Genomic DNA, 576,716 nt, shown 5'->3' on the forward strand with positions numbered 1-576,716 from the left:
TGAAAGTCATTTTGGGGACTGTGATGTGGAAATACTGACTTTTCCAGTGAGGAACTATTAGCTGCAGAGATAAATTTAACAGATAACTACTTACATAGCCTTCTTCTAAGTAAAGGCAATGAATTCTTCCATTTCCTACTGGAGGGTTTATTTAAATATGCTTATTAAACACTTCCCCAAAGGTGATTTCCTTAGTAATCTGGGCATTTCGTTCAAAAAAGGATACTGTGTTCCTGTGTGAAATGTAAAAAAGCAAGTCTTGCCTAATGATAATGCCACATTGTGTGTATTTTTGTTCATCTAAGAGGTAGAAAACAAAAGTTCTTGTTTGCTGTAAGTTCCTGACATCACCACCCACCAATGTAAGAATAAGTAAAAATAAAGCCCGGATTTTTGCATTAAAAAAACACAAAACTTTTTTTTCCCCCACTGTATTGCCTTTGCTACTTTGTAAAAATATCAGTTAAATATATTTCTGTGGGCCTATATCAGGGCTCTCTATTCTGTTACTTATTTTTTAAAGTTATTTTGTTTAATACCACATTACTTGGTTACTGTAGCTTTATAGTAAATTTTGACATTGGGTAATGTCAGTCCTTCAGCTTTGTTCTTTTTCATTATTGTTTTGACTCTTCTGGATCTTTTATCTCTCCATAAACTTTAAAATCAGCCTTTCCACCAAAATACTGAAATTTTGTTTGGGATGATGTTGCATCTATAGACAAAGTTGGGAAGAACTGATGATACTGAGTCTTCATATCCACTGGATATTTTCTTTTGAATTATCTTCTTGACCTTAATTCTATCTTAAGTTGACTAATTCTGTGTTTTTCAGTTTCTAAATTTCTATTTGATTTTTTTAAATCCTCTTCAGCTGTGAAATTTTCCATTTTGCTTTTTTATATTGAATGCATCAGCCAGGGCTATTTTAAATTTTATGTCTGATAAGTTCAGTGTCTGGATTTCCTATGAGTCTGTTTTGTTGTCTTAATTTTCACCTAAATTTCACCACCCTTAATTTTCAGGTAATTCTTACCTTTTGATGCCTTTTAATTTTAGATTAAATGTTATATATAGTATATAAATAATTATAATGAGCAGTTGGGGCTCTGGACTGTGTTCTCTTTCTCCAGTGATGATTTACTTTTGCTCCTGGAGGACAGTGAGACCAGGGACTGATTACCTCAACTTAGATACTGAGATATGTCAAAGCTAAGCATCAGTCTTTGTGAGGACAGGCTTCTATTGACTCTCTCAGAAGAGGGAGGGATCTTCACTTATCCTCAAGAGTAAATGGCCTGAATGTGCTCATTTCTGAATCATTTACCTTTGACTTAATACTATTCGTGGGGCACTTGGGTGGCTCAGTTGGGTAAGTGCCCAACTTTAGTTTCAGCTTGGGTCATGATCTCATGGTTGGTGGGGTTCAAGCCCTGCATTGGGCTTCATGATGATGTTGCAGAGTCTGCTTGGGATTCTCTCTCTCCCTCTCTGCCCCTCCCCTACTCTATCTCCATCTCAAAAATGAGTAAATATACTACTCAAAAAGTGGTTTAGGTCTAGTTGACCTTAACCAATTAACTGTGGCAAAGGTAAGGGGACCACTGTCCCCAATTGTGAAATCACAATTGGATTTCATCCTGGAAGTGGGCTGACTCCACTTTTCCAACTATTGCATGGTAGAAAGGATCAGGGAGAGAACTACAGTTTGTTACACATGCTGAACCGTAAAGACCATTAAACCAAGAGGTGGGAAATCTGAGTTCTAGGCTTGACTTTACCAGTGATTTTAATACATAGGCTTAGATGAGGTATATGGTCTTTAAACTTGAAAGTTTCAGTAAAGTGAAGGAGTAGGATTCTGTTCCATACAGATATGCCTCTATTTTTAGTGTGGACCAAATGGGATCTCATTTCACTTCAGAGGAATAGCCTACTTGTTATTTGAACTTCTGTATAAGATTTCACTTGATTAAAGAGCTTCTCAGCTAAAGAAATGTTGAAAAACTATCTTTAGTTTTATTCTTTTATAGATGAAAGTTAATAGTCCAAGTGTATTTTTTTACCTGTTCTTAAGTTTTTAAAACAAACTTTAATTACAGCCCTATTTAATCTCCTTATAAAAAAAGACAATGACCACAAATTACATTTTAAGGGGAAACCTATAAAACCAGAAACTTTATGATGATACAATGTAATACGTCCAGGTTTGCCAGGAACATGACATTATAAATGTGTACTCTTATGAAATGAGTGATTAAAATCTTTACATCCTACAATTATAAAACATTAGCACTTAGTTGATTTGAAGGGGTGTGGTAGGTAGAATTCTAATATGGCTCCAAGATTGCTGGCATACAACTTCTCTCAACTGTTGAGTCAAGCACTAATGTTGGCGGTGCTTACAGAGATTTTCCAAATGTAACTAAGGTAGGTCACAAATTAAATGACCTTAAAATGGATAGTTTATTAGGTGGAGCTGATGTAATCACATTGTCCATTTAGTGAGCTTAAGAAAATTTTTTTTAATGCTTATTCACTTTTTGAGACAATGCAAGAGAGTGCAAGTGGTGGAGGAGCAGACAGACACAGAATCTGAAGCGGGCTCCAAGCTCTGAGTTATCCAAGCTCCAAGCACAGAGCCCCATGCGGGGCTTGAACTCACAAACTGTGAGATCATGACCTGAGTTGAAATCAGATGCCTAACGACTGAGTCATTCAGGCACCCCATTTTAGTGAGCTTTTAAAATCTGAGCCTATAGGTTAGAGACTGAGGAAGTCAAAGATTTGAAGCATGAGGGAGATTCATTGTGCAATAACTTCTTTATTGCTAACTTGAAGGTATGAGGGACTACATGGCAAGGAATGCAGGTGGATTGTAGGAGGTGAGAATAGCTTCTGGCTGACAGCCAGCAAGGAAACCAGGACTTCAGTCTTACAACCACAAGAAACTGAATTCTGTCACAACCATGTGGGCTTGAAAGATGTATCAGCCTGGTAGGGCTGCCATAACAGGATGCCACAGGACTGGGTGTCTTAAATGACAGAAAAGTATTTCCTTATGGTTCTGGAAATGATGATGTTGGCAGGGTTAGTTTCTGGTGAGGTCTCTCTTCCTGGCCTGCAGATGGCTGCCTTCTCATTGTTTCTTCATATGGGCATTTGGGATAGTGAGGGGTGGAGGGCAGAGAGCAACTGAGAGGTTCCTGTTGCCTCTTCCTCTTAGAAGAACACCAGCCCTATCAGATGAGGACTGTACCCTATGATAGCATTTAAGCTTAATTACCTCCCTAAAGTTTCATTCTTCAAATACAGTCACACCAGGGGTGAGAACTTCAATGTAGGAATTCTTTGGGGACAAAGTTGAGTCTATAACAGAGGAAGACTCTGACCTCTAGGTTAGAAAAAAAACAGTCCAGGCTGACATCTTGGTCTCAGCTGGTGTGACACTATGAGCTTTGCTAGGCCTGGACTTCTAGCTTCCAGAAATGGTGAGATAGTAAACTGTGTTTAAAGTCACTGAGTTTGTGGAGGGGCCCCTGGGTGGCTCAGTCGGTTTAAGGGTCCGACTTCAGCTCAGGTTATGATCTCGTGGTCCGTGAGTTTGAGCCCCGCGTCAGGCTCTGTGCTGACTGCTCAGAGCCTGGAGCCTGTTTCAGATTCTGTGTCTTCCTCTCTCTCTGACCCTCCCCGTTCATGCTCTGTCTCAAAATTAAATGTTAAAAAAAAAAAAAATAAAGTCACTGAGTTTGTGGTAATTTGTTATAAAGCAATAGAAAACTGGGGCACCCAGGTGGCTTAGGCAGTTAAGCATCCGACTTTTGCTTTAGGCTCAGGTCATGATCTCGGAGTGTGGTGAGTTTGAGCCCCACACTAGGCCCTGTGTTGACAGCAAGGAGCCTGCTTGGGATTCTCTCTCTCCCTCTCTCTCTCTCTCTCTCTCTGTCCCTCTCCCACTTGTGCCATCTCTGTCTCTCTGAAAATAAATAAATCTAGGGGCACCTAGAAATTCTAGGCTAATCTCATTTTATTTATGAAGAAAACTGTACCTAAAGAAGTGCAGAGTAAAGCAATTGTGGAAGTTTACTCTGCCAGTTAGAGCTGGTGGGAGACCGGCACTTCCCAGGAAGCTCAGTTTAGACCTCTTTCCACTCTAGTGTTTACTTCTTGACCTCCTGCTGATATAGCCAGTGAGGTTTTATTCTAAAAAAATAACACTTTTGCCTCAAGCTTCCCTTGTTGTGTCTCCCAGAACTATGTACAGGTCACTAATCAGGATTTTTTTTTTTTTAAACATTTATTTATTTTTGAGACACAGAGAGACAGAGCATGAATGGGGGAAGGTCAGAGAGAGAGGGAGACACAGAATCTGAAACAGGCTCCAGGCTCTGAGCTTTTCAGCACAGAGCCTGATGCGGGGCTCGAACCCACGGACCGTGAGATCATGACCTGAGCCGAAGTCGGCCCGCTTAACCGACTGAGCCACCCAGGCGCCCTACTAATCAGGATTTCTGTTCTGTGTCTTTGGTAATCCCTTTTATCACTTCACTCCCGACTTCTAGAAAGGTCTTCCTTCTGGTTCACTTATGTTCAGGGTTTATGTAAATATGGTGTGAAGACCATCTCTATTTGATTCACCTCTGGTGCTTGCTAAAGATGCCAAATCCTGACCCTGTTCCCGAGAGATTTGGCTTCAGTAGGTGTCGTGAATGCACAAACACAGTTACATCCTTTGTGCTGCAGCGTGTGCCCTTCCCTACTTGTTGGCTCTTCAGAGGAGAGTGAAAACATCTGTTCATCATTCTATGCATAATAAGCCATAGCATAATTTTGATTACCTCATTCCCACAAGATGCCAGTGAGATGGATTTATCTTATCATTGGAGAGTGTCCAATGTTAGGAATCCTCTTACCTCAGCATTCAGCTTGTTCTTCCCAGGCTGTCACCATCCCCTCTTTCCCTTTGTTCTGCTTGCTGTCACCAAACCCATTACTGCCAAAAAAAGGACGATTATTCGGAACCCTCTAGCTGATCCCCGTGATTAAAGGTCTTCGGGGTTTTCATATAGATGGTTTGCTTTTGGAGTGCTGGTCATATCAGATTTGTGTTATAGACTGTAATCAAGGTTTAGACTTGATGTCTTTCTTGGGTGCTGGGGGGAAAAAGACAGTACAATATTTTGTTAGAAATGAAAGTTACTACTATCCCCTGTCCCCCACCCCCAACCTTAAGGTGGTTGCTTCTGAGTCCTGGTGTGAGTGATAGGAAACTTCTGCTTTCCTTATTTGGTTCTCCGGTCATCTAGGTGTGATTGCTCTTAATACTTATATTCCCTTTTGTCAGGGTGCTTGCTGTCTATTTGAGCAGATGGTCACACAAAGTTCATTGGTCCATTCTACATATTCTGCAAGAGATTTATGATTCTTGGGGATCCGAATGCCATAATATGCTTTGGAGTAAATGAGCAGGAGGATTATTCTATGGGATATTCTTTAGGTAAAGATACACACATTTAAAATGGCCAAGTCCTTAGAAAATAGCTTTTAATATTGAATGGTAGGGTAGGATTATGATCTGGGTGAAACTTAAAAATATCTAATCTGGAAGCCAGCCTTATGGGGCATAGAATAATTCATTTCTGTTTACAGCTGCATCCAAAAGTGGATAGTCTGGATTGGCTGATAAGTTACAAGGTCTTCTTTTCACTGTGGGCATAGTTGTCCCAGACTGTCTGTTCACATGGTTGACCTTTGGAGATAAAGGGTCAAGAAGAATTCAGTGGATTAAGGTATTTGCAAATTCTAGTGATGTTCTGAAACTCCAGGAAATAAAAAATATACTGCAGGCTCTCAGTTGCTCAGTGGTGCAAACCTACTGCAACCCGAACCTCTGCCAACTTAAATCTGTTATGCCACAGGCCATCAAAAGTGCCTTTACCAGGAGACTGGCCGGGTTCGCTGGGGTTCCAGCCATGGAGTGGAACAAAGGGGAGAAAGAAGTCTATTCCTGAGAATGTACTCTTGTTTGACCAGTGTTTCTAGATCTTTTTTTCAAGAGAAGTAAACGGTCTGATTTTTGTGAGATTTATTGGTTTTAACTGTTTGCAACTAATCTGATTTTTAGAAATACTAGGTACCATCAAAATACATCTGTGAGCTGGCTTTGCACTTTTAGGCCTCAATGTGCAATCCCAATTTCTCTAGTTCTTCATAAAAGTAAAGAAAGTATCTGGAGAAGGTGTCCTGCTTGAGAGAGATTCAGTGACAACTTAGAAACTATGTCTCATCACCTGAGTTTATTTTTATTAGCTCTATGGAAATGGCTTCAGCTGGTTTGAGCTAGAGTGTCATTAAGTCAGTTAAAAAACAAAATCCTCTACTCCTCCACTCTCCCCAAACTATAGGCCTTTTATTAATCATTTCTCAAATGTATGTTACTGTGGTGGATGCTGTGATGTACCAACCATATTCCTGTTCTGGACTGAAGCACTCATTCCCCTAGCTGCCAGGAGTGCTGGCTTGTCACAGCTCACAGCTGCATCTCTTTGGGGGTTTCAGGCTGAAGGTAGATGCTTCACCAAAAGTGACACCTTCTCCTGCAGGTGGGGGACAGGGGCAGCAGACTGAATTCAGTGACTGGTCAATGCAGGGGTACAAAGGCCTGGATAACTTGTCGCAACTTGGGATAAGTCTGAAAGTCCAACCCAGGTCTAGAGCTCCTCACAGGATTGGCAAGGCCTCTGGTGAGAAGTTTTGTATGTTGGAACTGATGATAGGAGATGCTGTTACAGAACTGTCCTTGACAGGGGCTAGGTGGGCCCTGCTTAACCATCTGAAACAAGATTGAGGGCCATTATTGTAAGGAGCAGTGGGGTTGGAGCGGTAGTGAGGTGGGCCTGAACTTCAGAGAGCTATGGAGATGGTTTCTAGCACACAGTGTTATTGGGGTCCAAGTAGATGATGATTAACAAGAGCATTACAGACTTGATACTATTAAGAGAAATTAGGGATGGATGATCAAGAGGCTGATCCCAATTAACCAAATAAAATGTCACTATCCTTACCCAATTTTTGGACTGAGTCAAGTCTCAGACACAGAAGCCATTGCCTGAAGAAGGTGATTCCCCTGAGGGAAAATGTTGAAGTGCTATGACAAGTGTAAACGTTAAGGAATTTCTCCATTCTCTTTCAAAGGGATGATGGCTATTTACTCAGGTAACCCAATACTGGGGAAACCCCAGGAAAAACCCTAGGAAATATTTCAAACTAATTAAAAACGAAAATACGACACATTGGAAGATGCAGCTGATGTCATGTATAGAGGGAATGTTTTAGCTTTAAATGTTTACATTTGAAAATTAGAAAGGTTTTATTGGAATGGACATACTTGGAAGTTGGTAGCACTCTCCTGTTGTTTCTTGGCCTATGGTTAAGAGCTGTCATGTGGGGGAAGCCTGAAAAGCTGTCCTACGTCTTGGCCAAGAGAGTAAATAAAAACACAATATTACAACCTAGAGTTGTTTCTGATATTAATGCCTTTCTCCAAACTTAAAAAAGGCAGAAATGGTCTTCATCAAATCCTCATTTAGTTCACCAGTCTTTTTTTTTTAATTAAATTTTTTTAACATTTATTGATTTTTGAGACAGCATGAACGGGGGAGGGGCAGAGAGAGAGAGGGAGACACAGAATCAGAAGCAGTCTCCAGGCTCTGAGCCATCAGCCAGAGCCCGACGCGGGGCTTGAACTCACGGACCGCGAGATTGTGACCTGAGCTGAAGTCGGACGCTCAACCGACAGAGCCACCCAGGCGCCCCTAGTTCACCAGTCTTGACAATGAAATGGTTTCTGGCAGATGATCATGGACTACTGCAAATACAATCAAGTATTAGCATCAGTTGTGGTGGCTTTGCCAGACATACTTCTTGCTAGAGCAGATTAACACAGCCTCAGAACTATGTATGCAGCCATCAATATGGTGAATGTCTTTTCATCCTTATCAAGAAAAGGATCAGAATCAGTTTTCATTCATGTGGACTAGATAACAGTATATATTTGTGATCTTGCCACAGGACTGTGCTAACTCTCCTTCCATCTGTTATAATACAGTATGAAGGGACTTAGACTATCTGGACACCATGCAGAACTTCACATCGGTTCCTTATGTTAATAAGTTTATTAGGCAGAATGGGAAATGGGTAGCAAGTACATGGGAAGGCACATGAGTTCCAGGGGTGGAGATAAACCCTATTTGTTGACACTGGGGAATGAAGTCAATATGCAAAGAGAAGCGTAGAAAAGCAGAACCAAAAGGAAGAATAAAGTAGAGGAAGAGGAGGGCTGTGGAGGAAAGAAACAGGAGTATGCCTTGTCTACTCTTGGACTTTCTAATCGTGTGAGTCAGTGAGTCCGTTTGGTCTAGAGCTGGATTGAGTTGAAGTTTTCTCACCTGCAACCATTGATGCTCATGACAGTCTGAAGAAACTCATTGTTGTAGAATTAAAATGAAGACACATTCTGGTATTTTTTTCTTTAGGGCATATGTATCTTAGAGACTTTACAGCATTTTCAAATGATGTGGACCCATATCCCTTTCTCTCCATTTCACCCTGTTACTGAGAAGAGAAAATGAAGCAATCTCCTTTATACAGATCTCATGCTTTCTCATGCTTTCATTTTTATAGACTAGGAGAAATCTCAGTAGAAAACTGGCTCTGATACCTAATTGTTAGAATAATTGCTCTGAAACAATTTTTGCTAACAGTTTAGTAATTATTACCCTATATATAAAAAATTATGGCCTAAGCAATTGAGCAAATCAACTTATTTAATTACATAGGAGTATGCACAGTTTATTTTAGAGGGTTCATCAGCAAGACTTTTTTTTTTTTTTTTTTAATTTCTTTGGTGGCAGGAGTAGAATTTAGTGATTCATCACACGTAAAACCCAGTGTTCATCTCAAAAGTGCCCTCTTAATACCCATCACCCATTTAGCCCATGCCCCCACCCACCTCCCCTCCACCAACAGTCTGTTCTCTGTAGTTGAGTCTCTTATGGTTTACCTCCTTCTGTTTTTTATCTTATTTTTCCTTCCCTTCCCCTGTGTTCATCTATGTTGTGTTTAAGTTACACATATGAATAGAAATCATATGGTATTTGTCTTTCTTTAATTGACTTACTTCACTTAGCACTGATACTAGTTTCATCCATGTTGCAAATGGCAAGATTTCATTCTTTTTGATCACTGAGTAATATTCCATTGTGTGTGTGTATTATATATAATATATATACATTACATACCATTTTTTCTGTATCCATTCATCAGTTGAGACGTGGGCTTTTTTCCATACTTTGGCTATTGTTTACAGTACTGCTGTAAACATTGGGGTGCATGTTCCCTTTTGAATCAGCATTTTTGTATCCTTTGGATAAATACCTAGGAGTGCAATTGTTGGTCGTAGGGTAGGTCTATTTTTAATTTTTTGAGGAACCTCCTTACTGTTTTCCAGAGTAGCTGCACCAGTTTGCTTTCCCACCAACGGTGCAAAAGGGTTCTCTTTTCTCTGCATCCTTGCCAACATCTGTTGTTTCCTGAGTTGCTAATTTTAGCCATTGACAGATGTGAGGTGGTCTCTCACTGTGGTTTTGATTTGTATTTCCCTGATGATGAGTGATATTGAGCATCTTTTCATGTGTCTGTTCGCCATCTGAATGTTGTCTTTGGAAAAGTGTGTATTAATGTCTTCTGCCCATATCTTCACTGGATCATTTGTTTTTTTAGGTGTTGAGTTTGATAAGTTCTTTAGAGATTTTGGATACTAACCCTTTATCTGATATGTTGTTAGCAAATATCTTCTCCCATTCCATCCATTGCCTTGTAGTTTTGTTGATTGTTTCCTTTGCAGTACAGAAGCCTTTTATCTTGATGAGGTTCCAGTAGTTCATCTTTGCTTTTGTTTCCCTTGCTTCTGGAGACACATCTAGTAAGAAGTTCCTGTGGCTGAGGTCAAAGAGGTTGCTGCCTGTTTTCTCCTGTAGGATTTTGGTGGTTTCCTGTCTCACAATTAGGTCTTTCATCCATTTTGAGTTTCCTTTTCTGTATGGGGTAAGAAAGTGGTCCAATTTCATTCTTCTGTTTGCTGCTCTCCAGTTTTTTCCAATGCCATTTTCTGAAGAGACTGTCTTTATTCCATTGGATATTCTTTCCTCCTTTGTCAAAGATTAGTTGGCCATACATTTGTGGGTCCATTTCTGGGTTCTCTATTCTGTTCCATTGGTCTATGTGTCTGTTTTTGTGCCACTTTGCTGTCTTGATGATTAAAACTTTGTAATACAGCTTGAATTCTGGAATTGTGATACTTCCAGCTTTGGTTTTCTTTTTCAACGTTACTTTGGCTCTTAAGGGTCTTTTATGGTTCCATACAAATTTTAGGATTGTTCTAGCCCTGTGAAGAATGCTGGTGTTATTTTGATTAGGGATGGCATTTAATGTGTAGATTGCTTTGGGTAGTATACACATTTTAATGATATTCTTCCAATCCATGAGATATTTTTCCATTCTTAAAGTTAGATGCATTATGAATACTTTATAGAAATTTTTCTCTTTTGTTGAAAAGAGCACTTGGTAATACTTGCTTTAAACGTTTTCTGGGTTAATATTATTGTGGCTAATCTCTAAGGCAATAACCAGTTAGCAGTAACAGTGAGAAAAAGATTCTGTTCACAATAGTAATAAAAGGGAGAAAAAGTCTATGAATAACAATAAAATGAAATGTGGGAATCTCTATGGAGTAAATTATAAAACTCAACTGAGATATAATAGAATTGTGACAATGTAGATATAAAATGTTCTTGAAGGGAAGCAGGATTTATGTGAAAATGTCAATTCTTTCCAAATTTCAGTTTTAATGTAATAAAAATTCTGACAGGATATTTTTTCCTTGAAAATTGCCAAAATATCTTTTTAACATCATGTGAAAGAACATACATATGAGAAGAACAGCACTAAAAAATGCTGAAAAAAAAATATAATGAGGCAGAAGCAACCTTCCCTGGATTCTACTGAAAATGTTAGCATCTCTTATAAAACTATAGCAGTTAGATCTGCATGGTACTGGTAGATAAATGAATCAATAGATAATTTAGAAAAATAACTTGATGCAAATAAGATTTAATGCCTGAAAAGGAGGCAAAACAAATCAATAATAAAGGGTAGGATTATTAATTACATCTAAAATTAGAAAATGTTTTCAAGTTTTCTGTTACTAAATGATCATCTATTTTCTGATGGATTAAAACACTAAATGTCAACAAAACATGAAAATGATAGAAATATAGATGAATGTTATCTGATCCAGGGATGGGAAAGGATTTGTTAGCCTAGAGGCAATGAAAGAGAAGACTAATAGACTTGACTTCTCACATAAAAATGATCTTAAAAAGCCCACATTTTCTCTACTTAAAAATATAAAACAAAACAATACACAGTAAAAGGCATGCAACACATCGGGAAAGCATTTTTAACAAAAAAACCTAAGGTAATATTATATCTGGCGTACAGAGATATATATTAAGACCAAAACTTAGAAAAGGAGGAAAAGAAACTTTTCTAAGAAACATTAAAAAAAAAAAACAACCCTTTAGGGCACCTGGGTGGCTCAGTCGGCTAAGCGTCCGACTTCAGCTCAGGTTACGATCTCACTGTCCGTGAGTTCGAGCCCCGCGTCGGGTTCTGGGCTGATGGCTCAGAGCCTGGAGCCTACTTCTGATTCTGTGTCTCCCTCTCTCTGCCCTTCCCCCATTCATGCTCTGTCTCAAAAATAAATAAACCTTAAAAAAAAATATTAAAAAAACCCTTTAATTTCAAAAAGAATGAAATTAATACAAAAAGAATGAGGTACTGTTTTATGTGTACACAGTCAACTCTTGAACAACATGGGTTTGAACTGTGAGGGTCCACTTACATGTGGATTTTTTTTGGATAAATACAGCACAGTACTGTCAATGTATTTTTCTCATGATTTCCTTACCATTTTCTCTTCTTTTACTTTATTGTAAAACTATAGTATATAATATATACACAAAATAGGTGTTAATCTGTTGTTATCAGTATTATGGTCAACAGTAGGCTGTTAGTCATTACTTTTTTTTTTTTTTTAATGTTTTTCTTACAGTGGGAGAGGGAGGGGGAAAGCTGGGGAGGGGCAGGGGGAGGGGGAAAGCTGGGGAGGGGCAGGGGGAGGGGGAGGGGGAAGCTGGGGAGGGGGAAGCTGGGGAGGGGCAGGGGGAGGGGGAGGGGGAAGCTGGGGAGGGGCAGGGGGAAGCTGGGGAGGGGGAGGGGGAAAGCTGGGGAGGGGGAAAGCTGGGGAGGGGGAAAGCTGGGGAGGGGGAGAGGGAGACACAGAATCCCGAAGCAGGCTCCAGGTTCTGAGCTTTCAGCACAGAGCCCAACGTGGGGCTCGAACTCACAAACCGTGAGATCATGACATAAGCTGAAGTTGAACGCTTAACCGACTGAGCCACCCAGGTGCCAGTGTCATTAACATTATTATTATTATTATTATTATTATTATTATTATTATTATTTTACAGAATAAAAAGTTATGCATAGATTTTCGACTGCATGGAGGGTTGGTACCCCTAACTCTGGCATTGTTCAACTCTAGTTATCAATCAGCAAATGTCTAATGCTTGAGCACACTTGCTCTGAGTATAAATTTGTAATTAACTTCCTATATTAGATTATATATATATGGAAAGCCCCCAAACTACTAATATTGTGTAACTTGGCACCTCGAGTTCTCAGAATCTTTCCTAAGGAAATGATCCAAAGTGCAGAAGAATTATGTGCATCCAGTGAAACAATTTTAAGATCCAATGAATGGGAAATAACTAAGGTAAATTGTTTTGCGTCCATATCATGAGATGATTGGCCATTTAAATTATGCTTATAAAGAAGTTTTATTGCTTGTGTTACAATGAAATGTGAATAAATTAATATGCATATTTAAATACATTAGATAATTTCAGTGATACAATCATGGAAATGCATCAGAACTTAGCTCTGGTAATCTTTTGATAGTTGGATTAGGAATGAATCACAAAAATTCTTCTTTCTGTATAGACCATGGGTACTTGATTGAAAAATAAGCTTTAAAAAAATTGTTTCTTAAGCTATAAACTCATCAGGTATCTATAGCATGGGAATATCTGGAGCTTTCTGTTTGGAGGTCTGGGGTTCTATGACTCCATTGTAGATTTAAGGGGCTTTTTGTCTTAAACCCCAAAATAGCAGCAATAAAAACCAATTTCTGGAGGCATGGTTGAAATGGAGAGGGCTTTAAGAATTGAAGTGGGGTGTGGAGGTGAGAAGAGATGGCCTGAGCTGAGGAAGTGGATGGGATAGAAGGAAGAGTGGTAAGTGCACGTGGGTGCACCTGCCTTGTGCTGCCTCTCAGCACTTGGGAGATCAAGGATCCCAGGGAAAGAAGGCTGGCCTGAAAGCGAAGTTGATATATACAAGTCCATACAGTAAGGAAGGTATAACTCTTGAGCTAAATTTTATGCTTGGTGAACAGAAAGTGGACTCGGAAATATTTTTAGGCTAGGGTTATCCCCAAGTTGATGGGAATGATGCTCACTAGTAATGACACTCCTCTCTTTTCTTATAATCACTACAAATCCTTGCATGGGCTTTAGAATGGGCCATGCTGAGGTAGGGTATACTCCTCCGGGGAGAAGACTGGTGGGCAATAGGGCAGTAGGGTGGGTATTTAACTTCATTGATGTGTGGAAAAGATGTGTCCCTTAAGTTGGGAGGAAAGGTCTCATTGCAGATATACATTTCATTACTTAAAAATCACTTATTTCTGGGACACAAAATTATAAAAAACATCAGATAGCTTGTGAAAAGCAATAGATTCAACATATGTACATAATGGGATAATTCAAATAATAATAATATATGAAGGTGTGGAATAGAAACAAAATATCCCTTCCCATTTCACGCACCGTCTCTCTAAAGGTTACCACTTAGCCTTTTCTCCATCCTATCAGAAAAAATTTTATGCATATACTAGTATGTTTATGCATTTATTCAATAAGTATTCATTGAATGATTTCTCTGTACCAGGCATCACTTTAGTTTTATTGAGTATAGTTGACGTGCAATGTTACGTTAGTTGCTGGTGTAAGACTTAGTAATTTGACAAGTTTATATATCCTATGTTCACCACAAGTATAGTTACTGTCTGTCTCATTACGTTGCTATTAAAATACCATTGACTGTTTTCCTTATGCTCTACTTTTTATTCTCGTGACTTATTCCATAACTGGGAAGACCGTATCTCCCTTTCCCCTTCACCCATTTTGCCCAAACTCTCAACTCCTTCCCCTCTGGCAACGATCAGTCTGTTCTCTGTAGTTCTGATTCTGCCTTTTTTTTTTTTTTTTAATGTTTGTTTATTTTTGAGAGAGAGAGAGAGAGAGAGACAGAGTGTGAGTGGGGGGAAGGGGAGAGAGACAGGGAGACACAAAATCCAAAGCAGGTTCCAGGCTCTGAGCCGTCAGCACAGAGCCCGACATGGGGCTCGAACTCCTGGACTGTGATATCTTGAGCTGAAGTCAGATGCTTAACCGACTCAGCCACCCAGGTGCCCCTGCCTTTTGTTTGTTTATTCATTTTTTATATTCCATTTGTGAGTAGAATCCTATGGTATTTGTTTTTCTCAGTCTGACTTATTTCACTTAGCATAATGTTCCCTAGGTCCATCAAAGTTGTTTCAAGTGGCACAATCATCCTTTTTTATAGCTGTGTAATATTCCGTTGTTTATAAACCACAATTTCTTTACCCATTTGCCTATTTTTTTTTAAGTTTATTTATTTTGAGAGAGAGAGAGAGAGAGAGAGAGAGAGAGAGTGTGTGCATAAGCAGGGGAGGGCAGAGAGAGGAGAGAGAGAATCCAAAGAAATCTGTGCTCACAGTATGGAGCCTGATATGGGTCTGGACCTCCTAAATTGTGAGATTGTGACCTGAGCCTTAATCATGTCTAATGTTTATAACTGACTGAGCCACCCAGGTGTCCTATCCATTTGTCTATTGATGAACATTTAAATTACTTCTGTGTTTTGGTTACTGTATATAATGCTGCTGCAATAAACATAAGGGTGAATGTACCTTTTTGAGTTAGTGTTTTAGTTTTCCCTGGGTAAATAACAAATAGTGGAATTATTGCATCTTATGGTATTTTTATTTTTAATTTTTTGAGGAACCTCCATACTGTTTTCCACAGTGGTTGTACCAATTAAACTCCCACCAACAGTGTACGGAAGTCTGTTTTCTTCATCTCCTTGTTAACACTTGTTTCTCTTCTTCTTGATTTTAGCCATTCTAACAGGTGTAGGGTGATATCTCATTGTGGTTTTGATTTGCATTTCCCTGATGATTAGTGATGTTGAGCATCTTTTAATGTGTCTCTTATCCATCTGTATGTCTTTGGAAAAATGTCTACTTAGGTCTTCTGCCTGTTTTAAAATTGGATTGTTTGTTTTTTTGGTGTTGAGTTATATGCTTTTTTTTAAAAAAAAAGGTTTATTTATTTTTAAGAGAGAGTGCATGAGTTGGGGAGGTGCAGAGAGAGAGGGAGACAGAGGATCTGAAACGGACTCAGTGCTGACAGCAGAGAGCCCAATGTGGGGCTCAAACTCACCAACTTTGAGATCATGACCTGAGCCAAAGTCGGATGCTTAACTGACTAAGCCACTGAGGTGCCCTTGTATGATTTCTTCATATATTTTGGATATTAAACCCTTATTGGGTATATTATTTTCAAATATCTTCCATTCATCAGGTTGTCTTTTATTTTTTTGGGTGGGTTACTTTGCTGTGCAAAAGCAGTTTATTTTGATGTAGTCCCAATAGTTTATTTTTGCTTTTGTTTCCCTTGCCTTAGGAGTTGTATCTAGAAATATGTTGCTATGGCTGATGTAAGAGAAAATAGTGCCTATGTTATCTTTGAGGATTTTTAGGTTTCAGGTCTCACGTTTAGGTCTTTAATCCATTTTCAGTATGTGTGTGTATGGTGTTAGAAGGTAGTCCAGTTTCATTTTTTCAGATGGATCCATCCAGTTTTCCCAGCACAATTTATTGAAAAGACCATCTTTTCCCCATTGTATATTCTTGCCTCCTTTGTCCTAGATTGACCATATAAATATGTGTTTATTTCTGAGGTCTTTATCCTGTTCTACTGAACTATGTGCCTATTTTTGTACCAGTACCATACTGTTCTGCTTCCTACAGCTTTGTAGTATATCTTGAAATCTGCAATTGTGATACCTCCATCTTTATTCTTTCTCAGGATTGTTTTGGCTATTCAGGGTCTTCTGTGGTTCCATACAAGTTTTAGTACTATTTATTCTAGTTTTGCAAAACATGCTGCTGCTATTTTGATAGGGATTGCATTGAATCTATAGGTAGCTTTGAGTAATATGGACATTTGATCATATTCTTCCAATGCATGAACACAGACTATCTTTCCATTGGTGTCCTCTTCAATTTCTTTCATCAGTATTTTTTTTTGAACTTTATTTCAAGAGAGAAAGAGAACATGAGTCGGGGAGGGGAAGGGAGAGAGGAAGACACAGAATCCGACGCCGTCTCCAGGCTCTGAGCTGTCAGCACAGACCCCACCACAGCCCGACGTGGGGCTTGAACTCACTAGCCATGAGATCATGACCTGAGCTGAAGTCAGACGCCCAACCGACTGAGCCACCCATGTGCCCCTTTCATCAGTATTTTAAAGTTTTCAGGATAAAAGTCTTTGACCTCTTTGTTTTTTCCTAGATATTTTTGTCTTTGTGGTACAATTGTAAATGGTGTTTTTAAAATTTCTGAGATTTCCTTGTTAGTGTATAGAAATGTTAGTTCTGGATATAATTTTTGTGTCCTGCCACTTTACTGAATTTTTAAAATTAAGCCTAGTAGTTTTTTTGTGGAATCTTGATGATTGTTCATACATACTATCGTGTCCTCTTTGAATAGTTACCATTTAACTTTTTTTTTTTTTTTTTTTTTACCACCATGGATACTTATTTTTTTCTTGTCTGATTGCTGTGGCTAGCACTTCTAGTTCCATGTTGAATAAAAAGTGGTGAGAATGAACATCCTTGTCTTGTTCCTGATATTAGAGGGAAATCTTTCAGTTTTTCCCATTGAGGGTGATGCTAGCTATGGATTTTTCATATATGGCCTTTATTATCTTGAGGTACTTTTCCTCTAAACCTATTTTGTTGAATTTTTTTTTTTTTTTAAATCACGAATGGGTGTTCAATCTTGTCAGGTACTTACAAGTTTAAGGTATATGATGTGTTTTGATATTTGTATATATTGTGAAATACCACAAGTTTGGTTAACAGCCATTACCTCATATAGTTACAAGTATTCTTTTGTTTGTGATGAGAACTTTTAAGATTGACTTTCTTACCAACTTTCAAATACATAATACAGTATTATAAACCATAGTCATCATATTGTACATTACACCTCCATAAATTATTCATCTTGTAACTGGAAGTTTGTACTGTTTGACCACCCTCACCCAGTTCCCCCAACTCTCTGGACTTCTGGAAACCATCAATCTCATTTCTGTTTCTATGAGTTTGATTTTTTTTTTTTTTTTTTTTTTTTTAGATTCCGCATGTAAGTGAGATTGTACGGTATACATCTTTCTCTGTCTGACTTATTTCACTTAACATGGATGGACCTTGAGGGCATTATGCTATCAGAAATAGCAGGGTATTTTTCCTTATGGCTGAATATTATTCGTGTGTGTGTGAGAGAGAGAGAATATATAAATTACGTTTTTTTTTAATTTTTTTTTTTAACGTTTATTTTTGAGACAGAGACCGAGCATGAACGGGGGAGGGGCAGACAGAGAGGGAGACACAGAATTGGAAGCAGGCTCCAGGCTCTGAGCCATCAGCCCAGAGCCTGACGCGGGGCTCGAACTCACGGTCCGTGAGATCATGACCTGAGCTGAAGTCGGACACTCAACCGAGCGAGCCACCCAGGCGCCCCAAAATTACATTTTTTTTTTATTCATTCAACTCCGAGATATTTGGCTTGGGAAACTTGAAAGACGAGGTTGCAGTTTACTCAGATAGGAAGATAGGAAGATGATGAGAGGAACAGATTGGAGGAAGTGTGCTGAAACTGGGTGCTTCGGTTTGGGTCAATTTGAGAGACACCTATTGGGCAATCAAGTTGAAATGTGGAATAGACGGTTATATATACACATCTTGAAGCCAGAACTTTAAAATAAATGTGAGAGTCAGCATGGATATGGTTTTATCTATAGTATACATGTGTAGTATACATTTGCCAAAAAACTTTTAGAAATTCAAATTTGATATATAATGAGATTAGTATAATGTGCCAAAGGAACAAAAAATTTTAGAATAACAGAAAAGTTTGCAGACTTCAATACTCTATTAAAGGCCTAAACCAGGAAAAGAAGTAAGAACCCCTGAAAATGGTTATCATGGAGACTTCACCATTCCAGGAATGATAAGCCGAGTGGAACTGATTGTGACCTGGAGCCCTGTAGAAAGGATGGGATGGCAGCCAAAGCAGACTTTGTCCCTAGGGCTTTGAGAAGCCACCTCCTGTAAAGGAAAGGAATCAGATATCTTCTCAGAGAACCACCACCAAATTCACAATACACTCAGCTTTCCTTTGTCTAGTCTATTCTTTTTCTGAGTCTGATGTCCAGGATGTTTCCCACAGGAAAAGGTTAATAGGAGATCAAGATGGGTGGGATGATAGAAGAATGGAGGTGGGGCGTTGGCTCCATGGGCTAGAAGGGGAACAAGCAGGAATATGGGTAGCTGAGAAAGAACTATATAGAAGAAAAGGTACCTTTGGTAGAAGGAGGTGATCAAAAGGGTAAGAACAGAGTGATGTTAAATGATGGATTGAAGAGACCTTAATTTATCTTTCTGTCCTTCCCAATTCCCACTAAATTGATAGTAAAGTAACTATAACCATACCATTTTAGAGAATGGGAGAAGAGGCAACAATGGTTTGGAGATGTCAATAAATTCTTGAAAGACTGGAAGGAGAACAGAAGATGGAAACCAAGTGCTGCTGATGGGAATTTAGACCTGTTCAGGATTTAATAGCAAGAGGTACCATGGAGGATTAGGTTGAGTCATGGGACCAAAAACAGGGTGATAAGGCTACCTGAATCTTCTATGTCCTATAGTCTGCCTCCACACTCCCTATCCCCTGCCTCACCCAAAAAGCCAGACTTAAACTCCAGAGAATTTAAAATGGAGAGGGTCTGGTTTAATGGACAGCAGGTAATTAACTGTATTTATAGTTGCTGTTATATGTGTGTGTGTGTGTGTGTGTGTGTGTGTGTATATATATATACTATATAGTATACAATATATACAGTGTACACAGTAGTGATTTTTGTCTCTTTTATCATGGTCTTCCCCAAACTTTTTTTTAAGGCATTTATATTCAATTTTCTTTTTAAAAAATGCTTGTTGTTTTATTTATTTAGAGTAGCGGAGGGGTGTATATAGAGAGAGAATTCTAAGCAGGCTCTTCACTGTCAGTGCAGAGCCCAATGTGGGGCTTGAACCCACAAACCTTGAGACCATGACCTGAGCCAAACACAAGAGACATTTAACTCAACAGAGCCACACAGGTGCCCCTCAATTTTCTTTTTTTTTTAATCATTTTTTAAAATTCAAGTTAGTTAACATACAGTGTAGTATTGGTTTTAGGAGTAGAACCCAGTAATTCATCACTTACATATAACACCCAGTGCTTGTCCCAACAAGTGCCCTCCTTAATGGCCATCACCCATTTAGCCCATCCTCCACCCATTTTTGTGTGTTCTTTGTATTTAAGAGTCTGTAATGGTTTGCCTCTCTCTGTTTTTTGTCTTTATTTTCCTTCCCTCCCCCTATGTTCACCTGTTGTGTTTCTTAAATTCCACATGAATGGAATCATACAGTATTAGTCTTTCTCTGCCCAACTTATTTTGCTTAGCATAATACACTAGTTCCATCCACATCCTTGCAAATGACAAGATTTCATTCTTTTGATCTCCGAGTAGTATTCCATTGTGTAGATATATACCACTTCTTAATCTGTTCATCAGTTGATGGACATTTGGGGGTCTTTCCATAATTTTGCTACTGTTGATAACACTGCTGTAAACATTGGGGTGCTTGTGCCTCTTTGAATCAGCATTTTTGTATCCTTCGGATAAATACGTAGGAGGCAATTGCTGGGTCATAGGGTAGGTCTATTTTGAATTTTTTGAGGAACCTCCATACTTTTTCCAGAGTGGCTGAACCAGCTTGCATTCCCACCAGCAGTGTAAAAGTTCCTCTCTTTCTCTGCATCCTCACCAGCATCTGTTGTTTCCTGAGTTATTAATTTTAGCTATTCTGACAGGTGTGAGATTTGTATCTCCCTGATGATGAGTGATGTTGAGCGTTTTTTCATGTGTCTGTTAGCCATCTGGATGTCTTTGGAAAAGTGTCTATTCATATCTTCTGCCCATTTCTTCACTGTATTATTTGTTTTTCTGGGTGTTAATTTTGAGAAGTTCTTTATAGATTTTGGATACTAACTCTTTATCCAATGTCATTTGCAAATATCTTCTCCTATTCTGTTAGTTGCATTGTAGTTTTGCTGATTGTTTCCCTCACCGTGCAGAAGCTTTTCATCTTGATGAGGTCCCAATAGTTCATTTTTGCTTTTATTTCCTTTGCCTCCAGAGACAGGTCAGGTAAGAAGTTGCCACAGCTGAGGTCACAGGTTGCTGCTTGTTTTCTCCTCTAGGATTTTCATGGTTTCCTCACATTTAGCTCTTCATCCACTTTGAGTTTATTTTGTTTATGGTATAAGAAAGTAGTCCAGTTTCATTCTGCATGTCACTCTATTTTCCCAACACCATTTGCTGAAAAGACTGTCTTTTTTCCACTGGATGTTTTTTCTGCTTCCTCCAAGATTAGTTGGCTATACATTTGTGGGTCCCATTCTGGGTTCTCTATTCTCTTCCATTGACGTATGTCTGTTTTTGTGCCAATACCATACTGTCTTGATGATTAAAACTTTGTAATACAGCTTGAAGTCTGGAATTGTGATTCCAGCTCCAGCTTTGGTTTTCTTTTTCAGCATTTCTTTGAATATTCAGGGTCTTTCCTGGTTTCATAAAAATTTTAGGATTGTTTATTCTAGCTCTGTGAAGAATGCTGGTGTTATTTTGGTAGGGATTGCATTGAATGTATAGATTGCTTTGGGTAGTATTGGCATTTTAACAATATTTATTCTTGCAATCCATGAGCATGGAATGTTTTTCCATTTTGTTGTGTCTTCTTCAATGTCTTTCATAAGCTTTCTATAGTTTTCAGCATACATCTCTTTTCTCTCCTTGGTTAGGTTTACTCCTAGGTTATCTTACGGTTTTTGGTACTACTGTAAATGGGATCAATTCCTTCATTTCTCTTTCTACTGCTTCATTATTGGTGTATAGTAATGCAACCAATTTCTGTGCATTCATTTTTATATCCTGCAACTTTGCTGAACTCATGTATTAGTTCTAGCAGTTTTTTGGTGGACTCTTTAGGGTTGGGTTTTTTTTTTTTTTTTTAACGTAGAGTATCAGGTCATCTATGAAGAGTGGAAGTTTGACTTCTTCCTTGCCAATTTGTTTGCCTTTTATCTCTTTTTGTTGTCTGATTGCTGAGGCTAGGATTTCCAGTACTATGTTGGACAGTAGTGGTGACAGTGGACATCCCTCTCCTGTTGCTGACCTTTGGGGGAGAGCTCTTAGTTTTTTCCCATTGAGGATGACATTAGCTGCGAGCCTTTCATATATGGCTTTTATGATGTTGAGATATGTTCCTTCTACCCCTACTTTCTTAAGGGTTTTTATCAAGAAAGAGTGCTCTATTTTGTCCAATGCTTTTTCTTCATCTATATTGACAGGATCATATGGTTCTTATCCTTTCTTTTATTAATATGGTATATCACATTGATTTTGCAAATGTTGAACCAGCCATGCAGCCCAGGAATAAATCCTACTTGATCATGGTGAATAATTCTTTTAGTGTATTGTTGAATTTGATTTGCTAGTATATTGTTGAGAATTTTTGCATCCAGGTTCATCCGGAATATTGTTCTGTAACTCTGCTTTTTAGGGGGGTCTTCACCTGGTTTTGGAATCAAGGTAATGCCTCATAGAGTAAGTTTAGAAGCTTTCCTTCCAATTCTCATTTTTGGAACAGCTTCAGAAGAATAGGTATTAACTGTGCTTTAAAGGTCTGGTAGAATTCCCCTGGGAAGCCATCTGGCCCAGGGCTCTTATTTGTTAGATTTTTGATAACTGATTCAATTTCTTTGCTGGTTATGGGTCTACTCAAAGTTTCTATTCCTGTTTGTGTTTTGGTAGTGTGTATCTAGGAATTTGTCCATTTCTTCCAGATTGTCCAGTTTGTTGACATATACTGTTTCATAGTATTGTCTAATAATTGTATTTCTGTGGTGTTGGTTGTGATCTTTCATTAATGATTTTATCTATTTGGGTCCTCTCTCTTTTTGAGAAGTCTGGCCAGGGGTTTATCAATTTTGATTATTCTTTCACAAAACCAGCTTTTAGTTTCATTTATCTGTTTTACTGTTTTTGGCTTTTGTTTTTTTGATTTGTTTATCATTTACTTCTCATTTGTTTATTTTTAGACAGCGAGTGGGGGAGGGGCAGAGAGAGAGGGAGACACAGAATCTGAAACAGGCTCAAGGCTCTGAGCTGTCAGCACAGAGCCCGAAGTGGGGCTTGAACCCACAAACCGTGAGATCATGACCTGAGCCGAAGTTGGAGACTTAACCAACTGAGCCACCCAGGTGCCCTGTACTACTCTAATCTTTATTTCCCTTTTCTGCTGGTTTTGGGCTTGATATGTGACTCCGTTTCTAGCTCCTTTAGGTTGTAAGGTTACATGTGTATATGGAACCTTTTTTGCTTCTTGAGCTAGGCCTGAATCCCAGAGATAGCCTTGTATCCCAAAGGGTTTAGACTGTCCGGTTTTCATTTTGTTGGCTTTCATGTTTTCTTTCTTTTTTTATTTTTAATTTCTTCTTTAATTTCCTTGTTAACCCATTCATTTTTCAGTAATAGGTTCTTTAACCTCCATCTTTGAGGGCTTTCCAAATTTTTTCTTGTGGTTGATTTCAAGTTTCATAGTGTTGTAATCTGAAAATATGCATGCTATGATCTTGATCGTTTTATGCCTGTGGAAGGCTGATTTGTGGTCCCGTATGTGATTTATTCTGGAGAATGTTCCATGTGAACTTGAAGGATCTGTATTCTGCTTTAGGATGAAATGTTCTGACTATATCTTTTAAGTCCATCTGGTCCAGTGTGTCATTCAAAGCCATTGTTTCCTTGTTGATTTTCTGTTTAGGTGATCTGTCCATTGTTGTAAGTGGAGTATTAAAGTCTCCTACTGTAATGGTATTATTATCAATGAATTTGTTTGTGATTGATTTATATGCATCTTGGTTGGGGGCATAAATATTTTTAATTGTTAGATCTTCTTGATGGATAGACTCTTTAATTGTGATATAATGTCCTGCTTTGTCTTTTGTTATGGTCTTTGTTTTAAAATCTAGCTTGTCTGATATAGGTATGGGCACTCTGGCTTTCTTTTGACCTCTATTAGCATGATAGATGGTTCTCCATCCCCTCACTTTCAATGAATCTCCTGTAGGCAGCAAATAGATGGATCTTGTTGTGGTTTTTGTTTTTGTTCTTTTTTTAAATCCATTCTGTTATCCTGTGTCTTTTGATTGGAGCATGTAGTCCATTTACATTCAGTGTGATTTTTGAAACATGAGAATTTAGTGACATTGTGTTACCTGTAGAGTTGGAATTTCTGGTGATGTTCTCTGGTCCTTTGTAGTCTTTGCTGCTTTATACTCAAAGGGTCCCCCCCCCCCCCCCCATTAAAATTTCTTGCAGGGTCTGATTAGTGGTCACAAACTCCTTTAGTTTTTGTTTGTCTGGGAAAGTCTTAATCTCTCCTGTTCTGATGACAGCCTCCCTGGATAAAGAATTCTTGGCTGCATATTTTCTATTTAGCACATTGAATATTTCCTGTCACTCCCTTCTGGCCTGCCAAGTTTCCATGGACAGGTCTGCTATTAACCTTATGTGTCTACCTTTGTAGGTTAAGGACCTTTTGTTCCTAGCTGCTTTCAGAATTCTCTTTATCTTTGTATTCTGCAAGTTTCACTATGATATGTTGTCATGTTGACCTGTTTTTGTTGATTTTGAAGGGAGTTCTTTGTGCCTCTTGGACTGGGATGATTCTTTCCTTCCCCCAGGTTAGGGAGGTTCTCAGCTATAATTTTTTCAAATAAACCTTGTGACCTTTTTTCTTGCTCTTCACCTGGGACTCCTATGATACAGATACCGTTTTGTTTCATGGAGTCACTTAGTTCTCTAAGTCTCCCCTTGTGATCTAGTAATCTACTTTCCCTCTTTTTTCCAGCTTCATTATTTCCCATAATTTAATTTTCTATTTCACCTTTTCTCTCTTCTGCTTCTTCAGTCCTTGCAGTTACTATATCTAGCTTATTTTGCATCTTAGTTACAACATTTTAAAATTCATCCTGACCAGTTCTTTGATCTCTGGTGTCTTCTATGCTTTTTGTTCAAGCTCAGGTAGTAGTATTATGACTGTTACTCTGAATTCTTGTTCAGATATATTGTTTATATCTGTTTTGGGCAAGTCCCTGGCTGTGATTTATTCCTGACCTTTCTTTTGGGGAGAATTGCTGTGTCTTGTCATTTTGGCTCAGTTTCTGTCTTTTGTATATTTTAAAAGCTTGTTATGCGTCCTGCATCTGAGAGTACTTCTGTATTAAAAAGGGGTCATCCACTGTCTAGGGCCTGGCACTTCAAGAAGTGTTTCTGGTATATGCTGTTAAACCTTGCTGTTGCATTTTAGCTGTTCTTTCCCACTGGCCAGTCCTCTGCAGAGCTCCTCCTTGCTTGCAGTAGTGAAGTGTTTGGACCTAAGTGTGCTGTGCTGTGATTTGATTGTTGAAGTAACACTGGAAAAAAGGAAAAAGGGGTGAACTCTGATCTCATAAAAAGAGGGACAGAAAGGGGACAAAAGAAAAGCAAATAGAGAATCATAAAACTATAAGACTTATTCCAAGGAAAAAGGAGAATAAAGAAAAACAAGGAAGAGAAAAAAAAAAGAATAAAAAAGCCTGATTCAGAAAGAAAAAAAGATAAAAGGTAAAATGAAATGACAAAAAAACAAATCAGAAACTATGAGCCTGATTCCACAAGAAAGGGAAAAAAAAGGAAAAAGTTGTCTGTTCGTGTCTGGGTGGTGCTGGCTGTGCTGGTCTGGGAAAGAGGCTGGCTGTGTAGGCTCAGAGGCAGTCTTGCCCTAGTAAATAAGCAGTTGCCAGGGATAGAGGGGCAGGGTTTGGTGTAAGTATGTCCTACCCCCTTGGGGCCCACTGTGCTGTTTTCTGGAGTCTCACTTTGCTGGTGTGGGGGGAATAATGGCATCACTCCAATCTCTCATCCCCAGGCTGGGGATCTCAACCCCAGCTGCTCAGGCAGTCCTCGCAGAATAGCAAGCGCTGTCAGTTCACCCTGTGGCACAACTATCCTGCACCGTCTCGTTGGTGCACATGGCTAGGATTTAAAATCTAAGATCTTAAAGGACCTGCCACTTGCTACATGGCTGGGATTCAAAACCCACCCTTAAAAGACCCTGCATGGTGTGGATCCACTCACCTCCTCTGGATAGAGCCTCTCCACCCCGTTGATGAAGGCCTTTAGGTGGTGCCTGCAGGGTCTTTTGTCCTTGGGGAGGCAATAAACTCTCTTCCAAAAGTACTCCAGAAAGGGGATTGTTCTCTCCTAGTGTATCCCGGAGATTGCTACACCACACTATGCTCTCCCTCCCCCTCCCCAGGAGCGTGCTTCTCTGGAGAAAGTTGGGTATTTCCAGAATCCCCAAGTTTGACCTCCACACACTGTTCATAAAAACTGGGACACCCAGTACTTATTGCTCTCCAGTTTGTTGTCCAGAGAGGTTTCCCTCTGTGCTAACTCAGTGTCCCACTATCTTAACCCCCAACCCACCCCCCCCCCCCCCGCCCCGCTCTTTCTCCCTTTTGTTTCTCCATGGAAGGAGTTTACTTCCCTCCAGGGGTCCTTGGTTTTTTTTCTCCCCCCAACTCACATCCATGCACCTCACTCCTGCCAACCTGTCTCCCTCCAACTATGGAGAACCTTCTGCCACTCCACAGATTGATTTCTTGGGTGTTCCAAGTAATCTGACCTCAATCCAGCTGTGTTTGAGGGATGTGGGAAGTCAGGATCCCCCTCCTTCTCTGCTATCTTAACTACTTCAAGCATTTATACTCAATTTTCTTTACTTTTGTCCTTTCTATACTTTGTTTTCTTAACTGAGCTTTTCATAGGAACTATTTTTATCTTAGGCTTCTTCCTTGAGAGACTCCTTCACAGAAGGGGTCTTTTGATTAGCATTTTCATGGGATAGAAATAATCCACACTCTGTGTCCACTAACTTCTCTCCAAACCTCCTTTCACATCAATTTTTCCCATATAGTTGCTTACAGGTCCCTTACCATCTGGCCAAACCATCAGCTATTTCCCATGAATTGGGAATTTTCATACCTCAGACCATCTTCCAATCTTGACCAGTATGGTAACATGGTCCTGGAAATTCTGATTTACTTATATATTTCAGAGCTCTCTGTAAATCAGGGGAAAGTACTTTTCTTCATCAACTTAACATAGGGACCTCCTTATGAGGTCATAAGGGTGTGTTAATGGCAACATGGCAGAGCAGTGTGAGTAAGTACACTAGGAATGGAAAGCAAACTCCTACATTTTATGCCTTAACATCTATTCGAATTCAATCCCATTTATGCTTCTTACTTTTGATTATAGAATCCTACTGGGCGCTCTACTCTTTATGGTTTAGGGGATTAGCTAATACCTAACTCAGGAGGGGTCACTCTAGTTGCATATTAATTTGATGTCCCGTGGTCAAGCACTGATTCTCTCCCAAGGTCTGGTAGCTACTCAAAAGTTTTAATCAAAAGCATACTTACTTGATAAAACTCTATGGGATTTTGCTGTGATTGTTCTACTGGTACTTGTTACAATCTTCACACAGTGTCCTGGTAGACTATGCACATTTGAGAACTGTTGAATTTGCTAGGCCAAAGTTCACTTGCTCTGCAACTGGATGGCTAGAGAGCCTTCTCTTGCCTGAGCCCACTCATTGATGACTCAGTAAGTGTAGCCCATCCAAATATGGTATATATTTTACATATAATACAAGTGGGGCACAAAAATTGATCAGTGATGCATTGGTGACATTAACATACAGCAATTTGTCTTATATATTACAGATGATAGCCTAGTATGGCTCAGACCATTGGACTCCTAGGAACTTAGCCCCTGAATTGGATTTATTTCTCATCTGCTAGCATGCATGTATCTGGGTACCTGATACTTCTCACCAGGTCCAATCAGCATGAGATCATCAGTGTACTAGACCATCGGAATGTCATGTGGGATTGTAAAGCAATTTTGGAGGATGAAATAGCACTGTGTCAGTTTTGAAAATTAGGTTAAAGGGGCTTTGATCTATCATTATGAAGAGACCACATTTGGAACAGGATCGCCAATTAAAGTCCTCACCTGTTTTAGTTTGCAATGATTCAGTGCTGTCTTCCAAGATCCAGTGGTCTTCTGGCATAGACCAGGTGGTGAGTCAAATGGCTCTCTAATATAAATCACCAATTCTGTATTTCTAAGTTATTCCTGATAACATTAAACTCATAATTTTTCATAAGGAGATCTATATGGTATTACTTTTGATAGTATTTTGATAAGGATTGGGGACCAGGGGCTTCCACTTTGCCTCTTTTAGCATAATAATTCTTACTCAATGGGTCAGGAAGCTAATGTGGATGTTCTGTCAGTTACTGAGTATATCTATTCAACGATATGCCTAGAAACTAGAAAAATATCTCTGTGATAGGTCCAGCATTCCATTGGACTATGTGGGGACTTAAGTCATAACTGTATTTGCTACATGACTTTCATAAACTCCTACCATGATCTCAGTATTGCACTAAGTAAGTTCTAGGTTCACAGGGTTAGCCTTCGGTCAGAACCAGTGGATGGGAAGACTCAGCTTCATAAAGGTGTCAGTAATGACCCATATATAGGTGACCATACTGATGGTTAAAGGTTCTCCATTGCAGTGCCAGTAAATCCTGTTGGTTCAATTGTCTATCAACATGGAAAAATGGATTTTGACCCTTAGCTAACATAACGCACAAAAGCAAATTCCAGGTGAATTCATAGATCTTGACATGAAAGGTAAAACAATAATGTTCTTAGAAAAAATAGAATTTTTATAATCTGAGCAAAGGATATCTAGGACAGACTTCTGAGTGGTACACAAATACAGATACAGAAAGGGCCAAGCATAAAGGAAAAATTGATAATTGGACCATATTAAAATGAAGTGAGTGTTTAAAAGAAGGATTTAGAAATTGAAAGGGAAGGCCTCAAATGGGACTCATGTCCACAATGAGAACACCTACAAATGAATAAGAAAAAGAAAAAATAACCAACAGAAAATGAGTAAAGATGTGAACTCAAAAGAGCATGTCTAAATTGGAAGAAACACATGAAATGTTGGTCAAATTCACTAGCCATTACAGAAATGCAAATTAAAATCACAATGTAATACACACATATACATGTCAGAATGACTAAATTGGAAGAGACTAAGGATCAAGTGTTGTCAAGGATGTGGGGCAATTTGAATTGTCATATACTTAAAAAAAATTTTTTTTAATGTTTATTGAGAGACACACACACACACACACACACACAATTATTGAGAGCTAGTGTGAGTAGGGGAGGGGCAGAGAGAAGGGGAGACACAGAATCTGAAGCAGGCTACAGGCTCTGAGCTGTCAGCATACAGCTCGATGTGGGTCTCGAACTCGTAAACCATGAGATCGTGACTTGAGCCAAAGTCACTCAACCGACTGAGTCACCCAGGTCCCCCACTTGTACTTCTGATAGGACTGTAAATTGGTATGACTACTTTGGAAATTGTTTGATAAGTATCTACTAACATTGAATATAAACATACTTTATGGTCCAGTAGTTGCCATGTAACCTCCAAAATGCATGTATGTTTTCGTCAAAAGACATGAAAGTATTAGTAATAAAAATAAATAAAAATAATGAAAACTGGTGAGCAGATAACATCGCAGTGAATTCTTAGAGTGGAACACTAACTCCCATTGATCCATCCATGTCCTCATTTCATCCCGTTACATTTTCATCATGTTTTTTAAAAAAATGTTTATTTTTGTGTGAGAGAGAGAGCATGCATGGCAGAGAGAGGGAGAGAGAATCCCAAGCAGGCTCTGTGCTGTCAGTGCAGAGCTCTACATGGGGCTCAAACCCACAAACTGTGAGATCATTACCTGAGCCAAAATCAAGAGTTGGATGCTCAACTGACTGAACCACCCAGGCACCCCCATTTTCATCACACTTCAAATTTCTCATTTTGACCTGTTCTCTCCATATAGCAATACTCTCTTAGAGTGGAAATTAAAAAACACAACAAACCAAAAAAAGAACAACAACTGAGAATGCTAAATAGTTGCCTAAAGTTTCCTGCTGGATTCTATATAGAACTTCCAGATATTTGCTCATCTGATCTTTCAGAAGGATAGTTTCTTTCTCTGCTTTGCTATATTCCTTCTCATGGTCTTCATGCTAGTTGTTGTTAACTGTCAAATGTGCTGACTTTTTTCATATTTCACTTTATGTTGACAGATACAGATGGCACTTGCCCCCAGTCTGTGCATGTGACTTATGGTTAAATTCCCCTGAAGGATCTAATAGATAATCATGTATATGTTCTCCTTTACCATGAAGGTATCCAAAACCCACTGCTCTGGTGTTTGATACTTTGCACCATGCATCATACATGATATGCTGCAAGTCCCAGAGTATACAAGTACCACCACCAAATTTCTTGTCTTTGTACCCATTCTTTCCTGCTCTCTCCCTTGACACGAGCATGGAGTGTAGCTAGAAGAACTTTGAAAAACTTATGTTCACGACTATCACTCTATAGCATGTATTCATAAGCTTTCTACTTTGTGGCTTTAGAATGATCATTTTTTAGCCTTTTTTCTCTTCTATCATGAGTCGTAGCAGGTAGTTTTCCTTGGGGCACCATTTTTATAATCACTTTACGAATGTTGCTTCATCTAGAAGGTGAACAGCGAACTATAAAGCTATTTTGAGATGTGGGAGCTTGGCTGTCAGCTGTGCTCACTCATTATTTAAATGACTCATTTCAGTTCACCTATTTTACAAAGCGTACAATACAAATTTGTGCTTCAGTAAACTTTTAAGTTTTAGAATTTCAAGAGTTTACTTGTTTGGATGTTGAAATATTAATTAGATTTTTCCTTAGTGATCTATCACTCAAATTTACAGTGGTACTTAGTGGAATTCTAAGATCATTCATGAATAAAATGGACAGGTACTTTGAAGTATAGGAGACCAAATGAAGACTAGATCCTTGGTAGAAAATTATAACCATAATTTCTCTCAGGATCTGGTTTACTTACATTCCATGCAATTTCTTTGATTCACCTTTGTTAAGTGCTATGTCTTTAAAGCTGTTTTCCATCTCTGCTTAGACGAAGGATCAGCATGTTTGCTGTTCTTCACTTTTAGAGCTTGATCTCAGGCCTCAGAGGAGACTTGGTCTACATGATCTCCTATTCTGACATACTTTGTAAGGGAAAATATGGCCGGACTTAGGAGTAGCTATGAAATAAAGTATGTCTTCATTGCCCTCAAATGTGTTTTATGGTGCCAGGCACTGTTTCTTTCCCTTCCCATCTTTTTCAGTAAGTACAACTTATCATGAGATAACTCTACCAGGAGTACTGAGCCGTTTTGATGGTTGAATATTAAGGGAAGAGCACAGTGATCATCTACTAATGGAACTGATGTTAAAGGGGTTGATTCTAGCTTGCTAGGTTGCAGTTTATGAAATAAAATGGTTAACATGATCAGAGCACTTTTTAATTTATAGATACATTATTAAAAGAAACTTCTGAAAAATGGTAAGTACATTAACATTTTCAGGGGCCCCTGGGTGGCTTAGTTGGTTAAGTGTCTGACTTGAGCTCAGGTCATAATCTCATGGCTTGTGAGTTCAAGCCCCGCGTCAGGCTCTGTGCTGACAGCTTAGAGTCAGGAGTCTGCTTTAGATTCTGTGTCTCCCTCTCTATCTGCCCCTCCCCTGCTTGAGCTCTGTCTCATAAATAAACATTAAAAAAATTACCAATTCACCATGCCTTAAGCCAGATGTTGGCAAACTTTTTCTATGAAAATCCAGATAATATACATTTTAGTCTTTTTTTTTTTTAATTTTTTTAATGTTTATTTATTTTTGAGACAGAGAGAGACAGAGCATGAATGGGGGAGGGTTAGAGAGAGGGAGACACAGAATCTGAAACAGGCTCCAGGCTCTGAGCTGTCAGCACAGAGCCTGACGCAGGGTTTGAACTCACGGACCGCGAGATCATGACCTGAGCCGAAGTCGGCCACTTAACCGACTGAGCCACCCAGGCACCCCTACATTTTAGTCTTTACGTGTCATATAGTCTCTGCCAAAACTACTCTGCAGAGGTAGCATGAAAGCAACCGTAGACCGTATGTAAACAAAGGGATGTGACAGAGTTCCAATAAAACTTTATTTACAAAAATAAGTGGCAGTGGAATTGGCAAACAGGTTGTAGTTTGCCAACCCTTCCTTTAAGCCCAAGGTTACCTATTTTCTTGGGTTCTAGTTTTATTTCTCCCAAGTTGTTCTAGTTTCCCTAAAGAGAAATAGTATAAGAAAACACAGTAAGTATTCCATAGCATAGGGATGTAATGAAACACAACATTGTGAAACTTTAGGCCTTTTAAAAAGTTATTCTGGTATTGAGTCTAAATCTTAACTTTTGAATGAAAGTTATTTCTATGACTACATTTCAAGTCCCTGTATATGACTTCTGGAACTGAAGACAGTACATTCTCAAGGGAGGACAGATGCCCCCAAATTGTACTCACCATCTGGTCAAACACAGTGGGAACCAATTGTCTTTGAGGGCAAGGTGTGAACACCTGTTCTTTTCACAGATTGAGGATTTACTGTTTCAGGTCTACGAAGGTGTATTTGCCTACAGCTATGCAGTTAAGCCTATTTTTATAGCTTGAGCAAATACATCCTCCAGTTGGGCTATGGTCGGTTGATTTATGACTCAAGAATGCTAAATTCCCATGTTGGAATCTGACCAAAAGTTACATTGTTCTGTACACTGCCTGCTGCTTCCTACACAGATAATTACCAGAGGCTAATTTACAGATGCCAGTGGGAACGGAAATAGAGTGAATGGCTGCCCACAGAGCTAGGAATTGGATTTTATCAGGAGTCATGGAGAAGCACGTTTGTTCTCCGAGAAAAAAATAAGTCCAGAAAAGTGACTAGTTAAGAAACAAGATAGCAAACTGAGTTATCCAAAGGGCAGTGCAGTATTTAAGCATTGCTTTGGAGTTAGACAACCTGAATTTAAATCCTTACTGTTCCATTTCATAGGTGAAATCTTGGCTGAGTTACTTAAATTCATTACATCTCAATTCCTCACTTGCAACATCAATGTAATAGTAGAATCTGTTTCAAAGGTGTGAGGATTAAATAAAATAAATACATATAGAACATTTAGGTCACTATCTGAAGCATGGTAAATTATCAATAAATGTTATCAACGATATTCTAATGTCTCCCATCTAGTGTTTATTCTGTCTAATATGAATAAACATTTTTATCTTATTTACTCATGGAGATTTCAAGAGTAATTGAATGCTTGCCTTTTTAGAACAGAAAACTGAGATCCATGAATTAAGTGAATTGCCCAAAATTAGAGATTGATGGAACCAGAATTAAAATCCACCCACTGATCCTCTTGATAATATAGAATTTTGCAAATTTGAGCTTCTCCAGAGGGTGCACTGATCATTTTTGCCTCAGTTTAGTTCATATGCTAATCCACCAATCTTAGCATCAAAATCAAATGTATAAATGGAGTAACCTTTGGCAAATTATATCCCTCTCAGTTTTTCTTTTATAAAATGAGCAGGATGGTATATAGAGACAATCCCTATGATTTTTTCCAATTCTGGAATTCTAAATCTAAAGGTCTTATAGAGAAACTCATCACTTAGGTGAACAGCTAGAGTCATGGAAATAGGTAGCTATGGTTAACCAAAGGCATCATCTTCATGAGGGCACTGATAATGAGAATTCAAGATGGACTCAGGATAGCAACTATCACCAAGACTGAGGTTTCTTACACCTGCAAAATGTCCTTGCTATTGTATTTGATGGCCAGCACAGACTACCCTGGAATTTGCATCATGTTGTCCTAAGGGATGGATGAGGAATTTTAGAACTTTAGAACTTTATATATATAATGAATGGACTATGTAGATAGTAAAGTATGTAAATAAGTGCTTTTAAAAAAGTGAATAATTATGGGGCGCCTGGGTGGCTCAGTCGGTTAAGCGTCCGACTTTGGCCCAGGTCATGATCTCACGTCCGTGAGTTCAAGCCCCGTGTCGGGCTCTGTGCTGACAGTGCAGAGCCTGGAGCCTGTTTCAGATTCTGTGTCTCCCTCTCTCTCACCCTCCCGCATTCATGCTCTGTCTCTCTCTGTCTCAAAAATAAATAAACATTTAAAAAAAATTAAAAATAAATAATTAAGCAGATTTATTTTTATCTTAGTTTAAGAACCTATGTGATATAACTTCTAACAATGAAAATGATGTGACTTAGAATTCACTTTACACACAAAGTCCACTTATTTTGCTAGTTACATCTCTCTGTGTTCAGGGAATTTAAACAGCACTACCTCCTGTTTTAGGAGGAATTTAGTGATGGAGCTGTGAGGCCAACCCAGTTTCCTAAATTCCAATGTGATTCTCAAATCACTACATTAAGATAATCTTTTTAAAAATAGCATGGGGAGGGGTGCCTGGGTGGCTCAGTCTGTTAAGCACCTGACTTCAGTTCAGGTCATGATCTCACGGTTTGTGGGTTCAAGCCCCTCATTGGGCTCTGTGCTGACAGTTCAGAACCTGGAGCCCCCTTAGGATTGTGTCTCCCTCTCTCTCTCTCTGCTCATGCCCTGCTCACACACACTCTCTCTCACTCTCTCTCACTCTCTCTCTCAAAAATAAATCAACAATAAAAAGTTTTTAAAATAGCATGGGGAAAACAACACAAATATTTAGCAAGACTCTTACAGAGCTGTTTAGAATTGTTAGAGCTGGATATTCATGAATTTAAATAACTGTATAATCTAATATGTAAGTAATGTTGCTGCTACTTATAAGAGTCACCTGGGTGGCTCAGGTCTGACTTTGGCTCAGATGATGATCTCGTGGTTTATGAGTTTGAGCCCCACCTCAAGCTGTGTGCTGACTGCTCAGAGCCTGGCGCCTGCTTTGGATTCTGTGTCTCCTTCTCTCTCTGCCCCTCCCCCACTTGTACTCTTTCTCTCAAAAATGAATAAACATTGAATTTCATAATCAAAGTTTGGGATAAACATATTCCTTGATACACTTCAACAGATTTTTGAGAGATTTATATTTTCTGAGTAATTATCTCAAAAGAAGGGCAATTATAACATGACATACATTATTCTATAAAATAAGGTGCATAAGTAACCTGAATTAGGCAGTTGATACCCAAGTTATGATTGTCTGTATTGGAGCTTGTCACATTTAGGAAATCAGACTTGCATTTGATTTTGTTCTTTGCCCTTTTATTGTGTGACCTTCAGTAGAGTACTTGACCCATCTAAGCCTCAGTTTCCCTATTGTGAAATACAGGTGGTAACTGTGCCTCTTTCATAGATGGTGTTGAAAGAATTGGGGCGCCTGGGTGGCTCAGTCAGTTAAGCGGCCGACTTCGGCTCAGGTCATGATCTCGCGGTCCGTGAGTTCGAGCCCCGTGTCAGGTTCTGTGCTGACAGCTTAGAGCCTGAAGCCTGTTTCAGATTCTGTGTCTCCCTCTCTCTCTGACCCTCCCCCATTCATGCTCTGTCTCTGTCTCAAAAATAAATAAACGTTAAAAAAAAATATTAAAAAAAAAAAAAGAAAGAATTGACATAATTACGTGGAATCTGTTAAGTGCACTGTTTACCAAGTGTTTTGTGTCTTTAATGGCTGCTTAGCTTTTGGAGAAAGCTCTAGAGCTCCCTGTTTCCAGCTGCCGTTGTGTAGGGAGGGGAGGGGGCTCTGTAGCCTATTTCTGCCCGCTCTGTTTGTGACAGCCAGAAGCCAGGGAGCAGTGAGCAGGGGATTGTCATAAGTATGCAGGTATAGTGAGTCCTTAAATTCACTAATCAAAATTTTTCAAGTTTGTACCTTGAAATGAGATGCTGTTGATTTGCTTTTCATTAGGTGTAGAATTTACTTCTTGCCTTTGGTGGATATTTTCAACCATCTCCATTTACCCATCTCTTTTTAATTACTCTGAATCTCTGACTAATCTCAGTAGAGATATGTATTAGAAAATTAAATCTGATGGAAATGATTTACCTTTTTGGAATTCAAGCTATAGAGAATTCCTTATAGATTTTTAACCTTCTGGAAGAAAAACTAATATGAACCACTAATTAGAAGCTCAATGTATTTTTGTCTATTTATATAAAGAAAGATAACCGTTGTTGAAATTTTTCTACTTTGGAAATTTGGATTCAATAATTATGTATTCAATTAATTTACCTACTATGACAGGGATAAATTACTGTTTTAATTTTTATAGAGAACTTGAGATAAACTTGTAGTCCTTGGGAATTCATTTAAATGTGTCATGTCATTATACTGCGGTGAAACTCCATTTTGATAGTAGATGAGAACATCTCTCATTCATCCTCAGAATTGGCAAAAATGTATGTAAGACAAATATAAGGTGATAAAAAGAAAATTATTTCAAGTTATTTGAAATAGATGTGAAAACTGTTTATAGTTAATATATACAACACAAGTGAGTTAATATGTATGGGAAGTTAGAACAACGTCTGACGTATAATATGTGCTTAATATATTCTAGGTGATATTGTTATGTTAAAGCAGAATATAATTAAAAATAGTAGAATAAGTAAAGGGGTTTTTTAAAATGTGGGTAACATACTTTTATTTTGACTGTTTTTTTAAGTTTATTTGTTTAGTTTGGAAGAGAGCAAAAGCAGGAGAGGGGCAGAGAGTGAAGGAGAGAGAAAGAATCCCAAGCAGGCTCTGCACTGTCCTCCCAGAGGCTGATGTGGGTCTTGAATTCCCAAACTGTGAGGTCGTGACCTGAGCTGAAGTCAAGAGTTGGATGCTTAACCTACTGAGCCACCCAGAGGGGCCCCTCAGCTTGTTCTTTGATAACACTTAGCAACAGGTGCTATTAGAATAAAAAAAATTTAGGGTCCTAATTTACTGAGTGCAAGTGCTGGTATACTTACAGGGTTTGATATTTTTTTTCATTTGATTAAGGAAATGAGCATGTATCTTCTATCTTTCAGAGAATTAATAAGCCATGGGGACCTCAAAGGACAGCAAGTACATTCTGCTCGCCAAGATAATAGGTTATTTATTAAGTGTAATTGTAGTTGACAGACTTATTGAATCCATACATCAGGAATGTTTTCCATGTTTAAGAATTTTGACTTTCTATCTAGTACATGGTTAATATAAAATAGTTTCTTTTCCTAACACAACGTTATGCTTGGCATTAATATGCAGGGAAGCAACAAACCTTGTAGTAGTGATTCTTAACATTTAGATAATGCTTCAGAGTCTACAAAGTGCCATCAGCCCTGTTACCCATTTTCATGAGACAGGCTGTATGATTTCTGTTTTAGCTGTGATTCAGAGAAGTTGCTCACCCTGGATCACTCCAGAGGCAAAACCCTGAGATGATGGCTCTTTCTACCTCATTCATTACAACATAATGGCAGTCACTGTGCCTTTGTTTGGATGCGTGACTGCCACACCTAAAAATAAGTAACAGCTTCAAATAGTCTCATCTCATTCTGTGATTTTTACCTAATGTATATATGTATTTTTTCTGTACTTACCAGTTGAAACCACAGGGCAAATACTTCTGAGGATGGAAGAATGAAAGCTTAGTGGAATAAAGAGCAGTGCCCACTACCTCCCCCTCCCCCCTTTAAAGAACGTGATTGCTCTCCTGTAGCTATATACATTGGCATCCATGTAGATTTTATTTTTTAAACTTCTCACTCACACAGGCAAGTCAGGAGAGCTGTTCTTGGCCTCTTAGCAGTGAATTAGGCCCTTAGTTCATTTACTCTAAGAGTCTGATGCTAGAATTGTCACCTGTGTTGAGGACTGTCATTCAATCGGTTGGTACACTGAAAAGCTTGCTCTCCCCTTCTTCCGCTAGCTATGGTTGCACTCTCAATTTTGCAGAAAATCAAGCCAAAGTACAGGAAGTTTGGTAGAATTGTTGAAGATGAGTGGCAGAGTCCAGAAAAACTTAGTGATCTTATTACTTTGCTCTAATATAAGCCACAGCTCAGGAAAGCAGAGTCTGAGTCAAGAAGTTCTAGAAATTCTTTATTTTGCATAGCTTCCTCGACCCTTTTCACAATAGGTGAGTCCTTCTAGAGGCTCGATGTTTTTTCCTTATTTCTTTGACACTACTTTCTAACTCCTTATACTATATTAAAGTCTTTTTTTCATATTTGCCATTGACTTGATTTAAAAAAAAATCAATTGTTTGGTAGAATTTACCCCATTTTGGTTTCTTCTTCTCTTTGTGGTGTCTTTTTTTTTTTTTTTTTTTTTTTTTTTTGTGCTAAAACCAGGATCTTTGTGGTATCATTTAACTTTATCTGTTGTCCTTTGTATTTTCTTTTTTAATTGGGCGGGGGGGGGGGGGGAATCTTAGATGGGCTCCATGCTCAGAATGGAGCTTGATCCCACCACCCTGGGATCATGACCTGAGCTGAAATCAAGAGTCGGACCCTCAACTGAGCCACCCAGGAACCCCGTCCCTTGTGTTTTCTAATAGGAGTTAGTTTAGAGGATTGATAAGATTCAAGTTTAGCTTTTTGGGCAAGAATACTACATAGGTGGTTCCGTGTGCTTCCAATTGCATTGTATCAGTAGCCACATGATGTCTGGCTATTCATGTTTGAACCTTTAAATATTCAGCCTGAGTCAGCAAGTAACTAGCTGACACTTTGGACTTCACCATTTGCTACCCACATGCCAGCTGAAGTGAGGCATGAGCCATGGTAACCAGAGATTTCAAGTGAAATCTCCACTGCCAAATGTGCTTTCAAAAAGGATTTGAGGAGCCTTAAATGAAAGAGGAACCAGATAATTAGGATGGCAAAATATTATAGAGGATGGAGAGAGGGAAAAAAAAAGATGATTGGAAGTCACAGTGGGTCATGAAGATTGAAAAGCAGATGGAAGCTGAGGAGTCAGCTTATGACAAGGAAGCTACTTGTGTTCTTCAGCAAATGAGTATGCCTCTAAGTCTCCTGTTGAGATGATCCCAGGGGCTTATCTGCTTCCTCAGCTGTTGGTTTTAATTCCACAAACCTTTACTGAAAGCCTAGATATTCAGAGAATCTACTAGGTTTCATGGGCCACTTATGAAGATGAACAAGGCAGTTTCTATCCCTTAAGATGCCCATAATTTACTGACATGACACATACAAAGTTGCTTTAATCTAGGTTGGATGGTGTCAAGTGGTAAGAGATGTGCCTATGTCAAGGCTGTGGGAGGTAAGTGGAAGGAATTATTAATTTCTGACAGGGTAAGGAATTCCTCAGAGGATATGGCATTTGAATTGGATTTGAAGAAGATAAATGGGTTTCACTGGGTAGAAGAGAAAGGGAATTACAGTCTGCAGAAATCACTTGAACAAGATCCAGAAGTATTTAAAACAATTTTTTTTAACGTTTATTTATTTTTGAGACAGAGACAGAGCATGAACGGGGGAGGGGCAGAGAGAGAGGGAGACACAGAATCGGAAGCAGGCTCCAGGTTCTGAGCCATCAGCCCAGAGCCTGACGCAGGGCTCAAACTCACGGACCGCGAGATCGTGACCTGAGCTTGAAGTCGGACGCTTAACCGACTGAGCCACCCAGGCGCCCCTGCAGAAGTATTTTAAAGTGTACAGTGTTTTCAAGGAATAGCAGGAGTTTCACTTTTAAGAAACACACATTGCGTGTCAGGTCAGGCATAATCTCATTTTATTGTGCTTTGTGGATGGTTGTTTTTACAAATTGAAGGTTTGTGGCAGCCCTGTGTTGAGCAAGTCTATTGGTGCCATTCTTCCAATAGCATTTTCTCACTTGGCGTCTCTGGATCACATTTTGGTAATTATCACAGTATTTCAAACTCTTTCATTATTAGGGTGATCTGTGCTCAGTGATTTTTTTTTTTAATTTTTTGTAACATTTATTTATTTTTGAGAGACAGAAATAGAGTATGAGTGGGAGCGGGGCAGAGGGAGGGGGAGACACAGAATCCAAAGCAGGCTCCAGACTCTGAGTTGTCAGCACAGAACCTGATGTGGAGCTTGAACTCGTGAGATCATGACCTCAGCTGAAGTCGGATGGTTAACTGACTGAGCTACCCAGGGGCCCCTGTGCTAAGTGATTTTTGATGTCACTATTGTAATTGTTTTGGGGCACCATGAACCATGCCCATATAAGATGGCGAACTTAATTGGTAAGTATTGTGTGTGTTCCCATTGCTCCATTGTTCCCCCATCTGTCTCCTCTTTGGGCCTCCTTGTTCCCTGAGACACTATAATACTGTAATTAGGCCAATTAATAACCCTACAATGGCTTTTAAAGGAAAAGTCACATGTCTCTCATTTAAACTTAAAAAAAAACAAACTATTTAAAATTTTTTTCTTTATAGCTCTACACCCAACATGGGGCTTGAACTCAGAATTCTGAGACCAAGAGTAACACACTTTGCCAACTGAGCCAGCTAGGTGCCCCACATCTCTCACTTTAAATCAAAAGCTAGAAATTATTAAGCTTAGAGGGGAAGGCAAGTGAAAAGCCTAGATAGGCTGAAAGCTAGGCCTCTTGCACCAGGCCAACCTATGACTGAATGAAAAGCTTTCTTTTCCTTTCTCGTTTCATCTCTTCTCTCTCTTCTTTCCTTCTTTTCTCTTTTTTTTTTAGTTTAAATTTTAGTTAACATGCAGTGCAATGTTGGTTTCAGGAGTAGAGTTCAGTGATTCATCACTTAGCATATAACACCCAGTGCTTATCACAACAAGTGCCCTCCTTAATACCCACCACCCATGTACCCCCCCCCTCCAGTTCTCTGTCCTTAAGAGTCTCTTGTGGTTTGTTGCCCTTTCTCCTCTTCCCCCATCTTCCCATATGTTCATCTATTTTGTTTCTTAAATTCCACATATGAGTGAAATTATAAGGTGTTTGTCTTTCTCTGACTGATTTTTGCCTGGCATAATACATTCCAGCTCCATCCACATTGTTGCAAATGGCAAGATTCATTCTTTTGTATGGCTGAGTAATATTCCATTGTATATATGTTGTAAACCACATCTTTTGTTGTTTTTGAGAGAGAGAATGTGCAAGCATGAGTGAGGGAGGCACAGAGGGGGAGAGGGAGAGAGAGAATTCCAAGCAGGCTCCATGCCCAGTGCACACCCCAACTTGGGGGTTGATCCCATGACCGTGAGATCATGACCTGAGCCGAAATCAAAAGTCGGACACTTAACCCACTGAACCACCCAGTCACCCCGTTGATTTTCATTTTAGAAAGAGCACTCTGATCACTGAGATTGGACTCAATGGAAGTGAGAGTGGAAGTGGTGAGGCCAGGGAGGAAGTTCTTATAAGTGATGATTGGTGCTGTGGGTCAGGGAGGTGGTGATGGAAGAGGTAAAAAGTGGTTAAAATCTAGATGTGTTTTGAAGGTAGAGCTAGTTGGACTTGTTAATGGAGTAGGTGTGGTAGTGATGGGGTGAATGAGATGTCTGAGGCCAAAGCACATGAATAAAGGTGATACCATTTGTTGCGAGGATGGAAACTAATGGCAGATGGGAGAAGTCTGGTGGTAGGAGGCTCAGGTATGTGGCAGGGATTTGAAAATTTAGGACTGGAATGCAGGAGAACAGTCAAGTCTAGAGAGCTGGGTTTCCCAGTAATCTCCCAAGTGATCAGAATATTTGAGGATTGTCTTCTAAAAAAGAATTGAAAGATTAGCCATGGGGGATGAAAAGTACCCAGGTGCAATATACATAAAAGCCTTGGCAGAAAAAAAGACAAAGGGCATTTCCCACTCTGCAGTCACTCCTATTCCTACAACAGGAGTGTTGCCTGCAGGAATTAGGCAAAAGAATCCTGGTGCTGCTTGTTCAGTGCTTTCTGAAAGACTGAATGAGGAAACCACAGCAAGTAGGGAGATGGAGCCAGCACTGAGGGAGATTCCAGTTCGACTGAAATAGAGATGGGAAGGAGTTTCTGGCCAGTTACAGGATTCAATGCATGCGGTGATGTCCCAGAAAACACTTGCAGGTTGTACCTAGAAGCACATGCCCCTAAGAGCCTTTTTGTTGTGGGAAAGGAATAAAGAATTGTTATAAACCAGGTAATTGGGTTTTGCAGATCAGGTGTCTAAGTGGAGTCTCTTCATGTAATATGTGCTATTGTTAATATTTTGGATCAACTAAACTTTTTATAATTTCTAAGAAAAATACTCTGGTTTTTCATGTTTCCCATGCACACACACATGTGCCACCTATGAAACTGATTTCCTGAGGGAATTCATAATAAATTGCAGGAATTACAATGGTATACACCATAAGGGATATCTGAAGTCTAAGGCTGGATGATAGTATATAGAGAAAAGGGCTGAAAATAAAAATATCAGTGATGGCCACAATTATAAGTTGATAGAGCACAAACTAGAGACCGGATATGAGTAAGAGCAAATATTGTAGGAATTGTACCAGTAAAGTTTGACATTAAAATTAGAGTCCTGGGGCCACCTGGGTGGCTCAGTCAGCTGAGTGACTCTTGATTTTGGCTCAGGTCATGATCCCAGGGTTGCAGGATCAGGTCCCATGTTGGGCTCTGTGCAGATTCTCTCTCTCCCTCTCTCTCTGCCCCCTCTTCCATTTGCACTCTCTCTGAAATTAAAAAAAAATATAGTCCTGGAGTTAGCTGAAATTACTGTGGTGATCATTTTGCCATACAGAAAAATACTGAACCATTATGTTGCATACCTGAAGCTTAAGTAATACCATATGTCAATTACAGTGCAATAAAAAATAAAAATTGAGTAAAATAAGACAAGTACTTAATGAGCTTTATTCCCCTTTCTTCTTTACATTTCATTGTTTCTCCTTCCCTCAGAATGCCTTAAATAATGAATAGAATATAAAAATAAGGAAAAAAATAAAATTCTCATCCTCAACTTTTTGTTCTTAACAAACTTCTTTATTTTGATGTGTCTTAGGCACCTTGAATTCAAAATCAGAATGAAAATGTGAACAATTTCATCAATACCCCCAATCCTATTCCTCATCTTAGATGGTGCCAGGCAGTTGCTTGTGGCACAAACCCAGTGGTCAACCTTATTTCCTTTCCTAGCTCCCACATTCTGTCACCAGTGCAGGTGCTTTTCCCTCCAAATACTTCTCCTCAGCCTACTCTCTTCTTCTCCATCCCTGCTGTCACCCCTCCAGTCCAAGCCATCCACTTAAGCTAATGCATCAGGTGCCTAACTGGTTCAGGGCATCATTCTCAAAAACCAGGGACCATTTGGCAATGTCTGAAGACAGTTGTGATTGTCACAACTGGGGACAGGGGTGCCACTGGAATTTGGTAGGTAGAGACCTGGGATACTGGTAATCATTTTACAATGTACAGGGCAGCCCTGCAACAAAGAATTATCCGGCTCAAATTGTCAGCGATGCCACTGTTGAGAAAGCATGGGAAAGAGACCTCCACTCTTACCATCTGCCTTTTCTCCTGATAAAATTTCTCCAAAGCAGTATGTGTAATCTCAAAAATAAATATATATGCTTATTGTTATATTAAAATGAGACCTTTCTGTCCATCACTGAAACCCAAAATGGACAACCATTTTATACCCAAATGACAAATCCTATTAAAAAAGCCCGATATTCCAGTTAATTAATGATTGTTTCAGTAGTTAACATTAGGAAAACATTGGCTATCTTATATTAGTAAGAAATTTTCTCTGCATTAATTTTTCTATAGTGTGGCTGTGTACCTGCCCTTGTTAATTTCTTTTATAGCCATGATGTTTTCTACATTTAAGAATATGCTCACTATCAGGTACCTGGGTGGCTCAGTCGGTTAAGCATCTGACTTCAGCTCAGGTCATGATCTCACAGTTTTTGGGTTCGAGCCCTGCATTGGGTTCTGTGCTGACAGCTCAGAGTTGGGAGCTTGCTTCAGATTCTGTCTCTTTCTCTCTCTCTCTGTCTCTCTTGATTTCTCAAAAATGAACATTAAAAAAAATGCTCACTACTAGAACCTGCATATATGATATTCTGTGTATAGTAATTAACCTTAATGTAAAAATCCCAGCAAAACAGTAAATGCCAAGGAAATAAAAACAGTAGAAACAATATCACACTCACTATACAAATTGACATGATGGAGGGAACAATAAATGAAATTACCACTGTTACAGAATACTGCTGAAACTAGCTATACACAAATACTCCAAAAGGAGTGTTGAAAATAACACGGCAAGTTGTATCATTGTAAAGTTCATGGCATGATGGCTCTCCTCTTCTGATGAGATGTATGTGTTCCAGCTCCCAGTAGATGGGGAAAAATGACTCTTCATCTGAGGTAGGATTTCAGATGGAAGTCCAAATATAGTTTCTTGTAACTGAATTGGACATAGTAGGGTATGATCATATTAAATTTATGTTGATTTTATATTAAACAATATAACAGTGAACCTAATTATGCCATGTCTGCTTAACATCCTTCAGTGGTTTTCTTTATCCTTTGTATCAAGCTTAAGTTCTTGAATGCAGCTTAGAAAGCTATGCAAGGTCTGATCTCAACACATGCCCTTTCCTCCCTCTTTAGAATTTGACCTTTTTGAACTTCTTTCAGATCCTTTTACGTGTAATGCTCCTTCATCCTTTAATCTCTGCTACTTTGCATGTGCTGTTTGTTCTGTCTGGAACATTCTTCTCCATCCCACCCCTCTACTTCCCTGGCATGCTTCTCTAATTCCCTTACCCCACTTACTTTCAGAGTTAGAGTGGGAACTGTTGTGTTGGAAGTGTTGAAAATTGTAAATATTTAAGTGAGTCTCATTGAAGTTTCCAAGAAAATACAACCTCCCTCCCCCCCAAATTGACAAAAACCAAACAGAACTATTAGAAGCAAGGTAATTAGTATTTTATCAGTATTTGTGTGTGCTGTGCGCCATTACTACTGATTTTTGACCAGGATGCAGTATTCCTCCTCTGTTATCCACTGACCTCCATAGGACAACTGTACTATGCTGGTGTACACCTGAATTGAGGCCCCACAAACTATCGTTAATAGAAGATGAAAAGGAATCAATAAGAAAGCAGAGGAGTGCACCACTGGGAAGGTAGAATCCAGAATAGACTTTAAGCCCTTGAGCATTCCCTGTGATATTCTTGATCATTCTCTAATATTTCCATAAAATTACCTAGATATTATCACTTTCTTTGTAGGATACTACATCCCATAATTTGAGTCTAGTTATGCTATTATCATCTCCAAGGTGTATCATTTTAAAAACCAGCTTTGCCAAGGTTGAATATAATTTTCATCCTGAGGATAATGCTTTGACCTTCTCTTTATAAGAGAAAATGTAAAAATCATCTTAATGCTTAGTGATGGGGAGACTGTGTGCCGACTCTCCCTGTGATATCAGGAAGTCCATTTTGGCTCAGTTTGAATTCTGGTTTCCAACAGGGCTGTGCCCTTGCTCTGTAAGTCCTCGGAAGTTTTAGCTGATACTATTAGGGAGTAAAATATGATAATTTATCAAACTGTCAATGAATGCTTTCCTTAAATATAATAGGAGCTTTATGACCAAATGGCAACACTGTTTGAATTTTATTTTATTTGAACAGCAGGTCCATATTTATGCATGGAATATTATACTGTATATATAAATTATGGTGTCTAAGTAGATACAGAAGCATTCTAGAGGTTAACAATTTAGAAAGTAAATCCTTTCTGTGTTGTCAGAGAGGAGCATCTCAAGATTCTTAAAATTCTGAAGGATGTAGACATTTGAAAGTGAAAAAGAAGCAGTATTAGAGATTGTGTATAGTACTCAATGTGGAAGGTAATTTTAACTGGAAAATGACTGTTGTACCCTCATCCTTAAGGACGTTCACCAACAATCCTTCCCACCTTCCAAGAACATTCCAGGCACTTTTTAAAAAATTTTATTTATTTTTGATTTATTTGATGTAATTTATTGTCAAATTAACTTACATACAACAACCAGTGCTCATCCCAACATCTAGGCACTTACTTCAGAAATAGATAGATGATTTGATTCAGCCAATGGAAAGAGAGTAGAACTGATGAGGGTCTTTTCTAGGCAGAAGCCTGTTAGAACCATAGTCAGATTTTCCAAGTGCCTTTATCCATTCTCCATCTACTGGTGATATTCCAGATGATGGAGGCTCCATCAATCTACATCCCTTAGTGAGGATGAGATATGTAGGATTAAAACTCTATCATATTGAGCCATAGGACTGTGGGTGGGTCTTTTTTTTTGGTCACAGTAGTGTAAAATAGCCTATTCTGACTAATAAAGTAGGCTATTGTTACCTTACCTAGGTTGAAAAAAAAATCAGAATATCAGACTACATTTGATTTTTTTGGAATTGTCACCACTTTTTTATGAGGCCATGGGGAGAGTGTATGAGGGAGCAGGCAATCAAACATTACAGAACTATCATTTTATATATGCCAGCTATAACTAAGTTGAATAAAAAGAGTTAAGAATTTTGTTTGCAATTCTACTAGATAACTATATTAATCCAACTTTATTGCTTAACATAATCATACATTTATTATTTGCCTATAGCTATAGATATGATCTCTTTCCATGTGTTTGACACCTACATCTTGAAAATTCCAGGCTATTTGGATGGATGGATATCTATCTATCTATCTATCTATCTTCAAACTCCTAAAATATGTTAGCTCCTTCGAGATAGACTACAGAATGACTATGGTAGAAATTATAAAAGACTAGTTACAAATTACCAAATTCTCTTGAATCTCAAAATATGTTGCTTAAGGATTTTTTATATTCTGATTTATATTATTAATTGAAAAAATTATACTTGGTTACTTAGCTAGATGGTCAGTGTTTTTGAGGGCAAAGACTTGTCTTAAATAGATACTTAAGGGATTCTGGCCTGTAGAATGTACTCCAAAATGTTCTGAATATTTGAATGCATAGAACTAAATGACTTGGCAAGTGATAAGTCATGCCATGTGAATGGTGACCCAGAAAACTGTATTGAAATGACAATGTTGATAAACTGACTTCTCTTTCTGGAATACAGGTATAGCATGAATCTACATTTAGGGAGATGGCTAGTTATTGGGAGCTTATTTGGACTAAGCTCATTTTGATTGTGGAGAATACATTTCTGTTTAAAACTGTGATTAGAAATGGTAGATTTGTTAATTAAAGGACCTCACATTCCACTAAGGGGAATATTGCTTTTTGTAGGATATATATAGGGTACACCATACAAGCTTGATTAATTGTAGAGTGTCGTCTTGGAATTTGAATCTCGGTTGGTGTGTTAAAATACTATTTTTGGCAGAAAATGATGTTCATAGTACCCTTTACTGATATAAATTTATATTAGGTAAAAGTAAAAAGAAATTACTGTGTGTCTGTGCTGTTAGGAAAGGACAGGAATTAATCTGAGGTAGGAAATTAGGAGAAAGACAGATTCAAAGGGCTAAGCCTGCATTTGCCCTAATTATCTATTTATTCTTGGTGGTCTAGAATGCTCCTTTAATAGTTGTATTTGTGGAAAACAAAAGATAAAGTATAGGACTAGATTATGACATCTGATTGGAGATCTTCTCCCTCTCCCCCTATGTGCTGTAACACACACACACAATAGAGCTGAGTTTCTAGAATTGACAGTTTTAGTGATAAAGCAGAAAAACAAAACTCATCCCACAGAGGGAGATAGTGGATATACATGTCTGTCTGAGCTTTGGATCTAAGCAAGTGAGAAAATGAAAAAAAATCTCATTGGAGCTCAGGACTAGAATTCATACTATTTGCATGGTTCCCAAAACTCTAAAGTGGAAATCTAGTTTAAAGTTGGTCCTGTGTTACTAGTATTTTATGTCCTTGTTAGTAGTAAATACAGTCAGTTAAGCATCTGACTTTTGATATTGGCTCAGGTCATGATCTCCTAGTTGATGAGATCAAGCCTTGCATGGGGCTCTGCACTGACAGTGTGGAGCCTGCTTGGAATTCTCTCTGCCCTCCCCCACTGCACCTTCTCTCAAAAGAAATACACTTTCAAAAAAAAAAAAAACCCAGTAAATACAAATCCTACATAAAACAATATAACATTACCTGAGACCTCAAAGAATTTCATAGAAAGGATTCCATGAAACATATACTCATGATAAAAAAATTTACCAAATAGGAAAAAAGCCCCTTTATCAGTTGAAACAGAAAACCATTGAACCAGTCCTGAAATGACTATGGATCTTAGAATTATAAAATACTGTGTTTAATGTTTACAGTAATAAGGATTGTATGGACATATAATATGAGGAACAATACCATCAAACTTTCCAAGTAGATGGAAAAAAGTAAAACTTAAAAAACATGGAAAATGTAATAATTGAAATTAGAAATTAATTTGGCTAGACTATATAGCAGATTAGACATAAAGAATTAAACTTGAAAGAAAACTGAAGAAATTCTATTGATTCAGTTCTAAGAAACAGGTGGAAAATATGACTTAATTAAGAGAAATGAAGTATAGAATGGGAAGGTCAACATGGAATATAATTAGTTATAGAAGAAGAGAATAGAGCGGATAGGTGGCTGGATAATATAAAAAGATACTGGCATAGAATTTTCTAGAATCTAAGAACGAGTTAGATCCTTATATTCACAGAGCCATAAATATTTAAGCAGGATAAATACAAAAAAATTCACATCTGGTTACATCATAGTAAATCTGAAGTAAAATATCAAAGTCAAGGATAAGGTAAAAAAAAAAAAAAAAGGCTAGGAAGAAATAGAAGTTATTTCCAAAGGAGAACAACAAGTAGACTGACACAATAGAATTATAACTTGAAAGTACTGAGGGAACAGTTAACCTAGATTCTGTGCCTACCAAAAATATCTTTCAAGAAAGAGAAATAAAGACAACAGACTTTTAGTAGAGGAACTTCTGAAAAATACATTTCAGAAAGAAGAAAGATGATATGGAAGAAAGTTCAGAGATGTAAAGAATGGGGTGTGAATCACACAAGTCTTTTTTATTTCTTTATATTCCTGTGGCTCTACCTCCTTCCCAGACCCTCAGTCATGTGCTCTGCTTCAACAACTACCACTTCCTATGGGTCTCTCTCTGGCTTGTGCATTTCCACTGCTTGGGGACAGCTAATGACTTAGCCTCCTTGTCTGCTGTTGGGCCACCAAGCTAACCAACTGTGTACCCCGTGTCTTTAACTATTTTGCCACTTTCAGACTTGAGTGCGATTCCACATGGTAAAGTGTGGGATTTCCACCCCTAAGGTGCCACTGGGGGACCAAATGAGAATATTGGAATTGTAGGAAGAATTAATTTCCTATATGTTAAAACTTAACTACTTTAAACAGGAGGTATAAGGCAGGCAAGTATTTAAATTTTCTCTCCTCCTTTTCTTTCATGTACTGCTCCAAGGGATGGTTCCTTTTTATAGCCTGGAAGGTTGTACAAAATCATAAAAATTATCAAAATAAGTTAGAAAACATAATTAGAAAAATTAGAGTTTATGGGGTTTAAAAATGGAAATCAGATTAAATCTTAGACAACAGCCAAAATTGTGGTGATTGAAAAACAAACTTATGAGATTCTGGTCTTGTTTAATATTGGTTAACATTGGACATTATAAATTTAATCAGGAATATTAAAATTTCCAGAGTAACCAATAAACAGATATGGTGGAATAATTTTAAAGAAGTAGAGAAAAAAAAGGGGAAACAAGCAATATTAAAACGCCTAGTCTAAAATCCACAGCTAATATCGTCCTCACTGGGGAAAATTTTCACCTACAGTCAGAAACAAGACAGGGATGTCCACTCTCACCACTGTTATTTCACATAATCCTGAAAGTTCTAGCCACAGCAATCAGACAGCAATAAGAAATAGAAATCCTCCAAATCAGCAAGGAAGAAGAAAAACTTTCACTATTTGCAGATGACATGATAATCTGTATAGAAAACCCAAAAGACTCCACTAAAAAATTGCTAGAACTGATCCACAAATTCAGTAAAGCTATAGGATATAAAAATCAACGTATAGAAATCTGTTGCATTTTTTAAATTTTCTCAAACAATTTTAATATTTCTGGGTGATAACTCCATCACATAACATTTGTGTTCAAATTATTCTTTAATGACAGTGAAGACAAAGGTGAATGTTAGAACATTTTCTAGGCAAATAATCATAAATTCTGAATAATGAAGATTTTATTATACTTTCCTACCCTCTAGGGAAAATGCAAGTGATATGCAAAATGTTTTTTCCAGTGAACAGGAGTTAATTCTATATTTTAAAATTATTATTTTGGGGCTCCTGGGTGGCTTGGTCGGTTAAGCATCCGACTTCGGCTCAGGTCATGATCTCACGGTCTGTGAGTTCGAGCCCCGCGTCAGGCTCTGTGCTGACAGCTCGGAGCCTGGAGCCTGTTTCAGATTCTGTGTCTCCCTCTCTCTCTGCCCCTCCCCTGTTCATGCTCTGTCTCTCTCTGTCTCAAAAATAAATAAACGTTAAAAAATTAAAAAAAAAATTATTATTTTAAGTTTCCCAGAGGAAACTATGTCCTGGTAATGTTAATTCTTTTCTTTTTTTCCCCTTTCCTTCTCCCCCCCCCCCCCCCCCCCCGCCTTTTCTCTCCTCTCTTTAATATTTACATCCAAGTTAGTTAGCATAGAGTGCAATCATGATTTCAGGAGTAGAATCCAATGATTCATCCCCTACATATAGCACCCAGTGTTCATCCCAACAAGTGTCCTCCTTAATGCCCTTTGGCCTTTTAGCCCACCTGGCTCCCACATCTCCTCCAGCAACCCTCAGTTCTCTGTATTTGAGTCTCTTATGTATTGTCCCCCTCCCTGTTTTTATACTATTTTTGCTTCTCTTCCCTTATGTTGATCTCTTTTGTATCTTAAATTCCACATGAGTGAAGTCATGATATTTCTTTCTCTAATTTTGCTTAGCATAATACATTCTAGTTCCATCCACGTTGTTGCAAATGGAAAGGTTTCATTCTTTTTGATTGCTGAATAATACTCTATTGTATATATATACCAGTCTTTATTCATCTGTCAGTGGATATTTGGGCTCTTTCCATACTTTGGCTCTTGTCATTAGCCACTCTTCCAGAGTGGCTGGACCAGTTTGCATTCCCACCAGCAAAATCTGTTGCATTTCTATACATGAATGATGAAGCAGCAGAAAGAGAAATTGAGGAATCAATACCTTTTACAATTGTACCAAAAACCATAAGATACCTAGGAATAAACCTAACCAAAGAGGTAAAAGACCTATACTCCAAAACAATAAAGCACTGATGAAAGAAATTGAAGATGACATAAAAAAATGGAAAGACATTCTATGCTCATGGATTGGAAGAACAAATATTTCTAGAATGTCTATATTACTCAAAGCAATCTACACAGTTAATGCAATCCCTATCAAAATACCACTAGCATTTTTCACAGAGCTAGAACAAACAATCCTAAAATTTGAATGGAACCACAAAAGACCTCAAATAGCAAAAGCAATCCTGAAAAAGGAAAGCAAACCTGGAAGCTTCACAACTCTGCACTTTATATTACAAAGCTTGTAGGGATCAAGACAGTATGGTACTGGCACAGAAGCAGACACGTAGATCAATGGAACAGAACATAAAACCCAGAGATGAATCTATAACTATATGGTCAATTAATTTTCAACACAACAGGAAAGAATATCCAATAGAAAAAAGACAGTCTCTTCAACAAGTGGTGCTGGGAAAACTGGATGGCCACATTCAGAAGAACGCAACTAGGTCACTTTCTTTTACAGCATAAACACAAATTCAAAATGGATGAAAGACCTGAATGTAAGATAGGAAACCATCAAAATCCTAGAGGGGAGAACACAGGCAGTAACCTCTTTGACATCAACTATAGCAACTTCTTACTAGATAGTTTCCTGAGGCAAGGGAAACAAAAGCAAAAATAAACTATTGGGACTTGATTAAGATAAAAAGCTTCTACACAGCGAAGGAAACAATCAGCAAAACTACAAGGCAACCTACCAAGTGGGAGAAGATATTTTGAAGTGTCCTATCTGATAAAAGGTTAGTATCCAAAGTCTATAAAGAATAAAACGCAACACTCAAAAAAACAAATAATTAAATGGGCAGAAGACATGAATAGACATTTTTCCAAAGAAGACCTATAGATGGCCAACAGACGTGAAGAGATGCTCAACATCACTTATCGGGGAAATGGAAATCAAAACTATAATGAGATATCACATCTGTCAGAATGGCTAAAATCAACAACACAAGAAACAAGTTTTGGCGAGGATATGGAGAAAAGGGAACCCTTTTGCACTGTTTGTAGGAATGAGAACTGGTGCAACCACTGTAGGAAATCACCAGGATGGAGTTTCCTCAAAAAGTTAAAAATAGAAATACCCTATGATCCAGCAATTGAACTGCTAGATAATTACTCAAAGGGTACAGAAATATGAATTCAAAGGGATAGATGCACCCTGATGTTTATAGCAGCATTATCAACAATAACCAGTGATGGAAAGAGCCCAAATATCCATCAACTGATGAATGGGTAAAGAAGATGTGGTGTATATATATAATGGAATATCACTCAGCCATGCAAAAGAATTAGCTCCATCCGTGTCATTGCAAATGGCAATAGTTAAAGAGTATAATGCTAAGTGAAATCAGTCAGAGAAAGACAAACACCATATAATTTCACTCATATGGAATTTAAGAAAACAAAATGATCATAGAAGAGAAAGAGCGGCAAACCAAGAAACAGACTCTTCACTATAGAGAAAAACTGAGTGTAGAGAAATGGGTTAAATAGGTGATGGGGATTAAAGAGGGCACTTGTGATGAGCACCGGGTGTTTTATGTAAGTGTTGAATCACTAAATTGTACACCTGAAATTAATATTACACTGTATGTATAACTGGAATTTAAAAACTTAAAAGAAATTCCAAAAAGCATGAAAAAAAATAAAAGCCCTATTTTATCCAAATAAAGGCAAGAAGGGGAAAGAAGAAAGCATGGCAAATAGAAAATACAAAATAAGATGTGTTATCTGTAATCACAACCACATAAGTGGAAAATCTACACCTAAAAGACAAAAGGCCTGGGGCACCTGGGTGGCTCGGTTAAGCCTCCCACTTCAGCTCAGGTCATTATCTCACAGCTAATGAGTTCGAGCCCCGCATTGGGCTCTGTGCTGACAGCTTGGAGCCTGGAGCCTGCTTCAGATTCTGTGTCTCCCTCTCTCTCTATCCCTAACCCACTCATATTCTATCTCAGTCTCAAAAATAAATATTAAAAAAAAAAAGACAAAAGGCTTTAGGCATGAAAACATTGAAAACTGAAGTATATGCTATTTATGAAAACATAACAAAACTGTAAAGACTCAGGTTGAAGGTCAGAGTTAGGAAAAGATAGTGTCACTCCAATAGTGCCCCCTTGTTACACTGACATAACTGTATTAACGTCTGACAAAGTAGATTTTTATCGTATAAAGCATTTTTAGAGACAAAGAGGATCACCACTGATGAAAATTTCAAATCATCATGAAGATGCAACATTATAAACTTGACTGCTTCTAATAACATAGTTTTGAAATACATAAACCAAATTTACACTGTATAAATAGAGATTGGAAAAACCTGCATCGTAGTGAGAGATTTTAACACCTCTCTCTTTGTAACTGTTAAGCAGGCAATTTGAGCAGCATAATTGTTCTTTAACAATTCACTGGTTTAACAATTCAACAAACTTTAACATTTCAATGGTTTAAAACAATACACATTTATTTCTTGTTTCAATAAGTAGTCTAATAGGTGAGCCTAATTGGTAGGAAGGTGTTATGTGGTCTGTGGGAGTCCTAAGTAACATGGTCCTTCAGGGACCCTGGACAGTAGATAGTCTTAACTCACCATCTCCAAGATCATCCTGAGTATCAGACTCCAGCCAGTAGATAGAGAAAGAAAGCATGGAAGAGCACATGGGAAATTTATATAAAAGAGCCTAAAAGTGGCTTGTTTTTTTTTTCCATTCTTATTTCATTTGCCAGAGCTGAAATGTATGGCTATCCCTAACTGCATAAAAGGCTGAGAAATATAAGTTCATCTAAGTATACGATCAATACTTTTAAAAGACAAGTTGCATTTTTATGAAAAGTATTAAAAATTTAGAAAATCTTAACATAATAGTAACAGGAATGTGTGGTATTAGGAACAGTTCCTATAAAAGATATACAAATTGTGGGAAGTCTTACAGGAGACCTGAATAAATGGAAAGAAATATGTTCATGGATAGGAAGAGTTAGTAATCATAAAGATGTCCAATCTCCCCAAATTGATCTAGATATTCAAAGCAATTAACTCAAATCCCCAGTAGGGATTTTTGTGGAATTTGATAAACTGGTTCTCACGTTTGTATGAAACAGCAAAGATGCTCCTTAAGATGAATGAGGTGGTGAGTGTGGGGTTGGGGGGGGGGGGGCGCATTGATCCAGCAGAGCGTTAAGATTGACATATAGCTGCACTGATTAAAATAGTGTGGTATTGACACAGCGCATACAACAGATTGATGGAGTAGAACAGAAGGTCCAAAACCAGATCTAACTGTATTTGGAATCATGATTTATGACAGAAAAATAATGTACAATATTTAGCAAAGATGAACTATTCAATAAATAGTGCTGGGAGAGTTACCCATGAAGGAGAACCATGATAGGGATTTGTATATACGGCCATGCATACACAAAGATTATTCTTACTAGATCAAAGACACAACTGGGAAAGACAAATCTTTAAAGTGTTTAGAAGAAAATAGAGGAGAGTATCTCTATGATCTCAGAGTAGGAAAGGATTTTTTAAAATAGACAAAAGTGCTAAATATGAAGGCTAACTTAGCCAAATTAACCAAGTTTAAACAAAGAAGCTCTATTCATCAAAAGATGCCTAATGGAGATTCAAATATAAGCAATAAATTGAAAGAAGATGTTTGCTGCACAATCTGCTCAGATCCAAAGTTTATGGATGCCGTCTATGATTTAGTAAGACAAGATGGTATGCCAGAAAAATGGGCAAAAGACCAGTCTAGGGACTACACAGGAGAATATATATAGACAATATGAAAAAAATTAATGTCCTAGTATGTTTATACCAATTGTTAGAATTCAGGAGAAAGTAGAAATGTGAGGCTTTAGCTTTCTTTGTAAAAATATGTTTTTCAGTCTTGGAGACTATCATCCCTCTATTCTTTACTAGCCATCTTCATTGTTCTGATCTACTGCTTAGCATGACAGCCTGGTAAGTAAAATGTAATTTTAAAAGTCTCAAGTGGGTTTGCTTCCTTTCTTGGGGTATAGTACTGCTTCAGACACTATTTGCGTCAGTTCCCTGATTTTTGCCTTTATGTCAGTTGAATGAGTCATGCTGTTCAGTTCAATGGACAAAAAAAGAAATTGATCCCTTTGTTCAAAAATCATCAAGTTTATAATTGTATATCTTGAGCTATCTGATTTTTAACAATAAGGAGACTTAGGTTAAGAGAATTATTTGGTTTAGTCTACTAATTCATGCCTCTGGCCTTTAATATACTCAGTTATATTATTATTCCTGGAAACTAGTTTTCTGTGCACTATTTATCATTTTCTATATGTGAATAATCTGTTCACTTTCCCCCAAATACTTAGTTTTGACACAAGCCTAACACCATCGTAGTCTCTTAGGTTTTATTGTTAAGGGCAAAAATTCAGACTTACCTATGAGAAGAAATAATGTTTGTATATTTGCTTACTCAGAGAGTTGAGATGCACTGGAGTACCTCATCTTTTTTGCGTGAGGACCTTGGAATAGAGGAAATCCCCTGCCTCCCAGAGAGATTTATTAGTTCCAGAGAGGAAAGGTATATATTGCCACCTACATTCTCAAGAGGAATACTGCTAATGTTTAATTATTTTCAAGGGGAAAGTGTAGTGAGGTCATGAAGAAGTTTGTGAAAGGAGAAAAGCACTGTAGTGCATGATTTATAGTCAAAATTGGACATAGGTTCGTTTTCCTTTGTGTTTTATATCCTGTGATTTCTGCCATTCACAAGTTCTATTTTCTGGCTCTTTTTCTGACTCATCATTCATTCAGGTTTCAACACGTTTTTAAAGCACAATTACATGCCAAGTCTCTGGGTGCTTGTGGTACATGAGTGAACAAAACTAACAAACATCCTTGTCTTCATGGAGCTTGAATTCCAATGGTGGAAGACTGGCAGTAAACAATACACATAACAAATAAGTGAATTAAATGGAATATTGGAAATTGCTGTGTACCATAGAGGAAAGGAATAGGGTAGGATGAGGGACACTTGATTGTTGACTAGAGGGTAACTATAATCTTTTTTTTTTTAATTTTTTACATTTATTTTTGAGAGAGTGAGACAGAGCACAAGCAGGGGAGGGACAGAGAGAGAGGGAGACACAGAATCCGAAGCAGTCTCTAGGCTCTGAGCTGTCAGCGCAGAGCCCAATGCGGGGCTCGAACTCACAGACTGGGAGATCATGACCTGAGCTGAAGTCGGGCGCTCAACCGAATGAGCCACCCAGGTGCCTCTAGAGGGTAACTATAATCTTAAATAGGGTTTTCAGGATAGGCTTTCACAGGAAGGGACATGTGAGCAGAAATTAAAGGCAGCAAGGGAGTATGTCAGGCTGATATTTGAAAAGAGTGTTTTAGACAGAAGGAATAATCAGTGCGATGGCCCAGGGCAGGAGCATGCTTGGTATACAGAGTGACAACAAAGAGGACAGAGTGGCTGGAGTGGAGTGAGTACAGGGGAAAGTGATAGGACATGAATTCTGAGAGTCGATGGCAGGGAGTGGAGGGATGGTCAAGGGTTGGAGGAAGGCAAGTTCTTAGAGCTTTGAAAGCTATCAACATAACAAGCATTTTTCTCTAAGTTGTGCCTCTGTGTGCCCTACATGGGTGAGCACAGACTGCTAGGGAGCAAATGAGCAAGGAGAGAGCCCAGTTAAGGCACTGTTGTGTTGCCAAGCAGAGATGTTCCTGACTGAGACCAGGGGCAACAGTGGAAGGAATGTAAGTAGACAGCATTTCAGAGAAAGAAGTCAAGCATGACATCAAGGTTTTGGGTCTGAGCAGTGTAAGAATGTTGTCAGGGACAGAAATCATGATGACTGCATGCAGAACAGGTTTTGTGGGATGGGAGAAAACCAAGAGTTTGGTTTTGAATATTTAAAACTTGTGCTATTAGAAATTTATGTGGAGTTAAATAGGTGTGGGCTAGAGATGTATACGGAGGACCTGCCGTATACTGATAACATTTAAAGCTGGGAGTCTGACTGAGAGGCCCAAGGGAGTGAGTAAGAATAGTAAAGAGGTGATAAAGTGCCTGGGGCATTCCAGGGTTAGGAGGTAAGGGTGACCAAGGGCAACTAGCAGAAGAGATGGAGACAGAAGGCAAAGCTAGTAGGACAGAATTTAAGAGAATGTGCGAATCTGGTAACCAAGTGAAGAAAGTATATCAAGGTAGAGGGTTAACTCCATTGTTTTAAAACTGCTGAGAAGTCAAGTGTGTAGAAGACTGGGAATGGGGCTTTGGTTTAGTAGAGCAAAGGTTCTTGTGACCTGATACATAAGGGCTGTATCATTGGTGCAATGGGCATTGAAACCCTGATGGAGGTGGGTTGCAGAAAAATGGGAGAGGAGTTGGAGATAGTGAAATAGGTAGAAGTGTAGACAACTCTTTTGAAGAGTTGGCAAAGAAATATGCAGCTGGCAGGGGAAAATTTGGGGGCTGTTTTTGTTTGTGATTAAGAAGAAAGAAATAAGAGTAGCCAAAGAATAATCCAATAGAGAGGAAAAAGTTGATGATAGAGGAAAAAGAGAAGGGTTTTCATTGCCCTTTTCAGTTTTTTTCTACCATGAATTTTACTCTCTCATCTCCTCAGGTCATCTCTCCATAAAATGCATTTGTTGCTTGGCATATCTGCCCAACACAGACTTTGGAATGTCACCCATCAGCACCTCTGTTCATAATAGAGCAAAAATGATTTAAATTGTAAAAAGAATCTATGAAAAACTGACAGCGGGTAATGAATGAAGCACTCCAGATTTTAATAGTCAAATTTTGATTAAACACGAATGCGTACATTTTAAGGATTTAGAGTTTGGAGTTTACAATAAAATTCTAGAAAGAAAGCATGAAAAAATAACAAGGTTGTATTCTCTGATGTTCTAGGGAGGTTTAGAAGGGCCTGGAAGAGTCTGCCTTATCTGGCCAAATGGAGAACAATAATTGGCTATAGTGTAGAAGTCACCTTCAATGCTGGTGGTTTCTGTGGTTGTTAGTTACCAGAAATTGGAGATGGAATTCATCCTCTATAGAAGATGCCAGAGAAGGGAGAAAACGCATGAAATCTTTGAATACATCATTGCTTTGTAGCCTCTTCTGTGACCTTCAAGAAGTCATTTAACCTTCTTAACAATCCATCAAATTCACTCCTAGATTTGAGTTATCTATGCTATCACATTCCTGTTTGATTTCACATACTAATAGTGCTTGAAAGTTTGCCTTCCTTAAGACATTGTCTTGTAATTATGGCAGGGCTTTGGGTGTAGGATATGCAGTGTTTAAGCCTTTTGATAAAATGTAAAAAGCCTCACAGCTATTTTAACACATTTTTGCATGGGTGTGGGGATTTCTTGTCTTTTTTGTTCCCTCCTCTTAAAGAAAATGAAAAATGACTTCAAGATGAGATCTCGACTATGGAAGAGTGGCTACCCAGTGACCACGTATAGAGGAGATGACTAGAAATACGTACTTTGGAGCTTAAAAAAAATCCTAATTTCCATGCTGCTTTCAGTTTAAACATCTCAAAGTCTCAGAGCATTAACCATTTCCTGGTGCTATTTTGTACCTATTAGGAATACAGTTTAAATTCTTTTTATTTTTTTAAAGTTTATTTCTTTGGGGGATGGGCAGAGAGAAAGAGAGACAGAATTCCAAGCTGGGTCTGTGCCATCAGTGCAGAGCCCAAGGTGGGGTTCAAACTTACCAACTGTGCGATCATGACCTGAGCCAAGATCAAGAGTCATATGCTTAACTCAACCTGAGTTGAGATACCCAGGTGCCCTAACACCTTGCATTCTAAAGGAAGCTTAGAAGTTCTGATTGAAGAACAAAGACATAAAAAATATAAAGAAATGACAATAACTTGTACTGATAGCTGTTGTTAACATTATGTTTGTGAAAATAAGTTAAATGAAGCAACATCTATTCCTTGGTGATTTTTTTTTTACTGTTCACATAGGCTGGGAAGTCTGAGGACCTTTAATAACCTTCAATGCTTACTGATTCAGATGCTTATAATTTGATACCAGTGAAGTGCATCACTAGAGAAACCAGCAGCAAAGCCATAAAACCTTTGATTTACATCTTGGGGCTATCTGGAGTGAAATTGCTTTTCCTCTGTGGGCTGCACTCAGAAAGAGACCTCATCATTGGTGGGAAAGCGATTTGAGCTTTATGGTTTCCAAGGAAGATCAATTTTCATTTATTAATAATATCTCATTATGTGGTCCTTAAGTGAAGGATAAATAATTCTTGCTGTATCATGGGTATTACATGGTACTTTTAAGTGCTTTTGTTAAGTGCTTTCTCATTTAGTTAGAGACAGAGCAAAGTAGCTGCTGAAGAATCCTCATTTTAAAACCTGGCTATAAGTTATTGCTCTCCTGTAGTTTTTTTGGGCATATGCTTAGGGAAAAGGTGATGGTTAATGAAAAATATAATTATGTTCTCTTTCCTTGGCTAGGAAGCACAGGTGTGCACACTTTCTGGTAAGCCTGATTCTTAAAAACAAAAGAACTTTGTGGCAACACAATTGATTAAGAAGGAAAGTACGGAGGATGATGACCTTTGTACAATGACAGAGAAAGATGAAATTGGTTTGAAGTTAAAAAAAGAAAAAAAATAGATTCATTAGACAGTCTGAGGTTTCTATGGAAGGTGACTTTTTCCTTTCCTAGTGATTAAAAAAATTCTTAGCAATTCTAAGAAATGGTTCAGCTATTGGTGATATGGTTACTAAGTTTTAGGGAATCTCAAAGACACAAAGGGAGAACTAACTGATTCCTTGTGGTTTCTACTAGCCGAGTGATCTAGTTTAGAAAACTAGACATAGGAAGATAGTATAACTAACTTTACAGAAGTCTAGAAAAAATGGATAATTAAAGAGCTGCCTGGGTTTAATCTTCATGTTGTATATGAGGATTGAGATTTCCTTTTTGTTGCCCTGCATGATCCTAAAAGTTTAGTTATCCAAGCTCAGGGTGGCAACTTGAAGTGAAAATTGGTGTCTGCCTTTACTGGGAAGGTTTCTGAGGTCAGTTTCAAGGGAAGAAAGGCCTTGGTTGATTAGTGATGCCAGGAGGGAAGGGTAATGGCAGTGTAGTGTGTCCACCATCCAAGTGCTAGATAAGAGGTTGGCAAGCTTTTTCTATAAAAGGCCAGATAGTAAATATTGTAGACTTTATAGGGCGTGCAGTCATTCACTCAGCACTGCCACTGTAGTGTGCAAGCAGCTATAGACAATATAAAAATGAAAACAATTGAGAGTGATTGTGTTCCAATAAAACTTTATTTACAAAAACAGGCAGCAGACCAGATTTAGCTTATGAGCAGTAGTTTGCTGATGCCTCTTGAGTAGACTATTGACCAAGACCTACCTGAGTCAGAGTGGCTAGCTCCCAGCTAATGCCATTGTATTTCTCCAGACACTCTAATCTTTGTGTAAATGCTTCACCCACTGTAGAATCTATTGTGCTTCCACTGAGATTGTCTGGCAACACACTTTCTCAAGGGTAAATGCTGCAGAGGAAGAAAGCTGTGTTACAGTAAATTCTGATGCTTTGTCAAAGAAGTATTTCAGCAGCACAACTCGAAATGCATGGGCTCACCTTGGCTACATTGGAAGCAAATTTCTGGGGGAACTGTCAGAGCATAAAATTAGGTCTATTGAGAAGGAATGCAAGCCCCAAGGTATGGCTAAACTGAGACAGCAGGATGAAGAAAATTAACAGTGGGATAACTTACGAGCTTTAAAAGTACAATATTTTTCATAGGATCAGTGCCTCCTGAGAATGATATTTTATGCAGTTTATTCAATCTTTATTGCTTGAGTAGATTAGAAACTCATCCTGTACAACCTGAATGAAATATCTCCAATTACAATATCTTCTATTATTATGCCTCCCAGATCCTGCCAAGTCACACCTGCACAGGCCTGACTCTGAACAGAGTGCCATTGTGAGTGTACTTTCTAGAAAGGAAGCTTTAATCCATTCCTAGTCAAAAGGAAATTCTAGTTTCCTGCCAAGATAATAGTACGTTTTGGCCTAAGTGTAAGCCAAGTCAGTAAGGTCCTATGTTATAAGACTTGAGCAATGTAGGCTCACCTATTGAAAAAATGATTCCTCTAAAATTTACTTAAATGCTTGAACTTTCTAAATTTATAGTCAGTCTTGAAAGCCCTGTATCTCAAATATGCAAAACAAAGGCATTGAGTAAAAGGGAAAAGAAAGATGCTTTAGGAAAAATTAGAAAAAAAATTTTTAAATGTTTTATTTATTTTTGAGAAAGAGAGAATACAAATGGGGGAGGGGCAGAAAGAGAGGGAGACACAGAATCCAAGGTTTCCAGGCTCTGAGCTGTCAGCACAGAGCCCGACACGGGGCTTGAACTTGTGAACCGGGCAGAAGTTGAATACTCAACTGACTGAGCCACCCAGGTGCCCCAGGAAAAAATTTTTTAATTTTAGCAGAGACAATCGAAATAATAATATGGATATGAATTAGGCATGTCAGTTACAAGAAGGATGCTGAGGTTCTTTTTGAAAGGGGGACAACTTCCAATTTCACGATGAATCTGATTCAAGTTCAGTGTTCCTATTTTTATGGATTCATCTTTCCAGTTTCAGTAATTCACAGTTGTGAAATAGAAATCCTTTCCCATTTGAAGTGAAGGATATATTTGGAACTAATACAGAGAACAGTACATAGTAAAAGGAGGTAGGGGGAATCAAATGTCATGGAAATATGGCAGAATTCAATTTTTTACATCATAACTCAGATGCGCACAAAGATACTGTCCTTTATATGTCTACAGTTGGGGATGGTGGGAAAACGCCACCCTTAGTTTTGCTGCTGGTAGAACAAAAACTGTAAAGCTATCCCTATTGGTCTTTAGCCAGTTTCAAATCAACTTTGCTTTGTTTCTCTTCTCCAAAAAATTCTCCCCTCGTCTTCTTTTCCGACTTAGCATAAGGAGCAGAGAATCCTTAGAGCCTGTAGAGAGAGGACTCCTTGGTACAGGTGCTGTCCTTCTTTGCTGAATTCTCCTGATATTTGGTTGACCTCTGGTCCCTCAGTTTTGGCATCTGTCTTTATTTCATCCTCCACTGAAGCGACTTTGGGGCTGTTACTTGAGGTCTGTATTCTCTTTGTGGTTAGAAATCACCTACTCTGCCCCATCCAACTGTTGCTATAAGCCTATCTTGGTTCTTGTTTGGATAAAGCTTCTGAGTCCTAACCAGGCCCCATTTTTAGCTCCTGATGTGTAGGCCCTCCCCTCCTTGCTTCAACATGGGAGTAACCATTTCCCATAGGCCTTGCCTTTGCATGCCAAGTTGATATTTCTGTTCTGATGCAGCTGCATCAGCCTAGAGGCACCCTGAAAGGTGCTCTCCTCCCAAGAAACCAAATGTGAACTAGGGAAAAAGCCCCTCTCCTTGACCTCTCCTAACCTCTTTGGAGATGCTGCATTCTTAGAGGCCTCCTTGATTCAGGTCTTAGAGCAACGGCTCTAGATATGAGATCCTTGAGGGTCCTTGGCATAAAGGATCCTCATGTCCACTCTGAAGTCTCTCTTTCTACTGAGATTTCTGTTCCTCCCACTGACTCCTACAAAGGGGCTGCCCTATGTCCTCCTGAACATCACAGCAAACTGTTGTCCTTGTAGGCTTAGAGTGACCAACTATCTTGGTTCACCTGGGACTGAAATGGTTTTAGAACTGAAAGTCCAGTATCCTAGGAAACCTCTTGATCCTGGGCAAACACTGAAGGTTGCTTACCCTGACTTTGACAAATTAACTTCATGGCCAAGCTTTAGTGGCCAAAAAGCTTTAGGGGAAGGAAAAATAGATTATCAGAAAAAAAGCCACATCAAAAGTATAGAACTACAAAATATTTTTCTTCACTATAGAAATAATAGTAGAAAGTTTGTTTCTATTACACCTAGCAACTAATTTGTTGAAAAGGAGCTGGTGTCCCGGCAGAAGTAGAAACTGGCCAGAAACCAATTTGTGGAAAGTTAAGTGGCTGCCACATTTGTAAAAACCTCTTTCTCATTGTAGAAGTTTTTGGTCCAGAAAGCTAATCATATTCAAATTTTTGAGCAACTTGAGTCACTTCAGAGCATATTTACTGCAATGTAACTTTTAATCTGAGTCCTGAAATAAATTTCAAACTTGGACATGCAAGTGGATATTTTCATTGTGTTAAAGCAATATTCATTCGGATTATATTATAATGTTTGAAGTTGAATTAAAAAATGAGGATAGGATTGGAAACTATCAGCAGATTACTAAAACTATGCTTGATTTTAGGCTGTCAAAGGAATGCCAGGTAGCTTAACCTGGGTGTGGGCATGATAGCTCTTGTTAGCATGAGGCAGGCAGCCTGAGATGGGCCTGTGTTGGAAGGGTCCAAGAAGCAGCAAAAAGGGACCACTACACCAGGCCTGTCCATGTCTTAAAGGCACATCCCTAGCCAGTGATGATTCAGATGACAGACAGCTTTGAAGTTTCTAAGGGGGCAGTAGCTATATTCCAATAAGTAGGTTTAGGGGAAGCCCAGGAGAGAGGACATGGAGACAGAGGAGGATGATGGGCTAGGTGGACAGCTGTTGAGCAGCAGAGGGCTAACCTTAGGGTAACAGGGAAGAGTTGAAAGACCAGCAGAAATAAGTCAGTTACCTCAACAGAAGTTTGATCCTGGAGCGGGCGTATGGAAGCAGAAGAGATCATCCAAGGGACCACTTAGCCCAGTGACCTTTAGTGGAGCTGCTAACACTGGATGTCATCAGAAGCTGTAAAGACCAAGGGAGTCAAGTGGGTGGTTGTGCTGCAGCTAACAGAACATTACACTACCTATGTTCAAATGCAGTTTGGCCCCTGGGACCAGATGAGCCTTCAGCTTGGGACAACCTGGAGGAGCAGGGAAGATACAGGCAGGTAAATAAGATTAGGGACATAGCTGCCTGCTCAAGTGCTATTTTATTAAATTGCCTTACAGGTTGCCTACTGCCAACAAAAACCTTCTTTCATCAGAGTATTCAATTGAAGTATGATTATAAGAGCAGGAAGGGATTCATTTATTTACATGTTCATTTTTAACATTTATTGATTCTCTATTAACTGCTTGTATTGGATTCTGGGGATCCAGTGGTGAAAAAATGAGACCAAGTCAAAGGAAGAGTTGGATTCTTGAAAGAGGAATCAGAAAACTACACAGATATTTGTGGAGCTGGAATAGGAGAGTCAGAGAGGGTGTAGAAGCACATCGGAGGGCATCCAATTAATCCAGGCTGGGAGGGCTTTCAGCTAGTATAACCTTCTCATTTTATAGTGGGAGAGAGAAAAGATTACGTAAGTTATTTTGTGTCACTTAAAACATCAAGGCTTATGTCCTCTGTGGCAAGACTGTTATCGTCTAGGTGATCCTAGGTACTTGGTTAAGCAAAGCCTTGCCCGAGCTCTTGTAGGACCAATGGCCCCACATCCTTCCTCCACATGGTGAGACCATACTTGGTCTCACCTCCTCTCAAGACTCCAGGTGATGGGAACACAGGCATGCGACTCCCATGAGTGGTTGGCATTAAGTTCAGATTATTGCTCCATTTGCAAGGCTGCTGTCTTGTTTGCCCTGTACAAGATGGTTGAATTCCAGGGTGGCCACCAACCCCTCCTGGAGCACAGCCCATTACATGTCCCGGCCTCCACATACCTCTCTGTGGGATTCTGACAACTTAGAGGACTGTATGCCTCATCTGACTCACCTGCTTGGGAGTTTCCCTGAGACTGTCGCTTCACCCCTGCCCTGCATAATGTTGTGCTGTTTGCTTTCATCTGTCCTGCCAAGCTTTCTTTTGAATCTGCCATGTGATGAGGTTTTGGGGGTGACTGTGGGGTTCGTGGCATCCAGAGCTGATGGCCAAGAAAGAATTCTTGAAGATGTCTTTGGTGCAAAAAGGTGATTTTATTAAAGCACAGGGACAGGACCTGTGGGCAGGAAGAGCTGCCCTGGGGACCATGAGGAGAGACTGGTTATATACTATGGAGTTGGGGGAGGTAAAGTCCAGGGGAAGTTTCTGCTGGGATTTTCATATGCTAAAGAAGAGTCCCAGGATAGTAGAGGCCTAACTATTGTCAAGCTAAGGTTGTTTTTCCCTCTAGCAACCTGGAGAAGCGTTTTACTCTACCAGCCTCAAATATTTGTCAGTGGGCTACAGGTTATAAGGAAATTGGGTTCTATCTGCCATTTCTGTCTGCCTTTGTTTTCCACATCATGCATTCAACACATGGGCAAATGTTCAGGATAAACCTCTGAATGGGTGCAAAACAAAACCAGTACAAATCAAGAATTTGATAGGCAATGCTCAGTGCCATACAGAGTCTGAAAAGTAGGTTGTAGCCCTACTTCCATGTGGTAACCCCCATTAGGAAATTAAATAACCTTACAGAGTATTCACTAAGTGTTCTGGTCACCTTGGGTGAAAAGAAAAAGTAAAGTATGTAACACTCTTGGAGTGCAAAAACTATTTAGTGGAACAACTGTGCAGTACTGGGAAGTGGAGATCTGTGATTAAATTTCAGTTCTGCCCCTCTGAGTTTGGGTTAGTCACTTAACCTTTTAACATTTTTAAAAATTGGCTAATACTAAGGATACTTTAGAGTTGTGGTAATTGAATAAAAAGTAAACTCGCTGAGCACAACACAGAGCCTGGAATAGTACTGATGCTCTGTAAATGTTTACCAAGTTGAGCAGTGCTAACACGTATGCATTAATAGGGAAGAACCCCAAAGAGCACGCAAAACAGCATATAATCAAGTGCTAAATTGTGTGGAACACAATGGAGGAAGTCATGGAGGCTTATTCACAAGTGGGCTTGATGAAAAATTAGCTGTCACATTGGGGTAATGAATTTCACATGGACTCAGTCACAGGCTGTAGCCGGTTAGATGCCGAATCTGTAATTTTACATCAGATGGAAAGTATTTACGTTTTTTCTGATTTTAAAAACAACAGACACGTTGTAGAAAATATGAGCGATATAGAAATGTTTTAAAATCAAGTCAACTGTAAAATTCATTTCTAGAGATAACCTTATTAATATTTAAAGAATATATCCATAGATGCTTTTTTATATCATGCTTGTGTTTAACTTTGTGTGGTGAGAAATTTCTCCTTTAAAAATTTTTTTTGAAATACTGTGTTCTTAATAGATACAAAACCCAGTAATTCATTTCTGGATGTACTACATTGTTTTAATTATTCTCTTGATCTGTTAGAAAAGCTCCTTTTTTTATTTGGAATTAGCAATTCTGAGGTTCAATCTTCGCTGTTATTTGAGATTATTTCCTTAGAACAGAGTCCTGGAGGGGCACCTGGGTGGCATAGCTGGTTAAGCATCTGACCTTGGCTGAGGTCATGATCTCATGGTTGGTGAGCTTGAACCCAGCTTTGGGCTCTGTATTTCTCTCCCTCTCTGCCCCTCGTGGGATTCTCTCTTTCTCCCTCTCTGTATGCCTCTCCCTGACTTGTGGTCTCTCTTTCTCACCAAAACAAACTTAAAAGACGAGAGTCCTAGAGGTGGAATTGAACGATCAAGTCAAAGTGTATGAACATTTTAAGGTTCTTAATATGAATTTCCAAATTCCTTTCCAGGAAAGTTGTACCAGTGCATTTCTATCAGGCACAATTCATGAGCAAGCCCACCTCGCACATCCTCATGCAAAAGTATAATTAGTATTTAAAAACATTTTAAAAAAATGTTTATTTTTGAGAGAGAGAGGGAGGGAGGGAGAATATGAGCGGGGGAGGGGTGGAGAGAGAGGGAGGCACAGAATATGAAGCAGCCTCCAGGCTCTGAGCTGTCAGCACAGAACCTGACACGGGGCTCGAACCCACCATGAGATCATGACCTGACTGAAGTTGGATGCTTAACTGACTGAGCCACACAAGCACCACAATACAGTTTTGGGTTTTTTTTTAAGTTTTCACATAGTCCAAACTTTTTTCCCTTTGTGATATTTTCTCATGCTTATGTTTCTTTCTGTGTCTCATTATCACTTAAATACTTGTCTTTATTTAATTCCAAAAATTTAAAAAACAGTTATTTTTTAAGAAATAATTCTTTAAACAGATAATAAAGAAACAATAGATGTAATGTGGCCTTGTTAAGAATACATGCATAAATCTTTTTTTTCTTTTCAAATTTTGATTTAAATTCTAGTTAGTTAACATAGAGTGCAGTATTGGTTTCAGGAGTAGACTTTAGTGATTAATGTTACTATGTATAGAAATGTAGTCTAAGATAAGTCACCATTTCAGATCAGTAAAGAAATTTTTGTCAATAAATATTTTAGGCAATCTAGTTCTTTGTTTTACTTACATGTTTTTCTTATTGCTATTATCCTTGTTTCTGTTTTCACTTTTGTGTATGGACTCTATTTCCTTGCTTGTGTTTTCTCTAGTATTTTTGATGTTCTACATAGTTTACATTTTTATTAGTGTTTAAATTTAGCTTTCAAAAGCATACTTTGCTTTGTGTTTTTTATTGATAAACCATGAAATGTTAACTTTTGAGACTTTTCCACTCAAGGCAAGTTTATATTACTTTCGTTTTCTTAAGCTGTATGTAGAATTCATTTTGTAATTTAGGATTTTTTCAGTTTTATTTTTATCAGTCTTTTCCTTATATTTTAGGCATAATATAGAAAATCTACATTACTGTGTAGATGTTTACATAATCCAAAATGTATATATTTGCACACACACTATATATGTATCCATACAAATACTTACGCTATTGACAGTGATCATTTCCAAAGCAGCTTTATAATCGTTATTTAAACTTACTTTAAAACAGGAACATGGGCACTTATTTTCTCTTTTCATTTTCTTTACCCATGAAGAATAACTTGGCTCGGGAAGAATTTCATAGATTAAAATGTTTGCCTGCCAAAATCATGTTGCATTGCTCTGTTGAAATCCAGTATTTATTTCAGAGAAGTCTAAGGCCAACTTGATTTTTATTTGTTTTCAGATTACTTTTTTTCTAAAAAATCTGGATGCTTGAAATAGTTCCCCCTATAAACCAATAATCATGTACTATCTGGATGTGGCTCATTTTCTCATTAATTTTTCTTAATATGTGGTAGACTTTTCCTACCATTATATTTTCTTTCAGAGCTGTTGATATGCCCTGGGATATGTAGAGTTCTTATGATATCTCTAATTCTCATGTTTAATAGTAAGTTTCTGGGAGCTTCTATTGCAGGATTGTAGATATCTGGTTGCAGCTTCCTGTTTGGGCAGGAAACTTTACCTCAAAGCTTTCAAGCACATGTTTCCCAACAGGACAGGGACAGGTACTTGGACAGAGCAGGAAACTGAGGCAGAGTCCAGTGGAAGTTTCAGATCCTGAATTGTCTAATCTTCCTTCACTCAGGAAGGAGTAGGCAGGCACTGGGGGCAGACACAAACTGGTCTCTGTGTGGGTGTGGGCAGGGCATGAAAGCAGGGAATAGGAGTTAGTTTCCCAGATGGGGGCAGATCAGGGACAGGGAAAGATCCAAGGTCCAGTTCAAAGGAATCAGTGGAGGCCAAGAATGAGATCTCAAGAAAAAGTTTGGCATAAAGAGCAGATAATAGGGACTAATAAGAAAGGCAGAACCCACCCCATACTATCTGGATTAAAAGTATGTGTGGCCAGTAGAACTCTATATGGTGATGGAAATGTTTTATATCTACACTATTTAATATGATAGCCACTATTCACTGTGGCTATTGAGTACTGAAGAACTGGATTTTAAATTTAATTTAATTTCAATAGCCTCATGCAAATAGTGGCTACAGTACTGAACAATGCAGCTCCAGAGAAGCTTCTTCTGACTAGGAAGGGAGCCATGGGAGGCTGCAGGGTCAACTCTAATAGTATCAACTTCCTAAACAGTGAAAGTTCATCCCAGGGTTGGCAATAGATTGACTGTAAGCCTTGTTATTTGATACTGGGAAGTACTATCACTTTCGGTGTCTTCACAGATACTTTGGTGGAAATTTGGGAAGCACTGCATGGAGGTGTGAAATATATATAATGTGAAATACCATTTTAGAGCATAAGTGTACCATATTCTTCTCCCTTTTTTCCCCCTGCTTGCCTGTGTGCCTGTCATCACTTTGTAAACAATGGTAACAATCCTTAAGCCATGGCTTAAAAAAATCACTTTTTCTTCTACTTCCTTCTCTTTGGGGCCCTTTGGAACCATATTTTATTCATACAAAAATGAGTGTTGAGCTGTTTATGGCAGGCGGGTGGAGTGGCACATAGAGAAGAAATACATTCTTTCAAATTCTTAGGTCAGAGCTTATCTTAGCCATTTTACAGTAGTATCTTCCTTAAAGATGCTTTAACATACATAAAAGAAAATTAGAATGTCTGTGTTTTCCATGTCAGGAATGATTTTTTAGGGTAGTGACTGTAACAGATTAAGCCAGTAATTGATTAACCGATTAATTTAGTAATCAATAAACATGGTGAGTTTTTGTTTTATGTATGTCTATGTGCTACTCTGCAAGAGAAAACGAGGATAATGTGATGGGATGTACAGTGTGGAGGATGCTTTTTAGGGATTTTTGAGTTAAAATAAAGGTCCAAGAAAGATAAAAATTAATACTTGCTTATGTATTAAGTATATTTACTTTGTGGAAAAGAATGTAATTAGATGAAATTTGGAAAGCCCTAGAAAAACTGGGACATGGTTTTTATGTGCACTGACAGTTTTTACCTTAGAGAAGGTGATGTTCTAGCTAAGGAAATAAGATATTTACAAAAATGTAGGTAGCCTGCCCAAGGAGCAATACTGAGCACCAACAGATTACAGTAATTAAAAAAAATTTTTTTTAAATGTTTGTTTTTGAGAAACAGAGCACAATCGAGAGGGGAGCAGAGAGAGAGGGAGACACAGAATCCAAAGCAGTCTCCAGGCTCTGAGCTGTCAGCACAGAGCCTGACATGGGGCTCGAACTCAAAAACCATGAGATCATGACCTGAGCTGAAATCAGATGCTTAACCGACTGAGCCACCCAGGTGCCTCAATATTACAGTCATTTGTTTTTAATTAAAAATTGATTTTTGAGACTTTCTACAAAGACACAAAAACTTCTGCAGTACTCCTTCACCTTCTCTTCTTTATGATTGTATCTTACAGCTTTAATATTTCCTTTATAAGAGTAGGATCTAGGGTAAATCAGAATGAATGATAATGTGTGTTGTATCTACTACATGCCAGGCACTGGGCTAGGTGCTGGTCAGGGGCAGAAATGCCCTTCACCTAGACAACACTGCAAAAACATAATGGATTTACACTTGACACAAGTAATTTCTGCTGCAGAAAGAGAATAAAGTGTGACAGAATCCAGAGGGGGCTTTCAGTCACAACAGAGCTAATGTGCTGCTACTCTGAAGTGCAAGTGGAAAGCTTTTGCATTATTTTTAAGTCCATGGAAGACCTTCATTTTATTTTTTCTGCTTTTTGCCTTGGTAAACCTTAGCATCAGATTGAAGGAATTTTATGTTTTAAGAAAAGAGTGAATGAAAGGAAAGGAGACCATAAAAAGTCAACCACTCCAGTCTCCCCTCCCCCACCACCATGACATGGGCTGTTGATGGAACATTTGAAAAGTTTTGCGTTGACTATAGCTTTTTCTGGGCTGTCAGGCAATGGCATCTCTAAAGATCTTTGGAAACCATTCGGATACAGTAAGATTTTTTTTTCTTGGAAAGAACAATCTTGCTAACCAATACTTTTTTTTTTTTTTCCAATGTTGATTTGTCCATGGATCCATGTGTTTACTCTTGAGCACCCTTGAGGGAGAGTTTAGGTTATTTATAAGACAATAGAAGTACAGAGCAGAAGAGCACAGATCAAATGGCCTCTGAAAGGAGTTGCAGTGAAGTCCTGAGTTTTATTCTGTACAACCTCAGCACCTGCTAGCTTTGGTTACTTGAGATTCCCTGTATTTCTTTAATTTCCTTTTTCCAGTTATGATGGAGAGAGGAATGCAATCCACTGGCTTGCTTCTACATAAAGATAAAGAATGGTATAACTCTAAATAGATTAAGGTGATTGGTTTAGGGTGAACATGTGGCAGGGTTGGTAGATGCTGTGGTGGGCAGGAGTAGGGGGGACGACCCTTCATGCATTAAAGACTGGGAAAAAATGTAATAACATGAATTAATTGCAAAGGTTCTGAGATGAAAGTTGACAGCTGGATCCTATTCTCAGTCCTAGGATTAATTCTGTGAGCCTGGTCCAAGTCACAGTAACTTGTCACGTCTCTGGTGCATTAGGGTGTGAAATAGAGTTTTTGGACATGCTACTCCATTTTCCTGTTAACACTTGATTTTTTTCTTCTGGCTTTAACTGGTCTCACTCAAAATCCTCTGCTTTCCAAAGCAGTGTTAAAGGTTCACTCTACTAGAGTGGCCCTGATTGAACTACTTAGGGGTATCCATAGGCTGACCAGGGACCTATGGGCAGGCTTTCATTTGGAGGTTTCTTCTCAGAGATAAGAATTGTTATCTGACACAAATAGGCTTGATCTCTCAAAAATTGGAACCAATTAGTCCACAGGGAAGTTATTAGTTGATGATAGTTGCTGAAGCTGAAATGGCTGGTGATCATGCTGGTATGTGGTCTTTCCTTTAAGGTGTTTTTTTAAAACCAAAAGAATCTAATCTAGATTAAGTAACATAAAGATATAGCAAAAGTTGATTTGATTTCTTATCCTTTGGTTTTTGCATTGATTGAGGAAATTGTTGGCTCACATCTTTTTCCTTTATGCAGTATTCCCTAGAGCAGCATTTCTCAATATGTTTTTTTATTTCATTTATTTTTTAAATTTACTTCCAAATTAGTTAGCATATAGTGCAACAATGATTTCAGGGGTTGATTCCTTAATGCCCCTTATGCGTTTAGCCCATCCCCCCTCCCACAACCCCTCCAGTAACCCTCTGTTCTCCATATTTAAGAGTCTCTTATGTTTCATCCCCCTCCTTGTTTTTATTTTATTTTTGCTTCGTTCTCCTATGTTCATCTATTTTGTATCTTAAAGTCCTCATGAGTGAAGTCCTATGATAACTTGTCTGTCTCTGACTGACTCATTTCGCTTAGCATAATACACTCTAGTTCCATCTATGTAGTTGCAAATGGCAAGATTTCATTCTTTTTGATTACTGAGTAATACTCCATCATATACATATACCGCATCTTCTTTATCCATTCATCTGTTGATGGACATTTGGGCTCTTTCCATACTTTGGCTATTCTTGATAGTGCTGCCATAAACATTGGGGTACATGTGTCCCTTCGAAACAGCACACCTATATCCCTTGGATAAATACCTAGTAGTGCAATTGCTGGGTTGTAGGGTAGTTCTATTTTTAATTTTTGAGGAATCTCCATAATGTTTTACAGAGTGGCTGCACCAGTTTACATTCCCACCAGAAGTGCAAAAGAGATCCTCTTTCTCTGCATCCCTGCCAACATCTGTTGTTGCCTGAATTATTCATGTTAGCCATTCTGACAGGTGTGAGGTGGTATCTTATTGTGCTTTTGATTTGTATTTCCCTGATGAGTGATGTGGAGCATGTTTTCACGTGTTGGTTGGCCATCTGGATGTCTTCTTTGGAGAAGTGTCTATTCATGTCTTCTGCCCACTTCTTCACTGGATTATTTGTTTTTTGGGTGTGGAGTTTGATAAATTCTTTATAGATTTTGGATACTAATTCTTTATCTGATCGTTTGCAAGTATCTTCTTCCATTTTGTTGGTTGCCTTGTAGTTTTGCTGATTGTTTCCTTTGTGCGGAAGCTTTTTTTTTTTTTTTGGATGAGGTCCCAGTAGTTCATTTTTGCTTTTGTTTCCTTTGCCTCTGGAGATGTGTTGAGTAAGAAGTTGCTGTGGCCAAGGTTAAAGAGGTTTTTGCCTGCTTTCTCCTCGAGGATTTTGATGGCTTCCTGTCTCACATTTAGGTCTTTCATCCATTTTGAGTTTATTTTTGTGTATGGGGTAAGAAAGTGGTCCAGGTTCATTCTTCGTGTCGCTGTGCAGTTTTCCCAGCACCACTTGCTAAAGAGACTGTCTTTATTCCATTGGATATTCTTTCCTGCTTTGTCAAAGATTAGTTGGCCATACATTTGTGGGTCCATTTCTGGGTTCTTTATTCTGTTCCATTTATCTGAGTGTCTGTTTTTCTGCCAGTACCATACTGTCTTGATGATTACAGCTTTGTAATACAGCTTGAAGTCCTGGATTGTGATGTCTTCAGCTTTGGTTTTCTTTTTCAAGATTGCTTTGGCTATTCAGGGTCGTTTCTGGTTCCATACAAATTTTAGGATTGTTTGTTCTAGCTCTGTGAAGAATGCTTGGTATTATTTTGATAGGTGTTGCATTGAATATGTAGATTGCTTTGGGCAGTATTGACATTTTAATAATATTCTTTATATCCAGGAGCGTGGAATATTTTTCCAATTTTTTGTGTCTTCTTCCATTTCTTTCATAAGCTTTCTATAGTTTTCACTATATACACCTTTCACCTCTTCGGTTAGATTTATTCCTAGGTATTTTAAGGTTTTTGATGCAAGTGTAAATGGGATCAATTCCTTGATTTCTCTTTCTGTTGCTTCATTAATGGTGTATAGGAATGCAACTGATTGCTGTGCATTGATTTTATATCCTGCAACTTTGCTGAATTCATGGATCAGTTCTAGCAGTTTTTTGGTGGACTCTTTAGAGTATCATGTCATATGTGAAGAGTGAAAGTTTGGCCTCCTCCTGGGCAATTTGGATGCCTTTTATTTCTTCGTGTTGTCTGATTGCTGAGGCTAAGACTTTCTATACTCTGTTGAACAACATCCCTATCTCGTTCCTGACCTTTGGGGGAAAAGCTCTCAGTTTTTCCCCATTGAGGATGATATTAGCATTGGGTCTTTCATATATGGCTTTTATGATCTTCAGGCATGATCCTTCTATCCCCACTTTCTTGAGGGTTTTTATCAAGAAAGGATGCTGTATTTTGTCAAATGCTTTCTCTGCATGTATTGAGAGGATCATGTGATTCTTTTCCTTTCTTTTATTGATGTGATGAATCACACTGATAGTTTTGCAGATATTAAACCAGCCCTGCCTCCCAGGTATAAATCCCACTTGTTTGTGATGAATAATTTTTTTTTTAATGTATTGTTGGATCCGGTTGCTAATACCATGTTGAGGATTTTGCATGAATGTTCATCAGGGAAATTGGTCTATAGTTCTCCTTTTCAGTGGAGTCTTTTTCTGGTTTTGGAATCAAGGTAATGCTGGCTTCATAGAAAGAGTTTGGAAGTTTTCCTTCCATTTCTATTTTTTGGAATAGTTTCAAGAGAATAGGTGTTAACTCTTCTTTAAATGTTTGGTAGAATTCCCCTGGAAAGCCATCTGGCCCTGGACTCTGGTTTTTTGGGGATATTTTTGATTACTAATTCAACTTATTTACTGGTTATGGGTCTGTTCAAATTTTCTATTTCTTCCTGTTTCAGTTTCGGTAGTTTATATGTTTCTAGGAATTTGTCCATTTCTTCCATATTACCTATTTTATTGGTATATAATTGCTTATAATATTCTTATTATTGTTTGTATTTCTGCTGTGTTGGTTGTGATCTCTCCTCTTTCATTCTCGATTTTATTTATTTGGGTCCTTTCCTTTTTATTTTTGATCAAACTGGCTAGAGGTTTATCAATTTTGTTAATTCTTTCAAAGAACCATCTCTGGTTTCATTGATCTGTTCTGTTTGGTTTTTTGTTTGTTTGTTTTGGTTTTGGTTTCAATAGCATTGATTTCTCCTATAGTCTTTATTATTTCCTGTTTTCTGCTGGTTTTGGGTTTTATTTGCTGTTTTTTCCCCATCTTTTTAAGGTGAAAGGTTAGGTTGTGTATCTGAGACCTTTCTTTCTTCTTTGGGAAGGCCTGGATTGCTATATACTTCTTATAACTGCCTTTGCTGCATCCCAGAGGTTTTGGGCTTTGGTTTTATCATTTTCATTGGCTCCATGTACTTTTTAATTTCCTCTTTAACTTCTTGGTTAGCCCATTCATTCTTTAGTAGGATGTTCTTTAGTATTCAAGTATTTGTTATCTTTCCAAATTTTTTCTTGTGGTTGATTTTGAATCATAGCGTTGTGGTCTGAAAATATACACTGTGTGATCTTGATCTTTTTGTACTTGTTGAGGGCTGATTTCTGTCTCAGTATGTGATCTATTCTGGAGAACATCCATGTGCATTGGAGAAGAATGTGTATTCAGCTGCTTTAGGGTGAAGTGTTGTGAATATATCTGTTAAGTCCACCTGGTGGTCCAGTGTGTCATTCAAAACCATTGTTTCCTTGTTGATTTTCTGTTTAGATGATACTGTAAGTGGGGTGTTGAAGTACCCTACTGTTGTGGTATTATTATCAATGAGTTTCTTTATGTTTGTGATTGATTTTGTATATTTGGGTGCTAACACATTTGGAGCATAATGTTTGCAATTGTTAGGTCTTGGTAGATAGACCCCTTAGTTATATAATGCTCTTCTGCATCTGTTATAGTCTTTAAAATCTAGATTGTCTGATATAAGTATGGCTACTCTGGCTTTCTTCTGTCAGCCATTAGCATGATAGATGGTTCTCCATCCCCTTACTTTCAATATGAAGGTGTCTTTAGGTCTAAAGTGGGTCTCTTGTAAACAGCATATAGATGGATCTTGTTTTCTTACCCATTCTGTTACCCTATGTCTTTTGATTGGAGCATTTAGTCCATCGACGTTTAGAGTGAGTACTGAAAGATAAGAATTTATTGCCATTATTATGCTTGTAGAGTTGGAGTTTCTGGTGGTGTTCTCTGGTCCTTTCTAATCTTTGTTGCTTTTGGTCTCCCCCTCCCCCATCTTTTGTCCCCTTAGAGAGTCCCTCTTAAAATTTCTTGCAGGGCTGGTTTAGTGGTCACAAACTCCTTTAATTTTTGTTTAGGAAACTTTTTATCTCTCCTTTTATTTTGAATGACAGCCTTGCTGAGTAGAGAATTCTTGGCTGCATAGTTTTCTGATTCAGCACATTGAATGTATCCTGCCACTTGTTTCTGGCCTGTCAAGTTTCTGTGGATAGGTCTGTTGCAAACCTGATCTGTCTTTCCTTGTAGGTTAAGGACTTTTTTTTTCCCTTGTTGCTTTCATGATTCTTTCCTTGCCTGAGTATTTTGTGAATTTGATAACGATATGCCTTGTTGATGGTCAGTTTTTTTTGAATCTAATGGAAATCCTCTGTGCTTCCTGGAATTTGATGTCTGTGTCTTTCCCCAGGTTAGGAAAGTTTTCTGCTATGATTTGCTCACATAACCATTCTACCCCTTTTTCTCTCATCTTCATCTTCTACAATTCTGAAGTTGTTCTTTTTTAATGAGTCACTGATTTCTCTAAGTCTTAAATCATGCTATTTTGCCTTAGTCTCCCTCTTTTTCCTGCTTCATTATTCTCCATAAATTTGTCCTCTATATTGCTGATTTCCTGCTCTGCCTTATCCATCCTTGCTGACGTGGCATCTATTCAAGATTGCAGCTTAGTTAAAGCATTTTTTATTTCATCCTGACTAGATTTTACTTCTTTTATCTCTGCAGAAAGGCATTCTGATCTATTTTCAACCCCAGCTAGTATTCTTATGATTCTAAATTCTGGTTCAAACATCTTACTTGTACCTGTGTTGACTAAGTCTCTGGTTGTCATTTCTTCCTGTCCTTTGTTTTGCGGAGAACTCTGCCATTTTGTAATTTTGAAGGAAGAAAAGGAATTAATAAGGTAAAAAAAATTAAACTATAAAATTAAAAATAACCCTGTAAAAATCAAATAAATGATGTTAGATCCTAGGTGTGTTTTGGTCTGGTTGTTGAAAGGAGATTGATGAGAGAAAAAAGGAAAACGTTTGAATATTTGAAAAAATGAATACAATGAAATAGAATAAAATGAAATGGAAGTAAAATAGAATTAGAAAAATTTTCAAGAAAGTAAAAAATACAATAGAAGAAAATTAAAAATATTTTTAATAAAAATTGAAAAAGAAAATAAATGTTTTCTTTCTGTATTCAAGAAAAAGAAATGAAAAAAAATTGAGAAGATGGACCAGCAAACAGACTGAAATATGATTGAAATTATATTGTTTTCCCCTAGAAGTCAAACTTTGAAGCACTGTATAGTCCATCAACTAAGCAGGTGGAGAGACTTGTGTTTCTGAAGAGAGAGGTTGGCCCAGGTGGGGGGGCTTAGTGTAACAGCTTCATTCTCCACTTGATGGCGCTGGTTAGCTTACTGGAATGGATTGTTACTACACTTGTAGGTGTGTATGCACATGCATGGGAGGGGTGAACATGGTGTAACCCAGTTACCCAGTTTTTAGTATTGGAACTCTGTTCTCCCTGATCAGCAGTCATACCTGTCCTTTGTCTCTGGCTTCTGTCCACTCCCTGCTTTACACTGTCTGTGACCAAGCCATCAGGTTGCCAGGTAGCATCTCCCTTATCTTAGATGCAGCAGTGTTTCCCAACCCTTCACTTTTCAGGGACTGCGGCTTTGACCCACTAGACCTTCTGGAAGAGGGTTTCACCGAGCAATGGCCAGGAGCTGGTCACACCCAGGAAGGTTCGCAGGACTGTGCTGTTGCCGATGCCCAGAAATCGCAGCTGGGTGCCAGCCTGCCCCAGAAAAAGTTCATGTGATTGAGTAGCAGCAGCTTTTCAGGGATTATGGTAAATCACAACACACATCTGGCACCAGGCTTCCCCCTTAATGTCCTTGTTCCAGCACCAATGAATGTGGTAGTTCTCCAGGGTCCGCTGGAACCTTTGCCTTTGGGGGTGGCTGCACAGCCTCTACCGAATGTCTTCCCAGCGGGGGAACTACCTCTCCCCATGTGCCCTGTGGACCCCGGACTTCACTCTCTGATCCTGGGGATTCACCATTCTCACCAGACCACCACCAGGTATTGAACTGTGGAGTTTGACTCTGTGCTCCCCATGTTTATGAGTCTTAATGGAATTTAAACCCTTTCCTTTCTCCCTTTTTCATTCAGTCCCTGCAGCTGTTTCCACTTTACCACTTCTCTCCAGCTGCTTTTGGGGAGGGGGTGCTTTTCCCCCCGTACTCCCCCCGCCCTGTGCCATCTCCATATTTTTTCCACACGCATAAGCGGCTCCCTGCTCTTGTGGCTTCTCTCTCCCCCAGTTCCCCTCTCCACACTGCGTATCAGCTGAGTTCTCTGGTTCAGGTTGTGCAGATTATTGTGTTAATCCTCAAATCCGTTTTCTAAGTGTGCAGGATGGTTTAGTGTTGATCTGGCTGTATTTCATGGATGCAAGATGCAAAAAAAACTTCCATGCTGTTCTGCCATCTTGGTGCCTCCTCTCAACATTTTTAATCTCAGCATTTCTTTATACTCTTCAGTTATTAAGGTCCCCAAAAAACTTTGTTCACATAGGTTTTATCAGTGTTTACCATATTCAATTGAAAATGATCATAGACAAATATTTGTTTTGTTGTTAATGTGTTTAAAAACAATAAACCCATTATGTTAATATAAAAACATTTTCTTTAGGGCAAAATCCATACTCTCTAGAACAGAAAAGTTCTAGTGAGTAGAGTAGCATCATTTATTTTTGCACATTTTTAAAGTGTCTGATAACAAGAGATGACTAGATTCTCACATATACATACTCAGTCTGTTATCATATGTTCCTTGATTGAAGTATGTGAAGAAAACCCAGCTTTACATACCTTGAAGGTAGGAAAAAAAGGGAGAATTTGAATCTTTTCAGATAGTTGTAGATATTCTCGTTTAATACTATGCCAAAGTTTGATAAGTAGTAGTTTCTTAAAAATTAGTTGGAAAATAAACTGTAAAACTGTTATCAAAGGACTTTTTGTAGTGTTTTATTAAAATCCATTACATTTGAAATATATCTTTCCCCATATACAATTTTGTAAACTTATGTCTTGGTCATTTGGAAACTGCTGGTTCATTGAGTTATTCAGATTTTCAAAGCGTTGACATGATTCATCTTAAAATATGAAAAGTCACATTTATTAATATTAACAGAAAAGTCTTTAAATATTGGAAAGTGTCAAGGTTATTATGTTGGACATGTTTTCCATAATTCCCGTTTTTGCTGGAAAGCTAATATTTTATCATTAGCAACAAATATAGTCTGTTTTCCTCAAAGGGATGGGCTTACTTTATGTTTGAGAGAAAATGTTTTGCAAAATACTTTTTCTTCCAAGTTTTAAAATTCCACTTTGTCTTTCTTTGACTGACTTATTTCATTCAGCATAATATCTCTAGCTTCATCCACATCATTGCAAATGGCAAGATTTCATTCTTTTTTATGGATTTTTCATTCTATATATACACAGTATTCCATTGTGTATATACAACATCTTCTTTGTCCATCCATCAGTCGATGGACATTTGGGCACTTTCCATAATTTGGCTATTGTAGATAATGCTGCTATAAACATTAAAGTGCATGTATCCCTTTGGGTCAGTATTTTTGTGTTCTTCAGGTAAATATATATTAGTGCAATTGCTAGATCATAGGTAGTTCTATTTTTAACTTTTTCAGGAAACTCCATCGTGTTGTCCAGAGTGGCTACACCAGTTGAATTCCCACCAACAGTGTAAGAGGGTTCCCTTTTCTCTATATCCTCTACTTAAGTTCAAACAATCATTTTTTTGCCTGTCAGTTCTTCCCAGTAAATACATTCCAGAAAGAAGTAGCTGGTTTAGGTTGGAACTCAATTTCATATGTGCTTTTCCTGAAGACAACCAGTGAATTAGATATGTTGCAGAAGAGCTTTATAGGAATCTCCTATTTTGGGTGAAAGATATATCCCAAATGTAATGGATTTTAATATAACAGTACAAAAAATCCATTGATACAGTTAAAGCAGAGTTTCAAAGGGCATACTTAAGGGTTGAGATTTAATAAGATTATGGGGTGCCTGGGTGCCTCTGTTGGTTAGGGCATCTGACTTTGGCTCAGGTCATGATCTCATGGTTCATGGATTCGAGCCCCGTGTTGAGCTCTGTGCTGACAGTTCAGAGCCTGGAGCCTGCTTTAGGTTCTGTGTCTCCCTCTCTCTCTGTCCTTCCCCTGCTCTCTCTCTGTCTCTCTGTCTCTCAAAAATAAACATTACAAAAATAAAAAATAATAATAAGATTAAGAAAATAGCTTCCCTGAGGACATTCTTAAGTGGAATGTGGAATTGGCTTTTTTTTTTTCCTTATAAATACATGTTGGTGAACAATACAATGATACTGATACAGTTTGGTGGTACTCGTTGCTTTCATTGTAAACCAGCACTGTTATCTACCACTACTTGTGTATGCAATGCAAATATCAACACAATGAGAAAAGCAAATAATGCCTTAGTATTATTGTAAAAATAGTTTGGACTCTGTGGATTCCCTGTAAGTATTTCCCAGAATTCATGCAGACCTCTGGGCTCTGTGGGCCATAGTTTGAGCATAGCTACCCTAGATGATAAGAATAGGTTTTAGCACACTGGTCCTTAAGCTTTTGTGTTTTATCACACGTTCAATTACCATGGATTGAATAGCAAAAGTGAGGGTATTAAAAAGCAAATGCTTTTTTTTTTAAAAGCATATTATTGAAAAGTTAAAAGAGATTCTAAGAGACTAAATACACTTCCTTGAGGATTTTGTTTTGGTCTTTACCCTAAACTCTTATTGTGTAATTTTAAGTCAGTATCATGTCAAGTGTCCCATAGTTAAGGAATATGGCATTGTGTACTTAGGAGAAAGATTATCTCCCAATGAGATAAACAGAATCAGCTTCAAACAAATATGTGTATTTCAGATTCATGCAATTTATGCTTTGGAGGATTAGAAGAAGAGAACTACAGGATTACAAAAACTGTGACTTTGTGCATAGAAGTATTACTAGAAAAAGTAAATGATTAGAATAAATTGGTAAATAGGGAGTCTACGAGGGAAGGAGATGATGATGGAGTAGGAGGACCCCAGGCTCCCCTTGATCCACATATACAACTAGATAACTATCAAATCATTCTAAATAACACTGGAAATCGACCTGAAGACTAACAGAACCCTCCAGAACTAAACAGAAGAGTCCACATTGAAGAAGGTAGAAAGTGTGGAGACATAGTTTAGGAGAGAAACAGATCCTGGCTACTATGGAGGGAGGGGAGCAGTAGTCATGGAGAAGCACAAGAGAGTGGAGAACACAGGAGAAAGCAAAAGAACATTTCTACATAGCCATTGGCTGGCTGAATTTCCTAAGTTTTTGCTGCCAGTGGGGCTTAAAGCCTGGAGTTTTAAAGGCCAGTGGGCTTGGCTGGGATAGAGCCTAGAGGACACTGCGCTGCTTTTGGAGAGAAGGTGGGCAAACAACCTTGGGGGAATACAATCTGGGAATAGTGATTTGAAGAATGCTTGGGGCACACAGTGTGGAAAGTATTTGCTCCTCAGAGAGCCTGTTCCCAGGAGAGAGCATTCATGGAGATTACTCTCTGGGAACAAATGAGGTTGCATCCTTTTCCTTCCCTACTCCTCTGAATAAACACAAAACTCCCTGTGGGAAGCAGTGAAATGCCAACACTTGCTGCCTAACTTACTTACACTACACTTACACCCTGTGCTCTGGTGTAACTGCCTTTTCTAGTTATGTTTACTTCAGTCCCAACCTGGTGGACCCTTTCCCCAGAAGACCAGCACAAACCTTCACCCACACTGCATCTCTTGACTAGAGAGTTTTGCAGGGCCTCAGTTCTGGTGGAGGTGATGACAGGCCTCATTTCACAAGCAGACCAGAGCACACCTAGTTAATGCTTGCCTCATTCAGGCCAAGGACCAAACACTTCCCACAGTCGGTAAGGAGAGCCTCTGCAGACAACTGGCCAGAAGAATAAAGCAGTCATGGGGCGTCTGGGTGCCTCAGTTGGTTAGACATCCAGTTTCAGCTCCGGTCATGATCTCGTGGTTCATGAGTTCGAGACCCGTGTCGGGCTCTGTGCTGACAGCTCAGAGCCTGGAGCCTGCTTCAGATTCTGTGTCTCCCTCTCTCTCTGCCCTTCCCCTGCTCACACTCTTTCTCTCAAAAATGAATAAACATTAAAAAAAAAAAGTATAAAGCAGTAAGAACACAATAGTGAAGTGCATGCAGCATACACCAAACACACTTCCTGAAGTATCACTCCATGAACACGACATGGCCTCTTCTTCATAAGGCTATTACTTTCAGGAACAGGAAACAACTGGCTTTTCTAACAAACAGAAGAAAACAGAGACTTAGACAAAATGCCAAGAGAGGAGTTTATTCCAAATGAAAGAACAAGATAAAGCCACAAGCAGAAATCTAAGTGAGACATATATAAGTAACATGCCTAATGGAGAATTTAAAGCAATGATCATTGGGATACTCACTGGCACTTAGAAAAGAACAGAAGTCCTATCAGGGAGATCCTTACCACAGAGATAAGAGATAAAAAAGAATCAGAGATGAAGAGTGCAATAAACGAGATTAGAAAAATGCTTGTGGGGTGCCTGTCTGGCTCAGTCAAACATCCAACTTCGGCTGAGGTCATGATCTTGCAGTTAGCGAGTTTGAGCCCTGCATTGGGCTCTGGGCTGACAGCTCAAAGCCTGGAGCCTGTTTCATATTCTGTGTCTCCTTCTCTCTGCCCCTCCCCTGCTCATGCGCTCTCTCTCAAAAATAAAAAATATTAAAAATAATTTAAAAAAAAAAGAAAGAAAAATGCTTGATACAATGAACAGTGTGCTGAAAGAAGCAGAGTAATGACTTAATGACCTAGAAGACAGTAATAGAAGGCAATGAAGCTGAACAAAAGAGAGAGTTCTGCAGAATGAGAATAGACTTAGGGAACTCAGTGACTCTGTCAAACAATAACCATTGTATTGTAGGAGTCCCAGGAGAAAAAGAGTGAGAAAAGGGGGCAGAAAATTTATTTGAATAAGTAATAGCAGAAAACTTCCCTAATCTGGGGAAGGAAACTGATATCCAGATCGAGGAGGCACAGAGACCATCAAAATTAACAAAAGCAGAGTGACACCAACACCTATTGCAATTAGATTGGCAAAATATACAGATAAATATCTTAACATCAGTGAGACAAAGTAGTCTTTAACTTAAAAGGGAAGACCCATAAGGCTAGCAAGAGATTTTTCAACAGAAACTTTGCAAGTGAGAAGGGAGGGGGATGATACATTCCAAGTGCTGAATGGGAAGAATCTGCAGCCAAGAATAATCTATCCAGCAAGGCTATCACTCAGAATCAAAGAAGAGATGAGGAGTTCCTACAGGTAAACAAAAACTAAAGGAGCTTGTGACCACTAAACTGTCCTGCAAGAAATATTAAAGGGGACACATTGAGTGGAAAGAAGAGATCAAAAGTCAGAGTATAAAGGCAGGAAACACAAAAGCATCAAAAATGAATATTTCTGTAGAAAATCAGTCAAGGTACTCACAAAAAAAGGATATAAGATATAGCAACATATTCCTAAAATGTGAATAGAGGAGAAAAGAAGGTGTTCAAAATTAAATGACCATCAACTTAATATAGACTGCCTTTTACAGAAGAGGTTATATACAAACCTAATGGTAACTATATATCAAGGGCCAGTAATAAACATGCAAATAATATAAAGAAATCCAAATACATCACTAAAGAAAATCAGCAAAAAGTAAAAGACAAGATCAGAGAAAATCTCCAGAAACAACAAAACAAGTAATAAAATGGCAATGAATACATATGTATCAATAATTACCTTAAATGTTAGTGGACTGAATGCCAGAATAAAAGATGTAGGGCATCCGAATAGATGATAAAACAAGACCCATTTATATGTTGCTTAGAGGACACTCACGTTAGGCCTAAGGACACCTGCAGGATGAAAGGGACTGGATAGAGAAATGTTTGTCATGCAAATGAATGTCTAAAGAAAGCCAGAGTAGCGATACTTACATCAGACTAGACTTAAAGACTGTAACAGGTAAAGGAGGATGCTATATAATAATGGAAGGACAATCGAACCAGAAGATCTAACAATTGTAAATATTTATGCACCCAATATGAAAGCACTCAAATATATAAAACAATAACAAACATAAAAGGACTAATCAATAGTAATGGAATAATAGGGGACTTTAACACCCCATTTACATCAATGGACACATCCTTCACACAGGAAATATAGAAACAGTGGCTTTGAATGTTAAACTGGACCAGAAGGATTTAAGAGATACATTCAGAATATTCCATCTTAAAACAACAGAATACACATTCTTTTCAAGTGCACTTAGAACATTCTTCAGAATAGATCACATATTAGGCCATATAACAGGCCTTAACAAATATAAGAAGAGTGAAGTCATAGCATGCACCTTTTCTGACCACAGTGCTATGAAACTGGAAGTCAACCACAAGGAAAAGTATGGAAAGACATCAATGTATCGAGGTTAAACAACATGCTGTTAAATAATGAATGGATCAACCAAGAAGCAAAAGAAGCTATAAAAAATTACATGGAAACAATTGAAAGTGAAAACACAATAGTCCAAAACCTTTAGTATGCAGCAAAAGTGGTCCTAAGAGGGAAATAAATAGCAGTACAAGCTTCTCTCAAGAAGCAAGAAAAAGCTCAAGTTAACAACCTAACCTTATACCTTAAAGGAGATAGAAAAAGAACAAATGAAGTCTAAAGCCAGAAGAAGGAAGGAAATAATAAAGATTAAAGTAGAAATAAATGATACAGAAACTAAAAACACAATAGAACAGATCAATGACACCAGAATCTGGTTCTTTTAAAAAAGTAATAAAATTGATAAACCTCTAGCCTGACCTATCAAAAGGAAAAGAGAAAAGACACAAATAACACTGCAAATGAGAGAGGAAAAGTAAAAACACCACAGAAATACAGTTTTAAGAGAATATTACAAAAAAGTATAAGCCTAAAAATTGGACAATCTGTTAGAAATGGATAAATTCCTAGAGACATATAAATTACCAAAGCTTAGGAAGAAATAGAATACTTGAAGATACTGATAACCAGCAAAGAAATTGAACCAGTAATCAAAAAACTCTCATCAAACAAAAATCCATGGCCAGATGGCTTCACAAGGGAATTCTACCAAACATTTAAAGAAGAGTTAATACTTACTTTTCTCAAATTATTCCAGAAAGTATAAAAGGAAGGAAAACTTCCAAATTCATTTGATGAGGCCAGCATTACCCTGATACCAAACCAGATAAAGACACCACAAAAAAAGAGAACTACAGGCCAATATCTCTCGTGAAGATAGGTGCAAAAATCCTCAACAAAATATTAGCAAACTGGGGCACCTGGGTGGCTCAGTCAGTTAAGTATCCAACTCTTGAATTTGGCTCAGGTCATGATCTCACAGTACATGAGTTCTAGCCCTGCATCAGGCTCCACATTGGAGCCTGCTTGGGATTCTCTCTCTCCCACTTCCTCTGCCTCTCCACTCTCTTTTTCAAAATAAAAAAAAAATTAAAAAATAACCCACAAAATACTAGCAAACCAAATCCAACAGTATTTTTTAAAAACTCATTCACTATGATCATGTAGAATTTATTCCTGGGTTGCCAGGGTGGTTCAATAATCACCAATCAGTGTGATACACCACATTAATAAAAGAATAAGAACCATATGATCGTTTCAACAGATGCAGAAAAAACATTTGACAAAGTAAAACATCTGTTCATGATAAAAAACCTTCAACAAAGTAGGTTTAGGGGGAGCATACCTCAATGTAATAAAGGCCATATATGAAACACTAAAGCTAATATAATTCTAAATGGGGAAAAACTGAGAGCTTTTTCCTCTATGGTAAGAAACAAGACAGGAATGTCCTCTCTCACCACTTTTATTCAATATAGTATTGGAAGTTCTGGCCACAGCAATCAGACAGTGAAAAGAGATGAGGCATACAAGTAAGAAGTCAAATTTTCACTATTTGCAGGTGAGATGATACTCTATATGGAAAACCCAGGGACATCTGGGTGGCTCAGTCACTTAAGCATTCAACTTCTGCTCATTCAAACTTCTTGCAGTTTGTGAGTTCAAGCCCTGCATTGGGCTCTGTCCTGAGAGCTCAGAGCCTGGAGCTTGCTTCAGATTCTGTATCTCTTACTCTCTCTGCCCCTTCCCAGCTCACACTCTGTCTCTGTCTCTCTCAAAAATAAATATTAAAAAAACAAAACCCAAAGATTCCACCAAACAATTGCTAGAACTGATAAGTTCAGTAAAGTTACAGGACCCAAAATCAATGTATAAAAATTGGTTTTATTTCTATACACCAATAATGAAGGAATAGAAAGAGAAACTAAGGAGTTAGTCCCATTTACAACTGCACCAAAAAGCATAAGATACTTAGGAATAAATCTAACCAAACAGGTGAAAGACCTGTACTCTAAAAATTATGAAACACTAATGAAAAATTGCATATGACTCAAAGAAATGGAAAGACATTCTAGACTCATGGATTGGAAGAATAGATATTAAAACGTCTATAGTACCCAAACCAGTTTACACATTTAATTCAATCCCTATCAAAATACAGCATTTTTACTGAGTTAGAAAAAACATTCCTAAAATTTGTATGGAATCACAAAAGACCCCAAAGAGCCAAAACAGTCTTGAAAAAGAAAAGCAAAGTTGGAGGCTTCACAATTCTGGACTTCAAATTATATTATAAAGCTTTAGTGACCAAGACCATATGGTACCAGCACAAGAATAGATACATAGATCGATGGAACAGAATAGAAAACCCAGAAATGAGCCCACAATTGTATGCTCAATTAATCTTCAACAAAATGGGAAGGAATATACTGTGGGAAAAAAATAGTCTCTTCAACAAATGGTGTTGGGAAAACTGGACCACTTTCTTTGACCATACACACAAAACAACCTCAAAATGGTTTAAAGACCTAAATGTGAGACCTGAAACCATAATAATCCTAGAAGAGAACACAGGCAGTAACTTCTTTTACATTGGCCATAGCAACTTCTTTCTAAATATGTCTCCTGAGGCAAGGGAAACAAAAGCCAAAATAAACTCCTGGGACTTCATCAAAATAAAAACTTCAGCACAGTGAAGAAAACAGTCAACAAAACTAAAAGGAAACCTGTGGAATAGGAGAAGGTATTTGCAAATGACATACCTGCTAAATGGTAAGTATCCAAAATATGTAAAGAATTTATCAAACTCAACACCCAAAAACCAAATAATCCAATTAAAAAATGGGCAGAAGGCATGAATAGACACTTTTCCCAAAGGAGACATACAGATGGCCAACAAACACATGAAAAGATGCTCAACGTTACTTATTGGGGAAATATAAATCAAAACTACAATGAGGTATCTCCTCACGCTGTCAGAATGGCTAAAATTAAGACACAACAGGTTTTGGCGAGGATGTGGGTTAAGGGGAACCCTCTTGCACTGTTGGTGGGAATGCTAACTGGTGGAGCCACTGTTGAAAACAGTATGGAGTTTCCTCAGAAAGTTAAAAATAGAACTACTCTATGATCCAGCAATGGCACTACTATTTATTTACAAAGAACATAAAAATACTAATTCAAAGGAATACGTGCATTCTGGTGTTTATAACAGCATTATCTACAGTAGCCAAATTAGGGAAACAGCCCAGATGTCTATCACTTGATGAATGGATAAAGAATATGTGGTGTATATATACACATGGGATATTACTCTGCCATATAGAAGAATGCAGTCTTGCCATTTGCAGTGGTGTGAAATGGAGCTAGAGAGTATCATGCTAGGTAAAATAAGTTAAAGAAAAATGTCCTATAATTTCACTTATGTGGAATTTAAGAAAATGCAAATGAGCAAAGGAGAAAAAAAGAGAGGGAGCAAACCAAGAAATAGACTCTTGAGAACAAATTGATGGTTACCAAAGGGAAGTGGGGGGGGGGGGTGATGGGTTAACTAGGTGATGGGGGATTAAGGAGTACCCTTGTGATGAGCACCAGGTGTTGTATGGAATGTTGAGTCACTATACTCTTGATACTCATAGTACACTGTATGTTAACTAACTGCAATTAAAAATAAATTTAAAAACGATAACAGTGCAGTGAGAGAGAAAAAAAGTGCTCTAAATTCTGTGAGGTCTTAAATACTGAGAATAAACTATAAAAATCTGGATGGTAGTTAAGATTTGGAGGGAAAGGAAGAATAACTTAAGTTCATTAATGCATGCTGGTTAAACTATAATGTTAGCAAAAAAGAAGGCTTTTTAATAAAGTGTTATGAGAATATGCCAATAGAGCAGTGTATTCATTAGAAAAATGTCAAATATGTGGAGAATGTTGAAATTCTATTTAAAAGACCGACTTTAATGTTTGTATTGAGTCTAGACTTCAAAAATGGTCATTTTTGTATGTTTTTTAAATAAGATCCTTGAAGTGACATTCATCCTATGAAAACAGTACATTGACTTTATTTTTAGAACTTCCCCAAACTGTGATGTGTGACATTCATACAAAATTTTCTCTACTCTCACTCTGAAAATAGAAGATATTTTCAGAAAAATCTTGTTTATTTTATTGATTTTGACAGAGAGAGAGAGAGATTGTGCTTGAGTTGGGGAGGGGCAGAGAGAGAAGGAGAGACAATCCCAAGCACACTCCATGCTGTCAGTGCAGAGCCCAATGCAGGGCTCAGTCCCATGACCATGAAATCATGACCTGAGCCAAAATCAAGAGTTGGCCTGCTCAACAAACTGAGCCACTCAGGTGCCCCAGAAAAATCTTATTTCATATTTTATGTGAGAATACTGCAGCATATGTATATCCTTTGCACAACAGTAAAGTTTAATTTTTAAATCCTTTTTCCAACATAGCTCTATATAATTTATTCTTTTCTATCCGAAACAACTGCCATAGTCCACAATGGCTTCTGTATCTCTTAAGTATTTCTCACACCAATAGAGGCTATGGGACACAATACAGCCTGGAAAGAATGATATGGTGGAATATACTAATAGATTTTTACATGAAAAAATTAAGTTATATGTATGTCAATTCATAGGATAAAATAAATATACACACATCACAATGTTAATAGTGGCTTTCTCTTGAGTGTTGCAAAGGTGGTGGCAGAGGTTTACAATCACAGGTGCACTCTTTACTCTTATTTCTGTGATATTTTTTCCCATTAACTCTATTCCCTCAAAACTCGAGGAAAAGACACACTTATTCAAAACAAAAGATAGGGCACCTGGGGATCTCATGGCTTGTGAGTTCGAGCCCCGTGTTGAGCTCTCTGTTGACAGCTCAGAGCCTGTAGCCTCCTTCAGATTCTGTGTCTCCTTCTCTTTCTGCCCCTCCCCTGTTCATGCTCTGTCTCTCTTTCTCTCAACAATAGATAAACATTAAAAAATATAAAAAAACAAAAGTAATATATTGCATTTTGTTTATAGTAGAAAGCTTGGAAAGCTGGAAGTTACAGGGAAGAAAACAAAAATCTTAAGTTAGAAAAATAAGACATAAAAATAACTAGAATTCAAGGTAGAGCCCTACATTAATTAGTATTCAAGTAACATAGTTTGGCATCTAAAACCAGTTCTAGCTATAAGGTTAGAAATAACCTTGTACCACCTTATAATCATGGTGTCAGGCCCAAATTTTGCTCCAAGATTATTTTGTTGTCCTTATGAATGAATAAAGGTATAAAGTCAGGATAGAAAAGACATATGCTCAGAGAGGTTTCAATTTATACTACTGATAAACTTCTTTTTTATCTTGGGCAGAGGGATACTACCCTGACCATTTGTAAATCGTCAATACTGCCTGATTTGAGAATCTCAGCCTTATTGAACAATGTCTTCCTCACAGGCAGGGTGTGGGAGAAAGCCATGGATAATATGTGCTCTGAAAAGACTTTGCACAGAAGTTAGAGAAGAAAGCACCTCTGAGTATTATTTGCCAAATGATCTTAACAAAGTCTCCCATAGAAAAGTTGTCTGGTCTACTCCAAAGTGAGGCATGTCAGGCATAAATAGAAAATTCAAGCATTGGAAGATCCTGGGTCTAGCCTGGGAGATTTTATTCATCCAAGAAACAGATTTTCAGTTCCCTGTCAAACTGTGGAGGGAAGTGGGGCTAATTTCTCAGAATACTTTGTCTATGACTACAGTGATCATATATTCCAGTTTTCTCAGGACAGTCGTAGTTAGCTCCTGTTTTCTTGGCATAATCGTTAACAGTTTTCTCTTTTACTCTCGAAAGTGTCCTAAAAGATCAATCCTGGCATTCTTCTTATAGCTGAACTGCTGGGTAAAATATATTGGATGTGGCAGACTATTGATTGGTTTGCAAAACAGTCATTTTCAACTGTCTTTTCTTTTATCATCTTCCATTAGAGAAGCCTAGTGACTTTTGTAGCCTTCTTACAGCTGGAATTGGTCATGTTACACAGTTTTGGCCAATGAGAGAGCTTTCTGGGAAAGTTCAAAAATCTATTGATATTGACTTCTTCTCTTCATATTATGAGGGTGGACGTAATATCTGGAGTCACCTTTAAACTGAGTGAAAGGCCAAGAATATCTCAGAGACTCAAGCCCTAACAGTGTTGGCCCCACTGATCCTATACCAGCAGTCAGCTAATCTGAGAACAAATTAGAACTCTATTTGTTTCAGTTTCTTTTAGTTGGATTTTGTTACTTGCAGCTAAAGTCATTCCCACTATGCATGGTGCTTTCTTTTCTTTTTTTCACTTTAGATGAGTCAGTTGTGCTAAACCTGGGAATCATCCTCTTCTTGGCATGCATCTTACTGCCGTTTGGTGATGGCAAGTCAACCATTTGAATAGCTCTCATTCACGGGTACTAAATGCAAATGCCGAAACACAACAAGAATGTGTAGAGTGAAGATGCAAGAACTGGGGCGCGGGTGGGGTGGGCAACAAGTTTGTCTTCTTTCATCAGAGGCAGCTCTTACTTTGGAAATGTAACATTTATTTTCTGAGAACTCTAAGGACTCTGCATTTGGCAAGGACTGTTCATTTTTCATTTTCTCCACTAATGTCTTAAGGGAGGGAAAAGATAAATCTGAATGTCATCAGGATACATATGGAGCTGAGGGCCACAGTTACTAATTAAGTCCTCTCTGAAGACCCACTTGAATGTCTTGGCATAGGACATAAACAGACTATCTAAAGATATCTTTTCCTAGCAGTCAAAAGACCCCAGATCACTTTGTGTTCACGAGGGTGGTAGAAGGGGGCTAAGATACTTATACAGTCCCTCCCACATAGTGATGGCTGGATGACAAGGTCCTGGTTCTCTGATAATAACTACTTTAATGGGTTAGGTATTTTATTGCAGTGCAACTGAGGGAACAGAATTCCAATCAGAGCAAGCCCTGAAGCAATTTAAGTGTTGCAAACTAACCCCAAATAGAATTCACTTGAACCTTGCCAGAAATCAGAATGTCATTTTCTTAAAGCTTAAAGGGAGAGCAAAGTAATTTGGGAAACACACAATCCTTTGAAATGTTCTCTTTTGCCTTCCTGGGGTTTATATCTCCACTGACTCTAACAGGGTGGTAATTTTAAAAAATCTATTTTATCCTATGTTTTTTTCTAAAGAGTTCCCTCCACCTCTTACTACCGTGAGAACCCCACAGGATATTATCAGTGCTTTTCCTGAGTCTGGTTCTGCCTCTACCTGTCCCTGCCAAAATTAAGCCAAAATGATTCCAGAATCCATCTGTGAGAATAGATAAGAGTGTCTTTCTGTTTACATCAGACAGCTGGATTCTGGCTTTGATGATTGGTCAGCAGAAGAGTCAAAATAGCAAAAATAGAACTCAGATTTTTGTCAACTTTTTATTTTATATATATATATATATACACACACACACACACACACACACACATATATATATGTTTGTTTGTTTATTTATTTATTTATTTTACCTGAGGATAGATGGACAGGGAGAGAGAGAATTCTACATTTTTGGCAGGAAAAGTACTTTAATCTAGATACCTAGTTTATTTCCCTAGGGAAACAAGTTCACATCAGTAAATGGCCTATTTTTCCATGAAATTTGTGCTAAAAAAATGGACGTAAGTCTCTAAAAAATTTCAAATCTGGTCATGGAGGATGCAGCCTTTCTCTCTCAATCTATCTTTGACTAGCTTACTTTTCAGGAAAAGTTAACAATAACTGAATTTTAAAATTTGATTTACATGCCTACGCAACGTATTCCTATGAGAGTCTGTCTTTCTGCTTGGTTAAAGTAGAATGAAACATTTATGATTTTGGATATTCTCTGTTTAGGCTAAGGGGATGGTGGTAGACTGCTCTGCATACATTGTAGACTGCTAGCCCATGAAGATTAAACATGAAATTCGTTGGGCAATATCTAGTTAAATGCCAGAATGGAGCAGGTCAATCATGAGGGTAAAATCACATCCTGTTTCAGATGTAGGTTCAATGGAGATGGGAAGTAAATTATTCCAGTTTTGCTCCAGGATAAAAACAAACATTTATTTCATTGATTTTTGTAGAGTAGAGGTGGTATTCCACAGTGTTTCCAGTTTTTACAGCAAATTTCTAACGTTAGCTGCCTAGCTATAAAGTCTCTGGTTATTGGAATGTAATCTCTAGATGGCAGATGGAGTTCTATTAGGTTATCATTGTGACATCAATAAATAATGACACAATTTCCCAATAAAAAGGATCCATTTGGTAAAATTTCCATCAATGCTATATTCTTGCTCTCTGCAGACCTGACAATTACCAGTTTGTTTATATTAAATCTGATTTGTATGATTGCAAGGAGGGTAGGCATCTTCCTCAAATTGTAAATAGAGGGACAAGGAATGTGAGTTGAAATAGAAACTAAATTCTTTTAGTATAGGTAGACACAATTAAATTTCCTATCAGCTTATCTCCCAATGTACTTGCCTTTATTTCTCTGTTACCTGAATTCCTAAAGGAAGTTAGGGTTAGGTAGAAGATATGTTGAGTTGCTTAATGATAATGAAAGATAAGACTTACTGATGGATGGTAGAGGAAGAGGTCAAAAGATTCAAAGAAGTAGGAATGTGATAGTAGACTAGAAACCCCAACACCTGATAGTATTTTGCATGAGAGTCTGGAAGACACTTAGTTTTCCTAGGTGATAATGAATGTGCTCATGGGAGGGCTACCAGAATCACTGAGAAGCTTCAAAGCTCTGTAGAACAGGCTAATAGAAGATGCTGTTATAGAACTGAGCTCCTGATAGGAAAGGTGATGAAAATCTGAAACATTAGAATCTAGGTGGCAAGCAGTTTAACCACAAGTAGAAAGATACAGACAATTATCACAATAAGTGACAAAATCAGAATGGCAGCCAGAGGTCTCAATCTGCAGAGAGCTATGGACATGCTGAATGGGATACAGTATTCCTAGAGGCAAGAAAGATGGGCAGTCAATAAGGATACTACTTAATGTAAACAATCAAACCAAGGACAGGTGATCAGGAATCTAAGGGCAATAGTCTAAACAAAAGTCATGATCCACTGCTTAGTTTTTGGATCTAGGCCAGTTCTCAGACTCCATATCCATTGATTGAAGGACAGGCCAGGGCCCTATGAGGACGGACCCTGCAACACCACGCTACATTTAATCAGTAGTAATTCTCTACATTTTTCCTCAAATGGACGTAAAGGCATTTACTAGGATATCTTGCATTGGAGAAAGGAGAATACCTGGGTTTTTGAGGATTGTTGTACCATTTCATTGGTATGTGGGGACCCAAAGTGCCACCATGATTCCTAGTGGGCAGTAAATGGAATCTTGGCTCAGGACTGGCTTACTGTGAGTCCACCTGGTCTATGGGCCTGCAGTGGATGCTGTTTCTTTGATTCCCCAATATATAATTGGAAGGGACAGACTTGGCAGTTGGCAGAACACTCATATTGGTTCCTGAACCTGTGACGTGAGAGATCTCATAGAAAGGGAAGGCCAGTTCAAAGTCTCTAAATCTTGTCCTTCCTCCAAACTCTCTATCCTAGGCCCAGCTAGAAAATAAAAATAAATACCGTGTCCTGTGGGGAAGATTAATGCCATTTGTTTAAATACTTAGTGCAAGGGTGGTGGTCCCTCCCAAAGCCCCATTTAGTTCACTAGTGTGACCACTATGGAAACTATAGTTTTCATACTAAATGACAGTCACCTATTGCAAACAACCAACCGGTAGCCTCAATTGCAGCTGCTCTGCCTCTCTCTCTTCCTCCTTTCCTCCTTTCCTCCTTTCCTCCTCTTTTCCTTCCTTCCCTTTTCTCTTTCTCTTTTTCTCTTTCTTTTTTCTTTTTTTCTTTTTCTTCCCCCCCATCCCTTTCTTTCTGCAGAATAACACATCCTCTGGCATGTAACAGGCAACCATTTATCTAGCATATGTATTATTTTCCAACCCTCTTCAAAAGGAGGCTGACAAGCAGTTTGCATTCCCATGAGACGGAGAATAGCATATATTTAGTTGGGATCTCCCCACAGGTCAATGTTCACTCTTCGACTTTCAGTCATGATGTAGTTTGAAGGAACCTGAATGATCTGGACATCTGTAGAACATCACATTCATCCACATACTGATGACATGGTAACTGAAGCAGATAAGAAGTGACAAGTACTTAAGACACATGTGTTCCAGAGGGTATGTGATGAACCTATGAAAATCCAGGGGCTCTCAGGGAAGTTTTTAGGGATCTGGAGTGTGGGGGGCATACTATCACATCTAATTCAAAATAAAACATATTATCTCACAGCTCCCACGAAGAAAGAAGCACAATGCTTGGTAAACCTCTCTGACTTCTGGAGACAGTACATACCATATTTAAGAATACTGCTACATTCCTTTTAATGAAGATCATAAGCTGACAGTTGTAAATCTAGGAGAAACTGCAGCAGGCTCTAGGCTATGATGTAAACAGTTCTGCCCCTCATCCGTTCAGCCTGGCCAATCCTATAGTACCAAACTATCTGTGGTGGGAAAGACACTGTATAGTTTATAGCAAGCTCCAAAGAAGAGATGCCATGTAGAATTCTAGGGCTCTAGAACAGTACTGTGTAATAGAACTTACTGTGACATCGAGATGTTCTATGCAATATGGTGGCTACTAGCCACATACACTACCAAGCACTTGAAGTGTGGCTAGTGTTATTTCATTGATCTTTCTGTCTGTCTGTCTCTCTCTCTTTTTAGTTAATTTTTAAATAATTTTTTGGGATTTTAAAATATTTTAAAATAAAATTTCAAAACAAGAGGAACAGACAACAGTAGTAGTTGCCTGGGGATAAGAGAAAGGGACTCAGGTGGGCATAGAGGAATATTTGGGGTGATGGAACTGTCCTGTATATTGATTGTTTACACCACCAACAGATTAGACATTAAAGGATGATTTTACTAGATGTAAATTATAACTCAATTTTTAAAAAAAGAGACAAGAGCCAAAAACTTACCCTATGTGGAAAAAAATAGTATTTAGTTTTCTCTCTTGAACACTGAAAACAATTACTATGGGCATAAACAAAGGAACAATAAAATGAGATTTTCTGTATATAAACATTTTTAAATGTTTTAAAGAAAAAATACGCTTAGGCAGAGGTAATACTTTTTTTGTATTTGATTTAATTAACATGTAATTTTTCTCTAGGAATAAAAATGTTAGAAATGCTTATTTTTAATTTTTTTAAGTTAAAAAAATTTTTTAAATGTTTATTTATTATTGAGACACAGAGCATGAGCATGGAAGGGGCAGAGAGAGGGGGAGAGATAGAGTCTGAAGCAGGCTCCAGGCTCCGAGCTGTCAGCACAGAGCTGGATGCAGGGTGTGAACTCACAAACTGCGAGATGATGACCCCAGCCGAAGCCGGTCCCTTAACTGACTGAGCCAGTCAGGCGCCCTGATTTTTTGTTGTTGTTTATTTTAAGAGAGGGGCGGGGCAGAGAGAGAGGGAGAGAGAATCCCAAGCAGGCTCCATGCTGTCAGCACAGAGCCCAATGGGGAGCTCCATCTCATGAACCACGGGATCATGACCTGAGCCTAAAACAAGAGTCAGAGGCAGAGGCTTAACTGACTCAGCCACCCAAGTGCCCCCAGAAATACTTATTTTTAAATTTCACAAAAATCTCAGGTAATAAGCAAGGCATTAGAACAAAAGATGGCTCCAAAGCTAGTTCTATAAAGCATTTACTATAAAAATACATATAGGGGAGCCTGGGTGGCGCAGTCGGTTAAGCGGCCGACTTCAGCCAGGTCACGATCTCGCGGTCCGTGAGTTCGAGCCCCGCGTCAGGCTCTGGGCTGATGGCTCGGAGCCTGGAGCCTGTTTCCGATTCTGTGTCTCCCTCTCTCTCTGTCCCTCCCCCGTTCATGCTCTGTCTCTCTCTGTCCCAAAAAAAAAAAAAAAAAAAAAAAAAAAAAAAAAAAAAAAAAAAAAAAAAAAAAAAAAAAAAAAAAACCAAAAAAAAAAAACGTTGAGAAAGAAAAAAAATAAAAATACATAGTTTTTAATAAAGAAAAACATTTCTTTATAGTTAAAAAAATGCTATATTTGGACAAGAGTCAGGTTTTCTTGAAATAGAAAAAATCAAATGTAACATTCTACCCATAAGCTACATACTAAGCTCAAACTAGTTGTTTAACAAGAACTAATTTCCTAACAGGCATCTATGAATTTACGCACATTTAGCGGCTCCTCAAAATGTATCCGTAAATTAAAAAGTTAAACAACATCGTCTTTGTCTTTACAGCTTACAGCTGCACCTGCACATCTGACAGTGCCTGACTGCACAGGCAGCTCTCTTGGTAACCCCACCGCAGCATGGGCTCGTCAGAGAGAGGCTGCTGTCTGGGTTACTTTCCTTCTGGGTATTTATGGTGTGGGTGGGCACATCGGGTGCTGGCTCTCAGCCTGGAAGGAATATGATGTGCTTCAAGTCTCTGAAAAGTGAGGAGTCTAAAGTTGCACAGTGCTATGCTTACTTCAAAGCTGTGGTGCCAATCCAGAGAGGTCCTCAGCCGGCTGATTTTTAAAATACTTCTGTTTTTGTTTAGGATTCTGCTTCATCTCCGTACTTGCATCATTGTTGTCATTCTCTTCTTTGTCTTGCCTTTAAGCTTTTACAGATATTTACTAGCTGAAATCATCTATGGTAATAAATCTGCAAGAAACTAAAAAGTTTCCCATTCCTCTGTAGCATTTGAGAAATCACTGAGTGCTTCCTTTTCTTTTCCACCGCCATGTCTGTAGGAACGGGTGGCTAGATAGAGAACAGAGTTCCGTAGCCTTGGCGGTGAGCACCAGCAACTCCTGGTTGATGGTGGGCCCTGGTGGGGAGCTCTTCATGATGCCTGGATGTGGGACACATGCTGCTACTCCCGGCACTCATCTCTGCGGCAATCTCATCCACAGTCTTCTTGTGCCTCCCGCATGTGAGACCAGCACTGAGGTTGTAGGCTTATTTTACTTAATCTTAATTAATTTAATTTAAGCTTAAGTCATCACATGTGGTCAGTGACCATCATATTGGGCAATACAGTTCTAGAGCAAGTCCATTTCCTCTGCAGCACAGATTTATACCATTCAGAAAACAGTTCCTGCATGCTGGTGGGATCTGATAGAGACAGAGTATCTGACCATGGGCGGTAAGTGACTGTGTTGCTGGCACTCATCTTCAGCAGCTGCATACTCTCACCTGTTGAGTCATAAATTTGGCTGGGCCCAGCAGTACTCTGTTATAAAATGGTGGAAGTGGTCCATCCCAGTTTGTGTGTGAGAAGGGCTAGTGGACATGAGTTAGATGCATAAGTAGATAGCCTAGACCACTGAATGCCTTCTGCTACTGTTGCACTGATGCCTCTTCTTCAGCTCAGACCCATAGCTACTTGGTGTGTACCTTTGGAAGCAATCATAGATGATGATGAAGACTGATGTAAATTTACTATTAGGTTAGCTTTATGCATCAGTATGATGTGACAATAGACTGATGATGCTCTACAACCCTACTGAGGAGTGACTTTGATCCATATCAGTGAGGAAAATCTTCCTAATGGGCAAAGCCCCAGGTTGTGCAGGTGGTCATCCACTTTGTGTTGAAGGGCATACTCCAAGGTAAGACTGTACATGCATTCATGAGCAGAAACAAATAATCTGCTAGTTTGTCGCGGCCCTGTAAGGAAAAAACATTGGAGAATAAGGGACAAGGATAACTGAGGAAGGATGTGAATGGGCTGATTGAAATAGTAATGAAGTGTGAAAACTTGTTTTTTCCTACCACAGAGCATCAACCACAGACCTGGCACTGATAACCAGGTAGATAGGATGCTTTGATCATTTAAAGTCAGTCAGCCTCTTTCATTGGCTCCAATGGCACTGGCAAATTGAATACATTACTAGAGTCTAACACTGTGGAAGAGATGGAGGCTATGCACGTGTCCAGCAACATTGGCTACCAGGGCTGACTGCTGTTGCCAAATCCCCAACCTGCCAGCAACAGAGACATGGCTGTTTTGTACCATCATCCTTCAAGAAAACTAATCAAGTATGAGGTTGCAAGTTCACTACTTTGGACTTTATCCAAGAAAGAGCAATGATTCATCTTGATTGGGATTAACACACATTCTGGATATGTGTTTGACTTTCCTTGCTGCAGAGCTCCAGACAGCATTGCTCTCCAGGGTCTTACAGAATATTTAATCCAATGATATGAGATCCATATAATATTGCCTTAGACCAAGAGACCAACTTTAGGGCAAAGGAGGTAGGGAAGTGGGCTTACGACCATGGAATACACTGGCCATATCATATACTGTGTCACCTAGAAGCTTTTTACCGAATAGAGTCACAGAATGGTCTCTTGGAGACACAGTTGAGGTGCCTACTTGGAGATGACTCCTTTAGAAGATAAGGCACTATTTTCCAGGATATGGTATGTACATCCTAAATAATAATCATCTGGTATCATACCCCCAATAGATATAATACATGAGTCAGGGAATCATGGGATAGATGTAGGAATGGCTTCACTTATCAACCCCGATTCACTTGGAAAATTTGCATTTCCTGCCTTCACATTTATAGGCTTTGTAGGTATAGAGATTTTTTTTTTTTAAAGTAATCTCTACATTCATTGTGGGGCTGCAACTCACAGTCCTGAGATCAAGAGTCAGGAGCTCCTAGAGATCTTGGTTTTCAGAAGAAGGATGCTTACTACCAAGGGGCACCCAGTAAGATTTCCACTGGTCTCTGAGTTGTGTTTTGTTCATTGGGTTCCTTATGCCTGGAGATTATTGGGCAAGGATAGGAGTCACCATAAAAGCAGAATAATTGACTGTGCTGGTTATCAATATATTGCTTCTTACATCCAAATCCACCTTTGGTCACCTTACTTACTATACTTTAGATAGACATTAAATATTTCTCCTTTGTTGGCCAGCCAAGTTTGTTAGTAGAGGGTGCTGGAGGAAACCTCTAGAAGGAAAGGGCTCCTTTTTCTAATTCCTATGTGATTTCCCTTTCTTCTTAATCCTGACCTATGGCCTAGGCTCTCCTGGTGGGCACCTAGTGACATTCACCCCCAGTGAGTTCCATATCACATTGTGTTCCTGGGAAAGTTTTGTGGGCATCCCACCCTGATATTCTCCCCATAGGTAACTTACTGGTAAGTTCTGCCAGTTCCCCAGCTGAATTCAGCACCCCTTGCAGGCAGCTTTCCAGCAAGTATCATTGTTGTCACATTGGTGGGAGACTTCCTGCTTGGCAGTCCTGGTCTGCAGCACCTCAGTGAACTTCTCCACCCCATCCAGTGGGCTAGAGGCACACCCACTCCACTGCTCTCTCATTCTCTGCCTTGGGGGCTGGGGCGTCACTTCCCTTTTTTTCATTCTTTGGGTGCTCTGCTTCAGTCCTAGAGGTGGTGGCTTTGCACCATATCTACTATTTCTGCATTCTTTAAAGTTGTTTTTAGCCCTTGGAAGCCAATTATGTTATTCCAATTCCATGCTAGTATTTGGTAATTATGTAAAACTTTTTAAATTCAACCTGCTCGTGTTTTTTCTGTTTTCTGACTGGACTCTTACCATAAAAGAACTGAATGCTACTGCTACACAAGTGGGGCAGAAATGAATACATTCAGCATTCAGATGATCTGTTGGGTCTTCTCTTGAAGCTCCTGTGTCCAGTTGGGGTAGTAAGCGGACAAGTAGAGTACCCATAGCCAGAGAACTGCCTGGTAACCAAGTTCTCAAGCTCCTCAGGAAAGAGACCCTGGGCAGTCTGAGCAGGCAAACTGGCTTGACCAGTAATTCTGCTGGCTGAAGGAGAGGCGAGCCAAGATTGGCTGAAAGAGAAGAGGAATGATGATTGTTAGTTGTGGCTTTAAAATCAACGGCAACATCAGAGTTTATCACATTAAACCTCTCTTGTCATCTTCCTCGATAAGGAAGACCAACCAGAGCCCTGGAGATGGAATTTCCCGATGGGTGGACTTCCACAAGAAGAGGGGGATGAGGGTATAAAGTGTGCACTGTGATGGATACTGTAGTGCTCTGTGTGGATCCCCTCTTGGGGAATGAGATGTTTATCCTTCAGATGTGGGAAGTGACAACTACTGACATACAGCTCACAGCTTATCACTTGCCGGGAGTTGTTCTCAGCCACAAATTATCTTCCTCATCAAGGTTTATGCTCCATATCAGTGTTGACCAGCAAGCAATTACTGGTGGTTACAAGGCGACAAAAGCCCAGACCCCTTGCTTCTATCTGGGACACATGTGTAGGGCCATCCTAGTTCCACATCTTTGTTTAAGACAAGCTAAGTCATGAGCTGCATTCTCAGTATGAGTCAGCTTCTCTCTTGGCCCATTCCTGCCTTCCTCATTTCCTTACAGGCGCATCTCTCTTGAGATCATTTCCCGGTAACCCTGCATGCATGTTTCCATCTCAGATCTGTATCTAGAGAACCCAATCTAACACATGTTTTAATGTTCTCCATGTATAATCTCTTTTTATAGGAAGAAGATTTGAAATTGTCCATGGCCATGTTTTTCCCCCAGATTCTCAAAATTTATTAGTTATTTGGCAAATAATGAGTGAGAACATTTGTCCCTGAGGTGTGAAGAAATGCTCCCATGGTCATTTGCTCAAGAGGAGTGTTTCTGGGTTACAGCTCTGGGGAAGATCAAAGCTTATTTTGGTTTCAGTCGTTGGTCATCTGAGGGATGACTAGAATTTAACCATCACAGTGGTTAAAATAATGTACAGCGTGACTTATGGGCAGTAAGAAGATATGCTGACGTCATCAAGCAGCATTGTGTGTCTGATAGAAGCTTGTTGGGTCTCCAGTAAGCGCTGTCTCATCCAACTCACTTGCCCATGTATTTGATGTCAGGGATATGAAGCTGGGGAGCCATTTTCGAGTCACACGTTACGGACAGTGTATTTGCTACTAGTGCTGTAACAGCACCACCCTTATGGGTGTGACACGTTATATTAGTGGATTCTGTGGGTCAGTAATTTGGACAGAGCGTGTATGATTTCTAGGCCTGGTCCACACCATATTCTGTATGGTACTCCACATTTTCTTCCCCAGTGTTCCAGGGGATGGCAACAGCCAGGACAATCTGGAAGGCTGTATAAGACAGGTTTGGAAGGTGGCAGAGCCTGTGTCTGTCTGGGTCCCTGTGTGACTACAGGGAGTGGAGTTCTCTCCTGGCAACAAGTGGATTTTATGTGCGTGAGAAATAAGCATTTATTGTGAGATTTTGGAATTTGTAGGTTAGAATAGCCGATGTTGATTTCATGCCACTAATTCCTATACCAAGTAGTGTGCTGTTGTAATAAAAACTTAAAGTGACGTTAGCAGTTAAGTGGTGAGAAAATATCAGAAACAGAAACACTGGAGTCTTATCTTATACAGTGACAGTGTTTTTGGTAAAATCATGAGCCTGAGGAAACTTGACATCAGGTCCTGTGACTACTGAGACTCTAGCTCCAGGGTACAGGACCAAAAAGCAATATGTTAGGAGTGTGTATGGGTTGTAATTGGTTGCCACTAGCAAGACTTTGCAAGGAAGAGATGAGCTCAGGGAAGAATTGGCTTGTTTGGAAGGAAAGATTGAAGGGAATAGAGAAAGCCCAGAAATCAAACATTTCTCAGAAGGTTGCAAAAATTTGACTCTGCTGGACCCCAAAACAGTAAAAGTAAGAAATGTTTTGAGTAACAGAGATCCATTAAAAATCAGCCTTAGGTAAAAAAAAAAATCTTTCAATAATAGCCATCATTTGCATATCTGAAGAGTCACTAATGTGCTATGCTAAATTTAACTAAATTGATTATTAACCTTGAGATACCTGTAGTGGTATAAAGAACTGCCAGAAGCTATGAAATTTGAATTTCATAAAAACACAACCTAGATCAAATTTTTAGGCAGAGCCCCCCATATGACTAAGCAAACCATGGTGGTTGCTTAGCAGTGGTGATGGTGGTGATTTTTTCCCTCACTTAACCAAAAGAAATACATGAGTTATACCCTCATTTATTGAGCACTTCCTATGAGGATGGTGTAATCCTAATGAGACCCAAATTGGGTGCCCAACAGCAGAAGTGACACAGAGCCAAAATACAAAGTAAAAACATTAAAAACTGCCAAAAGAGAGATAGCAAATGTTATAGGATTTCAGAAGAAGTTGAAAAACTGCCAGCTGACATATTTATAAAAGACTCATGTCAGGCAGAGCATTTGACCTGGGCTTCAAAGGCTAGGTAGGACTTTGATATATACAAACAGTGGTGGGCAAGGACATTGTAGGTGAGTAGCAAGGCAGGGTGAAAGACTTGAACTGTGAAAGTGTCCTCTTGGCCTGAGATGGATTTAGGGAAGATTTAAAAGATATGCTAGACATTTGAGGACCCAGGATTTGACATTGAGAGTGTATTCAAGCATATGTTAATGTGGGTGATGAGGGACTATAAGGCAAGCTGAGGGCCAAGCACAAGCTAGTATACACCTCCCCCACACCCCCAGCAAGGTGGGATCTGTGTGATATTCCTCAGACACTCCTACTGCCCAAGGACAAAGGAAAAGGAAAATTAATAGTTGACTGATAGAGATGACAGTCATGCAGGACATGAGTCTCCATCAGTTTAGAAATATCTTAGTAAATGACAAGAAAAAGGCAATCTTATCAATAGCCTGATCTCCAGAAACCTATGGACTCAGTGTCCTGGAGCCCTAATATCACCTTCTCCTCCACAGTGATGTGGGGAACACAGGCAAGAACAAAATGGCAGGTAAAATTAAATTTCTTTATAACCTGCAGCCCATTGACAAATACAGAGTATACCATTTCTCCAGGAACCCCCTACTGTCCTAATGTTAATGCCTTACTAGAGAAGAACAACCTTAGCTTGACAATAGCAAGCCCCCTGGCATTTTAGGAGTCCCTTTAGCATATCAAAGTCCTTCTGGAGGCCTCCCTTTTGTCTTTACCTCCCTCAACTCCGTAGTATATAACTAGTTACAACCCCAGCGCAGCTCTTCCTGTCCCTGTGCTTTAATAAAATCACTTTTTTACACCAAAGACCTCTTCAAATACTCTTTCTTGGCCATCAGCTCCAAACCCCGCCATCACTACAAAGCCCCATCAGTGGATACTTTCCAATATTATCAGTTATATTATGTGTATTAGGCATATGGTTAGAACTATGGTAGCAGAATGTAACATCATTTGCAGAAAGAATAAAATGGAGAGAGGAGACCTGTTTGGAGATCATCACAGTAATCTTGACAATGAGAAGGCAAAGGACTAACATATGCATTACAGGAGAGATTGGCTCAGAAAATGTCTGAATATAAGAGAGGAGAGGATAGGTTCAAGATGTAGGAGGGAGAATTTGAAAGCCTTGATTTCTCTGTCTGTCCATACTTATGCAAAGATAAGAATGCACTGGCTTTTATAAGGTAAGAATTTTGTGAACCCCAAAATGCTGATGGGTCATAACCTCTCTCAGTGACGGTAAGGAATAAAGTGTTAAAAAAATATAATCTGGTGCACACAGAGGCACTATAAAGAAGGAGCCAGGAAGGGCAGACATCTCAAGATTAAACTAAGTATATTTTGCTGTCTTAGTTTGAAAGTGTCTAAGTTAGATGATAGTTAAGGAGAATCAGACATGTGTGTACATATTATATGTAATATAATATATATATGTAATGTATATTACATATAATATATACACACATACAGTTAACTACTTATAATGTAGAAAACAAAGGCAGAAGGAAGTGGCAGATAAAATTAAATTTCCTTATAACCTGCAGCCCATTGACAAATACTTGAGGCAGGCAGTATATAACTTTTCTCCAGGAGCTCCCTACTGTCTTAATGCAAATGCTTTGCCAGAGGGAAAAACAACATGAGCTTGACAGTAGCTAGGCCTCCAGAATCCTGGGAGTCTTCTTTAGCATATGGAAATCTCTTTGGAAACTTCCCCTGGACTTTACCTCCCCCAGCTGCCAAGTATATAAACAGTCTCTCCTTACCATCCTGGCGCAGTGCTTCCTACCCACGGGTCCTGTCCCCATGCTTTAATAAAATCACCTTTTTTTTTTGCACTGAACAGTCTCAAGAATTCTTTCTGGGCCATCGGCTCTGGAAGCCGCCACTATTCCAAAACCCCATCACTTACATTGCTAAGTCATGGTTGCTATAGGAAATTATGATTGTACACTTTACAGTTATTAAATTGTTTTTCACCAGCAAAGTGCTACTGGCTACTGTCAGCTTAGGGCGAGCAGGGGACCCCAGGGGATAGAAATCCACAGATGTGGTCTGGGCCCATCACCAGCAACTGAACCAAGCTGGCCACTGGCAGATAAGATCTAATTCCCATATACTCATAAATCAAAGACCCCACCCTACTGTGGTAAGACTTGGAGGTAGCGACAATCACAAGAGGTGTCCTGCCCATGGAGTGGAATGCTTAGACAGAAAGAAAGAAAGAAAGAAAGAAAGAAAGAAAGAAAGAAAGAAAGAAAAAACTACCAAGGCCAATATAACCTTAATGTGCATGCACACTGGACTAGGGCGGCTAAAAAGGAAAAATACACAGGCTCAATTATTCGTGTAAATGAAAAAAATCCTAAATGAAATCTTAGTAAATTAAATCTTTAAATAAGCTATTATTAAATAAAATCCAGTGCTAGTAAGAAAATCAGAGCTATACTATATTGATTAAAGTGAAGTTAAATTGTTAGACAAAAAAGGCCTCAGTGATTTAAAGAGCAGGGAGATGTACTCCTGTTTTATGTGAATGCTGCAGGGTGGGTGCCCCAGGTTAGGCAGCCGCATCACATGTTCCTTCAGGGATCCAGGTCTCATCAATGGTGTGGCTTCATTATCTGTTAGGATAGTGTATTTCAAACTTTAGTGGCAATCGGAATCACCTTGAGAGCTTTAAAAAATCCAGCCTGCTGGGTCCCCCCTCAGATTTTCTGGTTTAGTAGGTTTTGAGTAGGGCCTGAGAATTTGCCTTGTCAAATAAAAATTCCCACGTGATGATGATGATGACAGTGAGGTTTTGGAATGGTGGGGGTTCAGAGCTGATGGACAAGAAAGATTTCTTGAAGACATCTTTGGTGCAAAAAGGTGATTTTATTAGAGCATGGGGACAGGACCTGTGGGCAGAAAGAGCCACACTGGGCTTGTGAAGAGTGACTGGTTGTATGCTATGGAGTTGGGGAGGTAAAGACAAAAGGTAGGCCTCCAGAAGGACTTTGATATGCTAAAGAAGACTCCTAAGATACCTAAGGCCTTGCTATTGTCAAGCTAAGTCTGTTCTTCCTCTAGTAAGGCATTAACATTAGGACAATAGGGGGTTCCTGGAGAAATGGTATACTCTGTATTTGTCAATGGGCTGCAGGTTATAAAGAAATTTAATTTTACCTGCCATTTCGTTCTTGCCTGTGTTCCCCACATCACTGTGGAGGAGAAGGTGATATTAGGGCTCCAGGACACTGAGTCCATAGGTTTCTGGAGATCAGGCTATTGATAAGATTGCCTTTTTCTTGTCATTTACTAAGATATTTCTAAACTGATGGAGACTCATGTCCTGCATGACTGTGATCTCTATCAGTCAACTATTTTTCTTTCCTTTCCTTTGTTCTTGGGCAGCAGGAGTGTCTGAGGAATACCACACCGATCCCACCTGTGTGGGGTATGTGTGTGCTAGCTTGTCCATTGCCCTCAGCAGCTTGCCTCATGCTCCCTCATCAATGATGCTACTAATATGGGACCATACTTTTACTGAAACCTCGTTATCAGTAGCATGGTTTATCAAATGGGTCACCAAAGAGTTCCAGGTCACAGAAAAGGTGAAAAAGAATATGGGTATGTCCAATTACTATCTTAAGGTAAAAGGAGTTGCATGCATGCATCAATTTCCCTTTCATTTTACTGGTAATAGCCTAGTCACCCAGGTATGTCTAACTCAAGTTGGTCTGGAAAATGTGGTCTGTAGACAGTGGGGTGCTGGGAAAAATCTCTTCCGATTCTGTATTTAGTGGTATCGCACTCCTGGCTTGAAATTGACCATAGCGTAAATATGGCGTAGAAACTGGCAAATGCTACATATCAGGGCTCTCCCCAGTGTAAAGGCCAGTTAAACATTTACCAGCACTCTACTGTTTATAATTCAGTCACCACATTTAATTTCAACTCTATTATGGGGGACATAGGGGAGATAAATAAATTTTGGTTGACAATTAGCTTCTGCCACAATGACCAAGTAGGTTTTATTCTAAAAATGCGAAGATAGATAAATATCCACTAAATAAATGATCTACATAGAAAAATCTATTAAAATTATAGATTAAATTGATGTCATTAATTCCATGTGGTTATCTCAATAGATGGTAGAAAAGGTACCTGATAAAATTTAACACACTTAGATGATAATTCAATGAGCAAACAGGAGCAAGAATCTTGATAGTGTTGAGGAGTAAAAACTTTTCTTCTACCCCCTTAGTTTAAGTAATTGAGGGCCTGCAAACGAAACTGACAAAAGACAAAGCAAGAGAAGAAACAAAGTCTATCCATGCATCCACATAAATGGGAGCTCATAAAAAATGTAGCTCAAAATGACAGTAAGAATTTGGGGCTTATATACCATCTTGATGGGGAAGGGGAAGTACACTTAAGGGAAAACAAAGGACTTTTAGGAAAGATAAATAGGCCTCTAGGAGAAGAGGTAGGAGATATGATCGTTTTGTGATAATTGCCTATTTAGGCAATTTCTTATCTCAGTGCTGATACCTTATCTCCTGTGATGGGAGTTAAGCTTCCCTGGTTGCAGTTCCTGGGGAAGGGCTTTATGACCATTGACTTCTTTTGGGAGGCTCTGCTTTTAGGCTTTAAGAGGAGCTCAGAAAAAAACTCTTCCTGCATCTGTTGATTCTAAAATGTCATCAGCTCAAAATAATCCTTATGCACAGTGGTATGTTCTGGATCCCTTCAAGAGTCTCTCTATATAGAAAACCTGCAGCAAATATAAGGATACATCTGTTTTTAAAAAGTTTTGGCCTAAAAATGACACATTCCACTTCTGTTCATATTCCATTTACTAGCGTTTAGTCACATGGGTAAATCTAACTGCAAGAGAGACTGGGAAATGTTATTCTGGAATATTGATACAAGAAAACTGCTAGCAGTCTCTGCCATATCCTCTTACCTTGCTTATGTTTCTCGGTGGTACTTATCACTACTCAACACACATATTTACTTGTTAATTTGTTTATTGTGTGCCCTCTTTACTAGAATGTAACTTCTACAAGGGCAGATAACTTTATTCGGTAATTAATGTATCTGTAGCCTAGCAGAGTGCCTGGAATATGGTAAATATTCAGATATTGATTTAATGACTGTATTGAATGACTATAACAGATATATATCAAAAATTAATGCAAAGCCTCATCCTTCCACAAAGAGGACTCTAAGTATTGATTCCCCAGCTGACTGAGAGAATGGTGGTGCCAGGTACAAACATAGGAGAGAAGGAGAAAGTTGAAGTTTTTCAATAAATGTGAATTTCTGGTGCGGTCAATCAGATAGGTGTAGGCTCAGATAGGTTAGTTGGAAAAGCACAAGCCTAGAGCTGGGTCCATAGAATTGGTTATTACGTGCATCATTGTTAAAGCTGTCAGGATGAGATTGTCAAGGAGGAGGTATACAAAGAGGAGAGCAGAAGCCATGGAGAAAGGGAGGGATGAGAACCTTGTCAGAGGAGGCAGAGATTGTGTGGTTCTAGAGATAAGTGAATAAGCAGAGTAGTGAAGAATCAAGGAATCCATAAGAGAGGGAATTTCAAGACCTATGGCATCTTTATTAAGGTCTGTAGAGAGTTTTGAGAAAGCAGAAGAAGAGAAATTGAAAGGGATCTGGAGACACATCATCTAGCTGTGTGATCAGGAAGACCAAGAGACCATAGATGTGGGTGAAGACTCTTGGACCCATCGTCCTGTGTTACTGTAAAAAAAAAAAAAAAAAAAAAAAAAATGACCACAGGGGTGCCTGGGTGGCTCAGTCAGTTAAGCTCCCAACTTCGGCTCAGGTCATGATCTCACGGTTCATGGATTTGAGCCCTGTGTTCATCTCTGTGCTGATGGTTCAGAGCCTGGAGCCTGCTTCAGAGTCTGTGTCTCCCCGTCTCTCTGCCCCTCCCCTGTGTGTGCTCGGTCTCTCTCTCTCTCTCTCTCTCTCTCTCAAAAATAAATAAACATTTACAAAAATTAAAAATATCACAAACTTCATAGCTTAATAGAACACACATTTATTCTCTTACTGTTCTGGAAGTCAGAAATCTGAAGTGGGTTTCATGGGGCTGAAACAAGGTGTTAGCAGGGCCATGTTACCTCCAGATTCTGTAGTAGGGAATCTGTTTCTTTTCCTTTTCGAGCTTCTAGAGCTGCATTCCTTGGTCTCTGTCTTCAGGGTCAGTGGAGTGGTGTCTTCAAATCTCTCTCTTTGTACCACTTTCACATTGCCTTCTTCCCTTCCATCTTGAGATCTCCGTCTACATCCCTCTTATAACAATACTTGTAATTATGTTTAGGGTCCACCTGGATAATCCAGAATAATTACCCTATCTCAAGATCCTTTAATTATATTTGTAAAGTTATTACCATGTACAGTAGCAATCACAGTTTCTAGGGATGAGGACCTGGGTATTTTTGGGGAGACATCATTCAGCCTACCGTCTTCTCCTTTGCCTGGCTTACTCTTACAAAAGGTCATTGAGGGAACTGCTCAGCAGAATGTTTTGAGGCAAAAATGGGAAGAAGTTTAAAGTTGAGAAAGAGGAGATCTCAAGGAAACCCTTTTTGGCAGGGGTTGGGGGGTGTCGAATGGAATAAGGCAGGAAGGGTAACCGATTCATGCTGCAGAAGACAACAGTGTGTTTGTAGACAGAAGAGAAGGAGCCAGTAGGGCTCTCACTGAACAAGAGACTCAATCATTACTCCCTTCTCAAATGTAATCATGTGAACAGGGGTCATGTTTATTTTGTTCACCAGTACATTCTAAGCACTACAGGCACTGCTTAATATATAGTATGCACTCAATAAAAATGTGTAGAATGAGTGAATCATTTATGAAGCAGTAGTGTAGACCTTTGTGCTCATTCTGAAGAACTAAAGAAACCACTGAAATCTGCTTTCAGCTGGTCTGACACCATACTGACAAAGTACAAAAAAAGTTATGAGTGCCAAAAGGTACTTATCAAAGTCCAGAGCTACTCAAATACCTACATAAATGTTATGGTTTTCAACCTTCCAAAGAGGTTGGGAACTTGTTAGAAAGCTTTTTCTACTGTTTCATCTGTGGTGTCTCTTTTCTTTTCAATTATGCTACATATTTTCTATACCCTGATAAGTTCAGAGAAATCTTTCGTAAACTAATTTTTTTTATAATGTTTGTGTAAAGGTTGGAGCATTTATTCTGTCATAAGGAGGACCTGAGTAGGTTTGAGTGGGACCTTAGAACTGCTATCTTTGAGGCATCTTAGCAAGTTCCTTTATCTCTCTGAACCTCAGTTTCCTCATCTGTAAGTGGGGATGATGATAATATCTACCTTAAAGAGTTGTGATGATTGAATGAGTTAATGCATTAAAAGTGCTCAGAACTCAGCAAACTCTCAGTACAAATCAGTATCTGTTGTTTTTACTACCATCACCACCACCGTCGGCTTTTTGGCTCATGTCCCATGTAAGTGCATGAAAGCGTTCTAGAAAGATCACTTTGTGCAACTTGGAAGTCATATAAACTTAGTTTTACAACATCAAAGATGAAGTTAAACCCTTCATAATGAAATCTGGGTTTAGCCACCAATTTGGCATTTAGTAAGCAATTTTACTTCTGTGAGCTTTATTGGCAGAATGAAGGGCTGGTGATTTCCAAGGTCTTTCCAGCTTTATTTTTCTCTGACTGTATTCACTGGACTCCTCTCTGTGGGGGGAGGACTCGTGACTTTTGTTTACTATTATTACTAAGACCTAGCATAGTACTCAGCACTTTGTAGGACTCAATAAATACTTGTTGCATAAATGAATAGCATAGTTGCGTCAAAGTCCATCTAATGAAGGGAACCATGGACTGGGTTATTATTTTTACTACAAAGTGGATTTTTATGACTTGGGCTTATGCTTTTGAGTTTTCTGTTCGTCTTTATAAAAGAGAAGGAGGGTAATGCTACCAAAATAACACCAGAAGGCAGGCATGGGGTGAAAATTAATCAATCTATTCTAATTGAGTCTTTGGGCAAAAATGCTAGGTCAAGGTTAATAACAACCAGGAGTATTTTTCAGATAATGATTATAAATTAGCATTTAATGGTGTTTGCAAATGAGATATATATTCACAAATATAACAACTTAATACTTGAAAACTTAAAACCTGAAAAAGTTTATTAACATACTATGGTATTAGCGGTCTTAATGGCAGTGAAGGAGAAGGAATATTTCCATACTTGGATGAAAGGTAAAGGCTGGAAGGAGAGGACATTAACTGTATGAAGTGAGAGAGAGGGGGGTAGGCATTCAAAAAAATGGATGGTAGGCAGCAACACTACAGTGAAACCCTGCCCACTAGTGAACTATCAGAAATACTTGATAGATAGTAGAGCTTTCTCTACTCACATAGGATAGGATATTGAGTAATTTTTTAAGAAGTAACAAAGTTGTTAATGATCCCCAAATGCTGGATAATGTGAGACAAACAAAACTATGGTACCTATCCATGAAATTCAATATAGTAAACCTTCATTGATGGACAACTATCATGGTTTGAATGTTTACACTGCAAAGCAGGCATTACTATATCCATTTCATGATGAGAAAATTGTAGTTCTAAGAGTTGAACAATTACATTTATTTTGAAAGGGAAAGGGCTTAACTTTGCCTGTGTTTGCATGTGTTTTGCCGAATGCCGAATCCTAAAACGTTCCCAGTAAGGTATGGGGTCTTCTTAGGTTCCATTTGTTCTGATAGTACAACTCAGTGGGAGACTGAATTTGCCATGGAAAGCTCACAAACTACCTCTAATTTCAATATTTCAAGGTCCAATACTATTGCTAGGAGTAATGACCAGTGATAAGATTAGGGATATCATAGCTCTAAAAAATGTCAGTTAATATGTTGTTGCTAAGGGACATTCTAACAGAGCTTAGAACTATTTTGCTTTCTATTCATCATTGTTTGTTTTTTTATGTAGGAATTATATTTAGTGTTATCTTTTTTTACTTATATTTTTGTGTCCTATTTTTAGTGCTAGAAAAAGGTAGGGAATAGATTTTAAAATGAGGAAAAGTTTTGATGGTTTATGAATAATATAGAACAGAATATCTGAAATAAAGATAATTGCAAGATCTATGATTTTTGTTCTTAATTCAAACAGATGTTTCCTAAACCAAGTGTGACTGATGACTGGAAATATATACCTCTCCCACATCAGTATTTTTTTCCTTTACTTAAACATGAAAACTGAACTTCTTAAATTATCTTCTAGAAATTCTAGATTTGGATTTTTGAGGCTAGCATTCCCTTTCATAGTGACTGCCTGACTAATCAAGCCCCGAAATAATGTCCTCAATAATTAGTTAATTGTGGCACACTCAAGGCGTTTGCAGGGCACTTGAGACACTCTGCTCATTTTAAGGGTGAAACATGTTGACTGTGTTTCTTCTATATGTATGTATGTATATACATTATTATATATATATGTATACATTTATATATATTTGTGAATATATATGTATATATTTATATATTATATATATATAATTTATTGTCAAATTGGTTTCTATACAACACCCAGTGCTCATCCCAACAGGTGCCCTCCTCAATGCCCATCACCCACTTTCCCCTCCCCGCCCCCCCCCATCAACCCTCAGTTTGTTCTCAGTATTTAAGAGTCTCTTATGGTTTGCCTCTTCCTCTCTAATTTTTTTTCCCCTTCCCCTCCCCCATGGTCTTCTGTTAAGTTTCTCAGGATCCACATATGAGTAAAAACATATGGTATCTGTCTTTATCTGCCTGACTTATTTCACTTAGCATAATACTGTCCAGTTACATCCACATTGCTGCAAATGGTCAGATTTCATTCTTTCTTACTGCAAAGTAGTATTCCATTTTATATATAAACCATTCATCAGTTGATGGCCACTTAGGTTCTTTGCATAATTTGGCTATCGTTGAAAGTGCTGCTATAAACATTGGGGTACATGTGCCCCTATGCATCAGGACTCCTGTATCCCTTAGTTAAATTCCTAGCAGTGCTATTGCTGGGTCATAGGCTAGATCTATTTTTAATTTTTTGAGGAACCTCCACACTGTTTTCCAGAGCGGCTGCACCAGTTTGCATTCCCACCAACAGTGCAAGAGGGTTCTCGTTTCTCCACATCCTCACCAGCATCTATAGTCTCCTGATTTGTTCATTTAGCCACTCTGACCGGCGTGAGGTGGTATCTGAGTGTGGTTTTGATTTGTATTTCCCTGATGAGAAGTGACATTGAGCATCTTTTCATGTGTCTGTTGGCCATCTGGATGTCTTGTTTTTGACTGTTTCTAATTAAGCAGTTAAAGGTGCATTCTTTCATGGACTATTTTTATCTTACTAGCAACTTTTTTTTAAGTTGGTTTATTTTTGAGAGAGAAAGGACACAAGTGAGGGAGGGGCTGAGTGAGAGAGGGAGGGAGACACAGAATCCATAACAATCTCCAGGCTGTGAGCCATCAGGGCAGCGCCTGATGCGGAGCTCAGACTCACAAACTGTGAGATCATTACCTGAGATGAATTTGGATGCTTAACCAACTAAGACACCCAGGAGCCCCTAGCTTACTAGGAATTTTATTTCCAAAGGCTGGATAAAAAATGAGTGCAACCCAGTAGTTCCTGTATTTTTCCCCTGTACTAGTTTCTTTTCCAAGTTCTTATTTGAATTCTAAAGTGAGTAAAGATTATAATTAAATATTTTTTAAAAAGTCATAAAAAACAAGAAAATACAAATAAACATTGCATTTCTGGATGGCAAAGAAATACTGTAGTTTGGAAACAAAAGATTATATAAAGAGAAATACTGACAAATCAGACAAAACAAGCTTTATGTATCTTTTGCCTTTTTCTCCCAAATTTATTGGTGTGTAAGTGAAATGTATATATTTCAAGTGTAAATCTGATCAGTTTTGACATTCTCCAGTATACACTGGAGAATTCATCGACATAATAAAAATAATAAATATTTACATCATCTCTGCAAGTTTCCTTGGGACACTTTGTAATAAATCTCTCCCTCTACCTACATTATCAAACACAGATTTGTTTTCTCTTAGTATAGATAAGTTTATGTTGTTAGAATTTTTATAAATGGAATCATATAGCATGTACACTTTTTTGCCTGATTTTTTTTAAATGAGAACAGTGATTTTGAGATTCATCCACACTGTTGTATGTATCAATGTTACTTCATTTTTTTTGTTACTTAATAACATTCTACTCAATGAATATATCATAGTTTGCTTATATATTGTCAATGGACATTTGGATTGTGTCCAGTCTTTGACTATTACAAATAAAGCTGCCTTTGTGGACATATATTTTAACTTCTCTAGGGTGAATATCTTGGTAAGTGTATGTTTAATATATTAACAAACTGATAAATTGTTTTCCAAAGTATTGTAGAAGTTTAGCTTACCATTAGTAGTGTATGAGAATTCCAGTTTTTTCACATCCTCACTAACACTTGGTATCATCTGGCTTCTTAATTTTAGCCAATCTAATGGGTAGATAGTGGTATCTTTTAATTTTGTAAAAAGTGTTTGTTTGTTTGTTTGTTTATTTATTTATTTATTTATTTATTTTGAGAGAGAGCACAAGCAAGGGAGGGGCAAAGAGAGAGGGAGACACAGAATCTGAAGCAGGCTCCAGGCTCTGAGCTGTCAGCCCAGAGACTGATGTGGGGCTTGAACTTACAAACTGTGAGATCATGACCTGAGCCAAAGTTGGATGCTCAACCAAATCAGCCACCCAGGCCTCCCCAGTAGTGGTATCTTAATGTGGTTTTAATTTGCATTTTCCTGATGAATGATATTTAGCATCCTTTCATGTATTTATTGGCCATTTGTATATTTTGTTTTATAAAATGCCTGTTCAATTCATTTCCCCAGTTGTTTTTTTCTCCACGAATAATTGTATTATCTACAAATAGGGAAATTTTTAGGTCTTCCTTTCAGAGATTTATGCTTTTTATTATTTTTTTTCCTGCTTAATTGCAATGGCTAAGACCTCTAGTACAATGTAGACCAGATGTGATGAAAGCAAGCATGGTAGCCTTGTTCTTAATCTCATAGGGATGTTATTCAGTATTTTACTACTAAGTGTGATGTTGGCTATAGGTTTTTGTAGATGTCCTTTAGCAAGTTGAAAAGTCCTGTAATTCTAGTTTCCAGAGAGATTTCATCATGAATGACTATTGAATTTTCTCAATTTTTCTGTATCTGTTTATTAAGGTGGTTTGCTTTATCTAAAGAGAGATTGTCCTTTGTCCCAGCTCCTGGAAAGTAGCCTTTAAGTCCTTGAAGTATTTTGAGTGATTGGAATGTCTTTGTTACTAATGGTGTCTTTGTTACTGATATTTTATGCTAATGAGGTGACTCAGGGTAGGGGCTGGCCAGAAAGACCAACCATGTGAGTAGGGGACTGTGATTTGGAGCCATGTGGTATCAGCCCAACCTCTGGGGAAGGAAGTAGAGCATCGCACATCAACTACATGGGGAATGATTTAATCAATTGTATCTATGTAATGAAGCCCCAATAAAAACTCTGGAAACCAAAGTTCAGGTGAAGTCCCTGAGTTGATGATATTTTCATGCTTATTACTATACATCAATGCTGGGAGTGTAATGTATCCCTGAGGATGATAGAGGTTCTGCCTATGGAGTCCTTTCAGACTTTGTCCTATGCATCTCTTCATTTGGCTGGTTCTAATTAGTATCCTTTTGCTGTAGTGAAATTGTAATAGTAAATATAGAACTTTCCTGAGTTCTGTGAGTCATTCTAGTGAATTATGAAACCTGAGGGAGTCCATGGGGACCCTCAAATTTGTAGTCAGGGAGTCTGAAGTGCGAGCAACTCTGGAGAGCCTGAAACTTGTGGCCAATATCTGAAATGAGGGCAATCTTGCAGGGACTGCTCTCTCAGACTTTTCAGTTTGCGAGACTTACTGCAATTGGTGTTAGAAGTCTTGGGCAGACTTGCCAGTTTGGAGGACTGTGCCCTTGACCTTGTGTTTGCCTAATTGTAGCTAACATCTATTAAAATGATTTTGTAGCTTTTTTCCCCCCTTTATGCCATCAGTAAAATTATATTAATTACATTCATTAATTTTTTGACTGTTAACTTTCCACTCTGGGATAAAACCTACTTGATAATCATGCATTATTTTCATATAGTGATAGATTTATGTATATAGATAGATAGCTATATATAGCTAATATTTTGGTAAGGATGTTTGCATCTATATTCATGAGCGGTATTGGTAATGTTTTGGTTTGGCTTTGGTATTAAGAGTATGCTGGTTTCACCAAATTTGCTGGACAGCAGCCCCTCTTCTTGTAATATCTGAAAAAGTTACTTTAAGATTGATATTATTTATTTCTTGAATGTTCGATATCATTTAACAGGGAAATCATCTGGCCTTACAGTTTTCATTTTTGGTAATGTTTTGATAGCAAATTCAATTTCTCTAATGGTTACAGATATATTCAGGTTTTCTGTTTTTTTTTTTTTTTTTCCATAGGCCAATTTATTAGTTGTATATTTCAGAACATTTGTCCATTTCATATTAACCTGTCATATTTGTTGGCGTATTTTGTTCATAGAATCCTGTTATGCTTTTAACATTTGTAGGATCTGTGATGGTAAAATATTTCTGATATTTGTGATTTTTTTTTCTCCCTTTAATTTCCTATTAGTCTAGGTAGGAGGTTGTCAATTTTGTTGATCCTTCCAAAGAACCAGCTTTGGGTTTTTCTAGTTTTCTCTATTTGTCTTTGGTTTTTATTTCATTGATTTCTATCCTTTTTAAAAATTACTATTTTTTTTCAAGAATTTTTAATTGTAATTATCATAAGGGATGGGTGGTTGTGGTCTTTTGCTCTTACAATGGAGCCAAAAGTTTTTAATTGGATTTTAAGTAGGCCTTTATCTGAAAGACTGCATCATAATGCATCATTAAGTATTTTCATAATAGTTCTATTGTTATATAATTTCACAAGCATATAATATACCCCCCAAATGTATATTTAATGGTTTTAATGTATGCATACAGTTGTGTAACCCTCACCATAATCAATTTTAGGACATTTTTATTACCCCAACAAGAAACTTTCAAAAGTCACTTTCATTTTTGAAAGATACTTTCTTTGGATATGAGATTCTTCTTTTTCTTTGAGTACTTTGAATATGTTATTCCACTTCCTCTTGCCTACATTGCTCTTGATGTTAAATCAGCCGTTAATATTTTGAGGGCTCCTTGTATGTGATTATGTGATGAGTCATTTTCCTCTTGCTGCTTTCAAAACATTCTCTTCTTGTCTTGCAGTATTTTTTCTTTTTGTTTTTGTTTTTTGCAGTACAATTAACATACAGTGTTATATTAGTTTCAGTTGTATACTATAATGACTCTGTAATACTATACATTATTTTGTGCTCATCATAAGTGTACTCTTAATCCCCTTTATGTATTATTCCAGTACTGGGTGTTTACCCAAAGAAAACAAAAGCACTAATCTGAAAAGATATATACACCTATGTATTTATTGCAGCATTATTTACAATAGCCAAGATATGGAAATAACCCAAGTATCCATCCATAGATGAATGGATAAAGAAGATATTGTGAGTGTATACATAATGGAATCAGTATTTTTCTAATAATGTGTCCAGGTGTGGCTATCTTTGTTATTATGTTACTTGAAGTTTGTTGAACTTCTTGGATATATAGGTTAATGTTTCTCATCAATTTAGGATGTTTTCAGCCATTATTTCTTCTCCTCCTTACTTTGTCTTCTCCAGTATTCCCATTATGTGTATGTTAGTGTGCTTAATGCTGCTTTACATTTTTCTACATCTCTGTTCATTTGTCCTGATTCTTTTTTCCTTTGTTTTTTGGGGGGATTGATTGTTTCTATTGACTTCAAGTATGCAATTCTTTCTTCTGCCAGTTCAAATATACTGTTGCACACTATTGGTTTTTCTTATCTCGATTATTGTAGTTTTTCAATCCAGAATTTCTATTTAGCTCTTTTATTTAAAGTTATTTTTTATTTATTTATTGATAATCTCTATTTAATAATACATTGTCATCATAGCTAGTTACTCCAAGCATGGTTTCCTTTAATTCTTTAAACATATTTATAATGATTGCTCTGAAATCTGTTAAATCTGACATCTGTGACCCTGTAAGGCAATTTCTGTTATCTGTTTCTCTGTTATGTGGGTCACGCTTTTCTGGTTCTTTGCAGGTCTCATAATTTTTTTGTTGAAAATTGGACATTTTAAGTAACATGTAAGTAACATTTAGACACAGATTTCCTTTTCATTTGTGGGGCTTCTTTTTGTTGTTTGCTCATTTGTTTCGTAACTTGGCTGGACTTTCTTAGTGGCATCTATTTCCCTTGTAGTATAAAGCCTCTGATGTTGCACTTCAGAGATGTGTAGTTTTGGCATGAGCACAGTCATCCTGGGATGACAGTGGTTTTATTAGGACTCTCTTTGACTTTCTCTTCCTGATTTCTCTGTTAATCTATCTGTCTCTGTTGGTATCACAAACAGCTGTTAGTTTCCACTGAGTTATGGCTGACGTCTTTATTGTGTTCGTCGGTGCCCTGGGGCATAAATTGCTCTATGATCTGATCCAATTAAATATGGCTTGGAGTATTTTTTGAGGCCAGATTTGAGGCTTGTTGTGTTCCCATGGTGGCTCTTCTTAGCTGTTTCTTTTTCTGGTGCTCTCTGGTAGACTAGCTGGACCTATAGCTTAGTTTGTTGCTCACATAGTGCTGCAAACCTTGTCTTAATTGCTTATACCAAAATATCCATAGATTTTGAGACCTTGAAGTCCCCACTCTGCTTCAAATAACATCAGTTACTTTGGAGACAGCTTCAGAGTTCTCTGTTCTTGTTGACTGCATTCTTGTTGACTGGGAAGAATCTCTAAATCATTCCTCCAGAGCAGGGGGTAGGGGCAGTGGCGTAACATATTATGACCAGGATGCTCATTGGGACGGTGGCTTCTAGTCTTCTTTGCTTGCCTCTGCTTTATGAATGAGCTGGGCTAAGGGTGATTGGGGACACAGTATTTTGGACCTGTTAAGTTTGTGAGTGTGAGTAGGGGCTGGATGGAGGAAGGATGCCCTTGGCCTCTTGCCTGCACTGACCAGGAATTTAGCCTCTGCGATTTGGAGTTGAGGTGATGAGAAATGTTCCTCCTAATGAGATACTATATCTCTTTATTGGAAACTCTTTATTGGAGAAAGAGTTTGTCTTTTTGGCCATATTTATCCGCCATTAAGCTATTGTTTTTTTGTTTTTTTGTTTTGTTTTGTTTTTGAAAGAGAGAGAGAATGAATAAGAGTGGGAGAGGAGAATAGATAGGGAGACACAGAATCCGAAGCAGCCTCTAGGCTTTTAGTTGTCAGCACAGAGCCTGACGCAGGGATCGAACTCACAACCTGGGAGATTATAACCAGAGCTGAAGTCGGACCCTCAACTAACTGAGCCACCCAGGTGTCCCTCCATCATTAAGCTATTAAGCTTCACTGGCACACAGGGTGAGATGGAACAGTGCAAGTGCCTCAGATTCTTATTGTTCTTACCAAGGATTAGATTTTTGAAGTTGATTTTTATTTATTTTTAAAAATTTTAATGTTTATTTATTTTTGAGGGAGAGGTAGTGTGAGTGGGGAAGGTGCAGGGGGCGGGGGCAAAGGATCCAAAGTGGGCCCCATGCTGACAGTGGACAGCCCAATGCAAAGCTTGAACTCATGGACCATGAGATCATGATTTGAGCCAAAGTTGGATGCTTAACTGAGCCACCCAGGTGCCCCTGAAGTAGATTTTCAAAAATAAATATTGCCGTGTACCTTAGAGCAAGTTCAAAGACTTTAAATGTTGTTTTGCAAAGATTTTTTTTTAGACCAGATATAGTTTCACTGGGAAGTTGGTCTATGGACACCTCATGTCACCATTCCAGAAGTGACCTCCCAATATCTATTTTTTTAATGTTTTATTTGTTTCTGAAAGAGAGAGAGAGAGAGACAGAGAGAGAGAGAGAGAGAGAGAGAGAGAGAACAAACAAGTGGGGAAGGAGCAGGGGGTAGTGGGGACCGAGGATACAAAGCCGACTCTGTGTTGACAGGGTCAAGCCTGATGTGGGGCTCAAACTCACGAACTGTGATATCATGACCTGAGCCAAAGTTGGACGTTCAACCAACTGAGCCACCTAGGTGCCCCATCAATAACTATTTTTTTTAAATTATATCCTATATGTTCTTGATTTGGCTAGGCAAATTGAGGGTGATAGAGAATTCATTTAAAATATACATTTGTATAGCATATAAAGTAGCTAGGGTATGAGACATATATGAATGAATAGAAACAGTTCAAGATAATATATAACTAAATGTTAAGCTAAGTATGGTAAATTATAATTATCAGTAAAGATAGACCCATAGCGGATGAAGGGTTAAAGAAAACCTCATGGTGAAGATGGAAATTTAGTACAGTCTTTGAGGTTGTACATAATTTGATAGGTAGAAGTGGTGAATAGGAAATGCAAAAGGGAATTACCCTGAATAAAGGCAGTGGAAAAAGAGTATATGGCACATACTTACAGCCCAGCTAGAACATAGGATGCAAGTGGATACAGTGTAGTTCAGTAGAAAGAGCACTGGCCTAAGTACCATTAAACCTCCTGGCTTCAAATCCCATTCTACCTCTATGTCTATGAGGGTCCTGGCAATTTTAGGGATGGTTGAAGTGTACTAGTTAGAAAAGGTAAAGAATCCTGAGGTGAGCCATAGCATAGAGCCACACTGCATATGAAGGGGCAAGGAAAGGGAATGGTTGTGAGAAACCAGAAGAAGCTGTGGTTCTAGCTGTGACCATAGGAAAGTGCTTCATGACAGACAGGAAGTTGGGACCTGCACTTCCTGCCTTCACTTTTGAACTTCAGTAGAGGAAGACAGCTACCATCGACCTGTGGTATTGAGATAAGAGAGCCAGGGGATGACCTATAATTTCCTTTTTATCTCCCATTTTCTTAATGTAGCTGGAAGTCAGAGGACAAAGAAAATCTGTTTATATGGTCCATGGAGATCACTTGCCCCGGATGCACAGCAAGGTGGAGGAGGGTGGAGAATGTGTTTGGAGGGCAATGGAAATATCTAGAACAGCACTCACTAGTTAGATGACCTTTAGCAAACCATTTACCCACTTGGATATTCACTCTTCCCAACTATATAATTATAAACTATTAGGATAACAGTGTTTTACACTGGAGAAAACCAAGAGGCAAAGTTAAGGATAAAGTTGAACTATTCTTCAAGAGTCTGAGACTTTTAAAAGTTGTGGAATAACTATTGTCATAAGAAGAGCAGCATTAGCCTGTAGAGATAGTGTGGACTTTATAATCTCTGTTTCCTTCAGCCTTGTGAGTTATTTTATGTGATAGGTTATTACTTGAACTTAAAGGTATTTAATGTATGGGGTGCCTGGGTGGCTTAGTCGGTTAAGCATCTGACTTCAGCTCTAGGTCATGATCTTGTGGTTTGTGGGTTCGAGCCCCGCGTCGGGCTCTGTGCTGACAGCTCAGAGCCTGTTTCAGATTCTCTGTCTCCTTCTCTCTCTGCACCTCCCCTGCTCATGCTCTGTCTCTCTTTGTCTCAAAAATAAACATTAAAAAAAATTTTTTTAAGGTATTTAATGCATGGTGATAGCTATTTCCTTTCTTATAAAGCATGTATCAGTATCCAGGAGTAAATAATTCCTTCGTTGATTTACTTTGGTAAAGAGAGATAGGGTGCATTTGTGAAAATTATGGAAAATGTTTTTTTCATATGCTAATTTTTTTGGAACTCTGTAGTTACACCAAATGGGGAGGAGCTGTGTGAGAAAGTGAAGGGACTTGTAGAGGCGATGCAGGTGATACTGTGTCTTTGCCAGCAGATAATAGTGACAGTTTTAAAGGATGGGGACTTCCTGGCTATTTTTCTGGTCAAGTGATTTATATGATCACTGAAGTCCACTCAGGAGTCACAATCCATCCCACACCGCAGGTGTGGTAGTCACCATTACTGCAGCAGTCAATAGCAGTCAAGTGCAATAGTCATTTGGGCTTCCATGTCCCTTGCTTCAGTTGGCTCTTCATCACAATCAACCACAGGTGGTAATGCGATTAACTGTGATGCCACTGCATGCCACGGATTACTAGTATCTTGTTACCCCTTGGCAAGCTGTTCAGCACTGGGCTTAAGCTCAAAAAGATGCCCAAACTAATGACCAAATCTCAACTTTAAAGGTCTGTCTCCTGGGACTATGTCTGTCATTGTCCCATTAGGAAACACAGTAACTGGAACAGGGAAAGTTAAATAAAAAAGATTATTAATTACAATAAGAGATTACCTACAAAGGAATCAAAAGATACTCTAAGGAATATAGGAATAGTACATCTAGGGAACAGTTACTACTGCTACGGCTGAGTTAGATCATCTGAGGAAAGAAGAATGTTTGAAACATACACGCTTCCCCAGGCTGAGATGACAGGAGAAGGTGTGAGTGTGGCCCACTGAGTGGCAGGAAAATCTTTCTCAGATGCCATGTCGGCAGAACTTCCTGGAAAGGTGTCCTGTATGGTACTGGGAAAAGCCCTTTGTTGGGCGATGCTGTACTGGTAACATTAGCTGAGAAACCACTCTCTGGCATACATGGTGAAGACAGCCAGGGAGGTTCTGTACCCTGGAACCTGCTGGAAAGATGTCAATGGGGGTGGTGCACTGGTTAGTGGCATTCCACTTTATTAGGGAGAGGTGTCCATGGAGAGGGTCCCACTGAAACTTGCTGGGAGTGAACACCACTGGGTGTCCCCCATGTTCATGTGACAGGTGCAAGCCCACAAGATCCTGTTGGTCCCCTACTTCCTTCCTTCCTTCCTTCCTTCCTTCCTTCCTTCCTTCCTTCCTCCCATCCATCTCCCATCCCACCCCATCTCTCTTCTCTCTTAGCCCTGACTCCTTTGTACTCCTTTAACCGAAGACAGTTTCTTCAGAAGACTAAGAACATTTCTGTGAGTCTGGCCATTTATCTATCAGTTTCCTATGGACATATCAAAATGACGGTTTCAAGTATGAAAGGTAGAGTTGGCTTGTAGTTAGCTTATCTCATATCAGCTGATGGGAAATGGGGCTAACAAAATAGAATGATGTTTTGCATTACGAGATTAGTTTGTCTCTGCTGTATGTTCTTTGGATCATGTTTTCTTACTTGAATTTATATATAAAATGCACTATTTCTACACTGAAATTTGCATACATGAAAAGAACACAAAGCTAGGAGACACAATAGCTGGGTTCTGCCACCAAACAGCATCATAATCCTAAGCAAAGAAACTTCCTATGGACTTCAGTTTTCTTGTTATTCAAATAGAAATAACTTTCGCACATTTACTTATTTATTTATTAATTCTGTCAACAGTTTTTGAGTGCTTATTTTGCACCAGCCATCGAGCTAGGACTGGAGATTTGTAGCCTACGTGACACATTATCCTTCTCCTCAGGGAGCTAGCGCATAGTCCTGAAAATGAAATGTAATGTCCTATTGTAGAGAGTTCTCATAAAGATCAAATGAGATAATGGATTATAAGCACTTTGAAAAAGATGAAAAATCACTCTTCAAATGTAAGGGGTTGTACTAATATCGATATCGCTGTTGTCATAACCCCGGGATGGCAATTATCTTCTGTAGCTTTTTATTCAATGGAATTTGGCTAAGAGAAAGATGTAAGTGATTCAGGTAAGATTGGAGAATTTGTATTCCTAAAGATTGTTTCCCATAAATTGACAATCATTAAAATTAACCTGCAAAGTTAATTATGGTGTCTGACATGGATGGCTTTCAGCTTTTGCAGTTATGTTCTTGACCAGATGAGGTCTTCCTTTTATTAGTTTATGAGTCACAGGGCAAGCATGGATGTTGTACTGTGAATACTAAATCAGGATCAGGGAGCTGGAGTTGCTTCTAGACTTGAAAAAAAAAAAAAAACCTTGCTGGCATATTTATTTTTGCTGTTTATCATGAACAAAGGCACCCTTTCTGGCTCCTCCTGGTGCAGCCAACCTCTCTGTGGACCCTGGTGCTGCTGTACCCAGGTTCCTTTCATATTTGATGTTTCGGCTTCTAGAGTTCTGACAGGCTGCCAGATCTCCTTCATTAGTTCTTGTTCTTCTCTCCTTGTGCACATATGTGCCCTCTCTCTCTTTCTCCATTATCAAGGTCTCATCAGCTCTCTGGGATGAGGGTTGCATCATCCTTACCATAAGACTACCCAGAGCTTTGGCTGTAACTGCTCATGTCCTTTCCATTCCCTTCAACCAAGGAGAAGAGTGACAGATTGCTTGCTGAGCATGTTACAGAGGCTGTTGCCTAATGATTGCTATAAATTTTGATAATAATAATAGCAGTCATAAATAATATAAAACAATAGCACGGCAGCAGCTGGTATTCATGCTGCTCAGCCTCTTATTTAAAGAATTAAAAAAAAATAGCTGAGGAGACGTGTAAGATTTTGGATCACATGGTGCCACTTGGCCACAAGGACTTGACAGCAGTAATGAGTGGGGTGTTTCTTGAAGGGCAGACACAAAGACAGGGACGGCTGCTTTGGAGAGTTACCCATCCTGCATCAGAACTGTATGAGTAAGATAGAAATCTGCATGGGGTGCCTGGGTGGCTCAGTTGGTTGAGCATCTGACTTTGGCTCAGGTCATGATCTAATGGGTGACCATGATTTGTGGGTTCAAGCCCTGCGTCGGGGTCTGTGCTGACAGCTCAGAGCCTGGAGCCTGCTTCGGATTCTGTGTCTACCTCTCTCTCTGCCCTTCCCCCACTTGTACTCTGCCTCTCTCTCAAAAATACACAAACATAAAAAAAAGAAAGGAAGAAAGAAATGTGCGTTGTGTTTGGCCACTGAGATTTGGGGTTTTGTTTGTTATGTTAGTGTGATATAAGCTATCCTGACTAATATATATCACTCCTACCTCTGCTGTTAATTTTTCTCATAAGCTAATCACTGGAGATGCCATGGCCACATTGTCACTGTCAAAAACATTTGTCATTCATTGTGCTTTTATCAAATAGGTGTATTTGGAGACATTTTGCAGACATTTTATAAGTAAATTTAGAGGCCTCAGGAGAGTTACACACGTTCTAAAGTCCAACTGGAAAGTTACTGTACTGAAAATGTTAAGGAGCTGTCCAATTCCTATCCAAAGTTTTTTCCTATGAATCCTACAAAAGAAAAATCTTATCTCTCTCTTGCATTTCAGAAACAAAGCCTATTGATCATGAAGCATGACTTACAGGTTTAGTATTTATCATTTACTTAAATTTAACCAGCATAAAATATAAAGCTATTATACATCATAAATGCTATTTAGCATTGTTATCTAAATCAAGTCTTTATAATAGGGTAAACCAAACATTAGTGTGTTTATTTTTATACCTGTGGTGCTTCATTTAGATTCTTGATTGTGAGCAACAGAAACTATTTCTGCACCTAATCAGGTGAACCCATGTCATTATGTGGTCACCAGGGGTGGGGAAAAAGGAGAAATCCTTCATCTTTCAGAGAGGAAAATGGGGGCACTGTGCCCCACCAACTCTGCACCCAATGGAGTGGGAGAATTTCCTGAAAATGGGAGCTAACTAACCAGCAAACAATTAAAACTGCCAACAAATGCCCACTTTTCTTAGCCAACTAGAATACATGTGAAAAGCTTAGATTCCCTAATATAGCAAATGGAGGAACAATTCTTCCTTAATTATCACTCAATGAATATGTAAGCGTGGTATTAAAATATAAGATAACTGTTTTTCAGATTTTATGTTAGCAGTGGGATTTTTTTTCTCAAACAGAATCCTTTCCAGAACTCTAATGCAGCAAATAGAAATCGTCTGGTGAAGCAAAGCAGGGGGGCCAGATCTTCCCTTTCTGGTTTCCAGTGGCCGTAAGATGCCTTGTCAGAACCCTAGGACTCCTGGACCATTGTTTGAAAACTAATCATTAGGATGACTTTTTTGAATCAGATCTTGGATTTCTGATGCAAGCCTTTTAACACACACCCGCTTTGTACCCCCAATTTGTGCTGGATGAAACTAAAAAATAAAGAGAAAAAGCAAAGTCAAAGAACCCGAAACGAGTCAGAAAGCAAAACTCAAACCTGTGTTTTTATCTATTCAGAATGGCAGTGGACCAAAAAAGATAAAAGAATAAACCCTAAGTCAAAGCAATTTTCTGTTAAGATTACAAGATAGCTTCTTCTCTTTTGCATGTTAATTACAATTTGGATTTATCATCTGTGATGGGATGATCGATCATTCTTAACTGCATTTTGTAGGTGGTAGCCACTGCCTATATGGGTGCTGGGCTTGACGTCACCCAGTGTTATGTCATTTCTGGCAAACTCCACTTGGATGTGCTTTGAATGATTTTGTTGTTCTTCTCTTTGCTAAGCCGATGTGTGGTCCACCTCAGGCATGAATCATGATCAAGCTACTGACCCTTTTGGGGATCATCATTTTCTGTGGTCACGGGAGGTTAAGGAGATATTCTCAATCTATTCATCCTTCCTGACCCTACTTTTTTAGGGGAAGAATGAAAATGTACGAAAGAGCAAAGGAGAGCCTGACAATGTGAAGGAGGAGGGGGAGAAGGCCATGGTGGGATATCAGGCATGTCTGGGGCTACAGCATTTGCTAAGGACAGTCACAAATACACATTTCAAAATGTTCTCTCTGACCCAGAATTTCCCATTCAGCTAAAAGGATAAATGCACTAAGTATCTGGCAAATTTGCTGCAGGACTACCCAGGAAACCTCCCCAGTACTGATGTTCAGCTGCTTCTCAGGTCCCAGGCTGCTTTCCATTGCAGGAAATATGAGTGCTTTGCTCAGCAACAGGGGTCTGGTTACTTCTTAGGACCTGTGGATCTACCAATCTAACCAGAGACAGTGAGTGACCAGGTTTTACCTCCTTCCTTCTCTATTCCTGAAAATCTGAGACCAGGTCTTATCTGCAGGTAGTTGAGTTCAAAGATGAACCCAAAACTCACAAGTGAGGAAATGACAGTGTGAGATAGAAAAGACAGAAAGTCCATTAAGGGCATAGTCAGAGGTGGGTTACTACTGTGGGCAGTTAGGGCTCGATCTCTGGGTCCCTCAAGAAATTGTGTGTCCCATGAATTGGAAGCTGAAACATTGATCCACTAATTTCTGCCTCCTCTCCGGTGAAAGTTGACTCCAGCAGTGATAACCCCATACTTCTGGTTGTAACTGAGTGGACCAGAGTAAGTTCTCTTGGTGTCAAGGAAAGTCCTTTGGCTGAGGAGACCCAGGAGCTAAATTGGAAGCTGTCAACAGGTGAAGCATCATCTACCCACACCTACAGCTAAATTCAGCTAGGTCAAAGAATGTGGGCTGAGGTACTAACAGTGGCTGCTACAGCCTTGCACCTAGAAAAGGGCCTGGGACTAGTCCCTAAATAATAGGGGGAATCAAGAAATATTTATTAAATTAAGCAACATGAAGATATTTTATTATGATCTAGACCAAAGCAGTTTAAAACTAGGTGATCAGTTGATAGGACAGAAGTTATTGAAGAGGGGGCACCTGGGTGGCTCAGTGGGTTAAATCAAGAGCTGACTCTTTATTTCAGCTCAGGTCATGATCTCATGGTCATGAGATCAAGCCCCATGTCAGGCTCTGCATGGAGCATGGAGCCTGCTTGGGATTCTCTCTCTCTTTCTGTCCCTCCCTTGCTTGTGCGTGCGCGCGCTCTCTCTCTCTCAAAATAAAACTTTTAAAAAAGCACAGAAAAAGGCACAGAGAAAGAAAAAAAATAAGAACAGAAAGTGAATTTATTTAGGTTGAAAAGATTTGTTTGTTCTGAATATATTTATTGAGCATCTCTTATGTTCCAGGAACTGCTCTAAGTTGCAGGGGTTAGAAAAGGGCATAAATATCACAAACTTTTATGCCTTCATGAATTTTCCTTTTTAGTAGAAGAGAAAGATTATTCATAAGATACATAAGGTACATTATAGTGTGCTTGATGATGTGAGTACTAACAAGGACAATATGGCAGAGGAGGGGACTAGGAGGTATGGGGCTGAGGAAAATTTCCAATTTTAAATAGGCTGGGCAAGGTGGGCTCACTAAGAAGGTGACTGAAGTAGGGGAGGGATCCTTGAAGGTATCTATGGGGAAACATTCCAGACATAGGAGCAGCAGGTACTGGTGTCTGAAGCAGGAACATGTCTCTGGGGAGGAAAAATCATTTTCCCTCTACCCTTCTGAGTTCTAGGCTGAGATGTCTGTAATAAAACATAGATTAACAAGAGAAAAACAAGCAGACCCCAGGAAAAATGAGTAGCCCAAAGAGGTGACTTCAGAATTCAGGCTTAAATACCCTCTTAATAGGGAAGTAGGGGTATAGATCTGTTAGGAGAGAGTCAGTGATTTTTGGGAAAGATGAATGGGCTCTTGGTGGAAAATAGGTGGGAGGTATGAGAGTTTGTGATAGAGCTTATCTGGGTGAAGTGTTGACCTGTAGTCTCCTTATCTGTGATGAAACTCCCCAGGAGCGGATTTATGATAAGTGAGTTCCTTTTGGAAGATCTGTCTCTAGGCACATAAGGGAAGTTTAGAGAAAGCCTCTTCCTGCATTTGCTGTTTTTCAGGTGCCTACAGCTTACAGTAACCAGTACACCAATGTGTGGTACATTATGCAGTGGCCTGTCCTGAGATCCTACCGTCATATTTTGGGAGTGGCATAGTTCTACTACCCTTCTCCTGTCAAGTTAGGGGAGTAGCAAAGGAAGTCCATGTGGCTGAAGCAGCTGAGCAAGTCAGAATAGAAGGGGGTGGGGTCAGAGAGGAAATCTCAGATTACCTACACTAAGCTGGGGTCAAACTTACAGGGCCTCCTATGCCTTTTTAAAAATTTACATTTTTACACTGAATATAATAGGAAGCCACTGGAAGGTTTTGAACTAAAGAGACTAAAGAATGTGATGAGACTAAAGAAAAGAAGGTGGGAGTGTAGAAATCACTGGACCTCTCAGGGAAATGACAAATGATTAGGTGGACATGATAGCATTTTATTAAAACCTCCCATCTCGGCTTCTTTACATTACTCTCCATGAGGGAAGATTTTTTTTTTAATTTTTAAAAATGTTTTTATTTTTGAGACAGAGACAGAGCATGAGCAGGGGAGGGGCAGGGAGAGAGGGAGACACAGAATCTCCAGGCTCTGAGCTGTCAGCACAGAGCCCGACATGGGGCTCGTACTCATGGACTGTGAGATCATGGCCTGAGCCGAAGTCAGACGCTTAACCGACTGAGCCACCCAGGCACCCCCATGAGGGAAGATTTTATACAGGGGTTTACTGCACACCCGCTTCCTGCCTGGATGGAAGACCCAAAGATACCTGGGTGTGGATTTCTCCCACCAGCTTCTATGAACATTTTTACTTTAAGAGGCGTTTTTCAGATTAAAAGACATAACAAACATCTTCGATCATTATTTGGATGTAGTGAAATAAATCTATAGAGATTTCTCACCTTCAGAGAATCTTGGAAGAACTGTGAAACATGTTCTCTGAATTCACCTGATCTTTGCTGAGAAATCGATACTTTGAAATTTTGTTGTCATACGTATTGGTTAGGTTGTAAGCGATAGGATCTGACTTAATTGACACAATGTGCGGTGGCCCACAGCCCACAGAGAAGTAGTAGTTGAAAAATGGCCTTTGAAGGTAGTGGGAGGTCCAGGAGAACCAGGTAGCAGGAATAAATGAAGAGTGTCAGAGACACCACTGCTGCTGGGTTGAATCAACTCTAATCACTTGTTTTTCTACCCATCCTTGCAAAAAGTTCCCTGAAAATTCCAAGTCCTGACCAATGATCTCTGGCTTTATTGGGACCATGTGCAGTTGGCTAGAGGAAGACAGCATGATTGACCACACACAGTGAATGAAAGGCAATCCCTCCAAAGGATACCTGGATACTTAGCCAGGCTTCTCTAGAGAAATAGAACCGGTACAATAGATATAGATATAGGTATGTAGATCTGTATGAGGAGATTTACTATAGGAATTGGCTCATGTGGTTATAGAGGTCAAGAAGTCTGCAATCTAAAGAATAAGGACAGGTAGTGATGTACTTAGGAGAATAAGGGAATTGACGGTATGAGTCCTGGTCTGAGTCTGACAGCCTGAGAACTAGGAACCATGATGTCTGAAGGTGGGAGAAGATGGATGTTTCAGCTCAAGCAGAGAGAGCAAATTCAATCTTCCTTTGCCTTTTTGCTCTTTTTAGGCCCTCAACGGTCCGGATAGTGCCCACTGCCACTGGATATGCCCTCTGCTTACTCAGCTCACCAGTTCAAATGCTAATGTCTTCCAGAAACCTCTTCCACAGATACCCCCAGAAATACTGTTTTATCGGCTCTGGTCATCCCTTAGTCCAGTCAGGTTGACACATGGTACACCATCCTAGTACTGTCACTAGAGAGATATGAAATAGATGCTGAGCAGGCCCAGACAACAGATGTCCACTAGAGTCTATGGAGCACCCACTAGCTATGTGTGGTTATTTAAATTTAAGTTAAAATTAAGTAAAAGTCAAGAAAATTAAAAATTCGATTCCTCTGTTGTAGTAGACACATTTCAAATGTTCCAGTCCCATGTGGCCAGTGGCTTCTGTTGGGTAGCACATATATAGAACATTTCTATAGGCATAGAAAGCGCTTTTGGACAGCCCTGGTGTATATAGTGATGGTAATAAACCTGCATTAATCTTTAAGTACTTTATAGTAATTTTCAATACACTCTCACTTTCATTGCATTAACTCCCGTTTCTGCCTTTTGATGTGGTTAGAGAGTATAATATCATTTTAAGAGAAAACTGAGGCAGGAAAGGTTGAGCGACTAGCAGTAAAGATCACCCAGCCAGTACAAGGTCACATAGCCAATAGTGGCACTAGGGCCACCTGTCTCCCAGCACAGGGACCCTCATAGTGATCCTAATGTAGAAGCTCAGATACTGCATAATTTGGTGTAAAGTCACTTCTCAAGCTATTAGAACACAGGAACAGTCATTTTTGTTGTCACAGTTTGAGTCATTGTAAATTTCCCCATCAAAGAAATAACATGCAGCTCTAGCAAGTTATCTTTTATGGGGGGCTTTTAAAGTCTCCTGAACTAAAGGGAACTATCTACCCATAACATAAATATGAGGATGGATTGACAGGAAATACTTTATCACAGACTGGAGAAAAATGGGGGAAAGAAATCCCCCCAGGCTGCCTTCCTACAGTGACATGGATCCTGGAAGTACGCTGTCCCAGAGCATGCACTGAGTCGTGTCGCCCCGGGCCCTTGGGTCTTGTAATTGTTGGGAGTAGACACTTTCCCAGGGGTGTGATTTAAGATGGAACTTGTAGGCTTATAAAGCTTAAGCTCTTATCACCACACTGCAGAGCCCTTATAATGCAATTATAAAGACATTAGACTTGTTTCTCTAAGCTGTACATAAGTTCAGGCCCTCTGAGTTGTGGGACCTGGGGCAAGACTCTGAGCGTGATTTCATTCCCCTTATGTCTAAATGTTTCAAAGTTACAAATCAAGAATGGCTCAAGGCCTGAACCATGGTCCCACTTGGCTCAGGTGGGTGGCTTCTTTCCTAATTTCTTGAAGGTCTACAGTGAAAGGAGCCTCGCCCTCCAGACCATCCCTGCTACCTAAGAATCTAAGTGGTCCCAGATCTGGTGGGTCAGAGAGTGGAGGGGGCTGGGGGGAGTGAGCTGGGTCTAGCTCAGCTAGGCCTTGGAGGTGATCCTTGGGGGTGACCAGACACTCCTCCATCTGGGACAGACTGACTTAGTCAAGTGCCTCAAGGACCCAGGTGCAGTTCCTTGCCTCCACAAGTTGCTTTTCTGATTAAGGTTTTCCAAAAAGTTCTAGGCAGTTTTCAAACAAAACTTCTGGAGCAAATGAAGGGAACAAACTTCTTACGTTGGAAATACAGCTGTCCAGACATCCACTTCAGGGTGATTCGGAGCAGTCACTTTTTCTCATTTCCCTGGGACAGGAGCTGCCTTTTCTTTGCTCCCTTATGTGTCCTTACCCCAACACACATTCATCAGCTGTCGGTCTACCACCCTCTGGCCTGCCGGACCTCCTTATCCTCTGTCCCTCTCCCATAAATTCTTTTGCTCACTAAATACTGAACTTGCGAAAAATTTCTTATAAGGCCAAACCAAACCAAAGAAAGGATGTAACAATCACCTGGTATTTCAGAGTTTGTATTATGTGGCACCTGAGGGAAGGACCCCTTCAGCTCTCTTTGGTCCAAGGGCTGAATTGCTCAAAAGCTGTTTCATTGCATTAAAATATATTGCAGGACACTTTAGTCTATCTGTGACTTGTCATTTTGTAGTAAATACACAGTTTTATTCTTGTTAAAATGGTGCCCTGTCTTCATTTGAGAATGAAGATCCTGCTCCCTACTAAGCTACGTTCTAGACATCAGCCAGGGCACCTCTGATTGCTACCTGTCTGTAGCTCAGCCGAACTGTAGGCAGAGTAGCAGAGAAGAGAGGACCAGCACTCCTGAAAGGAGGAGCTTGTAGCCTAACCCCAGTTCTGGCAGTTGTCATTCTGGCAGGCCAATTCCATCTGCACAGCATGGCCCTGGACACCATTCACCACCTTTACTTCAGGATAATTTAAAGTTCAGCTGTTCAGGGGCGCCTGGGTGGCGCAGTCGGTTAAGCGTCCGACTTCAGCCAGGTCACGATCTCGCGGTCCGTGAGTTCGAGCCCCGCGTCAGGCTCTGGGCTGATGGCTCGGAGCCTGGAGCCTGTTTCCGATTCTGTGTCTCCCTCTCTCTCTGACCCTCCCCCGTTCATGCTCTGTCTCTCTCTGTCCCAAAAATAAATAAAAAACGTTGAAAAAAAAAAAATTAAAGTTCAGCTGTTCAGATAGGCTGATCTTAGAGACCATGGGGTCCACTGCTGTATTTATCAGAGGAAGTGAATGAAGTCTGAAGGTCACGCAGCTAGTTAGCAGCAATTCGAACCCTCTGTCAGATTGTCTGTTGCTAAGTGTCTTAGCTCAGGCTGCTAGACTAAAATTCCACAGAACGTGTGGCTTAAGCAACAGATATTGATTTCTCACAGTTCTGAAGGCTGGGAAGCCTGAGATCAGGATGCCAGCACAGTCAGGTTCTGGTGCAGGCCCTCTCCTGGCTTACAGTCTCCTCGCTGTGCCCTCCAATAGCAAGAGAGAGAGGGCTCTGGTCTCTTCCTCCTCATATAAGCACACTGATCCCGTCAGTGGGGCTACACCCTCATGACCTCATCAAAATCTAATTGCCTCCCAAAGGCTCCACCTGCAGATACTATCACACTGGGACTAGAGCCTCAACATTCAGTCTGGAACACCAAGTCAGTCTTGATTCTAGTCTACCATGTGGCTGAATACACCCTGACTCAAGCCTTTGAATATTAACTTCTAACCATAGCCTTTATCATTTTATCACAATAATTTTTTGAATTATAAATGCGATGCAAACTTGTAGTAGATAATAGGAAAAAAATGAAAATAAAACAGTATCACCAACTAGAGATTAATAATTGGTTTATTTTCTTCCAAACACATATGTATGTATACATATATACATCCATAACATTTTTAAGAGCAAACTTAGATTCGTAATGTAGTTTTTAAAAAAATTTTTTTTCATAATGTAGTTTTTAAAATCCTACTTTTTTACTTTAAAAAGTCTTTCCCATTCCCTTAAAGTGTATTTTTTGCTTTCTCTCTTTTTAATGTTTTTGACTATCTGCATCATTATTTGCATTTATGTATTGTATTATTTGGAAGATATGTGTTTACTTTTAATCTTTTCAGTTTGTAACTTCAAATTTTTAAATGCATTTTTATTTTTCTAGTTACCAAGCCAAGAAAGAAATACTGTATTTTTAGTTCTACCTACATTAGATGAATTTAGTACATCTTTCCTTTCAGTACAGCTTTATGAGAAAATCTTGGTTTTGAGGGCTTTATGATGCTGTGATTATTGTTAAAAAATGGATATATGGACATAGGAAATTATTAAGCATGTAAACCATTCATTTTGTCACAGAAAATTTAAATTGGCAATTTTTCCACATCATACTAATTGTTTCCACAAGGTGGAAATACAGAGGATTGGCCTGGGTCCTGGATTGCATCATCCTCAATCAGCCCCCAGTGTTCTTGCAGGTTCTCATGGGAAACTCTTCCCATTATTAGTCTAAAGCTTTAGATTCTAATACCTGTAGAGAATCTTGGCCCCAGTCTAGCCCACATGGAGCTGGGGCCCTATTATGTCCCCTGTCTTTTGGCCATGTCCGGAACAGACCTCCCTCGTTCCGATTCCAGGCCAACGCCACAGGAAGATAAATCCTTGAGGAAGTGCATCAAGTGAATGAACATTTGTCCCTAATGCCTAGGGCTCTTGATCTCTGTCAACCATTTCAGGCCTCTTTTCTGCTTGGTTCCTTACTTGTTTCTGCTTGGGCAAGATACATGAATTTAGGACAGAGATTCTCAACTCATGTGCTACATTAACTGTTGCATTATGAGCCTTTGATTTATTTTGGCTACAACTTCAGATACATTTGAAAGGTTGCTGTTCATTGAGTGAATCACTAAGCTAAGCAGGACATATAATGGGCATGAATGTTAGCACCTTATCAAACTGGTGCCAGAAAAGGATTAGGCATTTAGTGGAGCGTGTGAGGACTTTGCCACTTTGCCTCCTCCTCCTCCTCCTCCTCCTCCTCCTCCTCCTCCTCCTCCTCCTCTTCTTCCTCTTCCTCCTCCTTCTTCTTCTTCTTTTTCTTTCTTTTTTTTTTTTCTTTTTTTTTTTTTTTTTTGAGAGAGAGAGAGTGAGCACATGCAAACAAGCTGGGGAGAGGGGCAGAGGTAGAGAGAATCCTAAGCAGGTTCCACACTAAGCTTGGAGCCTGAGATGGGGCTTGATCCCACAATCCTGGGATCATGACCTGAGCTGAAATCAAGAGTCAGATGCTCAACCGACTGAGCCAGGTGCCCCATGAGGACTTTGTCTTCTGACAGTGTGGTTCTGGCTGTAAAGAGGATTTTAAAAAGTAACATAGTATTGAAGTGTGACCATGTGAATAGTGCAATAACTAGATGCTTTCAAAGAGCATGAGATATTATTCTCTAATAGTATTTGTGTTATAATTATTCCTGGCTTGTTTAGCGTTGGTGTTTTTGGAGTGCCAAAAATTACAGCATTCAAAAAAACAAGGTTGAGAACTACTGATGTGGAAGCTTTTTACTGTTTCCAGAGACCATAGCCAAGACTTCCATTGTCTGGGAAAAAGGATGGTCAGAGAAAATAGCCAACCAAAAGAGAGAAAAATAAATTTAAGATTTCAGTTTTGCTAGCATACCAGGAAATCCACTTAAGTTGTTCTGATTCTACTGCTTTAAACAGAACTCTCCCATCAATAGGTTATCTGTGATACTAAAATTTCCATGTTTTGGAAAAACATTTATTCACCTACCATGCAAATTGCCTTCTCTTGTGGAATTCATGATAGGGAACTACAAGCATACAGACTTTTCTGAGGAGCCTTTCCTTCTATTATTGGTCATCTCATATATTTATAGCTTCCCAATGGATTTTTTTCCAACTCTATTAACTCCTGTGTTCTCAGATCTCCAATCTTCAATTAGTTTTGGGTTCTTTCCACAATTATAGATTTTAACTCTCTTGTAGGTGGCACAGTACCCCACATTTGTTGTGACCTTGCATTTCCCAGCCCCAAACTCTTCTCATTTCTGTATGTCTTCAGACCAGCGGACTTGGAAGTTCTTATCACTGCTTTTGCTCTTTGTGTGTCTCAAAGAGCACTGTCTTCTCCCATCCTCTTCAAAACTTTACCATACTTCTACCTGAAGTCCCCAGGCCCTTATTTCCAGAAGGGTCTATTTCTCATTAACTTTGAGTAACATGGCATTCTCTTAGCTGTGTCTGAGAAACAGATTGTAGAGGAAAAGAGGATTTAGAATATTGACAACCCACAAGTGCCAGATGTTATCAGGTAAAAAAAATATGCTCACCCAAACTCTGGATTCTGATATACAAGCCTAACTAGTTCCATAAGACCAGTCATCACTGACCCCATGAAGAGGTTGCCCACAGGCCATGTAACTGGACTCCTTGGTTTCTAGTGGCATAAGACAATTGAGCCACAGATTGTGCTTCTCAATTATTTCCATTGGTCAGAGAGCTAGTAAAAAAATCCTTTTCAATTCTTTAGTTTTAGAATCTCAGTGATAATTCCTGGCCCCTAGTGAGTCTGGGTAGAATTTTGCCCTGCTCATAGTAAAAGAAATGTCGTTCACCCAGTGCAAGGTTTGTGATCTCTTATTTTTTAGCTATTCACATTATACATCAGTAGTCACCTAGATAGGTAACTATTTGTTTTGCTGGTCTCTTTGCTCACTTAGAAGTCTGCACATAATTCTAAGAGTATGGAAGATTATTGTTTGATATTCTTAGTTTCCAATGTTGTTGTGATTTAGTGTCTTTTTTTTTTTTAAACCTTCTTCAGCAACTTGTAAGCAGAAAAGTCAGGAACTGTGAGCCACCTGCTATCTTAATTTGACACCTGGTCTCACTGCTTTCAACTTCCTCTACTTCAAAGCACTTTTACAAGTGAATCACTGTTGTTATTTGTGTCTTTGACTAGAAGAAACTTAGACAACCTGGCTTAAAACAAGCAAAGCATGCTTAGTACATGCTACTCGGTCAAAATCAAATAAACAACCCTTGTAAGGATTGGGTTATATTTTCCATAGCTAGGGAATCTGGGAAACAACTATATAGCTCATTCTTCCGGGTAGTTTGAGAACAACTCCATTAGGGCAAGTAACTGAATGAACAAATAATAACCAGCTGTATTTTAAACCCTACTTTCTCTGAAGGTAACCTCTCAAGAGGTTACTTTCTTCTTCAGCCCGGGATCTGACATCACTTCTACACTAAAGTGAAGATGAAGTATCTTCAGATCATTAACACAAATAAATTCCTATTAATGTATAGCAGTCTACTTTCAATTACCCATTGGTGAAGAGAAATAGAGTCATTGAAACAGCACTATAGATCTCCATTTTAAACAAAAGTTGCAACCTTTTTTTCAGAATTATCTTAAAAGCTGTCTTATTGCTATGAAATAAATCTTTTTTTCATTTCTCCCTCTTCTTTTGGATCTGCTAAGGAGTAGTGAAATAGACCAAATGGAAACAGCAGAAGTGAGAAAAAAAAAAGGATTAGGAGATAAAAGAAATCTGTTTCTTTGGCATTCTTTAAAATGCAGAGCAGTTCCTGGCATAGAATATATGCTCAATAAATGTTTGTCTCATTAAATATGTATCCCAAATCTTCAGAATAAGAATTTGGGTTCTTTTGTTTTGCCTGAACACAGGAGCTTTTACTTCTAGAAAATTTGATTGGCTAGAGTAGAAAACTTTAAATGCATTGAAGGAAAAAGTAACTGGTGATATGTTGCTTATAACTGGAGGCTGGTACAAGTCTACCTCATGATAGGGCTAGGGGAGGGATATTACTTGGAAGGGCCAGCTGGTATTGATGATAGATAAGGACAATGAAATAGTAACCAAACAGGTCAGTCACGCAAGAGGATGGGCTCCATTTGGCTGGAGCCAGCAGATAGACACTGTTAGACATAAACCTTGTCTACCTTTCAGATTGCCTCCCATCCTCCTTTTCTCTTTATGTTTTGGTGTCACACATGTGCTGACTAGCCTGTCTACTTCTAGATGTGAATGGAAGAACACATTCTGGATGTTAGGACTTGGTTTTGAGATTTCAGGGGACTGGATGACACAACCCAGAAGTGTGTTTGAAGAGAGAAGCTTCCTGCATGTAAACTTGACCAAAGAGAAATGGGAGATGGGACTCTTCCCTGCCTCCTTCCTTCCAAGGATTGCTCCAAGATGACATTTCTTTTTGCATTTTTTCTTGACAAGTCCTGTGTGCTGGGCAAACATTGCTGCTGCCTGGCCAGTGCTACTTTTTCTCCTCTTACATTCACTGTTCTGGTTTTTCATTTCCCAACTAAAGGATCAGCCTTTCAATTCTTTTTTCAGGCTTTGCTTTCTAAAGGATTAGGATAAAAAAGTTGAGTACCCTAAAGCTTCCACATTCTGGCTCCTTTTCTGAACTCTTTCCTTTTAGTATTTCTGGCTCTAATCCAATGACATAAAGACAGAAGTCCTTCCTTCCTCAAAGATCATGCTCTTCTCTTAACTTTGTATCTCTAAATAACTAATACTTATGAAAGTAGGAAAAATATTTCTCTAAGGAAATATGTGTGTATGTTGGGGGAGGGGTGTATAAATTGTATCCTGAACATCATGATTTCCTGTTTGCATGTGAGAGCTGTTGGACAATAACAAGTATTCTAACACACGTGGAATTGGAATCCAAGAAGGAGAAAAGAGAGATAGTCCAGAAAAAATGGCTGAAGAAATAAATGACAGAAACCAAACCACAGGTCCAAGAGTCTCAGAGAACACACACACACACACACACACACACAACACTGCCCCCTTATCTAAATATACACACCTATCCACATCATAATGAGACTACTGAAAACAGAAGACAAAGACAAAATTCTTAAAGGCAGAACAGAAAGGAGCATCACATATAGAGGAACAAAGATACAGAGAACAATTACAGTGAACTTCTCAGAAACTATGCAAGCCAGAAAGTAATGGAGGAACATCTTTAAAGTATTGAAAGAAAAATCTCTGTTAATTCTGTTCTCCTGAAAATGCATTTCAAAAAATAAAGGAAAAATAACATTGCTTTTTTTTTTCAGACAAGACGAAATTCATCTCTAGAAGACCTGCTCCATAAGAAGTAGTAACATATATTCTTTATGCAGAGAGACAATGAGAGAGGATGGCAACTTGGACTTACACAAAGAAATGAACATGGAAAATGGAAGCAATGATGGTAAACTTAAATTTATTATTTAAAAATTTAGGGACACCTGGGTGTCTCAGTCAGTTAAGCGTCTGACTTAGGCTTAGGTCGTGATCTCACAGTTTGTGAGTTCGAGCCCCACGTTGGGCTCTATGCTAACAGCTCAGAGCCTGGAGCCTGATTTGGATTCTGTGTCTCCCTCTCTTTGCCATCCCCCACTACTCCCCTTTCTCAAAAGTAAACATTAAACATTTTTTCAAAAAAATTTAAAAAATTGCTCTAAAGCAGTGTTTTTCAACCAGGGGTTATATCCTTCTTTTCTCATCCCTCAGGGACCCTGGCATTATCTGGAGACATTTTTGGTTTTACCATTGGGGTGGCGGTACTGATATCTAGTGGGCAGAGGTTAGGAATACTTTTAAACACTCTACAGTGCACAGGAAAGCCTCACACAACAACTCTCCAGTCCAAAATGTTAATGTGGCTGAGGCGGAGAATCCTTGTTTTGAAAGATAACTGTCTAAGGCAAAAAAAATAGTAACAATGCACTGTGTGTTTATAGCATATGTAAGTGTAGAAGGTACAACAGCAATAGTACAAATTATGGGAGAGAGGGAATGAGACTACAGTATTGTAATGTCCTTATACCACACAGGAAATAATATTCAAGGTAGACTTTGTTAATTAAAGATGTATATTTAAATTGTTTTAATGAGAGAGAGAGAGAGAGAGAGAGAGAGCACAAATAGGGGAGGGGCAGAGAGAGACGGAGACACAGAATCCAAAGCAGACTCCAGGCTCTGAGCTGTTGGCATAGAGCCTGATGCAGGGCTCGAACTCATGAGCCATGAGATCGTGACCTGAGCTGAAGTTGGACGCTTAACGGACTCAACGACTCAGGTGCCCTTAAAGATGTATATTTTAAAACCTATGACGACCCCTCAAAAATAATGGGGATAAGTGGAATCACAAAATACACTCAATTAATAAAGAATAAAGCTGAAAAGGAGAGAAAAATTACAGAACAGATGGGACGTGTTTGCACGAAGGTAGATCTGAATCCAGCCATTTCAACCATCACATATCACAACCATCACCAATCACATTTTATCGGCCCTCCATTACCTTCATATTAAAACTAAACAAAGACATTACAAGAAGAGAAGAACTTTATGTTAAATCCCTCATGAACATAGACACAATTATCCTCAACAAAATATTATCAAATTGAACCTAGCAATATTTAAGAAAATGATAGTGTATAATCAACTGGGGTTTATGCCGGGCATGCAATACTTGTTCAATACTGAAAAAAAATTAATCTATGTAACTGAACATGTGAATAGTTTAAGGAGAAAAACCACATGGTTATATAAATAGATGTAGAAAAATATTTGACAAAATTCATCATCTGTTCTTGATAAAAAGTCTCAGCAAACTAGTAATAGGCAAAAGGGCATATATAAAAAACCCCACAGCTAACATTATTCTTAAGGATGATAGACTGAATTCTTACCCTGTAAAATCAAGAACAAAGGAAGAATGTCATTCTCACCACTTTTTTAATTTAGTACTAGATGTCTCAGCCAGAACAATAAAGTAATAACAAGAAACAAAAGTTATACAGATTGAAGGAGGAAAGAAAACTTGTCCCTATATGTGGATAACATGCTTATTTATAAAATCTCAAGGAACTTGCAAAAATGTTTCTAGAACTAAGTGTATAAAAATTGTAGGATACAAAGTCAGCACACAAAAATTAGCTGTATTTCTATATGCTAGCAATAATCAATTAGGAACCATAATTTAAAAATGATATCACTTTCAAGACAGTATGTACTGGCACAAAAAAGAACACATAGAACAATGGAACAGAATTAGAAGACCCAGAAGTGAACCTGCAACTATATAGTCAATTAATTTTCAATGAAGCAGGAAAGTATATCCAATAGGAAAAAGTCTCTAAAACAAATGGTGTTGGGAGAACTGGACAGCAATATGCAAAAGAATGAAACTGGACCACTTTCTTACACCATACACAAAAATAAATTCAAAATGGATGAAAGACCTAAATGTGAGATAGGAAGTCATTAAAATCCTAGAGGGAAACACAGGCAGTAACCTCTCTGACATTGGCTGTAGCAACTTCTTACTAGATATGTCGCCTGAGACAAAGGAAACAAAAACAAAAATGAACTATTGGGACTTCATCAGAATAAAAAAGTTCTGCACAATGAAGGAAACAGTCAACAAAACTAGAAGGCAACCTATGGCCTTGTTAATTTTAATGGATAAAATTAAGAACACTGGAAACAACAGGAATTGGTGAGGATGCAGAGAAAGGGGAATCCTCTTGCACTGCTGGTGGGAATGCAAACTGGTGAAGACACTCTGGAAAAAATATAGAGGTTCCTCAAAAAATTAAAAGTAGAACTACCCTATGACCCAGTAATTATACTGCTACCTATTTACCCAAAGGATACAAAAATACTAATTCAAAGGGACACATGAAGCCTGATGTTTATAGCAGCATTATTATCTATAATAGCCAAATTTTGGAAAGAGTCCAGATGTCCAGCGATTGACAAATCAGTAAAGAAGATATGGTGTGTGTGTGTATATGTGTGTATTATATGTATACAGTGGAATATTAAGCACAATAAAGTATGAAATCTTTCTATTTTCAATGATGTGGATGGAGCTAGAGAGTATCATGCTAAGTGAAACAAGTCAGAGAAAGACAAATACCATATGATTTCACTGATGTGGAATTTAAGAAAGAAAAAAAATGATCAAAGGGGGGAAAAAGAGGGAGAGGCAATTAAGAAACAGACTCAACTATAGAGAACAAGCTGAAAGTATTGAGGTGGTGTTGGTGGGGAGGGAATGGGTTAAACAGGTGATGGGGATTAAGGAGGGCATTTGTGATGAGCACCGGGTGTTGTATGTAAGTGCTAAGTCACTAAATTCTATACTTGAAACTAATATTTCACTGTATGTTAACTAGCTGGAATTTAAATATAAAATCTTGGAAGAAAAAATAAAAATGATATCTCTTACTAAAGCTCCAATAAAATGAAATACTTAGGTATAAATCTACGAAAACATATAAAATCCATTCTTGAAGCCTGTAAAACACTGATGAAAGAAATAAAAGAAAAATAAATGGAGAGACATATTGTGCTCATGATTGGAAGATTCAACATAGTAAAGATGTCAGTTCTCCCTCAAATGATCTATAGATTTAATGAAATACTAGTCACAATCCCAGCAGGATATTTTCTGCAGATATAGACAAGCTGATTCTAAAATTTATATGTAAAGACCGTGCAACTAAAATAGCTAAAATGATTTTGAATAAGAAGAATAAAATTAGACGAATCTTGTGACCAAATTTTAAGACAATAATTATAGTGACGTATTAGATACGTAAATCAATGAAACAAAAATAGAGCTACACAAATATGGCCGTTTGATTTTGGTTAAAGTGTAAAAGCAATTCAGTGGAGAAAGGATGGTCTTTTCAACAAATTGTGTTGGAAACATTTTTCATTCACATGCAAGAAAAGGAAATTTTACACCAGGAGAATTAATTCAAGTGGATCATAGATCTAAAGGTGAAACTTAAAACTATAAAACTTTTAAAAGAAAATATAGGGGGCTCCTGGGAGACTCAGTTGGTTACATGTCTGACTTTGGCTCAGGTCATGATCTTGCGGTTCCTGAGTTTGAGCCCTGCATTGGGCTCTGTGCTGACAGCTCATAGCCTGGAACCTCCTTCGGATTCTGTGTCTCCCTCTCTCTCTCTGCCCCTCTCCCCCTTATGCTCGCTCGCTCTCTCTCAAAAGTAAATATTTTTTTTAAAGAAGAAAATGTAGGACTACAGGATCCCCTTTTCCCTGTTGTTCTTTTCAGAGGGAAGTATTTTCTCTCATACACCATTGCTGTGATGGTCAGGCTAGCTCAAGCCTAGCAGCTTCCTGACTGGGGCTTGTCTTAGCACCAAGCAGGGAGAATAAAAAGAGGAAAAAATTGGGTATTCCCACATTCTCCATCCCAGAGAGGGCCCTCTTCCCAGTCTTGTAATTAGAAAGAGAGGGTTTCTCTTGGAGCTTTTTCTTTCCACACTTCCTGTGCAGTCACAGGACTCAGGTTGCCCTGGGGCCTCAGCTGGGATATATGGAATGGAAAAAGCCAGGAAATTTGCCACCGTCTGGGTTGGTTTTCAGGATTTGATTTCCCTCACAAGTATGCCTCTTATTTATTATTTATTTGTCAGAGTTCCAAGAGGCTTGCTTTATGTGTCCTGTCCAAAGACTTATAATTTCTGAGGTAGATATGTTCTGAGGTAGATATGTTCTTATTTCATCTCCGTGGAACTGGAACCACTAATTCTGCCCTCTGTTTTTTGTTTTTTGTTTTTTTTTTTAACCTAAGAAGTCAGTTTCATTTTGCTGGTGATTGGTAAGAAGTGTGAACCAGCACCGAGATCTATATATGGAGACATAAGGGGGCATTTACTTGAGGCTTCAGGGAGAGTGCTTTCTCCCTGATAAAGAGAGAGAGTCATGGAGAAGTTCCACTCTTCTTGTCTGCCATTGGATGCTGTTGTATAATGGTGCCTGGAATCATGGCTGCTATCTTGCATTTCTGAAAGAAAAAAAATTATACAGAAGCCAAATTGCAACCAACACACGTCGTGGGGCAAATAAGCTGGACCTGGGACATTTATTTATGTGGGATCATAAATTCCTAATTTTGAGTTGATAGCTTAGTTACTGATTAAAAGATTTGACATGTAGGAAAAGACTGATGTTATATTTTAGCACTGTAAAGCCAAAAAATGAATATATAGCTTCAAAAGAAGTATGGATTATAATAGAATTATTCTTGGTTCTTTTGTGGACTTGGGGATATGTTACAATTCTATTCTTTATGTTCCTTTATTCACTATTCAAAAATATTAATAGGGTCCACATTACATGCCAGAAATTTGTTCTGGATACTTACAGTACTAAGATAAGCTAGAAATAATTGCTGCTTTTCAGTGGCTTACAGTCCACTAGGGGCTACAGATGTATAAAAGCAAATGCTGTGGTTAAAATGCAGAGGGATATAAACTAATACTGTATATGGAAATATACCAAATTATTTAGGAGCATAAAAGAGCTATTTTTGTGGTATAGTTTTTCTGTTTTCTGATAATGTATTTTTCTCATATTTGAGTACATTACATTTGTTTCAGTTTTAGATTATTGGGTAGTATACTATGCTTTAGGTTTGATGATGTGAAATTTTGAGGGAATATTTGCTCTTTAGAAATGAGCCCATGATGGACCCTGTATATTGCCTCCTATAGTGTTAAAGCCTTCACAATGAGTTTCGACTATTAACTCAAAGCCAACTCAAATTCTTGTGTATCTAACTTCTTTAAGTGGAGCTCGAATAAGCATATTTTCAGTCAGCCTGCCGACTTTGCGTGCCCTGTAAAACTGCACCCAGCATCTGCTAGCTGTAGATAAAGCCAACCATGTGGTTAGAAAAGACCCCAAACTGCAGCTGCCCTTTTGAGCTCTCTGACCCAGAGACCTCCCACTTTGCTGCCGGGCAGTATCACCTAGTCACATCTGCCCCCTCATCGATTCTCCCCTCCCTTGTCCTGTTCCCCTTCTGGGAAGTGGCCCCACTCCACTGACTTTGGAAGGTCACCTGCTGTGAAAAACTTTCCCTCCTCTGCAGCACTGTATCTTGTGGTTCTGTTTTTGCCTTGATAAGCCCACAGATCCTCAAACTTACCACGTTTCTCTATTATTTTTATTTTCGTGTTCCTTTTTAAAGGTGTACTCTTTGCAGTTCTCTTCTTTGTATATCCACTGGGCAAATCCTCTCGTTCTTCCTTTCCTTCTGCCCCCAACTCTCCTCCGTGAGTCCTTCCATGACCTCATTTTCTGATAATGCAATCTGCTGTCCTTCCTCATCTCTCTGCATTTCCCAATCTCCCTATTTTGTTATATTTCATTATTTCTCTAGTACTTGTCACCTTCTAATATGCTTTACTCGTGTTTAATGTTTATTGTATGGCACACTCTGTTAGAATATTATTTCTTCAGAATTTGAAGATTTGTTTCATTGTCTTTTTCACTTTTAGTGTTGCTGATGACAGAACAAGATGATTCTCATTCCCTTTTAGGTAACCCGGTTTTGCCCCCTAATAGCTTTAAAACAATTTTTTTTAATGTTTGTTTGTTTATTTCTGTGAGAGAAGAAAGAGACAGAGCACAACTGGGGGAGAGGCAGCGAGAGAAGGAGACACAGAATCAGAAGAAGGCTCCAGGCTCTGAGCTGTCAGCACAGAGCCTGACATGGGGCTCGAACCCACAAACTGTGAGATCATGACCTGAACCGAAGTCAGACACTTAACGAGCTGAGCCACCCAAGTGCCCTGCCCCTCCCCCAGTAGCGTTTAGATTGTTTTCTTTATCTAGCGGAGTTCTGAATTGCACGGCGTTTTTGATAGTTTTTTTCTTTCTTCCTGCTTGGTACTTAGTAAGAATTTCATTCTGAAGACTTGCATCTTTTTTCAGTTGTGGAAGTTTTCCGTATGTATACACACATACACATAATAATACAGCATGCACATACACATACATATCATTCTCTATGTGTAAATACGATACAATACACACACATATATAATACATACATGCATCATTTTCTCTCCATGTGAATATAATGTATATCCCCATCCACATCCCTATAAAATTCTATGTATATTATATATACTTCTTTCCTCCCTGCCATTGTAGAGCTTATAGATCTATTTCCCATGCAACTCAAGCCTTATCTCCTATTTTTCACCTCTTTTCAGTTGTGTTTATTTTTTTTTAATGCTTTATGGAAGAATTCTTTAGTTTGATTTTATCTATTATACTATTTTGCCTATCTGTTGAGTTTTAAAATTCATATTTTTAATTTCTTGGATCTCTATTTGTGATAGTTTCATAGAACCCTTGTCTTATTTCTCTGAGGATATTAACAGTCCTCATTTAAAAAGTTTCTTTTCCTTTGTGTTTTGGGCTATTTGTTGAGTTTGGCTCTTTTCTTTTATGGGTACTGATTTTCCTCAAATATTCAGTGATTCTTATTTAGTTGCTCATTTTTATTTGAGATTCTCTCTTTTTTTTTGCCTATTTGTGGCTTTGCAAACAGAAACCTGTACTCAGGTGTTTGGGGGAAGATGGGGTGTGTAGCCAGGTAGGTTGTGTGTGGCCATAATCTCAGGTGTTGTCACTCAGGGATTATGAGTTATGGTGGAGTGTGGTCATACTCGCTGACTGAGCCAAACTTGAGTCCTGGATCTCCTCGTGAGCTGTGCTCATGACTTTTACTCAAACCAGAGCCATTTGCTTCCTTTCCGTTCTCTTCTTCCATTGTTGTCTATGTGGAAGTTTAGCATTACTTTGCTCTCTGCTCCTCTGTTTTCAGTTCCAACATTTCTACTCAGACTGTGATTCTCAACTTTGCACACTGGAATCACCTGGGTAGCTTTATAAACCACTGAAGACTTTGTCCTACCCCAGAGATCTTGATTTATTTGGTCTGGGGAGCAGCCTGGCCATGGGGATGTTTTTAAAGTTCCCTGGCTGATTCTAATTTACAGCCAAGGTTGCTAACCATGGTGCAGGGAAATGGTGTCCTGCAGATCTTCCACGTAAGTGTAGAAAAAGGTTCTTAATGTTTATCCTGGGGCAGAAACCTTATCTGTTGCTCATTGAGAAGCAGGTAGGAAGGAGACTGTCTGTATGGCACTTTATGACACATCTCTTTAATTCATCATCTTGTTAGTCCCACAGCCCCTTCTTTTTTGGCTTCTGTTGACTTTAACCTAACTTGAAGTATTTAGAATTGCTTTATGTCCATGGTTGTTTTTATTTTTTCTTAGTTGTTTTCAGCTAGAGTTTCTCTGTCCTTTTACTCTGCTGTCAGTGATGCTTCATTTCTCAAGATTTTTCAAAATTTCTGGTCAACTGATTAACACTATGGGTTTTTCACCACTGTTGTAAATGTTTTAAAAATTATTTTTATTGTTATTTTGGTGGATTTGAAGAGGACTGGATAGATCATGTTGAAAATTCTATCAAATGTATTCTGTCTTCCAGTTTCACTCTTTGTCTTTTCCCCCTAATAGATCTATAAAATGAGGAAAGAGATGTTTTACAATCTTGCACAGTAATTCTATTTTTGTTTTACATAATTTGCTCCTTTTATACAAAGCATAAAGGTTCATGGTTATTACAAATTTTATGTAGATTTTGCCTTTTATGAATATAAAATGGCCCTCTTTTCCATGGGAACCTTTTTGCCATATATTAAATTTTGTTTGAAATAAAAAGGGTCACACTGCTGTCTTTTTAATTTTATTTATCTTATAAGCCTTTTTTTAACCTTTAAAAACATTTCTTGTCAACTTAATATGCTTCTTTCAGCTTAAACAGCATATGACCAGATTTTAAAAATCTTTTTTTAATGAGGAATTGAAATAATTTAAATTATCATAACTTGTACACTTGGTCTGGCCTCTGTCATCTTGTTTTATATGTTTATATTTTATTCTTATTTTTTTCTGGATTTATGTCTTCTACTTTGAGTATTATGCTTTGTTTGATTTTACCTTTTTCCAATGTTCTGAGAGATAAACATCTGTCTTAAAATTTTTGTCTCTTGGCTTTTGGAAAATGATACTTAATCTATTATTAATCATTTTTTTCAATCAGTTCTTATTTGTGAATAACTGAAACTGACTTGGGTTAAATTAGGCAGAAAAGGGATTTTTTCAGAAGGAAGAGGAGGTGTTCACAGAATTTTTTTTTTAATGTTTATTCTTGAGAGAGACAGAGCATGAGCCAGGGAGGAGCAGAGAGAGGGAGACAAAGAATCCGAAGCAGGTTCCAGGCTCTGAGCTGTTAGCACAGAGCCCGACGCGGGGCTCGAACCCACGAACCAGGAGATCATGACCTGAGCTGAAGTTGGACGCTTGGCTAACTGAGCCACCCAGGCACCTGGAGGTGTTCACAAAATTGATGGGAAGGAGGACAGGCACGCAGGAAGGATCCACTGGCACCCAGTCCACAGGGCAGGCCACACCCCAGAACCAGTAGCCTTCTGAATGCCTCTGCTGCTGGTACGTTCTCTGTGTTTCCTTAACGCTCCCGCCACACACTTCCTCACTTACCTGTACTGCTACCCTTCAGGACACTAGACTCTCCAGCTGCCTCTGCCAGATAACTTCCTGGTGGCCTCTGCTTCTGGGCATTGTTTGCTTCACATTATTGTCCTAAAGGGGAGCACACGCTGGGCTGAGCTTAGCTCTCCAGGCTATCACAGAGCTGAAAGATGTTTGAGAGGGAAAGTTCTGGCCTTTTTTGCTCTGTGCAGAGGCAAGGTCCTGCTTACACCATTCACCATGTCCCAGAAATCTGGGATGGTCCTCTTCAGTTTTATCAATGTCTCAGTATTTTGTAAATGATGACAAAACTAAAAAGTGAATTACTGCTTATACACACTTCATGAAATACAGGGGTAAAGAGAGAGGAAAGGAGGGGTGCCTGAGTGGCTCAGCCGGTTTAATTGGTTAAGCACTGGACTCTTGATATTGGCTCTGGTTGTGATCTTGTGGATGCAGTCTTCTGGTGGTGAAATTGAGCTCTGCATTGGGATCTGTGCTGAGAGTAGAGTCTGCTTGGGATTCTCTCTCTGCCCTTCCCCTTCTCATACCCTCTCTCTCTCTAAATAAACTTACAAAAAAAGAGAGAGGAAAGGAAAAGGAAGCTGGTTAAAATAAGGATAGAAATTATGATTTTTATTTCATTGGTTGGTCTTACGACTGTAGCTCAGCACTGTCCACTATGAGTTTCTGTAACCGCAGAAATGCTTTTTACCTTAATTGTTGAATACAGGAGCCACTAGCCACATGTGGTCAGGGAATACTTAAAATGTGGCTAGTGGAGCTGAGAAACTAATATTTCAATGTATTTGATTCAAATTAATTTAGATTTAGATAGCCATATGTGGCTGATGGCTACAACATTGTACAGCACAGCTATAAATAAAATTATGTTCCCTTTCCCTTCATCCATACCTGAGTGAATTATTTGGGCTCTTTCCCAGTCCAGCTCTTTGTCTAATTTCAGGATAACCCTGAAAGCTGGCTACTCTTGTCTGCGTAGGGTTTAGTAGTCATCCACTTAAAACTGACCATGGAACATGTTAGGAAAGGGTTCAACTGTATTCTTCTCTATACTTATGGAGAAAGACCATTCTTACTTGCTTTTTATCATTAGTGTCAATTACCAGGCAATACTGTAACAACTTACTTTACCTATTTATCCAGTGGCATAGGGAGGACAAATAGCCTGATAGTAATTTAACAAGATGGTTATCTCTTTCCTTGCAAACAAACATTCAATACTGTGGGTAACAGAGTTATGAGATGAGAATGTGTCAAGTTTTTGCAAGTACATTATTCGATATAATTCTTGGAGGTACAACAATACCTGCCATCCATGCTAGATGTTATGACTCTAGAACATCTAGAACATCATCCATGTTCTGACTCCAGAACAAACAGCATTCATGATATCCTTAAGGACTACGCTCTAACCTGGCAAAGTATTGTCTCTCAGCTGGAGTGACTCAGTCTTCCACGGCTCACTACAGTGTTCTGTAAGCTCAGCTGTTTTCAGATGATGAGATACCAGTAGTTGTTTTACTGCTTTTTTCCTTCACTGTAAAGAGAGTTCCTTGCTCTGAAACAACGTTGTGTGGGACGCCATGTTTTTTACAAGGCATTCATTAGGGGTAGTACTTGTACAAGTATAGGAAGGAGGGAAAACCAACCCAAATCTTAATAAGTAACATCAAATTGGTACCTTTACCAGAAAGGAAGTTTTCCAATATAGTTTACCTTGTATGAGGCAAATGGATGGCCCATGTGTATAGTATTATACTGGGGACTCAGGCTTGGTCTTCTAGCAGGATAGCTGAGCAAAGGATAGCTGGTCAGCCTTTGTAATGGGAAGTCCATATTGATGGACCCACACATAGTTTCATATGTGCTACCATAAACTGGAGGTGCATTTAAGTGGGAAGAGGGGGCTGGCTGTCTACGTGATCATTGAACGGATCCTTGACAGTGGGCACTCAGGCTGAATACAAATACTCTCCCCTTCTGGGCCTTTCCTGAAACCCCTCTAGAATAGCAAATGAAATTAGAGTTAAATCTGCTTAAGTTTTGATAATCTACTTTAATTCTCTAAGCCCCAGACATCTTCAGCAGGGTCTTCTTTCTCTCTTGCTTCCTAATATTACTACCATGCCTCTGGAATTTAGTGCCCAGTGTGGCCTCTGTCACCCTCAGATCTTCCAATTTTCTTTAAAATTAGGAAACTTTTTTTTTTTTTTTTGCGTCATCTTCCAACAGTCTCCCTGCTGCATAAAAAATGTGTCTTGCATGCTTCTCTGAGATGCTTATATTCCCTTTGCTCATGAATATCTTGGGGTCTTTGTGAAGGGGGTGTCTTCTGGGAGCTATCAGAAGATGGAATGATGCAATGAAAAGGCAGGTTACCCATTCTAAAGGCTTTCAGCATTCCACTTTTCAAGCTCCTTGAATTTCTCCTACATCATACCAAAGGAATTTTGAGGTCTCTCAAATCCATTTGTTGAGCATCCACATGTGAGCCTAGAGTTTGGTTGACAAAATAGGCAAATAACTATGGAACCATTCAGATGCTTAAGCTATTATTACCAAGACTACAGAATGCCAGTAGTGATAACTATGTTAATAAATACAGCCTGACCCAATGTCATCTTCCTTCTTTGTCCAAGTACTGTCTAAATCCATTTCCACATATATTCCTTATTAAAAGAAATCAATTTAAATAGGCAAAGTCCTGCGGTGTGTGGGTTTCGAAGCAAGCAAGTTCCTCCTCAGCTTGATTTTGACTTTGTAATTAGATCCCTAGGACATACTTAGATATGATTCATATGAAAGGCCTGGGGAACCTGAGGCAAGGGAAATACACCATTTTTTAAATAATGTGTGCAGAGCTGTATCAAACCAGACACTGAGGGTTCTTCTGTCTGGCAAAGAAGGGTTGCCGTAAGTGAACGATTCTGAGTAAAGAGTTCTCTAAATAGTTCCACCTGTCACCATTCCAGGTCTTGAGACTGCAGAATTTCTTGACCTATGCTTTAATTTTACATAAAAGAGATAGTGACACTGAGAATTCAACCAATAACTGTATTTACAGCTTTTGGGAGCAAACTGTGTTTTGTGTTTTATGACCTTTATATCACAGCCACAGGAAATAAGAGATTCTTTTAACACAGTAACAGAATATCTCTAAGTTTCATAAGAGTCTTAATCCAAAAAGTTAGATTGTCATTCTCTTTCTTGACCCCATTAGGTGCCACCTGAAGCCATTTTAAACTGTCCCTTCTTTGTGTCAGTTTCTGCAGATTTGAAGTTCTGAGAGGGTGCAAATGATTGCCTCAGTCCACAAGGTAGCCGTTACATTCTAGAGAGAGCCAACAACTTGCCTTCACATCTCCTGCCGTGGGAGGTAAACTCCTATTTCTTCCTGCGTATGGATTTCCTAAGCACAGAGAAAATGGCTTAGTTGTTGGAAATCTAAAAAAAATTCAACTACTTTTATTTATGAAAGTTAGGAACAAAACACTATTTCTGATCTCCCCTGTAAACCATGAAGAACACTAATTATTACTGTTCTTTACTTTGTCTCCTCCTTTTCTAAATCTGGGTTTAAAATCAAAACTGTTACTACTGAGTTGTTATGTTTTTAAAAAACTAATTTCCTTTAAGGATATATTTGGATATTTCTATTAATTTTAAAAACAAATTTCAGAGTTTGAGTGTGTAAGTGGTTTCAAAGCATATGGTGATTGTTTTATTACACAACTTCTCTTCTTCAAGCAGTACATTTAATTAACATTTCAGTCAGTACCAATAAATCTGTAAGCAATTATTATTATTTTTTCAATATATGAAATTTATTGTCAAATTGGTTTCCATACAACACCCAGTGCTCATCCCAAAAGGTGCCCTCCTCGATACCCATCACCCACCCTCCCCTCCCTCCCACCCCCCATCAACCCTCAGTTTGTTCTCAGTTTTTAACAGTCTCTTATGCTTTGGCTCTCTCCCACTCTAACCTCTTTTTTTTTTTCCTTCCCCTCCCTCATGGGTTTCTGTTAAGTTTCTCAGGATCCACATAAGAGTGAAACCATATGGTGTCTGTCTTTCTCTGTATGGCTTATTTCACTTAGGATCACACTCTCCAGTTCCATCCACGTTGCTACAAAGGGCCATATTTCGTTCTTTGTCATTGCCCTGTAGTACTCCATTGTGTATATAAACCACAATTTCTTTATCCATTCATCAGTTGATGGACATTTAGGCTCTTTCCATAATTTGGCTATTGTTGGGGTACAATAGCCCCCTATGGGGTATAGTTGAGTGTTGGGGTACAAGTGCCCCTATGCATCAGCACTCCTGTATCCCTTGGGTAAATTCCTAGCAGTGCTATTGCTGGTCATAGGGTAGGTCTATTTTTAATTTTCTGAGGAACCTCCACACTGTTTTCCAGAGTGGCTGCACCAATTTGCATTCCCACCAACAGTGCAAGAGGGTTCCTGTTTCTCCACATCCTCGCCAGCATCTATAGTCTCCTGATTTGTTCATTTTGGCCACTCTGACTGGCGTGAGGTGATATCTGAGTGTGGTTTTGATTTGTATTTCCCTGATGAGGAGCGACGTTGAGCATCTTTTCATGTGCCTGTTGGCCATCCGGATGTCTTCTTTAGAGAAGTGTCTATTCATGTTTTCTGCCCATTTCTTCACTGGGTTGTTTGTTTTTCGGGTGTGGGGTTTGGTGAGCTCTTTATAGATTTTGGATACTAGCCCTTTGTCCGATATGTCATTTGCAAATATCTTTTCCCATTCCGTTGGTTGCCTTTTAGTTTTGTTGGTTGTTTCCTTTGCTGTGCAGAAGCTTTTTATCTTCATAAGTTCCCAGTAGTTCACTTTTGCTTTTAATTCCCTTGCCTTTGGGGATGTGTCGAGTAAGAGATTGCAACGGCTGAGGTCAGAGAGGTCTTTTCCTGCTTTCTCCTCTAGGGTTTTGATGGTTTCCTGTCTCACATTCAGGTCCTTTATCCATTTTAAGTTTATTTTTGTGAATGGTGTGAGAAAGTGGTCTAGTTTCAACCTTCTGCATGTTGCTGTCCAGTTCTCCCAGCACCATTTGTTAAAGAGACTGTCTTTTTTCCATTGGATGTTCTTTCCTGCTTTGTCAAAGATGAGTTGGCCATACATTTGTGGGTCTAGTTCTGGGGTTTCTATTCTATTCCATTGGTCTGTGTGTCTGTTTTTATGCCAATACCATGCTGTCTTGATGATGACAGCTTTGTAGTAGAGGCTAAAGTCTGGGATTGTGATGCCTCCTGCTTTGGTCTTCTTCAAAATTACTTTGGCTATTCGGGGCCTTTTGTGATTCCATAGGAATTTTAGGATTGCTTGTTCTAGTTTCGAGAAGAATGCTGGTGCAATTTTGATTGGGATTGCATTGAATGTGTAGATAGCTTTGGGTAGTATTGACATTTTGACAATATTTATTCTTCCAATCCATGAGCAGGGAATGTCTTTCCATTTCTTTATATCTTCTTCAATTACCTTCATAAGCTTTCTATAGTTTTCAGCATACAGATCTTTTACATCTTTGGTTAGATTTATTCCTAGGTATTTTATGCTTCTTGGTGCAATTGTGAATGGGATCAGTTTCTTTATTTGTCTTTCTGTTGCTTCATTGTTAGTGTGTAAGAATGCAACTGATTTCTGTACATTGATTTTGTATCCTGCAACTTTGTAAGCAATTATTTTCAAGAAGGTTTTTTTTTCCAACTTTTATTTTTTGAAAACTTCAATCCCATAGATATGCTGAAAGCATGCTCCAGGTGAATACCTAAATAAATTTCACCTTGATTCACCAAATTACCATATTTGCATTCTTTCTTTTTTTTTAAGTTTATTTATGAGAGACACGGACAGCATGAGTGGGGATGGGCAGAGAGAGAGGGAGACACAGAATCCAAAGGAGGCTCCAGGCTCTGACCTGTCAGCACAGAGCTTGACCTGGGGCTTGAACTTGCAAACCACAAAATCATGACCTGAGCCTAAGTCAGATGCTTAACCGACTGAGTCACCCAGGCGATCCCTGCATTCTTTCTTTCTATATGTGTATGTACATATATGCACATAGATTTTTTTCCTGAGCCATTTGAAAGTAAATTGGGTCATCATGATACTTTACTCCTAAATACTTAAGCATATGCATCCAGTTCGTGAGAAATGCAGTTCTCCTACATCCATAAAATGATCACATTGGGTGGTATATGTTCTGACCTCTTGGACATGATTCTGGTTGTGGTTTGATAGATTTTGATGTGGGTTAAAAAGGGTTTACCAGGGAGACCAACTTTTGACAAATACCATGAGAAACGCCATGGACCTGCTCCCAAGTGAAACTGGTGAAAATTATTAAAACAATAACAACAACAGCAACAACAAAACAACTGTAAATTTTCTGAAAATGATCCTAAGGACATACAACTAATGAATACACAGCTATTCAGTAACGTTCTATAAAAATTCAGTAAAAAAAGGTGAATGTCTGTGGTATTTGGACCCAGATCCTTTTCTCCCTCCCCCTCCCTGCTCAGTGAGAGGGAAACTCCACTCTGGACCAGTGCAGCCAAAACATAGGGCTTCCCCCTTCCCCCCCCCCCCCCCCCCCCCCAAGCATCCAGTGAGAGGGCCTTACCTGTTGCTAAGTTCTGAATGAGTATGGAGAGAGATGGGGGTTCCCTTCTTATGCCAGCCCTAACTCATAGAACAGAGGCTCTATCATAAGTGAGTCACCCCTGAAAGCACTGGGGCCTGATTTTCCTGTGTCCTAGTGTGTAAGGGAGTGGTTCTATGCTCAGAGGGTAAGCGGAGAAGTTGGGGTTTACTGCACAGTTGTGCATAGCATACCTGCCAAATGCTTAGTTCCTAAAGTTGGGTCACTCAGAGAGAAACACATCACTGTCTCCACCCCCAGTTCGAGGTCCCTGTGTCAAAGAGAGAAACAGGTCATAAAAGAGACACCTCCTGGTCTCTTCCACAAAGGACTGATTTCATTTGAAATAGAGCATGGAGAAGTTGGAGCTTAAGGGAGCTCTCAAAAACAGTGGAGGTTGGGTTGAAAGACAGTTGGGAAGAGAGTGGTAAATTCCATGATGATACAGCCTGTGAAATAAATACATTCCTAGATTAACAAAACCTGAGAGCATTTGAATGCAGCACACTCACCCTACAAGATACACTAAAGGGATTTCTTCAGGCTGAAAGTAAGTGACTCTAGATAGTAATTTGAATTCACACAAAAAAACAAAGAGCAACAGTAAAGGTGAGCAGGTAATTACAAAATATAGTGTAACTGCCTATGTCTTCTCTTTTATTACCTGATTTAAGAAGCAATTGTACAAAATATGTGTGTAATGTATTCTTGGGCCTATAACATGTAGAAATGTGATATATTTGTCTGTAATAGCGCAAAAGAAGTGAGTGGGAGCAGAGACCTTTTGGGCTAGGTAAATTATTCCAGATGGTAATTTGAACCCAAAATACAATGGAGAAAACCAGAAATGATAAATAGGAAGGCTAATATAATAAGACTAAAAATATAGATTTCCTTCCTTTCTTCTCTCAGCTCTTTCAAAAGACCCCAGATCATATAAAGTAATAATTACAATATTGAGTTGTTGAGTTTGTCATATTGACAGATGTAATATGTATAGCAATAACACAACCAAAAGTAGGAAAATTCAAAGAGCTGTAGAAGAGTGACATTTCTATATTATACTGAAATTAGTATAAATTTGAAGTTGATTCTCATAAAGTATATATGAAAACCTATGGCAACCACTAAAATAATTATAGTGAAAAAATTTAAAACATTTAAATGCATCATTAGAAAATATCTGCTTAATGCAAAAGAAATCCAGTAAAGGGAAACTAGAGGAAGAAAAAGACATGAGATTCGTTGAAAACAAAAAGTAAAATGATGAATATAAATCTATCTGTATAATAACAGTACATGTGAATGGAATAGGTAATCCAATCAAAAAATAAGACTGGATAAAAAGCAAGGTCCAACTACGTACTATCTAAGGGAAACACGCTTTAGATTCAAAGACATAAAGAGATTGAAACTAAATGGGTAGAAAAAAATCTATTATGCAAATAGCAGCCTTAAGAAAGGTTGAGTAGCCATACAAGTATCAGATAGAATAGACTTTTTAATTTTTATCTTTTTAATGTTTGGTTATTTCTAAGAGAGAGAGAAACAGAGTGTGAGTGGGAGAGGGGCAGAGAGGGAGACACAGAGTCCGAAGCAGGCTTCAGGCTCTGAGCTGTCAGCACATAGCCCGATGTGGAGCTCGAACTCATGAACCAATGTGGAGCTCGAACTCATGAACCGCGAGATCATGACCTGAGCGGAGGTTGGACTCTTACCCGACTGAGCCACGCAGGCACCCCATCAGATAGAATAGACTTTAAAAAAAAAACTAAAATGTTACTAGAGAGAAAGTGGGGGATTTTATAGGGATGAAAGGCTCAATCTATCAGGAAAGTACAATAGTTATCAAAAGTGTTTCATCGGTTTTGAGAATTTTTTTTTTCCAATATCTGATTAAATATGGCTTTTAACCCATTTTCTCTCTTTCTTCTGGGACTTCACTTATTTTATTAGGTCTTCATGAGTCCCATTTGTGTCTAGCTCTCTTTTCTGTGTTTTCCATTCTTCTACCCTCCCACCCCCTGCCCCATTTCTGCTTTAGTTTGATTATTTTCTATTGATGTGTTTTCCAAATGTGACAGATCTTATATTCTGCTGTGTTACAATGTGTTATTGAACCTAGCTAACAAGTTCTTACTTTTAGATAGCCTTTTTAGGTTTTAATTTTTGTTTTTTTTAGTTCTAGAATTTCCATCTGATCCTTCTTTATAGTTTAAATGTATTCATGAATTACCTATTTTAAACCTCTCCATTTTCCTCTAGTTTCTTGGACATATTAATCATTGTCATTTTTGAGGCTACTGATTGGCTCAGTTGGTTGAGCATCTGACTTTAGCTCTGGTCATGATCTCGTGGTTCATGAGTTCAAGCCCCATGTTGGGCTCATGTTGTCAGAATGGAGCCCACTTCTGATCCTCTGTTCTCCTCTTTCTCTGTCCCCCCCCCCCCCCCCCCGCCACATGCTCTCTCTCAAAAATAAATAAAAACATTTTTAAAAAGTAAACATAGTCATTTTAAAATCCTTGTTGTCTGACTCTAAAATTGGGATCACCCTGGGGTGCCTGGGTGGCTCAGTCGGTTAAGTGTCCAACTTCAACTCAGGTTATGATCTCATGGTTCCTGGGTTTGAGCCCTGTGTTGGGCTTTGTGCTGACTGCTTGCTCAGAGCCTGGAGGCTGCTTCAGATTCTGTGTCTCCTTCTCTTTCTACCCCTCCCTTGCTTGCGTTCTGTCTCCCAAAAATAAATAAATGTAAAAAAAAAAAAAATTAAAAAAAAATTGGGATTACCCTGTAGGTCTGTTTCTATTAGTCACTTTTCTCTTACTCTTTGACAAATGAAGGGATATTTGAATGAATGGCAGACACTGTTAGGTAAAAGAAATGTAGAGGCTTCAGATTTTTGGGAGGCTTACTCCTCCTCTGGACAGAGTGGTGATGAATTGCCTTAATTCAGCAAGGAAATGTGATGAGTCATGGCTTTGTAAAAGCTAGGTTATCTCTGGCTGAAGCCTGGCCCTGCATATTTTCATCTAGAATTCTGGTATTTTTTTAGGGGGCACTCTTTTTTGTGGGTCTCAAATTCTAATCTTTGTGTTATGAGACTGACAAAAGAGCTCTGTTTTGCTCTTCAGAGGCTTTCTACTTATGTTTTTGTCTCTTGCCACATAATGCTTGAGCATTCACTACCCGTTTGGGGGGAAAAACCTGCCAATGCTTGACACTTCCCCAGTTTCCCTAAAACTCTTCTGATTTATCCTTCCTCTGCAGTAGCACTACCCCAGGTGTTGCACTGGGATCTTCAAGAGCCTCATCTCTTGCCTGTATTCAAATCCCCCAGGGCAAAAGCAACTGCAGAAGCCAGTAAACTTCTCTGTTCCTTTCTTTCTAGAATATTAGTTCATTTAATTCTTGTTGCCTCAGAAACTCTCTTCTGCTTTCAAAATACAGCTTTTGTGTTCCATCTGGATTTTCCAGCTCTAGATGGTAGCACAGGTCTTTGGACAAATGTTGCTGCCTACCTGGAGGTGAGAGAATCTTTATATAGTACGTATTTTTTTTTAATGTTTATTTTTGAGAGAGAGAGTGAGAGAGAGCATGAGTGGAGGAGGAGCAGAGAAAGAGGGAGAGGATCCCAAGTAGGCTCTGGGCTGTCAGTAGAGCAGTTCAGAGTCTGACGTGGGGCTTGAACTCAGGAACTGTGAGATCAAGACCTGAGCTGAAGTCACATGCTCAACTGACTGAGCCAGTTAGGTGCCCCAGTACGTATTTTAGAATATCTTTCTGTTTATTCATGCTTGAGTTGCAGTGTAGCTGATTTCAGAATTTTGGGGACATACTATTTTTGAAGCTACAAATATAATCTTGTTTTGTTACCATTTTGGCATTTAGAGTTTGATGAGAGTCTGATTTTTATTCCTTTTTGTGAATAAACCCATTTAAAAAAATCTGTTTTTAAAGATTTATTTATCTCAGTGAAAATAATATATACTTTTCTAAGATGTCTCTTTATGTGAGTCTCTTGTTAGACTTTTCTTTTCAACTTTGAACAGTTTGCGATAAGCTCTTTACACTAAGTTCCCTTGACAGTTGAGTGAGGTGTTTTCCAGTTGAGCTTTAGTTTTGGCTTTTTTTCTAGTTGCTGTGATTGTTGTGGGGTCTTCCTAAGAATTCCTGAAACTTTTATTCCTGAATCCCTATTTCCTTTATTCTTATTTTTATCTTCTCTATCAACCTTTTTTTTTTTTTTTCATTTTGGATCTTTGTATTGTATTTTGAAAAATTTATTATTTCTATTTGACTAGAGTTTTCCAAGTTTAGTCTTATGCTTCGTTGAATCAATTTGCATTTAAATCCTAATATTGTGATTTATCTTCCATAATATTATACTACATTGTGTCTTTTTCCTTCTTTTCTATTTATATTAGTTTTTTATTCTTGTTTTTTTTTTTTCTTTATCTGGATTTATGCTATTGTTTCATAGAAGTCATGGATTCTACTAAGTATGACAAACTGATATTTAAATTTTTTTCTCTTTCCTTTAACAAATCATTTTCAGAGATTTGTTATACTTGTGTAATTTTGGGGTGATCTTTACTTTCACTGCAGTATTTTAAAAATAAACTTTATCAAGGTATAGTTTACATTTGTTAAAATATATTCATTTTAAATGAGCACTTCATTGGCTTTGTCTGCTGTATATGTCTGTCCATATATCCAACACCACAATTAAGAAATGGAATCCTTACACTTCCCTAAAAATTCTTTGTATTTTTCTTTTGTAGTCAGTACCCTTGACATCTATCTTATGGAATCACTGATTTGATTTATATCATTATAGATTAGTTTTATTTATTCAAGAATTTCACAAAAATTGAATAATCTTGTATGTACTTTTCTTCCTAGCTACTTTTGTCCAGGCTGTCATTTAAAAAATTCATTCATGTTACATATATCAGTAGTTTGCTTCTTTTTATCGCTGAGTATCCACTGTGTGCATGTAATACAATATGTTTGTCTGTTCTTGCTATTAACAGAATATTCACATTCCCCCTCCAAATTGATGTGTTGAAACCCTAATCCTATTGTGGTGGTATTTGGAGATGGGGCCTGTGGCGGGTGATTAGGTTTAGATGACGTCATTAGAATGGGGTTCCTATAATGTAAGAAGAGGTAGAGACCAGAACTCTCTCTCTATCATGTTAGGATATATAGCAAGAAAGTGACTATGGCTATCTGTAAGTAAGGAAGAGGGCCCTCACCAAAAACTGGACCATGCTGGCCATCTGCATTTGGACTTCTCAACCTCCAAAACGCTAAGAAATAAATTTGTTTAGGCAACCTAGTCTATACTATTATGTTATAGCAGCCTGAGCAGGCTAAGACATTTCTCCTAGTGATGGATGCTTGAGTTGTTTCCAGTTTGCAGCCATTATGAATAAAATTGCTACAAGCATTCATATATCAGCCTCCTTTTGTTCATGTTAACTTTTTAAGTCCTTGTACGTATTTATAATCACTATTATAAAGTCCCTGCCTGCTTAACCAGTCATTTCTGTCTTTTCCTTGTCCATTTTTGCTAAGTGACTTTTCTCTTGGATAGGGTGACATTTTTCTGTTGTTCTACAGGTGGCATAATTTTCATTTAGATGTTGGACTTTGCTGAGTGTCTGGACCCCCACCCTCTGCCTTCCTTTAAAGATTTTGGAATTTTTCTATGTCATGAGGTTAATTTACTTTCTAGATCATCTTCATACTCTTAAGATTTATTTCTGGGTTTTTGTAGTGTATGCAAGGTCACCTTTACTCTGGGGCTGTTTTAGCCTTACCCCTAGGTATGGACTTTCTGCAGTCTCTGCAAGTGCTCCTGTAGTTCAGCTTTCTGATTTCCAGTGGGTGTTTTCTCCTGGATACTGTTCTTCACCCAGCTTCCTCATCTCCCCCTTGCACATTGTAGGTCCCCATATAGGCAAAGACTCAGGGAAGCTTTTCTGCAGCGTTCTGCAGTTCCCTGTCTACAGAATTCCTCTTCAGTGCTTCATACCACATGAATGAGCTGCCCCAACCTCCTTCAACTCTGATCTCCATTTCCTCAGCTCACAGAGACTGCTCATCTCTGCCTCGTTTTCCTTTCCTTCTTCCAAAGTCCAACAAACGTCTCCAGGTGGAAAGCTGTAGAATCATAGGGCTCACCTCTTGTGTTTCCCTTCCCCCAGAGAACACAGTCCTGGGATGCTGGTTATCCAACGTCTGACAATAGTTGTTACATATATCATGTCCAGACTTATAGAGGTTTATGATAGGAAACCTAGTCTGGTACCAGTACTTCATCATGTCTGAAAGCAAAAGTCTTATTGTAGTATTTTCAGGAGGTATTTTTAAATTAAAAATTTTATCTAATTATTTTAAAACAAGAAGAAATTATTAATTTTCACCATTTTTTTTTGCAGTCCAAGTAAATGATTTGCTGTGGTACCACTCTTTGTTCTTTTGAAGAATGGCTAAAACCTCTTCTCATATAAATAGTTACACAGCAAATTGATTTTACCATCCTTAGTGAAAGTCTCAGTGATTACTTGTCTTGCAGAGAATATTGCTGGGCTTGACTACATGAAATATAATCCACAGATCCAGAGCTTTGGCATTATGAATAAATCTTGCGTGAAGCTCTGTGGGTCCCGAATGTCAGGGATCTTCCTCTTTTTATTCAGAGGGAAATTTTCATTGCTCTTCTTTCAGAGCTATGAAGTAAGACTTTCCCTTTCTCTCTTTCTGAATAATGTGTCTGAAGATGTTACATCTGATATTGCTTCAGCAAATTTGGCCTCATGACAGTAGGTAGAAGGATAGGAGAGATTCATCAGTGATGCATCGTGGCAAATCACCATTGCACTGAAGAATCAAAGTAACCCTGAAATTCATACACTCTTTATATTTTTGAAGTTACAGCAGTCATTTTCCTATATTTGTTGTTTAAAGCATTTTGAATTTTCTGTTACTTGCTGTTGGGAAAGGCTGTTTTCTGCATGTGGTCTTTCAACACCCAGGCACATAAGTATGGGCCTTGAGCCTGAGACACTTCCTTACCAAGAGATAAAGAGCCCATACAGCCCGTGCCAGGCTTACTGCCTTGTGTGGGAATATCCCTGTTCCTAGCTCAGTATATACTCCTTTGTTCTGTTTAAGCATGTATGTCAATGGCCTTCAGGCATGCCTTCAGCTTCTGTCAGTGTTTCAGACTCCACATGGGAAGGGTGAGGTCCTTGCATTGCAGTATGAGAAGGGTACATGTAGGTAAATTGCCCTGCATTAGCTACCATGAGCGACCCATGATTAAACCTAGTATTGCTTTGTCTCTTCTCTATGTAAGTAAAGCATTGTTTCATCCAATGCTTGACTGCATTGGGTCTTCCTTGGGAAGTCTGGTACCAGATACAATGTGTACAAGCATTTGGAATCCTCTCTTGGGATTGGTGACTGGGACATGATGTTCTGTTGGACAAGCGCAAACAAAAGGCATCCTAACAATCAGAATATTTAGTTGGGTTAAACACTCCTATTGCAGCTTACTGCTGCTAATTCCCCCTTCCTCTTCTAATAAAATTCTTGCCTGGCTGCTTTTTAAAATATCTGACTAGATGGATAAGAATTTAGTGATCCTTTACTATGTATCAAGTACTTTTCCAACCACTGTACGTGTATTGAATCATTCAGTCCTCAAAATAACCTAATAAAAGTTAATGCTACTATTATCCCCCTTTTACAGTTTAGGAAGCTGCGAGCTTTCCCAAAGTTGCATTGATTGCCAGTAGGTGTGGAGTCAGGATTTGAACGTAGGCTCTCTGTTTCCAAAGGCTGAGGTTTTAACCACAACGCTATTCTATGAAATGCTTGCTTTTGTTGATTCACTATATTGTGGATATACTCTCACAACAGTATTACCAATTGCTTCAGTGCATTCAGTCATTTGGATAGTATGCTGTATTTAATTTACACCCCCCTTTTGTGCATTTATTTTTTTTTCTATTTTTTTCTTTCAATTAGTGACCTGCCATGTATATCATTATATATTATTTTAGAAAGTCTCTGTAATTATTTCTTTTCTTTTTAAATTTTTTTTAATGTTTATTCATTTTTGAAAGAGACAGAGCACAAGCAGGGGTGGGGCAGAGAAAGAAGGGGACACAGAATCTGAAGCAGGCTCCAGGCTCTGAGCTGTCAGTACAGAGCCCAACGCAGGGCTCCAATTCACAAACCGCGAGATCACGACCTGAGCGAAGTCGGACGCTCAACCGACTGAGCCACCCAAGCGCCCCTCTGTAATTACTTCTTTAGAAACATTTTTAGAAGCAGGAAATCTTGAACTAATGGCCAGTATATTTTAAGTTGAAAATCACAAAGTTGGACTCCAAAAAATATTTATCAATTTATATTTCTACCAGGAGTATATCTTCTTTGATATTTTAGCACAAAGTTTGGGAAGCATTGCCATTTAAACTAGAAATACCTTTAATCGGTTTTTCATATGGATTTTTCTGTTCCTAATTACTTTATTTCTCAAGGTGATTTTTCTTTCCCCCCCTCTCTTGTATAGTACCTATGAGAATTGTATATTTTTAACATATATTTGAGGTTTTGTTCTGTTTTTTGAAAGAGACAAAGCGCGTGTGTGGCAGGGGAGGGGCAGAGAGAGAATCTTAAGCAGGCTCCACGCTCAGTGCAGAGCTCAGTGGTGGGCTCAATTCCTGGACTGTGAGATCATGACTGAGCTGAAATCAAGAGTCAGACCCTCAACCAACTGAGCTACCCGGGTGCCCCCATATAATTTAAATTTCAAAGGATTATTCTGTGAACTTGCCGTGTATTTAAGTTTTTTTTTTTTTCCTGAGACCATGAGACCTCACTAAGATTTTCACTTGATAGGGACATTACTTAGATATTGTGGTTGAAAATGCTATTAGAAAGTAAAAAAATATTTTGGGGCTGGAATCACTTAACTTGGCAACTTACTTAGATCTCATTTACTAGTTTCCTGTTTTCTTACTTTTCGTAAGTTTAGATATCATAGTGACATTTAAACTCATGTTCAGGGGCGCCTGGGTGGCGCAGTCGGTTAAGCGTCCGACTTCAGCCAGGTCACGATCTCGCGGTCTGTGAGTTCGAGCCCTGCGTCAGGCTCTGGGCTGATGGCTCGGAGCCTGGAGCCTGTTTCCGATTCTGTGTCTCCCTCTCTCTCTGCCCCTCCCCCGTTCATGCTCTGTCTCTCTCTGTCCCAAAAATAAATAAAAAAACGTTGAAAAAAAAAAAAACAAAAAAAAAAAACCTCATGTTCATAAAGAAAAGCAACTGAACAAGTCCAAATAGTTTATATTATTATTAAGAATAATAGCATGGTTTAAGTTAAGGGATTTTTTTTTTTTTACTGACATTTCATCCTGTTTTCACAGATACATTGCCACGTAAGGACTTATCTTTCATACCAGTGGTGAAGTTGGCTCAGTTAACAGTTTTAAAAACTAATACCTGTGATCACAGAATCGATTCTTACCTAAACTAACAAATTTCCCCAAACTGTTTATGGATTACTAAGACAATATTTTCTTCTTTATTTTCAGCTGTTAGAAAGCAAGCTTTAGGGTGAAGTAGAACCAGCGTAAATGAAGGTAACTACAAAGTTAATATTGATTATGCCTTTTTCCCTACCTGTCTTTCGGATTGTTTTCTTTGCATGTCTCATATCTCTTGTCCCTGCTTATGCAAGGCACTCTCTCTTGCTCTAGGCTTCTCACTGTTTTGAGACATAAAAGGGAACATCAAAGCCTTTTATCGTGTGAATTTCAGATCTAAGTGTACACTGATAATATTGAAGGACTCAATGTCACACCAGGCTTGTGAGTTTAGTTCAGCAGTGCCCTTCATTTGTACTGATCGTAACATTTCATCCCTGCCTGAATCTCAGATGATAACTACTGATGAGAGACTTTGGATTCATCGTTGGAGTCAGAAAATCCCAGATAGTGTCTTTTCTTGGGATATTTTATTCTACTTTTTGAAAACATTCTGAACAAACATACTTTTCTGGAAATATGATGCCTAGGAATGTAGATCATACTGGGAAAAATCAAAATGAATAGTACAAAGCTCTAGTCACATTGTGATTTTGTGCTATTAGATTGTATATAAGGTTATTTACTTCTTAAGGTGAAGAAGTAAGCTAGTCAAAAAATAGCTCTCTGTGTCTCAAATTGATGAACTTTAGGGGCACCTGGGTGGCTCAGTTGGTTATGCATCCGACTTCGGCTCAGGTCATGATCTCACAGCTTGTGAGTTCAAGCCCCACATGGGGCTCTGTGCTGACAGCTCAAAATCTGGAGCCTGCTTTGGATTCTGTGCCTCTCTTTGCCCCTCCCCCACTCGTGCTCTGTCTCTTTCTCCGTCTGTCTCTCAAAACTAAACATTAAAAAAAATTGATGAACTTTAAAGTTTGATATGCTCTAGTCAAATATCTTGCTTCAGAAGGTGTTGTTTATATTCCAGTCATTTTTACTATTATTCGTATTGTATATATTTCATGTTTTTAGAAATGAAAGTGTTATTGGTTATATTCTTATAACACTTATAAATACTGATGCAAAACTAGCCAAGGTGTGATATCTTTACAAATTAAGTTCTAAATTAAAAAAGCGAAAGGTCTGTGTTTTTGAACTTTCCCAAGGGAGTATTCTTAGGTAATTTATTCATTTACTGTTCCTTGTAAAGACTGAAAGTTTTGTCTGTTTATAATTTGTGGTTTCTGTTGTCATATCTGCAGGATTAGGGAAGTTGCCCCAAATCTTCCCTTACTTCTGACATTAACTGTAAGTTTGGGGCTACCCAAGAACATCTGCAGAGTTGATAATTTGCTAGAAAGATTCACAGGACTTGCTGAAAACTGTTAGACTCATGCTTAGAGTTTATCACAGCGAAAAGAAACCTACTAAATGCAGTCAAGGAAAGAGACACATGGGACAGAGTACAGGAAAGCTCACAACGAGGCTCTGCTGGTTGTCCTCTCCCAACAGAGTCATGGCAGCATTAGCTCCACCTAGGATGATCAGTAGCATTAGGCACAGAGCATTGTCAGCTGTGTGTATGTTGTGACGTGTTCCTCTGGAACATTGAGCCTTGGTGTCTAGGGTTTTTTAATGGGGCTTGGTTATGTAGACATGGTTGACTAACCTCAATCTTCAGCTCCTCTGGAGGTTGAGCTGATACCATATTACCCACAGCCTGCACCGCAAGTCACAAGGCTGGACTATTGGTAGTTGCTGGGGTTCAGATAAACAAGGACACTCTTTATCAGTGAGGACATGCCAGTGGCTTAGAGCTTGCTTCTCAGGAGTCAAGGGCAGAGGCAAGACCACTCATTGGGCAAGGTTACATTTTTTTTACTACACACTCATCAAATTTAACAGCTATCTTTTCAAACACTTGAATGGATAGTGAAGGATGCTTCCCATATATTAGGGGTAGGAATAGTGTGTGTCATTTCAGGAAGGTGACAGGGGTGTGGTTTGTGTGTAGGTTACGATGAGTCAGCTGCTGTTTGGACCTGTAGGTAGTTTTGAGGCCACCAACAGAAGCATTTATCCTTTGGCCAATACTAGGGTGGTTGCCATCAAGTGTCAAGAGCCTACAGCATGCCTACATTATTCATAAGACAATAAAAGAAACCTTTCTGAAAGCATATTAGAGTAAATTAATTCTATGGATAGGGCAGCATATTTGCTTAAGAATTAAGAAAAAAGTAATATCAGTTTTATATTCCACTTAAGCACATTTCCATTTGTTTGAGAAAACACCTCCATTATTTAGCTATGAATCAACTTTTTGAGTGAACAGTGAAGGATCAGATAGACAAATGTGTTCCTAAAGTTTTTATGGGTAGAATTCTACAACAGAAACCTGTTTGTTCCTCACAGTTTTTTCTGGTTCTGCGAATATTTTATGTCATCTCTCTCAGAGCTTATCTCTCCTATTAGATGAGAAGACATACACCACGCCGTGTCCTGCAGTCTTAGCCATCTTGATTCAGCACAGCTCCATCCTTCCAGTTGCTCAGGCCAAAAACCTTTAGTTACTATTGCTGCATAACAAATCACTATAGCCTTACTGAATTAAAACAAGACCCACAATTCTATAGATCAGAAATCTGGGCATGGTATGTATGGACTGTCTCCTCAGGGTCTCACAAGGCCAACAAACTCAAGCTACATTTTCATCCACAGAATGGAGTTTTCTCCCAAGCTCATTCAGGTGGTTGACAGAATTTGGTTACTTGTGGTTATAGAACTGAAGCCATTTTCTTGTTGGATATTTGCCATAGTTTACTCACTCTGAGCTCTTAGAGGCCTTTCTCAGGTCCTAACCATGTGGTGCTCTTACAAGATGGCAGTTTACTTCTTCTGCCTGGTATTTTCTAGTCTGTTAAGATGGACTTTTTATATAATGTCACATAATTACTATAGTGACTATCCAGTTATCTTTGTCATTTAATGTAACCTAATCAAATGAATAATTGTCCATCATATTCATGGTTCCTGTCCACACTCAAGATGTGGAGATTATTCAGGGTTTATATACCAGGAGATGGGAATCTGAGAGTTAGAATTCTCACTTTCTCATCTTTGTATTGTATTATTTAATTAAATAATCACATGTTGCTGGAAGACCAACTTTGAAAGAAAAAAATTTAGGAAGTAAAAATAAGCCAGAGACTTGAAGCATCCAAAATTTGTAGAGGAAAGAAAATTTTAAAGTTCAGTGTATCCAAAAAGTTAGGAAAGGAGAAAACAGGAAACGAATAAATTGCATGGTTAAAAAACAAAATAAGATGGTAGAAATAAATTCATATCTATCAATAACACCACAGTGTTCATTATCAAACCTGCTATGAATAGGAAGAGATTCTTTCACTGGATAATAGAATGCAATCCAGGGGCACCTGGGTGGCTCAGTAGGTTGAGCATTTGATTTTGGTTCAGGTCATCATCTCAAGGTTCATGAGTTCAAGCCTTGCATTGGGCTCGCTGCTGTCAGCACGGAGCCTGCTTCAGATCCTCTGTCCACAACCCCCACCCCCCAACCCCCCACCCTTCCCCTGCTCACGCTCTCTCTCTCAAAAATAAATAAAACATTAAAAAAAATGCAATCCAATTACATGAAGTTTAAAAAGTTCCCCTGAAACGTAGTGATAGGGAAAGGTTTATCCACCAATTAATTGAGCTAATGTTTATGCAAGATGGTTTCTAAAGACTTTCAGCAAATCCAAGTCTCTTCCCTCATGAAATTCACATTATAGTGGGGGGTGTTGATAATAAACAAATACACCATATAATATGTTAGGGAGTGATCAGTACTACTAAGCATAGAGCAGAATAAAGGGATATAGTGTAGTTTGGTGGGTAGGAGGGCCCTCACCTTTCAGATGGGCTGTTCAGGGATACCTGTGTGAGATAATGGGATCTCAGTGGCTTGAGAGAATGAACCATGTGGGTATCTGAAAGCAGAGTGAACATAGAGACCTTGAGATGGGATTGTGCTTTGTGTGTTTGAGTAGCAGCAGGTTGGTAATGTGGCAGAAGCAGAAAAGGCAAAGGAGGAGGTGCTGGGGAGAGAGAATGGCAGGGGGCAGATCATGTAGGCTTTAAATGAAAAAGAAATGGCTGGAGAAATTTATTGAGCACTTATTTTGTACCATACTTAGTACTTAGTTGTAGAAATACTCATTGTAGACAACACGTACGGGTCTTGTTTTCTTGAATCTTTTGCTGAATCTTCTGTGAAATATCATAGTCATAAAACCATAACAGTACCTTGCCCTCTTTGAAAATGGTGGGTTTGCTCAAGCTCACCCAGGGCCATGAAAACTACTAAATTCTTTATTTCTTTCCCTCCATCTTCTTTCAAAACTATGATCTTTTGTTTCCTGTTTCAAGAGTTACAATTAATTAATCAGTTTATTTTCTTGTGTTGAGAACTTTCAGGACTTTTTCTTTTGGCAACTTTCAGGTGTGCACCACAATGTTATTAAGTATAGTCATCATGCTGTGACTTACATCCCCTTGATGTATTTATTTTATAATAGGAAATTTGTGCCTCTTGACCCTTTTCACCCATTTTGCCTATCCCCAACTGTCCTGCCTCTTAGGAACCACCATTCTGTTCTTTTTATCTGTGAGGTGTGTTTTGTTTGTTTGTTTCTTAGATCCCATATAGAAATGAAATCATACGATATTTGTCTTTCTCTGATTTATTTCACTTAGCACAATTCTCTCAAGGTTCATCCATATTGCAAATGGCAAGGATGCATTCTTTTTTGTGGCTCAGTAGTATTCCATTGTTTATATATATCACATCTTCTTTATTCATTCATCAATCACTGGACACTGAGGTTGTTTCCATATCTTGGCTATTGTAAATAATGCAGCAATGAGCATAGGGGTAATTACAGTTCTAATTAAAGTTTTTGTTCAGATAAATATCTAGTAGTAGAATTGGTAGGTCTTATGGTATTTCTATTTTTAATTTTTTGAGGAACTTCCAAACTGTTTTCCATGGTGGCTGCACCAATTTACATTCCTTCAAACCGTGAATGAGGTTCCTTCTTTTCCACAACCTTGCCAACACTTTTTTGATAATAGTTATTCTAACATGTATAAGGTGATATCCATTGTGGGTTTGATGTACATTTTCTTGATGATTAGCAATATTGACAGTTTTTCATGTGTCTGTTAGCCATTTGTCTTCTTTGGAAAATGTCTATTGAAATCCTTTGCCCTGTTTTAAATTGGATTGTTTGGGTTTTTTTCCTTTTGAGTTTATGAGTTTTTATATTTATTTTTTACCTTTTAACTTTATTTTTTAATTTTTAAAAAATATTTCTAATATTTACTTATTTTTGAGAGAGAGAGAGAGAGAGAGAGAGGGAGTGAGCAAGTGGAGGAAGGGCAGAGAGAAAGGGAGACACAGAATCTGATGCAGGGCTCGAACTCATGAACCATGAGATCATGACCTGAGTTGAAGTTGGACACTTAGCTGACTGAGCCACCCAAGTGCCCCCCCTTTTAACTTTATTTTTAAATTCAAGTAAAACATACAGTGTTATATTAGTTTATTTTGGATTATTAATCCCTTGGATTAATCCCTTACCAGATACATGATTTCCAAATATTTTTTCCCACTCAGTAGAGTGCCTTTTCATTTGTTAATGGTTTCCTTTCCTGTTTGTGCAGAAGCTTTTTATTTTGATGTCATTTCTTTTGTTTATTTTTGCTTTTGTTGCCTTTGTTTTTGGAGTCGGATCCAAAAAATCATTGCCAAGACTGATGTCAAGGAGCTTACTATCTATGTTTTCTTCTAGGAGTTTTATGGTTTCACATCTTACATTCAAGTCTTTAATCCATTTTGAGTTAATATTTGTATGTGGTGCAAGATAGTAGTCTAATTTCATTCTTTTGCATGTGGCTGTCAAATTTTCCACTACCATTGATTGAAGAGACTGTCTCCCCCCCCCCCCCCATTGTATTTAGACAGAGCGAAAGAGAGAGGGAGAGAGAGAGCGCCCCTGAGTGGGGGAGAGGGGCAGGAGGAGATGGAGAGAATCTTAAGCAGGCTTCATGCTCAGCACAGAGCCCAACGTGGGGCTTGATCTCATGACTGTGAGATCATGACCTGAGCCAAAATCAAGAGTCAGATACTCAACTGACTGAGCCACCCAACTTCTTGGTATGTTGCATTTCCATTTTTTGTTTGTCTCAAGATATTTTTTGATCCCATCATTGATCAACTGGTTGTCTGGTAGCATGGTGTTTAATTTTGACATATTTGTGATTTTTCCAGTTTTTTTACTGAAGTACATATACAGTGCTATATTAGTTTCAGGTGTACAAAATAATGATTCAACAATTCCATTACTCAGCGCTCAGCATGGTAACTCTTCTCTCAGTCTTCTTTATGTAATTCAGCATCCCCCTTCCTACGCCTGCCCTCTAGCAGCTACCAGCTTGTTCTCTGTATTTAAAAATCTGTTTTTTTGGTTTGTTTCTTTTTTATTTCTTCATTTTTTTTTTGTTTCTTAAATTCCATATATGAGTGAAATCATATGGTATTTGTCTTTGTGTGACTGACTTATCTCACTTAGCATTATACCCTCTAGGTGCATCCATGTTTGCAAATGGCAAGATATTCTTTTTTATGGTTGACTAATATTCTATTGCATATATACACCCCTCATCTTCTCTATTCATTCATCTATGGATGGCCCCTTAGGTTGTTTACACATCTTGGCTATTGTAAATAATACTGAAATAAACATAGGGGTGTATATGTCTTTTTGAATTAGTGTTTTCATATTTTTTGGGTATAAATATCCAGTAGGGAAATTACTGGGTCATATGGTAATTCTATTTTTGATTTTTGGAGGAAACTTTATACTGTTTTCCACAGTGATTGTACCAATTTGCATTCCCACCAACAGTGCATGAGGGTTCATTTTTATCCACATTCTTGCCAACACTTGTTATTTTTTTATATTTTGGTTGTAGCCACTCTGACAGTGGAACATGATATTTCATTGTGGCTTCTTCTTATAGTTGATTTCTAGTTTCATATCATTGTGGTTGGGAAAGATGGTTGATGTGATTTCAGTCTTCATAAATGCATTGAGACTTATATTGTGGCCTAACATCTGACCTATCCTGGGGAATTTTCCATAGGCACTTGAGAAGAATATGTATTCTGCTTTTGGATGGAATATTCTCTATATATCTACTAAGTCCATACGGTTTAATGTATCCTTTAAGACCAGTGTTTTCTTGTTGATTTTCTGTCTGGATGATCTATCCATTGATGTAAGCAGGCATTATAGTCTTCTCTTATTATTGTATTACTGTCAATTTCTCGCCTTTGTTCTGTTCATATTTGCTTTATGTATTTAGGTACTCTTATGTTGGGTGCATAAATATTTACAGATTTTGTATTATTTTATTGGATTAACCCCTTTGTAATTATGCAATACCCTTCCTTGTCTTTTATTACAGTCTTGGTTTTAAAGTGTGTTTTGTCTAAGGGTAGCTGCTTCAGTTTTCTTTTGGTTTCCATTTGCATGGAACATCTTTTTCTGTCCCTTCACTTACAGTCTGTGTGACCTCTGTTTGATACTTTCATATGTTTTCTCTTTGTTGAGCTTCTCACTGTGTTCATTCTTCTCCTAAGTTTGGTGAGCATTTTTGTAATCATTACTTTGAACTCTTTTTTAGATAAATTATCTGTTTCATGAAGTTTTTTACCCTGAGTTTTTAATCTTACTCTTTCATTTGGAACATCTTCCTCTGTTTCCTCATTTTGCATGACTCTCTGTGTTTGTTTCTATGTTTTAAGTGGGACACCTACCTCTCCCAGTCTTGGAGGAGTGGTTTTGTGTAGGAGATGAAGCTTGTTGTTCAACATTTTTGGTTGTTTCTTGAACTTTTGTGGTGGTCTAAGCAGTCTGATGTATTTTTGATCTGTCCTGGGTGTTGCGAGTCGGCAGAGACCTGTCTGTGTTTCAAAGGGAGGGTCTTAGCACCTAGTTTCAGGCTGATCGGAAATCATACCCTCAGGTTGCAGCTTTTAAAATATGCCAAAATATGTAGTCCTGTTGGATTGCAATCGTAAACCCTGTCGGCCTCCCCTCCACGTTATCTGGAGGTGTTTCTAGGTGACAGTTGCAAAAATCAGGGCTCCAGAGGAGTGTATAAGCTCCTTTCTGGGAGGCACCAGCAAGCTGTAGTGAGGCCAAGGGAAAGCACAAAGATGATGTACCTGGGCCTACCTACATTCCCTGAGAGAACCTCCATAGGTTCTAGATTTGTGGCAAACCTGAAGCCTGCTTCTCAGGATAAAACTCCAGGACATGTGAGTAGGCCTTTTTCCCAGGAAGGCTGGGGTGTGTTCAGTCTGCTATGTGTGTCGTGTCCTGGAGGTGGGAGCCTGCCAAGAACTCTCTGATTGTTACAGTCCTCTGGGACGTTGGAACAAAAACCACCTAATCACCAGAGCCAGGTGATTTAGGAGAGGCCCTTTTGTGGTTTGTGCACACCTGTAGGCTTCTGTGAGGTAGGTGGGGAGTGCAGGAACTGTTTGGCTTTAGCAGATCATCGGGAGAGTGAATGAATTGTGTGCACCTGCTGGCGCTAATGTACAGAAAGTGCAGAAATTATGCCAGCCAGCACCTCCATTCTCAGGGGTCCTGACAGGCTCTTGCCCCTCTGGCAGACACTTTAAGGATCTCCTTCACAAATAGGCTAGGGATCTTTCAAACGGCTGCTTTGTGCTGTGCCCCAAGGCAATTGAGTCTGCATGTAAGCACCTAAGAGAGGTATATTATTTCCCTACAGTATTTTGGGCTTCCTAGATGTAAGCCCCATTGTTTTTCAAAGTCAGATGTTTTGGGGTCTCATCACCCTGATGCAGATCTCAAGGGTTGAGGTGACAGGTTGGTGGCCAAATCCCTTGTTCCTCAGGAAGAGGCTCCCACATTTGGAGATCCCTTCTGACGATGGGTCCCTGCACGGGCTGGTGGGGGGGAGATGGGATTCTCTCAAGACTGCATCTCTGCCTTTGCTACCCATCCCACCATGGCCCTTTTGTCCTTTGTTGTTAGAAAGCTGCTCCATTTGTAGCTGTCAGTTTGGTATGTCCATGGGAGGAGATAAATTTAGGATCTTCCTAAACTTGCCAACTTGGACCATCCCCTCAAGAATTAAATTTGGAATATTTCATGGCTGGGCAATTTTTGGTCTGTCTTTTGTGATGAATCACTGACCATTCAACAATACAACAACTTCTGGCTATTTTGTGTTCCCCAGCAGCAAGTTTGCCAAACAGCACTTTGCATGACAAACCACATTTTATCTATGTGCATCTGAGCTTTCTAAATAATCTTTGCAAAGCATCTATTTATACCGCAAAGTTTCCAAATGTTTGTTTCAATTGTTGAGGGGAAAAGTATTGGTTTGGAGGGCAGTAGAATTGGTCATTTTCGCTACCCATTTTGCATGTGTTTCACTCCATTAAGTCTAGGCTTGTGACATTTAGAAAAGGATTTATTTGTCACAATTCAACTGCAAATAGGACATTCCCTTGTGAGTGTTTTTGAAAATGTATGGCAACCCCTCCAGTGCTTCATTTGGCTGTGTAGAGATTGCCAAAACCCATTGCTTTCAGATTTTTGCTGAATGCATTCAGCAGGACACCTTCTCTTTATTACTGAGCATTTAAAACTCATGAGAAAAAATGGAAGGTCCTGGAGTGGAGGTTCTATGCAGGTGTGGGGAGGAGGCCCTAGATAGAAGCAAGATTCTTCTCCCAATTTGGGGTCAAAACAAGTGACAACTAATAAGACAGAAAACATATTTATGCTTGGTATCCTATGTTTGATCTATTTTATTAGATATATTGAGTCATGTTTGTAAGTAGGCAGAGAAAAATCAAGCTGTGTGTGTGTGTGTGTGTGTGTGTGTGTGTGTGTGTGTGTGTGTTTACTTAGAGATAGCTTTTGTAATGGGGGATTTTCCTCATTCTTCCCATTAGTAACTGGGAGAGGAGACTGCTTCTTCTCTGATTCTGAAGTTATTTTTTGTTTTGTTTGTTTGTTTTTCCTGTAGAGTTCAATTAGGTTAACTTTGCCCTTCCCTCATTCTATCCTGATGAGCAAATTAGATTAAGTGTAATTAGTAACTAGGTTAATTGTGTATGTTCTTTTCAACTCATCTTCTTGGGAGGGAGGAAGCCCTGATCTGGCAAATGTTCTCCTCTGCTCTCTCTTCCCACCAGACTATGCCTACCCTATATGGTAGGGCCCCATGTGTGTCTGATGATGGAATTCGGTGAATGTGTCTTCCAACCCTGCTGTTTCCCTATAAAGGTTGATATTTCATTTCCATCTACAGTCTCTTATATTTCAAATTGTTCAGAACCCTGTTTGGGAAGAAGGTTGATATTTATTGGTGCCACCTCAGAGACTTCAACTGCAACCCAAAGGGCTGTTCTGTGGAAGTAGAATGCAAAAATCCAGTTATCCACCATCACTACACGAGAGAGACTCAAGTTCAAGCCAATAAGCAAAAATGACAAATTGCAATAATGATTTATCACTGTAAACAATGTCTGCATAAAGAGTCTGGCAATATCAATGTAACTAACAGAAAGCTGGTCAGCATTATACCTATAGAAATGTCTGACCAAAAGAAACCCATATGCCAGTGATAGGGACTCTGATCTCTTTCTGAGAAAAAAACAGACTAATGTGTCTCTTCCTTTTAAATGGTTTACTCTGATATTGCCTCAGCAATGAACAGTCCCACGTAACAATTGTTCTCTTAGCTTTCAACTTCCAGAACAGTAGTTGTAATCATTAAGCCTTACTTTGTGTGTGTGTGTGTGTGTGTGTGTGTGTGTGCGCGCGCGCGCGCGCACATGTGTGTGTGTGTGTGTGTGTGTGTGTGTGTGCACGCGCGCGCACATTTGTATGTGTATGTTTTAATTTTAATTCCGGTATAATTAATGTACAATGTTATATTAGTGTCAGGTGTACAATATAGTGGTGATTCAGCAATTCTATATATTATTCAGTGCTCATCATGATAAGTGTACTCTTAATCTCCTTCATCTATTTCACCCAACTTCCTCACCACCTCTCCTCTGGTGACTATCAGCTTGTTCCTTATAGTTAATCATTGTAGTTTTGATTTGCATTTCCCTGATGATGAGTGATATTGAGCATCTTTTCATGTGTCTGTTGGCCATCTGGATGTCTTCTTTGGAGAAATGTCTGTTCATGTCTTTTGTTCATTTTAATCAGATGATTTGTGTTGTGGGGTTTTCTGTTGTGTAAGTTATTTATATATTTTGGACTAACACCTTATTGGATATATCATTTGTAAATATTTTCTCCCATTCAATAGGTTATTTTTTTTGTTGTTGAGATACATACCTAGTAAAATGAAATAAACCAACAAAGCACTTTTTTACAGAATATATAGTTGTCAATTGAATGGCTGTCTGAATGAGGTTGAGTGGTAAAGACAGATGGAGACCATAGTGACCTGAGGCCGGCCGATGAAGACTTGGTTGTTGGTGGTTAAGGGATGTGACATGTGAGTGAACTGGACATGGGGTGAGTAACACAGTAAATATATGAGTTTTCTTATCTACATTCAAGAAATTGTGTGTTTGGTTTTCTCTTGTGCTCAAGACACCAGAAATTGGTCTGTTTTCCCAAATCCACTGAAGAATAATGTTTACATTTGCAGTATCTTTATTCTAGAGAGTTGTATTCCCCTGGTCAAGATACACATTGCTGATTTCTCCCTTGTTCAGCCTGTGAAATTATGGTCAGCCAGGTGGTCATCATGACTTATTTTACTCATTATACAAGTAGCATTAGCAGAAACGAATGCCTAGCCTTTCAGTTTATGCAGTACAGATGTTGGCTAGTTAAGCTTGCCTATAAATCATATTTTTTCCACAAACTCCAGCATATTCTATTTAGAGTGAGAAACTAATAGAGTTAACCTCTTAACATGCATTAAATCCAGGGTGATTTCAATTTTTAGCCTGATCAGAGTTTTATCTTTATCTTAATGGCTTCATTGAAGCACAGACAGATATTGAAAAATTCTATGTGCCTTATAAAAATGAACATTCCAAAAGAGTTCTGATTTGCTGAATGCAAACAGCATAAAGACTTGGCTCATTAGATACCAGCCTTCTGTTTTGAACAATGCTTATAGTGAAGTGATACAAAATAAATGGATACATATCCAGACTGTGTGGTTTAATATTCTAATTCTTAACTCTTGGATTGGGGTCCTATTGAATTTTGAAGTGTTGATGGAGAAATGGTATTGATGCAGCTTGGAATGAATAGGTGCAGAAAAGTTTTAATAGGAAGGACTTCTATCTTTATTTCTATAAAAACATACCCCCAGGAAAAAGGATCAGGGTCTATTAACCTAATCACCATTTCCAGACTGTGAGAAGAAAATAGGGCATTATTTTTTAATTTTTTTTTTTTTGCCACAATGATAAGTTTAAGCTCTCACACTCTGGGTTTCTGAGATGTGGTGTCTGTTTCTATGGGAACAGCAGTGGCAGTCAGCCCCTGAGTTGTCAGGCGCTTCTAATAACCTGGGGGAACTCCTGTCTGAGTGCTGAGTACTGGCCAACTTCTTCCTCTAGAATCTTTGGTCATTTAGTTACAAGTGACCTCTGAGCCTATAGAAATAACTTGAGATATAGGTTGTTAAAATACTTAAGTTCTGTTGAAATGAGTTATTTTGAAATCATATAGCATATATAAAATATGAGTCATATTGAAATATATAGCATATATATAAACAGTACACATAGCATATATATAAATAGTATATATAAAATATAAATAGTATAAAATATAAAATATATGATATATGATACATAGGTTATATAAATATGTAATTTTTATGGAAAATTATTTGGAAAAAAATGATTTAAGGAAGGCCATATAGTGCAAACAGAGCTCCTGCCCTTGAGAAACTTAAAATTTATCAGATAGTCAAGTTTCCTATATTCCATGCTCAAAATGTAGGGTCTTAGAATATATAGGGAACGTTCTAACCACATGCACTTTCTTTATTCCTGATGTGAGCTTCTGCTCTGAACTCTCTTTATTCTACTGTGAACGGGGATATATAAGATAGAAACAAATGTAAATATCTCTGCTTTAAGTCCTTAAGTGTCTCAAGTCTGGGAAAGTCCTTGAGTGGCTAGAACTTTGAGTTCTCTCCTCTAAGCCTTACCTGGGCACTCCTGTTGCTAAGAAGGAAAGCTGTCTCCCCCAGCATGCCCCTCAAACACATCTTGACCCTAAAGAGCCTCTCAGAACTCCTCACCAAAAGGCCTAATAACACTTTGCACTGCGAAGACTCTTTAGATTTTACAGTACTCTCATGTAGAACCCCCACACATCCATTTAGATATTAATGAATAGTGAGGACCTGCTATGTGCCAGGCTCTGTGCTAAGAGTGTGGTAGAGACGAAGTCTGCCTTCATGAAGTTTAGAATTTAGTGGGGGAAAAGCTATTACAGAAGCAGACAACACAACTCATTACACAATAGAGGGACCCAGTGTATTAGGAGATTTCAGGCGTGAGATCTGATTTATAATGGGCGTGAGTTTCATAGGAATTATTTCCTACAACCAAGATACAAATACTGAGTCTGAAATGTGTGGGTGGAACAGATTAGGGAGATGATGTATCCTGGTTTATGGCCTTTCCCCAATTTGTCTCACCTCTTTCTGCCTTTGCTGTCACCTCTGTTGGATATCTTTATGGTGGCCCTTTAGTGCTCTTTCACCACTTTTTGTCATTAATTGCTTAATATATTCCTCTTTGAGGAAGGTGAGGACAGTGGGGAGGGTCTGGCAGCAACATACAGGCATCCAGCAAGAAAATAATAATCCAAGGGCATCCGCACATTAAACAAACAGCACAGGTGGCAAGGATAGGTGAGGTCAGTGGGTTGAGGTGGCTAAGGAGGGCTTCATGAGAGAAGGACTTGGGCTGGGCCAAGAAATTTCTTCTGCACCCAGCTTCATGCTCTGAGCCAGCAGCTGCCAAGCCCACAGCCCTTCTGCCTGAACTTTCTTCTAGAGAGTGGCAAGGCAAATGTGGTGTTGAGGATAACCTGGCTACTGGTCACTGACTGAGAAATCATCAGATGATCCCTGGCAGGTGCATGGCAAGTAATACACTTAATCACATTTTTCTGTGGTAAGTCATTGCATGTGCCACTGGAGAGGATTAGCTCAGCCTGGGAGCTAGCCAGTGTCCCTCCACTTGTCCACACTGATTAACAATTTATGCTGGGTGAGGAGAAATTAATTTTTACCTCATTCACTTTATTGCTTGTGAAATCATGGCAGTGACTGTGGACTTTTTGTTTAAACATTTATATTTGTAGGTATTTTTATGTTATCACAAACTCTATTAAATGAACAGGTACATTTTAAATGCTAACATACAGTTGTTAATGAATTAATAATCCTGTGTCTCCAGAAGCCAGATATCTGTTAGAATTAGCTATATAAGCACATGACTCATGAATCCAGTATTCATGTATTCAGTATTAGAGCTTGGGAATCATCATTTCCATTGGGCTGAGGATTAGCACTGGGAACAAGTTTTCCTTTTTTCCTTCTTTCCTTCTTTTCCTTTATTTATTTAATAACATGTGCCCTGCTAAATGCCAGAGTACTTGAAGGATGTGAAGGATATATATATATATATATATATATACATATATATATATATATATATGTATATGTATATATATGTATATGTATATATATATATACACACACATACATGTATCTCCTATATGTAATTTTATATACTTGATATCTCTCTATATAATGTATTTATAGCATAATATGTAAATATATGTAACATAGGTATGCATTATTAGTTGTAATAGATATCTATCATCTATTTATAGAAAGACCTCTATATTAACAAGTTAATAAGCAATAGTAATTTAGTGGTGAGTGTTATATTGGGGCACACACAGGTGTATAGGGGTATAGGAAGGAAGGTTCTCTGGGATCATGCCATTGAAGCGGAGTTCAGAGGGAGATGTAGGTATTAGCTGATGATCTCTGTGTATGACAAGGCTGGAGAAGACATGAAGTAGATGGTCTTTGGGCTAGGGGGAGAATTATATGCCAAGTGTCAAAGGCAAAGGAAAGTATATATTCTTTAACTGTTTATCAGTCAGGATTGAGTTAGGAAGCTGACTATAAATGAGTATTTTAAACAGAGGATACTTGGCATAGAGAATTGGTTTCACAGGTATTAGAGTTCTAAAAGAGCAAAAAATGTGACATTGAGGTGGTTCAGAATTAGAAATCACAACCTGTGAGGTTGGTACAAGAGAGTAAAGCAAGCCAGAGCCTAGAACATGCAGGGAGAGGGCTGCAGTTTGGAGGGACCCACTTGGTCCTGATGTAGTATCTGTTTTATATGTTGCTGGATTCACTTTGCTAATAATTTATAGAGGATATTTTATGGATTTTTCTGAGGGACATTAGCTTGTAATTTCCTTTGCTTGTCAGATTTTGAATGAGGTTAAGCTGGTTTCATAAAATGAGTTGGGAAGTTTTCCTCCTGTTTTTGGAAAGCGTTCAGAGGAATGGTATTATTTCTTCCTTAAATGTATTACAGAATTCATCAGTGAAGTCACATGGGCCTGGAATTTTCTTTGTGGGAATGCTTTTGAGTAATAACTCAATTTTGCTAATAGAAAACAAACTAATATATTTATTATTTATATGCGTTTTGGTAAATATTCCTGTTCAAAGAATTTACCCACTTTTTTAAACATTTTTTTTAATGTTTATTCCTGAGAGAGAGAGAGAGAGACAGAGCTTGAGCAGGGAAGGGGCAGAGAGAGACAGAGGGAGACACAGAATCTGAAGCAGACTCCAAGCTCTGAGCTATCAGCACAGAGCCCAATGCAGGGCTCAAACTCACGAACCACAAGATCATGACCTGAGCCGAAGTCAATGCTTAACCCACTGAGCCACCCAGGTGCCCAAAAATTTACCCATTTAATCTGTGTTGTCAAATTTATTAGCATGAGGTTGCTTCCAATATTTCCTTATTATAATTCTAATATCTAACATTTGTAATGAAGTCCCTTCTTTTATTACTAATGTTGGTTATTTGTATTCTTTTTCCTTAACTGATCTTACTATGGTTGTGTCACGTTTATTAATCTTTGCAAAGAAGCAACTTCTGGCTTTGTTGATTTTTCTCTATTGTATGTCTACGTTTTACTTACTGATTTTTGCTGTTATTTTTGCTACTTGCTTCCCTCTACTTCCTATAGGTTTAATACTGCTATCTTTAGCTACATTCTTGAGTTAGATGCTTAAATCATTCATTCTGTTTTTCCCCTCAAATGTCTGTTTAAAGATAAAAAGTTTCCCATAAGTACTTCTTTAGCTGCATGGCACATGCTATTATTGCCCCTACTTCATTTTAATTCAGTTTGATTCCAGTGTGCTCAGAGAATATATTTGGTATGATTACAGTTCTTTGAAATTTGTTGAGACTTACTTTAAGACCTAGTATCTATTTTGGTAAATGTTCATACGGATTTGAAAAGCATTCATTTCTTATCCAGATTTATTGAGATATAACTGACACATAACATTGTGTAAGTTAGGGTATACAACTTGCTGATTTGATAAACTCATATACTGCAAAAATGATTACCACCATAGTGTTCGCTAACACCTCTATCACTTCACATAATCACCACTTCTTTTTTTGTAATGAGAACATCTAAAATCTGGTCTCCTAGAAAATATAGTATTATTAGCTATCATCACCATGCTATACATTACATCCACAGAACTTATTCATCATGTAACTGGAAGTTTGTACTCTTTTACCAATCCTTTGACCTCCTCATTTCCAACATGACCCATCTCCTGGTAACCACCATTAATTACCTGTTTCTTTGAGTTTGGCTTTTTTAGATTCCACATTTTGTTTTCCTTTGTCTAATTTATTTCACTTGGCACAATGCCCTCAAGGTCCATCCTTGTTGTCACAAATAGCAGGATTTTCTTCTTTCTCATGGCTAATATTCCATTGTGAGTATACAACATCTTTTTTAGCCATTTATCTATTGACAGATACAGGTTATTTTCATATCCTTCTTGGCTATAGTGAAAAATGCTGCAGTGAACATGGGAATACTGATATCTTTTTGAGATTGTGTTTTCATTTTCTTTGGATATATGCCTAGCAGTGGAATTGTTGGGTATGGTAGTTCTATTTTTAAATTTTTGAGGAACCTCTATGCTGTTTTCCATAGTAGCTGTACCAATTTACATTCCCATCAACAGGTCACAGGGGTTTTCTTTTTCCACATCCTCTCAAGCACTTGTTATTTCTTGTCTTTCTTTTTTTTTTTTTTACTTAAAAAAATTTTTTTTAACGTTTATTTATTATTGAGAAACAGAGAGCATGAGCATGGGAGGGGCAGAGAGAAGGGGAGACACAGAATCCGAAGCAGGCTCCAGGCTCTGAGCTGTCAGCACAGAGTCCAATGGGGGGCTCGAACTCACAAATCGCAAGATCATGACCTGAGCTGAAGTCGGATGCTTAACCCATTGAGCCACCCAGGTGCCCCTTCTTGTCTTTCTGATAATGGCCAGTCTAACAGGTGTGAGGTGATTTCTCACTGTGGTTTTGATTTACATTTTCCTAATGATTAGTGTAGTCAAGTGTCTTTTCCAGTTTGGGACAGTTCTCGGTCATATTTCTTTAAATATATTTCTGCCCCCTTTTGCACTGTTCTCCTTCTGGGAGTGCAATCATTTGTACATGTTAGTTTTGATGGTATCCCATAGATCATGTAGACTTTCTTCACTCTTTGATTCTTTTTTGTTTTTGTTGCTCTGATATTTCCAATTGATCTTTCTTCCAGCTCACTTGTTTTTCCTCTGCTTGGTCAGTATGCTGTTGAAACTCTCTGTTGTTTAGTCATTGTATTCTTAGTCATTCTTTTGTTTAGTCATTGTATTCTTCAGCTCCAAGATTTCTGTATTTTTTCCCCAGTGTTTTCTATATCTTTGTTGTTAAACTTCTCATTTTGTTTTTGTATTATTTTCCTCAAATCATTAAATTGTATCTATGTTTTCTTACAGTTCATTGAGCATCAGTAGAACAATTATTTTGAATTGTCAGGCAATTTCCTGCAGCTTCATTTCTTTGGGCTCAGCTACTGCAAGTTAACTCTATTCCTTTCATGGAGTCATGCTTCTCTGATTCTTAATAATCCATATAGCCTTTCTTAGGTGTTTTACACATTTGAAGAAGCAGTCACGTCTTCCAAACCTCAAGGACTCACTTAGGAAAGGGAAGATTTTTACTTGTGGGTGGAAGCATGTGGGATCATGCTAAGATATTGGGTCTAGTGGTACAGGGCACTCAGTGTGTGGTGGCACTGGATCTGAGAGGTGAGATGTCTCTCTTTTTAAAAATATTTATTTATTTTGAGGGAAAGAAAGAGAGTGCATGCATGAGTGAGTGAGCTGGGGAGGGGCAGAGAGAGAGGGAGAAAGAGAATCCCAAGCAGGCTCCATGCTCAGTGTGGAGTCCAACACGGGGCTCGATCTCATGACCGTGAGATCACAACTTGAGTTGATATCAAGAGTCAGATGCTCAATCAACTGAGCCACCCAATTGCCCTTGGTGTGACATCTCTTTGGGTCAGGCCACTGAGGTCTACGGCATCAATAACTCTGTAGTCTTTTGTGAGTACCTTGTGGTGTTTGCCATGGCTGTAAGTGCTGTGGTCTCCTCAGTGGGGCCTTCAGGTCCAGTAGGTAGGGACCAGAACAGGTAGTAATAGTGGCCAGATCCTGTGGTAAGCACATACTTTGCTGTGGACACCAGCAGGTACCTGTGTAGAGGCAGGGGCCAGTTATAGACACATGTTATGATGGGGGCCAGGGCAGGCAGCGAGAGCGGGGCCAACTATGGGCACTGAGAGCTGTTGGGGGCAGTCACCCCTGGGCATGAACATTGTGAAGAGCATCAGGCCAGTGATACGCAAACACACATCCCTCTATGCTGAGTGCTTGCACATTGATGGGGGTCTAGGATGATGTCAACTTGTATAGGTACAGGGGCTGGGACTGGCTGCTGGGCCATTTCTGGGGTTGCAGCAGGGACTAGAAGGAGGGAGTAGGGAGAGAATAAGGAAGGCTGGCATCAGAAAAAGAGAATACCTGTATGGCCAAGGCTGGTGAAATCTGCTGGGGTCCATGGCGTCAGTGCTGGCTCTTGTTTTCTTCAGTGGCAAAAGTTGCTGTATGTGTTTATAGAGCAAGGTGATTGTTCCTGCTGCATGGCTGCTACTGGTAGTCCCTGCTTTTCTTCCTTATTCTTAGACATTTCTATACACCTCAGGTTTTCTGATCTGGGTGGTTGAAATTGAAGCATGGTGGGGTGCCTGGGTGGCTCAGTCAGTTAAGTGTCCGACTTTGGCTCAGGTCATGATCTCATGGTCCGTGAGTTCGAGCCCCGCGTCGGGCTCTGTGCTGACAGCTCAGAGCCTGGAGCCTGTTTCAGATTCTGTGTCTCCCTCTCTCTCTGCTCCTCCCCTGTTCATGCTCTGTCTCTCTCTGTCTCAAAAATAAATAAACGTTAAAAAAAATTAAAAAAAAAAATGAAGCATGGTGCCCCACAAGCCTGGGGAAGCTGATTGCTCAGTCTGATCTTCCTCTCCCTGTTAGGGAATCTCTTTCTAGCTGGGGAGTTCCTTTTTGATGCTAAGCAGTGCTGGCTTGGGGGAGGGGATGATGCAGGCAAAGTGAAACTGTCCTCCTCCTCTTTTTGTGTGACTATTCTCAGATTTTTCATTCTATTGTGTGTCCTAAATTTCTTGAGTGGAGCCCAGAACTCTGGTTCTGCTCATGATTAGCTGTTTAATTGTTGTTCTTTGTGGGGTGTCAGGGGCTGGGGTCTCTACCACCTTGGTAATGTTACTTGAAAAGTATTCATTCTTTAATTGTTAGATTATCTATTATCTTAGGTCAAATTGGCTAATTATATTGTTGAAATCTTTTATGTTCTTGCTGAATTTTTGTATTTATGTATTTTGGAGCTAAATTCATGTATATATTGTTTCTTTTTTTTAATGTTTATTTATTTTTGAGAGAGAGGAAGAGAGAGACAGCATAAGCAGGGGAGGGGCAGAGAGAATTGGAAGCAGGTTCCAAGCTTTTCAGCTGTCAGCAGAGGCCATGTGGGGCTCAAACTCACCTGACTGTGAGGCCGTGACCTGAGTCAGCCACTTAACTAACTGAGCCAACCAGGTACCCCTAAATTCATGTATATTTAAACTGTGTTATTAACTGTGTACAAATTCAGATTGTGCTTTCCTTTTTAATTTCTGTTGTGTCACAAAAGTATTGCTTTTTCTCTAGCATTACTTCTTTCTTTCTATTTTGACTGAAAAATAGTATAACTTTAATGAACCAAAACTCAAAGATGCCTTACATACCGGGATTAACAAATGATATAGCCCATGGACTGGCCAAATCTAGCTAATTTTTGCCAATAAAGTTTTATTAGAACACAGTTACACCCATTGGTTTGTTTATGGTCTTTGTGGCTGGTTTATAGTACAGTTGAGTAGTTGCAACTGAGTCCATACGGCTCACAAAGCCAAAATCATTTATCACCTGACCCCAATTCAAAAAGTCCATAGACCACTGCAATATACAAAGAACAAGCTTAGTAGAATTTTTTTTTTTAATTTAAGCTTATTTATTTATTTATTTATTTATTTATTTATTTATTATTTATTTATTTTGAGAGAGACACAGAATGCAAGAGAGGGAGGGGCAGAGAGAGAGAGAGGGAGAGAGAGAATCCCAAGCAGACTCTGCACTGTCAGCCCAGAGGCTGATGCAGAGCTCAAACTGATGAACTGTGAGACCATGACCTGAGTTGACGTTGGCTGCTTAACCAACTAAGCCACCCAGGTGCCCCACAGTTATGGATTTTTTAAAGCATTTACCTTGATTTGGATTTACTGTGTGTGTTTTTTTAAATCTGTTGTGATATTTTTCATCAGTTTTCAGTATTTACAGCTTTTTTTTTTTTCTGCTTCATTCTTGTTCTCCTCTCTTTTTGGGGCTTTCTCTCTCTCTCTCTTATTTTACCTGATTCCCACACTTTATTCTTAAGTTTCCCCTCCCCACTTTTCTTTCTACTATTTTCTTTCTCTCTTTTTCAGTTTGGATTTTTTCTATTGATTTGTCTTGTAATTCGTTAGTATCTTTCTCATGTGCCATTTAGCACAAACAATGAAATTTAAATATCAGATATTGTATTTTTTAGTTCTAGAAAAATGTGTCTACTTGTTTCTTTTTTATAGATTCAAATTCTTCATACTTTTGTCATATTTTTATCTATCTCTTCTTTATATTCTTTCACATTTCCATAAAAGATTAAATATTTTTTTCCCAGCTTTATTGGGATGTAATTGACACATAACATTTTCTAAGTTTAAGATGTACAACATGGTGATTTGATACATTTATATGTTGCAAAATGATTAGCACTATAACATTAGCTATATACCTCTATCACATCATATAATTATCATTATTTTTTTGTGGTAAGAACATTTAAGATTTATTCTCTTAACAACTTTAGAGTATATAATACATTATTGTTAATTATAATCACAATGCTATGCATTAGATTCTCAGAACTCATTTATCTTCTAATCCGAAGTTTATACCCTTTGACAAACATCTCTGCATCCTTTCCTTTCCCCCCAGCTGCTGGTAACCACCATTCTATTATTTCTATAAGTTCATTATTTTTAGGTTCCACATATAAGTGAGATAATACAGTATTTGTCTTTCTTTGTATGACTTATTTCACTTATCATAATACCCTCACTGTTTATGCATATTGTCACAAATGGCAGGATATCTTTTTTCTCATTGCTGAATAATATTCCAGTATGTGTATGTGTGTGTGTGTGTGTGTCTGTCTGTCTTTTTGTCTCACATTTTCTTTATCCATTCATCCACTGATAGACACCTTGTTTCCATATCTTAACTACTGTGAATAATGCTGCAAAAACATGGAGTGCAAATACCTCTTTGAGGTTCCACTTTCATTTCCATTGGATATATACCCAAAGGTGGGCTTGCTGGATCATAAGGTAGTTCTATTTTAAAGTTTTTGAGGAGCTTCCAAACTGGTTTACATTCCCATCAATTTACATTTCCTTCAGCATTGCGCTAGGATCCTTTTTTCTCCTCATCCTCATCAATACTTGTTACCTCCTGTCTTCTTGATGACATCAATTTTAACAGCTGTGAGGTGACGTCTCATTGTGGTTTTGATTTTCATTTCTCTGATGATCGGTGATGATGAACATCTCATGTATCCGTTGGCCATTTATGTTTTCTTTGGGAAAAATACCTATTTAGTCCTAAGCCCATTTTTTAATTGGATTGATTTTTTGTTACTAAGTTGTGTGAGTTCTTTAAGTGTTTTGCATATTAATCTCTTATCAGAAATGTGGCTTGCAAATATTTTCTCCCATTCTGTAGGTTGCCTTTACAGGTTGTCGATTGCCTCATAAAAGTATATTTTAAGTTTTTGTTTATTGTGGTTAATATCTGAATTGTCTTCTTTTTTTTCTGTTTACTTGAAGTTACATTTCTCTAACTCTTCCCATACGTAGCGAAGTTTTGTTGTATGACAATATGAGTTAAAGAACCATAGAGGCTGTAGATGATGCTATTTTCCATTAAAGAAAGTGCTCACTTTATTCTGTTAGGTAAATAGTTTGAAGGGCACATCACTTCAGTCTAGTCATGGATGATCTATGTTGGGATTGGGTTAGAGTTTTTCTAAGACCTAGTTTACCTGTGGTTTATCCCTGGGTTAAATCGTTTGTGTGTCTCTGTCTCCTTGGTGTTAACATATTAGAGGATTCAGTTCTGACCACTGGGTGTTTTGAGCATAGCTCTTTAAAAGGTTCTTGCCCTATACAGCTTCAAAATCTTGTAAATGTCTTAAGGGCAACAAGATAAGTCGTAGAATGTACTCTTACCATACTTTTAATCCAAAGAACCAAGAAACTGTGAAAGGTTTTCCTCTGCCTTTCCAGCTTAGCCCCTCCAGTCTTGCATGCTGCCTCAGAACTCCAGAACTGATGCTTCCTAAAAACCGATCTTCTATCTAGGGCTTCTCTAGTTTCTAATACAAGTGAAGCTTCAAAATTTACAACTTCTTTTTTTTTTTTTTTTTTCCTTGATAGAATTCCTCTCCAGGGGCCAGCCTTGATCCTCATGCCTGTTTTGGGACTATTAAGTACCTCAGGAAAGAAAATGGCTGGTGGTTGCCATCTCTCTGAGGAAAGGCTCTTTGGATTCTGAAATTTTAGTTCCAGTCCTTACTGACTCCACACTTGTTACAGTATCCTTATTTAAAAAAAAATTTAGTTTATTTATTTATTTTGAGAGAGAGAGAGAGAGAATATGCCCAAGTGGGGGAGGGGCAGAGAAAAGGAGAGACAGAATCCTAAGCAGGCTCCACACTGTCAGTGCAGAGCCCGATACGGGGCTCAAACTCAGGAACTGCGAGACCATTACCCAAGCTGAGATCAAGAGTGGGACACTTAAACACTTGTACCACCCAGGCATCCCTATGATGTTTTAAACACATAATTTTTTGTAATTTATTTGTTTTTTTTCCCCTAGTTGCAAAGAGGAACACTGACCTGCCATAATCTACTGCATCTTTCCTGGAGGTGAAGTTCATTTTCTGTCAAAGAGAAAAAGACAAGTAAATTCCACAATCTATAAATCCAGTAAGTTTAATTTGGATACCAAGCAAAATCTAGATCATAGTATTTATAAGGCAGATGGAGAAGTTATTATAAAGGGGGCACCATAGGATCCTGAGAAACATAACAGAAACCCATGGGGGAGGGGAAGGAAAAAAAAAAAAAAAAAAAAGAGGTTAGAGTGGGAGAGAGCCAAAGCATTAGAGACTGTTAAAAACTGAGAACAAACTGAGGGTTGATGGGGGGTGGGAGGGAGGGCAGGGTGGGTGATGGGTATTGAGGAGGGCACCTTTTGGGATGAGCACTGGGTGTTGTATGGAAACCAATTTGACAGTAAATTTCATATATTAAAAAAGAAAAAAAAAAAAAAAAAAAAAAGAAGACAAAAAAATAAAAAAAAAAAAATAAAAAAAAAAAGAAGACAAAAAAAAAAAAAAATAAAGGGGGCACCATAAAATATATCTAATACAGGGTCATTGATAATATATTATCACTAAGTAGTTCCATTTCTTTTTTTTTTTGTCAAGGTTATAGGAAAAATAGTTATAGGCTATCTGAAATTTAGGAAAACATTTGACAGAGTTTTTTTTATGATATCCTTGTTGTCAAGATGAAGAAATACATTTAGATGGATTTGCACAGTTAAAGGATCATACCCTGTGACTCTGGATGACTTTCTTTTTTTTTTTTTTTTTTTTTTTTTTTTATTTTGCATCTGGATGACTTTCTGAAGAGATCGGTGTGAGTTTGAAGAAATGTTTCTGTGAATACAGCACAAAGCTTGTTATCAAGAGCACTCAGTGGCTTTAAAAAAAATTCTTTTTTTTTCAGTGTTTACTTTTGAGAGACAGAAAGACCAAGTGTGAGCAGGAGAGGGGCAGAAAGAGAGGGAGACACAGAATCTGAAGCAGGCTCTAGGCTCTTAGCTGTCAGCACAGAGCCTGAGGTAGGGCTTGAACCCATGAACCATGAGCCAAAGTTCAACACTTAACTAACTGAGCCATTCAGGCGCCCCTCTATAGATTTAACAAAAAAAAAATTTTAACGTTTATTTATTTTTGAGAGAGCGTGAGTGGGGGAGGGTCAGAGAGATGGGGGAGACACAGAATCTGAAGCTGGCTCCAGGCTCTTAGCTGTCAGCACAGAGCCTGATGTAGGGCTCAAACCCATGAACCATGAGATCACAACCTGAGCCAAAGTTCAACACTTAACCAACTGAGCCATTCAGGTGCCCCTCTATAGATTTAACAAAAAAAATTTTTTTAATGTTTATTTATTTTTGAGAGAGAGAGCGTGAGTGGGGGAGGGTCAGAGAGATGGGGGAGACACAGAATCTGAAGCTGGCTCCAGGCTCTGAGCTGTCAGCACAGAGTTTGATATGGGGCTCAAACTCACAAATGGCAAGATCATGACCTGAGGCAAAGTCAGATGCTTAACTGACTGAGCCACCCAGGCTCCCCCAAGATCACCTGGTAGATTTTAATCAATGAATTTGATGAAGACAAAGATAGCACACAGATTCTGTAAGATCAGAGTGAATTCCAGTAAACTGGAAGAACCAAAATAATTCCAGCAGGCTTCAACAAATAAAGCCTAATGGGTACAAATGTAATATCCTACATTTGAATAAAATAAAAACTGTTAAAATTCAGGCTAAGAGAGGCATGGTTTAACAGAAATACATGTTTAAAAATCACTTGGGGGGGGGCGCCTGGGTGGCTCAGTCGGTTAAGCGTCCGACTTCGGCTCAGGTCATGATCTCACGGTCTGTGAGTTTGAGCCCCATGTCGGGCTCTGTGCTGACAGCTCAGAGCCTGGAGCCTGCTTCGGATTCTGTGTCTCCCTCTCTCTGACCCTCCCCCATTCGTGCTCTGTCTCTCTCTGTCTCAAAAATAAACAAACATTTAAAAAAAAATTAAAAAAAAATCACTTGGGAATTATTGTTGGCATGAACTCAGAATGAGTCAATGGTGTGATATGCTGCCAAAAAGGCCAGTATGATTTAGGGCAGCATTTAGTAGAATATAAGGTACAGAGTGAGGCAGCTGATGAATCCGTTGTACTGACTATTCCTTGGACATATGCTGTTGTAATATGTTCTGAGCATCATAGTTTCAGAGGGGAGCATATCTGAAACTCACCCAGAGGAGAGTAGTCAGAATGTAAAGGTGGGGAACGTAAAGACAAAAACAGTTGAAAGATACAAGAGTGTCTTACTTGGGGAAGAGAAGGTTTGGGGAGATATGAGAGTTGTCTTCAAATGCATTTGATTGTTTTGTCTTTGAGGTTAGAAGTAGAACAGAAATAGAGAAAAAGCTTGTATTTCTAACATGAAGCACTTTTTCAAAACAGTTTTACAGGTGTCTGAATTTTGGATCAGGCTGCTTAGCATAGCCGTGAATATCGAAGACTTCTGAATCAGGAAAAATCAGACACTTGGTCCTTTAAAAGCTCTGTGATTTTTTTTTAATAAGCTCTGTGATTTTACCTCATCTTTCAGGCTCTCAGTTTCTTTGATTCTAGTCTGGGGACAATAATAATAATAGTACCGTGTTTATAGCTATTAGAAGATTACAGGAAATAACTCAGATGAAGTGCTTGCCATGGTGTATGGCACATTTTACATGCCCAATATATGTGAAGCGTACTAAGGTACTGAGATGTGGTAAGAAAAAGAAGAAAACAAACACCCACCTCTTATATTGGCCATGGTTTTACTTCAGGAAGTAGGAAACCAAGTTCTAACTCAGAAATTAGACTTACTGCCTGAAATGTAGGTACCAGGGAAACAGACTTTATCTGATGTTACCTGTAAGTCTACAGACCATGAAAGCTAATTCTAGAAAACTTTCCAGGTGTTATTTTTACATAGGTCTTGTGCTTGGATAAACTCATACAGTGAGTACATGAAACATTCCTTCTTGTGGCCAGTGTTTACAGAACGGCACACATGTATGCAAATTTGCATCCTGCATTTTAGTATACACCCCATTTAAAATAACTTACCACTTTTTTTCCTCAAAGTATATCATGACACACACACATAAAATATATAAGATGTGGTTGGAAACTATAAGCAGAATTTATCTATGTTGCACAGTCTTGCTTAGACAGTCACAATCACTTTCTGTAAGAAGCATGGCTCAAAAGTACTGTGAGGTACCATTTTACACTTGTCAGCAAAGATTAATATGATCTTATATCCTCTGAAAAGGATACAGAGCAGTGGTAAGTTGAAATTCTGGTGGGAGTGTCAACTGATATTGATATAACCACTGTGGACATTCATTTTGTAATATCTATTAAAATTGAAGAGGAACACACTCTCTGACTCAGCAAAGTGTGTGTGCAGAAAAAGAAACTGATAGAATGTCCCTCGTAACATTTGATCTAAATGTTCACCAAGTGGAGATAGAATAAATAAGTTATGATTTAGTCATCTGAATGAAGACTATACCACAATAAGATGAGTAAACTAGAAATACATTTGTAAACATGGATAAATTAAAAAAAACATTGAGTGAAAATGCCCTTTGTGGAATGATGTGTACAATATGATTCCACTTATACAGAGATTTAACCATAAAGCATTATTAAATAATGTGTATCGTTATAAACATGGAACCAATATATACAGCCATTCATGATGAGGTTTGTTTTGGAGGAAAGTAAGTAGAAGAAGGGGGAGGGATAAAAGGGGGGGCTTAATTCTTTCTGTAATATTTTCTAAAAGAGGTAATTCTAAAGCAAATGTGGAATAAAGTTAATATTTGATAAAGCAGGGTTTTAAGTACATAGGAGTTCATTATATTCTTTTCTTATCTGTATGTTTAATATATGTCACAAAACTTTTTTATTTTAAGAGAAAAAAAAGCTCTCTTTTCCATGCCCTTGCTCATTTTTTCTTAAAATAGGTATGAGAAGTCCTAGGGGCCCATTCGGTGGGCCAAGAAAAAGAAAGAAAGGAAAATCGAGGTCAGAGTGCTATCTAGCAGTTATAAGTACTCAAAGGTCACTTATATATCTAGTGTGGTTTTAAGTAATACAATCGCATCATGTGTTAAGATTCAGAAAGCCTGGGGTGCCTGGGTGGCTCAGCCAGTTGAGTGTCCTACTTCAGCTCAGATCATGATCTCAATGTTCAAAGAGTTTGAGCCCTGCTTGGGGGCTCTGTGCTGATAGCTCAGAGCCTGGAGCCTGCTTCGGATTCTATGTCTCCCTCTCTCTGCCCCTCTCCCTCTCACACTCTGTCTCTGTCTCTGTCTCTCTCTCTCAAAAATAAGTAAACATTTTTTAAAAAATTTTAAAAGATTCAGACAGCCTGATGCTGTTCACAGGGAGAGGTTTAATTAAGAATAAGTTTCTGTTGGGGAGGGGCATGAATGATACCTACAGACAAACGCACAAGGAATGTCTCAGTGGGGGGAGCTTCTGAGGAGGGCCGTGGCAAGCTGGGGTCAGTGTACAAACACTGTGCACTTGGGGAGGTGAATAAAGGTGGTATTAAAGAAGGAATTGCAGATAAGAAAGGCAGGAAGGCCCAATTTGGCAACTTCACACTTTTCCTTGGAGTAATGTGATAAAAACTACTCTAGAAAATCCAACTATCCAAACAAAAACACTTCGAAGTGTGGCTTAATGATTAACAAAGCCCATACTACTTTGATCAGTAGAATTGGGCTTGCCCAGATGTCCAGATAGCAACTTGGTCTTTTCTCCCCAGGGTCCTACTGAGCAGAGAGGGGATCCTATTCTGTGCTCTCAGGCAGCTAGTAGAGTGAATGCATTCCCAAAGTCAGGGGCTGCAGTTTAATTAGAATCCTCCTTCTGGCTTTTAGTGAGTGACCTTCATTCACTGTCTAGTGTCCTGGGGGAATAATGTTCCGTATTGAGGAAGAAATTGCCCTCTTTTACATGTGTGAAAGGTTTTTGTATTTGAAACAATCGGTCTTGTATGTTTGTGTATGTGAAGCAGAGTGATCTTGAGGGCTCACGGTCAGTAGATCTTGTCATATAAAAGCATCATGAGGGGCGCCTGGGTGGCTCAGTCGGTTAAGCATCCGACTTCGGCTCAGGTCACGATGTCGCGGTCCGTGAGTTCGAGCCCCGCATCAGGCTCTGGGCTGATGTCTCAGAGCCTGGAGCCTGCTTCCGATTCTGTGTCTTCCTCTCTCTCTGCCCCTCCCCCGTTCATGCTCTGTCTCTCTCTGTCCCAAAAATAAATAAACGTTAAAAAAAAAAATTAAAAAAAAAAAAGCATCATGAGCTCTTAAAAAATGCTATCTAAAAATTAAACTTTTCCTTGGAGTGCCTGGGTGGCTTAGTTGGTTAAGCATCTGACTCTTGGTTTTAGCTCAGGTCATGATCCTACAACTTTCGAGTCTGAGCCCCACGTTGCTGCGGAGCCTGCTTGGGGTTCTCTGTCTCACTCTCTGTCTCTGTCTCTCAAAAATAAATAAACGTTAAAAAAAAATAAAAATTAGACTTAAACTTCACCTTAAGTGGTAATGCTAGAGAAAGAAGCTTGGGAATTTAAAGCAGGATTGGGAAGCTTTAGAGTTTAGATGTTTTTCCAGTTTGTATATTGTATGTATGTTAATGTTTAAGGAGGAATGGAAGAATTAGGAGAACATGAAGAGAGCTACAGAGTTGAGGGGGAGTGAAGCTGTGCAAACAATGATAGTGTTGGAAAAGGCTCCTTTGTTCCCTGACATGGGTAGAGGTTTATGCTGTAAAGAATCCCCATGCCATTATTTCTTTTTCTGCTTTAAAGAAAATTTATAGCTTCTTTTGTTTAGCCTGTACTGCCTTCTCCTGGTTGGTCTTGGATTAGCAGCAAGATACAACCAAAATAAAGCTTGTGTGAATGAATCCAGGTGTAACACAGATGCTGTGTGCCAGATTACACTGTCTGTCCCTCGCTATTTGCTACAATGCTGGTAATATATCCAGGCACCAAGGTGCTTCCTTAGAACATGGTGGTCTTGTTTCATTACTCTTGTCTTTGTGATCCCATGTGTATATTAATAAAATGTCTACTCCAAAATTGAAGAGGGCACATGTGTGCAAACTGAGGTGTCTATGAGTTGCTTACTTCTAAAGCAGAGAGTTATACAGAATGTTAGGCTCTATTAATATATTTAAGCTTGTGAAGGGACATTTCTTGTGTGCCCTCAGAGTGGATTCTAATTTTTTATCTATGACTTGGCAAGAGTGAAGTGAAGAGGCTAAAACTGTAGTCTCCAAAATCACAAAGAAAAGAAACCAAAAAAAGGTAATTAGTCCTTTCTCAGTGAGAATTATCCTGCTTAATTGTCAGACAGATTTTGATATTCTGAGAATTACACCTATAAAGTGAAAGAAAAGGGAGAGACTGAGAAAAAAAGAAGCAGAAAGAAAAAACTATTGACCAAAGCTTTATACATGCACGTGAACACACACATATTTATAACTATTTGTGTCTATATAAAAATGTAAATGTAAATTTACATGTAATGTAAATGTAAAAATGTAAAATGTAAATGTAAACTTATATAAATATAAATATAAATAAATAAGTAAATAAATAAATAAATTGTACCATGTAGGCAATCTACCTGTGAGGAACTTAAAAGATGGAAAGAATTAGGAAATGCTGACACAAAGAAAAATATTGGGGATGAGGAGTGGGGTTGAGGTTGTCTCTAGCCTTCTGTTAGAGCATCCATGCAGTCAGTTACAAGTGCATTAGAGCTAGTGCATGGATGTGACTGGCCATGAATGAAAGTCTGTGTCCAAATAGTGGAAGCTTGAAAGCTTGAGCCAAGCCAAGAATAAAAAGCAGGTTGTGGCCAACTACACAAACTGAGGTAGAGTAGGAGCTAAGTAAACACTAGGAAAAACCGAAGTGGAAGTCAGAAAGCCAATGTACTTGTCATATGGGGAAGAAGCCAGTGGAACAGCAGAGAAATCAATCTGGTTCAAATCCCAGAGAAGACATGAAGTCACAGTGGGAGGAAAAAGTGCACACACTGGATGAGGCAGAATTTAACTTCATAGTTTCTTGTATTTCCAAGTGACCCAAGTGACTTTTAATTCCTAGCCCCTTCATGCACAAAGGTTCCACTCCTGGAGAGCCTAAGGCAACCAATGTCTCCAAAGGAATGTTGCAGGTAAGATATTAGCTGTTCTACTGAGGCGAGGTTGCTGATAAATATGGGTACATTATATTGTAGGAGTGTGTATGTGTGTGTGTATAAAATCATTATGTCCAAGTAAAAGGTTGGATCACTTTGGTTTGTTTTGGTTTCTTTTAAGTAGTTATTTTGTATTTAAAGTCTCAGAAAAGAACTCCACTCATGTACTTTTAAACCAGAAATAAAGGTTGACTTAGGTAAACTAGGAATAAACAATAGAGGCATAATAAGATAAGGTCCCCAGGATCAAACCTCAAACCTGGTGGCTCAACAATCTGATATCTTTGCTAAGAATTGGTTTATGATCAGAGACTATTTCCACCAAATAAATGATAAGGACAAAAAGGTCACCAAAGACACTCTACAGCAATGTGATTACCTATTATTCCTTAAAATACAAAGATATAGGGAAGACTCATCTGTAGTTTGGTTTAAACGAAGCCTAGAACTCAGTAAATATTAGCTGACAATGATGACATGAAAATCCTTTTGATTGTTCCAGACATAACAAACCAAACCTCATGCCTTTCTTAGAGACAAAATGAAAGCTACAATAACTAATGAAGAAAAGTCAACCAAACAATGAAAAAATGATCCCAGTTAAAGTACATGACCAAGCAGGTGGTTTCAGTTTGAGTAGGAATATTTGGTAGCTAGGAGCAAGATGAAAATGGAGTATTAGCAATTGTCATTTTCCTTCATAGTTAAGATACGAGAAACCAATGAGATATTCCATAGCCAGAGAAGGCACAGCCTCTAATTCTAAGAGCCAATTTATTTTACTCTAATTGGAGAGGTTGGAAAGACTTGAGCTTGTTATTTTAAATGTCTTTTGCTATTAAACTGTGGTTAGGAAATCTGCTCAGCCAAAATGATGCTAAAAGAGCATTAAGTTTATGAGTCACGAAAGCCAGAATGATTCCAATTAGTTTCCTGCACTTTAGCATGATAGAAGTCTTTAATATACAATGGGACACTGCTTTAAAATTGATACAAGACAGGAGATCAGAATCTTGGCTTTTCTCCCCACCTTGATTATCGACCAAGTATAAGGTTAGATGAGCTATTGTGTTGATTTATTTGAAAGATTCTTCTTCTGTAGAATGAGGTTAACAATGGGCACATTTGGGTCTCGAGGGGCCACAGAGCTGGTTATTGTCTCTTCAGAGTGAAGTCTTTTATGTATAAGCAGCAGGAATGAAAGCAATGCAGATCTGACTTCCTCTTAGGCCCTTATTCAACTTTCCCTCTTCCCTCCCTCCCACCCCTCCTTTCTTCCTCCATCCCCACCCAATATTCCTAATCCTCCTCCTCCCATTTTTACCTTTCAAAATTATCTACAAAATGCAGTTTAACCTAATTCCACCTGGCCCCAATATTCTAAGTGGGAAATGGCATCATAGGCTATGGAAGGCTCATGCCTTAAAGGATTAATTTGTTCAAATTAAATACATGCATGGATTTCCGGGAGCCCTGGAGGTTATTAACAGTCTGTACTCTCAAGGTTTTTCCGTTTGTTTGTTTTTTTTCCCTGTCCCACATATTATTCCACAGCATTCGGAAAAGAGCCTTGTATCACTTGTGAAGCATCACTCAAGTGCCCAGGAGAGTATCTGGCTACTAGGCCAATGAGTCTTACATAGCACTTCTCTTAACAGAAAATTTAAAAGGCAAAGGATTTTCTTAGATCTCTGTCATCAGAGTGGAGGAAATGCAACTTTAAAAAAGAAAACTTTTGGGGCACCTGGGTGGCTTGGTCGGTTAAGCGTCCGACTTCGGCTCAGGTCACGATCTCGCGGTCCGTGAGTTCGAGCCCCTCTTCGGGCTCTGTGCCGACAGCTCAGAGCCTGGAGCCTGTTTCCGATTCTGTGTCTCCCTCTCTCTGTGACCCTCCTCCGTTCATGCTCTGTCTCTCTCTGTCTCAAAAATAAATAAACGTTAAAAAAAAAAAAAAAAAGAAAACTTTTAACGTTTATTTATTTTTGAGAAGGGGGGGAAGGGAGGAAGGGGCAGAGAGAGGGAGACACTGAATCTGAAGCAGGCTCCAGCTGTCAGCACTGAGCCCACAAAAACCCGACGCAGGGCTAGAACTCACAAACTGTGAGATCATGACCTGAGCCGAAGTCAGATGCTTAACTGACTGAATTACCCAGGAGCCCTGGAAATGCATTTTTTAATGTGCTTTTTGCCCCAACTGTAAAAGCAATATATATTCATTTAATGAAATGTGTACAATGCAAAATAGTACAAAAAGGCAGAAAAGACCATTATAATCTCACAACTGAGGGAAAACCCTTCTTGATCTTATGTCATGTTTCCTTTTTCCAAGAAAAAGATTTTCATCTTTTGGGGGCACCTGGCTGTCTCAGTCGGTTACGTGTCTGACTCTTGATTTCGGCTCAGGTCATGATCTCACTGTTCATGGGTTCGAGCCCCGTGTTGGGCTCTGCACTGACAGTGAGAAGCCTGCTTGGGATTCCCTTTGTCTTCCCCCCCACCCCTCTCAAAATAAATAAATAAAATCATTTTTTTTTTTGGATAGAATCATACACTACACACTGGTATCTTGCTTTTGTCACTTTATATTATATATCAAACATTTTTCCTGTTATTAAAAATTTTTAGTAAATTTTATTTTTAGAGATAGTAAACAATTCCACCATGTAGATGGGTCATAATTTACTTATCCATTTTCTAATTCTGAATATTTAGATTGTTTTTATTTTTATATTATAAAAAACTAACCATTTTTATGCGTATATCTTGTGACATTACTGAGACTCCTATCTGTAAATGCAGACTTACTTGAATCAAAATTTATAAATATTAAGACTTTTGATACATGTTATCAAGCTGCTCTTAAGAAAGGTAGAAACATCTATTTGAGATCTGTATTAACACCATGGTTTTTCACTGGTGTATTAATTTACAATTTTATTATTTCTAAAGTTGAATGTATGTTTTTTTGTTTTCATATATTTATTGGATCTTTTCATTTCTTCTTTTGTGAATTGCCTATTTGTATTCCTGACCCAATTTTCCTTTCGGTGTTCAACTTGTTCTTATTAATTTTGTAAGTCATTTATTTATCAGAGATAATATACTTGTTAAATACATATTTGTCTCAAATACGTATTGCCTCAGTTTGTTATAACGGATTGTTTTGGATTTTTAAAATAGTTTTTGTAGTTGCCTATAGGCAAATAAAAATTTACATATGTATGTAGTTGTCCTTACAAAGCCCTTCTCCAGCCCAGTGTTTGGCAATCATTAATCTAAAACTATTGACTTAAAAATAAAATGTTTATTTTGCGAGAGTAAGAGATCACATGTGCATGAGTGTGAGTGCATGTGAGCAGGGGAGGGACAGAGAGAGAGAGAGAGAGAGAGAGAGAGAGAGGGAGAGATACACAGAGGGAGAGAGGGAATCCCAAGCAGGCTCAGCACTCTCAGTGTGAAACCCCATACAGGGCTTAATCTCCCGAATTGTGAGATCATGACCTGAGCCAAAATCAAGAGCCAGATGCTTAACAGACTGAGCCACCCAGGCACCCCTAAGAGTATTGACTTTTGAGAAGAATGTTATGGCTTGATGTCTTAGATAGATATTCTTCTTTATATTACTAAAGTATTATTCTGTAGTTGGTTTTCAAGAATTTTATTAGGAAAAGAGATAATTTGGCCCCATGCCTTTCTAGCATATTTGGAGATGCTTATATAGTTTTTATGTTTTGACTTAATGATGTGGTGATTCAAGGTAATAGATTTCTCTATGTTGAAACATCTCGGCATTCTTAGAGTATACCTTTGCTTAATCACGATTCTTTTTTCTTTTAATATTCTTTGTATTTGATTTGCCAGGATTTTAATCTAAGATTTTCCTAGATATCCACAAGGAAATTGATCTGTAGTTGCTTTGTCAGATTTTAATATCTGGATAAGGAATATGTTTGTTCCATAAAGTGATTTGAGAAGACAGCCACATTTTTCTATGGTCTATAATTATTTTCTCCTTAAAATTTTTGATTGATGAAACAATTAGGTCAGGTATCCTTGGAGGGATGGATCAGGGGACAATTTTATACCTTTTCCACACCTCCAGTTTCTTCTGCAAATAATATTTTCAGGCTTCAATATCTTTTGGAGTTGGTTTTATTAATTATATTTTCCTCCCCCACCACCAGCCCCCCGCCCCACTTTATTTATTGGTGCTTTCAGCAATATTGATTACCTGTTTTGTACCAGACACTATTTGTGGTCAGAACAGTAGGAAGAACAAAGGAAGACAGAGGTGAACTGGACATAAAGAGTTCTCATTGCAGTTCTGGTTCCTTGGGACATGGACTCAGAGGAACCTTTGAGATTTGTGTGTGGAGTACACTGTGAATGTGGGGGCCAGCAACTGTGCAGGAGGAATGAACTGTGATATAGTGGCAACAGAGGCTTCAGCTGATGCTCTAGGGTGCTCTAGGGCTGGGATGGCTCTTCAGAGTTTCCCCAGTTGACCAGTCATCACATGCATGTGCTGCCCCCAGGAAGGGGAGTGTGACTTTGGGTGAGGGGGCTCCTTTGGACCTTGCACAAATCCAGCTCCTGGACATGGCCTCCAAATGCATTCATATTCCTGGCAGTGGGTGAGATGGGTGCCCCACTCCTGAAGGCGGGGGTGGGGGGTCTCCTTCTTGATTCTATACTGATTGATGATTACAACTGCAGCATTATTTGTACTGTTTAAGAACCCTCCTGTTTACTGTGATTTTGTCCCATTAACCATCCAATGTTTTGTTGTCTTTTCAGCCATTCTCTCTTTCTCTCTCCCTCCCCATCCTAGTCCCACCCCCTGCTTATCCTGCTTGGACGTTTGTCTATTTTATCAGTTTTTTGGAATAACTGTCCAAAATTAGATTTATTTATCAATTTTACTAGATGCTGTATCTTTAAGATCTTCTTTTGTCTTTGTTATTTCTTTTTCCTACTTCATTTTCTTATTTCCCTCATATCTAGAGTTGAAAGCTTAGCTTATTTAATCACTTCACTTTTAATAAGAAATATGTTAAAAACAAATTTTCCTCTGAGTGCATTTTAGACAGTATTCTTTACATTTGTATAAGTATAGTTTTCACCATTATTTTTACATTGTGTACCCATCTCATTTCCTCCTCAGCCTTGAGAGTACTTTAGGAAGAAATTCTAAAATGTCAAAGTAATTCTTTTTCTGCTTTATTTTGTCACAGCCAGAGGAAGTGATCTGTAATATTTCCAAAGCTGGAGATTTCTTAGGATTTTCTCTATAGCATAATATGCTGAATTGACTACTGTCCTCTCAAAATTCATGTTATTAGGGACCTCAGAGTGTTACCTTCTTTGCAAACAGGGTCTTTGCAGGTGTAATTAGTTAATATGAACTCAGATTAAGATAAGCCCTACATCTAATGACTAGTGTCCTTATAAGCAGACCAGTGAACACAGAGACACATAGGTAAGAAGGCCAGGTGAAGACAGAGGCAGAGATTGGAATGATTAACTAATAGCTATGGGGTGCCAGGGAATGTCACAAATGCTGGCAACCACCAGAACCTAGGAGAAGGCAAGGCAGAATACTCTCCTAGAGCCTTCAGAGATATGCTAAAGGCTCTTGCTAATATTATTTTTAATACTTCCCTTAAATGTGTAATAATTTTTTTCTTATACACAATGGTACAATATTATTTTGGTGCTTAACACTTAATGGAAATTGTATTTTTATTAGTGGTTATTATGGTTAGTAGTGGTATATGGTAGTTGTATTATTTTACATGCTATCATTATCCTATACTTGATTTTGTCTCATGTAGTATTTACTTAGAATTACTTTTATCTGCCTTTAATATTTGACCATAGGTAGCTTTTTTTGACAAAAATGCTCTGCCTGTTCGTTAAAAAAAAAAAAAAATCATCTCATATCAATATGTTTTGGTTGCTTCTATTTTATATGTAAGAGTTCACTCCCCATCTCCCCAATTTTGTAACCAAACAGGATACTATTTGTCTTTTTATTGGGAAGCTCATATAATGTTCATTTACCTAATACCAGGGTCATAGCTGACATATTTGCTATAGTTGGTGTTAATTCTGTTTGTTTTTGATACCTTAATAGAAATGCCTCCCTAGAAGTTTCTTTCATTTTCTATCTATTGTCCTTGCTTTTATACTGTCAAATGTTTTGAGAAGTCTATATTTCCATTCCACGAAATTCAAAAGTTTCCTCAAATTGTGTTTAATATGTGATACTTGAAGGGTTTTCTTTTGGGTCCTCCTCTTTGACATATGAAATCTAGGACACCTTTCTTTTCTCCAATTCCATAGCATCCACTACCTTCTCTGACTTCTCAGTCTTCTATACTGATGCTCCTGTATTTTAGACATTACCAATTGTACTCACATTATTTTTTAAATATCATATATCTTCTCTTTGAGGACGTATTTTGCTTTACAACTTTATATCCAGACTTAAAATTAGACTTCTTAGACTTAATATCTCTTTTTAACAGGCCTTAAGGGACCCTATTAGCTCTGTTCTCTTGGTCAGTTGGAGTGCTTCAAGGAATTTCTTTAGAGATGTGTGTTTTCTGAGTCTTTTTGCATGGCTGAAATGCTTTATATTTTGAACTTCAACGATAGCTTGAATTTTGCGTAATTTAGTCCTGACATTTAATATTGCAGAAGAGAAGTAAGAGATTAGGCTGATTTTTATTTTTCTGTAAGAGGTGGTGGGTGGTGGGAGGTGGGAAAGAGGTAAGAGGTGGTTAAATGAATTCTATCATTATCATTGTTCTTGCTGTTCTAAAATGCTATCACGAAATTGTTAGGTGTAACATTACTTTGATTTTTCTTGGAAAATAGTAGCCTCTTTTGATTTGCATATACTAGACTTCTGTATGTTTAGAAACATTTTCTTCTACTGGGTTGCTGTTACATTTTCTTCCTTTTGTTCGAGGTTCTTCTCCAGAGACAACTATTTCTTTCTATGAGACATCTCTCATAGAAAGTACCATATGATGTCACCTTTCTCTTCATCTTTTATATTGTCCATATTCTCTACAATTATTTTAATCTGCTTATAGTTTTCTTTTGCATGCTGACATGTCTTTTTGAGTTTGGCTTTCACCTTTTTACCTTGAATTTTTCCATCTATTCTTAGTCCACTGCCCTCCGTGTGGGATTTAGTTAATTGTTTGTATTTTGTGTTTAGTTTCTTGAATGTTTCTGATTGTTTTTAAAAAGGTTTTATTTTTGAGACAGAAAGAGAGTGAGAGAGTAAGCTGGGGAAAGGGCAGGGGGTTGGTGGGGACAGAGGATCTGAAGCAGGCTCCACCCTGACGTCAATAAGCCTGAGGCAGGGCTCGAACCCAAGAACCATGAGACCATGATCTGAGCCAATGTTGGATGCTTAACCAACTGAGCCACCCACATGCCCCTCTGATTGCTTATTGAAAAATCCCTCAGTAAATCCTTATAATGGGCCTATGAAAAAGATATATAAATTATTCTCATAGATGATGAAACTGAGGAACAGACTAGATAAGTAAAGTGCCCTAGGTCACACAGATAGTACTTGATAAGAGTTGGGGTTGAATTCAGAGCAGACTGACTACAGAGCCCTTGTCTTAGCCACGGTCTGATTTTGCTTCTCTACTATTAGAGATACTATAACACATGACTTAAGTATAAGTTATATGGAGATAGAATGGGCGTAAAGGTAGATCTACAAAAGAGTTTAAGAGTTTTGAGCATAATATAGTGATTCAATTTGTTAAATGTCCAGAGCAAAAGTGTAAAAATTGATAGAACATTCAAGACAGGGAAATGCTGGAATTAAGATTCAAAAGTTTTTGAAACAAAAGTTTCACTTTTAATTTGCCTGGTGGACCTATGTTTCCTACATGTGAGTTGTTTTAAGTTTCTGTAGCCCAAAGGATAAGATAGAGAATTCAGCTCAGGGTTGGGATATGGAAAGTTGAACTAGCAGGGAAGAAAAAGATCCCATAAGAAGCTCTGGGAAGAGCTTTTCTATCTAACGAGGTTAAAACTATTGGCTGCTATGTGAGTGAATACAGATTTGAGGAAAAATATATGCCCAGTGTTTACTTCTTTTCAGTTGAAGATTCCAGTGCTCTGTGGTGAAAATAACACATGTCTGCACTGAAGGGGCAGTCAAATGTGAAAGTCATTAATGCCTCTGGAGTGTGTGTGTGTGTGTGTGTGTGTCTGTTAAGCAGTGGAAGGAACTCAAGAAGAAAGCTTTGTTTGTGGAGTGTTTTACTTCACCTTATTCTATGTATTAAGAAATATGGAGAAGGCTACAAGCATATTTTGTCTTGTAGGTAATAACAATGTAATTCCCTTAGACTGGAATGAGGAACACTTGGCATGAGGAACACTTAAAAAAAGAAATATTTAGTCTATTGGAGCCCATAATCTGATTAGGACTAATTATATTATCAGTATAAATATAAACGATCATATCATTAGAAACTATAATTGCCTAATAATGACTTGTACTCATGCAGTGATTTTTGTTAAATCTGAGTTCCAGCTATAGGATTATTCTGCCAAATCTAGAGACAGAATTTAGAGTCAATTACAGTCAAGTCAGTGGCTCTTATTTTTTGGTGGCCCTGAGTAAATTTACCAGTACCATTTCTTCATGAATGGGGGGCCCTGGATTCCTGGCATTCTTATGCTATGTATATTTTATATCAGCCCACTAAAAATTTGGGCACTTGTTCATTCAAATTAAGCTATCCATAGATGAGTACTAAAGGGAAATGACAATAGAGGTATATTAGCATGGAAATTATATTACTCTTCAACATTTTCACAAGGGCCAATTAAAAGAAACTTTCTGCAGATTGAAATTAATCCCCTCACCACCTCAGTAACATACAAACAAACAAGCAAACAAAAACAAAATAAACAAACAAAACCCAGGGACAGGATATTTTTTAGGAATCATACACAAAACTAACAGAGGCACCAAATGTCCTGACAACTTTCTAGCAAGCTCCTCACTAACATGCTGCTCCCCACTAACATGCTGCTCCCCACGAGACCTCTTTTATCTCATCTGCCTCTATTTTTTTATTTGTATGTTTCCTGGAGGAAAGTCTTAGAGATCTTATTTGGGAGACCAGATGTATGGGAGTATTTATTCCTCAGTGAGTGAGTTGTTTGGTAGTACAAGAAGCAGGGGGAATAGTTAATTTCTCTCTGTCTTTGGAAAATTTGATGGCTAGCAGCCAATCCTTATAGAGAGGAAACAAATGATGTATAGTAAGTTCTGTTTGGAAGACTGCAATTCCCCCATTTTCCTGGTCTATTTATAATATTTTAGTGCTTCCACAGTGACCAAAATGAGACGGGGTCCATAGGAGCCTGACTGCTTGGAGGCATTCTTTGTTCCCAGGTTTTAGGTGTATGAGTTGTTAAAAGAAGACTCCCTGAGGATCTTCCATAATAAACTCAATTTGGAGGACATCCAGGATGAACCCATACATCGAATTCTGAATTAGAATGGGTAACATTATAGCAAAACTCCAGAGTATTTCCTAGAACATTAAATATTTTTGTCTGGCAGTCACATCGACAAAACCCCAATCTCATTCCAGCCTGATAAAGCTATTTTTGCAGTTGATTAGCATGCCAAATATTTTCATTCCTACATGCTCAGTTCCTTTCCTTTCCCACTATTTGTAAACTGCTGGGGAGGTGTGTTAACAACATTGGATTTCAGTGTCACATGAAGTGTAATTAAGGATGGTAGGAGGCAGGAGTTGGGGGAAGGTTGCTTTGTATGTACACTTTTTAAACTCCGCTTTTGCTTTTTATTTTTTTTTTTAAATTTATTTTTTTTTTAACGTTTATTTATTTTTGAGACAGAGAGAGACAGAGTATGAACAGGGGAGGGGCAGAGAGAGAGGGAGACACAGAATCCGAAACAGGCTCCAGGCTCTGAGCTGTCAGCACAGAGCCCGACGTGGGGCTCGAACTCACGGACCGTGAGATCATGACCTGAGCCGAAGTCGGACGCTTAACCGACCAAGCCACCCAGGCGCCCCCACTTTTGCTTTTTAAAAAATTCTTTTTATTTATTTTTAAGTGTTTATTTTTTGGGAGAGAGAAGGAGAATGGGACCAGCGAAGGGTAGAGAGAGAATCTCAAGTAGGCTCCATGCTCAGCATGGAGCTTGTCATGGGGCTTGATCTCACAATCACTAGATCATGACCTGAGCAGATATCAAGAGTCAGACGCTTAACCAACTGAGCCACCCAGGCACCCCTAAAATGCTTTTTAAAGAGGTAGATAAGTGTATGAGTTTTGGCTCTAAGTTAAATATTGTTTGAACTCCCATGATTCTGTGGTTGTGTTTTATCAGGTAAATGGTGAATTAGTTACCAAGGGTTGCTATAATGAGGTACCACCAACTAGGTAGCTTAAAACAACAGAAAGTTATCCTCTCAGAGTTTTGGAAGCCAGAGGTCTGAAATCAAGGTGGCTAGGGCCATATTCTTCCTGAAGGCTCTAGGGGAGAAGCCTTCCTGGCCTCCTTCCAGCTTCTAGGAGCTGCCAGCCATCCTTGGTGTCCTTTGGCTTATAGATAAATCACTCAGGCTTGCCTCTTTCCTCACATAGCTGTTTCCTCAGTGTCCAAACTTCCCTCTTCATATAAGGAAACTGGTCATAAATTGGGACCCATCCTAATGCAATATGGCGCCATCCTCACGTGATGACATCTGCTGGGATCCTGTTTCCAAATAAGGTTGCATTGTAAGATAGTGGGAGTTAGGACTTCAACATATTCTTGCGGGGGAGGGGGATGCAATTCAATAACAGATGGCAAAAGGGAGTGTTTTAGGTTTGAATTTGCTCAGAGAAGGGTCCTTGAGCGTTGTGGGATAGTTATCCATCATATTTAGCACTTTTCCCTAGAAGCCTCAGAGAGGTCAGGATGGCTGGGCCTGTTTTGCCTTTAAGGTAGGCTGCTGCCCTCTCCCATCATGAAATCCAACACTTTCTAGTTGAGAAATGTGTTAGCCCAGAGTCTTCAATAAGTTGCAGAGTTCACACAGCTGAGGCTGAATGGCTGAGAGTTAAGTCCACTGTTGATTGACTCCTGGCCTAGGACTCTTCTGTTAATGCTAAGGGGGTGAGCACTGGGTGCACAACAGATCTGCTGATGACCCAGGAGAGCAATGACAGCTTGGGATGCGTCTTATCACACTGTGAATTGATGAAGTTTCTCTTAGTCCACTTTGTGGCTAGGCACCTCAAATGCTTCTCTGAAAGAGGTCACATATAAACAAGACGAATAAAACAAAAGCTCAGGCTGTTATCTCTCATTTAGGACATGTACATTTTAACGGAACAGACTGGGCTCCATCCCAAACCTGAGGAATCAGTCTCCAAATGAGTCTTGAGAGAATCTATATTTTAGAGCACACCAGGTAACTCACATGATAAGGGCATGTTTGGGAAATATTGGAATAGAGGAATCCTGACTTCTGAAACAGTAAGGAGCAGTATTTTGTGCAGGGATTTTAGGTAAGAATCAGGTAGGATGTTGGGGGTGGGGGTGGGGAAAGTGGAAAATTAATTATTCAGTGCCCTCCAAGGATTGCCAGAGTCAGATGCATAATTCTCTTTGTGCTGAGTTTGAGGCCTGGTGTCTGCCTTAGGAGGGATCCAAAAGAAGCAAGTTCTCTGGGCTCACAGTTCTTGCATCCCTCTTAGGAGAAGAAGAATATATTTAGGTCTGCTTATTAAGTACAGAGCCTGGGGTTTTTGGAGATTGGAGGACCAATTTCATATTGAGGGAGGTTATCAGAGAAAATTCTAGCCTGCCTTTTCTCCTTAGTTATATTACCTGCAGTCAGTGGTTATGCACTCTCTTTTTGTAAAGAGTTGCTCATTATTTGTTTTGTACCTAAAGTTATAATCTAGTGTCTGTGACAGCACATTTGATTGCTTTTAAATTAAGGTGATAGGAAAGGCAAAGAAATGACTAGGGGAAAAAAATCTGGAGAACAGATGACAAGATAACAGTGTTTTTGATTCTCTCAAAATAAACTTAGTATTGAAAAATGATCCAAAATCATTTGCTTGAAAACCACACTTACTTTTGAGTAATATTTTTGTGAGATATTTTAAAATCTATTTTTCTTTGAAGGCTGGTATTCTGAAATTGAATTTGAAGGCTACTTAATACCAAAGCATGACATATTTTCTTTTGCCAGGCTTTCTTGTATTTTCTCTTCTGTTTAATTTTTACAAATTTAATTTTCATTATTTCTGCATCTTCAAGATAGAAATCCCCTGTGATTTGTATCTGAATGGGATCCCTAGTAAATAGTGATGCCTTTTCCTTTATTGTTTCCTTTTCTTTATATCTGCTGCCCTTCTTCAGTTTCATCCCATTTAATAACATTTATTAAGGGTCTCCTACATGCCAGCACTGTGCTGGGGCTGACGCATGAGGTGCTCTGCTAAGGAGCACCAGGTCGTGAATGAGAAGGACCTGGAAAGGGATCATGTCAATGTGTTTTGAAAGTGACATGTTGTGCACTTTGTTAGGATGCTAGGGGAGCACAGATAAGACCAGTTGGCCATAGTTGGGGGGCCCAGGATGCTTATTGGAACCAATTACACTTGAGCTGAAACATGAAGTATGGGTGTGGGTTAGGTAGACAAGTGGTTGGGTGGAACATTTCACCTATACCCGCTATAGGGAAGAGAAAAGCTTCCTCTACCTTCTTAGGTTCAGTGGTTAGGCCTGAAACAAACAAACAAGCAAAGACAAAACAAAAAACCAAAAACAACTAAAAAAGACAGATTAACAAGACAGAAATAGAATTTATTAACATGTGCACTGTGTTTACATGTCGGAGAACTCGATGAGAAACTCAAAGGAGTGGTTAGAATTTGGGCTCATACAGTCTTCACAAAGAACAATTAATTTGTAGAGAAGTGAGAGACAAAGGAATAACGTTCTAGGCTTCGAGGGGCAGCAAAACTGTGGGCAGGTTACTACGTGGGGGTGACTAATGAAGTAAAATTTGTGTCTGTCCATGTCCCCACTGAGTTTTTGTCTTCTTTATGGCCTGAAGTTTCCCTGCAAGAGGAAAGTTATGGCAACCCTCATTTGGCAGATGTTTCTCTTCTTAGATAAGGGAAGCTCTGGGAAGACTTCTTTCTGTATCTGTCAATTTTTTTTTTTTTTTAAAGTTTATTTTTTATTTGTCTTGAGAGAGAGAGAGCACGAGCAGGGGAGGGGCAGAGAAAGAGAGAGAGAGAGAGAGAGAGAGAGGAGAGAGAGAATCCCAAGCAGGCCCCATGCTGTCAGCATGGAGCCCAATGTGGGGCTCAAACTCATGAGCTGTGGGCTCATGACCGAGCCAAAACCAAGAGTTGGATGCTTAACCAACTGAGCCACCCAGGCACCCCTGTATCTGTTAATTCTCATTTGCCTCCTTTTCAAAATAATTCTTACACCCACGTGGCATATTTTGGGGTGGCATATTGTGATTTCCCACATCACATGCTCCACCTTGGAATTCATGCTGCGATGGATAATCTGTTCCTGTATAAGCCACACCCTCCACTGATTACATTCCATCCTATCCTCTTACTTTTTCAGAGACTTTGGTCCTGCAGTTGGTCCTTCTCCATCCTGCAGTAGCAATTCATACTACCTGATGGGTCTTCTGCATAAGAATGCAAATATGGCACAATATCTCCTTTCTTTCAAGACAAAACAAAACTTTCTTGACCCACATCTTCCCCTAGCTACTGTCTCATTTTTCTGCTTCTTTTTGCAGCCAAACTCCTTTTTATACTTGATACTTATACTTTTTATACTTTTATACTGACACTGATACTAATACAGTGTCACCAACTACCTCCCATAAGGCCAAAGTGAATGGTCAGTTCTCAGTATCAACTTACTTAGCATCAGATGTTGCTGTAGTAGATCACATTTTGTATATATATTCTTTCCTCATCTTCCAGGATGTCATGTACTCCTGGTTTTTTATCCCGAGACTCAGGATGACCACTGAAAATCAGTCTTTTTTTTTTTTCTTTTTTTTTCTGATTTTACCTTCTGTTCTGATCTGAATGTGCAGTCTTGGCCTTCTCTACTCTATTTTATTTATTTATTTATTTTTTTAAGTGAAGATTTTTAAAAATTTAAATGTTCATCTATGAGAGAGTGATTGTGAGTGGGAAGGGACAAAGAGAGGAGGACAGAGGATCCAAAGCCGGCTCAATGCTGACAGCAGAAATCCCGATGTGGGGCTTGAACTCAGGAACCACGAGATCATGACTGAGCTGAAGTTGGACACTCATCTGACTGTGCCACTCTATTCATACTTATCTCAGTAACTGAATAAATACCGTCTCTGATGACAAACAAATATATATCTCCAGATGGTAGTGTGCTAGTTAATACTTAGTAACCAGCACTCTAGGGAAAATAAAGCTCAAATTTGAAGCATTTGCCAATTACTGTGGTGTAAATACTCCCACCAGGACAGATTTCAAGCTCCCTCCGTGATGACGCTGAATGGGGATTTGGGAAGAAATGTGAAGACACATAGATGTAAATAATCTCAAGAGTGTAGATCATAGCAAAATGTAGTAAAGTAACTAGAAAGCCATGAGTTTTGAGTATCTATTACCTATGTTTTTAATTTAGTTATAAGTTTAATTTATTTATAAGTTGAATTTATTTAATTTAATTTATAATAAATTTATTTAATTTAATTATAAGTTGATCTTAATTTTTTAATTTAAATTTATTTTTTATTTAAATTGAAGTTAGTTAGCACACAGTGTAGTCTTGGTTTCAGGAGTAGAACCCAGTGATTCATCTCTTACATAAGACACCCAGTGCTCATCCCCACAAGTGCCTGTCACCTATTTCCCATTTACCCCATCCCTCCACCCAGCTCCCCTTCAGCAACTCTTAGTTTGTTCTCTGTATTTAAGAGTCTCTTATGGTTTGCCTCTCTCTCTGTTTTTATCTTATTTTTCCTTCCTTTCCTATATGTTCATCTGTTGTGTTTCTTAAATTCCAGATAGGAGTGAAATCATATGAAGTTTGTCTTTCTCTGACTGACTTATTTTACTTAGCATAATACACTCTAGTTCCATGCACATTATTGCAAATGGCAAGATTTCATTCATTAGTCTGGTTTCTCTTCAGATCATATAAATCTTTTGCCTTTTAATTTAATTTTTAAAAGTGGTTGTGTTTAACACCTGGTTTACAAAATTCTTTGAGAATTGGTATGAGTCCGCTTCTACGCAGTGTTGTCTGGAGACTTGTGTTTTTTTCGGGCTCATCATCTGTGAGGTGCTGTCGACTACTGCCTGCCTTATGTGACCACCTTGGCTCAACCATAGGCTTCTCAGAACTAAAATGTCACAAGTAAACCTCTGGGCTTAAAATCCCACATTTTAAAATCCTCCTAGTTCTAACAAACCAAAAGCTTAGAAATTTCATCCTTGAAATTTCTTTCTCACTTACACCCCCTTGTCAAATCTAAGATAATTTCCATGGGTATTACTTTAAAACATATCCCAGTTGTGACTTTGTATCACATCCACAGCTCCCATTCAAGTTCAAGTCCACCCTCCTCCCCTACCCAGAGTACTAATAAAGACTTCCGAGGGTCTTGCTTCAGCTCTTTCCCTACAGTCTTGTCACTTCACAGGGGAGAGAATATAAATGTGATCATCGTGTTCCAGTGCTGAAAACTTCCACCTACCGATCTCTGCATTATATAGTGTGCCTTCCCCCTGTTTCGGTAGATGAAAACTTCATGCTCCCATGTGAAGCTGGTCTCTCTCCTTTTCTATTGGAACCTCTCCCTGTTCACTTACTCAAGCACAGTGCTCTGGTAATTATGTGATGTCTAATATTATCATTTTTCCTCTCTACAACATTAGCTTCACCAGCCTACAAACAAACAAACAAACAAACATAAAGCAAAAGCAAAAGCAAGCAGTGACCAACTTTCTTGTTTATTTCAGTGTTGCCATAGGAATTGGCAATGATCCCTGGGACTATGTTTCTCTTCAGCTCATGTCGACAAGGTTCCCAAGACTTCTGTTCTCTGGGGAAAATGATTTGGGAGTTTGTGTCTGAATGGAATTGTCCCTGGGATTGTGTCCTAGAGTGGACTTGTGACTTCAAATACCATAATGGCCTTTGTGGCAATGCCATCTCCGGGGAAAAGTTTGCTAATGTGAGTCTTATTTTAGAGACTAGGCCTTGGTATCTTGTCCATGCTATAGCTTTGGGTTCCCAGCCTTCTCATTTGCCTTTTTAAGATGATTGGTTAAGAGGCAAGGACATGGTCTTTTGGCAAGGTGTAAGGTGGCAGGCAGCAGGCTGGGTCTAGGAAAGACAAAACCAGCAAGATCACCATTGCTGAGGGTGGGCAAGTGTGATCAGTTTGATATTACTTTCAGTCTTAACTCACAAAACCATTCCATTTGGTGGCTAAGTAGGGCTTCTCAATCTTGTTCATTGTAATCTTCATTATGTGTTTGATACAATTCTTTGGATTCCATATTTCCTTTCCCTTCTCAAAATCTAGTTAGACTTCAAAGTTCAGGTTATAATTTTTTTAATTATATAATGAAAGCTTTGTAACTATTGTTTTATTGATTACCACTCGAGAGGTAGCTAAAAGAGATATTAATTATCCTATTTTATTATCCCCAAATCAGAAAAAATTTAATTACATATAAATACATATAAATTACATATAAATACATAAAAATGTTTCTGGTGGCCAGTGCTGTTTCAGACTATGCTAGAATTGTTTCCTAGGAATAGGATTGTCTTTTAGGGTGTGTTTACATACAAGGCAGAAAAGCTATGTAACCATGGGCCACACCACAAGTACCTTCAAATCCTTTGAAGCAATGTGAGACAGCCACAGTTTATAATTTTGAAATAAAAGTTAAACTATACCACCTCCAAACTGTATTTCTCTCTCTCAGAGCCTAGACTTCTCTATTCATTTGCATACCAGACCTCTCCCCCTGGATATCTAACAGACTCATCTGAACTTTCAGTTGTGTTCCCTCCCCCTCAAAACTGCTCCAAACCTTTGTTCTTTCCCGTATTAGTGAATGAGGACTCCTTTATAGCTATACTGGTCTTTTTGCTGTTCCTCAGGCATGCCACACATCCTTCCTTAGGCCTGTATGCATGGCTGTTCTCTTAGTATGGAATGCTCTCTATCCAGATTTTATCATCTCAGTTCCTCCCAGTTTTTGTCAAATATCACCTTCTTGGTAAGGCCTACCCTGACCACCCTATTTAAGATCATAGCTATTCCCCAAACTTTTTTCCAGTTTTTTTTACCCTACTTCTTTCAACACACTGCATAATTTACTTTATCCTTTATTTTCTTCTCTCCCATAGAAAGGAAGCTCAGTGAGGAAAGGAATTTTTTTCATTTTTTGCTTATTGCTGTATCTCCAGTGCACAGAACACCGCTCAGTAAAAGTAGACACACAGTAAATATTTGTTGAGCTGAATGAATGAATGAATAAGTGTTTTTTTCTTATAAACTAAACTAAAATTCAAACATGTATTACAAAGGCCTACATGATCTGACTTTGACATCCTCTGACCTCACTTCCTACATGCCTCTATTGGTTCACTCCACTTCTTTTTGCTGTTCTCTGTTTTATTAAGGTAGTTCCTGCCTCAGCTTTTACACTGGCTGTTACCTTTGGTTATGACTGGTGTATTTCCTTCTCAAAGTGGCCTGCTCCAGTATTCCCATCTAAAATGGAGCCCCTCCTCTTCATTAAATGCTATCGAACCCTGCTTCATTTTTCTTCACTGTACTTATCACTTACTGAAATTACATTATTTATTTATATGTTTACTTATTTACTTGTACACTTGTTTTTTACCTTTTTCCCTAATACATTGTAAATGTAGTAAGGTCAGGGATTTTGTCTTTCTTACACATGAGGTCTGACACAAAGTCTACTTAGTGTTAGTGAAGGCGTGAATGCTTTAATACATGAATCAATATATAAACACAGAAAACAGAACTATAGAGAAATGGATGTAATAAGTTAGAACAATCTGATATGGACTGAACATTTGTGTCCCCTCCAAATTCATATGTTGAACCCTGCCCCCCAATGTGATGGTGTTAGGAAGTGGGGCCTTTGGGATGTGATTAGGATTAGATGAGGTCATGAGCAGGGCGCCCTCATGAATGGGATGAGTGCCCTTATATAAGTCATGGGAAAGCTTGCCTCCTGTCTGTGCTCTCTGCCGTCTGAGGATACAACATGAAGTTGGCAGTCTGCAACCCGGAAAAGGCTCTCCCAAGTAACTTGACTATGCCTGGCACCCTGATCTTGATTTCCAGCCTCTAGCACTGTGAGAAATAAATTTCCATCATTCATAAGGCAGCCATTCTGTGTGGTATTTCATCATAACGGCCTGAGCTGTCTGGGACACAGTCTCTGAGGGGAAGTGCAAAGAAGTTTGTATTGTATTCCTAAGCACATGGGGACAACCGATTCCTGCTAAAGAGAAAATGGACATAGCCAAATATATAACTTAGTTATGTACTGTGACAAAGACAAGACTGAAAGAAGGAAGGATAATGCACTGTTTCATTGCCAGAGGAATAAGAGCTTTAATAAAGGTGAAGTGTTTTAGTGGGAATAAAGAAGAGTGGCTAGTGTTGAGAAGTATTTCGGAGTTAAATGACAGAAGTTGGTAGAATATGGAGGATGAGGAAGCAGGACAGGTCCAGAGGAACAACAAATTCTGATATGGCAGCTATGTTTACAGCTGGGTCATTACCTGAGATAAAGAATAGAGTAGGGGGCAGAAGGTGGTGAATTGGACTTTAGAAGTATTGAGCTGTTGGGGTATCTGGGTGGCTCAGCCAGTTAAGCGTGTGACTTCAGCTCAGGTCATGACCTCACAGTTCGTGGGTTTGAGCCCCACATTGGTCTCTGTGCTGACAACTCAGAGCCTGGAGCCTGCTTCGAATTCTATGTTATCCTCTCTGTCTGCCCCTCCCCCACTCATGCGTGCTCGTTCTCTCTCTCCCTCTCTCTCAAAAATAAACATTACAAAAATAATAAAAAGAAATGTTGAGTTGTTGGTGCCCAATTATTATTTCTGTGGTAATGTAGCTCAGGAAATAAGCTAGGGTTTAGTCATCAGCATTTATCAGTGGTTTCTTAACACATAAAAATGTATACAATTATCTATACAAAGATGTGAAACAAAGGGTATTCAGCCTTTGTTATTGTGGCACATTTTCAACAATTAAAATTTCTGGCAGTATACATATATTTTTAAAAAGAGATATTGGCCTGTAGCCCTCTTTTTTTTGTAGTGTTTTTATCTGGTTTTGATATCCCATAGTGCTGTCCTCATTGAATGAATTTGGAAGTTTTCCTGCCTGTTCCATTTGTTGCAATAGCTTGAGAAGAATAGATATTAATTCTTGTTTAAATGTTTGGTAGAATTCACCTGTGAATTCTAAGAGGGGGCGGGTCTGATGGAGAATGAGGGGGTAGGGCATGTGGTGTTAGCAAGGTTTTTGCAAGTTTGCTGTGGGAGGGCACCTGCAGTGGCCTGGGAAAACTCCCGCCCAGGGTGGGTTGGAGGGTGTGGGCTCACAGAAGAGGGCAGGGGTCAGGTTAGTAAGCTAGATGGAGTGTTTGCACTGCCCTGCTTCCTACATGTGTCCCTGAATCTAAGCTGGAGCATGGGACACGTGAATGGTGCCCGTCAGCTCTTTTGTTCTTGGAGTGGTGTCCCCAGGATCCCTGCCTCTCCAGTGCAAGTTTTGAGATTAGTAAATAGATCTTCCTGTGTACTTCAGGCGATTTTCAAACCACTGCTCCCACATTGTATCTCCAAGGGGCATGCTGTTGTGCTCCTCTTTATGGGTGGGAACGCATTTTCCTATCCCTTTCCTGCTCTCCCATAGCCAGGCCTGCTGATTTTTGAAGTTCTAGATGTTAAGCCACATGATTGTAGAAATTCTCAAAGTTAAACCCCTTCTGGGTTTAAAAAAAAATTTTTTTTCAATGTTTATTTTTGAGAGACAGAGAGTGAGGTGGGAAGGGGCAGAGAGAAAGGGAGACACAGAGTCTGAAGCAGGCTCCAGGCTCTGAGCTGTCAGCACAGAGCCCAACGTGGGGCTCGAACCCACAAACCGTGAGATCATGACCTGAGCTGAAGTTGGATGCTTAACCAACTGAGCCACCCAGGTGTAGCCCTGAACCCCTTCTGTTTTTAAGGCTAAATATTATGGGGATTCATCTTCCTGGTGCAGGTCTCCAATGTTTGAGGTACTGGGCATGGAGAGTTCCTCTCTCCCTTCTCTGTGCCTATGGCATCCCTCCCTCCCATGGATGGTTCCCTGGGTCAGTTTGGCTCCTGACCACATCTCAACCTTTCCTACCTTTTTGATGTGGCCTCTTTTCTATACTTAGCTGCAGAGAATCTGTTCTGCCAGTCTGTGGGTCATTTTCTGGTTTTTTTATACTGAGAGGGGTGTTATCCAGGTGTATCTATGGGAAGAAGTGAGCTTGGGATCCTCCTACTCTGCCATTTTCAGAAGTCCTCGAATTTATCTGTAAATAATACATTTTTTTTTTACAGTCTGTGTAAGTACCTTCCAACAGTGTACTTCTTAGTTCCTTACCACTTTTTGTGATCTTGTTTTTTGTCTTTTACTTCTTTAAATCCCACAAGTAGATTGCTCTTATTGTTTGAAATAGTTACCTTTTAGAAAAGACAGCATGCAAGTTTTAGTGATGTCTTAAGCTTTAGTAACATAATATAAATGCTTCAAATTGACAAAAAAGACATTTCAAAGATTAAGAGCTTAAAGTGTCAATGTGATTCTTGTTAAAATTCAATATAACCATCATCTATGCTACTCATTATTTTAGCCTGATTTGGAATTTGAAAAAATTTTTTACTATCTGCTGCTCAGTAATCAAAATGGTCAGTGACCATTTGTAATCTCAGACTTAAAATCATTCAAAGAAAATGTTTTGGTAGCTACATGATATCTACGTGGTAATTATGGAGTGATCTAATGAAATTATCTTTTCTTTATGGGACCTGAAGAAAAAGCCTAATGAACATTAATCAGGTGATTGAGATGGCCAAACGGGACACCTCTTCTACCCATTTATCTAGAAATGGTCATATACAAAAAATTAAAAATAAAAAATTCACAAATCTAAATAAGCATTCAAATTTAAACCAATACACTTTCAAAGGAGTCATTTGTAAGTGTGTAACACTTATACTTGTGAAATTATTGAAGCTTAATACTTCTCTAAGAGTTTTGTGATGCCATGTGTATGTAATAAAGATACTATTTTAAATGGTACAAAATAACCCCCCCCCCCAAAAAAAAAACCCCTTGCTTTCTGTGGGGAATTCAAATCTTTATGCAATACCAGTATAAGCTTGAAAGTCACAGAAGTGGTGGTTTCCCATTCAATTTGCCTATTTGGTCTATGCAGAAGACGGTCATAAAGGATAATAGAGGATTATCATAAACTTAGGTGTGAGCCTGCATTGTAGGTATACTTACAATTATGGTTTTGTTGCTGGAATAAATCAACACTTTTCTAAGCACCTGGTATATGGCTATTGATCTAGTGAATGCTTGGTCTATTTATTCCTGTTAGTAAGCAGTATACCCTCACTGTCATATACCTTAGGGCTACTCTTCAGCCCTTTGCATTAGGTAGTCTTCAGTGACCTTGATCCCTTCTTCATTCTACAGGATATCACACTGCTCTAGAAGTCTTAGTTTCCAAGGAGAAATATTGCTACCAGGAGATACGGCTATGGTTTTTTAAAATTTATAGGCAAAGAATGGGTTACTACATTGGCTGGGATGAGTGATAATGATTATTAGGGAAAACTTGGATTGTGACTACATTGTAGCAGTAAGGAGGAAAATGGCTGAGAGGAGATCTCTTGGGGTGCTTCTTAATACTCTCAAACCCTGGGATTAAGGTCAATATAAAGCTATAGCAATGAATACTGGCATTATTACTAAGGTCCAGAACCTTCCAGGATTAAAAGTTTGGGTCACCCTATTGGGCAAGGGACCAGTTAGCTGAGGTGCTTACTAAGGGCAAAGAGAATATGGAACGGATAGTGGAAGAAAGAAGTAATAAATATCAGCTATGGCTAATTGCAGAAATAGGAACTATAACAATTATGTGCATTTCCTTCTATTTTTTAAAAAAATTTAAAGAAAAAGGTTATTCATTTCTTATTTCTGAGAGAGAGAGAGCGCACAAGCTGGGTAGGGGCAGAGACAGAGAAGGAAACACAGAATCAAAAATAGGCTTCAGGCTCTGAGCTTTCAGCACAGAGCCCAATGCAAGGCTCGAACCCACAAACTGGGAGATGATGACCTGAGCTGAAGTCAGACACTTAACCGACTGAGCCACCCAGGTGCCCCTCCTTCTACTTTTGATATAAATATCAAAAACCGTTTCTTTTTTCTTTTTTCTTTTTACCTTCTATCTGACATAAATTGTGTTAATAATAACATATCTCATATGGTAATTATCTACAGTGGACTATTACCCAGCCATCAAGAGGAATGAAATCTTTACATTTGCAACAACATGGGTGGAACTAGAATGTATTATGCTAAGCAAAATAAGTCAGACAAAGACAAATACCATATGATTTCACTCGTGAAATTTAGGAAACAAAACAGATGAACACATGGAAAGGGAAAAAAATAGAGAAGGAACAAACCGTAAGAAATGGAGAGTTGAGAACAAATTGAGGGTTGATGGAGGGAGGTGGGCAGGGAATGGGCCAAATGAGTGATAGGTATTAAGGAGGGCACTTGTGATGAGCCCTGGATGTTGTATGTAAGTGATGAATCACCAAACTCTCCTGAAACCAATACTACACTGTATGTTAACTAACTAGAATTTAAGTAAAAATTGAGAAAAAAATTAAAAACGACATGAAAGATTCTCTAAGGGAAAAAATAATAACTTATATCTCAGTTTTAAGTTACAAAAGATCAAAGGGGGAGAGGGACTGTGACTTAGAAGAGGAATAGCTCTCATCCAAAGATGGATAAAGGACTTTGCATCCTCTTTTGGAGAGAAAATCAATGTGACTTTCCATTGTATAAGGTACAGTTGCATTATGATTTGCATTATGTTGCTGTTTTTTGTTTAACTTGGAAGTTTAGTATGATTGAAAGAGGTATATATGGACAAGGAATGGATTGTGTTCATTTCAGAATTTCCTTCAGTTCTTAAATAACTTGGGCCACAAAAGACATTTGCATTTGAATTGGAAAAATAGAGGTAAAAGGAGAGCCATCTTAATTGAGTAATTTTTTAAATGTTTGAACAGTTGGTTATAGGGTAAGATGTACTATTGTGGTTCACCTGTGTGTGTTGTGTGGCAGCAGTGGGTCCTAGGGTCATGGTTTCTTTTGCTCCTCCTGGATCCTCCTTTTTGACCAGGTGCATGTTTAGCCCATGATGAGGGCACCTGTTTCTCCAGCAAGGCACTCCCACCATCAGAATGGAAAGTTGCAGGTCAGCCTCATAGCTTGCCTTCCTGCTTTATGTTCATCCTTATTTTTCTTCTTAATGCTGATACTGCAGACTTCATCCTTCAGCGGAAGACACACGAGCAACTTACTGTGGAACCAGCTCCCATAATTGCACATGGTCAAATCTCTATAATAACACATTTCTGATCAAACTCTGACTGATAATGTTGTTTGATGCATTACCCAAAATGTATTTTCATGACAAGAAATTCACATTTCTTTGACATACACATCATTTATAAACTGATTTCCGAATCTCCAGTACTGAAAATAGTAACTTTAGTGTTCCTGGGTTTGTTTGTTTTGTTTTTGTTTTTTGGTTTTTTTTGGTTTGTTTGTTTGTTTTGTTTTGTTTTGTTTACCTTACAGCAATAAGAGACACTTAGGGTTTGGGATTATGTGACCACATTATAAGATACAGTGCCAAACAGGCTTTGGATAAAGAAGCTGCTAGGGCCAACAAGGCCCAGAGGATTAAGAGTAAAAATGTAAAAGTTAATATGGAAAAAGATAATGTGAAAGGATATGGATGTTTCATTTCATCTTCTCTCCATATTAAAAAAAAAAATCCCTCTTACTGCACCAGTTTCTTTTCACTGGCCTTTGACAGGTAGAGTTGGCAGGGGCTCTGGGATCATCTGGTATAAGTCCATAATTTTCAGGTGAGAGCCCCAGGCAGGACAGTAAAGGGCCTGTGGTCAAATACGCCATAGTGAGGAGTCCTGTTGACTCTCCCCTTCTCAAACAGGACAGGAAGCTGCTGAAACAAAAGCATCGGAAGCCCATACTTTATCAAAATACAATTTGAGTTTGTGGTGAGGAAGACAAGAATAATAAACAGTGATTTCATAAAGTTAAAGTAGAGAATTCTGACTCCCATCAGTGATATAGTTAATAGAAATTCACCCAAAAGGCATGTCTTTTGTAGGTTGATGGGTCATGAGAGAGAAGATAGGAGATCATAAGGGAAGGTAAGAAAGCCAACCTTTTAGATGAAGAATTATGAATATTCTTTAACTTTTTCTTTTAAAAATATTAGGTTTTCTGTTTCATGTGCTTACATGCAGTCTTTATTCTAAACTATTTTTCTTTGTACACACACATAGGAAATGACTTAAGGATTTATATCCTCTGTAGTTTTACTAAGACTGTGAAAATCAGATTTTGAGATCACTTTTATTTGAGCTCGTAGTTCACAATTTTGAACTCTGTCTCTTTCAGAATTTTTATTCTGATTGTTTTAGTAAGGGCTTTAATTGGTCATACTCTGTTTTGTTTTATTAACTTTGATTTTAATGTCTACAGAAATGTATTATTATATAGTCTTTTCAAATGCTAACTTTATTATGTATCAGTTTGGAGGAGATTTACAAAATGACTCCAGAAAAACCTGGCAGCAAATTCTTCATTCATTGGCAACCTTAAATGTAAATTTATTGGGCCAAAATAATAATTCCTTATCTGATCTTAAGTCTGGGCTCTGAATAAAGTAGATTATTTACAATTAATAAGTAAATAGTATGAACATTCCTTTTAAAAGGTGCTTGTAGTCCATCCAGCTGGGATCATATCAAGTATAGGAAAAAAGTTAATATAGGAATGTAGATTGCAGTCATGAGTAGGAAAGAAAAAGTAGGCTGCACAACTGGGCATCCTCAAAGAACAGAGTATGGTATGTTCATGATGGTGGAGGGCGGAGAGCAATGGTAACTTTTGGATGTATCACAGAACATTAATTGTATGCAAAACAATATATTATTTCATATATAGAAGTATGAATGTTGTAAATAGTGTGTTACTAGCTTGAATTTAATGAAGGGACTTAATGGAAGAATTGAACTAGAAAATACATATTAAATACAATTTATGTGTCAGACATTATGCTACTTACATATTTCACATAATCATTATAAAAATGTGATACATTACCATGGACTGGAAATAGTCATTAGCTGAAGAATAATAGTTTAATGAAAAGACTAGAAGAATTGAACCAGATGGGGTATTCAGAGAAGAAAAACTTCATGGAATAATTTAAGTGGTAATTTGAAGGAAGAAGTTACAATAGTTTTCCAAAGAGAAAATATCTGGAAATATAGAATAAGGTAATTCAAAATCTGGAAAGCGGAGACTTTGCTTGCTTGCCTGCTTGCTTTACTTATTTATTTATTTATTAAATTTTTTTTAAATGTTTATTTATTTTTGAGAGGGAGAGAGAGGCAGAGTGCAAGCAGGGCAGGGGCGGAGAGAGAGGGAGACACATAATCTGAAGCAGGCTCCAGGCTCCGAGCAGTCTGCGCAGAGCCTGACATGGGGCTCAAACCCATGGACCGTGAGATCATGACCTGAGCTGAAATCGGACACTTACCGGGCTAAGCCACCTAGGTGTCTGCTGCCCCCCCCCCCCCCCCCCCCCCCCCCCCCCCCCCCCCCGCCTTCCCCAGCCACCTTTTGTTTTTTACACTTGATCTTAGCCAAAAGGCCGAGAAGCGATCACCTTTTGTTTTTTAAATTGCAGGGACTTTCTTTTAGTACGGAGAAGTAAATAGATATGTATTTATGGATTATGGCTGGTAGAATATACACTGTGACCAGAGCAGAGCTACAAGAGGAAGGTACAGGTACTTCTGGGATGTTTGAACAGATGCAAAAATACAAGTTCTTAAATTTTCCTGGTCAAACAATCTTATATTTATAGATTCACATTACTGTTGTAAAATAACCAAAATCCATAGGATTTTTTTTCAAGTTATTTATTTTGAGAGAGAGAAGAAGAGAGAGCACAAGCAGGGGAGGGGCAGAGAGAGAGGAGAGAGAATCCCAAGCAGGCTCCATGCTGTCGTGCAGAGCCCAATGCTAGGCTCAATCCCATGAACTGTGAGATCATGCCCTGAGCCAAAGTCAAGAGTCAGATGCTTGACTGACTAGCTACTCAGGCACCCCACTGTAAGATTACTTCTTAAGCAAATTATTGAGGGTTATTAAAAATTGGTGAAAAATTAGCCTATTTCACAATTTCTTGAGGTTTTTGACTTTTCTCCTAGGTTTCATGAAATTGCCATGCATCATTGAAAAACTACTAGTGTACATGGGCACATATTTATTGCTTGAATTCCCATAAAAGTATAAAATCATCTAAATGTTAGGTTAATTTAGAATCAAATATAATCTGCCACTTAATTAAATAAGAAAAATCTTACAATTATCTTAGTAGATGGAGAAAGACTTCTCCATTCATTAATGGTAGAAATTCTTAGCAAGTTCAAAGCTTAGAAGGAAACTTCCTCAACCTCAAAAAGATTTTTATGGAAAACCCACAGCAAACATTACAATTAATGAGTAAATAGTATGGACATTCCTTTTAAAATAAAAACAAGACACAGATGGTTACCACATGCATTTTTTATTTTTCTTCCTCCTTCTTCCTTTTCTTCTCCTCTCCCTCCCTCCTATTTCTCCTTTCCTTCTTCTTTTTTCTCTTTTTTCTCTTTCTAGCTCCCCAAGTCTTTCTCTTTTTTCTTTTTCAGTATTGTATTGGAGTTCTGAGACTTCCAAGAAGACAAGAAATCAAAGCCATTGGAATATGAAAATAAGACATATTTGTAATTATTTATAGATGATATAATTACATAGAAAATCCCTAATATATAAATTATTACAAACATACAATAACATACAGATTATCAGAATTAATAAGAATGTTTAGCAATAATACAATATTGGATATAACAACAGTATTTAAACCCAACTGCATATCTATACACAAGGACAAATAATTAGAAAATATATGAAAAAAAGATACCATTTACAAGAGCAATAAAAATACTGTCAGAATAATAAGTCAAATAAAGATATACAGTACCTCAATGAAGAAAATCTAGAAAACTTAGATAGTTTAAAGAAGACCTAACTAAATGAAGAGATACATCATGTTTATTGGTAGAAAGACCAATTATATAAAGGTCTTAACTCCTTGTATATTTATATTTTTTTCAGTGCAATTCGATAGCTATTCCAAACATTAATTTTCACCTAATTAAATAAGATAATTCTAAAATGTATGTGGAAGAACTAAGGGACAAGAATAGTCAACACATACCTAAAGAAACAAAATAAAAGGGCTTATTATAACACTTCAGTAATTAAGAATGAATGGATATATAGATCAATGAAATAGAATACAAAGTTTAGAAATTAACTCATTTAGGAAAATGAAACATTTGGGGAGGTGGCATTGCAGATTACTGAGAAAATAACTGTTTCATTAAGTCACTTGGGGCAATTCATTATTTATCTGGAAAAAAATATAATTGGATATCTACCTCATGCCATATATGAAATTCAATTCCAGGCATGATTAGAACTTAAATATGAAAAACAAAACTTTAAAAATTTTAGAGAATATATATCTAAGAATATTTTAGGAGGGAAGAATTTCTTCAGCAATCACATTATAGCATTGTCTCAAAATGAAAAGATTGATACATTTTACTCAATAAAGACCTTCTGTTCATTCAAAGAGACCTTAAATAATGTATAAAATATGAGCACCAAATTGGATGATGACATTTGTAACACTTTTAACTAACAGGATTAATATCCAGAATATATAAATAACTCCTACGTTTCAATAGAAAAAGACAGGGATGTATGAAGGAAGTGGCAGACATATTAGTCTGAAACTGGTTGTTTTTTGGACCATATGTATATTATTTTTATCCCTTAAAAATGCTTTATTGAGATATAATTCACATAACATGCAATTCACCCATTTGAAGCATACAATCCAGTGGTTTTTAGTATATTCACCATTGCGTAACCATTGCCACAATATATTTTAGAACGTTATTATCCCCCAGAAAGAAAGCTGATACTCTCATTTCACCCGTCTCCATCTCCAGTACCCCCATCCTGATGCAATCACTATTCTTTCTATCTCTGTAGATTTGCTTGTTTGGGAAATTTCATATAAAAAGGACCATACAATAATATGTGGTCTTTTGTGCCTGATTCCTTTAATGTAGCATAATATTTTCACTGTGCTGTAGTGTATATCAGTAGTTCATTCTTATTTATTGATGAAAAATATTCCATTGTATAGGTATATCTCATTTTTCCATTCATCCCTTGATGGACCCTTGATTGTTTCCACATTTTGGCTGCTCTTGTATGTAGCAATGTACATGTTTTTGTGTGAATATATCCTTTTATTTCTATTGGGTCTGTACCTATATGGAGGAGTAGAGATCATATGGTAACTCTGTGTTTAATCTGAGGAGCTGCCAGAGTGTTTTCCAAAGTGACTTCTCCATCTTATATTCCCACCAGCAGGACTCTGATTTCTCCACATCCTCATGGACACTTGTTATTATCTATCCTTCTGATGATGGCCATCCTAGGAGATGTGAAGTGGTATCTCACTAGGGTTTTGATTTGCATTTCCCTGGTGGCTAAGGATGTTGAACATCTTTTTGTGGGTTTTTTGGCCATTTGTATATCTTCTTTGGTGAAATATACATTCTTTTCAAATACAGACTATTTACTAATATAAATTTTTAGGACAGGCAGTAAATATGAGGAAAAGAAATTTTTGAAGTTCATGAAGACAGTTCCTTAGCTTAACTATGAATGGCAGTAGAGAAAGGAAATGACTCAAAGAACATGACTGTTGAAGAGAAGACAAATAGTTTGATTCAGTGTTTGTTTTTAATGCCACTGTGGTAATTCTAGACTACGGACAGTTTGAGTGGGAAGAGTGAGGGAGGTGCAGTGAGGGACAGTAATGGGGACAATGAACCTGGGGCCGGATTGAGTTTATTGCAAAATAGAGGAGAATGATTGAATGAAAGAGAATTACTTTGTCTGGATTAATGTTGGAAATAGGTCCTTGTAGGTACAAAAGGAAAGCACAGAGGCCTTTGGGTAAGCAGACTTACTCCCCTTGTCAATCAATGGCACTTTTTGCTTCCTTCTTACCCAGAGACCTTACTGCTCCACATTCCAAGGAACAAGCTAAAAAAAAAAAAAAAAAGAAAAAAGAAAAGAAAGAAAAAGGAAAAAAAAGAAAAAACACCCAAATAGTTGGGAAAAAAAATCACCTAATTCACAAAAAGCCCCTTAAGATTGTTTATGTAAACACAGTTTCAACGAAACCACTTCCCTCTTTTAAACACACAAAAAGACCTTATTAAAAATGAGTTTACTTTAAGAAACCCATGCATGAATTATATGAAGAACTGAATCAATGAAGGGTGAAATTAAAAGAAATGTATTCAAATAAAGATATCTAGTATAAGTGAGAAGAAATATGGTTCAATTTCTAAGTTTTATAAAAATTATCTTTATATTATAATACAACTATCAAAAGGATCCCAGTTGGGGTTTTGTTCTTGTTTTTTAATGTTTTAGCATATGAAGATAAAGAGGAATTTGATTTACATGTACAGGGGAAATCCAAGCTATGGGAAGTACAGTGTGACCTTCAGCAGATACATGTGCACATGCTGGTATTAAGCTGTGGCCTAATTCCAGCCCCATCCTTGTATCTTCTGTCTGTGACGCTGGATCTGGGACTCTGTGAATCATGTTTCTCTTTTGCCTGTCAGGTTCTGCCACTTGCGGGGTGGTAGTGGACTGCAGCAAGGCTGAAGGAGGAAGAAGTGCATTCACTTCTTCCTGTTTGCTTCATCTTTTCAGTGATGTCCCGCAACTGTTTTTCATCCCAGCAGTGATGGTTTTTCCAGTAGCAACCATTGGTTTCAGTTTGTTGTTTTGAAGACATTTCTAGAACTAGTCTTCCTACATTCCTTTTACAGACACCAGCATTAGCCAGCGACCACCCCATCCAGAGCAGTCTGAGCTCCAGCTCTAAGAAGTCACTCAAGCTTCTAAGCTGTAATAATTCTAACTTCTTGACTTTGTTCTCTCTGTCCTAGGAGTGGTAGATGCTTTCGATAGTTGCATCGCCCATGATATTTTAGTACCATTGACCCTTGAACAACATGGGAGTTAGAAGTGAAAACCGTACCTCCTCAGTTGAAAATCTGTACATAATTTTGACTCCCCCAAAACTTAACTACTAAAAGCCTCCTGTTGAATGGAAGACTTACCCATAACATAAGTAGTCGGTTAACACATATTTTGTATGTTTTATGTATTATATACTGTATTCTTATAATAAAGTAAGCTAGAAAATGTCATTAAGAAAATCATTTGGAAGAGAAATAGATTTGTAGTATTGTACTGAAAGAAAAAAACCCTGCATATAAGTGGACATCTGCAGTTCAAACCTGTTCTATTCAAGGGTCAACTGTATTCTCTCTTCTACCTTTTCCATTCTTCAATATCTGGCTAGTTAGCAATTCTTTGTATTAAATTATCTCCACAAAAGTGATTATTGTGGCTTCCATTTTATATCTTAAGTGGATCCTTACTGAATGACTATATATACATTCATTCAGTTTCCCAGAGCATAATGAGAGAGAGAGAGACAGAGAAAGAGAGAGAGAGAGATAATATTATTTAACACATTTTGGTATGAAGTTAGAAGTTTCGTTTGTGTGTTTGTCAGTGAAAATTACCCCTACTTGCCTTTCCTAGTACTGTGTTTTTCTGATTTTGATATTAGCATTATGTTAGCTTTACAGAATGAGTTAGGAAGCTTATTATGGTTTTTAATAAAATTAATTAAATTACTTAAGTAATTAATTTTTTTAAGAAGTTTTTATTTATTTATTTTTGAGTGAGAGCGAGCGAGCAGGGGAAAAGCAGAGAGAGAGGGAGAGAGAGAATCCCAAGCAGGTTCTGCACCGGCAACGTGAAGCCCGATCATGACCTGAGCCGAAACCAAGAGTCAGATGCTTAACCAACTGAGCCACCCAAACACCCCAATTACTTAATTTTTATTAAGACTTTTTTTTTTGGAGCAGTTTAAAGTTCACAGCAAAATTAAGTGGAAGGTACAGAGCTTTCTCATGTAACTCCTGCCCTCACATACGCAGTCTCCCCTTTATCAACATTCCCCATCAGATCTGTACACTTGTTACAGTAGATGACCCTGTATTGACACGCCATAATCACCTAAAATCCATAGTTTACCTCATGGTTCCCTCTTGGTGTTGCTCATTGTATAGGTTTGGACAAATGTTCAGTGACATGTATCAATATGGGATCATACAGAGAATTTTCACTGCCCTGAAAGTCCTCTGTGCTCCACCTATTTATCCTTCCTCCTTCCCAACACGGATCTTCTTACTGTTTTGCCTTTTCCAGAATGTCATATAAGTGGAATCACACAGTTAGTAGACTTTTCAGATTGAATTCCTTCATTTCTTATGGGTCTTGAAATAATTTGTATAAATTGGAATTATCTGTCCCTTAAAGGTATATGAAATTCATGTGTAATCCACCTGGGTCTTGTACAGTTTTTAAGTTGCTCTTTTGACTGACATTCCAATTTCTTCTAAATCTTTTATATCTATTTTTTTCTTGAGCCAATTTTGAGAATTTTTATTTTCTTAAAATAGTGTCCATTTTCATCTAGATAAGTGTAGTATCTTTTATAAATGTTTAAACTTATCTGATTCTAGTTCATTCACAAAATTGTTAATTTACATTTTATTTTGAAATATTTCCCAAATATTTAAAAATGGTCCATCTTTGCAAAAAAAATCACCTGTTGGTTTCATCAATAAACTTTTGTTCCTTTTTTTTCTTTTTTCTCTTTTTTTTTTTTTTTTCTTTTTTAAGTAGGCTCTATGCCCAGCATGGGACTCAAACTCACAACCCTGAGATCAAAGGTAACATACTTTACTGACTGAGCCAGTCAGGCACCCCTATCAATAAACTTATTTTCTAATTTTATTAGTGCCTTTATAAAAAACCTCTACTGATTCTGCCCAATTTTCTGATAGTTTTCTTAGTTAATTGAAAGCTTATTTCAACAGTTTTCCATTTTTGTTATTAATTTCACTTCGGTGTAATGCTGTGGGTGTGCCCTTTTTTTTCATTCCTGTGCTCCCAGTAGTTCTATACAGGTCATAATTTTCATTCCATTTCCCATTTGACCTAAGAGTAATTTTGAATGTGATCAACTATTTCCAATTATTTAATTGATTTTGGTGGAAGGGCTGTGCTACCATTTTTTTGGTTGAGATTATTAATTTACATTTTTTCTTGTACTACTCTTGGTGGGTGGTTATGATTTCCACTTTTGAGAATTTGTTGGAATTTTCTTTGTGGCTTAATAATACACAGTGAATTTTTGTTAATGTGTCTTTGAAAAAAAGTATTGAATGTTGTGTATAATATTTTATATGTCCCAATTTAAAGTTTTTTGTCTCCTTGTTTGTCAGTTTTTTTAGAAAGCTTTGTTAAGCATCTTCCTTTTAAGGTATTTTTATTACTCATATCTATTTTTTTACACAAATTCCAAAGTTTTTTTTTTTTTTTTTTTTTAGCTACTTATCAATTTGTAACTATTGTGTTTTCTTACTGGAGTCTTCCTTTAATTAAGGAAGCATTTAATATTTTTGTATTAACTTTTCCTTTGTCTTATATTGTTGTTACAATTTGCCTAATGTGTATTTTTCCATACTATACTTTAGGTTTTTCTGTGTGCTTTCATTCTATGGATATGTATGATGAACAGTTTACAGAGAGCTTTACTTTTTCAACCTAATCCATGAGTTGCTGTCTTTTAATAGATGGGTTTAATCCTGGCATATGTATTATACCTAATGATTCATTTAACTTTTTGTTTTCTATTTATCTCACTTATTATATATTTCTCTTTACCTCCTTTATAGGCTTTTGTAAGATTGAAGACTTTTTTTCCCTTCTTTTTCCCTCACTCTAATGTTTTGGAAGACGATTCTATTCTGAGTAATTATGCCTAAATTTCTATCATAGAAACATGTATTTCTCATCTAAAGTTTGATGATTCAGAATTTCAGTCTTCCTCATTAATCAGACAGGTACCTGCTCACGTTTCTTGTTTTTATATAGTTTGGAATTTTAGTTTGATTGTTATTGCAGTTTTATTGTCATATCCCATCAGCACATTTAGACAACTCTAAATGCGCTTTTGTTGTTCAACATTACTCTTCGAATCTCACTATTTTTTTCTGGTATTTTTAATCTTTTTCCCTTTTCTTTTTCTTTTTTTCCCCTCTCTCTGCATCTTCCAGACATTTTTTTCAAACAGCATTTGTAGGTGATAAATCATGTCAGTCTGTCTCCTTCTGTAACTTCTATAGATTGGAAATTCTCTATTTATCCATGTGGTTAATTGGTATTTCTACAGTCAAAATTTCAATCTCCTTGGCTTCTTGTTGATTTTTAGGATAAAATACTCTCTTGTATCTTTTGGGGAATATTATCTATAATGATCAGAAGTCCTGTCCTACTCAGACTATAAGTTTTTTTTTCTTTGCATGTAAAGTTTTTCTCTTTGTTAAATTTCATATTGCCCTTTCATGGTGTTGGCTTTAAGTATTTTATGATTCTTGCATATCTTTATAACTGAAAGTCTCTATTAAACTCAGAAAAGACTGCTTCTTTTTCTCCAGCCTGCTTGATGGGATGGACAAGGCCAGTTTTTGTGATAAGAAGTAGAGGGAATCTGTGTCCCCCCAAGGCTCACTATTCTCTTGGGTGTTGGCAGGTACCTGAGACGCCACTCTGTCCTTCCATTATCATCTGTCACTCACGCTCACTTAAAGGAGGATTTTCTTGTTTCTATTGCCTGCTCCCTGGGCAGGTTGAGGGGAGCAGCACAGAGGAGGATGATAAGTATGTTTTGGACCTTTTTCTGCTTCTAGTATCTGCCACCTTCAAATGGGGGGCCCTGGTGCTTCTGTTGTCTTTGCAGGTTCCCTCTCTCCTCTCTTAATTGTATCTTGGGCTCTGGCTTCCTTCTTCAATCCGGTCCTTTGTGTTCTGCCTTATGTGGGGGGTTTTGTGATGTCTCCCTTCTTTGTTTTCTACTGTTGAGGTGGATTCTGTATGTGTGTGTGTGTGTGTGTGTGTGTGTGTGTGTGTGTCTGTGTGTCTGTATGTGTGGGTGTGTATTTTCTGGCTTGTAAAGGGATTTTTGCCAGAAGGGGAGGCAGCACGTATGCTCAGCCCACCATCATGAGCTGGGATCACCCTTCCCTTCTTTTTTTTTTAAATTTTTTTTTTTCAACGTTTTTTATTTATTTTTGGGACAGAGAGAGACAGAGCATGAACGGGGGAGGGGCAGAGAGAGAGGGAGACACAGAATCGGAAACAGGCTCCAGGCTCCGAGCCATCAGCCCAGAGCCTGACGCGGGGCTCGAACTCACGGACCGCGAGGTCGTGACCTGGCTGAAGTCAGACGCTCAACCGACTGCGCCACCCAGGCGCCCCGACCCTTCCCTTCTTAAGACAGTTTTCTTCAGGCAGAAAGAGCAAAAGTCGGTGGTCTGTTCAACATCCTACTTACATTGTTTTGTGCTTGGCTTTGCTTTTGTTTTTTAACTACAAGTCATAAAGCAGAAGGGTGGTAGCCAGAATTAATCAGCTAGCAGCTATGTAGGGCTATAGTTTTTAGTTATGTTTAGACATTCTGTATTTTCATTTTATGTTCTCACAGTCTAGAAAATGTAAGATAAATCTAGGGCTATATCTGTGTATTTCAGAATATTGAAATGGAGACTAGGTATTGGACAGTTTTCACATCGTCTGCCAACTGGAATGTATTCTTTCCTGTCATTCAACCAAATGAAAATGCAAGACAACAAAAATATTTTTGCAGGGAAGGTAGACCCATCCAGGCAATGTTTTTAACGTATGAGATCTAATTTGTTTGCATTTTATTTTCTTCCAAATCTACCCCTAAGTTATATTAAAGTTGATATAGACATTCACTAATGATCTCAAGTGAACTTTGCTGATTAGGCTTAAATAGAAAGGCTCCATGTGATGACTGGGAAGTCTTGTTGAAGAAAGCTACAATATTGGCTAGTTTGTTGGCGTGGACTTTACAAAAAGTACCCACGGAATATAATAGAGGATTTTTGTTGTGTTCAGTGGTCTAGCAAGAAAAATTCACACAACTTTTTCTGGGCTGATCCTCTGACATATCAAAATTTAAATAACCTATGAAGCACTGGTGGGTGTGTGCTTTTATTCTAGGAACCTTAATAGATTGTTAAGTGGGTGTTTGCCTCCCCACACACCCACTTCAGATCTTCATTGTCACATGCGACTCTTTTCTCTTCCAATTTTAAAAATCCTTCAGAGATAAGATATTAGATAATATTCATTTCAAAGCTTAATATCCCATGCAACTGGAATTATTTCCAACACCACTTCTCAATATTTTATGCTACAGGATAAACTTAGTTCTTCTTTTCTTTCCTAGGTGGGTAATAATAATAATAATAATAATAATAACAACAACTACTACTTTTTGGGAATTACTTCTCTACTTATAAATATGTTTGTAAATATGATAACACACATGGAAGTTATTTATAAACCATAAAGCACTATTCAAAAATATTAATATGCTGATGTCATTAGTATAATATCATGTAAACATCATCATTGATTTTAGGGACTTTGGATAATACAAGTAATGACGAAGTTTGTATGTATGTGTCACTCTCCCTTTCTCTTTTGGCAAGTATATGGGTCTTTCAAATATTGGGAACTGAAATAAAAGATTTTTCTTGGACTTTGCTTCTGAGCACCAGAAAACCTTTCAATAAACAAGTTGATGGTTTCATGTTCCGGCTGGCATGAAGATAAGGTGTTGGCATGGCACATCAAAAAGAGTAAGATGTAGGTAAGTTTGATGAATATGAGGAAATAACTAAATGAGATCAATTGCAATAGTCTTATGATTAGCAAACACTCTTTTCTGAGGAGCTTGTAACTTCTCAGAGAAAATCAGCTATTTAGCATGGAGTAGTCTGCACTCTCTTTACGCTGTCATAGCCATTAGTCTGAATCTGTCATGTGTCCTCTTCCTTATCTATGACTAGTATCATAGTAGCTCTACCTTTTTGAAAAGCTTCTCATAACAACACATTATAGATTACAAAATCATGGGAGCTCCAAGGGACTTCAGTGTTAATCTAATACTCTTACTTTCCTAAAAAGGAAGCAATCTCAAGTGAATGAGTGATTTATCCCAAGCCAAAAAGCTAGTTGAGGATTTTTGAATTGGAAGAGACTTTTTAGTTATTTAAATATTTTAGTAAATCAGAAATCTTTGACAATATGTCTGGCAATCATTTTGAGATCTTTCTATGCTAAGAAATTGACTGCTTTTCAGAGCAGAACAGTCTATTTTTGGACCACTCTAATTGTTAGGCAGTCATTGCTTGTAATGAATTGGCCCCTGGGTTCCTGTGACTTCTATACCTTGACTCTATTAGAGGTGGATTCCCCAGAAAGCAGACTCTCAGAAAGAAATTAGCATGCAGGAGGTTTATTAGGGAATGCCTTTGGTATCAACATTTGTTTGAAGGAAGGGACATCTGTCAGACAGATGTCAATCTGCAGCACAATTTCAATGGACTACCCCTCCTGATGTGTCAAGGAATTTAGAAGATGCAGTGACCTGCAATCTGTCTCTCGAGTTGGAATGAGGTTGCCAAGCCTTTAAGCCTCTATCTATGTCATTTAGTTATTGAATGCCCTGGGATTTGGCGTGTGGTCTTGGTAAAGCAGATTTCTTTTGTTGAGGCAATCCCAAATGGGACTGACATCTAAGGACTGTTTATTGGTGGCACTACCGGTGGCTAAACAGATTTCTGAAAGGGAGTCTGGGTGGCACCTTATAGCATTCACCACAAATGATAAATTTTGGCATTATCTTATGAATTTCTACTAAAAAGTATCCCTGTTGCCATTGATTGTGATTGTGTTTATCTATAGAGAAATTTAGGGGAAATGGATATATTAATCTTAAATTCTCTAATTCATTAATATGTTATGCTTTTTTAATTTAAGTCTTCTTTACTTTCGGTTAGCAGTTTTTTTGGTGGATATATAAGAAATCATTGCCAAATCCAAGGGCATGAAGATATGTACCTGTTTTCTTCTAAAAGTTCCTTTATTTTTCATTTTCATTTTTTAATGTTTATTTTTGAGAGAGACAGAGACAGAGGGCCAGCAGGGGAAGACAGAGGGAAAGGGAGGCACAGGCAGGAGACACAGCCTCTGAAGCAGGCTCCTAGTTCTGAGCTGTCAGTACAGAGCCCGACTCAGGGCTGGAACCCACGAACTGTGAGATCATGACCTGAGCCAAAGTTGGATGCTCAACCAACTGAGCCAGCCAGGCACCCCTCAGTTAGCAGTATTTTGTAGTTTTCAGCATACAAGCCTTAAATACATTTGCACACACTTGTCCTTAAATATGTGATGAATTTTGATGCTATTATAAATGGTGTATTTAACTTTTCACTTAAAAATATTTATCACTAAAGAATATCCAATGGAAAAAAAGTCTGTTCAACAAATGATGTTGAGAAAACTGGAAACCAACCTGCAAAAGAATGAAACTAGACCACTTTCTTACTTGGTATACAAACTTAAAATGGATTAAGGACCAAAATATGAGACCTGAGGCCATAAAAATCCTAGAGGAGAACACAGACAGTAACTTCTTTGGCATCAGCTATAGCAGATTTTTTCTAGATATGTCTTCTAAGGCAAGGGAAACAAAAGCAAAAATAAACTATTGGGACTTCATTAAAAAAAAACAACTCTTCTTCACAGCAAAGGAAACCATCAACAAAACTAAAAGGCAACATACAGAATGGGAGAAGATATTTGCAAATGACATTATCCAATAAAGGCTTAGTATCCAAAATACATAAAAATTTATAAAGTTCAACACCACAAAACCAAATAATCCAATTAAAAATGGGCAGAAGACATGAACAGACATTTCTCCAGAGAAGACATACAGATGGCCAACAGACACATGAAAACATACTCATCATTGCTTATCAGCAGGGAACTGCAAATCAAAACTACAATGAGATACTACCTCACAAATCAGAAAGGCTAAAATCAAAAACACAAGAAACCACAGATGTTGATGAGGATGTGGAGAAAGGAGAAACCTCTTGTACTGTTGGTGTGAATGCAAGCTGGCACAGCCACTGTGAAAAACAGTAAGGAGATTTCTCAGAAAGTTAAACATAGAACTACCCTATGATCCAGCAATTGCATTACTGGATATTTACCCAAAGAATAAAAAAACCCCACCAATTCAAAGGGATATATGCATCCCTATGTTTACAGCAGTATTATTTACAACAATTAAGATATGGAAGCAGCCCAAGTATCCACCAATTGATAAATGGATAAAGAATATGTGATACACACACACACACACTGGAATATCATTCAGCTATAAAAAAATAAAATCTTACCATTTACAATGATATGAATGGAGTTAGAGAGTATAATGCTAAATGAAATAAGTCAGTCAGAGAAAGACAAATATCACATGATTTCATTCATATGTGGAATTTAAGAAACAAAACAAATGAGCAGAGGGGAAAAAAAAGAGACAAACCAGAACACAGACTTTTACTGATGGTTACCAGAGGGGAGGTGAGTGGGATGGGGGATGGTGATGGGCATGAAGGAATGTACCTGTCAGTGATGAGCACTGGATGATTAAAATAAAAACTTTAAAAGAATATTTATTGCTAGTGTATAGAAATACAATTGTTGATTTTTGTGTATTGGTCTTATATTTTTACACTTTGCTAAACTCACTTATTAGCATACTGGATTTTTCAGTAAATTCCTTAGACTTGTCTATGTTCATGACCATATTGTCTATGAATAGAGATAGTTTCACTTCTTCATTTCTAGTTTGTATGCCTTTATTTCCTTTTGTTGCCATATTTCAATGCCTAGGAGCTGCAATATTATGTGGAATAGAAGTGCTGAGAGCACATATTCTTCCCATGGTCTGAGTCCAGTTGAATAGCATTCAGTTTCTCATTAAGATGTTAATAAATTAGGGGCACCTTGGTGGCTCAGTCGGTTAAGTGTCTGACTTCAGCTCAGGTCATGATCTCACTGTTCATTGGTTCGAGCCCCTCATTGGGCTCTGGGCCTACAGCTCAGAGCCTGGAGCCTGCTTTGGATCCTGTGTCTCCCTCTCTCTCCACCCCTCCCATGCTTGTGCTCTGTCTCTGTCTCTCTGTCTCTCAGAACTAAACATTAAAAAAATAAAGATGTTAGTAAATTATAGTAGGTAAATTAATATTCTAGAATAGCAACATGAAAAATAGGCCTTGAGTCAACTGCTAGTTACAGCCCTGTACTCACTTTATCTGCATCATTACTGGGTACAACAGGATTTGGAACAATTTGTAAGTAATTGCTTACTTCCTAGCTTTGAAAGAGAGCTTGTTTCACAACCTTATGGAAACTTTTTCCCAAAGTGATGATGAAATAACTAGTTCTTTAGCATGTAGAAGAAGCATAATGTCCTGCAAAAACAATCATGTTGAGGAAAATTAAGTCCATCAGATGTTTATCACTGATGTTCATGCTGAGAGGTTCATGCTTCAAGTAGTCTTCAAACAAGCTTGTCTGGGATCAATCCTTTTTGGCTGACTCCCTTTGGAGAGGATGTTGACATTTAACATTAAATTCGTGAACATATCTCATATTTATATAATATTCAAAGGCCAGCCACTGCTGCACGAAAAAAGCATGAGCATATTCATGGACTGATTCCTCCACCACCTCCTCTCAACCCATTCCCTGCTTATAGAGGAAGTCAACTTCCTCTGAAAAGTTCCCTCAGCTCATCCGTAACTTTTCAGAATGGTCTCTCGATTGTGCCCAGCAACGATACTGCTCACTTTACAGGCATACTTCATTTTATTGTGCTTCACTTTATTGCGTTTTGCAGACATTGTGTTGTTTTTTTTTTATAAGCAGAAGGTTTGTGGCAGCCCCATGCTGAGCAGATCTATTGGCGCCATTTTCCAACAGCGTTTGCTCACTTTGTGTCTCTGTGCCACAGCGTGGTAATTCTCAAAACATTTCAAATATTTTTATTATCATACTTTAAATGATGATTCTGTGATCAGTAATCTTTGATTATCACTTTTATGATTGTTTTGGGGCTACATGAACTGTGCCTGTATAAGACAAACTTAATCTGTTCTGAGTGTTCTGACTGCTCCACTGACTGGTCATTCTCCATCTCGCTATCTGTCCTCAGGCTCCCTGTTCTCTGAAACTTAACGATATTGAAATGAGGTCAGTTAATAACCCTGTCCTGGCCTCTAAGTGTTTAAGTGAAAGGAAGAGACACATGTCTCTCGCTTTAAATCAGAAGCTACAAATTATTAAGTTTAGTGAGAAACGCTTGGCAAAAGCTGAAATAGGCCCAGAGCTAGGCCTCTTGCACCAAACAGCTAGACAAGTTGTGAATGCTAAGGAAAAGTTCTTGAAGGAAATTAAAAGTGCCACTCCACTGAACACATGAAAGATAAGAAACCAAAACTGCCTTCTTGCTGATGTGGAGAAAGTTTTAGTGGTCTGGATACAATATCAAACCAGCTACAACATTCCCTTGGGCCAGAGCCTAATCCAGAGCACAGCCATAACTCTCTTCAATTCTACAAAGGCTGAGAAAGGTGAGGAAGCTGCAGAAGAAAAGTTGGAAGGTAGCAGAGGTTGGTTCATGAGGTTTAAGGAAAGGAACCATGTCCATAACATAAAAGTACAAAGTGAAGCAGTGAGTGCTGATGTAGAAGCTGCAGCAAGTTATCCAGAAGATCCAGCTGAGATAATTCATGAAGGTGGCTAAACTCAACAATAGATATTCAATGTAGATGAAACAGCCTTCTATTTGAAGAAAATACCGTCTAAGACTTACATAGCTAGAGAAGCTAGTGCCTCCCTTCAGAGCTTCAATGGTCAGGTCAACTTTCTTGTTAGGAGCTAACACAACTGGTAACTTTAAGTTGAAGCCAGTGCTCATTGACCATTCTGAAAATCTAGAAGTCCTTAAGAATTGTTCTAAATCCACTCTTCCTGTACTCTGTCAATGGAACAACAAAGCCTGGATGACAGTACATCTGTTTACAACATGGTTTACTGAATATTTTAAGCCCACTGTTGAAACTTGCTCAGAAAAAAAGATTTCTTTCAAAATATGACTGCTCATTGATAATCTACCTGGTCAAGAGCTCTAACAGAGATGTGCAATGAGATTAATATTATCTTCATGCCTGTTAAAAGAATATCCCTTCTTCAACCCATAGATGAAGGAGTAATTTTGACTTTCAAGTCTTATTAAGAAATATATTTCATAAGGCTACAGCTCCCATAGATATTGATTCCTCTGGTTGATCTGGGAAGTGTAAATTGAAAACTTTCTGGAAAGGATTCACCATTCTAGATGCCACTAAGAACATTTGTGGCACGAGAAGAACATTTTTTTCACGGGAGGAGGTCAAAATATCAACACAGGAGTTTGGAAGAAGTTGATTTCAACCCCCATGGAGGAGTCTGAGGGGTTCCAGACTTCAATGGAGGAAGTCACTGCAGATGTGGTGGAAACAGCAAGAGAACTAGGATTAGAAGGAGAGCCTGAAGATGGGATTGAACTGTTGGAAACTCATGATCAAACTTGATTGGATGAGCAGTTGCTTCTTGCAGATGAACAAAGAAGGTTCTTCTTGAGATGGAATCTACTTCTGGTGAAGTTGCTGTGAAGACCATTGAAATGACAACAAAGGATTTAGAATATGATGTAAATTTAGTTGATGAAGCAGCAGCTGGGTTTGAGAAGATTGGCTCCATTTTTGAAAGAAGTTCTGTGGGTAAAATGATATCAATAGCATCGCATGCTGCAGAGAAATCATTCGTGATGGGAAGGGTTAATGGATGTGGCAAAACTTCATTGTCTCATTTTAGGAGATGACCACAACTACCCCAGCCTTCAGCCACCATGATCATTCAACAGCCATCAGCTATGAGGCAGGACCCTCCACCAGCAAAAAACATTATGTCTCACTGAAGGCCGATGATGGTTAGCATATTTTTAGCAATCGAGTATATTTTAATTAAGGTATGTACATTTTTTGAGACATAATGCTGTTGCACACTTAATAGACTACAGTTATGTTTATGTAACTTTTATATGCACTGGGAAACCAAAAAAGTCATTTGACTCACTTTATTGCCATATTCGCTTTATGGTGGTGGTCTTGGAACCACGCCTGTCAGATTTCCGAGATGTGCCTGTGCTACATCTGCCTTCTCACTTAGCTCTCACTTGGTTGTGCTGGTCCTGCCCTCCCTGTGAATTTTGCTGTTTCTACTGTGGGTATGGTGCACTGATGTTCCCGAAGCACAGTCCTTCAGGTGCTCTCTCTGTGAAAGGTTGCCCTTTATGCCCTCCAGCCTCGTAGTTCCTGAATTCAGCCCCTTCAGCATGTCACTGTCACCCTTCTCTTCACCAGGGCATGTGAAGAGGAGACTGGGAAATTTCTTTATCTCTTCTCTGTCTTCACCATTTTTCTGACCTCCTCATACCACAAACAAGCAAACCAAAAAACGCATTTTCTTCCTTTACTCAAAACATTAAAACCACCATGCATATTATTGCACACAAAAGGATACCTGTCAGGGACACCTACAAGCCAATGACAAACACATTTGTCCTCAGTTGGAAACCTGGCAACACAACACTGCCTCCATTGACTACAGTCAGCCAGTTGAGTGTTTCCGTTTGCAAAATCAATCTCAGGATCATTTCCTGAAGATTCAAAGAGCATTCCTGTGGGGGACACTGGAATGAATATGGATCAAAAGCAGAAATGGCATCTTCTCAATGCGTTGTATTTAGAACAGCTTGTACTTCAGAGGCCTTTTGTTTTGCCTTTATTTTTTCAAATTAATGAAGATCCAGCTCATTATTTTCCAGGATTAAATATTTGTTCACTATATTTAAACAAATAAATATTGGGTGCCTGGCAATTAGCAGTGGACATTTGACTGCGAATGGAAGGGAGCTGATTGTGACATGGTGTGGAGATGAGGAGTCTTCGATTTAATCCTGCACCCATATTCCCAGACAGTCAAAAATGACACCCTCTCTAGAAACCCAAAGCCGTACATTCATAGGTCTGTACAGGACCAGAGGTAGCACAGGATGTTACTACTTGGAGTCACTTGATTTAATCGCCAATTCCAAGAATTGGCGTATTTAGAGGTATTTAGAGGATGATTGAGAACATGAGCATCTTATTAATATCAAACATGTTCCTTCCCTGCCTTGCTGCTGAGCCCTTCACTCTCCAGCACACTCAGATATTTTCCTCTGTCTCATTTTCACTAAATTTGAAAAACAAAAGCTGGAACAAAGACCATCTCATTATTTAATCATAATTTCTTAAATAAATACCATAGTTATTACTCCTATTTAGAATAACCAGGAGTATAATTATGCCTCCTTCCAAAGAGATAGATTTTCATTTACAAGAAAATTTTTGGAAATCCTCTGCTCATTTATCAAGCTGGAAGTTTTGATGAATAAATCAGAATAAAAAATGGTTTTTTTTTAGTTTGCTTTAACTCTGTGAAAATTTAATGAACTGATCTGGCTCATAAGGTATGTAAACATGAATATATGTATTTCATTCTTCCATAAAATTTTGGCAACAACGCAGATACAAAAGGCTTAATTCACTCTTTCTTTGCTGCCTCAATTAGAGACTTTAAGCCTATTCCTTCAAGCTGCCACTGCATGAGTCATATCAGGAAATATGAGGAAATCAACATCCTGAAATAACTTGAACTGGGGTTTGGTTAATGGTAAAATGGAGCGGTATCTTGCAAAATGAAAGCCTTTTATTAACTGAAGAAAATAAAACCACTATCGGGCTAGAACTCTTTAAGGAGCTTGAGAAGGATAGCTTCCCCACTTTGGTTGTGGATGTGTCCATGCTGAGAAAAACTGACTCTGCCTAGATCAGATGGCAGGACCTGCTCATTTCCTGCATTTGCTATCACTAACATTTCATTCCCAATTTCATATCTGCTGATTGGTTTCATATCCTCCTCCCTCTTCTCTTCCTGTTAAAATTGGAGCCATTTTTCAAGATTTAGCTCAGGTCTTCCCTCTGAAGCCTTTTCTGATCCTCCCGGCTTGATTGAATCTCTTCTTCCTCTTACCTCCAAATAGCATTTCTAATCTGTACTAGTCATTTGACCCTTAATCATATGCTACTTAATATAGTTCATTGCATTTTCAAACCTATTTGTCTGATCTCCTCAGCTAGATTAAAAAGTCTTTTAAGGCAGGGCTGTTGCTTTATGCTTATATGGCCCAATGGCTTGTACAAGGGAAACTATTATGTGTTCATCATCTGGAAACATAGGCCATAATCCTTTTGCACCAGGAGGCCTAGTTTCATTGGGATATAAATGTATCCATGAGGTCTATTCTAATTCATGCTATTATAGATATGGTCCTGTGGTTAGGCAAACCTAAGTGCAAATCCTAGATCCACCACTTATTAAATGTGAACGTGGACAAATTTCTTAATTTCTTTAAGCATCAATTTGCTCACCTGGAAAAAAAGGAAATAAAATTGTTGGAAGGAGGAAATTAGATAATGTCTATGAAGCACTGAGCATGGTTCCTGGCATGTAATCAGCACTAAATAATGGCAATTTACTATTAGAAGTGGCATTGGTGTTGAAGCATGGTGACTGCACAGGTCAGTGAGGAAGGAGGGTTGCTTGGGGAGTTGTGGAGCTCATCAGCCAGTGGTCAGAACTCACAGTGTCAACACAGTGGGGTGAACTCACACTTGATGTTAGGTCACTGTCAGGGAGGGAGGCAAAGTGTAAATGATCCCCATACCAGCATGAGTTCCTAGCAGTACCAATGCTAGAAGTTCAGCATCTGCCCGGTACTGGCTTGGGGTGGTCTTTTTTGTTTGGATTAGGGCTTTGGACGGCATCTGGAATTTCTGAAACAGGACACGTTTTTCTGAAAAAGCAGATTGGGGAAGGGATGGGCAGGGATTCAGGTGCCTAGTCAAGCAGATAAGGGTTTACTATTTTGTTTGTTTAATGGTAATACTACTTCTTCCAGCAACTGCCTGAAGTGTTTCTTTCTCTCCCTCTTGTTTGTAAAGTCATCCATCATCATTGTTCCCATTTTATCTTCATTCTTTCCACCAAGCCAGTGGAGAGGGCTTCCTTTCCCACAGCTCCACCCAAATATCTCCCACCTAGACCATTAATGACCTTATTTCTGGTTCCATGGACTCATCCTTCATCATTCAACAGCTTTGGACTCAATTAATTATGTTCTTATTCCTGAATTTTTGGCTGCTGTCAGACTCTTCAAACTCTCTTGGTATTTCTTTTTCCTTGTCTTCTCCTGCACAGTTTTTTTTCCAGGTTCTTCTCTCCTGATCTGTTTGTATTTCTCAACATTCTTAGTCCCTTTAATTTCTAACTCTGCACATTGTGCTGTATTGATCTTGCCTTACCCTACAGAGTAATGCTCTTGAGTTCACTAACCACCTTTGTCTGAAGGCTTCTAAACCCTAGTGTTAGTCCACATCTTTTCCCTGAGCTCTGACCTATAAGTCCAGTTGACTACCAGCCATCTTCAACAGTATTCAAAACATAGCACTTCACTTCCCAGCTCTCCAGAGTTTTCTTTCTCCCATGTTCCTTCTTTCGGGGAACAAAATCACCACCCACTCTGTTGTTATTCAAGTTAAACAAATGTGCATCCTCCTTGACATCTCATTTCCTATATCCGATTAACCACCATATTCCAACTCAAGCTTCCAGAACCTATATTTTCCTTCTGGGTAGATATGTCTTGTTTTGTCTTCCATCTGCAAATATATGGATTAGAGTGCTTACTTAAAAACTATTCTTTTGTTTTTCTTTCCATCTACCTGTAACCACATAGCTAAATCGATTTTGCCACTTTCCTTTATGTGTGGATTTAGAGAATGTACCCACAAAAGAGCTTCAGTGTATTGATAGTATATAATCAGAGACTCTAATTTTTTTCCCATGGTAAGCCAAATCTATTGTTTGTTAATAACAGTAAATAATGGTAAATAAACTGGACATCATTTGTGTTACAGGCACTGGTGTGCAAGTTGATTATAATCCCAATATCTGTGGAGATTATACCAGTACTATTTGCAGTACCATAGTACTCAAATATGAGCATACTCAAAGTATTGCTCACAATAAATTTTTATGTTTATTGATATAGAAATTGCATATAATTTAGTAAGTCAAATAGTGTTACAAGCTTATAATAAGAATGTCAGGCAAAGCAATGGATTTCAATGCCAAAAGTGGAGTACCCCACACCAGTTACCAAGCCCAGGGGAGGACTCCCGACCCTTCTGCCACCTGCCTCTTGGTATCAGAGTTGTCAGGGAAAACATAATGCAGTAAAGCGCTAGATAGAACGATGCTTTACTCATACAGGGGAGAGATGGGCCAAGACTCAGCCTCAGTAGTGCACTGTGTGGTCACGTTATCTCTTGGTGAGGAAGTGTTCCAGGCTCAGGGTTTATTTGTATGCAATGGATTGGGGGTCAAAAGATTACACATGTGAGACTGCCTTCCCCAACAAAAGCAACATCCCTTGAACTCGGTCCTCCGAAACTCAATTTTTCACTTCCCAGAGGTAACCATTTTCAGCTTCTTCAGTGGTTTCTTCTAGTGTTGCCTCTATGTATCTAAAAATGCTTATGCTGTGAATTCTTGATTTTAAGCTTCAGGTTTTATTTGTTGATGCCTTATTTTGAGAGTTTTACTTTCTCATCTCCTTCCTGCTTCCCTGTCCCCCTGATTACTAGTATATATTTGTATCATAATCCTCCTAATATATTTGTATCATTATTTTAAGCTTATTCATTTTTGAGAGGGGAGGTAAAGAGAGAGGGGGGCAGAGAATCTTCTGAAGCAGGCTCATGCTATCAGCAATACAAAGCGGGGCTCAAATTAACAAACTGTGAGATCATGACCTGAGCCAAAGTCAGAGGCATAACTAACTGAGCCACCTAGGCACCCCCATTATTTCCATTTTGCTTATTTATTAAAAAAATTAAAAATTTTAACATTTATTTTTGAGACAGAGAGAGACAGGGCATGAACGGGGGAGGGGCAGAGAGAGGGAGACACAGATTTGGAAGCAGCCTCCAGGCTCTGAGCCATCAGCCCAGAGCCCGATGCGGGGCTCGAACTCATGGACTGCGAGATTGTGACCTGAGGTGAAGTCGGACGCTTAACCGACTAAGCCACCCAGGCGCCCCTATTTATTTATTACAAAAAAATTTTAATGTTTATTTTTGGAAGAGAGAAAAAGAGACAGAGTGTGAGTGGGGGAAGGGCAGAGAGAAAGAGGGAGACATAGAATCGGAAGCAGGCTCCAGGGTACGAGCTGTCAGCCCAGAGCCTGATGCAGGGGCTTGAGCTCACAAACTGGGAGACCATGACCTGAGTTGAAGTCAGACGCTTAACCAACTGAGACACCGAGGTGTCCCCATAATTTCCATTTTGAATGAACGCTTACAATTTTTATTATTGTGACTATGGTATAGCTGAGCCCTGTAATGTACTATATTATGTTTTCTTTTTGCTGCAAGTGTTTTTGTTTTCCCTGGTGTTAAATTTTCTTATTTTAATATGTTTTCTTTTTATCTGTTACTAAATCAACCAAATGCTTTGCATGAGAACTATAAACATCTAGGCTGCCTGCATGGCTCAGTCAGTTGAGCTCCCAGCTCTTCATTTCTGCTCAGAATGATCTCATGGTTCCTGTATTCAAGACCCACATTGCATCTGGCTCTGAGCTGACAGCATGAAGCCTGCTTCAGATTGTTTCCCTTTCTCTCTGCCCCTTCCCCACTTGAGTTCTCTCTCAAAAATAAATAAACATTAAAAATTTAAAAAAAAGGACTATAAACATCTTCTCACCTGGTCAGGTTCATTTTTTTCTTGCAGAATTCCTTGTGGAACCCTCTCTCCTACTCTAATTTTAACTGGTTACTTTCTAAGCCTGCCCCAGAGCTGTTTTCGTGGACACTTCCCTTCACTATTTTGGGGAATTCTGTCTTTCTCTCTATTTTTTTTTTTAATATTTATTTTTGACAGAGAGAGACAGAAAGAACGCAAGCAGGGGAAGATCAGAGAGAGGGAGACAAAGAATCCGAAGCAGGCTCCAGGCTCCAAACTGTCAGCACAGAGCCTGACATGGGGCTTGAAACCACAAACCGTGAGATCATGACCCAAGCCAAAGTCAGATGCTCAACCCACTGAGCCACCCAGGCACCCCTCTCTGCCTTTCTTTTTGATGCATTTTAGGATTACTGGATTTCTTGATAACTGTTTCTTAGATTACACTTCATTTTGGTGAAGCACATTCTCCAACAGCTTTCTGAAAATGGAGTCAAAGAAAATAATATTTTGGAGGAGCTTGAATGACTGAAACTATGTATTCTATTATCATATTTGATTAATAGTTTTGCATGATATTGAATTTTAAATAAAAAATTATTTTCTCCCTGAAATTCCAAGGTACTTTCTCATTGTTTTCTATTTCTAGTGTTGCTTCTGAGAAGTTTAATGATTCTTGGATTCCTAATTTTCATAGATGATTTTTTTTTTCTCTGAAACTTTGAGATGTTTCTCTTTGATATTCTGAAGTTTCACAATAATGTGCTGTGGTGTGAGTCTTTCTCATTTGCTTTTGTGAGCCCTGAGAGGGCCATTTAAATCTGGAAACTCACATCCTCATTCTGGAAAATATTTTTATATTATTTCTTCCATAATTTTTTTCTCCTCTGTTTTCTTACTATTCTTGGTCTTTTTATTCTATCTTCTAGGTTATGTTTTAAATTTTATTTTTCAACCTATCTCTTAATTTTTTTAACATTTGCTGTTATATTTTTAATTTCAAAGGATCTTTTTTCACTCATTCATTCATTCATCAGCACCATTGAACCATCACGATATGCCAGAGACCCTTATAGGTGCTAAAGATCAGCACAATTCTCTGCCATTGAGGACCTTATCTTCTCAGGGCTGAAGCCAGACAGGGATTGTAAATACCAAGAGATGAGTGGTGCCACATTTTAAAAAGGAGAGTCAGGGTTTTTAAGCAGAAATTTAAGGGAGATACAGATATTTTTATTTTCTGAAATCTTTTTTTTAATATAGTCATCTTTTCTAATTTTTTTTAATGTTTTGTTTTTGAGAGTGAGCATGAGCAGGGGAGGGGCAGGAAGAGAGGGAGACACAGAATCTGAAGCAGGCTCCATGCTCCGAGCTGTCAACACAGAGCCTGATGTGGGGCTCGAACCCACAAACCATGAGATTATGACCTGAGCCTAAGTTGGACACTTGAGCCACCCAGATGCCCTATAGTCAGTCATCTCTTCTAATTCAAGGGTGTGATTTTTTTCCCCCTCATCACTTTCAAGATATTTACTATAGACTTTTTTGAAGTTTTCTTTTGGCCTTTACGTATTCTAATTTCTCTTTCCTATGATTTCTATAATTCCCCCCCCCCCAACTTTTTAAAATTTGGTCTTTCATTTGGAAGCCCTGCCACAATGTTTGATGATTCTTGGCTGTTTATCATATTTATCAATGAGGTATGAAAACTGAATTGGAAGCACTATGTATATGTATGCGTCATGAAGATGGGTTGGTTTGTCAACTGTTGGGCCTTATCGTGGATTAGGTGGACATGTAACTATTTCTTTAAGCTCTTTTTCTTGAACTGGCTAGTTTCTCCAAAGGGAGCTTTCTCCTGCTGAGACATAGGTACCTTATTGCCAACACTCTGGGGCCAAGTCAATATGTGGATTGTCGCTTAGTTCCCCTATATCTGATGGAGATTCTCTGTCACCTGCAGCTGTACCTACTGTCCTGGAGTCCAGAGCCTCTATAGTTCAATCTCTCCAGAGAAGAGTCTCCAGTTTTCTATCAGTGTGGGGGAGGGACAGCTATCTGGCATTGTGGGTTTAAGACGAAAATTACCGGTGTATAACTGATTTTTATACTTAGCCTGACTTTTGACCAGTACTCTGTTGTCAGCCCCAACCCACACTCATGTCTTGAGATTATGGTTACTTTGTGGCTCTAGTTCCTGAACTGCTCAAGTGTTCTGAACCATGAGAGACTTTGCTCCCTTTTGACAGCTACCCCTTCCTGCAAAGCTACTGGGATTTTACTTGTCTCTTCTCTACTAATTTAATCACCATTCATCCATCCATACTTCATCGTCCAAAATTATGTCAACATTTTTCATCTACTGTTATTTCAGGACTCCTGTTTTTTGATTCATATGTTTGTACCTGTTCCCTTTACTTTACTTTTAATGGAGTTTGGTTAGGGAGAAAAGACTAATCTGTACTTTGAACAGGGCTCAACTTCCCTGTTGAACTAGAAGTCTGTAATTAATGATTTAATTCAAATTGCTTGAAAACCTTCTTGCATATGTTAAGTAAGTTTTCTCCTTTGGAATGAGAATGGTATTTAATTCTCTATAAATCCTTCAAAATAATTTAATGATTAAGAAAATAGACACATTTCCTTAATATTTCTATATTTGGTTAAATGCTGAAGCTATATATTAGTATTTGCTTGGATCATACTTAAATTGACTTATTAGGTTCTATTTCAACATTTTGATAATTTGGTTTTCTCTTATTAGAAAGTTTTTTGAATTTAAGATATTAAGGGTATATTAAGATGTGACTTTTAAGTCTAACATTAAAAAGACAAAACAAAACACATTGTCGTAGCAAATGTTATCAGAATTAGCCAAACATGTATATGAAACAAAAAGAAAGAACTCTCTTAGGTTGTCTCCTCTTCTAGAATATCTCCTTTCTTCAAATTTATCCTATAATAATAATCTTAAAAAGGTGAAGCTGGATCATGTAATCTTCTAGTTTGAAAATCTTCCCATGGTCCACAGGATGAACATCACCTTTCATTTTCTCCTTGCTTTCGATCCATGCACTTTGTAGCAACCATTGCTAATGATTTCATATTTCTCAGAAACTTTTCACATAACGAATGTCAATAAGTATTCATTTATTTGGATGCAATAGTAAATGGACTAAGATGGCCTTTGAATGTTCATGGCTGTTTTTAGTTCTGCTGCCTTATCCTCCTGGTGTATTTTTATCTAATGTGCTAGCAGTAATATTGTTCAGATTTTAAGAAAACAATTCTTTTTTTCTGGTCCTTGTTGGGTCAGTGTACGGTCTTTGGTGGGAAGGAAGATTTTACTAGTCAAATGGCTCATAAATAGTTGAAATCTGAGCTCTCCTGCTAGATCCCAAGTCTTTCCATGATCCTGAGAGGACCAAAAAAGTAATGATTGATTTTGCTGAATTTGAAATGTTTCTTTCATATATTTTTCATGTCTTTTTTGCTGCTTATTATAAAATCACATTTTTCATTATTTTAAAATCATTATTTCATGCTGCCTTCTGTGTGATTACCCTTGGAATTAGCAATGAGTAGTAGCAGGAGGGACACAGAAGGAAATGGATCATGGTGCTTAAATTGAGAAGAGTGTAAGCAGAGGAGAGAGGAAATGAAACCTAGGAGAATTGGTGGGCAGTCTCAGAAGAAAAGGGATGAGTAGGGAATGAGGACTTCTGAACTGGAAAAGGCAAGTTACCAGCCAAGGAAATCTGGCTCCAGAGAACAATTTATTTTAATTTGCTTCCCTTTTGCTATTTCCTTAACTCAGTAATACTTGGCTTTTCACTGTTACTATGGAGGCATGGTAAGGAAACATAAACTTACTGGTATAAAACAAGAAAAAGCTTATTTATGTGGCAGAAAGACTGGAAGGATCACATTTATTTTCTTCTTACTTTAAGCTCTAATTCCCCATGATGCTTTCCTATGCCCAGAATATTTATTAAGAAAAAAACTTTCGTGATGACATGACAGTGTCATATCGACATTTGGAATTAAATGATCAGTGGGTAATATAAAAAAGGCCAGCGTATGGTAAATTTTGTAATATTTTAAGTCACATTGATGAGACACTTGATAAGAACACAATTTGCTTTCATTCTGGCATCATCGTTTGTTTTGAGTAAAGCTGGAAAACAAATAACATAATTTGCATAATGAAACCATTGAGAGTAAACCTCTGTCATTCATCAGAGGTATCTGTACCATTTTGACTTACAGTTTAAATTCATTCACGTTTATTTCTCTTCTTACCCCAACTAAACAATGCTTCTGATTTATTCTTGCCAGTTAGTGTCATATAAAGTGTTCCACTAGGAGAAGAAACGATTTGTCAAGCAGAAACTATATTAAATGAAACATTCTCTCTGATATGTTTTTAATTTGTTTTATTCCCATTTTGCTATTCTAATTTTCCCACCTGCCACTGGAGATAAGGGGCGGTTTCATTCTTATTCTCTTGGCTCACTAAGGCCATATGCTCATATCATCAAGGAGGGTCCACCTATCTCCAGCAGGAGGAATGGAAGTCAGCTCAGGAAGGGGGACCCTGCAGTGGGTCTCAGCCAAGAGGTCTGACCATCCACGAATCTGTTACTAGGCTTGGAGGCTCTTTATCTACATTGTTCTAGTGGCTGTGGGAAACTGTAAGAGAAGCACAAAACAGTGTTCTTCTCTAGGCTGATGAAACCTAGTGCTAATTCGGGCTCCTCTGAATACTTTATGTGCATCCTTTATCTTCTTACTCTTCTTTCCTTCCTCCTGCCACACGAGTTTTAAATATAGGATACAGGGACCCGCAAGAAGCCCTTGGGTAGAATTAAAGTGGTCTGTAAAAATTCCATCTTTTTAATTATTAATCACTAGCTGAAATTTAACAGTTCCCTCAATTATATATGTGGGCACAGACCACAGTGGTATTAAGAATATCTGTGACCTTATCACCAATAGAAATTACAGATATTCTCATATCACACTGCAGCTGTTGCAGATCTCTGGAAATGCCATTGATGCTTTGTCACTATTTTAAAATTAGAGTAGCTATTAGACCTGCAGACAGAGTTTGTTATTAAATATATTAGTATAGAAGCACATGCTATCATTAAATCATGATTTTTTTCTTTTGATATATTACAATTGTATTTTAATTATTGTCCTTTGTAAACCTAGGCATTTCCTTTTGTATATTAAAAACATTGGCCTGAGAAGTTGTCCATAGACTTCACCAGCTAGCCAAAGGGGCATGAACACACACAAAAAAAGGTAAAGAATCCTCCTTGGTTAACAGATTTGGTACTTCCTTTATTCCTTCATACTTTCAACAGAAAAAGAGGGGGAAAATGAAAAGAAGTTAAATTTATAGGTTTTATTTCAAATATTAAATTGGGAGCAGTTAACTGCATAGAGGCTTCTGAGTTATCAGAGGCTCTACATTTTTCCTTCATATATTCATTATGTTGCTAGTTGAGTTATCCAGTAACTGACCTTCACTATCTTGACAAATCTGTCTGCTGTTGTTTATCAAACTTTTCTCTAATCTGTTATCTTGTAACCTTGGGATACCACTTGACATCCCAGCCTCACTTTTCTTCATTTGCTGGATGCAGGTAATAGTACCTTGTTTGGCTTGTTGTTGTCATTGTGTGTTTATGTGTGAGGGTTATTTTCCTGGCTCATTTTCAGATCTTAAAAATTATTGAATGAATTTAATCGAGTAAGAATATGATTACAGACAACTTGAAAACTATAAAGCATTATAGAAATATACAAATGCCATCAATTATATTGTGGATTTTGTAGAATGCTGGGCAACTGACAAATTCTTAAAAGAAAATTCTTGTCAATGAACTGAAAAGTGCTATATCATTGTTGGGTAAGGCACAAAGCCTAAAAATATCAGAAGCAGCACCTTGTGCAATTTCTAAGGGGCGCATGGTACTTAGAAATGTTTTAGCTCTCTATTTTCCAGGATATAATGTACTGCTGTCAATTTCCTGTTAAACACAGCTCTCCCCTGATTAATAGCATAGAGCGTTTCCATAGTAAAGGTAGATGACTGAATGAAGGCGGGGTTGGGGGTGGTGGTGAGGGCCATCAGCATCATTGGGTGCACCCATGATGGCGCTCCCAAGACCATAGTGTCTTCCCCTTAGTTGCTGTCATTTGCCCTTGCAGAGCTGAGAACATATTACGCCGGTAGAGTTAAGGAACATACTAGTTCATCCATCATCTTTGTTCTTGCACACATTATATTTTCAATATGACTAAGAGACCAAATTTTTCAATAAGTAACAAATGTAAACTTTTCTCACACTTAATATTGCATGCTGTGGCCAAAATACATGGAAGAAGTTGAGTGTGAATTTCAAAGAGATGGTTGTAATGCAACACCTCTCCTGTCACTTAAATCAACATTGCAGCCAATATATTTTAAACTTTAGGTTGATGGTGATTAACCCAGCATCCCCCATGTGCAAGGCATTTTATACTGGTTTTTATTAGTTACTGCTCACAGTGTCCCTTGGTGGCGCTGCTGTCCCCATTTTGAACTGTTCTGGGAATTTTGATTATGAGACACAGCACCTCCAACCTTCTGTCTCTTAATGTGTAAGGTTAACAGGCTGGGGGAGCAGTGTTTAAAGAATGAAAAGGCTCTGGGGCAGACAGGTAAACATTTTGTTCTCCTCAAGAAATTTCCTAGCCAGCATTCTTATTTCCTTGCTAGCGCATAGTGTGGCATTCCTGTTGCCTCCAGACTTCATGTCAGTGTTCTGAGTTCTGTCAAACAGCAGGGTAGGTAGAACACGTTGTGATTGGATGTGTGTCAATAAGCAAAGAAAGAAAGGAAGTAATTCTGAGTTTGTGCATTGACCTTATGGGATGAGGAGAGGCACATACTTTTATCCTAAAACTATCTAAACCAGGAATTAAGAAGAGGGTAACTAGGACATCTTTGGAATTTAGAAAGGTTTGTAGCAAAAGAATACTCAAAATCAGGGATATTTTAATTTATCAGAGTTGGGCTTTAATCTTCTTACTAATTCAGTGCAATTTAATGGCAGGATTTGAAAAAATAAATGAAAAACTATTGTTGACATTCATTGAACAATAAGGAATAAATGAACTTTGAGAAGGTTGCAAGAAGCAAGGAGCATCTGGGAGACATTATCATAGGAGCCCCACTGCCTCTGGCTTTCCCCACTCTGCCATGAAGTCTCTGGTTCACACAGCTTAGAGTCTGAAGACCAGGCTAATACATATTTATTTTTAACATGGTGCTTTTTAAAGTACATTCCTGGTCGAGAGAGATGAGAATGAATAGAGAAGATAAACTTATACTGTATGATTTAAAAGATGTTCACTTTGATACAGGTGGGCCCTATGCCCTTCATTTCATGGACATTGTGGGCTGTCAGTCAGGACGTGAGTAAAGATCTTCCTTTAGAGAGTAACCACTTTCTGACATTAACTGTGTCTTGATGGAGAGCATAGCATATGAGTTATGAGTTTTGGCCTGTGAGCTGTGAAAGATGACTCAGAAAATATAGCCTTGAGAACTAACTGAGGAAACTCCTCTGGCAGCACTAAGCCCTGAACAGACTCAGCTCATTTCTATTTTTGGCTCCTCTTCAGGTGTCCAGAATGGCACAGCCAGCCACCAACCCCTAATTGCTCCTGTTGCAATGTGTTGATATCTCTGTTATTCTTCATGGAAATATATGGGGCCAGGTAGTGGAAAGCAGGGATATAGCAAAGGACAAGGGCTAGGTTTCAGCAATCTCTATGATAATCACTGGAAAAGGGGTTCAAACTGAGTGTAAAGGAGCAGACAGGTATTAGGGCAAGAGAAGCATTTGGTAAAACCCTGGAAATATTTCTGAGGAGCTTTGGTAGTAACCACATTATAAATATTGAACCATAAGTATAATCTCGAAAGTCCGTATGATGCAACAGAGGCTACAAAGACAGGTAAACAGGAAGAGAACATGAAGTGATTGAAACTAAGCTTTATAATACTTGTATGCCAATGCTGAATACTTATTTTTCTCTCCTATTATTTACTCAAAGTCTCTTAGGGATGGGAGGAAAAGGTACATGACAATAAGGATTTCAAAAAAGGTCATTAAAGAGAGACAAAGGAATGAGAAAGAATGAAGTCATAGGATTTAAAAAAATTCTTTTTGGCAAGGACCTTAAACACTTTTATCATAAGGACTGAAAATTTTTTTTCTTGGCCACAAAGTTATTGGTAAAATTGAAAATGCCATCTTAAATGCTATGTTACAGAAATAATGATATGGGATTTATATATTTAGATTCACAGTCTATTAGAGGTATAAAGGACACTAAAGATCATTTAATCTACCTCTCATTTTAGAGATGGGCCTAGAGGTTTGGAGGGATATTCCCAAGGTCACAAAGCCAGTGAATAGCCACTCAGGAACTTACATTCTGGTTCTTATCTAGGACTAAGGACCACAGCAATTTCTTTTTCTTCTCAGTAAAACTGATGAGGAAAATAAAGTTGTTATGGTTTATTGACTTGATTGAGGTCAGTGGACACATTAGAACCAGACATTTGACTAGAACCAGAATCTCCTCATTTCTGGTCCAGAGCATGTGTTTACTTGACATGACACCATCAGTGGTTTCATAAATTGGGTTCTTTGGGATGACATGGAGATTAGTGGGCAGACAGCTAAGTAGGGGACTCTCTGGGAAGCAACACCTATGGAATGGAAGAGAAGGAAGCAGAATTGTGCACAGGGAAAAATTGGACTATGATGCTATCTAATGAAGATCATATATAGGTCATTCAGAGGAGTATCTGAGACTGAGATGGGCTTTGGGGATTGTCATGAGTTGGGGCAAATGAGCCAGGCCTTTATAACCTCTATGATCTGTCTTTATGTGCTACATCCGGGGAGGAGCCATGACCTTGAGCAAGGATGTTCTTTTCAGCCAAGGCACTTTACAAAGACAGCTGACAGCTAGCAGCAGTTCCAGAAGCTGGTAGAATAACATCTTCATTCCTAAAAGGGGCATCTTGGCAGCACATCAGTGAACTGCTTGTACCTCTTGGATCCACTTCTTCATATACATACTGAGCATCAATCTTCTAGGATTCCAATGGGTTTCTTTTCCTGGAGGATTCTTATATGAGTAAGTGTGGTAGGATAAACTAGCATCCCTGATGATACAGCGAGTTTTAAGGTCTCAGGTTATACTCACCATATCTCTCCTCCATTTTCCACTCTAGATTTCCCTCACCCTCTGCTAGTTTTGGTGGCTTTCCTCTTGGCATGATTCTGAACATCCTGAGTCTCTGGTCACTGTTCCTTCTTTAAGCCTTAGTTGCACTAATCCATTTATCATCAAGGTTGGGCAAGTGTATCACATGGATGTCAAACATATCTCTTCCTGCCACCATTGTGTACATGAAGCCTTATGTTCTCCCAATGATCAGGGTTAATTATCACTGCTGAGATGGTGACTCCTTTTTCTGTTATAAGCTTGTCACTTGGCTTGCAAAGCTGAAATGACCAGGCGCTAGCCAAAGCTTATGGTACAGCCTGAATCTTTCTGCTCCCTGTTGGCAACACTTCCCCTTTGAAAAATGGGATGTCAGGTCATACAGTTCCTAGAGTTACAGGAATGGGAAGCACAAATTACCCAAGTGGGTCACTGGGACTGGTGATAAGTGTGACCACTCTTGCTTCCATGTATCCATTCCTACGCCTATGTATTCCACCACCTGGGGTATAGCACCACATAAAGGTCATTGAATTAGAGTATATAATGCATTTTAGAGGCTGAAGAAGCACCATATTAAAGTATTACCTTTAAGCTGGTGCTTCAGCTGTGCTTTCAACAGGTCACTCCTTTACTCCATTGGCTAGCGGGTTTTGCTTGCTTTGGTAGTTGACATGACGAATGATCTCATCGTCATGTGCCAGGTACCAATTCCTGCACCTCCTTTCTTTAAAGTAGACCCCTTGATCTGATGGCATATTATTTAGGATGACACTGGTAAATCAAAAACTGTAAATCTCCAGATAGTGGTGCTGACATGCTATGGGCAGAAAAGCCAAATCTAAACCCAGAACATGTGTCTGTTCCTGTCCACATGCCTTACGGCTTCTTGCAAGCTGAAAGGCCCAGTACATTCAACTAGCTACCAAATCGCTGTTTGGTCTCCTATAGAAATGGTGCCATTCTGGGGAATTGTTTTCTGTTTCTAGCAGATTGAACATTCAATGATATCAGTAGCTTGATCAGCCTTGGTAAGTGGAAGCAATGCTGTTGAGCCCATGAATAGCTTCTGTCCTTGCCATTATAGCTACCTCATTTGTGTATCCATTGTGCTTGAACTGGGTAGTTTGATAACAGAGACTGGCTGATGTCAGCTAATTAAGTTTGATTGTCTACCTGATTATTTAGTGCCTCTTCCATGATGGGTGCTCTCTTATTGGTGTTAAGATTTGATACAAAGATTTTCACAATTCATGTCCATTCCCATAGGTTCATCCAGATCCCTTACCCCAGATCTTCTTTTCCTGCCCTGCCAGTTTTTATTCTTCCTGACCACTGACCTTCTAGTCAAGCCATTTGACACCCCACATAGTCAATGCACATTATAACATCGGGACATTTCCCTTTCAACACACAAAAAAAACATGACCATATACATTGCCTTCAGCTCTCCCTGTTGGGAGGATTTCCCCTTGCCACTGTTGTTAAGAGCCATCTCTAAGTCAGGCTACAATATGGCTCTTATTAATCTCCAGGTTTCACCCACATATCAAGAAAATCTATTTGTAACCAAACTTGGATTTTTTTTTTCCTGAGAAAAAGCCATATCCAAACTCAGAACATGTGTCTGCTATGGTCCTGCTTATTGCCCATATAAAAGATCCCCCCATCCCATATGATAGATATGAGTTAATGGTCGAGTGCTACAGCAACAACAGTAGATAAGCTATCTGTCATGCTGCTTTTTTTTGTCTCCTCATCCTGTTAATGCTTGATCTTGGGTGTATAACTTCTATTTCATGATGTATCGGTCCTGGACTTACGTGACCTCATGGCTTTGTTGTCTGATGGTACCTAGCTCATAATGAGAAGTTCAGGCTTCATGGTTATTTGGGGTCCATGATCAGGCCCTACATTTATGCCTGGACCAGGTAGAATACCAGGCTCTACTTTTCAAAAGATGTATAAATGTTTGTTTTAGATGGCATGACCCTACTACAAAACCCTACACCTCTCTGTTGTGACTCTTACATTTGGGCTTGCTATAAACACCATATAGCAACTTATCCTACCACAAATACTTCTAATGCTCTTCCATTAGAGGGTTATGTTACTCAAGTGACAGGGATACTTGCATCAGCATGCTATACATTATTTTCCTGCTTTGGTTTTTACTCAAAGCTATAAATTGTCTATGCTGCCTGGCATATGATTTGGTACTATATTCCTGGCTGTGGAATGTGCTGTCTCCAGACATGGAAAAATCTACTAGGTAGGGTACTTCCTTCTTGTGGTAGGATGTATATGTTGTGATAATCTTTACTTGCTTTGGAGAGGATGTCCCTAAATGCCCAAGACCAAAAATTTTACTGATAGGGCAGGATCTGAATTTTTGTAGGGTATATCTCCCACCCTCTGGTAAGCATGTATTTTATTTAGGCCTGCAGTATATTTGCCACTTCTTTTTCATCCGGTCCAGCTTGCATGATATCTCAGACATAGTTCACCAATGAGATTGTCTATGGGATGCCTGGTCAGTCAAGATATCTTAAAACTATTTTATGACAGGGAAGAAGGGATAACATAGCTCTTGGACAAGACTGCAAATGTGTATGCTTATCCATTCCAAGCGAATGTGAGCTCTTTCTGATTTTTTAAAAATTATGGTTAGAAGATAATGTGTTTGACAAATCGCTGCTCAATACTATGTGCTTGAGGTCATAGTAATCTGTACTAGCAAAGGTGCCACACTTGACAGGTAGATACAATTGCGCTACCACTGCTTAGTTGAGTTTGTGCTAATCTATTGTTATTCTTCAGAATGCATCTGGTTTCTTTTAGGTGAGTGCCTGGTGAGTTAAATGGAGACATGATGGAGATCATCACCCTTGCATCCCTTAGATTCTTAATAGGAAGCATTAAATATATGCCAGTCTCCCTAGAATGTGATAACTTTTTAGGGAGTGCTTTGAAAAAAATACCTGTGGAAGGGAAGAGGGAAAAAAAAGCAAGATTGGGCAGAAGAAAAGTTAGTGGCCACAGCTGACCCATGGGGAACTTATGGTGTGGATTGGCCTTGCAGCATTGCCTGAGTTGAGGTGAGGGGGCTCAGTCTTTCTACTCCTGTGTTGACCAATCGTTGGATGTAGGATGTCCAGGGAAGAGGCGTAACTTTGGGCAAGGTAGCTTTCTTCAACCAAGGCACTTCTGTAAGAAGGCTGATGGCTGAGGACTGTTGGCTGCCAGCACTTCCAGCAGCTGGGAGAATAGGTCCTTCAGTCTTGAAGGTGAATCTGGACAGCATATTATGGAATCAACTACCAAATGAAATATGGGATCCCTTACATAATGTGATATGACTTCAAATATAGAATAATATATATTATTTATTTTTGGAAAAAGAGGCTTTGAGTGATTTGTAGGATATTTGAAGTCAAGGATAGCAAAAAATATGGGATAGGGCAAAAATAGAAATGTCATGACTATATTCCAATTAAAGAAGAGTAGCACTAAACATTAGCATACTGAACAGATACAGAACTCAGAAGACAATGGTATTTGTAGACTGATAAATGAGTCTGGAATAAACTACTTCCCATAAATTGCCTAAATGTAGCTCATGCTAACATATGAGTTGCCCCAGGCTGACTTCCCTGTTTCACTGGCAAATGAGTGGCACTTCACATTATGAAACTAAGTGCAGTTGAAGTGCATGTTCAAGAACAGGGAGTTCTATAATACTATAGATTGGAATCAATCCATAATTAGTATATTCTTCTACTTAAATATTTGGGCACAGTGATCTTGGACAAGACATTATACAATTAAGGATATGGGTCTGATGTATATTGTTAGACTTAATGTGTTATGTTATTCAGAATTTGAGAAGATGAATTTATTTTTTTATATGAAATTTATTGTTAAATTGGTTTCTGTACAACACCCAGTGCTCATCCCAACAGGTGCCCTCCTCAATTCCCATCACCCACTTTCCCCTCCCTCCCGCCCCCCCATCAACCCTCAGTTCTCAGTTTTTTAAGAGTCTCTTATGGTTTGGCTTCCTCCCTCTCTAACTTTTTTTTTCCTTCCCCTCCCCCATGGTCTTCTGTTAAGTTTCTCAGGATCCACATAAGAATGAAAAGGTATGGTATCTGTCTTTCTCTGTATGACTTATTTCACTTAGCATAACACTCTCCAGTTCCATCCACATTGCTACAAAAGGCCATATTTCATTCTTTCTCATTGCCAAGTAATAATCCATTGTGTATATAACCCACAATTTCTTTATCCATTCATCAGTTGATGGACATTTAGGCTCTTTCCATAATTTGGCTATTGTTGAGAGTGCTGCTATAAACATTGGGGTACAAGTGCCCCTATGCATCAGGACTCCTGTATCCCTTGGGTAAACTCCTAGCCGTGCTATTGCTGGGTCATAGGCTAGATCTATTTTTAATTTTGTGAGGCACCTCCACACTGTTTTCCAGAGCAGCTGCACCAGTTTGCAGTCCCACCAACAGTGCAAGAAGGTTCCCGTTTCTCCACGTCCTCTCCACCCTCTATAGTCTCCTGATTTGTTCATTTTAGCCACTCTGACTGGCGTGAGGTGATATCTGAGTGTGGTTTCGATTTCTACTTCCCTGATGAGGAGTGACTTTGAGCATCTTTTCATATGCCTGTTGGCCATCTGGATGTCTTCTTTAGAGAAGTGTCTATTCATGTTTTCTGCCCATTTCTTCACTGGATTATGTGTTTTTTGGGTGTGGAGTTTGGTGAGTTCTTTATAGATTTTGGATACTAGCCGAGAAGATGAATTTAATCAGGGATTAAAAAGTGGTAACTCATTTGAGAGGCCCCTGTCTGACTTCCCCCATTTAAGTAGCACTTTCATTATTCTCTATCTCCTTCCCCTTTTCTATCTTTTCAGTTATCACTATGTGATATATAATACACAGTCTTTATTTGGGGATGGAATGACTGTATCTTCCATCTCCACTTGGAATGTGAGTCTCACGGAAACAGAATTTGCTACTCTGTTTATTGCAAAGCCACTAACACACAGTGAAGTACCTGACACATGGTACATACTAAATGTAAATGTTGGCTGAAGGATGGACCAATTAATATATGAGTCATACTGTTTAATAGATTTCTCTGCTTTTGGAGTGCATGTTGTTAAAGTTAATGTTGTTAATTAAGTTAAGAATCAATGATTGCTTTGGTGAATTCAGGACTAAAATTGCTGTAACTTTTTCTCTTTGAGAGTTTCTGAAGTTTTGATCAGAAGAGTTGATTATGGCTAACACCTCATTAAATACTCTTGAGTTTCAGCAAAAAGAGACATTCACATTTACTCACTTCTTATTTTATGGCTCTTGATGGCTTCTAAGATGCTATTGCAGCATTGATGAGGATGGTGGTGATGAGGATGATGATGATGGTGGTGGTGGTGATGGTGGTGACAGCAGGTAATATTTACTGAGCATTTTTTTGCTAGTTACAGTGGTAAGAGTTTGGCGTTCATTAACTAATGTGATGCTCACTAAGACTCTGCAGAACAGTTTATCTTGATGAGAAAATTGAGGTGTAGAGAATATCCAAAGCCATACATATGGCTGGTGGTGGAACCAGCATCTGAACTGAGTGAGACGTACACCAAAGCCTGTGATTTTTTTTCTTCAAGTTTTTATTTACGTACCAGTTAGTTAACATACAATCTTAGTTTCTGGTGTACAATATAGTGATTCAACATTTCCATGCAACACCCGGTGCTCATCACAGCAAGTGCACTTCTTAATCCCCATCACCTATTTAACCCATCACCCCTATCCACCTCCCTTCTGGTAACCATCAGTTTCTTTTCCATAGTTAAGGGTCTGTTTCCTGGTTTGCCTCTCTCTTTTTTTCCCCCTTTGCTCATTTGTTTTATTTCTTAAATTCCACATGAGTGCAATCATATGGTATTTGTCTTTCTCTGACTGACTTATTTTACTTAGCATTATACTCTCTAGCTCCATTCACATCATTGCAAATGGCAAGATTTCATTCTTTTTTTATGGCTGAATAATATTCCATCACACACACACACACACACACACACACGCACACCCCATATTTTCTTTATCCATTCATTAGTCAGTAGACATTTGGGCTTTTTCCCAATGGGCTATTATAAATGATGTTGCTATAAACATTGGGGTACATGTATCCCTTTGAATTTGTATTTTTGTATCCTCCAAGTAAATACCTAGGAGTGCAATTGCTGGATGGTGGGGTAGTTCTAATTTTAGTTTTTTGAGGGACCTCCATACTGTTTTCCACCATGGATGTACCAGTTTGCATTCTCAGCAATAGTGTAAGAGGGTTCCTCTTCCTCCACATCTTCACCAATATCTGTTACTGTGTTGCTGACTTTAGACATTCTGGTAGGTGTGAGGTGGTATCTCTTTATAGTTTTTATTTGTGTCTTCCTAATGATGAGTGATGTTGAGCATCTCTTCACGTGTCTATTGGCCATGTGCATGTCTTTGGAAAACTGTCTATTCATATATTCTGCCCATTTTTAACTGGATTATTTGTTTTTTGGGTGTTGAATTTACAAGTTCTTTATATATTTTGAATACTAACCCTTTATCAAATATGTCATTTGCAAATATCTTCTCACATTCTATAAGTTGCCTTTTAGTTTTGTTCATTGTTTCCTATGCTGTGCAGAAGGTTTTTATTTTGATGCAGTCCCAATAGTTTATTTTTCAAAGCCTGTGATCTAAACTGCTGTGATATTTTGAGGCAGCAGCAAGGCAAAAGAAAGGGGAGAGAGGAGACATAATCTGAAGTATAATAAGCCCTGTACTCCCATTCAAAATTGTGGGTGGGGGAAAAGGCAGGGAGTGTTTGAAGATGGTTCAGAAACACCATCTACAAATAGGTGACCCGAAGGCAGAAAGAAAAATGGCGATGTTGGAACATTATTTGAAGGTTCATAGGAACAGAGGAGAAGGAGATGCTGTCTTTTGAGGGAGACAAGGTAGGATCATAGAAGAAATTCTGTTTCAGTTGAGAGTGAGAAGTGGAGGAAGGATATGCCAGGAAGAAGTCACAACAGTGCTGACATTTTGTCAGAAGTAAGATGTATAGAGTGATGTGTAGTAAGAAATCAGCATAGTAAGAAAATCTGGTGGTTAATTGAATTTCACTTTCTAAGTAGGATATTGTAACATATTCCATATATAGTGTGTGTGTGTGTGTGTGTGTGTGTGTGTGTGTGTATACATACACACATATATATACATACATAACATATTACTATGTAGTACTACCTATACTATTTTCTAAATAGTATATTGGAGTCAGTTGGAAAAATGAATAAAACACAGGAGCCTAAAAACAAATATACTTCTGGGGCACCTGGATGGCTCAGTCAATTGAATGTTTCACTTTTGATTTTGGATCAGGTCATGATCTCACAGTTCTGTTTGTGGGTTCAAGCCCTGCCTTGGGTTCTGAGCTGTCAGATTGGGATTCTCTCTCTCTCTTCTCCTCTCTCTGCCCCTCTCCCCCCACCCCCCGAATAAATAAACATTTATAAAAAAGAGAAATACATTTCTTTCAAGAGTTCTATCAAAAGTGTTGGAATGATAGTAGCACTTTATTCCTTCAACAACTTGCATTCTTCACCAGTTGTTTATATTTTCCACATATGTTTTGTCAGTCTCACATGTAAGTACATATAAAATCATCATCATTGTTATAGTTAGGTCACTAAATCATTTGAGAGTAAATTTCGGATTTCATGACTCTACCACAAAATATTTCAGCATGTGTTTTCTAAGATCAAGGACATTATTTTACCCAACCACAATATCAAATTCATAAAGCTTAGCATTGATATGATAATATCACAATTATATATAGTACATATTCAAATTTTACCAATTACTCCAGTAACATTCTTTATAACATTTTTTTCCCAATCTAGGGTCCAATGCCAGTATCACATATTGTATATAATTGTCATATCTTTGTCTTCTTTAATTTAGAAGATTCACTCAGTCATTTTTGCTTTCATAACATTAGCATTTTGGAAGTAGACAGGCTAGTTGTTTTTTTAGAATGAGCCTCAATATGGATTTGTCTGTTTCCTCATGTAGATTCAGATTGTGTTTTTTGGCCAAGAACTTTATGTATATGATATGCGCTTCTCTGTGAATCACCTCAGAAGTTTCAATTTGTATAAGTATTGGTGATACTAACTTTGATCACTTGATAAGTTGTTATTAGGATTCTCCATCATAAATAGTAATTTTTCTTTGGAACTAAACAAACTATAAGGAGATACTTTGGAAGTGTGTGAGTATCCCAAGAAACAGTCACAACGTGATTTTGGTATCCACTGATTCTTGTCTGAGTCAATGATTGTTATATGGTTGGAAATTTTTCAAATCCCTCTCTCATTCCTTCTACAGTTATTAGTTGTCATTTCGCCCCTCATTTTTTGAGCAATTTTTTAACTGTCTGGCACAGTAAGCTAATTCCAGGCTCATCTTATACTTTCTCTCCTCAAACCGTAGAGTTAATAACTTCTCCAAGTAGCCCTGGTTCTTTTACTGGGTCATGGTATCTTGGAACGAAGATTTGGGTGCTGGGTGTGCTCAGTGGTACTGGAGTGCTATTGCACATACATGCATTTTAATGCTGATATGAGACATGTGTTAGTCAACACCAACCAAGTGAACCTTAAGGATACATCATTTGGAGAGTAACTACCAGTTACAAAGAACTCAAATCTAGTTTAAATCATGGTTATAAAAATCTTATTTGTTATGGGGCATCTGAGTGGTTTAGTCGGTTGAGTGTCCGACTTCAGCTCTGCTCATGATATCATGGTTTGTGTGTTTGGAGCCCCGCATTGGACTCACTGTTGTCAGCACAGAGCCTGCTTCAGATCCTCTGTGCCCGCCTCTCTCGGTCCCTCCCCTGCTCATGCTCTCTCTCAAAAATAAACATTAAAAAAATCTTATTAGTTTAATCAGCAATTGATAACTTAATAAGCAATTTGTAAAAGTTGCATAATTTTTCAAAGTAATCTTGAGAGAAAGAACTAAAGACCAGTTGGTTGATAACTCAAATTCTATAACCTTAGATTTTTGAGATTGTGTTTTTAAACTCTGGGATGGTATCAAAGTTAATATTTTCATAACACTAACAAAATGTAAGGAGGTACTGAAATAATAAATAAATCAGGCACATGTTGTTAATGTTCTAGAACAAGATTAAGTCTAAGTATAGTTGTGCATTTTGAAAACATTGTATTTCTCTATGTTTTTTTACTTATTAACGTGTTTGAAATGTTTAAAAAAATTAAATTTTTAAGTCTATTCTAAATCATTTAAGGGGATTCAGTTATTTTTATAATAATAGTTGAAATATTTAAGGAAGATTAACTTATGAAGTTTATTGACAATTATTTAATAAATCAAACATTTAAGATCGCTTCTCGGCCTTTTGGCTAAGATCAAGTGTAAATCAAACATTTAAGAAAATACAACGAGGAGGCAGTTTTATCCAAACGCAAAAGCCCTTTGATGTTGAACAGCTAAGGAATGGATCAATAGGCCTCGAGGTGGGATCTTGGCAGAGCATCACAATATCCACTACAATTTATATTTTGATTTTTCCTTGAAGAAGAAATAAAATGTCAGAATCTATAGACACATACTATAAACCCAGAGAGGGACCTTAAATATTATACATTTTATAATTTGGACCCTTAACACAAATGACAAAATTCAAACACTCTAAGTATCACTTCCTCAAGGTTCCAAAAATTGGTTAAGATATGTCCCTATGTTTCAGGTTCTTACAGTCTATCCTTCATAGCAATTTTACAATGAAGATTAAGGGGGTGTGTTCTAGACAGTCTGTGTCTTGCTACACTTGTGTTACTAAAGTCTACACCAGATATTGCCTCTGAGAAGCCCTAGAAGAAGCAATAAATTACAAATGGAAGCTGATTTTGTTGGTTTCTTCTGCCAAGGTAAAAAAACCCAAAGTGGCTTAATTGGTGAAAAGAAAGCTATTGCATAGAAAATAGGGGATACTGGTGGGAACATCACAGTCACTGCCCAGGATAGTTGAAACTAAGTAAAGCCTAGAGGCAGGAAATTGAATCAAGTGACCTGGCACAGTCCCATCAGCCCTTTAGCTATGGAGCCGAATTGAGAAAGTATTATTGTTTTTAATTGGTTCCCATTTGACCTTATTAAAAGTTTAAGTGTGCCTTTACTCTAACCTTTTATCCTCTTGACATTTCTTTCTTTGTGTTTTATAGTTTCTTTTGTCTTCCTTCATCATAATTTTCCCTTTATATTGTACTGTTCCCTTCTGGAAAAAAAGGGGCCTATCTCCTTGTCATTTGTTAAAGGTACCAACAGCAATAGAAATTGTCTTTGTTAGCCAAGTTGCTGAAAGAATTATATGAGGCTATTACTTCCCACTTCTGTGAGACCTTGGCATGTATTTTAACAGTAATTGCTTGCAAGTATGTTTGCCTTTATATTGTAAAATGTTTGAGTGCAAGGATATTTCTTTTCATACTTGTTTCCCCAACAGCCTGACAGAGTAAGCTCTCAATAAATATTTGTTGAATGAATTAATAATTGGCTATGTATTGTAATTGTTTATTCAAGTATCCACTTTGTTAGACTGAAGTTAAAGATGGAGATCAAATCTTATTAATCTCTGCACTGCTCCTTGCTGCATATATTCTTCGTGTAGTAGGTGCTGAAAATATTGCAGTGAATGAAGGAATGAAGGAAGGAATGAGACTGAGCAAGAGAGACTCTGCATTATTACTTAAAAGTTGTAGAGAAGCTCCTTCTAAAATTACCTTTTTTCCATGCCTGTCAATGACATGACTAATTCCACTTTGTATTTATACACTGTCTGCTACTAAGAGGGCCTCTTGATGAAGTAAGTCCAGAATTTAGTAGGAACTCAAGGTCATTTTATAAATGCAATTACCTCTTCCCAGGATGAGAGCACTGGCTACCTGAAGGGAAAGAAAATGATTAAAGCGAGCAAAGGACACTGAAGAAGGAAAGCTTTGCTACTTTGTGATGTTGCCCTAGGCCAGCCCAGTGTAAGACATGGAGATGGAAGCTGATGGAAACAGTCTAGTCTGGTTTGTAAATACTAGAAGTAGAATGGAAATCCGTATACAGCAGTAGCTCTACAGGACTAAAGAGGAGAGCAAGTAAAACAAGGCAAACACACAAATGAGAAGCTTTGTTTATTCATCAAAGAAACAAACAAAAATATTTTGGGTATGTACCATGCCCTAGGCACTGTCATGGGTACTGTGGACATAGCAATAAACACTGAAACTTTTCACTCTACTAAAAAATTCATTGGTTTTAGGGGAGATTTATATTGAGTGAATACCACTCCAAAACTCACCTAAAACTATATATTTACAGTTGAAATATCATTGTAAAGGAAAACTGCCTGGTGCTGTGATGCTATAGAAGTGGGACTCATGTCATCTGAAAGGTAAGGGACCATATTTCTGAGGAGGGGCCTTATAACACTTCAGGAGAAAACACAGGCATTAGCAATGCAGAGAGGGAAGGAAGGATATTCTAGATAAAAAGTGAGAAGACCTCAAGGCAGGAAGAATTTGAGCATTTCTGGAACTAAGAGAAGACTCTTGTGGTTAAAGCTTAGTGAGAAATAGAAAGAATGGAACAAATTAATGTTGGAAAGGAAAGCAGAGCTTGGGACACGTTATGACTGGAGGTCAAGGAGTTTGGATTTTATTTTAACAGAAAGACATTGAATAATTTAATCCAATTTATGGGAGAGATCTCACCAATTTATGTTTTTTGAAAAGATGAGTACAAAAGATGGCAAACCAGGGAGCTCACAGAAACATTGGTAACCAACAACATACTGACCAGAATAGCTTTGCGGGAACCCTAGAAACCAGTTAAGGATCTGCAGCAACCTAATAAATTCCCACCTAAGGAAAAGCCACACTCAAAATGGTAGGAAATTTTATGGCGTGTTTGCTTACCTTTGCCTCAGTCCCTACTTGCTGTGGTGTAGGAGGAAGACAATCAGTTCCCAATTCTTCGTTCAGAATGGGAAAGAAACTAGAACTTACTTGCGATGTTCTATCTTGTATGGTGCTGCCCAAATGAATGGTTTCTGTCTTGCCTGACTTGGAGCACTTATGGGAGCAATGGAATAGTTCGGCTATCAGGTTGGAGTTTGTTAAAAACACTAGCAGGAACCATGATGCAAAAGAGCATTAGGGATGAATTTCTTTGGGGCAAGAAATTAGAGGCAGAGGAATACAATAGAACACCTAAGTCCTTGAAAAAGAAATGGGGTGAAACTTTTAGGGAAATTAAGGTATTTAAAAGCAGCCATGAATATAGGGGAATAGGATAAAACACACACACACACACACACACACACACACACACACACACACAGCAAAAGATCATAAAGCATACAAAGAAATAGTGAAACATGGCCCATTCAAAAGGGAGAAAAGAAATCTCCAGAAACTGACCCTAAAGAAACACAGGCTTCAGACTTATTTGATAAATATTTTAAAACCACTGTCTTAAATATGCCCAGTAAGATAAAAGAACACAGGGAAGTAATGGAAATAAGGAAAACAAGACATGAACAAGATGAGAATATCAACAGATAGAAATTGTAAAAACAAGCCAAACAAAAATTCCTGAGCTGAAAAATACAACAAAATTAAAAATTTAGAGCATTTAAACAGCAGGCTTGAGCAGGCAGAAGAAATAATTGGCAAAGTTAAAGACAAGTCATTTGAAATTATCAAATCTGAGAACCAAAAAGAGAAAAGAATGAAGAAAAGTGAACAGTGCCTAAGGACTTATAGGACACCACAAGTGGATCAGTGTATACATTATGGGAATTTGAGGAGAACAGAGAGAAGAAGGGGCAGAAAGCTTATCTGAAGAAATAATAGTGGCTGGAACATTTGCACATTTGAGGAAAGACATGGAAATAGAATACAAGAGGCACAACAAAGTCCCAGTAAACTCAAAAGAGACCCACAAAAAAGATGCAATATAATCAAACTGTGGAAAGTCAAAACCAAAAATATTGAAAGCATCAAGGGAAAAATTCTTCACATACAAGGGATTCTTGAGATTATGAGTGTGTTTCTCAGCAGAAACCCTGCAGACCCAAAGACCATGCAATGTTGTATTGAAAGTGCTGAAAGAAAAAAACCTGTCAACTGAGAATTCTATATATGGCAAAACTGACCTTCAAAAATGACAGAGTAATTAAGATGCTTCCAGAGAAACAAAAGCTGAGGGAGTTAATTACCACTAGACTTGCCCTACAAGAATCGCAAAAGGGATTTCTTCAGGATGAAATAAAAGAGTGCTAGAGAGTAACCCAAAACCATACAATCATATATAATTCTCCAATAAAGGTGAACACATGGAGAAATATGAAAACCTATATTGTTATAATTTTGGTCCAAACTCTACCATTTATTACTTTGTAGAATTTAAAAGATAAGAACATAAAACTAATTATAAATCTATGTTAATATATGCATAATATATAAATGTATAATCTGTGGCAATAATAACAAAGTAGTGGGGGGACAAAGGAGTAAAGGAATAGTGTTTTTGTATGCAACTGAAGTTTAGTTGTTGTCACCTTAAAATAGATTGTTATGGACTTAGGATATTATATGTAATTCCGTGGTAACCACAAAGAAAATATCTGTAGAATATATACAAAAGGAAATTAGAAGGTAATCAGAATGTGGGCTCCTGGATGATTCAGTCTTTTGAATGTATGACTCTTGATTTGGGCTTGGTCATGATGTCATGGTCATGGGATCAAGCCCATGTAGGGCTCTGTACTGACAGTGTGGAGTCTGCTTGGGATTCATTCTCTCTCTCTTTCTCTCCCTCCCCCCCTCTCTTCCCCCTTCCTCTCTTTCTCCCTCTGTCGCTCCCCTGCTCATACTGTCTCTCTCTCAAAAAGAATTTTTTTTAAAAGAAGGTAATCAAAATATGTCATTACAAATATCAACCAAACACAAAAGAATGTAGTAAGGGAGGAAATAAGAGACAGAAAGGCTTCAAGACATACAGAAAAGAACTAACAAAATGGCAATAGTAAGTACTTCCCTCTCAGTAATTATTTTAAATGTAAATGGATTAATCTCTCCAGTCATAAAACACAGATTTATAGATTGACAGAATGGATTTTAAAAAAGGATCTAACTATCTGCTATGAGAGACTTACCTTAGATGTAAGGACATACATAGGTAGAAAGTGAAAGGATGAAAAAAAGATATTCCAAGCAAATAGTAACCAAAAGACAATGGGGGTGGCTATATTAACATCAGAAAACATAGACTTTAAATAAAATCCTTACAAGAGACAAAGAAGAACATTATTTAAAGATGACAAAGGTCAATTCACAAAGAAAATATAGAAATTATAAACATATATGCACCAGCATCAGAGTTCCTAAATAAATGCAACAAAAATAGAATTGAAGGGGGAGACTGACAGCTTATAATTATAGTAGCAGACTTCAGTGCCCCATTTTCAATAATAGATAGAACAACAAGAGAGAAAAATCAATAAGGAAAAAGAGTCATTTGAATGACAGTATAGATCAAGCGTGGCTAACAGATATATACAGGTCACCCAATGTAATAACAGCAGAATATACTTTTTTCTCAAATGCACAAATAACATTTTCCAGGATAGAATTTATGTTAGGCCACAAAACAAGTCTTAATAGATTTTAAAAGATTAAAATCATTCTTTTACTTACTTTTACTTACTATTGCCATTTTGTTAGTTCTTTTCTGTATGTCTTTTCTGTATGTCTTTGCTGATCACAAAGAAATGAAAATAGAAATAAACAACAGAAAGAAAACTGAAAAGTTAATAAATATGTGGAAATTAAACAATATACTGTTAACACCAATAGTCAAAGAAGAAATTATAGGAGATATTAGAAAATATATTGAGATAAATATAAATGAAAATATAACACAGGAAGAGTTATGGGTTGCAACAAAAATGCAAGAGGTGTTAAGAAGGAGGTTTATACTGTAAACATTTAAATTTTAAAAAGTTCTCAAATTAGTTACCTAAATTTACACCTTAAGAAAATTAAAAAAAAAAAAGAACTAAATATAAGTTGGCATAAGGAAGAAAATAATAAAGATTGGAACAGAGGTAAATAAAATAGAGGAAAACAGCAGAGAAAAATCACTGAAACCAAGAGTTGTTTCTTCCAAAGGATTAACAAAATTGACAAAACTTTAGATAGATTTACTAAAAATAAAAGATGAAGGCTCAGAAAACTAAAATCAGAAATGAAAGAGGGAAAATTACAACCAATTTTACAGAAAAAAAGTACTGTGAGCAATTATGCATCAACAAATCAGATAACCTAGATGAATAAATTTCTAGAAACGTACATCCAACCAAGATTGAATCATGGAGAAATAGAAAACCTTAACAGATCTATAACTAGTAAGGAAATTGAATTAGTAATCAAAAACACTCAAACAAAGAAAAGTCCAGAACCATATGGCTTCACTGGTGAATTCTACCAAACATTTAAAGAAGAACTAATACCAATCTTTCTCAAAATCTGCCAAAGAACTAAAGAGGAGGGAACAATTTCAGACTCATTTGATGAAGGCAACATTACCCTGATCATCCAAACCAGACGAAGACAATAAAAGAAAACTACAGACCAATATCCCTGATGAATATTGATGCAAAAATCCTTAACAAAATGTAAGCAAACAGAATTGAACAGCAAATTAAAAGGATTATGCACCATGATGTAGTGGGATTTATTCTTGGATTACAATTATAAGTGAAACATATGTTTAACATACAAAAATGGATCATTGTAATACACTACATTAACAGAATGAAAAAAAGACCCACATCACAATTGGTGGAGAAAAATAGTTTGACAAAATTCAATACACTTTTCAAAATGAAAACACTTAAAAAAACCTAGTAATAGAAGGAAACTAAGTCATCATAATGAAAGCCGTATTTGAAAGCTCCACAACTGACATCATACTCATTGGTGAAAGACTGAAATCTTTTCCTATAAGATTAGGAAAAAGACAAGGATGTCCTCTGGAACCATTCCTATTCGACATGGTAATACAAGTCCTAGACAATTCAGCAAAGTTACAGGGTACAAAACTTACACACAAAGTGTATAAATTGGAATTTTCTATATACTTAAACAAGGAGCAATTTGTAAAAGAAATTAAGAAAAAATTACATTTAAAATAACATCAAGAAAAATAAAAAATCTAATTATTCAAGGAGGTGACAGACTTGATACCAAAAACTACAAAATATTGCTGAAAACACTTAGAAACAAACAAACGAAAAGACATCAATATTCACGGACCAAAAGATTTAATACTATTAAGATGTTGATACTAACCAAAGTAATCTACAGACTTAACGCAATGCATATCAAAACCTTGAAGGTGTTTTTACAAAAACAGAAAAACTCATCATAAAGTTCATATAGAATCTTAGTGGACCCTGAATGCCCAAAATGATCTTGAAAAACAACAAAATATTAGGTCTCACATTTCTTTATTTCAAAATGTATTACAAAGCCACAGTAACCAAAATAATGTGGAGCTGGCATAAAGATATATAAACCAATGTAATAGAATACAAAGCCCAGAGATAACCTCTCACATATATGGAAATTAAATGATTTTGACAAGAGTGTCAAGACCATTAAATGAGGAAAGGCTATTCTGTTAAAAAGTGTTGGGAGAAATTGGATATACACATGGAAATAACGAAGTTGAACTCTCATGTTACACCATATACAAAAACTAATTCAAAATGGATCAAAGACCTAAATGTAAAAGCTAAAACTACAAAAGTCTTAGAAAAAAACCAAAACAAAAAGGAGAAGCTTCATGCACATTGGATTTGGAAAAGATATCTTGGATACAACACCAAAAGGATAGTCAACAAAAGAAAAAAAACAGATAAATTGTAGTACATTAAAGTTAAAAATTTGTGCACAGAAGGAAAAAAAATCAATAGAGTGAAAAGGCAACCCATAGAATGGGAGAAAATATTTTCAAATCATGCACTTGATAAGGAGTTAATATCTAGAATATATAACCGCCCCTGGAACTCAACAAGAAAAAAACCAAACTGATTAAAAAATGGCCAAAGGGGGGTGCCTGGGTGGCTCAGTCGGTTAAGCTTCTGACTTCAGCTCAGGTCACCCCGCGTCGGGCTCTGGGCTGATGGCTCAGAGCCTGGAGCCTGCTTCCGATTCTGTGCCTCCCTCTCTCTCTGCCCCTCCCCTGTTCATGCTCTGTCTCTCTCTGTCTCAAAAATAAAGGTTAAAAAAAAAAATGGCCAAAGGACTTTAAGACATTTCTCCAAGGAAGATACACAAGTGGCCAGTAAGCACACAAAAGGATGTTCAAGGTGACTAACCATTATGAAAATGCAAATAAGACCACAATGAGATACCATCTCGTGTACATTAAGATGGCTACCATAGAAAACTAGAAAATAAGTGTGGTGGGAACGTGGAGAAATCGGCCCACTTGTACACTTTGGTGGGAGTGTAAAATAGTGCAGCTACTATGGAAATTAAAAATATGATTACTGCATGATCCAGAAATTTACTTGTGGGTGTACTATATCCAAAAGAATTGATAATAGGGTCTCAGAGAGATATTTGCATCCCCAACATTCTTCATAGTAGCCCAAAGGTGGAAGCAATGCAAGTGTCAAGTGACAGATGAATGGATAAAAAAATGTGGTTTGTACATACAATGAAATGTTATTCAGCTTTAGAAATGAAGGAGATTCTGGGGTGCCTGGGTGGCTCAGTCGGTTAAGCATCTGGCTTCGGCTCAGGTCATGATCTTACGGTTTGTGGATTCGAGCCCCGCGTCAAGCTCTGTGCTGACAGCTCAGAGTCTGGAGCCTGCTTCGGATTCTGTGTCTCCTTCTGTCTCTGTCCCTCTCCTGCTCACATTCTGTCTGTCTCTCTCTCTCAAAAAATAAACATTAAAAAAATTTTAAAAAGAAACGAAGGAGATTCTGACACATGCTATACTGCAGATGGAACCTTGAAGACATACTACGTGAAATAAGCCAGTCACAAAAGACAAATACTGTGATTCCACTTCCATGAGTATCTAGAGTAGGTCAAATTCACAGATAAAGGAAGTAGAATGGTGGTTGCCAGGGACTTAGGGCATGAGAGAAAAAGGAAGTTATTTTTTTAATGGTATTAAATAACAAAAATTCACCAAGTAAATTTAAAGAATTAATTGGCTTTATTAATCGATTCATTGTATGTGGCAGTGGCCCATCTAGTGAGTAGAAGGGAGCTTCAAAGGGCTACAGAAGAGGAAAGGTTTTTAAAGGTAGAGAGCGAGGGGGAAAATGGAAATTATTAGCAAAGAATCCGTTGTTTTAGTAGGGCAAGGCTGCCCTCCTGGAAGAACATAAGGAGTCTATCAGTAAATTTCTTAGAGCTGACCAGGAAATTCCCATGATGAATGGTTAAAGGTTACCTTCCTGGGAGGTTGAAACTTCAGTTAGTTTAGGTATTAAGTCTTCGTTTACTTGGGGCTTTAACTTAAATCATACCACTTTGGGCCCATGTTTTTGTTGTTGTTGTTTGTTTTGTTTTAAAGTTTATTTATTTGTTTTGAGAGAGAATCCATGTGTGCATGTGAGTGGGAGAGAGAGGAAGGGAGAGGATCCCAAGCAGGCTCTGTGCTGTCAGCATGGAGCCCAACGTGGGCCTATCCCATAAACCATGAGATCATGACCTGAGCCAATTATCAAGAGTCTGACGCTTAATGGACTGAGCCACCCATGCACTCCCGTACTCCCCTTGGTTTTCTTTTTAATGATGGTTACAGAGTTTCAGTTTTGCAAGATGAAAAGAGTCCTGGAGACGGTGGGGACAGCTGCACAACACTGTGAAGGTCTTTGATACCACTGAACTATATACACTTGAAAATGGTTACAATGAGGGGGGCCTGGGTAGTGCAATCAGTGAAGCGTTGAACTCTTGATCTCGGCTCAGGTCATGATCTCACTGTTCCTGAGTTCAAACCCCACATCAGGCTCTGTGCTGATGATGTGGAGCCTGCGTGGGATTCTGTCTCTCCTTCTCTTTGACCCTCCCTTGCATGTGCACGCGAGTGCTCTCTCTCTCTAAATAAATAAACTTAAATTTTTTTAAAAAAGTGGTTAAAATGATAGATTTTATGTGTACTTTACCACAATTTTAAAAAATGACTGTTAGCTTCCAGTTCACCTACTTTCCTTCCTTCCCCAAAACATATTTGTGTTGTAAAAAAAAAAAAAAAAGTACCAAAAAGATTTTAAATGCTAAGAACTAGGGTGTCGTGTAGAGATGTCCGGCCATGTAATTGATGAATATCTTACAAAAAGTAACTTAACTCGCTTAAACTTTTAAAGAGTGACTGAGTAATGACCAACAGATTGGAAGTCTGGGAGCTAATTCTTTTGTCTTTTATAGGAGAAGGTTAATGGATTGTTCCTAAAATTAATAAAATTAGGATGAGTGGTAAGCGGACCTCATGGTAGGGATGGATTAGGAAACTACATTTTCGTATTGTACCCTTTATTAATTTTTTTGAAAAATTTTTAATGTTTATTTATTTTTGAAAGAGAGAGAGAGTGTGGCAGGCGGGGGTGGGGGGAGGCAGAGAGGGGAGGAGACACAGAATCTGAAGCAGGCTCCAGGCTCTGAGCTGTCAGCACAGAGTCCGATGTTGGGCTCGAACTCAGGAACCACGAGATCATGACCTGAGTTGAAGTCAGATGCTCAACCACCTGAGCCATCCAGGTGGCGCCCCATACGCTTTATTTTTTCTTAAAGGATTTTTATTCTATGTGTATCCATTGTTCTAATTATAATAATTTAAAACTTTATTGCATAACATAGCAAAGCGTAGTGAATAATATAACATCTTTGTTCCTAACACCTCGATTTATCAAATATGAATATTTAGCATTTGTGCTTCAGATATTTGTTAAGAAAAAAATATAGATACATTTGAAGCCTCTTCCTATTCCCTTTCCTGTCCCTCCCCAGAGGAGATTGGTATTTGTCTTGTGCGGGTGTGTGTGTGTGTGTGTGTGTGTGTGTAGTATGAATGGTAAAACACTAAATAGTATTTTTTTAAGGTAAAAAATTGATGTAAATGAAATGATACTCTCCATATCACTTGATAATTTCCTTTTCCTGCTTAATGTTATATTTTTGGGAGGAGATGTTATGAGTCCCTGAAGTAAAAATTATGACTTACTGCTACTGGTATTTATTCATAGAGAATGTGTAATTGTGTTAAAATATAAATATATTAATAATCTCTACTGTGTAACTTGTATAAGTAACATTTGATAACCAAACACATTTAAAAACTTTGTATCAAAATTATCATTGAAGTCCTGTTTGGAGACAGGACTTAAAAACATGGACAGAAAGGAGGAACCCCCTTTTTTTTAATGATAAAGAACTTTTTTTCTGCTTTAATTGTTTTTGTCTGAATTGTATCCAATGCCAATTTTCATAGTGGTATGAAATGCAAATAGTTGTATAACCTATTTGCCAGTTTGTTTTTGCTGAAGAAGTTATTGAAGTCAAATCGAATCATAAGTTTTTTTTCTGCTCAGAAACAGTTTCTGAACTCTGGAGAGAAAATGCTCCCAAGGACCTTAATGATTAGGCCCTGGTGGCTATACAGTGTTGTAGGTGCTGAGCTTTCATTAGAAATAATACTTGTCCCAGAATATTCTGTGTATCATTTCATTTTGCCTCTTGTACAGTCCTAGGAAATAGACATTATTTCCTCATTATTCAAATAAGGTAATTAGAGCACAGAGGCTTGCGAATCGCCCAAGGTCACATGGTAGAATTGGGACTTAATGCCAGATCTTTCTTCCTCATGAGCCTGTGTTTTATCTCTTCTCTGCCAATGCAGATAAATCTGAAAAAGGGTAAAAGTCTGACTTGGGAAAATAAATTGAGCTCATTTTCTTTTTTTGCTTCTCCATCTGATTTTCATGGAGAGAGTTTGTTGTTGTTTGTGAATAGGCTTCCATATATTTTTATTGGTCCTGGCTATGTGAGTATTTTCAAGGCTTAAGAAACTGAATGTCTTTTTCAACCAATATTGACAATTTCTATCTGAGATTATCAGCTTTGCCAGAATGTCTCCTTCATCTTCTCCCTATCATACACACACATGTTCATTTTATTTCTATGGCTATTTCTTACCTTCTTCCCTCTTCCCCAACTCCCTTATGTCCAAATTCAATATAGCTCATGGCATTATTATCAGTGGAGGCTTCTTCTGATGTGGTTATTTGTGCTAAATGGGAAAAACAAATGTAAAAAGGTTTTTTAAACTGTGATAAGCTACATATGTCAGAGACCTAGAAATATATATTTCAGTCTGAAGGTTAAGGTTACTTTCACTTATGTGAAGATTGCCAGTGATATCAGTGAACAGGAAAACAGATATATTTTCCCCCAGTTTTGTTGATTCCTTGAGAACTTATGCTCAGTATTTTGTTCTTTCTAAATAAAGGGGAAAGAAGGTGAGAAGAGTGTGTACATAATGCTTTCATTTGTGTATAAAATAGCAGAAATCCAAGGAACTGTTACAACCATGCATTTTTATATTGGCAGGGTTTTTTCCTTCATTTTAAAACTGTTAGTTTTCATTGTGTGTAAATTATACCTCAATAAAGTTGATTTTAGAGTTAAAATAAAACAAAAAAATTTCACCAGTATGCCATTCCTTAAGATCTAGGTAATGGAGCATCAAGACTGGCTGGTAACATATTCAAAAAAGAGACAACTAGGCACTATGCCTTCTGCTGAAAGAACACAGAACTACTGAGAGACCCATCAAAGGCAGGAACCAACATCTGATCAAGCATCTGGATGCCACCTTCAATTTATAGGTAATCCAGCAGCCACAGATATGTTACACTACTCCATGAGGCTTCAGCCAGCAAAATCCATATTGTAAGAGTCTTTCTAGAAAAAACAACCTTTGTCAAATAAATTGTAAGGACAAAGTAAAAGAGATGGGAGGGAAATCTTTAAGTTAAGGTACATATCATATTGAAGGAGGTTATGATTCCTCATCTTCTTTGTATTCGTGCCTTTTATCACCAAACTTTACAATGCTCTTCCAGGAGGGGTTACCTGTTCCAGCCTCTGACATTGGACTTAGACACACTTGATTTCCCCTATTATTGATATCTTACCTTTATTATGAATAATTAACCAATGTTTATGTGTTATTATTAGCTAATGTCCATAATTACACTTCCTTAGTTTTTGCGTAATGTAGTTTTCTGTTCTAGGATTCCATTCAGGAAACCACGTTACTCACAATTGTTATATGTCCTTTGGATCCTGGTTGTGGCCATGTCTCAGACTTTCCTCATTTTTTTTTTTTAATATATGAAATTTATTGTCAAATTAGTTTCCATACAACACCCAGTGCTCATCCCAAAAATACTTTCCTCATTTTTGATGAGCTTGATAGATTGGAGGAGTACTGGTCAGGTGTTTTATAGAATGTCCCTACATTGGGTCTACCTGAGGGTTTTCTCATGATTAGATTGGGATTATGGATTTTAGGAGGAAGATGACCACATATACCAAGGATACATACTATCAACATGATATCACTGTTAAGATTGACTTTGGTTGCCCTGCTGAGATGATGTTGGCCAGGTTTTTCCACTGTTAAATTACTCCCTTCGTTTTTTCATACTATATATACTCTGGAAAGAGTCACCATGGAAAGCCTACTTGAGGAGTGGGAACTTACGCCTTCTCTGCTTGAGGCAGATGTCTAAATAAATTATTTGGAATTCCTCTGCATGGAAGATTTGTCTGTTTTTACCCCCATTTATTTATTCAATCATTTGTTTATATCAATATGGACTCACAGATATACTATGGGTTAAGTAATTCAACCCTAATTTATTTTTTTACTTAAATTCTTCCAGATCTAGCCCCTGGATCTCTTTTTCTTGGCTCCTGTGTCCCTTAACATATTTCACATCATGGTACATGGGTTTTTGTTTGTTTTAGTTCTTCCTTACTGTTTAGCACTATAAGATACTACAGGTTCATGCTGTATATTTTCTGTAACAGCCCAAGACCCAGGCACTTTTCTCCGAGAAGCTCTGGTTGCTTCCACTGGAAAATGATATTAGAAACCAAGATCTGGGTACTAGGTATGGCCGTTGCTACTGGGATAATCTTTGCTTCTAGGCCTTCTCAGCTGGCAAAGCAAAGAGATATATGTGTGTACTGTCTATACAGACATATCTACAAATATATCTGTATGTAGCTATCTGTGTCTAAATTAAGCTAAAACACAAATTTATGCTGATGTCTCCAATTCTAATACATTATTACATGGATTTCCATTATTACATTATTACAAAAGTTAGATTCTTTTGTCATACTATGTACTCCATATTAGGTTCCCTTGAATTTCTAAATAATTTATTAAAATTTGCATATAATTAAAGTACACTCTTTGTTCTATAAAATCCTGTGGGTTTCAACAAGTGCATACCTTTACAGTATCACAGATTAGTATCACTGCCCTAAAAATTATCTGTACCTCACCTATTTAATCTTCTCTCACCCCTGAACTCCTATCAATGGCTGATATGTTTACTATCTACACAGTTTTTATTTTTCCAGAGGGTCATAAAGATGGGATCATGCACAGATAACCTTTTCAGACTGTTTTCTTATACTTAACACCATGCATTTAAGGCTCATCTTTACTTTTATGTGGCTTTATAGCTCTTTTTTTTTTTTATCCCTGAACAGTATTCTATATGGAATACTATGATACATGGTTAGTTAGCCATTTACCCATTGAAGGATATCTTGGTTGCTTCCAGTTTGGGCGATTATGAATAAAGCTTCTATAGACATTTGCATGAAGTTTTTGTGTGGACGTATTTTCAAATCAGTGAAAGAAAAAAGTACCTCATAGTACAATTGTAGATCGTGTGGTAAAATTAGGTTCAGCTCGGCAAGAATGTGTCAAACTGTCTTCCAAAGTGTCTGTACCACTTTGCATTTTCACCAGCACAGAATGAGAGTTCTTATCATTCCACATCTTTGCCAGCAATTGATAGTGTCAATTTTTCAGATTTTAGTCACTCTAATAGATGTTTTGTGCTATCTCATTGTTTGTTTTTTCCAAATTATTATTGAAATTCTAGTTGGTTAACATATAGTGTACTATTTGGTTTCAGGAGTAGAATTTAGTGATTCATCACTTATATATAATACCCAGTGCTCAACATAAGTGCCCTCCTTAATACAATCTCCCACCCACCTCCCTCCAACCCTGTTTGTTCTCTATAGTTAAACGTCTCTTATAGTTGCTTCCCTCTCTTCCCCCCCCTTCCCCTATGTTCTTCTATTTTCTTTCTTAAATTCCACATATGGATGAAATCATATGATATTTGTCTTTCTCTGACTGACTTGTTTTGCTTAGCATAATATACTTTAGGTCCATCCATGTCATTGCAAATGGCAAGACTTTGTTCTTCTTCATGTCCAACTAATATTCATTATATATAGGACATTTGGGCTCTTTCCATAGTTTGACTACTGTTGATAATGCTGCTATAAACATTGAGGTCCATGTGCTCCTTTGAATCTGTAATTTTGGACCCTTTGGGTTAATATCTAGTAGTGTAGCTACTGGGTCAAAGGGTGTTTCTATTTTTAACTTCTTAAGGAACCCCCATACTGTCTTCCAAAGTGGCTGTACCAGTTTGCTTTCTCACCCACAGTATAAAAGGGTTCCCCTTTCTCCACATCCTTGCCAACATCTGTTGTTTGCTGTGTTGTTATTTAGCCATTCTGACATGTGTGAGGGGGTATCTCATTGTCCTTTTGATTTGTATTTCCCTGATGATGAGTGATGTTGAACATCTTTTCATGTGTCTGTTGGTACCTGGATGTCTTTTTTGGAAAAATACCTATTCATGTCTTCTGCCTGTTTCTTACTTGGATTATTTGTGTTTTGGGTGTTGAGTTTTATAAGTCTTTATAGATTTTGGATACTAACCCTTTATCAGATATATCATTTGAAAATATCTTCTCTCATTCTGTAGGCTGCATTTTAGTTTTGTTGATTGTTTCCTTTACTGTGCCAAAGTTTTTGGTTTTTGTTTTTTGTTTTAAATCTTGATGATATCCCAATAGTTCATTTTTGCTTATTTGCCTTGCCTCCAGAGATGTGTCTAGTAAGAAGTTGCTCCGGCCAAGGTCAAAGAGGTTGCGCCTGTGTTCTCTTCTAGGATTTTTATGGTTTCCTATGTCACATTGCGGTCTTTCATCCATTTTGAATTTACTTTTCTGTATGGTGAAAGAAAATGGTCTAGGTTCAATCTTCTGAATGTTGCTGTCCAGTTTCCCAACACCATTTGTTGAAGAGACTGTCTTTGTTTCCAGACTGTCTTTAATCCATGAGCATGGAATGTTTTTCCCTTCTTTGTGTCATCTTCACTGTCCTTCATGAGTATTCAATAGTTTTCAGAATATAGATCTTTTACCTCTTTGGTTAGGTTTATTCCTAGGTATCTTATGGATTTTGGTGCAATAGTAAATGGGATCGATTCCTTAATTTCTCTTTCTGCTGCTGCTTCATTATTGTTACATAGAAATATAACAGATTTCTGTACCTTGATTTTATATCCTGCAATGTTGCTGAATTTGTGTATCAGTTGTAGCAGTTTTTGGATGCAGTCTTCCAGGTTTTCTGCATAGCATATCATGTCATCTGAGAAGAGTGAAAATTTGACTTCTTCCTTGCTGATTTGGATGCCTTTCATTTCTTTTTGTTGTTTGATTGTTGAGGGTAGGATTTTCAGTACTATGTTGAATAACAATGGTGAGAATGGACATCCCTGTCTTGTTCCTGATCGTAGAGGAAAAGCTCTCAGTTTCTCCCCATTGAGGATGATATTAACTGTGGGTCTTTCGTATATGGCCTTTACGATTTTGAGGTATGTTCCCTCTATTCCTACTTTGTTGAGGGTTTTTATCAAGAATGGAAGCTCTAGGGGCGCCTGGGTGGCTCAGTTGGTTAAGCGTCCGACTTCAGCTCAGGTCACGATCTCGCGGTCCATGAGTTCGAGCCCCGCGTCAGGTTCTGGGCTGATGGCTCAGAGCCTGGAGCCTGCTTCCGGTTCTGTGTCTCCCTCTCTCTCTGCCCCTCCCCCGTTCATGCTCTGTCTCTCTCTGTCTCAAAAATAAATAAACGTTTAAAAAAAAAAAAAAAAGAATGGAAGCTCTATTTTGTCAAATGCTTTTTCTGCATCTGTTGAGAGGGTCATTCTTTCTTTTAATAATGCGATGTATCACATTGATTTGTGAATATTGCACCACCCCTGCAGCCCAGGAATAAATCCCACTTGATCATGGTGAATAATTCTTTGAATGTACTGTTGGATTCAGTTTGGTAGTATCTGTTGAGAATTTTTGCATCCATGTTCATCAGGGATATTGGCCTGTAATTTTCCTTTTTAGTGGGGGTCTTTATCTGGTTTTGGAATCAAAGTAATGCTGGCTTCATAGAATGGGTTTGGAAGTTTTCCTTCCATTTCTATTTTTTGGAACAGTTTGAGAAAAATAGGTATTAACTCTCCTTAAATGTCTGGTAGAATTCCCCTGGGAAGTCATCTGGCCCCGGACTTCTGTTTGTTGGGAGATTTTTGATTACTGATTCAATTTCTTTGCTGGTTATGGGTCTGTTCAAATTTTCCATTTCTTTCTGTTTCAGTTTTGGTAGTTTGCATGTTTCTAGGAATTTATCCATTTCTTCCAGATTGCCCAATTTGTTGGCTCTCATTGTTTTAATTTGCATTTCTTTTTTGTTTGTTTCAAGGTTTTCTTTAAATTTTAGTTAGTTAACATATAGGATAATATTGGTTTCAGGAGTAGAGTTTAATGATTAATCACTTACATATAACACCCAGTACTCATCACGACAAGTGCCCTCCTTCATACCCATCACCCATTTAGCCCATTCCCTGCCCACCTCCCTCCGTCAACCCTGTATGTTCTTTATAGTTAAGAGTCTCTTATGGTTTGCTTTTCTCCCTCGCTTTCTCTCTTTTTTCCTTCCCCTATGTTCATCTGTTTTGTTTCTTAAATTCCACATATGAGTAAAATCATATGGTATTTGTCTTTCTCTGAGTGACTGATTTCGCTTAGCATGATACTGTAGCAAAAATGAACTATTGGAACTTCATCAAGATAAAAAGCTTCTGCACAGTGAAGGAAACAATCAACAAAACTAAAAGGCAACCTAAGGATGGGGGGAAGATATTTGCAAATGACTTATCTGATAAAGGGTTAGTATTCAAAATTTATAATTTGCATTTCTTTGATGACATATAACATTGAATATCTTTTCATATGCTTATCTTCCATCTGTGTGTCTTCTTTGGTAGGGTGTATGTTCATATCTTTGGCCCATTTTTAAATTGAGTTGTGTGAGTTTTTTTTCAAAGTTTTAAGTTTCTCACATATTCTAGATACAGTTTTTTAATAGATATGTATATTTTCTCCCAATCTGTGGTTTATCTTTTCATTATTGCAACAGTTTATTTCATAGAGTAGAAGTTTTACATTTTGATAAATTAAGGCTATTGACTTTTTCTTTCATGGATCATGCTTCTGGTGTTATATCAAAACTCACCATCAAACCCATGGTTATGTAGATTTTCTTTTGCTGGGTGCTCAACCAACCACCCAGGCTCACCTGTTTATTTAGACTGTAAAAATTTCTTTAATCCGTGTTTTGTAGTTTTCCACCTATACATCTTTTTTAAGCTGAAATATTAAACCTGAGTATTTTGTTATTTTTGGAATTATGGTAAATTGCTTTATTTTCAAATTTCAAATTCCAAATTTCAATTATTCATTGATGGTATGTAGAAAAGGAACTTGCTATTTATATTGATCTTGTATCCTGGAACTTACTACATTTACTTGATAGTTATAATAGCTTCTTCTTTTTTTTTGTAGAATATTTGGTATTCTGTGAATAAAGGCCATTTTATTTATTGCTTCCCAATCTGTATAATCTTTATTTCTATTTCTTGTCTTATTGTACTAGCTAGGACTTCCATTATGAGGCTGAATAGGAATGGTGAGAGAGGACATCCTTGCCTTGCTCACAGCCTCAGGAGGAAAACATCTGGTCTGTTATCATTAAATATTATGTAAAGTATAGAGTCTTGTATATGTTCTTTACCACGATGACACAGTTGCTCTCTATTCCTAGTTTGCTGAGAGTTTTATCATGAATGGGCCCTGGATTTTCTCAGATGCTTTTTCTGCTTCAGTTTAAAAGATCCTATGATTTATTTCTTTGGTATGCTTATATGGTGGATTATAATGATTGACTTTCAAATGTTGAATTGGTTTTGCATATCTGGAATAAATTCCACTTGATTGTGGAGTATAATTCTTTATTATACATTTTTGGATTTGATTTGCTAATATTTTGTTAAGGATTTTTAAGTCAGTATTCATGAGATAGTTCCATTCTTGTAATGTCTTTGTCTGGTTTGGGTATTAACAGGATTATGTTGGCCTCATAGAATGTGTTAGGAACTTTCCCCTCTACTTCTATTTCCAGAAAAAAATTGTGGAGGATTGGGATTATTTCTTCTTTAGATGTATAGTAGAATTTATCAGTGAATCCATCTGGCCCCGGTTTCTTTTTTTCTTTTTTGAAAGATTATTTTTTATTGATTTAATTTCTTTAATAGATAACAAGGCTATTTAGATGATTTATTTCTGCTTGCATGAATTTAAAAAAAAATTTTTTTTTAACGTTTATTTATTTTTGAGACAGAGAGAGACAGAGCATGAACGGGGGAGGGTCAGAGAGAGGGAGACACAGAATCCGAAACAGACTCCAGGCTCCGAGCTGTCAGCACAGAGGCTGACACGGGGCTTGAACTCACGGACTGCGAGATCATGACCTGAGCCGAAGTCGGCTGCTCAACCGACTGAGCCACCCAGGCACCCCTGCTTGCATGAATTTTTGTAGTTTGTACATTTTAAGGAATTGGTCTATTTCATCTAAGTTATCCAATTTGTGGGCACACACTTGTCTTTGGTATTCTTTATTATCCCTTAATGTCCATGGCATATATGGTGATATTTTATTTTTGATGTTAATAATTTAATTTTGATATTGGTAATGTCGTCTTTTCTTGGTTTCCTGGATATTTACCTATTTTATTGATATTTTTAAAGATCAAAAATCTAGCTTTTGGTTTTATTGATTTTCTGATTTTCTTTATTAATTTGCTGTTTTTAGTCATTGATTTATCTCTAATTTTTATTATTTATTTCCTTCTGCTTGCTTTAGGTATAATTTTTTTTTCTCTAAATTCCCAAGGCAGAAGCTTAAGTTATTAACTTTTGATCTTTCTTGTATTCTAATACAGTACAACCTTGGATTGCGAGTAACTTGTTCTGTGAGTGTTTTGCAAGATGAGCAAATATTTCTAATAAACTTTATTTTGATTAGCGATGTTTTGCAATACAAGTAGTATGTGAGGCCGAATGTCACATGATCACAACTGAGCCATTGGTTCTTAAAACTTGCTTTGATATATGAGTGCTTTGGATTATAAGCATGTTTCTGGAACAAATTATGTGCACAAACCAAGGTCTTACTGGATATGTATTTAGTGCTAAAAGTTTCCCTCTAAGCACTGCCTTCACTACATTACACGAATTGTGATAAATTATATTTTCATTTATTTTAAAATGTGTTTAAATTTCTGTTGATATATCATCTGTGACTCATGGCTTTTCAAAAGTGTGTTGTTTAAATACCAAATATCTGGGGATTTTCCAGTTATTTTTCTGTTAACTGATTTTTAAATTAATTCCATTATGGTCTAAAAACATACTTTGTGTGATTTCTATCTTTTACATTTGTTATTGTGTATTTCATGGCTCACAATGTGGTCTGTCTTGGTGAATGTTCCAAATTTTAGATGGATATGTGTTCTGTTGTGTTGGATGAAATATTTTATAAATATGAATTAGATCCAATTGATAGCTACTGACAATACAGATCATCAGTATTCTCACTGATTTTCTATCTGCTTGGTCTCCCAATTACATGAGAAAGGGTATTGACGTCTCCATATCTAATAATATTCTTGTATACTTATCCTTTCAGTTCTGTCAGTTTTGGTGACTCATGTATTTTGATCCTCTTACATTAGATGCACACCACACATTCAGGGTTGCTATGTCTTCTTGGAGAATTGACTCCTTTATAATTATGCAGAGGGCTTTTTAAATCTTTGGTTATTTTCTTTGTTTTGAAGTTTGCATTGAGTGATACTAATATGGCTACTCCAGTTTTCAATTGATAGATGTTTGCAAAGTATCTCCTTCTTTATTCCTTTACTTTTAACCTATCTGAGTCTTTATATTTAAAGCAGTTTTCTTGAAGACAGCATATGGTTGTGTCTTGATATTTATTGATACTGACATTTTGTCTTTTAATGGGTGCATTATGACCATTTGCATTTAAAGTAATTACTGATGTACTTGGATTAATGGCTCCACGTTTGTAATTGTTTTGTTTATTGAATATATTCTTTGTTTCTTCTTTTCTCTCTTTTTACGCCTTCTCTGTTTTTAATTAAGCATTTACATGATTCCATTTTATATCCTCTCTTCCTGTATCAGTTATACTTAAAATTTTCTTTAGTGGTTACTCTAGATTTTAAAGCATTCGTTTTAAACTAATCTGAGTCCACCTTCACATAATGCTATGCCACTTTATGTGTGGTGCAGTTGCCTTAGAGTGTTCTCCATTCTTTTTTTCCTGTCCCTTGTGACATCATTGTCATTGGTATCACTTATCCATACGTTAGAATTACCTAATACATTGTCACTATTATCAAACAGTCATCTTTAAAAAAAATTTTTTTAATGTTTATTTACATTTGAGAAGAAGACGGAGCATGAGTAGGGGAGGGGAAGAGAGACAGAAACAGAATCTGAAGCAGGCTCCAGGGTCCAAACTGTGATCTGTCAGCACAAAGCCTGAAGTGGGGCTTGAACCCTTGAGCAGTGAGATCATGACCTGAGCCAAGCTGGAGGCTTAATTGACTGAGCCACCCAGATGCCCCTAAACAGTAATCTTTTAGCTTAAGAAGAACAACAAGAAAATATTTTATTTTGCCTTCATTTATTTCTTTAACACACTCCCTCCTCCCACCTTTTTTTTTTTTTTTGGAAGACCTGTGTTTCTGATCTTTATAATTTTCTTTCTGTCTAAAAAAACTTACCTTAAAATTACTTACAAGATATATCTGCTCGTGACAAATTACCTCAATTTTTCTCTGTCTGATAAAATCTTTACTTCTTCATTTTTAAAGTGTAATTTTGCTGGATATAGAATTCTAGGTTGGTGGAGTTTTTCTTTCTTTCAATACTTTAAATATTTTACTCTACTCTTTTCTTGCTTGCATGATTTCTTTTTTTTTTTTTTAATGTTTATTTATTTATTTTGGGGTAGGGTAGGAGCAGAGAGAGAGAGAATCCCAAGCAGGTTCCACGCTCAGCATGGAGCCCAACTTGGGGCTCAATCTCATGACCATGAGATCATGACCTAAGACAATATCAAGAATCTGATGCTTAACTGACTGAGCCACCAAGGCATTCTGCTTACATGGTTTCTGATAAAATTTAAAAAGTCCCCATAATTCTTATTTTTCTTCCTCCATAGGTAAGGTGTTTTGTTTTTTTTTTTTTCCTCTCTGGCTTCTTTGAGGTTTCTCTGTGTCTTTGGTTTTCTGCAATTTGAATATGATAGGCCTAGGTATGAGAGTGTTTAAATTTTGTTTTGGTATTTATTCTGTTCTTTTTTTTTTTTTATCTTTGCATTTCAGTTTGGGAAGTTTCTATTGTCACATCAAGCTCACTGATGCTTTTTTTTTTTTTGGCTGTCAGGTTTACTGATGAGCTCATGAAAGGCATTCCTTACTTCTGTTACTATGTTTTTGATTTCTAGCATCTCCTTTTGAATCATTCTTAAAGTCTCCATGTGTCTCATTATATTATGTATTTGCTCTTGGGATGTCTGGGTGGCTCAGTCCACTGAGCGTCCAACTTTGGCTCAAGTCATGATCTCGCTGGTTGGGGGTTCAAGCCCCACATCAGACTTGCTGATGTCAGCCTGTCAGTGCAGAGACTGCTTCAGATCTTCTGTCCCTCCTCTGCTTGCACTCTCCCAAAAAATAAATGTAAAAAAACAGCAAATACTTTGTCTTATATGTTTTCTATTTTTTTCTATTAGAGCTCTTAACATATTAACCATAGCTATTTTGTTTCCTGCCTGATAATTCCAGTATCTGTATCTTATCTGATTTTGATTCTGATGACTGCTTTGTCTTTTTAGATTTTTTTTTTTTCTTAACTTTTGGTATATCTCCTGGCATTTTGTGGAAAACTGAACTTGTATTGGGTACCAGAGACTGATAAATGGGCTTTTGGTAAGAAAATTTATGTTAAAGTGGGTTTAATGTTTGAGGTAGGTATGGTGCCAGAGACCTCAGATCCCTCCAGTGTCCATATTTTGTCTCCCTTTTGATTTTGGTCATTTGTGTATATTCCTCAGAGAGTCTGTGGGATGCAGTTCTTTTCTCTGTAGCTTACTGTTACAATACTGGAGCTCTGTTGGCATGGTGGTTAAAGGTGGGGAAGGGGAACAGTCTGTAATCTTAAAATTAAATCTCAGTCTTTTAGTGGGTCTGTGTCTCTTGGCTATGACCTTCACAATTTGTCCAGTGGCACATTTGTTTTTTTTGCCCCATGCTTTCTTCCTTGGTTGCAGTGCTCCCTGTTGATTTCCAGAAACCCTGAACCCTGTTAAGATGTTTTTGTTTTTTTTTTCTCATAGGTGAGAGAGGAATTCTGGAAGGGTCTAGAGTATGACGAGTGACCTCTCTTATCTGAGATAAGGCTCAAAAAGGCCTTTTGTGATAATGGGCCTTTCTTGTGGAGAAGGCTCTGGGATAATTTCACAAGGATTACTCTTGACTCTCTCCCTGCCAAAGCCAGGGGGAAATCTTCCTCCAGTTCTCCTTATGACAGCCTGGTGGGTTTCCTGGAGGAGCCCTTCCTCCCAAGAACTTAGACCCCAAGGAATTTCTCATTTGCACACTATTCCACACCCAGTCTCTGGTAATTAAAAAGGACCATTTTAGTGTTCTAATTTATGGTTCCAGAACCTTAAATTATGGGCCGATCTTAGCTGTCCCTCTCTGTACATGCCTATCTCTCAAGATTTGGGGGTATTGATTTACTTTGCAACCTTAGTTCTCTTATGGGACCAAGAAAAGTCATTGATTTTCAGATTTTCCACCTTTTCCTTGTTGTTCTGGCAGGAGTGATGCCTACTAAGCTCTACATTTCAGGGCTGAACCCGGAAATTTTTCTGTTTTAAAGTTTTCCTTATGTAAGTTTTGCACATGGACTCATTAAGTGTACTCCTACATATTGATTCTTCTTTGTTGCTGTTGCAGATAAGGTTTTCTCTATCATCACAATCTTTAACTGGTTTGCTTGTTTTTTTGAAGGCCATTGATTTCTTCATGTTAGTTTTATATCTTGCTACTTTACTAAATTCTTCTGTAGGTTAAGTTTCTTTTATCATTACTCTCTGAGGTTATACTATCATAATAGTATCATAGATATCACATAATTATATAATTTTTATAAAAAAATATAATGTAAATTCTGTAATTATTATAAAATAATATATATTTACTATATATATTCTTTTATTATGCTAAGAAAACAAATCTCAGTTTCTATTTTCTTGAATGTTTTCACCAGGAATGGATGTTGAATTTTTGTCAAAGGAATTTTCAGTATCTATGGAGATACTCATATGAGTTTTTCCTTAGAGTTATTAAATATGGAGGATGATATTAATAGATTTTTTTTTTTAAATACTGAACCAACCCTTGACCTCCTAGAATAAATCCTATTTGGTCACGTATTTCTTTTTTTCTTTTTTTTTCGAACTGTCACAGCTTTATTTCATGACACATTATAACAGAGAAATATGCCTTTTTAAAATACCTCATATAAAGTTATTGACAATACAAATGTTTTCTCTTTGAATGAACATGATTTAATTTACAAATCTATTGTGAAACTTTTGCAATTCTCAGATGTTGTACAAAAGTACATCCCATTAGAGACAACATAAAGTACTTGGAATGAGGGGCCTATGATATAGAAAAAACACAAAAACTTAGCTTCATTACAGAGTATAGGAAGGGGGAATAGAATACTTAATCTTTTATTTTTGTTTTTAATTAATTAATTTTTTAGAGAGAGAGAGAGAGCAGGGGAGGAGCAGAGAGAGAGGAGAGAGAATCCAAAGTAGGATCCTTGCTCAGTGTGGAAACCTATGTGGGGCTAGATCCCATGACCCTGGGATCATGACCTGAGCCAAAATCAAGAGTTGGACACTCAACTGACTGAGCCCCCCAGGCGCCCCAAGAATAGTTAATCTTTATGGAAATACAACCATTCCATAAAAAGGGATGCAACAATTTTGATGACAATCTGAGCTGTATTACTATAGTACTGTGTTATTACTAATAAAGAGTAACAAGTGTGCAAATTAATATCTTGGTATCAAAGTGACTCAATATTATATGACTCGTGGCTCTTTAGAAAAGATTGATCTGATATAGACAACCATGAGAAGAAAACAGACAAATACTTTTAGTCTGTGATTTCAGTGAATGAATGATGTGCAACATTAATACTCACAATGCACATGCTTTCAGTACAGATATTGATATACAGTAGTTTGGGGTTTGACTGTTTATTAACAATGAACTGGGCTGGTGATTTATGCTGAAAGGGATTTGTTAGTATTTTCTATTATATTTTTCATATTCACAATTGTTACTAAGGTTTTCAAGGTGTCCAAAAGAAGCAAAAGCAAAAATCTTGGAATAATTCCTACTTATTTTTTTGAGAGCTTTTCAAATTCACGTAGTTACATTTATATAGGAAATATATAGAATTTTTACTTGATTGAGTAGAGTTGGTAAAACTTTCTACTACAATTAGACTTATATAGGAAAGTCAAAAAGATCATTATTTGGGTAGTCTAAAATATAGTAATATTAATGAATCTGATGTGCAACTGTGGATTGTTTCTAGCTTCAGAAGAGGTCCTTTTAAATCAGATTGAGATGTTTTTTTTTCAAAAGAGTTCACATTGCCTTTTGATTTTTTAAAATATGGCCTTGAAGTCAGAGTAATTAAAGCAAAGAATTGCTCATGGATTTAACAGAGTTAGAGCATGATTCTAGTGAAATGGGAAAACTGACGGAAGTTTGATTTTAAAAAACATGAAATAAGGAGAAACTAAATTATTCTGTGACTTTTACATCATTAAAGATAGCATCAAATACAATGATCTCATGCCAATAGTTATTGGAAATATATCTTCATTACTTTCTAAGTCATTTTAGAAAACAGCACTGGCAATAATTTCAAAGTCATTTCTTTTGCAAGTAACATGTTACATAACATTCTTAAAATTTTATTTAATTTTATTTATTTTTAAAATATTGAGAGAGAGAGAGAGAGAGAAAGCACAAGCGGGGGAGGGGTAGAGAGAGCGGGAGACCGAGAATCCCAAGCTGACAGCGCAGAGCCTGCTGTGGGGCTCAAACTCATGAACCATGAGACCATGACCTGAGCCAAAATCAAGAGTCAGATGCTTAACTGACTGAGCCACCCAAGTGCCTCAACATTCTTAAAATTTTTTTATAATTTTTAAAAATGTTTTTATTTATTTTTGAAGGAGAGGGAGAGAGAAAGCATGAGCGGGGGAAGAGCAGAGAGAGAGGGAGATACGGAATCTGAAGCAGGCTCCAGGCTCTAAGCTGTCAGCACAGAGCCTGATGTGGGGCTCGAACTCACGAACTGGGAGATCATGACCTGAGCCCAAATCGGATGCTTAACCGACTGAGCCACCCAGGCGCCCCAACATCCTTAAAATTTTTAAAGGAAAAATATAGATTAATTTGAAATAGATCTGAAACATATTTTTAGGGTTAATATTTAAATTTTAGAATAGGAGAAGGAATTAGTAAAGATACTAAAAAATCACTGGAACTTCACCAAATAGTAGTTTGCTCATATTTTTGTTGTCTTCACGTATTTATTTCTTAATGTTGTGTAGGATTCTGTTCTACTAATGTTGTTTTTAGTACTTCTACATTGATATCTATAAGCATATAACTAAATAGGGGGTTTTTTTTGCTTAAAAAATTTAGGTTTAGGTATCAATGTAATACTTCTTTAAAAATAAGGAATTTTCCCTTCATCTTCAATGTTCTAGAACAATTTTTAAAGCATTGGAAACACTTGACTCTTAAATGTTTGATGGAATTTTCTTCTAAAATTATCTGTGCAAAGTACTTTTAAAGTGGTGTAGTTTCTTAATAACTTTATTTTTATCTTCTGTGGAAAATGTTATCTATCTATAATAGAGTGAAATATCATTAGTCTATATTACCCTAGGAAATTATCCATTTCATGTAGGTGTTCTAAGTTATTTGAATAGAGGTCTGCAGTGTAATCTTTTATGATGTTTTTAATTTTTCTGTTTGAATGGTTGTTTGACCTTATGTCTTATTTTTCATATTTATGATTTATCCCTTATTTTATTAATTTCTTTAAAATAAACCTACAGGAATTTTATTTGTTGTCTACTCTTTTTCTATTCTCTACCTCATTAATTTCCACCTTTTATTTTTTTTCCTTCTTTGTACTTTCCTTTTACTTTTTTATTGTTCAGCTGGATTCAATTTATTTAGCTTGATTCTTTTATTGTTTTTGACTCAAAAAAATGATTAGTCTATGAATTGTCCTCTAAACATTAATTTCAATGTATCTTTGTATTACTGTTATTTTTTTAGAGATTCTGTCATTTCAATTTTTTTCCCTTTCATAGAGTATATTTCATATAACTGTTTATAATTTTCATATCTCCTTTGGAGGAATGTCTGCGGTTCTTTTGCCCATATTTTAGTCAGGTTATTTGGGAGTTTCTTGCTTATGTATTTTGGATATTAACCTGTTATCATATCTATATTTCGCAAATATTTTCCTCCATTCTGTAGGTTGCCTTTTGGTTTTGTTGATTGTTTCTTTTGTTTACAGAAAGTTTGTAGTTTGATGTAATCCTAGTTGTCTATTTTTGCTTTTTTTTTTAATGTTATTTTTGAGAGAGACAAGAGTGTGAGCTGGGGAAGGGCAGAGAGAAAGGGAGACACAGAATGTGAAGCAGACTCCAGGCTTTGATCTGTCAGCACAGAGCCTGACGTGGGGCTTGAAGTCACAGACCATGAGATCATGACCTGAGCTAAAGTCGGATGTTTAACCAACTGAGCCATTCAGGCACCCCTGTCTATTTTTGCTTTTGTTGCCTGTGTTTTGGTGTCATAGTCAAGAAATCATTACCAAGGCCAATGTGAAGAAGACTTTTATGTTCTTCTTTGAGTTTTATAGTCTAAAGTCTCACATTTAACTCTGTAATTTATTTTGAGTTGATTATTATATATGGTATAAGATTAGTTGTCCAATTTCATTCTTTTGTATGTGGGTATCTAGTTTTCCAAGTACCCCTGTAAGGATGGCTATTATCCAAAAACAAAAATAAAAACAAAAAACAAACAAAAAAAAACATGACAACAAGTGTTTGTGAGAATGTGGGCAAAAGGGAATCCTTGTACACTATTGATGGTAAATTATTGCCGCCATTGTGGAAAACAGTATGGAGGCTTCTCAAAAAATTAAAATACAACTATCATATGATCCAGCAATTCTACTTCTGGGTATATATCCAAAGGAATTGATATAAGTATCTTGAAAAGGCATCTAAATGGCCATGTTCATTGCAGCATTACTCACAATAGTCAAGTCCCAGAAGTAATCTAAATGTCCATCAAAGGATAACTGGATAAAATATGGTGTTTATATACAATGGAATATTATTTAACCTTAAAAAAGAAGGAAATCTTGGGTCACCTGGGTGATTCAGTCAGTTAAACATCAGACTCTTGATTTCAGCTCATGTCATGGTCTCATGGTCGTGGGATTGAGCCCTGTGTTGGGCTTTGTGCTGAGTGTCGGGCCTGCTAAGGATTCCCTGTATCCCTGTCTCTCTCTGTCCCTACCCCTCTATCTCTCACACATGTGCACTCTCTCTCTCTCAAAATAAATAAATATTTAAAAAAAAGAAGGAAATCTTGCCATTTGCAACCATATGCATGAACCTAGAGAATATTATGCTATTATGTTAGACACAATAAATAATACGTGATCCCACTTCTCTGAGGAATCTAAATTAGACTCATGGAAGCAGAAAGCAGAATGTTGGTTACTAGAGTATTCAGGGGAAGGGAAGGTGGGAGGTACTCATCAAAAGGCATGAGGTTCAGTTATACACGATGAATATATCCTAGAGACATACTGTATAGCACGGTGCCAACCGTTATCAATATTGTATACTAAAATTTTGCCAAAAGGGTAGATCTTATGTTAAATGTTTTTAATCACAAAATAAGTGAGTAAATAAGTAAATAAATAAATAGTGTGGAAGAAAACTTTTGGAGATGATAGGTATGTTTATGGTATTGATTGTGGTGATACTTTTATGGGTAAACTCATTGAGGTGTATTCATTTATATATATATATATATATATATATATATATATATATATATATATATATATATAAATAAATACACACACCCAGCTTTTTATAAGTTCCATGTTCCTGCAACAGGACACATGGAGAGCTTCTTGAATGGCTGGAAAAGTTCTATTTCTTGACCTAGGTGGTCTATACAAGGGTGATAATCTTTTATGGGTAAACTCATTGAGGTGTATTCATTTATATATATATATATATATATATATATATATATATATATATATATATATATATAAATAAATACACACACCCAGCTTTTTATAAGTTCCATGTTCCTGCAACAGGACACATGGAGAGCTTCTTGAATGGCTGGAAAAGTTCTATTTCTTGACCTAGGTGGTCTATACAAGGGTGATAATCTTATAGTAAGTTCACTAAGTTACACATTTTTTGATGTGAATTTTCTCTCTTCATTTTATTTTACAATGAAAAAGGTTAAAAAAGATTTTGAAATTATATAATCCAAAGCCTTATTTTTATATTGAGAGAAACAGGTAGCTTTGAGAAACTAAGTGGTTTGCTGAGAAGCATATAGCTAGTTAGCCACAGAACCAGGAATAGCAGCCCAACCAAATATCATCCTAATAAATGAGAGAAAATAATATCAGTAAAGAGAAATGATATTCCTGATGGGGAACACAGAAATAGTGAGTTATGGAGCATTTCAACATCAAGGTGCTGAAATATCGCGTCAGGGGAGGATATAGAATCTCTTCCTGGAGACTTTATAGGAAACCATATTTCTGAAATGGGTAAAATATATCCCTGCCAATAGGTGAAGGTTTACAATAGGAAATACTACTAAGCAGCACAGTTTCATAGATATTTATACTTTTTTAAAAAATTAAAAAAATTTTATTTTAGAGAGAGAGATCATAAGCAGGGGGAGGGGGAGGGGCAGAGGAAGAGAGAGAGAGAGAGAGAGAGAGAGAGAGAGAGAATCTTAAGCAGGTTCCAGGAGGGCTCAATCCCACAACCCTGGGGTCATAACCTGAGCTGAAATCAAGAGTCCGACACTCCACCAAATTAGCCACACAGGCACCCCTAGATATCTGCACTTTGTAAGTATGAAGGTTGAATGATATCAGTCAGTAAGTAGTATTCACTGAAATTATCAGCCTTCCTGAGTGTTACTTCACATACTAATTTATAAAGTTCAGGTAGTGTCCTCACAGTTTACCACTGACTGAGGTTAAACATAGGTGGATATGGACTCACAGAATCTTTCCACCCATTCTAATTGCCCTCAGTTACAGTGAGGTTACAGCCGGAGGTACAGAGGAGGTAGGACTTTCCCAAGCTTGTTAGGGACCCAGCCAGACCTGGAAGGACACTTCCTTAGGGTAGACTAATCCTCTTTTCAAAAAAAAAAATTTTTTTAATTTTTTTTTAACATTTTATTTATTTTTGAGACAGTGAGAGACAGAACATGAACGGGGGAGGGTCAGAGAGAGGGAGACACAGAATCTGAAACAGGCTCCAGGCTCTGAGCTGTCAGCACAGAGCCCGATGCAGGGCTTGAACTCACGGACTGAGAGATCATGACCTGAGCCCAAGTCGGATGCTTAACCGACTGAGCCACCCAGGAGCCCTCAAAAAAATTTTTTAATGTTTATTTATTTTTTGAGAGAGAGTGTGAGCCGGGGAGGGACAGAGAGAGAGTGGGAGACACAGAATGCAAAGCAGGCTGCAGGCTCCGAGCTGTCAGCGCAGAGCCCGATTTGGGGCTCAAACTCACAAACTGTGAGATCATGACCTGAGCAGAAGTCAGACACTTAACTGACTGAGCCACCCAGGTGCCCCAGGCTAATCCTCTTTTCAATTTATGAGTCTGGCTCTCAGTTATTTGGAGAGAGAAAATGAGTTGGTTTTGTATTTTCAATTAAAATGGGGGTCCTACTAAAAACAGTGCTGTTTCTCTCAAGGGAGGCTTAGGAGAGGCAATACGGCTGAAGACTGTGGTGGGGGGGCTGGCTTAGGTACTTGTTCTGAAGTGGCATTTGCATGACAAGATAGGATTTTGCTTAGATTTGGGGAGCAGAGCCAGGGAGTATCAAAAACCTCTGCACAACACTCTTGGCCTCTGCACAGATTAAGATTTTAGGTATTTTTGCAACCTATTTGGAAATATTTTGGCATTGCTATTTAATATTTAGAATTATTGTGTAGAATACAAAGAATTTTAAAAATCGTATTTGTAGCCAGTTTGCTTTCAAGTGCTTTAAAATTGGACATTTTATCAGAGATAATATTAGGTGTATTTGCCTGACTATATTTATGGTTGTATGATTCCTAACACTGTGTTGTCTACTCTTTCCTGGTAATATAGAATGAGGCTATGGCCCTTCAGTAGGCAGTTTTGAGAAAGAAAATGTCTAGCTGCTGCTTTTAAGAGATAAACTGATAAACACACCAAAGTACTAAACCCAAACAACGTACAAATACACCTGCTTTCAATCAACATTTTTCTCCAATCTGTGGCTAGAAATCCAATGTGTATTCTCTGTGAAGCTCATAAAAGAACAGCTCTCCAGTTTAAAGGATCTAATGGCCTTAGAGCCTCCTGAGGAATCTAGATTAATGGAAGTTACTCAGAGAGTTGCAGAACATAGGAAATCCTGCTAGTGGATGTTTAACACTTGGATCCAAAACCTAAAATGCTATCTCATGAGGCAACAGCAAACAGAAATATCCACAGATGTAAGAAAATACTGATGATGTAAGTTTTTCCTGTTGTGTTTTTGGCTTTGCAGATACAATGTGGGTTTATATATAAGTGCATCAATTATATCATTTTAAAGCTTAGATTATGGAGAAACCTATATTAATTGTCACCATTCAATAGTTTCCAAATTCCCTCATGATCATCAAAACACTAAGCTGGCTTCCACCTGTGGAAAGTCATCCATGAATGTTGTTATTTTCCTTTTTACCATTTAAATTGCACATGTTGACCTAAAACTTAGAATTAAAATACTATCAAAACAATCACTGCAATTTTGTAAGGTAAACTCGGCTCACATTCTCTTCAGAGGGTTAGATTATTCGTGTAACCTTCACTTAAAGGAGGAGGAATCTGAGAGGTGTAGGTAAGTGATGAGATGCTCAGTGTCACCCAGTCATAAGAGGAAGGACTGCAGTGAGGACCATCGATTCTCTGAGGAAACTGAGGCCTCTCTGCCTGAACCAAGTTTGGCCAGCCCAACTGACTCATTTCTTCTAACTCCACTGGTAGTGGTTGGGGAGTACCTGAGATGAGATTTATCTTTGCAATACCTGTTAGTTGCAGTCCAAGTTTGATGACCAAACTAATAGAATATACAAGATTTTGGAGACAGAAAGAGTAGGTGATTATTTTGAGCTATGTGAATAAAGTAAGGTAGGAAAAGTAATTATCACGTAATATTGAATTGAGAGTTGTCAATTCAAACAATTCCTGTCTGAAAGCTAATGTGGAAAAGCTTCCCTGCCTGGCCATAGCACACGTATGACACCACATATCAGTTATTACTTTGTTCCCGACATCCCAGAGAGTCAAGCCACTGCTTGTTTTAGATTAGTTCAGATTTTTAAATTTCATATCACCAGCAGAAGTTCACAGAATTTTGGGAATTTCTGTACCATATTGACTATGCCAAGTAGGACCCTTAAAAACAATTAACCTTTGGGGCACCTGGGTGGCTCAGTTGGTTAAACAACCGACTTCAACTCAGGTCATGATCTCATGGTTCATGGGTCCTAGCCCCGAATCTGGCTCTATGCTGACAGTGTGGAGCCTGCTTGGGATTCTCTCTCTCCCTTTCTCTGCCCCTCCCCCACTTGTGTGCGTGCTCTCTCTCTCTCAAAATAAGTAAATAAAACAAAATAAGTTAATAAAAAAACAATTACCATTTATGATCACTTTTCTTTAAAATAGAAAGAATTTTAACCATAAAACAATTTAAAGACATGCTAACAGAATCAAGGGCAGTTTTCCCAATGGAATAAATTCAGTGTTAAAAAAAAAAAACCTGTGCTTTCTCCCCTTGTTTTTTGTTTGTTTGCTTGTTTTTTTTGTTTTTTTCATTTTGCAAAAGAGTAGTGACAATTTTGTCATGAGCTGCCATTGGCTTGAGGACCAGTGTCGGTTTGATGTCTGTGACTGAGACTGAAAAGCACCATTACCAGAACATTCTCCTGTAGCTTCAGAGAAGTGCAATGAGAGTCGTGTATATCATTTCTTAAAGATAAGCTAGAGAGAGCCAAAAAAAACCTCTCTCATTGGCCAGAACAGATGGAGAAATAAATGTATTTATGATGAGAAACTGGCTGAAAAATAAAACACCAGTGCTTTGTGAAAGCAGTGCTCGGGGTGAGCAAATTTCAGTCTTAAATGAAACGTCAGGATGGCAAATCAGTTTAATTGTTTAATTAGAAATATCGTTTCTCAGTGAGGAGATTAGGGGTTAATTTCTAAGACTAAATGGCTCCATTTATAGTAAGCCGTATAAAGTTTATACTAAAATTGAAATATTTTCAAAACATGTGTTTGGAAGGACAGTTTATCTTTATGGTCACCTCTGTGTTAGCTGTTTGGACCATGAGAGCCCTTCTTTCTGCCTTGCTTTCTCTGCCTGAAACAAGACTGCGTTGTCAGTTGCAGAAACACTGATATAAAAAGCAGAATTTGTGTGCTGTGTTGGTGCACATAGATCATAATTGAGGGCCATGAGAAATGTGCAGCTGCTCTTTCATTGCACCAGGAAAGCAAATGTTTTTGCTGTGTTACAAGTCTGTGTGCTTATACCTCCCTAACTCGCTCCTTTCAGAATAATTTCCCCAGAGTCAAATCCCAGCCAAGTGCAGCCTCTACATATCGAGGCGGGCATAAATGCTAGCTTGAGGCTTTTTCTGAAGTTGTAAAAAAGTTGACGGGTACTTTATTGGTTGGCTCAAGTATGAAATTATGGAGGTTTTCATATCCAAACAGCTGCACTTAAATTTTCCATCCCAAACACCTACCCATTTAATTCAAAATCAGAGGATAATTGGAAAAGCAGCTTCGTAAGATTCTGGCCTTTTAAAAAGGAAATAAAGTTGTTTAAAACATGCCAATTACATAGTTTATTGTGGCTTTTCTTTCTTTCATAGTAGTAGCTATGCACTCTTTCATGCACTGCTTAGGTGTTGACGATTGGTATCTACAGTCTGTTTTGTTTCAGCTCTAAGATGTTGTTTTACTCCAGTAAGAGCGAATTCTCCCCTTTGTACCACAGATGACAGGGGAATCCTCATTATCTATGCAATTGGGTGAAACTATAGCAAAACAAAATGGATTTTCATGGATAAAATTTGCATAGTGGAAAACAGCACATTTCATCTCTGAGATAAATACTACCATCTTTTTCTCATTGTCTCTGCAGTTCTCATGAAAAACAAATCAAGATAAATCAAAAAGAAAAATCAATTCTATCCCTTTACAAAATGGTAAATATATATGTCAGATTCCCTAAGAACCGTCAATGGCTTTTATTATTAATTTTTTTATTCTAGATGTAATTACATTAAGTAGTTTGGTTTCCAGAAGAGTTTGAATAATTAAAAAGCACCTGCCGATTTTCTCCAGTAAAGTAAAAAAGTATTTTAATAATACACAAACAGGAGAAACTGAGAACAAAAGAAAAGACAGGAGTAGAGGGATCATTTTAACCAATTTATTAATTTTCAAATTTTAAGCTTATCATTGTATTTACACTAAGACATGGTACGTAATAGCTATAGACGGATATTAGCAATAAATTAGCTATATCACTTTTTATGTAACTTAATGATAAATGCTGTTCGTCCCCACCCCCCCGAACCTCCACCCTTGATCTGGCTGTTCAGTATCCATATGGGAGACATGAACTCTAGTTGACTCCTTGTATTATGTATGGACTTGGGGTAATGGCTATACATGGATAAATGATATTCACAGATAATCTCAGGACATTTTAGCTTTCATCCCTCCAATCTCCCCTACCTCCAAATTATTTCAAAGTCACTGGGATGCAACAAATGCACTGAGTTTTTTTCCATTTCCTACTTTGGTTGATTACCTTAACAGAAGTGTAGGGAAGATGGAATGCTGAGTGTGTAGGCATGAGGAAAGACGCATTGAATTCAGCTCATCATTAAGTAAGCATGGCTGAATTTGCCATGCCTTTTCCTTGCAAACCATTTTTGTTAGCCTCAACAGATTATGAACTTCCTGTTGGTAAAACTGGGCCTGACCCTTCTCCATGCCTGATACCTGCTCAGGACCGACTGAAATAGAGGGTCTACTTGCTGCAGAATCCAGCTTGCATGGCCCAAGCAGTTAGCATCTCTTGTCAGTGGCTAATTACCTAAGCATGGGAACAGCTGTCGAATCTAGTATCATAAACTCTTTTGGACTCAAGGGTTATTTTTACCCCCTTCTGTTGTAGAGCCAAGGCTGGAGGAGGCTGTGTTTTGGTGGTTCATCATATCAGCTAAGAGGATGAAAACATGACAAAACACCTGAACATTTGGCACCTAGCCATGCGATGTCTTAAACAATACAAGCCCTCATCTCTCTTTGGGATGGCAAAACCATATTTGTGTTTCTACACAATGCTCAGTTCTTCCAATGTAAAGCATTCTACGTGGGGTTAAGGGTAACTGGATGGCTAAAAATCTGTTAAAAAATTTGTTTGATGTACCTCCTGCTATGTTTTTTAAAGTTACAACTATCCAGTAAGCATTATTTTTATTTCTTTTGGAAAACAAGTGGCAGATTCAAACCAAGAATCACTCAGTTTATTTCATTATAAATAATTTGTAAGTTTATAAGTGCATTGATTGTATATTTTCACTTTTCACAATAAAGAATCATCTGGGTTTCTCTAGTGAAAATGAGAAAAAAAAAAGGATTTGGCCACACAAGGTTTAAAACCTTCAGTATCCAAACACCAGGAGCCTCTATACAATAACATTTAGGACCAGATACCTCCTCTCCCCCCAGCCCCCTCCCCCCAACCCAACCATATTGGTTTATATTCACAAGTTGATGAACATTTGGTTTCTTTCTAGTTTTTTATATTATAAATAAACCTGCAATGAAGATTCATATGCAAGTCTTTGTATGCACATAAGCTTTTCTTTTCTCTTGAGTAAATATCTGGGAGTGGAATGGCTAGAACATATAGTAGGCATAGGCTCAGTTAAGAAAAACTGTTGCAGTATTTGCTAAAGTTCCAGCTGTTGTTCTCCCCTCCCTTCCAGGATTCACATAACGGAAATTCTAGTTCCACAAAGTCTGTTAAAAAATGTTTTCTTTGAGAGATCCTAACTGTCCAGATTCTAAGGTATTCAGTATAGCAGACCATCTCCTGTATCTAAAGAACTCTTTCAAGTAAGGACGGTAGCCTTGTCAAGACTTCAGGGGCATTAGTAAACCCTAATTAGGGAGACATTTTCTACATGCATGTAACTGGGAACTACTCATGGAAGGATGGCAATTAAATTGTATTGATACTGTTTTTGTTTTGTGTACCACAGTTTAAAATGCAACCAGGAAGCCAAGGTGAAACTCAAAAGAAATTCTGGAGCTTGTGTATTACCTCTTGCCTGGATGAGACTTTGCTCTTCCAATCAGATATTAGGCAAGGCTATGAGAATAAACTTTTCAGGGACATAATTAAAGAGAAATTTATTTGTATTTTTCTCGTGAACCAGTAGCATCATCTCCAGGGGGATGCATCCTAATAAGCAATTTAAAAAATTATTAGTTTTGGGGTGCCTGGCTCTGTTGGTAAAGCATGAGACTCTTGATCTTGAGGTCATGATTTTAAGCCCCACAAGCCCAACATTGGGTGTAGAGCTAACTTAAAAGATATTGGCTTCATTGAGACATACTTCACATAAAGTGAAATTGGCCAATTTGAAATGTACAATATAATGAATTTCAACAAATGTATGTAGTCCTCAAACCATCACCCAAATCATGTTATACAACATTTCCACTAAAAAAAAGAAAGTTCCTTCATGCCTCCTTCTAATTAACACCATTGTACCACATCCTGGACCCCCAGCAACCACTGTTCTGTTTCCTGTGACTATACTCTTACCTTTTCTAGAATTTTATATTAGTCTTTTGTGGCCAATATTCTTTTTGCTTCTTACAGTGGTTTTGATATTCATCCATATTTTGAGTTGTGTTAGCAGTTTATTTCTTTTTATTACAGAATGGTGTTCAGTTATATGGATATATCTCGATTTGGTTTATAATCACAAGTTGATGAACATTTCGTTTCTGTCTAGTTTTTGGATATTATAGATAAACCTGCAGTGAAGATTCATAGGCAAGTTTTTGTATGGACATAAGCTTTTTATTTTCTTTTGAGTAAATACTTGGGAGTGGAATGACTAGGATGTATAGTAGGTATTTGCTCATTTAAGAAGAAAAACTGATGCAGTATTTTCCAAAGTGGTTGTACCATTTTTCATTCCCATCAATAGGGTATGAAAGTTCCAAATCCTCCACACTTCACCAAGATTTGGTATAGTCTGTCTTTTTCATTTTAGCCATGCAGAGTGGCTTTAATTTGCATTTCCCTAATGACTAATGATATGTCTTATCTTTTCCTGTGTTCCCTTGACATCCATAGAGCTTTTCATTAAAATAATTTGCCAATTTTTAGTTGGGTTGTGTTTTCTTACTGAATTTAGGGAGTTCTTTATATAATGATGATTCAAATCCTTTATCAGATTTATGCTTTGCAAATATTTTCTCCCAGTCCATGGCTTCATACTCGTTTTTTTTTCAAAGAGTAAAAATTTTTAGTTTTGATGAAGTCTTCTTTATCAGTATTTTTTCTTTAATGGATCAGGTTTTTTGTGTTGCTGAGAAATCTTTGTCTGACTCAGGGCACCTGGGTGGCTCAGTCAGTTAAGCGTGTGACTGACTCTTGGTTTCCCTTCAGGTCATGATGTCTCAGTTTGTGAGTTTAAGCCCTGCATCAGGCTCTGCACTGGTGGTGCAGAGCCTGCTTGGGATTCTCTCTTTGTCCCTTTCTTACTCCCCCTTCCCTCCCCTCCCCTCCTTCTCTCTTTCTAAATAAACTTAATAAAAAAAATACTTTAGAAAAAGAAATCTTTGCCTGACTCAAGGTCATATAGATTTTCTCTGAACTGCTTTTCTCGAGGTTTTATGGTTTTAGGTTGTACATTATGACTATGCTTATCTGTGTTAATTTTGTACACAGCATGGATTTGATCAAAACTTTATTTTTTGGCATATGAAAATCCAATTTTTCTAGCTTTTTTTTTGTTTGTTTAGAAAGACTAGCTTTTCCCCCACTAAAGTGCTTTTTGAACTTTGGTAAAAAATCAGTTGTATGGTGGGGTTTATTTCTAGACTCTGCACTGATCTTATGACCTATTTCTCTATTTTTACATAAATACCACACTACCTTGATTTCTGTAGGTGGACCAGCCACATAATTTGTGGAGTTCAGTATAAAATGAAAATATGGGTCCCTTTGTTCAAACAGTATTAAGAATTTCAAGGCAGAGCAGAGCATTATACCCATCATAGGGCCCTTCTAAGAGTGGGGCTGGGTGCAACCCCATGAAACTGGACCCAATGGTAGCATTATAATATGTTTTGAAATCAAAATCAGGTAGGGTTAGTAACTCTCCTTTGTTCTTCCTTTCTGGAGTTTTTTTGTATTTTGATTTTTTTTCCTATTCTAGGTTCTTTGTATTTCTATAGGAATTTTAGAAATACCTTGTCAATTTCTTTTTTTTAAAAAACCTGCCAGAATTTTTGTTGGGAGTGCAATGGATGTATAGATCAATTTGGGGAGGGTAGATAGCTTCACAATATTGAGTCTCCAGACCTATAGGGTTTTTTTGTTTTTTTTTTTTGGAGTGACTTCTATAGTTGGTACCTTTCATGGAATTTGTCCATTTCATCAACACTGTCCAATTTCTGGACATACAGTTGTTCATAACTTTCCATTACTCTCCTTTTAATATGTGTAGAATCTCTAGTGATATCATGCTTCTCACTTTGATATTGACAATTAATATATTCTCTCCTCTTTTCCTGGTCAATCTGGCTAGAGTTTTATTGACTTCATTGGTTTTCTCAAGGAATCATCTTTTGGTTTCATTGATTTTCTTTTATTTTTCCCCCCAGTTTATTTATTTTTTAGAATAGAGAGACAGAGAGACAGGGAAAGAGAGAGAATCCTAAGCAGGCTCCAGGCACTGTCAGCACAGATCCTGATGTGGGGCTCGAACCCATGAACTGTGATATCATGACCTGAGCCAAAGCTGTACATTTAACTGACTGAGCCAGCCAGACACCCCTAATTATATAAAGATATTTTACTATTTTTATGTCTTTTTTGTCATTGATTTCTGCTCTTATTTATAGTATTTCCTTTCCTCTGTTTACCTTTCGTTTAAATTCCTCTTTCTTTTCTCAGGTGGAAACAGGTTGATTTGAACTGTTTCTTCTTTTGTATTATAGATGTCTAGGGTATAATCCACCCCCTAATTATTGCTTTCATGGCATCCTACAAATTTTGTTACTTTGTGTTTGCATTTTTATTCAGTTAATAACATTCTCTAATTAAAAAAATTTTTCTTCTTAAGTCAGTTTATTTAACAAGGGTATTATTTAGGCTCCAAATATTTGAGGACTTTCCAAACATCTTTCTATTATGCATTGCAAATTTAATTCTGTTGTCAGAGAGCATTATTTGTATAATTTGAATCCCTTCAAATTTATTGAGATTTGTTTTATCACCCAGACTGGTTTATTTTGGTAAAGATTTCATGTGCACTTGAGAACAATGTGTATTTGGCTGTTGCTAGGCTGTTTTATCATTTTCAGTTAGGTCTATTTGGTTGACAGTGTTGTTGAAGTCTTTTATATCCTTACTGATTTTCTGACTTTTTCTATCAATTTATAAGAAGGGTATCCAACTATAATTATGAATTTGTCTACTTATTCTTACACTTCTCTCAGTTTTCTCATGTCTTTTGAAACTGTTATTACATGCAAAAACATTTAGGATTACTGTGACTTCCTGAAATAGTAAACTCTTTAACATTATGAAATAACCCTCTTTATTCCTGCTAATATTTTTATTTCTAAAATATACTTTGTCTTATACTTACATAGACACTCAGGCAATTTTTTGGTTAGTGTTTATCCTTTTCCATTTTACTTGTAACCTGCATGTGTCTTTATGTCGAAAGTATGTTATTTGTTGGTAGCAAATAGCTGGGTCATGTTTTTTAATCCAATTTGACAGTCTGTCTTTTAATTGGGGTGTGTAGACCATTTACATTTAGTGTGATTATTGATATTGTTAGGTTTCAGTCTCTCTCTCTCTCTCTCTCTCTTTTTGCTATTTGTTTTCTGGTCCTATCTGTGTTTCCTTCCCCTTTTGCACATCTTCAGCCTTCTTTTGAATGAATTGAACATTTTTTTTGATTTCATTTTATATTATTTAAAACATTTTTTTTAATGTTTGAGAGAAAGAGAGACAGAGTGTGAGTGGGGGAGGGACAGAAAGAGGGGGAGACACAGAATCCGAAGCAAGCTCCAGGCTCTAAGCTGTCAGCATAGAGCCCTATGCGGGGCTCAAACCCACAAACCACAATATCATAACCTGAGCCAAAGTCAGATGCTTAACTGACTGAGCCACCCAGGCACCCCTTATATTCTTTAGCTTATTAGCTACAATTTTTCTTTTCAGTGGTTGCTTTAGGGTTTATTTTATACATTTTTAAGTTATCATAGCCTAAGTGGTATTATACCATTTAATGTATAGTGTAAGAACTTCACAATAGTATTAGTTCCATTTCTTCCATCTTTATACTCTTTGATGTCATGCATTTTGCTATGCGTATGTTATAAACATAATACACTGATGTTATTTTGGTTTAAATAGTTATCCTTTAAAGATATTTAAATATTAAGAAAGCTATTTCATAGATTTACCCACATATTACTATTTCCAGTGTTCCTTCCTTTGTGTAGATCCATATTTCTACCTGTCATTATGTTCCTTCTGCCTGAAGGACTTCCTTTTACACTTCTGATACTTTAGGCCTGCTGGTGATGGATTCTTTCTGCTTTTGTATGTCTAAAAATGTCTTTATTTTGTTGTAAATTAAAATATTTTTTTCTGGGTACACATTTCTCTTTTTTTAAGTTTATTTATTTATTTTGAGAGAGAAAGCACAAGCAGAGGAGAGGCAGAGAGACAGGGAGAGAGGGAGAATCCAAGCAGGCTCCATGTGGTCAGGGCACAGAGCCCGACATGGGACCCGAACCCACCAAACTGTGAGATCATGACCTGAGCCAAAATCAAGATGCTTAGCCTACTGAGCCATCCATGCACCCCTCTGGGTACACATTTTTTTTTCTTTTTTTCTTTTTTAAATTTTATTTTTTAAAATTTACATTCAAATTAGCGTATAGTGCAACAATCATTTCAGCAGTAGATTCCTTAATGCCCCTTACCCATTTAGCCTATCCCCCCTCCCACACCTCTCCAGTAACCCTCTGTTTGTTCTCCATATTTATGAGTTTCTTATGCTTTGACCCCTTCCCTGTTTTTATATTATTTTTGTTTCTCTTCCCTTATGTTCATCTGTTTTGTCTCTTAAAGTCCTCATATGAGTGAGGTTATATGATTCTTGTCTTTCTCTGACTAATTTCACTTAGCATAATATCCTCCAGTTCCATCCACATAGTTTCAAATGGCAAGATTTCGTTCTTTTTGATTGCCAAGTAATAATACTCCATTGTATATATATACCACATCTTCTTTGTCCATTCATCCATCGATGGACATTTGGGCTCTTTCCATACTTGGGCTATTCTTGATAATGCTGCTATAAACATTGGGGTGCATGTGTTCTTTTGAAACAGCACACCTGTATCCCTTGGATAAATACCTAGTAGTGCAATTGCTGGGTCGTAGGGTAGTTCTATTTTTAGTTTTTTGAGGAACCTCCATACTGTTTTCTGGAGTGGCTGCACCAACTTGCATTCCCACCAACAACGCAAAAGAGATCCTCTTTCTCCGAATCCCTGCCAACATCTGTTGTTGCCTGAGTTGTTCATGTTAGCCATTCTGACAGGTGTAAGGTGGTATCTCATGGTGGTTTTGATTTGTATTTCCCTGATGATGAGTGATGTGGAGCATTTTTTCATGTGTCGGTTGGCCATCTGTATGCATTCTTTGGAGAAGTGTCTATTCATGCCTTTGTCCATTTCTTCACTGGATGATTTGTTTTTTGGGTGTTGAATTTGATAAGTTCTTTATAGGTTTTGGATACAAACCCTTTATCTGATAGGTCATTTGTATGTATCTTCTCCCATTCTGTCAGTTGCCTTTTAGTTTTGCTGATTGTTTCCTTCGCTGTGCAGAAGCTTTTTATTTTGATGAGGTCCCAGTAGTTCATTTTTGCTTTTGTTTGCCTTGCCTCCAGACGTGTTGAGTAAGAAATTGCTGCAGCCAAGATCAAAGAGGTTTTTGCCCGCTATCTCCTCAAGGATTTTGATGGCTTCCTGTCTTACATTTAGGTCTTTCATCCATTTTGAGTTTATTTTTGTGTATGGGGTAAAAAAGTGGTCCAGGTTTGTTCTTCTGCATGTTGCTGTCCAGTTTTCCCAGCACCACTTGCTGAAGAGACTGGCCTTATTCCATTGGATATTCTTTCCTCCTTTGTCAAAGATTAGTTGGCCATAGGTTTGTGGGTCCATTTCTGGGTTCTCTATTCTGTTCCATTGATCTGAGTGTCTGTTCTTGTGCCAGTACCATACTGTCTTGATGATTACAGCTTTGTAGTATAGCTTGAAGTCTGGGAGTGTGATGCTTCCTGCTTCGGTTTTCTTTTTCAAGATTGCTTTGGCTATTCGGGGTCTTTTCTAGTTCCATACAAATTTTAGGATTATTTGTTCTAGCTCTGTGAAGAATACTTGTGTTATTGTGATAGGGATTGCATTGAATGTGTAGATTGCTTTGGGTAGTATTGGCATTTTAACAATATTTGTTCTTCCTATCCAAGAACATGGAATCTTTTTCCATTTTTGTGTGTCTTCTTCAATTTCTTTCATAAGCTTTCTATAGTTTTCAGTGTATAGGTTTTTCATCTCTTTGGTTAGATTTATTACTAGGTATTTTATGGTTTTTTGTGCAACTGTAAATGGGATCAATTCCTTGATTTCTCTTTTTGTTGCTTCATTGTTGGTGTATAGATTTCTGTGAATTGAGTTTATCTCCTGGAACTTTGCTGAGTTTATGAATCAGTTCCACCAGTTTTGTGGTGGAATCTTTTGGATTTTCCATATAGAGTATCATGTCATCTGCGAAGAGTGAAAGTTTGACCTCCTCCTGGCTGATTTGGATGCCTTTTATTTCTTTGTGTTGTCTGATTGCTGAGGCATAGACTTCCAATACTATGTTGAATAATAGTGGTGAGAGTGGACATCCCCGTCTTACTCCTGACCTTAGGGTGAAAACTCTCAGCTTTTCCCCATTGAGGATGATATTAGCATTGGGTCATTCATATACGGTTTTTATGATCTTGAGGTATGATCCTTCTAGCCTTACTTTCTTGAGGGTTTTTGTCAAGAAAAGATGCTATATTTTGTCAAATGCTTTCTCTACATCTATTGAGAGGGTCATATGGTTCTTCTCTTTTCTTTTAATGATGTGATAATCACGTTAATTGTTTTGTGGATATTGAACCAGCCCTGCATCCCAGGTATAAATCCCACTTGGTCATGGTGAATAATTTTTTTAATGTATTGTTGAATCCGGTTGGCTAATATCTTGTTGAGGATTTTTGCATCCATGTTCATCAGGGAAATTGGTCTATAGTTCTCCTTTTTAGTGGGTTCTCTGTCTGGTTTTGGGATCAAGGTAATGCTGGCTTCATAGAATGAGTTTGGAAGTTTTCCTTCCATTTCTATTTTTTGGAACAGTTTCAAGAGAATAGGTATTAACTCTTCCTTAAATGCTTGGTAGAATTCCCCTGGAAAGCCATCTGGACCTTCTTGACTCTTGTTTTTTGGGAGATTTTTGAATACTAATTTGATTTCCTTACTGGTTATGGATCTGTTCAAATTTTCTATTTCTTCCTGTCTCAGTTTGGGTAGTGTGTATGTTTCTAGGAATTTGTCCATTTCTTCCAGATGGCCCATTTTATTGGCATATAATTGCTCATAATATTATTATTGTTTTTATTTCTGCTGTGTTGGTTGTGATCTCTCCTCTTTCATTCTTGATTTTATTTATTTGGGTCCTTTCCTTTTTCTTTTTGATCAGACTGGCTAGTGGTTTGTAAATTTTGTTAATTCTTTCAAATAACCATCTTCTGGTTTCATTGATTTGTTCTAGTGTTTCTTTGGTTTTGATAGAATTAATTTCTGCTCTAATATTTATTATTTCCTGTCCTCTGCTGGTTTTGGGTTTTATTTGTGTTCTTTTTCCAGCTCTTTAAGGCATAAGGTTAGGTTGTGTATCTGAGATCTTTCTTCCTTCTTTAGGAAGGCCTGGATTGCTATATTACTTTCCTCTTATGACTGCCTTTGCTGTGTCCCAGAGGTTTTGGGTTGTGGTGTTATCATTTTCGTCGGTTTCCATGTACTTTTTAATTTCCTCTTTAACTTCTTGGTTAGCCCATTTATTCTTTAGTAGGATGTTCTTCAGTCTCCAAGTATTTGTTTCCAAATTTTTTCTTGTGGTTGATTTCGAGTTTCATAGTGTTGTGGTCTGAAAATATGCATGGTATGATCTCGATCTTTTTGTACTTGCTGAGGGCTGATTTATGTCCCAGTATGTGGTCTGTCCTGGAGAACGTTCCATGTGCACTGGAGAAGAATGTATGTTCTGCTGCTTTAGGATGAAATGTTCTGAATATATCTGTTAAGTCCATCTGGTCCAGTGTGTCATTCAAAGCCATTGTTTCCTTGTTGATTTTTTGATTAGATGATCTGTCCATTGTTGTGAGTGGGTGTTGAAGTCTCCCACTATTATGGTATTACTATCAGTGAGTTTCTTTATGTTTGTGATTAATTTATTTATATATTTGGGTGCTTCCACATTTGGCGCATGAATGTTTACAATTGTTAGGTCTCCTTGGTGGATAGACCCCTTGATTATGATATAATGCCCTTCTGCATCTCTTGATACAGTCTTTATTTTAAAGTCTAGATTGTCTGATATAAGTATGGCTACTCCAGCTTTCTTTTGTTGACCATTAGCATGATGGATGGTTCTCCATCCCCTTACTTTCAATCTGAAGGTGTCTTTAGGTCTAAAGTGGGTCTCTTGTAAACAGCATATAGATGGATCTTGTTTTCTTATCCATTCTGTTACCCTATGTCTTCTGATTGGAGCATCGAGTCCGTTGATGTTTAGAGTGAGTACTGAAAGATATGAATTTATTGCCATTATGATGCTTGTAGAGTTGGAGTTCTGGTGGTAGTCTCTGCTCCTTTCTAATCTTTGTTGCTTTTGGTATGTATGTATGTATTTATATTTTCATCTTTTCTCCTCAGAGAGTCCCCCTTAAAATTTCTTGCAGGGCTGGTTTAGTGGTCAAAAACTCCTTCAATTTTTGTTTGTCTGGGAAACTTTTTATCTCTTCTATTTTGAATGACAGTCTTCCTGGGTAGAGAATTCTTGGATGCATATTTTTCTGATTCAGCACATTGAATATATCCTGCTACTCGTTTCTGGCCTGCCAAGTTTCTGTGGATAGGTCTGCTGCAAACCTGATCTGTCCTCCCTTATAGGATAAGGACTTTTTTTCCCTTGCTGCTTTCATGATTTTCTCCTTGCCTGAGTATTTTGTGAATTTGACTATGATATGCCTTGTGGGTGGTCAGTTTTTGTTGAATCTAATGGGAGTCCTCTGCGCTTCTTGGATTTTGATGTCTGTGTCTTTCCCCAGGTTAGGGAAGTTTTCCACTATGATTTGCTCACATAACCCTTCTACCCCTATTTCTCTCTCTTCCTTTTCTGGGACCCCTATCAATTCTGATGTTGTTCTTTTTTAATGAGTCACTGATTTCTCTAATTCTTAAATCGTGCTCTTTTGCCCTAATCTCCCTCTTTTTTTCCTTCGTTATTCTCTATAAGTTTGTCCTGTATATCGCTGATTCTCTGTTCTGCCTCATCCATCCTTGCTGCCGTGGCATCCATTCATGATTGCAGCTCAGTTATAACATTTTTTATTCCATCCTGACTAGTTTTTACTTCATCTCCGCAGAAAGGGATTCTAATCTATTTTCGACTCCAGCTAGTATTCTTATTATCATGATTCTAAATTCTGGTTTAGACATCTTGCTTGTACCTGTGTTGGTTAAGTCCCTGGCTGTCTTTTTTCATGCTCTTTCTTTTGGGGTGAATTCCTTCATTTTGTCATTTTGAAGGGAGAAAAGGAATTAATGAAGTAGAAAAAATTAAAATTAAAAAAATATTAAAATTAAAAAATTAAAAACACACACAAAAAAATTGAATAAATGATGCTGGATCTTAGGTGTGTTTTTGGTCTGGGTGTTGAAAGTGGCTTGACAGATTAGAGAAAAAAGATGAAAGAAGAAAAAAAAAAGAAAATTGTTTGAAAATTTGAAAAAATGAATACACTGAAGTAGACTAAAATGAAATGATGGGTGTAAACTATAATTTGAAAAAATTTACACAAAAGTAAAAAATATAGTAGAAAAAAATTAAAGAAAAATATTTTTAATAAAAATTAAAAATAAAAATGAATTTTTTTGTCTTTCTGTACTCAAAAAGAAAAGAAACGAAAAAAAGAAAAAGAAATCATTTGAAAATTTGAAAAAATGAATTCACTTAAGTAGACTAAAATAAAATGATGGAAGTAAAATAGAATTTGAAAAAAATTACACAAAAGTAAAAAATATAGTAAAAAATTTTAAAGAAAAATATTTTTACTAAAAATTGAAAATGGAAATTATTTTTTTCTCTTTAAGAAAAAGAAAAGAAATGAAAAAGAGAAAAAACATAGAAAAAAAAAAGAATGAAAGAAAATTGAATAGATGGACCTGCCAACAGACTGAAATACAACTGAAATTACTTCATTTTCCCCTAGAAGTCAGACTATGAAGCGCTTTATAGTCCATAAGCTAAGCAGGTGGTGAGACTTCTGTTCTTGAAGAGCCAGGTTGGCCCAGTTGGGCGGGACTTAGTGCAACAACTCCATTCTCCACTAGATGGCGCTGCTAGCCTACTGGGGTGGATTGTTGTGGTGCTTGTAGGTACGTAGGCACATGTGCTGGAGCGGTGAAAATGGCATCACTCAGCTACCCAGTCTCTAGTATCAGAACTCTGTTCTCCCCGAGCAGCAATCACGCACTTTTCCTTTGTCTTCAGCTTTCGTCCACTCCCCGCTTTTACATTGTCCGTGACCAAGCCCTAGGTAGTACCTCTCTCCTGAGTTTTGTCTCAGATCGAGCTGTTTTCCAGGTGCCTTATTTCTGAGGGACTGCAGCTTTGACCCATTCCGCCCCTCTCCGGAGCGTCTTATTGAACAATGGCCGAATGCCGGCTGCACCCAGGAAAGTTTGTGGGACTGTGCTGCTGTTGCTGATGCCCAGAGACTGTGGCCAACATGCCAGCCTGCCCCAGAAAAAGTTTATGAGATAGTGTAGCAGCAGCATTTCAGGGATTATGGAAAATCACAACACATATCTGGTACCCCGCTTCACCCTTAATGACCTTGTTCCAGCACCAGCAAATGTGGCCATTCTCTGGGGTTGGCTGGGCCCAGGTTGCTCCATAGCCTCTACCAAATGTCCTTCCAGCAGTGGAACCGCTTCTTCCCATGTGGCCCGAGAACCTCCCAGACCCCACTCTGTTCCTGGGGATTTGCCCTTCCCACCAGAGGACCACCAGGTATCCAGCTGCGGAATTGCAGACTCTGCACTCCCCGTTTACAGTCTTAATGGAATTTAAACCCTCCCCTTTCTCCTTTGTCCTTTTTTTAGTTCAGTCCCTGCAGCTGTTTCCAATTTTCCACACTCTCCCCAGCTGCTTTTGGGGAGGGGTGCTTTTCCCGTATTCTCCCCACCATCTCCATCCTCTCTCCACATGCAAAAGCACCTCCCTGCCCTCCCTGGCTTCTCTCTCCCCAAGTTCACCTCGCCACACCATGTACCTGCTGAATTCTGTGGTTCAGGTTTTGCAGATTGTTGTGTTAATCCTCAGATCAGTTTTCTAGGTGTGCAGGATGGTTTAGTGTTGGTCTGGCTGTATTTCATGGATGTGAGACACACAAAAAAAACTTCCATGCTGTTCTGTCATCTTGGCTCCCTCCCCAAAGTCTTTCCAATCACTTGTAAACTATTAAACCATCTAGCCTCCTGTTAGTGTCTCTGGATTTTTGCCTATTGCGCCTCTTGTCACTCCTTTAGCGCCAGCCAGGCTGGCCTCCTTACACTTCCTACATGGGTACACATTTCTAAGTTGACAATTTGATTTTCTCTCAGTACTTTACTAGTTACCCCCTGTCATCTTATTTGCATTATTTACTATAGGAAATCTATCATCGTTATTTTGTTCCTATTTATGTAATGTGTTATTTTCTTCCTACTGCTCTAAGATTTTCTCTTTATCACTAGTTTTGAGGAATTTGATTATGATGTACCTTCTTCATGTTTCTTATGCTTTAGTTCATTAAGCTTTTTTTGTTTTTCAATTTGTCTGTGTAAATTCAAGTTAGTTAACATAGAGTGTAGTATTGGTTTTAGGAGTAGTACCCAGTGATTTATCACTTACAGGTAACACCCAGTGCTCATCCCAATAAGTGCCCTCCTTAATGCCCATCCCCCATTTAGCCCATCCCCCCCAACCCCTTCAGCAACCCTCAGTTTGTTCTCTGTACTTAAGAGTTGCTTATTGTTTGCCTACCTCTCTGTCTTTATCTTATTTTCCCTTCCCTTCCCCTATGTTCATCTGTTGTGTTTCTTAAATTCCACATATGAGTGAAATCATGTGGTATTTGTCTTTCTCTGACTGAGTTATTTCTCTTAGCATAATACACTCTAACTTCTTGAATCTGTGGGATTTGAATTATAATTAACTTTAGAAATTTTTCAGCCATTATTTTTTGTGTCCTGTGCTCTAATATCTTCAGAGAATTCAATTACATGCATATTAGGCCACTTGGAGTTGTCACACAGCTCACTACTACCCTTATTCTTTTCTGAATTATTTTTTTCTCTGTGTATTTCATTTTGGATGGTTTCTACTGTAATTTCTTTTTTGGTCATACTGTGAAGTTATTTCTTTATTTTCTCTGCTTACAGTTTTCTTTTGTAAACTGAGGATCACACACACATCCTTAGTTTCAGTTCAGTTCAACAATTCTATGTACTCTTGAAAACGCATAAAAAACAAGACAAGAATTTTTTTATCACCAAAGAAAATTCACTTCTCCTTTTCTCTCTTCGCTGCCTTTTGTGATACAACCTTTTCCTATCTTTGATCATCATAAATTAGCTTTACTTGTTCTTGGAGATTATAAAAATGGAATGATAGAGTTGATTGTGAGTGAGAGTTGATATGTATAATTGACATATAACACACAATAGTGTGTGTGTATGTGTGTGACTTAAGCTGATCCATGAGGATAGATATATCCATGGTGTTGTTCCATTATCTCTTGAAATATGTTGTCTTCTTCATTTTCAATTTCCTTTCCTTCTGGGGATCCCATTACATACATGTTAGACTATTTGATCTTTTTCTTTTTTTTAATTTCAAGGTGACTTTCTTTATTTCTGATTTCAAGTTTGTATTTAAATTCTAGTTAACACATGGTAAAATTGGTTTCAGGTGTAGAATTTAGTTGATACTACTATGACTTATTTAAATTCACTAGTTTTTTTCTGCAATGTCTAATTTGTCATGAATCCTATCTAGTGTTTATTTTACCTTAGACACTGTGTTTTTATCTAGATGTTTGATTTAGGTTTTTTTAAAAAATCTTTTTCTTAATGTTTTTATATGTGAAATACAATTATAGCACCTATTTGAATGTTTTTGTTTTAATTTTTTTTAAGTTTATTTACTTATTTTTTGAGAGAGAGCAGAGAAGGGGCAGAGAGAGTGGGAAACAGAGAATCCCAAGCAGGTTCTGTGCTGTCACTGCAGAGCCCGACAGGGGGCTTGAACTCACTGTGAGATCATGACATGAGCTGAAACCAGGAGTTGGCTACGTAGCCAACTGAGCCATCCAGGTGCCCCTTGTGTGCTAATTCTGACAAGTGAACCAGTTCTGGGTTGACTTCTAATGATTTTTCTTATCATCATGTTTCATATTTTCCTGCTTCTTTGCATAACTGGTAAAGTTTGATTGGATGCAAAATCAATTTGTGATTTTATATTGTTAGGTGATGGATATTTGTATATTCCTGACATTATTCTTGAGTTTTGTTATGGGAGCAGTTAAATTACTTGGAAGCAGTCTGGTCTTTTTGCATCTTGCTTTTAAGATTTGTAATGCAGGGCCAGCACAGAATTTAGGGAGGACTACCTATTTCTGACCAATGAGGCAAATTCCTTTTGAAAATTCTACCCAGTGTTTCATGAATTATGAGGTTTTCAAGTCTAGCTGATGGTAGCAAACACTATTTCCAGCACTATGTGCATGCTGCTTCCTATGTCCTCAAATCTTTTGGATGACTCTCTAGACTCAAGTAGTTTCCTTCCATGCATGTACTGATCAGCACTAAGAGAGGACCCTCTGCAGACTTTTAGGGCGTGTCTCTGGACAGCATTTTCTTCTCCAGTATGCTATCCTGCAAACTCTAGACTATTTAATATCCCCAGATTCTCAGCTCCAACTCTAGTAAGGTTGTCCTCCAGGCTGTGCTTAGATTCCTCCTATCTGTTCTGTGGTTTGGAAATTCTCTCAAGGGCAAATTTCTGGGACAATTCTGTCAATCACCTAGTTTGTTTCTTGTCTCTCTGGGATCACTGCCTTTCTTTGCCTGATGTCCAGCATTTTGAAAACCATGGTTGCATATATTTTGTCTGCTTTTTTTTTCCTGTTGTTATTTCAAGTTCAAGATTTGAGGGTAAGCCTGGTCTCTTTTTCACTAGAAGTAGAAGTGATTTACTTTTCAAATTTTAGTTTTTTTTAAATTGAGATATAATTGACATATAACATTATAATTAGTTTAATGTATACAACATCATGATTCAGTATTTGTATATATTGCACTCTTTTTAGTTAAACATTTTTTAAAAATTATTATGTTTGTTTATTTGAGAGAGAGAGAGACAGAGTGCCAGTGGGGAAGGGGCAGAGAGAGAGGGAGACACAGAATTTGAAGAATCTGAGCTAACAGTGCAGAGCCTGAAATGAGGCTTGAATTCATAAGGTGTGGGATCATGACCTGTGCCAAAGTTGATGCTCAACTAACTGAGCCACGCAGCCACCCCATCTTTTTAATTAAAAAAATTTTTTTTATGTTTTATTTTTTTTTGTTTTTGAGAGACAGAGAGAGAGAGAGACAGCATGTGCAGGGGAGGGGCAGAGAGCAAGGAAGACACAGATTTGATGTCTTCCGTCAGCACAGAGCCTGTCCTGAGGCTTGAACCAATGTACTGTGAGATCATGACCTGAGCTGAAGTCAGATGCTTAACTGACTGAGCCAGCCAGGGGCCCCTACAAGCTTTTAAATTTATTTAACATCACTTCTCAGGCTCTAGCTTTAGTATATGTTTAGTTTTTCTCTCCCTAGAGGTCAGATACTCTGTTTTGTTCATTTTTTATTGAGAGTGAGTGAATGAATAAATAAGTGAAGGGTATGATGTAAAGGAGATGATGGAAATGAACATGGAAGTCTTGATGCTCTCTAATCAATTGTCAAGTTATCTTGATTTATAATGGTTACATGTTAATCATCAGTAGCTCTTTTCTAAAGATTTGGAAGCTTTTTACTGATAATCGTCCACTGTTTCTAGTGGTATGGAAAGTGTCCTTTCTTCTCAGTTTGAAGAACAAAAAGTAGAACATTAAAAAAATAAATTTTAGGAATGTTAAAATATTTTTATTTACATTATAAAATGAATGCAAATATTCAAGCTTTCACTTCTGGAAAATATTGAATATGTAAGCTGGAATATAAAATTTAATATTCCAAATTAAAATTTGTATTCCAATTTGTATTGGAATTCGTATTCCAAATACCTCTTGATATTTTTGTCACTTTTAGTAGGTTCTAGAAGGGCCCTACCTTATGTGAGTTATACAAATTCTTTTTTATTTAATTTTTATTGATTTTTATATCAAAAATTGTTTTTAACATTTATTCATTTTTGAAAGGCAGAGAGAGACAGAGCGCGAATGGGGGAGGGGCAGAGAGAGAGAGGGAGACACAGAATCCGAAGCAGGCTCCAGGCTCTGAGCTGTCAGCACAGATCGTGACATGGGGCTTGAACTCCTGGACCACGAGATCATGATCTGAGCTGAAGTCGGCCACTTAACCGACTGAGCCATGCAGGCGCCCCACAAATTCTTTTTGAAAATTACTGAATCAGTAGTTTCCACGAATTATCCAACTCCTCATTACTCTGAGTTTCAAGTATGAGAAATCCCATTTGATTTATGGTGTAATATCTGTAACTGTAATAATTCAATTCTGATGAATTTTTATTTTATTTAAAAATATTGGCACAAGATAATATGTCAAACATTTAAAGTTCTCGGTTTCACTTTATATATTTGACTAAATTTTGGAAAATTTGTATGAGAGTATTATACCCATTGCTTCGCACTTGCTTTTTTATTAACATATTTTGAAGATATTTCTCTATTAGATTTTATATTCCTAATGCTCTTTTTAACTGATGCAAAATATTCCTTTATGTACAGGTTTTATAATTTATATAATCAGCACCCTTGAAGTTGACATTTTAAATAGAATTCTATGACCAACTAAAAATAATTGTATTTGCCACATTTATTTTATATTCAGCATTAAACATCTGTGAGTACTTGTGCATTTTATTCTATTAACCAAATTTTCTGGAATTTTTGACCATTTCAACTGGCACATCTAGATCATGAATTTTGGTCAAGATAAAGTGAGAAGGCTTTACAAAGTCTACAGAGGCAGCCTCTACCACAGTTTCTCTTGGCAAAGAGCAGCTTATAACTAAACCAATATGTCTTTAAAGCTTCACTACCTTGCTTTGTAGATGTTTCAGAAGAACACTTCATATTTGGCTGGTGGGATCCAGTAGTCTGACCAAAAATGGGTTCTGGGTCAGCGACCATACATTACAAAAAATTTTGGATTCATATTTATTTTTCTTTGTGAATTTAAGGTTTTTGAAATTGACACCCATCGTGTGGAATGAGGCATAATGTTTCCAAAAGCAAGGTTTAGGATTACTAAGAAATTTATGATACTTTTTTGCCATGGGCTTGATCAAAGGAACTTAAAAAAAAAGAAGGAAGGAAAATCACTTTGAATAAAAATACAAACACAACACACATTTTAATACTTTTTCTAAAAGCTGAAGGCAGCTAATATTTATTACTCCAATGACTTAGGGAAATCAGTTACCATACATTGTCTTTATAATCCTCAAACTAACACTGTTATACCTTAGAGTCAGTGATATTAGGAGTTTGAACAAGGCCATATAGTTAGCAAGTGACAAAGATAGGATTTGAACCTAGATTTATCTTTTCCCAAATATTGTGCTTTTTTTCTATAGAAAGAAGACTTTTTTTTTCCACTGTAGGATACTGTGTGTGTGTGTGTGTGTGTGTGTGTGTGTGTGTACCTGTATGTGCACATGAGCTTCTGGAGAGTTGTTCCAGAATTCTCAAACATTATTATATTCTAATGTAAAGAAAAGCATCCTCATAACTTGCATTTGTTTTGAAGAGGAAAGAAAATAAATTTTAATATGAGGTAAACTCAGTACTTTATACTCTGTAGTATTCTATTTGTGAAAATTGATGGGGGGTGGAGGCCTAAGAATGTGATCTTTGACAGTTTAGAGAAAACCACATTTTTAAAATGTGTGCTCTTTTCTTTGGTTGTCACTAGAACTGGAAAAAGGAGAATACAGTTTTCATGAGAGAAGGACCCAGCAGAATGAAGCAAAGTCTAAGAATGGATTTGTTAGTAAGAGATATCCTATGGTCAGTACTGGAGGTTAATTTTTGGAACAGTAATGTATGGCATAAAATTTAAAGTTGTTTTCTATTCCATGGTATAATTACTATTTTTTATCATTAAATATCAGTTAATTTTTTTACACATAATATCCTTATGTTGCTTTTAATTTGGGTAATGAGGAATGGGATGATGTCTAAGGCAGGCCAAAATCCTAAGGAAAGGAGCTAATGAGAAGAAGCCTGGACAGTGAGCAGCAATCATGAATTAAGCAGGGACAACAATTTAAAGGGAGATGTAGGGGAGATTTTACTTTTCCTCCAGATTCCCATTCTACTCTGCTCTGGGAATCCTCAGCAATATTAGGACAGTGGCCTTACCATAGTAGGTAGAATGGGGCCTAGAACCTAAAGGAATTGGGGATCCTATGAAGGGGGCTGGGAAGCTTAGGGACATTCGATTTAAATGACTTTGATAATAGTTTGGCTTTTTTGTTTCACCATTTGGGGTAGAATATGTGATATACATATATATATATATATATATATATATATATATATATATATATATATATATATAAAGGAATATTCCTCAGTCATAAAAAAGAATGAAATATTGCTATTTGCAGCAACATGGATGGATCTATAGGGTAGAATGTTAAGTGAAATAAGAGAGAAAAAGACAAATATCCTATGATTTCACTTGTATGTGACATATAAGGAACTAAACAAATGAACAAAGAAAAAAGAGACACAGAAAAACAGACTCTTCTTTTAAAAAATGTTTATTTATTTTTGAGAGAGAGAGTGTGCAAGAGAGAGCATCAGCTAGGGAGGGGCAGAGAAAGAGGGAGAGAGAATCCCAAGCAGGTTCCATGCTGTCAGCACAGAAACGGACATGAGGCTCAATCTCACTAACCTTTGGATTGTGACCTGAGTTGAAACCAAGAATCAATGCTTAACTGACTGAGCCATTCAGCCCCCAAAACAGACTCTTAAAATAGAATAAACTGGCAGTTGCCAAGGGGGGTGGGGGGATGGATGAAATTGATAAAGGGGATTAAGAAAGAGGACACTTATGTTGATGAGCACTGAGTAATGTATAGAATTGATGAATCATTATATTGCACACCTGAAACCAATATAACACTGTATGTTAATTATACTTGAATTAAAATAAAAATGAATAAAATGGCAAAAAAAATTATTTCTGTTGTTAACCTCAGTAGCTCTGAGGTAATAACTTACTATATTGTCAAGTTGACAGTGATCTTATAAGAGATACAAGCTGCTAGATTGCTTTTTTGCTTTCCTTCTTTCTCCTTTTTTTCCTTTTTTCATATTGGGGGTCATATGTGCAAGTGGGTAGAAATCTTGACACATAGCAAGTGGGCTTCTTACAAGATATTTACAGTCCATACTGAGCATGTTGTGTGTTTTGGAAACAATTTCATTGGTATAGGAAGACTGAGGAATTGAGGCACAAAGAGAGTAAGTCATAGTAGAATATGGGGTCTAGTCACAACAGCATGAGGGAAAATGACCTGTGGTATTTGCTAGATTATGGGAGCACTCGTTGCCTTTGCCTCTGGGTAGTCTTGTGTTTTTTTTTTCTATTGAAGTTATCAATGGAAAATCAAAAAAACAAGATTAAAGAAAATTTCCATTATACTCTACATTAAATTGAAATAATACAATCCCAGTGTAAGAAATATCATTTAAAATGTATGTATTTTTAAGTGTAATGCTTTAGTTATGTATTTATTTGAGCATCCCTAAATTAAGTCTTGGTATTAGAAATTCTTAACTAGATAATTTTCTTTTTGTGTGGTGGGATTCTCTCCTCTTCCCAAGAGCAAACTTGTCTCAGTCATTATTTTCCTTCAAATTCTTCTCTAGGTCTGCCATCTAGGATCCCCGATTTAAGCAACCTTTTCTCAATACCTGTAACTTAAGGAAATAATATCTTATATTGTTTTTCTGACTTATTTAAGTAAATTGCTGCACTTATGCCCTGGTTCACTCATTAATTTGAAACTGAATACATTATACAAAACTCTGTGATTATTTACAGTACTTTTCATCTGCCTAACATAAGTCAAATATTAATTAATCCTTACACAACCCCTGTTAAGAGAGACAGCTGTGACATGGTTAAGAGCATGGACTTTGAAATGAGATGCCTGGGTTTGAATCCAAATTCACCACTTATCAGCTGTGTGAAATTGAGCAGGTTCCTTAATCTCTCTATATGTGGTTATCGCACCTGGAAAATGGCAATTAAATAGCATGTCCCTTTATCTAGTTTTTGTGAGGATATGGACTGATATATGTAAAGCAATTACAATAGTGCATGGGACACAGTTATTATTTATGGTTGGTAAATGATTTTTAAAACCAAACTCAAGCAAAATTTATATTATGGTGTTTAATATTTTTAACATTGAAAAGGACACTAAGAAACAATTTTGTTTAATAGTTAACAGCAAAATACCACTCTAAAGTCATTACTATTTAATGCCATGGTATGTAGACCGAAATCATGCTGGATGTTACCTGCATTATCTCAATTGTAGGAAATTGTTTAATTAAAACAGTTTTCCTCAGGCAGCATGGAAAGGCATGAATAATAAAATACTGAAAGCAAAAGTATATAGGCCTCATTATCATAGCATCTATTGTATCATTTATAATTTTACTAATACTAATCATTTTTTTAAAAATCCAGTGTATGTCTAAGATAATTATATAAAATATCTTTATGCTTATTGTCAATTTTAAGAATTTTCTCTTCAAAAAAATTGATTATAAAAGAAAGAAAACCAATGGGGCATTTTTGCATACACATGTCCTTAGGCCCCCCCCCCCTTTTTTTAATATCTGCTTCATCCTGGTGAATTTCTTCTCATTTTCATTGGACTCAAATCTCTGACTTATAATCTGTGATTTTTTTGGTAGTTTTTAATATCCACAATATTGTTACATTTTCTACTGTTCTTATTACCTTCCTTGATATATCTTTGAGGTGAAAATGGGAAGAAGGGTTATTTCACAATCATGGAAACTGATTCGAGAAACTTTAAATAACATGCTAACCCTCCTAGAAAGAGAATTGAGAAGAAATGGAAAGTAGATTCTGGTTAAAGTTTCATTGATTCTGGTGGGGTAGCCTTGTTCTAGTATGTGGAGGACAGATTCCAGGGTCATTCTAAGATTCCCAACTCTTAGTATTTACCAAGAATACCAAATCTCCTCCCCTTGAATGTGAGCATAACCTGTCACTTGCTTCTTACCAATAGACTATGGCAAATGTGGTGGGGTATATGTGATTATGTGTATGCTCTTGCATTACATAAGATTGTAATACCTGTCTTGTGAAGATACTCTCTGTTTTTATAAGTTTGAAGAATCAAGCCACAATGTTGTAAGAAGTCCACACGGCAAGAAACTTAGACCCTTAGTATGGCAACACTTAAGCTACTGAATACCACTAATAGCAATAAGGAGCAACGAAGGGGATCCTTCTACAGAAAACTCCAGATGAGACTACCAGGCTGACACCTTGATTGTAGCCTTGCCAAATACTTAGCTAAGCTGTGCTCAGACTCCTGACTCACAGAAACTGAGATAATTAATGCTTTTTTAAAAAAGGTATTAAGTTTGTGGTAATAGGTAGATAATTAAAACAGATTTTAGTACTAGGAGTGGGATGATGCCATTAAAAAATACCTAAAAATGCTGAGCAGTGGGTAGAAGCTGGAAAAATTTTGAGGGGTCTGGTCTAGAAAGCCTAAACTGCCTTCAGTTTTGCAAATTTCATAGAAATTTGTACTTTAAAGATGCTGCTGGGGCGCCTGGGTGGCTCAGTCAGTTGAGTGTCCGACTTTGGCTCAGGTCATGATCTCACGGTTTGTGAGTTCGAGCCCCATGTCAGGCTCTGTGCTGACATCTTGGAGCCTGGAGCCTGCTTGGGATTCTGTGTCTCCCTCTTTCTCTGCCCCTCCCCTGCTTGTTCTCAGTGTCTCTCTCTCTCTCTCTCAAAATAAATAAAAATTTAAAAAAATATTAAAGATGCTGCTGGTTGAGAGTTCAGAAGGAAGTGAGGAATATGTTACTAGAAACTAGAGAAAGAGGAAGCCTTCTTATATAATTGCAAAAACCTGAGCAAAATTGTCTCAGTGGTAAAAAGAACTTGTAAGTGTAAGATGCACTTACTTAATTCAACTAAGTAGATTTTCAAGGAAAGTGTTGAATATGCCACCTGCTTTATTCTTGCTGCTTATGGGAAATACAAGAGGCATGAGATCACTTGAGGGAAGGACTGTTAAAATTGCTTGATGATTTGGGAAGTGTTAAGCTTCTCCAGAGCCAAGAGATGCTACATTTGAGAAATGTCCCAAAGCCCTGTCACAAATACAAGGTCTAGAGGAAAAGATGAGGATGTGACTGTACAGCCTTTTGTAAGAACCTTAGTTAGAATTGGCGAAATTCTCGAATTATATTCAGTGACACAAAGGGTCTTTCAAGAGATTAAAGTTGTGCCTCATGGGATTTTTTTAAATCAAATCATGGGCCTCTGAGAAGCATAAGTGCATTGTCCTTTCTTTCAGTGAAACTCACAGACACCCACAAAGTGTTTGAGAGAATTATGTTAGCAAAAACAATAGCACAACACTAGCTTGGACTGAAAGGTGTAGAGAAAGTAAAAAGTGAAAGAGGCTTTGAAACCTAGTCAAAGGACTCTCATCATTTGGCTGGATTTCAGAATTGCTATGGACCACTGACTTTTCATACTTTCTATTTCCCCCTTTTTGAATAGAAACGTCTGTATATTTCTTATGACTGTTGAACCATTGTATGTTATGTGTTGGGGGAAGGCAGATAACTTGTCTCTTTAGTTTTTTGGATTGACAGATGAGCCTGAAGAGCCTCATCATCATCTGCACCAGATTTAGATGATGAGATTCTGAACTTTGTGCAGATGGGATTGGACTCTGGTAGAACTTGTGATAGAATAAGTATATTTTGCACATGGAAAGAACATAAATCATTGGGGACCAGAGGGTGGACTGTGGCAGACAGACTGTAGGTTGCCCCACCATGATCCTCACCTTCCAGTATCTATGACTTTATGAGGTTATTTATCATAACCTCATAAGTGGGGGTGGTGGGACTGTGACTTGCTTCTATTTAGTGGGATATAGTGAAAGTGATGGATGTACATGATTGCATGGATGTGATTATGTTATGTAAGACTGCAATTCCATCCTGTGAAGAAACTCTGTCTCCTTTGCTGGCTTTGAAGAAGCAAGCTGCCGTGCTGTATGCTGCCCATGATGGGAGTCACATGGCAAGAGACTGAGTGCAGCCTCTGGTCAGTCCAGCAGCCTGCAAGGAACTGGATGCTGCCCCCAACCACAGGGACAAGGAAGCAAGTTCTAAACTTGAATGTCAGATGAGAGTGTAGCCCTGGCCAGCACCTTGCTTGCAGCATTGCAGAAGACCCAGCTAAGCTCTGCTCACACTCCTGATCAAAAAAATGTGTAGTTTCTAATGGTCCTATGTTTGGGGTAATATTTTTGCACAGCAATATACAACTAATACAAAGATTTGCTAAAATAGAAGTTACAATTGCAAATTGCAAATGATTTTGTCTGTATCCCCAGCATCCATGGATGTGTCTGGAATATAGAGCTGTTCAATAGATATTCACAGAAAGTAAAGAAGAAAGGAAGGCAGGGAGAGGTTCCCTTTGGGAATGTACCTGTGGTTTGCACCTGTGTCAGACTAATTTGGTTATTTATACTAAATTGAGAGACTTGCCTGTAGGTGTTTGGAGTTTGATAAATTCAGAGGTGAGAATTGGTAGAGTTATCTTCTAAGCTTGGACTGCTATAATTATTCTTATCACGATATTAGGGAATAGAACAGAACTGGCACATTATGGACTTGAAACCCAGGTACATTTCTTCCTACTCAGTCAAGCATGTGACCGAAAGCACTGTCCTGCCCTTGTAGGCAGTTTTGAGACCTATCTGTGCACAAGTTGATGGGAACAGAGTCAGCCAGGCCAGGTGTTATATGTTATCTTTTTTTAAAAATATCTTTATAGAGATACAATCCACATACCATAAATTTACTCCTTTCAAGTGTATAATTCAATGATTTTTCAGTAAATGTATATAGGCTTGAGCAACTAACACCACAATTCAGTTTAAGAATATTTCCAATGCCCAATAAAGACCCCTTGTGTGCATTTGCAGTCATTCCTCCTTCTCACCCCTACCCCAGACAGTGGATCACTAATCTATTTCTGTCTCATAGATTTCCCTTTTATGGGCATTTCATGTAAATGGAGTCCTGTGAATATGGAAGCATATGAATATGTAGTCTTTTGTGTATGGCTTATTTTACTTAGCATAATATTTTTTAGGTTTATCCATGGTTGTAGCATGTTTTGTGACTTGATTGCTTTTTATTGCTGAATAATGTGCCATTGTATGAATGTATCACCGTTCACCAGTTTATCAACATTTGGATTGTTTCCACTTTTTGTTTCATAAAAATAATGCTGCCATGAATAGTCACATCAAACCTTTGGACATGTATTTTCATTTCTCTCTTGTAAATTCTTGAGGGGTATGCGTGCTAAGTCATATAATAAATTTAAGTTAATCTTCATCACACTATCTTCAGGATAAGATTTTGAAAAAAAAATTAGGGCCTAACAACATTTTTTATAAATCATTTATTAAAGCTCTATTTTCTTGATTTATACGTTTAAAGAACAAAAGGTAGAAGATGGGCTGCTTATTTTGTTTTATTAAATAAGGAATGTTACAAATAAAAAAAATACCCATACCTTTAAATGTGAGGGATATAGGGGCACATGGGTGGCTCAGTTGGTTAAGCTTCCAACTTCAGCTCAGGTGATGATCTCGTGGTTCATGGGTTCGAGTCCTGCGTTAGGCTCTGTGCTGACAGCTCAGAGCCTGGAGCCTGCTTCAGATTCTGTGTCTCCTTCTCTCTCTGCCCCTCCTCTATTCATGCTCTGTCTCTCCCTCTCTCAAAAATAAGTAAACATTTAAAAAAAAACTTAAATTCGAGGGATATATAGTACTGTAGTCAATTACTGGTATAAAGTGCCACTATAGGTATTAAACACTTAATTATCACCCAACATTATTTACTTATAGGAATATTTGAACCTATGTTAAAACTAATGTTTTAAAATTTAGATATATGGTTGTAATTATCCTATACTTTAAGGAAATAAAAATAAGCTAGTTTATATACTTATATAGCATCTCTCAAGTGCAGAAACAGAAAGCTAGTAAGTATATACTGGTGTGCAGATAGAGAATTTAAAGTAAATAAGAAACTATGCTCAGGAAAGATCAATTGCTTCTATACACTGCAAATGTCTTGGCATTTTTGTTGGCCAAATAGAGAGTTCATTCATCTGAATAAGGAGCATGGTAAGTATAACTAGATTTTCAGAAACAAACATTCCTATAGGCTTTATCAGATTAATAAAATTTTCTAGCAATCAAGTTCAAAAATATCCAGAATGTCTTTCAACTCACATGTTATGTATATGACTCTTCTTATCACTTTAAAGTTAATTTCCTTACTTGTGGAATTCTAGAACAAAAAGGTACTTAGTGAAGATTATGAGTATAGTTTTCAGGATAAATGTAAAAAGGAAGTATACATCCATTTAGCCTTCCATCCTCACAGAATGGCATAGATTAAAAATGGAATATGATTTAAGAAGGATTGGCATAAATTAACAAATGATAGATGCTTGATGTGTCCAAGAGAAGGAATACAGGGTTGTTGGTATATATTTTGAATGCTTTAGTTTGGTTATATGGGGGGTAGACTTAGTTTCCCTGGAACCTTCTAGGTGCCAGTGTCAAAGAAGGAATGATGAGCAGAAGAAGCCAAGGGTACAACTCACTGTGTGTCATTTCTTATGTTCTAAACTTCAGGTATGAAAGGTTGGGTTATTCAAAGACCAAAAGTAAGTAGGTCACAATTCTTTACAATATCAAGCTTTCAAAAAAAATCACTTCATTTTTTTTCTTTTGATGTCCAGATATTTTTTCATTTGATGTCCAGATATTATTTCTTTTGATGTCCAGATATTATACACATTTTTTCAATGGTAGAAGGCTTTAAAAACATTACATGTACACATAATAGATTTTATGAATGTCTAAACTAGGACACACAATCTGGAGAATTTATAAGTCAACTTCAGCATGGAAAAATTAACTGGCAAAACTTGGTAGTTAATGGTTTTTGAGTAATAGCACTACTGTTCTATTGCTTTGTAAGTATGAATACATTAAACTTTGTACCAATCCTGTGAGGTAGTTATAAGTATGATCATCTCCATTTATTAGATGAGGAATCTGAGCCATAGGGATTTAGGTGAATGGCTCATGGCCACACAGCTAGAAAGTGAAGTCAAGATTTGACTCAGCAATCTGGCTTCAGAGTCTATTTTCTGAACCAATATGCCATACTATTCTCTTGAATAATTATGTAGGGTAACTTATTTATAGGAAATAAGATATATACCTGATTATTGCCATGTTATTGATACTGTGTACTACAGTACAATTTTCAAGATTTACCTTTCTTATTGAGAATTTGTAATCATTTAAAAAATGTAATGAAATTTTAAAAAATTTAATGTTTATGTCTGAGAGAGAGAGAGAGAGAGAGAGAGAGAGAGAGAGAGAGAATGAGTGGGGGAGGGACAGAGAGAGAGGGAGACACAGAATCTGAAGCAGGCTCCAGGCTCTGAGCTGTCAGCATAGAGCCTGATGTGGGGTTCAAACTCTCAAACCACAAGATCATGACCTGAGCTGAAGTCAGACGCTCAACTGACTGAGCCACCCAGGCACCTCAAAAATGTAATGAAATTTAATACCTTTAATAACATTTTTGAGAAGAAACTATTTTGTAACTCTTTTTTGTAAAATAAATCACTTTTCTATTTAATATATCCTCTTAACCAAAAATATTTTCTATAGACATGCTTATTATTCTCACTTTCACTTGTTCCATCCCAGGATTTGTTGTTGGTGAATGTGCCTGCTTGAGAGTCAAGAACAAGTTTTGGGATGTTCTCTTTTAGGAGTCCACACTGAATGTGAACTACTCTCTTCTGGGAAATCCCAGGATTAGATTAAGTAATTATTCATAAGATATAAAATATAGTAGGGAAAATATTATAGTTAGGTAAATAGTCTTTTAAAATCTTGTTTTAAATTAGATATTTTTATATTGATGCTTAAGGATGTTAATGACAACATTTATTTTGATAGAAGAAGCATTAACTGAACAAACTGTCTTTAAGTTAGCGACCATGCAGTGGGAAGTCTAGCAGTCAATACCACAAATGTACAGAACTGTGGCTTAGCGAAATGAAAGGCATAGAACCTGAAAGTAAGTAGCAAACTTTGCTTGAATGTGTCTCGAGTTAAAACAGAAAATAAGATTTCTGAGGGGGATACTTATAAATTGTTTCAGTAAACAAATTATTTTTGTACACCCTTAAGCTGGTGAAAAAGCAACCATTTACCTGAAAATAATTGATATGCTAATTTTAGATAATTCTTTTCTAGGCATGAAACCAAATCTCATAAGAATCCCTATTATGGTGGTTCTTTGATTACTTTGCATTGTCTCAGGCGCTTCCAATTTTTCAAACATTGTATTTCTCTGAAAATATCCTATAATTTAGTATTTCCTCTCTTTCTCGCTATTCTTTCCTTGCTTATTCCAAAGGGTTACTTTCAAGCACTTCTCTAATTTACAGGGTGCATATTTTCTATTTCTACCTGTAATTCTGTGAAAATAAAGCAACTGTTCAGTGGATAGTAATATGAATGCAAAAATATGTCCCCACTGAAGCATTAACATAATTTAATGTACATTCAGCAAAATTAAAGCAAGCAGTAAGGAATATAATTCTTATTTACATTTTGAAATGGTGGTAACAAAGGGCTTTGTTGCCTGTTTTGTAAATGCAAGCTTCACCCTGATTTAAACTCTTTTAAAACTCTATGGACAATATAAGCTACTCAATTTAAAGTTTTCATTGTTGAATTGAAGCTTCTTTGGTGAAGTGAAGAATAAGAATAAATACCTTCTAAGGACTCAATATTTGTGTATCCCTCCCCTAAGTTCATGCGTTGATGCCTTAATACCAATATGATGGTATTCGGAGGTGGGGTCTTTGGGAGGTAATTCGTTCATGAGGGTGGAACCGTCATCATGGGGTTTGACCCCTTTTAGGAGAGACACAAAAGAGTCTCTCTCTCTCTCTCTCTCTGCCATGTAGGGATCCAAGGAAAAGATTTGACATCACAAAACTAGGAAAATAGCTCTCACCAGAACCCAACCAATTGGGATGCTGATCTCAGACTTCTAGCTTCAGAACTGTGAGAAATAAATTTCTATTATTTAAAAAAAATTTTTAAATATTTACCTTTGAGATAGAGAGAGAAGGGGAGGGGCAGAGAGAGAGGGAGACACAGAGTCCAAAGCAGGGTCCAGGCTCTGAGCTGTCAGCACAGAGCCCCATGTGGGACTTGAACTCACAGACTGCAAGATCATGACCTGGGCTGAAGTCAGATGCTTAACTGACTGAGCCATCCAGGCACCCCAATAAATTTCTATTATTTAAGCCACCCAGTCAATGGTATGCACAGTAGCCTGAACAGACTAAGACAATCCATAATGAAGAAAATATAATAATTTAATTTCGCTCGAATTCTATATAACATCAGGCATTAACCTGTGTCCATATGCAGTAAAGATACTTAAGCAGAATGTACCGTGCATAAGATACACATTTACTGAGGTCAAGTAGACAATATTTACCTTAAATTACATACATCCACTTAGACTTTTTGGTTTTATCATTTAGCCTGTTTTATTACTACTTCTGTGAACTGCTTATTTGAAGTTTTACAACATGTATTTCTCCTTGGAGGAAATGCAGGCCACAGATATTGGAATAGAGCTTAAACTGTGACAAAAATTCAATTGTGGTAAAAGAAATACACCAGAAGTAGTGCTTGAGTCACTTTAAATTTTTTTGGAATTAGACATAAAGTAAGTTAGGATGTGCAGGAGAGAGATGATGGGTTATGATTTAAATTTTCGATTCTACTCATTATAGACATCAAAATCAATTTCAGACATCAGTTTTCAATAGTATTCTTATGTATAACTGAAACACAGAGATGTGTAATATTTGGTACAATAAAGATACATGGCTTCTTGTCCCTTGAGACATCTGTCTTCATGACAGAGTTGAAGAGTACCAGCTCATGAGTTATGTAACCTTGAGACAATATTCCATTTCTACTTACAAGGATGAATAAATGTCATAATAAGGACCAAATATCATTTGTTATATACAAACTATGTGATTCTTTTTTTGGCTTTTCTTTTCTGGATCTAAATAACTACAGGTGACATTTATGAGAAATGAAGTGTACTGAATCCAATTGAGAAAGTAGAAGATTCTATATCTCCATTAACTTGTGAGAGGTTTCATCATTCCAGTCCTCTCCTGACAGCCGAATGATCTCTACTTTCCCCAAATTCACGTGGCCTACCATCATTTGGCCAATTAGTTGTGCACTGAGTTAATATGCGATGAGGGTATATTTCAGTACACAAGTAGGAATATAGAAGAAGGTACTGTTCCCTGGGAAACACATTGAGACTGATTTCGATGAAGAAGGTTATTGGGGAATGTTTTGGGGTATAGTGGGGGTGAGGAAAAGGCAAAAGGAGAAATTGAACTACCAGGAAAATGCAATAGTTCCCGTCGGTCCTTCAGGGAGGACTCACTTGGGGGTGTGGGGGGCTGCAGCTCTCATCACCTGACTGGCTATTCCTAGGGAGGGACTGTGTTCCAAGCTGGCCCATTGAATTGACATTGAATTGACAGTCATTGCTTCTGACAACTGATAAAATGAGTATAGGTCCTGAGGCCTCAACCTGGGAGGCACACCACATCATCTACTTCAGGCAGCAATGGATGTAAGGTGAATAATACAGCCATAATAGCCAGCTGGGCTGTTTTAAACCCAACTTCTAGTATATGCTGGCTACGGACCTTGGGCAAGTTACTTACTTTTCTGTCCCTAATAAGTGGGGATAAGAATACTGCAGGTATCACACTGAGTTATTGTGGAAATGGACGAGTTAACACATATAAAGTACATAGCAGTTCTTGGAATATTGTGAGTATTCTGTAATTGTCAGCTATTATTAGAGGTTGCTATAAAATAATGAAACTGTTTTAAAAACTTACCCATATGAATATTTGTTCCCATAAAGACCAGGAGGGGATAGTAAGAAATAAAACCCCATTTCTCTAGCTGCTTAAAAGAAGGATCTCGTGGCCATGCTAGATATACATCATGAGTTGGCTGGTGTTTTCCTCATTCTATGACCCAAGCTGACAGAGTAGCCACTGGCTGGATCACTGCCACTGGTGTGGCAGAAAAAAGAGATAGCATTTTACATGTATGCTGGCTCTTAAAACTTCCACCTGGAAATGATACATGCCATTTCTACATACAGTTCATTGGTCAAAATAAATCACATATGTACATATAACTCTAAGGGATGTGAATGGAAGTACAATCGCACCCTTTGGAAGGAAAATCAGAATGACTTCACAATAGCACTAATGACTATTGCAGTTTAACTTAAAAATTTTACCTGGAAGGGTATATACTCAATAATGACAGCTAACTTTTCTTGAGCACTTATTATGTGCCAGGCATTGAGATAAATAGCAATACTATAATACAGATCCTATTAATATTCCAATATTGTATATATTTTAAAAATCCTGAGGCTTAGAGAAACTTGATTAACACCATGAATCCAGCTGGTGGTAAACATGGATTCGGATTCAGGCCCATCTGATTGCAAAGCTCATACTCATAACTACCACTATTTCCTCCCAAGAACTTCAAACCGTGACTTAAAATATTTTCAAAATACATGCTCTACCTTTTAAATTTTCATTTCAAGGAATTGCTATTGGAGTCTGTTATTTAGAAAAGCCTAGTAGAAGTTTCTTTCTTGTTCCCATAATGGCATTGGATTGGTAAACATGTGTCAGTTAGCCCTCATTCATTGGGGAACAGTCAGACCAATGGAGACTTGCACTTTCCCTGCATAAGGCGTGCAGGGGTCATCTTCCTTCCAGAGGGCCGGAAGGATCCCTGTGGCTAGGCCTGGAGGTGATGCACAGAACTTCTACTCATTTTCTATTGGCTAGAAATTCAGTCACAGGACTATACTTGACTGCAAAGAAAGCTGGGAAGTGTAGTTAGCTGTGTGCCCAGGGAGTCTTGCTTGTGATAGGACTATGCTTTATGTTTTCATGGGAGTGAAGAGACCTTAAAACAGAGTACATGCCTTTGAAGTTAGCAGGGCATATCTCAAAGCCACTTCATTGTTTGACCTGCATTCCTTTCTCTTTCCAGTACTCTAGGGTAGTGTGTTATTTGTATTTCTCCCACTGTAACATTTTTTATCCTGTATTTCTTAACATGCTTTGTAGTTTGCTTTTGTACTAATGGAAAGATTATAGTTAGAATTACTTATCTTTCCTTTAACTACTATAAGAGATTTTGTAATAATCTGCAGAATGATGCAGAGGATACTCTAATCACAAGCAGGAAACAAGCCTGCAGTCTGATCCAGAGGAGGAGGGTTTCATGTGCTGCTGGGCCATCACTGCCTACTTCTGGGGCCCACCAGACCACCAGATAACACTGAGGTCTGGAAGGACAGCAACATCTTAAGACTTATCCTCCGGATAGTCCATTACAAACTATAATGAGAATTTTTTAGGTGTCACATAGGGGATGTGGATTGATGAACTGGAAGGGAATTTTGAATGTGGTGCAGTGGGATGGAAGGTTTAGCTCTTACTAACTTTTGGGTGTGCAGGTGTGCTGTATTGCCTACTCCCATGACTAATCATAAAGTTAAGAAAGAGTCTTAAGATTGTGTTCTATATTTTCCCATGATTTTAGGGTGGCCATCATTACTGGGAGTGTGAGGGGCCCAATAACATATAACCTTTTAAACAATGTTTAAATGGTTTTAAAGACAATCTTATTATTATTTTTAAGGGTTTTTTTATGTTTATTTTTGAGAGAGAAAACATGAGCAGGGGAGGAGCGGGGGGTGGGGGGGGGGGAGGGGTCAGAGGATCCAAAGAGGGCTCTGCGTGGACAGTAGCCAGCCCGATGAGGGGCTTAAACTCATGAACCAAGCCCTGAGATGATGACCTGAGCTGAAGTCAGACACTCAACTGACTGAGCTACCCAGGCACCCCTTAAGACAATATTTTCTTGATTCTGTCCACTCAGAAGGATCAGGGTGTCTTTCTTCTTACCTTTTTATTTATAGCCCTGTCTAGGGTCTGTATATTTTGTTATATGGAGCATGTATTAGCAGCTCTAAAAGTCAACAAGGCAGATACTTGCATCATTATTTTGTAGGAAAAAAAATGTGGGTTCAGGGACATGATGATTTTCCTTAGGTCCTGTAGTTGGTAATAACATATTGCATGTGAAACAAATTCTTCAAATTCATTTTTTGTTGTTCTTTCCACCCAACTCTGCTGTTTATCACATTCTTTTGAATATATGAAGGAGTAGAAAATATTCCTTCTTTGAAGATAGGTTCCGGGTTTTGGAAAGAACCAAGAGAAGTCCAGTATTAATTATGGTGAATAAAGTTGATGACCAAGTTACATAATGCTATTTGCGATTTTAAAAAATGAGATATATCTACAAATGAACACATTTTTGAGGCTTATAAACTGGTACATAATACATGTCTCTTAAATATTTGTTAGGTTTATTTGAGAAAAATGCAAAAATACTTTGGAATTTATATTTGACTATGTAGCTTTGTGACTTTTACCTATATTATGATGAGAACCAGATCCAAGGAAATTGAAAACAGGAACTAAGAATAGGGAGTACAGAGTTCAAACAATATTCATGTTTAAAAACTGAACTTTTGTTTTCAGTGATTTTTAATAAAGTCTAGTATCAATTCGTGATTTGGCCTCTGAGGGGGGGTTATATATAAAGGTGGAGAGAGAATGAGCAGTTATTTCTATTCACTATGTGTTATGTGATTTACTTCATTTAATCTTCGAACCCATCTATGAAAACAAATAATATTTCCATTTTAAAGGTGAGGGAAAGGTTCATGGTTTTCAATTACTGATCAAAGGTCACAAGGCAGTAGGAGGCAGAACTAGAATTAGAATCCACGTCCATCTGTTTCAAAGCGTCTTTCTTCCAAATAATTCTGTCTCATTTCAAAGGCATAACAGAGGATGGAGTTATAGTAGATTGAATGGTTGTCCCACCAAAATATGTCCATGTCCTAGAACCAGTGAATGTGACCTTATTCATAAAAAGGGTCTTTGCAGATGTAATTAATAATCTCTAAATGAGATCATCCTGGATTATCTGAATGGGTTCTAAATCTGACAAGTATCCTTATACAAGATACACAGGGGAGATGCAGATGGAGAAGAGAAGGCCATGTGAAATAGAGGCAGAGATTTGAATGATGCAGCCATAGCCAGGCACCAGAAACTTGAAGAAGCGGGGAGCCGATTGTCCTTAGAACCCAGGGAGGGAGTGCTGTCCTGTAGACACTTTGATTTCAGACTTTTGGCATCCAGAATGATGTGAGAACTAATTTCTTTCTTTTTTTTTCATACACCAAATTTATTCTAATTTGTCACAGCAGCCCTAGGAAACAAATACAGAAGGTGTGGGGAGGAGCATGCATGGAGGATGTACACACTGATTTATTTAAGGGCAAAGAAGAAAGGACACTATCTTTGGAAACAGGTAGGCCTGGGGTTGAATCTCAGCTCTGCTGCTGCTGAACGGTTTGTCCTGCAGAAGTACTTTAAACTCTCTAAGGTTAGGCTTTCTCCTCTGCAAAATGGAAATTATAATGCATTTCTCATCGGATTGTAAGGATTTAATGAGAGTATATAGAGCATTTAGCTTAATATAAGAAGTCAATTCCTCTGTGGATCAGAAGAATATTTAATAGTGAAATAAAACATTATCCTTGAGTTTGAGTAGCTCATATAATTTTGTAAATGAGACAGATAATGCAATATAGTGTTATATGGTCCATAATAGAATTATGAGACAGCAGTGGCACAAAAAGGGAATGATTGACTCCGATTGGCGGAATCAGGGAAGCTTTCAAAGGGAAGACACTTGAGCTGAGATTGAAAGATGAATAGGCATATACCAGACAGAGAAGGGGAGGCAGTTCACATAGAGGAAATAGAATGTGCAAATACTCTAAGATGGAAAACAGAATGGAACATAGTGAGGCCAGAATAAGGTGTGAGAGCAGGAAATGTTGGAAAGGTTTCAAAGAGTTAAGGAGGTCCAGATAGAGATCACATTGGGTCTTGGATGTTGTCAAATGTAGTTTGCTTTCTCACACACACAGTAATGGACCTGATAAATATGTGTAATTCTCTGGTCTAGTAATTCCTCCTCTGGGAACTTATACTTAGAAAATAATTGAGAATATACACAAAGATTTAGCTATAAGGCTATTCATTGTATATTTGTTCCCAATACCACAAAAAGGGTAAACAACCGAAATACCCATAAACAGAAGAATGGTTACATAAATTATGGTATAATGGAATGTTAGACAGCCCTAAAAAGGATATTACAGAAATATTATTATACATACTACCATGAATACTATAATAAGGAATTTCTTTCTATAAGTATTGCAAAACCAAAACCAAACCAATCCAAAAAACAGAAATGGAAAATAAGAGGGAAAAATAAGAACATCAGAACACTAGTCTAAAGTTAAGGAATTTCAGAAAGAGATTCTAGAAACGTGGAGGGGAGGAATTCATCAATAAAACAATTCAAGATTACTTCTTAAAACGGAGGATATAATTGAAAAGCCTGCAAAAAAAAATCACAAGTTTGATTTAACACTACTGGGATTTGTGCATGTATGTGGGAGAAATGCTCCTAACTATATCTTTATTGTTTCCTATAGAAACAATTACAGATGGTTGGATCCACAAGGCCACCCCTCTAATGTCTCTGGTTGCCACAACACTGAACTGAAACAGTTTTTCCATGGGAACATTCAAATATGTTTCATAGTGGGCTATCAGGAATCCTTGTGATCAAATTTTTTAGTAGAAATTAAAAAGGGGTGATGAGGTGGGATCAGGGACAGAGATGCTCTTTAAGGGCAGAAGAGCATCACTATTGAAAAGAATAGATTATAGCAATAGAAATGTACTTTTAATGCCTTCTGATAGAAAAACGATGCTATCTAGACCCCATTCTGAATCTTATTTGATCTAGTTCCTAGGTGAAAACAGAATATATAGTTAGCAGCATTTCCAGGCAGCAATAGTTTGAAGAGACCTGTAAAATGGAATCTCCAAAAGGAAATCACAAGGAAGGAGAGATCTTTGGCCACTTGGTGTGACATTTGGCTTAACAATAGTTTGAGCTTATATAAATGCTGAGCTACAGTGAACTTAAATAAATCAGAAAATGCCTATACATCATTTTGCTATCTGGTCAACCTGACAAAAACTTTTATCAATGAATGTTTTGAAATTTCATGAGTAATTAGAAAATAAGAAAATTTAAATGGTAAAAATATGATCTTAAGGGGTGCTGGGTGGCTCAATCAGTTGAGTGTCTGACTTCTTATTTCAGCTGAGGTCATGATCCCAGGGTTGTGAGGATCAAGTCCCACGTTGGGCTCCATGCTGAACATGTTGCCTGCTTAAGATTTTCTTTCTCTATCTCTGTCCCTCTTGCCTGCTGGCATGCACTCTCTGAAAAGAAATAATTTCTGGGGCACCTGGGTGGCTCAGTCGGTTGAGTGTCCAACTTCGGCTTAGGTCATGCTCTTGTGAGTTCGAGCCCCGCATCGGGCTCTGTGCTGACAGCTCAGAGCTGGAGCCTGCTTCAGATTCTGTGTCTCCTTCTCTCTCTGCCCCTTCCCTGCTCACACCCTGTCTCTCTCTCTGTCTGTCTCTCAAGACATAAATAAAAATATCAAAAAAAGAAATAATTTCTAAATTAAAATTCATTTTAAGAAATGTTTCTTATTTCATTAATATTTTATTGAAGTGTAGTTGACACACAATATTACATTAGTTTCAGGTGTATAACATAGTGGTTTGATAAGTCTAGGTGTCAACTTGAGCTGTGTTCACAAGTATAGCTACCGTCTTTCACCACTCATCACTATTACAATACCATTGACCATATTCTCCTATGCTGTGACCTTTCTAAATTAAAATTCTTAATAATTAATACTTTTTGCCTTGGGGCAGAGGAAGAAACCTAAGAATTGTATATTAGTTTAACTTAAGAGAAAAATAACTAAAGAGCTGACCATTTTCTAAAATTCCATAAGTAATAGTGCATATAATTGAATGCTCATAATAATAAAGGACAGTGTATCAAACTCAATTCTAATTAATTGAATATGCATTGTATCGGTAACTTTAATATCAAGATAAAGTTATTTAATGCTTCAGTATCTTCCCAAATATTTATTCTTGGCAGGCAGAATTTTGCTATAGATAAAAGGGGTTCAGAGACATTTTCAATCCTATTTACCAGAATGAGTTTTTGGCTCATCTTTCATATTGTATTACTGACCTCTGTAAAGAATTGCCCTCCTTTCCTTTATAGAACATTTCAGATACTAACCTTGCTGATTTTGTGATGTTGCCCCAATTTCATGCCTGGCACAAAGATAATATAAGCAGTGAGATACTTTGTGAACTTCCTCAACTGTGGCCAGGCTCGTCCCAGGAACTTCACTCCTTTACTTCATTACCTCATGACTCATCCCCAGCCCACCGAGAGAATCAGCGAATATGTAGAGAGAGTGAGCTGTTGGCTTTGTGTGGAGGACCGTGGCATTTCCCCACTCACTTCAGGTATAGGAGTGAGACTTCTTTCAAACCAACTGGGACGGCTTCAAGGAAACTACAAGGAGATATGGAGGGTACCTGGAATCAGAGGGAATTGTCATCTCTCTTTTCAGCTAGAGGCTGGCTGAAATCTACAAGCCTTTATGCCTTCCCTGGGACCACCAGAGCAGTAGAAGGGAGAGAGAGCTCTGGAGAGAGTAGATAGGTGTTCCCTAACATCTGAGGTATACATGAAAATGGAGACTGCGGCCCACTTCCTACCTGGGGAATTTTGAAGGCAGGACGACACATGGAGTACTCATAATAACAGAACAAAATGAGCAGGCGCCAGGGAGTAGCCTGCCTTTCCCTCATTTGCCATGGAAAAGATGTTTGAGTGTCCCATGGCTTAAGAGGATGTTCTGAAAGGTAGAAGCTATCTTAAAAGCACCTTGTTCCACAGGTACCTTACTGAGGTAAGAGAACACTGTAGTAATAGGCTGGGATGGGAGGAAATATTCCATTAGGGATAGAGAGAATTTCAAGAGGTATGCCAAAAAGCTGGATTACTTTTGTCTGGGAATTTAGCAGCATGGACTGCCTACAAAACTAAAGAAGCTTCCCCTGAAACTCACAAAAGTGCTAGTATTTGAATGTATGCCCCCAAAATGTCACTGATGGCCAGTGAGTATTAATCCAGGGAGAACTAAAATGCAAAGTAATTAAGCAGAGAAAAAATATACTTTTCCTTTAATCTCATCTTCTTTAACTTAGACCCTGGAAAAGCAAGAAGTAGGAGGGGAATGATGGGGAGGGAACAGGCTCATCTCCCTCCCCCCACCCCCCAGTGTAGCCCTGAGTTAAAGTAGTTGAGGAGAGGCTTTAAATTAGATATGAGATTGGGGTCAGATTAGACCAAAGCACTTTAATCTCTGCATAGGAGTCATCATTAACAAGATGGGACTTTTTCATATACCTGAAAGAATCTGGAGACTAGGAGGTCTGCCTGAAATAAGGACCAAGAGATGGAGATTCAGCAGAGAGTGCTTACAAGCAGTGATTGGACAAAAGTAAAGTCATCCTCACCAAGTTCAGACTGTTCAATCAACTGAATACGCTGGGACAGGTTGTGCATTAAGGTTATTTTGCTGTTAATGCTTTTTGGGGATGTTGTGCCCAGAGTCTGAAGTTAAGAAGGAGTTGGAGGGATCCTTCCCTGAAGAACCAATGTTTGGGTTTCAGTCTATTGTGAATTACTTACTACCACTACTATAAAATTTGTGCTTTAAAAAAAATTAATTAATATGAACTTCATTTGTACATCATTTATTCAAACATTGTATTTGTCCTGCATACATACAAAAGTAACTCTAAGATAGTTGTCACTGTGTTCAAAAGAACAAAATCTTAGTAATTTATATACCATCTGCTGTGTGCGAGGCGCTTTTCTAACTGCTTTCTGCACATTAATTGAATTAGTTTAGTAGTTGAAAGGTAGCTATTGTTATTGTCTATATTTTCTAGGTAATGAAACTGGGCACAAAGAGGTTAATTGTCTAAGGTTATGTAGCTAGTAGAGGTTGAACCTAGGAAATTTGCCTGTAGGGTTTGTTTAAAACCACTGTCATTCAAAATACAGGGTATTTCCTTTATTACAGATTCTAGTGAGAATATGACTAAATTTAAAAATAGAATTACAGGGAGAAGAATTAATGTGGCCTATAAACATTGGAGAGGGCTTCAAATTCACATGTTCCAGGGCCACTGGAGACGTAGCCGTGAGTGGTAGATATACTTGCTTGGCATGAAAAGGCTCATTAGTCTCATTTCAAAGATTAGTAATATCCATTATAATATCTTCTTTGGTCTTATCACTCAGAGAACATATCCTCCACAATAAAATATGTAACTTAATGGATTTCTGTATTGTTGTTTTGGATCAGGAATTATTTCATTTAGACTTCATATCTATCTATATTTACATCTCATATTTTTTGTGTGTCATTGTGGATTTGTATTCTGATGGTTGGCGGAGATCATTGTGAAGACATGGCTGCTGGTTGACCAGAGAGCTGGACCTGTGCAATAGGAGGCTCCCCACCCTCTCCTCTGTCCTTGGAATGTACATTCAGGCCACTGTTTCCACACTAGGACCTACCTTAGGGATCCAGGCTTGAGAGAGTAATGTGTTACTGAGACTACCTTGGCTGTATATATGACTGAACCCAGTTAAGGACTCTATATAAACTCTCAAGATTAGGGCAGGCGGGTGTGGAAATCTTCCCATGTAAGTTCCCTTGCTTATTAAAATTGCCACTTACCAACGTGGGGTGGTCTGCCTTTTTCTGTGGTCTCTCTCTGCCCTACATGTTTGAGGGCAAGTTTTGGATTTTACTCCGAGAAACTCATGTGGTTTTGAACCATCATTAAGGCATTCAGGAAAAGATGATGAAAAAGGCTTTAACTCTTTTATGTCCCAACTTGGGCCTGTTTCTTACACCAGGGAAGATCTTAGCTATGGAAAAATGACACACTCAATAAACAGGGACAACAAATAGAAAGCTATTTCTTATTTTTTGGAATACTGTTTTCAGAAGAAGTGGCAGGGAAGGCTGTTTAATGCTGGCTTAGTGGCTGACCTCTTACTTCTGTAAGAGGAAGTCTTTGTGATGGTGAACTTAGCATTCTAGGTGCTGAGAGCTTAGTGCTTCTAAGGTGCTAAGATTTTGCATGCTATCGCTTACAGAAATGGTTTTTGGAAGGAAGAGTCTATGCTACCAGCTTTTTAGGGAGGCTTTTGACAGAGGTTTTAGTAAAAGTATGAGGCTCATGGGCAAAGCAGAGAATTGGAAGAGCAGGACCCCCAGTTCTAAACCTACTTTCTGGGGGCACCTGGGTGGCTCAGTCTCATAAGTGTCTGTCTGTGGCTCAGGTTGTGGTCTCATGGGTTCAGAAGTTTAATCCTGGCATCTATGCAGAGCCTGCTTCTGATCCTCTGCATCTCTCTGTGTGCTCCTCCTCTACTCTCTCTCTGCCCCTCCCCTCCTCTTCTCTCTCTCAAAAAATAAACATTTAAAAACATTCCTCTGTCATTGTCTTTCTCTGTGCCTCTGTCTCTTAAAAAAAAAAAAAAGAAAAAAAACCCCCTACTTCTGAAAACAATCAATTTTATGATCCTGGGAAAGGAAAACTTTTTCCGAAACTCTTTATTCACTTCTGAAATTAAGAACTTTGGACTAGACATCCAGGATTCTCTCCTGTTCTAACATTTTGATGTGTTTCTCTCTGATTCAAAGCATAATCTAAAAGGGAAAGTTTATGACCTTCAAACATGGCACTCCCAGGTTAGGGAGTGCAGAATAAAATATTTATTTATACCATCCTTTCATAAGTAGATATAGTAAAAAGTGATGTAAAACCTACCAGTAGGTCATGAAGTTAATAACTTCTCTTGCTTTGATCTCTTTTATTACATATTTTTCATGCTCCTACACTTCAGTGTCCTCAACCCAGTAGCAGACTCTGTTCCATACTGAGACTCTTACCAAAACTGCAGACTGGAAGTTGACATAAAGTAATTGTGGTTTTCATGGTGTTATGTTTATGTTAAGGAATGCACAGTGTCCTGCGATCAGCATGTGTGGACTGTCCTAAAGCAGAAAAGTCTGTAAAATCAAAGGAAAACAGAAGTGACAAAATTGGAAGTGTTCATGATGGAAAGAGGTCCACAAAGTAAATAGTTTAATTCCACCTGAGTTGCAAATACCTATTTATTTTCTCTCTATGTGATTGAAGGTGCCATCTATATCCTATCCCTTGCAAGGGAAGGATGATGTTGAGACCTTCCATGGTGAAATAATCAGGAAATTGTCAAATTGTTGAGAACTGAGTGCCAGGATTATACCTTTGGGTCTTACGATTCATAATCTGCTTTTTACTTCCTTCTTTCCTTGACTTGATTGGGGCATATGTCACAGTAAAGGGTTAGAAAAATTTTCTATTACAAATATGACTTTAATTTCCTAAAAGTTTTTCAAAAGTTTCTTTATGGGTTGGATTCATCCTTAAAAAAAAAAAAAGAGTAGAAATTTTAAGAATATCCACTGACGCCTTTTGGAATAATTAGAAAGAAAGCAAAAATTCTGTTTACTTTTATCACAGAGAACAATGAAACTCTATAAACAAATTTAACCATTCAATCCCTTCTTTCTTCAAATTTGGCATATTTGTAAATAGCAATAATAGGCTCTACAAAGTGTCACTATAAATAAATAAAATGCACATTCATTACTCCTAAATATCAGTGTATCACGAAGTTTTCAAATCCATTTTTGAGGGAAATGTGTAACTTATGTAGAACATATTTAGGATTTTAAGTAGCATATTTCTGTTGGATGGTTTGTTTTTATGTTATCTATTGATAGTGCTTCATTACTAAGAAGGCATAAGAAAGAAACTTGTGCTCAAGGAAAAGTGATAAAATAAAAATTGTATTTGATCTCAACGACTTGCTTCAATGATCTGCAAAATAATAATGATCCTTCTCTACCACATAGTATAGTGTTATAATATTAGTTAATCATAATGTTAATAATAACATTCATATTCATCATCTCATTGTCCCCAAGGAGGGTACCAAGGAAGTCATATTAACATTGATCCCTGTATTTCTAGCTCATTAGCTCCCATGGGTATAATTACAGGATTATAGCTTAATATCCACATTCCCCCACTGGCTCTTCCAAAGTATGCTATGGTAATAGCTGGGAATTCCCACGGGGGTGGGAGGGGGCTGCTACACACGTGTGGGAACTAAATCTGCTATTCCATTCTGTCTTCCTTCTTAAGAGGTGCAATTCCCCCACTTCTCTGGCAAGTACATTCCCCCTGCCGTCTGCTTCTGCTTAGTTTCCTTCAGGACATGTGTGTAGTGCTCCTTCTTCCCAGAAATGCAAAGCAGTCTTCCCCCTCACATTACTTTTTCACTTTTTTCACCTGAGTTTTAAAGTGACATGCATGGTGTATGCCTTTAAGCTCTACAATGTTCTTTATTGCAAAGATCATTTCAGCTTCTACTTGTGATTCTGTTCCTCTGAGGAGGAGCCCCTGCTTTGAGCCACGCTGGGTAACACATCCCATTCCATCCTGCTTATCCTGCTTTTCATTCTCCTCCTCCCTATTTCTTCCCCAGGCCCTCCTTTGTCCTTCAGAAAACAAACACACACACACACCCCAACACAAAAAGCAATACCTCTCTCCCCTCTCCCCTCTCCCCCCAAATCATGAACCCATGTGAACACATGGGAGAGATGATGGAACAGACAGGGTTGCCAGCCACAGATAGCGATCATGGCTGGCTTGGTCTAGATGGGCAGTGAAATAGCATAGGTACACACAGTTTGCAATACGTGACTGGGTTTTAAATAAGTATCTTACAGCCTATTACAGAAAAGCACTTTTAAACGGTCATATATGCCTAATAATGGAATACGCATCCCTGGGAAGTCATGAGCTTCTGACAATAAAGGTATTTAAGTAGACATATAACCAACTTTAAGGCAATTTCCAAAATGTGCCATCTTCATTACTAGGTTGGAAGATTCTTGAGGGCAAGATATCATTTACCCACGTCGTATTTTGCATAAATGAAACTTCTAAAGGAGGTTCATATACAGTAAGCTGTTTTAATCCTTGCAAGTGTCCTGTGAAATAAAGCAGACTATGCTTATTTAATAAATAAGAAAAAAGGCTCAGAAGAGTCACGAATTGTCCTAAGGTTACAGGGCTGATAAACAGAAGTGGAATATGACCCCAGGCCAGTTATGTCCCTAAACTTTACATATATTCCCCAATGCAAATGTCCAAGGAGTGTTTACCTCTTGGTTGCCTCCAGAGAGCTGTTGCTTCAGTGGGGGTATGGACGTGAACCTAAATGGGATGTCTGGATTGCCATACCTGACGTAAAGTTCAAAGGTGTCTTAAATCCACCCCCCCCAAAAAAAAGCTATCAGAAAACACTCTTGGTTTCATTCTCTTTTCTTCCCTCTCAGTTGGGCTGAAATACGTGAAATCTACAGGATTTTATGTCAGACCAAAGTATGCAAATTAGAGGACTTTCTTCAGAGCTGGCACCTTTCATGTCTATATTCCTGCTTATGCCACGTAGTATTGCTGTTTTAAAATTATGTAATATATGGGTCGGTGGATGGGCGAGAGTATAGAGGTGACTAGGGCACCCTACTGCCGGTGACTCAAAGGCCCAGTTCTTGAAGACTCATATTGCAGCTGGTATTTAATGAAGCCTCCTTAACTTTCTAGCCTCTCTTCAGTAGAGACATGTTGCCACATTGCTTCTCATGGGTGGCTTCCATGGGTCTATAATTCACCGTTTCTTTTGACTTGCTCTTCTCTCAAGCTTATTGTTAATTGTGTCTACATTGTTCTGGACCCTGTTTCTGTTCCAAGACAGGCTGCTAAGCAAGCGAAGCTTCTTTGGGAGGCTGCAAATTCAGGACTTTAGCACCAGAGTATAGTTGTTTCTTGATTTATGGTGGAGGTGTGCACTCTGTGTGCTGTTGGTCAATGATGATAAAGTAGATATCAGTGCCTCTGTGGACTTCCTGCTGCCCCTTCAATAGCCACCATTTAGAAGTATTTAATCAGGTGGAAAGTGCTGGGGTGAGAAAACCTTTTCAGTTTGCCACTGCCCTGTGGACTTTCTTTTTGGATTTTTGAAACGAGTAAAACTAGTATTTCACATCTGCCTGCATAATTTTGTCTGTTATTTCTTTCTTTTTAAAATTTTAAATGTTTATTCATTTTTGACAGAGACAGAGTGCAAGTGGGGGAGAGAGAGGGAGACAGAGAATCCGAAGCAGGCTCCAGGTTCTGAGTGGCCAGCACAGAACCTGACGCGGAACTTGAACTCAGGATCCCCTGAGCTGAAGTCAGATGCTTAACCCACTGAGCCACCCAGGTACCCCTGTATGTTCTTTCTTTAGTTGAGCAGACAAAATATTCCTAGGTAACATGATCACAAGGGTTCTGAGTCCTAGTTTTCTTTTGGTTCCAAGTCAAGTCCTCAAGAAGCACACACTTTTACTGTCAATATGTGCTCATCTATGCCTCCTTAGTCAGAATAGATCTGCCAAAAGGCATCAGTCTCTAATAACCAAGGAGGTAACTCACATTTTCTCATCTCAAAGTTGAGATGAGAAAAATTCATGGTGGAGGGGACACTGAATATTTGAATACAATGCCTGAGTATGTTTATAGCATTATTATGCTGTGTCTACTGAAGTTTATAAATTTAAAGTTTTGAGCTGTAGTTCGCAAAACGTGGTCTCCCCACCAGCAATATCAGTATCACCTGGAAACTTGTTAGAAATGCCGAATCTTGGGCTTCACCCCAGAACTACTGCATCAGAAACTCTGGGATGGGGCCCAGAAGTCTGCATATTTTCATACACAAGTGATTTGGATGCACACTAACATTTAAGAACCCTGGTTTTAGGATGTTGCTGAGAATGAGTTTTTTTCCTTTTTTTTTTTTTTTTAAACGTTGGTGTGGACAAATTAAATTGTCCCTTTTCTGAGAAGCACTTAAATACACTGAACAATTATTCACATCTTTTCTCTTTAAAAAATTTTTTTTTTAAATGTTTACTTCTGAGAGAGACAGAGCATGATCAGGGGAAGGGCAGAGAGAGGGAGAAGAGAATCTGAAGCAGGATCCAGGCTGAGTTGTCAGCACAGAGGCCGACGTGGGGCTCGAACTCATGAACCATGAGCTCATGACCTAAACTGAAGTGGGATGATTAACCCACTGAGCCACCCAGGTGCCCCTATTGGTACTTTTTTTTCAAGCTTATGTTAATCATAGTAGAAATGCCTTTTTCCTTTCTTTTTTTTTTTTAAATGTTTTTTATTCATTTTTGAGACAGAGAGAGACAGAGCATGAGCAGGGGAGGGGCAGAGAGAGACGGAGACACAGAATGTGAAGCAGGCTCCAGGCTCTGAGCGGTCAGCACAGAGCCCGACGCGGGGCTCGAACTCACAGACTGTGAGATCATGACCTGAGCTGAAGCTGGACACTCAACCGACTGAGCCACCCAGGCGCCCCTTTTTCCTTTCATTTTAAAATAAGGACAAAAATGGGTAACGTCCCTTCAGTGTATGGGTGCCCTCAAAAATGAGGACTTGGATACCAAAATTGAAATGAAATACATAAGCAAATAATTATCACTGAACTGTTCCAAGAAGGCCTACCGTTACACAAAAAAAATATCCACAAGAGTTACCCCTTAACACCACTTAGCTCAGAGAGGAGTAGAAGAAAATGTGGGAGTAAGGTAAAGGCTTTTTAAAAAATGCATTTAAAAAAGCCATTTAAAACAAAACTCCAAACATAAGCAGCTTATTTTTAATCACACATAAAATGCTTTGTAAAGTACTAAGAGGGGGGATCTGTTCAATTTAATGACTGTAAGTCAGTGCTTTAAATTTTTATTGTTGTTTTTATTGCCTGGAGTTCCAACTCCCTGTGACAGCGCTGGGGTAGTATGGGGTAATGTGTGGTAATCACATTACCACCAGTCCGTGATTAATCAGCTGACATTTATCGAGTGCTTACTTAATACGTGCCCAAAACCGGGTTAAAATAGGGGAATAAGGAAAACATGGCTGTTTTTTAACAAGCTTGCAATCTAGTTGGTGAGATGGGAGTAAAACTGAAACATGTGGGCTCAATAAAGGAAGGAGATCAAATGAGGAGGCCTGGGACAGACTGAGAATGAATGCAGGGGGAGCAGTCACCCTGAGTATCTAGTATTTAAGAAAGGTTTCAGGGGACAGGTGGGCCTTAAAGGAAGCTTATTGTCTATGGAGGATTGTTTGCAAAAATGACGATTCTTTTCCTTTCAGTCTCTCTTTGCCCCTTGGCGATGGAAGTTTTCAGCCCCTCACATTAAGAGAATTTAACCCTCCACTCCTGGGATTTGAACTGGCTTTTAGGGTGGCAGTGACCAGAGGTCAGTTCTGAGCGGAGTCCTCAAGAGGCCTTGCTTGTATGCTAACGGCCACTCTCTTGGAACATGTCCAGCTGCCATGAACAAACCCAGGCTAAGCCTGTTGAAGGAAAGAGACCACATTCTTCAAGAGATGAGCTGTCTCAACTGAGGCCATCTGAGACTAATCAGCCCTCAGCCAAGCCTTCAGGGAGCCCAGCTGAGAACAGAAGGATCCCCCTGCCTGATTCCAAAGTAGCAATCTGCAGAGTCCTGAGCTAAATATATGTATATTGTTTTAGGCCAACAGATTTTGGAGTCGTTGGTCATACCCCAGTAGATAACTGGTACAAGGTGTGGAAGGTGGAGAGGATGAGAGAAAGTGTGCTAGGCTCAAGTTCCAACTCCCAAAATGCCGCCGAGAGCCAGCAGTGTGTGAGGTTAGGTCAAAGCAAAGTGAAGATGCCGGGTAGGGGACTGGATGTCTGATCACTTTCTTTCAAAAAATCGGTGGGAATACCAGCGCTAAAGAGAACATGTACTGGAGGCCAGACCTGCACTATTATGTTGCTACATGGGGATCTTCTCTTGAAGCACACCATCAGGGCATGATAGGAATCCCCATAGTTGAAACACACAATGAGCATCGGAACCCTGTCCTTCTAAGCTGGACTTTGAGGGAGTGACAAACTGTTTTCTAGCCAACTATATCATGCCAAGGGGGGGGGGGTATTTGTGGCTTATAATCTATCATTATTTTTATACAAAATATCTATAACTTAAGCGGCACACATTTGATAAGCTGCTAGAAGCAATTTGTAGAATCCTACAGTAAAGGATATTATGAAGAGTTCTTTTAAAATCTTAGATTCTCACCGTGTGGATTTATTGGCCATTGGATAACAACTTCAACTCAGCTTTACCAGGTCATTGACTATATTTTTCACCTTAAAAAGGCAGAAGAAATATTTTCTTTTAAATGCTGAAAATGTGTTCTCTTTCTGTAAAGTGGCGGGTGTTTGAAAAGAACAGCCCTGGGGGATGGATTCTTGTTTCAAAAATAGCTCCTTAAGTTTGGCGGGACAGGGTAAGGGGCAGAGTGGGGGAGGGGGTGGGAGTAGGGTCAAGTTGGGGAGGGCGGTATTCAGATGGAATATGTAACCTACAGATGTTTGAGATTTGTTTCAGCACTCACAGAAGCATCTTTCATTTCATTTTAATCATGTAACAAAACGGACTAGTTGACGAGGAGCCATAAACTTTATACAAAATGGCCTTATTGAGCAACTATTTTATTCAAACCTGGCTCCTATCAGCAGGATCACACAGGTCATAAGATCATGGGGAACCAAGGATTTCGCCCTACGAAAAGGCAAGGGTAATCAAGACTCAAGTGTCACACAAGGATCCAGGGAAAGAGGCCTCATACCTGAAGTGCTCACTGTGGGTGTGCTCGGTGGCAGGACAGCGAGCGTGATATAAAGTTGCTTTAATTGCTTCTGGTCTCCGGTGAACATGTTGCTCCCTTTTGACTCTTAAGTATATAGTTCACCCAAAACTTTTCTGACATGAGGACCCGCATCTCCCGTGTCCCCCTCTTCCTTGCCCGCCCGCCATGCTCCCCCCCCACTTCCCACCGCGGTCGGGCGTCCTGCGCCGGCTAACAGGTCCCCGATTACTGAAGCGTCACCTCTCGCTCCCCAGTAAATCTCCGCAGCCCACTCGGACTGCAGCCTCTTTGCCGCCCGGCCTCTCATTGCAGCAATCGGGGCGCCCGCGAGGGAGGAGGCGCGCAGGGCAGGCGAGACCGCGGAGGACAAACTCGCGCGCCGGGCTCCGGAATCAGCATGGGGAAGGGAAGTGCGGGCCGAGTTCGCACCACAGGTAAACAGGCTGGCGAGGCGCAGGGCGCTGCCGCCGCCGCCGCCGCGGCCACCCAGCGATTTCCAGGCACGCAACTCCGCCTCCAGGGCTCTCTGCCTCGCGCTCTCGCCCAGCCGCTCGCTCGCAGCCTCAGCAGCCGCCGCAGCATCACTTCACACAAAGGACTGTTACCCGCTGAGCAGCTCCTCCACCTCCACGTCCTCCTCCTGTGACAGCAGCCCCGACAGCAGGGCTCGGGCGCGGCGGCGGCGCCGGGAGGACCTGTCACTCCCAGCAACCGAGGCGGTGGCAGCGGCTTTTTTATCTTTCCTTTTCTATTTTGCTTTTTTTTTTTTTTTTTTTTTGCCCTTATACCTCTTCGCCTTTCTGTGGTTCCACCCACCTCTCCCTCCCTCCTCCTCTTCCTCCTCCTCCCATAAACAACTCTCCTACACCCCCCCCCCCCAATAAATAAATAAAAGGAGGAGGGTAGGGGGGGAGGAGGAGTGGTGTGGGGGGGGGGGGCAGGAGGAGAGGAAAAGGGAGGCAGCGCGAGAGAGCGAGGCAGAGTCCGAACCGACAGCCAGGAGCCCGCACGCACCTCACACCATGAGATGGCGACGCTCCCCGCGCCGCTCCGGGAGTGCCGGCCCCCGGGCCCCGCGCCCCGGCTCTGCCGCCCGCTCGCCGCCGCCGCTGCTGCCGCTGCTGCTGCTGTGGACCGCGGCCCTGGGGCCGGGGGCGGCCGCCGGCGACGAGGCGGCTCCCGCGGGGGCCTCGGTGTGCTACTCGTCCCCGCCCAGCGTGGGCTCGGTGCAGGAGCTGGCTCAGCGCGCCGCGGTGGTGATCGAGGGAAAGGTGCACCCGCCGCGGCGGCAGCAGGGGGCACTCGACAGGAAGGCGGCGGCGGGCGAGGCAGGGGCGTGGGGAGGCGAGCGCGAGCCGCCAGCCGCCGGCCCGGGAGCGCTGGGGCCGCCCGCCCCGGACCCGCTGCCCACCGCCAACGGGACCGTGCCCTCCTGGCCCGGCGCCCCGGCGCCCGGCGCGGGCGAGCCCGGAGACGAGGAGGCGCCCTATCTGGTGAAGGTGCACCAGGTGTGGGCGGTGAAAGCCGGGGGCTTGAAGAAGGACTCGTTGCTCACCGTGCGCCTGGGGGCCTGGGGCCACCCCGCTTTCCCCTCCTGCGGGAGGCTCAAGGAGGACAGCAGGTACATCTTCTTCATGGAGCCCGATGCCAACAGCAGCAGCCGCGCGCCGGCCGCCTTCCGAGCCTCTTTCCCCCCTCTCGAGACGGGCCGGAACCTCAAGAAGGAGGTCAGCCGGGTGCTGTGCAAGCGGTGCGGTAAGTTCCTCGCCCCTCGGGGCGCGCTCCGGCCGGGCGGGGAGGTCGCGGGCCCGACGGCTGCCCAGCACACGCGGGCCCGGGAGTTGAGTTTCGGGATTGCGGACTCCTAAGTGATTCTCAGAGAAGGTTTCGCGGATTGGATTCCACAGGCAGCGCCTTCTCCAGTTACCTGGATTCTAGGCTTTGCCATTGGTGAGAGTCCAAGTTTGGTCCTCGGTGGGGGCCGCCTGAAACTTTTTAATCCCTTGGGGTTTCGTTCCCGAGTAGCGTGGAAATGGGCCGGCTGCTTTCTTGCGAGTGCGTCGTTGAACTTGGTTAGGAGGTGCTGGTGAGGTATGGGCCGCCGTGTGGGGGCTTTTCCTTTGAAGGAGGAAGGGTGAGTCCGACAGGATTTTCACGCCTTTCCTTCATTTGGAGTCTTGAGTGGTCAGGGGTTTGTGTCTGTGGGAGCCCTCGAAAGGAAAGGACACAGCGCCGACATGTCTCTAGAAATGGGGCAGAGTTTTTGGCCAACTCCATGTCCAATAGATAGGTGCAGTCTGTACCTCGCGAATAGGTGTTTGTGAGAAATATAAAGTTGTGTGTGTGTGTGTGGGGGGGGTATTTTTGGTGACGTCCTCTCAAGAATTTTCGTTTTTACAATATTTTGGTTTGCAGTGTGTTTTGGCACCTCAGTGAATCAGAACAGATGAGCGTAGTTAAGGAGCTTCACGTGTAGGCCCTGAAGAAGAATTTGGGAAGCCAAGTTTAGCAATCGATTTCCCAGACCTTTTCCCCCATTTTCCCATTGGAAAGTATTGTTTTCCGGTCTCCTTCATATGATCAGGTCTGAGAAATTAGCCGATAATCTGATTACATTTCTGAGGTAGTATTGCATTTATGCCATTCACAAAATAATTTCTAGGTTGGAAATATCTGTATAATTTTCTGATTACCATACAATCACTAAAGCGTAGCAGGGTATCTTCTCAAACCATAAATTAACATGATTACACATCGCAGATTCTAACATGCACAGTAGCTTTTTCCCTGTGTCTTTATGTATCTGCCTAATAGATGGTTGGGTTAATTGAATTTTTACAAAAGTCAGCACCATGCCAGGCTCAGTCTGCCTGCGATGCAAACTGAGTCAGTTCTCTTAAATTTGTATCTGATGATAGCCAATTACTTAAATTTCTGGTTGGCATTTGTGGTGCTTATATCTTGCAGTTAATTAATACCTAACAATTTGGTTTTAATGACAGGAAAGAGCCTTGCTCATCCACCATTTCCCTATTTTAACAATGCACTTTGTGCGCCAGACCTGCTAAGATTGCACCACTCTGTGGACAGAAGCTGTTCTCAGACAGTGGTGCTGAAGAAAGCTGAGTGACGTTGGGATTCCCCGGGTCTGGCTGATAGATGTCACTGTAAAACATGGGAAACGCTCTGCTGGGAGCTGTCTTATTACGGAACACAAAAGCTCAACACCATTGTACTGCAGTATATGTTACTCTGCTCTAGAATCTGAAACAAAACCTTTTAAGCCACACCATTGTCCAATTTTCACGTGCTTTATTCTATGTAATTCAGAAAGGATTTTGCATTTACCCCAAATCACGAGTTGTGAATCATTTACTATACATGGTGGAAATTGATATAAAAGGGATCGTAGTTGGCAGTGATGCCTAGCATTGGGGGTGTGTTACTGGATTAGCAATGGTGTTTTGTGTTTTGACTAGAAATAAACGTCAGACTTCAGGGATAAAGTTCTTTCAAGCATCCCGAGGATGTTTAGAAATGGAATATTCACATTGTCTGGAGAAATACTGTTCTGTTTTTGTGCTTCTAAGGGGGAAGACCTTCAGGAAGGTAGTTTTCCTCTTTTGTTTGTCAAAGGAATTACATAGGAAATTGTGTCATGCGAAGCAAAGCAGGTTTTTAAAATGAACTGGAAATCTCCCTGTGTATAATTGAGTAGATTAAGAAATCATGAAGTTACAGCTCCAGGTTTGTGTAATTATTGTGTGTGGTGATTTTAGTGTCAGGTACTTCGAGGTTGTGGCTGTTGCATGAAACCTTAACTAACAGGTTTAGCTAAAGCCTGACGGGAATTATGCTAAAAGTTTCTCTTGCGTTTTTATCAACGTGGTAGTTATTGTACTATTGTGAGATAAAAGTGAATACTATGAGCTATTTTATTTTAGAGAATGTAAACTGGGGAAATCCATACTGGAATATTGGGTTTAAAAGTGTGTGAGTGTGTGAAAACTTGGGAGTTCATCCCGTTGGGTGGTTTCTGTTAACAGTGTCATTCAGAACTTACCAGGCAAAGGAATACCAACTGGAAAAAAAAAAAAAAAAAAAGACACCTACAGAGACAAGAGGGGCTGATTTGTCCTGGTTGAGCTGGTTCTGTGTGCTTCTGGTGAGAAGATTTCAGGGAGAGTGATGGAGCAGGGGGTTCTTATCTAACCACATGAAGCTGCCCTGGGGGCGTGACGGTTGTGTTGCTGCCTGAGCCATGATGCCAGGCTGGAGAGGGAATATAGCAAAGTCATTTTGTGGTATCATATCCCGGGGAACAGTTTCCAGCTCTCATGTGCTCAGCTGCAGTGTTGTTTCCTACAAGTTGCTTACTAGTGTAGAAACCACACATGCAACAGATTAGCTTTAGGGTTGAGCTGATAGAAGTCTCCCCTGAATTTTTTTTTTCTTTTTTCTTTCTTTTTTTTTTTTTTTACCCATCTGAGATAAACTCCTGAGCAGTGTCTGTATAACAAGTTCTTTTCTTGAAAGAGGGGTCTTTTGAAACAACTGCTTAGTGTATTTTAGAAGACAACACGGAATCTCATAGCTTGTTTGCTTTGCATTTGAAGTTTGTATAAATTACATACACTTCTTGTAGTTGCTTAAACACTGCCCACTCTTTGCTTTTTCTCTTGCTCACCGAATAAGCTAAGAAATATTATTAGGTTTTATATTAATTGGAATGCAAAATAATTTGCTGTTCATTTAAATTTCTGTTATTCAAACAAATCATCGTGTGACGCACTACGATTTTAGTTTTCAAAGCATTGCAGTGATTCTAGGCAGAAAATGATGTCCAAAATACTGATGTTGAATAACATCTATGGATGTTATTGGGGCATGCAAGATTTGTGCATCATCATCTTATAATCCAATGTAGATATTCAGATATCATAAGCAGGTTGATATTGATATTGATAACATAAGCAGGTTTATCAAATATTTATGATAAATGGCATTTGCTTTTTCTAATATCCTCAATAACTATTTAATAAAGTGAGCTGACCTTATGGTGTTACGAAAATGATAAACGCTGCAGGGATTCTCCAGCCACCACTGAAGAAGATAATTCTTAATAAAAGCTATATTAAGTAAGTAACAGTAGTAACAGATACAGCTTGACTGCTTGTATTTCATAAATATACATGTAAATTTAATTTCCCGAGTGTTTTTGACTGCTCTCTGTCAGCTATATAAATCTTACTGTTAAAAATCTATACCTAAAACACTTTTCTGTTGAGTAGACAAACTGTATATATATTTATATTTATGATAAAAAAAAATGAGCCCAAGATTGGTCATTTGGAAAAACAGTTCCTTGGAATAAAAATGTCTTAAAAGGAGAATGTAAACATCTGAAGTAGGATATTTTGCAAGCACTAGGGGGTAGTTCCCCTTCATTGTAGGAGATCTGTAAGTCCTTGGGGTCTAGGGAAAGTTGTACCATAGGTCTTGATGTATTAGGTAAGACTGGGAAGCTTACACAGCACTGAGGGGGCTGCACACTGCACCGTCCTTCCACTGGCCTGTATATTTCTAGCAAATGAGAGCAAAAGACGTGATTGGGCAGGTTAGTGCCCTTGTCAGATGTAATCTATTCATTGTTCCGGGAATCTTCTTTGTTTCAGGGCCTGTTTTCTTCTTGTTATCTTTTTCTTAATTATAAACATAACCTCTTTTAATATGTATTTTTAAATTTCAGTGACGATTTATGAATTAGCCAGATGTCCAAAGACCTTTCAACTCTCATCTGCCCTTAGTACTTAGTAATACTTAGGTTTTTGGTTTGGTTGTCTTTGATATGCTTAAATGTTTTGAAAAGCATATCTGTACAGATAGGTCTTAGTGAATATTTTGATTAGCCTTATATAAATGAATGATAATGAAAACAAAAAGTATATGATGAAAAATGGTGGTAGGATTCATTAACCATTACATTCATTGAAAGTAAAGAATGAAAAGTATATAATGAAAACAGAAGGTAAAAAATTAGGGTTCCTATGACTCATGTAGTTTGTTGCCAAAAGCAATAGCGTAACATGCCTTAGTCAAAGTTTTCATGAGAAAGTGAGGACTCATTTTGAATGTTCATATTCTTAAATAACAGACATGACCTTTGTGGACAGCTTCCCATCCATATAGGAATGCTCTGAACGTGTGCATGCACATGTTACTCTGTGCTCTTATGTTATCATAAAACTTAAGTTAAAATTAAAGTAACATTATGAGCGATCATATGACCTAGCCACTCCCCCAAATATCAGTCACTTTGTACCACGGAACAACTGATGAGTGATACATTCTGCCGTACTTTTAAATCTGAGGTTGAGTTATTTGAGAATTTACAGAATACAGACTTCAGTCTCTTACTCATTTGAGGTAAGTGCTAGTTGAGAGGTTGTGTTTTCATATTGTTTAGTGCCATGGTGTGCTTGAAGCAAGCCTCTTTCTGAAGGCTTGCCTCCTGGCTCTCTGTCCCCAAATGATCCTTACAGGTTAAAGTAGATAAAATAAAAGAAATTTTGGTGAAGTTGAAGGCTTAAAATGGGTTGACTCATCTCTGTTTGGCATAGATCCAATGTTTAGGGGAAAAAAAATTCCCCCACCTTAGATTTGCCATCAAGGAATCCTACAGAGAGATACATAGATGGTAATTTACACTATTTTTTGGTCTTTAAGAGAACCAGGATATTTTTCCTTATCGAAAGCAGTTTCCTTGCAAACTATGTCCTAACCTGAGTTCTCCCCATTAGGACCTAGTAAAATTTTTAATCTTGCTTTTCATAATAACCAAACAACCAAATAGAAATTTAGTTTACCCACAGCTTGGGTGATACATGGGAGACCGTCCTACTAGGTCTTACCTCAGACTCCATATGTATATTCCCTTCATCTCTTTGCTGTATGAGGAAACTGCAAAGGAAGCCTTTAGGTAAACAATGAGGCTTATGAGTGGATCCTAGTCTGTGAGAAGCTGAAGTATAGGACTGCTGTTCATCATTACAATGATTAGCCTTCTCTTGACACCTCAGACTTCCGCTGTCCAGGTCCAAATATGTCAGAAAATGGAGATCTTAGATCACAATACTGTGAATGTAGATGGTCCTTCCGAGTCTGATAGGCTCATTGTCTATCTCATGAGGGCACAGATGGTAATCTGCCTTGTATCTCAATTTCAGAAGTTTTTCTCCCAAAGCCCAAGGCTCTGGCTTTGGATATCTGCCCCACTGTGCTGGAAGAAAACAGCTCAGAGTGGTGCATGATTCCGGAGCTGGTAGCCAGATTTAGGAGGTAATGCTGGGCCAAGACAACCTGGAGGAGGGAATTGTTTCTTTTCTCTTTGCTCTGCCAAAATATGTGAGCTGAGCTGAGCCCAGCACAAGGGGACATTCTTGACAAGGGCACTCGAGTCTTGGTAGTGGGCACATCTGGGAGCTCAGGACATGGAGGGGGCGTGATAAGAGACGTGAGGCATTGTATGCTTTGCTAAATTTGGAAAGCTCACAGCAGTAATACTATCATCCCAAGTGTTTGTCTCTAGCCTGGGAATTGCCATTGAGGCAAAGAAAGCTAAAGAATTGAGGGGCTGACTAAAACCATGTGGTCATAACTGCCACTCAGTTGAGTTTGTATCTTTTTCCCCTCTTTGATAGACACATACTGCTTCGCGGTTCTGTGTAGATTAAATACCTGTTAAATAATTAAATGAATACATGACGGAAGCACCCCAGCTTGTTGGATAGTAGCAATCATTGTTCAAGGTTAAATTTTGAGAGAAGCGTTTTTGTTTTGCTTTTGCTTTTTGTTTTTTCCTTTTCCTTCAGGTCTCTTATTTGGTGAGCTTCATATTCAGAGGAAGTAGCAATTAGAGGTATATCCTACCAGGACACCATTGCTTCCTCTCACCACCCAGGGCCCACCTCTGCATCAACTTTTGGGCTTCAGAAAAAGGCTGTTTAATCTCGTAAACTTTTCCCTCTCAATTATTTCTTGATAATATTTATTCTGTGTAGCCTATAGCTCCAGCTGGGTAAAAATGCCCTGCATTGTAAAGACTTATAAGCACAGAAGAGATTTTTGAATAGTTAGTGTTTTGCGCCAACCCACTCCCACATCATTCCAGCTCATTTTGGGTACTAAATCTCAGTACTCAGAAATTGTATGTTCTTCCTTGATCTCCCCCAACAGGTGTTTAACTATCTGAGCAATAGAAGTTCAATTCTTGTAACTGAAGATGGAAAGGTGCTGCTTATATCCCTAAGAAGCAATAAAAAAGAGATGACTTTCTTTTCACTGCCCCCCCCCCCCCCCCCCTTGTTTTTGACATCTCATCAGCTCTTGGACAGACTGCAGGTGGGAGGGCACATATCCACTTGGGCTTAGATGAATAATGAGATCCTTTTCCGTCACTGTCTCTGTTGGCCCTGGAGACACCATGGGCCATGATGTGTTATCAGTGAAGCCGCAGATGCAGTGGCAGCATTTTCCTCCGCTGCAGGGAGCATCCTGGCCGCACCTCTGCACAGTTCATGGCAGCTATCTACTGAGGAGGAGAAGGATGGCTGTGTTTGGTTCCAGTAGAATTTGTCATTAGACTTCGCCCTTGGGAGGTGATCCTGGCAGTCAAGGCTCTTTGGGGACTGCCAGGGTGGAGATGTTCTGCTGAGTGGGGGTGCTCTTTGTCATGTCATCAGCACAGAAGGGCCACAGCTTTGAAATTTCGCAGGCTCTTCTTTGCCAGCCTGGACACCTCTGAGATGCAGTTTCTTCTGTTGTCTTCTTTCCCGTCCACTGAGATTGCTCACCCCTGTTCTCAGGATCACTAGCAACTTTTCTTTCACTGGAGCAGGAATTTTATGAAAAATGCTAGCATTTTGGACTGTAGTCTAATTCTGGTGAGCGTTTCTCTCCCCCCCCCCCCCCCCCCCCCCCCCCCCCCCCGCCAAATTGTAGTAACATAGAATTTACCACCTTAACCGTTTTTAAGTTAAGTTGCATTAGGTATTGACATTGTTGGGCAACCATTACCACCATCTATCTCTTGTCATGTTATCTTCCCCAACCCAAACTCCATACCCATTAAATAATAACTGTCTATTCCCTTCTCCTCCACCCCCTGCCAGCTACCATTCCAATTTCTGTCTCCGTGAATTTGATTATTCTAGGTGCCTCATAAGAGTGGAATCCTACAGTTTTTGCATTTTTGTGACTGGCTTGTTTTATTTGGCATAACGTCGGTAAGGTTCATCTGTGTTTTAATGGGTCAGAGTGTCATTGCTTTTTCAGGCTGAATATTCCATTGCACATATAGACCACATTTTGTTTATCCATTCATTTGTCAGTGGACATTCAAGTTGCTTCTACCTTTTGGCTATTGGGAATAAAGGTTCTATGAATGTACAAATATCTGCTCAAGACCTGGTTTTCCTTTCTTCTGGGCGTGTGCCGGAAGTGGAATTGCTGGATTATGGTAAGTCTAGGTTTCTTTTTTTTTTTTTCTTTTTTTTTTTTGAGGAACTACTGTACCGTTTTCCACAGTAGCTACACCATTTCCCTTTCCCACACAGGGTTCTGATTTCTCCATGTTCTAACATGTTTTATTTTTTTATGGTTTGATAACAGCCAACCTAATGGGTGTGAAGTGGTGGGGAACAGTTTTTATATTGTTTTCTGTTCCGTGTTCGTGCCTCTAATTATTACACTGTCATTAATAAGAAACGAAAGTGCTCAGAAAACAGAGGTGTTCATTTGTTCAACTCTTAATTTACCCAGCATTTAGGTTCCTGAATCTGCAGCCACCCAATAACTAAATTACAGCAGATAATGGCTTAGTAAAAACCAATACAAGAATTAAACAGTAGACTTGGCCAAGGGTTCCTGCGTGGCTCAGTTAAGCGTCTGACTTCAGCTCAGGTTGTGATCTCACAGCTCGTGAGTTCAAGCCCTGTGTCCAGCTCTGTGCTGACAGCTCAGAGCCTGGAGCCTGCTTTGGATTCTGTGTCTCCCTCTCTCTCTGCCCCTTCCCCACTTGCTCTGTCTTTCTCTTTCCCTCTCTCAAAAATAAATAAAAACATTAATAAAATAAAAAAAAAAGTAGACTTGGCCTTTGGTCACCATAAGAATATTGTATTTTTCTTCTTATGCTATCAACATGGTCTAGAAAGGTGGCTTATCATCTTTGGATGAGTATCAGAATCTTTGATTTTAATCATTCATTAAATTTACATACTCTCCCCCCCCCCCCCCCCCCCGCCCGCCACCATTTCCTTGCCTCTGTTCTGTCCACTGCTCCAGATTGCCTTCTGTTAAACACTGCACTGGAGGATGAGTATTTCTAAAATTTTTTCTAACATTTATTTATGAGAGAAAGAGGGAGAGAGCATGAGCAGGGGAGGGGTAGAGAGAGAGGGAGACACAGAATCCAAAACAGGTTCCAGGCTGTGAGCTGTCAGCATATAGCTCGATGTGGGGCTCAAACCCATGAACCACAAGATCATGACCTGAGCTGAAGTCAGATGCTTAACTGACTGAGCCACCGAAGCTCTCTGGACAGTGAGTATTTCTAAAGTACTCCTTTTATTGGACCTCTCTTTGCTCAGAAACTTTCAGTGGATCCACCATAGTTAATTTTAGATGCTGGTATTTCCTGTCTTCCTTACTCCAGACCAAGCCTAATCTTTTTCAGTTTTACTGTATAAATGTTTTTATCCAGTCTAATTGTTCCATGAACAGGCCACACACTTTCCCACTGCTGTTTTTACATAGGCCATTTCTTCTGCCTGGATCTGTGTCTTCCCTCATTTCTGCCTGTGGATATTCTGTCTCCTTTAAGCGACAGGTCATATCCTACTGCCTCTATGACAGTCCCAGTAATGATCCTGTCAGAAACACTGTAGTCTTTGGACACAGAGCACCTTTCTACTGCAAGCTTTATGCATGGTGCCATCACAAATTTCCCTTATGTTATTGTTGTTCCAAAAAAATGGATGTAGTTAACAATTTTTCTGTGTGTAGTCTTGCCTCACCAGTTAGACCACAGTATCTTTGTGAGTAGATACTAGAGGATGGGGGTGGTGGGGAGGGAAGTCCTCAGCTTATTCACAACTGAAAAGTGCCTGGCCTCAGAGTCAGGAGCACTGTTTTTCACTTCCAGCTTTGTAGTTTAGTACCTGTGTGCTTATGTGTAAGTAACATTCCCTCCTTGGGTCTCAGTTCCCTAGCATGCAGAGTGGGAGGGAAGAACCATGTTCTTCATGGTTCATTCAAAGTGCATCTAGTCCTTTTTCAGAAATGACCCAACAGGGGCCTGGGTGGCTTGGTTGGTTAAGTGTCTGACTTCGGCTCAGGTCATGATCTCACAGTTGGTGGGTTCAAGCCCTGCATCGGGCTCTGTGCTGACAGCTCAGAGCCCGGAGCCTGCTTCAAATTGTGTGTCTTCCTCGCTGTCTGCCCCTCCCTTGCTTGTACTCTGTCTCTGTCTCTCAAAAAGTGAAAAAAAAAACCTGTTAAAAAAATTATTAAAAAAAGAAATGAACCAACATACCACTTCTGCTACTGACCCTGGAGCTTTTCTCTTCCTCTCCTCTCATGTTTTGCATTGTTCCAAGCAGTCTAATCCTGGAAAAATGATTGTGAAACATTTAGACAATCTGAAAGGGCCGTAGGAGAGCTTAATGAGAGGGAGTCTTCGCGAAAAAGTATCTCCTTCCTCCCCTAAGTCTTTCTATCTCCGTTGCCTTTTCGTGTTGTTGTCATGTGTCATGCTCATGAAATCATAGAAGTTATTTATGTTCATGAGCTTCCTTTCTTCAAGAAGCAAATACCATTGTGTCTTCAGCCCTGCCTTTGAAATTATAAAGGGTGATTAAGAGATGAATCCGCAACTGTAAACTTTGAGAAGAAAGTTCAGCCATTTGTTTCTATAAAATGAAAAGGGAAGAGTCAAAGTGTTTCGTTGTGAGTTTTTGTTTATTTAAAAAATGCACATCTGGCACTGTTTTAGGTTTTAATAATTATCTGTGTTGTGGGAACGCATGAGGCCGGCACAGAGCGGTGAGGGCTTGTTTACCACGGGCTGGCAGCCGTCCTGGTGATGGTAGGGACAGCATTCCCACGTCAATGTGGGGTGGGGGTGAGAGGCTTTCTTTCTCAGCTTATGATTCTTGTGGTTTGGGCAAGAAAATAATATATCCTCGTCCTTTTATGAGTAGAGCGAGCAATGCTGAAACAAGTTGTCAAACAAGGAATAATTCACTTTGACTTCTTCAATTACTGCAGGCAGAGGCCTTGGCCGTGCCACAGGGCCCGTCCGGGGCAGGGCAGGACTCCGGCAGGCTACGTCCAGTTTCATTTTTCCTTCACTTTGGCCTCCCTGAACCCCTGGTGAATTCATCTACTTTAGTAGATTCCACACTGCTTGTAAATTGTGGTTTCCAAATCCATATCTCTAGGCCAAACCCTAATTTTGGGGGGGGGGGCGGGTGGGCTCCAGGTTCATATATCCAACTCTTTACCAGATAATCCACCTGAATGTCCTATAGGCATTTTATAGGAAGCACATTAAATGATGTCTCCTCATCTCCCCTGCCAGTCCGTGTGTATATCTGTATGCTAATAATGAAGCTGCTACCACTTCTGTTATAATCGGTACTATCACTGCCAGTGGCTTTCTTGATTGACAGCTCATTCTGTGTCAGAGTAGTAGGTGCCCCTCTGAATTCATGTAACCCCTTGCCGTATGAGAGCATCAGTGTCTTCTCAGTTACTTCAAACAGGAGGCCCCTCCTTTTGCTCCATAGCCGTCCGGTGACCAGATCCCATTGATTCCGCCTCCTTAACATCTCATTTGTCCCTTCTACCCCAACGTCATTGTTTCTGTAGCGATTCTCATTCTTACTGCAACAACCTCTTAACTTGGCTCGTGGATTCTCCGCTTCTTAAATTCACTCTCTCTGGCGTTGCTGGAGGGATCTTTCTGACACGGAAAAGACCATACTGCACCATTGCATGAGGCTCTTCACTTGCCATCAGGATAAAATCCAGACTCCTTAGAATGGCATAGAAGGCCTTTTACCTTTTGTCCAGGCGTTCTTATCTGGTTCCTTCTTCTGCCTGGAACCCTGTGCTACGCTGATGGCTCTGGTCCCCATTTGCTGAGTCGCTTGAGGGCTCTGTGCACTTGCATATATAATTTCCCTTTCCCAGAGTGGTCTGCCTCTCTGTCTACATTTTGTACCTTTGCTACCTTCCTTTAGTGGGAGAATGGTTAAATAAAGTATCATTACTTAGAGATTTGTTCCCAATATATTGTCGAGCGAAAAAAGTATATTATCCTATAATATGTGTATGATTACTTTTATCCATCATCTATTTACCTCATCCGTCTTATCTGTTAATCTTATGTGTATCTAAAGAGAAATAAAAGCCTGAAAGCTATATAACAGAAGGCTGTAGAACAAGTGGGCATCGGCATTATTGATGTTTAGAATTTTCTTCATTTTGTTTGGATTTCTAAAGTTTTTTATAATTAACGTGTATTGCTTTTTAGCAAGGAAAATCAATAAATGGTGTTTTTAATAGAAATACTGACTTGTAACGAGGACTGTGTCTTATTTAAGGGATTTTGCCCCTGGAGAACATTGCCCTCCTCATAGTAGATGCATTTGTAAGGGCAAGCTATTGTAACAAGTGATACCCCAAATATGTAATGGCTCAAATGCAATAGTTTATTTCTGCCCAGTGTGTAGTCAAAGCAGGAGATGTTCTAGTCTCTACTCGCCTCTAAAAACCTGTGCTAATACGTGGGGCATAGCTGAACCTCACTTCAGACCAAATTGATTGAAACAGGCAGGGTTCCAGTTTGTGACGGTCATTTTATTTTTAATAGCTTGGCTATCTGAAAAGTGGACAAATTTGTCTTGTGCCTCATTGCAGTGGGATAGCTGCTATGAGCAGATCATAAGAGCTATCTATGTGTATTGTAGATAAATAGCATATTAACTACATGTTCTTCCTTGAGCTCAACTTAGCATTTTATAGGTTAGTTTTGCAATAAATCTTCAAAGTTTAATGCTCACTATGTCTGGTTTCATTCACTGTCATTGAAAGTGCACAGGGTGAGGCCACATTGACTGTGTCTTTCACTAGCATGTTAGGATGCCTTTTAGACCTCCGTGTTTAACAAATCATTTTGATATAGGGACTGTGGAGAAATACTCTCACGCTTTATCACTGCTGACTTAATTGGGTTTCATGATGCACATTTCTCCTTAGTAGGATAAATTAAAATGGCTGATAAAGCTGCCTGTAAAAGCACAATTGTTAGGTTAAACCTGCCCGGTGTATTAAATGTATTGAAGAGTAATCTTTCCACTGTTTTTAATCACTTTTATTAACTTTTCAGTAGTTCTATTTCCAGTAACTTCCTAAATAACTGTCATTATGCACTCAGTAATATTTCTCTTTAACATACTATTGAAAAGTCCATGAAAATGATTAAGGTGCCAATATCATCCACCTACTTCCTGAACGTAAGAATTGTTGGTGATTTTATGATTAACTGGGTGTATGCTTGGGCTTTCTTTGTGCAGCCCAGGAGGAAAAGGAGCCAATTTGTAACAGGTGAATAGAGACAATGAATGAACGCTTTTGAAGCTGTGTAAAAATTGTCCTTTGCGCATCTCCGTCGTACATATTATTGTTATGCTCTTTTGAAAAATATTTGTATCAAATATTAAGAAGGTAAAAAGGATGTTTAAGAGTTATGTGTAAAGTATAAAGAATAATGATACATTTGTTGTGTTCTTCAGTCTTCTCTTGGTACCAAGTTCTTGAGTTCCAGGTCACTAAAGAAGAGCTGAAAGGGATCTCTTGCCTGCAGGTCAATTGGAGGGCATGTGTGTTCATTAAAATGGATTAGAGATGTATCATTAAATTACCCATATCTTTTGCAACCAATTTGTACAGCCCCCAAATCCTATTCTTTCCTCTTAGATTTAGGTGCTCCTGACCTGTCAGAAAAGTCGCAGAGGCCATCCTGAGGATGTTGCTTAAATTATGAGAATCGTGAGATCACTAAGCCAATGTAGGTAACTAATAGAAGAAGAAAAACAGGGAGTGTACTTGATGAATTTGCATATTCAGTAAATATTTATTGGGCATCTATTACTTGCTAGTCTCTGTGCTGTTTCTGGGATCGTGGCAATGAAATTAGACCTAGCTGGCTCTTTTTTCGCTAAGAGTAGAAAGAACTGTTACACAAAGAATTGTAGGATAAATATTTACAATTGCACTAAGCTTTATGAGAGAAAAGTACAAGGTACTATGTGAACATATAACAGAAAATTCCATTTTAGTTACAAAGGTACAGGAAGGACTCCTTGAGAATGAGGCATTTCTGAGTGAGGTAGGGAAGGCCAGGGGGTGGGGGAAGGTCATGTCCACTCCTGAGGCAGGGTTGAGGGACTGCATGTGAAAGAGGCAAGGATGATATCCGAGAAGTAAGGAGAAAATACAATCATTCAGGATTTGGGATTCTGGACTTTGTCCTGAAAGCATGGGAAACCACTGCAGGATTTTTAAGTCCAGGAGTTACAAGATTTCCATTTTTATTATTAAAAAATTTTAATGTTTTTTTATTCTTGAAAGCAGGGAGAGAGAGAGACACAGAGTGTGAGTGGGGAGGGACAGAGAGAGAGGGAGACAGAATTGGAAGCAGGCTCCAGGCTCTGAGCTGTCAGTACAGAGCCTGACGTGGGGTTCAGACTCATGAACCGTGAGACCATGTCCTGAGCTGAAGTCGGACGCTTAACTGACTGAGGCACCCAGGTGCCCCAAGATTTCCATTTTTAAAGTATCACAACTGGCTGTTGCACAGAGGGGGCTGGAAGGGACCTCCAGTACATGCGGGGAGCTGAGGTGGGGCTGCGAGTGAGATTAGGATGTGGGCTTGCTGTAGCATGGAGTCAGTAGGATGCAGAGAAGCAGATGGGTTTGAGACTGCCTTGGAGGTCTCTTTTAGTCCTGGTTAGGAAGGTGGAATGCTTGTAGAAGGGCTGGGGATGATGGCTCCTGGGTTTCTGGCCTGAACAGTTGTATGTGTGATAGGGAATGAGGTGGGGGGAATATTGCAGGCAAAAGAGTGTTCAATTCCTTGTGTTTTTGATATATCCCAGTGGAAATGCCAGGGAAGCACCTGTCTGGATGGAGCTCACAAGGCAAGTCTAGGTTGGGTTTATGAATGTGGGGTTTTGGACAAGGACAGGATTTCTGTCTCCATGAGGGTAGGTACACTTGCTTAACAAAAGTGGGTAGAAGGTGAGGTAGAGTGCAGAAGGAAGCATGAGCCACCTTTAAAGATGAAGCAGAGAAGAGAGGTGACAGGAAGGGAGCAGCCGGACAGTGAGTGAAAGGGAGACCTAAAGTGGATTCAGGATGGAGGAAGTGTTCGAATCTATGAGCTGTGTCCGAGTCCCTAGAAAGTCACTTGGGAGAATGGGTAAGGGAGAGCCCAAGGCAGCATCTCTGGAGTGCTGACCACTGCCAAAACACCACGTTTAAAAGTGTGTGTTGTTGGTAGCAGCATAGAGGTCTCGTAAAGCAGTTCTGGCCAAGTTGCCAGGGTGGGAGCCCAGACAGGGGTGGGCTGAAGTACTATGACCAACCTCTGGATTATGAAGTCTGAGTTTTACTAATATTTTTGTTTAAACATGGTAGCAGGAACCTGTTTTAAGAACTGACTTTTTTTTTTTTTTTTTTTGGCATGGAGTTGGGAAAAATGACTATTTGAGAGAGATAAATGGGTAGTTTGTACAAAGATGATTTTTAAAAAAATCAAATTGTGACATACAGTGTTACTAAAATGTTGCTGAAGGCCACCCTTTTATTAGTGTGTTTGCCCTTAGATAAGAGTCTTTCCTATGTACCATGGAAGCCACTTCAGTGGAAAATTGTTCAGAATTTTCTTGACATGTAGACTTGAGAACGAAGTACTCTATAGTAGAACCCAGGTCCTTTGGGAATTTTAATGCATCGTCACATCAATACTTGTGAAGTGACATCTATCAATCTAATTTAAAAAATATTTGAGTCCAAAGGTCCTTGGACTGTGTATTAGGTTGACAGAGAGCTACCTTTATCTGAAGCTATGACAGAGTGTTTTAATGCACAGTAGTCAAGAAATGCAAAGTTATTATTCTGACAGTAACTGAATGCATTTTTCCTGCCTGTCTACATAGTCTTTTTATTGCCTAGTAAGCTGCTGAATTGATGTGTTCATAGTGATATTTGCATGTGGAGTGTGAACCATCATGGGAGGAATGGTTTTGAATTTCCTGTTTTCATTTGTTTCCTTTCTGTGCAATAATAGTGTTTTCGTGTGATGATTTATACTTTGGGTATTCCTAACCCTGATACAGTGTAAATAAGCTAGGACTCCTATTTATGAAAACCACACATTATAAATCAAAGGAAATCGGGGAAAAGTTTGAAAAGGAAATCTCCAAAAAATAGGAAGAAAAGCTGTGAAACCTCTGACCTTAGCAGCTTGTCAGTCTAGTTCATCTTGGAGAACCATGGATGGATTTTTGGACCAGATGCTCTGATATTGCACAGGCCAGTGGTTTGCAGGAATGGTTTGCAGACTAGAATATAGAGATTTCTGGGCTAGGCTCCTGGAGAGAATAATTCATTTGGTCCAGAGAGTGTGTCCTGAGACTCTGCATTTTTGAAAACCTCTCCAGGTGATTTTGGTGTGCACTTAGGTTTGGGAGCCCTTAGACTCCCTAAAAGTTTTAGGGGTGCCTGGGTGGCTCGGTCGGTTAGGTGTCCGACTTCAGTTCAGGTCATGATCTCGCAGTTCGTGGGTTCGAGCCCCATGTCGGGCTCTATGCTGACAGCTCAGAGCCTGGAGCCTGTTTCAGATTCTGTCTCTCCCTCTGTTTCTGCCCTTACCCCTCCCCTGCTCACACTCTGTCTCTCTCTCAAAAATAAAGATTAATTAAAAAAAAATTTTAGAGCTTATTGAGTTTCTATTATGTGCCAAACATTTTTACCTATTTTAGCTCCTTAACACCAACGTATATCATTTTATTCCCATTTTAACCCAGGATTCAAAAAGGTTTACAGAACTTTAAAGGTCACACAGCTGCTGAGAGGCATTTATTTGCATTCAGGTCATTTGGTTTCCTCTGTTAGAAGCATGACAAGGTTCAGAACAGTACAGCCTGATAGAATGCTAGTTGCACTGTCCCTTGAGTGAGGCTGTCTTGTCCTCTCTGTCACAGTGGGCACCCGTTGCCAGCAGTCAACTTTCTTGTTGATCTTTAAAGAGTTTACTTGTGAGTGATTGGGTAGGGGGACTGGATGTGTTTTGACAGTATTGAAGTCAGACCTACTTGTACAAAAGTGTGTCTTCAATATCCTGCAATGAACAAGCCCAGCTGTGTGTCCAGAGAGGACATTGTGCCTCTAAAAGGTCTATGCTAATAAGTTCATTGTTGGATTGAGGAAACAACACACATGAATGTTAATATTTCTCCAGGAGGGGAGTGGGACGTGGTGAGGTCCAGTAGGGTAAGAGCTGGAGCCTGAAGTGTACGTAGCATACTGCTTAAGGATGTGGCCTTGGCTTCTAGATTTCCCTGTGTCACTTGTGACCTTGGGGACGTTTCTTGAAGTTTCCAAACTTGATGTAAAATGAGAATAACGTGTCTGTCTTAGAGATGAGTGAGTGTGGGCTGGGATAATGTATGTGCAGCACCTAGGTTATAGTCAGTGCCTTACTGATGTTAATTGGGAGAGCTAAGAGGTGGTTAGTTCTCATGGAGCCCAGCTCAGGGCAGCAAGGATGCAGTGTAGCTGGGGACGTGGAGGGAGGTAGCAGCAGAGGCAGACGTAAAGATGAGCATCACCCCCTTGAGGGCTGTGCTGTTCCTTCCCTTATGAATGGACATTCCCCTAACCTGGGTGTCAGAGGTCCTTTAACAGAGTACTGCCCCAAGTGTGCGGTTGTGCACATTAGGAGCGTTGTGGCAGCCAGGTGCTCTTCAGGATTGCAGAGCCCCGGGGCCTCGCCCTACCGGCTGCTTGCTGTCCAGGTGTTCCTGATGCTTTCTACACTTTGGGCAGCCTTGCTTCAACAGGCAGCCCCTCTCGGGTATGGATTGCATCTGGGGAAGTTGCTTGGTCAGAGAGGAGTATTTGTTCAGGCTCAGTTGTGCTGGCTCTGCAGCAAGGGTTCTTTCTGCAAAATGCTGTATGTGGTGGCAGCAGCAGAGGCAGGGGAAAGACGGAAAGTGGAGACAGGGAGGGAGGAGAAGGAGGAAGAGGAGAGAGAGAGAGAGAGAGAGAGAGAGAGAGAAAGAAACACCTTTCTTTAAAAAGTTAAATGAAAATATGCCCTTTCCAAATGGACTCTGGGGCATGGCTCCAAGAAAGAGCAATAATGAGACACCAAGTAAGGGAACTTGGAGAAGAGCAGCTGGGCAGCATGTGAGCAGATGACAGAGCAGCAAGGAGGTGAGAGTGTGTGGTCTGCAGCTCTCCTGGGGAGGAGAGAAGAGCCCTCCTCTCTGCACCGCATGCTAAGCCCTGAGTCTAAGCAGCAGCAGATTGGGGCAGGTGCCCTTGGGGAGGAGAATTGAGATGGCCCCATTCCCAGAATGACCCCGAGGGAACCTTCTCGCACATACAGAGGAAAAAACCAGTCTGCCAGACCCCACTTGCCTATCCAGAGTGCAGAGTGGCTGCTCCTGTGGTTTGGTCTCAGGACTTTGGGAAGATTTCTCATCTTGCTGTGTGCTCTGTGGAACCAGGCTGAGAGCAGAAAATTTGCATTTAGAATATCTTAGGGGAATTGAGCAAGATGAAAACTAACCTTTTTGTAGTTACATAAAAAGGACATAATGGCTCTTTCTATCATCTCCCTAATGATTTGAGCTTATTTAGTCTGCTCATTCTGTGTTAAGCCCTTCGTATATATTACCTCCCTAAATCCTGATAACTAACCAAGAGGTTGGCATCATTATACCCATTTTACAGATGAAATAGTCTCAGAGCAGTTATATTTGCCCAGGACACACACCTAATAAACAGTGAGGCTGAGATTCAGAACTAACTCAGACTTGTTAGAAAGTTTCCTTGTATACTAAATGCAGGCTTTCTCTACCTTAGTTCTTAGAAAAAATGAAAGGCAACATATGTAACAACCATTATAATGTAAATAATAAAAGTAATGCTATGTACTCCTTGCTCTCTCTTATTCAGCAAGTACTTATTGATCATTGACTGCTCTGACTATGCTATAGTTGTTCTGTGGGATATGGAGAAGTTGGAGGAAAGGAGATGTGTATGCTTAACCAGAGTGCAGACACATGTCACAAGTGTTCAGACCTGTGTACTTCTCCTACGAAGGAGAAAACACCCCCCCGCAACAAAATTCACAAAAAAATGTAGGGAGGATATTAATTTAAGATGAAACTTTTTGGTAAACAGGAGTGTGTGTTTGCAGAGTGTGTGATAAACCATTTGCAGAAGTGTGTTGCATGTATTTGTTTTAGTTAGAAAAATAATTAGAGCAGGAAGCATCTTAATACTAGACATTTGCTCTTTCTTTGCATAGATTATATACTAACAAACTCAGGCCCACCTGCCATTAGATACAATTAAACTCTCTTGCGAAAGTACCTCATCAAATGGGGGAGAGGTTATTTCTGTGTTCTTACACATTTTCATCAAAAAAAAAAAAATAACACTTTTCCTTGGAAGAAACGTAATTTCTGTTTTAGTAGGAGAAAACTAGAATAACACCCTGGATTAAAGTCTATTATCATAAAACATGCCTTTTTATTTTTTTTTAAATCTCGAAGTAGGTTTTTTTCATATACTCTTGGGAGTCTGTACTAATATAGTCATTTTCTATAATCTTAGCCATCATTCATTCTTTTAAATTCATGTCTCTGGTCTCATTTATAATTGTTTTACATTTTTTGATTACTAACATTTAATAGCAACCACCCATTAAACCTATTGCGGTACCTAAGTATGTTATAAATTTATCTGACATGTTATTGCTTCTGGATTATAAGCTGGGAAATAATTACAGATCTTGTTCTGGTTGTAATGCTATTATTATGATGATTTAGTATTTCCCCAAACAGTTTATGTAATTTGGTCCTTTTCTTAATTTGTGTGTTCCTTTATTTGGTGGACAGGATATTTTCATAGTTGTGTTTAAAAGGAATAAACTCTGTCTCAAAAAAAAAGAGTAAATTCTCAGAGCTGTTGATTTGAGAAATCCTTTTACAATACCATATTCTTTTTAGCTCTCAGGCAATTCTTAGCAGATCAAAGGAATTTCTTGGCCACTACCAGTGGTCTCACTTTTATCTATCTTAATGAAGGTAATTAAAGTTCCTCTGAGTACCAGGATCTGGTCTTGGTCCTAAGTAAATTAGTCCTCACCAAGATCTTCGAGGAGAAGTGCCAGAAACACTGCAAGAATTTTTAAATTTTCAAACTTCTATTTCTAGGGGTTCTGCTTAAGGTAGTTCGTGCAGTGTGGGCAAACTTAGGTCTGCATAGTTGGCAATATTTTAGGGAAATAGGGGTCTTTCTGTTTCAAACTCAGATGATTCTTTGGATCCTGTGTCCTTCATTTGAAATGCATCTGCAACATTTTTTGGATAGGTAGGGATGAAACAAATGCTTCTCCAGTCAAACAACCAGCGTGATCACTGTATCATTGATTTTCATTGCTGGTTTTACAGCATATGACTCTATACAAAGTTATTAATTAAATATGTTCTGACCTTTTCTAAGCAGTGTCCTATGGATGTCCAGTTTTAAATTCTCAACCAAATGTTAAAAGTCAATGAAAAGATCTTCAGCATAGCACTGCTTATGCTCTCCATATTCATAGTCATTTATTGAATAACTATGCTTGAGCACTTAGTATGGGCCAAATGCTGTGCTAGGAATACATGCTTAACAAGAACCTTGCCATTATGATACATGTTTGTATTTTACAATCTGTCAGCTCAGCCTCTCTGAAAGGCCATCTTTCCTGAAGTGGTTGCTGAAATTAAAAGGAAAAGGGGTCATCTTGGGATTTAACCTGAGTTCCTTGTCTTTGTCTTTTCCTGAGCACACAATGGGCCTTAGGGAGAAGAGGGAACGACAAGAGAATACATTCCTAGAGCAAGTGGCTTTCCAGTACAGGGCATAAGCTGGCACTTCCAGGATCAATGAAGCCATAAAATTAAGTTGTGCAGTTGGTGGACAGGGGCAGGGAATTTGTGGGCACTGGGGACGTTTCCAGAGTTTCACAATGTCAAGGACTCTAATTGGCATCTGAGTACTTTAGTCCATAATTTAAAAATAAATGTATATAGGTTGATGTATACATTTCAACCTATAGGAGACCTTCACATTTGGTCTGCAAAGTGCTGATTGCTTTAATGTGCCAGGGCCTGGTTATGTAATATAGATGCAATGGTAGATAGGTAAATTCTCCATCTTTTAGGACCTTGCCCAGCTACCAACTTTGTAACAGGTGTTAGTGGAGCTCTTGTGTGTGCCTGTTTAGTGTATGTCTAAGTGCATAAGTAACTGTGAAAGCCCTCCACGGTTAGACTTTATCATTAATGGGATGGAATAGATTTATGAATGTTAGAAACCCAGGTCTGGGAAATAAAAGCTATCAAGAGTTAGCTATTGGGATGTGGGAAGAGAAAGTGAGGGAATTCTTTCGGTTTCTCTTTTCACCATTTTCCTTGCAGGCTCCTCCCATGTTAGGAGTTGGTCATGTGATTGATCCAATCTGCCTTTCACTGGGCCATGTGCCATTTTGGGTCATCTTTCCCTGCTGTGGCCAGATGTGGAAGAGCTTGTGTTCCCAGGGATGGCTTGACATCCTCCTTGCCTGCTGTGCATGGCAGGTCCTCTCCCCTTACTTGCTCACCGTGTGGATGGGACACTGGGAAGTGCTCAGGGTCTATGAGGCTCTTTTGCTGGAGGGGACTGTTGGTCTTTTCCACAGACCCAGCATAGATTGAATTGAAGAAAGTAGGAAACTTCAGTGGGCCTTTGGGGTTACGTTTTGTACCCAGGAACTTTTTACCAAAGGAACTTGGGATTTGGAAATAGGTGTTTGGAACTTGTCCAACTGATTATTGTTTGTTTCCCTTAGGGAACTCCAGAGAGGAAGGGAGACAGAGAATCAATACCCTTGCCCCCACCAACAAGCCAACAGCACAGTCCAAGGAGGGTCCAGTAATTATTACCTTTACTATATGTTTGGTATCCATTATACAGTTAGCTGTGGATGATGGTATATATGTACTTATTTTCCTAGTTAGGTTTTGGGTGGGTGATTGAAGGTCCCATTCCTGTGGGTCTCTGACAACACCTACTAGAATGTCTTACATAAAGCCTGACTGAGTTCTTTTTTTGCCCCCCCCTCCCCCCAATGTAAAGCCTTCTGGAATGGCTTGTGTAGTTGTTAGGAGCAGGGTTTCCATGGGGCAGAGGGCAGGACTGTGTCCTGTTACTGGGCAGGAATGTAGGTTGTACCACACTTGGAAAGTCTCTTACTTACTCAAAAGTCCTGGTCTGCTTCCTCTGGTGGGTGGTTTTCTTGTCCCATTTTTCATCCTTTCTATTTTTAGAGCTGGAAATGAGAGGAGGAGGATGCTGCAGGTTGATGTGGGAAAAAATTAGAGAAAGCAGAGAGAATAGGTAGATGTACTTGACTTTGTTCATTTCATTCACAACTCAGTCTTATTAGAATATAGTTTTTCCCTGTAAAATAATTACTAAGATTTTCTGATCAGCTGAGAGAGAAGATAGGGAGAAAGGCTTTGCTCTTTTGCAATGTGGTAGACATTTGTCATGTTTCACTGTCTAGCACCTACCTTCTCCCTCCTTACCCTCTTTCCTGCTAGACCCTTCCATCCTTCCCCAACAGAGAGAAGCTCACTCATAAGTCCCTGCCAGTCAGGACTTCACATCACTGGGAATTCCCCTAAAAGAAAGATGTAATCAATTAATAATTATACTTTTCCATCCAAAATTTTTAGTCTTCTTTGAAGACTGAAGAGATGATTTAAATGAGTGGTGAAGGGTTTAACGGGCTGTAGGGAAGCAGTGGGTACCCACCCACAGAGTGGGGGAAGGTTGACATCGTGAGAGAGAAGATATAATTGAGAGTGAAAAGGTGCTAAGAACTTGGCTGTGAAGTTGTTCAGAGCCAGGTGGAAAGACTGTTCTACCAGGTCATTCAGATTTCTTCTTGTAATAGTCTTCATTATTGGGTTTTGTAATTTTTCCTTTTTAACCTCTAAGATAACTTAATGGAATATTTTAATTAAACATTAAAATGAGAAAAAAATTAAGTGTTTTACTGTATATTTTGTGCCAGGCGGGGAGACCCGAGAGGGGGATGGTGGTTGATCTGCACAATCAGGTGTGGCACTTGCTAAGTTCTTTTGGAAAGGAAAGAAAGAACAAGCCACAATGAACTGGCAAAAGTCCATAGACTATGAATTAATTAAGGTCACAGATCCCGTGCTTGTAACTGTGGTGGATAAAGAGATACAGAAAGCATGGCCAGTGACTAGTGAGCTTAGGGTCTCATTGTGAAGGTATCTGGGCCTTGGGAAATAACTACACCACAAGATTACTTTTGGCAAAATGTCAAAGGAGCAAGTCATGGATAAATGATATAGATATTCAGAGGAAGTAGAGCTCATTTCCACTTGAAAGGGACAGAATAGGCTTTTTTGAGAGGGGGGCAGTTGGAAGTTGACCTTCAGCGGTGGACAGCATTAAAAACAGAGCTGGACGGTAGTTAAAGTGGTAAAAACAGATTTTATTCACGACAGTTCAATAGGAAAAGAGACCTCAGGGTAGAGCTGGACTTAATTCTCAATACAGCATGGGCAGGTGGGGAGTTAGAGCCAAGAAGCAGGGTTGGGGGCAGTGGTTAGAAAATTACTAAGAGGGGCCGCTGGGTGGCTCAGTCAGTTAAGCATCCGACTTCAGCTCAAGTCATGATCTCATGTTTGAGAGTTTAAGCCCCGTGTCAGGATCTGTGCTGACAGCTCAGAGCCTGGAGCCTGCTTGGGATCCTCTGTCCCCTCTTTCTACCCCTTACCCAGTCGTTCTCTCTCTCAAAAATAAAATAAACATTAAAAAAAAATTACTAAGAAAAAATATCGAGCTGAGGGAGATTCTGGCCAAATTGACTTAACTGGGTTCTTGCTGAAGACTGGCCAGGATGATCAGATATCACTTTGGGGATGGTGGAGGATGAAAAACTGATCAGATATCTAGGCTACGAGGTGGGGTCGGGGCGGGGGGGCTCTAGTTAAACGGACATAGCAGAGTTCTTATAAAACCTAGATTTTTCAGAGAACTATACAGATGGACCTAGGAGAAGGTTCAAGAGCCTGACTAAAGTTTGGTCAAGCAAAGAATCCTTGGGAGCAACAGTCATGAGTGGTTGGCACTGGGTTGGGTATTTATAAATCTACAAAGATCCTTAGAACAATTCTGGAAGAAAGCGGTATTACTCTCATTTTGTATAAGGAAACACAGGCTCAGAAAATAGGAATATGTGACCCCAAACTCCTCATCCGCTAATAATTAGAGTCAGAGCTGTATTTTAAGCTCAGGGCTTCTTCCAGCACTAGTTTGTCCTCATGATACTCTGTCCAAAGATGGGGCCTGGGGGAAAGAAGGCGGACATTGTGCTCCCAGGATGGAAGTGTGATCATTTTGGTGGGGTGCCGAGTCACTTAGAAAATAGGCGACAGGTTTGGTTGTAGTGGGCAGGAGCAGAGACTGTATCTTTGACAAAGAAGGAGCCCTTGAAGGAGGTCCAGACAGCGGAGGGGGGTGGGGGGGGGGATTCATCCAAACTGTGTTTTTGATATCTGTCACAGAGAAGAACCTTGAAAGGAAGGATTTTTGTAGACATGGCAAAAAGGTTTATTTAACTGGAAACGTTTTAAACTTGATTACTTTTAGTCTTGACCTGCATCTGAAAATCAATTATTAAAATCGTCCGTTTTGATTAAACCTTTCTTTTATCAGTCAGTCTAGAAAAACCTAGACCTTCCTTTTTCTTTTTTCAACTTTTAAATTCGTGTGGTTTTGTTTAGTTCTGTCGTGTTCATCCTGGATGCATTAATGAAGTGGTGTGATATGACCCAGGGCTCCCATCTGTTTAATTTTGCTAATTTGCTCCATTTTCTAATGAGTTTCCTTTGCTGCAGGAACAGCAGCAGAGCACAAATAGCGCTGAAAGGAATTTCCAAGACACCTCTGGTGCCACCTCAGGCCTGCCCCCCCCCCCCCCCCCCCCAGTGATTTTCTTATCATCGTCTTTTTGCCATTTGGGAACACAGCCACGTTGTTTGCAATTGAAATATAGTTTTTAAATGTGCCTCCTCCTGTGTTTTTATAGAAAGAGAGCCTCTTCTCCTAGAAAATAAAACACCATTGATTGAACCAAGAGCCCTTTCCAAGGGCTTTAATTACTGCATTAATTGCAAACTTCAGGACCAACCCGGCTCAGTCGTAGCAAGCTATGGGGCAGATTTCTGCGATGCTTAAAAAAAAAAAAAAAAAAAAAGGAGGAAGCCTTTTGGTTTTGAGAAGCTGAATTGAGTGAAAGAGGTGGGCAGGTGGGAGGCACTCCTTCCCTTCAGTCTGTGAGCTTTTTTTTTTTTTTTTAATTCCTTTTCCTCTCTAATTTGCATTTCCTGGGAAGTCTGTAATGACTCACTGCTCCAAGGCCTGTACATTTCCTGCCTTGACGTTGATTAGAGGAAACTGGGGAGGGGATCTCAATTTTATAGATTAGAACTTCTCTGAAAAATACGTGGCTGAGAAAAAAAGGAATACTCGTAGTACAGCCCTTTTAATATGATAATCTTTGAAATGCTCACTTTTATTCTGAAGAAAAAAAGGCAAGTAATTTTCTTCTTTGGCAGAACACCCACTAAAGTGTTTGCTTCACAATCAGTTTCTCTGGTGGCTGGCTCTTGGGCAGATTACCACAATGTTAGTATGGGTTTGGGGACTACTGGAAGATTCTGTAAGTCAGTTTTTATGACATTTGATGTGGTCTCTGTCCCAAGGAAAATAACTGATTAAATACTGAGGAGGATAGATGGAATTGGATTCCATGCCTCAGTGACTGGCTCAGAATGGTGAATGCTTTTGATAGGAAACGACCACACGTGTCATTTCTGGCAGGACTGGGAATGGGTTTCAGATTCTGAAACATAACCGACAGTTGCACATTGTTTTCCTAGTTTACAATATTTGAGCACTTATGCGTCCAACACTAAAGACTTAGATGAATTACTCACTTAGTCCTCACAACAGCCCTGTGAGGTCTGGGACTGTTACGATCCCTTTCTGGCAGATGAGGAAACTGAGCTTTAGCGAGTCCATGCTAGAGAGAGGCTGTTGGGCTCTGATGTGACTTACTCTAACCTGGAACTCTAGAAGACCTTCATCTCGTTTGGTATCACTTGAATATTCATTGACAGTTGATGATTGTTATTCCAAAAGCCTGTCTACCTACCTAACATACAAGTATTTATTGAATACTCTCTGGGAGCAAGAGGAGGCATTACAATATGAAAAAAGACCCCATCCCTACTTTTGAGGAGCTCCCAATCTATTATGGAAAACAGATAAGCCAATAGAATGCTGGACTGTGGAGCATCTGCCCCAGGCATGGGAAGGCTCATTCATCACTTCATTATTTTAGGAAAGCATATAGTGCTTGTATATGCCAAGCACTGTAGATATGTAGGGGATGCTCCCCATTTTTAGTAGTCACAATCTATTTTGGAGAGATGGACAAGGAAACAGAACATTGCAGTTTGGTGTGAAAATTTCTATGCTTATGCCCAAGTGTCAGCAGGGGTACAGCATTTGTAAATGTACAACGCACAGATCGGAGAGAGGTAATGCCTGGTCAGGGAACTGCATGGCGATTTAGTGTCTGAAGAGCAGAGTGCAAATGGAGAAGAGGGAAGGGGTGAGGTTGGAGAGGTCATCAGAGAGGGCTGGGAGTCATGGGCCCTGCCTACTATCTTAGGGATCCTAGACTCTGAAAACAATGAGAACTGTACTTTGTGTCCAGCACTGTGGTCTCAGGTCACTTTAACTGAAAAATAGAAAAGCAGAACTTGAAGAGTAACCTAAAATTAAGCAGTGATAGGATACTGCAAATTTCAGAAGATTGGAAATCACTGCTCTTATTTATGGCATGCAGCTATTTTCTTACCAGAGACAGACTGTGAAGAAGAGGAATCCAGATCCTGTATCTATTTCTAGGATATTGGTTCAGCAATAAAGATGTTGCTAGAAAGGAAAGGGAAAGGAGGGGGTTAAAAATCAATGCACATAAAATTAACTTTTGGTCCTTTTATTGAGAGAATGGTCACATTCCAAGATCATAATAGGGCACCATGAAACTTAGATAATTTATGGGTCGATATTTGAAATTTCTCTAAGCAAGTAATGAGAACCTTACAAAGCGACCAGATTTTACACTTTTCAGAATTGAAAGGAATGGAGTGGAATTTGACAGTGGGTTGTGGAACCTCTTATTCTTGGATCATTGGTTTAGATAGATCCCAGATTGGCAGTAACTAAAAGTTATTTCAATTTTATGTCTGCTCGGTGGCTGAAATGAAGTGGGTTAATAGATGTGGTTTTGCTTTTTGTGGAGGAATGCCCTAGTCACAGAAATCCCGAAAGCTAACTGGCCTTCCTTCTATCTCCCCAGACGTTTTTCCAAGGTAAATAGGGAGAGAGGCATCTCCTTGTCTCAGTCTGCCTTATGAATGTCAGAATGAACTGCGTACCAAGACTACTATTTAGAAACATGAATCTTACTTCAGTTTATTGTAAAATTTGAGCGTATGAGAAAATGTTGTGTCCCCACCTAAAAAGAAATGAGTAGAAAATTGTAGAGTAGGTATTTGGAACTACAAGCTGGAGAAAGGTGTGGGTAGGCATGGAGGCCTGACTTTCTGGCATGGATCCCTAAAGCCCTTTTATTTTTTGCTTCCGTGCTATAATGCCGTAGTAGCTGTGGACTGTAAGCTATTGTAAAAAGCATTTGTTTTCTGCAACTTTATATACACAATCGCTGACATTATGTGTGACACACAATAGGAATTCAGTAATTGTGAATGAATGAATGAATGAATAAGTGATGTCATCAGCATAAACAGTTTGGCTTGTACTATGTATAACTAAGCTACTATAGGAGTGAGGAGTCTTGGCATAACAGATGCATTACAGAAAGGAAAACTTTAGGTAGCAGATATTTACAGGCTTAAAGAAGTTCAGGACGAAGACATTTCTCTGCATCTAGTCCATTTTATTTTTTCTTACTATCCTCCCTAAGCCAGCTTTTCTCTTAAGGTCTTTGAAATTTTTTTTTCCATGTTATTTTTAGGACAAAAATTTACTGAGAGCAATCCATCCTGCATTGAGTCCATCCTTACTAAAACCACCATTGCTCTGTTCTGATTCCTTTTCCTAGCCATTGTTTTGTTCCCTGGCACATTCATTCAAATCCCTGTCCAGTTTTCCTGAGCTTCTGGGTTGCAGGCCTTTCTTTTCACTCTTTTTTTACATTGCCCCGACCAGCCTTTATCCCTTCAATCAAAAATCATTAGTGATGTTGCATTGCCATTACCTCACTTAAAAATAGTCATTTCATTCAATCACATTATGTATGTATCTGAAGTCAGGGAGATCTCAAAAGGTGATAAGCAGGAAATGTGATTATTGGCAGAAATGTACTACTGAACAAGCTTAAGAACTATTTTGTAGAAAATGAACCTTTTGGCAGAGATGAGCAGATGAAGAGTTCCTCTAGTGTGGGTTTCATAAGAGTATCTCCCAAGCTTGGCACAAGTTCCTTTAAAAACATTTTTTAAATTTATTTTTTATTGTTTTTAATGTTTATTTTAGAGAAAGGGTGAGCAGGGGAGGGGCAGAAAGAGGGAGACAGAGGATCTGAAGCAGGCTCCTTGTTGTGAGCACAGAGCCCTACTCTAGCCTCAAACTCACAAACTGTGAGATGAAATCAAGAGTCAGCTGCTTAACCTTGTGAGCCACCCAGGAGCCCCTGAAGGAGTTACTTTTTGTTACTTGGTTTTAAGTTAGAATCTCCTTGGTTCTGATAGGTGGTAATACTGGGGGTGGCATGGGAGGGGGTGCAATGAAGACAGTGTCACAAAAACCAGAGAGACAAGGATCTCAACTTTCTTTTAACTTGAGTTTTGAAAGGTATTTTCTACTATGTCCCTCTCCTTTGAACTTTTTATGTGACATCTATGAGATAGTGTTGTGGAAGCTCACTGACCTCTCCGTTGAGAAGGGACGACAGGTTACCAGGGAAAAACAGATCAAACACCTTTTTATTTCTTGTTTGTAAAGTATCTGTTTCCTCACACATTCAATTGTCCAAAAAAAAAAAAAAAACAAAAAAACAAAAAAAAAAACCACCAAAAAACAAAAACTAAAACAAAAAACAACCTCCCCCCCCCACCCCCGAAGTCTGTCATTTTTCGTTTATCTGGCAACCTTAATAGGGAGAAGAGGATCATTATAAGCATGACCATTTTAGGAACAATTTGTTAACACATTAGTTTCTAAAGGGTGTGTATGTATTTTGGGCTTTGCTCTCAGTTTTACCATTCATTTGGTAAAAACCTCCCTGCCCTCCTTAAGACAGAACAGAAGCAAACACAAATCCAGCTTTTGTCCTAACTAGTATACTTGTAATTAATGATTTTGCTGACTTAAGTTTTGAGAAACGTTCTTTGAATGCAGGGATGGCATCATAAATGGAGCCAAGGGAACCAAAAGCTGTGACATTCTTGTTGAGGAGAAGAAAGAATTTCATGGGATGGAAGGGTTAGCAGCCCACCATTCATTTCACCTGAGGATAAAACCAGTGTCTTTAGTGAAGAGAGATGTACCAGAATATGGCTTCCTGGTTTGAAGAATAGTTCTCAATAGCAGAAAATAGATTTGTTTTTAAGACATATGTTAGGTCTCTCACAATCTATCAGGAATTAAAAAAAAGATAGCAGTATAGAAAGAAGAAGAGAAAAAAAGATTGAGATCGTCAAAATGTTGCATACAAGAATGGATTGAATGTCACTAGTGTAAGAGGTCTTACTGTAATTATGTTTTCTATCTATTTCGATCTGCTCATCCTAAATTCTTTTTGGTTGTCAGTTTGGAACATGTCTGCTATTTAGGTGGTTTTTTTTTTTTTCCTTCCTGTTAAATATCAGCGCAGTATCATTCACCAGAATTGGGTACGATAGTACTGGGAATATTTCCTACCTCAGTAAGCCCAATGTATCACTGATATGGAAAGATTTTCTTTTTTCTATTTCTACCATAAGAAAACATCAGACACCAGCCTTGTAGTAGACAAGCCATTAGATCAATATTCTAGGATATAGAGAGTTCTGATATTGGCTTGCATTATTTATCCCGTTAAAAAACATGACAAAATAACTGAACACAGATGGAATACAGATAGTTTCACTGAAGCTGCACATGTGATTAAGGCTATGGACAAAAGGTTTCTGTGAAGTAACAATCTGGACCGATTTAAGCATTTGGATTTTCAGGGTTCTGTATAAGAGCTATGCCTGCTAGCTTGTGATTTAGGACTCTCACATAAGAGAATTGAGATCGGGTTAATAAAAAAATATGACTTGTAGGACTGGAGATGTAGGTCTTCAGAGCAAATAATGACAATGCTAGTGATTTGTAGGAAAGCCAATTTTTTGTTTTTGGTCAGATAATCTATGTTTTCTCAAAAAAGGTAGATTTTGGAAAAAAGTGCAATAATTAAACTGAACATACCAACAAGTCAAAATAATTTAAATATATAGTGACTCATTTAGTTGGTACCTTCAGGTAATGAGGTGCTCTGAATTAATTTTCCTGAGAGCAGAAATATATCCCTTTAAAAGATTAAACGCTTTACCTTCATCAATCTTTGAAGAAAGTATTTCCAAGGTACATTATAGAGTCCTCTGTGTCTGTAAATATGCCTGACAGTTTATAGGACTAGAGTCAAGGTGTTTTTTTTTTTTTTTAATGTTTGTTTATTTTTGAGAGAGACCGAGAAAGAGGGAGACAGAGAATCCCAAGCAGGCTCTACATTTCAGCAGACGGCCCAATGTGGGCTTGGAACTCCAGAGTTGTGAGATCATGACCTGAACTGCAACCAACAGTCGGATGCTTAACTGACTGAGCCACCCAGGCACTCCTAGAGTCCTAGTTTTTAAAAAAGAGTTTAAAGAAATATTTGGGGATCTTGGAATATAATGTTAATTTGTTGGTCCAAAATGTTCTTAACTACAAAATAGGAAAGTGGGATCAGACCAGCATAAAGGTTCCATCTCAAATATTCTCTAAGACTAGGTCTCTTATGTTTTAAATTCTAATGTGCACAGGGATTCCCTAGGGTGCCTTGTTAAAAATGCAGATACTCAGGAGCGCCTGGGTGGCTCAGTCGGTTAAGTGTCCGACTTCAGCTCAGGTCATGATCTCACGGTTCATGAGTTTGAGCCCCACATCGGGCTCTGTGCTGACAGGCCTGAGCCTGGAGCCTGCTTCAGATTCTGTGTCTCCCTGTCTCTACCACTCTCCCCGGCTCATGCTCTGTCCCTGTTTCTCTGTCTCAAAAATAAACATAAAAGAAATTTTAAAAAATGCAGATACTCAGGGATCATTCCTGGGCATTCTTACTCAGTAGGTTGGGTGTGAGGCAAGAGAGTTTCTATCGTAAATAAGCACCCATGGCCATTCTGATGATCTCATTTGGAGAAATAGTGATTCTCTTTCCAGCATTGTATAACAGCTGCTATTACACTTGTTGGCCAGAGTCCTGAAAAAATCATGGGTTCCCTGCCCTTGGTGTTGAGTTGTGAGAGGCTGGTTAGACCCAGATGGTTGTGCTTTGATAGTGTTGGATTCTGATTTTTTTTACTCTGTATTAATGGTCACTTTTTTAATGTTAGCTGCTGAGGGAAATCTAGATAATTAGGCTCATTAAATTGGTGCCCTGTACTGGTGCCTGTTACAGGTCATGAAGTTCTAATCTCAGGCATGGGGAGGGGTGAGCCGAGAACTTCGCATTTCCTCCTGTGGTCAGAAGAGTATGTGTTCCCTAGTGGCCATGTGATTCCCTGTTGGGAGGTGCTTTATTCTTTGAGTTCCTTGTCATCCTAAGAGTCAAGTTTTCTAAAAGTGTGACATCAGTATAAGTGGGATATTACTATATAAATACATTAACATTTCCTAATGAGATTTGTAGTCAGGGCAATCCATGGCTTCTTTATTTATTTTTTTTTTTTATTTTTATTTTTTTTTTGACGTTTATTTATTTTTGAGACAGAGAGAGACAGAGCATGAACGGGGGAGGGTCAGAGAGAGGGAGACACAGAATCTGAAACAGGCTCCAGGCTCTGAGCTGTCAGCACAGAGCCCGACGCGGGGCTCGAACCCACAGACCGTGAGATCATGACCTGAGCCGAAGTCGGCTGCTTAACCGACTGAGCCACCCAGGCGCCCCCATGGCTTCTTTTTTTAAAATGCGTTCATTTTTAACTGGTTTTGTTGAGATATAACTCACCATAACATTCACCCTTTTAAAGTATACAGTTCAATGATTTTTAGTAAAATCTGTGAATTTGTAGAGCTGTATGCAACCATTATAGTATAGTATTTATAGTATACTATTTTATAATATATATCACCCTGAAAAGAAACATTCCTGTTTGCACTTACTTTCATTCCCATCCCCAACTGCATTCAGGCAGTAGTTTACTTCTTATCTCTATAAATTGGCCTTTTCTAGACCTTTCATATCAATGAGATCATGTAGTCTATGGTCTTTTCTGTTTGGCTTCTTGGTATCCTGTTTTTTGAGGTTCATCCATGTTGTGGCGTGTGTCCTAAGGAAGAAGATTCATGTGAATGGCTCCGTTGCATTTTACCAATTAATGGACATTTGGCTTGTTTCCACTTTTTGGCTGTTATGGCTAATGTGTGCAAACAGTTTTTACTTAGGTCGTTTCCTAGGAGTGGAGTTGCTGGGTCAGATGGTAAATTGATGTCTCAAAGTAGCGGTTTCAAATTGTATCATTTCACCAGCAGTGCCCGAGCGATTCAGAACCTCCACATCCTTGCCAACGCTTGTTATTATTGGATACAGGTCCTTTATTGGATATATTCCTTTCACATATCTTCTAGTCAGTGTCTTCTCTTTCCACTCTTTTAATTGTATCTTTTGGAATGCATATTTTTTATTTTGGTGAAGCCCACTGTATCATTTTTTTTTCTTTTTTTTCTGGAAAATACTTTTGGTGTTGGATTAGGCAAAGATTTCTTAGAAATTCATACCTTCTTGAGGTTTATCTAAAACTTTGTAGGCTTTGTTTAGTATGAAGTGACCAGTGACACCTAGTATTTAGTGCCTTGTTTAAACAGATTAAAGATTAATATCATTACAGTTTGTGACCTGAACCTTCTCTAATGAAAATGTGCCAGCAATTATCCTGAAGTCTTGAAGACTGCCAGAGCCATGCTGGACTCATCCCCCCATTCATGCCATTGCCATGTCCTTCTTAGCTTACTTTCCTCTTCTGAGTCTCTGCCATCAGCAGATGAAGAAGAACGTAGGTCTCTAACATACTTTGTTGTACTACAGGGTAGCACTGAGCTCTACTTACTTGATTTTCAGAACTTTGGGTGAAGGAAACTTACCCGAAACTCAGTAGCTGTGGGAACACAGAGTTTATCTTTTTCAGGATTCAGAGTATGATGTCCCCACAGCAGCTCTCAGTCAGCTCTTCATTAAAAGAAACATAAAAGTCCTTTAGAGTTTCCTCATAAGAACATGTTGGTTGCAGCCTCTGAAGCCAGAGATCTGGCCTCATTGTGGGCTGATGAACTTGATAACTTCTCAATCCTGTTCTGTCTTTGTCTAAAATACTAAATGGTGTATAGTCTCTTTTAGTTCTAGATTTTTTCCCACTGTGTTCAGACTTGTGATGACATTTCTCAATGTTCATCTTACTTCAGGAATGCCTGACTTTTTGGAGCCTTTGTCTTTCGAGCCTAGGAGGTATCTCTTGTTCATAAGTAACACTGGGCATCAATATACATAATAAATGTAAATACAATGTGCATGTAGTAACTGCATGTATAAAATGTACTGGTCCAGAAAATATTAATCTTACAATTGAAAAGGTAAGTTATAGCTGACCAAATGCTTTCATAGGTATGACCACATTTGATCCTCACACCTCTGTGAGGAATTATTCCTTTTTTCCAGGGATGAAGAAAATGACTTGTCAGAAGTCATTTATTCCCAAATAGAGGACTTCTGACACCAGATTTGATGCCTTTTATAAGCACCATGCTTCCTCTCCAAAGTATTGCACTGAATTTTTGCAATTTTAAGAAAATTAGATATGCCATATTCCATTAGACCTAAGGCTAACCTATAAGCAGTCACTTACATTTCGAATGAAACCTGGACAATGATATATTCACTTTTTAGGGCTTATTTCCTTCTCAGGTTTCCATCTCAGACTATGATAAAATGTTTTGTTTCCTGTTGAAGGAATTCCAGGCATTAGACTGTAGGTGGGAAAGATTTGTGGTAGGTTCAGGAGTGTTCCTGAACATGGAAATATCTTTTTACCTCTAAATTTACAATGTGCTCAAAGCTTGTCTGAATATTTCTAGGTTCTTTGATGTCCAGAGGAGACTCTGCACAGCCAGGGAGCAAATGGCCCAATAACATTTCTTTAAATTTTTTTTTTTAATGTTTATTTCATTTTTGAGAGAGAGAGAGAGAGAGAGACAGACAGACAGACAGACACACACCGAGCGTGAACAGGAGAGGAGCAGAGAGAGAGGGAGACACGGAATCCAAAGTAGGCTCCAGGCTCTGAGCTATCAGCACAGAGCCCAACACGGGGCTTGAACTCGGGAATCATGAGACCATGACCTGGCCAGAAGTTGGACGCTTAACCGACTGAGCCACCCAGGCGCTCCCAATAACATTTCTCTATGATGTTAGCTTGATCTCAGTTACTGGCTGCTGTGTTTCTTCTTTCCTTAATTGTATTTCCAGCTTTCTTCACCTTGAATTTTTTTCCAGAGGCCATCCTTACTGTGATCTCTTTCTTCCTGTTTTACCACCAGTGGCTTAGACCATTTGGTATAGGACAGTGGTTCTTAGCATGTGGTCCCTCGAGCAAACATCAGCTTGTTGGGAATAAAAATTTGCGACCCACAAACTCTACTTAATTAGAATTTTTGGGGGATCGGGCCCAGCAATTTGTGTGTTTGACACACGTTCCAGGGGCTTCTGATGCATGCTTAAATTTGAGAACCCTTGGTGCAGTAGTTAAGGGTAAGGCTTCTGGGGCCCATTGCCAGGTTTTGAATTTCAGCTTTACCATTTAGTAGCTACTGTATCTCTACCCACATACCTAAATGATCTTTGGGGAAGTTGCTTTCCTTTCTAAGCTTTAATTGTCTAGTTTGTAAGCTAGTGGAATAAAATGATGATTCCGGAGGAATTTGCGAAGACTAACCAAAGTTACGCAAATAAAATGCCTCCTGTGGTGTCTGACACAGGGTCAGCATCCTTGACTGGGAGCTGTCATGGTTGGTACTGGCCCTGGAGCTTCTTGTTACTGGGATTGTGCTAGATGACCCTCACTTACTCCTGGCAGCTTGACATTTTCCTACTTACTTCTAAACCTGAAAATTTGCCGTGTGCTCCATTTTCAATATTGTGAAAATGAGACAAGTGTTCACACTAAAATCCCTAGATGAACTATATTTGAAATTTTGCTTATGTCGGCCTTTTGTTTTCTGCCACCAAGCCAATTTGCTATCTGGGACAGAATCTCTCTTTTGATAGTACTTTAATATTTAAAGTCTTTGTTTTAGAATGTGGTTCAAGGCATGTTGAAAGTCTAAGTAAACATGCTTTCCTGCCTCAATTTATTCACGACTTCAAAAAATTTCAGGTGTTTTATATCTAGATCCACTTACAGAATCTATAGACTCTATCAATATAGATTCTATAGCTGTTCTTACGGCTTTTCTTCTTTTAGATTATTCCTGTTTCAGTGTCAGACTCTATTCTTTATTAGAAATTCCATCGAGACATCCTATACTTCAAACAAATCCATGCTGAATTTTAGTTTATTGGATCTTTGTAGGACCAATTCTTGGGCTAGCTGTAGGCCTTTATACCTAATTTTGCCTACAAATTTGAGTTCTCAAAATTATCCAGAGCTCAGGTTGCATACAATTCCATCCTGGTGATTTACTTTACTTTTATTTATCAGTTAGGCCTAGAACATCCCTTATATTTATCTTTCTTGGATTTAGCCTATTTGGACTACTTCAGTTATTTATTTGAATATTTGTGTCCAAATATCCTCTTCAGTAAAATGTGTCAGACTTTTGATTTATTCTTTTTTGTATTTTTTATTTACATACTTTGGTTTGTAAGTCCAACTGCTTCTTTGGCTGGCTTTCTGCCAATAATAAATTAAAAGAAAGAAAAAACCCTCAGCAACCAGAAAATCCTTTTTAACTTTTTTTTTTTTAAAGCATTCCTTAAACTCTTCAAAATATTTTATGAAATTCATCTGACCTGCCTCCCTTTAGGGCAACATTTCTCTAACTGTGCTTTGTTTTTGCCTAAAATAAAGGGTTTTGTGATCTAGCTGGCATGGGAAAGGCTATGTATTTATTCATGCTTACTCTGTACCCCAACACCTTACCCCTGGAAACTGGTTTAGTGATTCATAATTCACTGTGGCATTTTTAAAGACTCTGAGATATCCTGCATACAGAAACCAGATCAATTTTGTTTGACCTACTTACCGCCCCCATAAACACCTATTATCCCACAACCTGGTATTCCATAGAACTAACCTTTGTGACCTTTGAACTTAGGAGTTTCCTTATTCTCTTTCAGGCAATCTTTACATTTTTAGATACACTTCTTGTTTCTCTTAACTGGTTTATTTCTTTTCTAGTTAGAGTGGCTCAGTCTTTATTCTGTTGTATCCTTAAAATTAATTTGAAAATTTTGTGCCCATGTTTAGCTTGGACTTTCTGAAACACAAATTTGAAACTATTTCTTTTCTTTTACTGTAACACAGTCTCTGGAGTGCCTTTTTTTTTTTTTTTTTTCATGTTTCTTTAGAGTGTTGGTACTGGATTGAGTCAGATAACTGATAGAGAATACTTGGAATGATCATGAGTTTTAGGTCTTGTACTTGTGAATATTTTTTCCACTTATAATTTTCCCATCTTTTTTTTTTTTTTGACAGGTTCACGTGGCCCAAATTAAACTTTTCTAATGATACTTACTTTGAAAAGAAGAATAATTTATTACTTATTTCTATATTCCATGTTAAAATGGTTATTTTAATATTTTTAACAATACTAATGTTTTCAGCTGTTTTTGTTAATAGTTCATGTGTGATTTTTAAGCTTTCATTGCTTATGATAGGGAATAAGTAAAATAGCATATTAACATTTTATTTCCCAATTAACCCACTTAGAATAAAATTGTATCAGAAATTTATATCACAGTACTCCCTCCATACTGTCTTTGCATTTGCTCTTTCTTCAGCTTGAAGGCTCTTGTCAATGTCATTTTCTCAGTAAGACCTATTTTCACCACTGGATTCAAAATTGCAGTCCCCTCCCCAAACTACCTATTCTAATTCCCTATTTCATTTTTGTCTCTTCTCCTGATCAATATGTAAAGTGTACTACACATTTTATTTATCCATTTTGTTTGTTCTCTAATAGAAGATAAGCTCCCTGAGAGCAAATGTTTTTATCCATTTTGTCACTGCTTTATCTCTGCTGTCTGGAACAGTGTGAGACGTTATTGATGCTTTAATACATTTTTATTAAATATCTAAGTAGACTATAGAAAATGCATTCCATAAAATTTGATATCTATTCATAATACAAAATCAAACTATGATTAGAAGGTATAGACATTAAGCAAACATTTTTTTTTAATTTTAAGTTTTTATTTTAATTCCAGTTATTTAACTGGAACATACAGTGCTATATTAGTTTCAGGTGTACAATATAGTGAGCAAGCATGAATATTTACTGGTGAAAAATAGAAAGCCTTCCTTTTTAATATTGGAGATAAGATATTACTAACCAACAAGACAACATTTCTCTGCATTTGCTTAGGAAGCCCTAACTAAAATCATGCAGGAAGAAAAAGAAGTAAGAACTCTTAGCATTGAAGAGGAAGAGGTAATGTTATCACTAGTCATTGAAGATGTTTGTCCATGTAGAAAAACCAAAAGAATCTATAAGTAAAGTATTAGAATGAATAAGAGGTTAGTTAGCAAGTCTGCTGCAAACAAAATCAATATACAAAATCAATTACATTTCTGTGCTGCACTATAACTATTGAGAAAAGGCAATGGAATACCATTTATAGTATTGTCATAAATATAAAGTCTACCTAGAAATAACTCTTAACAAATATAGGCAACATCTGTATTGAGAAATTTATAAAACAAAGACACTTAAGAAAGCCTAGGGGCACCTGGGTGTCTCAGTTGGTTGAGAGCCCAACTCTTGATTTCACCTCAGGTCATGGTCCCAGGTTTGTGGGATTGAACCCTGTGTCTGGTTCTGTGCTGAACGTGGAGCCTGCTTAAGATGCTTGCTTGCTCACTTGCTCTCTCTACCCCTTCTCTCTCTCCCTCTGCCCCTTTCACTTGCTCACTCTCTCTCTCTCTCTCTCAAGAAAACCTAAGTGAAGGGAGAATAAAAAATAATAGGAAATTTCAATCTACTAATGATGTGATTCTCCCCAAATTGTTTTAGAAACTTTATGAAACTAAAATCAAATAAATCCTTTTACCTCCCTACCCAACATGGAACATACAACCTAATTTTTAACTTTCATTAGGAAATGGAAGAATGAATGGGGGATTTGACCTACCAGATACTAAGCTATAAAACTATAGCAGTTAAGGCACTGTGGTACTGAGAAGATAGAAAAATAGATGATTATAAGAGAATAGAGAAACCAAGAGCACACTCTGGAAACTTTCTTTATAATGGCCTAATTCTGAGCTAGGTGGAAAAAAAGAATTGTCAATAAATGATGCTGTGACAATTGGTTATGAATATGGAAAAAAATAGACACCACCTCATGTCATGCGTAAAATAATTCAGGTTGTATAAGGCAAAGGTGAAAGCTGTTAGAAAAAATATACAGGGAAATATTTTTTTTACAATCCTCAGGTAAGGAAGAATTTTTTTGAAAAACACAGCATCAGCCATGAAGAAAAAGAGTTAATTTTACTATGTTAATACAATATTCATCAAAGGACTTAAGTAAAAAAAACAAAACAAAACAAAACAAAAGCACTACAACCTGGGAGGAGATATGTATAATATATATTACTTAAAAAAGATCGGCATTGGGGCGCCTGGGTGGCTCAGTCGGTTAAGTGTCCGACTTCGGCTCAGGTCATGATCTCGCGGTCCGTGAGTTCGAGCCCCGTGTCGGGCTCTGGGCTGACAGCTCAGAGCCTGGAGCCTGTTTAAGATTCTGTGTCTCCCTCTCTCTCTGACCCTCTCCCGTTCATGCTCTATCTCTCCCTGTCTCAAAAATAAATAAACATTAAAAAAAATTAAAAAAAAATAAATAAAAAAAAAATAAAAAATAAAAAAGATCGGCATGGAGAATAAAGAACAAGTCTATGCTGAAAAGAACAACAACCCTAAACACAATAGGCAAAGGACCTGAATCAGTACCTTGCCAAAGAGAAAACATAAATGGTCAAAAATCATGAGAAGATACACATGAGTAATCAAGAAAACAAATTTAAACCACTATGACATAACATTTCTCAGCATATTGGAAAAACTGAGGCCAGCAATAACAGCTGTTATAGAGTTTTGGAACTTGTAGTCAGTCTGCCAGAGAGAAAGTTGTTACAACAAATTTGGAAAGCATTTTGGCTTTATCATGTTAAGTGTAAGATGCCGATTCTCCTCCTAGGTACATACTCTGGATAAAGTCTTAGACAAATAATCAGATGATTAAAGTATTTACAAAATAATTGTTTAAAAAAATTTAATAGACCTTATTTTTCTCATTAACATATTTAGCTTTACTGAGGCATAACTGACAAAATTGTAAGATATTTAAAACGTACACTGTGATGATTTGGTTATGTATAAATTGTGAAAGGATTCCTCTCATCTAGCTAATTAACCTGTTCACTGAGACAATTTAAGATGAAGTGTAGGAATATCCTGACTCGCCTCCTTCCATGGACACAACAGATCCCCAACTTCAAATGGAATAACTTCTTCTGGAAAATTAGTGAACACTAGATGAACAGCATCTCCACAGCAAAGGGCAAAAGGGCAACATCAAGATGGGTAGGAGAGAAGGTTATGCTCTTGCCAAAAACCCCACCCCAGGCTTAGTATCCCACAACGAGGAGGGATCTCAAAACTACGGAACTTTCCCTTAGGTTCTAGAGGTTTTTGCTCCACTGGATCAGGCATCCCAAACTTTTGGTTCTGATCCAGAGAGATAAGCCTTCAAAATGTAAAACCATCGAGGATTACATCTGGGAGAACTATAGAGCTGTAGAGAATGGAGAACCCACCCTTAAAGGGCTCATGTGTGGATTGACTTGCCCCAGGACCAGTGCAAAAGCAGCAGTTAGAAAAGTGTTTAGAAAATGTGTGAAAGAGACCCATGTACTAATCTCAAAGTGACTGCCCAAGGGGCAGAAACCTGTTTGGGACTCTCTCCAGGGACAGAAGTGCTGGCCTCTGCCATTTTTGTGACCTCATATTGCCTTGCTATTGTTGGCACTGGCAGGTACCACTGTGGCAGTCTACCTTCAGCTTGCTAGCACAGGTGGGCATACTCTGCCTCACTTACATCATAGCCATACCATAGCCAGCTGGGAAAGAACCCTGCCCTACCCTGCACCATAGCTGGCCAGGCAGGTGCCCTGCTCCCCACCTAAGCTAAAGCCATGTCACTCAGGGCAAGCATCCTGACCGTCTGCATCACAGCTATGGTTTGCTACAGTTGGCAGGTCTAGAAGCCCACCTAGAGGATGCCTTTGGAGTGCTTGGTTCTGGCAGTCAGGGACAATTGTGCTTCTGAGACCCAAAAGTCCTCTCCTTCAAGACTGGGAGAGGTAGCTGTTTTGCCTAACACATAGACACAAACACAGAGAATAAGACAAAATGAGACAGAAGGCTATATACCATATGGAAGAACAAGACAAAAGCTCAGAAAAACCTTTATGAGATGGAAGTAATTAATTTACTTGAAAAAGAGCTCAAATGGTCATAAAGATGCTCACTGGACTAGAGAGAAGAATATGTAAACACAGTGAGAAATCCAACAAAGAGAAAATATAAGACAGTACCAGACAGAAGTCCCTGAACTGAAGAATACAATAACTGAACTGAAAAATACCCCAGTTGGGTTCAACAGTTGACTGCATGATGCAGAAGAATGGATCAGTGAGCTGTAAGACAGGAATGGAACTTCCCCAGACAGAACAACAACAACAACACAGCAAGTAAAGATACTTTAAGGGACATAAAAGACAATATCAAACAACAACAAAAAGTAAAGATACCTGAAGGGACATAAAAGACAATATCAAAGGGAACAAATTCTGCATTATAAGGATCCAGAAGGTAGAGAGAGAGAGAGAGAGAGAGAGAGAGAGAGAGAGAGAAAGGAGCAGAAAACTTATTTGAAGAAATAATGGCTAAAAACTTCCCTAATATGGGGAGGAAAACACACATTCACGTCTGGAAATCCCAGAGAGCTCCAAAAAAGAAGGACCTAAAGAAATGTACACTAAGATACATTATAATTAAAATATCAAAAGTTCAGAATCTTAAAAGCTGCAAGAGAAAACAACTTGTTATGTACAAGGGAAACCACATAAGACTACCAGCAGATTTTTCAGAAAGTACAGGCCTGAAGGGAGTGGGATGACCTATTCAAAGTATTGATAAAAAACAAAAACAAACCCAAAACTTCCAACAAAGAATACTCTTCCCTGCAAGATTATTGTTGGGAATGGAAGGAGAGAGAAAGGGTTTTCCAGATGAGCAAAGTTAAAAGAGTTTATCACTACTAAACAGGACTTATAAAAAATGTTAAAGGGACTTCTTTAACCTGAAAAGAAATGATTCTAATGAGAAGAAAACATATGAAAGGAAAAATCTTACTGTAAATGGTAAATATATAGTGAGATGGTATATTAATAATTGATAAAGCTAGTATCTAGGTCAAAAGACAAAGTAAAATAACAAAAACTATAATAATTAAGAGCTATATAAAAACATAAAACTTGACCTCAAAACTATATAATGTATGTGTGTGGGGATAAAAATGTAGCATTTTTGAGTTTATTCAAATTTAAGTTGCTGTCACCTTAAAAATAGACTATTACAGGGGCATCTCAGTGGCTCAGCTGGTTATGTTTCTGACTTTTGATTTTGGCTCAGGTCATGATCTCACAGTTGGTGGAGTTGAGCCCCCTTGCTTGGGATTCTCGTTCTCTCTCTGTCCCTCCCCTCCTGGCACTCTCTCTCTCAAAATAAATCAACTTAAAAAAAATAGACTATTACATACATAAGATGCTGTATATGAACCTCATAGTAACTACAAAGTAAAAACTTATAGTAAATGTAGAAAATAAACAAACATCACACCAAAGAAACAAACCACAAGGGAAGAGAGCAAGAGAAGAGACAAAGAGGAACTAAAAAAACCCAGCCAGAAAACAGTTATCAGAACGACAATAAATACACACTTATCAATGATTACTTTAAATGTAAATGGACTAAATTCTCCAAAAGATAGAGTAGCTGAATAGATTAAAAACAAAAACAAACTCCTCTATATGCTGCATAAAAGAGACTCACTTCAGAAGTAAGGACATGTTCAGACAAAGTAAAGAAGTGGAAAAAGATATTCCATGCATATGAAAAAGAAATGAAAGCTGGTATAGCTGTACTGATATCAGATGAAATAGACTTAGAACAAAGACAGTATTAAAAGACAAAGGACATCACTTAATGATAAAGGGGTCAATCTAGTGAGAAGATAGAACATTTATATATACATATGCATCCAAAATAGAAGCACCAAAACCTATAAATCAAATATTAACAGACCTAAAGGGAGAATGTGATAGCAATACAATTAATAGCGGACTTTACACTCCCACTCACATTATTGGATAGATCATCCAGAAAATAAGTAAGGAAACATCAGCTTTAACCCCTTAGGAGAGATAGACTTAATAGGTATATATAGAAAATTCCAGCCAGAAGTAGCATAATATACATTTTTCTCAAGTGCACATGGAATTTACTTCTGAACAGATCACATGTTAAGCCACAAAACAAATCTCAATAAATTCAAGAAGACTGAATTCATATCAAGCATCATTTCTGACCTCAAAGGTGTGAAACTACTAATCAACTAGAAAAACACAGGAAAAGCCACAAAATGTGGAGATTGAACAGTATACAACTAAGAAACCAATGGGTCATTGAAGAAACCAAAGGAGAAATACAAATATATCTAGAGACAAATGAAAACAGAAATATGATTTACAGAAATTTACAGGATGCAGCAATATCAGTTATAAAAGGGAAATTCATAGCAATACACGCCTCCCTCATGAAACCAGAAATATCTCAAATAAGAGGAGCTAACTTTACACCAAAGAACTAGAAAAAGAAGAAAACAGTGAAACCCAAAGTTAGTGGAAGGAAGTAAATAATAAAGATTAGAGTAGAAGTAAATGAAATAAAAACTAGAAAGAATACAAGAGATCAATATAATTAAGAACAGGCTCTTTGAAAAGATAAACTGAATTGATAAACCTATAGCTAGTCACCAGGAGAAAAGGGGAGAGGGCTCAAACAAATAGAAATGGAACAAGTTACAATTGATACCTCAGAGATACAAAGACTCATAAGCGAATACTATGAACAGTTATGCACCAACAAATTAGACACCCTAGAAGAAATGGATAAATTGAATCTTCTAAGACTTCTAATCTTGAATCATGAAGAAATAGGAAATCTGAATAGACCCATTACTAGTATAGAGATTAAATAAGTAGTCAAAAACCTTTCAACAAACAAAAGTCCGGGATCAGATGGCTTCACGGGTGAATTCTATCAAACATTCAGAGATGATTTAATACATACCCTTATCAAACTATTCGAAAAATTGAAGAGGTGAGAAGGCTTCCAAACTCATGAGGCCAGCATTGCCCTGATACCACAACCAGATAATAAGACCACAAAAAAAAAAAAAATTACAGGCCAATATATCTGATAAACATTGATGAAAAAATCCTGAACAACATATTAGCCAACTGAATTCCACAGTACATTAAAAGGGTCCTATGTCATGGTCAAGTGGGTTTTATTCCAGGGTTACAAAGATGGTTCAAGGTGTACAAATCAATGTGATAAACATACATATAAACAAGATGAAAGAAAACGTATCTCAATAGATACAGAAAAAGAACTTGATGAAATTTAATATCCATTTATGATAAAACCTCTTAACAAAGTGAATATAGAGGGAGTGTACCTAAATGTAATAAAGGCCGTATATGACAAACCCACAGCTAACATCATCAGTGAAAAATTAAAGCTTTTCTTCTAAGATTGGGAACAAGACCAGTATGCCCACTATCCCCAACCCCTAGTATTTAACATAGTATTGGAAACTTTAGCCACAGAAATTAGGCAAGAAAAAGAAATAAAAGGAATCTAAATTGGAAAGGAAGAAGTAAAACTATTATATTTGTAGGTGACATGATGCTATATATAGAAAACCCTAGAGACTCCAGCAAAATCTGTTAGAGCTAATAAATGAATTGAGTAAAGTTGCAGGATCAAAATTAATATACAGAAATCTGTTGTATTTCTATATACAAATAATGAACTATTAGAAAGAGAAACCAGAAAATAATCCCCTTCACAATTGCATCAGAAAAGGTAAAATACCTAGGAATAAATATAACCCAGAAGGTGAAAAGACCTGATGAAAAAAATTGAAGATGACACAAATAAATGGAAATATATTCCATGTTTATGGATTGGAATAATTAATATTATGAAAATGTCTATAGTGCCCCTAAAAAATCTATAGGTTCAATGCAATCTCTTTGAAAATTCCAGTGTCCGTTTTCACAGAAATAGAAGAAAAAAATCCCAGGACTCCTATGGACCCACAAAAGACCCTGAATAGCCAAAGCAATCTTGAGAAAGAAGAACAAAGTTGAAGGCATAATGCTCTCTGATTTCTACTATACTACAAAGTTATAGTAACCATAACAATATGCTATTGGCATAAAAACAGAATACATACATCAATGGAACAGAATTAGAGGTACCAGAAATGAAACTCATATTTATGTGGTCAGTTAATTTACCATAAAGGTGGCAAGAATATATAATACATCAACAATAAATGATGTTGGTAAAAATGGAGAGCTAAATGCAAAATAATGAAACTGGACCAACTATCTTATACCGTATACAAAAATTAAGTCAAAATGAATTAAAGATTTGAATGTAAAGCCTGAAAGTTTAACACAGTTCCTAGAAGAAAACACAGGTGGTAAGCTCCTCAATATCAGTCATAGCCTTGCTTTTTAAATATGACTCCAAAGGCCAGGGCAACACATGCAAAAATAAACTATTGGGACTACATTAAAGCAAAAAGTTTCTGCACAGTGAAGAAAACCATCAATAAAATGAAAAGGCAACTACTGAATGGGAGGAGATGTTTGCAAATTATATATCTGATAAAGTGTTAATATCCAAATATATAAAGAATTCCTACAGCTCAGTAGCCAAAAAAAATTCAATTGAAAATTGACAGAGAATCTAAATAGACATTAAAAAAATTATTTTAGAGAGAGGGAGATCGGGAGGTGGGGATAGGGGGCGGGGAGAAGGGCAGGGCGGGGGAGAGAGAGAGAGGGAGGGAGAGAATGAATGAATGAATGAATGAATTAACCCAGGGCTTGATCCCATGACCTTGGGATCATGACCCTGAGCCAAAATGAAGAGATGGATTCTCAACTGACTAAGCTACCCAGGCACCCCTGAATAGACATTTTTCTAATGAAGACATACAGATGGCTGGCAGATGTATGGAAAGATGCTCAGCATCACACCATCAAGGAAATATAAATCAAAACCACAATGAGATGCTGCTTCATACCTGTCAGAATGGCTTTTATTGAAATAACAAATGTGTTGGCAAGGATGTGGAGAAAAGGGAACCCTTGGGCACCGTTGGTGGGAATGTAAGTTCATATAACCCCTATGGAAAACAGAGTTTTCTCAAAAATTAAAAATAGAACTACTGTATGATTGAGTAATTCCACTTTTAGGTATCTGTCTGAAGAAACAACACAAATTCCAAAAGATAAATATGTCTCTGTTTTATTCCAGTATTAATTAAAATAGCCAAGATATGGAAACAGCCTGAGTGTCCATTGATAGATGAACGGATAAAGAAGATGTATGTTTTATTTATACATTTGTATGTACATATACAATGGAATGCTACTCGGCCATAAAAAAGAATTATGTCTTGCTATTTGTGACAGCATAGATGGACCCTAGAGGGTATTATGCTAAAGGAAATAAGTCAGATAAGGACAAATACTGCATTATTTCACTCATAAGTAGAATCTAAAAAAAAAAAAAAAAAATGAAAGAAATCCAGACTGATAGATACAGATAACACAGTGGTGGTTGCCACAGGGGAGGAGGATTGGTGAGAGCAAAATAGGTGAAAAGTATCAAGAGGTACAGATTTTCAGTTACAAAATAAGTCATGGGATTGTAGTATACAGCATGGTGAATACTGTCAATAATCTTGTATTGGAGCACCTGGGTGAATGAGTCAGTTAAGTGTCTGACCCTTTATCTCCGCTCAGGTCATGATCTCACAATTTGCGAGCTTGAGCCCAGCATTGGGCTTGGTGCTGACAGCGCAGAGCCTGCTTGGGATTCTCTCTCTCTCTCTCTCTCTCTCTCTCACTCACTCACTCACTCTCACTCTCACTCTCACTCTCACTCTCTCTCTCTCACTCTCTCTCTCTCTCTCTCACTCTCTCTCTCTCTCTCTCTCTCTCTCACTCTCTCTCTCTCTCTCTCTCTCTCACTCTCTCTCTCTCTCTCTCTCTCACTCTCTCTCTCTCACTCTCTCTCTCTCTCTCACTCTCTCTCTCTCACTCTCACACTCTCTCTCTCTCTCTCTCTCTCACTCTCTCTCACTCTCACTCTCTCTCTCTCTCTCACTCTCACTCTCTCTCTCTCTCTCACTCTCTCTCTCTCTCACTCTCTCTTTCTGCCCTCCCTCACTTGCATGTGTTCTCTCTCTCTCTCATAATAATTAAACTTAAAAAATTTAAATATAATATTAATTTGGTATGATGACAGATGGTAACTAGATTTATTATGATTAGTTCACAATGTATATAAATGTCTAACTGCCATACACACAAAACAAATATGTCAATTATACTTGAATAATACCTCATATACTTCTTTATCTACAAACTTGTAAGTATATCATTTATATGTATCATATACATGTATATTTCAGTGACAACATTTAAGTTCTGTTTTCTTAGCAATTTTTTTTTAAGTTTATTTCTTTTGAGAGAGACAGAGACAATGTGAGTGGGGGAGAGCAGAGAGAGGGGGAGAGAGAGAATCCCAAGCAGGCTTTGTGCTGCTAGCACAGAACCTGACACAGGGCTTGAACCCACGAAGCCATGAGATCAGGACCTGAGTCAAAACCAAGAGTCAGACACTTAACTGAGCCACCCAAGCATCCCTTAGCAAATTTTAATTACACAATTCAGTGTTATCAACTATAGTTCCTATTTTACACATTAGAGCCTTAGACCTTATTCATCTTATAGCTGAAAGTATATGGACTTCATTTTTAGAGCAGTTTTAGGTTCACAGCAAAATTGAGGGTGAGTTTGCATATATTGCCTGTCCCCCTATATGTTCAGCCTCTCCCATAATCAATATTGCTCACCAGAGAAGTGTATTCATAACAATCGATGAATGTACATTGACACATCATCATCACCCAAATTCCATAGTTCACATTAGGGTTTATTCTTGGCTTTGTACATTTTATGGGTTTTGACTAATGTGTCATGACATTATCTACCATTATAGTATCCTAGAGAAAAGTGTCACTGCCCTAAAAATCCTATATGCTCCACCTATTCATTCCTTTCTCCTTGGGCAACCACTGTTCTTTTTACTGTCTCCATAGTTGTGCTTTTTCCAGGTAATCCTATAGTTGGAATCATACAGTATGTAGCATTTTCAGATTGGCTTCTTTGACTCAGTAATATGCAGCTAGGATTTCTCTTTGTCTTTTTATTGCTTGAGGGCTTTTTAGTGCTGGATGATATGACATTGTCTGGATATACAACAGCTTATCCATTGATCTGCTGAAGGGCATTTTGGTGGCTTCCAAGTTTTGGTAATTATGAAAAAGCTGCTGTAAACATCCATGTGCAGGTTTGTGCATGGTCCTAAGTTTTCAACTCTTCTGGGTAAAGGAGTACATTTGCTGGATCATATGGTAAGAATATATTCAGTTTTGTAAGAAACTGCCAAACTGTCTTCCAAAATGGTTGTACCATTTTGGATTCCCAGCAGCAATGAGTGAGAGTCCCTGTTACTTTACATACTTGCCAGCATTTGGTTTTGTCAGTGTTTGGATTTTGGTTTTTGTGATAGTTAGAATCATTGTTTTTAATTGGAGGGGAAAAAAACCCTCAGACATTTATCCAAAGAGTGATTTTAAAAATTGAGAGTTGCTGTGTGATAAAATGCCATAAAACTACACACATACATTGTACCAAAGCTGATGCACAGGTTTTGATATTGTAACGTAATTAGGTAAGATGTAACTATTGGAGATAACTGGGTGAAGGCCACACAGGCCATTTCTGTACTATTTCTGCAACTTCCTGTATCCCTATAATTTTTTCAAAATAAAAAGATAAATGGTTTGAGAGTTTTCTCCTTGTAGATGAAATACTGTTCAGCCATGAAAACAGTGAACTATTGATAAAAACCACAGGGCTGCATCTCAGAACATGATATTGAATAAAAAAGCAATTTGCATGAAAAACGATACAGTGTAAAGCTCAAAACACACAACCTAAACAATAGATCATTTTGAGATACAACTGTGATAAAACTATGAAGAAAAGCAAGTGAATGATAAGGAACAAAAGAGAGGATAGTGTTTATCTAGAGGGGTAAGGGAGGGTATGTGAACAAAAACATGGATGTGGGCGTCCTTAAAGAGGGTTGTGGTGTTCTTTTTCTAAAACCTTTATTAATTACTATTTTATAACAACTCTTTTAAGAAGGCTTTAAAGTTTAAAAACCTGATCTTTTATTTAGTATTTAATAATCACCTTTATTGAAAGAATAAAATTAAGTTATATTCAGTGAAATTTAAACTTTATTAAAAAAAATTTTTTTTGTTATTTTGAGAGAGAGAGTAGGGAAGGGGCAGAGAGAGAGGGAGACACAGAATCTGAAGCAGATTCAGGGCTCTGAGCTGTCAGCACAGAGCCTGACATGGGCTTGAACTCAAAAACCATGAGATCATGACCTGAGCACCAAAGTCATACACTTAACCAACTGAGCCACCCAGGCACCCCTGAAATTTAAGCATTTTTGATAGAGCATATAATTATAGAGCATCTAAGTAAGAGAACATTGAGTTCTAGTTTAAGTTCTGGTTTGACTCTAAGGTTAAGTTGGTTTTAGTCAGTGGCTCTTGAAAAGTCATCCCTGGACCAGCAATGTCAGTACTTCTTGGATATTTGTTAGAAAAGTAAATTCTCAGACCTAAGCCCAGACCTACCTTCTGGGAGAGGGGCCCAGCAATCTCAATTTTAACACTAGCCTATTAGGTAATCCTGATGTACACAGAATTTTAAGAACCACTAGTAAGTTTAATTTTTTCATCCATAAAACTAGATCAGCTTTTCCCAAAGTGTGCTGGTTAAAGACTGATCATGTGCAGGATGTTTTTAGGTGAGATGTGTCAGCATTTTAAATATCACTGTGTACCTATTTTAATGTTTTTTAGAATAACGTAGCTTACCAAGACTATTAGTTCATTATTGTTTCAAATATGGCTAAATTTTAGAAAAGAGAAAAATCTGCTTGAACTTAATGTAAATAGAAATAGTAAGCCAAAATAATGTGAAGAATATTACATAGGAGAATATTATAAAGTTAATAGTTCTCAAGTGTTGAGGTTTCAGTAATCCTGAAGTGGATGAACCTTCAAAATATTTTCCATTCTAGGGATGCCTGATTATCTCAGTCAGTAGGGCATGTGACTCTTGACCTTGAGGTTGTGAGTTCAAGCCCCCATGCTGGGCGTAGAGCTTATTTAAAAAATATTTTCTGTTATAAAATTATGAGCTTCCTATGGTTATTTTTCTTACAGTTTTGCCTCTTTAATATTACTTTGTAAAATTCAAGCTAATTATTAAAATTTTAGTCTCTGCAGCTTGTGCTGGGAGGGGAATGGTTTGTTGATGGGCTTTTGTATTGGGGAATATATATCTGAGATTCAGAATGTAACCATGGCTAATGGACAGTGTGATTAATTCACATGCAGATCTTCCAAATGAAATATATTAAGGACAAATCTGTTTTGAAAATACCATTTAATTTTAGAAGCATTTTCTTCCTTTCATAACCTGTAGTATTTATAGTGGAATAGGCAGATGTTTTTATATGAAAAAAATAATGTGAATTTTTGGGGACAGTAATAAGCATGTTGATAATTAGGGATTTATACTCCATAAAAGTCTACGTAAATTATAAATAGCTACAACATAACCAGTCTTTTAAACTGGTATTTTTTAACCACTTTATTGAGCTATGATTCACATACCATACAGTTCACCCATTTGAAGCATACAATTCACAGTTGTGCAACCATCACCAGGCACAATTTTAGAACATTTTCATCACCCCGAAAAGAAACCCAACATCTCTTAGTCATTACTTTCCATATCTTCTGCACTCTCAACTCTAGGCAACTACTTTATTTACTTTTGTGTCCATGGATTTTCTTACTCTGTACATTTCTTATAAAGGGGCTCATATGATGTGTGGTCTTTTGTGACTGGCTTCCTTAACTTTTTATATTTTTAAGATTCATCCACATTATAGCATGTACCAGTACTTTATTCTTTTTATTGCTGAATAACATTGTATTGCATTGATATGTTTTGTATATCCATTCACCAGTTGATGGATGTTTGGGTTGATTCCACTTTTTGCTTATTATGGTTAATACTGTTATGAGCACACATAGGCAAGTTTTTGTGTGAGTGTATGTTTGTATTTCTCTTGGGTTTATACCTAGGCATGGAATTGCTAGGTTAGGTTATATTTAACATTTAAGGAACTGACTGGATCTCAAAAGCATTTTCATTCAAAGTAGAACTATGACTTTATATAAAGCTCAGTGTACTCTAATTTTTAATAAGGTATCAATTTTGCTTGTCAGTGGTTTTATACAAAATATCTCTCCAAAATTCTGTTTGGCAAAATCATCATTAAAACACATGTTTTTGAAAACAGCAGCTTACAAACTGCCATTCTACATCACAATTTATCATCATTTATCAAAATTGTCACATCTTTCTGTGACATGTTTCTTTCTCTGCATATTTTATTGCTGCCTGTGTCATTTAGCATTTAGGAAAAATTGGCATAGAATCTGCTTCCTGAGATGATGATGGAATTCATGTGTTTTTTAGGGTTGACTTTTACAAATAAATTATATGCTGTTAAGAAAATGATGGTAGTTTTTTCTTTTAGAATTGTCATTTCAACAATAATAAACACTTAAACATTAACATCTTGGTCTAGCTACATCTGACACTTCTATTTTACATGCTGTCCTATTTATTAACTATATATGTAAATGTTTATTTTTTGAGAGCGAGCGTGTGAGCAGGGGAGGGGCAGAGAGCGAGGGAGTCACAGAATCTGAAGTGGTTTCCAGGCTCTGAGCTGTCAGCACAGAGCCTGAGGTGGGGCTTGAACTCTTGAACAGCGTTATCATGACCTGAGCCAAAGTTGGACACTTAACCAACTGAGCCACCCAGGTGCCCCATTTGTTAATATTTTGAAGTTTTAGGAAGAGGTACTTTTTTATATAATCAGATTTTATGTTCAGTAAATTGTTAATATTTGACTTTGTCTTACTTTATTGCAGCACTTTTTTGTACCAAATAAGGTACCTTTGGATTCCTTCTTAGGAAAGCTCTTCAGGATGTATCCTTTTTATATCTACTTACAAAATTGGTTTTAGTAGCTTATTGTTAGAAAGGAGTATTTCTGGGGAAAAAAAGAAATCACTAAATGCACTAAGTAGTTGAGTAACAGAGAAGTAACAGCGTAGAAAAAAGATGCTTCTCAGGGAAGAGAAAGAAAAAAATAATGATTAGATTTGAATAAGATTTATGTTTTAAAAAATTTTTTTTATAACGTCTATTTTTGAGAGAGCATGAGCAGGGGAGGGGTAGAGAGACAGGGAGACACAGAATACGAAGCAGGCTCCAGGCTCTGAGCTGTCAGCACAGAGCCTGACACGGGGCTTGAACTCACTGTGAGATCATGACCTGAGCTGAAGTTGGACGCTTAACTGACTGAGCCACGCAGATACCCCAAAAGTTTTTGTTTATTTTGAGAGCAAGCGAACTAGAGTGGGGAGGGGCAGAGAAGGAGAGAATCCCAAGTAGGCTCCACACTGTCAGCACAGAGCCCCATGTAGGGCTTCAACCCATGAACCATGAGATCACAACCTAAGCCCAAGTTAGACACTTAAGTGACTGAGCCATCCAGCCACCCCCAGGATAATCTTATTTTAAAGTCATGTGATCAGGAACCCTAATTCCATCTGCAGTGTTACTTCCTGCATGCCATGTAACATAACCTATTCACAGGGTTAGATGTGGACATCTTTGGAGGGCTGTTATTCTGCCGATCATGGTACACTGGTAAAACAGTGCCCTCATTGAAACCAGGCTAGCTGTTTCTACTTCTTACTCAGATGATATCAGTTAAGTAAGAAAAGAGAAAATGGATTTGCAAATATGTAGTTCAATACATAATTCTTGTTCCTTAATTTATATGCTATTAATAAAGCTTAGAAATCATATAGGCAAAATCATCTTGGTTAGAAAAATGTACGTCTTATACTCTTGCATGGTTTTTCATGCTGGCTTCTATGGTAGTCCTTACTAATGAAATGCAATCTTTACTTTCCTGGTCTCTCTCCCACTTTTTGGGGGGATATACTTGAAGGTGAGGGCTATATTCTTAACTTCAATTTACGTGTCCATTCAATGAATATTTATTAAGCACTTTTGATGTGCCAGTTATTTTTCTGAACATTCTGATATATCTGTAGGGAAAAAAAGATTTCAGTTCTCTAGTGGGAGAAGACATCCTATTTCTGAGAGGTGATGAATGAAAAACTAGACCAGGTCAGGAAGGATTGAGAGTGCCAGGGGCAGGGGTGGTTTGCAGGTTTTAAATAGGTTATCTGAGCAGACCTCATTAGGAGGATGACATTTGATTAAAGACTTTAAGGACTTAGGAGTTACTTATGTGGATCACTGGGGAAATTGTGTTGGAGCCACAATAAAATCTCTATGGTAGGAACATTCCAGGACTATTCAAGGAGACTTCATGTAGGTGGCTTTGGCTACATTGTTGAACACAGACTGAAGGATGCCAAGGGTATAAGTGGGGGACTACCCCATTGAAGTCCTACAGGAGAGAGATTATGTAGCTCGGATCAAGGTGGTAGCAGTGAAAGTGATGTTGAAGTCATTGTGGATTTGCTGTCATTTGGAGACGGGGACAATAGGCTTGTCGATAGTGCGGATGTGGGATAGGACAGAAAAAGGTGTTAAGGATCACTTCAAGTTTTCAGCCTGATAAATTGGAAGGATGAAGTTGCCATCAATTGTGATAGGGGAGGCTGTGAGAGGAGCAGGCTTGATGGACAAGATCTGGAGTTAGTGTTGAGAGTGTTAAAAGTTTGAGATACTGTAAGACATCTAATGACAGAAGAATAGGCAATCCCATATATGGATCTGGAGTTCAGGAAAGAGGTCTGCAGTATATATGAATATGGGAGTTGTCAGCATACAGTAGATGCTGATTAAACCAGGAGACTGAGACCACCAAATAAGCAGGCGTAGACTGACTTGAGAATGAGACTGGGGGCTGAGTCCTGGGACATCTAGCTTGAGAGATGGGGGCAAGGAGGGGAAACCAGATAAGGAGGCTTAGATGGAACCCCAGTATCCAACACACTGTTTGGTCATAGTGGGCAACAGATGTTTGTTTAGTGGGTAAATGCACAAAGGAGAGGTAAAATAGTATACTGTTTTATACTAGTATATATCTTATGTAATGGTGAATCTTGTTTCTCTTGGTACAATATATTAAAAGGTGAAAAAAGGATCAATTTTCATTTATCTCATCAGTGAACAGGTGGAGAGTCATGGAGATTAGAGTAAAAATAGACCTGTCTTTTTTTCTATTCTATAAATATATATAAGAAAAAGAATACACATTCATTTTAGTAAGTTGAAGAATTTGTTTTTCAACGCAACTACTTTTAATCTTCATGGTACTAAATACGCTAGTGTGGCTAATTGTTGGAGAAAATGTGTAAAAATGACCATTCTGTATAGAGATGAATCTATTTCTTATGATTGATGATTTCATTGTTTGTGAATATAGAGTAGCAATAAGGAGTTACGACTAATTTTAGAAATTATCCCATATATGTATTTATTTAGTATTTATACATACTAAAGTAGTTTTGCAACTTTAAAACGAATTGATTTTTATTAATGTGATTTTGTTTGCACATATTTGATAATTTATAAGTAGAATTTTCAACATTGTGTATGGTCCTAATTGGTATTAATGGTAATTTGGAAATTGTGTTGAGCATGTATCTTGCTAGAGTAGAGAAGATGTGGACATTTTCTTCAAGGATTTCATATCCTAGGGTACAAAGTTAAGATATTTATGGAAATGTACATAAATAGTTTAGTTGGGAAATGTAATATGATGTTATTGAAGTTCTGTTTGACTCCCATCTTACTATGTCTTCTGAGAGGGTAATTCATTAAACAATAGACCGAATAAGTAGAAATATCTACAAACTTGAGTTCTGACACTGTGGGAGAGGAGTAGAAAATTGAACTCACAAACTTAGCTGCCTTGATGTGGATGAAGGTTCTGTGACTTGGATGGCCATTGTTCTTAAATATTCACATCTTTTAAAGTGAATTAAGTTTTGATTACATGGGTGCTGAGCTGTCCATGAGAAGTAGTGACTCAGTGTGGGGAGGTATGTGAGTGTTTTCCAGACAGAAGAGTCCAAAATGACTGAAGGAAGTAGTGAAACGTTTGTTAAGGTTGAAGTGTGAATAGGAACCAGCAATTTAAGAAGACTCATTTGTAACTTGGAGCCTTTTCTTGAACGTGAAACTTGAATTTTTTTTTTTTTATGAGAGTTTTAAATTCCCTGAAGATATAGCCCATTACTCGAGATCTGTTATATATTTAGCCTCAGGAAAGTTATGTCAACTGTGTTATTGCTTCTTGTTTTCGTTTATTTTTAGTACAGGCTTTCAGAAAGGCCTTAGTTGAACGGTAGGACAAAGGCTGTGATGCCCGCCCTTGCTGCTCTGTGCCACCCCTCTGTGCGTTTCACTGATTCATTCAGGGACTTTGTTGTCATACCGCCTCTCTTACTAAGTAGTGTGAGTGTGTATTGGGGGCAGGGTTCCCTGATTTATGATTTATAAATTCTAATGTTTGGGTATTAGATGGAGATGGTAAATACAGAAATCTTCCTTGGAAGAGAATTTGTCCTGAACTATTTTGAGAAAACACGCAAGGCATTTAAATTTACATTTTCAATTAAAGCATAGGGAAACCATTTACAACAAGGATGCAGAAGTTGATGCTGTTGTTTATTGTATTATATGCTGGTTATAGACCCTCGTTTTACAGTTATTTCTCTGTGATGCAGTAAAAAAAGAATGCCTAGCACCATAGCAACCCCCATGAAATGAGGCATATGCTGTTTCCAAGACTCACAATATGCTTTTCTGATACTGTTTGCTCATAAACATGTTTATTGTAGGTGTTGTCTGAGACAGGGGCTGCTCTCCTATGGAAATCCTCTCTTGAACATACTAGTTTCTGATTCTCCTTGAGGAAGAATGAAGCTCTTTTTGACTTTTTCACCTTAGAGAATTTGACACTTTAAGTATTGATAACATGATCAGTGACTGACATGTGTCTCTATGACTTGTGACTGTTTTGTCATAAGTTACCCTAGTTTTAAAGTACCTTAGAGCCTCCCACTCTATTTTGAGTAGGAGGAAGGTGAGGCACAGTGAAATAAATACTCTGTGTACTATAGTGATGCCTTCACTATAAATCATCATGCTCTATGTCTTAAAAGTCACTGTGTATACCAGAAACAGTATTAGATGGGAAGTCTGACTAGGGATCACATTCTGGTTTTTGTCATTTAAGACTTTCAGCCTTTGGTTTTGGCACTTCTGAATGTAGAGAATCGTTAAATTACAAAGTTAAACATATGACATCCTTTTGGCATAGCAGGACACAATATGCTGAGTGCCCAGATGTACATCCATTCCTCTGGTGGAGAAGACTATATATGTGGCAAGGGAGAGACTGTTCCTGAAGAAGGAACAGAGACTAGATGGTCAGTTTTGGAATATGACTTGTAGGGAAGGCCTGTGAGGAAGCTATCATTCTATAAATGTGAACTTGTGATTTAGCCAAGCTCTAGCTTTGTTTTTGTTTTTGTTTTGCAGAGGACGCCTATAAGGGCATCTATAGTTGGGACCCAGTGTGTGAAAATAATGACTCACAGCGAGTGGAGCCTAGTGACGTTTGGGGCATGTGACCCAAGTCTTTTTCATTTAGCGTCCCAGGCTAGGGGGCTACAAGGATCTTCTGAAAGATACTAGGCATGATTATCTTGCTGCCCTTAAAACGAAATCGTCCAAATTTTGTTTGAACAAATGTTTTAGGGAAATGTTTACCTCCATGTTTTAAACATAACTCTTGATTGTTTATTTAGCTTCTTATTTGGGGAAAAGAGTATGGAATTTAGGTTGGAGGAAATTATTTGAGAGAATTTCTTAGGAGTAACCTAATGTAGATAGTTAGAGAATGAGTTTTCTTTTTTAAAAAAAAAATTTTTTTTTTTTAACGTTTATTTATTTTTGAGACAGAGAGAGACAGAGGATGAGCAGGGGAGGGGCAGAGAGAGAGGGAGACACAGAATCCGAAACAGGCTCCAGGTTCTGAGCTGTCAGCACAGAGCCCGACGCGGGGCTCGAACTCACGGACCGTGAGATCATGACCTGAGCTGAAGTCGGACGCTTAACCGACCGAGCCACCCAAGCGCCCCGAGAATGAGTTTTCTTAAAAACAAGCCATTCTAAGTTCAAATATTTTATTTTCCTTAACGATGGTGGAATAGGAAGGAGATGTTATGGTTTGAGGATTTTATTATTTAACTAATAACTGATAGATATAAGTAACAATTATTTGGGAAGAATGATATAATGATACAGTATTAGAAGATTTAAGAGTCTGTACACTGAGGAATTGAAAGTGGCTGATCGTGTGATTTTATGGACAGAGTGTATCTCATTATTCAGTCTTCTAACTAAAATGGCAAAAGTATTGTTGATCCAGAGTAATTTTAAGTATTAAAAGATACTTTATTCATTCAACAAGTATTTAGTTGAGTGCTTACCATGTGCCGATGCCTATGCAGATTCGGAGGATGTATCTATGCGCTAGAAAGAAGAAAATCCTGGCCTTAATGGATTTTACAGACAAGGAGAGAAGAGGCTTCACCTAGTGGTGGCAAATGTGATGGGATTTTCACAGCGCTCGCTGCAGTGGGTATTAGATCTAACACTGTGGCTGAGACTTGAGGAAGAGGAGTGGGACTGTGTCACTTGGATACAATGTGCTTTCATTGCCTCATGAAATTCTAAAACCATTTCTTTAAACTCTGATTTTCCCTTTTTCACAGCCGAGTGAAGCTGTGTTTCTGACTGGTTTGTATTCACATAAGTTCAAATAATGTTTGTTAAATAAGTTAACAACTTATGCCTAGATCAGTCACCTAGTCTGCGCAGAGCTTCAGCAAGATCATTGCAGAGCTGTTCCTGGTTGTAGCCCAGGCTCCTTCCATTGTACCACACTGCCCTTTGGGTGTGCAGGGATGTGTAGATGCATGGCAGCTCAGAAAGGTACAGTTTTATGTATTCCACACTCACAATAGGAAAGCCATTTCACACAGTACAAATAAATTGAATAATAGTGAAGTCAAGACTCCTAGCATACTCGGTTTTTTTAAAATTTTAATATTTATTGTTGAGAGACAGAACAGAATGCGAGCAGGGAAGGGGCAGAGAGAGAGAAGGAGACACAGAATCTGAAGTAGGCTACAGGGTCTGAGCCATCAGCACAGAGCCTGATGTGGGACTTGAACCCACAAACTGTGAGATCATGACCTGAGCTGGATTGGACGCTTAACTGACTGAGCCATCCAGGCACCCGCTAGCATACTCAGTTTTAATGCTCATCACTAATTACAGATGTATTCAGTTATCCAGATGCATTGATTTTGAGCCGTGGATTTGGTGTGTAAAATAATAGGATCCAACTCTGTAAAGTTTTCTCTGGCAAGCTATTGTCTGTGAGGTAAATTCAAGCCAGAATTCAAGGCCATTCATCCAAAATTTAAGGTGTTTTGAAATAGGCGTATATGTCATCTTGTCTAATGTGTGGGTTGTGTGGGAGATTTTTCTTTGCAAATTGAGTCATTGGAGACCAGTGCTCCTATAACTGCATTTGAAATCCTGCAGCTGGTAATCCTTTGGTAGTTTCACTTTCTTTCTCAAAGAAAACATCTCATGTTTTGAGGATCTGAATGTTCAGTGAACATTTCAGATCTTTCTAGTGATCCCATAATCAATTCCAAGTCGTTTTACCCTTTGCTATCTAGCCACCAATTCCTAACTGTCTTGAAAATATTTGTGTTTTTTGAATGTTGTTGGTAGAGAATTATTTTGAGAGTGTCTCTTTCTTTTCCCTTCCTTTGGCTCAGGAAAGCGGAGGAATTCGTTTTGGAGTGCTCTTTTGTGCATCATCCATTTGCAGTCCTTGGCAGTGTCTCTAGTCCCAAAGAAATGATATAGGACTCCCCGAGTCTTCTAAGATTTTTTAGAAGGCATGTGAAGTATTAAGTAAGAGTACATGTGTGTATTCTGTAATTTATTTGGACTCTGAAAATTGTCATAGTGGAACTAATGGAAAAATAGGAGACATGCGCCTATTTTCTTAGAAGTCAACTTGATTCCATGTCTCTCCAGTCTGCCAGTGGCCTATTCAATAATTTGAATTTTAAGACTTTTGAATGGGTAACATCCCTTCCGGTGCAGAAAGGAAATGCAACCCAAAGTAATAATAATAATACACATGTTGACACTACAACTACAGAGCTTTGGGTTTATATTTTCGTCAGGCAAAACTAAACCCTCTCAAATGAAAGCCACAGTAGACCAGTCTGACCCTGACTTCCATCCAGGAGTTTACTGTTGTGCAGAGATATAATGGGTTTCTTATTCCCACCCTTAATATTTCCTGCTTCTGTATAGCCGTGTTTCTTAACCAAACACTGAAGTTTTCTGTCTGATTTTACCCTTACGGCTGCATTATAAAGCCTACAAGCTCAAGTTGACACAGTTTCTCTCATGACAAGGACAAATTGTGATTTATGGCCATTTGATACCAGTGATGTGGGGAAGGGTACTCTTTAGCCAACAAGGCTATATATATCCTTTTACTTGGCAATAAAGAACACGTTAAAAAAAAAAGGTGTCAGGATCGAAAAGAGGCTTCTTAACTAGGAATTTCTTTTAGAGAAGAACCCTTAGGCTAATTTTCTATAATATTTGGTTAATATGTTTGTTATGTTCAAACCATCTTAACAAATATTTATTGAGTGCCTGCCTCCTGTGAGGTATTATATTGGCTGAAGTGAAAGTTGTCACAAGAATCGTGGTATATGGAATTGAGAAGTAAAAAACCAAAAAAGATGGGAGGTGTTAGTATGGGTCTTTGATGCTTGAATCAAATGGAAACTACTAGGAAGCATCACATCTTTTCCTTTAAAAATTTGGCTTATTTAGTGCACACCACGTTAACTAAAGATGAAAGGTAGATATGGAAATATTCATTTTTAATATGAATACACACTCCCATTTTAACCAGGAGTTTCTAAAAACCTTGACTATAATATAATATAATATAATATAATATAATATAATATATAATATAATATCAGTACAACGCTGAGTTTGGTTTTTAGGATGAAGGATAAAAGAAGATTTGTGAACAGAACAGATTCTGTGAAAGCAGATTCTTGCTGAACTCGGAGTGCCTTCTAGTCCTTCAAGCTGACAGTCTGCCAGTGGTCTACCCAGTACAGTCTTAGGTGTGGAAGAACCACTCTTCTTGTTGAGTAGGACCTGGTGACATCCATCGTTATGAATACTGTGATATAATCTGCAGACTATGAGTGATACATAATTTAACATGTAGGGAAGATTATTTCTTTGTTTTGTGCATTTGCAAACAATTCTCAATTCCTTAAGACATTCCTTGCATTAGTGGCTTATTGAAATAGGTGGTTGTTAAGACTTCTTTCCCTAATGCTACAAATAAGGATCTAATCAGACCTCTTCATTTCATCAAGTTGGATATTTTACAGAGCCTTTTTGGAAGCCAGCATAACACATGTTCTGAGAAATCATTGGCCCAAACACAGTCACATTACTATATCTCCACACGAGAGAGACGGGGGAATTATAGTTTTTAAAGCCTTGCTTCTGAATAAAAATCAGGGTTCTGATATTTAAAAAAAAAGAAAAAAAGCTAGTGCATAGCTGTCCAAGATTCCCCACCCCCACCCCCACCCAACACCAATACTTAGATGAAAGATCTGGTTATATTCTTTTGCTTGACGTCAACATTGCATGACCTTGCACTACATGCCTAAGTCTTTCTATGCAAGGGAAGGACCCTTCAAATCCTTTGCAGCTTTCACCTCCATTAGCTCTATAGGGATATCTTAAAACAATCAGACTAAGAAGAGGACATTCCATGCCTTCTTTTTCTGTCCTTTTTAAAATTTTCAGATCTTAATGGTCAATTTTATTTAAATCTGCAAACTGATTCAAGAAAAAACATGATTATTAGAGGAAAAGGAACCATTAGAATCAAGACATGGGTCCACTGATCAGAGCAGCAGAAATGACTTGCAAATGAAAATTGTGGCTGTTATCAAAAGGGGGCATGGATGCTTAGAAAGCAAATGACAGATAACCATTTTTGGAAGGTTTGTTTGGCTTTTTAGAAATAAACAAAAATTGGTCCCTCTAGTTTTCTGCTCTTAATCTTCCGTGAAGCACATCATCTAGAGATAGTTGACATAGGTGGTTCTTTTAGTAAAAAAAAAATCTCTATGATCTTCAAAGAATGAGGCTCCACGTAGAAACTCCCAGAGATGTGTATACATGAAATTATCCATGTCTTTTCTAAAATGTATTCCGATTTGCTTCTAAGAAAGACTTGCCAGATGTCGTGGGAATAAGGGTGGACGAGGCCTTCACTTTCAAAGCAGTTGTGGACTTTTGGAGGCAACTTTAACCCTCTGGGTCATATTTTAGTCTCTGTACCTATGGATGGAAATCCTGATTTCAGGGTCTGGGTGGTAGTCATCAAAGACTTTTGACTGAGTAAATTAGGAAGCATGCATATGTGAATATCTCTTAGTCCACAGCACACTTCCTGGGCAGCCCAAATTACCATGTTCTGACCTGGAATTAGGGTGCTTTGGGTGGGGATTGGGTAACTGCAGCTCCTCACAGATTGTGGTTTTTCATTTGCTGCTGACCAGCTGTTCCTTTGGCTTTCCAGTGGCTTAGATACCTGGCATAACCATAGACTTTTAGATATGGAAGTATCTTTTTAAAAATTTTTTAAAAATGTTTTTATTTATCTTTGAGACAGAGAGAGAGCATGAGCAGGGGAGGGGCAGAGAGGGGGGAGACACAGAATTTGAAGTGGGCTCCAGGCTCTGAGCTGTCCATACAGAGCTTGACGTGGGGCTCAAACTCACAAACCGTGATATCATGAGCTGACCAAAGTCAGTCGCTCAACCGACTGAGCCACCCAGGCAACCCCATTTGCAAGTATCTTAATATCATTTTGAAAAAAAGAAGAAGGCCCTTGGAGGCCAAGAGAATTGCTTCAAGTAGAAAAACTGGTGTTAGAACCTTGGTTCAGTGCTCTGGGTCCAGGGGTCTGTTCCAGTCTGTTCACTTTCTCAGAGAAAATGAGACTGTTTTTGTATGTCCTCTTCCTTTGCTCCTGGTGCTTAACCAGACCTGAAATCTACTCAGGCATGTGTCAGGTTTTAGATTAGAAAGAAGTTCATTGATCATGGAAATAATTTGGAAAATGAGGTCTGCACAGCAGTTTTAGGTAAGTAAGACAAGGGGAGATGGGTTATTGTAGTGGAATGGGAGAAGTTTGCTAGTTCAAATCACATTCCTGCAGTCTCTGAATGGACTAAGGGCTCTTTGGTCTCTGTAGCATATTAGTAGACAAGCCATTTTGCTGCTGGAGCTGCTGAACCCACCGCAGCATGAATCAACGAGCACTAAGTGCTGTTGGTCTCATGAATTCAGGCACTAACCATTGCCAAAGTCTTGCTATTTCTGTTTTCTCATCTATGTAAAGGCTATATGTGATGGCATGTTTATCTTCTGTGTGACTCAGTTGGTCTAGTCCATTTAGTTATACCTAAAATTACATATAAAGGAAATCAGCCAAGAGGCTTTCTTCTCATATCTCTGAGGCCTAAGGTAACCATAGAAGGCCACTATGTTGACATTGCCTACTCTTTTGACCATGTTTCTAAATCCCACATCAGTGTGATAAAAGATGATTTTTCTGTGAATTTCTTTACATGAAACTTTTATAAATATATATAATTTAAACTCAGTTCTTTTAGTGTCAATATAATTCAAGTTATTTATCGATTTATTTTGTCAGAGCGAGAGAGAGAGAGAGAGAGAGAGAGAGAGAGCGAGAGAGAGAGCACGTGAGCGAGCACGCACACATGCATATGAGCTGCTGAGGGGAAGAGAGAGGGAGAGACAGAATCCCAAGCATGCTCTGTGCTTTCAGCGCAGAGCCCCATGTGGGGCTTGATCCCATGAATTGTGAAATCATGACCTGGGCCAAAACCAAGAGTTGGGGGTTTAACCAACTGAGCCACCCAGGTGTCTCATGTTTACAGTCAATTAATTTTTATTGAATAGAGAACAATTCTATGAATCTAGATTTTTCCCAGAAAATTCACAGCTTGCAGACCTGAAGTCCAAATGTAATCTCTGTGTCCTCATAGGCCATAGGTAAGGTAAAGTAAGGAAGAAGAGGTGATAAGGGAAGGAGAGAGTGATATTTCATTGAGAAAGGTGAGCAAGGCAAACCAATAGGCTTGCTTCCTAACGAAGAGTGTACTTGAATCACTTAGTTTTAGGGTTTTGTTTTGTTTTGTTTTGAAAATGTCCTTTTCCTCATCCTCTATCCTGATAGCACAGGAGGAAGGAAAAAAAAACCCATTTACTCATTCTCTAAAACAATACTTCTCAAGTTTCATGTGAATCACATGGAAATCTTGTAAAATGCAAATTCTGATTTAGTAGTGGTGGGGCAAAATTCTCAACGTTTTTTTTTTTTTTTTATTTTTTTATTTATTTTGGGACAGAGAGAGACAGAGCGTGAACGGGGGAGGTGGTGGGGCAAAATTCTCAAAGTGCCTTCCTTAGAACAGTAGCCCTGGCACCAAGCAGTATTAGAAGTGTGAATTCATGGGCCTCACCTGATCTACTAATTAGACTTTCAGGACAGGCCCCCAGAAACTGTTTTAACAAGCTCAGCAGGTGGTTCTTTTGTACCTTAGAGTTTGAGAATTGCTGCTATAGGAAGTACTCTTTAGGGTTTTCTCAGGACTCTGGGACTTGCTATTTTGTGATTGAACCTTGCATTATTGAGTTGATAATGAGCAATTGAAACAGTTGGGCAGAGATCTTAATTTTGGTTCCCCACTGGCTGTGAGCGTCCAGCAAGTTAACTGGCTCTATTAAAGTGTGTGTTTCTTCATCCTTCCCCACTCTCTATCATGGAATCATGAACATTACTAGAAGGGTTAGACATCATTACATGGTAGTTGTGTAATACTTTCAAAGATAGACTGAAGAAGAAACTAGACCTCACACCCCCTAGGAAAATATTCTTGAAGATTTTCAGAGGTATCAGTGATTATCATCTGTGTTTTACATTTTTGTATCAGCTTAGTTCCAATTCGTGGATATTTTCGATCATCTTAATGGCCAGTGGCCATTGTTACCCAGATTCTATGACTGCATGGTTCTGGTGGATACAAACATGCTTAGCAGTGCCTTCATGAATGTTGCCATCACTGTTGAAGGAAGAAAAAATTTTTGTAGTGGGGATTGGATTTTCTCAGAATTCTGTTTTCTTAAGGTGTTTGCAAAAGATGAATGTTATCTCTTATAATGTCTCAACAGCTATAACTTTAATCTCTGGAAGTTTTGTTGATTTCCTCCAAAGGATATAGCTGAAGAAATGCACATTGTATATTGCTATTATTTGTCAAATTGTTTACGAGGCCTCCAATATAGATGGGCTGAGGCTGTGTTTATGCTTTTCCACTGGGAGGCTTTCGTCTTGTGGAAAGGATCCATTTGTTTTGTGAATCTCTATAAAGCTATGAAAAGAGCTGACAATTTATAAGGGTATTCAACAAGTGTTCCAAAGAGGAATATTTGGCCACGCTAAATAGCTATGTTTTGATGGAAAGAACGCTATAGCTCAAAACATACCTTAAATAAAAAATAGATAAGAACTCCAGTGAAAATTTAAGGATAACACATATCATGCTATTGGATCTCTCGTACAGATTTCACATAAAGTGTCTGCTGTAATTTTGTAACTCTTCCAGAAACAGTACAATATGTCTCCGGCCCTCATTTACAACTTACAGAAATTTACCCATTTTCTGCAGAAAATTGGAAAGCAGATGTTTATTCCTAAACTAGAATTTTGAAGGCCAACAATTAAAATAAACATGTCTCTGCCAAAACTTGAGCTAAATTAAAAAATTTAGCATATAAATTAAAGCTTACTTAAAACTAAATTTATCAAGGAAATACATTTGTTTTGCATTACTGGTTTCAATTATTTTGAAAAGGCTTTTATTTTTATGGAACACTGAAGATTTTAAAAAGTTTCAAACAATTTGTTGGACAATGGCACCATTTAAAGTGAGTTATGAACGTCTTGCTTAAATGTATGAACTATTAGCACACAGTTGATGAGCTTATAGGGAGGCGTTAAAGGAGCTATGATCCTCCAGTTTGATGTCCATATTCCCAGGGGACTACAAAAAAAAAAACAAAAACCCAAAAAACCCTGGCCTGTAGACTTAAAATAGATAACTCTGTGGGCTGAGGATATATGTAGCATTCTCTTCTCTCTTATTCATTTGTTCTTTTTGTTGGGGATCTGAATTTTGAGACATCTTCAATGAATTATTCTCAAATGTTTCTATTCTTAGTTTATTTCCATAAAAGAAAAGAGATTATTTTCTTTAGCAGCTCTCTGCTCTTAGGCTATTTGTACAGTGTTGCTGAATTAATACTTCTTAAATACCTTCCCTAAATTAGATGTAATTTTTTTTACATGTAGTTAAGTATTTAGCTATTTTTTCCCCCCACAGTCTTATTGAGGTATAATTGACAAATAAAATTGTCTGTATTTTAAGTTATAAAGTGAGAATATGATATACATATATCTTGTGAAATATTTACTTACAATCAAGTTAATTAACACATCTATTATCTCACATTGTGTGGTGTGTGCATGTGTGTGTAGTGAAAATGCTGAAGATCTCTCAGAATATTTTAAGTATATACTATTAACTGTAGTCCTCATGCTGTACATTAGATCCTCAGAACTTATATTCATCTTATAACTGAAATTTTGTACCCTTTGACCAACATTTCCCTATTTCCTCCAACTCCCAGACCCTAGAAACTACCATTCTGCTCTGTGTTTTTACAAGTTCAATTTTTTCTTCTTTAAGATTCCACATATAAATGATATCATACAGTATTTGTCTTTCTCTTTCTGGCTTATTTCACTAAGCAGAATGTTCTCCAGGCAAAGCAGGCTCCAGGCTCTGAGCTGTCAGCACAGAGCCGAACGCGGAGCTTGAACTCACTAACTGCGAGATCATGACCTGAGCTGAAGTCAGACACTTAACTGATGGACACACCCAGGTGACCCTCTTTTTTTTTTTTTAATGGCAGAATAATATTCCATTGTGTGTGTCTGTGTAAGATAGGGGTCCAGTTGCAGTCTATTATATGTGGGTATCAATTTTTCCAACACCAGTTATTGAATAGACTATCTTTTCTCCATCATGTATTTTTGGAGCCCTTCTCAAAGAAAGATTAGTTGACCTTACATGCATCCCACATAATTCTTTTACCTTTCACTTTTATTGGCTTCTGCCTGCTGTGCTAAGACTCGAGGATCTTGGTTTCCTGTTTTTATTTTACTTTAATTAATCTGCAACTCTTCCTAATTGTAACTCTTCTGCTTCAACCAGTTCAGTGACTTTCCTTACCTCCACACAAGTCAGGTTCATGCAATGTAGCTTCTTGGTTTAAGTTGCCCTTTCTTCCTACAGAGGTCCAGTTAGCTCATAAATATGACTAAACCTACATAGAGAGGAAGGCAGACCCAGCCTAAAACTATTTTGGGAATTCTGTGTTGTAAACATTTAAACTAAACCAAATGTATTATTTTTTTTAATTTAAATTTTAGTTAGCATGCAGTGTGGTATTGGTTTTAGGAGTAGATTTCAGTGATCCATCACTTAAGTTTAACACGCAATGCTCATTACAACAAATGCTCTCCTAATACCCATCACCCATCTAGCCCACTGCCTGCCAACCTCCTTCCATCAACCCTCAGTTTGTTCTCTATTGTTAAGAGCCTTTTGTGGTTTGTTTCTGTCTCTCCTCCTACCCTCCCTTCCCATATGCTCATCTGTTTTGTTTCTTAAATTCCACATGTGAGTGAGTGAGTGAGATCATGAGTGAGGTCATGAATGAGATCATATGGTACTTGTCTTTCTCTGATTCACTTAGCATAATACATTTTAGCTCTATCCATGTTGTTGCAAATGGCAAGATTTCATTCTTTTTGATGGCTGAGTAATATTCGTGTATGTGTGTGTGTAGACACCACATTTTCTTTATCCATTCACCAGTTGATGGACATTTGGGCTTTCTCCAAAGTTTGGCTATTGTTAATAATGCAGCTATTAATGCTAAAATTAAATTTAACCACTTTATTGGATTTTATCTCAATTGTACTACATGCTTTTTCTTTTTTTTTTTTTTTTTAATGTTTGTTTATTATGAGAGAGAGAGAGAGAGTGCAAGCAGGGGAAGGGCAGAGGGAGAGGGGGAGAGAGAGAATCCCAAGAGGACCCAAGCTCAGTATGGAGCCTGATGCAGGGCTTGATTTTATGACCAAGAGATTATGACCTGAGCTGAAATCAAGAGTCAGATGCACAACCGACTGAGCCACCAGGTGCCCGTGTAATACATGCTTAAATAAAAAATGCTAAACACAATTTAATCTTTTCCAGATAATTCAGGGTGTTATACACAATAAAAAGAAGTTGTCATACAGTTAATTCCACTACACAGGCAAAGTATTAAGCATTTTGGAACAGGTATTTATCCTTGTTTTAAATGGACCTGGACTGTGTCTTTCTTGTTTTTCTGTGTAATCTAATTTTAACTTAATTTTTTTTCTATGTTGCTGTCAGTACCTGTCTTTACTGCTGAATTTGTCCCTAAAAAGAAGTACTTTCTAATATAATCTTTCAGCTTGTTGTAGGTTGGTAAAACTTCTAATTTTTTTTTTAATTTGAAAAACAAATAGACTTTGAATAAGGTCTAAGGAACTAGCTTATGAAAGTGCTCGAATTGGTGTTGCTCCATTTTTTGTCTGCCTGGACACTTTTATTTGCTTACCTCTGAGTTCTTATATATGATCTGGATAGTATAAAATATTATTAAATTTTATATGTGGGACATTTCTGTTATTTGAACAGTAAGAGTGTGGTAAGCTGTGTGGTGATTTGATATTTTCAAGTAAAATATACTCACATATTGATTTATTGGCCTCATAACCAAATTTTTCCTCAAACTTGAAAACTCACCATTAACATTCATTACTCTTTTTGGTTGGTTAGAAAATTAATATGATTCCGTCTCTCAAGTAAGATTCTGGTTACTTTTCCCTGACTAAGCATATGTAGATAGATATTTCTGATTCATTGTTTTAAGATAAAGCCTTAAGGTATTCAAATTAAAAATTTTTTTAAAATATTTGTTTATTTTTGAGAGAGAGAGCGGGGTGGGAGGGGGGCGCGGGGGGAGGGGGGCGGGGGGGGAGGGGGGCGGGAGACACAGAATCCGAAGCAGGTCAGGCTCTGAGCTGTTAGCACAGAGCCTGACACGGGGCTCAAACTCATGAACCATGAGATCATGACCTGAGTGAAAGTCAGATGCTTAAGGAACTGAGCCACTCAGGCGCCCCCCAAGTTTTTTTTTACATAGAATTCCACACATATTCTTCCGAACACATAGCTGCATGAGAAGAGCAGTTTTCAAAAGAATGTCTCCACTCCCCATCCTCTCTCTTTTGCCCTTTTGCCCTCCATCTTCTCCCCACTGCCACCCCCCACTCCTTACCCCATCTTGCCACTGGAGGACAAGAGATGTGATGAAAGTCGGAAAACAGTAATTTGTGGAGAGAGCCTGTGTTCCATGCTTTACGAAAGTAAATTGTAGAAAATTAATGTTGTGACAAGATGATTCTATTTTGATGAATAAAATCATTGAAAAGCTATCAAGCCCCACTGTTGCTCTGCTGAGAGATTTTTTTCCCTCTCTATTCTGCATGTGTATTCTTGGCTTTCTTCCCAATTAGTCTTTTACCAAAGAGTGATAATTAGAGAGCCAGGATTTTGACCTACCTTGTGAACAATAAAAATACTTACCACCCATTTTTCCACTTGCTAATTCTATGTGTACTAATACTCTGTGCTTTCAGAAAGAAGAACTCATACTTCTGTGATTCCTACTTAACAAAGGGGGTAATCGAGATGCCAAAATAAAAACAATTTTTAAAACTGCTTTGTGAGCTCCAAAGAACAATGTGCACAAGTACTGCAATGCCTGTTTCATGTCTCAAGATTGAGTTCATGTACATCTCATAGACCAAATTAGATTTCTGATTTCTTATATCCTCTCAAGTTCCTTAGTGCGAGAGCAGTAAATTAAAATTAAATTTTTACTTTTAAATTTATCAAGTGTTTTGCATGGGTAATGCTTTCACATGGTTCAAAAATATGAAAGAATAAATGAATATATAGTAAAAGATTTCCTTCTTATGTTCCCGTTTTCCTAGTTCTCTTTACTCTCTTTCCCCCATCACAAAAGCAGAGAACAACAAATACTGTATGATCTTACTTACATGCGGAATCTTAAACAAACAAACAAACAACAGCAACAAAAAACCCACAATAAAAACCTGAACTTGTAGATCCAGAGAGCAGATTGGTGGTTGCCAGAGATGGGAGGTTGGGGATGGGCATAATGGGTAAAGGGTAGGAAAAGGCACAAAGTTCCAATTACAAGATAAAGAAGTCCTGGGGATGTAATGTTCTGTCTGGTGATTGTAGTAATAATACTGGATTGGATATTTGAGAGTTGCTAAGAGAGTAGACCTTAAAAATTCTCATCAAAAGAAAAAAATTGTAACTGTGGTAATGATGTTAACTGGACTTATTTTGGTGATCATTTCACAATATATATGAACATTGAATCATTATACCTGAAACTACTACAATGCTATGTATCAATTATATTTCAACAATAAAACTATTGTTGCTAGTTTCTTAGGTGTCCTTCCAGAATTTCCTTACATAAAGATAAAACATAGATTCTTATTCCTCCACTTAAAAAAAATGTAACACATTTTACAAATAGTTTGCCTCCTGATATTTTCATTTAACACAGTTTCATTTAACTGTTATTTCATTTAACACAGTTACCTTGGAGTTTGTTTATACACACACACACACACACACACACACACACACACACACACATATATACACACACATATACACACACACAAAGATTATCACTTTTAATAGATACATAATATTTCATTGCACTAAAGTACCATAATGTACATTTAGCAATAACCTTATTTATGGCTATTTTATTTTTTTTACAGTGTTTTGACATTATTAACTATTTTTCCAAGAATAATGTTATTCATAATCTTATACTGTAGGATAAATTCCCACAACTGGAATTGCTTGATCAGAGAGTGTATGTGTTTTAATTTTTATGGATGTTGTCAAATTGCTGTCTGTAGGCACTGTGCTAATTTCCAGTGTCATCAGGCATGTATGGGGTTATTCATTCCCTCTCAGCCTTGCCAACAGAATGTGATATTAACATTTGGAGTTTTGTCAACATGATAAATGAAAAATAATATACTTGTGAATTTTTAACTTATGTTTTTAAAATTATGAGTGAGGTGGAACATCTTTCATATATTTAAGCAGTATCTTTTTCTGTAAACTATATTTTTTTCCCTTACTGTTGGTCTTTTTATTATTGATTTCTAGAAACTTTCTATACATTATGCATTTTTTTGTGATGTCAAGTGAAAATGTGTTTGAGTTATATCATCTGTGCTTTTTCTTTGATTATATGCATATTTTTTATTATTTCCGTGAGGCATTGGTTGATCTTCAGTTTAATATATTTGGTTTTCTTTCTGGCTTCTGGAGTTTTAGACATAGAGCCGCCTCACTCCAAGATTGAAAAGGAATTCCCCCTATTTCTTCTGATACTTTATTATTTTTAGTATCACTTGGATCTGGAATTCTCATTTGGAATTGTTCTGCAATAATAAGGTATTTTTTTCTTTAAATTGGCTACTTAAGTATTGAACGATCTTTTTATGGGCCTGTACTCACTGATACTTTCTGAGGCTTTGTAATATGTTTTAACAGCTAGCATTCCTAAAGTACTTTTAATATCTGTAATTGCTAAAATGTCTGCCTATGTACTTAAGAGGTTTTTTGGAAATTCTTATTTCCTTATTTTTTCCTTATAAACTTCTGGATTGACGTTTCATTTAAGCAGTTGGGTCTTTTTATTAGGATAACATTATATTTTCGAGTTAACTTGTTGCTATCTTTATTATGTTGAAATTGGTTCTCAAAATCATGATACTACTTTTCCATGTGTACAGGTTAGAGACCCTCTAACAGTATTTAAATGATATAAGTCTTGCACATTTCTTATCAACTTGATCCCTTGGTATATATATTTTTTGGTACTATTGTTATTGATTTCTGTGTGTTGATTTCTAATCCTGCTGCCTTACTGAGGTCTTTCATTGTAGTTGTTTTTCAGTGAATTATATTGTATTTTCCAGATACCTAATCATAGCTTCTCTAACAAATGATTTCCAATTTGTATTGCTCTAATTTGGTTATTGCTTATCTAATTGGCTTTGGGTTGTACTTAGATATCAGCTTTAAATAATATCAGTGATAATGGATATCTTTGCCTTATTTCTGACTTAGGGGAATGTTTCTAGTATTTTACCATAAAGCACGATGATGACTTTTGGATATAGATGAATTTGGATATATTTATTTTATTAAGGAAGTATCATCTGTAAAGTAATAGAATTGTAGCTGGACATGTGGACACCTCCTTAAGACATGTTTTTCTCAGCTGACCTGAGAAATTGCATTTACGTGTGGTTATCTGCTTGGTATGTGGCTATATTTTTGCCAATGTTATGTAAGTAAAGTGATATGTGCCATTTATTCAGCAACTTTTCTTTTCCCTTCTTGCTGGGAGAAAACTGGACATGATAGCAGCCCACCTTCACCCACACAATGACAGCAAGGCCACCAGGGATGGCAAAGCCACCGATAGGAGACTTAATTTACATTATTATTTGAGAAAGAAAAAGATATATTTATTTATTCTTTAACCCATTTTATTATCCCGTCTTATTATACCACTTAGCCTTTTATTCTTATTAATCCACATTTTGTCATATATTTTAAGTGATTTTTTTATTTGTATATGAAAGGTCCTTTTTTTTTAATCTATGGAGATCATGATGTAATGTGTCTCTCTAAATATGTTAATATAACTTACATTAATGATTTTACACTATTTGACACCTCTGCATTCCCTGGAATAACTCACCTTTGATATGATGTACTTTTCTTTTAGAGTGATTCTGGGTGTGTTTCATTAATATTCATATGTAAGATTTCAGTTCTATTAATGTTACTCTTTGCAGAGAGAATAGACGTTTTTCTTCTTTTTCCTTGTTTTGGGACTGTTGTAAAGCACTGAAATTCACTGTTCTTTAAAAGTATGGTCGAATTCACCTGTAAAACTTCCAAAGCCTGGAAAGTTTATTAGCACCTTTCTCTAATTCATCTGTTGTAATCAGACTAGATTTTTAATCTCCTCTGGGATCTGGTTAGGGGAATTATGTTTCCTAGAAAATTAAGTATTTCATGCAGATTAAAACTTTTTTTTTATAGAGGTGAATAAAATTGTCTTTGGTCTGTATTTTTCTCTACTAGCTTTTTTTCCTCATCTTACTCTTATTTTTGGGCTTGTGTTTTGTTCATGTTTCCATTTTTTAATGAACAAGCTCTTAGATTTATTTGCTAAGTCTACCCTTTTCCCCCAACTCCATATTTATCATTTATCCTTTCTTTTTCCACTGATATTTTTCTTTAGTTTTTTATACATGTGATTCAGATGCTCAATTCACTTCATTTTCCTCTTCAAACATTATTTATAAAAATTAAATGCTTGAAGTTTTCCTTTGAGCAGTGCTTTAAACACATCTCATGAATTCAGATATATGGTGTTTTCATTATTATTTTTATATAAATTTACAAATCTCAGTTTCTATGTCTTTTTAAAGAATGTTTATTTTTAAGAGAGAGAACAAATGAACAGGGCAGGGACAGAGAGAGAGAGAGGGAGACAGAATCCCAGTCAGGCTCCAGGCTGTCAGCACAGAGCTGGTTGCAGGGCTTGAACCCATGAACTGTGAGATCATGACCTAAGCTGAAGCCAAGAGTTGGACGCTTAACCGACTGAGCCACCCAGGCACCCCTATATGTCTTCTTTAAAGAGGGAGTTGTTTCTGAGGGAATTCCAAAATTTCCACAAGAGAAGCCTTTTATGTTTTTCAGTGTTAGGATTTCAAGATTTAGCATATTATGTTCAGAGTATGTTTTCTGTGTTATTTCTAGAATTTGGATATACTTGAGAATGTCTTCATAGCCTAATGTATTATTAATTTTCATAAATGTAAAATATGGATTATTGAAAAGATATATTTTCTGTTTATAATGTACTGTTTGTGATATATCAAACAGTTGTAACTTGCTAATGAAGCTACTTTGTTTTCTCATATTTTGAGGGAAGAGAACTAGTCCTCTTAAGTAGTTTGTCTTTTCCTGTACTTTCAGCTCTCTATGGATGTTTTGCTATATTATAGTTATTTTTAATGGTTAAACTTTTTTGTGAATTTCATTTTGTAGAATTATAAACATTTTTAACATCATTTTGGAGTTGAATTATATCTTGTATGATATGAATATTAGACAATCTATTTTATTTTTGTTTCTATTTCATTGATATATCTACATTTTAACTTTAATTGCCTATTTTAATTTTAACTTTTGTGAATCACTCTGTGTTGGGTGTTGTTTCAAACACTGAGTTAGGTTTCTATTTCTGATTTAATGTTAACAAGATAAAGATTTTAACAAGATAAACCTATTGATATAGTAGATGTATTTGTTCTGAGGGCTGTCAGATGTTAAATTATTTTTCATATTTGCTTCATTGTGTTCTTCTATAGTCTTTCGTTATGTTGTTTGTCCTTTGCTGTGTTTTATATTCACTTTTTTAAAGTTTATTTATTTATTTTGAGAGAGAGAGAGTGAGCAGGGAGGGACAGAGATAAAGGGAGAGAGAGAATCCCAAGAAGGCCCTGCACTGTCAGCACAGAGCCCGATGGTGGGGCTCGAACTCACGAGCTGTGAGATCATGATCTGAACTGAAATCAAGAGTCGAATGCTTAACCAACTAAGCCACCCAGGTGCCCCTTCACTTTTTTTTTGATATTTTGGAAGGTTTCAGATTCATTCTATGTGTTATCTTTGTAAGTTCTTTTATACTATACCCTTAGATCCCCTTTTCTTTAGATTGTATCAGTTTTCTATTCTGCTCAATGATAAGCGTGAATACCTGCCTCCTCTTTCTCTTTCTCTCTTTCTCAAGACCACTCATGTCTTTTTGTTTACTTTGTGTAAAATATATTTATACTTCTGTGTCTTTGGGTCTGCTTTTTTTTTAAATTTTTAAAATCTTTTACATATTTATTGAAATGTATTCCTAACATATTTGCCTTTGAATTTGATTTGTAGATGTGTGCTTATTTATGAAATACAGAGATTAAATTTCTTTGTTGTTGATTCTGAACATCTTTTGCTTTCATATTTCTTCCTTTGCTTTTTTTAAACTTAAATTTTAGTTAGCATATAGTACAATACTGGTTTCAGGAATAGACTTCATTGGTTCATCACTTATGTGTAATACCCAGTGTTCATCACAACAAGTGCCCTCCTCAATACCCATCACCCATCTAGCCCATGCCCCTCCCACTTCCCTCCATTAACCCCTCAGTTTGTTCTCTATCCTTACGTCTTTTATGGTTTGTTTCCTTCTCTCCTTTTTTCCCCCTTCCCATATGTTCATTGGTTTTGTTTCTTAAATTCCACATATGAGTGAAATCGTGTGGTATTTGTCTTTATCTGATTCACTTGTTTTGCTTAGCATAATACATTCTAGCTCCATCCGCGTTGTAGCAAATGACAAGATTTCATGCTTTTTGATGGTCGAGTAGTATTCCATTGTACATAGAGACCATATCATCTAGGTACATGCACCCTTGATGTTTATAGCAGCATTATCAGCAATAGCCAAACTATGGAGAGAGCACAAATATCCATTGACTGATGAATAGATAAGGGATATGTGTGTCTGCTGTAATGATATTATTTGATTTCTAGGTATATGGTAAGGCAGTAGACATTTTTTACAAAATGCTTTTTCAACTTGCTAAATTTTTCTCCTCCCAGTTTTACTACTTGTACCATTTCTACTTGTCAGAGCATATAATGCTCACTCTCTGTTCTGGTCTTCTTGATCCTCAAATCTTGTTTTCCATGTCTCTCCCTCATCATATTTTATTGACTGAAGCCCATCTGATACTGTCTTCAAGAAAGATTAATTTTTTATGTTAAAAGCCACTGTTTTCTTGATTCTTTAAAAAAAAATTCCCAGGTTTTTTGAGGTATAATTGACATGTAAATTGTGTGTATTTAAGGTGTACAACATGATGATTTGATGTAGGTATACAGTGTAAAATGATTTTGAGCACCAAACCGATTGAAATATCCATCACCTCATCACCTTTTCCTCTTGGTTAAGATCTTTCTTGGGAAATTTCAAGTATACAAATATAGCATTATTAGCTGTTGTCACTTTGCTGTACTTTGTTACTTTTATTCTTGAAGGACAACTTGACATTTACTTTTTTTTCCTTTGAAGAACCTGTAGATGTTGCTGTACTGTTTTATGGAATTGAATACAACTGTGGAGAGATCTGAATATTCCACTTATAAATAATTGGTTAATTTCTCTGGTCTGCTTTAAGGATTCTCCATTTTTTCTTTTTTTATGTTTGTTTATTTTGAGAGAGAGTACATGTGCATGGGGGGAAGGGGTAGGGAGAGAGAGAGAGAATCCTAAGCAGACTCTGCACTGTTGGTGTGGAGCCTGACACGGTGCTGGATCCCATGAACCTTGAGATCACGACCTGGGTTGTGAAATATAAAGAGTCTCCTGCTTATCTGACTGAGCCACCCAGGTACCCTGAGGATTCTTAATTTTTTTAAATTATTTTTTTCAATTAAAATTTTTTTTAATGTTTATTTATATTTGAGAGAGATAGAGACAAGAGTACAAGCTGGGGAGGGGCAAAGAGAGGGTGCGACACAGAATTTGAAGCAGGCTCCAGGCCCCACAGAGCCTGATGCGGGGCTCGAACTCATGAACTGTAAGATCATGACCTGAGCTGAAGTCAGAGACTTAACTGACTGAGCCACCCAGGTGCCCCTCTGAGGATTCTTTATTATTAAAAGTTCAGTAACACTCCTAGGCTGTGTATCTGGGTTGTATACCCTTGGGTTAGTTTTTCATGGTCCACAGTGTAATTTTAAGTACATACAGTTAAGTTCTATTTTATTCTAAGGATTATTTTCGGAATTATATTTTTAAAATATCTGTTATACTGTTTTCTTCTTTTTAAGCACTCCATATGTGTTTGTTTTATCAACTTTATCTGTCTTCTATATCTATCTTCTCTAATTATTTTCAAGTCTTATTTCTGTTTAATTTTGGTCTTTTTTTTTTTTCTTTAAATTTCTTAAGTTCCTTATGTTTTCCATAGATTTGCTTACCTTAAGGTGATTTTTCTATCATTTATGATGTTCCCTTACTTTTTCTTGAGTTCTGACAGCTTGTATTTGAACAACTCCTGTTGAATTCTCACTTTTTTTCTTTATGATTTTAAAAGGCATTTTCTCCATTTATTTTATAAAATTAATGACAAATACTTGGGTCAGATGTTTGTTCTGTAACAGAAATCTCATGTATCTTACTTGCTAGTAAGTTTTATTGCTCTTCTTTCTCAATATTTTTCTTATACTCACTTTGTATTGGTGCCATGCCATCTTTTTGTGTGAACAGGCATAGCCCTGAGAGATTGTGGGTTTCCAATCAACCATGATAAAATGAATATTCCAATAAATCAAGACAAATTAATTTTTGGGTTTCTCTGTGCATATTAAAAGTTATGTTTATACTGCTGTCTATTAAGTGTGCAATGGCATTATTACTAAAAAATGGACACCTGCATTTCCTTAAAAAAATGTTGAGCTTTTGGAGAGTTGTACCCTTTTTGCTGGTGAAAGGTCTTGCCTCAATACTGAAGACAGCTGACTGATCAGGGTTGTGGTTGCTGAAGGTTATGGTGGCTGTGGCCATTTCTTGAAATAAGAAATCAGTGAATTTTGCCCCATCTGTTGACTCTTTTTTTCATTAATGATTTCTTTGTAGGATGTGATGTTGTTTGATAGCATTTTACCCAAAGTAGAACTTCCAAAATTGGAGGAAATCCTCTCAAACTCTGCTGCTTTATCAATTGACTTTACCTGATATTCTAAATCCTTTGTTGTCATTTCAGCGATCTCCTCAGCATCTTCACCAGGAGTAGATTCCATCTCAAGAAACCACTTTCTTTGCTCAAGCATTAGATGTAACTCCTCATCAGTTCAAGTTCAATCACAAGATTGTGGCAATTCAGCCCCATCTCAGACTCCACTTCTAATTCTGGATCTCTTGCTGCTTCCACCACATCTGTAGTTAATTTCTCCACTGAGTCCTGAACCTCTTAAACTCATCCATGAGAGTTGAAATCAACCTCTTCCAAACTCCTGTTCATGTTAATATTGTGACCCCTTCTCATGAATCACAGATGTTCTTAATGGCATCTAGAATGGTGAATCCTTTTTGGAATGTTTTCACTTTACTTTGCCCAGATCCATTACAAGAATCACTGTCTGTAGCAGCTATAGCCTTACAAAATGTATTTTTTTTAATAATAAGACTTGAAAGTCAAAATTACTCCTTGATCCATGGGGTGCAGAATAGATACTGTGTTAGCAGACATGAAAACAACATTATTCTCATTGTACATCTCCATTAGAGCTTTTGGGTGACCAGGTGCCTTGTCATTGAGACGTAACAACTGGAAAAGAATTTTCTTCTGAGTAGTAAGTCTCAAAGTGAGCTTAAAGCATTCTTTAAATCATGTTGTAAACAGATGTGTTGTCCTACAGGCTTTGTTGTTCTATTGGTAGAACACAGGCAGAATAGATTTAGTGTAATTTTTAAGGGCCCTAGGATTTTCACAGTGATAAATGAACATTGGTTTTAAATTAAAATCACCAGCTTCATTAGCCCCTAATAAGAGTCAGCTTCTCCTTTGAAGCTTTGAAGTGAGGCACTGACTTCTCTAGCTGTGAAAGTTCTAGATGGTGTCTTCTTCCAATAGAAGGCTGTTTCTCATCTGCATTGAAAATCTGTTATTTAATGTACCCACCTGCATTAATTATCTTAGCTAGATCTTCTGGATAACTTCTATATTAGCACTTCCTGCTTAATTTTGTACTTTTGTGTTACAGAGATGGCTTCTTAAATCTCATGAACCAACCTCTTCTAGCTTCAGACTTTTCCTCTGCAGCTTCCTTGCCACACTCAGCCTTCCTAGAATTGAAGATAGGGTCTTGCTCTGGAGTAGGTTTTGGTTTAAGGGTATGTTGTGGCTGGTGATCTTGTATTCATTATGGATTGTTTTCTCCATGATAGCAATAAATCTGTTTGCTTTCTTATCATCCATGTGTTCACTGGAGTAGCACTTTTCACTTCCTTCAAGAACTTGTCGTTTGCATTTACACCTTGACTAACTGGTGCAAGAGGCCTAGCTTTTCACCTGTCTCAGCTTTTGACTTTCCTTCCTTTCTAAACTTAATCATTTGTCACTTTTGATTTAAAGAGGGATGTATGACTCATCCTTTCACTTGAACACTGAGAGGCATTGACAGGTTGTTGATTTGCCTGATTTCAATATTATTGTGTCTTAGAGAATAGAAATGCCCAAGGAGAGGGAGAGACCAGGGGGAATGGCCAGTCGTGCATCAGTCAATTCCCACGTGTATCAATTAAGTTTGCTCTCTTACATGGGCATGGTTTGTGTCACCCCAAAACAATGATAATAGTAACATTGGAGATAACCCATCACAGATCATCACAACAAATAGAATAATGATGAAAAGGCTTGAAATACTGGAAGAATTACCAAAAGGTGACACAAACACGAAGTGAGCAATTGCTGTTGGAAGAATGGTGCCAAGAGAATTGCTCAATACGGTGTTGCCACCAGCCTTCAATTTGTAAAAAGCACAATATCTGCAAAATGCAATAAAATGAAATATACTTGCACTCAATATCGAATAGGGTCTTCCTGTCTTAGCTGTATTGGCAGAGATGTTGTGAAGTGCAGGAGAGATCCAGGTAGCCTTACCAACTTTACAACTTAAGGTTCTCTCTTTAGTTGCTTCTAAAGAGGCAGGGTGCTTGCTGCCAATATGGCTTATTTGACTGAGTGATCTTTTTTTGTGCAGGCGTGTGTGGCTCTATCTTTTCGACTTCTCTGTTTCACACTGTATCCAGGAGAGCTTCTGCACCGTTTCTATTCACTACCATACTTGATGTCATTTTAACACATGGTGAGGTGTTGGGGTGGTGATATCTTCTACTTTTACTGTGAATTTCTCGCGATGGTGATGCATTTTTGCTGGTATTTTCAGAGAACTGTCACTGCTGTTTATTTAACGTCACTCTTCACTTTATTTTCCCTTCACGTCTTTCTTCTCACTTCTGCCAGACCTCTACTCTATTGACAAGACAGTTTAGCATACAGAAAATATAGTTTTAGCACCTCAGGGTAGCACGCAAATTGAGAAAGTGTTTTTGTTGATATCTTTGGAAATCTGCCACAGAAGGGCCATCTTACTATTCTGAGTGTCTTTATAATTACATCCATGTAAGCTTTCTGGCCAGTTTCAGTTCCTTTTGGCACCTTACACAAATTTGTCAGGTGTGCAGATTTTATCCTTACAACTTTGTTGAAAGCAGAGATTGTTTAATTTTTTCCGTCTGATCCCATGTTCATGCTAGAAGATAAACCCTGACAATTTATTTGTTGATTTTCTTCATTTTATTAGTTTTTTTCTGCACTGTTGACTATATACATAGTTCACAATGAGATGTGCATCATTGTTGGCTATAAAATTAGCCAGGGTTTAGAATGGTGGAGTGCAAAGGATATTCATACTTTTTTTTTTTCTTCCCCCTTGAGTCATGCTGGTACTGATTTCTTGTTTTCATTAAGTTTTCGATATTCATGGACTGTTTTGTTACTGTGTGACCATATAATGCTTTAATGTAGAGTTCTGTATGAGAAAAGTGGTCCTTGGTCCATCATCACTGTGACTAAGCATTTCAGTGTGCCATGTTAGGAAATAAAAAGCACTTGGCATTCTGAGGTAGTTATCTATAGGTCTATCTATCTAATCGCTTTGCCTAGCACTAGTCCCCCAAATTAAGGAAGACTTAAACTTTCTTACAAGTTGCCGACTTTCTAGTGGAACCAACTCATTCGCTGAATTTTGCAGAACTAATGTGTACAGATATGACATTCCTTGCAGATATTATGAACAAAAGGGGAAACTGCTGGTTCCATTGTGATCAGAGGAATTGTATCCTTTGCAACCTTGTACTTTTTAATTTTTTTCTCTCAATCCCTGTAATGTTCTTTGTCAAGGGTCCTTGCACATTTTTAAATTTTGTAAGTAAAAGTACTACTTTTGGAATGGTTTTGTCTTTGCTTTTCCCTTTTACATGTGACATTTCACTTATTTAAAAAAAATTTTTTTTAATGTTTGTTTTTGGGAGAGAGAGATAAAAGTGCAAGCAGGGGAGGGGCAGAGAGAGAGAGAGGGAGACACCGAATCTGAAACAGGCTCCAGGCTCTGAGCTGTCAGCACAGAGCCCAACGTGGGGCTTGAACCCACATACTGTGAGATCATGACCTGAACCAAAGTCAGGCGCTCAACCGACTGAGCCACTCAGGTGCCCAGACATTTCACTTAAGGCAAAACAAAACAGCATTCCTACTGTATTTATGTAGGGTTGAATACCTAAGATTTAATTAAGGAGACTCATTTAAGGGGCTCCTGGTGGCTCAGTTAAGCGTTGGATGGACTCTTGATTTTGGCTTAGGTCTTGATCTCATGTTTGTGAGTTCAAGCCTTGGGTGGAGCCTGCTTGGGATATTCATTCATTCATTCATTCATTCTCTCCCTCTCTCTCCCTCTCTCCCCCTCCCTCCCCCTCCCTCCATCCCTCTCACCCCCATCCCCAGTCATGCTTAAGCAGAAACAAAACCATTCCAAAAGAAGTACTTTTACTCTCTCTCAAAATAATCTTACAAAAAAAAAAAACTCATTTAATTTAAATCTTAAGATTAGGACCATGATAAAGTCCCTAATTATAAATATTTATATTTATTTATTATGATAAAATTATAGAGTAAAGGCCTGCAGAATATGTGATCATAGATATGAAAACAAGGTGAGGATTCCTGGACAAAAAGGTGCATGTTCATAGATCTAGGCCAGAGATTTACTATTGCTAAAAAAAGAAAAGTGATTCAATCCAACTGAGTTATATGATCCATGATGAGGTGAACAGAAAGTCTACCTATTTAATTCAGAGTTCACTTAGTCACGTGGACTTTTGGCACATTCTTTGTGAAAGTACAGAGCGGCTTCCTAACAGAGGTGTGGGTAACAGTAAACTTACATACATTTCTAAAACAATTTTAATGTAATTGAATCAAAAAAAATTAAAGTGTATAATAAGCTTCTATTTAAATTTATTCTTTTTTAAAAAAAATTTTTTTAACATTTTATTTATTTTTGAGACAGGGAGAGACAGCATGAACAGGGGAGGGTCAGAGAGAGGGAGACACAGAATCTGAAACAGGCCCCAGGCTCTGAGCTGTCAGCACAGAGCCCTACGCAGGGCTCGAACTCACGGACCGTGAGATCATGACCTGAGCCGAAGTCAGCCACTTAACTGACTGAGCCACCCAGGTGCCCCTTTAAATTCATTCTTAACAGTGCAATTTCTTGTGAACTTTTGGGTTCTGAATTTCACTACTTTTGTCAAGCTTTTAAAAAATTATTATGGTAACCAACTGGTACCATAATTACTTTGAAGGACGGAACTGTCTTTTGGGGAAAAATACTTGATAATCATTTGGGATGAAATGTGAGAGATTTTGAACATCACAGTGCCAGCAAAAGATTAAAGTATTCAGTGTGATAAGATGGGAAGAGTTTATTTTGATCTACTGTAAGGCATCAGATTAGAGGTTCAAGGTAATCCTTGAGAACTTTTTTAGATCTCAGAGGATATGGAGGTCTTAGCAGATACCTGAATTACCATTTTATGTAAATACGGTTTAAGTCCTTGATATTTAGAATTTTTTTAAAGTTAATTTTTTGAAAGAGAGAGAAAGTACAAATGGAGGGGCAGAGAGAGAAAGAGGAGAGAGAGAGAGAGAGAGATCGATCCCAAGCAGGCTCCACACTGTCAGTGCAGAGCCTGACGCGGGGCTCAAACCCACAAACTGTGAGCTCATGACCTGAGCCAAAGTTGGATGCTTGACTGACTGAGCCACCCAGGAGCCCTCATATTTAGAATTTTATAGAAAAGTTATTGAGGAACAGTTGAGAAATATATAGTTTTAAGACAGTTTTAATTTTATATAGTTTTAATTTTTAATTTTATAGTTTCATATAGTTTTAATTTTATACAGCTTAAGACAGTTTTAATTTTTCAGAGAATATTTTTGCCATTTCAGAGAATAAATATGCCATTTATTTTCCCCAAAGCTAGTGAAGTTTCACTGTGATCTTCTGTCAGCACAGATGAAATGTGTATGAATATCTTCAGTTGATGTTCGTAACCTGACAGGTAATTTTGTAAATACTCAATATGTAATGAGAGTGAGAGGTAGAGTCTGTGCAGTGTCTGTCTGTAGAAGGGATTCTCCCCAGGGGCATATGTTAGCTACTTTTGAGAACCATTCGCTGTTGTTCCTCTTGGGTGGTGGCTTATCATATTTTGTTTACTCTCCAGTGAACTTTCTTTGAAGTTTTTTCTTTTTGAAATAAGTCACAGTGATGCATTACATATGCTAATTTATTTAAAAATTTTTTTAAACATTTATTTATTTTTGAGAGACAGAGCATGAGCAGGGGAAGGGCAAAGAGAGAGGGAGACACAGTCAGAGGTTAACTGGCTGAGCCACCCAGGTGCCCCACTAATTTCTTTTTTTAATGTCTATTTTTATTTTAGAGAGAGAGAGAGTGCGCGCGCGCGCTTGTGTGTGTGTGTGTGTGTGTGTGTGTGTGTGTGTGTGTGTGTGTCATAGCAAGGGAGGGACAGAGAGAGGGAGACACAGGATCTGAAGCAGGCTCCAGGCTCCGAGCTGTCAGCACAGAGCCTTATGTAGGGCTTGAACTTACAAACCACGAGATCATGACTTGAGCAAAGTTGGACACTTAATGGACTGAGCCATCTAGATGCCTCTATATACGTTAATTTTGATGTTGCTCTCATTTCCCTCCCATCTTTCTCAACTAATAGAGACAAAATGGTCATTTTTCCTCAGAAGTATGACTAGAATTTATGTTAGGTGGGCGTTAACAGTATGCTTACTTGAAATTACCTTATTTCTAATGATTTCAAAGTTGCTTTGTCTTGTTGCCTTGATATCCTTCAAACACTCCTTTTGAGAGAAGTTATAAAGAATAAAGTTTACATGGTAGAATTTGCCTCCACTTATAAATTCATTATCAGCCGGTTTATAACTTAGTAACATATATTATCTTTGTTGAAATGAATACCATTTCCCTTAGTTCTAGCTTTTTCTTTGTGTACTTTTAATAAGTTTACAGTGTTATATTGAAATATTTAGACTATTTTCTAAGCACATAGATTTTTAGAAACGCATAATCCTTAGGGCGAAGTTTTGAAAAGTGGCAACTTGAATCAGACAGAACACCATCAGGTGAAGGTCCTACATCAAAGCAGTATGGATTCTATAACTTAAATGCAGGTATGCCTGATTTCCATATTTAGGCCACATTAGAGCTGGAACTTTTAGTTCAGTCTCTTTATTTTTCGGATTAAGGAAAATCCAAATTATTGTTTGAGCACTGCAATTACTTGTTCAAGGTAATACTGATAGTTTGGGGCTGAAGTGGTTTTAAAAGTTGCAACTTTCTTTTTTGTGTCCCTTTTTGTTTTGTTTTATCATTCTGAGTTTCTCAAAGGAAAGATGTGGAGGAAATTAAGTGTTTACGGTAGGAAAGATATGGGATTGGGTTCACGTGGGAAGCTGGGAGGGAAGAAAAGTTGATAGGAGGCCACACGAGAAAAGCAGTGATGGTCAGCGTCTGCCGCTTGGAATATCCCTGCTCTAATCTGTAAAGGGGAAACCTCGGTGGAGTTGCTTGGGCACATTCACTTCTCGAGACAAAGCCACATCATCCAATGCTGTTTGAAAAACATCCACAGGTCCATATTTATTCGCCTAAAAGATGTGATTTAAAATCTTTGAAAATTCAAAACAATTAATTTGATTTTTAGTGATACCTTTTTTTTTCCTGGTCATTTCAATCCCCCTTCAAAGTGCTGCAACATAGCATAAGAAAAATCCAGTGGCATTTTTGTTCTTGGTATTGTTGTAGGTAAAGATATTTCGTAGCAGTCCTTGTGATACCTGGGAATACCCTAAATTGTTGAAAAATCCTGGTTGGGAATTCCCACTTTGGTTACAGATTGCCATGGTTACTATACTTTATGCTGTGATTAACGCCTCTTTGAGTCATGTGTGTGTGTGTATGTAGATTTAGACATCTGTTTATATTCCAGTTTAGTTAACGGGTTAGATTTTTTTTCTTATCAGAGAAATAAAATTTTCTTCAGCATCTTAAAAACGAAATCATTTATGTTCTTTAATGGTTATTTGCTGCACAGAATCATGTCTCGTGAGGAGTGAAATACTCAGAAAATGAAACTTGTTATAAAAGGTAACTGCTGGTTTTACATTTCTTACCTGAAATCGTGTTTGCCCTAGTTTATCCTTTAGTATGGAGAGAACAATGCATACATTAGAGATGAGAATTCTGCATCCTGTCTTTTCCTTATATCCTTCAAATAATGAGTGCAACTAGAGTAGATAGCTATACAGGTTGTGTGGAATGTAGTTACATCTGTGTCAGGCATGCTTCTTTTACGAATCCTTTAATACACTTGTGGCTGCTCAGAGTGGTTACAGGCCTAAGCTGCTTCCTGTGCCTTATAGCAGGAAACATTCAGTCCCGCAAACACCGTGCACTCCCAAGTAAATCACCTTGCTTACAGCAGGATCTGTGCACCCCCAACTATCCTTTTTCTGTGATACAGTCTTTGTACACAATTGTTTGGTTGTTTTTATCTCTTGATACTCACAAAATACGCAGTGGAGTAACAAACTTAAGATAAATTCAACTGGACCCCTTTATATAGATAGCCATAAAATTTCAAGAACTGAAGCCTTTCCTATGGAGGTGACCTACTTTCAGAATACTCTGGAATGGTTAGTCTAGATCAAGAAACAGAGAGTCAATGAGTAATAGCAAAAGTGAAACCACCTCCAACAAGGAAAAATACCTCTAAATATTTCTAAAGTGAGATTGTTTTAAAATACGTATATGTGAGGATTGAGAGTACTTGTTTTATTGTGGGTTCTTGTTACATGTAATAGTAAGTTTAGAGAGCACTAGTTAGGGGAAAAATTGTGTGTGTGTGTGTGTGTGTGTGTGTGTGTGTGTGTGTCTGCATGTGAATATCATTTGGATGTTCCTATCAGTGGTAACTAATGCCCTTGGTTAATGCACAGTTCTAAAAAATAAATATGTATCTGAATGTGCTCTGTGTAAAACATCTGTCATGCCAAACGATCAGCTGGTTTGATTCATTTCCCCTGACGGTCTCTAGTTGGCTATTTGTTTTCTTAGTAATCTGTGTTCCCTTCTGAAATGGAACCTTGGTCAAATGTATCTATATACAATGACCTGTCCTTCAGATAGTTTTAGACATATATTCTTTTCATATTCTCATTTGGTTAACATGCTAGGGCTTTTCCTATCAGTCAAATCAAAATGTCTCTAGTGTCTTAAAACAAGATTGCTTATTTAATCTTATGATGATTTTCTGTGAAGGGTCATTTTGAGTGAGGGGAGAAATGCCCCAAAAAAACTAGGTATAGAAGGTAAACCGCTAGTTCCACATTTCTTGTCTGAAACTGTGTTTCCATTTTTTTAAATCACTTAGAAGCTATGTGACCCCCAAAGAAGTTTTCAAGTCCTGAAGTTAGGGGTGAAAGAGTGATGTTTTGTTGGTCAACCTTAAATACAGATCTTTGAAAATATAAAATCGCCACAGTTACTTTTTAGAAAGTTTCCATTTATAGTGCTTTCACTGTTTATTTTTTCTTTGAGCTTTTTAAAAAAGTAAGTATTGATATAAAGGAGGGTACACCCTCTTCTAGGGCGTTAAACACTTGGGAGATGAACTGTATAGTCCTGCATGACGTATGTCAAGATAAGAATAAATGGAAATTTTTCTGTAGAGACTACCATGTGAAGTGTGTGTGAACGTCCCATTTCTGGTGTTAGAGTTTTTAAGTGAATACAGTTTTTTTTTGTCAGTTAAGTCCTGATTTTTGGCATTATTCAGTAGGAGAGAGAGTGCCTTTGTAGAGACTTGGCTTTTCTTAAATCCTCCACAAAATTATAATTGCGGGGTGAGTACTCATCGCGCTACCAAAAGGCCATCTGAAATGTCCTTGTCCCTGTGTGTGATGCAAGAAGGGGCTTTAAAAAAATACACGTCTAATAGAAGATCACCATCTCTTATTTCTTCCTTCTGGATTTTAACACTTTATTCGTATCTCTACTATAACATCTATCTGATTATATTTTAAAGGTACAACCATCCTTCCATATTAGATGTTTCTGCTACCTTTCAAACATGACTTGTTTATTTTTCTATTGCTGGTGATGACATAGCACCCGACAGATAGTAGTGCTTGGTACAAACGTGGATATGTGAATGATTAACTGACGACCTCCTGGTGACCGCCCCCCAACCCCTGCCCCAAGAGAAAGACAATGTTATGATAATGGCTTCAGCTCTAATTGAGGAAATGAGGCTTCTTTTTATTTCAGGGTGGAAATGAAGGGTGGATGCAGAGCTTATGGAGGTTCCATTCAGGGATGGCGCTGAGAATGCTTCTTGTCTCTTCACCCTTATTTAGCCTGTGCTCGCTTGACAACTTGTAAATTAAAGTATTCCTTTAAGTTTGCATAGGAGCAAAGGAATGCTGTGTGGATAAGTGGAGGCAATACCTTGGCTTAATTTTCGTGGGCAATTATGTTTATTTTTGATGGACGGAACTATGGATGCAGAACTGATAGAGGAAAGCCAGGGGGGTTTCTCTGCTCCACCAAATCACATATGACTAGAAATTGCAACCAGACAGCAGTCTGCGAAGCAAGCAGTAGGGGCTCTGCCGTCTGTGCCTGCTGTGGATGTCTGGCACCCAACAGTACCAGATTTGGTGCAAGTGGGGCTTCTGTTTAGGAAACTTTGCCAATTTTTTTTCTTGAAAAGTGGATTCTGGCTTTGTTTCTGCATACTGGTATACGACTAAAAATGTCTCCTAATTGCAAATTTGTTTATTATAACCAGAGCCTCAGATGTGAGCTCCTCTTTCTATAGAATACCGTAATGCTATGTGAACATTTGCAGCTGCTTTTGACAAAGTAAAATTTTGTTAACATTTTTCATTTTGATAGCTTTTAGGTCTGAATGTAGGTGTAATTCCTAAACTATCTGCCCTCCCCCTATGCATGCATTTAAATAGTCAAATCATGGTATTTTCTACAAAATATTTTTTATTTTTTAATTAAAAATATTTTAATGTTTACTTTTGAGAGAGAGGTAAGGGGGAGAGGGGCAGAGAGGGAGGGAGACAGAGAACCTGAAGCAGGCTCTAGGCTCTGAGCTGTCAGCACAGAGCCCGACGCGGGGCTCGAACTCACGGACCATGAGATCAGGACCTGAGCCGAAGTCGGACGCTTAACCGACTGAGCCACCCAGGTGCCCTTATAAAATATTTAAAAAAAAATTAGCATCTTCTGTATTTTTTATCTTCTGGGATATTTTCTTGTGTGAGAGTACCACTTCTCAAATCATCCTGTTTCCTTGACTTTCTCCCTCTGACAAATTTCACATCTTTCTTTCTGGGAGCTGTGTTCTACCTTTCTTTACTCCTCTTCATTTTGGTCTGAACATTGAAACTCAAGCACTGAGTTTCCTTTCTTATTTTTTTTTTTTCTAATTTTTTTTCACAGCTCATGATGCTCTTTGCTCTGCTTGGGCAGATACGGACATTTCTCTCAGTGCTGACTTTCTCTGTCTTTTCTGTGTCTATTGTCTAATACTCTTCAAAACTGTTTTTGAAAATTAAGAAAATACGTCTTTCCTAGGAGTATAGTTCCTTATATGTACTGAATAAATTCCTTGTATGTCAGAAATAAGAAGTGAAAAATCACGTTTCTTTCTTCTGTGCCCACCTTTCCCCCTTTAGAGTGCACAGTGCCAAAATCCACACAGTCGTCCAAGTCCTAAATCCAGGAATTGTGCTAGATTGTCACTCATTCATCCACCTTCTCTTTCTGATAAAGCACCACACCTTACTAAATAACCCTTGCTTGCCTCACTGTCCTTCTCACCAGGGTTCTTCCTACATGAACTCGTGGTTTACTGTCTGCGTTACTGCACTAGACTCCTACATTGTCTGCTTTCCTCAAGTTTCTGCCCATTGGCCACTTCTCCCTGTATTGTTTCAGACTTGTCTACGTAGCTTTCTTAATGTCAGAGCTGAGGAGTCATTCTCCTGCTTAAATCCTCTGCTGGGTTCAGAGAGCTTTCAGGTTGTAAAGTTCAGTCTCATTAGTGGGATATACATGGCTCTTCATGACCTAGCCTTTCCCTTTCTGCTCACTTTCCCCAAATATCACATACTCAGACTGTGATGAACTAGTGTTAGTCATTATGTTGTGTGTACTGTTGCGATTTTCCATATGCTTTGGCTTTTCCCTCCAGTCTCTCTTCATCTCCTTCCCCTTTATGTAACTAAATTTTTTCCTGGCTTCTCGACACTGGGATCGTTGTCACCTCCCGAGTGTCTAATATGAATGCCTCTCTCATGTACTCCCTTAGTGTTGGGTACATCTCCTTCCTGGCACTTATCATCCCCTATTACTGCTTTTTAGTTCACTGTCCCTTGATAGTGGGCAGAGAGTCTCCAGGGTCTATTGGAGTACTGCTCGCACATGCCTAGTATGAGTAAATGGGTAAATGAGCCTAAGAAGTAGTTTAATTATCCTTCTTTCTGTATTTTCATTTACCTTTAATCAAGCCTTGGCCTCATTCAGTTAATTTTAAATCCTGTTAAGGGTATCACATTTAAGCAATTGTAACCTTAAATGTTGGATTAAGCATATTACCAAGACTGGTATTGTTGAGCCTACATTCAGATGAATAATCAGACAGGCAGAATAAAAGATTTAGCCCATAAACTCCATAAGACTTCATGGAAAGAGATTAGAGAAGAACAAAGGAGCTCTTCACTTAATAGGTGCTTGCTGTATATTCCTATTTCTTATAGTTATTGGTTAAGAAATGTTAACTTTTTAAAGGTTAATGTGATGGTGCTAAGCCCTCTGTGGGGCATGATTGATCAGTTTAAATGTAAACTACTTTGGGGTGCCTGGGTGGCTCAATCAGTTAAGTGTCCAACTTGGCTCAGGTCATGATCTCACAGTCCATGAGTTTGAGCCCTGCATCGGACTCTGCTCATAGCTCAGAGCCTGAAACCTGCTTCAGATTCTGTGTCTCCCACTCTCTCTCTCTGCCCCTCCCCCACTTGTGCTCTCTCTCTCTCTCTCTCTCTCTCTCAAAGATAAATAAACTTACAAAAATAAAATTAAATGTAAACTACTTTGGTGACTGATATGTAAAATCATAGTGTTGAAAAAGTTCAACAATAGTTAGGATCTTTTAAAAAATCATCAAAGTATGAAAATATTCATGATGATTGTTGAGATTTGAGATTATACATTTTTTGTATAATGTATAATGTATAATCTCTGTCTTGAGGCAGAGTTTGTTTTAATGATGCTGTTTAGAAACCTCTTGAGTTTATAAAAGAAGAGGTTATATATTAATGTTTATTTTTATTTTTGAGACAGAGAGAGACAAGAGTGTGAATATGGGAGGGTCAGAGAGAGAGGGAGACACAGAATCCAAAGCAGGCTCCGGGTTCTGAGCTGTTAGCACAGCGCTTGACGCGGGGCTCGAACTCACAGAGCGTGAGATCATGACCTGAGCCGAAGTCGGATGCTTAACCGACTGAGCCACCCAGGCACCCCAAGAAGAGGTTATATATTAAAAGAGAATATAATAGAGGTTATTTTATTTTATCAGCTATCAAGTGAAGATTCCTTGCTGGGGTCTTTGACTATGAAAAGCAGTTGTGTCTTTGAGTGCCTTTCTCATTATTTTGAGTGTGGAAGGACCACAGTTCATCCTGTTGGTTTGTGAAAGGATACGTGAAGAGGACCAAGAAAAAAGCTGGCCAGGGCTTGGGGCTTATCTGCCTCATGTAAGCAGGGCAAGAATAATTCTGTGGACCAAGAGGAAGTTGTCATGAATTTGTGTTTCTTAAAACAACAACAACAACAACACCATTTTCACTTTCTGTCTGGTTCTTTTTGCTTACTACCCTCTTTTTAAACTGCTTTTCATGAGTGAAAGGATCTATACGCAAAATATCCTAGAATCATCTTTGGAGCACTGTGTGCTGTGTTTTGTAAGTATACTCTCATACTTTAATTAACCACCTATGTCATATGCCTTATCTTGAATTTAGAGATGGTGAAACCATGACTTGGATTAAATGAACGTGCAACACAGATGCATAGTTAGAGATAATTTGAAACAGAAATGACCCATAAAGGTCATGTAGTCTCTCTTGTCCTATAGATGAGGAAACAGACCTAGGAAGGTTCAAGGAGTTTCCCAAAGACACATAGTTAGTGGTCAAGCAGGGGCAAAGTCTCATTCATCTTAGTTTTTCTTCAGTATTTGCTTGGTCATTATTTTCTGTAGAACTTTACTCCTTGTGAATTGATAATCATTATATTATCTCTCTCATATCCATATATATATATATACATATATATATATATATACACACACATATATATACATATATATAAAGAATAAAGGTATAAAGGTTAATATAAATTCTGTAGTTACTCAAATGTAAAATGTGGAGAGAAAACCTAGTGGAAGAGATGGAACTGTTTTTTCTGCTTGAATAGTACCTTTAGGCCAAGGCCAATGGCATGTTCAGAGAGAATGTACAAAATTGTGTTAGTAACTCAATTTCAGAAGAGTTTGACCTTGTCAGAGGATCTGCTGTATCTGCATGAGAAATATTAAGGAGTTCAAGAGGAAGATGATGTTCAGGGTTCTCCTCCGCTGCATTGGAGTTATCTGAGCAGCGGAAGGGAGAAACTTCTGTCTCTTGAGTGACAAGTCTGTTAGTTAATATTGTCAGGGAGAAGATGTTTTCCAAGAGTTTGGTCCTTGGCACTTTACCACCAAAATACTCTAAAGAGCTGGGATTTAAGCAAATTACTTCTGATTATGGTTTTGAGATGAAAGGATGGAACATTTTTACAAACCAAATACTAATTAGTGTTACTAAAGATTTATAGCACTTATTTATAGAGAATCTTTGTGATCGTGTGACACAATATGAGTAACTTGAAAAAGTCATTTCCTTTTATTTTCCTCTGTAGAATAGAGATAATCCTCTCCCCCTCACTGGATTAAATTTGGTGCATATCAAAAAGCCTTGCAAACTGCAGTACTCTAGATCAGGGCTTGGCCAGATTTTTCTGTGAAGGGCCAGATAGTGGATATTTCGTGCTTTGTGGGACAGAAGTCTCTGCTAGTCCACTCCACGTGCCATTGTAGTGTGAAAGGAGCCCTATACAGTACATAAACAACTTACAGTGGCTGTATTCCAATACACCTTTATTTATAGACTCAAAAATGGAATTTCATGTAATACATATCATGAAATCTTCTTTTGATGTTTCCTCCCCGCCCCCCAACCATTTCCAAATGTACAAACCAGTCTTAACCCACAGGCTGTATAGAAAGATGTGGATTTGGCCTTTAGCCTGCAGTTTGCCAGCCTATCTCCAGGTGATTGTTCAGTTATAAAATTTGGAAGGATTAAGGTATGGTGGCAGTGTTAGGGGATTCCACACACCAAGCCATTTAGATGATTGACTCCTAGGTCTTCCTGTGATTCTGAGAAGACATCTTTGCCTGTGTTCCCAGGTAATGTCTGCAAATACAGTCACAGAAACAATTTTGTGTTATTTGCCTGCCTCGCAGTTAGGCAGAACGTCTCAAGCAGTGCAAGTAGCATACTACGCCCACACAATTCATGGAGTTGCGTTGATACAGATAAGTGGTGTCAGCATTTCTGTTCAAAAACAAATTTTTCAAAGTTTTGTGGTCTCAGCACTTTTCCAGGCACAGCAGATTGGATCTTGGCACACAGATTCCCAGTCTCAATGTCAAACGCTCATCTTTCTTTTTATTTTTGCTAGTTATATTCTGGAGCCAATCTCTTTATATTACAGAAACACACTGAAAATGGAAAGCTCATTGAAATCAAAACAGCCAAAGAGGGAAAATAAAAGTGCTTATTTAATTTATTTATTTGCACCTGTTGGCCAAATAGGTTTATTTTTTAAAAATTGTTGCAACTTAAAAATGTTTGCCCTTGGATTTTTTATTTTATACAATTATACGGTTTTATACAGTTAGTTGGAATGGAGAGATTTTCATCACATGGATGGTTTTGTAAAATGTCTTATCACACAGGTGACAGTTGTGGTCATCACAACTGTTATTTAAGAGAACAGATGACTGAGGAGAATCACAAAATTGCAACATTGATGATCATACCTATTTCATTGCCTTTACTTGAAAGATAATAGTGACAAAGTCTGAAGCAGGATTTGGGGATTACTGCAAGTATAACGTAGTCTTCATTTGTAGGCCATAGAGTACTGTCTATGTCGAGCCCCAATTCTTTTTCTAAAGGTTCTAATGAATTGTTTGCCTTGAAAAAGGTCTGGTTGGTACAAATTAGAGGCTACAGCTTTGTAATCACCTATTAATAGGTGTCTGCCTAAGTAAATATAAGAAATAACAAACTTCTGTGTACTCAATTTAGATGAAAGATACTAAAAGAAGACATTAGCTGAGAAGTGTTACAAGGTCAAGTCTTTTGAAAAAGGTCAACAGTCAGCAACTAGTCTTGAGGCCTAGAATTTCAGTGGAAGGGAAAGAATGGGCTGCAGTTTTGATGGAAAGAGAAACTTTATAAGGCAAATTCTGGCATATAACTTATGAAACAAAATTTCACATGCTTTAAGAATTAATTTTAGTAGATCTAAAACAAGGTCTGGAAATCTATTTATTGAATTGCAATTAATACACAATGTTATATTAGTTTGGGTGTACAACATATTGATTCATTAATTCTGCATTACTCAGTGCTCACCATGGTAAGTGGAGTCACTGTCTGTCACCAAACAGTGTTATTACAATGGCAGATTATATTCTCTGATGTGCTTTTCATCTCCATGACTTAATTATTTTATAACTGGGAGTTTGTACCTCTTAATCTCCTTTATCTATTTCATCCATCCTGTCACCTACTGCCTGTCTGGCAACCATCAGTTGGTTCTCTGTATTTTGGAGTCTGTTTATTTGTATGTTTTTTTTTTTAAGATTCCTCATGTAAATGAAATCTTAAAGTATTTGTCTTTGTTTGACTTATTTTACTTAGGATAATATTCTCTAGGTCTCATTCTTTTTTTATGGCTGATTAATATTCCTCTGTATGTATATGTGTACACACACACACACACACACACACACACACACACACACAGACCCTCACCACATCTTGTTTATCCATTCAGCTCTAGATGGACACTTGGGTTGCTTCCATATCTGGGCTATTGTAAATACTGATGTAATAAGCATATCAGTGCATACATCTTTTCAAATTAGTCTTTTCTTTTTATTTGGGTAAGTACCCAGTGGTGGAATTGCTGGATCATATGGTGTTTCTGTTTTTAATTTTTTGAAGAACCTTCATACTGTTTTCCACAGTGGCTGTACCTGTTTACATTCCTACCAACAGTGCGCAAGTGTGCCCTTTTCTCCACATCCTCGTCAACACTTGTTATTTCTTGTCCTTTTGATTCTAGCCATTCTGACAGGTGTAAAGTGGTATCTCACTGCATTTTGATTTGCATTTCTCTGATTATTAGTGACATTGAACATCTTTTCATGTGTCTGGCTATCTGTGTGTCTTATTTGGAAAAAATGTCTATTCAGGTCTTCTGCCCATTTTAATTGCATTTTTTGGTGTTGAGTTGTGTAAGTCCTTTATATATTTTGGATATTGATTCCTTTTTGGATATGTTATTTGCAAACATCTTCTCCCATTCAGTAGGTTGTCTTTTTGTTCTTTGATGGTTTACTTTGCTGTGCAACAATTTTTTATTTAGGTGTGGTCCCAGTAGTTTATTTTTGCTTTGTTTCCTTTGTCCTAGGAGACATACTAGAAAAATGTTGCTAAGACGATTGTCAAAGAAATCTATATTTTTGTAAAGCTGCACTAGTGTCTTGGGTTCCAGGGAACAGAGTTTGAGATGGATAATAATACATAGGAAGTTTCTTGGGGAGTGCTCTAGGGAATAATACCAGTTGGAGAGAGAAGCTTGCCTCGAGAAGAGGAAAAGGTGAATCTTGAAGTTGTTGCACTACAAGCCCCACCTGGTCCTAAGGAACCCTGGAGCTGGGATGGCTCTTGAGGCATGGAAGACTGTAGCCTTGTTTTGACCAATCATTGGATGTAGGCTGTCCCAGGAGGGATGGGGGTGGGGGGCAAAAACCTGAGTGAGGCAGCTCTCTTCAACAGAGGGTAGTTCCCACAGAGGGTGTCACTATGCATTTTCAACAGTTAACACTCCTGGCAACTGGAAGTATGAACACTTCAGTCTCAGAGATGTTTCTGGGCAGCACTCAAAGGCATCTACTGTGACAGATGATTCTTATGTTTCAAAAATGATTGTTTAAGGGGTTACTGGGAGCAAGGGTTTGGACTGCAGAGCAGGCAAGGGTCATTTAACTATTTCTAAAACATGTAATGAGTATGTACAGTGTATCAGGTACTCCAGATATAAATGAGGAGCTCCCTATCTAGTTGGAAACAGAAATGTAAAGAAATAGTTAAAGCATAGTTGCTAAAATGGGGGGGGGGTTATGTATGAGTTTCAAGATGTTTTTAAAAGCATTAATTCGCAAAAAACTTTTTATGTGGCTTATTTTTCCATTTTGTAATTTTTTAAAGTTTATTTATTTATTTTGAGAGAGACAGAGACCACATGAGCGGCGGAGGGGTGGAGGGGGGAGAGAGAGCGAGAGAGAATCCCAAGCAGGCTTCACACTGTCAGTGCAGAGCCTGATGTGGGGCTTGAACTCATGAAACTGTGAGATCATGGCCTGAGCCGAAACTCACAATTGGACGCTCAACCAGTTGAGCCACCCATGCTCTCCTGTGTGGCTTATTTTGATATGGTAGATTACATCTTCTAAGAGTCAACTCAAATTTCTTTTACTTCACAGATGTTTCCATGTCTTCTAATTTCTTATCATACTGTGATGAGGCAACCAGAGTCTTTAAAAAACAAATACTCTGCTCTCCTGCAGTCAAACCATTTGCCAAAAATTAAACCAAATGTACAAAGTGCCAAATAGGAAAAACTCTTACTATATACTGTGCATAGATCCTGATATCCTGTCTCAATTCTTCCAAATTAATGACCATAATTACACCATATATTGTCCTTTGTAAAATGCATTAAGGTGGAGCCAAATTATTTATTACTCTTTTAGCCCCTTTAGGACCCTGTAACTAATTTAATTAGTATTCCTACTTTCTGCCTAAAAAACTGATATCTTGGATTGCCTCATATATTTCTTTTCACTTTTCTTTATTCCCAGTATTAGTAATTTTCAGGGTACTTTTCTACAGAATTATTATGAATCTGATGACAAGCAAAAAGAAAAAAAAAACCCAACAAAAGCAAAACAAAATAAAAAGCAAAACAAAAAAGTAAAAAACTAAAAACAAACCAAGAAGGTCCATCGGTGTGGAAAAGCTGGGATATTAGTTATTGTAATGAAAGGATTCACTGCTGCCTGCGAAGTTCATAGCTCACACAGTTCAAGTTTATGCTTCATAAAAATTACTGTTACGAGTCATACATGTGTTAGGGTCATTCACCAAGTTATCAAAAAGGTGAAAGGAAAATGTCACCATACTGGATACTAATTTTTCACAAATTCCATTGGTGGATTTTTATTCATGATCTTTATTTCAGAAAACCCTACGGTCATAAAACAATGGATTATTTAAGTACCTGTTACCATATTTCAAGGTCTGGGAAAATACTGCCTTTTTTTTTTCTTTTTTTTTTTTGGTGAGCAAGAGAAAACTAGGAGAGATGAGGATAGTTTGTTTTACCTCTAAATTCTGTGGAGAATCATAGAATTAGAGGAGGCTTAGGGATTTATCTGATTCTGGGGTTTTCGTTTTTTTTTTTTTTTAATTCTGTTTTAACACTTTTTATTTATTTTTGAGAGACAGAGCTTTAGGGGGCGAGGGGCAGAGAGAGAGGGAGACACAGAATCCGAAGCAGGTTCCAGGCCCCGAGCTGTTACCACAGAGGTCGAACCCAAGAACTGTGAGATCATGACCTGAGCTGAAGTTGGACGCTAACCGACCGAGCCACCCAGGTGCTCCTGGGGTTTTCAGTTTTAAGGTAATAAAGTCTTTATTTATAAAAGGAACATTGATAAAGTGGTTAAGTTTTAATTTTGTGTGTATACTTATACACCTGTGCATGTGACAAATGGCACTGAAGCAGTTCACTTTCAGTGGTCTATTTTCGGTAAAGGTCAGGAGTAACAGTATTGACATAACTAAATACTGAGGTAGAAGTCAGAAATTTAAAATTTTAAAACAAAGTTGTTTTCAATTTTAGGCTGCTTTGCATGAGGATCATGTTAAAAATAAGTGTATTTTCTACCTTTAGAAAATAACATGTATTATACACATGTGTAGGTCTTGTTTGCTTTGGCAAATACTCGCAAGTGAGAGTATAATTTGGGAAGAGAAGAACATGATGATATTGGACAAAATAACATCACAAAAATGTACCTTTGGAAAATGATCTTCTGAAATATCCCAGAGCTAGTTACTTCTTTCTAAATATACCACTGAATATAAACAGGCTTTTGACAATCTCTAGCATGCACAGGTTTGGAAAACTTGGTGGTCTTTATCAATACTCCCCTCTTATCAATAAGGTAAGAGGTCTAGAAAATTTTTTTGGCTACAGAGCTTTTTTTTTTTTTTTGTATATTTATTTATGCCCCCATTTTTTCCTTTTCCTTTTCCTTTTCCTTTTTTTCTTTTTCTTTATCTTTCTCTTTTCCTCTTCCTCTTCCTCTCCCTCTCCCTCTCCCTCTCCCTCTCCCTCTCCCTCTCCCTCTCCCTCTCCCTCTCCCTCTCCCTCTCCCTCTCCCTCTCCCTCTCCCTCTCCCTCTCCCTCTCCCTCTCCCTCTCCCTCTCCCTCTCCCTCTCCCTCTCCCTCTCCCTCTCCCTCTCCCTCTCCCTCTCCCTCTCCCTCTCCCTCTCCCTCTCCCTCTCCCACAGCTCTGAAATTGAATGAAATCTTGTCATTTGCTCCAATCTTTTCTAAAACATATTTAAGGCACTTTATCAGAATATGTACAATATAAGAATGTAACAAATAGGGAAATCAGGACAAAGTCATGTTTTAAAAAATGAAGAGAGCTTGGAGTGAAGTTAAACAAATCTTGTTTGAGGTTCTCATCACTTGCCGAATGAGGGTCACAAATTTGTCTAAATATTCTGATGTCCGAATATAAGGGGAAAAGTTATTTCAGTGTTCTCAGCAGTAATCTAAAATTAAGCTAGTTACTCTGGGAAAGCCCAACTCTTCTTCTAAGGCAGACAAGAGAGAATTTTCCCTTTTGTTACCAGAAGGAGACCCTGTAGAGTATATGGGGCATCATGGGATCACAAAGCTGTGTCTTTTACTGTCTCTTGAGTAGTCAGGTGATTTCCAGGCCGAAGAGCAATATAATCAAAACAGTTTTACTAGAAGGAAAAAACAGTGAGTCAGCAACAACTTTCCTGTGGTTTGATTAATCCAGAATTGGTTTCATTTATCGAGAAATGGAAATCAGCACAGACTTTAGGCAATTATCAATAATTATAATTTCTTCAAGATTCTGATTATTGTTGAGGAGGTAGTGAAATCAAATTTATGCTCCCTGTATTTCCTGACAGGTGCCTGGAGAATACCCCTTAATGTGTTGTCATTGAGTTTGGACCCACATGCCTTTGTCCTTTGATAAAGTGGGGACAACAATGACACAGAAATGGAAAGTCTAGTAGGGGCCACTCTTCGTCTTATATGAGTGTGTGTGTGTGTGTATACACACACACACAGATGATTATATTTATATGCATATATACACATATATATGTATTTAAGAATTTGTTTAATAAATCTGGTATTTCAAATCCATGGGGAAAGATATGTTGGTTAACAGATGGGTTTGAGAAATTTGCTCTCAATTTTGGCCATAAATAAGGGCAGGTTTTTAGCTAACTAGATATATAAAATATAGGTGGCTTAAAAATTCATATAATGAAATTATAAATGTTTAGAGGAAAATATAGAATAATTTTAGAATCTTTCAAAGGGGAAAGATCCTCAAAGCAAGCATGAAGTCTAGCTATCATGAAAGAATAATTTGAAATATTTATGCAAAAGCAAGAGACAAGCAGACTTTTGTAGGGTACAAACTATAGTAAACATTTAAAAGTCATTATAAATAAAGTTAGAAGTGACAGTCTCAGAAAATGTATTTTAAACATTTTAACCAAAAAAGACTATCTGTGACTTTTTAAAGCATGTTGACTATTAATATAGAGGGTAACAACAAAATGGAAAAATCAGTGAAGAGCATTTTTTCTCGTTTTGAATTCAAAGAATTTGAAACAACTATTTTTCTCTTTTAAGGGGTAGGATTTTTCACAGAGTTTCAATGGATTATACTAAATGCTGGGGAAGATGTAGAGAAAGAAGACTCATATTTCTGGAAAGCAGTTTGGCAAATATGTATCATGAAACTTCATTACATACAGGCTGACCTTGCAAATATTCATAGAGAAATTGTGCCTAGAAATAAACAGGTGATAAATACAAGGATGTATAATCAGAGGGTGTTTACTGGAACATTATGCTTATACCAGATTTCTGGGAAAAGCCCACATGTCCATCTGAAGAGCAGTGGTTAAACCATGATGATTTAATAATTCATGGAGATACTGTGAAGCTATTAAAATTGTGTTCTCAAAGACTAATGGTGGGGGTGGGGAACGTGCCTGGGTGGCTCAGTTGGTTAGGCGTCTGACTCTTGATTTTGGCTCAGGTCATGATATCACAGTTTGTGGGACTGAGCCCTGTGATGGGCTCTATGCTGACAGCATGGAGCTGGCCTGGGATTCTCTCTCCCTCTCTTTCTGTTCCTCCTCTGCTCATGCGCTCTCTCTGTGTCAAAAATAAATGAATAAACTTAAAAAAAGATCCCAAAACTAATGATGTAGGAAAATCCATACTATAAAGTAAAATGAAAAAAGTAGGATACAAAATTATATAAGATCCATATATATTTTGAAAAAGTGTGTATTTTATATACACATAGACACAGGAGATATACAAATCATACGTACAAATTAATATTTCAGTGTTATGTGGGATCTATTTTTTAAATAGATTTTTCAATAATTTTGAAATTTTAACAATAAGCATGTATCAGTAACATAATTTTTGATATATTTAAACAAAATATAGCCCAGTTAATTTACATATAGTAAACAAACATACAGTATTCTCCAATGGGAGAAAAGCATAAAAATGTTTTTGGAAATTCAGACCTAAGATGCCGTTTGAAACTTTTCGGGCTCTGATTCAAAGTGCCATTGCAATGTTAAATAAAATAAAGATGCTAACAAGCAGTACAATAGTAGTGGACCCATCTAAACTAGAATTCGGTCACGTTATTTACAACCCCTCTTACGCTGGGGGGATGATACTCCTGTCATAGTAATTTTGTGGAGTCACTGGGATCCATTTAGAACATGGTAGGTGCTTGGTAATTTTAGCTCCACATCCTCTTTTTCCTTGTCCACTAAACACAGAGACCAGATGGAAAAACAGTAATTTCTTGTTCTTTCCTAGCACTTTTAAGGAATTGGAAGTTTTCCCACATAAAACCAGTGCCCTGTTCTTCCTGATAAGAGCAGGGTGCAGCAGCTAGAGAGTACATCACACACGAGCCTTTTCTCCTCTTGAGAATGAAGTTCAGGGGTTTGCCTCAGTTTGGTGACTGGTTGTTCCCAGCTGAAACTGTTGAGATTGATGGGCCAACACCATTACCATACCAATTATTTCAGGTAACCTCTGCTGCTCACTCTGGTTTGGATGCTACACTCCTTGGAATTTAATCATATTGGCAGAGACAAATTGAGAGGTTTATACACAGTTTCAACACCTAAAATCTTGGGCCAGTTATTCTGGCTATCCTGTGGTCTAACAACAACTCCAGATTCTGGAAACCTATATAATGTAGAATAGGTGTATTAATTGCCTGTATTTTAGTCTACTTCTTCTTTTTTTTAAACTAAATGTTTTATTTATTTTTGAGAGAGAGAGAGAGAACAGAAACAAATGGGGGAGGGGCAGAGAGGGAGGGAGACACAGAATCCAAAGCAGGCTCCAGGCTCCAGGCTCCGAGCTGTCAGCACAGAGCTTGAACTCACGAACCGTGAGATCATGACCGGAGCTAAAGTCAGATACTTAGCCGACTGAGCCACCCAGGTGCCCTTACTCTATTTCTTTAAACCCTCTAAGAATCCTTAAGATACAGCACCTACAGGGATGAAACTGTATCTGGTCTCACCTACCATAAGATTGAAGCATCACAAGAAAGTGTACTTTGAAATTTAGTCACATTCTTTCCCAGAGACTGTGGCTTTTGGAGGTGAGCTTGGTATGCCTGGGAAGACTGGATTTAACTTGAAATTTGATTCCTGACCCCTGGGAAGATTTTGAGGAATTTCAGCTCTTGAATTTGCTTCCGTGTCCCATCTCTAGAAAAGCCCAGGTTATTGTCTAAGTAAGGGTTTACCAGCCAACTGATGGATGTGAAAACCCTGCCCGGGTACAAAGCAAACACAATTGCCATGCTCCTGCCATTCTTTTCACCATACCCCATTTATAAGCGTGGACCTACGTGACCTTACAGTCTCCCAAATAATGAGAGCTTTCCTGAGAGAATGGCTGCCTTTGGCAGATGGGAGCTTCTTGTTCAGACAGTGAACTCCTGCAGAGGCTGCAGAATCACTTGTTTGTGTCATTGGACATGGACTAGATGACCTTCATGATCCTTTTACCTAAGAGAATCTAACATTTCCTCTTTTTTCTTGCCTTTTCCAACTCCATCCGTGCCATGTCTTTGCCTAACCATCATGTTAAATAAAACGGAAAAGAATATGAAAATTTGCTCTCATGCTATGGAATTTATGGAACAATTGAATGACTCATGGGACTGTACTGAGCAGGCTTACTTGGAGTTAGGCAGTTTTGAAGAACTCAGGAAACAAAATATTCCTATCCCCCTGAGGCTAGAGTGTGGAAAAGAAGATGTTCAGTGACAACAGGAAAGAGCAAAAGAACTTCAGCATAAATATGCTCATTTGCTGCTGAAAAGAAAGACATAAAGTCAAAATGCTGAAGCATAGTTTAGATTCCGCCACAGGATAAATTAATTGCTGGCAATAGCGAGTCAGTATCCTACCCTCTCTTGGCCATCTGAGATAAAATAATGACAGTGACATTAACTATGATTCTTTTAACTTGTAGTCATATGACCCATGTGAGGAAATAATTATACTATATTTTAGAGGTTTTGATTACTAGAATAGTTGGGTAATAGATGTCATTTCTTTGAAACATGGAAGCTTTTTAAAAAACTGCATTATAAATCTTAGGTATAAATCTTCGGTATTAATAGATTCTTTTTCAGTCTAAAATCAACACTTGCTGAAATAATGATTGCATATTCAAGATGCTCTTCTGTCCAGTTTTCTCTTAATAGCACTGCCCCACTTAATTTCATTATAATCAAAGAGGCAGATAAATGTGTCCATTCACAGATGCTTCACCAGGACCGATCTTGTGCAGTAGGAAAACTCTCGCCTTAGATGCGCACACCTTCATCTTCTCTTTCATGCTAAGCCTCTTTGGTTTCCATTTATATTGCCCTCCTTCTTTCCAGCTTCTGGCCAGTCTTATTATTGCTCTAAGGGCCCAGTGAATAATTAGCTACTCTGTGACACTGGCAGAGGCCCATGGAGCTCCTCCACGTATGTGTGCAGTGTGGGACACCTGGGCACGGGCGAGTGGGAAATGGCATTCTGGAGATGATGCACTCAACCAGTCTTCAACTAAACTATATTGGGGGGATGTCCTAGTCAGCTTCTAGGGACTGAGAGTGGTGTAGAGGAACAAAAGTATTTTGATGTACTCATTTTCCTCAAGTTTTTATTTAAATTCTAGTTAGTTAACATGTATGGCAAATTTGGTTTCAGGTGTAGAATTTAGTGATTCATCGCTTACTTACAACATCCAGTGCTCATCGGGACGCCTGGGTGGCTCAGTCGGTTAAGCGGCCGACTTCGGCTCAAGCAAGTCATGATCTCACAGTCCGTGAGTTCAAGCCCTGTGTCGGGCTCTGTGCTGACAGCTCAGAGCCTGGAGCCTGCTTCAGATTCTGTGTCTCCCTCTCTCTCTGACCCTCCCTTGTTCATGCTCTGTCTCTGTCTCAAAAATAAATAAACATTAAAAAAAATTTTAAAAAACAACAGCCAGTGCTCATCACAAGTGCCCTCCTTAATACACATTTAGACCATCGTCTATCTACTTCCCTCCATCGACCCTCAGTTCTCTATCGTTAGAGTCTCTTATGTTTCACTTCCCTCTTTCTCTTTTTCTCCTTGCTGTATGTTGATCTGTTTTGTTTCTTAAATTCCACATATGGGTGAAATCACATGGTATTTATCTTTCTTGGACTGACTTCTTTCGCTAAGCGTAATACCGTCTAGCTCCATCCACATTATTGCTAATGGCAAAATTTCATTCTTTTTCATGCCCGAGTAGTATTCTACTGCATTTATACATACCACATCTTCTCTATCCATTTATCAGCCAGTGAACATTTGGGATCTTTCCATTTTTTGGCTATTGATAATGCTGCTATAAACATTGGGGTGCATGTGCCCCTTTGAATCTGTATTTTTGTATCCTTTGGGTAAATATCTAGTGGTGCAATTGCTGGGTTCTGGGTAGTTCTAGTTTTAATTTTTTGAGGAACCTCCATACTGTTTTCCAGAGTGTCAGCACCAGTTTGCATTCCCACCAACAGTGTCAGAGGGTTCCCCTTTCTTCTCATCCTCACCAACATCTGTTGTTTCCTGTGTTGTTAGATGTACTTTAAACTCACAGGGCATAATGTGCTCTGTCCACTTCCACCCTCCACCCACCCACTGGTTACTCCTAAGCCCAAAGTGGTTTATGACAAATCGTTTGTTTGTATGGTGTCTAAAGAGGAGTAGATTTATTTAAGAGGCATATTTAGTGCTGGTGAAAGCTACACTTACTATGCTAATTGAAACTTACATTAGAGCTTTACCTTTATAACAAGAAAACCATTGACTTCCCTTGATGTTCAATGGTTGGAATTTGAAGTAATGTACATTACTATTTTTGTATCTGGACAATATGATTACACATGTGAATGGTTAGCAAAACATTGTGCTTTGAATTGTAAATCAAGTAAACCAAATAGGAACTCAAAATAATAATTTCTAGCCATTGCAAAAAGTTAGCACTATAATCAGGCTATGTGCTTTGTTTTTTATTGGTTGCTTTTGTTTATTTAGTTCTTTGTGGTATAGCCTGTAGTTAGAATTAAATGATGTAAGTTTGTCCATTTGCAAACACATAGATGACTTTCTTTTTAACGTCTCTAACTTTTTGGCATTACGCAGGAACTGATTGCCCACCCCATATTCCCTTAGTCCAAAAAATGACTCTTCCAGGTTCCCAGTAGATAAGGCTCAAAATTTTAGAGTCATTTCTACTTTCCGTCATACCTCACATCCAATTCACAAGAAGTTAGCTGGATACATCCAGAATATGGCCACTTCTTATTACCATAATTGCTGCCATCCACCAACTTTTGCTTGGATTATTACAATAACCTCATATCTGATCTTTTTGCACCTTTACACACTGAGCTCATTGGCTAGAGTGAAATTTCTAAAGCTCTAGTCAAATCCTGTAACTCCTGTTACCTTAAAATGATTTTCAACTTAACTCGGTGTAAATTACCAAGGTTCTTACCACAACCTGTAATGCCCTTTTTCCTCTGGTCTCTTGTTACCCTCTGACCTCATTTCCTACAAGTCTTTCCAGCTCACTCTGCTCCTGACACTGGGGTCTCCTTGCCTTTTCTGAGATACCCCAGGCTGTTGCTCTAAGGGCTTCTTGTGCCAGGAGTGAGCTTTCTTTGGATATTTGCCATCTTAATCCCTTACTTTAGGTTTCTGTTCAAGTACCACCTTCTCCATGAGGTCTTCCTCAGCTACCCTTCATGAACTAGAATCCTGTGCTCCATACCTGACAGTCCATACTTCCTTATCCTGCTCTACTCTGTTAGCCCCATCATTAGTAGAGATGCTTTGATCCCTAGTACCCAGAGCAGTGGCCACTACATAGTAGCTGCTTCATGACTGTTTTCTGAATGAGTTCTTGTCTACTAATTCTGTTATGGGGTAGCAGACCAAACCAAACAGGCAGCCAAAAAACCCTAGTTCAATGTAGATCTATCGCTTATTAGGTATCCCTTGGCAGGAGCGTAACCTTTCTGTATCTCAGATTCCTAAGTATTGAAACATAGTAGATTGATTTAGATAATTTCAAAGGCTCCTCTTCAACAAGATATTCTGTGAAAAGTGAACACTTATTATCCCACTCATATAGTCATTGTCTTTTTTCTGTACAAGGGCATTTCTATATGACCCAATGTAGATGAGCAAGCATCCACCATTTGTCCTAAGATACCACTCCCTCTAACACAGTATCACTCTGTAACACAATCCCCAGTTTCTGTTAATTCCTTGGCTCTTAGACCCATTGCAAATAAAATGTGAAACATTTTGAATAGGTTGGACAAGTACGTGGTTTGGGTTCTGCCTCTCCCCTGTGGCAAATATCACTGATTGGTTATAAAACTATTTTCCTCTAGGTAGGACTGTTCCAAAGAATGCTTTTAATCTTCCAGGAGAGAGCACATTTATTAGAGTTTACACTGGAGGTAACCTGCTATTAATCCCACTTTTGGGGTGGTGAGCTTAGAAATCAGTTGAAACCAAGGGAATTGGATATGCTTTCCCCAACCTTTTTCTTTTATGTCCCTTCTGGTCATCCTTCCAAATTCAGTGTAGATACCACTTTTCCTGGGAATTTTTCTCCTAATCCACAGCTGTGCTAGGTGCTTCCTCTGATGTGATTGTACAGTTTTCTAAATTATCATACTTATATTATAATCTCTTTTAATATTAACTTGTCTACATTTCCCACCTGACTGTATTCTCTAAAAGCTTGACCATATCTCTTCTGCTCTTCTCTGCATATCTAGAACCAAGAACTGGGCCTGGCACTTAGGAGGGATGCAATAAATATTTGCTAAATGAATAATAAAGGACGGAATGTGTGGATGACTCCAAGGACAGAATCCTTGGCACTGCTGGCCTACCTAGCATGTCTCTTTTGGGTAAGGTCATCTTCCACATATGATAAAAATGTATCTCTGTTTTGGTCAAACCACCCAAATTCTGACATCTATCAGAGTTTTGGGGTTATATCAGTCTTACAGAATAATGTAAATAACTTGGGTGGTAAGAGTTTGTGTGATTTAGATCAATTCAATAAACTAATGCCTTGGGGGAAATATTCTTTTAAAATCTGTGCTGTGGATTATAGTCCCATGAGATTTGACTAAAAAAAAGTCCATGATTCAATGTGTTTGGAAAACGCTGCTCATTAGCCTTTCCCCTTGGAATTTTGTCACAGATAATGGCCTGGTCATTCAGTAAAAAACTAATTTTTTCAAGCCACAATTTCTCAATTCTTTTTGACCAAAGGATATTATTCAACGTATATACGTATATAGACATCCTACTGACATAGTGTTCCTTGGGACAGTCTGAGAAGTGCAGATGTGTTCAAATAGGGGCCACTGAATATCTTTAGAGCAAAATAGTCATGTGGCAGTGAGCAGGGTGGATTTGAAAGACGTAAAACCAGTAAAGAGGCTGTTGCAGAAATCTGGGCGGAGGAGGATAAGGCCTATAACCAAAGATCTCATAGTGACACTGAGGAATGAAAATATTTGTACAAGAAATTGATCTCATTACTGAATGGCCTCTTTTGAGTCCAGCTTAGGTGGTTGGGGAATCGAGGCTCTATGGTGGTTTCCTTCTTTTGCAGTTCAAAGGGAAGAGCTCAACTTTGTTTTTAAGCCTTCCTGCTTCCTTAAATATCCCAGTGTCTATCATTAATGTATGATGCCCTACTGTATTTATATTCAGGGCCATCTTCCCTCTGAGACTGGCCAGAGTCCTTCCTTGTCTCTCCCTAGCTTCTGGTTGTAGCCATCAATCCTTGGACCTCCTTGCCTGGCAGCTGCATCACTCTGCCTCTGTCATCAAGTGGCATTCTCCCTTATGTCTCCATCTCTCTGTCCATACTTCCTCTTTTTTCTAAGAACCCAACCACATTGGATCAAGAGTCCACAGTCCTCCAGTATTACCTCATCTTCCCTAAATCCATCTGCAATGACTGTTTCTAAATGAGGTCACCTTATATTCTCAGATACTGGAAGTTGGGGCTTCAGCATATCTCTTTTTTTTTTTTTTTTTTTTTTCTTTTTTAATATATGAAATTTACTGTCAAATTGGTTTCCATACAACACCCAGTGCTTATCCCAAAAGGTGCCCTCCTCAATACCCATCACCCACCCTGCCCTCCCTCCCACCCTGCCCTCCCTCCCACCCCCCATCAACCCTCAGTTTGTTCTCAGTTTTTAACAGTCTCTATGCTTTGGTTCTCTCCCACTCTAACCTCTTTTTTTTTTTTTTTTTTTCCTTTCCCTCCCCCATGGGTTTCTGTTATGTTTCTCAGGATCCACATAAGAGTGAAACCATATGGTATCTGTCTTTCTCTGTATGGCTTATTTCACTTAGCATCACACTCTCCAGTTCCATCCATGTTGCTACAAAAGGCCATATTTCATTTTTTCTCATTGCCACGTAGTATTCCATTGTGTATATAAACCACAATTTCTTTATCCATTCATCAGTTGATGGACATTTAGGCTCTTTCCATAATTTGGCTATTGTTGAGAGTGCCGCTATAAACATTGGGGTACAGGTGCCCCTATGCATCAGTACTCCTGTATCCCTTGGATAAATTCCTAGCAGTGCTATTGCTGGGTCATAGGGTAGGTCTATTTTTAATTTTCTGAGGAACCTCCACACTGCTTTCCAGAGCGGCTGCACCAATTTGCATTCCCACCAACAGTGCAAGAGGGTTCCTGTTTCTCCACATCCTCGCCAGCATCTATAGTCTCCTGATTTCTTCATTTTGGCCACTCTGACTGGCGTGAGGTGGTATCTGAGTGTGGTTTTGATTTGTATTTCCCTGATAAGGAGCGACGTTGAACATCTTTTCATGTGCCTGTTGGCCATCCGGATGTCTTCTTTAGAGAAGTGTCTATTCATGTTTTCTGCCCATTTCTTCACTGGGTTATTTGTTTTTCGGGTGTGGAGTTTGATGAGCTCTTTATAGATTTTGGATACTAGCCCTTTGTCCGATGTGTCATTTGCAAATATCTTTTCCCATTCCGTTGGTTGCCTTTTAGTTTTGTTGGTTGTTTCCTTTGCTGTGCAGAAGCTTTTTATCTTCATAAGGTCCCAGTAATTCACTTTTGCTTTTAATTCCCTTGCCTTTGGGGATGTGTCGAGTAAGAGATTGCAACGGCTGAGGTCAGAGAGGTCTTTTCCTGCTTTCTCCTCTAAGGTTTTGATGGTTTCCTGTCTCACATTCAGGTCCTTTATCCATTTTGAGTTTATTTTTGTGAATGGTGTGAGAAAGTGGTCTAGTTTCAACCTTCTGCATGTTGCTGTCCAGTTCTCCCAGCACCATTTGTTAAAGAGACTGTCTTTTTTCCATTGGATGTTCTTTCCTGCTTTGTCAAAGATGAGTTGGCCATATGTTTGTGGGTCTAGTTCTGGGGTTTCTATTCTATTCCATTGGTCTATGTGTCTGTTTTTATGCCAATACCATGCTGTCTTGATGATGACAGCTTTGTAGTAGAAGCTAAAGTCTGGGATTGTGATGCCTCCTGCTTTGGTCTTCTTCTTCAAAATTACTTTGGCTATTCGGGGCCTTTTGTGGTTCCATATGAATTTTAGGATTGCTTGTTCTAGTTTCGAGAAGAATGCTGGTGCAATTTTGATTGGGATTGCATTGAATGTGTAGATAGCTTTGGGTAGTATTGACATTTTGACAATATTTATTCTTCCAATCCATGAGCAGGGAATGTCTTTCCATTTCTTTATATCTTCTTCAATTACCTGCATAAGCTTTCTATAGTTTTCAGCATACAGATCTTTTACATCTTTGGTTAGATTTATTCCTAGGTATTTTATGCTTCTTGGTGCCACTGTGAATGGGATCAGTTTCTTCATTTGTCTTTCTGTTGCTTCATTGTTAGTGTATAAGAATGCAACTGATTTCTGCACATTGATTTTGTATCCTGCAACTTTGCTGAATTCATGTATCAGTTCTAGCAGACTTCTGGTGGAGTCTATCGGATTTTCCATGTATAATATCATGTCATCTGCAAAAAGCGAAAGCTTGACTTCATCTTTGCCAATTTTGATGCCTTTGATTTCCTTTTGTTGTCTGATTGCTGATGCTAGAACTTCCAGCACTATATTAAACAGCAGCGGTGACAGTGGGCATCCCTGTCGTGTTCCTGATCTCAGGGAAAAAGCTCTCAGTTTTTCCCCGTTGAGGATGATGTTAGCTGTGGGCTTTTCATAAATGGCCTTTATGATCTTTAAGTATGTTCCTTCTATCCCGACTTTCTCAAGGGTTTTTATTAAGAAAGGGTGCTGGATTTTGTCAAAGGCCTTTTCTGCATCGATTGACAGGATCATATGGTTCTTCTCTTTTTTTTTGTTAATGTGATGTATCACGTTGATCGATTTGCGAATGTTGAACCAGCCCTGCATCCCAGGAATGAATCCCACTTGATCATGGTGAATAATTCTTTTTATATGCTGTTGAATTCGATTTGCTAGTATCTTATTAAGAATTTTTGCATCCATATTCATCAGGGATATTGGCCTGTAGTTCTCTTTTTTTACTGGGTCTCTGTCTGGTTTAGGAATCAAAGTAATACTGGCTTCATAGAATGAGTCTGGAAGTTTTCCTTCCCTTTCTATTTCTTGGAATAGCTTGAGAAGGATAGGTATTATCTCTGCTTTAAATGTCTGGTAGAACTCCCCTGGGAAGCCATCTGGACCTGGACTCTTATTTGTTGGGAGATTTTTGATAACCGATTCAATTTCTTCGCTGGTTATGGGTCTGTTCAAGCTTTCTATTTCCTCCTGATTGAGTTTTGGAAGAGTGTGGGTGTTTAGAAATTTGTCCATTTCTTCCAGGTTGTCCAATTTGCTGGCATATAATTTTTCATAGTATTCCCTGATAATTGTTTGTATCTCTGAGGGATTGGTTGTAATCATTCCATTTTCATTCATGATTTTATCTATTTGGGTCATCTCCCTTTTCTTTTTGAGAAGCCTGGCTAGAGGTTTGTCAATTTTGTTTATTTTTTCAAAAAACCAACTCTTGGTTTCGTTGATCTGCTCTACAGTTTTTTTAGATTCTATATTGTTTATTTCTGCTCTGATCTTTATTATTTCTCTTCTTCTGCTGGGTTTAGGCTGCCTTTGCTGTTCTGCTTCTATTTCCTTTAGGTGTGCTGTTAGATTTTGTATTTGGGATTTTTCTTGTTTCTTGAGATAGGCCTGGATTGCAATGTATTTTCCTCTCAGGACTGCCTTCGCTGCATCCCAAAGCGTTTGGATTGTTGTATTTTCATTTTCGTTTGTTTCCATATATGTTTTAATTTCTTCTCTAATTGCCTGGTTGACCCACTCATTCGTTAGTAGGGTGTTCTTTAACCTCCATGCTTTTGGAGGTTTTCCAGACTTTTTCCTGTGGTTGATTTCAAGCTTCATAGCATTGTGGTCTGAAAGTATGCATGGTATAATTTCAATTCTTGTAAACTTATGAAGGGCTGTTTTGTGACCCAGTATATGATCTATCTTGGAGAATGTTCCATGTGCACTCGAGAAGAAAGTATATTCTGTTGCTTTGGGATGCAGAGTTCTAAATATATCTGTCAAGTCCATCTGATCCAATGTATCATTCAGGGCCCTTGTTTCTTTATTGACTGTGTGTCTAGATGATCTATCCATTTCTGTAAGTGGGGTGTTAAAGTCCCCTGCAATGACCACATTCTTATCAATAAGGTTGCTTATGTTTATGAGTAATTGTTTTATATATCTGGGGGCTCGGGTATTTGGCGCATAGACATTTATAATAGTTAGCTCTTCCTGGTGGATAGACCCTGTGATTATTATATAATGCCCTTCTTCATCTCTTGTTACAGCCTTTAATTTAAAGTCTAGTTTGTCTGATATAAGTATGGCTACTCCAGCTTTCTTTTGGCTTCCAGGAGCATGATAAATAGTTCTCCATCCCCTCACTCTCAATCTAAAGGTGTCCTCAGATCTAAAATGAGTCTCTTGTAGACAGCAAATAGATGGGTCTTGTTTTTTTATCCATTCTGATACCCTATGTCTTTTAGTTGGCGCATTTAATCCATTTACATTCAGTGTTATTATAGAAAGATATGGGTTTAGAGTCATTGTGATGTCTGTATGTTTTATGCTTGTAGTGATGTCTCTGGTACTTTGTCTCACAGGATCCCCCTTAGGATCTCTTGTAGGGCTGGTTTCGTGGTGACAAATTCCTTCAGTTTTTGTTTGTTTGGGAAGACCTTTATCTCTCCTTCTATTCTAAATGACAGACTTGCTGGATAAAGGATTCTCGGCTGCATATTTTTTCTGTTTAGCACACTGTAGATATCGTGCCAAGCCTTTCTGGCCTGCCAAGTTTCAAAGGAGAGATCAGTCACGAGTCTTATAGGTCTCCCTTTATATGTGAGGGCACGTTTATCCCTTGCTGCTTTCAGAATTTTCTCTTTATCCTTGTATTTTGCCAGTTTCACTATGATATGTCGTGCAGAAGATCGATTCAAGTTACGTCTGAAGGGAGTTCTCTGTGCTTCTTGGATTTCAATGCCTTTTTCCTTCCCCAGTTCAGGGAAGTTCTCAGCTATAATTTGTTCAAGTACCCCTTCAGCACCCTTCCCTCTCTCTTCCTCCTCTGGGATACCAATTATGCGTATATTATTTTTTTTTAGTGTATCACTTAGTTCTCTAATTTTCCCCTCATACTCCTGGATTTTTTTATCTCTCTTTCTTTCAGCTTCCTCTTTCTCCATAACTTTATCTTCTAGTTCACCTATTCTCTCCTCTGCCTCTTCAAGCCGAGCCATCGTGGATTCCATTTTGTTTTGCAATTCGTTTAAAGCGTTTTTCAACTCCTCGTGACTGTTCCTTAGTCCCTCGATCTTTGTGGCAAGAGATTCTCTGCTGTCCTGTATACTGTTTTCAAGCCCAGCGATTAATTTTATGACTATTATTCTAAATTCACTTTCTGTTATATTATTTAAATCCTTTTTGATCAGTTCATTAGCTGTTGTTATTTCCTGGAGATTCTTCTGAGGGGAATTCTTCCGTTTGGTCATTTTGGAGAGTCCCTGGCGTGGTGAGGACCTGCAGTGCACTTCCCCTGTGCTGTGGTGTATAACTGGAGTTAGTGGGCGGGGCCGCAGTCCGACCCGATGTCTGCCCCCAGCCCACTGCTGGGGCCACAGTCAGACTGGTGTGTGCCTTCTCTTCCCCTCTCCTAGGGGCGGGATTCACTGTGGGGTGGCGTGTCCCGTCTGGGCTACTTGCACACTGCCAGGCTTGTGTTGCTGGGGATCTGGCGTATTAGCTGGGGTGGGTAGGCAAGGTGCACGGGGGCTGGAGGGGCAGGCTTAGCTCGCTTCTCCTTAGGTGATCCACTTCAGGAGGAGCCCTGTGGCAGCGGGAGGGAGTCAGATCCGCTGCCGGAGGTTTGGCTCCGCAGAAGCACAGAGTTGGGTGTTTGCGCGGAGCGAGCAAGTTCCCTGGCAGGAACTGGTTCCCTTTGGGATTTTGGCTGGGGGATGGGCGGGGGAGATGGCGCTGGTGAGCGCCTTTGTTCCCCGCCAAGCTGAGCTCTGCCGTCCGGGGGCTCAGCAGCTCTCCCTCCCTTTGTCCTCCAGCCTTCCCGCTTTCCGAGCGGAGCTGTTAACTTCTGACCTCCCAGACGCTAAGTCGCGCTTGCTGTCGGAACACAGTCCGTCCGGCCCCTCCGCTTTTGCCAGCCAGACTCGGGGGCTCTGCTTGGCCGGCGAGCCGCCCCTCCGCCCCGGCTCCCTCCCGCCAGTCCGTGGAGCGCGCACCGCCTCGCCGCCCTTCCTACCCTCTTCCGTGGGCCTCTGGTCTGCGCTTGACTCCGGAGACTCCCTTCTGCTAATCCTCTGGCGGTTTTCTGGGTTCTTTAGGCAGGTGTAGGTGGAATCTAAGTGATCGGCAGGACGCGCTGTGAGCCCCGCGTCCTCCTACGCCGCCATCTTCCCGAACAAACTTTCTCAGCATATCTCTTTTGGGGACACAAAACTATGTGTGTGTGTGTGTGTGTGTGTGTGTAATATGTGAACATATAATGCAAAGTAACATCTCAATTTTACTAGCAGTTTTTGTGATACCTGCTTGCATGAAATTACATTTCTCTACAAAAGATGGACAAAGCCGGGTCTGAGAAGGCGGAATTTATCATGCCTGTTGTTCATGCTGCAAACCAATTATTGGTCTACCGAGGTCTTTTCATTCATAACACATTGTCTCAAGTCGGAGTTTGTAATGCAACACTAATTTTAAAAGCTAATTCTGCTTAATGTATTCTTCTTGGTCTAGCATTTCTTTATACTTCAACTCCCCTCCCCTTTTTATAATCCAACTATATTCTCTTTCAGGTGATTTCACTAAGCTATTCTGAACTAATTTTATTATGTTTTTGATGGTAGGAGGCTAGGCAGGGTGGCCTTTCTGAAAGCCAAGCCGTACAGACTTCTCCCGGTTCATAAATATTAATAATGTGTCTCTATGCTTGTGTGTGCTAAAACATTGTTGTGGCGATGGTACAAGAAAGGCATTTTATAATTTCATGCAGACTTGGAATAGCAAGAAAATGGGGCAATGACATTTGGGGGAGCACAATGTCTAAATGTTAATATTGTACACTGCTTACTATGAATAGGGATTTTTCTTCTTCTGATGCTAATATTGCCAGTTGCATGAAAGTATTTTCTTTTTCATTTTGCACTTTATTCCTTATAGCTGTTTTGTTCTTTGTAAGAGTTAGAAAAGACGCGGGCTAGTATTTGGAATAAAGGGGGTGGGATTGGGTAGGGCAGAGTTGTTACTGAGTTTTCCTCAGCCTTTTGAATTTTGAATAACATTCCAATGCAGAATAAAAAGACTTGGATACTTGCTTTCTAAGAGACTCTCTGTGACCAGGCTATCATTCTTAAGAAACGGATTGAACCTTCTTAGTAGCATCTCATAAAAAATTTAGTTAGCTATAAATGTTTAAGGCTCTTGCAGCTGAAATCATTTGCTTTATGGGGGTAGAAAAAAAGAGGCTGTTTCCTGTTAAGTGTTTTGTTTTCTCTTCTATTTTTCTTAATGTATTAGGCGATGCAAAACCTGTTAATTAACTGTGCCACTGAGGTGTTTAGATGAACAGACCAAACCCACACTCAGTACTTGAAAGAAATAAGGCAATGTTTGACATGCCTTATTTTTATGAAAGTTATATGCCTTATCGTTATTTTTTTATTTTATATATTTTATATATTTTGCTCCATTTTGGAAGGCTCATTTTAATTTCACCTGTACCAGGCAGTATCTGGCTTTTACGTTCTCAAGGGATTTATCGAGTAAGACTTGGGCTTTCATTACAAGTAAAAGAGAAATTTCTTGGTTGATATGCAAGCCAGACCTAAAAATAGGGTTGAATGATATTTTCTATAATTCTTACTACTTTCATATAAAAAAATGATAGGAAAGAAAGAAAAAACATTGCAAACTGCCAGGGACTTCTTTCATCACTGACAAAAGACTGCTAAGTTTATCAGCTTGCAAATAACTCTGCTCCATGAGGATAACCTGCGTGTGTGTGTGTGTGTGTGTGTGTGTGTGTGAGAGAGAGAGAGAGAGAGAGACAGAGACATAGAAACTGACAGAAACACAGATCAAGGGCCCTGAGGTAAGTGACTGTAAGGAAGAAAATGGTAGATGAGGTCAGAGGACTGATGAGTGCCAAGTCTGCTGTAAGGTTTTGAAGGTCAAGGTAAGAACTCTAGACTCTGGTTGCTACTCTGAGTGAGATGGGCAGTGTTTTGAGCAATAACTTGACTTTGAGGCTCTTGTGGGAGAAATAGCCAAAGGGGGACAAGAAGGGAAACAGGGAGACCAATGAGGAAGCTCTTGCAGAACCTCAGTTGCCTGATAGTGACCTGCACCACAGTGATGGGAGTCGAGAGGTTGAAAAATGGTCAGATTCCAGTTGGTTGAGGAACGTGAGAAAAGGGCATCAAGGATGACTTCAAGGATTTTGGCTTGAGCAACTGGAGGAACAGACTTTTTTTTTCTATAGGGATGGGAAGCTTGGAGGAAGATCGGGTTTAGGGAATTTCCTACAACTCTTTCCCTTATTTTTCTCTGATCACACTGTTTTCTCTTCTCTTTCTAGAACATGTTGGACATGCTCCCCACCTCTGAGCATTTTCTCTTAGGCCTGGAAGTTTCTTGAGTTCCTTTCTCAATTCCATCCGAAGAACTCTGTTCAGATGTTACTTTCTCAGAGAAGCCATCCATGATGGTGCTTGAAACCACCTTCCCCACCTTTTACTACCACCATCTCTTTGTACTTACTATCCCCTTTTCTTTTTTTGTTTGTAAGTCTGCAGAATGCTCCTCTAGATATACAAATCAAATACTCTACTTACTGAATACTGTCTAGATTCCTCTACTAGACTGTCAGAATTTTTGTCTATTTGTTACTGTGTCTTCAATATCTAGAAGATGGCTTAGCACTGAATGAAAATATTTTTGTGAGATGGGAATGAGTTCCTAAACAAGGCATAAAAGTGTAAACTGTAAAGAAAAGGAGGAATTCACTTAAAACATAAAATTTATGAACTTTTAAAAATGAAAAGACAATAAACTGAGATGACTGGCTACAAAAAAAAAAAGGAGAAATGTGGTGTATATTTAACTTGCAAAGGATTACTGTCCAGAATATATATAGAACTTCGAAAAATCAATTATAAAACAATAACATAAGAGAAGAATACAGATATGATTATGACACATTATTTACAAAATGTATCCTATTGGCCAATAAACATGAAAAGATGTTCAACATTAATAATCAGGTAAATGCAAAAATCTTACTGAGGTACTATTTCTCATTCAGTATTTGCAAAAATATAAAAATTATGACTAATAAATTTTGGACATGATGAGAAACAACACTGATTTGGGGAGTATACTATTGTTTTGGAAATAGTTTGGCATTAGCTGTAAAATTTGAAGATAAGTTTACAGATGAGTAATACAAATTTTATGTATTTACTGTAGAGAAAGTCCTACACATATACACTGGGAAACATGTACAAGAATTTTTCTAGAATGATTGTTATGGTAAAAACTGGAAAAATGTAAATGTCCACTAACAGTAGTTTAGGTAGGGATACAATATAGCCATTAAACTAAGTGACCTTCAGTAATATCTGTATGGATGAATTTTAAAACCAAGTCAAAAGCTGGGGTACAAACACAAAGTAGCAGAAAAATCCATACAAATTATTCCATTTATATAAGTTCGAAACTCAGCAATATGTGCTGAAATGCATTCATATGTGGTAAAACTGTAGAGAATATCAGAATGATTTAAACAGATTCAGAATAATGGTCACCTGTGGCCCATTGTAATATATTTTAAAGTATTATTTTGTAAGCATGCTTTTATTACAATTAAAGAAAATTGGGGGATGATGTGGAACCAGCAAGTATAGAAAACTCTTGAAGACTTCCTTTGTAAAAGAGATTGGCTTCTATAGAAAATAAATGACCTATTAACTTTGGGTTACATTCCCTTCCTCTTCCTATAATACTACAGACCTTATCCTATCATACCTTGTATTAGTTGGGTTAATGTGAGGTACAGTAATAGATAATGCTTTTCTCTACCCACACTGTTAGTAGATTAACACAATAGATGTTTATTTCTTGCTCAAGTCGGGAAAGATGAGATTATAGACAGTAGCTCATGTTCAAGTGGTAATTTGGGTGTCTTGGATCCTTGCTTCTGGTGGTTTTAATCTCTTCAACAAGTGAGAGGAGAAAGAACGTGGAGCATTGCTTATGCGGGAGATCCTCATGGGCAAGGCCTGTACTCGTGCCATTGGCCAGAACTCAGTTGGGTAGCCACTCCTAACTGGTAATGAGGCTGTCAAATCTAGTTATCCAGTTATGTGTGCACAAGAAAAAGAGACAGGTTCTATGAATAGCTAGCCAGTTATTTTCTGCTGCATTTTATCCATTTGGTTAAATCATCTACTTAAATGTCCATTTACTGCTTCTCCCTGGACATAGCATCACTCACCAATGGAGACAGTCCAGAGTCCATCACTGCATTGAGCTCAGAGAACAGTATCTCTTGGTAATACCCTATCAGTATTGGATGTGGCTTCTTATCGTCTTGTGACTCCTGAATTGACAAAGAGAAATTATCTTCTCTCATCCCCATTGTATAGTGGGGAAAGAGAGATAGGGTAACTCTAATAAAAACACCCATGAGGAAAGCAGAAGAGTGGGAGACATACGGCATTTACTGGTACATGGCAAGAATAATATCCTGCTGGAGGGTGGGGATTTTCCTTTATCACTGTTCTCCTTAGTTCCCTGCTTTGTATCCCTAGTGCATAGAATTATGCTTATTGTAGGACTGTGTTATGTCCTAAAGTTAAATGAGTTAATGTATGCACTGTAATTGCACAGAGTAGGACTATAATAGCTACTGCTGCCATTATCATCAACATCATTGTCATAGCAAACCTAAGTGCCAAGTTTCTTTGGGTTTGGTTGAAATGTATTGACTTAGTGTATTAAAATTCATCACTATCATGATCAGAAGTTCTAGGTGGTAGTTTTTTTTTTTCTGTCAATTTGATTTGTATGCGTATGTGTACATCTAGGAAAAATTGCTTAATACATTTTATTGTAAGCAATTTATAGGGTAAATATAAGAAAAAAGTTAAGGAGTCTATGGCTTGAATATGTTGGAGAATCTGCATTAAAGCTCTAGCAGACACTTTCTGTGCATATAGCACAAAAATCTATAGTTTTTAATCTTCCCAGAAAAAAGAAAATTGTTAGAAAAAGTTCTGAGACTTATTCTTTTAATGGCTTCCAAACTTCAGGCTTCCATAGGAATATTGTAGCTTTATAAATTTGGTATTTTATCTTGGAAAAAAGACTTCATTTTGGAGCTGAGGAATAGTAAAGAAGATTGCTGTCTACATATCATTAAAGTCTTATGTCTTCACTATGTGAGCATACAAATTAAACAGAAGACCGACTACATTTTAGAAATTGTTAGCACATTTTGCTAACATTTCTTTGAGCTTTGGTGATTTCTTGTGAGCCAATCCCATGTTCGTGTTGATGCACCTGACTCTGGGTAGAAAGGCCAGGTACTCAGTGCAGAGTAATACACCTGTGCAGCTGTTACCAAAGGTATTCTGAGCTGCTGCTCTGAGCTCATCTCACCTGAAGCATGTGCAGCTAGCTACGTGTTGCTTGTCCTGTCCCTGTTCTATAATTAACAAAGAGATCCTCAAACTCTAGTCCATTGTCTCTGGATGGGAACAAGAAACAATTGAATATTTTTTTTCTTAGTGAAACACCATGCTAGTCACTTCCATAAGCCTTTTGTAGAATTTATTTCTTCCCCTAAAATATCCTGGCCATCTTTCTTAATCTCTTGGCTTCCCCTGGTTTCTCTATCTTCACTAGTGTAGTGGATCATAATAGCATAGTCCTACCCGGCACCCACCAAATAGCTGAGAGGTTTACTTTCAGCTTGTTCCTCTCAGCTTGATCTCTTGGAGGGAATTTATCCTATTTTGTTGTCCTCAAAGGTGGGCTTACCATGAAGTTAATGAAATTTAAGTTTCAGGGTTCTTGACTTTCACGGACCGCCACTAAGCCCGAGGATTTTGAGTGTTGTGTAAGGCGATCTTTGCTTTGCGTGGTACTATGTTAACTGAAATTCATAGAGGTCCTTGCTTTGCACAGCTATATTATTCCACACTTTGAATACATGTAGCAGTCATTTTTGGTATTTTCCTTGGCCTTTACCTTGTACAACAAAAGGCAAACAAACAAACAAACAAAAAAAAAACCACTGAACCAAACTGCTTTTATTCGTTGAGTAGTGTTCTAAAGCAAGCTGGCTTTTTGGCTCAATGACATCATGGCTTAGCAGATATTCTTTGGAATTTTCTATGTTCCAAAAAAAAAGTAGAAACCTAAAGCAACATATTTTCTGAAAGATAAATGTGAGGTTTTAAAGTAGGAATGAAAAGGAAGGGACAGAATATGGCATAACTAACTTGATTAATTTTGTAATTAATTGGATAAATGTTATTGCAGAATGACTGTCAGATTTTTTAAGAAATGAGGGAAAATGATGAGGTAAACTTTCCTTCAAGTAGTGTATAGTTGATGGGCAGAAAACATGAATAGACACTTCTCTAAAGAAGACATCCGGAGGGCCAACAGGCACATGAAAAGATGCTCAACGTTGCTCCTCATCAGGGAAATACAAATCAAAACCACACTCAGATATCACCTCACGCCAGAGTGGCCAAAATGAACAAATCAGGGACTATAGATGCTGGAGAGGATGTGGAGAAATGGGAACCCTCTTGCACTGTTGGTGGGAATGCAAACTGGTGCAGCCACTCTGGAAAACAGTGTGAAGGTTCCTCAGAAAATTAAAAATAGACCTACCCTATGACCCAGCAGTAGCACTGCTAGGAATTGACCCAAGGGATACAGGAGTGCTGATGCATAGGGGCACTTGTACCCCAATGTTTATAGCAGCACTCTCAACAATAGCCAAATTGTGGAAAGAGCCTAAATGTCCATCCACTGATGAATGGATAAAGAAATCGTGGGTTATATACACAATGGAGTACTACTTGGCAATGAGAAAGAATGAAATACGGCCTTTTGTAGCAACGTGGATGGAACTGGAGAGTGTTACACTAAGTGAAATAAGTCATACAGAGAAAGACAGATACCATATGTTTTCACTCCTCTGTGGATCCTGAGAAGCTTAACAGAAACCCATGGGGGAGGGGTAGGAAAAAAAAAAGGTTAGAGTGGGAGAGAACCAAAGCATAAGAGACTCTTAAAAACTGAGAACAAACTGAGGGTTGATGGGGGGTGGGAGGGAGGGGAGGGTGGGTGATGGGTATTGAGGAGGGCACCTTTTGGGATGAGCACTGGGTGTTGTATGGAAACCAATTTGACAATAAATTTCATATATTGAAAAAAAAAGAAATTGTGGTTTATATACACAATGGAGTACTACGTGGCAATGAGAAAGAATGAAATATAGCCCTTTGTAGCAACATGGATGGAACTGGAGAGTGTTACGCTAAGTGAAATAAGTCATACAGAGAAAGACAGATACCATATGTTTTCACTCCTCTGTGGATCCTGAGAAATTTAACAGAAACCCATGGGGGAGGGGTAGGAAAAAGGTTAGAGTGGGAGAGAACCAAAGCATAAGAGACTCTTAAAAACTGAGAACAAACTGAGGGTTGATGGGGGGTGGGAGGGAGGGGAGAGTGGGTGATGGGTATTGAGGAGGGCACCTTTTGGGATGAGCACTGGTGTCGTATAGAAACCAATTTGACAATAAATTTCATATATTGAAAAATAAAAAAAAAACACTTAAAAAAAGTAGCGTACAGTTGAGAGAAAGAGAAAGCTAAATACACACTCGTAGTCATCTATGGTGATATTAGAATGGAGATATTTGTGTATTTAAAAAAATTCTTTAGATGTTTTTATTTATTTTTGAGAGAGAGACAGAGACCGAGCATGAGCAGGAGTGGGGCAAAGAGAGGGAGACACAGAATCTGAAGAAAGCTCTAGGCTCTGACCTGTCAGCACAGAGCCCGATGCGGGGCTCAAACATGTGAACTGTGAGATCATGACCTGAGCTGAAGTTGGACACCTAACTGACTGAGCCACTCAGGCACCCCTAGAATCGAGATATTTGAAAGCTGGTTTAGCAAGGGTTGAAGGGTGATGAGGAGAATAGGGATGCTTTTTCTCCAGACACAGGGAGCAGCCTGAGCCAACACATTTGATTTGAGTTCAAAGTGCTTTAAGTACTTAGCATGCTGACGGGCAGAATGTAGGAGGGCTGGTGGCAGGGTGTGAAACCCAGTAGTTCAGATGTGGGTGATGTGATTTGCAAATAAAATGCTATGTAAACCCCATTACACTGGACAGGTTTACATCATAGTAGGACTTAGAGGAGGCATCCATATACTTCCTCTGCTGAGTCTGAGCTGATAATAGAACAGACTACTTTATCTAAGAAGTGTGGGACTATTGAACATGATGGAAACAACATAGTCTTGAACATGGGACAAATCCCAGCTGGAATCCTGCCTCTTTTGTTTACTAGTTGAGATCCTTTGGAGACTTAATCTAACTGAACTTCTGTTTCTTTATGTATAAACTGAGACTCTGTATTTATACTTATTTTTCACGCTTGTGTGAGCATGACTGAGCTCATGTATGTATACCAAGGGGTGATAAGTCTATATACCAAGGATGTGATAAGGATACCAATATTTAATAAGTGGTATTAGTATTATTACTACCATCAGATAAAGGGAAAAACTTGAGAGAGAAGGATGTTAAACCGTCATGAGAGCCAAAGGTTGTTGGAAAGGTAAGTTTCCATCAGTTGACATCACATCAGGAGATTACAATAGGCAGCCAGCATGGAGACAGGAACACAGAAGGACATTGTGTGCTGCCTCCCTGGACAATAACCACTTTGGTTCAAATTCTGTGTTCTGTGTACCTTGACAAATCAGTGTAAACTTGGTTAAATCCTACAGGAGATTTTTTTTTCCCTCTGAACTAACCCTTATTACTTGGCACAACAGCTGAATGTGTAGGAGGAAAAGAAGAGAAAATGCATTTTTTTGTTGTTGTTTGAGGAGAACAAAAACAGCCCTAGGATAATGTTTAAATGCCTGTCCACCAACCAGAACCAATCAGTGCAAACTTCCATGGGAAAACACTGGCTAAAGCCTAGCCATTACTGCCGTGGACATTTTATGCTTGCTTTTGATTGAGAATATGTGAACAATCAAATTTTCTTAGTTAAATTTATCAAAAATGAATGAATGGGATGGAATTGGCCAAGCAGACAAAAAGAGTTCAAAATTAAATGGAATATTCACTCATTCAATTTTGTTTGGTGTATGCTAGCTGAAAGTGAGGCACAGTAGTTAAAGACATCCCTGCTGTTGGTTTGTCAGAAGAAAAACATCACAAACACGTTCTCTTGTGGTACAAACAGGCTTGATGAAAGAAGACAGGTGTTGTCAAAGGACTGACAAGGACTGTTCAGACAAGAACAACCTGGGCTCGTGTTCTTGTTTAGTTCACTTACACTGCTCTTGTCAGATAAGTAAGGGACCCCAGGGTCTCATGCAGATCTCCAAATTTGGAAATGGAAAATCTTTTCCAACTTCCTTAATTAGTTCAAGCAAGAGTGTCTCCTTATCAACCAGTGTTTCCTGAGGGTACCTGTTCTGTGTAATGTGTAAGCAACGTCTCCTATTCTTCTCATTAATTTTTTTCTTCCAAAGTTTAGGCCCTTCTGCCAGATAGAGATATCTTAAGTAGTCACAGAGCTATTTTTCTATTTGCCTTGACTTTTTGTTTTGGTGATATTAGCCATATTAATGACTTTTTAAGGGTTTCATTTCACAAGCTGTAATCTGAATTAAGATGAACCTAGGACTACAACCTGTTTCAAATACATGTCATCTTGAAATGAAGTTGTCTGGATTTTCAGGGTTGAAATCTATCCAGGCTTCTCAGCTGTGGGTATATTTTTACTATGTTGATTGTTGATACCTTCTAAGTCTGAAGGATGACTGACTTTTTAGCGGTAATCAAGACAAATATTACCCAGTCTCCTGTTCCATTTATTGCCTTGACTTGAATATTATGTGCCAGCAATACTTTGAAAGGTCAGCTTTGACCCTGTTTTTGTTTCCTTTCCGAAACCTTGCTTAAAATAGGCTACCTTTCTACCATGTAATATTAAAAAAGATTTTTTTAATGCGTTTCTTTATTTTTGAGAGGCAGAGAGACAGAGCATGAGCAGGGGAGGGGCAGAGAGAGAGAGGGAGACACAGAATCCGAAGCAGGCTCCAGGCTCTAGGCTCTGAGCTGTCAGCACAGAGCCCGACACAGGGCTCGAACCCGCGAACCGTGAGATCATGACGAGCCGAAGTCGGACACTCAGCCGACCGAGCCACTCAGGCGCCCCTGTACTGTGTAATATTTAACACTATTGTAAGAAATTGCTTTCCTGCTATCCTGGTTCATTCTCTGTTAACATTCTTTCCATAGTAAAATGGTTTCTCTCAGCTTTTCTTGTTTTCCAAATCTTATATTAACAACAAAAAATATTTTTGTAGTGCTCTATATGTGCCAGGCCCTATTCTAAACACTTTATACCCTAACTCATTTAATCCTCCCAATAACCCTATGGATACTATTAATTGAACCCATTTCAGAGATGAGGAAATTGAGGCTTAGAAAAGTAAAGTATCTCATTTAAGTTTGTATGGTAAATGGTGGAGCCAGTGTTTGAACCAATGTTACTCTCTCTGGAATATGTACCTTTAATCATTTCACATATTGTCTCCTTAAGTTAGCTTCCAGTTCCTTGCTTTGAATTTGGAATGCACAAAACCATACAAGCAAACATAAATTTTTGTTTTTAAGCTTGTAATATTGTAGCTGACCTTGAGCAGTTTTTAGCCCAAGACCTAGATTTTGGAACAGTAGATCATATGAGAAGAAAATAGAATAAAGGTCCTTTCATCTTCTGCAGGACCAGCCCAAGGCGAACTTGTGTAAGAGGTGAAGAATCCCTCTGGCATCTTTCACCTTTCTCTTTCTCACTTTTTGGCCCTCCTCTTCTTCGCTTTCATGCTATTTTTTGCTTCACTTTCAGTGCCTCTAGCCTGTCCAGTCCCTAAGAGTGTACCAAGCCCTCAGTGTAGCTCACTTCAAATACATCTTAAACAGAAAGCAGCCTACCCTCCTTCTGACCCTGTAATCCCTCCTCTCAGAATCCATCCTAAAACAATATTCTGAAATGCAAAGAGTTTTGCATAAAAATGTTAATCACAGCTTTCTTTTCCATAATAAAAAAATGGAAACTGCCTAAATATGCAACATTGGGTGAATGGTGAAGTAAATTGTGGTAGATGGATGCAATGTGGTGTTACACAACCACTAAAAACTATATTTATGAAGACTTGTAATGATGGGAAAATGCAGAAGCTTAAATGTAAAGGAGTAAATTCAAGTTTAAAGTGGTGTGATATCAACCCTAGAAAAATGCATATAACAAAGCAAAGAAATCCAAATATTAGATATTTGTAGATTGTGATGTTTCTATTATAAAGTGATTATTTATAGTTTCCTGTTTCCTAATGTATTGGGTTTATAATCCAGGAAATAGGTGAATGTTCAATTGAGAAAAATCCTCATTCACAATAAACTGCCTGATTTTTTTCTTAATCCCCCTAGATGTATTGTCATTTTCAAAAATGATATTTACCAGTCTTCTATCTTGAATTAGTAGGATTTCAAGCAGCACATGAAAATGAACCAAAAAATTGAGGGAAGTATAAAGGGAGGTAATTTGAAATACGGCAATTGAAATTGAATTCATAGAGACACCCCAAATAAGCTTTTCTTGCTTTACAGAACTTTTTCCTTAACATTTTTTACTTTGATCTTTCTAAGTTCATGTTTTGTTATCTATATGTTTTTGTTTTTGTTTTGTTTTTCACCATAGAAATAAGGACTCCGGTACTGGAAAAAGGAGAGAAGAGGTAGGGTAAGGATACACTGTAGGCAATACCCGTCTGCCTGGAAGGTGGGGAATATAAATGAATATCCAGTATAATTTTGTGTTTGCAAATTAGGGGTTGCTTGTACTCATTTGCAAGCAACATTTGCTAATCTGTGTATTTTATTGTGGGATACCCCAAGCCAGAAGTTACCTGCATTTCATGCCTCCCTAGGCACAACACATGAACGTTGCACAGATGGGCTTTCAGTAGGATTACTTCTTGCCACACTGAGCTTCTCCACTTCACTTCTGTTCACTTCTCTCTGGAAGAGAGGATAGGTGATTCTATGCTGTCACTACTACCTTCCATCAGGACAAGCCATTTACTTTCCTGGAAGATTGTCTACAGCCAGAGAGTAGAAGAACATGGTCACTTGGATTTCAAATGGAGATCTCCAGGGGATGAAATCCTGTCTCCTGAGCATCAACTGATTATAGGGAAAGGAGAAAGAATGTGATGAGTGGGGTTGGGAGCCATTTCCTAAGCCAATTCCTAATGTCTCCCAGGTCAGCCTCAGATGTGAGTTGCTTCCATCCTGAGCTATACTAGCAGAGGATTCTGGGGAAAGCAAGAAATTCCATGCTGTCAGTGGGATTATTATTGTTTTTATGTCCTGGGTACCGTATATTTATAGGAATGCTTTTGCAGTACAAATTTTGCAAATGCAAAATTGAATGTCTGAATCTTATGTCAGACACTGCTGTATACACCCACACTCTTTACTTTTCTGTCTGGGATGGTGATGTGAAAAAAAGAGATGAAATGTAAGAACTAAAATATTAGAAAGCAAATTGTAAATCTCAAGCACCTTTAAAATAGAAAGGTATCAGTAGAGTGAATTAAGAGCCTCTGAGTAATGATATAGCCGTCACCTGTAAGTAAACTCCAAATTGTGTTTTCCCTTATTAAGAATGAGCTGCTGTATAGAACAAGTCTCATTACAACAAACCACAAGTGACTATCTACATTTTTATGCTGAAATGAATGCTACTATACTAAATGAACACTGCCTAATATTGTGTGTTTTTTTCTTGATCATGCGGTGGTATTTGCAGATAGGGGACTTGACCTCTCCTAGCTTTCTTCTAGTTAGTGGTTTTTCTTGTTCTCTCTCTCCCTTGTTCCCTGAGTGCTTACATAACTTGACAGTATCTGTTGAAACAATATGAAAATACGAACCTCGGGTCATTGGAATTTATGTGTTCCATTAGAAACTGGAATAATAATTCAGAAGTGGAATTCATGGAAGAATTATGACCTCCCAATTACTAATCAAATTATTTTCTATTGAGGTTGAAACAAAGGGCCATTCTCTCTTCATTTCAATTCTTTTTTTTTTTTTTTTTAATTTTTTTTTTTTCAACCTTTTTTATTTATTTTTGGGACAGAGAGAGACAGAGCATGAACGGGGGAGGGGCAGAGAGAGAGAGGGAGACACAGAATCGGAAACAGGCTCCAGGCTCTGAGCCATCAGCCCAGAGCCTGACGCGGGGCTCGAACTCACGGACCGCGAGATCGTGACCTGGCTGAAGTCGGACGCTTAACCGACTGCGCCACCCAGGCGCCCCTCTTCATTTCAATTCTTAAAGTATAGCTTACAGGGGCAGTGTTCTAGGTCCTACACAATCATGGGGATGGAGGAATTGCAAGAGAGGGAGGGGTAATATTTGCTGACTACTTTAGATGAGACATTTTAGAAACAATTTAATTTTTTTCAACCTGAGGCAGTTGGCTCTCTATATATGTTACTCTTGAAAAATGGGAATTCATTAAATTTTAAATAATTAGTCACAAACCCTAGGTTAGGGCTGGAGGAGGGAAGGAAGGTTTCATTGAAGAAATGACCACTGGGCTACTAAGTAATAAATGGATATGAGTTACCTGAATAGAGAGGAGGGAGCAGCATTTGCAAAGAATCTGCAATGGAAGACCAATACGATTGAAGGACAGTGTATATGGGGACACCATATAAGCGGGAGACGGAGGATGTAGTAGGGGCTAGACCAGGCAGTGCTTTTCTGACCTTCTTAAGGAATTTTGTGTATCCTAAAGGCAATGGGAACTCACGGGGAAGCTTTATTCAAGGTTTTCAATATGAACAGATGTGCTTTTTCAGTATATCCTTATGTTTGTGGTGTGGAGAACCAGTTGGCACAAATAGACTCTCACTTCAATAATCTGGTTGAAACGTAGGGGTAGTTTAGATGGGGTGGTTCAGTAGAGGTGGAGATATATAGACATTTGGGGGTTGAAGGGTAGAATTAATAGGATTTATGGATAAAAGGATATGAGGAGATAAGAGGAAGATGTTTAAGGTGCCAGACCTCTGAATGGCACAGTGAAGTGGATGGTAGGGAATGTCAAAGAGGACCTGACATTTAAAATTGGATCATTTGTTTGTTGTTAGTGCTGGATTAAGGGCATGGATCATGTGTTTGGTTTAGGACATGTATTTGTCACACCTGTGAAACTTACAAAAGAAATGTGCGAAGGCAGCTGGACATACGAATCTGGACTATAGAAGAAAACTTTAGCTCCACAAATGTGGGGATGGACGTGATGAGATCACCTGGGGTGCACAGAACCACAACAATTTATAGCTTCATTAGGAAGAGTGATCCCACAAGGAGAAACAGAAGAAAGAGCCAGACAGGAAGCCAATGTGATTACTATTTTGTGGAAGGCATGAAAATTGATGTTTCAAAACACAGGGAAATTAAGTAGTGTCAAATGCTGTGAGAAACCAACCGAAATGAGGAAGGCAATATTTTCACTGGTTTTTGGTAACATGGATGTTATGGGTGACCTTAGGAAGAGTCAATTCAGGGTGTGATAGGGATGGAAGCCAGATGGGGAAAGGCTAGGGAATAAGGGTGGGATGAGAATATGTAGAAGTGCAGACAACTCTTTTTATCTGTAAATGGAAGTTGAGAGAGAGGGTGTGGGGAGTTAGTGTAGGTAAGGAGGTCTGGGCTGGAGAAAAGGTGAATGAAGTAAAGGAAGAAAGAGAGAACAGAAAGTGAAAAGAGTCTTGAGGCAGGAGCATGCTTGAATGGTTGAAGAAGAGCCATAAGGAGAGTGAATGGAGCTGAGTGAGTAAGGTCATTAGATTTTACATTTTATTCTCAATGTGATGAGAGCTCATTGGGGACTTTTGAGTGAAGAAGTGATAGAGCCTGTTTTACATTTTCACTGGACTACCTTGTCAGACTCTTTTGCAGTCAACAGACTGTAAAGAAGGCAAGAATGGAAGGACTTGGGAATGGGACCAATTAGGAGACTGTTCGGTTGACATTAAGCTGATATTTAATTACCGTCTACTATGTGCTGGACGTGTGTAGCCTAGATTGTTGAAATTGGTCACTTAGACAAGAGTGAAGTGGTCAGTTTTGAGATAAAATTTGTTGATGGATTGAATGTAGGTATGAAAGGAAGAGATGAGTCAAGGGTGATTTCAGGGTTTTTGGCTTGAGCAATGAGGTGGAGGGATTGGGGTTGTCAGCACTAGAGAGAGAGCAGGTTTGAAGAGGTGGGCAGCAAGAGTTCATTTCTGGAGTTGTTAAGGGAATGATCATTTTTATGTATGGGGTATGTATCCTCATAAGAGGATTCACGAACGAATGACTAGGAAGGACTTGGAAAAGAACAGTAAACATTTATTGAATGGTCGTTGTTGTTACAGTGGACAGTAATGAAAGACAGTATCCTGATTTGGTGAATGCATGAAGTGGGTTTTATTCTTGCCTTTGTCACTGACTTGCTCGGTGACTTGGAGCGATTATGTGTTCAGTCTCAGTCTTCATTTCGGAGATTTTCCAAGTTTAGTGCCAGAGGAATTTACTAGAAGATCTGTAAGATCCCAGTCAGTTGTAACACCCTTGGATTCTGTGAAATGGCTGCTTAGTTATATTTCAGTATGTTTTCACTTTATTGATGTTTCTTTTAAAGACAAGCCATTTCCAAAAACAGATTCAGTATATTTTTTTTTACAAGCATTGTGAATTATTTAAGGCTGTGGGAGGTATTTATTAATAACATCGTAAAAAGATGATAAACGTTTATACTTGTAAAATCAGTCCTTGTAAAAAAAAAAAAAAAAGCCTTCTAGCAGGGAAGAAATATAGCAGTTATCACCCCTAAAGTGGATTCAAGCTATTCTGAAATTAAATTTTTGGTCTCTATTGTAAGATTTCAGAAACTTAGATGTAAACTTGGAGGACTGTCGAGAAGAGAGCCTAGGGAGTTTTGAGATTTAATTACTTCTTTTAAAAAGTAAACTTTAGTCAATTAAGGAGCCATGATTTGTCTTCTATTATTAAATTAACTGAATCATGCAGTAAAATATCAGTGGGGACTGCAGTACTCATTTGGACAGGCAGTGCTGTTTTAATTATTTATAGTGCCAAATCTGTCCAAACAGTTACTACCATAAATGTAATAGAGGGGGAAAAAAAACTCAAACTATTCTATCTCCACTTTTCTTTGTACATCAGGGTTTTTTTTAAAGTTTGTTTGGTCTTGTGACCTCATTGTTTAAGGTTTCATTCTTAGAATATTGCCCCAATAAAGGGCTTGTTCCAATGGAAGATTGAACTGAAACACATCTCTCTGGATGTGTTTTATTTCTAACAACTTAAAGATGTTTAATGTATGACATGTTGTTAATATCTTCCTTGTTAGACATAAGCAGAAGCAACATTCCTAGTATGAAAATATGCAGGTGAGAGGGCTTGGGTTTTCCTTGGGAGATGTTAACTTGCTACTGTTGTTATTAATATACTTTTTAATTAAAAAAATTAATTCCAGTATAGTTAACATACTGTGTTATATTAGTTTCAGGTGTACAATATAGTGATTCAGCAATTCTATACATTACTCGGTGCTCATAATGATAAGTGTACTCTTAATCCCCTTCACCTATTTTACTGATACCCCACCCAACTCCCCTCTGGTAACTACCAGTTTGTTCTCTCTGTCGTTAAGAGTCTGTTTTAGTTTGTCTATATTTGTTGTGCATTTGTAGTTTTTTAAATTCCACATATGAGTGAACTCATTATGTTATTTGTCTTTCTCTGACTTCATTTAACATCATACCCTCTGGAGCATCCATGTTGTTGCATATGGCAAGTTTTCATTCTTTTTTATGACTGGGTAGTATTTCATTGTGTGTGTACACACACATACGTATGTGTATATATATATATATGTGTGTGTGTGTGTGTGTGTGTATGTACACACATACATATGTATTATGGAATATCTTTCCATTTGTATTGTCTTCAATTTCTTTAATCAGTATTTTATAGTTTTCAGAGTACAGGTCTTTCACCTCCATGGTTAAGTTTATTCCTAGGTATATTATTATTTTTGGTGCAATTCTAAATGAAATTTTTTTTTCTTAATTTCTCTACTACATTATTAGCATATAGAAACGCAGTGGATTTCTGTATATTGATTTTGGAGGCACCTGGGAGGCTCAGTTGGTTAAGCATCTGACTCTTGGTTTCAGCTCAGGTAATGATCTCACAGCTCATGAGTTTGAGCCCCACATCTCTCTCCCTGTCCCTCTGCTTCTCCCCTCCTCATTCTCTCTCTCTCTCAAAATAAAAACTTAAAAAAACCCCCAAAAACCTGTATATTGATTTTGTATTCTATGACCTTAATGAATTCATTTATCAGTTTAGTAGTTTTTTTGTAGAATCTTTAGTATTTTCTATATATAGGATCATGTCATCTGCAAATAGTGAAAGTTTTACTTCTTTCTTATCACTGTGGATGCCTTTTATTTCTCTCTGTTGTCTGATTGCTGTGTCACGGACTTCCAGTACTATGTTAAACAGAACTGGTAAGAGTAGATATTCTTGTCGGGGGACGAGCTTAGGGGGAAAGCTCTCAGGTTTTTTCCACATTGAAGATGATGTTGGCTGTGGGTTTCTCATATATGGCTTTTATTATGTTGAAGTTCCCTTTAGACTGACTTTGCAGAGGGTTTTTATTATAAATGGATGTTGTACTTTGTCAAATGCTTTTTCTGCATCTATTAAAATGATCATATGGTTCTTATCCTTTCTCTTGTTGATGTAGTATATCACATTGATGGATTTGCTAATATTGAACCACCTTTACATTGTAGGAATAAATTCCATTTAATCATGGTCAGTGATTTTTTTTTTTTAATGTATGGTTGGATTTGCTCATATATTGTTGAGGATTTTTGCATCTGTGTTCATCAGAGAAATTGGCCTGTAGTTCTCTATTTTTGTAATGTCTTTATCTGGTTTTGGTATCAGGGTAATGCTGGCCTCATAGTATGAATTTGGAAGTTTTCCTACTTCTCTGTTTTGGAATAGTTTGAGAAGAATGGGTATTAACTCTTCTTTAAATGTTTGGTAGAATTTGCCTGTGAAGACATCTGGTCCTGGACTTATGTTTTTTGGGAGTTTTTTGATTACTGATTCAGTTTGATTACTGATAATTAGTCTGTTCATTTTTTTCCCTATGTTTTCCTGGTTTAGTTTTTATGTTTCAAAGAATATCCATTTCTTTTAGGTTGTATAGTTTGTTGGCATATAATTTTTCATAATATTCTCTTATAATCCTTTGTATTTCTGTTGAGCTGGTGGTTATTTCCCCTCTCCTCTTTTTTTTTTTTTTTTTTTTTTTTTGGAGAGAGCTTGCACACTTGTGCAAAAAGGGGAGGGGCAGAGAGAGAGGGAGAGACAGAATCTTAAGCAGGACCCATGCCCAGCCAAGAGCATGATGCTGGGCTTGATCTCATGGCTTGACCATGAGATCATGACCTGAGCTGAAATCAAGAGTTAGACACTTAACTGATTGAGCCACCTCGGCCCCCCTCCTCTCCTCTTTCATTTCTGATTTCATTTGAGTCCTTCCTCCCGCCCCCTTTTTTAATGACTCTGGCTAAAGGTTTATCAATTTTGTTGATATCTTCAAGGAACCAGCTCCTGGTTTCATTGATCTTTTCTATTGCTTTTTTTGTTTTGTTTTAGTTTCTGTTTCATTTATTTCTACTCTAATATTTTTTGAAGTTTTTATTTAAATTCCAGTTAGTTAACATACAGTGTAATAATAGTTTCAGGTGCACCATACAGTGATTCAACACTCCTATATAACTCCCAGTGTTCATCACAAGTGCACTCCTTAATCCCTATCACCCATTTAACACATCCCCTCACCCACCACCCGTCTGATAACCAGCAGTCTGTAGTTAAGAGTCTGTTTCTTGTTTTGCCTCTTTTTTTCCCCTTTGCTTCTTTGTTTTGTTTCTTAAATTCCACATGTGTGAAATCATGTGGTATTTGTCTTTCTCTCACTGACTTATTTCACTTAGAGTTGTACTCTCTAGCTCCATCCACATCATTGCAAATGGCAAGATTTCATTCTTTTTTATGGCTGAGTAATATTTCATTTTATATGTGTATATACCACATATTCTTTATTCATCAGTTGATGGACATGGGCTGTTTCCATAATTTGGTTATTGTAAATGCTGCTATAAACATTGGGGTGCATGTATCCTTTTGAATTAGTATTTTTGTGTTTTTGGGTAAATACCCAGTAGTGCGATTGCTGGATCATAGGGTAGTTCTATTTTTAACTTTTTGAGGAATCTCTACTATTTTCCATAGTGGCTGCACCAGTTTGCATGCTACCATTGACCATCTGGGAAATACAAATCAAAGCTACAATGCTATATCACCTCACACCTGTGAGAGTGGCTAAAATCAACAACACAAGAAACAACAGGTGTTGGTGAGGATGTGGAGAAAGGGGAACCCCCTCACACTGTTGATGGGAATGCAAACTGGTGCAGCACTCTGGAAAACAGTATGGAGGTTCCTCTACTCTCATTGTTATTATTTCTTTCCTTCTACTAGTTTTGGATTTTGTTTGTTGTTTTTTCTAGCTCCTTTGGGTGTAAGGTTAGGTTGTTTATTTGGGATTTGTCTTCTTGAGGTAGGCCTGTATTTCTTTAAACTTTCCTGTTAGAACGGCTTTTGCTGCATGCCAGTGATGTTGGACCATTGTGTTTTCATTTTCATTTGTTTCCATGTATTTTTTAATTTCCTCTCTGATTTATTGTTTGACCCATCCATTGTTTGGTAGCATGTTATTTAACCTCCATGTATTTATGGTATTTCCAGATTTTTTTCTTGTGGTTGATTTCTAGTTTCATAGTGTTGTGTTCAGAAAAGATGCGTGGTAAGACTTCTTTTTTTTCATTTGCTGAAACTTCTGGCCTAACATGTGATCTGATCTGGATAATGTTCCATGTGTACTTGAAAAAAAATATGTATTCTGCTGTTTTTGAATAGAATGTTCTGAATGTATTTGTTAGATCCCTCTGGTCCAATGTGTCATTCACAGTCTCTGTTTCCTTGTTGTTTTTCTGTTTGGATGATCTGTCCATTGATGTAAATGGGGTGCTAAGGTCCCATGCTACTATTGTATTACTATTGATTACTTCCTTTATGTTTCTCATTAGCTGTTTTATGTATTTGGGTGCATCGGTATTTACAATTGTTATATTTTCTTGTTGGATGATCTTTTCATAGTTATACAATGTCCTTTGTGTCTGGTTATAGTCTTTGTTTTAAAGTTTATTTTGTCTGATGTTAGTATTTTTACTCCAGTTTTCTTTACACATCCATTTGCATGATGAATGCTTTTCCATCCCTTCACTTTCAGTCTGCATGTGTCTTTAGGTCTGAAAAGAGTATCTTGTAGGTAGCATATAGATTGCTGTTTTATCCATTTTGTCCTGTGTCTTTTGGGTAGAGCATTTAGTCCATTTATTTATTTTTTTAAATTTTATTTATTTTAAGAGAGAGAGAACACGAGCAGGGGAGATGGGCAGAGAGAGAGGGAGATAGGGAATCCCAAGACAGAGAATCTCTGTGCTGACAGCATGGAGCCCAATGTGGGGCTTGAACCCATGAACAGTGAGATCATGACCTGAGCCAAAACCAAGAGTTGGATGCTTAATGTAGTGAGCCACCTAGGTACCCCATATCACTCCATTTAAATTAAAAGTAATCATTGATAGGTATGTTGTTACTGCCATTTTGTTGTTTTATGGTTGTTTTTGTAATTTTTCTGTGTTTACTTCTCTTGCTCTCATTCAGAGTTTCCTGCCTCTCTTTAGTGATATGTTTGTATTCCTTTCTCTTTATTTTTTGCATATCTATTACTGGTTTTTGATTTGTGGTTAATATTAGGTTTGTATTTAACATTTTATGCATTTAGCAGTCTATATTAGGTTGATGGTTGCTTATGTTTGAACTATTCTTTATCCCCTCCACTCATATTTTAGTGTCATATTATACATCCTTTTTTTTGTGAATCCCTTGACTGATTTTTATATATATATTTAATTTTTACTGCTTTTGTACTTTCAACTTTTCTTACTCCTGCTTATGGTCTTTCCTTTCTACTCAGAGAGTCCCCTTTAATAGGGGCTGATTTCACAGACATTAATTTCTTTAAATTATGTTTGTATTGGAACCTCTTTATTTCTTCTTGTATTCTGAATGACATCCTTGCTGGATAGAGTATTCTTAGCGGTAAGTTTTTTTTTCTTTTGGGACTTTTAATATGTCATGCCATTGCCTTATGGCCTGTAAAGTTTCTGCTGAAACATCTGATAGCCTTATGGGGTTTCCCTTATACATAACTGTTTTCTTCTCTGTTGCTGCTTTTAAAATTCTCTTTATTAATACTCATTGCCGTTATAATTACTTTCTGTCTTCATGTGGACCTCCTTGAGTTTATTTTGTTGGGAGCCCTCTGGGTCTTCTGGATTTCTGTTATCCCCAGATTTAGTAAGTTTTCAGCAGTTATATCTTCAGATACCTTTTCTGCCCACTTTTTACTCTCTCTTCTTCTGGGATCCCTATGATGTGAATGTTGTTACACTTCATGTATTTGCTGAGTTCCCTAAGTCTATTTTCATTTGTTATTATTTTTCACTACTTCCTGTTCAGCTTTATTGCTTTTCATTACTCTGTCCTCTTGGTGGCTGATTCATTCTTCTGTCTCCTCTAGTCTACTATTTCTGCCCTCTAGTATATTTTTAATATCAGTTATTGAGTTTTATTCATATGTGATTATTTTTTTTAATGTTTTCTATCTCTTTATGAGCATCTCACTGATGTCCTCCAATCTCAAGTCCAGTGAGTATAACCAGTACTTTAAATCCTCTATTAGGCATATTATTTATCTCTGTTTTATTTAGCTCTATCCATGGTTTTGTCCTTTTCCTTCATTTGGGACATATTCTTCTGTCTCCTCGTTTTGACTGACTCTCTTTGTCTGTTCCTATGTGTTAGGAAAATCAGCTGTGTCTCCTGCTCTTGAAAGTAGTGGCCTTGAAGAAGAGGTCCTGTGGTGCCCTGCTGTGCAATCTCCTGTTCACCCTAATCTGGCAGGGATGTCCCCTATTTGTGTTGTTTGTGTCCTACTCTTGTGGCCGAGCTGCTTTTGCCTTTAGTCCAGTTGACTTCAGTAGGGTGCTTTCTCTGTGCTGTCCCCTGAGAAGCTTTCATTGGTGGGTAGGGCCTGTAGTCAGACCAGATGTATGCCCCATCATCTGTTCCACTGGGGCCATAGTGGAAATGGTGTGTGTGGTAATCTCTCCCTCTCCCTAGTGCAGGAGTCACTTTGGAGGGGTGCTGTCTCCTGTCAGGGTTTCTTGCACACTGTCAGTCTTGTGGCACCACGTTGGATGGGTTCTGGCCAAGGATGTGTTGAAGTGGGCAGGTCTGCAGGAGAACATGGGGGTAGAGCCTGTGGCGTTAGCAAGGTTTGGCCTGGTCTGTTTCAGGAAGAGATCTGGAGTGGAGGCCTGGCTTCAAGGGGCATGTGGCATGAGAAAGGGGGGGGGGGCAGGACACACTGTTTTCAAGTTGTAGAGTGTTGGTACTGTCCTTATTCCAGCATGTGTCCCTCTGTCTAGGCTGGGGGGGCAGAGTTGGACGTCGTGCCTATCTGATCCTTTGATTTTGCAGGAGACTTCTAATGATCCCTGCCCCTCCAGTACTAACTCTGAGATTAGTAAAGAAATCTCCTTACTGTGTGTATACTGCGGGTGTTTTTTAGACTGCTTACTCCAATGCTGTATCTCTGTGGGGCTATTTGTTGTGCTGTCTCTTTAAGGGCAAGGACTCAGTTTCCTCTTGCCCTTCTGGATCTCCCAGAGCCGAGCCCACTGATTTTTAACATTCCAGGTGTTAAGCCGTGCTGATTGTAGGAACTTGCCAAATTATGCTTCTCTGGTTTTCAAAGCCAAATATTACAGGGATTTATCTTCCCCGTGTGAGTTGTCTGTGACTCGAGTTTCTAGTGTGAGGGTCTCCTCCTCTTCCCCTTCCCATTCCTTTGGTATCCCTACGTCTTGCAAACAGTTCCCAGGGTCCCTTTAGCTCCCAGCCAGGTCTCTGCCTTTTCTATTCTCTTTGTGGCATCTTCTCTACGTTTAGCTGTAGAGAGTCTGTTCTGGCAGCCTTTGGGTTGTGGGTCGTTTTCTGGGTTAGTTACGCTGATGTGTGTGTTACGTAGTTTTATCTGTGGGATGGGGTGAGCTTAGCATCCTCCTATTCTGTCTTCCTGGAAGTCTCTTGACACACCTTTACCTAGTGCTGGTTGGTGATGAGGATGAAATCTTGTGGTATTTCTTTGGGATGCTGTTGTTGCACGAATATGATCTTACTCCTAATCCCTGGAAAGAAAATCCTTAAATCCTTCTCTTCTGGTCCATTCCTTTGAACTGGCTGAATCCTCACCAAACATAGGATCTTGGTGGCCTCTGTTACAAGTATTAACATTACAGTTACAAGTGCAGCTGCTCTTACTTATCCCAGTGGGAAAATGAAGGCACAATGTGGTTATCAAAGTAGCCCTTTTAGTGCAAAGTTGCCTAATAATGGTTCTAACCATCTCTATTAAATACCTGCTATTGTCTAGACATTGGGCTGGCTGATTTAGTTTTCCCTTACCCACCTGCACAGATACTTAGGCAGAAAGTTAAGCTCCTAGGTAGAGCATCAGCCCTCACTTTGAACCCAGCAGGCACTACCGGTTTTGTAGTTCCTGCCATCACACTCTGCCATGTTTTCCTCCCACCTATAACTAAGTTCCCAGCTCCTGCCCTGGACAGGTCAGGACTGCTCTGGGCATTCTGCCAGTTAGTGGCTGGTTATTAGCTCACTTCCTCCAAAGTCTCGGCAGGGAAGACTGACCTGTGTGGCCTTATCTGAACCATAGATTTTCTTTCTTGCATTGAATTGCAGCCTCAAATTTTATAAAGATATCTATATCTACGATACCATTCTTGACATCCCAACATATCACTTCCTACTAATCACCCTCACAATACCCTCTAAGAAGATATTCTATAATGAGAAACTTGACAGTGAGAGAGTAGCTTACTTGCTCAAGGTCATATAGCTGCTGTTTGAATGTGAATTCAGATCCACATTCTATTTACTGTTCTTTGCTGTGCCTATTACATTATACTTTACTCATTCTTTTTTTTTTAGTGTCTTTTTTAATGTTTATTTATTTTTTGAGAGACAGAGGCACAGCCTGAGCGGGGTAGGGGCAGAGAGAGAGGGAGACACAGAATTCGGAGCAGGCTTCAGGCTCTGAGCTGTTAGCAGAGTCCAACGCAGGGCTTGAACTCATGAAGTGCGAGATCGTGACCTGAGCCAAAGTTGGACGCTTAACCAAGTGAGCCACCCAGGCGCCCCATACTTTATCCATCATTAATTTCAGCTGTTCTTACTTGTATGAATGACTAGCCAAGTGTTCAAATTTCACTCACATGTTATACTCTTAAAGCAAGTGAATGTTTCTTAAACCTCACTATCTTCAGGAAGTGCTTTATTTAAGCTTGCCTCAGGCTTATTGAATCCTTGCTCTGCTTCCTAAGGTTTTTTTATGTACAATTAGCCAATATACCTGACTATACATTTGAAAAGTTTGCCAAATACCACATCTGGGGCGTGGGATTCCACTGTGTGCAGCAGGGAGAATGCACTTTCTCCCAGGGCTGTCTGCTACTCTGAGAGAGGAAATTCGTGCCAAGTCCTACCCACCAGGCCATCTCTCGTCCTGCAGGGTGAGATGACAACCATTATCTCCTCAATTCCTGAAGCATTTCTTCCAAAGGGTAATCTCAGCTGTGTATTTGATACCAGGAAAGCATTTTCCCGTAGGATCAAGGCTGTACGTGGTGGTTAGGGAGATCCAGAGGAGAAGAAAGACTTGTTAGGACAAAGCCAGCTCAAGGGGAAGGCTTAAATTATTTACATCACCACTTTATTTGTAAATAGTTCTTTGTTTGGAAAGCTAGGAATCTACATTCATACCAACCATTGTTTATATAGCACAATATGCAAGATCTTTGCTGCATAAGATCTTCATCTGTTTTTACTTCCCCAGCCCCTTTATGATATTGAAACCAGGCAGCTGAAGCCTCAGTTCATGTCTCATATCTCCTCGAAGAGTGTCAGCCTTTTATATCATTTATTCATTACAAACATACTATTGATTGTGCTGGAAAAATACAAGTATCTCTGAAGGCACACACATAACACCCCAACATTTGTTTACACATCTTTGTGAAAGTGATTATGAGATTCTCCCCATAAGAATTATTCCCAGGTGATGAGCAGAAAGCAGGTCTATTAAGGGTAAAGGCAGAGAAGGTAGATGTGTGCTGAAAGAGGAGGCGGGAAGTCATTGAAGCAACCTTCTGGGAACACCTGTTTTTCCCAGGCTGACCCCGTTGACTGAGGAGTGCCTGGCACATTAATGATGGACACTGGTTGCACAGCAGCATGGGGCACTTAGAGCTGCATGTGTGGGATCCTTCACAGCAACCGTGCCTCCTTTCAAACTGAGGTGAAAGAATACTGATGTCCATTTTTCTTACAGAATCTCTACATCTGGGCCTCTCTGGATTAACTTTGTGGTCTGTTTTATTTCCCCTTTGCATCTGTTAGAAACAAACAGAGGATTAATAAAAAATGTTATTGCTTCAAAAAGCAACAAAACGTGTTAGTTGTTTGGCTTGTGCCAGCACACTCAAGTTTCTGAAGGAAGAATTGTCATGCTTTATACATTTGATGAGCCCACTGAGCCTGGTTGCTTTCTTTTGGCTTTGCTTATAAATTTATTTCCGTTTCAGTCTCTTTGCAGACATCTTTGTTCTAATTTTTTTTTTAATTCAAGTTTTTATTTAAATTCTAGTTGACATACAGTAATATTGGTTTCAGGTGTAGAATTTAGTGATTCATCACTTACATATAACACCCAGTGCTCCTCATCACAAGAGCCCTCCTTAATGCCCATCACCCATCTAGACCATTATCTCACCTGCCTCCTTCCATCAACCTTCAGTTTGTTCTCTGTCGTTAAAAGTCTCTTACGGTTTGCTTCCTGCTCATTTCTTATCCTTCCCCTGTGTTCATCTGTTTGTGTCTTAAATTCCACATATAAGTGAAATCCTATGCTATTTGTGTTTCTCTGACTTATTTCACTTAGTATAATACCTTCTAGTTCCATCCACACTGCTGCCAATAGCAAGATTTCATTCTTTTAGAGGGAAGAATAATATTCCATTGTATATATATATACCACATCTTCTTTATCCATTCATCAGTTGATGGACATGTGGACCCTTTCCATAATTTGTCTATTGTTGATAGTGCTGCTATAAACATTGGGGTGCATATGCCCCCTCAAATCAGTATTTTTGTATCATTTGGGTAAATGTAGACATCTGAAAAAAATTTTTTTTAATGTTTATTTTTGAGAGAGCATGAGTGGGGGAGGGGCAGAGTGTGTGGGAGACAGAATCTGAAGCAGGCTCCAGGCTGTGAGCTGTTAGCACAGAGCCAGACATGGGGCTGGAATCCACAAACTGTGGGATCATGACCTGAGATGAAGTCAGATGCTTAACCGACAGAGCCACCTAGTTGCCCCAATGTAGACATCTTTAAGCAAACACTGAGGTTGTGATAGGGCCAGGTTAGTATATTTCTCAGTAACACATTTGCTGAACCATTGAAAGCAAAGGCCAGGCATATTCTAAGGTGCCATCACCATTAATTATCACCATTCTCTTGCATTTTCAAAGTTATATAGCATGATGTTTGCAACACTTTTATAGGAAAAGAAGGGAATAAAGCTATGTTTCTGGAACATACCTGCTGTGAGATGTTAGTTAGGTCTGGTAACAGTTTCAGAGTGTCTCAATATTGGTAATTTGTTCTCACTGTTCTCATGTGCTTTCTGTTTTACTACTTATTACCAAAAGGTAGGTAAAGATGAGAGTTTTTAAAAATGCTGTTTATGCTCCCTCATTGCCAGCTCTATTTTTTTTAAGCCTGGTGTATAGAAAGAGGATGAAACTTCTTTCCATTATTCAGTTGGGAGTTACTCTTGGTTTTTCACAAATCTTAGTTCTATTTCTTACTGCTTCAGATAACTTAAAGTTTGTTACATTGGCTAATAAATAACTCCCCTAAATCAGGAAATTTGTTTTATATTCCACTGTGCTATATAAAATGATCATTTGTACAAAGGATGGTTTTGAAAAAGTGAGTCAATAATACACAATTTTGCTGGTTTTCTTATGAAAAGCCTGGAAAGATGCCCAGCAGGACTTTAAGAAATCAAATTTGGAATTCTGCGTGAAGAGAGAGTTTGAAGAAATCTTGTTTTAACTCTTGCTTTCATATCTGTGCCCTGTAGGAGGACCCTGTATGGGGGGAATGAGGGAGACAAAAAGGGAAGAGAAGAGATTGTATCATATATTATTAACACATGGTATTTTAATGGCTTTTTAAATTGAGGTATAATTTATATACAATAAAATTTAAATATTCATTTCAGTAAATTTTGACAGATTTACGCACTTGTGGATAGTCCTTCCATTAAGATGAAGAGCATTCCATCACTCCATTAAGTTTCTCATGCCCCTCACACTTCTTCGTTGTATCCCAGTTACAGATGCAGTTACGTATTCTCACCATTAACACTAGGTAGTTACAGTAGTTATTGTTTTTATGCCTAGATTCTTTAGGTCAACATAATATTTTTGAGACCAATATAAATTGCTGTATGTATGCATAGTTAATTTCTTTTTGTGATCTGTGGTACGGATGTGTCATACAATGGATATTACATCGTTTCCAGTTTTGGAATATGGTGAATGAAGGTGCTATGAAAATTCATTTACAACTTTTTGATGTCAGCCTGTGTTTTAATTTCTCTTGGGAAAGTTCTTACGAATGGGATTGCTGGATCCCAGTAATAAGCGAGGTGCAGATTTCATTATATAAAAAGTAGCCAGCTTTCCAAATTGGTTGTACCATTTTGCAATACCCCTACCTCGATGAATGAGAGTTCTGGCTCTTCTATATCCTAAGATATGAATTGATAACATCTTTTTAAGAGAGGGTGTGTAGTGGTAGCTCATTGTGGTTTTAATTTGCGTGTCTTATGACTAATGATGTGAGCATCTTTTTCTTTGCTTATTGGCCATTCATGTATCTTTCATGAATTGTCCACGTCTTTCACTCCTTTCTCCATTAGCTTGTCTTACTCATGAAAGTTCTTTTCATGTTGGGGATACGAGTCTAACATATGTGTTGTGAATATTTTTCTCCCAGTATGCAGCTTGCCTTTTCAATTTCTGATCCTGAAGAACAGAAGTTTTAAATATTGATGAATGCCATTTTATCAATATTTTCTCTTATGGGTAGTGCTTTCTGCATTCTAAGAAACCACTGCCTGCCTCAGGTTAATGAGCATAATCTCCGCTGTTTTATTCCATGGTCCTTAGAATTTTAACATACATCGTTAGGTTTGCAATCAATCTTGAGTTAACTTTTATGTGTATTGTGAGGAATGGGTCAAAATTTTTTTCCATGCAGATATCCACTGATCTCTTGAAAAGATATTTTTTCTTTTCATTAAGTTGTGTTTCTGCCTTAGTCAAAGGTCAGTTATTTTTTTAATGTAAGTGTGAGTCTCCTTCTGGACTCTCTATTTTGTTGGCTGTTTTTTTACCTTTGTGCCAATATTACACTCTCTTAATTAAATCATACAGTCCGTGTAAGTTCTCCAAACTTTTGATTCTTTTTCAAGATGTTTTGGCAATTGTGAGTCCTTTATTCCCCCTGTAAACTTAACATCATATTATCAATTTTTCAAAAAGTGTGCTAAAATTTTGATTGAAATTGCTTTGAATTATATAGATAAATTCAGGCAGAATTAATATTGTCACAATGTTGTCTTCCAACTCCTGAGTATATTGTATCTACCAATTTATTGAGATCTTCATTAATTTCTCTCACCAGTATTTTTATAGTTTTCAGTGAAAGGTCTCATGAATGTTATGAAAGTATTGCTTGGTGTTTCATGTTCTTAGATTTTATTGTGAATTATATTGAATTTTCAATTTAGCTTTATATTTGTTGTTAGCATATAAAAGTAAAATAGATTGTTGAAATTGATTTTTGTATCCCAACCCCTGAATTGACTTAATTGATCCAGTAGGCCCATGTATATTTCTTAAGACTATCTTTGTATATAATTATGCCTGTTGTGAATAAAGACAGTTTCATATCTTTGATAATTGTTATGCTTTAAAAATAGTTTTCTTGTCTAATTGTTCTGGCTAGGACTTCTACTTATAATATTGGATAGAAGTGATGAGATCCAATATTGTAATAATTGTCAAAACTTTCACAAAGGAAATGTTGGGCCAGATTGTGTTACTAGTTAATTCTTTGTCCATTTAAGAAAAAAAAAATGATACCAATCTTATTCTTATTCAATTTCTTTAAGGAATTGACAGAGTAGTTAACATTTCCCAATGTGTGTTAGGAGGCTAGCATTACCTGATACCCAAATCTGAAAAGGACAATGTGAGAAAATAAAATTATAGGTCAGTAGTAACCTTATGAACATAGACACAAAAATCCTTAATAAAACATTAAGATATTGAACCTAGTAATATGTATAAAAATAATATATCTTTACAAAGAAATGCAAGGTTGGCTTAATATTTGAATATCAGTTCAATTTCATATTTAACAGCACAGAGAATAAAAATCATATGATCATCTCAAGGGTTGGTGAAAAACATTTGAAAAAAATGTAACTAATATTCATCTCAGAAAACTTGAAATAAAAGGAACTTCTTCATTTGATAAAGGAATCTATGAAAAGCCAATCATACCCTTTATATACCATCATACTTGGTAAAATATGAAAATATTTCCCTTTATATGATTAGGTATAACTCTTCTGTTTTTATTAAAAATATACATGACATTTTGCTAGCATCATGGAAGTCATTATTTTATTACCATGACCCCATTTTACTTACAAAAAAGCCACTTTGGGGACACCTGGGTGGCTCAGTCAGTTAAGTGTCCGACTTCAACTCAGGTCATGAGGTAGTGATCTCGCGGTTCACAAGTTTGAGCCCTGCATTAGGCTCTGTGGTGACAGCTCAGAGCCTGAAGCCTGTTTTGGATACTGTGTCATCTTCTCTCTCTGCCCCTTCCCCTCTCACACTCTGTCTCTCTGTCTCTATCAAAAATAAACTTTAAAAAATTAAAAAAAAAGAAAAAAACACTTTCCTGAAATTCAACATTTTGGCGATGCAGTGTAAGATTCTGTAACAGTTCACCTTACCTCTTGCATTCACAAACCAAATCCAAAATAATTGGAAACCACCTCTGATGCAGAGCATCCCTGTGAAACTTCCCCACTTTCTGTTGAGAAACTTTATTTTAGTAGCAAAAATAAAATGAACCCCAAGTACAAAAGTGTAAGGATTTAGATTAGGATGCTAGTGGTAGAAATGGAGAAAAAAGGGATACAGAGGCATTTAAAAACAGATAATTCTGGATTGTTGTGTGTATATAGAAGACACAAAGAAAGGATACATAAGGGACAGAAATGTTTGTACATGGTATTTCCTCTGCTTGGATTGGTCTATTCTTTTTGACCAGTTAATTCTTCCTCATTTTTTAAATGAAAATTTTTATATTGCAATAATTATACAACCACATGTAGTTTTAGGATGTAATGGAGAGAGATCCTCTGTACACTTTACACAACTGTTTCCCCCAGTGGTAACATCTTGTGAAACTACAATACAATATCACAATAAGGGGGCTCCTAATGGCTCAGTCGGTTAAGTGTCCAACTTTGGCTCAGGTCATCATCTGGTGGTTCATGAGTTTGAGCCCTGCATAGGGCTCTGTGCTGACAGCTCAGAGCCCAGAGCCTGCTTAGGATTCTGTGTCTCCCTCTCTCTCTGCCCCTCCCCCACTCAAACTCCCTCTCCTCTCTACCTCTCTTTCTCTCTCTCATTTATTTGTTTTTTCATTTTCTTTGTTATTTGTTTTTTCATTTTACTCATTTTCGAGCGAGAGCATGAGCAGGGGAGAGAGGGAGAGAGAGAGAGAGAGAAGGAGGGAGAGAGAATCTTAAGTAGGCTCCATGCTCAGCATGGAGCCCCACATGGGGCTCGATCCCATGATCCTGGGGTCATGACCCAAGCAGAACTCAAGAATTGGATGCTCAACTGATTGAACTACCCAGGTGCCCCTGTTTATTTACTTTTTTAATTGTGAAGTAGTATTCCGTAGCATGGATCCACCACAGTTGATTTACCCATTCATCTATTGAAGGATGTCTGGGGTTTTTATTTATGGTTATTACGAATAAAGCTTCTATAAACATTAATGTATAGGTTTTGGTGTGAACATAAATCTTCAGATCTTTAGGACAAATGCTTAGGAGTACAATTACTGGGTCAGTTTTATGGTAGTTGCATGTTTAGTTTTTTAAGAAACTGCCAGAATATTATCCATTGTGGCTGTACCATTTAATATTCTCATCAGTAATGTATGATTGATTCTGTTTCTCTGCATCCTCACTGCCATTTGGTGTTTTCACTATTTTTTTTTTTGAGCCCTTTAGATAGGTATGTAGTATTATATCCCATTGTGGTTTCCTACTGGCTAATGATGTTGAACATGTTTTTATATGCTTATTTGCCATCGGTGTATTTTCCTCAGTGAAATATGTGTCTATATCTTTTGCCCGTTTTGCCCATTTTCTGATTATATGGCTTTTCTTTCTTTTTTTTCCTTTCACTGTTGTGGTTTGAAGGTACCTATTCTAAATACTAGTTCTTTGTTAGATATTGTATGAAAATATCTTCTTCCAGCCTGTAATTTGTCTTTTTTTTTCAAGCTCAATTTATTTTATTTATTTATTTTTTTGTGTTCCAATAAAACTTTATTTATAGACGGAGTGCTTGGATGGCTCAATTGGTTAAGACACCAACTCCTTTTTTTTTTCTGTTTTTAAATTTTTTAATGCTTTATTTATTTATTTTAAATTATTTTTAATGTATTTATTTTTAATATGAAATTTGTTGTCAAGTTAGTTTCCATACAACACCCAGTGCTCATCCCAACAGGTGCCCTCCTCAATGCCCATCACCCACTTTCCCCTCCCTCCCACTCCCCATCAACCCTCAGTTTATTCTTAGTTTTTAAGAGTCCCTTATGATTTGGCTCCCTCCCTCTCTAACCTCTTTTTTTTTTCTTCCCCTCCCCCATGGGTTTCTGTTAAGTTTCTCAGGATACACATAAGAGTGAAAACATGTGGTATCTGTCTTTCTCTGTATGACTTATTTCACTGAGCATAACACTCTCCAGTTCCATCCCTGTTGCTACAAAAAGCCATATTTCATTCTTTCTCATTGCCATGTAGTATTCCATTGTGTATATAAACCACAACTTCTTTATCCATTCATCAGCTGATGGACATTTAGGTTCTTTCCATAATTTGGCTATTGTTGAGAGTGCTGCTATAAACATTGGGGTACATGTGACCCTATGCATCAGCACTCCTGTATTCCTTGGGTAAATTCCTAGCAGTGCTATTTCTCGGTCATAGGGTAGATATATTTTTAATTTTTTGAGGCACCTCCACACTGTTTTCCAGAGCGGCTGCACCAGTTTGCCTTTCTACCAACAGTGCAAGAAGGTTCCCGTTTCTCCACATCTCGCCAGCATCTATAGTCTCCTGATTTGTTCATTTTGGCCACCCTGACTGGCGTGAGGTGTAATCTGAGTGTGGTTTTGATTTCTATTTCCCTGATGAGGAGTGACGTTGAGCATCTTGTCATGTGCCTGTTGGCCATCTAGATGTCTTCTTTTTTTTTTTTTTAATTTTTTTTAAATTTTTTTTAACGTTTTTATTTATTTTTGAGACAGGGAGAGACAGAGCATGAATAGGGGAGGGTCAGAGAGAGGGAGACACAGAATCTGAAACAGGCTTCAGGCTCTGAGCTGTCAGCACAGAGCCCGACGCGGGGCTCGAACTCACGGACCGCAAGATCATGACCTGAGCCGAAGTCGGCTGCTTAACCGACTGAGCCACCCAGGCGCCCCTAGATGTCTTCTTTAGAGAAGTGTCTATTCATGTTTTCTGCTCATTTCTTCACTGGATTATTTTTCGGGTGTGGAGTTTGGTGAGTTCTTTATAGATTTTGGATTCTAGCCCTTTCTCTGATATATCATTTGCAAATATTTTTTCCCATTCTGTTGGTTGCCTTTTAGTTTTGTTGATTGTTTCCTTTGCAGTGCAGAAACTTTTTAGCTTCATGAGGTCCCAATAGTTCATTTCTGCTTTTAATTCCCTTGCCTTTGGAGATGTGTCAAGTAAGAAATTGCTGCGGCTGAGGTCAGGGAGGTTTTTTCCTGCTTTCTCCTCTAGGGTTTTGATGGTTTCCTGTCTCACATTCAGGTCCTTTATCCATTTTGAGTTTATTTTTGTGAATGGTGTAAGAAAGTGGTCTAGTTTCAACCTTCTGCATGTTGCTGTCCAGTTCTCCTAGCACCATTTGTTAAAGAGACTGTCTTTTTTCAATTGGATATTCTTTCCTGCTTTGTCAAAGATTAGTTGTTCATATGTTTGTGGGTCCAATTCCAGAGTTTCTATTCTATTCTGTTGTTCTGTGTGTCTGTTTTTGTGCCAATACCATGCTGTCTTGATGATTACAGCTTTGTAGTAGAGGCTAAAGTCTGGGATTGTGATGCCTCCTGCTTTGGTCTTCTTCAATATTACTTTGGCTTCGGGGTCTTTTGTGGTTCCATACAAATTTTAGGATTGCTTGTTCTAGCTTCGAGAAGAATGCTGATGTGATTTTGATTGGGATTGCATTAAATATGGGTAGTATTGACATTTTAACAATATTTATTCTTCGAATCCATGAGCCTGGAATGTTTTTCCATTTCTTTGTATCTTCTTCAATTTCCTTCCTTAGCTTTCTATAGTTTTCAGCATACAGATCTTTTACATCTTTGGTTAGGTTTATTACTAGGTATTTAGTGATTCCTGGTGTAATTTTGAATGGGATCAGTTTCTTTATTTGCCTTTCTGTTGCTTCATTATTGGATACGAATGCAACTGCTTTCTGTACATTGATTTTTGTATCCTGTGACTTTGCTGAATTCATGTATCAGTTCTAGGAGACTTTTGGTGGAGTTGGGTTTTCCACGTATAATATCGTGTCATCTGCAAAAAGTGAAAGCTTGACTTCATCTTTGCCAATTTTGATGCCTTTGATTTCCTTTTGTTGTTTGATTGCTGATGCTAGCATTTCCAACACTGTTAAACAACAGCGGTAAGGGTGGACATCCCTGTCGTGTTCCTGATCTTAGGGGGAAAGCTCTCAGTTTTTCCCCATTGAGAATGATATTAGCTGTGGGCTTTTCATAAATGGCTTTTATGATGTTTAAGTATGTTCCTTCTATCCCGACTTTCTCGAGGTTTTTTATTAAGAAAGGATGCTGAATTTTGTCAAATGCTTTTTCTGCATCAATGGACAGGATCATATGGTTCTTATCTTTTCTTTTATTAATGTGATGTATCACATTGATTGATTTGCGAATGTTGAACCAGCCCTGCAGCCCTGGAATGAATCCCACTTGATCATGGTGAATAATTCTTTTTATATGCTGTTGAATTCGATTTGCTAGTATCTTATTGAGAAAGCTCAATTTATTTATAGTGTTGTGAGCTCTGTAGTGGTTGGGGCTTGGCTCTGAGTTCTCAGCAATTCCTCTGGTTCTGAGCACTTCAAAGCTAAACTCTGCTTCTCATCACATGCCCTCCAGGAGAAGCATCATAATGTCCCATTATACAGGTTTCATAGCAAGAAGAAAGTCCAGAGCACCAGGTGTTGGTCTTGACTGCTCTCTGTCCCCTCCTGCCTGTACCACACTGGCCCTGCTCCTCTTTAGTCTGTCTTTTTATCCTCCTAACAGGATCTTTTGTAGAGCAAAGGTTTTTTTAATTTTGATGAAATACAATTTTCAATTTTTCTTGTTTTGGATCATGCTTTTAGTTTCAAGTCCAGTAGCTCTTTGCCTAGTTTATATCCCAAAAGATTTTCTTTAAAAAGATTTTATGGATTTATGTTTTATATCTTACTTAGTAAACACTTTTGAGTTAATTTTTGTATACACAATGAGACTTAGTTCAAGTTTCTCATTTTTTGCCTGTAGATGTTCAATTGCTCTAGTACCGTTTGTTGGAAACACTATCTTTCTTTCATTAGTTCTTTTACATTTTTGTCAAAAATCAGATATATTTGTTTGGCATAGGGAAAAAAATCAGATATATTTGTGTGGATCTGTTTTTGGGTTGTCTGTTCTGTTCCATTGATCTGTTTGTTCCTCTGCCAGTACAACAGCTTTAATTATGTAATACATGTCTTGAAATTGGGTACACTAATTCCCTTCACTGTATACTTACTTAGTAAAGAATATTAGCTATTGTAATTCCTTTGCCTTTCCATATTGATTTTAAATAATCAAGTTCTTCTCTACAAAGTATTTTGCTATAATTTTTATGGGAGTTTTGTTAAATATGTCAGTTTGGAAAGAACTGGTATTTTTATATTGAGTCTTCTGATCTGGGAAAGTAATGTCTTTCCATCTATTTAGAGTTTTGATTTTTTTCAAGAGTCTTTTATTCTTTCTTCTCTCTCTCTCTCCTTTTTTTTTTTTTTTTTTGCTTTCTTGCCTTTTTACACTGGCTAAAGTTTTGTCAACACTGTATCGAATAAGAGTCGTGATAGTGGAGGTGTTTATTTTTACTGACCTTAGGGGGAAAGCATTCACTCTTGCATCATTAAGTATAATGTTAGCTCTAGGGTTTTTATATATGCTCTTTATGAAATTCAGAAAATTTCCCTAATTCCTATTATTCTGAGCATTTTTATCATGAGTGAACGTTGAAATTTGTCAAATACTTTTTCTGTATCTTACATAGTTTTTTGAACTTGAAAACTCTTCAGCAACCTCATCATAGTGTGTTTTCACATCTCTCTGTGTTTGTCTTTGTGCTTTTCCAAAGGGGTCCACCTGAAATTTGGTGGCAATGTTGAGAACAGTGAAAAGAAAAACTATAATGGAAGAGAAGTAAGAACTTGGGATTGTTATAAGGCCAGGATTTTATTCCTGGTTCTATATACTTCTTGATGAATGTGATCATATTCTCTTTGAATCTCAGTTTCTTAATTCACAGATTGGGGAACAATACCTAACATGTTTACAGTGATGATGCTTTGTTAATGTAATTGATTTTTAGATATGAACTAAATAATTAATCTTAGACCACTCATCTTTCCCAGTACTTGACAATCTTTTTCATTTGTTGCTTTGCCATAATAAGTGATTTGGCAGAGAGGGAAGAATAAGTTTCCATACAGAACTTGCCAACATTGGAACATGCTTAACTTGTATTCCCCATTCAACAATAGGCAAGAGGCAAGTGTCCATTTAGCTGCACCAAGAAAAAGAAAACAGATTATAGTTACCATTAATAGTAAGGAAGATTTTATGGAGATTCTGAGACATGTGGATGGTGAAGGATAAATTAATATTTAGGTGGGAGGAGAAGGGGCAGAGGAAAAGTCCACCTACCATGTTAAAGATCCTCTTGGTTGTATTCCAAGATATCATAGATAAGTTTCTTCACTATTACTAGACTGTGTCCAGAAATACGGGAAAGATAACAGCTTTGGAAGGAGAAGAGTGTATGTATTTGAATGGTGGGCATACAAGTTACTGAGGAGCCAAAGGTTTCTAGAGAGAGCTGAGCTGTACTCAGGATCCTCTTAAGTGGAAGGCAGCAAGCTTCTGTGCTGCAGCCTCTAAGAAATGTGGGTGGAATAAATTCATGAAAAACATATAAACACTTTGGTAGACTAAGTCAAAGAATAATGGCAGTACATCTCAGATTTTCCAAGGTATTATTTCTCATTGAAAGAGTCCAACTCAGTGTTGGATCATGTCTTAATTTTTAATTTGCAAAACATGACCAGTATACTTCTGTGTTCAACTTGAATGATTTTTCTACCTTGAGCAAATACTAGACTTCATCTACTTGGGTTTTTTTTTCCGTTAATTAAATAATTTAAATACATTCTTATTTGAAGGGAGGGTTGCTGGTCACTAGATTGCGACTTGTTATCTTACACCTTGGAGTAGAACATGGCATCTTGTATGTATTTATCAAGCTTTTCTTTATTATTATTAATTTTTTTATTTTAGAGGGAGAGAAAGCATGCAAGTGGGGGAGAGGGGCAGAGGCAGAAAGAATCTTTTTAAAATTTATTTTAAAAATTTAAATTAAATTTTAGTGAACACACAGTGCAATACTGGTTTCAGGGGTAGAATTCAGTGATTCATCACTTACATATAATACCCAATGCTCATTACAACAAATGCCACTGTAAGCAGGCTCCATTATCAGCACAGAGCCTGATTTGGGGCTCGGTCCCATGACCCTGGGATCATGACCTGAGCCAAAATCAAGAGTTAGATTCTCAACTGACTGAGCCACCTAGGCGCCCCCCCAACCTTCACTTAAAACAGTCATCTGACATCCAGGGAAGCATTTCTATCCTCCGAAGAACATTCGTTTCTCGTCTTAATGCATCAAGAAGGACCGTTACATAAATGTTTTCAAACACTTACTAGATTTAGGTCTTAAAGGGAGAATAGAGCAGGTCTTTCTTTTTTGTTTGTTTTTTAGTGGCTTACTATAAAGGGGTACGTTCTCTTAAGATGAAGAAAAGAAAGAGAAATTCTCAGTGGCCTTCAGAGAATTCATAACAGGCCTTGTGCCCTTGCATAGTTTACAGACCCCAAGGAACAACAGAAGGGTTGATCAAAGACAGTTGATTCTTTTTACTGGGATAAACTGCACATTATCAAATACTCATTGTGAATCCTATATCCCTATCCTACAGATATTTCAGATTTTCTGTGCTTTTTATTTCGCATGCATGAACATTGCATCTATGTTGGCTTATTTTCTTGTTTTTTTCCAAGAAAATTTTGTTTTCGTTAAGAGGAAACATTGAACATTCCACACTTTGTATGTACCCCCCCCCAATACTCATGTTTGTGCCTTTTTATCATGGTAAGTTTCAATATATAAAATAATACCTAAGTTCAAGAAGGCTTTAATTAATTTTTGTAAATAAATGGCATAAGCTTAAATAGTTATTGTACTTAGAAATTTTCTGTATTTATCTGACATGGACCAAATTCCCCAATTCCTATGCAGCAACAATAATACCACAACAGAGACAAAGCAGAGATCCACACCTGTCTTCGCTATCATATTTAAGAAATGGCAGAGCTGGAGTCTATCTGGAACACATTTCATTGGATCAGACAACCCATTGCATCTGACATTCAAAATAGTGCAAAGAGAAAGAAGGAGTTACTTCTTTATCCTATCTAATGTCTTCACCTCAATAAGCTGGTGGGAATTTCTATGCTTGAAATTATGTCCCTTATAAAATTATTCATTTTAATAATCAATGTAGGTAGCTGACTTTCTGCATGCAGAAGGTAATAATTCAGCTTATTTATGGCCTTGGAAGGACCATATCTGCTGCTTAGAGTGAAACAGACCTGCAGTTTACACACAGTTTAGAATAATTTTGTTTACCAAGCGTGTCAGATGAGTAAAAAAATATCCACCTTGAGTTGCTATGGTGATCAGCTGAATTATTTTACTGTTTAAGGTGTCTGGAAGGTTAATGGAACAGTATCTTTTAAGACTGTGGGGGTGTTAGCCCACTATTTTGGTGACCTTGCTGAACGTTGTCCCAAGTGACCAAGAAGAGTGAATAAGTGATCCACTGGTGTCCAGTTCTTGGGGAGTAGTTTACACTTGTGAAATCTCATTTGACACCTGTGAACCATAGATTCTCATGTTATGCTTTCTGATGGGATCCCTCTAGGGTTAGTCTTCAGGATAATGCATTTTGGGAAACCTAAGTGTCATTTCTCCTGCTTGCATAGAGCCTTGATGTTCTTGTCTTTTCATAAGTGAACTTGCGTTCTTTCCTAAGTGAACTTGCAATAGTGAACTTGCATTCTTCAACAGAAATAGTATCTTAGTGAACGGAAAGACACTGGCATGAGGACGCTCAACATTTATGGAATATATTGGAATTCACATAATTATTAGTAGACTCTCAGTTCGATTTCCTCTGGACACCAGGTACCTCCCCTCACTCCAAATGAAGAACTTGGGTTCCGTGTCTAACTGTGGGATGTTCCACAGTTGGACTAGGAAAGGGAAGATACAATTGCATGAGATATTATTAACAGTTCATAGTATAAAATATTTCAGATATGCAGCTAGAGAGAATAAGTACTTGTCACCCTGCTTTAATGTTTTTTTGACACTTGCCCAATTTTGTTTCATCTACTCTCCCATAAACATCATGCTATTTCATTTATGAATATTTCTATAATTGACAGAAATTTTTAGTTACTGGTCATTTTGTGTGTGGGGGGGTGTCTTTAAAAATCTGGGCAGCTCATCTCCTATCAGTACAGTGTCTCCCTCTATTCTTTTTAAAGAGAATACATCTTCGGTGACTTTCTAAAATAGCAATCATTTCTCAGGTTTGGACTGACAGCTCATAAAACCATAACGGTTTACTATTAAATTGTGTGTGATTCAAATGTACTATTTCACAAGAGAAAATTGAGGCGCGGAGAGGTGAAATGTGTTTCCCAAATAAAATAACTGGCAGAGCCAAGAAATTGAACTGAGTTCATGATCTCAGAATACTCTCCCTTGTCCTAGTCTATGTCTACCTACAGCACTAAGGGGTTTGCCACATAATGTGATGTTTCCGTTTGCAGAAGGTCGTCTTCAAATGCACATCGTTACCCTGCCCTGAAGTGTCCCTTTACACTTTTCCCATGTGTAGGTTCCAGATCTTGTTAGTGGCTTGATACATTTTACCAGGTAAACAGAATAACACTGTGAAGATGATAAAAGAAAGAGGTATAAAGAATATGAATTTCGGTATAGAAAGGAGTGGGATGGGCCCAGAGAGACTGACTCTGGGAACGAGAGAGGAGAAGCAAATATATAGCTTTGTTTAAGTGACTTTGGGTTCTGGAAAGAAAAGGTGTGTGAAAGACAGGTTTTCAGGCCTCTCACTTTTCTCTGTGATCAGCATTGTTGGTTTTCAAAATAGATTTTAGTTTTAAACTTGATCTGGCCTCAGAGGGTTATTTTCAGAAAGCCCTGTAGTGGGATGTAATAACTCTTCAGGAGTTGGACAAGTGTTTTCCTGTGGAGTGGCTTTCTTTGCTGTTGTGATCACTGGAGGGTATGAGGACACAGGGGCAGTTTTTAAATCCTTCCCCTGAAGTAGGTCTGATCAAGGAGCTGGTTTTAGAGGCAGCAGGCATGTTATGTGTGCATCAGCTGTAGAAGGACAGAGCATACACGTCCGATCACATTTTTATTCATACCCTTGAGTTTCTGACTCACACATGAGTCCGTCTGCAAGTGACTTTTTTTTTCCAATTTAAAAACAATTAAATGACTGTTTTCATTCTGGTGTACATGGTTCCAAGTCCTAGTGGCTTCTGCCATACCTGGTAGCTAAATGATTTCTCTAAGGGTGTGTCATACTCCTCTACATCAGTGGTTTCCAATTCTGGCTGCACATTGGTGCTTTTAAAGACACAGGTACTGAGAACTGGTATTTTTTAAAATAAGACAGTCATGTAGGCACTGAGCATCACTGGCTAAAGCCTTGTTGATGAGGGACTTTATCACAAAGGGGTCAGGCTGGAAACCCTGAATCAACTAGTTGATCTTAACTGCACCACTGGTGGACCAGCCACACATTATGAGTCTCATGCTGTTGCAACAGGAAGTAAACAACTCCATCCGTGAAACATGCATGCCTGAAAAATTGCACCTGAATCTAATTGAGTTTCTAGTGGTTTTCAGGAAATACTGAGAATAGAGGAAAATGTTAAATGATACCAAGAGAAATAATGAGACATGTCAGAATGTAGGCTACTGTACAGGATATATGTATGCCCTGGTTTGTCCAGCAAATTATGGCTTGGGAGCAGGGTAGGGGGGTGCAGAAAGGAAGGGGCTACTGTAGACTAAAGGGAGTTATGTTATATAAAAAAACGAAAGTGACACGTAAACTTTTTTTTGGATGCTAGTTCAAACAAACTAAATTTAAAAAGATATCTTTGAAAAAATTTGGGGAAGTTTTTATTTTTATCTAACTTTTTGAACATGAACTCCTCTATAACCAGAGTTCACAACCCTACAAGGACACCGATCCCTGTTACCTAGAGCTGCCAGACAGCGCCAGCTGATTACTTTTTATGAAATATGTGGGCACCTCTTCTGAACTGCTATAAGGCCACTTTTCCCAAGGGCATGGCTTCCAGGTCTCTGCCCCAGGTTGTCCACTTTCTTTGGCTTGTCAGCTATTGGTACCATGGCTGACATACTGAGATAGGATTTTCATTGGAGTCAGGAAAAAAAGCAGAATTAGGCCAAGAGTCAAGAGTAGTAGCTAGAGAAATGGGAACCAGAAGACAGTAAATATGACAAAAGTGTGTATTTAAGGATAAGAGAAGGGAGGGGGCCAATATTGAAGGGTGAGTGTCCCTCAGAGTAGGAGCTTATAGTGGCCAATATCTCCTCATTTGTGAATTACTTACTTAAGGCACCAATGGTGTGCTAATTTATAATGGGCTTTCCCCGTGACTGAAAAGGCTGAGGATGAAGATCACCATTAAGAAGAAAGTTCTGGGGCACCTGGGTGCCTCAGTCGGTTAAGCATCTGACTTCAGCTCAGGTCATGGTCTCACAGTTCTTGAGTTTGAGCCCGACGTCAGGCTCTGTGCTGACAGCTCAGAGCCTGGAGCCTGCTTCAGATTCTGTGTCTCCCTCCCTGCCCCTTCCCTGCTCACGCTGTCTCTGTCTGTCTCAAAAATAAATAAACATTTAAAGAAAAAAAAGGAAAGAAAGAAAGTTCCAAGGCCCTAAAGTTTTATGGATATTTGGAAGAGGAAACAAGAAAATAGACCAAGGACAATTATGTTGAAAAATGTGTAAAGTACATGATATTGTTGTAACTTCTCTTTAGTGAGAAGAAGCAAGCCCTTAGGAGAAAAGCTCTGTTGTGTTTATTTCCAGGGTAGCAAAACTCCAGAGATGGACCCTTTTCAGACATAGTCAGGAGCACTGGGGAGAGAGAATTCCCAAGAAAAAGGGATTGGCATCTGTTTAAAGGAAAGGAAGGCAAACTATATTTTGTAGTCTTAAGTCTTGGGAATAGATTGTAGTTCTTGAAGCTTGGTGGTAGGTTGGGGGTTATCCAGGTAAAGTTCCTGGCACCCCAGGAGGACATGAACCTATAAATATGACAAAATTTCATACAAATATATACCTCCCTCCAAAAAAAAGTACATGTAAAAACTAGTGAAATATAAATAAGCTCTATAGTTTAGTTAATAGTATAACCATCAATTTCATGGTTTTGACAATTTTACTATGGTTATATAAGAGGTTCTCACTGAGGCAGGCTGCACAAAAATATACATGGGAACTCTCCGTAACACTATTACAACTCTCGAGTCTGAATTATGCCAAAAGTTTTTTTTAATGTTTATTTATTTACTTTGAGAGGGTGGAGGGGCAGAGAGAGAGAGAGAATCCCAAGCAGAAACCTGACATGGGGCTGATTCCATGAACTGTGAGATCATAATATGAGCCGAAATCAAGAGTCGGACCAGGATCCTGAAATCAAGAGTTCAACCAAGTGAGCCACCCAGGCACCTCAAGTCAAATTTTTACAAAATGTTTTAATACACATATAACTTAATTACCCCTTCCATCAGGCCATTCCGATACTAACCTATAAAGTTGCAGAAGTTTGTCTTGTAGCCATTTAAATAACAAAACAGGAAAAATATTTCTGCTATAAATACTTTGAATTTAGGTTTTTACTAGACGTTTAACTATAAATAATTTCATATTGAGTGTTCTTTTTCATGTGTACCCTTTTAACTCAAGGCACAGAGAGGTGTCATGTCACCACCATCATATTCAGCATACAAAACTCTCCAGTTATGCCAAAGGAACTTTTTCCTGTTACTACTTTTTTTTTAATGTTTGTTTATTTAATTTTGAGAGAGAGGGCAGAGAGAAAGAGAGAAAATCCCAACGAGCCTCCACAGTGTCAGTGCAGAGCCCAATGTGGGGCTTGAACCCACAAATCCTGAGATCATGACCTGAGCTGAAACCAAGAGTCGGATGCTTAACTCGAATGAGCCACTAAGGCACCCCTCCTGTTACTCCTTTATAATCACATCCTCCCCCCAATCCTAATGTTTTGAAACCACTGGTCTCCATCACTAAAAATTGGTCATTTCAAGAATGTTATGTTTAGAATAATTCCTTTGCAACCTTTTGAGATTAGCTTTTTTGTTTTCACTTAGCATAACACCCTGAGATCTAAGTTGCGTGTTTCAGTTGATGTGTAGGGTTTTATTTAGTAGGGTTACTGCATGTAAGTTTGTTTATCCATTCAGTCCTTGAAAGATGTCTCTTTTTATTTTTTTAGTTTTTTTTTCCCCAATTTTTGACTTATTGAGATTAAACTTTCTGTTGTTTCTTTCCTAGTTATATGGATTCTGATTGTACATATTCTGTCTCTTAGGTCTTAACTCCATGTGGAATGAGTTGGAAGGATCAAGAAGTGATTACCAGTTTTGCAAAGATCACTAGAATGAGTAGTTTTTAGCTGCATAAAATATGTACATCAATTCATTTTTTTTTAAGTGTCAACACTATTCTAAGTATTACAGGAAAACAAACAGGTAATAAGCATTATAAAAACATGAGGGGGAACGCCTGAGTTCCAAAACACAGTTTTTAAAAGAATGGCCCATGACTACAATTTCTGACTCCTTTTCTTAGATGGTGCCAGAGCCCTTTGTACCAACTGAGGGCAAATCTTAAACCATCTACTCCTCGTTTAGACTTCTCTTCTACTCGACCTCCCTCCACCAGTGTTCCTCTCTCAGAATACTGTACAGGAAAATGGAAGCACAGTGCAAAAATAGGTGTGAACATTGCATTGACTCTCTGCTTTTCTAGGCATATTTGCATTGAATGAGAGCCTTTCAAGCCTGTACAACTTACCCTGAGGCCCTTATTCATGGTTATAGCTCATGGTTTCCAAATCATTCATTATTTTATTTAATTTTGTGAGTATGTAGAGTTGTTGGCCCATTTATGAGTCTTGGTACATACAATCCATTCCACGTGGGTTACCTTCTCTTCAACATTGGGGAAGATACTCTTCTCCATCTTCTCCTTCCTCTTTCAAAACTGTTAAATCTTCTCCAAAAAGTTTTCTTTAAAGATTCAGTTGTTTCTCTTCATGTTTCTATACAGACACATTTGTGTTTGTGTCGTGTTATTCTCCCATGGAGAGTCATCTCTTCTATTTGTTCATAATCAGGACTCTACATAGTAAGGGTTTGATCTGTATTTAATTTGACCCATCACAGGGATATATATTTACCTTTGGGGACAGTTTAGCATAGGTTTGAGGAGTTAACCCAGACTTATTTCTGAATTTTTCTCAACCATTTTTGCATCTGCTAAAAGTGTATTTTATTTTCTCTTATAATAGATTATGGAATAAAATTTGCTGCTATTACAAATTTTGTTTTTGTTTTTGTTTGTTTGTTCTTTTTACCCTCAGTGTCAGTGTCAGATTGGAAAACAGGATGGTCTGATTAAGTGAGCCCTGGTGTGGAGGTAAAGAAGACTGGGATTCCATTCTGGATTTGCCTCTAATTCTCTATGTGATCATGAGGATGCATTCTGCTTCCTCATTAGCAAAATCAGCTGGATATGAGAGCTTGTGTAGCTGATTGGTTGTGTGATGGTGTGATGTTGTGATGTTGGGAGGTAATATAAAAAGTTCTAGACTGGATGTGGAGGTCACATCCTTATCCGTTACATATCTACCAACAAGCCACCTTTGGTCTGTAGCATAAAATTACAAGTCTACTGACATTGTTGCGCCATATTTTAAATCTCTCTAAAACTGAATATTCTTATGTGAAAAAAGGAAGCCCTGAGTACTTCAAAGAGTTTCATCTCAGAGAAGGAACCGATTTATTGCATAACATGCCCCATCTGTGAATGTTCTGGTTCAGGCTAAATTGACTGTAGAGAAGCCTGTAGAAATGTGGGGAACCTAAGATTCTTTTAAAAGTTGAGATTTAAAGACTTGTCTGTGTAGCAAGATAAAATTGCTCTGGAATTGGCTGATAGATGGGTAAAAGGGAACTGAGCCCTTTCACCTTTTTCAAAGGTGAAAGTGACATTGTCAGTGTGGCTTAGTGTTCGCTGTTGTCCTGATGCTAGATTACATGCTCGATATGCTGTTGCATGTGTGATAACATCGAATTTAAGTCATGGCTGCAACAGACTGAAGATATCCTATTATTCTTGGTTCCAACATTCCTCAAACTATGTTTTGAGTGATCTCATACCAAGAAGAAAACCTTCAAAATATGCCATGAGTCCAATTACAAACCTAGTTCAAACTGTCATAATCTCTCATCAAAAGTGCTAAATTGGCTTTTAGCCCCGTTTATTGGCTCTTGCTCTTTTATAGTCAGTTCTCCATACAATAGCCAGAGTGATCTTCTAAAAATAGTTATTCTGAGAATATAATTCCCAGTGCAAAACTTGACAATGGTTTTCTATTACAGTCAAATGCAATGCAGATGCCTTGCCATATGGTCTATCAGAACTAAGTGTGAGATGGCCACAGTTGGTACTTTGAACTTCATCTCCTACCACTGTCCCTATTCTTTGCTTTATCCAAACTACGCTGGTTTTCTTATTTTTCTATGGCTATGCCTCTGGACCTTTGCACTTGCTCTCACCTCTGCTGGAACACTCCCCCGTCTCCTTGATCTTTGCCTGCCTGACTATGACTTCACTTAAGTGTCTTTCCAAATGCCACCTCCTCAGAAAAGTCTCCCCTGACCACCATATGTAAGATAGCTGCCCTCACTCTTTTGTAACTCTGGCCACAGTCATGCTTCATTTTTCTTCATGACTTTTTCACCTGAGATCATCTTATATTTCTTCGTTTATTTTGTCTTCCTTTGTAGAACATAAACTCCTTGAGATCAGGATAATGTCTTTCTCTTTCCATATTCCCATGTCTCTAATGATACCAAGTACTAAAGAGGTTTTTTGACAAGTGTTTGTTGAGTGAGTGAACAGAGAAAAGAGTTATTACGGTGAGGGTCACGTATGCCTGATGCCAAATCCAAACCTTATCAGTTGTCAGTTATTAGAATATGAAGCGTTTCTCTTCAACTTGTTAAACTTTAGTTTGCATGTTTTAAAATGTGTCCAATGTTAACCTTCTTCATAGGTTATCCAGGGAACTAGATGAAATAATCCATAAAGCTAGCCACAGAGTGAGCGGTCCACAATCTTCCTCTAGAGTGAGTGTATGCAGCTGATTCAGGGCACTGTCCTTAACATGGGCTAGAAAGTCAGGGTTGTTTTTTTTTTCTTGTTGGTTTTGGTGTTTTGGTTTTATCTTTTTGAGACAGGATGATGTGCTGCTCAAGGGGCTGGTCGAAGCCCTCAGAGGGTTGTAGGCCATGAGTTTGAGATCCACTGGACTATGTCCATGCAAAATGAAAAATAGATAAATGGAAAAACAGATGTCCTTGTGCCTCCTAATTCCCAGCTGGGGATCTTGTCTGCAGCCTGAGAAGGCTCCTGTGGGTTTCTGTGGATGTTGTGGAGGGTACCAAGTATGCTCTACTTGCATTTAGAAGCTCAGGCCTATGTTGTGGAAGGGGTGGAAAAAAATACTAACCTTCCTGCTTGAGTGAGCATTAGAACATGGAAAGACATGGAGAAACTGTGTCTCCCACTTTTGTTCTTGTCAGGACTGTGTTTCAAGGTCCAGGCCCCACTGCGCCATTGTTTGCTTTCATTTCTGTTATGAGACCACTTCTAAAATTCCTGGAGTCTTGCCAAGTGAATGCAGTACTAAAGATTTGCCTACTGGGTACCTTGTCTCGGACAAAGAAATCAGAGCTAGAGCGAGACCGAGAACAGCAGAGATATACCAGAGCTCATTAAGATAATGTAACCACTTACGTAATACTTGTGATGTGCCAGGTACTCTTCCAAGAACTTTTCCTCTATTAATTCACTTCATCTTCACAACAACCCTGTTAGGGAACAGCTTTTATTGGCCCCATCTTACAAGTGAGGGAGCCCTGAGGCCCAGAGAGTACAAGTCCAAGGTCACAGAGTTGGGCAATGGCAGAGCAGAGCCTCAAGCTCAGTCAGTCTGGGTCATGTGCCTTGTGATGGAGGTGGGGCTGCACAGGCCCTTGTGTTCCCGAACATCCAGCCGTGTAACGGCCGAAACTCCAGGAGAGAACCAGGCAGGACTCAGTTAGGTGAAGATCTGTGAATGCAAGACTGGTTAAAACTTGATCAGAGCCATCCACACTGGAAATTTTAACATCTTAAACTTGAGCACTTTTTGGTTTATAAAGCATTTTATTTATTCATGTTCCAGCATCTTTTTTCCTTGCATGTACAGTGACACCACTGAGCCTTTCTTCCTTTGAATGTCTGCAGTAATGCCATTGTGTTCACTCTGTGCAACGGCCCAACCGTCCTGTGGTCCAGGGCAATTCTTCTGGCTCTGTGAAGTCAGCCAGCCTCTCTCTAGTCACCACTGTCACACCATTCATTATAAATGCAGTGCATGGAATGTTTCTGTTTGCTCATTTTTGTTCTTGCTCTCATCTGTATTTATCTTCATTCCCTCAAGTGCATGGCCAGGCCCCACAGGGGGCAGATCTGTGTTTCCTTTTATTAGCCTTCCTCAGTTCTTGCTGTAGATTTTTATATACAGTCAGTGCTAAATCATTGCTATTAAGCGGAATGATTAGAGGCCAAAGATATAGTAATGCATTGTGGCCTAGCTTGTTACTTTTGTAAGGGTAGGGAGGATAATAAGATAGTAGCTGATATTTGTAGAGAGTGTACTATGTGACATGATTCAAGGGTTTTACATATAGTAACTCATTAAATCCTCTCAACCACCCTAAACACTGCTATTATGAACTTCATTTTACACTTGGGGAAACTATTGCATCTTGGGGAGCCAGTGTGTGGAAAGTCTAGTTTTACTACTCTAAAAACTGTGAGTATACAGGAAGAATTGCATTGCTTTGCTTTGGAATAATTGCTGTTGAGGAAGGAGGATTATAGCTCTGTGGATTGGAGGTCAATTTAGAAGACATCTGTAATTGAAGTGTTATTCTTACTAGATTTATCAGTATCTCTTCCAGTTACTCTCTTTCCTTTAGATACTAGAAAAGGACGGTACCTGAAAAATGTTTCCTCTGCTGGAAAATGCGAGCTCTTTCTTGTGGATACTCTTAAGGAACATTTTTGTATGGTGGAGAACTCCATTGTTGACTTTTCTGTTTACTATCTGTTTGAGCTTGGCAGATGGTTTGGGATCTTGGATTTGATTTTACTCCTCTGTTGAGTGGGGTTTGCTTAGCCACATTAGGGTTGCGATAAAAGTTAAATGAGATGCTGTGCTGGCAAAGAACTAGGTAACAAGGGTGGCTTGGGTGCTCAGTCAGTAAACATTGGCCTTTACAGGGTACAGGTATTACCTTAAAGTCATAAGTATGAGCCATAGTTTTGAGTTGAGCCAGAGCCTTGGATTGGTGAAGGGTTCTCTTGTTACAGGTTTCAGGCTTTGCCCCGTGCCACACAGCCTTGGAAATGCTTGTTTAGAGACAGCTAGCTCAGTAGGGTAAAAAAAAAAAAAAAAAGAATTCTGGACAGGCTGGTGTTTCATACAGTATTGTGAGTAAGACATTTATAGTTATTGAGCTAGAGTTTCCACTATAATAGAAAAAGCAGGTGCCTTTAAACTTCTTGTTCAATTTAGCAATTATGGGTGAGTTAAAATGTAGGCCATTTGAATTGGATTTGGAGGATAAAGTAAGATTCTATCCTACAGTGGGGCTGACTCATAGAGGAGGTAGCTTGACACGGTAGGAACAGCCACTGATAAGGAGCCAGGAGACCCAAGTCCCTGGCCTGGATTTGCATGAATGAGCTGTAATAGCCTTTGGGAAAATCATTAAACATCTCAGTTTTCTAGTCTGTAAAATGAGAGGGCTGTGTTTGTGAATGGGTCTTTCAACATACATAAGATTCTACCAAGCAGATCATTGAAAATGGAACATGCTATCTCTGGTCGTTAGGGAACAAAGTATTCTTGCTAGTACAGTACTCTTTTTTGGAGAGGATTACCACTGTGGACAACCAGAAACCAAGAAAATACATCAGCGCCAGAGTGATACAGACAAAAATAGATACCTGGGAATCTCATAATATCCTACGGTCATTGCTGTGTCCTGGGAAAGTATAACCATGCTAGTTACAAGAGTTTTCCGATGATGAGTCATTAGGAGCAAAGGATTTATGGGGTTTCGTCAATGGGATTTTAAAATGTTTATCATGTTATGGATGTCCTGTCATGTACTTTATGCATGGACACATCTTGAGAAATAATTTATTGGTTGACCAAACTTTTTGAACTGAAGTTTGCAAATACAGAAACTAATTTGGGTTAGCCTAGCTTTTTGAGTTTTGTTTTTTTCTTTTTTGGTACTTTTTGTTTCTTATAATTTCAGTTGCAGGTGTGAAGCCACATGTTGTGCTGATTGCTTTTCTAAAAGGTTTAAGGTTTTATGAAGTCAGGTTTTGAGTGGCAACATTTTCTCCTCTCTATCACCAACCACCTGCAAAATTAAAATAGGTCACTTACGGAACAGACGGATTAGGTGATTCCTTGGAATTACTCACTGACGTTAGAAGGGTGCCCCCTGTGGCACAGCAAACATGTTCTTGAGAGTTGTGAGAAAAATTTTGAAAAATCAATCCTATTTTCCTATTGGCTTGCATTAGAATTTCAAAAAAAGTGCTTTGCCTTCATTTCTGATTGATTTTTCAATTAGCAATGGCTCCTGCCATTTTAACTCTAAATCATGTAGCCTCTCCATCCCCTATAGTTAATGATGTATATTATATATATGTATAATTTTGATATAATGATATATATAATCATTTATAATGATTAATCATGATATAATCATAATATAATGATATGTGTGTGTGTATATATATATGTGTATGTATATGTACATATGTATGTATATATATATATATATATATATATATATATATATATAATTTTGGAGGAAATCAGAGAAGCTTCTTTTTGCTGTAACCTATTAGACAGTCCTCGTGTATGTGTGTGGGGAGCTACCTGGATGATGAAGAACTTTGGTTCTGATGCTTTCTCTGCCACCTCTGCTTCATCTTTTGAGCAAGATCTCTTTGCCTCTCTCAGTCATTGTTTTCTCATCTGTAAATGATGACCTCATTGGTCCTATCTGGCTCCAATATTCTACAAATAATCAAGTGGGGAAAATAAATTTTCTATAAATAGCAGTCCTATAATTTTTCATTTTGTAATTTAATTTTATTGAAGTGGATTATACCTATCTGTGAGTGAATAATGGCCTCCATCTATTATCCTTGTGTTTATGTAGATTTTTTTTCCTTTGGCTGGTAAATTCCATTTTGGCCAGATTAGATTGAGAATCCTTGGGAGGCTCATTCAGCATAGACAGATTTATTCGCTTTTCATGCTGGATGAGGAAGAGGAAATATTTTAAGATAGAGCTGACATGGAACATTAATTTGATTGAAGCCTTTCTGTGTGAGGAGTGATTATAGCATCTTCATTGCCATAATGGAGAGAGATTAGCATGGATTAGATTATCCCATGTACAAAGGTTGTACAAATTGATAGCTGTTATTTGTAGGCTAGGCTGACTTTACAGTTACTGGCATGACTTCTTAAGCAATATAGTCATGATTCCTTTCATGTGGTTTACACGTGGCAACAAGAGGAGCGCGTATCCCTTGTTACCGAAACCTTGTGTCTCCCAACAGGAACTTGGCACAGACTCAAAAACACAAGATGTGGATGCACAACGTTAAGGGGATGGCACTGGTCATCTGGCATGCTGTCTGTGGTGAGAGCACACACTGGCCAAAGGCAGAAGAGTTCCTGAAACAGATGTTCAGACAAGATGGCTAGGATACTGTCGAAATGTCGTCTAGAATAATTATGAACATAAGACTAAAAAAGTATCTAAGATATGGTTCTGAATTATAGCCAGCCATGGGATTATTATTTAATTCCAGTTTAGTGTGTTTCCTGCCAAGTATGTGCCAGACCCTCTGAAACAGAATCTGGTTTTTGCCAGAGGTACTTAGCAACTATATTTTAAGCCTAAATTCTGGGGAAAAATAAATAAATAAATAAAGAAGAATAAATTGCTTTCTGATGGGATTAAGTTGTATTTCAAACTGCCTCTGAAACCCCACCTTCTCTAGGAGAGACTTTCCCTGACTGAGTGGAAGAAAGGGGGCAGTAAAGGGGCAGTCTTCCCCTCCACTGAACCCATCTGGACTTGTCACCCCACTGTCTCTCTCCTCCTGTGTATAAGCAACTGGGACATGTGGTTGGTGATGACTAGTACTCCATGACCACCCTTATCCCACCTTATTGCTTTCACCTGTTCCCTTTTCCACCACGCGGGAAAGGACCTCTTCCTTGATTTCCAGATGCACCAATTACCTTCCTGCATCAGGGTCTTTCCCTTACTCTGGTGTCTGCTGGAAGGCTCTCCCTTCTTATAGTACAGGTCTCACTCCTTACTTTCTAAAGGGTTTTGCTTAGATGCCATCTTATCCACAGGTTTCTCTGGCCCCGTTTTAAAAAGCAGTACCTACCGCCCAGAATTCCTTGTCATTTTCATCTTATTTTACCTAATAGCACTAATTAATATCTGACAGATTACATTTTTACTTGATATTTATCTCTTTCCCCCTAGAATGAGGATAGAGTCTTGGAACAATGCCTGGAACACAATGGATGCTCAATAAATATTTGTTCGAGAAATAAAGACATGATTAACAATTAATTTGTATGTGCTCGTATACATTATATTGGGGGCTTCAAGGAGACAGTATTGGAATTTAACTTGTGACTCAAGCACTGAAAGAATCCTGGAGACCATAGGTTCTTAAATGACTGTTCATAAACTCAAATCAGCATTTTACAAAATTTGATTAACATATGAATCAACTGGGAATCTTATTCAAAGTGCGCGTTCTGATTCAGCAGGTGTGAGATGGAGGCCGGAGTCCTGCACATCTGGCAGGCTTCAATGTGGTGGTGAGGGTGCTGGTCCAAGGACTGTGCTTTGACTAGCAAGGCTCGAAGGCATCCATAGGTGGGATTCAAGGCATTCACAGAGCCAGCATCATAATTTTGAATACCATGTATCATTGTTCTAGCACAAAACTGAAATGCTAGTTTCTGCGGTTTTCTAATTAACTGAATGCCAATAAACAGATAAGTTATTAGACATTTTAAAATAGAACTTTAAATTGTTAGCCATGTATAGTTGTCCTCTATGCAGAGATATATTATGTATACGGGGAATTTCTGTCTCTGAGGAAATGGTAAAGATGTTCAAAGGGGTGATAACTCCAAACAAGGGTAACCACCATTTTTAAATGGATGACGATGTTAGACAAAAGAAACTTTAGGTATCAAACCAAAGCACATCATAGCCACATTGTCACAATGGTGACAAAACCAGCACATATGCTTGCAAATACTTTGCAAGATGGTGTTTTTACTTCAACAGTTTTTTGCTAACCAAACAACTTACTTTTTAAGTTAACGTTTACCAGAGATGATATTTTCCCAGAGAAGTATTAGGTGAAAACATTTGCAAAATGCTTGGAACCCTATGATCCCAAGACAAATATTTGTTTCCCTTAGCCACTAGAAATGGACCCCAGCTGGAAACATTGGCTAAAAATGAATATTTGGAAACTCTGAGGCTCTCTATAAATGCCATTGCAGTAGCTCACTGCCCTTCTAATCTGAGGCCAAAATACCCTCGAAGGGGCACTGGTGTAGAAAAGCTGTTTTCAGGCACAAAGCAAAAAACAAGCCCATCAGGAACTGCATAGTTTTTCAGTCAGGCAACTTACCCCTATGTGCATTTGTCTCAGCCAAGGAGTGTGGGCAATTTAGTTTCAAAAGTCATAATCCCTGAAAGAACAAGAGAAGACAGTTTTTTTGAAAAACTGCGATGTTTAATATTAAAAAGCTCTACTATAATAGACACCTAGTGCATGGCTTAGTTAAATGTGTTAAATTTTAGAATCCCTTGCATCGTTTTGGTACCATTGTTATCATAATTGCCAATGTTATTTCTAATTATCATAGTGGATAGTATTTATTGAGGACTTAATATATGCTGATCAATGTGATAGGCACCTTCTATATATTTTCTGTATAGGAAATACTTTGAAAAATTAGTTGAAGTAGGTGCTATAATTATTTTTGTTTCGCAGATGAAGAACCTGATATGTAGATACCTGACTTATATTGTTCTAGGTGACAGTATTACTGAGCGGTAGAATTGGGATTCAAATTTAGATACTCTGATTCCAGAGCTCATGCTATTAACTATTATGCTGTACTCATAACCGTAACACATTGATTACTGACCTGGGGACATCTATTTAGGAGACTGCATTTTAAAGTTAATTAGTTTAATTTACCCTCAGGAGTAAAGGAAACAGATTTTTATAAACTTCAATTAGTGAATTATTCTAAATTATTTTTCAGAAGAGATACTATATACTCTTTGTTAGAGAAATAATGGTGAGATTTTTACTCCTATGACTTAGGGGCTCCAGCATTCCCATTTCATGGAAGCATGGATTTTATGTGGCTTTGTAACATAGCAAATGTAACTTGGTAGGCTAAAATGCCCTAGGGTGAAGATAAATGCAGTTGTTTTTGAAACTGGCCAGTTTTTCTTAATACTCAATTTGTGCTTCTGAGATTAACAGAATTTTCAGTACTTTAATGTGTGTTGCACAGGGCTCTCAGTTGTACCTCACAGAATATGCACAGGCTAGTTTAATCAGAAGGAACAATGTATCAACAGATATTGCTAAACATCTAAAATCTGTGGGAGGGTGCCAGAGAGCCTGGTTCTGGGGCTACCAGCTATCCCCCAGGACTTCTCTCTGATCATATGGCTTCTCATCTCCTGTGACGCCAGGTATCTGCCTCCTGAAGCTCATCAACCAAATGCCTCCCGAACTTCTTCTGCCAGAAACCTGGTTCTCCCTGGTATGGTACCCAGGTGTTAAGGTAGTCTCTCAATTCTCTGGCTTCTAAAACTGGACTCACAGTGTGAGGTAATCCCAAAATGTAGGAATATGTCCAAAGATGTCGGACAGTCGTCATGACGGAAGCCCCCAGTATTGTGAAATACACACGTAAATGTGAAATATCTTTCTCTTTATTGCATTTCCCCCTCATTTTCGTTCCTTTGCTAATTTCTTACTGAGAACAGAGACTCTGTTCATTCAGTCCCCCAAATGGCACTGTGTTAAATTCACAAAAAAGGTGTATCATGGACTTTTTGAGTCTGATGAAAAATGTGAAATCTGTATTAAAAAGGCAAGGGAGGGGGCACCTGGGTGGCTCAGTCAGTTGAAGTTCTGACTTAGGCTCAGGTCACCATCTCATGGTTTGTGAATTCAAGCCCCACATCAGGCTGGCTGCTGTAGTGCAGTGCCCACTTTGGATATTATCCCCTTCTCTCTCTGCCCCTCTCTCTCTCCCAAAAATGAATAAACATTTTTTTTTAAAGGTAGTGGAAGAAACATGGTGAATTTCGTGCTAAGCACTTTTAACTTGAGAGATGGTAGGACTTGTAAGTGAACATAGAATGGCCAAATGGGGATAAGGGATTGGGACTCAGAAGTACACACAAGGCTCTAGGTTTGGGTGTGGGAGTTGCCCTCCAAGGATTGACAGTTGAAGCATTGTCCAGAGAATGAATGTGTTTTCTGATGTCAGCAAGTAGGACAGAAGGTTGAACATGGAACTGTGAGGACCCCTCCTCCCCCAGCTGTGCACAAGTCCAGGTGCACAAAAGAAAGGCAAGCCTGTCAAAGAATGGAGAAGGACCTGCTAGAGAGTTCAGAAGACGGCTGTATTATAGTGGCATAGGGATTAAAGGAGGCAATATATTGGAACTGATTACGTTTACTGACTTTCATTGAAATATAGTTTCCTAAATGTAAAACAGGATTTGAAAGAGATCAATAATATTTGAAGTGTGTCTTATACTTCCCGAATTTGTTTTCAAATCCTTATCATTTTGTTTGATTTACCATAATTAAAGTCATTACATTTAGAAATTACTTTCTTTGTGTGGTTACCACAATTTTGAGTTATCTTTATTTTAATTTAACTTGAACATAGGTCAATCCAGTTTCCCTGTAGTTAATCACATATTTAAGGAAAGAACATGAAGAATTCTATTCTGGAAAAGAGTATTTTGCATGGTGTGTAGTATACTTAGGTATCCCTCTGTGTAGTTTTCTGCTTGACCACAAACTGTGGGACCTGGACACACCACCTTACACCTCACTTCTCACTCGAAACATCTTTTGGAACTAGATAAGGATCTAATTTTCAGATCAGAAGAAATAACACTTCACAGTTTAGGAAACATGCATTTGCAGTTTCTTACATCTCTATGTGATGTGAGAAATCAGAAGGCTTAATTCATTCAGAAAATATTAACTTAAAAAAGCCTACCGTATGCCAAAGAATATTCTTGATGTGTAGTGGCTTGGGGTTGAGGTAGAAGTAGGGAGACAAAGTAACATTTACCTTTTACTTCCTGAAAGGAATTGGGTTTTATTTTTACTTAAGAGACATAGCAAGGAAAAGTTGATGCTCTATACTATATATGTTGGGTTAAGCCCTGTCATGACAAAAGAAGGCTTGGTATCATGAAGGTTTCTATTTCAGTAAAAAGAAAAAAAAAGCCTAAGTTATATGTGGAATGTTATACTAGGAAGAAGACCATGGAGTTTTCTAAGATGAATATGACTACCCGTATTAATGCCCAGGAAGATGCCCAGGCATAGTTTTTCTGTTGTGGTGACCTTAAATGTGGATTATCTTTTCTCTGGTGAAGCTCTTGCCCCTTAACTTACAGACATTGTTGGGTTAACTTAGCGTATATCACAAATCTAGCATCAGATTTTTGTTACCCTTTAATAACCTACTTACCTCATCACAAAATCATTTTGTTGTAAGAAAAGAATGAGTGTGGCAAACCTAGAGAAGTACACAAGGACCATTCATGGATATAGGATGGAATAAGAGTAAAAACAGAAAAGTAACCATGCTTAGTTGAAAAATCCTAATACTGTTTAAAATTGTCATAAATTTACTTTCATAAGAAAATAGTTAATTTAGGTTCAATGCGTGTTTGGCAGTGTGATATATGTACTTCTCTTGCTGCGGCAGTCATTTGTTTTCAATAATATCTTCATCTTGGTTAAAATAGGAATTTCTTTGTTTTTACTGCAGAGCCATTGGTTGAATAAATATTCTCCAATAGTAAAATTAGCAACAGCAACAACAACAACAAGTGGTGTTTACTGAGTCCTGACCGTGTGCTAGGCATTATTTTAATCACTTGACATACAAACACATGTAATTCTCACAGTGGCTTAGCTATAGTAGAAGAAGCACAGTATATTCGTACTTCACATATGAAGAAAGTGAGACCCAGACTAAGGAAATTAGGCACAGTTACACAGCTAGTCAATGACAGAGTCAGATTTTAAATCTAGGTAGTTAGATTGCAGATTGGTATTCTATCCTGCATCAATAAAGATGGTTTCTAACCAAGTCAGATTTTCTTAGTACATATTTTTAGATAATAAAAACTGGTAGAATATAAGAAAGAAAACATGGGGAGGAAAGGAAGAACAAAAGGAATAAAGATCACTCTGTTGTTGGATGAGTGCTGTCTTAACATTTTGAGTTATTGACACTTAGTTTTATTTTTTCTATCCATACATACACAAAATTTAGTTCATATTATGATCCAGTACCATATAGTTTTATTAGAGCTTTGTTAGTATAACTTGAAATCTGGGATTGTAGTATCTTTAGCTTTGTGCTTCTTAAGATTGTTTTGACTATTTGGGATCTTTTGTAGTTCCATACAAATTTCAGTATTATTTGTTTGGACTCTATCAAAAATGTTGTTGGTATTTTGATAGAGGCTGCATAAAATCTATAAATTGCTTTGGGTAGTATGGACATATTGGTTCTTCTAATTTATGAGCATGGAATATCTTTCTATTTGCTTCTTTCATCTTCAGTTGCTTCCATCATTGTTTTATAGTGTTTGGAGTACAGGTCTTTGACCTCTTTGATTAAGTTTATTTCTAGGTATCTTATTATTTTTGGTGCAGTCGTAAATGGGATTGTTTTCTTAAGTTCTTTCTCTGCTACTTCATTATTAGTGTATAGAAATGCAATGGATATCAACTTTGTATCCTGTGACTTTACTGAATCAATTCTACTAGTTAATTGATGGTCTTTTGGTTTTTCTGTATCTAGCCACCTGCAGATAGTGACAGTTTTACTGTTCCCTTACCAATTTGGATGTCTTTCATTTCTTGTCTAATTGCTGTGCCTAGGACTTCCAGTACTATTTTGAATACATGCGGTCACAGTGGACATTCTTGTCTTATTCCTGACATTGGAAGAAAAGGTCTCAGTTTTTCACTATTGAGTATGATGTTCATATTGTAATATTCCTTTTAACAGTATTGTTCAGTTAATATATTTTGGAAAGGCTCCCATAGTATTATTTTAGTATGATTTTTTTAATGATTGTATTAAGATATGGGTGTTCCACACTTTATGCACCCCTATTATTGAGTATTTAGATTATTTTCTACTTCCTTTAGAAAACGTTGTTTTAAATTTTATTTTGTTTTTACATTTATTCATTTTTGAGAGACAGAGACACAGAGCACAAGCAGGGGTTGGGCAGGGAGAGAGGGACACAGAATCCGAAGCAGGCTCCAGGCTCTGAGCTATTAGCACAGAGCCCCTTGTGGGGCTCAAACCCACAAACCACAAGATCATGGCCTGAGCCGTAGTCAGACACTCAACTGACTGGGCCACCCAGGCGTCCCAAGATGTTTTTTATAAAGCGTTTTAATAAAAACATAAAAATTAATAGGCAGTAGTACCAAACATTCTAATTTATTTAAAATTCAATATAAATATGACTTCAACCGTAATTCAGTAATTTATGTTTTCTATTTTAGACTTGTTTGTTTACTTTAGCCATGTCTGCTTATTTGTTCCTCAAAAGTGTAATTTATATTTGGGGAAGATTGACAAAGAGAATATTTGAGTCTGAAGTTGTATTTATTATTTTGGGTCAGATACAGCAAATGATTCTTTGAAATATTCCTCAGGTGTTTCAGCTGATGTTAAAAGGCCTCATCATTTAAGTCACCTAGGAAAATGCCATGCTTACCATTTTGCGTTGTGTTAAGATATTGTATCTAGTGTGTTTTCACCACAACATGCTATTTTTGAGCAGTATTTTGTCCCATATTTTCATTACGGATGATGCAGATAATAATCTTTGTGAAAACCTGATACCACAAAATTTTATTTATCAGTCTGCCAGTGGTACTGCCTCTATCCTATGGGTCTGAATATCTTTACGATGATGATTACTGTTCTCAAGGAGTTATATTATGAAAGTTATTAATGGAAGATTAAATTGTGGGAATTATAGAGTAGTAGAATATCCATTCTGGAGTCACATGGACATAAAATGCAAGCTTGGATCTGCTACTTTCTAGTTGTGTAATTTTGAGCAAGTTACTTAACCTCTCTGAGCTTCAGTGTTTTGCCTATAAAGTGAGTTTGTAAAGATTACATGAAATAAGTCATATATATATAGTGGCTGAGCTCTAGTAAGCCTTCCGTAAATGTTAGCTTATATTATTATTTTATTATATTATACTATCATTATTAAGTATATTTTATTCTACTCCAGGAAATACAGAATACAGATCTTCATGGACTTAAGATGGCATTACACCCCATAAGCTCATTGTAAGTTAAAGATATAGGAGGTTGCAAAAGCATTTAGTACACCTGATCTACCAAACATCATAGCATAGCTTAGTCTACCTTAAGTGTGCTCAATATGCTTATAGTAGTTGGGCAGAATCACCTAACAGAAAGCCTATGTTATAATAAAATTGTTGAATATCTCATGTAATTTATTGAATGTTGTACTGAAAGTGAAAATAGAAGTGTTGTATGGGAACAGAATGGTTTTCAGGGTATTAGTTGTGTGTCCTTGTGATTGTGGGACTGACTGGGGGCTACAGCTCCCTGATGTGCCCAGGATCAAGAGAGAGTCATACCACATGTCGCTAGCCTGGGAAAAGGTCCAAATTCAAAGTTCAGTTTCTACTGAATGCAGTATGCTATTGCACACTATCCTAAGGTTGAAAAATCATTAAGTCAAACCGCTGTAAGTTGGGGACCATCTGTATTGGTTTTTACGTATAGAATCTAAACAGTTCTCTCCTACAGTTGTTAATTAACCAACATGTAGGATATATTGACTGGAGTTGATGACAGGACACTTACTGCATACAAAGTGTTTGAATAATAAGAGTTTGTGTCCTTAGTAAAACAGCAAAATAATGGAATTTCTTTAAGGTTCTTTCATGTACCATACATAGCTATTTATCTTTCCCTGAGTTTTTCAAGGACACTTTACGTTGTTTATTTTACGTGTAATTAATGAACCTACTATGGGCAATTACTTAATTTTACTGATTTTTATAATAATTATAAACTCAAAGTGCATAAACAGCATAGTTCCAAGTATCATTTCAGAGGCTCCACTGACAAAACAGTTTCTCCAATGCAAGCATCATGATTTGATTCCAGGATTATATTTTATTTTGATCTGAAATGAGAAGTTACTGCCTCTTGTTCGACACAGCCACAAAAATTGTGTTCCTCCTCCCTGGCCTGACCCTGATAACCCTAAACTGATTTTTCTATAGTATCTTATCAATAGTTGGGCTAGTTCCTAGGAGAACATTTTTGGTGATCCATAGGTGAAGGCAAAACTGTCAATATCTTATTGGAGTGAAACAGAGTTAGCATACATTTTTATTTTTGTACGTCTTGTTTAGACATATTACTTGTAGAAGTCAGAGCCCAAACTAGTAGGAAAAGCATGCTTAGAATTATAGATATCTTTGGTAACAGGGAAGAGAAATAGAATGTAAAATCTGTCTGAAACTACTTTTTCTTAGCACTTACCAATCCTGTGGACAGTGTGCAATTAAATGATACTTCCAAAAAAATCATGAAAGAAGAAAACCATTTAAAAAGCTATACTAATTTAACAAAAGACAACATATTGACAGGATATGAGGAATTTTGTTTTAGAATTGGCTCACTCTAAGGTAGAGTGATTTCTTTTAAGCCTGAGTCTTACTCTGCATCTACTATAGTGTCAGACCTCATAGCCCCAGGGAAGAGTCCTAGACCAGAAGTCTGGTGAGATGCATTCTGTTCTAACCCAGTCCCAGCCTCTTGTTTTGCTTTTTACTTTCAGCAAAAAGCCACATAACCTCTCAGCTTCCAGCTATTCATCCATAAAATGAAAAGTTTATATCAGGTGGTCTTAAAGGCTCATTTCCGTTCCACCATGATATAACTTGCAAATGGAAATATCCTTGCAAATGTGTTAGGTAGCTTCCTCTCAGGTTTTGGACTAAAAGTTGGAGATTAGAGTACATTAAAACTGAAAAGCTTTCTGTAGAAGTGGGCCTTGAAGATACATGTGTAAAACAGTCTGATCTTATGTCAAGTAACACCTCTTACAGCTGATACTTCCTTCTCTAACGTGTACACACGTTGTCAGTGTAGGTTGCTGTGTTTAGGTTAATGTTCTCAGGTATTATTTCTACATCACCATCAGGAAGTGGTAGATTTGAAACCTATACCATCTTGAGTTCACAAAAATAAGAACATTCTTTTATTTCATTACTTTAATTGTTTTAAAACAATTTTAAATAGGGGTGCCTGGGTGACTTATCAGTTGAGTGTCTGACTCCTGATTTGTTGGGCTCAGGTCATGATCCCAGTGTCATGGGATTGAGCTCTGTGTCAGGCTCCGTGCTGAGTATGGAGCCTGCTTAAGATTCTCTTTCTTTCTCCCTATGCCCTTACTCCCACTTGAGCATGCTAGCTCTCTAAATTAAAAAAAATTAAAAATTAAAAAAACAAGTTTCAGTAAATACATTTTCTTCTCAAATCCCCAATAATGTTTCCGTGTAGGATAGCTCTCAGTGTCTAGGAACCAAAGAACTGTATCCTTCATTGTAGGAAAATGTCTTCCTGGAGAGTCTTCAAGATTATTAGCATGTTTTAGGATATTCTTCCAAGAACCCACCATGGTATTAGGTCACAGTGAAGAGATACTTTATTGTAGAATTTGTTGTGATCATCAGACAATACATACCTTTTGAATATGTTAAGGAATGTGTGAAACACACAGTGCTAGTAATTCTAGTTAACAGTTATCTCTCAAAAAAATTTGATGAAGGCATTTTTAGTGCCATTTCTCAGATGGCAAAATGAAGTACAAAGAAATTAACTTGGCCAACAGTCGCTAAGTGAAGGAGACCTGATTTGTTTTTTTAGAATATTTATTTTGAGAGAGAAAGTGAGAGAGGATCCTAAGCAGGCCCCGTGCTGTCAGCACAGAACCCGATGTGGGAGTTGATTCCATGAACTGCAAGATCATGACCTGAGCCAAAATCAAGAGTCACTTAACTGACTGAGCCAACCAGGCATCCCAAGAGATACGATTCTTGAACAAATAACTTTTCTCTCATACTGCCTTGATATAACAATAAATATGTGGAGATTTCTAAAATTTTTAATGTGAATGTTAAGGAAACACTATATTTTAGGGTGTTTTATAGAACCACTCACCAAAACCCACTAATAATAGAAATTGTTAATTCTCCCTATTCTTTCATATTTTCCCTGTGTGATCGCACTGGCCTGGAATTAAGAATGCTTGGTTCTAATCCTGATGTTTCCATTTTCTGGGTCTCAGGTTCTTCCATGTGCTATGAAAGGGTTGGGTTAGAAAATGTGAAAATCTCGGTCCCTTCTCAGTTCAGTTCCATTTGCTTTATGGAGTTGTGTGGCTTTTCCAGATGCTTTTTGTCAAGTGTGTTAGTGTCAGCTGGTCTGGCCATTGACACTGGAAGAGGAAATAGTCAATAGGTTCTCAGCTTTGTAGTGTGAAGTCTGAAAGTGGAGACCAGAGTTTTGTTTTCTTACTTTTTGTTGAAGCAGGCTTTTACTGACTACTGCCTGGGATGTTTGGTATTAGTCACAGAGTAGGAGGCTCTGTATGCCAGACTGATAGTGAGTCATCATGGGTAAAGCACAGGACCAGTGGCTGGTATACACTGCCATATTAAAAATGTTGCAGGTGCCCAGGGACCCAGGGACATATGGGAAAGGGGTATTAGGGACTTTGCATAGCGATATCCATCATAAAATTATAAAAATGAATGTGATCTTAGAAAGCAGAAACTTACTTTATAGCTGGGACCCAAGGAAGTGAGGAAAATTGTGCAAGTTTGTAACTTTAGTGTGAAAGTTGAGGATGGAATTCAGGTCTCCCGTCTTCATATCTAACTTCTCACTTATACTTACTTACTTATGCTACATATTATGCCCCCTTTTGTTTCCATTGCTACGATGGTCCTGGATTGTAACACTATAAGAATGTGGTCACTGAGTGAATTGATGTCCATTATATTTCATACACAACCTGAAATGTGTCTGCTTTATTATCAAAACAACGTAAAGCACTTGAAAATTACATTCAACATTAGACAATAAACATAGTGACACACTAGGATCATTTGATAGTATTTTATCATTTTTAAGTGAGTTGAATAATTACTGCTCAAGGATTTATATGTAGCAACTACATACAGATAGTAAACACAAGGTCAATAAACAGAAAAGACAGTAAACAGGTAGCAATAAATGGCTGCCTTTTGGATTCCACAGAGCTTCTGTTAGGTGAAGTCTTATTTAGCATAATTATGCAGTAAAGGAAGGCAGTTGATCCTTGAATACTATGGGGGTTAGGGGCACCAACCCCCTATGCAAATGAAAATCCATGTATAACTTTTGACTCCCCCAAAACTTCTAATGTCTACTTTTCTTTTAAAGTTTATTTTATTTATTTTGAGAGCAAGATAGAGAGTAAGTAGGGAAGGGACAGAGAGAGAGGGAGGGAGAGAATCCCAAGCAGGCCCTATGCTGTGAGCACAGAACCCTACATGGGGCTCAAACCCACAAACCATGAGATCATGACCAGAGCCCAACTCAAGAGTTGGGTGCTTAACCGACTAAGCCACCCAGGTGCCCCTCTAATGTTTACTTTCAAATGGAAGCTTTACTAATAAGATAAACAATTAACACATATTTTGTATGTTATATGTACTCTATACTGTATTCTTACAACAAAGTAAGCTAGAGAAAAGAAAATGTTACTAAGAAAATCATAAGGGAGAGAAAATACATTTACAGTTCTGTAGTATGTTTATCGAGAAAAAGTCCCCACTTAAAAAAAATAAAAAGCATCTGATACATAATATTTCAGCAAATATGTGTATGGTATTTGCTGTATCACAAAGGAGATGTCTTTAAAAATGAGCACTTTTAAAATATGATAAGATTTGGTGATATTTCCTTACAGAATGAATCACCTGAAAATGGTGGAAATGAAGAAGCAAATTATCACATTTTTTTGTGTGTTTTACATTTTCTGTTCCTTTTACCTTCCTTTTTAACTCTGGAATAATAGCAACTCTCCTTTAAATAACAGAAAAGAGACAGTTCAGAGTAACAGTATCAAGGGTCTCCTGTACAACAGACTGGAAACAAGAGACTTCAATTCCAAATACCAGATTGGTCCTTGACTGTAAGACAATGGGTAGTCACTTCCCCTGGGCTGGCCTAAGCCCTAATATAGAGAAATGAGTTTTAAACCCAATGGTTAGGTACAGTGTCTTTGGACACAGAGTAGCATGTCAACTTGGGAAAATTTAATAACAAGTTTCATTGTCTTTAGCAAATGTTGAATCCACATGTAATTCACATGTAAAAATTTTTTAAATATATATACATATATATTTTTTAATTGCATGAAATTTATTGTCAAATTAGTTTCCATACAACACCCAGTGCTCATCCCAAAAGATGCCCTCTTCAATGCCCATCACCTACCCTCCCCTCCCTCCCATCCCCCATCAACCCTCAGTTTGTTCTCAGTTTTTAAGAGTCTCATGCTTTGGTTCTCTCCCACTCTAACCTTTTTCCTACCCCTTCCCCATGGGTTTCTGTTAAGTTTCTCAGGATCCACATAAGAGTGAAAACATATGGTATCTGTCTTTCTCTGTATGGCTTATTTCACTTAGCATCACACTCTCCAGTTCCATCCACGTTGCTACAAAGGGCCGTATTTCATTCTTTCTCATTGCCACATAGTACTCCATTGTGTATATAAACCACAATTTCTTTATCCATTCATCAGTGGATGGACATTTAGGCTCTTTCCACAATTTGGCTATTGTTGAGAGTGCTGCTATAAACATTGGGGTACAAGTACCCCTGTGCATCAGTACTCCTGTATCCCTTGGGTAAATTCCTAGCAGTGCTACTGCTGGGTCATAGGGTAGGTCTATTTTTAATTTTTTGAGGAACCTCCACACTGTTTTCCAGAGTGGCTGCACCAGATTGCATTCCCACCAACAGTGCAAGAGGGTTCCCGTTTCTCCACATCCTCTCCAGCATCTATAGTCTCCTGATTTGTTCATTTTGGCCACTCTGACTGGCATGAGGTGATATCTGAGTGTGGTTTTGATTTGTATTTTCCTGATGAGGAGCGATTTTGAGCATCTTTTCATCACATGTAAAATTTAATAACAAGTTTCATTGTCTTTAGCAAATGTGAATCCACATGTAATTCATATACATTATAGATACAGACAGAATGCAATGAGAGGAAATGCAAAAACATACATTTTTTATTTTTATTTATTTTTTTAATTTTTAAAAAATGTTTATTTTTGAGACAGAGAGATGAACTGAGGAGGGGCAAAGAGACAGAGGGAGACACAGAATCTGAAGCAAGCTCCAGGCTCTAAGTTGTCAGCACAGAGCCTGATGCAGGGCTTGAACTCACCATGAGATCATGACCTGAGCCGAAGTCGGATGCTTAACCGACTGAGCCACCCAGGCACCCTAACATATATATTTTTTAATTAATGAGTACTGGGAGTGTTGATTATGTATATATTTAATTCTGGCGTTAACTATTTTTTACATAATTTCTATGAGTGTTTTTACCTATGAGTCATTTATTTATTTTAATTTTTAGATTCCTTTTTTTTAAATGTTTGTTTTTGAGAGAGAGAGCATGAGCAGAAGAGGGGCATAGAGAGAGGGAGACCCAGACTCCAAAGCAGGCTCCAGGCTCTGAGCTGTCAGCACAGAGCCTGAGGTGGGGCTCAAACACAAGAACCGTGAAATCATGACCTGAGTCGAAGTCTGATGCTAACCGACTGAGCACCCAGGTGCCCCACTCATGAGTCTTTTAAAAATCAGAAGTAAGGTCATAGAAACATTGCTGGTCATAAAATATTTTAGAAGTTCTAAAAATAATAGAACACACTTCTGGAGTCTCCTGTTAAATAATAAAATATTATATGTAGCTGTAAAAAGAAAAAAAGAAAAGAAAAAAAGTTCCCGCCTAAGTGAACCCACACAGTTCCAATCCATGTTGTTCAAAGGCCAACTGTGTATCACCCACAAGTGAACATTTCAGTGATTCTAATTTGGGTAACTTGCAAATTTAAGTATGAAAGGGTAAACAAAATTCATGTGTTTATTGAAGTAGGAATCAAAAGAAATGTTAAGAATTGAAAGAAAGAATGTAGGCACCCTAAAAGTATTCAGGTACAAAGAAATGATCACAAATGAGAAAGCCTGAAGGACTAATAGTGATGGAAGAGAGGTACTGACTTGTTTGTAGATTTGGGTTTGCGGTTTGGAAATCCTCTCTCTAAACTTTATAAAAACTAATAATTGTGCTAATAATTATGGTGTTGATAATCATAATCTGGCTATGTAGATTTAGCTACATGATTTTATGCAAATCTGTCAACCCTTCTCAACATCTCATTCCTCATTTGTAAAGTAGTTGGACTAGAATATATTTCTTGGATTAACCACTCTGGACAAAGAATCTTATAATTAGTATCTGAGCTCTGTCACGAGGTAAAAAATTACAGTGATGTTTTTAAATTTAATTTACAAAAATTGAGTAACTTCATTTCTTAGACTTATGTGATAGGCACACTTTTTTCAGTCATCCATAGATACTCCCCATCACTTAATATTATAGACATTTAGGACTAGGACACACAAAAGAAACTTAAATATAGTCCACTTGTACTTCAAAATTTATCGGTAAAGGTGATGAGACCTTAGAGGGATAAAGTTACCTCACTGCTTACTGGTAGAGCCCAAAAGAGGAGCAGATCCTCCTAATTCTCAGTTCAGAGTTTTGTTTTGTTTTGTTTTTCCTTCTGTAGGAAAGACCATGAATGGGTTTTCTTTCTCATGCCAACTCAGATCAATTGGTAGTGCCTGCCTGATGAGAAAGACTGGGGAGTAGAGACCCAGGTACTACAAGAAAAGATTATGATTATTGATTAGTCCTGTCTATGTGAACAGCATAGGGCAATAGCATATATGTTTGCCACTTCTTCTCAAGGCAGTTCTTTATACATGCTCCTTGAGGTTAAACATTCAATATTTCCTCTGCCTTGCTTGTAATTGTCATCATTCACAATATCATTTAATGTTGTCTGAGGTATCCTACCCTAAGAGAAGTAATATGTCTCAGTGGACCAGCAGTAGATTTGATCATTTAGAAATGGTCACTCTTAGTGTTTGGATCCTCACTGGGTTTTCTTGAGCCATTTTTCATTTCTTATGTTACAAATATTTTAGGCACCCACATTAGCATCATGTGGCCTGACTAGGATCTCAAAGCTGCCTGGGCAGGGCTGCAGCCCTGAGTGTAGGCTGGTTCTAGTGTTGCCTTTTATTGTAAGATGGTAAAATATAGTGGAAGAGGAAAGGCAGATAGTTTGTCCTTTATGGTTCTGACAACTTAAGTCTGATTTCTGACAGTCCAATTTTATTCCTGGATATGGTCTTTCTGAGGTATGATGTTGAAGGAAGCTTTCTCCCACTGCTGGCATGCCCCGACTCCCTGGTCTACTCAAAGGAGTTGTGAAAGAAACATACCTTGAGCCAATGGCAGTTGTGTTGACTTTACCCTTTACTTCCTACTGCTTTCCAGGATTTTGTAAGAAAATGGGTGGGCCCTCTCAAACTGTTTATATAATCTTTTTCATTTATTCAGGTCTTTTTGCTCATCCCCGTCATCTGGAAGTATTTTGAAAGAAAAAAGAAGATTCACCTTACTCTTATAAGGAACTAGTTTAAATTCTGAAACCTAGAACACATTTACAAATACACAAAATGGTGTACTTTTCTAGAGCTGTTTAGATACAAGTCAGATTTGAGTTCAAATTGAATCAAACTGAAAGTTTAGTTATATTCTAGTCCAAATTCTTTGTTTTACAAACGAAGAAATTGAAACTCAGGGTCTAGGGAGATTAAGTGACTTTTTCAATGGTACATGTCAGAAGAAACAATAGGAAGAGAAAAATCCAGAACATTCCAATATTTGGTCTAATGTATTTTATCTCCTACCACACTGCCATCATTGGTTTTAGAATTATAAAAATTTGATTTGCTTTTTTTAAAACTTTTTTTAAAAAGTTTATTTTGAGAGAGAGGGAGAGAGAAAAAGCAAGGGAGAGAGAGACAGCATGCGAGCGGGTGAGGGGCAGAGAGAGAGGGAAAGAGAATCTCAAGCAAGTTCCATGCTGTCAGTGTTAGCTGGATGTGTGACTTGATATCATAAACCATGAGACCATGACCTGAGCCAAATCAAAAGTTGGATGCTTAACTGACTGAGCCACCCAGGCAATCCTAACATTTGGCTTTACTTTTCAACTGATTAGTTTTTTTTTAAAAAAGGTTTTATTCATAGTTTAGCAAAAACTTAATACTGATACTCATTTTTGGTGTTTTGCAAGCCACTACTATTCTAGATTTTATTTTTATTTTGTATAATCTTCTAATGGGCACTGAAGTCTATGGTTGCTGGATTCATCTTCTAGCTTTAAAGATTCTACTGTCCCCAGCTCCATTTCAATTTCTGCATTATTTTCAGCCTGAGGGAAGTAGGAATATGCCAAACATTCATGGTGAGGCTGTTACAATTTCCAGCCCAGTTTAAAACCTAGACTTGGAAGCACCTTCAGAATGACTCCCGGTTCCACAGAGAGCAAGTGTCCTGAGTCCAGAATGATGCTTAATATATAGCAACAAGATTTTAAACAGCTCTGCTCATGTTCCAGATTATCACATCTAATATATAGCTTCTATTCACAGGTAGTTTGGGAATCTGTCTATATTAAATTTAAATATTTGGTGACTAGCCTACAACTAATTGCATTTGAATTAGGAAAGAATGTGTTAACAAATAATAGCACTAACTAGTACTCACTGGAGAGTATTCTAACTATAGTCTAATGAGGCTCTTGGCAACAAAAGCCCTCAAGTTTTGTTTCTTAAAGTGTAAAGATTAGGTGTTCATGAAGTAGGAAAGAAAAACAAAACTATTCTTGCAGATGGAAGGGAGAATGAAATGGAATACTTGCAGAGTCTCTTTTATGGAAATTTGGATCTGTACTGCACAATTTTAGTGTTTAAACAAGACTGGAGGCCTTGAAGGATGATTTTTAAATGCTGGATTAGAAATACCCGATGGAATTGCTTCCCTGTGAAATGGAAAGCCTTCTTAAATGAAAAAGAGCCTCACTCAGTAATGCTTAATTTTCTAAAATGAGTGCCCCATACCCTATAACTCTGGATAATTTCAGGTAGGATACGTTTTTTATAAGAATAAAAATGGACAGCATGTCTGAACTTGGTAAGATTAGATACATAATGTGAATTTCCCTTGGGAAACCTTAATAATTATTGAGGTTATTTGAGGCTCTGTTGCAAGCAATCTAAGTGAAATCTCCCAAAGCATTTCATGGAGATATTTCCTCAAGAAGTAATTTGTTAAAACTCCCCCCAAAACAAATTGAACTTACATTTCCTCTGTTATGTGTAATATAATCCATGGACAGACAAGAATAGGCTTATTTTTTGCTTGTACAATTTTTGGGTGATGCTGCTTTTTCTAACCACCTCGCCATCTGTCAAGTTATAGCTTTGATTGCTCCCAGGACCATCTTGCACCAGCATCTTCCTTCATGGTCTGAACTGACTTCCATCTTGCCTTCTTCTCTACCTTCTCCCTCTCTCTTCTTCCCTTTTTTCCCCCTCCCTTCTCCTCCCTCCATCACTCTGTCCCCTGCCCCTCACCTTTCTTTTTGTTCTTCTCTGTCACCTTTATTTAAAAGGGGTTTCTTCTTTTGACTTATGTTTTCCCCAAGAGGTCAGTTTTTCTATTTCTCTGGTTCTTCGTAATACAGTCTTTAGAGATTTAAAAATACAACATAAACACAATCCTCTGTGATTTTTCAGCAGAAAGATATGGTATGTATTACTTTCTCTCATAGGATTCTTTATGGGGTAAATATTTCCAGATACCTCAAATCTGTTTGTTATGTTTACTATTAGAAACAACAGCACTTCTTTTTCTCTATCGTAACACAATTATGTACTGGGATAGATCCCATTTCTACTGCTCTGAGATCAGAAGTTTCATAAGCCAGAGGTGAGTTCAATTATTTAATTCAATAAACAGTTATTGAGCATTTACTAAGTCCAGGATACTGTTGGCTATTGTGAACAAGATGTGATCTGTCCTATCTATCAAGGAGTTCTCAATCTAGCATGGGAGAAACTCTGTAAATGAATATTCAACCCTGAAATGATGGCTACAGCATAGTATCCAGCGGAGATTTAGGAACTCAGTAAGCAAGCAAGAGATGAGTAAAGATGAAGATCTTTTATTTGTCAGTGTTTTACTTTAGCTCTGTATAGTTTTGAGATATGTTAAGTAATGTCTTTTTACTTTACAGTTCTTGTTACTTTATAGTCATTGTCATTACTTTATGGTCATAGCTAATGTGTGGTTGTGTTACCTATGTGAATGTTTATGGAGAGGTAACATGTTTCTGGCAGAGTCTTCCTCAGAAAGAGATTTGTTGATTTGACTCTGTGACCCTGATTTAAGGTTGGTAGTGTATTTTAGTCCAGCTTTCATATAGCCACTTTATAAGATCCTTCAGATAAGTAAGTCTTTTGCTCTAGATTAGAGCTACTATATAAGTAGCTCTTTTGCAGAAAGCTGGCCCTCTTAGGATGAGCTGACGCATACCGAGAGAGAAGGCTTCCTGGATTAGTTTCACAAAGTGACAGGTTTGTTCCCTGGTCAGGATTTGTTTCATGTGTGTGAAGGTTGGGATGGGGTTAAGGAGTCTTTTCTGTTTTCATGGGGGATGACTCTGGTATAAAAGTGATATAACCCTTTAATAAGATGATTTCAGTTCAAGGACACAAGCAACCAAAGCCAGTCTGGGACTTTAGGGAACCGGCCTGCACGGAGCTATCCAAGGTACTGAACCACTTAAGGTATTTCTGTGTTGCTTGCTAATCTAGCACAACAAACTTTCAGGCATTTAAAAATCTAGCTTTGCTTTTTTTTTCTGACGAGAAATTACCTAACCTGTATATTTTTGATATTTCTTGCTCTAGTTTTGGCTAAATCTAGCCCATTTCTTGTTTCATATATTTCATCACTCAGCAAATATTTAGGTATAACCTGTGTGTCAGATTTTTTTTAAGTTTATTTATTTTGAGAGAGAGAAAAAGCACTAGTGGGGAGGGGAAGAGAGAGAGGAGAGAACAAGGAAGGATCCCAAGCAAGCTTTGCACTGGCAGCACAGAGCCAGACACGGGGCTCAGGCCTAGCTCCTGGCTCAGAGCTGGATGTGGGGCTCAAACCCATGAACTGTAAGATCATGAGTTGAGCCAAAGGCAGACAATTAACTGAGCCACCCAGGCACCTCAGACACCCTTGCAGAAGTTAAAGTGCTTTGATTTATTATTATGAAATGCAAATCATTAGTGTGTGTGTGTGTGTGTGTGTGTGTGTGTGGGTGTGTGTGTAATTTGGGTTAAAGGAACAAATTTTACAACTAGCATAACTAAAGGATTCCAGGTGGGATTTTTTTTTTTTTTGAATGTTTTATTTTTTTGACAGAGAGTGCAAATGGGAGAGGGGCAGAGAGAGAGGGGGACATAGGATCTGAAACAAGCTCTGTGCTGACAGTGGAGAGTCTGATACACGACTCCAACTCATCAACTACGAGATCATGACCTGGGCCAAAGTCAGATGCTCAACCAGCTGAGCCACCCAAGTGCTTGTTGTTTAAAGAACCTGGTTTCTGAGTTCAAAGGTTGTGTTTTATTTGCCTTTGTTTTCAGTACATAGAAAAGCCCTTGTCATGTAAGGGACACTCGAGAAATTGTATTCCGCTGATAATAAATTTTAATTTTTTTTGAGTAGTTATCTATGCCATGTTACAGTAAAATATATTTTTCAACCTATAGGTAAAGTGATTTGGGGAAAAATAATTTTGAGTGTAAGAAAAGTTTTGCTGTCAGTACTCTAGATCAAGCATGCACATAATCTTAAGGAGTACAGAGTAAGATTTTTGGCACATTCTTATATACATCAGTATCAAATTATAGATAGATCAGCAAACTGGGAATAAAGGGACCAGAAACTTCTAGTTCAGGCTTTTGTATGTGTATATTATCTCAATCGTCTTGTCATTCTGTTTTAGTCAGGCTAATCTTTTCTGTATTTAAGTAAACTAACCATCACTTGTTTACCTAACCCTCTACTCCAAAAAAGGGGAGAAAGAGTTTTTCCTTGGATAACAGCAACACATGATCAAGGAAGGTGCAGTGTGTTCTTAGCTGTCCTTTTGTAATTCCTACTTCTAAAGACTTGGCAAGACAATTTGTCTTAACTTCCCTGGAAATGTTGGTTTCTTGCAGTGAGTATGATTCTAAGGGAGAAACCTGACTTATCAATGAGTAAGACCCTGTAAGGGGTACAGAATACACAGTGTTCCTGGTGTTCTCAAAACCAGTGATTATGTAGGGTTAGTGTGGGTAGACCTGCCATTTCCAACCTGGTGTTAATAAAATGTTATTCTTGGGAAAGGTCTGTGACAGACAGCCTGAGCAGAATATATAATGTCTGGCTAAAATTGAGTCAGGATCAGTGTTCAAATATAGTGATTTGCCACTATCCACATCCGTTTCTGTGTTGTGCTTCTTTATCAACATGTGGACTTAAAAACTTGGTAAGGTCCAAATTCTATCATGCCTTGAAAATGTCATTGTTTCTTGGAATTGCCAGATTTGGCCATTTTTCTTGGCATCTGAGTGAGAAATCAAAAATTGAGAGAAAATAGGGTTGAGTGATAAGCTCCTTCCCTGGAGATGTTTACTGTTGGCTGTGGACCAAGTTTAGTTATTCTGATGGGTTTTATTTCCCATTCCTTTTTTTTTCTTTTATTTCTTTTTTGTTTTGTTTTTGTTTTTTGAGAGGGAGAGAATGCAAGTAGGGGAGGGGCAGAAAGAAAAGGAGAGAGAATCCCAAGCAGGCTCCATACTCAGTGCTTCAGGGTAGAGCTCGATGCAAGGCTTGGTCTCATGGCTGTGAGATCAATAACTGAGCTAAAATCTGGAGTTGGATGCTCAACCAACTGATTTCCCATTCTTCATGGCAGTAATAGGTACTCGTTTAGTCACTATAAGTTGTGAGAATTTATGGATCTCAGCAGAAACCCAGAGAGACCCGTGCAACAGTCTTGTTTCCTACTTATTACCCAGATCTAAAATTAGTTAAAATTTGTTGATTCTACTTAAGTTGCGTGATTTAGTTATAAAGTAATCTGTTACCTTCTTGCATTGTCCCCAGAGTTGACTTGATAATGAAGACTTACTCAGATAAAAATAGGTTAAACAGAGAAACTTGACCAACACTCAGAGACTGAAGCATTCTTTCAATACTTGTCTCCATTTTAGGGGGAAGGAATCCATGCCATTGTTTTGTTGTTTTTGTTGTTGGTATAGTTTTGCTTGCTTAATATAGACTATGTGTAATATAAGTGTTATTTATACATGATCTGACTTAATCTTCTGAGTCTATTGTGTAATATTATTACTTCCATTTTATTTGTGAGAAAGGTAGTTAGGAGAGCCAAGTAACTTTTGAATCACCCTAGAATTAGGAGTTAGAACTGAGGATTTGGATACACGTCTGTCTGACATTAGAATCATTGGTTTTAATCACTCTTTTTACATGCTTACTTTAATATTCCTTTGTAAATAAAGTGCTATGTCAGAAGATAGAAAAGACTGTTACTGTAAGAAATAGGAAACATTTTGATGTTTTTAGGGAAATACAAAAAGTTACAGAATAAAAGCTGAAGATGATTATAACAGTGGTATTGTAATCTCTTAAATCAAGTAATTTCTGGATATACCTAATTCTCTTGAAATATAGTTTGACACATGCTGTATCTTGTAACACTTGATTCTGGTGAGGTTTATTTGTAGGTGGCCTTACATAAAAATAAAGATCTCGATGACTTTAACTAATATTGCAACTATTCAGAGAAAAAATGGAGACAGATACAAAACAGATATAATTTTGTTCATTAGTTTTGTTTGTATTTGAGCTTCTGATAGGAATTTATTTCAAATATATGGTTACTGCATAAATTTAAGAAAGCCAAACTAAAGAAAAATTGGATAGCCTGTATATTGATCATATGTTTTAGGAGTTCCTTGTCAAATGTCCTGAGAAAATATTTTCCCCACTTGTTTCAGAATTAGAGTATGTTGGCATAGTAGGCATACACATATCTGTTATTCACTTTTAGAAATTCAAAGTAAATTCTTCACATAAAAAGAATACATGATCATGAGCTTGGGAATATGGTGGAGTAGGAGAACCCTGAGTTTACTCCTTCCTACGTTCACAACTACATCCAAGTCTGTGAAGGGCGAGAGGGATCCAAAGACTGACAGAACAACCTTCACAACTAAATATAGAGAAGAAGCTCATCTGAAAGGTCAAGAAGGTCAGAAAGGTAGAGGGAAGCTGCTTGCAGCGGGAGGGAGCTGTGTGCTTGGAGAGGGCAGAGAAACAGGGCCCTTACACAAGGGGGCTCACACAGGGAAGACTAATCTCCATAATGTTGGGCTTTAAAAACAGAAGGGCTGAACTCCATGAGTTGGTGAAACCAGTGGGACTTGGAACATGGAGCTTTAAAAGTCAGCTGACTCAGCACTGGGCAAGCCAGGAGGGCTAGTGATAATTGGGTTGCTGCCATTAAAGAGACAACACCCTGTGCAGAGAGGCACCATAAAAAGGACGGTTTATACAATGCAGGGGGCAAAGGAGTGTCAGATCAGTTCATACCGATTTTGGGGTATGAGCATATTGGGGGACTTCGTTGAACATGAAAGAGCTGGCAGGTACCATTTTCCTTTACTGCCCCCCAGTGTAAACACAGAACCTTACCTGCAGGAGGCAGGGCTGCACTGACACTTGTAGCCTTGGCTCAGGTTTCAGGGCAAATTTTGTTAAAGCTGTTATGCATCCTGCCCAGCCACCTGGTCCACAGCTGTTGCTATATGCCACTCCCAGTCACCACCCTATGCCCACCAGGCAATCCAGTCACCATTGCAGGCCAGATGCAGCCATGCCTGGCCATTGTTGCACATTGTGCCCAGCCTTGTGCACCAGCTCACTGCTCCCGCCCCTGCCCCCTCCCCTGGTGTGCAGCCCCCATCTGCTGTAGTACTTTGGGGGATCTGTCATAGGACTAGTTTCTTGGTACAAATATTGTTAATACTACCAGCCACCTTCCACATTCCCCCATGGGCATGCCCCCTGAGTCTCCCTGACACCACAGAAAGTGAGCACAGTACAGAACAGACAGTGCAGACGAGTTCACTGAAAGGAAAAATGACTCAGACACATCAGCAGGGGATAAGCAACACACATGGGATGCTCTCCTGAAGTGCCTGGTTCTGGTGAACAGGGGACATTGCACTGTAGGGCACTCTAGGACCTTCTCTTCATAAAGTCACTGCTGTCAAGAGCACAGGACATAGCTGTCTTCCTTAACACAAAGAAACAGACACAGGGAGGCAAACGAAATGAGACAGGAAAATGTAAGGATAGGACAAGGCCACAGTCAGAGATGTAAGTGAAAACAGATGTAAGTAACATGAGTGATAGAGAATTTAAAGCAGTGATCATAAGGATACTCACTGGACTTGAGAAAAGAGTGGAAGACATGAGTGACACCCTTAACACAGAGATAAGGAATAACATTGCAGAGATAAAGGGCCCAATAAAGACAAAGGGGAAACACACTCGATGGAATGAATAGTAGGATGGAACAAGCAAAGGAATGAATTAGTGCCATTAGAGAGCAATGGCAAGTACTGAAGCTCAGCAAAAGAGAAAAGAATCACACAAAACAAGGATACACTTAGGGAACTCAGTGACTCCATCAAATGTAGTAACATTTGTATTATAGTAGGCACAGGAAGAGAAAAACAGACAAACTGGAGCTGAAAATTTATTTGAAGAAATAATAGCTGAGAACTTCCCTTATCTGGGAAAGAAACAGATATCCAGATCCAGAAGGCACACAGAACTCCCATCAAAATCAACAAAAGCAGACCCACACCAAAATATACTGTAATTAATTTTTCAAATACAGTGATGAAGAAAAAAAATCTTAAAAGCAGAAAGACAAAAGAAGTCAGTAACTTACAAGGGAAAGCCCATAAGACTAGCAGGAGATTTTTCAACAGGAACTTGGCAAGCCAGAAAGGAGTGGCATGATATATTTAAACTGCTGAATGGGAAAAATCTGCAGCCAAGAGTACTCTTCCAGCAAGGCTATCATTCAGAAAAGGAGGAGAGATGAAGAGTTTCCCAGAAAACCAAAAACTAAAGAAGTTCATGACCACTAAAACAGCTCTGCCAGAACTATTAAAGGGGCTTCTTTGAGTGGAAAGAGGAGACTAAACTTGACAGTATAAAGATAAGAAATAGAAAAGCAGTAAGAATGAATTTTTTTTATAAAAAACAATCAAGGAGTCACAATAAAAGGCAATAAAATATACATATACCTAATAACATATACTTAAATGTGAGGAGAGGAGAAAAGAATGGGTTCAAACTTAAATAATCATCAACTTAATATAGACTGATACTTGTGGAAGAGGTTATATACAAACCTAATAATGACCACTATGAAAACTCTCTAATAAGCATGCAAAGAATAAAGAGGGAGAAAGCCAAATGTATCCCTAAAGAAAATCAGCATAACATGAAAGAAAGACAAAAGATTAGAGAAAATCTTCAGAAATAACCACAAAACAAGAAATAAATTGACAGGAAGTACATATCTGTCAATAATTACTTTGGAGCATTTAGTCCATTTAAATTTAATCAAAAGATACAGAGTGACAGAATGGAACAAGAACCATCTATATGCTACCTGCAAGAGACTCAATTTAGACTGAAAGACACCTGCAGGTTGAAAGTGAGGGGATGGAGAAACATCATGCAAATGGATGTCAGAAGACAGCAATACTTATATTGGACAAAGTAGACATTAAAACAAAGACTGTCACTGGGGCGCCTGGGTGGCTCAGTCAGTTAAGCATCTGACTCTTGGATTCAGCTCAGGCCATGGTTTTATGGTTGTGTTCAAGCCCCGCATTGGGCTCTGGGCTGGCAGCATGGAACCTCTTGGGATCCTCTCTTTCCCTTTCTTTCTGCCTCTCCCCTGCTCACTCACTCTTTCTCTCTCAAAATAAATAAACTTAAAAAGAAAAAGAAAAAAAAATGACTGTCACAAGAGATAAAGAAGGGCACTATATCATAATAAAGGTGACAAACCAATAAGATCTAATAATTGTAAATATTTATGCACCCAACATAGGAGCACCCAAATAAACAAAACAAATAATGAGAAACATGAAGGAACTAATTGATAATAATACAATAATAGTAGGGGACTTTAACATTCTACTTACATCAATTGACAGATCATCTAAACAGAAAACAAACAAGGAAATAAAGGCTTTGACACACTGGAACAAATGGATTTAATGGATATACTCAGAACATTGTATCCGAAAACAACAGAATACACATTCTTTTCAAGTACACACCGAACATTCTCCAGAATAGACCACATAGTAGCCCACAAAGCCAGCTTCAACAAATTCAAGAAGGTCAAAGTCAAAATATGCATCTTTTCCAACCAAAAAGCTATTAAACTATAAGTCAGCCACAATAAAAATTCTGGAAAGACCACAAATACATGGAGGCTAAATAACATGCTACTAAACAATGAATGGGCCAATCAAGAAATCAAAGAGACACAAAAGCACGTGGAAACAAATGAAAATGAAAACACAGTGATCCAAAACCTTTAGGGTGCAGCAAAAGCAATTCTTAGGGGGAAGTTTATAGCAGTACACTTCTACCTCAAGAAGCAAAAGACATTTCAACCTAACCTTAGGCCTAAAGGAGCTAGAAAAACAACAACAAACAAAACTTAAAGCCAGCAGAAGGAAGGGTATAATAAAGATTAGGACAGAAATAAATGATATAGAAACCAAAAAACAATGGAACAGATCAATGAAACCAGGAGCTGGTTCTTTGAAAAAAAATTGATAAACCTCTAGCTAGACTTACCAAGAGAAAATTAGAAATAAATAAAATCATAAATGACAGAGTAGAAATAACACCACAGATATACAATCATAAGAGAATATTATGAAAAGCTACATGCTAACAAATTAGACAACTTAGAGGAAATAGATAAATTCTTAGAAACATATAACCTACCAAAACTGAAACAGGAAGAAATAGAAAACTGGAACAGACTGATATCCAGCAAAGAAAGTCAGTAATAAACAAAACAAAATAAAACAAACTCACAATAAACAACAGTCAGGTCCAGACGGTTTCACAGGTGAATTCTACCAAACATTTAAAGGAGTTAATACCTATATTTTGTCAAACTATTCCAAAAAATAGAAAAGGATGGAAAACTTTCAAATTCATTTTGAAATCAAAACCAGATTAAACACACCACTAAAAAAGAGAACTATAGGCCACTATCTCTGATGAATATAGATGTGAAAATTCTCAACAAAATACTAGCAAACTAAATTCAACAATACATTTAAAAAAAGCATTCACCACAATCAAGTGGTATTTATTCCTGGGTTGCAAGGTGGTTCATTATTTGCGCATCAATCAATGTGATATACCCCATCAATAAGTGAAAGGATAAAAACTATAAGATCACTTCAATAGAAGCAGGAAAAGCATTTGACAAAGTACAACACCCATTCATAATAAAAACCTTCAACAAAGTAGATTTAGAGGGAACATACCTCAACATAATAAAGGCCATATAAGATAACCCACAGCTAACATTATGACTTTATGTTATTTTGCATTCCTGTTATTTCCAGTGAGATATAATCTACTTTATTACATTTCTATTTTTGAGGTGTTGTATGTGTGTGTGTCTATGTATAATTTATTTTTTATGTTTCAGACTAAGATGTTTTATTTTTTTAATACCATCATAACTCTCATCCATCTTATTGGGGAGCTTCTCTGCATTTATTAAAATGTCATTTATTAGGACTAATCAAGGAAGCAGTGTGAATAAGAAAATATTTTTAAAGTGTTTTTTTCGTATTGCGTATAGCAACTAGAGCAACTTTTTTAACAACAATTTGAAGTAATGCTGAACCTATGCTATTGAAGTTATAATTAATTTAGAAACATCATCATCTCTTTCCCTACAATGTCTTAAAAACTTGAAAATAATCCCTCCCGTAATTCAATCATGTCTCTTAGATTTCTTCTTTAATTTGCCTAACAACATTGTTTTTTGTTTTAAGAGCATCTTCAGCCTAATTCTTACAGTCCTATTATCATAACAAAAAAAAAAAACCAATGAGGATTCTCTACATCCTTTATTATCATAGGGACATATTTTAACATCTACTAATGTGACTAAAAATTAGAGAAGGTGAGAGTGGGGTAAGGATGGTAATGACATCTGGTGTAAAAGCCAAAGAGCAACCAGTTGGTATTTTTATTCTAGCCAGGTGATAACAGGTTTTCATTACATGTTTAAATCTCAAATAGCTTTGGAATCCCATTTGACTGCAGAATTTTAAAATGTTTAAACATTTTAACACATGTGTTTTGGTGACCAAAGTTTTTAATAGCGTGTATCTTCATGAAGTTGAGTGGATTTCTATTAGGATGATCATTACCAAATGAGATAAATATTCTAATGGAAATTACCCTCTTGGAATGCATATATATATCTTCTGGTAATTGAAAGTGTGTTATTTGTGTTGATCAACGTGTATTTCCAGGAGTATTGATAAATGTAAATTACATAGTAGCACAATAGGCTTTTTGGTTGACCCTATTTTTTAACACAATTTTTAATAACTTGTTTCACCACAAAACTTCTTATTGCAAGAACATTGGAAGCATTTAAAAAACTGTAAGAAAAAATATAAAATTAAAATGACCTGCCATTATTTAGATAAAACCAGGATTAACATTTTGATCTAAAGGCCCTTACTCTCTTTTCTATCTAAATCTGTGTTCACTTGTTTATTAACAAAAGTCGAATCCTATTGTGCATATTGTTTTATAACCTGTTTTGGCCAACATGTGGCCGAATTATTAAAAAACAAAAAAACTTTAGCCATTTTACAGATAAAATGTACCTTTTTTCAATTTGTTTGATTTTTAACTTGCTATTGCTATTGAGGTTGACATTTTTCTTGTTGATGAGCCATTTGCCTTTCTTCTGTAAATTGTTCATATCTTTCAGTACATAATAAAAAATTATTGAGTCATTTCTATTTTTTCTTTACACTATTAGGTGTTTTTTGTAATTCATCATTGTAACATTTAATTCCTTACTTTAAAATGCCAGAGCTTTTTGTTTTTTTCTTCTTTTTGACAGGCTGTCAAGGAATATTGCATGATTTCATGGTTGTAATGCTGAAACGGTAGGGTTTCAGGATCATTTACTCAGCTCTGACTTTGAGCTTGCAATTCCACTTCATAAAGTGTCCACACCTACCTTTGGTATGCTTATATATACAGAGAAATATTAAAATTTTTTTTAATGTTTATTTATATTCAAGGGAGAAAGAGACAGAGCGTGAGCAGGGGAGAGGCAGAGAGAGAGAGAGAGAGAGAGAGAGAGAGAGAAAGAGAGACAGAATCTGAAGCAGGCTCCAGGCTCCAAGCTGTCAGCAGCACAGACACGGGGCTCAAACACACAAGCTGTAAGATCATGACCTGAGCCAAAGTTGGACATTCAGCTGACTGAGACACCCAGGTGCCCCTATACAGAGAAATCTTAATTATCAAGCTAACATAGAATTCTAAGAGTTGCTGAAATATTTTCTAAAACACTTTGAGCTCAGAGAAAGAGTTATCAATTGCTTCAGCAGTTACTTGCATGTTTAGTTATGCTGCCATTATTGCACTAAAAGGTTAAACCCTCTTTACACTGAGGCTCAACTTCCACACTATATATTATTAGCTGGAAGGAGTCTACAGATGCCACTTTCACTGGGAAGACCTGTTCTGTAAGCTCTCTTGACCTGAAGGGCCTTTCCCAAGATCCATTCTCTGTAAAACTAACTTCCAGGAAAGATCCTGTATCAAAATTGATTACTTATATTAATCAGTTATTTTTACTACTTTACTAATCTTAAATGCCAACAGGAATTTAGTCTCCAAATTCCTAGCATATATTAGAGTCCTTCTCCACTAATATTTTCCAAATGTGTATAGTGTTCTTAGTTTTAGTCACATACTATATTCAGTATCTTTTTCAGAAAATATTTTTTTTAAGTTAAGCATGTCTTTACAGATAAAAATGTGAGCAAGTTACCTCCATTTTCCATTTATCTTCATCTGACTGGACTTGATGCTGCTTTTCTTTACAAATAGAAGTAAGAATTTATTTCCACCCAGTGAATGTTTCTCATAGGAGAAAACATGCCATTAAAAAATGCCTCTACTCTGTGTTTCAGTCCCTTGTACATACAAGCATGTTCTGGGAATTACCTCTATGTGTTCATAATGGTAAGCAATTGAGAGTCATGGTGAAATGTTTTTATAAAGGAATTCCCCCAAAAAAGGCATAGGAAAAAGTTGGCTTCTACTAAGAGTCATTCATATGCTGGTATTTCTGGTGCTTCTTCATTCTTTCTCCTGAAAGAAGTTATCCTTAATATGTCTCAAAACACTGTAACTGTAAAATCACATCCTGCTGGGGATGGCTCTACAACTGCTTATATTTTTAATGCTGTGTTGCTCCCTTTTGGACCCTAAGAGAAATCAGCAACCTGTAAACCAGGAACAAGAAGAGCATATGTCTTTTGGAAAATAGCATCTGAGTGATTCACTGAAACAGGCCATTTCTCGGGATCATTCCAATTGTAAGGCATGATATGGATCTGTGATGCTTTGAGTGAATGTTGGGCTTTGTAGAATGTCAAAGGTGTTCTGCTTTTTAATATTTGGATTTTTAAATAAAAGGATATAAACTACAAATGGCCTTTTTGATGTTTAGAGTCATTGTGGGAAGTCACCCATGATAGTTTTTGTTTCTCTGTGGGAACCATACCACAGAAGAGTTCCCCTGGCTTAGCATCCGATATTATTCACATATCACCTATGTGCTAATTTGAGAGTGTTTACAAGTGTCATGAATGATGATTCGAAAGGATAGTATGCTGACTCTTACTCCTTTTATTAAAATAAGTCTGATGGGCTAGTGAGAGAATGTCAAAGGTGAATATTTTCAGAAATATTTTGAAAATAAAGACTAGATTGGTGAGCCTAGTTTTCTCCATAGGTTGATATGTTTAAAAGGTCTTTCTTTAATGTGTTTGTAGTTATAACCTTTATGCAGATTCTGAGAAGTCAGGGCTCAGGAAGGCTTTAATATTCATCCTAGTCAATTCTTTCATTTTATGGGCTAGAAAACTGAACCATAGAGTAGAATAATTGCCCAAAGCTACACAGATCGCAAATCAGTAGTAGAACCCAAGTCTTCTGTTTACCCTCACTTTTGCTAGAAGTTTATCCCAATTCAGGTATGCTTACATATCACGTTGGGTAACTTTTGTAATTGCCAAATCCATTAGCGGGTCCTGTTGACTTCACTTCCAACATGAATCTTCTATCTGTTCATGTCTCTCCATCCACACTATTACCCTCTAAAATCTTATGCCTTGATCACTGAAATGCTCTCCTGATTTCTCTGCCTCCAGAACTTCCTGCTGCTTATTTCATAAGGAATAGAAAGGGCAAAATGATCTCCTTAAAAGTATCGATTGGATCATGGTTTTTCTCTACTGAAAATCCTAGGCTGATTTCCCTTGCAACTAGAATTAATCCCAAATTTCTTCCCAGGGCCCGAAGCATCTGTATGATATATGCCCTGCCTTTCTCTAGAACCTCATCTCCTACCTCTGTCCCTGATGTACTATGCTACAGCCACTTCAGCTCCCTTTGTTCCTCCAAACGGAAGGCACATTGCCATCCCAGAGCCATGGTGCTTGCTGTTTTCTCTGCCTGAAGCATCTAGGTGTTCCCATCTTTCAACTTTTCTGCCCCCTCTGTAGAGGTTCTCCATTATTGTTCCCCCACCCTGAACCCTTCCATTATGCTATTTTTTTTAAGTTTATTTATTTATTTTGAGAAAGAGAGAGCTTACAAGTGGGGCAGGGGTAGAGAGTGAGGGAAAGAGAATCCCAAGCAGGCTCTGCACTGTCAGTGCACAGCCTGATGCTGGGCTTGAACTCACAAACCACGAGATCATGACCTGAGCTGAAGTTGGAAGCTTAACTAACTGAGTCACCCAAGCTCCCCTGTGCTAGTTTATTTTTTTTAATGGCACTTACCATTATGTAATTACATATTAATTGTCTTTCCCCACTAGGTTGCAAATTGCATATGAGCAGAGGTCTTGGTGTCCAATTTGCAGCAGTATCTGCATCAGCCAGCATGGGGTCAGCACATTATAAACAATCTATGAGTATTTGTTGAATGAATAAACTTAAAACCTTAAAGTTTAGTAATATTGGACTATGTATAGAGCTTTGGACGTACACAAAACATGCTTCCAAGCATTTCTACCTGCCTGATGCAACCTTTGCCCTTTTGACCATCTGAGATAGCTTTTAATTGATGTCTTTTGTAGTTATTCTCATTCACACCTGATAATATTCAAAAGGGATAGGCACGTCTCCTGTCCATCATAAAACTCCTCCTCAGGTTGGGTTGAATGCCCCACTCTGGCCCCCTGTTATGACAGGAACACCTTTCTTGTGGGAAACAGGGAGCCAAAGAAACAGAGGACCTATATTATATGTTAGAACCTGTTATATATTTCTATATAAAAAGACTTTGTTTTAAGGAAATGGCTCATGTGATGTTGGGGCTGGCAAGTCAGATATCTGTAGGGCAGGCCTGTAGTCTGGAAACAGGAGTTGGTATTTCTGTTTTGAGGCAGAATTTCTTCTCTGGGAAACCTTAAGTTTTGCTCAGAAGGCTTTCCAACTGATTAGGTGAACCCACCACAGCATCGAGGGTAATCTCCTTTACTTAACCACATCTACAAAATACTGTCACAGAAGTACTTTGATTAGTGTTTGATTAAATAAGCGGGTACTAGGGCGCCTTGGCGGCTTAGTCATAAAGCGTCTGACTCTTAATCTCAGCTCAGTCATAATCTCATGGTTCTGTGATTTTGTGCCCTGCATCAGGCTCTACCCTGACAGTGCAGAGCCTGCTTGGGATTTTCTGTCTCTCTCCCTCTCTTTCTGCCCCTCCCCGTTCATTCTCTCTCTGTCTCTCTCACTCAAAATGAATAAACCCAATAAATAATTGGGTACCCTGGATGAATTGACACAATACTTAAATAATCAGAAAGGATTGGATGTCATATATTTATGTGTTTGTTTATTTATTTATTTGAGAGACTGCAAGAAGGGGAGGGGCAGAGAGGGAGAGAAAGAGAATCTTAAACAGGTTCCACACCCAGCTCAGAGCCCAAGGTGGGGCTTGATCTCACCACTGTGAGATCATGACCTGAGCCAAAATCACGAGTTGAATGCCAACCAAGTGAGCCACCCAGGTGCTGCTTGATTCTGCATTTCTGTGTAACAACTAAAATCATTATATTTTTACCAAAGGGCTTTGAAAGAAATGTTGCCAATTTATTTGCTTTATTTTGTGTTGGTAGCTTTTCAGGTATTGAGTACATCTAGATTTATCTGTCTTTACCATAAAAGTTAGGTTTGGTCAGAGTACTTAAAATTGAATATTTTCTTATTTATGCTTTAAATTACTTGTAGTATCACAGAATATTATATGATATTTAATCATGTAAGAATAGGAAAAATTACAAGGCTATATCCAAGACGTTGTAGACTTCTAATATTTTAAATTTTACTTCTCATGAGATTTCTATAGGTAATTATTGGAGATAAAATAGCATAACTCATTGTATTTGTTTAAGATCAACCTATTATGTCTTTTATAAGTAGAAAACTTTCCTATTTGGTTTTCTTTAAGAATAAGTGAATCCATCTCTACTCTCAATGTACAGTAGACAATTATGGCTACACTAACATTTCTGGATGACACTGCTAAACATTCTGGTGGGAAACATTTAAATAAGATATAAATACTGTGTGTGCTAATGCCTATTAATCATTACCAACATGTCTTAGAAGACATAATCAGAGTTAATTTATATATATATATATATATATATATATATATATATATATATATATATATAAAGCAATACCTAAGGGTAAGTGATAACATTAGAAAATTTAGCTGGAGCAAATCATACATAATCATTGTTAACTTGAAGTAATTTATATTCAGTAAATTGCCAAATCTTGGTTGTAACAGTCAAAAAGGAGAGGTGCATGGTAATTATCTAGAGGTAGGCCATATATGTTATCAACTGGGAAATTGAGAAGTATCTTAAATGTAGTTGTTGGGTTAATTATAAATATAATTTCTATAACAAATAGTAATGATATACATGAATGTTGAATAATTGAGTTATAAATGAAAACTCCTAGTAAGCTAAATAAATTATTGGCATATAGTGCCTATTTACAAGATAATATTCATACCTCTGGCATCATTTCAAATTAACTATGCTACAAATATATTAATGTTCCACAGTTTGTTCATGTTCCCATCAATATGGGGTTCATTCCATAATAATGTAAACTTTTAAAAATTGTAGAATAATTACTTCTGCTTCAGAGAATATAGATTACCTATCTTCTAGTAAAGTGCTGTAATTTATTTAGATATCTGCATTTATTGCATTGATTAGCCAAACTGATATCCTCTCATTTTTGCTAATTCATGGTGAAAAGAAATCCCTTTAATTTTAATCAAAACATACATTGACCATTAATCATATCATGGAACATAATAACTAACCCTTTTGATTGTCAGATACATTAATACGGGACTTTATTTAATCCAGTACAAGAAATTACGTAGTAAAATGGTGACTATAGCTATGTGATCTTGCTTTCTGATAAAACCAGCTAATTAACGTGCGTGTGAAGATGTCTGTAATCAATTTAACAACCTTTTGAAGTTAATGTACACTAAGTTCTTTTGTTGTTTGTGGGGTTTTTTTTCTTTTGTAAATAGTATACTAGCTTTTAGAGACTTGAGTACAAGTGTTGGCGATGGTTCTGTAAAACTGTCTTTACAGAATATAGAGAACACAGCCTTGGGTCACATCTCCAAGGAAAACTACCACAATTAAAGGGGAAATACTTTGTCAGACTTGTTCTCACAATCGAATTGGCTTAAATGTCAACCTCATCCTGGATAGACACAGGAAATAGGAGACTGGGGGTCTGGAAGGATTCTTAGCTTTCTCTAATTTTCTTCCAACATGGCAAAAACATTTGCATTCATCTGTGTCCTTCTTTCGGTTGTTCTCTCAGCTTTAATGTGCTGCCCCAGCATATTGAGGTTTAACTACTGAATTGTGACCAGGAAATTTTTTATTTTAGTGATGGTGATAATTTTGGTTTTTAAATCCCATCTTCTTGTAATTTCTCTTTAGCCCTTACTGGATGGCAAAGTTAATGAGGGCAGGGATTGTGGTTATATTAACAATTATTGCTTTTATATTCTCAAACTATTACAGTGTCTAATTCATAATAAGTGCTCGGTATTTATGGGAAGAAAGAGAGGAAGCAGAGGGAAGGAGGGAGAAAGAGAATATAAACTGAACATTCATACTTTTTAAAATTTTTTATTTTTATTTTTTAAGTTTATTTTTTATTGTGAGAGAAACAGAGACAGCATGAGTGAGGGAGGGGCACAGAGAGGGAGACAGAGATAATCCCAATCAGGCTCCACACTGTCAGCACAGAGCCCGATGTGGGGCTTGAACTCACAAAATCATGAAATCAGGACTGAGCTGAAACCGAGAGTCAGATGCTTAACTAACTGAGCCACCCAGGTGCCCCCATTCATACTTTTCTTCTTAAATGTTTATTTATAATTTTGGGAGAGAGAGGACAAGCAGGAAGGGGCAGAGGGTGGGGGGGCTGAGAGGAGAGAGAGAGAGAGATTGAGAGAGAGAGAGAGAGAGAGAGAGAGAGAGAGAGAGAATCTCAAGGAGGCTTAGTGCTACCAGTGCAGAGCCTGATGTAGGGCTTGAACCCATGAACTGTGAGTTCATGACCTGAGCTAAACCAAGAGCTGATCCTTAACTGAGCCACCCACGTGTCCCAAAGGTTCATACTCTTTTTTTTTTTTTTTAATGTTTGTTTATTTTTGAGAGAGGGAGACAGTGTGCATGAGAGAGAGAGAGGGAGAGGAGAGGAGAGGAGAGGAGGGGAGGGGAGGAGAGGGGCAGAGAAAGTGGGAGACACAGAATCTGAAGCAGGCTCCAGGCTCCAATCTGTCAGCACAGAGCCTGATGTGGGCCCCAACCCATGAACTACAAGACTATGACCTGAGCAGAAGTCATATGCTCTACCAGCGGAGTCACTCAGGTGCCCCATGTTCAGTCTTAATCCACAAAAATAGTTGTGGTTTTGAGCGATAGAGAACAAGATCCTCTCTCTCTCTCTCTCTCTCTCTCTCTCTCTCTCTCTCTCTCTCTTTAAAGATCCCTCTTTCCAGAGATTTGGCAAAACATTTAGTTCATTTTTTTACATAAAGGGGAGAAGAAGTCATAGTACATGAGAGCTTGAATGGATGTCTGAAATCATTTTAACTGCTCATTTTAGAAACAAAGCAATAGAGGCTGAGATTGGCTTTCATACTACTGGATTGGATCACAGGTAATATCTGGACCTATGTTTCCTGATTCTTACATTCAAATATGTGTTCTTTTATATAATTATAACCTTACTGATACTTATTCTAGAATATTTTAAAGATATAGGTAAGAAAAAACACTAATCTCCCGACTTAGAAATAAATCTCACCACTTAGTGAACATTTTGGCTTATATTGTAATCATTTAAAATTGGTGTTAGCGTTTCTGTTGATGCAACAGCAGTCTTTAGAAGGGTAAAACATGGGGGAAGGTTGAGTATTGAAGAAGTATATAAAGAAAAGCTAAGAGAGACTCTCATCATATCCTTCCTCAACTATATCCTTATCTGTTTGCAGTTTGGTTATATTCTTTCTGTACCTTTTTGTATGCATATGTGCACGTGTATGTGTTTATGGTTGGGGAAGATGACACAGAGAGACAGAAGCAAGCACAATGAAAGGATAGAAGGCGTATGTAATGGCAAAGGAAGCAACAGTATGGAGACAGTACAACACCCTTTATTGTACGTGTAACATCCAGAGCCACCAAAGACCTCAGAGGGGTGCACATACACTAATCCGAATATATGATCAAGGCAATAAAAGCCTAACCTAGGTTAGTCACAGGCACAGGATGGCTTCTGTTCATAGATTATCCTGATGATCCTGATGTTTGAATACTGGTTTATGCCATCTTGCTTACCAAGTTCAAGTCAATCAAGTTTTCATCCTTGTCTGTTGGGAGCATGTAAAAACCATTCCTAACTGTTTACAGTGAAGTGAAGGTGAGGTGGAGGTGAATTAGATCTTCATATGGATTTCCAATAGGATTCTCAAATTTAGTATATTTAAGATCCATATCCTGATGGATTTTCCTGGTCTCCATGAATAACAGTTTCATTTGTTCACCTGCTTGGGCCTGAAAACTTGTATTTATCCTTGACTTGACTGTTTATTGCACACCCCACATAGAGTTTCTCAGTGAATCCTTTTGACTTAATCTTCAAACTTTATGTAAATTAACATTTCTCATCATCTCTGCTTCTGTCCCTCTAATCCAAGCCCTCATCATTTTTCCTTGGATTGTTGTAGTACCATTCTAACTAATCCCTCATTTCCACTCTTATATCACTAATCTTGTCTCCACAAAGCAGCTTGAGTGAAATGAAGTAATCATATAGCAAACACTAATGGGGCATTGCTGTTTGCCAGGTGCTGATTAAACTCATCATGTATATTAATTTACTTAGTCCTAACATTCTTTCATTCGTTCTTCTCTTAATGATTACTTATTTAACTGTATTTACTTACTAAATTAAGTTTTTATTACCTCCTTATTTAGTCCTCACAATGGCATGTATGAACCTTTTGAGCCTGTATCATTCACATACAAACAACACCTACAGTTTATCACCTCTTAGTAAAAAGAATTCTTTTATTATCATTTTCTAGCTTTTCTTTTGTTCTTTAGATTTTTCAGAAATGTGTGTATTTTAGCTGTATTTCCAGAGAACCAACTTCTAATTTTATTAAGTCTAATATTTTTCTTTTTAATATCTGCGATTATTATTCATGTGTGTGTGTGAGTGTGTGGTTTCTTGAGATGACTACTTAACTTATTTTCCTAGTCTATGCATGCCTGTAAATCTACTTATTTATTTTTTTTCAAATGCATCTTTGGCCAAATGTCACAGATTTTGATAAGTAACGTTACTTTCATTTCTAGTACTGTGTAATTATAACATTCATTTTCTCTTTAATGAATGCATTATTTGTTTACTTACTAAATTTTTTACTTTATGTACTTACTAAATTATAAACTTACTAGGTTTTTGTTATGTAATTTAGTCCTCACAATGATTTCTATGATCCTTTTGAGCCTGTATCATTCATGTACAAACCACATCCACAGTTTATCACCTCAGTAAAAAGAATTCTTTTATTACCATTTTCTAGCTTCTCTTTTGTTCTTCAGGTTTTGCAGAAATGTAAATTTCAGTAAGAAAATATTTTTTTAGGGTGCCTGTGTAGCTCACTTGGTAGGGCATCTGTGGCTTAGGTCACAGTTGGTGGGTTTGAGCCCCGCATCTGGCTTTGCGCTGACAGCTTAGAGCCTGGAGCCTGCTTTGGATTCTGTGTCTCCTTCTCTTTCTGTCCCTCCCTGGCTTGTGCTCATTCTCTCTCTCTCCCTCTCTCTCTCTCTCTCTCTCTCTCTCTCTTTCTCTCTCTCTCTCTCTCTCTCTCTTTCTCTTTCTCTTTCTCTCTCTCTCTCTCTTTCTCTCTCTCTCTCTTTCTCTCTCTCTCTCTGAAAAATAATAAACTTAAAGTTAATTTTTTTGTTTTCAATGTTATGATTTATCTTATCCAGTGTCATTAACTTAAGTTGCATTTCATTGTTACCATATTAAAAACACATATATATGTGAATATATATTTTATCTGATGTTAATAATGGGATACTTGCCTTCTTTGTTTAAGTTCACATTTGGAAAATATTTATCTAGCTTTTAATTTCACATCTTGTATTTAGTTGTTTGTTTTGCAAAAAGCCTATAGCTTCCTTTCATCTTACTACTAAGTCCTAGATTTTTAAAGAATCTAATTTTTAAGACATAATAAATTTAGTAGATATTTTAGCCTGTTCAGGTGTATTGTAATTCATAATGGTTATATTTATTTATTCTTTCCCTCTTTAATTTTTATGCTTTTTTTCCTGCTTTCCCCTCATGTCTTCCACGCTATCATTTTTTCCTCTTTTTATTGATTGAGATCTTTCTATGGTTGTTACATATTTTTTACTTTACTGAACTTCAACACCCACTTCCTGTTACTATTTTTCAGTGGCAATCCTTAAAATTTTAGAAAATATGTGTTCATATTTTATATCAATGTCTAGATTTAATTGGTCAATACTCATACCTTCTCATGCACAAAACTTCATCCTTAGGATACTTTCCCTTTCTGTATCCCCTCCTTATAAATAATTGGGTGTTATATTGGGATTGTCATTATCAAATTTGCTGCAGATACTTTTTAGGTGTGAACATACGTTTTCTCCTTTCTTTGCTTCCTGCTGTTTCATGTTGCCCATGTCTTTCTCAAGTTATTTTTATTTTTGTTTTGTTTTAGTGAGTCAGTCATTTTTTCAGGGAATGCCTATAGCTCTTAAATTTATGAGCAATTCAATATGCAAAAATATCTTTTTATGTTTGAATGATAGTTTGATAGGTTTAGAATTTAAAAGTTGTAAATGTTTTTCTATAGACCTGTGAAGACCTTTGTTTTAGCACATAGCCTTAGAGATGGGATATCAAACAATCTAATTCCCATTTATTTGTAAGTACCTGATTTTTCTCTCTGAACTATTTAAAAATTTGCTCATTTTTGGAGTATTGAGATTTAATCACAATTTATCTAAGGGAAGGTCATGTTAGTCTTCTGTACTCAAGAATTTTCAGCCTAAACATGTGTGCCTTTTCCTTCAGCCTGAAAATGTACCTGTTCTCTTGTTTATTTCCACTCATCAAATCCATTTTGTACTTTTTAATGTCTTAATAGGCAAATGTTGAAATTCCTATGTGTATCTTAACTTGTACTCTCCATTTATTTATTTGTTCTATAATCTGGGACAACCTTGAAGACCAAAAATATAGCTTATGAAGTCTTTTTTTATTATAACAAAAAACATTTTTAAATGTTTATTTATTTTGAGAGAGAGAGAGAGAGAGAGAGAGAGAGAGAAAGAGAGAAAATGAATGAATCCCAAGCTGGCTCCACACAGATACCACCAACTGTGAGATCATGACCTGAGTTAAAATCAAGAGTCAGTTGCTTAATTGCCTGAGCCACCCAGGTGCCCCTCATGAAGTCTTTACCAGTCACTATGTGCTACTTATCCTATTTATAATATTATTTTATTTATAGAGTGATAATATTTTTAATGTTTCTTTTTTTTAAATAGCAACCACTTTTTCCTATGGGTGTGGAATCTTATTAAATCCCTTAAGATGGTTAATTATTTCAATTTCAACATTTTCTTCTACTTTAATTTTTTTTTGAGAGCTGTTTTTTCTGCTTGTTGGGTTGGTGTGGCAGAGATAAATCACGTGTGTTGAAATCCCATTTCATTTTTCTGCTTCAACCTCCCCTGTAGTTAAATAGGCTGTACTGGAGTTTGGCCAGTAAAATGAGAGAAAAGTCATTTATACCATTCCTGGGCCTTGCTCCTAAAATACTCTCCAGGGAGGATGTGAAGAAGAGACAGTGTGCCTTCTCCGTGTTCTCCTCACTTGATTGCTGGCAGGATACAAAGAATCCAGTGGAAGACTGTGAGTCATAGATGTTGGCAGAGCTGCTGGGTGTAGGATACTGGATCTCTGAATGACTGTGGACAAAATCTCCCTTTCTGTCTCACCTCCCACCAGCCTGTAATGGACTGTGATGTATGTGAAAAATAAACTTTACTAAGCCATTAATAGGTGTATGTTATGTGTTCTAAGAATTAGCCTATTCTGGGGCACCTGGGTGGCTCAGTCGGTTAGGCGTCCGACATCAGCTCAGGTCATGATCTCGCAGTTTGTGGGCTCGAGCCCCGCATTGGGCTCTATGCTGACAGCTCGGAGCCTGGAACCTGCTTCGGATTCTGTGTCTCCCTCTCTCTCTGCCTGTCACCCATTCGTGCTCTGCCTCTCTGTCAACAATAAATAAACATTTTTAAAAAATTAAAAAAAGAAGATTTAGCCTGTTCCAAGTAATATGTTTGTTTCCCTCACTTTCTTGCTATTATTATTCATCATGTATGCGTTGGCATATTGGTTTTCTATTTATATTTGTCATTAAGGGTCTAAATAGCACTTTGTTTTTGTTCTTTTAATATTCCTAATAACGCATCTGCCTCTTGTGATTGCCAACTGCTCATTCAGTACCTTAAGCTCAGATGTTGAAAAGGCATCTCAGTCATGACAGAACCCAAACCGATCTCCTACCCCAGGGCAGGTTTGCTTCCTTTCTAGAGCCTCCATATCAGAGATGATGATACCATTCATCTGTTGCTCATGCCAATCTCACATTCATCTTTGTATCTTCCCTTTCTCCAACATTCTTCACCAATGCAGGAACAGTTCTGCCACATCTGCCTCCACTTTTAGACAAGGTATGTGAGCAACTCTCACCACTCCCCACTTCCATCCCTAACCCAGGTCACCATCATCTTTCACCTATTCTGCAGTAGCCTCCAGAATGGTCCCCTAGCTTCCATTCTTGCCACTATGTTTATCAAATAGTCAGCAGCCTGAGCGAATCTTTTAGAATATAAGTCGTATTGTTCCTGAAAAATGACACAACAAAACCTTTCTAATGGCTTTCTAGTATACTGACAGTAAAATCCAAACTCTTTAGCCTTATCAGAATGCTCCTACATTGTCAAACTTCTGCTTACTTCTCTGACTTTATTTTCTATCATTTCTGTTCTTTACTACAGTGTTCCAGTCATACTGGCCTTCTTGTTTTTGAAAGTTAAGTTCCCACCTCACCTCAGGGCTTTTATACTTTCTGTTTCCTCAGCCTCAGACTCTTTATTTAGGTATCACTTTCATTGGGTCTCACACCAAAGGGGAGAATTACTCCTTATGTAATAATCATCCTCTGTCACTCTTTTTCCTCTTTCCCGTCCCTGTTATTTTTTTTTCATAGCACATAACACTGCTTGGTGACCAATATAGGCTTGTTTGTTTTTGTTCTTCCTTACCAGAATGGAAACATGCTAGGGTGGGATCTTGACCACTTCCTCATCAGGGTATCTCCCGAGGATGCTGAATCATATTTGTTACCCAGTGGGTGCAGAGGAAATACTTGTTGCATGAAGCAGTATATCTAAGGATTGCATGAAGGGTTTGCTTTCCTGTGAACGTTGGCAGCAGATAATTCTTTTCTTTATTTCTCCTCTGTTGTCTTTGGGAGATTCTGGACGTCTCAAGCTCTATGGTGACTTTCTCTATATTCTGGCTAGGAGCATTCCCGAGGCAGATGGTTGACTTTATTTAGAAAGTAGGTTTCAGGACTTTATTCTAGTGATGAATACTGTGGCTGCTAGTCACAGAATAAACAAAGGCATGGGAGAAGGCATCAAACTTCTCCAGCTGTTCATACCATGGTCCTTTCATAATTATCCTGGTTACGGCTTCTTGCGTCTGTGGATTGGTTGACTCTGACAGTGGGGTGTCTGGTGTAGAGCGTTATCTGGAATTTTTTTTAAAGAGATTTGATCTTATAGATTTCTCCTACTTAAGTTTGGGCTTTGATTTCTTACATTTCTTCTTTGTTTAATCTTATCTGCATCAAGGATTTTTTGCTCAAATTTCTTATCTACTGATAAAATTTTTCCAACAATGGTTGTCATGAATTTATAAAATCTGGTTTTTCCTAATTTCACTGAGAGTTCGGATAGGGGAAATAGATGTGTATGTTCAGTCTGCCATTTAAACTCTACCTCATGTGGATGTACTGCATGTTATTGGTCTCCTGTTTTGTTTTTGTGGTTTACTAAATGTGGTTACATATCCATATCTTATTCAGTATTCTTATTTTACTGTATTTATTCTATTCCTTCTTATATTTTATAGTATATAAGAAACGTGCACCATGGCTCTGATCAGAATATTAGCATTCAAATAAGTTTGAGGGTGGAAAAGCTTATCAAGAGAAGAGACTTTTGCAATTTAACAAAAGAGCTATAAATGTTCTTAGTACCGAGATGACATACACATTAATTAGACTGCTAGGTGGTCCTACTGATTGCTTGTTTTTCTTGCCATATTAATCTATATATTGAATAAGTACCTCAAGCTGTGTGTTATTAGCAGGATATAATATCCTTCTATCCCTACAGCATTTCTCTAAGCTCTGGTCATTTCTGCTACTTTGGAATCTAAAATTGTTTCATGACTTCCTAGATAGAAATAGATTATGTGGGAGCTTAGAGTATCACATACTCCCAATATGTAACAGCTGTGAAATTTCAAGCTTGAGAATGGATTATAGGATATTTTTGAACCTTGATAGAATGTAGGATTAGTTGCTTCAATATGGAGTATTAAAGATTGCAAATGTTTAAAAAGCTTGATCTTAGAATTCATTAGAAAAACAAAAATGAATACAGTTTTAGGGGTTAGTGTGCATCAAGCTCACCTGGAGGACTTTTTAAAACACAAATTGCTGGGGCGCCTGGGTGGCTCGGTCGGTTGAGCGTCCGACTTCGGCTCAGGTCATGATCTCACGGCCCGTGGGTTCGAGCCCCGCGTCGGGCTCTATGCTGACCACTCAGAGCCCGGAGCCTGTTTCAGATTCTGTGTCTCCCTCTCTCTCTGACCCTCCCCCATTCATGCTCTGTCTCTCTCTGTCTCAAAAATAAATAAAAACGTTAAAAAAAATTAAAAGAAAAAAATAAAACAAAAAATAAAACACAAATTGCTTAGAGTTTCTGATATGCTACGTCTGGATGGGTCCTGAGAATCTATACTGCTAAAAGTTGGATGACACTTGGAGAACTGCTGGACTAAGCCGTCTCCCGGACAGCTTACCGATCATTTCTTGTTCTGAAACCGGATTAGCCAATTTGTGGAGTTTCTAGACTATTTTATTTTCTCCTTCCCTCCCTTTCCCCCTCCCATCCACTCTTCCTCCCTTCTCCTCTCCACCCCTTTTCCTTCCCTCCTTCATCTTGTTTTTCTGTTCTTTGTCACTCCTGGTGCCTTGCCTCTTAAGCATTGGACTATTTAAGAGTGTCCATTCAAGTTCAGAAGAAGAACAAAGGGTATGGCAGTGGGATGAAATCCAGACCTTAAGAGATTGAAATTTGTCACTGAATCGGGCATAGCAATGATGCTTTTATCCAGGGTCCCACTACTCTGATTATCAAAAATACTTGAAAATTAATAGAATAGCATGCTTGTTTTAAAATTGGACAGGGCCATTGAGGTCGGCTGATGTAAACTCTCTTGATAAGACTGAAGCAAGAAAAAGAAAAAGATCAGAACCTATCGTTTCCTTTTCCAAGTTATTTTCACTTTGCGCTGCCGACAGCTGCCTTTCATGGCTATACTCTATGTTGTCATTATATTTTGATTACTTCTATACATATTTGTCATTATTGTTTGTTCAAATTGTTAATACTGTATAGTTTACATATAAACAAGTGTGAGCATGGCCAGTTCTTGATAAGAATTAGAGGCTACCTATTACATTAAAAAACTTTAGCACACTTTTTACGTTTCAATGAGTGCTCCAACTCACTTGGTATCGCACGATTTTTATTTTCTGACAAGAAACAGCTGTACATGATGAAAGAGTGTGTTGCCACTTTTATCACTGACTATGCTGCTGGGATTTTCCTAACTGCTTCAGCCCTGTGACTTCATTTAAATCTTACAGCAGTTCCTCAAATGCATGATCATCATTACTCCTCATCTCCCCTTTTATACATTAATAAACAGTTTCAGAGGGGTTGTCATTTCCCACAGTGTACATACTGGTTAAAGGCAAAGTTTGGATTTTGTACTCAGATCTTAATCCAAGAATGTTTTTAGCCTCACGGTTTATGTAAATGCAAATTGCAAAATGTAGCTGGAGCCAATAAATATGGCACGGAATATACCTGGCTTGCACGTGGTTTTCCCGAGCATCCGTGGACTTGTTCTAGTTGTAGACGTCTTCCTGGCACGGTGTTTCTACAGACTTTACTCACTGGTTGTCTTCGCCCCCTAGCTGCATGGAGTAACCACCACCTCCCCCCGCCCCGCCGCCGCGCCGCCCCGCCTCATGTCTTGGTTGTGGTGGGCAGCACTAGTCAGACGGCTCCTCTCCAATCCTGGTCCCTTCACTGGCTGTTTGCCTTTGGCAAAGTCACTAAAAGCTCCCTAGGCCCTCAGTTATTCACCTGTGAAAAATCATTACTGTGAAGGTGAAACCACTTTGTAGATTTGTTGGGAGAGCTAAATAATATAATCCTTGTAAAAGCCTGTAGCATAGTGTTTGGCACATAGTATGTATTCATTAAATATTAGCTATTAGAGTCAGATCAATAAATTCATCATAAAATATTTTGTAAAGTTATTTTGAATGTTTACTAGGAGTATTATATGGTAGTATTTAGCACTGGCTGAGTCTTCCCTTGTAATTAATAAATGATACCTTTTGGGCAAGTATATACTGTGTTCTCTAAGTATTTCTTCTGTATTTAATGTTCCTATTTATTGGCAACATTTCTTTTTTTTAAATTTTTTTTTAACACGTATTTATTTTTGAGGGACCACGCAAGTGGGACTGGGGCAGGGGCAGAGAGAGAGAGAGAGAGAGAGAGAGAGAGAGAGAGAGAGAGAGACAGAATCCGAAGCAGGCTCCAGGCTCTGAGCTGTTAGCACAGAGCCCGATGCAGGGCTTGAACTCACTAACCGTGGGATCATGACCTGAGTGGGAGTTGGATGCTTAACGGACTGAGCCACCCAGGTGCTCCTATTGGCAACATTTCTTAATGTCCACTTGCATGGGAGTAACATTCAGGCTATAGTAGCTGTCAACAGGGTCGATTTCTCTGCTTCTGCTCCTCCCAAACAGTACCCTCTGCAAGTCTTTTCTCTCAAATTATCCCTGGACCCCTCAGATTAAAAAAACAATGACAGGGGCGCCTGGGTGGCTCAGTCGGTTAAGCGGCCGACTTCGGCTCAGGTGATGATCTCACGGTCCATGAGTTCGAGCCCCGCGTCGGGCTCTGTACTGACAGCTCAGAGCCTGGAGCCTGCTTCTGCTTCTGTGTCTCCCTCTCTCTCTGACCCTCCCCTGTTCATGCTGTGTCTCTCTCTGTCTCAAAAATAAATAAATGTTAAAAAAAAAAAATTTAAAAAAACAAAAACAAAACAAAAAACAAACAAACAAAAAAACAATGACATTTTCTGCTCTTCCTATCCTGGATCCTCATTTTCACATGTGCTGTGGAGCGTTTGATACCCCGGATTAGAGTACCCCTGTGCTTGTTCCGGTTTTGATATCTGCAAAATGTGCATGTTTGGTTTTGATGCACTAATGCTACTTCCTGTTACTTCTGAAGCCTCAGTGCCTGTGATAGTTTGTGTTTAGTAAAGGAACAGCATCAGGTTTTATCTGTGATTCTGTAGCCCCCTTTCCCTCCGACCTAGGCATGAGCACTTGAACCTGGGCCAGATATGGGTCCCTCTCTCAAGGGAGCCACTTGTCCTTAGGCCTGGCTCCTTGTTTCTGTGTCATGCTTCATTGTTTCTCTTTGCTCTTCTCTTTAGCGACCACCCAACTCGCTGATCCTCAGTCATGTCCAAGTTACTGGAGTTCTAGCATAATTATTACTTAGATATTAAGATTAAATTTCTGTAATTCCTTCTTTTATCACCTCTCCTTATTAAGTACCTTTAGAAAAATAGAAAAGGTCTCAACTTAAAAAAAAATTACATACATATAGGAGTTTCTGTATTATAACCATATATTGATCAAGCTGTCCTTATGTATTTTACATTTGTATCATTCTCTAAAAGTTTAAAAAAATAATCTGGAACATATTAGTCCTCTGGATCCTTACTTTGTGAACTAGACAAAGTGTGGTTATTAAAATTCTAAGCTTTGGGAAGTTTGAATGATTTTCCCACACCAAGACAGCTAATAAGGAGGAGAATTGGGACCAGAATTGAGGTCTTCTGGCTCCATTTGACCTCCAAAGCTTGTACTGTTCAACTAGGACATCTTTAGAAGAAATGCCAAATGAATGACATTGCCTCTTCTGCCCTAAACACAAAGCCCTGTTAACTGTTTCATTGACATTCTTCCTGACATCTATAAAAATTCATATTTTATTATTATTCACCTGCCGATTGATTTAAATGTTATATAAATTAAGTTCCAAAAGGAAGAAGACAACCTATACGTATATTTAATTTTTTTCTGTGAAAAATTAAAAACATTAGATATAAAATCAGAATGTCCTTTGTTAGAAAATATGCCATAAGAGCTACTAGTTACATAGTTACATCTTTTGGGATGATGTATCTCTGAGCAATGCTTGCATTAAGTCTCTATCAAGGCAGACATTGCTTCCCCAAGTCGTTAAGAACATGGCAAATGTTGTTGAATGAAATGAGGACACTAAAACTGTGGGAGGGATTCTGTGTTAGGGACACCTAAGAATGTTCTCTCTAGCAACTCAGCACTTCCCCCTCCCCCTTAGTGAAACAAGACTTTTGTTCCCCTCTGTCATTCTCTGCTATCTCACAAAGGCTTGTAATGGAGTGCTGGGCTGATATTGCAGACATCAGAAGGTGAGTCAGTCAGTAGGTGATGGACCAGGGGCATTCTGCTGACATTACTGATTACAGAGGATGAGAAGAGCTCTGCTGCACGCCCCTGGTTTTCTCCGAGCTTCTGAAATGAAAGAATCAGGCCCACTGGTAGGGTCACTAAGCTATCTCACATAATATTTATTACACGTGCAAAGTCAGAACATATGGAGAACATTTGCATTTGAATGAGGGAAAACATGCTGTTAGATAGATTAGAAAATCTTCTCTTTATTTGCATTTTTTCTTTCCTTAAAAGAAATCAATATGTGATGTATTAGAGCCAGGAACATCCCTCTTGCCAGTTGATTCTTCATTCTTTGTTTAAACATCCTCAGAACTGAAGCTTGTGATGAAAAATGGAGCTGTTTTCCTAATTCAAACAAAACCACTATGCCCCCTGCAAACAAAAAGTTGTTCTTGGTAAGTTGCATTGTATGTAAATTTGACATGTTTTAAATCTGTATAAGCTCATTTACTTTAGAATCAGTCTCATCATCTGAAATTCCTTTTGTAAGATATTACAGAGGACACTTAAATTATAAATCATTCATTCCTTTGAGAATCACCCTTACGCACAAATAATATTTAATATTTTTAATCAATTTCAGTAGACCTACTTCTCTCTTCTACACATTAGGTTGAAACATTTTTTGAGAGAGAGAGCTAATCTTGTGGAAGGACCACTGATTTTTCTGTTACTGTTTTTGTGCCTACAAATAACTAATTCCCATGGATGCTACTAGAAAGGTATTTATCAAGCCTGTCTCAAAAAAATTGGGGAGGGGGCTAGAAAAGTAAAGAAACATAAGGTCAACTTGTATAAATTTCTGGTCTACCCATGACATTGAAGAAGAGTGCTCAATGTCAGCTTTGTAATTCACTAATTAGTACATATTTATAGCCAGGTGCTGGGTCAAGTTAAATTGGGATGATTTTTTTTGACATGATTCATCTGATTTCATATTAAAACAATTTTTCTATTTTAAGCCTTTTTCTATCAAATAGGCTCTATGGCTTTGTGTACCTACTATGTGAGGAAAGAAGTGCCCTAACATTTTATCTGCTGTTGTATGATCTATATGTTATTAAATTTTTTGTCAGGAATTCTGTGATGATCTATTGTGTTTAAATTTATTTGAGAGAGAGAGAGAGGGAGCTTATGCATGTACAAGCGGGGGAGGGGCAGAGAGAGAGGAAGAGAGAGAATCCCAAACAGGCTCTGCACTGTCAGCACAGAGCCCAATGTGGAGATTGATCCCATGAACTGTGAGGTCATGACCGAACTGAAATAAAGAGTTGGAAGCTTAACCACCTGAGTGACCCAGGAGCCCCTCTGTGATGATTCAAATACAAAATAAAATACAAGATACTTTTGAAAAATGTGTTGTGACATTTTATTTAAAGGCAGTTGAACTCCTAGGTCCAGGATAGAATAGGAGTTAAAGAAAGCAGCTTGGCCTCTACCTCCAATTTTGGATATGTGCTTTGTGCTTTTTTGTTTAAAATAGTGTATATTTTAGGTAATTCTCACTTTGCATTTATTATTGACCAGACCCTCCTAACGAAAGTAACTTCTTTTCCCAAGTTTTAGCCAATTGTTCATATTTTCAGCTTCCTACATAGTTGTTAGATCTTGAATTTGGCAGTGAGTTATGAATGAGAAAACTCACCTGATACAATGGCTAATTTCTTTCCTTTTTGTTTCTTTCAAATGTTAGTAATGTTTTTTAAAAAAGTTTTTTAATGTTGACTTATTTTTGAGACAGAGACAGAGAGCAAGGAGGAGAGGGGCAGAGAGAGAGAGGGAGATGCAGAACCCAAAGCAGACTCCAGACTCTGAGCTGTCAGCACAGAGCCTGACATGGGACTCGAACTCACAAACTGTGAGATCATGACCTGAGCTGAATCAAGTTGGACGCTTAACCAACTGAGCCACCCAGGTGCTCCTAGAAATGTTTTCTTTTCTTTTTTTAAATAAAAAGATAAATTAAGTGATCAGAACAAATTTCTTTCCTCTTAACCAGTTCTCTGTAACATGTCCAATATACTGTGCTTTCAGCATAACCGGACAGGAAGGCAGAGATGCCTTTAGGAGTCATAAGTGATAGTTCCTTTGTGTGACGAGTGGTGTTAAGTTTATATATGTAGTCCTATGTTATTTAAGTTTGTTTATTTTGAGAGAGAAAGTATGAGCATGTGTGCATGAACCAGGGAGGGGAAGAGAGAGATGGAGAGACAGAATCCCAAGCAGGCTCCAGGCCATCAGCGCAGAGTCTGACACGGGGCTCAAACTCATGAACGGTGAGATCAGGACCTGAGCTGAGATCAAGAGTAGGATGCTTAACCTCCTGAGTCACCCGGGTGCTCCTGTAGTCCTATGTTGTTAGGAAATATGAGATCTCTGGATCACAGAATAGATTGTTGATTACCCACAGAACATCTTAGTCCTACTTCACCAAGCCCCAGTCCCTGTGGGGTGATCTGATAAGGGGCCAGATATATAGCAATGTTGTATCACATGAGAGGAATCCTAAAATTATGGCCCTTGGTGCTTACATAAGGAAGCTGGCACATCTTCCCTTCCTTACCTCCAGAGAGAAAGACTTTTATTCTGGAATGTAAGCAGATGACTCTAGGGGAGAGTGGAAAGATGTCTTTAGGGTTTATTTCATGAGCAAATGGCTCCAGGGAAAATACATCTCTAAATCTTTCCAGAACAATTTACTGTCTCTAACTTCCAGGACTTATTTGCCTTTAACCAAACTTGCCAATACTCTGCTTATCTGCCTTTAACCAAACTTGCCAATACTCTGCTAAATACTCTGCTAAGGTCATACCAAAATGTGAAAATAGCCCTAGAGAATGAATGGTCTCTCAACAAATGGTACCTGCTACAGTATCATGTAATGTGTTAGAAATGGTTGGTGGGGATCGAACTCATGACCTTGAATTATGAACATTTGGAACTTATTGAAAGCAGTTAGCAATGGAAAATGCATACATTTTATGAGAAAAATGAGTCTGTAGGTTAATGATTAGACACAAAGCATGAATATCTTAAGTCATTTGGGGTTTTTGTGTTTTGTGTGACTTATCTTAGAACATAGATTCTAGTTCATATTGTCTGGATATGCAAGTAGTCATTAGGCCTTCTAAAAGCAAGATCAAGCTCAATGTGAGACAAGAGTCGCATGTGGTGGCATAACCAATATTTAAGTACCCTATTCCAGTGTGATTGGTTTTATACCTTTGTAATATGGTTGTGGTTCTCAAGTCCTTAATGGAGGTGAAAGATGCACCATGTAATTTCATGCCAAAGCTAACTAAAGAGCTCCAGTTAGCTCTGGAATGAGAGCCACATTCTGATCATTTCTGGTAACTGTCATGGAATTATAAGCATCATGGCTATTAGCAATCCCTAAATAGTTCTACTCCCACTATGGTGGAGTAAAGTCTAGGATGGAGTTTAAGGTCTTTTTTTTTTTCTGGTTATCTTATTTTCAAAGACGGTTAAAAGAGCACTAGAAAAGCATATGTTAGGCAAATACCAATTTAGTGGGAGCACTTTTGGACCCTTCGTTCTTTTTGCAAGTTTTCTAAACTAATGCCCAGAATGGTTTTGCTTTTTTAATACTTGTCTTATTCTCTCCTTGTGGGAAAATGCAATGTTTGTCAGGTTTTTCAGGGGGTAGTGTGATGAGTCTGATGTACTTGAAAAAATACTCAGCGGGAATCCAGATACACTTACGTCATTTTTATGTGTTAGAAAGAAACTAGGAAGCATGAATTTTCACTTTTCTTAAAGTCTTTCCAGTGTCAAAGGGATGTTTGTTAAGAGGGGTTGTGGGGAATCATTGTTTTGAAGTGCTTCCAAAATTAGAAACTTGGCTTATGTGTGCTATCTTGTCTCCCAGTCTGAGCTGCTTTTTTATATTTATTCCAAGTTTTTAAAAAGTTCCTCTTTTCTTTTATAAATTTGCAGTATATGCTTTGGCCAATGTGAAGCTTCATTTCCACTGACCAATACAGGGGAATTTCCATTAATTTTAATGAGACTTGGGGCATAATGTGTTCTTTCAAGCCTCTGGTTGGGCATGTTAAGCAAAGCTTGAACCAGATCACAACCATCTAAAATATTCTCAAGCAACTTCCCTTTGTGAGAGAGTATTGTATCGAATATCTACCTGAACTCTAATTACCCTGGACTGAGTATAACTCATCAGAACTTCCTGTTACAAGAGCTAAGAGCACAGAAGACACAGGGTAATTATTATAGTTACATTTGGCTTTCTCTAAATGGATGTTCAAATACATTTTTTTCTCTAACCAACAAGTTCTCATTTTGATGAGTGTTTGGGGAGATGGTTACATTGATAAACCTATATTGTAGTTTGGAGGCTCCTCAAGCAAGGTACCCCTCCTTTCACTTCCCTGTTCCAGATGTGACACCACAGTGGTTATTGATCCACATGCAGAGAATTAGCCGTGGAATTGGAAGGACCCCAGGAAGGAAGGGAAATTCCATTAACCCATCAACTCAAATTTGTTCAGAAGTTTACTTATCGGTACACAAAGGGAAATTTGGATCCAGACAGAGACAATGGACATTGAGGACATAAAGTATTTCTAAGGAAGGAAGAGGGCTTGGGACTTCAACCTACAGCTCTAAGGCCCTCAGCCCTCAAGGAGGGTGAAGGTGGCCTCTCAGAAATATGACCTACAAATAGGCATAGTCTTAGAGAATAAAACATATGGATAAGTTAGTATTGGACTACAAAATGATCAATTATTTCTGTTATTTGTAGCTTTGGAGGTGTAACATAATCATTCAGATTAAAATGGAGAAGATTAGATTTTTGCCTAACAGCACCTTTGGGATCACTTAATAAATCCCTGGCTTCTTTGTGAAATGATTTTGATTGTGTTTTTTATACTGTTTTTTTCCTAGGTAGAGATCTTTGGAGAGGATGTTAACAGATCTCTGTTTAAAGGAACCATGGTAGAGCCCTTATTTAATAATAACTTTATTGAACTTAAGTAAAACCAGGCATTATGCGTTGCTTCATTGATTCTTTGTAAGAAAACTAATAGGTACCCCCATTTGATAGCTGAGGAAGACAGGAGTTAAGAAAGTTACCCCAGGTCACAGGTAAGTGAAAATCAGTACCTAAACTCACATTACGTGAATAGAGAGCCCATATTTTCCTTAATTATGTGTAAATTTTGATAGGCTAGGTAATGGCTGTGTGGACTAATGTCCCTCACATCTCAGTGGCTTGCACAAATAAAGAAATAAAGAATTCTCGGAGTCCTTTGGGCATCATCTATAGCTTTGCCTCTTGTGAACTTCACTCTGAGACCCAGTCTGGCCCAGTGTTCATTATCCTAAACACTGCCAGCCTTGTGGCAGAGGAAGAGATAGTCACTGCGAGAGTCCTGAAGCCTCTACCCAGAAGTGACATGTGCCACTTCTGCTCACATTCTGTTGATCTAAACAAGTCCAATGGCAAACAACAACAACAACAACAACAACTTGACATCTACAGGTTGAAGAAATAGAATTCTTCCGTAGGGAGGGTCAGTGAATATTTGTGAACGGTAATACCAAAATAGTCTCTATCCTCCCAATGATATTAGAGATTTCTGAAAGGCAAAGTGTTTTTCGTTCTTTTTATGTAATAGGTTGGCATTTAAAGCAAAAGACAGGCCTGGTTTCACAGAGATGAAATAATAATTTAACTTAGGAGCCAAAAACAAACTCAGAGTTCTACATTCTTGTTCCTATAGTTTTATTTTGGAAGTCTAGATTTCGGTTTCATATGCAGACACGTTAGAAGAAGGTGTCTTGTTTTGCAAATAGAAGCCATCTCAGGAGACAAAGAACAATGGCATGAGAAATTTATGAAGTTTATTTTTAGTAGCAATCTCAGGCAAGGTTTTACTGTCAATATTTTCCTTGGTACCCAAGAAGCCAACAGAGGGGGCCATGTTTTATGAATTGATGTGGCTACAAATATTAGCCCTGACATTTTAAAGTGAACAATTGCAAAAAAGATACAGAAGCAAATAAATATAGAGTCTCTGACAACCAGGAAAAATGAAACCCTTTCTAACAATTATGGCCAAAGGTATTTTCATGGCAGCTTTGTTTACATTTCTTTGCTTGCTTTCCTCCTTTTTTTCCCCCCTAGCTTTAACACCAAGTGACTGATTGCTTCCTCCAAAACAATGTCAGCAGGATAAGGATGTATTGGCAGGGTCTCTTTTAAATCACTAACCCCATACTGATCCTTGACCTAATTAACAGTCTGCTATAGGTATCTTGCAGTTTACTTCTAATGCTACCCCCAAATTGGAAAATTTTGGTTAGAGGAAATTTAAGGAGTGTCCCACTCAATTCATTATAAATCCATTTTTATTTATAATAAAATTGTATAAACTGTAGCTGACTAGCAGCCTGAATATTACATTGTTTTATTTTGTGGAACTTTTATTGGAAAATTTGGTTTGTTTTTAAACTAATTTGTCAGGTCAGTTCAATCATTGGAAATGTGTTAATATTGGAAAAGTTGAGAGTAGATTTTGACACTTGCCTTTGGATGTAGGGAGACATCATTTTCCACAATAAATGTAATAACCTAAAGAAAAAAACAAAACAAAATCCCCCCAAAACTCAAAAAGCCAGAACGAAAAACAAAACAAACTGTCCTAGTCCTTTGAAAACTATAACACAATGACCAAATAGGTACCATAATTGTACTTTATACTGATGCAAAGTCAAATAATTTGTGGTTATTGCAATTAGGGCTAGTAATTTTCTATTATATTTGATTTTCATGAAAATCTTCATGTGGTGGCTTATGATTCCCATTTTAAATTGGGGAACAGAGGATCAAAACGTGAAAAAATTTAAAGACAATCTGGAGAATGCAGAATCTTTGAATACAGCATCTATCTAACTCCAGAAACGTTGGTTCCTGCAAGAGATTGTGCTTCCCGTGTGGATTTGCAAGGGCTTTCATGGTTTCTTTTTTACCTCTGGGCCTAGAAAGGGCATAGAAACTGCTTTGATTTCCTGATGGGGTTTGTGAGGCAAAATAAATACACTGGAAAGAACTTTTATCATTTCCAAATGGCTTTTCTGGATCAGATGTGGAAGGGGTCTGTTCGTATCTGTGGCTGGTGCATTATATCAGTGGTAACTTACTGCCAGGTAAGTCGTGATCAATAAATCCCAGCAGTTTAAAACAAAAAAAGTGACTTTACATGTCTTGTCTCCTGATTCCCGTTGGATGTTTTCTCAAGAGATGACTAAGGTAAATTTATCTGTTTCTGCAGATGTGTGTAAAGCAAATTGCTTTTATTAACAAAATAATTAATGAAGGGGAATTATGTTCAATAAGGGGCCAGGAAGGATACCACTAGCTAAATATTAGCATCAGGCAGTTGTCAAGCTTGCAGTGAGTTTTGGTGCACCCACATGCACACACCATATGTGAACATTACAGAAATTGATTTTTTTAAAGATCCCCTTCTACCTCACATAAATATTTTTTACTGAGGGTCAGGGATGCACAGAAGAAAAAATAAACCCTAACCACATGAAAGGAAAAAAATTAAATTTACTTATACTATATATTTTATGTGTTTATTACTTTTATTAAGTGCAGCCATGTACATAAAAGTCACTTGATTTAAAAATTAATAACTGGGTGCAGACTGTTAGTGCATCCAACAAATGATTTTTCTCCCAATGTTCCCCACTTATTATTTTCTTCTAGCTGCTAGTATAAGGGAGGTGGAAATAAATTGAAAGAACAGGGAAGGGAGAGTAGCTGAGCAGAGGAATTAAAAAAATGTCTAACACCATATGAACACATCTACCCCCACAACAACCTGAGGTCAGGGCTATTGTTATCCCCATCTTCTGGATGAAGAAATTAAGGCACAGAGTAGTTAAGTAACTTGTCCAGGATATGAAAGAGACAGAAAGAAACTGTCACAAAATGTAAGAAACAGGAAAAGAGAGAGGAGATGAGACACACACATATATATGTACACACACACAAGGGGAGAGGGAGAGAGTGAGCAAGCATCTTGGAGGGCAAGTCAACTTCTGTGTTTTTGAAATTGAAGTTAGTCTGTAGCTATCATTGCTACATTTAGAGGCATCCTGTCTGACACAGAACCATAGAATGATGGTTCTCTCTCACTATCCTCACTCTGTGTTTTCCCTAGAAATAAAATTCTCGGGGCATCTGGGTGGGTCAGCTGGTTCAGCTTCCAACTTGAGCTCAGGTCATGATCTCGTGGTTGCTGGGTTTGAGCCCCATGTTGGGCTCTGTGCTGACAGCTCAGAGCCTGGAACCTACTTCAGTTTCTGTGTCTCCCTCTCTCTCTCTGCCCCTCCCCAACTCATTCTCTCTCTCTCTCTCTCCCTCTCTCTCTCCCCCCTCCCTCCCCCTCTCTCAGAAATAAATATTAAAGTTCTCCTTTTGAATTGCGTACCCTGCTTCATGGGATAAAAGGCTACCTTGACTATTCTTACAGCTGGGTAAAACTACGAGACTCTGTTCAATGAATAGGATGTTTCTTTGGGTCTTCAGGGATGTCTCTCCAGGGGAGCAAATGGAACTGGAAGGGGTGCAGTTTGCCTGTCCACCTTTTCTCCTTCAGGCTTGACATAAGCATCTGGTTATTGCATCCATTTCAGTGGAGTTTCAGTGACTGTTTAGAGCCATGAGGCAGCCTTGAGGATGGAAGCCAGCGCTTGGGTGTAGAGGAGGAAAACGGGACAGGGGCTTGGGTCCCTGATGATGTGGAGGTCCCATTTTAGCTTTGGCCCCCTTCTGCCTGGGTATATTTCATATGAAGAAACATCAGTCATGCATGCTTAAGTTTAGTTCCCCCGCCCCCCAGTTACATGATTAAACCTAATCCTAACTGATACATCCTCTAAATAGGATAATTTTAGAAACACACTGGAAGGAAAATCGTTCACCAGCTGCAGCAGTGACCTGAAAGCTAGGTGAAACGGAGCCACGGAAGCCATTGACCTGTGCATTTGCTGGCTCCGTGCGAGGATCGTGTTTTGGTTCTTCTGGTTCAGAGTATCACAATAGAAAGTGGGAATGTACATTTTTCATGGCACTAATTGCTTTTGTCATTTAAATATCTTGCTAGTGAACAAAGCAGTGCTGTACAGCAGCTTTCGTGTTTTTAGTGTTGCAGATATTTTAGTTGAAATAAGAAAGACACGGGGAGTTTTCCCTGATATTTGGGCAGTCTTGGTTCAAACTGCTGCAAGTATGCAAGCCGCTTGTCATGAAAGAGTAATGGCCATTTGAGTAAGACTTTCCATATGGTCTTCCACAGTTGCTGGGAGAAAATGGGCCTGTATTTTTTCTTCTTCTTTGAGGTGATCTTCGTTCTCTACAAAATAACATGAAGTTTGGTATGAATTTTAATGAATGAATAATAGTAATACCTTTGCATAACCAGTTGGACAAGATAAACACAAGCATCATGGTTAAAATTCTTTACATCAAAGGATGGGTTGCTGTAGTATGATTTTTAGGTGCTGAACTCCCAAGAAGTTGTATTTGAATGCCAGCTCTCATAAATATCATTTTTCTTTGGTAACACTTGGGTAGCCTTCCTAGGCAGATTTCACTCAACAAAAAAATAAATTATTTCTGCTTCCATTTTTACTTTCACTCCTCCTCTCCTCTTTTCATTTTATTTGATTGTTTGCTTTGATAGGGTGGCTTTCATTGCTTCATTACTCTGAATCATGTATCCTTTCCCAAAGAGATTGAGTGTTTGTGGTCAGCTGTATAGATATCTTTCTGCATAAGCTGGTCTACATTTTAGCATACCAAGGACATAGCTTTATATCCATAGTATCTGGCCAGGAAATTAGTCTTCGGTTAAGGCTTAAAGAAATTAGGTGATGTCCCAAAGGAATCTGTGGGCAGCAGGAAATTTAATTTTAAAAACTGAAGAATATAAAATAGTCTAAGCATAGAATGAGCCTGTAGAGGCTGCTTCTGCCAAATGCATTGTCAGAGAGCTGGTAAGACCAGGAAAATCCAAATTTTATTTGAATTCGTGGATATTTTGGAAGACCCCTGCAGGTATTTTTGATACAATTCCATTTCAAAATCACGTTGTATGTGATGTTTATTTATTACCTTCCATACTCGATATGTTCTATAGAATTTCCATGACAAAAACTACTCTGGCTAATAATTGACGATGAGTGTGTTCATCTTTGCAAAACAGCCGTGGCTTTTTGCTGCTTGCTACCTGCTTCAGTATTAATTCCTTCTCCTTGATGACAATTGCCTGAGCCAGCGCCTGCAAAAGTAACTGTAGTTGATTTAGTTACATTAAAGGGTCAAAATTATGGCTGCATGGAGCTAAGGTCATGACAGGACCAAAGAGCTTTGGGCACAAATCTTCCTTTCATGCTTGGCTGGGTCCAGTAATCCCCCGAGGCTCAGGTCTCTGATTGCGTTTCCAGATGGTCTCCTCTGGTGTAAACACCACTTGTGCTCTGTCCAACAGCATCAGCTGCCCTGGCAGTAAGCAAAACAGCAGGTCAGGGTTGCTCTGGGAATTACATAGTGGGTGGCACCTGTTGCCAGATTTTGACCTCCCCCACCCCTCACGTTATTTACCCATGCTATTTTCAACCTACTCCTTTGCCTTTGTACTTGTAGGTCAAACTCTTTAGTTGTTTTTTAAGCGTGAAGCCAGCTTCACCAACACCCTTCCATTTCTGCATATATTCCTAGAGTCAGTACCTGGATTATCCGACAGTCTTGCAGATGAATTCTGATATCTACTAGTCAGTAGAATTTGCTGTTTACTTATTTATTGATCCAACAAATGCCTATTGACCTTCAGTCATTCATATGACATTTATTGAATAACTAAGTAACAGATACAATGTTCGTTCCTGGAGCTCCAGTGGTGAGCAAAAAGAGACAGGGTCTCTTTGAAGATTTAGTATTTCATCTCCATGAATGCTAGTCTTAGGCTTTCCAGCTAACCCCTTCTGCTTTCAGCAATCAGTGGGCAACTCATCTTCGTTGAAAACGTTCTCTGATTAGCCCCTCTCAACTCTGAGTGCGCTCCCTTTCTAGAATCCTCTTAACATATACATTTGTAGTCACTTGTAGCCTCAGTCACCTATACTTCTTTCATGTAAATATTTTGAATTCTTCAAGGTCTTTTGTTGTGTCTTCGCTCATTTGGAAACTCCTCCAGAGAGATGTCAGTGTTCCTGGCACCTTTAGTTCTGCTGTTCACTTCTAATACATTGTCAGACACTTAATTTGTGTTCAGTAAACTTGGTGAATTCATTCATTCAACTCCAATTTTTGCATCTATTACACTCTCAGGCTGTAAATGGATAGCACTGTCCTAACCGTGCATTACATGGTAGTGGGGAATAGCATACCTACAGACCGTATCTGTGATATACCATGATATACCATGGGTAAAATTGATAATTTTAATGAAAATTTCATCCACTGCCTAATGTTGTATGGCTATAACTTAACTTTTAAATTTGGATATTTCCATAATTGCTTGTTAAAAAGGTAGGAGAAGTGTTGAGGCTTTTTCAAAGGCATTTGATAAGAGGTGAAACCATGGTGGTCCTAGCATCTGTTACTGCTGAGGGCAGGGGGACACCCTTGCACAATTGAATGCCTCTGTGCACATCTATATGTACCTGCCTGCTTCCTTGTAGATGTGGCTCTTTTTTTTTTTATGGAAATTTGCCAGACTATCAGGTGACAAGGGAAGAGAAGGGTTGGCCACAAGACACAGCTAGGGCAGCATGAGATGGGGCGTTTGAGCCACTTTCCCCATCATACTCGTGTCTAGTGAATGTCATCTGTAAAGTGGATCAAATACTGTTGCATACCTCCATTTGTCACTAGATACTGAGGAGGTGTGTTCAGGCACAGTTCAGTCCAAATCTGACAGATCCAAGGGGTACCTGGATGACTCAGTCAGTAGAGCATGCATCTCTTGATCTCAGTGTCGTGAGTTCAAGCCCCATATTGGGCACGGAGCCCACTTAAAAAAAAAAGAAAATTGATCCAAGCTTCTCTTTTTGATAGTTTGACCCTTGTCAGGATTTCCATTTCATATAAAAATTGTATAACAGCCAGTCTTTTCCAGTCACAACTTCCAGCTAAGAATATTATAATTTCAATCTTTTCTAAGGTAAGGTGAAGGGTAGTTACCAAAACATAAAAATCAAAATCAAAAGTGTAGTTACTAAGGCAGAGAAGAAAGAGATTTCTTGGCTTGTCCCTAGTCATTTGAAAAACTCTATTTTTGAACCAGTGCATTTATTTATTTACTTACTAACTTTCTACTAATTTGGTCTTTGGAACACGGTTCATTATTAAATGTTTGGATTAGCTGGTCTACTTTCAGTTGCAGGTTACAGAAAAATGCCAAATGGCCTTAACCAATGAAGATGAATGGTTCATGAAGGTAGAGCTGATTTCTGTGAAGGCTTGCCTTGGCAAGTTGCAATGTTGGGACCAAGATCTGCTTTCTTTCCATTTCAATCTAGTTTCTTGGCTTTGGTTCCGTTCTCAGCACGTTTTGTCTTCATACTCTTAAGTTGGCTGTTATCTCATTCCTTATTCAAATACACTAGGGAAGGAAGGATATACTTCTTCCTTTAATCTTTGAAAATAATTTCTGGGGTTCAATCTGATTAGGCCATTTTAGAACCTGTGCCTGTTACTGAACTGATCTCTATGGCTAGTGGTGGGATTATGCTGGTTAGTTCGAGCCTAAGCACCAGACTCCTGCCCCATACACTCCCATCCCTTACAGCTGGAGTTTGGGTCGGCTTCCCCTGAAACACCGTGGAGAAGGTCATGCTTAAATGATGACTTGGGTGCCATTACCAAGAGAAAGGGGGCCTAAATGCAAGACAGTCAAAAACTGTCAACTGTGCTCTACAAGGATTCATTTTAGAAATATTCTGTAGTTTGCATATTATTCTCAGAAATTGGGATTTCTGGGGAAGTTATAGAGCACATAGCTTTGTGTTGTATTCAGAATGTCATAGAGCTTCAAAGCGGTTCTCAAGACAGATGTGCAACAATTTCAAGGTTTCTGAGAAATGATTGACTTATCATTGTCATAGTCATAACGTGTGAAACCTTGCCTGCCAATGGAAAGGAACATCTGGGACTAGTGACAAAGTTAATTTTGGGCATCCTCTCTCTGTAGAAAGGACCAGTTCTTCTGAGATTGATGTTAGCAGTTTGGAATCTTTTCCAGGTGGGAAGGAAGACTCCAGAATAGTAGCTAGGATTATTTCTCCTCTGATAAGAAGGCTTCAGCTTTATCACAGCTCCCCATGGCAAGGTCATTTTGAGATCTGTATGCAGACTCTGTGCTTTAGTAATGGATCCACTCAGAGGCCATGTGTACACTGACCAGTGTCACATAGGAGGTGGCTCTGACCTGAGTACTCTCTCTTGATACAGTTGACAAAGGGTGACAGTGATGATCGTGTTTTTAATCTGTTGTTACTGTCTTGCAAGGCACCTCTCCTTCTATTACTTCCTCTTCTCCCTAACACAGCTCTACTCACTTGCCTCTGTTAGAATTTAAAGAGCCCTGAGACATTCATCTCTTACGATCCATGGTCTCCTAGTCAGGAAAACAGCTGTGGATTGAGATGGTGCTTCAGATGTGATTTACTGCATATCCAATTGCAAATGGGGTCCAAGGATTATTTTTTAGTGGGATTTTGCTCTGAATTTAAAAGTAAGTTGTGGGGGGCACGTGGGTGGCTCAGTGGGTTAAGAGTCTAACTCCTGATCTCAGTTCCCGTCAGGATCTCATGGTGTGTGAGTTCGAGCCCCGTGTTGGGCTCTGCGCTGATGGTGTGGAGCCTTTTGATTCTGTCTCTCTTCTCTCTGCCCCTTCCCTGCTGGTGCATGCATGCTTGCTCGCGCTCTCTGTCTTTCAAAAATAAAAGAGGAAAAGTAAGTTGTGGTGGGAGATAAACTAGCCATTAAATGCCCTAGATTTTATTCATGATATCAGAGGATGGCTTCCATTTTATGTTTTTGTTATTAGTTCCTCCTTCATCCATTTCTTGCATAAAATTTTGTATCTTATATTAGATAATGTCATCCTACTTCTTCCCAGAACAAAAATTTGAGTAGAGATATTCTCTAATTTTTCTGAGTGGGCCCTCATTATTGCAATGGAATTTTGGCCTTGCTCCACATGTGAACAGTTAAGTTGTAGTTCCCTATTGTTTTGGAACTTTTTAAATTAAAATTGCAAAGAGTCCAAATTATATAATTTCTTATGCACTTTATCTGGGAATCAATTTACCTTTTGTAGATATATCAGGGATATTTGACTCCAAGTGAGCATTCTTTAAAATGCTGGCTTTGCAAAGCTGTGGCACACCAGCATCTTCCAATAAAGGCTAAAAGCCACCTGAAAACACCACTGTAACTTAACTGCAACCTCTTACCTTTAGAAGCAGATAACTTAGCCATGGACTGGTGAGGAAATTGTTGGAAAGAACATTATAATGAAAGGCACATGGTGCAGAAGGGTGGGAGATGAACAGAGGTAGAAGGAGGGATTTTGGTTTGTTTTTTGTTTATTTGTTTTTTGTTTTTGATTGTTTATACCCTGGCTTTGTGTACATTCATATTCAACAGATAAATTTGGTCTGCTCAGGTATGGCTCAGAAAAACATATGACCATCTTTCTGGAAGCAACTGATGCCTAACACTTAGGGATCCCATGGTGAAACCCTAACCCTGGTCTTGGAAAGTTCATAGCCTGGAGTGATTGTGACTTCTAAAAAGAACATCTTTGGCAAATTGGTTTTCAGAGTAGGCCCACATAACTGTGAATTCATTCAGGGAGTTATGTCATTGGATAGCCTACCCAAATGCCTTGTTCCTTGAACATCAGTAACTGCTCAAGATGTCTTTACTAAAATGAAAAGGGAAAGAAACCTATCATTGGCTAAAGTTACCAAGTGATTATTGGCTTGGGCATGTGCTCTGTTGTTTGAGTTCTTCAGTGTCTGTCCTGTGTAACAGAAAACCTTGCGCCATTTAAAAATTTCTTTTGTTT

General features: G+C 38.2%; 1 protein-coding gene and 3 long non-coding RNA genes across 6 annotated transcripts in view; 2 read left to right on the plus strand and 2 right to left on the minus strand.

Moving 5' to 3' along the window:
- Positions 1-7,745: 7,745 nt before the first annotated feature.
- On the minus strand, positions 7,746-26,820 carry LOC122217482. 2 transcript variants are annotated; one of them, XR_006201525.1, is made up of 4 exons: positions 26,748-26,820; positions 25,839-25,907; positions 8,448-8,613; positions 7,746-7,867 (listed from the first exon to the last, which is right to left on the minus strand). It is a non-coding gene; the product is annotated as an uncharacterized LOC122217482 (long non-coding RNA). The 2 variants fall into 2 exon arrangements; XR_006201526.1 differs by having other exon boundaries at positions 7,746-7,993.
- Positions 26,821-94,740: 67,920 nt separating this feature from the next.
- On the minus strand, positions 94,741-95,304 carry LOC122217483. The gene is made up of 2 exons (XR_006201527.1): positions 95,113-95,304; positions 94,741-94,887 (listed from the first exon to the last, which is right to left on the minus strand). It is a non-coding gene; the product is annotated as an uncharacterized LOC122217483 (long non-coding RNA).
- A 3,031-nt stretch (positions 95,305-98,335) lies between these two features.
- LOC122217481 lies at positions 98,336-333,789 on the plus strand. Its single transcript, XR_006201524.1, has 9 exons — positions 98,336-98,398; positions 139,095-139,231; positions 164,733-164,780; positions 176,172-176,314; positions 188,493-188,602; positions 195,660-195,729; positions 275,612-275,771; positions 317,787-317,881; positions 333,692-333,789. It is a non-coding gene; the product is annotated as an uncharacterized LOC122217481 (long non-coding RNA).
- A 14,578-nt stretch (positions 333,790-348,367) lies between these two features.
- The window catches only part of NRG1 (neuregulin 1), a 1,106,314-nt gene continuing 877,965 nt past the window's right edge, over positions 348,368-576,716 (plus strand). For both annotated transcript variants that reach the window (XM_042934482.1, XM_042934493.1), the window contains exon 1: positions 348,368-349,100. In XM_042934482.1, coding sequence (XP_042790416.1) covers positions 348,368-349,100 — 733 coding nt within the window. The remainder of the gene's footprint in view (positions 349,101-576,716) is intronic.

The sequence above is a fragment of the Panthera leo genome, chromosome B1 (genome assembly GCF_018350215.1).
Source record: "Panthera leo isolate Ple1 chromosome B1, P.leo_Ple1_pat1.1, whole genome shotgun sequence".
Taxonomy (NCBI): domain Eukaryota; kingdom Metazoa; phylum Chordata; class Mammalia; order Carnivora; family Felidae; genus Panthera; species Panthera leo.